General features: G+C 40.1%; 25 protein-coding genes across 43 annotated transcripts; 10 read left to right on the top strand and 15 right to left on the bottom strand.

Moving 5' to 3' along the window:
- Window positions 1-13,681: 13,681 nt before the first annotated feature.
- On the bottom strand, window positions 13,682-26,135 carry uap1 (UDP-N-acetylglucosamine pyrophosphorylase 1). 2 transcript variants are annotated; one of them, XM_053322523.1, is made up of 11 exons: window positions 26,096-26,135; window positions 24,785-25,099; window positions 23,580-23,784; window positions 22,800-22,975; window positions 22,535-22,707; window positions 18,086-18,279; window positions 17,774-17,914; window positions 15,852-16,040; window positions 15,537-15,578; window positions 14,432-14,498; window positions 13,682-14,330 (listed from the first exon to the last, which is right to left on the bottom strand). In XM_053322523.1, the coding sequence occupies exons 2-11, from the start codon at window positions 25,065-25,067 to the stop codon at window positions 14,238-14,240; spliced, it is 1,563 nt and encodes a 520-aa protein (XP_053178498.1). In that variant the 5' UTR covers window positions 25,068-25,099; window positions 26,096-26,135; the 3' UTR covers window positions 13,682-14,237. The 2 variants fall into 2 exon arrangements, with proteins under 2 accessions (XP_053178498.1, XP_053178499.1); XM_053322524.1 differs by lacking the exon at window positions 15,537-15,578.
- Window positions 26,136-27,601: 1,466 nt separating this feature from the next.
- ubxn6 (UBX domain protein 6) lies at window positions 27,602-34,598 on the top strand. The gene is made up of 11 exons (XM_053322005.1): window positions 27,602-27,751; window positions 28,251-28,408; window positions 28,681-28,745; window positions 28,870-28,998; window positions 29,145-29,242; window positions 29,371-29,446; window positions 30,068-30,152; window positions 30,269-30,488; window positions 31,324-31,454; window positions 31,607-31,755; window positions 32,607-34,598. Exons 1-11 carry the CDS (start codon window positions 27,669-27,671, stop codon window positions 32,730-32,732), a joined length of 1,320 nt encoding a protein of 439 aa, XP_053177980.1. The 5' UTR covers window positions 27,602-27,668; the 3' UTR covers window positions 32,733-34,598.
- A 1,434-nt stretch (window positions 34,599-36,032) lies between these two features.
- chaf1a (chromatin assembly factor 1, subunit A (p150)) lies at window positions 36,033-46,614 on the bottom strand. Its single transcript, XM_053322273.1, has 16 exons — window positions 46,352-46,614; window positions 44,917-44,964; window positions 43,634-44,343; window positions 43,069-43,131; window positions 42,610-42,854; window positions 42,399-42,480; window positions 42,229-42,297; window positions 41,722-41,939; window positions 40,556-40,724; window positions 40,232-40,312; window positions 39,665-39,766; window positions 39,289-39,538; window positions 38,431-38,587; window positions 37,770-38,091; window positions 37,527-37,611; window positions 36,033-36,836 (listed from the first exon to the last, which is right to left on the bottom strand). The coding sequence occupies exons 1-16, from the start codon at window positions 46,413-46,415 to the stop codon at window positions 36,739-36,741; spliced, it is 2,763 nt and encodes a 920-aa protein (XP_053178248.1). The 5' UTR covers window positions 46,416-46,614; the 3' UTR covers window positions 36,033-36,738.
- Window positions 46,615-47,599: 985 nt separating this feature from the next.
- On the top strand, window positions 47,600-53,716 carry scamp4 (secretory carrier membrane protein 4). 2 transcript variants are annotated; one of them, XM_053321894.1, is made up of 7 exons: window positions 47,600-47,671; window positions 48,201-48,242; window positions 48,452-48,580; window positions 48,687-48,843; window positions 49,593-49,694; window positions 51,605-51,722; window positions 51,884-53,716. In XM_053321894.1, exons 2-7 carry the CDS (start codon window positions 48,236-48,238, stop codon window positions 52,070-52,072), a joined length of 702 nt encoding a protein of 233 aa, XP_053177869.1. In that variant the 5' UTR covers window positions 47,600-47,671; window positions 48,201-48,235; the 3' UTR covers window positions 52,073-53,716. The 2 variants fall into 2 exon arrangements, with proteins under 2 accessions (XP_053177869.1, XP_053177868.1); XM_053321893.1 differs by lacking the exon at window positions 47,600-47,671 and adding an exon at window positions 47,681-47,900.
- Window positions 53,717-53,720: 4 nt separating this feature from the next.
- On the bottom strand, window positions 53,721-68,816 carry si:ch211-129c21.1 (uncharacterized protein LOC563087 homolog). Of its 2 annotated transcripts, none has more exons than XM_053321891.1 (14): window positions 68,670-68,816; window positions 62,647-63,187; window positions 62,106-62,248; window positions 61,278-61,340; window positions 60,785-60,883; window positions 59,590-59,689; window positions 59,169-59,279; window positions 58,886-59,037; window positions 58,585-58,757; window positions 58,062-58,218; window positions 57,742-57,964; window positions 57,010-57,125; window positions 56,658-56,880; window positions 53,721-56,571 (listed from the first exon to the last, which is right to left on the bottom strand). In XM_053321891.1, exons 2-14 carry the CDS (start codon window positions 62,753-62,755, stop codon window positions 55,808-55,810), a joined length of 2,433 nt encoding a protein of 810 aa, XP_053177866.1. In that variant the 5' UTR covers window positions 62,756-63,187; window positions 68,670-68,816; the 3' UTR covers window positions 53,721-55,807. The 2 variants fall into 2 exon arrangements, with proteins under 2 accessions (XP_053177866.1, XP_053177867.1); XM_053321892.1 differs by lacking the exon at window positions 68,670-68,816 and adding an exon at window positions 68,489-68,555.
- Window positions 68,817-77,517: 8,701 nt separating this feature from the next.
- On the top strand, window positions 77,518-87,872 carry fsd1 (fibronectin type III and SPRY domain containing 1). Of its 2 annotated transcripts, none has more exons than XM_053322552.1 (13): window positions 77,518-77,646; window positions 78,407-78,502; window positions 78,633-78,764; window positions 80,081-80,182; window positions 80,477-80,499; window positions 80,926-81,047; window positions 83,486-83,695; window positions 83,784-83,882; window positions 84,009-84,168; window positions 84,312-84,394; window positions 84,852-85,103; window positions 86,188-86,276; window positions 86,362-87,872. In XM_053322552.1, the coding sequence occupies exons 1-13, from the start codon at window positions 77,632-77,634 to the stop codon at window positions 86,470-86,472; spliced, it is 1,494 nt and encodes a 497-aa protein (XP_053178527.1). In that variant the 5' UTR covers window positions 77,518-77,631; the 3' UTR covers window positions 86,473-87,872. The 2 variants fall into 2 exon arrangements, with proteins under 2 accessions (XP_053178527.1, XP_053178526.1); XM_053322551.1 differs by having other exon boundaries at window positions 84,009-84,156.
- A 4-nt stretch (window positions 87,873-87,876) lies between these two features.
- Window positions 87,877-96,597, bottom strand: LOC128361953 (signal-transducing adaptor protein 2-like). Its single transcript, XM_053322553.1, has 13 exons — window positions 96,428-96,597; window positions 94,325-94,396; window positions 94,088-94,207; window positions 93,938-93,994; window positions 93,600-93,751; window positions 92,935-93,066; window positions 92,296-92,365; window positions 91,603-91,705; window positions 91,369-91,458; window positions 90,588-90,662; window positions 90,419-90,460; window positions 89,811-89,954; window positions 87,877-89,330 (listed from the first exon to the last, which is right to left on the bottom strand). The coding sequence occupies exons 1-13, from the start codon at window positions 96,512-96,514 to the stop codon at window positions 89,278-89,280; spliced, it is 1,197 nt and encodes a 398-aa protein (XP_053178528.1). The 5' UTR covers window positions 96,515-96,597; the 3' UTR covers window positions 87,877-89,277.
- Window positions 96,598-98,681: 2,084 nt separating this feature from the next.
- Window positions 98,682-102,050, top strand: LOC128361573 (ras-related protein Rab-11B-like). The gene is made up of 5 exons (XM_053322078.1): window positions 98,682-98,827; window positions 100,192-100,387; window positions 100,478-100,671; window positions 100,765-100,845; window positions 101,311-102,050. The coding sequence occupies exons 1-5, from the start codon at window positions 98,788-98,790 to the stop codon at window positions 101,454-101,456; spliced, it is 657 nt and encodes a 218-aa protein (XP_053178053.1). The 5' UTR covers window positions 98,682-98,787; the 3' UTR covers window positions 101,457-102,050.
- Window positions 102,051-104,911: 2,861 nt separating this feature from the next.
- On the bottom strand, window positions 104,912-111,147 carry marchf2 (membrane-associated ring finger (C3HC4) 2). 3 transcript variants are annotated; one of them, XM_053322544.1, is made up of 5 exons: window positions 110,977-111,147; window positions 107,712-107,913; window positions 107,405-107,609; window positions 106,916-107,125; window positions 104,912-106,693 (listed from the first exon to the last, which is right to left on the bottom strand). In XM_053322544.1, exons 2-5 carry the CDS (start codon window positions 107,891-107,893, stop codon window positions 106,535-106,537), a joined length of 756 nt encoding a protein of 251 aa, XP_053178519.1. In that variant the 5' UTR covers window positions 107,894-107,913; window positions 110,977-111,147; the 3' UTR covers window positions 104,912-106,534. The 3 variants fall into 3 exon arrangements, with proteins under 3 accessions (XP_053178519.1, XP_053178518.1, XP_053178520.1); XM_053322543.1 differs by having other exon boundaries at window positions 107,712-107,982; XM_053322545.1 differs by having other exon boundaries at window positions 107,414-107,609; window positions 107,712-108,013.
- A 1,901-nt stretch (window positions 111,148-113,048) lies between these two features.
- Window positions 113,049-116,851, bottom strand: LOC128361307 (ras-related protein Rab-11B-like). Its single transcript, XM_053321717.1, has 5 exons — window positions 116,720-116,851; window positions 115,319-115,514; window positions 115,035-115,228; window positions 114,795-114,875; window positions 113,049-114,694 (listed from the first exon to the last, which is right to left on the bottom strand). The coding sequence occupies exons 1-5, from the start codon at window positions 116,757-116,759 to the stop codon at window positions 114,549-114,551; spliced, it is 657 nt and encodes a 218-aa protein (XP_053177692.1). The 5' UTR covers window positions 116,760-116,851; the 3' UTR covers window positions 113,049-114,548.
- A 4,301-nt stretch (window positions 116,852-121,152) lies between these two features.
- Window positions 121,153-164,558, bottom strand: pip5k1ca (phosphatidylinositol-4-phosphate 5-kinase, type I, gamma a). 2 transcript variants are annotated; one of them, XM_053321715.1, is made up of 17 exons: window positions 164,238-164,558; window positions 145,964-145,995; window positions 145,094-145,180; window positions 144,653-144,783; window positions 144,371-144,488; window positions 141,922-142,074; window positions 138,607-138,906; window positions 137,796-138,004; window positions 136,124-136,207; window positions 135,830-135,878; window positions 133,574-133,658; window positions 132,810-132,971; window positions 132,411-132,549; window positions 132,085-132,117; window positions 131,688-131,807; window positions 128,682-128,946; window positions 121,153-122,263 (listed from the first exon to the last, which is right to left on the bottom strand). In XM_053321715.1, the coding sequence occupies exons 1-17, from the start codon at window positions 164,368-164,370 to the stop codon at window positions 122,261-122,263; spliced, it is 2,103 nt and encodes a 700-aa protein (XP_053177690.1). In that variant the 5' UTR covers window positions 164,371-164,558; the 3' UTR covers window positions 121,153-122,260. The 2 variants fall into 2 exon arrangements, with proteins under 2 accessions (XP_053177690.1, XP_053177691.1); XM_053321716.1 differs by lacking the exon at window positions 121,153-122,263 and adding an exon at window positions 123,245-123,800.
- A 1,731-nt stretch (window positions 164,559-166,289) lies between these two features.
- gpx4a (glutathione peroxidase 4a) lies at window positions 166,290-171,212 on the bottom strand. 2 transcript variants are annotated; one of them, XM_053322026.1, is made up of 7 exons: window positions 171,072-171,212; window positions 168,460-168,554; window positions 168,213-168,357; window positions 167,704-167,855; window positions 167,433-167,457; window positions 167,122-167,181; window positions 166,290-166,650 (listed from the first exon to the last, which is right to left on the bottom strand). In XM_053322026.1, the coding sequence occupies exons 1-7, from the start codon at window positions 171,135-171,137 to the stop codon at window positions 166,618-166,620; spliced, it is 576 nt and encodes a 191-aa protein (XP_053178001.1). In that variant the 5' UTR covers window positions 171,138-171,212; the 3' UTR covers window positions 166,290-166,617. The 2 variants fall into 2 exon arrangements, with proteins under 2 accessions (XP_053178001.1, XP_053178002.1); XM_053322027.1 differs by lacking the exon at window positions 171,072-171,212 and adding an exon at window positions 168,933-169,094.
- A 1,536-nt stretch (window positions 171,213-172,748) lies between these two features.
- Window positions 172,749-176,262, top strand: polr2eb (RNA polymerase II, I and III subunit E, b). Its single transcript, XM_053322677.1, has 8 exons — window positions 172,749-172,913; window positions 174,018-174,192; window positions 174,376-174,491; window positions 174,651-174,731; window positions 174,869-174,927; window positions 175,070-175,148; window positions 175,799-175,867; window positions 176,181-176,262. The coding sequence occupies exons 1-7, from the start codon at window positions 172,857-172,859 to the stop codon at window positions 175,862-175,864; spliced, it is 633 nt and encodes a 210-aa protein (XP_053178652.1). The 5' UTR covers window positions 172,749-172,856; the 3' UTR covers window positions 175,865-175,867; window positions 176,181-176,262.
- A 520-nt stretch (window positions 176,263-176,782) lies between these two features.
- Window positions 176,783-192,096, bottom strand: arhgap45b (Rho GTPase activating protein 45b). Of its 3 annotated transcripts, none has more exons than XM_053322673.1 (24): window positions 191,938-192,096; window positions 190,572-190,812; window positions 189,599-189,781; window positions 186,261-186,401; window positions 185,660-185,744; window positions 184,369-184,441; window positions 184,153-184,228; window positions 183,487-183,618; window positions 183,181-183,242; window positions 182,971-183,081; window positions 182,682-182,762; window positions 182,399-182,566; window positions 182,092-182,229; window positions 181,784-181,974; window positions 181,571-181,674; window positions 180,746-180,832; window positions 180,489-180,590; window positions 180,216-180,379; window positions 179,891-180,079; window positions 179,670-179,807; window positions 178,964-179,229; window positions 178,626-178,863; window positions 177,902-178,007; window positions 176,783-177,705 (listed from the first exon to the last, which is right to left on the bottom strand). In XM_053322673.1, exons 1-24 carry the CDS (start codon window positions 192,055-192,057, stop codon window positions 177,245-177,247), a joined length of 3,657 nt encoding a protein of 1,218 aa, XP_053178648.1. In that variant the 5' UTR covers window positions 192,058-192,096; the 3' UTR covers window positions 176,783-177,244. The 3 variants fall into 3 exon arrangements, with proteins under 3 accessions (XP_053178648.1, XP_053178647.1, XP_053178650.1); XM_053322672.1 differs by having other exon boundaries at window positions 181,778-181,974; XM_053322675.1 differs by lacking the exon at window positions 191,938-192,096 and adding an exon at window positions 191,357-191,553 and having other exon boundaries at window positions 181,778-181,974.
- A 1,531-nt stretch (window positions 192,097-193,627) lies between these two features.
- On the bottom strand, window positions 193,628-210,749 carry tjp3 (tight junction protein 3). 3 transcript variants are annotated; one of them, XM_053322669.1, is made up of 30 exons: window positions 210,188-210,749; window positions 206,878-206,934; window positions 206,220-206,344; window positions 205,978-206,080; window positions 205,576-205,870; window positions 205,360-205,463; window positions 204,128-204,317; window positions 203,956-204,025; window positions 203,455-203,552; window positions 202,709-202,805; window positions 201,854-202,036; window positions 201,559-201,662; window positions 201,087-201,171; window positions 200,316-200,416; window positions 199,953-200,037; window positions 198,944-199,029; window positions 198,755-198,827; window positions 198,523-198,596; window positions 198,094-198,157; window positions 197,837-197,993; window positions 197,612-197,720; window positions 197,283-197,502; window positions 196,927-197,132; window positions 196,732-196,827; window positions 196,502-196,578; window positions 196,188-196,398; window positions 195,954-196,054; window positions 194,957-195,505; window positions 194,279-194,337; window positions 193,628-194,170 (listed from the first exon to the last, which is right to left on the bottom strand). In XM_053322669.1, the coding sequence occupies exons 1-30, from the start codon at window positions 210,269-210,271 to the stop codon at window positions 194,047-194,049; spliced, it is 3,987 nt and encodes a 1,328-aa protein (XP_053178644.1). In that variant the 5' UTR covers window positions 210,272-210,749; the 3' UTR covers window positions 193,628-194,046. The 3 variants fall into 3 exon arrangements, with proteins under 3 accessions (XP_053178644.1, XP_053178646.1, XP_053178645.1); XM_053322671.1 differs by lacking the exon at window positions 210,188-210,749 and adding an exon at window positions 208,816-208,826 and having other exon boundaries at window positions 206,878-206,945; XM_053322670.1 differs by lacking the exon at window positions 210,188-210,749 and adding an exon at window positions 208,818-209,099 and having other exon boundaries at window positions 193,629-194,170.
- A 6,142-nt stretch (window positions 210,750-216,891) lies between these two features.
- On the bottom strand, window positions 216,892-277,023 carry si:ch73-63e15.2 (protein strawberry notch homolog 2). Of its 5 annotated transcripts, none has more exons than XM_053322665.1 (32): window positions 276,888-277,023; window positions 261,973-262,200; window positions 260,853-260,941; window positions 253,481-253,604; window positions 235,400-235,576; window positions 233,218-233,304; window positions 232,304-232,409; window positions 232,030-232,190; window positions 231,791-231,924; window positions 231,496-231,586; window positions 231,222-231,365; window positions 230,986-231,103; window positions 230,774-230,879; window positions 230,433-230,586; window positions 230,132-230,308; window positions 229,309-229,406; window positions 228,495-228,577; window positions 227,983-228,165; window positions 227,667-227,788; window positions 227,428-227,559; window positions 227,167-227,302; window positions 225,674-225,786; window positions 223,900-223,971; window positions 223,618-223,726; window positions 223,445-223,516; window positions 223,184-223,327; window positions 222,884-222,978; window positions 221,777-221,869; window positions 221,509-221,640; window positions 220,846-220,922; window positions 220,330-220,520; window positions 216,892-219,612 (listed from the first exon to the last, which is right to left on the bottom strand). In XM_053322665.1, exons 2-32 carry the CDS (start codon window positions 262,078-262,080, stop codon window positions 218,348-218,350), a joined length of 4,893 nt encoding a protein of 1,630 aa, XP_053178640.1. In that variant the 5' UTR covers window positions 262,081-262,200; window positions 276,888-277,023; the 3' UTR covers window positions 216,892-218,347. The 5 variants fall into 5 exon arrangements, with proteins under 5 accessions (XP_053178640.1, XP_053178639.1, XP_053178641.1 ...); XM_053322664.1 differs by having other exon boundaries at window positions 232,304-232,412; XM_053322666.1 differs by lacking the exon at window positions 233,218-233,304 and having other exon boundaries at window positions 232,304-232,412.
- A 4,908-nt stretch (window positions 277,024-281,931) lies between these two features.
- On the top strand, window positions 281,932-292,495 carry tm6sf2b (transmembrane 6 superfamily member 2b). The gene is made up of 10 exons (XM_053322676.1): window positions 281,932-282,011; window positions 283,836-283,939; window positions 286,814-286,911; window positions 287,070-287,173; window positions 287,796-287,878; window positions 288,290-288,414; window positions 288,522-288,623; window positions 289,100-289,192; window positions 291,173-291,292; window positions 291,726-292,495. Exons 1-10 carry the CDS (start codon window positions 281,932-281,934, stop codon window positions 291,960-291,962), a joined length of 1,146 nt encoding a protein of 381 aa, XP_053178651.1. The 3' UTR covers window positions 291,963-292,495.
- A 15,267-nt stretch (window positions 292,496-307,762) lies between these two features.
- Window positions 307,763-314,138, top strand: hapln4 (hyaluronan and proteoglycan link protein 4). The gene is made up of 7 exons (XM_053322365.1): window positions 307,763-307,789; window positions 308,238-308,370; window positions 310,503-310,692; window positions 311,058-311,230; window positions 311,414-311,529; window positions 311,879-312,065; window positions 313,747-314,138. The coding sequence occupies exons 1-7, from the start codon at window positions 307,763-307,765 to the stop codon at window positions 314,136-314,138; spliced, it is 1,218 nt and encodes a 405-aa protein (XP_053178340.1).
- An 18,591-nt stretch (window positions 314,139-332,729) lies between these two features.
- On the bottom strand, window positions 332,730-461,245 carry ncanb (neurocan b). Its single transcript, XM_053322366.1, has 16 exons — window positions 461,159-461,245; window positions 460,907-461,036; window positions 422,824-423,053; window positions 422,389-422,557; window positions 417,817-417,991; window positions 414,308-414,435; window positions 411,423-411,716; window positions 409,427-410,299; window positions 403,033-404,277; window positions 380,774-380,890; window positions 358,743-358,856; window positions 343,593-343,751; window positions 340,509-340,591; window positions 339,862-340,006; window positions 334,246-334,428; window positions 332,730-332,866 (listed from the first exon to the last, which is right to left on the bottom strand). The coding sequence occupies exons 1-16, from the start codon at window positions 461,243-461,245 to the stop codon at window positions 332,730-332,732; spliced, it is 4,269 nt and encodes a 1,422-aa protein (XP_053178341.1).
- Window positions 461,246-497,998: 36,753 nt separating this feature from the next.
- On the top strand, window positions 497,999-500,799 carry nr2c2ap (nuclear receptor 2C2-associated protein). Its single transcript, XM_053322873.1, has 5 exons — window positions 497,999-498,045; window positions 498,361-498,451; window positions 499,839-499,944; window positions 500,096-500,163; window positions 500,667-500,799. The coding sequence occupies exons 1-5, from the start codon at window positions 498,008-498,010 to the stop codon at window positions 500,787-500,789; spliced, it is 426 nt and encodes a 141-aa protein (XP_053178848.1). The 5' UTR covers window positions 497,999-498,007; the 3' UTR covers window positions 500,790-500,799.
- Window positions 500,800-501,376: 577 nt separating this feature from the next.
- On the bottom strand, window positions 501,377-503,600 carry rfxank (regulatory factor X-associated ankyrin-containing protein). Of its 2 annotated transcripts, none has more exons than XM_053322871.1 (9): window positions 503,474-503,600; window positions 502,789-502,884; window positions 502,519-502,620; window positions 502,336-502,401; window positions 502,141-502,241; window positions 501,942-502,067; window positions 501,773-501,839; window positions 501,599-501,679; window positions 501,377-501,501 (listed from the first exon to the last, which is right to left on the bottom strand). In XM_053322871.1, the coding sequence occupies exons 2-9, from the start codon at window positions 502,877-502,879 to the stop codon at window positions 501,449-501,451; spliced, it is 687 nt and encodes a 228-aa protein (XP_053178846.1). In that variant the 5' UTR covers window positions 502,880-502,884; window positions 503,474-503,600; the 3' UTR covers window positions 501,377-501,448. The 2 variants fall into 2 exon arrangements, with proteins under 2 accessions (XP_053178846.1, XP_053178845.1); XM_053322870.1 differs by lacking the exon at window positions 503,474-503,600 and adding an exon at window positions 503,006-503,214.
- borcs8 (BLOC-1 related complex subunit 8) lies at window positions 503,323-509,262 on the top strand. Of its 2 annotated transcripts, XM_053322874.1 has the most exons (6): window positions 503,323-503,441; window positions 503,660-503,772; window positions 505,657-505,721; window positions 505,819-505,926; window positions 506,793-506,881; window positions 508,709-509,262. In XM_053322874.1, the coding sequence occupies exons 1-5, from the start codon at window positions 503,405-503,407 to the stop codon at window positions 506,857-506,859; spliced, it is 390 nt and encodes a 129-aa protein (XP_053178849.1). In that variant the 5' UTR covers window positions 503,323-503,404; the 3' UTR covers window positions 506,860-506,881; window positions 508,709-509,262. The 2 variants fall into 2 exon arrangements, with proteins under 2 accessions (XP_053178849.1, XP_053178851.1); XM_053322876.1 differs by lacking the exon at window positions 506,793-506,881.
- Window positions 506,890-511,149, bottom strand: tmem221 (transmembrane protein 221). The gene is made up of 3 exons (XM_053322869.1): window positions 510,712-511,149; window positions 509,140-509,225; window positions 506,890-508,063 (listed from the first exon to the last, which is right to left on the bottom strand). Exons 1-3 carry the CDS (start codon window positions 511,017-511,019, stop codon window positions 507,531-507,533), a joined length of 927 nt encoding a protein of 308 aa, XP_053178844.1. The 5' UTR covers window positions 511,020-511,149; the 3' UTR covers window positions 506,890-507,530.
- A 4,588-nt stretch (window positions 511,150-515,737) lies between these two features.
- On the top strand, window positions 515,738-525,978 carry mef2b (myocyte enhancer factor 2b). Its single transcript, XM_053322866.1, has 9 exons — window positions 515,738-515,938; window positions 520,112-520,192; window positions 521,667-521,870; window positions 522,048-522,176; window positions 522,460-522,649; window positions 523,910-524,058; window positions 524,301-524,415; window positions 524,497-524,608; window positions 525,563-525,978. The coding sequence occupies exons 2-9, from the start codon at window positions 520,139-520,141 to the stop codon at window positions 525,873-525,875; spliced, it is 1,266 nt and encodes a 421-aa protein (XP_053178841.1). The 5' UTR covers window positions 515,738-515,938; window positions 520,112-520,138; the 3' UTR covers window positions 525,876-525,978.
- Window positions 525,979-529,664: 3,686 nt separating this feature from the next.
- Window positions 529,665-534,546, bottom strand: tmem161a (transmembrane protein 161A). Its single transcript, XM_053322865.1, has 11 exons — window positions 534,464-534,546; window positions 533,795-533,898; window positions 533,628-533,711; window positions 533,321-533,412; window positions 533,051-533,207; window positions 532,311-532,526; window positions 532,081-532,224; window positions 531,844-531,957; window positions 531,579-531,753; window positions 531,333-531,429; window positions 529,665-531,079 (listed from the first exon to the last, which is right to left on the bottom strand). Exons 1-11 carry the CDS (start codon window positions 534,464-534,466, stop codon window positions 530,775-530,777), a joined length of 1,491 nt encoding a protein of 496 aa, XP_053178840.1. The 5' UTR covers window positions 534,467-534,546; the 3' UTR covers window positions 529,665-530,774.
- Window positions 534,547-574,883: the final 40,337 nt, after the last annotated feature.

The following is a 574,883-nucleotide window of genomic DNA, read 5'->3' on the forward strand; positions in this document are numbered from 1 at the left end:
CAATTTTTAAAAAGGCGGCATTTTATTTTATAATAAGAAATTAGAAATTGTAGGAACGAATGATGAATGAATGAAGGGACAAATGATGGAGGGAGAGGAGAAAGAGACGTAGAGACACTGAGTCACAGACATGACTTCAGCTGGACAGACCCAGCGCCAACAAGTCGCCTCCAACTGACCGCTTAGTCCAACAGCCGAGAAAAACAACTAGTTTCTGTCCATTTATGATTTGACTGTCCCAAATGTAGAGTTTAAAAAGAGGGACACGCGAGGACAAAGGACATACTTGGCAACTTCACATTCGACTTTGTTCATGAAATGTTTACAGTGGGCCAGGGATGTGTTGAGTCACATGCTTGAACGCTTTTCAGACACACTTGACTGAAGAGGTGAAGTGTTGAAGTTATCTAATCGTGACTGAGTGGACTGAGTTAACTGCTTGGAACTGGGGAGCTTTTACTGCAGCTCGAAATCTGTTATGTAACTGAGGTGAATTTTATTGTTCACACCACGTTCATGGCTTCTTACGTAACAAAATTGTACAGAAAATGAGCAATGAGACACATTTAATCTTTTATGTTAGCTAGAGGGGAAAAACTGCTCAGTAGGCCTGAGTGATAATCAACAAAATCAAATATAATATTTTTGACTAAATACCTTGATGTCGAAATTGCAAAAATATTGAAGGGATGATTATTGGTGCTTTCACAAAATATCACAAAATTACATAATTACTATACAAATGGTACTGTTTTACAACACTTGTGTTATCATGATATTACAATGTCCAAAAGAAAACACAGTATCTAGTCTCATATCATGATATATGATAAGCCCTACTACTCAAGTCTTGATTTTCAGTGGTTTCTGAATATTTAAGTCACTATCTAATGAGAATGTAAATTTATTGTAGTGCAAGTAATGAGCTTTGCGCTCCAGTGCAAAAGTTAATACTAAAAGACATCACTAAAGTAGGGTTATCTAAACCCACATGACAAATGACTGAAAACAAAACTACCAGAGAACTGTGGGAATTTACACAGAGAGACATCAGTGTGTGTGTGTGTGTGTGTGTGTGTGTGTGTGTGTGTGTGTGTGTGTGTCAGACATTTTCTGGTCTTCATCACTGGCCAAGAACAACATCTCCCTGACGTTTCACCGATGAAATAACAGAAGGATCAGCAGCATTTTTTTGCTCAATGGGACAAGACTGGATACACTACAGTACAGGCTTTCATTCACAAACTGTTAGATCTGCTGTGCAGTATTATACTATTATAACAGCCCTATTCCTAAAATGTTATCTCGATACTTCTCTCTCATTGCTTACAGTAAATTGAGTCTCCATCAGTTGTAACGCTGCTCTCTAAAGTACCAGTTAACCTTTGTCCAAATTAACCTCTGACATATATGAAGTCCAGGTTCACATATGTGCTCTGGGAAACAAATCCAGACCTGTTGATTTTGAACTCATGCCCAAATTCACTTTATTTTTGCCCAGCAAGCTATTTTTAATGATCAAATAACAATTTCTTCAGCTTTCCACTCTGCTTTGCTGCAGCGATCAGTCATTTATGCTTGGAAATATGAAAAATGTGTTGTACAACAACCCTGATAGTTACAGTTCATTTCTTCCAAAGAAGTTGTGCATAAATACTAATTCTCCATAGCAACTTGAGCCAGTGCCCCAACAAGACCTATGGCAAAGTCCTTCAGTCAAAACGACCTCAAACTAATCTCGTGCGACCAGCATTGATGGTCCACCCACTGATTTTTTGGGACGCTATTTACGGCCTGACTTGCTTCTTTCATTGTGCCCTCACACATAATCTTGTTGCTTTTCTTACTTCCACTTCTGCAGCTTTAGGTTACATCCACTTCCCTCTGAGGCTCCTTCCACTAAGATTAACTTCTCTTGGCCTTTCGAAAGCTAATGAAAGACAAACAGCTGATGGCTTGTGTGTGTTTGGAAGTCAAAAATGTGTTTACCATGTGCCGGGGAACATTTATGTGAAGGATGCCTGTGCTGTGTTGGGCAGGAGAATCGCCCTTTGGTTCAACTTTGGGTGACTCTCAAAGGATCGTACTGATGTGATTGCATGTTTTAGCCCATTTACTCCAAATAGCATACATTTCACATTAGTGTGCACCATTTTTAAACACATTCCATAAATAAGGGTAGGGGTCAGTCTGTAGAAATATATTGTGAAATATCTACACCACTATGGGAGTCATTACTACAAAATAAATAGCAATGATGTGACTTTGCTAATTTTTGCATCAAAAAAGATGCAGCCAAGTCTTAAAATAATCTCATATTCCAGATGAAGCCAACTAAATTTTAGGTCTCTTGAGGTTGATTTTAATTCAAAATTGAAATGTGCTGAGGCTGGTGATTGCCTTAAAAGTAGGGAAGATATGTTAAAGGCTATGGTGGGCTTTGGAAAATGGTTGGCTGTAATGTAAAGTGCATGTGATTGGTAATAATGGGATCAATTGGTGTGAAAATACAGTAGTCTAATACAGTAGACTATTGTTCTGCATTTCAATTTCTTTCCAGCATTAAAGCTGCAAATATGAACTTATGAAATCATTAATGTACTTAGAACACAAGTTCAGTTCGGTGCAATTTTTACATTGGAAACTTAGATGGTCATCTCTTAGCAGCTGTTACAATGTGTAAAATTAATTATCTGTGTATCAGCTGTATTGCTGTTGCCTCCTCAGCTTCCAGCTGTGTTCTCGATACCTGTATGAGGTGAACAGCTGTTTTTCCCTAACTGGCCTCTGCTGTAGTGACATCAGATCATTCGGCCGCACTGGAGCTACAGGCACAGGTTCACAGCTCTGGAAACTTCCTCTCCATTCTCGTCTTACAGGAACACAGCAGGAAAAAGTTATTCATGTCCTATCTCTGTTTCAAAAAGTATCTATTCCAAGTTTTTTTCCTCTTCACTTTCAAAGACATATCTTAAACGTTTGTGGGAAAAACTGTAGAAAAACAAAGACCAATACTTTTGAAAGCACTGTCAAGTAATCTGAAGGTTAATATTTTAACTTGGAGTATATATCAAAGGTGCCTTTTTTTTATTATGAGTCTTTCCATTCAAAGATCATTAGCGGTCTCACTTCATTATGAACTTATTACCTGCAATCATTTCACAGTAGATGCAACTTTTCTTTTCTAGTCACTTTTCTTTTTACAATAAACATTGCTCTTCACAGTTCATTTGAGCAGTCATATTTTGCAGTAACACTGATTTTTTCCGACCTGAGAACATAAGCACAAAGAGTAAAAGAGAGATGGGGGGATTGGAGACAGAGTCCTGCAACAAAGAACCAGCTGCACAAACCCTTCAGTGGTGAATTTATTCTCATAGCTCCTGAGAGATGGAACAGGAAATAGAGAGGAGATCTAGGTCACATACTGCGGCCTTCCCCACCTGGATGTCAGAGCAGAGGACAGAAAGATGGAGGTTTGACCTCTGGGCCCACACATACCATGAACCAGAGAATATATAGTGTAACTCTTCGAAGGTCGTTTTTAGTTGTTTTTTAATTGAGGAGAAAATTTATTTCTGGAAAAATATCTCCCTCCATGTTCAGTAACGGGCAGCAGAGACTAACAGGCAGAGTTTGGTTTGGCCATCACTGGTCTGAGGTAAAGTCTGCTCTCCTCTGCAAGGCGCCCAGGTAAACTGGGTCCGCCTAGTGTTTGAGGAGCGTCGAGGACCTCAACAGTTTGTTACAAGCTAATAAACCAATGCAGGCAGTCCAACATAAACAGCTACAGGGAGAGTCACTGGGGTGAGGAGAGAGAAAAGGAGTGGATGACATGCGGGAGAAGTGCAGGGTGGGTGTGAGATGGAAGTGAGACAAAGTGGAGGGTGGAGGCAGAGTAAAGATGCACTTCTGGACTTAAGGTAGTGGGTTTTTAAAGCAGGACAAAGGCATCAATTTGGATACTAATGCATGCCCACAAATTGCACTACAGTATGATAACTAAGGAATATAGAGAGAAATGTAAGGAGTGGCATTCAAAGTGAAGTCTGCTGACCCACCAAGATCTTGGCTTTCTAGTCAGACTGATATCATATTACTGGAGTTCCTGTGTGTGTGTGTGTGTGTGTGTGTGTGTGTGTGTGTGTGTGTGTGTGTGTGTGTGTGTGTGTGTGTGTGTGTGTCTGTGTGTGTGTGTGTGTGTGTACTAGATTTTGCAAAACATAAAAAAAATGGGCATTATTCATTTGATTTCATATATGTCTAATGAGGGATCTTTGGCACCAAAAATGATCAATAAAATGAACTGATGAATGATGAGGTGTTTTGAAGTTGTTTATTAAATATAGATGATATGAATTTGAGATTATGTATATTGAACTGATAATGTTTTTTTGGGTTTTTTTATTCCGCATGCTGTAAAAGAATCCAAACTGACTCTGATCTCTTATCTTTCATACAGGACAGCTAACCTTGAGCTGAAAGTGTCTAATGCAATCAAAACAGGACCCTTTAAAGTAGAGCTGCATGTTTGACACATTTCAAAGGTCAAACTGAGCATCAAACACAAATCAAAGTCACCCACCAGCAGAACTGGTTGAGTTCCTGTCAGGTCCCACATTTAGTGTGGTGTACCTCAAGATCATATGTCATAAACATCTTGGTGGTAACTCATAAAGGAACAGTAGATTCATATATTCCTTTTACGTCCTTCAGTGACATATGACACCCCCCCCCCCAACTCACTTATTCAAATCCTATATCATATAAACCATCAATACATCATTTATCATCATTTAAACATATAATACAAGGTCCATACTAAAAAACAGGGCCTTCTATGTCATAGTATAGTCTACTGTATGATCGCTCCATCATAAAGAGCTTGTTCATCCCAGTGTTCCCCATGTTATGTCATGTCATGTTATGAGCAAAGGCATTCATTTAGAAATGAAAAATTACTCTAATACAATAATGAATAGTGGGAGTTACTTTTCTTCATAAATCTGATCACCATGACCAATATATTACAGCATGACAGCCATTTTGCACACACTTATTTTCTCCTAACCCTAACCCTAACCTAGATCAAATATAAAAACAAAACCATATGTTTTAAAAGTTTCTAAATGACTGTATCTACTGTACCAGAGGGAGTTACGGCATGTCACTTTACATTAAACACGCAATATCTAACATGTCAGTTACTCACTTAGACTAATACCTGTCTGCAGATGCAGTCATAGATACGTTAAAGTGCTCCATCACAGCACCAGTCAGACTGGAGGACACATTAAATATTATGGAGAGAAAAAAGCAGGTTTAATCAATCTGACTGGACCTTTGTCTGAATTCAAACAGGTTTTTATAAAAACCAAAATGTTGATAGCCAGCAAGCAGAGTTTATTGTATCAACTTAGAGCAGAATGTTCCTGAATAGAACGACTATTGACTTGAATTTCTGCTTCTGGGAAAAAGAGTCTGTGCCCCATAAATATCAGCTCCCTCTTAGCTCGTTCAGGAAGTGGTGAAGGACAGATACTCCCCTCAGAAACCCTACGAGGCCACAGAGCTCAACCAAGAAACACACACACACTATACCTTCCTTTATGAATCCAGGGGATGAATTATCTGTATTGGAGATAGACTGACGAGTTTCCGATCATTTGTAGAGGTCATTGCGAAAGTAATTCTAACTATTTTAGTCACTTTAATGAATCTCAAAAACAAACTGACATTCACCTCTATGGTTTCTTTACTTACAATCCCAGAAACTTAAAACACACTCATGCATTCAGTAAGAGCTCACATCCTCCCTCCAGAGCTCTCATTCTGAAAACAGGATGGTGGTTTTATTTTGTTTTCCCAGGCTTTTTTATTTGTGTGAATAATCAGACTTTGACTGTCTTAAGATGGACAAGCCCAGCACAAAGAAAAACAGTGGTGTACTACCAGGTTCTGCACCATGGGAAAGCCTGTAAAGTCAACACACAGGTTTACCTGGCTCTGTTCCCTGGCTCTGTCCCGGTCTCTGTCTCACTTACATACCCACACAAGCACACACAGCAGCGTCAACACCTGGGGCTTTACATGCAGAAGAGTGAATAACCAGTGGAGGCTCAGAGGGGAGATCAACTGAACACTTCACCTTCCAGCCACTAAAAAGTGTCCTGGATCTGCTGCTATTAGGCCCCAAAAAGACGAGAGGGACAACTTCTAAAACTGCAGCTCTGGTTTCACAATTACACAACTCAAACGCAGCTCATAATAACTGTTCAACTTTACGACTTCATGCTGATTAAATGTGTAGTGTAATTACAGTACTTTCACAAAATTAGAGGTCCAGCATATTACACTGAACCGTTTGATGTTGGATTCCCGCTTTTTCATCAACCCACAGCTCATGGTCCTGATGAGTGTGAATTAAAATCATTGCAGTCTAACAAAGTCAAATACTGGAGATTTTTCAGTCCATCACTGCTATCGTAACTGCAGTTTATCTTTTTTAATCAAAAAACAGCCTCCAAATTCTAAACTGAATCACTGAAACACTGTTAAATATTTAGGCTACAAATGCAGAGAAATATACAGTATCACATTATATTACGCACAAGTCATAATTCTAAACTTAGCCCATCTGCCAATTTTGCCAATCTGCCAAAATTCACATCTGTCAGACGCCAACAACAATCAGACTCCTAAAAGAACATTGAAACAGGTTTTGTGTAGTGTATATCTTTAAGTATAAAATTCCCTTTTTTTGGCGAAGGGAAACTTCCTTTTAGATTTTAACTTTACAAACACTTTTAAATACATGTTTCCACAAAAAAAGAAGAAATGATTACAGTCTTTTTAAAAAGTTTCCATGTTCATTTGGGCTCCTGACTAACGGACTGTGAATGCATCCTTTAACTATTCCTAAAATGAAATGAAAACGAAAATAAACTTTCAGCTACATGTAGTGCAACACATGTTTTGTGAGAAGTGCCTGATGGCCTGGTGGTTAAGACACATACAATACCATATAACCATGTCTCCTGTTCAGTTCTAGCCAGGGACCTTTGTTGTATGTCTCAACCCTCTCCCTTATTTCTTATCTGCCTCTCCATCAACTGTCCAACAAAGAAACATTTGTTCAGAAAATGTATATGTGCAATCCCTCTTAAATAAAAGAAATAAAATGGCAATGCAAGTACGTGAGCTGCTGAAAACAATGCAGGTTTAACGAGCATGAAGTTAAATAATATGACATTTGCTACCTCAAACCAGAAATCATGCCTGGCATATATGTACAGTATCTAGTGGTTTTGTGTTTATGTGCGCTGTTGGTGCCGGGCGTGATTGCTATACAGTGTGTCCACATGCACCATAACCATCCACATGTGCTTTCTATTATGTCCTCCTGTTTCTCCCTTCAGGCTGTAGCATCACAGATATTTTATTTTTATGGGAATGCATGAAATCCGAATCACATTTCCCAATCAGACCCAGGTGGAGTCATGTAAACACCCAGCAGTAAAACCTGAGAATGAGACACACGCGTGCACGCAGGCTTACATTACTTTTCTCTGCACATGCAAACACACATACGGTGTGTAATTACATTTTCTCCACAGGAAACAATCGTCTATTGTCTGGGCAAGACGTGACACCTGGGGAGAAGTGTTTTAGTCTACAGGCTTAATTATAGGATATCTTACACCACGTGTGCACATGTAATGATATACAAGGCAGATTTTGAGTGTGTCTCTGACAGAATGGATAAAAACATGACTCTGCTTCATAAGCAATAGTTGCATTCTAATATGAAACCTGAAAACACTGAAAAGCTAAGGTCTCTTTATCCTCTCCCTTCTGTCAAGTCTCACTGTATAGAAATTCCTCTTTTGTAAGGAGGTTGAGGTCAAACTACAGGAGCTGGTCTGGATCCTGTCTTACTCACTAATGCTGACACAAGTGTTTGAAGAAAGGCCCTAAAAGATATACCCTCTGTAATTACTCTGTCCTACTCATAATGGAGCATAAGTTAAGATTTGAGGTCTTACATTCTTTGGTTTGACATGCAGCTAGAGGAGCACACCTGCTGATGGTGCCATCAGGGTCCTCTGGTTGCCTGAGGACACGAACTGTTCAAATCAGGATATGCAGGTGCTCGTAAAAGCTACCAGCTGATGTTTAGTGGCCACAAGGGAATAGGAAAGTGAGAAACCGCAGGAGAGACTGTACGCCCACTTACCTCACCTGTAAACACTCACAGATTCAGCACTGTATTTTATCTGCCTGCAAAATCCACCAAATATTTCAACAAAGACTCCTAACTGTGCAATGCCGTGCAATGACAAGGGCTGTGTTTGTTATGTAAGGGGAGTAGCCTAAAAAACGTTTGACTGGAAATCCATTTTAATTGAGTATCCAGGCCCTGAACTTTACAGCTACACTGTCAGATTGGAAAAACAGCAGCTCAGGCCAAGAAGATCTATTTTTTTCCACTTCCTCAGGTCCATCTCAAGCAAGCGGCTTAAATCAAGAGCATTTGTGCACTGAGAATCGTTCCTTAAATTTCAACAGATTAAGTACATCAGAGTTCTTGAACAAAGCAAAAAACAACAAATTGATGACCAATTTTCTTTGTAGAGAAAATAACATTATCTTTAGGAAATAATGATTGAATTTATGTAAGTGGAGCTGAACACACATGCATCACTTACAGTAACATAAATAACATAATCCATCTCTTCTAACTCATGTTAAGCTTGTAATAGTTCTGTAAAAAAAAGCCCAGTGTTCATACAGGGTGATACATCAACTCATTCATTGCCTAGGCTGTCATTTGTATACTGTGGCAGCCTACAGCACGCCATGAGGTCATTTATATGCTGAAATATTACCTCAGATCTTCCTTGACAGCCTGTAATTTGGGGACAGAGATGATGAGCATCACACAAACAGATAAACAAAAAGAGACTGCCACATGTAAACAGTGTAGAAAGAATGAAGAACGACTGAGGAGAGACATCAAGGCCACAACATGTGTAAACATGGAGGAGGATTTGGGCTCAGACTACTGTGTGTGGATGTGTACGTGCATCCATCTTCTATAATTATTTGGTTTTCGTGATCTGTCCCTGCTCAGAAAAAGACCATCTGCGTGTTCATGTAGCCTTCTCTGCAGTCTGGATCTAAGCAACACCTCATACACCTCATTAATTCATTGATTAATTCACAATGGAAAGCACCACAAAAGAAATTCAGGTTCTGTCACATTTCCTGACACTGGAGCTAAATCACTTCTGGTTTTGGAAACTCAAGTCAGAAAAAGGCACATAATTGAAACTCGGAAAATAAGAGGGTGAAATGCAAGCTGCTTCGAGGCTATGTGTAACCTAATCCCCATCAAACGATAGGTGATGAGTGCTGGTTTGGGCAGGGTCAAAGTTCAAGCACGTGTGGGATGAAAAGTCAACAGTGCAGTATTTTAGGGATGATGTTCCCTGAAATGGCGCTATTTATACCAAATTACAGCATGCACCTCAGTGAGCGTAGCGCACTGCTGCTTTTCTTCTGCCAGAGGCATTGATTTGAAAACACTTCCAATCAAACAGCGTCAGTGTAGAGTTACAGCTAAGCTAAGTAAGCATCGGGTGCCTCCAGTGCCGTGTTTTGAATGTGGGGTTGAAATTACAGCCTTTGCTGTGGTGTGTGATTCGGGTCTGTATGCGAGGATGTCAGTCAGCCTCCGCGCTCTTGCTAATTGAAATGACATGTCCGAAAGACGCAGTGATGATAACATACAGTACTCCTAGTCTGGTTCCTCTATGGGCTCCATTAGCTGCTTCTACAAACAACTTTCTTACTTGCTATTCCTCTGTGTGTATGTGTGTTTTAGCCTCCAGTATGTGTACATATTCATGAATCAAGTATCAAATTACACCCAGATAATATAATAAATAGCCTGAGATTAAATCCCTTTTGAATGGTCTTCTGTTTTCCAACTGTCTGCACAAATAAAAAAAGTTAAATGTGAGTGAAAGAAATGTGATCCACTCTGCTCTGACAGCCACTTCACATGTTTCCCCATCATAAACAACAACTCCTCCATCCTGCTTTGACAAAGAACTTATTTACCCAGATAAAGATGGATAAAGAGGTATTTACACATACACACACGACAAGAAAATCCATGCTAACACACTCTTATACTGTCTTAAATTGTCTAATTTGCCCTTTTTTTTTTCTTCCTCGGTTTGCTTGGTCTACTGTTCCTCACAATGTGACACTGGAGCAGGAAGATTAATTCCTTAAAGTAAAAAAAAATGAAGTTACACTCTTCACGTGTCTCAGTCCTGTGCTGCATTCGGCCTTCATGTACACTGTTGTAAGTGCAGGAATAAGACGTGTACAACTGATTTCTCCTTGAATATTGAATGTTACTTTTTAAACTTGATGATTTTGTATGTTTATTCACTCATTAGGATAAATGAAGGAAATATTCTCATGTAACATCATGTCACCTACATTCAATTTTGAGACTTGAACTCACAATAAGATTAATAACAATAGTTGCTGGAGTATCAATACAAAAATAAACAGTAACCCTTACTGAAACACCTAAAAGTACCTGCTGTGCTGTCTGACGGCCTGATATTAATAATATCTTTCCATCAGGAATTTACCAATAGATTCCAATTTCTTTCAAATCAATCAAATTAAATCTCTGATCATGAAAATATATTAAATAACTGCAAATTTCCCCATTACAACTTTTCAGAACACTGGTATTTTATTACAATGGCATAAAACCAAAAACAATCACACTGAGGGAAATGTGAGATGGTAGCTGGAAACAACAAAAAAATAGGATGTTTGTATGTAAATAATCTAAAGAAATGACTGTCACTGATTTTTGTTCTGTAAATTGATGAATTGATTAGTTGGCAAATCATTCAGCAGTAACAAAAAGCATTCACATAAACAGATACTAGACCTTCCCACTTAACTGTAGTGGTACACACACACACAGTCTACCAGAATGACCCTACGATCACCTTGACCTCTCTATAACAATAACTCCATTGATCAGTGCCTCCTCTCTTGAGTCTGCTGTTGACTGCTCACATGTCAGAGTTGTGAGCTCATACATATTCTTAACTCAGATTCCTCTTCTGTGTAGAGGTACCAAATAACTTCCAACAAGGCTGAAAAGAGGCCTCTGTGTGGACATCTATCACCCACATACCACAGGAGGATACCTACATACCACCTACGTAACACCTACATAACACTGAACACACACACACCACTTCCATGACACAAAAGAAAGGACGTGTACTCGAGGGGATTGAAAAATCAGTTTAAAAGCTGCAACGTGAACAATTACCATTTCAACTGACCACAGTAAACTTTGAGAGAAATCCACACAGCCATGGTTAGAGTCAGAAATTGCTTTTCCACAGTTGTTTAACTTTTCCAAAACATTCTCCTAACTACGCCGCCACAAGAAAGCAAGTGAAAATATGAGCTTGATGCTAGACGGTCACATAATTTTTACATTAGTTACACTTCTTTTTGTCACTCGTAAACAGAATAGTTGGTGCCATTCTAACCTCCAGTCAACCAGAATTACACACAATTTATTTTTATAGTCAAGAATTTGCATTTATAAATAAGGATGCAGAGTATCATGTAAGTTTAGAGTTAAAATTAATTGTTTAAAAGTGGAAAGTCTTCTCAAGATCTGATGACATTTAGAAAGAGACGCTTCAATCATTTATATTCTTTAAAAAAAAAAAAACACTGGTTGTTATTTGGAATGAAAAGCTATTTGGATGAAAGAATGAGCCTTAATCACACTTAAAGTCAACCACAGCAAAGTAAAACAGTATGTAACGGCTTCTGTTTGAAACAGCTGGATTTGCAGCTGAGCAGAGGGGAGTTTGAATCTGGCAATGCATCGCTCCACTCTGCTGTCCACTCTTCTAGTCTGCCATGCAAACAGAAGCTACTTCACACAAAAGGTACATGGAGTTCAAACGTGCAACTGAGGCCCCGACTGTCTGAAATTCTTCATGGAAAACTTTAAGTATTCTCACAAGCTTCAAAAAAGCTGAGGAGAGTCTAAAGTTCTGACTTTTACAGCTTAAACAATGATATAAAAGAGAAAAAGGTCAGTGTGGGAAGTGTAAAAGAGAAAAAAGGATGACTTACTTCTAAGATTTTTCTTTCCTTTCAGACCATTTGTTCAGAGATGGTTTTCGGTTATTCCAGTGAGAGTCAAGACGGCTAGATGTTTCAATCCGAGCCCCCCTCTCTCTCTCTCTCTCTCTCTCTCTCTCTCTCTCTCTCTCACTCACTCTTGCTCGCTCTCTGTCCCTCAGTCGCCTTCACAAGGACTCACTGGGCTGATGTAAGAAACCCCTGCGCATAGGAAAAAAAGAGAGGGAGGAGAGAGAGAGAGAGAGAGAGAGAGAGAGAGAGAGAGAGAGAGAGAGAGAGAGAGAGAGAGAGAGAGAGAGAGAGAGACAGAGAGAGAGAGAGAGAGAGAGAGAGAGAGAGAGAGAGCGGAGGAGAAAAAAAAAAACCTCACATTCTGTGGATTCTTGGGAGTGTGCCAAAGTCCCAGAATTCCACATGCCACACATAAGGTTTCAATTAAGGCTGAATCCAACGCTCAATCAGAAAGCTTTCTTCCTCCTGAAAAGAGCCTTTCTTTTGACAGCTAGAGGCTGAAGCAACTATAATTGAAGGTAACGTTTGTGCTGCTGTCTTCTAAATCTGTAGGCTGTCATCTTTCATTTTAAGACTTTAAACTTTTAGTGTTTGTTACTATCACAATAAGTTTAAATGCTGCAAATGCATTGAATATAAAATCATAGAACCAGACTCATTTTTGAATGTGCGACAAATACCTAAGAGGTAAGTTTTTCTTTTATTAATCTCAGTGGCACTAACTCTGCAATGTGTCACAGCCATAATGATCAAACCAGATGCATGAAAAGTGTGAGTCAAGTGTCAGAGAGAGGTCGTCTTCTACTGACGTCATTCACTGTGTTTTGCTGCTGATGTAGCTTGAACCTTTTGACCAGTATAAAGAAATCTAAAAGTTAGTTGAAAACGTGAGGGCTACATATAAAATACATTCAAACTTCAGGATTTTCTGCTTTCTTGCTATGAAAAAGCAGCCTGTAAAAGAAGCTATAACAGCAGCAAAGTGGATTCCACTTATTGGGGGAATGTATTACAATTTAAGGACTTTGCACATTTCCAGATATTGAGGCGAGGGTCTGTGTAACAGAACTTCCTTATTCAGATTTCATATAATTTTGCATAGGATAGGAAATGTGTACAAAAATCTGCATACAGTCCAAGACAATGTTAAAGTAGGTGTTTTTACCACACTGCAGTCGTAATGCAGTTATGGAGCTGGAGAGTACGACAGAAAGTGAGTCAGAGAGGAGCCACAAAGAATATTTCCTGAATGGCTGCAGTGGCGTTGCATGCTCTGGCCCATCTTAAACATAAACCATGTGTTGGAAACTCTGATTCAAGGCACCAGGAGCTATAATGCAAAAAGCACACCCTGCAGATTTATTTGTCTTTGCCTTCTTGCGCTGTTTTTTGGGGATGCTGTGCACAGGTGATCAAACAGACACACAAAGGAAACACATTCAGCAGGTCTTCCAAGTCAGAAATGTCTTTAATAAAGATGATATAAATCATAACATCTCTTAAAGCTGAATAATAACCTAATCTTCAATGATTTACAGGCAGAAAAGAAGTAGATATTATAAATACCCCCCACAGCCCAGACCATGTACCTTGATTACAAGAAACATCTTTCTGATCATTTCATCTCAGACCAATGTTGTATAAAAATCACTAGGTAAAATGAGTAGATGGTAATTTCCACCTATATAGCTTCTATCAGTACATATAAAAATAAGTCTCATACGCAAAATAAATAGATGCACCTGCCAGTCAGCACAACAGGGATCTTGTCCTTCATTTCATGCTGTGTTCAAGTGCTCTTCAAAACAAATATGAAGTATGGCATCAACATACAAAGCGAAGAAAACTTAAAACATAAACGATACGTTCATTCAGCCTCTTTCATAAACACATGCACATGTCATTGTTATTGCACAGCGATGACATCACAGTTTCTCCCTACAACCGCTGAGAGACAAAAGGAGGTTCGGTCTTTGGATTGTCTCTCTTTCTCTCTCTTTCGCCTCCATTCTCTAAACTCCATTTTTCACCAGCTCGTGGACTCCATTCTCATCAATCATCAGTGTTGGATGAAACTCTCGTCCCTTCACCAACTCTTCAAGACCCTTAGAGAACAATAGGACACCATCAGGAACATTAGTGGGTATACAGATAGAAAGCAAGTAGAGAACAACATCTGCAATTCCCATTTAGTATGTCTCCTTACCTCTCCCCCGTAGGACACGAGTGGGGAGATCTCACATTTGATTGGTAGGTCTGTCCCATCCTTCAGGCTGAATTAGGAGAGGATCAGAAGAAGAAAAAAAAAACAGAATGAGCGATTGTCTCATGGAAAGGTTGAGGGACGGTAGCTGAGAGAAGCGGTTGTAAATCTTTGACACAGGTGTTCTTCTACTGCGGCTTGTGATTAGAGTTCAAAGAATTCGAGCTTCGACAAGATTCCCAAACACGACCAGTGATTAGTCCTCTGACCCATAAAAGACTTCCTCTAGAATAAAACAGGTGAATGACAGGTAATGTGTTCGTATCTCCACCCAGTCCTTTTGAAACAACTGGAGGAATTTTTCCACAACATTGCCATCACTCAGCTAGTTTATTTCTAGATAATCATTACAGACAACAATCACTAATCACACATTAGGTGTTCTGCTGAGTAGTTTCTGTATCATGTGAACAATCGAGAATGAAGAAAAAAAGCTGGATGATTGAGGAAGAAGCACACCCCAATAGCTGAATAGCCTGAATAACATTCATGGGTGCTATGAATCATGAATGAAGCACATGCTGATTTAATTAACTTTTAAAAAACAAGCGGATGAATGTAAACTGAAAGGCAAACTAGTAAGCGTTGGATCGGTACAGAACAACTGCTGGATTTGTTGTAACTATTTCACACACAAATCAGCAGGTTCATCATCTATTGCAGAGTTGTCACTGTTTGCCAGAAAGTGTGACTGGTGCCCATTACCCAGCATGCAATACATTATATGTATTAGTAGCAACCATCTGAGGGGAAAATGATCTGTCAACAGGTCACACATCATCTGACCAGGAAGCTAAGAGGACTGCATTTACAGTCGTCTAAACTGATCCTCGCTGTCATTTCCTTCATCGCAACTGACTACAGAGACAGAAGAATCCCTGCCAACTGGCTCTCGTCCCCTATAGATGAATCTTTTCAGTGTCGATGAAGGAAAAGGGGATGCAATAGATCAGGAGTAATGTTATAGTGTTAACATTTCTCAGCGAGAGTAAAAAGAAAAACCAAAAACCCCATCACCATGCACTCAGAACTGCAGGGGGATAATTACTTTCTCTTTCCATCATCTGTGACACTGCCTGCTGGTCCGTCTCTGGAAACATTGCACGGGACACACCGGAGCAAGACCAAGCATGAGAGAATGGCAGAGTGAGTGTGAGAGGCTAAAAGAATAAAATGTCTACAATATGAATAAAACAAAAAAAGAGCCAATGCATACAGTGTGCACACAAAGTGTGGAGAGTGTCGGAGTGAGGATGAAGAACCCAGGATGTTTCTGTGTTAATGTCAAATGAGGTGAGTGTCTTGTGAAGTGACATGACATTGCGTGATGCTGTTTGTGTTTAAGCGGGCTGGCTGTGGTCACCTGGGTATATAGGGCACGCGTCTGCCATTCTCGTCAATGAAGTGGCCCCCAGCGTTAAGCACCCAACGGTGGTGGAGGGACATGAGGGCGTGTCTGGCTGTGGTGGGCGTGTCCTTTGCATCCTGACTGTCCGCGTTCTTCAGCGGGGAGAATTCGTCCTCCCTAAGCACCTCGTACACGACGAACATCCTGTTGGACACACACAACATCACATTAGCATACATGATAACTGATTAACGGTTTAGTACATTTATCAAGCAAAAATGTCAAACACGGATTTCCACCGGTCCGTCAGTGGCGCGTCAAAAATATTAATGCTACGGATTGATAGCGCTGCTATCTGGAAGAAGATGATATCTCTGGTTCTGGTGCATCAATTTTGACCTGTCCATTATGAGTCCCATATTGCTGCTGTCTACACCAGACATTCGGGCTAAGATTTCCTCTTCAATGTGGCAGTTATTGTTTACAGTCTGATTAGAAACTTGAAACGGAGAAATGCCAACTCCTGTAATTTTGGCAATTGTTTAATCTGAGTTCGAGAGCAATTTATTTCTTTAATTGCAGGAGTCGAACATTTTTCCACACAGTACACCAATATTTTTTGTAGATGTTTTAGGTCCAGATGACATTTCGAACCATGTGTTCTACCTCTTTCTTGCTGCCCACACAGACTGTATACCTGCATGCAACCAAAGCATGTTCCTGTAAACTAGTCTTTGTCTTTTTATTGTGTTGTTTTATAGCTTTTACCATTTTGATGGTACAGCACTTTGGTCCGCTGTTTGTAAATGTGCTTTTGTAGAAGATTCTGCATTCATATGCAGATATCTGTTTAAAGAGATGACCACAGATGAAACGGTGGTTGTACTGGGCAGCTTCCAGGTGTTGTTGTGTGCAACTGTGTGAGTGTGAATCTGGCGTTCTTAAAAAAAAAAAAAAAAGAGCATTGTTCCCAGTTAAGCTGCCCTGCTCAAATAAATGTTAAAAAAAAAATAGTTGGAGCTTCCAGCTGGCACAAAATAGAGCATTTAACAGCTTACCAGAAAAATGTGGTCAGTTATTACAGTAATGGGCTGCAGAAATGAAGTCAACACACTGTCTAAATGTGCACGCACAGATTGTCATATTATTTGTTGTGTGCATCCAGACTTAGCTGATCAAGTGCTCTGTTACAAAACAAACAATCAAAAATGATTAATTGCATAGTGGATGCAATTGAAATATGCACTATTGACACAGTACTCAAACAAGCAATGCCTATTTGGGATACATAACATATAGTACGTGTGCCGACACAACAGAGTATGAGAGCATAAACCAAAGACAGAAAAAGTAGGACTTCCTGAAAGTACAGGGTCCTACTGCTGCAAAGTGAGTCAACCCATCTGGATCCTGCTAGAGCTGCCAGTCCGGGCACAACTGTAATCCATCTCTTCAGCAACAGCAAAACGTATTTCTCATCCCTTTTTCTTACAAATACAGTGAATAAACCTCGTAGGAAGCTGGCCATGTCTGCTGTGTTTTTCCATTGGTCAATCATTACAGGAATCCTTTCATTAGATGTAAAGTTCTATTAGCAGTGGCATGACTCAGAGCTGATGTCATGTAACACTGGAGGAGGTGAAATGAAGGAATAGCTCATAAACCTTCATCCTCCTGCAGAGAGCTTGGCAGGCCTGGTCTGCTGGACCAGACCTTGGAGCAATGGCATGACTGGGGCGGAGAGGATTTGGGGACTGGAAAAAGAGGTTGGTTTATGCATAGAAGGACAGATCAAGACCAGTCAAGCCAGAACCATATATGCAATCCAGTCGCTACTGAAACAGAGCATAATACTCATTGTGCTCAAATTCACTTGCATACACATTCTGGTTGGAGGTAAAATGTCATCTACTGATGCTGTAACAGAAAAAACTCACTTGGCAAACTGAAAGATGTCAAAGACAAATTTTTCCATTTTAATTCCATTTGGTTTGTCCGGTTTGATTAGTTGACCCTGTGCATTCACAAATGGGATCTTCTTCTGGGCCACATGGTGCTGCAGCTTTGGCTCATACTTCCTTAAAGATAAACAGAGGAGAAAAAAAGACATATACTTTACACATTTACTGTATAATGACACTGAGCTCTCTTCTCGCCAAAGACAACCACAACCACTGAAAAAACAAATGAACAAATGTTGACAGACAAGAGAACAAAATGTACAATTAAAAAATGTGCATTTGTCTTACTGCACAACGTCTTTGAGGAAGGAAAAGCTGAAGAAGTGATTGGCTACGTTTCCTGCATTGAACATCAGTCGGCCGTCATCGCTGCGCTTCTCAGCAGTTGCCAGGGTGATCTCACTATACTCAACCACCTGATAAAGTCCATCCACCTTGCAGACCACGCCCACCGCCTCTGTTGGATTGGTTTTCTCCACCACCTGGAAACAATGACATAAGACTCTTTATAATTTCAAAAAGTATTACACTGAATGGCATCAATACCGACTCCCAAACTGTGGTACACTTTAGTAGTAGATAATTAACCCCTAACTAGATCCTTATGTGTCTAAAGAAAAACTGTAAAATGATACATAAAGTTTTCCTAATATTCTTTATATTGTATTGTCTGTCTTTTGCAGTAGTTGCATTAGCAGCAGACATGAAAAATGCAGCCATTGCAAAGAAACCACCAACAATGTGACAAATGAAGCTAGTTTGGCAGAAAGCACATTCAAAATCTACAGTAGATATGCACATGCTAAGCAGTAACTTGCTTTACATTTAGGACAAAAGTTGACTTAAAGTTGGACTCAAAAACAGCTAGGAAAGGATTCAATTTTTGAGTATATTTCATTTTATACAGGCAGCAAGTCTGCACTGAATGAAAAAAAATCCCTCTCCCCATCTGTTGGTTGCTAATGACAGAGTGGAGTCCTGATGAGGGGGTTGGTGAACAGGGTGGGGTGAGGGGTGGTGGGTTGGTGAAGCCACATGAATTGTAGTGGAGGTTAGTAATTTATGATCGGGAGGGTGGGACTCTGCTCTGATCCGATCCTTCCATTTCTTCCCCGCCGCACAACTCATAATGTCAAACAGGAGTGGGGTCTGGATGATCTTCAGTTCCACACAGTTAAATATTTCACATTAGTCTGTGTTAGCTGGAAAATATACACGGCATGAGAACATTTATTTCAAATATTGCAGAGATGTGTACCTAGTTAGTCCTAATCAGGAAATCATGGAAGCTGTATTGAATACACAAATGTATTAATTATATCCTCTTTCCCAAGTGTCTAAGATGTCAACATGTTTTAAAAAAGAATAAAAAATAGGTGTCATTTCCCTGCATGTGTGTGTGCACAGCCTAGGAAATAAATGTTCCAAAGACATTTTAAGAACCACCATTATTCAATTGATTAATCGAATGAAAAAAATAATAATTTCTTGTTATCTTTTCAACAGCTACTCCAACAACTTACAACAGCAGACCAAACTGATATCAACAGCCATGTGCTAGTAGCAATATGCTGTACCAGCCAACCACAAAGTTACTTACAACTTCAACCAATGCATTTTTTTTGCACATGTCTGTGTTGAATACAAATATATTACCTCCCAGCCACTTCTTTCACCAGTTTCAACAGAGAGCCTCAATGTGATGGTACAACACACAAATATACATGTTATTCCCTTTAGATCCTAAACACACTGCACAGGTTCCCTGATCACCCATCAGAAAATAAACTGTTCTGACTGCCTTGTTGATACAGATAATTTATAAGTGGGTTCATATTTAGTTTGTCTTATGCATGCACAGGAGAATGCACTATTTCAATGATCTACAAATGTCTGTAATGTGCCAGGAAACACAGAATCGTGCCAGCAAAGGCAAGGATGAAGAGGACTGTAAGCCAGTAAACATGGATGTAAATAACACAGGCTTTAAAGTCCTCTGAAAGCTCAAGCTTTTCCCAGCCCTCTAGGATACGCACGGTGTGTTTTGGTGAGTAACACTCAATGTCAACATAACTTTGTTTATTTACAAGGCAACTCAACAGGGCAGCTTTCAGCATTCAATGAGACCAACAAGAACAACACCAAACAGTTACACACATAACTTCTATTGAACCAATAAACTGTTCTACACATGTTGTAAGACAGAACGATTGCTGTAATTCAAATTAAATTTTTTATCTTTGTTTCATCTTTTTTTTCATTTTCTTGTTTCTATTTTGGCTTTTGGGGTTGAGCCAAGGATGCCATCCTGTGCTGTTGTGCGTTCTCCTGCTCTAGTAGTTCAGAAAATATGTAAGAGAGAAGATAATCCACTACAACAATGGACAAAACTGACTAGACTAGTATGTGGCTCTTCTTTCCTTTAAATCACAACCTGATGGACCTGTCCTGTGAAGAGAAGACCAACTATGTCATGTATGTTGGCTGTACTGATGTACACTACGAGAGGATTGAGAGTAAAACACTAAAATATCTACAAATGTAAGACATTGCATTTGATCATGGAAAAAAAGAGTTTCCAATTCAACTAGTGTACCAAGAAAATACTTTTTCCCTTCAGAGTCAAAGTACAGTCTGTCCAAAGTAGCTGTTTATGAAAAAGTGGCATCTGTGCATCACATTCATGTTATCTGAGACTATGATGAAGACATGAGACATTCTGGGCCAAACCCTGGAATTTCCTAGAAAGCTGTAATGAATTTATAGCTCAAAACGACTACAAAATGAAACCAAGTGGCCTGTATCTCCACCCGCTGGTGGGTTAAAGAAGGTGCAGCTACTGAAGAATGGCAGTTGCCATACTATGACAGCAAAACTGGCCACACCTTTTAATACATGAACAGCAAACAACCAAAGGATTTGAGTCAACACCCGTCAGCCTTTATGACCTAGTGGAATTTAAAAGATCAGGATGGTCAGGCTGGATTACAATACAGTCCTCATTCAAGCTCACTGATCGTATAGTTTGTTCACTTCCCATGTTCTGACACACTTGATACACACATCAATTCATTTGAATAAGCAATGACGATATTTATTTGCTCTATTTGATAGGAGACTATCTTTTCATGGATTCATCCAAAGCAGGTTTCTCTGGATCTGAAAAGTAAAGCCAATGCCTTAGTCTCTTAAAACAGCATTCTCTCTAATAGCCAGCAGGGGGCTACTCTGCTGACTTCAAAAAGTATAACTGTTCATATAGAAGCCTATGAGAAAATTGCCCTCCTTCTCATTTGAGTTATTACCATTAGTAAACTGTTTCCTAATGAGTTCATTCTTCGTCTTCTGCAATACAGCATGATGTAAAATACATGATACAGCAAGGTATGCTTTAGGGTGTGGCTGTCTTGTAAATAGAAAGTTGCTACCACAGCAATGCATGAGGTGCTGTACTTGGACCTTACACACTCTCATTCAAATATGGTCACTTCTCATCACTTCTGACTCCAAAAAAACAAGATGGTGACGGCAAACTTATACACACTGTGTATAAGTCATCCTTGCAATTTTATTATTACTTCCTGGTCTGTCCAAAAGTGACTCAGTTTCATGGGAGCACGAAAGTGAGGAATCATCATGTAAAAAAATTTTATAGCAGGAATATAATAAACCTGCTGGAGCCTGGGAGTAGTCTTTAGTGACATGTCATGTGATCACGTAGACAGTGTTGAGTGTCTTACTGAACCAAGTGGCACAAGACCACAAGTTTTTATTCCACAGGACATTCGACTTTACAACCAGAACTCTGTGAGGAAGTTTATTTAGGATTCTTTATGAAATATAGTTTTATGGTGTTTTATCTAAAGTTTACTTTGTTGATATTGCTGGAGAGGAGCACTGTAATCCATAAACTCACAAGAACATGGAATGAATAAATTGAACCTAATTTTTACTCCAAATTTGGCATCTGATACAAGAGACAGGCAGGTAAAACACAACCAAATATCAGACTGTAAGATAATTTGTAACTGTATTTAACAAATACTGTCTTCAGCATGTAGTTATTTGTCACTTTAATGATCCTCCTATCTAGCCTGGCTAACACTAGACCGCATCTCAATCTCATGTGAGATTGAGGTAGGGTCTGGCAAGGAGCCGTTCATTTCCTCGTATTTGAGGCGGGATCAACGAATGTCGATCAAATGCTTCTCTATGCTACTGGACAAACTTAGAGCCAATCATATCAACGATAGATGATGACGTATTCAGAAAAATCATGTAGCACAAGTAGAATCTCGCTGGAATGAGAGCATGGGTATACCCAGGCTACTTCCTATCAATATTGGAAATCAAGTGATACCATCCTAGTGTAACATGAACTGATCTGAGTTAGTAAAAATCAAGCGGGTATTTTCCAATATTATGTTTGTTTTTAGCTTTGAATGAACTTCAGAATACATTTTTTGTTCTAGATTTTATATCCCATTTCCTTTGTTGTAGTCACACTATGAGGGAATCACTTCAGGACCAGGAAGAATTATCATGGCAACCAATTAATTTTTCAACTTGAGAGTATTGCATTAAGGTATACTTAGAAAAATCAGAACTGAACCCTTAAGGTCTCAATGTATGGTAATGCTGTTTCAGATAATTATCTTTAAAAAGGTGGAGCAAAGACCTTGAAGCTGGTAAGAAAGGGACAAAGAATAGACAGAAAGAGGGAGGGGTGTGACAAACCTTAGCTCCACAGTCCGCTCCCTTCTGCACGCAGAAACCAACAAAGGAGGGGTCGGCCACTTTGACCAGGATGTTATCTACACAATATACATGGATGTACCCAATCCCCCTCCGCTCCATGTCATTGATGATGCCCTGGTTGCCCAAGGCTCTGTAAAGACCTCCGTTCCCATCTGAAACACAGACACACTCATTTTAAACTCCTCTTGACAAGTAACTAACATACTAAACAACACTACACGTTGAGCCAAAACACACAAATTACCAGGAGCCATGGAAAGTTTCCCTTTGTTCTCCAGGATGATCTTGCCGCTGTAGTCCATAGCTGGTAGCATCCCCTGCGTGAAGAAGATGATGTTGTTCTTGTCCAAGCCAAAATAGTTACGTTGCGAGAAGAACTCCTTGGTGGACTCCATTGTCCTGCCGCTGGTCATGATGTACCTGATGTACACAGAAGGAACTCAGTCAATGATTTCTGTATGGTTGGTTTTCCTCTCCTCTTTTTCAAAAATCAGTAGTATAAAATAAATACATGTGCAAAACAGGTGAGTGAACAGTGTATGTATGCTTACAAAAGCTGAAGTCACCCATGCCTGAGAGGTATAAAAGAATATGACAGGTTCCAGACAGAATCAGACCTGCTGATTATGCCATTAAACCATTTCTGACAGAATCTACAGTAACTGTTAAATACCCTTACTGCCGTGTTATGGGTATGAAGACTTTGCACTTCACTGCCTTCCTGGTATCTACCTCATCTTTAAAATTTTCAAAATGCCCTTAGATCTGCTCCACGGGGAAGTCTAATCTTTTTCCAGGAACACAACTTCCTTGATTGAGTTTCCTTTGATGCTGACAGTGATTTGACCCATTTAATCATTGCACAAGCACAACTGGGGCAACTGGTTATACAGTAGTTCTCATTAAACATAGAGAGAAGGTTTTTAGTAGCTTGGATCTGTTTATTTTTCACATAAAATAAGCGTTTCACCCGACAGGCACATTAACTAAAATGCCTCAGTGCCCAAAGCACAACATGCCTTACCAGGGAATACAGCACTTGATTTTGTGCTTTTGCTCAGCCAGCTGTTGCAGCTTCAAGATGCGTTCAGCCTGAATCTGAAAGAGGGTTTTGTGGGATGGCAGCCCCACATCGTACATGCCTTTGGGGTAAGAGACCCCCAGTCTGGTTCCCTGGCCTCCAGCCAGCAGCAAGGCTGCCACTTTACTCTGAGAGATACAGTCCAGACCTGAAGGGGCACAGAGAAGAACAGACTGAATTATCATTGATAGTAGCATTAAGATTAGATTGTCTAGTACAATAAAGTTTAAGATAGTGAAACACATCTATTGATAGGACGGTGCATGATTTCCATATATTCTCACAATATCTAATCTGTATGGACGGTCATAGAGCATTTGTAAAGACAGCAAAACAATTTTGATGATAACATTTATTAATAAATTCTAATAAGCAATCACCAAATCACGTCTTATCCTACAGGACTTTGGCAATGTGACATCATAAATTAGCCCCGAAATAAAACTCTCTGACTGCCTTTTTTATGGTTGATTGGTTTATCTTCCATAAACTGTGGCTACGTGACTTGATATGCAATACTCTTTCTTCTGCAAGTGCCAAAAGACAAGGTTTATATGAGATAGGGCGGGCCCGTTAGACTTTGACTACCCTCCCAAACCCCCACACCCACACAGTTTTGGGCCTGACAGATTAGAGTGACCTCATGAGGGTCAAAAAGCAACACAATTTACGTCAGGCCCAAATCAAAACCAGATGTTCTCTGCTGCCCACCTCCATTGTCACCTTCCCCCAGGAAAAAGCTCCACAGACTCACTAAGTGGTAAGACCTCCACTGCAAAGGGGGATTGCGCAAAGCATAATGAACACAAGCTGACTTACTCATATGTAAAATCTAGACAATAAGCTGGGGCTGGGAGTAGTTTGGGAGTTTACACAACCACACAGAAACAGGGAGTTCCTGATGCTGCTCAAGTAGGACTTCTCAATACAGTATTGTGTAAGGTTTTATCATAATTCTCTCGCTCTCTCTCTCTCTTATTTATTACTGTATGACACAGTAATAAATCCATTAAAACCACATACTGCTAAAGATGATTCTCGTTTTTCTTGATAGCATATTATACAAATAAAAGGTGTGAATGTCACGATTCAGGTAGTAACTGTATGAAGATACTTTTTGGCGGCTGAGATGTTGTTTTTTAGCTTACCTGCTACCTCCCAGTCTTTCAGACACTCCCTGTCCCTCGTCACACTCCCCAGCACCTCCCGGGGCACCGGCCCCATGCGGGCATCCATCTTTTCATGTTTGCTGCTGCCGGATGTCTCCATGGCGTTCTTGAAGAATCCATTGATTTCTTGAAAGTCCATCCCCTGCAGGTCACGGGTCAAGTCAGCCTGCTCCTCAGGGCTCAGCTCCTTCCAGAACTGCAGGAGGTGAGACTGGCCGGCATCAGCCAACCTCTGGGTGAGTCCACTGGCTTTTGGGTCCATGATCAACAATGCTGTGTATGAACTTTGCCACACTGAAACATAAATTCACAAAAAGAGAGATGAGAAATTTAATGGTTGGTTACTACTGAGTAAGACTGAAGTTATACACAAGCATGCTGAGGTCAGGTGCTCGGCAATACTTCTGGACATTTGTGAGGTTGATCAAAACATCAAGCAGAGTGTACATTCCACAATTACACACACACACACACATACTGAATTATTTTCAGGATGATTCAAATATTTAGGGGACCAGGCTGTAGCGTGGGGAGATTACAGAAGTTTACAGTTTGGTAGTCAGAAGTTTCTTAGGTGGTAAAGTTATTCTGGGGAGTGGATTCACAACCTAGGTTATACCTTGAACTGGAACAACACGTAAACTCCTCATTCAAGGAAGTACAGAAATGTTTAATTACTTTCTTTGAACCAACACCCACGAAAAGCAGGAAATCATCACACTACTTGCATTTGTATAAGATGCTGAAGGTGACAGCAACATACGCCCATTTCTTTAATTCAACTCTAAGATGTCAGACATAATAATCGTGATATAATTCAGACTTAACCATTTTTTTGCACAACCAGGAAAACAATGTAGCCAGTCATGAATCGGGTCTCATTTAAAAGACAAACTTTTAAACTTTTACAACCAAGCGATTCTAAAAATAGGCTGAAGTGTGGGTCATTGTCGCTTCACAGGTTAAAGTCTCCTTTAAACTTTAAAGCTTGAGGGTGTTTTGACAAGTTAAAGCTACTCCCCTCACCAACACACAGTTGGGGTACTCGTAGCAGAGTAAAATTTGCAAGGTGCCAACAAAGCATAATACAACACGCAACTGTAAATGAACTAAACTGTTCACTATAAACGTGTCTACTACTAAGTCAAGCTAACATGACATTTATCAATCACTGGGGTTAGCCGCTGTCTACAGTAGCAGCAGTGCTGGCAGCTAACCGGCTAACTGTGGAAGAAACAGCGCTCTCAGTGAAAACTTAACACATACATGAATGAAATAATAAACTCTCACCGCTTGCGGACACTCCAGACGGCTATAAGGTTGTAAATGCCAGCTGGGAGAGGTTTAATATACTGGCTACTAAGCATCCCAGCCGGACTACGCCTCCTGTAACGTCACGCTTAACGTGGCACTGGCGGATCTCTTGTGTGTGAGCGCGGGGCAGGCACGCATGCTGCCTTCAAGTGCTGCTCGTAAATTTAAGGTGACGAGGTATCGGAAGGGATTGCAGCTGTCCACGTACTGTTATGGAAATTTCTGGAAAACGAAGTGTCAGAGAAACTCACTGTCAATGAAAATAAATTATCCATTACAAGTCAAACTCTTTATATATCTTAAAACATGTTTTAAGACATATAAAAAACAATACTCTAATTGGAACAATGTATCGTATATTTTCTTACCGCAGTGTTTTTGTGCACTGAAGGCTTCACGTTGCCACATTACATCTGTGTAAATTCAATTAGACAATCTGTGATGTAACAAATCATGCTCGTAGTCCCGTTAAAATTAGATTTTCGGTGAGCACGGAGAAACTTTAAGCAGTAATGTGAAAACAAACTTTAAGTCAAACTCTGCACTTGCATAATTCTGAACAGTGAGGCTCAAACATCCAACAAGAAAAACATATTTTTTAAAGAGTAAACGTACAGAAATATTGGTAGCAAAGTACTCATGCAAAGTATTAAACATTAAACACCACAAATGAATTCTCCACCTCCAACATTGTGGTTTGGAAAATATGACATGTTGACTAAAAATGCTTGCGTGTGTGGGCACTCACCTTATCTTATAGTTCTTCTAGCTCACTGATGGATGCTTTTCTGGTTGGTGTTGTAGTGATACAAAAAGGCCACAGCTTGATATTTTTTCCTGGTGATTGATGCCATCTGGGGGTTTTGTGGTCCACTCTCTTATATTAACCATTTCAGGAACATTTTGCCCAAATTTAACCAACCAACACTGAGATATTCCTCTTATTTTGAGATTATATTTATAAATCAGAAAAACTGTCTGTCTAAGTATAATATATCATTTAAATCCCAAGCTTTTCCCTGCATATAGCATCACATATATTTTCTTTATGCTTGCAAGTTATTCACCTATATCATATTATTCTACATTTTGTTTTTTTGTGCTGTCAATGTTCATTGCATGGTTTTATTGAGTGTTGATGTTTTGTTTTGTTTTCCTATTTAGTTGTTTGTATTTTATTTTAATTATTATTGTTGAAAAAATGTGAAATCAGCACTTCTCTTCATCTCTATACATGTTCTGTCTAATTGTACTTTGCTTGTATTCTTTTATATCAATAAAATGTAATACAACTAAATAGTTAGCTTAAAACCTCTGTTTAAAGTCAGCTTGTTAACAAATCTTCCTTTGCTAGAAATATTTTGATAAACTGTACAGGCAGGCCGGGGATTGGGGGATTGTATCCTGCAGTCCTGGGCTCCACCACACGAGGGAGACACCAGTTTCCTGTCAGCTGAAACATTTTGTTTTGGTCCTCCTCCCTGCTGAAGTTAGCCCAGTGCTCTTCACCTAATTTGTGTTTCTGCGTCCCCACACACAGCTAAAGGAAATGAAGAAGTTTTTCGATGACATTAAGAAGGATATCAAGTTTAAATCAGCCGGACCTGGGAAGAAACTAACAGAAGAGGGCAGGTAAAAAATAGCAAACTTTTCTCCGTTGCTACAATGCTAGAGCTAACTATTAACCGCACAGCTAGCTGCCTAGATGCTTAATGAGCTCGCTGCTGGTTATTATTGATTATCAGCAAGTATCAAAGCTAAATGTTGGTTAGTCAGTGATTTCCACTCAGTGTCAGGCAGCGTTTATACCGCCGTTAGTAGCCGTTTTAGTTATATAATAACTCTGCACAGTGGGAGGCGCCCATCTAATTTCAGGGTAGCTAACAGATAATCCCCGAACAAGCTTATTAAGCAAGTCAAGTAACGTGTTGTGACTTTTAGTCATAGTTAAGACACATATCTCACTCACTACTCACTCGAAAGTGAACTTGCCGTGTAATGGGCGTTTTGATAGTGTTGCTGATAGGTTATGAAACAGCCTCGCTCATTGCTCGTGTTATAAAAATGTGTGGCTAGTTCATTTAGTGGCCAGCGTATCTCCTCACTTCGCTTTTCTACAATGAATTTACAGTAGCAAGTCCCAGGTGGTGCAGAGCAGCTCCAGTGCCAAGCAGCACCGCCATGCTCCCAGTGCAGGAGCCCAGATGGCAGGAGCCGCAGCTCTGGCCAGGATTGAACAGCACCCACGGCCGAAGGTCCACACCTCTCAGGACGCCATCAGGAGCCAGGGTGGGACCTGAAATCCTCCTTAGCAATCATTCATTTTCTAGATGTCTCACTCTCAGTTATCATAGTAGTAAGATGTCTTTAAAAAGTGTTGCAAGTGTGGGAATTCACTTAAATTGATATCCCATGGTTGAGCCAGTTTTTGTATATTTCGTACAGCTAGGTCAGAGTTTGATTTAATAATCACAATTTAGTTTTCTACTGCTTATTATCTGTGTTTTAAAAGTGCTGGATTCTATTTTAAAAAAAGGATGACTTTCTGCTTTTGCTTGTAGTTAAAAGAGAGCTGGAGGCTGAGGCAGCCGCACTGGCTGAAAAAGACAAGGCAGCTGGAGCTGAGGTATGTATGACAGTGATGTGTTAGGTTGAACCAAAACCTTTTCAAATGACACCATTATACAATCATATTTGTCTCACAGTGATCAATATCAAGTCTAATGATATTAACAACAATTTCTCACCAGGGATCCAAAGTGCCAGTGAAAGATCCCACCTGTCTCTCAGTGTCAGGTGTGTATTTCACCTGTCCACTAACTGGAGCCATTTTAACTAAGAGTGAGAGGGAAGTACACATTAAAGAGGCCATTTTAATGGTACGTGAAGATATTGTCACATGTTCTCAATATAACTCAAAGTAGTTTTTGAAATTCTTAGCTACATAAAAATATGATTTAAATGAGATTTAACCTTATTCTTCTGAGCGTTGTTGACAAAACACGTAATCTGTTTTTACTGTCAGCGCTTCGAGGAGGATGAGATTGAGGCCTCTGTTATGATGATGCACACGTTTAACAAGGACAGAGAGAAAGTGAAGACTGCTGTGGACATCATAAGCAAGTAAGACACAAATGTATCTTCAACTGAGGCTGACTTCTAGTTGTTTTTAACTACTCTCACAATTAAACATTTTCAATAATTAGATTTTATGTTTTAAATTTCACGTTTCTTCATTGTATTGTCCACAGATACATTGAAAATATATGTAAGAATCCCACAGAAGAGAAATACAGGAAGATAAAACTCAGCAACAAAGTATTTCAGGTGTGTATGAAACTGGATTTTCTCATCATGACTGTCCAACTGTTACATTTTTCTTTTAGGGCTCTGTACTTATTTCCTTGTTGCTGTGTTCTTCGGTTTAAACTGCACTGTCCACAAATATTTTTCAATTCTGCCCACACAGCTACACTGTGCCCAGATCTGGACTTAATTAAATATATCTAAGGCAGTAACTACAGCATTTTATGTTAAATTAAACACGGTACCTTGTTTTTCACCAGTATGACCGAGCTGATATCTGATATCTGTGTACAGAGTAGTGTTTGCTTAAAACAAGACTTTCTCCCTGAGGAAAGAAACTGAATGTGGTAGTCATCTTTCAGGAACAACAAGCTTGTCCTTAGTGGAATAATTAGACCTCACACAAAACCAGAAATATGACTGCCTTAAACTGCTCTATGTGTCATGTAATTGTTAAAAATTACTGCAGAACCACAATAAACATAATATCGGTGCATCAGTGTATTGCACAAGTTCAGCTAAATGAGGGGCATAGTACCCTCTGTCCTGCTTTATTTCATAATCCATTTCCTGGTCATAATTTTAATGGTTGATTTTATGGCATCTCAAGATGTAACAAAGGATGTGCTTGTTTTATTTCAGGATAAAGTGCGTTGTGTGGAGGGCAGCAGAGAGTTCCTGCAGGCTCTAGGATTTACAAGCATTATGCTTCCTGTAGAAGGTCAAGGTAAATGAATCCTGATGCTTTTGATCAACAAGTCCCTTATCAACAAGGGGTTGTTTTATGTGAACCAGACCTGTCAGTGGTTTTTCTGTAATAATATCACCTTTCCTGGTGATCAGAGGAGGAAGAGGAGTTCCTGGTGTTGACAGAGCACAGTCCCGATGCCCTGGAGTTGATGAAGGAGAGGAGGGATCGTCTTGTGAGAGGAGAGCCAGTCAGAGCTCAGCTGAACAGAGAAGCTCAAGCGTTCAGAGCCTCTCCCAACGCCATGCGCTTTGACCTGCCACCAGAATTCTACAATCTGACGGCAGAGGAGCTCAAGAAGGAGCAACAGCAGAGGTACAGAGTCCTTGTTAATAGAAGGTCCAGTTTAAATTAGAAATAACTACATTTATACATCAATCAACTGATTAAAACGGATACAATTTAAACTGGACATATGATTTTATTGATTTAATTTCTCCTTCTCACCGTGCTTTTTTTTTTGATCAGTTGACATCTAATCAAACACAACAACTACATTTTTTCTAATTGTGATAGTGACGCAAGGAAGGAAGGAAGAGTAATGATATGTAATTGTTAACATCATGCAGTGTATAATTTGAGTAATGCCCATTGTCAAAGATTGATGATGCACCATGATTCACAATACTTGATTAAATCTTGCACAAGCAGCACTCAGCTGTCACAAAGAAGCCACATACCTGTCTGTGCGCTTGTTTTTAACAAACTGGTTGGTCGTATCTCAAGTTCTTCACAGATTCACAGTTTATGCAGTAATTCTTGAGGGTGATGGAGGAGACAGTGAGATCAGTTGTAACTCATCATACCTGTGTAGGGTAATTTCATAGTGATAGGGCAGACTCCGTAAGAATGAGAGATATTGATATGATATATTATCTGCACTTGGCAAGATATTTAGGCTCAGAAACATTTGCACTTGTCACTCTTCTATTAGTCAAATTTTAGGAGAAGGCAAGTGCATTTGTAATTGCAATGACTGTTTACAGGCTCAAACACCACCACCAATAGTGCACCCTCTAATCCTTCCTCGTTTTATATTCTCCCTGGGTGTGTTGTGCGCCTCTGGCCACGAAAACATCAAAGTGTACATCACACTAACCTCCCTTGAGCCTGCACTAAAGCACCAGCTTGTCTTGTGTGAATTTCTCAGGAGTGATTTGATAGAGAAGAACGCCATGCTGCGCACTAAAGCCATGAGGGAGAAAGAGGAGCAGAGGGAGAGAAGGAAATATAACTATACCCTACTCAGGATCAGACTGCCTGATGGGAACTTGCTACAAGGTAAGCATCTAAATGTTTCAACCAGTTCACATCATACAATACAAAATCTATTTTAATGTATTGAACAGTTTTTTTTAATCATCAAATATGAGTTTTGTTGAAAGCCCTGATAGAAATGAGAGTGAGTCAGTAAAGCTTATGTGTGATTTCAGGGACTTTTTATGCCTGGGACCGGCTTCCTGTGCTGTTCAGCTTTGTTCGGGAGTCGTTGGTGGACGGCTGGCAGCCGTTTGAGCTCATCGCTCCTGGAGGTCAAAAACTACAAGAGTCTGAAGAAGTCGCTCTCGCAGAGTGTAACTTGGTGAGTTTTTGAAAGTACAAAGCAGTGTGTCTAATAAAAGGAGGCAAAGTAATGCTGAAATAATTCAATGATCAGTCAAACATCAAGGAAATTACATATGTTTTTGTGACAACATTTTGTAGTGTCTCTAGTGTCTATATCGCGGTTGTTGACAAATCCCTTATGACCAAATCAACAATAAATTGAATATGTATACTGTATATCCACAGACTGATATAGTTTATATTGTGCAGAATACCTCTGTTGTTGTCCAAGAACTATTTATTTTGGATTGTTCTCACATGCACCTCTCCCCAGCTGTAAATTCTCACTAGAGCACCAAATATGTATTAATCTGCAGCTGAAAATGGTCCCACACAAATGCAGTATTTACTCCTGTTTGAATAACGTGGGTTTAACACATACCCAGCTGTATGAGGAAACTAGCCTTTTTTAAATAAATGAAACTGTATATTTTGGAGCTGGTTTTACAGATTTATAAAAAAAAGTTTGCTTGAGGCTGGCTGTCGCACAGGTTAGTGTCAGGAAGTATTGAGAGACAGACAAACACTTTGTTGGTTTTGGTCTTTTCATGGGATTTGTTAACAATGCACAAAATATAGAAGAACGCCATATTTATTCATTGGTGTTCTTACCGTAGAAAACACCAAAACATTTGCTAGTTAGTTTTCTCACTTTAATAATATTACAGAACATTGAATACCTTTTTTTAAAGATCTGTTAACATATAACTATGTTACTATCTATACTAATAGAACATATAACTTGATAATGAATTGCAGATCCAATACAAACAGAACTGTTATCTTCCTGTGATATAATATAAGAGCATACTTGTATGTTTTTCACAGGTTCCAGCAGCTCTGCTCTCATTTGCCTGGGATGCAGCTGTGCAGGCAGATATTGCAGCAGCAGGCGGAAAGAGCCCCACACTCCTTAAACCAGAGCTGCTGGAAAAAATTCGGACCCTGAACTGAGCGGACTGTCCCTGAACTCTCCCTGCTACCTCCCTCCCCGGCACCACCGGCGTGAAGTTGCCCCTTAAAAAAAATGACTAGCTATATGATTATTTTTTACCAATGCTGACATACTACTGTATGTCAGTAGCAGTGTTATAGACGAGGGGCAACTTCACTCTAATGCGCTTGTTCTGCTGAGTCTCCTCATACCTGTGTCTCACCTCTGAGGGGATAATGTCACACTGCAGTCTGCCTCCTGCTGAAGGAAACAGTAACAGATGGAGAAAGCAAAAGACGTGTTGTTTTGTTGTTGCATTCTGAATGTACATGCTGTGTAGTAGACAGACTGTGGCAGCAGCTCATCGTGCAACAGTCAACATTTCAGGTATACTTTACACGGCATGTTCTGACCTTGTTTACCTGTGTCACTATTTTTTCCAAGTAAACAATCCACCTGTCTTACACAACTGTCGGAATAACGGAGTGAACGTCTCTGGCTGCACAGTCATATAGAAAGAGTGAAGGAAGTAAGTCAGATACTACTAATCGTATCAAGTGTCTTCGCACAAGACTTAAAATGCTGTTAGTTTTGTTTGGTGAGGTCAAGGTTGAGTCAATGTTTTGTCTTTTAACTCATTGTCACCTGGCCTGATTTGGTGTAATGTAACTGACTCTGTCACTGTCAACATGCGGCAGCTTCTGGTTGCCTGTCTGTCTTCTGCTCTGCAGTGGCCACTCCATCACACACTTCACAGAGTGTGTCAACTCCTACAGAGTTTTCTGTTTTGTTCAACAGTTAAAACCTAAGTAATTTAGTTGACAAATATGAGTAAGAGCACAAGCCCAAACTATGTTTTTGGGATAATTTGACTTTTCATTAAAAAAAAAACCCTTTGCAAACAAATATTGTTTGGAGCAAAGAGTTGGACTGACAATATAGTGGTGACTCTAATACAAATATATGTTGTATTAGACCAGTTTTCAGCATCTTCAGGATCCATTAAAACTCTATAAGACGCAGTAGATGTTTAAATGTAAATGAAACAGTGTGTGGCACATGTAGCCTTGCCCACATTAAGTGAAAAGTGGTTTAATTGTCGAGGCTCGCTGCAGAAGCTTCATGTAGTCGACTCGCTCTAGCATGCAGGCAGTCATTAATTACAATTCTGTTAAAACTGGCAGCATGGACTCCTGTTATATTAATGGTGCTTTTGACTAATGTATTTGTTTGTATCAAACACATTTGCTCAAGACAAAAAGGGTATATATTTCAAACACAATAGGAATATATAAAAAATTAATAGAAAGTATGAGCCCAGTGAATCCAATGAGATCAATGTGAAATAAACAAAATGTGTTTTAGATCCACCCTCCCCACTGAAACATGAAGGTCAGTACATTATAAGTGGTTTTGCTGTATGTGAATCCATTCCAGTTAAATCTGAAAAAAAGAAATTATTCATTTTATTTCTTCAACTAGGTGAACGCTAATTATGTCGATTAATAGTATTTGTTTTTCTCCTGCTTGTTGTTAGTTAAAATGACAACAAACTACCTCTGTGCTCATCTTTCTAAAACATCCGAAGTAATGGCAGAATTAGATCCAAGTCACAGGGTTGAGTGACAGTTGTAATCATCTAAAAGCTGGGGACTAAAAGGAGCTGTTAACCATACGTTTGATGCAGAAGTTGTTGCACATTCCCAGCGTTCACCAGGCAGTCAGACATCTCTCTCGTTCAGCCTGCCTACCAGTCGCCCACTGGTACCCTGAAGGGTTTAAATGTATTGTTGTAACCTTATAAAAATGATTAGTGAGCAGTTGTGATCTGTCCAAATGTTCTGTTGCTTTTTAACCTGCCTGTAATAAAGATGGCTTGCATTGCATCTTTATTTTTGTTTAATAAATTATGAGGCAAGTCTGTGTTTTAATGTCAATATGTGCCTAAAATGAAGACATACTGTGAGTGGAAGATCAATTACATTAATTAATTTCCTTTTGGACTTAAATGTTTTGAAGTCTGGTGCTGGACATATAGACATATTTAAATAATGCTTTATTGAAGACAAACATAAAACCTACTAATTACATAACTGAAGGCTCAGTGTACATCTGACACCTTAAATGTGAACAGCAAGTAGTGGATGGCTGTTTACCACTTCAAATGCTAACATACAAATGACTAGACCAGAGTGGTAATAAGCAGTGTGATCAAATGTGTTCATGTAATTTAGCTTTTGTTTACCAGTGATCCAACAGAGTGAAAACATGGACACAAATCTCTCCCTGCTATGATCCCCCCCCCCTTCCCCCAATACTAAATATTATGTATGGTTTGAACTCCCCACATCAACAGAAACATACAGTACCGTCTCCACCGTGAAGCCTGGGGGCAGCAGCTTCATGCTGTGGGTCTGACCCTGAGCAGCAAGCTCTGGAAGGCTCGTTGAGGTCAAACATACGAAGACTGCAGCAAAATACACAAATCCTGGAGGAACCTCTGCTGCAGTGTGCAGGAGAAATGTGAACTGGGAGATTTAAAGCTTTATAGTGGCCAAAAAAATTACCTGACCAGTCATCATCCCAATGCAACTCTTCCAAGCTTGAGCAGTTGTGCAAAGTGGGAAAATGCTTTATGTTTCAGATCCAAAAAGTTTCAGATAATCTGTTTAAAGAACTAAGCAATGTGATATTAATTATGGTGTCAAATTAGCAGACTTCTAAATTATCATGTCCAACTAATTGCCAGCTTAACCTGAGTATTTAGTCAATTAAACGGACGGTTTTCAGTGATTAACTGACTAAGAGAGGAATATGGACAACTGGTTTCCCTATAATTAGTACCTTGTTACATTGGAGATTTTCTAGAAATAGCTCAGAAATGATTTCCTACCAAATAAAGCATCACCAAAATTGCAGTGCCCAAACGTGCAGAGAAGATTTAGAACTTGTATTATCATTGGATAATCTTTCATTATTAAAAAAAAAAAAAAAAAAGTCCAATTACATCTGGTTTTATCCAAAGAGGCAAAACAATAAAACATGTAAAAATATGAATGTACTACAAGCACTGTTGAGCAGCCTTGAGGACAAAAGCATCTCTTCTCAAATACAGTTTTAGTTGTCGATATGAAAAATTAACAATTGTTAAAATTATGCGTTAGCTTTACGCTACCAAAGGCACCCAGATGGAGGGTGTGGAATGAATGGTATATAAAAGTGCAGTACTTTTATTCACGTTTAATGAATTTATCCTGTTCAAGTATTCTTGAAAAAAAAAAACAACAAAAAAACAGAAAATACATATTTATAAAACATGACACTGGACCTAACTGTACAAGTACAGATCTAGCAACTACTCCAGTGAGTTGTCAGAATTAGAAATTGCAGAATAAATGCACAAAGGGAAACGTATGGAGGGACTTGTAGCCTGTCATTTCCCAACTCTAACTTCTGGTAAACTATATACATTTAGAGCATGACCAGATACTTAGAAATCCAATACCATAATGAAGTCAACATTTCCAAAACCGTAAATAATGCTGTTCTTGATGTCTTGGATGCTTCTTGTCATGACTATCAGGCATTTTGTTCTGCTCTTTCTTCTTCTGTTCAACCCAATCTGCTGTAGCAAAAGCAGTGCCAGAGAGATGCTCACAACACGTGTGCCTGACTGAAACGTCAATGCCAAAAAATCAGACACATAGTTAATGAACATTTTGTCAAATTTGCCCTTAATACTCAAATCAGGCACTGTGATTTTACACACATCTACATTTCACAGGCAAGATGGGACCTGACACTTAAACAATTAGGTGACAGGAAACTCATAATACTGAGCAGACGCCAGCGTGACCTGCTGTGGATCGCCTGTACCAGAGTGCTGTGCTTCATCTTGCTTGATTCTGTCTTGGACACAGTAGAGTTTAGACCCTGGAAGGAGGAATTTAATTAAGGAAAGATGGGCGTTGGGGTAGAGGCAGGTGCAGGGTTCCCGAGGTGACAGGGTGAGGGCCTGTCCCGTCCTCAGGCAGTGGCAAGTGTAGGAGCGGCGCTGGCCACTGGGAGAGCAGCTGTGTCAGAGGGGGTGACTTCCATCGGACCGTCTCCCTCGCTGGTTGAGCCTAAAAATAAAATTCAAAATAAGATTGCAGTGTTCCACTAATCCTGCCCTGGTCATCTGTGTATGGATCAAACAATTTAAATACAAAGTGTCAATTAGCAAACTTTAGATAGACTCTAGTTGATTCCTCTCTCTTTACATGAAGTTAAAGCTCCAGCTACAGAATGCAAAGTCATGAGTGTTTTTTATCTTTCTCATCTAAAGGCTGGAACATGTTTCTCTGGGTTGCAATTATGTCGAACTCTAATTTGGGCGTGAACCTCCTCAGAAGTGTCAGTGTATACTCGAGAGACGGGATCTCCCATTGCTACATGTAGTCAGTATGTGGGTTCACGTGTCTGTGCACAAATCAGCATGTTTTGGTTCAGGCACAGTCTCTCTCCATTAATTGTTCCAAACTATAATTAAAAGATTCACAACCTAATTACAAAACAACTGAGGGAGAAAGTGCTGAGCATAAAAGAAGCTGGATTTGTTTTGACAATTCTGGGTTTGCACAACACATCAATATTTGAGAGGTCTGTGCATCAGCTTTGCGACTATTGTTAGGGCCACAATGTCACTGTCAATGTCAAAGAACTGGTCTGTGACTATTTCTTAAATCATGATAATACAAAACTTAAAAGTGGTCAGAATGTGAGCGTTAGGGTTAAAACTGGATACAGCTTTTTACTCCTGCTTCATAACTCACCATTCTGTGCAGAGATGATCATACAGTCTTCCTCATCGTCATCCTCAGTGTCAGCTTGAAAACCGTCGGCCTCTGTTGCTTCCGTCTGGCAAAGACAGAGGTGTTAGGACCATTAGAGAGAGTAATTGGCTACATTTAACTCATGAATAGCAGATTTCCATGACTCAATAACCTGGACCAAAAAGGGACACTAACTTTAGAATACAATTAACTAAAATTTCACAAAATGTCATGTTTTTATACCTGCTCAGTGTCAGTACATCTCTTCATGAACTTGGTGATTGACATGCTGCCTGCGCTCTTCCTTTTGTTGGAGGATGAAGATGTGGTGGAGGAGGTCTGAGGTGTAGTTGGAGAGTTTCCCTGAGAGCCCGTGGCTGCCTGGGGTTCTTCACGGGACTCTTCTCGAGCTCCTGTGGTGAGGTAGGTCCACTGGCAGGGCACTGGAAGAGCCTCCAGGCCAAAACGGGACAGAGCGTCTTTGTGCACATACCAGCAGCAGCGTCTGTAGGTTGAACGCTTCTCATAAACAGCATTTTTCTTCATAAGGCGCTTCAGCTGTATTCTGATGAAAGGGAGGGAAGAAAAAAAGCATTTAAACCGAAGTCAAAAAATGTATAAGAACAAGATGTGCAGTGGCTGTACGTCTGTACAACGTATTTGGTTGGCCGTTACATCTTCATCTGGTAACATTCAACATGTGACTTGCAGGGTCCATATATTGACTTAATTTGACTCAACCCAGGTGTGAATTCCAGGTCTGGCTCATCATGACACACAAAAACACAAAACTCTCCACTCGATCATTTGACTGTAGTGTTATAGTTGTTTATTATTATAGTCGTTATTTGTGAAGCACTATATCACATATTTATGATAACTTTTATCACCAAATAAGTTTTACCTGGTGGGAATGTTGTCTCCAGGTCTTTGAGGGCTGGATAGTTCAGGAAGTGATGAAGATGAGGAGGTCTGCTGACGACAATACTCCTGAAACTCACTGATGATCACTTTGCTGCTGTTGATATTGCCGTGCAGCAGAGGCAGCAGCTGACTGAGTACTGTGAGAAAAAAGAGCATTTAAGTGTTATTAAAGTAATGTGTCATTAACTCATAAATAAACCAAACTGGGAACTTAAAACTTATGCCTTATAGGGCACAAAAATGTATTGTGGAGTTGATCTAATTTCACTAGGAGTGGCAGAAAGCATTAATAATAACAACAATAACTAACAGTAAACCTAGAATTATTAATTATGAAATAAATTATGTAATATTCTTAAAAAAAAAAAAAAAAAACATGCAAGAAATTAACTGTTACTATTAACATTTCTGGCAGCTGATGACAAATCCACCCAAAAATGAACACCAGTTTAGTTCTTTTGATTTTCACCTCCACTTAAAAAAGGGATTAGCCATCACTCCTCAAAAATAGAGAGGTAAATAACTCAATTTGTTGACAAAACACTGCATATATTCATTAAAAAAAACAACAACAAGCCAATCATTTCAAGCCACTGACAATTTGATTCAACAATCTTGCTTTATGGTCAAAATACAAAGAATATGTCAGATAAACAATTGCGAATGGCACTGGCCAACTGATCCAGAAAAAACACAAAATTGTAGAAAAAGTGGGTCACTCAGTCCAGTGGCTGAGAATCCTGATGGGTTTGTCAGGTCTCAAATAGACCATCACCAGCAGAAGGCTGTTTTCAGGCTACATCAAAGTATATCAGTGAAGGATGTGAGACACACTTACATTGTTCTTCTCTTTGAGCCTTCTGTGACAGCTCATCTGGGCTGGGGCTGGTGTCAGGCTTCGGTAAAGGCTCCACTAGACACACAGCATAGGGCTGGAAAAGCTCAGAAACCGGTCCCTCTCCCTCCCAGACGCAGCCCCTCACCACTGGCTCCAGAACCTTCATCTTCTTCTTAGTGGACATCAGCTCGTCCCACTCCCTTGCTTTCAGTTTCTGCTGTATTTTCTGCTTTTCCATGTCGCCGCCATCCTGGAGGTTGCATATGTGTTAACAATGGTGCAAACAGGAAGCAGAAACTTTGCTCAAGTATTTTGAAACAAGAAAATTCAAACAACTATCATCTAGCAAGACGAGGAGAGATAAATCCCTTCATACCAATTCTTCCAGTGCCCCTTCATCATCCGAAAGGTAGCCATGAGGAACAAAGAAGCCGTCGTCATCGTCATTGTCATCGTCTCCTCCCTCCTCCTCATCCTCCTGAAAATGATTAACAGTTCAAAGTTTTTAAGTAAAATTATTTTCTAAAGACCCAAGATTAATATAATCATGTATGCTGTTTTTCTAGTTAAAGCTGATTATCACACTTTCAATACATTCACAGACACTCCAACAACATTTTATATGCTTTGATTATTCGGATTCTCAATTTTTAATACAAGGACCAGAGTTGGATTTCATAACAACATTAAATAATACATTTTATACATTCTTTCAAACTCAAGTCACCACTTGCAGCTGCTCTGCCAGTTTCAAGGCTCTTCAAGTTGATTGTTACTAATTATGCTAACTACATTCAATGTTTCGGAATATACTGACATGTTTTGCATGTGCATTAAACTATTATACTGGGAATCCGTGTAGACAATACACAAAACTTAAAAAAAAAAAAAAAAAAGCAAATAGAGAAATATTTGAACTTTTACACTCTTTATTGAAACTCACCCCTTCGCTATGTGAGAGGGACTCTCCTGGTTCCTCTTCCTCCCATTCCTCATCACTGTCCACCTCATAGTCCAACAAATCCTGTGGTGACAGAACCCAGCTGTTAGCGTCACAGCTACACAAACAAAACTGTCTGACATAAGATGCAAATAAATATTACAGCTAGAACACTATCAAAGATAAGATTGATATAGAAACTGGTGTTACACTTAAATGTATGCCACTACAATCAATTTTTTTGGCCATAAAAAATAAATTCAGGACTTATTTCTGGGACAAATGAACTGAACAAATTGATGCCTTTTAAAAATAAAATCTATTTACCTTGTCTTGTCTGAGGGGGCAGCGAGGGGAGATGTGTGAGCTCTTCTTACTCCAGGTGCCCCAGTATGCTGGACGGTAGTTCTCATGAAACTGCAACAACTTCAAGGATCCGTATCGTTTACGGTCTGGCACGCCATCTGGTTTGGGCCCATCCACTGCTATACACTCACTGAGAAAACAGCCAATGTGGAGAGACAGAATGGTTAACCAAGGCCCCCACGGGGAAAATCTATCTAATATCTACACAACACATCAAATAACTGTTAAAAATACTTATTGGGGAATTTCAGAAAGGCTTCTCCTTTTTTTTTGCCATGATTCAACTACTGAACATTTTTCTTGGAAAGTTTGTGTGGTAAAACAGATGCAATGGTCACTTAATTAGGTACACCTGTACAATCTAACAGCTCTGCCACACTCTGAATTCTACTTCTCTGACGCTAATACATTTTAAGTCTTAGTCAACAGTGAGAGAAAGGTGATAATTCTACTTTATTATTGGGATTGTATCAGGTGTTTTTGTTGTGTTAGACTGTGTTATATTGAGAGGTGTTTCTAGTTTTACGGTCATCCTATTCACATGAATGAAGGGGGCACAGGTACTGTTCACTATGAGACAGCCCTTCAACAAATATCTAAATACACTTCATCTAGAAGCGCTTTGGAGTTTTGAGGAGGCGATGTGGTCGTAGCATTTGAATGTTTGAAACATACAGATGAATTATATTACAAGAGGAATGCAGGAGGTTTCTATAGATATTTTTGTGACCGGGTTGCCACTGAAATCCATCATTTACAGCAATGAATCCAAACTGGCTACAGCTGTCTTCTTCATGAAGGAGCACGATACAAACTTTTCAGAGCCAGCCTTCATGCCTGCAGGGGGCTTTAATCATCAAGAGAATGATTCAATTGAGATTTTGTTTAAAGAGAAGTAATGTTATCACACAAAATTAGGTTAGCTCCCAGCAGGTTAGTATAATGTGGCAGGCAATGAAATGCATTAGACAACAAACATTTAAATTACTGTTCCCAAATGTTCTTTTCAACATTTTCAAAAGGTCTGGCCCATATTAGGTCTGTCTTTGATGCAGGTCCCTTGACATGGCAAAAACATGCCGCTGGTAGGCTGGGAAAATTGGGATAAACAGTGTTAGTATTCTCACCTGAGCAAGTCTGTCTGTCTAGGTTGAGTGGGGCCTGACCAACGGGGTTTTCTTCCGATCCATTCCTTCAGACCGCTCAGGTTATCACCAGGGTTCAACAGATACTGGTCTAGCTCCTCCAGAACAGAGTCCTCACACTGAACCCGGCACAGTGGTGCTAGAGACATGTTTTCTTTTATCTCAAATGGAGCAAACTTCCCACATGCTGCTGCAAGTGTCTGAAACAGTGACAGGATATAAGAAGTTGCAGTTAGGATATACAGGATCACAGCATGTGTTGAAACTCAATTGAGCTTTACTCAATTAAGCTTGTACTGGAGATCAGATCATAATATGTTATGTAACTGCTAGCTTTCACTCAACAACACAGTACTTATATGCAATGAACACCGTAATCGAGCACAAAAAAACAACTGTTTAATCAGTATCTCCAGATGTAATTTATCTTTGACACCTGTTTACACCTACAGTAGATGACTTATGTTATAAAGTGAAAGATCAACCAACCTTTGGAGCTTGTTGAATCTTGGCTTTTTGTAAAAACCTCGTGATTTCTGCTTTCTCAGCTTTAAAACGCTGTAAACAGACATTAGTCAGCAGATTAATTGGTGTATTTGTCCATTGTAAACCTGAGACATGTATGTAGCACCCACCAACATCTTTCAGTATAAACTTACATCTTTCTCTTCTTTCAACCGTTTCTCCTCTTCTTTCATTCGCTTCTCCTCTTCCTTCTTCCGTTTCTCTTCAAGTTTAGCCCTGAGGAAAGTCCACAGCACAACATTTAGAAAAAAACATTTTCACCAACACCGACTTGTAGCACTCAAAATACCAACATCAATAGGATATGTCAACACTTTAGAATCACAGAAATCTTGCATGACTCACTCTAGTTTTGATTTCCGTAGTTCCTCTTTTGCTTTTAACCTGTCTGCCTTTTCCTTTTCCTCCTTCTCTTTTTTCTCTCGTCTCTCTCGCTCATCCTTTTCCTTTTTCTCGCGTTTTTCCCTTTCTCGGTCCTCCTTTAATTTGCGAGCCTCTTCTTTCTTTTTCTCTTTTGCAGCTTTAGCCTCCTCCTTCTGTCGTTCCTTCTCCTGTCGCAGCCGAAGCCTCTCCTCTTGTTCTTGTAAACTCTACAATTACCAAAATTCACCATCAGTTCTCCCTTTAAATGGTGCTTTCAATAAATGGTCAATTGTTTGAGAAATATGAAAAAACAAATAACAAAACAAATAACAAAAAAACTGGTTTTGTTTTAAAGCAGTGCAGTGAATGATTTATGAAGTGACAATGGAGTCTGAGACAGACTTCAACCTCAGCTTGTAGTGTATACATCAAATGTCTCACCTTTAATGAGCGTCTTTTCATCGTTTTCTGATCTGCTGGTATCTTAGGGGTGTTCTTTGGCTCCTGTAAGAATAAAGCAAAAAAACAACTCTGATATGACTGACTGGTTTGATACAATATCTGGAATTTTGATTAGCCTGATACTGTGTTTAAAAAATGTTACTATGTGTAAATATCAACAATACATGTGAAAACAGACATCCTCAGAACACTGTGATACTATCAATAGACATTTGATCAAAACTATGAGATAATTAATTTCCCTCAATATTGCAACTCTCATGTGATGCTGAGGAACATATCATATAATATACTACAGTTGTAATATGTCGCAAAAATCTATTAAATAAATTGCAGGTAGCAAATGTTAATCAAAATCTCTGATATCTGATGCTGAAACAAACTTAGCATTACCGTGCTGTGCACTGAAATACATTTTTGAATGATTTTTGAGATACATTATCAGACAATTCATTAGTAACTAATATGGTGATAGAAATGTTGTTAATATTAAGCACAACTTAGTGGGATTGAACAAAAAGCAGAAGTTGGGAGCTGTACATACTGTGGGTGTAGTTGTGGGGGTTGGGTCGTCAGCGTTGGACTTCTCTGGTGAGCTTTCAGACACAGAGCTGACTGATGAAGCTGACAGCATGGACCTGTTTCCTGACTCATTCTGCTCCTCTGGCTCACTGTCAGAATCCTGTGTTGTATCAAGCTGAGAGATAGATGTCTGATTCTCATCTTTTCCCTTTTCTTCATCCTCCTCTTCATCCTCCTCCTCATCATCATCATCATCCTCCTCCTCCTCCTCCTCCTCATCATCCTCCTCCTCCTCCTCCTCATCATCTCCTTCTTCTACTTCATCATTGACTACAATGCAGTCTAAAATGTGTGTTTTAGGAGTGTGCTCAACATTGCTGGATTTCCCAGAGGAGGTGGTTTTGTCTTTGCTTCGATGCTGGTCTTCTGATGGGAGGCATGAAGAGTCGGGAGCTGGTAAAACAAGGCACTTTATAGGAGACAACGTGTTGGAGTCAGTCAGATCTATAACCATGTTCTCATCTGAGGCTGCAGGACCCTTGCGGCTGAGGAAGCCATCAATGGGCCCGCGACCATTAACCAAGGGTGGTCCATTGCGCACAAGGGGTGGAGAGGATTCGTCCTTATTCTCCCTGTCTGAGACTCCTGGTTCAGGACAGGAATGTTCACAGGGGCGTTTAGGTGGCTGGTTCTCTTTAGGTTCAGGGTTCAGGCGCTTGAATGGGAGACGAGCTGCAAGCACATACAAAATACTTAATCACCATCAATGGCTATTGTGTTGCATCTCTGTCAATGTAAAACAGGTGATAGAAATACAAGTTGCAAAAGTAAAAATTCAACAGCAACACAAATTCAGTAAGATTACAACAACTTAAATAGATTTATAATGTTACTTAATGCATTCATGCAAAGTAACATCAGTGACAATAAAAAAGTTAAATTATGTTTAATGCATTCAGATCTCATAACTGTAAAGGACAACCGACCATCTTGTTGGCAACTTATGTAAACTTGTGCAATTACTATCTGTATTAGTTGGTTTGACAGTTCCACACTTGTGCATGCACATATATTAGGTAAATATAACACCAAACAAAATGAGGATTTGATCAAATATGCACAATAGAGGGATCAATTAAGAGTATATAAAGAATATGTAAAGGTGCAGTAATCATGCAGTATTAAAATGATCGACCTTCTAATAGATCAATGTTATCTGATCATTTCTGACTGTCACAGATAATCTTTTAATACTGTCAAAAATTCTTGATTAAAAAAACAAAAAAACAAAAACATTCCATTTACCTTGTACAAGTTTCTTGTTGGCATTTTTGTTTGACTTGCAAGCCATACCTATAAAGAACAGAAATATCATTAGAATGTAATATCTCACATATAACTGTGCTTCAAAATATTCAGGTTTGAAATAATGAAGTAGCTCTGAAATTGGTCAAAGAAAAATCAATCGATGGCAGTTTTGACAACTGTGATACTGACACCTGTTGTTTTAACAGTTGAAGCTTTTTGCAGCAGATGAAAGAGCAGAACTGACTTAAAGTGACAGTCACTACAAATAAAGCTTTCAGTATATTGCTTCATTGAATTACTATACTTGAAATCATAGAAAACAAAGGCGAAGATCAAATAACTAAACAAATAAAAACTCGACTTTTTTTACTTGAGTTATTGTTAAAACTTCGCTTGAGGAAACGTAGCATTAGTTTACTACTGTAATAAGCACACGACAGGGTAGTTGTTGAGCTGTAGGCCTTCCTAAAATATCAAACACCTTCGTATTAATATGAAACTGTCGGATGACAAATACACTCTCAATATCAATCTTAAACTTGCATTAACGTCACGATAGTTTTCAGCGTTGGTGTGCTGCCGCTGCACTGTTGTAATGAACGGAGTGTTAATGGTTGTGTTTGGCTTGCTCTCCCGCCAACCGGTACATCAGACGGTGCAGCAGGCCCGGCCGAGTCCGCACTGGGCACGCACCTTTAGGCTGTCAGACAGGAGCTGCCTGTCCGACCACAACACTGAAATCTTAAAGTACGACAAAATGGTGTAACGCGCAACAACTGCAAGAAGCTCGGGTGTGCGACAGCTTAGACAACCTAGCAACTGCAAAGGTTCACCTATGAGAACAGCTTTCATTTGTGGTGCTAAGGTTTAACCAATTCACGGTACGCTAGTCGTAGTAGCAACTCTGCTAAGCACCCCGGAGAGCTACGAGCTAGCAGATCAATTGTAGTAGTGCAAGCCACTCGGTTTAAGACTTTTTACGGCAAAGTAGCTATGAAAGTTAAAATAACCGCTACTAGTAGGCTGACATCCAATCTTAACATAACGACATTGTTTGTCATGGCACCTTTAGCTACGTTTCCACACATTATACCAATATCATTACATTAGCAGCTGCACCCAGACAGTAGCCAGGTTAGCTGTATACAACCGGTAGCTGCCATGTTTGAAACATTAGCGGCAAACGTTCACATTAAGTTGTATCAGTTAACGTTTAGCTCGTAACGATGACAACAGTGAACGTTAACGGTGTGTAGTCAAAGTAACGAGGTCAGATTTAACTCTAATGTTACTCCGTTTGATGTCGTGTTATGCTCACTTTATAAGTAGACAACACTCCGTTCACATAATAATAATAGTAGTAATAATAATAAAAACGTTGGCAAGTTGGTAGGACTATCTGCCATCTTGCTAGACGTGGTATTAGCGTTACCTCTTCTGCGAGGAGTCGATGCTGCCAAATGTCCGTCCACCGATGGGTTTTCCGCCGCGAGCATCCCGACCACTAACCCGGGGCCCCTCTAGTTTGCAATATTATCCGGTGAAACTTCAAAACAACGGGGCAAATCTTGTCAACACCCGAGAATGCCCCTAATAATGAACCGAAGCTAGTCTTGCTGTTCAAATTACATGTATTTCTAATTTATTTTACATAAACCATGGCGCACTAACTTTCCGCATTTCCCACATACTCCCTTGTTTTACCCCTCTGCCTGCCTCGCGCTCCCCAGTCGGAATTGGCGGGAGTGTGTCACGTTCATCAATTACTGTCTCTGATTGGTCAGAGCCAAGCTACTGGTCGATGGTTAGAGCGCTTGATTTGTACCACTGCGTTGCGCGTTTGCACCAGCTTTGCACTGTCTTCAATGTAACAAAGTGCTTAGAAATACTCTTAAGACACGTAGAATTCCAAATGTTAGGTGATGTTGAATTGTTCCTCGGAACCACGATATTCACTGAGGTTATTGTATTTAGTTGCGTAATATATATTGTGTTTTTTTTAATAAACAATACTGTCAATCCCTCCCCGGAACATCCTGTGCTATAAACCAAAGGTCACCAGATGTACGTCATCGGGAACGCCCACTCCCTGATGTTTGAGTCTTTGTGATTGGCCATGGAGTTTGACTCTCTGGAGTCAGGGTTGCCATGTTGTGGGTTAGTACAATAAAATGAAAAAGCCGAAGAGTAAGGTTTAGGTTGGCCGGTGATCGGTGGATGATCGATCACTCAGCTAATAGTCATCATGAGTTTGGCATGGTACATGATATTCCCAAGACATTTATATATTGTTTATTTAAATATTGCTTTTACAATTTTTTTTGACAAACTAAAGCATATTTTGCCACTAACTCTCACCACCCCCACAGTTTTAGAGATCAATACAGTTGTCAAATGTTGAAAATAAAAAACGTCCATCCTAGATAAAACTCCGAAAACTGTCTGCTCAAAGATGATAATGAACTTTCATAACTGTTTACAGAATGAGTGCATTTATATTATGGGTGGGATCCTAGGATCCGGAGTAGGAACGGCGTCATGTTGCAGTCACGCGTTTCCCGTTTACCGCTCACATGCATTCTGGGATTTGTATTTCTTCAGGCAAAGGAGCGCGTTGAATACAAACGCGTTAGAACTACAACTGCGAAGGCTCAGCGCAGCCGCAGTGTGTTTGATTGGGAAAACGCATCCCGAGTGATTCCTGGACCCCTGCAGTTGTCGACGGAAACGTGAGGAGATAAACGGAGTCCCGGTAATGTTTTTGTGGCTTTATGATATTTTACGGTGACTTGGTTTGAAGCGAACAGCATTTTGACTTGTAGTCAACTGCCAGCCAGTTAGTCGAATGAATCAAAACGGTGGATAAAGACACTGCAGCTCATCTCTGCTGGAAGACCCATCTTCCTAACAACACTCTTTAGCTGCTATCTACTGCATTAATACCACATACAACTGTAAACATGTGGTGACATCGGACATAGGTATAGTTTTAAATAAATGTAATGAATTGAATGTCTTTTGTTTGAAGGTAACTTGTTTGGTCAAAGTTGGGATGTGCTGTGCAGCCAGAAGCAGCCATGAGTAACGCAACTTTAACCGGTTGAAAGTTAAACATTAGCTTTGTCAGTTGTTAGCAGTGTTTGCATTCTTGTGACATTTAAAAAGCAAGCAGTGGATGAAATCTGCGTATTATAAAATACTTGAAAGAAAATGGGTTTCCTGACGGGAATTATATCAGTGAGTGTTTACTACTGCCTAACTGCTGGTTTCCGTTCCTCTAGATTTGAATTCTCCAGGAAAGAGTGTAGACTTCACAATGGGAGGTTTGTCACATATCTATCTATCTATCTATCTATCTATCTATCTTTCTTTCACCCTCTCTGCAGTGTATTCAGGCATGCTGTAAGAGATAAGATATTGCTTTATTAGTGCCACAGAGGGGACATTTTCAAAATATTAAATTATTAAGAATATTTAAATGTGAATTATTAAGACTGCACTATTATGGTGACACTTTTGCTTTCTGTTTTAGAGCGAGTCAACAACTTTCCTCCCCTGCCTAAGTTCATCAGAATTAGGGCATGCTTTTATCACAACATCGAAGAGGAAATTCCTGCTGCCCACCAGCAGTTGGTGCGCAGAGTCTACACACTTTGGATGAGTAAGTGCAACTCTCAGAGAGGAAGCTGATGCATTCAAAAAGGGAGAAAAGATTACTCTCCTTTCTTTCCTCTCCTCACATCTCCACTGTCCTCTTTCCTCTTCAGTGTATTCGGGCACGCTGTGCATTAATGTGATCGGGTGTATTGCCTGGTGGGCTGGGGGTGGAAATGCCACCAACTTTGGTTTCTCCCTGCTCTGGCTCATCCTCTTCGGTCCCTGTAGTTACACCTGCTGGTTCAGACCTCTCTACAAAGCTTTCAGGTTGGTCATCATCTGATAAATCTCATGAAGCAGAATCATTTCTAAAATTGCTTTCATAATTTTGGTATGTATGCTGTGTCAGACTTTTGCATTTTCTGTGGTGGGAGTAGTCCAGAAGTGACATGAATAGTATCTTAAGAAGTGACAAGATTCATACTATTAACACAAAGAAAAGAGCTCTTGATGTATGAGTCCAAAAAATGATCACTGCTGAGTAGCTACTAGATTCTTGAATTGCACTTCAACCCAACGTTTCTAGCCTTTCTGTGGCATGTTAATTAGAGTACATCATTATTGTGGACATTTGTGATGGTGTCAAGGATCTGTCTTTCTGTAAGTTTCATCAAAGCATGTGTAAATTGGCCCAAGCATGCAGAGATCAGTTGTCTTCACAGAAATGGAAAGGGGAAAGTTACATATTTATATGGAAAGTGAAAATGTTACCACTTCTTCTCCTTATTTGCATGGACGACGCATCTCATGCATGTTTTTCAACAACGTTTTGCTTTGGTAATCAACCACAGGCAAGGCTCATATTTTTCCATTACAGTCACGTGTCAGTATAAGTGCATTGATTGACATTTGCATCCACACTAGTTGGAGGAAATAGAGAAACTTCAACACTAAGTTTATTTGTTTTGTTTTTTCTGTCATCCTGTTGTATTCTCTCTCTCTCTCTCTCTCTCTCTCTCTCTCTCTCTCTCTCTCTCTCACACACTCTCTCACTCTATCCTTTTTTTTGTTCGTAGGGCTGATAGCTCGTTCAACTTCATGGCCTTCTTCTTCATCTTCTTCCTCCAGTGTGTCTTGTCTCTCATCCAGACTATAGGCATATCTGGCTGGGGAACATGGTGAGTTAAACCAAACCAGCTTTCAAAACTTTGCACATGTTGCTTGCCAATTTTTATCAGAGAGTGGGTCATGAGGGCTGATCTCAGGTGAACGCAGCCAAAAAACTTTCTATCAGACACTTGCTTATACTTCTTTGGATTTGGATTTTAAGCAAGTTGTCCACACACAAATGTTTGCCAACACTGTTACTCACAAAGTTGTTTTGAAGTGATTTCAGAGCATGTTCCTAGAACCTTTCACATATGTACAAATCGACTGCCCTTTACTTCACCGTTAAGATAAAGCTCTTAGAATATGCTCTATGCTTCATTGGAAAACCCTTTGTCATTATGAGGTGGTTAATAAAGAACAGTCAACTACATCATTACCACTTTTTATTTAACATTTGAATAAAGGCATGGACAAAAGTAATAGCAGTAAAAAGCTAAATGTACAGTATTTAAGTTCATAATCGACTCCAAAAACTATGACTCTGACTAACTTGATTTCAGGTTTTAAAGTGCTTTACTACAATAGGGTTGTCTTTGCTTACTTAAATTAAAATAATCTAATAATAAGTCAGTATTTTTTGTCTAATTTTATGTTTCATACTCATTCATCATAGCCGTTGTGGAAACGTGTGTTATAAAGGACGATGATAAGGATCAGTTTTTCTGTAAGTTTAATCAAAGCATTTGCAAATGGGCTCAAGCATGCAGAGCTCAGTGATCTCTACAGCAATGAGCAATGAACTATGTAAAAGTTACATTTTTACAGAGTGAAAATGTAACTGCTACATCTCTGGTTAGGGAGAGAAGAGAGGACAAACAATACATTCAACCACTTAGGCAACATTTAACTTGCATTTCCCCAATATAGGCATGGCTCATCTGTATTTTTCCACTACAGTGGCTCATTAATACATCATATCTTTACAGTACTGTATATTTCAACCTTTGCACTCATATTCTGACATGTTTACATTATTATTTTAAGTCTTGGATACAAAGTCTGATTCCTATAGATTGAAAGTCACTTTCTTTGCACAGTTTAAGTCATATTTTAATATTACAGTGTATTTGGTTGGCTGGTTTTATATGTGCTTATGAATTCACTGTTGAAATGTATGAAAATATCATATGATTTGAAGTGTAGATTATTCACAGTATGGTCACTACCATCAGTTAATCATTTAAATACAGTACCAGTCTAAAGTTTTGACACACTTACTCAGTCAAGGGAGTTGGGACATTATGTCCACACATATGACTGCTTCTCTACATTTAGTGTCATTCAAACAAGAACTTGAAATTGACCTGTCATGTTTCTCCCTTACTGAAAATAAGATAAGATATTTGGAGTACTAAGATTAACAGTAGATTCAGTGATAAATACCACAAACTGCAGTCTCATGATTCACTACAGAGGTGAACTAAAGCCTGTTTTTGAGCTGACGTAGTAACAACTAAACTGTTAGGCAGAAGGTTTATTTTTCTTTTGCCGTTCTATCTTATGCAAAACACGTTCATCATTGTCCTTCATTGTTGAGTGCAGGAATGGAAAACGAGTCATTTCAACTTGTGTAATAGTTTATCTCATTGAGTACAGTAGTGTGTACTTGTCAAAATGCTACATTTGTCATTACATATGTGGTCATTAGGTCATTTTACTGCAATTTACAAGACAAGCTTCTTTAAACTGAGTAATATTTAAGTCCAATAACAGAATTTATGCTTGTAACACTATTCACTTATGGTGTCACAAATCAGTTTTACCCTGATCATCATTATGCTATGTTTCACTGCATCTGTTTCCTCACTGCTGGCACAAAGGTCACTTTGGTTTCTGTATTAAATGCACTTTGCTAATTGCATACTGTATGATACACTAACCCATACTACTCCATCTCACTCTCACCAACACATCAAAGCGGCTGGATTGCGACAGTGATGTTTTTCAGCCAAAATGTGGGCTCCGCTATAGTGATGCTTATCACAAGTCTGCTCTTCACTCTGGTGACTGCTTTAATGGCACTGGTTCTCATTAAGGTGAGTGAACTCATACGCTGAAAATGCACATGCACATACACACACATATATCGTTGCATTTAGTTTTTGCCCCTCATGCATATAAACCTGGTCAGGCACCTGAAAACAGACACACATACGCGTTATGCACACCTCTTGTCCCCTTTCTTTGCATGCTGCAGGTGCACAGACTCTACCGTGGCGGTGGCGGGAGTTTGGAGCGAGCTCAGGAAGAGTGGAGCAGCGGTGTGTGGAAGAGCGCACCAGTGAGAGAAGCCGGGTTCAATGCCGTCGCTCAGAGTGCTCAAGGCCCGAGCTTGCCACAGTACCCTACATCAGTGCCAAGCTATCCCGATAACAGTCACTGGTGATAGCGAGACTGGCCTCTAGGTGGAGACAGATAGCTTGCCATTTCTGTGATGCACAAGAGCGTCATTCAAAACATCATATCAATTCACCCTTATGGCAAAGTTCATAGATGTTTTGGGTTTTTTTGAGTGAGAGGACAGGATGATTTATCAAAGAGTTTTGGTAGCAAAGCTCATTAAAGCCCTACATTTGTTGTGGAGGTTTATCTTCAAAATATGCCATTCCATTTCAACTTTGTTTACACATAGTGTTTTAAAGTGAATAAGACAGAAATACAGTTTTATGCTCAAAAGAAATTTGCTTAGGAATGTTTTTGCAGATATGCAACTGGAAACTCAAAAAGAGTGTGAACAGCTTCAGGATAGCAGTATGTGAAGGGCATGTGCCTTATGGACCTTTTATGACTTATTATTTTATGTGCTGCCAGATCTGCATGCTAGACATTGTAGTATGATTAAGAAGAAGTTTTTTTTCTTTTGCAACAAAGGAAACTGTGTGAATTGATCTGTGTTTTATGTGAATTCTGGCAGGACAGTTTTTTTTTTAAATTCATTGTGCTTGATATTTACATGCTTGCCTGCTTCAGCTGCCATTTCTCGAACCTTGCCTTACTGTTGCGTGCAGTTTTTGCATGTCAAAAATATCTTGCTTGACTTTCGCCTAACAAATGCTGCATTTTTGTTTAATTGGACTTGTGCTTCAGTGAAGCAACGTCTGGAAACATTTCAAAAGATGTTGGTGCGTAATCCTCCCCTGTGATTTTTCACTGTCCGCTGATGTGCCATATCACTTTCCATTATTTTGATACTGGGAAAAAAATAGTCACACCCAAAGTAGATATTTTGTTGTTCTCTGATTCAGTATTTCTCAGTTTCTAATGTTCCAAAGCTACACTATTTGCTTTTAGTGGCCAGCACCCTGCCATTAGAGCACCTTATCAGTTGTTGCAATGTTCCAGTCACTTTCACTTTCACCCAGATAGACTGAATTTTGGTATGAAGTGACTGCAGTGTGCTTGCATGCAGCCTGAAATAGGATTGAAACTGGATATAATTTACTTCTATAAAGGAACCAACCTCATGTAAACTCTGTAAACAGACACACATCCCAATTGGCTGATTTGAAATATAAACATTTACAGACAGATCAGCAATTAAGTGGAATCTTGCATGTAAATGTACAGTAGTCAGACTGTAAATGCAGTCTGATATTTCAGTTCTCTTTCTGTCATTCAAACAGACATCTGGGGTAAAAAAAAACAAACAAAAACAAACCCAAAAAAGCAACGATTGTGACTTTGGTGCAGTTTACTGCACCACATTTCAATTATTTATTTGTATTTTTTGTTTTTTGGCTCAATGATCTAGTCAAAGCCTTTATGAAGTGTGAGCACCAGTTGGAGGAACAAGGTGCCAACAAGGGTGATTTTACTTTTCTTCTTACTAAAGTGTCCTTCATGGCCAACTGCCAAAATTAGTATTTTGATTTTTCTCTGTTGTTTGATAAGTGACAAAATATTATGGATATGTCCAAGTAACCTTTCAATAAATATTCTTATTCACAGTGTCTGTCCTAGTTGAATGTGTAAGAACCATTAAGTTAGCGATTTTTGATGATATGAAGAATAGCAACAGACAAGTCTTACATTTTTCCCACATTGTCTTTACACATAAATGCTGCTGTGTGAAGACAGTAACATTTCTATGTTTGATTATCTCCATTAACTGAAGGTTGGATGGGATTAGGACATTAGAAAACTTTGGTTTCAGGTTTCAATTTGGACAATCAGACTCCTGTCAATCACGTTCAGTCTGGTCAGCCCTGTTGGTTTTGCGATGTTCGAAACAAAGGAAAAAGAGAAAGTGTTGAATCTTTCACCCAGGCAATGAGATGCTGCTACGACATTGATTTACTCAGAAATATAAGTAAGAGATGTTTGAAGAAACTGAGTGTAAGATAGAAAAAAAGGCTGTGAGCGTCATAGAATAGCTCACAAGCAGCTGAATTTAAAAGAGAAGAAACCTCATTAAAACTTTGGAGGAAAAGTAGGGCTGATGAAGAGGAGAGAGGGCAGCTAAAAAAAAACCTAAGAGTGATTTCTGAAACTTACCAAGCAAGCCCACTGGCTTTTTATTTTAGAATAAATAAACTGAAAACAATAGTTGCTGTGCAGCTTGTCTTAATTCCCTGGTGTATATTATTCCTAGACTGAGCATACGAGTGAGATTTTTATTTTAAAGCATGCTGGAATACATTTTTAACAGCAAAATCTATGCAACTGCTTTGGTATTATTTATTGATTTATTGATAAGACAAATGTATAACCTTAATGCTGTTCATGGCAACTTTCTTGTACTGCACTGCTGAATAATTAAACAGAGACCCACTTCAACCCTTTCATAACTGCTTGTTTGAGATGAATCATGAGGCGGCTCTGTGTGCTTGTTGTTAATGACAGAGTGAGAAAAACACAGAGCAGATTCAGACTACATTGCTGTAATTTGGTGTGGTCTCAGAATTTTTTTTCTTTTTTTAACAAAAACAGGCAGGTGTGAGTTATGTTTGTAGTCTGTGTGTGTTTTTTTGTTTTCCCGAAACACAAACCACAAAAGCATCTGTTTGGGGAAATCATGACACAAAGCACATCAGGTGAAGTTTATCTGCATCACGTTCAAACAAATTAGCTGTCTGTGTGAGAAAGAAGGTAATAATTACTGACAGCTACATACACGTCAAACAGTTTAATCATTATCATCATTATTATTATTATTATTATGAACAAGGGCTGCTGCATTTTCCAAAAGTTTGACACCAAAAACCAACATTCTCATTTTTTGATGTGTATCTGATGCAAATTCACTGACAAAATCGTACACTCACACGTACACTCACACTTCTACGTCCCAATGAATTAGTTTTTTTTTTATATTTAGACCAAAATATATGCTTTGAATATAGAAATATAAATGTGTACCCTGGTTACACTAGCTCACTCTCAAAGATGATGTAATATTTACTGGAGTGAAATAATCTTTTTTTTTTTTTGCTACAGACAAAAGAGCTACAGAGTTCAGAGCTCTTTATCACAGACGGTATGAGTGGTATTTGACTGCTTAAACACAGAGGTGTATCTGTAGTCCTTTTTTTTTTAAACAGCCACCTGAATATAATACAGGCTATTGATTAATAATTAACACAGCAAAAGACTGAACAATACTTTGACTGTTGAATGGTGTCTTAAATAAACAGTAAAATCCCAATAAAATGAAATGTGCTTGGAAGTTAGAGGTCAAAGAGTTCTTTGCTACTTGTTCATTGTTGTCGGCAGTATTTACAAGACTTACAGTAGATCACAGGTATTTCAGAAATAAAAACTTAATTGTGACAAATAAATAGTAGTTGAAAAAAATGGTCTTTGCTGTACACAATATATTACAGAAAATGTATTCACAATGAATCATTATAGAAAAAATACATGTATAAAACATTAGCTTTTCAGTTATTTCATGGAGTGAAAATCTCCCCAGAAATCCTGTAAAAAGCCTTTTTCAGAGTATCAGCTGCCCGGTTAGAGTGCAGAAATGATAGACAGTGTTGGAAATTGGCAAGGAGACAGAGGACACCAATCAAAAGAATACATAATGTGGAAACCTTTTCTAAGCGCCGTGTCTTGTTGGAGGTACACCTATAGGATGGTAATTAGTTCACTGGTGTTGGCCTTCTATACCTCAGCAGAGTCAAATCTCTGACTCATCATTTATGTAACCCAGACCGTCCAGACTTGAAATGTTGGCCATGGGTGTGAAGTGGTGCTCCCCGTTCCCTTTGAAGTCAACAGCAGAGTGATTATTATTGGCACTACAACGTCTCCCAGACTCAGCCCCCAGGAGCTTTATCTCTGAAGTTCTGTTCGGGATGTGCATGTATTCGGCAGATTGCCGTTTCCCTTCGTTGGCACTGGAGCTTTGCTCAAACTTAAAGCATTCCAAACCTCCTCGACTCCAGATCCAAAATATGACCCCCATCAGTGAGAGACAAAGCAGCGACAGCAGGCCCACGGCCACCTCTAATCCAGTTAACCTGCTAGTGTCACTTTGATGCTCTGGGGACACAGGGTCCCCAATGCCCGGATCTGGCCCCACCCCCGGTGCAGCTGTATTCGGACTGTGAATAGAGTCTGAGGAATTTTTCACCTCACTGCCAGGAGTAGTGTTGTCCCCCACTGCTGGGCCTGAGTAGGGATGTAAACGATAAACCGCCACAGTCCGGTTGTATGTCCTGCCATTGATTTGCTCCACTGAGCCACAGGTGTACAGACCAACGTCAGATTTAGAAGCACTCAGGATGAGGAGGCCCCCGCTGTAGATGTAGTATTTGTGGTTGGAGTGAAGTGTTTGCCCGGAAAACTGCCACATGACCTGTGCCAAGTTGGAGTGGAGCTCGCAGGGCAGCTGGATATTGTTCTCTGGAATCAGGGTCAAGTCCACGGCCGGTACTGGATCTAAAAACACACACAATACACAAGGTTGGCCTCACTGCATACTAATAAATAACCTTGCTGGGATCCTGTAAATGAACATACTGTACCAGGCTGAGGACACTGTGAGACGTCTCCTTTCTTCAGACTCTGTATTGCTGTATTTGAGGAGGAAGAGGATAAGCTGTGGACGGAGGAGCACTGCTCAGTGGAGAAGTCCCAGGCACAGTAAGGATCCCTGGCCAGGATGCAGTCCACACAAGTGACATAGCGGCTGCAGTTACTGACTGGCATCTGGATAGCACCAAACTCTGAACCTGCAAATAGCTGGCCCTATGTTTGCGAATAAACACACACAAACAATAAGTTAAGTGTTGGCATTATCACCAGCAGTTCAGTGGTATCCAAATTGACTCTGAGCTAACAAATCATATTGCAGCTATATTTGCACTAGTGTGTTACTTTGCTGGATGAGAGGCGCAGGATGTTGATGGGTTCAGCATTTTCATACAGTTGAATCTCCTCAATGATGAACATCTCTCCACCATAGTTGACGGCCTTCTGAATATAACCGTTTTCTATCAGGAGACAATAAGTGCCAGTGAGACCTTATAATCACATAATACACAAACACACCTATCAACCAAGATCATGGCTTTGATAAACCCTATCATTACTCATCAAATGTATGTCTTAATCAGTCGGCAAATGAAAAACACACCGATTAAGCAAATCTTGTGGCGACTTTTCAAACCTTCAAGTCTCTCAAAACATGCTTTCTCAGTCAGATTCTTAATATGAGCAACAGGCTCCAACACAAACATACAATTTTCGGTCCGAGTCTAACTGGTTTAAAGTGGGCGGAGCTCAGTTGTGAAAAGTTGAGGCCACATTTCGATGAAAATGTGTGGACAGCCCACACAGTCCTTATAAAGCTGATTAGCTCAATTTTTGTGTGTTTAACTCTTTATAAACAGTAACTTTTTGCAAATTTTAATATTGACTGACACTTCTTCAGTTATAAAAATGTTATGTTACAGGGAGATACTTAAGATCTGAAAGTTTTCAGGAGCTATATGTTTAATCAACCAAAACATTCATACAGAAAACTAAGTTAAGAAGCTTATTTTCTGATAACCTCAGCATCAGCTCTACTTTCATTTTATAAAAACTAGTACTTGTTACATAGTTTACCAGTGCCAATGAACATGATGGCATATCTCTGTCCATCCAGCGCCAGCACGCTGTCCACTACAATCCGAGTGAGCAAGGCTCCCTTCTTAAGCAGCAGTGGGCTCCCTGTCAGAGGACGAACTGCCTCGTCCATGAGGGGACGGTCCCTGATGAACTGGAGGGTTTTGTCAGGAAGGTCCAGAGAACGATTCATCCCCATTTTACGAGCCACATTATTGATGCACTGAAATATAAAATATTAGAATTGTGCGTTTTACCTCGCATACTTTTATGTGGATATCAAATATAACATCTGGCTTCAACAAAGTCTTTCAACTCACCGCTCCTGGTCTGGGGACTGGCACCTCTCCTGTGAACATCACCCACTTGACATGTGATGTCTCCACAGCAACAGGTGTCTTAAACTTTCCCTCATTGAAGCTATCTCTAATGGCGGACACGCTGTATGCACACACTGCAGATACCTGGGACAAACTCCTGGAAACACCAAATCAAACACATTTAGCCAACAAACCAAGTTATATTTTCTGTTATTTCTATGACTGCAGAATACCTTTTAGATCTTGAATTAATTGCTCATCAGTCAAACAAAAGTATTAACTTCTAACTTATATTACACTCAACATAATCAATCAGACAAACATTCAGATTTAAAATTTGTGCAGTATGTTTTTGTTTGGTCTTTTGACCAATTTTCATATAATCCCAGCCTGGACACATATTGTATTGTTACAAAATCAATAGCCAATAATTATTTGTGAATATATACTTTCATACATTGCTCCACATCAACATCTACCCTGATTCATCAAGGATCAAGGACTTTGACTGTTCAGTACTTACGACTGAGGAGTGAAGACAGCATAGAAGACGCTCTTCCTCCAGTCTTCATGCTTCAGCAGGAAGACATCCTGTACAATGGGGGGCAGGCTGGGTTCAGGGAGGGAACAATCCAGACGAGCTTTTAGGAACGACGTCCATTTCCTCTGCAGCGTCCGCTGGCCACCCATATCCCCCTAAACACAGAGACAGAGCACTGCGTTGTGCATTTCTACAAATATTCCCCTCAAACACAACAATCAGACGAGAGTCACTTGAAGATCACTGAATGTTGGCTGTGTTTATTCGTTTTTATTCATCATACCTTACAGACACGGGCCACTCGTGACACTGCAACCTTGCTGTAAAAGTCGTACTCCATGGCATTCTCGCTGAAGAACATGTATACTTTATCATCATCACCATCGGGACTGAGATAACTCTCACCCACAAAGTCCATGTAGACAAAGTTTGGCTCTGAAATCACAAAACAAGAAAAAAGTACTTGAGACCAATGTAGAAATATCAACTATGAACAGATACACTGCAGTCAATTCCAACTGACACACCATTATATAAAACTTTTTAATGGCAATTTTTAAGCTCACCACTGAGCCAGGAGCTCTTAAACTCTGTGCGGAGAGCCAAGTTTGAACTGCGCAGAACCACCGGCTCTGAACCCAAGAAGTTGATGGATGTAGCAGAGTACAGGTCATTTCCTGTTAGACAGGAACAAAGAATGAGGAGAAATTCCTGAAAAGCAATTATTCATATGGAGTTGGAACAATATCTCATTTAAAATGGCCACTAATGGACTGAACCAGCTGAATATTTTCTGACTGATTAGTGGCTACTGTGTGTTGAGGGAGCAGGTGGCAACAGCATTTAATGGGTGACATTTGGTGCCAATTTCTTGTGGCAAAATAATATCCTACACTGATCCTTTCTGTGGGTGCACTTTGAATGTTCAGCAGTATTCTGTGCTTTGTTCCCTTTTCCTTTGGCCACAAACCTGAGTCAGACACTCACCAACCATGAGGGAGGAGTATCTCTGGAAGGGATCAAAAGGACACTTCCCTTTTCCCTCCTCCTGCTTTCCCTCTAGCCTTAGCTGTCCATTAGTAAACGTCTGTCGGAAACAAAGTGAAAGAAAGAGGAAAGTCACAAAGAAAACCTGCTGAGGGAAAGAAAATAAAGTAAACCTGTGGAGTTTTGTTGTCAGACACAGTACTGAGATTCAGGACTGGAATAATAATTCTGTACCAGTGGCTTGCATGTGTTAGTCCATTAACTACAACTTGCATATATTTATGTTATTACTATGTTACTATTACTATGTTAAGATAAATAAAAGTTTATAGATTCTTTTGGTAATGCATTCATTGGAGTTTTCTCAGAATAAGCACACAGTGGTTAATAAAGGAACTGCTGAGGGCCTTTGTCTACTGACTGCAACATTCATGCATAGTCAGGGTTGCTTAGCTTAAAGGATACATGATTTTCTATGTTTCTTATTTTCAACAACTCCCACGAAAAGACAAAATCCTATTGCTTATCCACAGATGAATATTGCTTATTCATCTGTGCCATAGACCTCTATTGTTATAGAAAAACGATTAAAAACACACGAGTGAGTCACTGTTGTGCTGGGTGACATGTTCCTTCATTACAATGACAATCCCTCATGGGCGATGAACACTGTAGTTTATTTGCAATCACCGTTCTGCTGCCCTACATACTCACAAGAGCATTAAATGTGTATTGATCCGCGACTTAAAATAGTCCAACAAATGTGCTATTCACTCCTGTTTGAATAACGTCTGCTCGAAACTGCAGTGCCCATCTGTTTTGTATCACTGCACCTTTTGAAAAATGAAACTACACATTTGTGACCCATTTTTAAGGTATCTTCAATAAGAGGATACAGGCACTAGCAATACAATTTTAGTTCCGATTTTTTCATGGGATTTGTTGATAATAACAAGAAGAAGAACAGAATCATGCCAGCTTTATGCTTTAAGCAGCCAACTGCACGGACCTTAAAGAAGTAGAACTGGCATTAAAATAAACAGGTGTACTGAAGCCAATGACTTGTCTTTCATGAAAGTAATGAAAAATGGCACATGTTTTAATACGATTCAAGTTACACAAGAAAACTAACTCACCACCTCAGCTAATAAACAAAAATCCTCTAAATTAACCCCATATATATATCCATACTTACCATATAATCACAGATGGGGCTAAACGCATTTGTGCCACACACATACATAGTAGTGTCATTCACTTTGTGCAGGGTTCGAATGTAGTTGCGGCATTCCACCTGCAACAAGATCCAGCAGAGAGAATGCCAAGGTCAGAGCTCTGTTAGTTCAGCCACATAAAGTACAAACAGGCACAGATACATTTACTGCACATGCTGCCTGGAAATGTGCTGGTGGCCAAGGGTCAAGGCTGTATACATGCATTTTCTTCGCATGCCTTTATTTGGACATTGAGCACGAAGCTGTGAGCAAAGCACTTCAAAGAGAATTCTGTGTAAAGACATGAAAAGAAAAAAAGCCTCCCATATGAATGATTTACAAATGCACAGAGATAAATTGCATGGGGGAGTGAACTGCTTTCAGTCAACAGTCATCCTTTAACACTGTATCCATGCCCTAAAAAGTAAAACTAACCATATGTAAGGTCTTGTTTTAAAAAGACATTACACAAACCTCAGCGTGTTTTCCCTTGTACGTGCACTCCCTCTGCTTCTCCTCGGTAACTCGCCAATACACCTGCATCAACAGAAGGAAAGTGTCATGTCAAAGCATGCAGGGATAGTGACGCAACCCACAGTACGACAGTGCTACTGTAGAGTCCATTTATCCTCACACATTTCCTTGTTTGTCTAACATCAGTTTGTTTTCACCAGAAGGGAGTATTTGCCCGCTGGGTCGCGACTCGCCAATACCTCTTCAGTTGTGAGTGTCACCTGTGTAACTGCAATCATGAATCAACAGACCACTGTCTACAGTTCTATATTCTGCATGCAAATGTACACTGGCCAAGCAGAGGACTCATCTACACTGGATTGTGATGTGAGAGCTATTTAATGTGCTTTTGTGGAGATATATTTAGCAGAAATCCACTGGGCACTCAACTTATCAAAATAAAAGGGATACAAATATTCTAAATTTAGATATTGGTGGCATGAACTTCACGCATGATAAGAAGCACAAGCAAAATGTGTCCAAATAGTTCCTAAAAGACAACAAGAGGCTGCTGATACATGATGAGAATGAATGAGTCCAGCCTTGAGTGGCTTAATGATTAGTAGGTCCAACAACTGCAGTATCATACATGTCCAATAAATATTTCATGCTTAAGCTAATTAATCGCAATACATATAAAACCAGCAGCACTTGATTTTTGCTTTGTGGGCACATGTCAATAGCTTCAAACACACATCGCTGATCAGAACAGAGAGCCAAAGCTGCACATTTTATCCACAGATTTATTTTTATTTTCTTTATGAATCTTACTCTAATACACTTTCTTACCACAGCCTTTCTGACAGAGATGTTATCGATATCCAGAGCATATATGGCCTCTCTCGCCCCCAGCAGCAGTAGACCTAGGTCATCTCTCATCAGCATAGTGGAGTAGTTGAAGATCCCCTCTTCTCTAAACGACTTCAGTTGGGCTAAACAGGAAAAGCATCACGTATGCATTAGTACACTGAGTTTCACTTTATTTCTCTTCCACAGTTTGGATGCTGTGACTTTGTGCAGTTGGAAAAATGCTCCAGCAGCAAAAACAAAATGCAAATTCATTGGAATTTAATAAGTTTGTCCCAGCTAGCTCAAAAGTTGCACTCCTTGCTCATATATAATGGTTGAAATATTTAAATACATCCTTAAACTGCCACAACTTTTAGCATTTACTGGCTAAGGCACGACCTAGAAGCAAACTTAGATTTGAGATTATCAAAAAAGGACCCAATTTCTCTGCATCTATAAAACAATATCTCCCAGAAACACTAGACTATGACATACTGGCTGATTAAAGCGGGGAGGGGTTGAATTTGAATTAATGACTTACTCTGGTAGGGGACAGTCTTTCTTGGGACACAGTAGTGAGTGTCAAGTGTACTAAGCGAAACATGGAGCATCAATCCACAGACAATGCTCAGGGCTGAGAGAAGAGACATGGCTCAGAGTCCTGGTTTGTCTAAGTGTGGAAGAGCTGCACACTCCAGCTCTACCACCAAACCACCCAATCAGAGACAGAACATGGTCCAAGGTCTCAGTCCAGATGTTGTTGTTGTTGTTGTTACACTGAGGGGACCTCACAGTGCTGCACATGTGCCACTCCGGCACGGGTCATCTTTCACTGCAAAGATCCTTGCGAAAAAAAAGTACACACAAATGTTTAACCAGGCCTGTGTGGTGCGGATTAGCCCATTAGCTTCAACCCAGTTTGAATATTGTGTGTCCTGTGTGGAGAGTATCTATGTTGGAGTTAGCCTCCAGCGCAGTGCTAATGAGCCACTGGTGTCCGCTCTGGAAGGAGGAGCACAAGCCATGCTGCCCAGCTACTGGAGTGGGATGCCGGAGGAGATCATCTTCATGGTGTCCCACTTCTAGGAAAGACATGAAAATATGTATGAATATAATGATTAAATAGATCCTTGAGATGGCAAAGCTGACTAACACAGGACACAGAACAGGGTGACTGTTTAGCCTCCTGTACCTTATCACTTTCCACTAATTACATCATTTGATCATTCATGGATAATTATTATATAGAGCTACATAAATGTTTGGCAACAGTGCTGCTCTTTTTCTAGTTTATAAAAAGAAAATCTTATATAATCATCAAATAGAAAATATCTAAGAAGAATAAGTGACAGTAAGCAAGATTAAGAGAAAGAGAGATTAGAGATGATCCCTCAGATCTTTTACCAGCCAGAGCTACAACCATGAGAAAATCTCATCTCTTAGATGGACACTGCAGCAATTTCATTAATCTAGGGAACCAATAAATCCTGTTTTTTAGTCTATACTATGAGTCAAGAACCAAAAACATAGGATCCTACAATTCCCATTATGCATCTTAATATCCTTTCTGAATCTTTCAGTACACTCTCGTTGCCTGTTAAATGTTCAAACTTACAAATTTAACAGGATTTTTGTTATAAAATTTGCCCAATCCAATATGAAGCCATCAGGGTTATTTTCTCAGACTGTTGAGAAACAGAGGAGTGTCAAGTTAAGTGGAGCTATGCCTTTATTTCTTGCTGGTTTTTGTGAAAGCCTGTTGGTCAAAATAATGCACACAACGGGGACAAATATAACCTCAGTGTTACATCAGAGAAACCTCCCACCTCTTATGGTTAGAGGCATGAAAAAGTCATAGTTGTAACAAAGGAAACTGATGTTAAGTGAAATTCTGCCACGCTGCCCACCAACCCCCACTCTCTCTTCCTCTTCAACACTCTGTCTCTTCCTGTCCTCCTCCCTGATAAGAACCTGCTTCCTCTGGGCTCAGCGGGGTTCAAGCAGCAGAGGGGATCAGTTCAGGTTTGGGCATGCATGCAGATCACAATAATTCACTGCTTTAGCACTCCATCCCTACCATGGGATTCATGCTGAATTGAGACTTACCACTTTTGGCAAGTTTTCCCTCTGTTTTGACAAACTGAACGGCACAGCCTCATTCAAAATTCATCAAGGTACGTTTCCTCAAAATAACACACAAAGCATACTTAACAGCAGACTCACAAGGTAAAAAACTATACTCTTATCTTTTTGGTGCACAATGCTCCAGAGCAGCTGCAACACATGGCTGCTTTGCAACTGTTATTCAGATTTTAGCTTGCAGATAAAAAAAAAAAATACAGCAGGATTGAAGCTTTGAAACACCACCACAGAGTCATCACCTATTGACAGAAACCAAAATGACAGCATCCAAAATTTCCTCGAGAGACAGCCTGGCGCTCTATCTCCCCTGCTGCCTCTGAAATAAGCTCGGTTTTAAATGTGCATGTTGCAACAAACTGCCATGCTCACACCTTGTTGTTACTTGACACAGCGGGACGAGCTGCTGCACGTATAGGACTGCTCATCTGTTGTCAGAGCAGTGATGTCTTGCATGCCTTTCCCCTCAGGCTCTGTATGTGTGTGTGAGTGTGCGGAGGGCGGAGGGTGGGGGGCTGTATGTTGAGCGCTACAGCTGAATGGAATGACTGCAGGTTGTTTTTCAAAGCTTTTGACAGATACTTCCAAACAGCGCAGACAGGCAGGTATGACTATAATAATAGAAGAGCGCGCAGCAGTTGTCCCTCTTTTCTCTTCCTTTGTTTATCCAGGGTCTCACACACACACACACCGGCATGTGCACAAGTGGATGAGGAATGGGAGCCGGGGGGGTGTGGGGGGTGGGGTGGCTTGGCTGAGGGGTTTTACACAAGTCACTGGTCACCAATCATACACTTTTTTGTAGTATGGGATCCTCTTGTTTGGTCTGTCAAGTTTTTTTTTTTTAATATGAAATGACAAATCTTCATCATATCTTGACACCACTTATTTATATCTATATTATCAATAGTTATTCATTTATTTAATGATAACGCATGAATAAAAGGCACTCTTGGGTTACCAGATAATGATCCAAAATTTATGTGAAGGGTCTCTTTGGCTGATATAAATCCTCCACCTTTGCTGCTAGCTTGTTAATTCATCAGGATTCAGGAAGGACCCCTCCCATGGACTGTTTGACCCCTTACCTTTGTATATTAAAGCTCCCCATTATCATTGCCAAAATGACTTACTAACATGTATTGCTGCAGACTTGATGGCGTACTACACAGTGGCCTTCTGACCCTTAATTAATATTAGTAAGTGATTAATGAAGGCTTGTTCTGAACACTGATAAGGATATGGTGACAGATTGTTCTCTCTTTAAAGCTAAAACATTGGCTCTTTTACTCCTCACTCTCCAAAACTATATCAATTCACCATCAGAGTGGGTGTGTTAACAAGTGAAAACACTGCTATGAAATCAAGATAGGTCTTTTGTTCATAGGGGATCAGTGCTGATTCTAGTACAGCCAGCAAAACCTGCTTAAAGATCAGTCATTAAAAACACAGCTGCACATAACAACTTGATAGTCTCCTCTTAAAAGGACTATGCAATGCCTGATTATGCACATATCATTAAAGAAATGAAATACATGGATTATATTGTTTATGAGGCATTGAAATGCTCAGTGTGTTTGTTTCTCTTGAATGTCATCTTGACATCTGAAGCGCTGGTTGAAGGTAAATACATCAACCACAAAGTCAGCGTCAAGGAAGATGAACTGCTACAAAAACCAGAACAGACAACAAGAGCGTGACAAAAATTGTTCATGTACATCTCAGCAAGTCCAGATGGAACTGTGGAGCAGGTGTGGGTATTTCCCACATAGTAAGGTAGTCTTTAAGAAGTTAGCACTGTGGCTGCTGGTGGGCTTTTATTATTCAAGTACTAGAATATGAACGAGTGTGGGTTCAGAAGCTGCACATGAACTAGTACAATATGTTGAAGAAGCCCTGCAGCAGTATCTCCAGACACTCCAACCACTTGAAGCATGAGGATATTTATAGACCACTCAGGAGCTTCTACCATATCTACAATTCTGTACAATGGTTTCTCACTCCAACGACGTGCTGCACACAAAATCAAACCCTGAACAACGGTGTGTGGAGCGTGCACTGACAAGCACACTGTTGTCATCACCGTGAGTCAAAACAAATCAAAATCCAAAGAACCGTGTGAACAGTCAAACAGCTGGACTGTGACTGTGTAGGTCTAGGCTTTACTTCATAGTATGTCTTGTCCTTTGTATGACTGCACTGTATGCTTTATGGGTGAGGCCTCCTCCCCCCTGTAACTGATTAAGCTGCAAGGTTGACTAACTGGTCTACAGGTTTGAATCACTGGTTCGTTGGTAGGCTGCTTGTTTGTCAGTATGCCAGTTTCCTTCGACCTGATTCTTTGGCTGCCAGTCAAACGTAAGCAGTGCAGCCCACTGGCAAGCAGGCTGGCTATGATACAGTATTCCATCGAACGGGGCCTAAACAGGAAACCGGTTGTGGGAGGGTGTTCACCTTTGACACTCCTTGTGTCACAGACTCTGTTGTGAAACAGTCGCTGGAAAACACAGCCCAGTTCAGCACCGGGTTATATTTTTGCAAGCTGGCTAAAACAAACCTCTTTTTCTATTATAATGACAGCAGCTTGCCACCTTTTGTTGTGATGTGTAGGAGAGTTGTAATTAGCTGAAAACAATACTTCAAAACATGCTGCGCGCACTCTTTTCAAGCCAGCTAAGACACATATCATTAAAGCAAAGCTAATGGACGACTAACAGTCAAAAACAGCCAACATGAATAAAGACTTCAACCACCTTAGACATACACTGTATATTCAATAAACTGTTCAATAAACCCGTTGGTCCCATCTGATAAATCATTTGTCACTGATGAGGCATATCTGATAAGGTGGATTTAACACTTGAACACATACATGTACGCATACACACACCCAGACAAGTCACAGCAGGAGCTGGGACACAAAAGGAAAATATGAACACTGACAGCGTCAACCTGTGCTGTGTGACAAGTTCACTGACAGATGGGAACACCCAAGAAAACAAATTGTAGATACCACATCAATTAGTATGGAAATTTAATACATGTTACATTTATTGTGGAGGTTTTACTCCACTTTATAGCAACAATGTCAGTAAAATCTTAGAGTCTGGTAGAAGCAAAGATAGTTATTCAAAGACTATTATACTCATTTGAAATATTGTGAAGACAGAAATATTAAGAACTAACTGTTAACTGGAGCAGATGTTTCATCAGATCAAGTCTTATATGACTGTCTGTATTGCCTATGAATGAAGAGAATCTTAAAAATATCACATCCACCTACCATGTAATAGCTGCTATGGTTCTAAAAACACTTTTAAGGTCACAATCTGTCAAATAAATCCAGCTGTGCTACTCTATCATGTGATTGTGTGTGTGTGTGTGTGTGTGTGTGTGTGTGTGTGTGTGTGTGTGTGTGTGTAGGTGTGTGCGTGAGTGCGTTTTAATGTGCATGTAAAAAAAAGAAATGTGCATGAGCTTAAACCACAGACATCTAGCATATGATCTGTGGTATTGCTGTGTACAGCCATGCCTCGACTCCTCATGACCCCACTGAGCTGCTGCACCATGACACTAAAATTGGGCAATCCCCCTAAGTGAGTGCACTGACAGCACTTAGTATATCCTCCAGCTCGGTCAGCCAGACAGACACATGTCATGTGCTTTCAGTCTCACCATCCATTAAAACTGCACGCCCTTAAATATCAGATCAACCCTTGAACACTCAATGAATTTGTCATACTGTATTCAAAATGCAAACACAAGCAAATTACATTTTGTGGTAGTAAATTATTGATATGATCATATACTTTAGTTATGATTATTGAGTGGGAATATAAATGTTTCCAGAATTGGACGAAAGATTAAAAGCTGGAAGCATGTTATACATTTTCACAAGCTGATTTGTACCCATGATGAAAAAGATTTGTACTTTTAAAAGTCTGCAAATTCAGTAGTTGGTCGGTTTACCTTTTAGAGTATAAGAAGTATATTTGTACATTTAGTGAATGTTGTTTGGCTGGTGGTAAAAAACATGTTTTCCCACAGGATTGAAGCACATCCAGTAGCAGAGAGCATTCAGAGCTGGAGCTTTTCTCCAGAGTGTCAGCACTGACATTATCCGCGGTGTTAAGTGGTTGTGCAGCACCCACCTAAATGCATATCCTACCACTGCTTAGTCTAGCTCTTGGCTGCTATTATTAGATTAGGATATCCTATAATCTTAGATAAGACAGTGAATTTACTTTGCTCTGCCTGTGCTCCTCTCAACTCCTCAGGTTGCAAAATCCAATTCCCACAGCCAGCCGTGGGCTCCGCGCAAAAAAAAAAAAAAAAAGAAAGAAAAATAAAAAAAACAAGCCTGTGGGACAAACAAGCAAGTCAACAAGTCACAACAACGGCACCTCATGTCCACGTTAGACTCACCGGGAGTTGTCCGGGTCTATATCAGAAACCGATCAGACTGCCGCTGTTTTTCTTGACAGTGATCCGGCACGGCGCTCTCTGCTCCACCTGTAACGCTCCTCACTCCTCCTCTGCTCCTGCAGGGAGCGATCATCAGGCAGCTCTCAGAGCCAGGCACTGTCTGATCATGTGACTTTTGATTGTACCTTTCTTCAAAGGCTCTCACCCGTTCCCTATCCAATCAGCTGTGACCAAAAAATCAAATCAGTTTCCTCGACTGCTTTGTTCTTATTTTATTAATTTTTTTTACTTGGATGTGTTTGATGTCGTTTATTAAAAAAATGTGCAAAAAAGAAAAATCTAATAGCCTATATTACAAACTGTACAGCAAGAACTGCCTTTTCGGCATCTGAATTAAATGTAAATTCTAATAACAAGGACATGTTGATGTGTTAGCACTGTTGAAAAACATTCATTCAAATCCCAAATCCCAAAATAACAGTTCATGTCACAAAATAATTATGTCACAAATTAACAATTTACCACTTTTTTGTTGTTTATTTTCTATAAAATTATATATTGATCACAAATATGAACAGGTGTTGACATTTTTTTAAAGCAAAAAAAAATAGAAACAATTTAAATGTTCGCAAATTTACAGCATCAATGCCATCTAGTGGCTCATAGTACTGAACATGCCTGAAAATAAATCATTGAATAAAAAGAATGTCCTGTTGAAGAGTTAAAGAGAATCCTTGTCCAAAAAGTAAAAAATAAAAAATAAAAATATATATAATATGTACATGTAAAAGTAAAAAAGCAGTAACAGCCTCTATGAGTGGATATGTGTAAGGTCCATCTCTTCAGTGTTTGTATCTCATTTTGCTTTCCTCATATTGCCTGCCAGGATTTGGGGTCCGGAGGTTTTGACAAGAAGAAACTGTCTTTAGTTTGTCTGCTGGTGCCCCAGGCCGAGGAGAGGGACGCATGTTTCCATAGATAGGAGTCTGTAACTCTGTATTAGAAAGTAAACACAGGATGAATACAGTATTAATATCTGTAGTTAACATGAAGACCCTTCCCCGAGTTAATGTATTAGTCAGCATGTTTCCCCCACCTACGGGTTGTATCTTTACGCTCTTAGTTTTGTTATTCAGTTGCATTGTGGACAATAACAGTGTAAATAGAAGGGGAATTGTATAATATTAACATAATACATTTTGCAGTCAAAATTACTTTCTAAAAAAACTTAAACTATATTATGAATTATAAAAATGTAGCCTAAATGAAATCATGAATATTTTTTCTCCTATTTACAATTAGGTAGACATTTAATAATCTTCTGTCAGTAAAACCAGTGGTTGAAATACTGACGAACACAAACAGATGTAGATTGTCCTCATTAACATTTTTTAAAAAATACAACAGAAATTGCAAGGTTACATTAGGTGTAACAGCTGCAGCCTCGATCTGATATGTGGACAAACTATTGATAATATAATATTTATATTATATAAAAATCTATAATATTTCTTCACAAAGTATAAATAAATCAAAGATGCGTTGTATCAACACAATAAATAAAAGCTTCCTTCACAGTAAAAAGTTAGCAAGCAGGAAATGTATACTCATCATTTTTACTGGCCTGATTTGTTATGAGCTGTGTTCAAGTCACTGATAAATTATCATGTATTTTTAGAGTTGGTCTGGGGCTGATTTCCACTGTATTGGAAGCCCCTAATTTGCTCTCTATTGCAGTTTCTCAGATGCTTCAGCACTGTTCTCAAAATATGAAAACATTGTGTAACCATCATCATCATCATCAAATCATACTGTGCAGCACACACTTCATTTGTCCTGCCAACGGCTGCTGCTTACTCAAAACTATTGATTCAGGTTTCAAAAGTATATAAACTGATCAACTGGTGAAATGTCTCTTCATAGTCGAGACAGTCAACATTACAAACTCCAGTTCTATAAAGTTAAACAGAGCCAACTGAAAAGTAACCATGAGTGTGTGGCTTTCCTGTGTGACCTCTATTCGCTCATCAGTTAACCTACTCAATGCAACACATCACAGTATGGTTAAAGCAGAGCTGCCTTCAGCTGAATGTCTCTAAAACAGTGTGTATGTTTCTTAGTAAAACTAAAACTCACTGTGCAGACCCTGATGTGGTTGTAGAAGGGGAGCAACTACGTGTTGTTTTAAATACCTTGGTGTGCTCATAGATAATAATCTCACCATTAAAGAACATATCAAAAAGGTTTCCCAATGCATTAAATAGACACGTCCGCAATTGCATGTCTACTAAGGCTGCACTACTGTACATGCACTCAATGATCTTCTCCCGTGTAACATATTTCTGACAACCTGCTCTCAAGCTGGCAACACTGCTCTTAAACCGCTACTTTCTCTATATAAAAAAAACTCTCAAAGTGCTGGACAGGAAATCCAACAATAGTTTATGAAAATGACATCCACACAGAGCGCAGCTAGAAGAGACTGTGTTGTCCCGTTTAGAAGAAGTGCTTTTAGCCAGTCTGCATTTTCAATCAGGGCTGCTTGTGAGTGGAACTCCATCCAACTCACATTAGAAATCTTTCAAAAAACTTTTTTTAAGTGGTTAATTAGTGGTCAAAGCTATCAACATTAAATTTTAGTGCTTAATTTCCTCCATGTTTGCTGCTCTGCCTGCCGCTGCTTTCTGATGCCATCCGTCATGTCTGTCAGTTTATTAATAGTCTAGCACTGTTGTTGCTTTTTGTGCATGTGTTTATTGTCTATGTCCTGCTTGCTTATGGACTGCTAGTTTGTTATTGTGCCTAATGTTTTTGTCTGTAGCAACTGTCTGAGTCTTAGTCGTTAGCTTGCGTGTGCATTGTTCTTATTCTTTAATGTATTACTTGCATGCTTATAATAAAATCTTTTTATATTGTTTTAGGGTGACTACTCAACATCAGTCCAGGAACAGCAGAGGTAAAATAGTCTTTTGGCTAATTCTGGCATGTTTACATTTGTTAAAATGTTTTATTAATGTGCATTGTCCCTGGTCATTAAACCTTTAAATAATGTAATACAAAATAATGACTCAATTCAGCAGATCAAACGCAATTAGAAAACTATTGTTTATCTTGTAAACCCGATATTTGCTCTTATAATACACAAAAAACACAGTTGCAAGACTCGTGCATGTATGTCAGTCATGTAGAGTTTGTCCTCCTGCTGTCTCTTTTCCATTCTCTGTGATCACCCCCTCCTGTATCAAAACCATCACAAGCTTACACACATTTACGTCTCTATGTTTGATGGAACTTTTGAACCTACACAAAACCCAATGACATGGTGTAAGCGGAGTTAAGAAATGATAGGATTTGACAGGATGTGCTAAAATGTGTTATTACATACAAATTAAATTTCAAGACCCACCTGTTGACAATTATTTGGGGCATTACAAGAGGGACAGTATTATATCACTGAAAAGAAGAAACGTTTGGATGGTTATGGGCAGCTGAAATATTTTGCACGCAAACATTTGCTTATTAACATCATTAGAAAAGTAGTGTCATCCGTTTTGGCTCCAAGACTTAATTTAACATAATTCTACATTTGAATTATATGTGAAAGCATCACAATGTGACAGATGTGAGAATTTTGCACAGAAATGAGAACTGTGCAAAAGCAACTGAAGGAGTCTTGATTTGACACCATTTCAGTTTTAGAAATGCCAGGTGCACCTGTAAGTAAGAAAGAAACTGCCCTCAAAAAGCAATGCATGTGGTTATAACCTATATATGCATATGTATTGTATTTGTATGTGACAACCAGATAATTGACCTAAACCTTATGACTCACAAAGCAGTGAGAGTGCTGGGTAGTGCACTGTGGATGAGCTTGTTAGTGTCACTTATGCCACTTCATAAGCAACACTTGTTCTCATTATTGGTCTGCGAGCCCTGACAGCAAAAGGAGATCCCTGTCTTAAATGTCTTTGGTTTGCTAAAGAAAGTAAGGTCTTTCTTTACTTAAACCCCTCAAGAGACAGAGGGTCTTGTCTTGTCCTATATCTACATTGTTGATCACCTGACGCTGTGCTGTTGAACCACAAAAAGCACCTGCTTCTTCAGTTTGCATCCACCGACCCCCAAGAAGGACAGATTTAAGCACTGCTTCCTGTATCTTTTGTTCTCTCACACTGACATAAAGAAACTTAAGAAAAACTGTTAGCTGCAAATGTTCAGTCTTGAACTAGCGAATCAGTGCAGATCTGAACTCTCTGAAGCCGTTATTTGCAAATCTGTTTCTTGCCTTTATTTCCCACAGATGCAGATCTTATCTACAAACTGCTGATGCCGATGATGCAGAGACGTCAATAGATGACCTAGATGACTATCCAAACCTTGAAACTGTAAAAGAAAACTCATACCTCTTATATGTTGTCTCCTTCTCATTAAGACATATATGATGATCAGGACTATCAGGATGAGAGCCGATCCTCCCACCGCGGCCCATAGCCACCATTCTCCAAAGACGTTTGTGGGAGACACAGGGACTGTAAGAAAAAATGAAATGTGGTCAATTTTATCAGTGTGTGTACAAGTAGACCAATGTGTGCACACTATAATTCTTAATTGATGATTTGTTAAACAAGTCATCACAATTTCCGGCAGAAGTTCACACCTCACAGTGAGGTCAATATGAGTACCTAAGAATAGTCTCATGCCTGAAGTCTTCTAAAAACTCAGACTGTGATGGATCTTATAAATGGACTGTATGATGTGCTATGGTTCATGAGAATTTCATGCACGCACACACACACACACACACACACATGCACACACACGCACACACACGCACACACCTGTTGTCTGGTAAGTTGTATGTTCCGTTACGGTCTTCCCTGTTCCTGTCATCATAGCAAGGCAGACAATTGACAATATTATGAATCCATAATGTTTCACAATAATAAGTTTGAGCAAATACAAGTAATACTTACCAACAACCACTTCTGCTCCTTTGCTGAAATACTTTTGTAAAAATGGAATCTCTATTGTGACTTCGCAAAAGTACCATCCGCTGTCGTTGTATGTAACATTTGATAAAGTGTATTTCCCCAGAGCCTTTTTGGTGTCATCCGTCAAGTTCTGCTGTGAGGTATTTGTCAATTTTTTTAAGGTGTCCACTGAGATGATCTGTGTGCTATTGTATGAGGATTCAGAGTGATTAAGAAAATACCAGTGCACCCGGAATCTGTCCGCTTCCTCCTCCAAATGGCAGTATAAAGTCAGAGAGGAACCAAAGAGAATGTCCACTCTTCCCTGCTTTTCTTCTTTACTTTTCTGCTTTTCATCCAGAGTTACAGTGACTTGAGCTGATATTACTGCTACTGCCACTGCAGAGATAGATAGATAGATAGATAGAAAAAATCAGTTACACTTCATGCATTTTGCAGTATTTTAACAAACCACAAACATGTATTTAATTCTACAACTGCTCTCTAGAGATTTCTTCCCTTTTTTTGTCTATTCATGCATTATTCTTTTTAGCATCCTCATGTAACACATCTATGGCTTTATATTCAGTGTAGCAGTCTGTTTTAATGTATTGAATATCAAGTAAAGAGTCTCACCTGTGAGGAACACCAGAGTTGACTGTTTCAGCGACATTTCCATTGTATCATGTGAGGTGGTCTTCTTCTCAGAATCATCCTGTGGCTGCTGCCTGCCTGTCTACGCAAGTGACAACCAGACATAAACCTGTGTGTGGGCGGGAGGAGGGGTTTCCTTCGCAGTATTGTAAGACAAAGTAGATTTCAGTGAGGGGACTGCACTGCAACAACTGAAGATGGAAAAGATGTAGGCTTTGAAAAACAGAAGAGAAGGTGACCAAATACTGATGCGCCTAGCTTCTGAATTTCTTCTAATCTAAAGACATCAAAAGAAGCCTGTTGACTGCTACTACCCCCATGTCTAAAAATGTACATCCTGCTGTAGGCACTCGTGTTGCTTGGAAGCATACAGCGATTTGGTTCGATGTGAAATAAATATGAATGTGCTGACTTGCTGAATAGTAGCAGGGCATAATGAATGATACAACAGTTTGTGAAACTCTTGTGGGTGCTAAAATGCACCTTACCTTTGTCCCCACAGTGTCTTACCAGAAAAGGACTTGGCTTCCTGTGACAAGACACAACTAAGCATAGCGGAGTTGGTGAACTTTCTGATTCAATCTCAGACCACAATTTTTAAAAATAAATGCATGAGAGACAACAGAGATGAGAGACAATTAAATATTTATTAGTTTTGACTGTTCACAGAGGAGAGCGAACAGCATCCCTTTCTGAGTCTGTGACATTTACCCTAATCCAGCTTTTGGGATGTGAAACCTATGTAGCTCTGACATATTCTTTCAGTGTTAACCTGATCATAATTATGCCAAGTTGTGTCTGAGTAGTATCTGTTCATAATGGTGAACAGAGACAAAAAAGGGCACAAGTAGATCCAACACAGAGTTTATAACTTCTGAAACCTCAACCACATTCACTGAAAGTAGGTCCCGGCTGTAACAACAGTAGAAAAACCGCCATATCATATCATTTAGTAGAGCTGTTTACATAAATGGGAGTGGAGCTTGTGGCAGAAATATTATGCATCTATACTTTTTATGATTGAACTGAAAATACATTTCATCATTTCATACATTTCATCTAATATACTATATGTAAAATACAATATAGGCTTTAAGGAATTGAGCTAGCTACCATTCCTTGTGTTCTATTTTTGGAAAGCAGCAAAAAAATGAAATCATCCAGTGTGTAATTGTTGTGTAATAATGTTCCTTATTTTTTTAGTCGGTCAACATTAATACAACATCTTCTTATGTATTACATATGTAGTATAATATGAGTAAACTCTTGGTTAAAGTTTTATATGCAGTAGTTACAAAGTTAGGAATAAGTCACTATACAAATTGTAACATCAGTAGCATTTATCTCTCCTATTTTCATTTACTTTTGTTCATTTACACATTAACTGACTTTTCAGTCATCTATTTTGATTTATTTTATATGTATGCATATGCATTTGTATAGCATGAACTTATGCCATGTACCATAGCATTTAAATCCTAAACTAGTAAGCAATGCCCATCCCCAAATGGCCTTTTATAAAACATAAAACTCAAAAGCAAAACACTTATGACACTGCAAAACACTCAACAAAACCCATATGCATACAATCACCTGCCACTTTATTAGGAACACTTGTGCAATCCAATACAATCCAATGCAGCGGCTCTGCCATAAATAGTACTGTTACATTTACACTGTTACATTTTCCATTCTTGTTGATGTTGCCTCCTGTTTATTATTGAGTTTGTAGTGGGTGATAGTGTATTGGAGTGCATCATATTGAGAGTGTTCCTAATATTTTGCAGCCCTTATGTAAGTTAATGGAGTGGGCAAAATATTGGGAGCATCATTCAATATAACTAGTACTACATCAACAAAAACTGACGCTTCATAAATGTAGACTGCATGGCAGAGCTGTTGCATTATATTGCACAGGTGAACCTAATAAAGTGGCTGCTGAGTATACATATTATCCTCAAACAGAGCCTCAACAACTTACAGGTACAAAGAAACACATGGCTCTGTCTTGGAGGATAGAAGGAAAACATAAGGACATGTTTCAAACAGGAGAGAACAGGCCATTACCTATTTTTTTCTCCTAAATGACTACATTAAAAACAATGACTGACCTTTTAGTGTCTGACTAAAAACTAGAGTTCTTTACTAAGAACAAATTTTGGGAGAGGAAACTATAAATGTCAGCAATTTCTGTTCTGTTTTAGCAAAATCAAACCAAACACTCAATATAATGCACTTCATTACACCACTACCAAAAACAGCCTCACTAATAAACATACAGTAGCATTATCACATTTCTGACAATGTCATCAAAAAACTGAAAATGTGTAAGCTTCGTAAAAGTATTGCAGAATGTTGTATTGGATTGTATTAGACTCCACTGAGAGTACATTTCAGCACAAAACACAAAACCCATAAAACAAGCATCAGATCACTCATAATACATGACTGATTCCTCTTTACAAAGTGTCAGTTTGACTTTAAAAAGTTTCAGTTTGACTTTAAAATATTTTCAGTCATGAGCCATTTGGATTTCTGTGGATTAAGACTTCCACATGGTGATCCCCTGCAGGATTCGAGCTATCCCATGGCTTTCACAAGAGCTCTTTTTTTTATAATCAGATGGGGCAAATTTTGGGTACATTTGCAAGTTTGGATAAATGCAGAGTAATCTCAATATTGAGTGAATTAGTAATGAAAAACGATCATGCATGAATCACACATCAACATTATCATGATCCATGATAATGGCCATACAGAAAAAATAGAAATTCATGGCAATGGTTGCATCGCCAATATTTTAGAGAACCCGCTTATTAAGAGGAGCCAAGCTGCCTCTAGCTCACCTGTAGTTGGTACCCTGAAAAAACCCATGTGCCCACGTGAGGATTTACTAAAGGGCTCTTTACACTTCCCAGCAGGTGCACCTCATGTTACTGAAGGCCTGAGAGGATCCACCCCTCACTGAGCAGCTGAGCAGCCTGGTTATTAGACATTTATAGATGTGTTTGATCAAATATCTTGATGCTGTTTAACGTATTCCCTCCCTCACCTTTATGGTATTGTCTCTCGGAGAAACGTTTCTCCGAGAGACCCTAAAGGCATCATGACTCCCCCTCTTACTACCGGAACTTCATTACCCACAATCCTCCTCTGACGCATGCGCTCCATGCACTACGGCCCAAAGGCGTTGCAGGCTGGTGTCCGTCCGAAGATGCGTTGCACTCCGGCAGCATCACTAGCAGCTCTGCCGTGCAAATAAAACGAAAGCGGGCGACGGACGACAAACCCCGGCGGTGTTTGCGGCTCCAGCGGCGCCGGTGCACCGGAGCAGCGAGATGGGAGACCAGAAGGTGAGCCGGGGCCGGAGGAACAGGTGTCTCTGATGGGGGGAGAAGCGGTTTCAGGGCGTAACAGTGTACAAAGGAAGGAGGGGGAGAAGCAGCCGAACCGCGGAGTTTGTGGATGCGGCACACACACTCGTGCTTTATAGTCGTGTTTTCTGTGTTTGTCTGTGTTTGTGTGGCTGCAGGTAGGTTTTATGTTGCAGCACATCGATGGATAAGGGTCTGGGGGGCCTTTGCGCAGCTTCTCTCGCATCAACAAACATTACGCAGCCCTACTGTATGAATGGGGCTCTTTTTCCGCTGTGAGAGAAGCAGCTCTGGATGAAATGTAACGGGGCTAGTAACGTGTTAGAGATTTAAGTCGTGTAATAATCGCCTTGTGTATGTGTATGTGTGTGTATGTGCCCACCCCTTTGAAGCCGGCTGTTCAATGGCTGTGGAGCCGCATTATTAAATTATGAATGCGCATCCTTCCGCCCGTGAAGTGTCCTCCCTCCTAGTGCACCATCCAATCTGAAGAACAGATGTTTAATCAGGTCTTAAGGGGAGATCAGAGCCTTATGTTCTATGTGTTCTCTCCAACCAAACAATGATTACACTGATTAGCACAATTTCAGCCAAAGAGGAGGCAGGGAAATTAGTTGTAGTGTTTGGTTTGGAGGGAAACATTCATTTAGGCGTTGACACACTGATGTGGAGTATTAAAGCTTTTAGTCTTTAGGGATCACAGATTGTTGTAAAAGTTAAGAATGTGTCTTTGCTGTAGGAATCTCTGCGTAAGATCACCCACACGCTGGCCACGAAGAATGACGAGATTTCCAACTTCATCTGCGGCCTCAAGCAGAGCCTCGACAACTTAGAGGTACAGAGACACACATGGCTGAACTAAAACCCTGTTTGAATGAATACAGACTGCACACACACTTCTCTTCTGTCAGTGTATTCAGGAAGTCTTCTTGTTCTGTATGAACTTATTTTTGTTGTGACACCAGGCCAACTCCTCTCGAGTGCAAGAGGACCTGGAGTCTGAGTTCAGCTCCCTGCACTCTATCCTGGATGACATGAAGGAAAACATGATGACACGCATCAAACAGGAGAGAGCCAGCCGCACATATGAGTTACAGGTATAGCTGCAGTATGGTTTGATTTTCATTTTCTAATCCCACTGTGATGGGAACATTCTGACAAAGATGTTTATGAGCACGTTCTGTGGCTTTGTGTGACTGCTTGATCCCACAATGAATGATGCTGTGTTGCTCATAAGTGACCACATAAAAACCTCGCCTGACCTTTTATTGTCTGACTAAAAACTAAAGACACGTTTTCAAAGCTTTTACTGAGAACCAGTTTCAGCAGAGGAAACTTTAAATGTCAGCAATTTTAAATTTTGGGCGTCAGCAAAATTAAACTACAATAAACACAATACTTCATTACAAATAATTATTATTTAAAAACTTAAAAACAAGTGATCTTTGAAAAACTGTAAGAATAAGAGAGAATATCAAGTAAGGCTGGACAATATGTCAGTATCATGATATGAGATTAGTTATTAGATTTTGGATATCTCTCCTGGTTTTACAAGCTGCATTACAGTAAATGAATGTATAGCTGTTCTATTATTTGCCTTCACCCACTCACTCATTATGTCCACATTACTAATGATTATTGTCATATATTATCACAATGTCGATATCGAGGTATATAGTCAAAAATATCATGGTATTTGATGTTGTCCATATTTCCCAGCCTTAATATCAAAACAAATCATATTTTTGTGAACATTTATTTTTATTTAATGTACAGGCAAATTTAGTCTTAAGTCTAAACCTAGTCTTTAAGTTTTGCCACCTGATATAATGTTAGAATGAGCATACGCTACCAGATGGTTTTAAAATAAGAGAGAATAAAATAATGACACTCTTAATTGGTCTATTTATAGTAGGTAGAAAGTAACTTATATAATTTAACTGATTCCAAGAAAAGCAAATGTGTCAAGTGTTTCATTGGAGGGAGAGAAATAATTTTTAGTCAAAAAATAACTAAATTTGTATCTAAAGTGAAAAATACTACTACATTTCTGTAGATTAATTCTTTAAATAACAGAGTCAATATTAATAACCTGTTTTATATCAACTCATTGTAATAGATTTGTGGATGTGTAGTAGATTGAAAGTGAAATCTAAACATTGCTTTCAAAGCTCTGTCACTGAACAGCTGATTTTAATCTTTTATGGTACTTTTTTTTTTGTAATGGAAATAAGCAGTGATTCATTGATTATTTCATCCTCTGCAGCCTCAAGACTAAACCATGACTCTCAAATGATACAGCTAGGTTCATAGCTCCTGCTGCAAACACAATGGTCCCATTTTGCTCAAACCAAACGTGTGAAAGTTTTCTAGATGTACTCGCTGTCTCACTGTCAGTTGGTGTTTTCCTCAGAGTCAGCTGAGCGCCTGTTCCAAAGCCCTGGAGAGTTCAGAGGAGCTGCTGGAGCTGGCTAATCAGACGCTCTGCTCCTCTGAGACGGACGGGTTCAATCAGGTAACCGACCGACCCCTCACCCGCTGCAATGCTACTGCACTATTCCCCCTGCTCATTGTTCATAACTGATGTTTTAAAATGAAAAATGATTGACGGTGAATTCCAGTGTCCATATACATGATTTAATCTGTCCTTCTTGTGGTGTCATACTACCAGCACAGTTATTTTAACACAGCCACCAGTGAGTTTTTGTTCTAAGTGTTGAATGACAACATGATGAGCTACAACTCAGTTTTCTCTTCGCTCCGTATCTCTTCTCTCTTTTTCCATTCCCTCTCTGCTTCTCCTCTCCAGGCGGCCAAAGACATTAAGGATAGGTATAGTACTCAGCCATCCATTGCTTCCCTTTTTGTCATAGCCTCCTATAACCAGCGAGCCACCTCATAATATAGCATGCATGCGTTCAAACATGTAGTCACCGCACCCATTTCTTAGACAATAAGCACTATGGAAACCTTTCCACTCCAGAGCCTTTTGTCTTTGTGTTTCCCACTGTCCTCTAAAGTCTGTACCATCCTGTGTCAGCCCCTCCCTGGATGAATGCTGCTCCTTCTCTTAGCTCCCGCTTTTTAAATGTTGATCAGGGTGATGAGCTCAGCGGTAGTTACAGAAGTCTAGTTAGTGGCCTTTTTCTTAGTATTAGAGTCACCTGTGTTTGCCTCCGATTCAGTTGAATAATGCGACCATGCTTGTTTCCACCCCGTGTGTTTGTGTGTCTTCTCTGTGCATCTCTTTGTCTGCAGCGTGACAATGGCTCCAGCCTTTCGCCTCTCCCTGAAGGCTAAAGCCAGTGACAACATGAGTCACTTGATGGTGGATTTCAGCCAGGAGAGGGAGATGTTGCAGGAGCTCAAGTTTCTCCCAGGTCTGCTCCACTTTTAATTTCAACAAAACAAAAGAAAGTGCTGAGTGCCGCTACTTTGTACTCCACTACATGAGCTTTTGTACATTTTACTCCACTACATTTACTATTTACATTTACTTGTTTCTTTACTAAATGAGATTTTTCATACAAAATATCACCCTTAAATTATGATGGACAAGTGCAGTAAGTCATTAAGTGCAGTAAGTGTAATTAAAAATGTTCAATCCTATCATCAATGCAAATCAATTTTATAGTTATTCAGTGTTCCTGCTGATCCTAGAAAAGACAAAAATAAGATTTAATTTTTATTTTTATTTTTTATTTTTATAAATTAAGTTCATAAAATGTCTTAAAAGACTTATTTTTAATTATGTTAAGCATTGAGTTTTGACGTGACGCCTGGTGATGTGAGAAATGTCTCCCCACAAGATTCACATGTTTAAATGTGGTTTGGTCTTCAGTCACGTCTCAGTCTAGCTTTCTCTTCTTTTTTTTTCCTGGTAAGTTCTACAAGTCGTCTAGCTCTCATGAAGGTTACAAGATTAAAGAAGCACGCACAACAATACAGATAATGCTCGGCTAAAGACAGTCAGCTAAGAGGTTTTAGATGAGACACAAAGTCCTCTGTTGTTTCTGATAGTAGCTTGAATATTGTTGCTATAATGTTCATAGAGCAGAGCCACAATGGACAATTCCAATCAAATTGTAACTGAAATTGAAATGCTTTTTTAAACAGAAATTTTTATGTAATGTAAAGCATGACCGTGGGACACAGTTCAATGTATTTGCCATCCATTTGATTACTCTGTGGAGATACCAAATTATCCAGAAAAATATCTAAATTGATTTTAAACATGAAGCTCAGTCATAATGTGCATGTGTTTTATTGTGGAAAGTTTATTACATTTTCACTGTAGAGGTTAAATATGACTTCAAAAAGTGTGCGGCAACCCTGTTACATCTACACTCAGTTCTAAGACATGTTATTTTTGTGTTCTGGCATAGACACCTTTTCTCTTTCTTTTTTTCTTTTTAAAAATTAGCAGTAGAGAGACAGGGGGGTGTGACATGCAGCAAAGGTCCGCCGGCCAGGACTCAAACCAGGGTCCGCTGTGTATGTGACATGCGTTCTTATTAACCACTCAACCACCTGAGCACCAGGTTTATTTGATTTAAAACAGGAGGTAGTGAACAAAACAAAATTGAATTTTTTTTTTCACTTGTTTTCAGAAAATGCCGTTTGAAAGGAGTTAAAATTAGTTTCAACTCGACCTACTGCAACAGTAAAAATAACTGGGATAAAAGCTGTAAAAAAAAAAAAAAAAAACACTTAGAAACACACAGTACTTTTAATACTGCTGATTTCTAGAAATACTTGAGGGAGATTTAATGCAACAGTATCAGGGTGGCATTAAAATTTCCACCACTGGACTACTTTGTGATATTTGCAATTAGATTTCAAGATTTTTTATCTATATTCAAACAGAGATAATAACTCTTTTTAATGTCAGTGTTATACACAACCAGAGACTTTGTTTCCAACTGCACACACGTTGCTAGAAAATCTAATCAGAGCAAAACAATGTCAAACAGGTTGCGTGTGGCAGCGGCTTCAGAGCGTTCCAGTTATCAGTATTTAATGTACGTCAGTGAGTCGAAAGATGTTATGTGAAGGGGGTCGACCACAGAAGATTGTCTGTCTGTGCAGCTGTATGAGGTTTTATAACCTCTTTAAGTGCGCTGCTGTGGTTTGTCAGCTAACTTACAATATGCACAGGAGGGCTCAGTCTCATTACTAACAGCAGCTAGCAAAAAGCTCTGATAAACCAGCTGTACTCTATCTGTGCAGCACTAAACAATAGAGCTGCAATGATCAGTCGATTTATGACATGGTGACAGTAAACTGAATGGACCGACCAAACAACTAAACAATAAATCGAGGAACAGATTTATCAATAATTATAATAATTGTTAATTGCTTAGTTGTTGGAAGAAAGTATAACATTTAGCAGCTATAGAGGCAGATATACTTCTCATCAGTTGGAGACCAGATCACAGTTTAGAGGAGAAGGAAGATCGGACTTACTTGTCTGCTCAGAAACGTGACTCCAAATGACTCCAAATGACTTCAAATGACTTCAAATGAACGCTTATGTTGCTCAGTTTCTGCTTGATGTGTTCATAGCCGATTGTTAGACACATAAAACTGTATGTTAGTCTGTCTATCTGTCAGCCTGACTTCTTCTGCCCCAGGTAGCAAAAAAAAAAGCCAACAATCATCAAAAAAGCTTAAACATTACTAAAACAAGTTTTCAATAACAATGTTAGACCTGATTCTGTCACTTAACTGGAAGTTTCACACAGTAGGTTTTTTGTACAGAAATAGAAAAACTTGATCTTTGGATACTGACAAGCTGTCTCTCCTGTCTCACATCCAGTTCCTGCCACTCCAGAGATCCAGGTGTCAGAGTGTCAGGTCTGTGACAACACAGTGACTATAGTCTGGACCTTACCAGAGCCTGACAGCAAGATTGACCACTACATACTGGAACACCGACGCACAAACCACGAGGGTCCCCCACGTATCAGAGAGGACTACCCCTGGATGGTGTTGGAGGGGATACGAGAGATGGATCACACGCTCACGGGTAGGTGCAGGACTGTGAAGAGATGTGTGACATTAAACTCTCCTTTGAAGCCCACTCAACAAGGATACTTGTGTTTCTTTGTGATTAGGTCTGCGCTTTGATACCCGGTACATGACATTCAGAGTGAAGGCGTGTAACAAGGCTGTGGCGGGGGAGTTCTCAGAGCCCATTACACTAGAAACTCACGGTGAGAATACTAGTCGACATCATTATTATCACCAATGCATGGAAAAACTTTGATCTTTGTTTATGGGAATGTGAATATTGGATCACTATATTAATTTTCCATAAATCCTGCCTTTTCCATTTGCAGCCTTCACCTTCAAACTGGACTCAGGTTCATCCCACCAGAACCTGAAGGTAGAAGACTTGAGTGTGGAGTGGGACAGCAGTGGTGGAAAAATACAAGAAATCCGAAAGGAGAAGAACCGAACTAACTCCCCGATGCACTCTCCAGCCAGGTTTGTATTTGGGTTTTTGATCCTGAGCTTGAACTAGTGACAGGACTCTTAAAAACCTTTTTGAAATATGTGATCATGAACTCACCGTTATTAAGATTAAATGTCAAAAATATGGATTCTTAAAAGTCTCTAACATCTGTATCATCTGTAATCAGGGCATCACTGATGTCACCTAAGAGAGCACCGACGGCCCGGGTCGGCAGAGACAGGTTTACAGCAGAGTCCTACACAGTGCTGGGTAAGAATACATAAACCAAGGCGCAACAAATTAATTTCTACATCTGTAACAGACTTGAATTAACTCCAGTTGTACATGTATTTGAAACAGAGCTGATCTGGAAGCAGAAATTATACATGACTGTTGGAGCTAGATTAATAGTGTGGGTTGCTTAATAATATTAGACTAAAGCTGTAGGGAAACATTTTTTCCATTTTTTAATAAAATATCAGTTTGTTGGATTAATGAAGCTGACTTGTACCATTAGTTCCAGATACCTTTTTTTTTTTTTTTTTTTTGCCACTATTTCAAAATTCTTCACAGTACAGGATTCTAAATTTCACTTTTCCCTTCAGTTGTACCAAAACCTTCAAGATCTGTTACATAAAACACAAAATGGTGCACGGCTGATTGACACCTCCTTTTGATGCTGTAACTCCACGTTCATTAGCTGTACATGTGTATCACGACTCTCCAGCTGACACCATGATCGATGCTGGCCAGCAGTACTGGGAGGTGCGGTTCGACAAGGAGAGCAAAGCCTTTGCGGTGGGCGTGGCCTTGCGGAGCCTCGGACGATTTGACCAGCTGGGGAAAAGCAGTGCCTCCTGGTGCATCCATCTCAACAACTGGCTACAACAGAGCCTCACAGCCAAGCACAACAACAAGGCTCGAACACTGGACTGTCCAATCCCAAGCAGTATAGGAGTCTACTGCAACTATGAAGAAGGTGAGATCGATAAACGAGCAGACAGTAGAGGGGGTGTGATGTTTTAAGTCGGGCAGAAATCGTGAAAATTTCTTTCCCGCAAATTAAGCTACAAATATTCAACAATCGCCTTCTGCACAGCTATACACTACAAATGATCAGATAACATTTTGACCTGAGAAGAGTTTTATTTTTCAGTATGCACTCAGTGTTATCTGTGCTTAGTGAGCTTGTATAAAATAGTATTTGATTATTGTTTGTTAATGGACTTTTTTGGAAATTTTTCACTATTTTCTAACATGTTATAGGCTGAATTAGGCTTGCGCAGTTTTTGTTTTTTCATACTTTACTGACATTTCAATGGGGTATAAGGTGTATGATGATATTTGTGTTTTTAAAAAAAAAAGTAAAAGCTGAGCTGCTTGTGATAGAAGTCATTGTAGCATGTATGACATTGTTGTGTGTGTCGGTCAGGGTTTTTAATACCTGCACCCACGCGATACCCCCAGTTATTAGAGTTATAAGAGCCAATCCATACCACCTGCCTGCAGAAATATTCATCAATCAAACACCTGAACCGAATCCAACCCGACTCCACAAACTGCCAACTGTACAGAAAATACGTTATGAACATGAGCACTTAGTGGAAGTAGAAGATAGAAGTTTTGAGATAACTAACATGGTCTCTTACTGTCCATGCAACACCACAACAAAGAAACAGCTGAATATATATCAGGAACAAACTTACTGGAGGCCAGCAGATGAATATCAGCTCAAACGATTAGCGAGTTTGATTCACCACAAACATAACAAGTCATGAGTATCTCATATTTTGTTAGAAACTTTGAATCGCTGCTTCGTCTTCACTTCCTGCGGATGTGTACTCGAGGTTTACTCAGACTCCATGTTTTTGACAATTGACAATCATACTTTCAGGATTTCGAAATACTCTTACATACCATAACACTGTGGTACCACCCAAGCCTAGACTGCACACGTAATCACTTATCCCAAAATTGTATCAACAGTTTAATTGAAATTGGAAAATAGCAGTTGCAGCACTATTTTTGTTATACAATACATACTGGTGCTTTATTCTTTGCAGGTGTACTGTCATTCTTCAATGCCAAAACAAAGCAACTGATGCACACCTTCCGAACCAAGTTTCAGCAGCCAGTCATACCAGCTTTCATGGTGAGAAACATTAAATACATGCTCTTTTGTTCTTTTACCTCTCTGTCTCTGAACTGTCTGCTGATGTGTTACTCCTTCCTTGCAGGTGTGGAACGGCAGCTTCTCAGTAGTGACGGGCCTGCAGGTTCCCAGTGTGGTGCAAAGTGGCCAGAGGAAAAACAGCGGCACCAGCAGCTCCAACGCCAGCCTCACTTAGACTCACGCACCCAGCGAGCTGGACGCCTGCCTCCCAGCTCTGCCTGGCCACAGTCACTGCTGCGGATCATTACCTCTGCCGCTTGGCTGCGGTCAAAGCCATATCATGGAAGAGTAAAATCACTGGAGTATGATGGTTTAGCCTGTTCCAAACACTGCGTCTGTGTTGCATGACAACAAAAAGTGTTTTATTTAGGGGGGAACAAGTGAGTCATTTGCGCTTTCAGTGACAGAATTATTCAGATGTATGACTCTGGCTATCGTTTACGCTTGGGACACATTAGGTGTAGTCTTATTAGTTCTCCTCCCTCTATACATCTCTTTAGCACTGTCCCACTGCTGCTAGAGCAAAGATTTAGCGCTGGCCGCTGCCCTTCCTCTCCATCACCAAAACTGTCAGCCGTACTGTCACGCAGCCAGCTGCGGGTGAAGGGTCCAGCCCTGTCCTGTCTGCTCTCTCCCTGTGCCTTCCTCCTCATTTCCAAACTGATAGGTGCAATCGGGTGATGCGTACCAACATGCTAATACTCCACTGAAAGAAATGGTCTCCCCATTTCAATTTAAAACAGTGTATCGTGTCAGTGTCAATATAACTTGGTTGTAGCTTAGTGGTTATTATCACATACTGAATCCACCAACATATGTAACCCAAATAACGATGTGCCCCCTGCACAATGCTACTTAATAGAATGTAGTTCATTACTGAATCAGGATTTTTTAAAACTCTTCTTTGCCAGCAGCTACTGGATTATAAATCAAGCAATGAACAACACGTATTAGTGATGTTGTTTTTGGATTTCTTGCCAAGAAATGATGCATGCATACTTACCAGTGTTCACTGCATTTCATTTTGTAGTCGGGGCTCACACTTTTAGTGCAAGAACTGGGTTCTTTAGCCTCCTGATGAGGCTCTGTTAGTTTTAAGTTAGACTCAGTGACAACCATACTCACATGGAAAACTTTAACAGAAAGTTAAAAGGGGGGCTTTCCTCAGTGTTGCTCCTTAGGATTTTGGAAATAACTGTACTGTATACGTCCTTGTCACCTGACTGCAGCCTAATGGTTTTATGTAAAGTATGTATGAGTGTCAACCTAACAACACTTCTTTATTTGCTGAAAGAGATGAGTAGTGGGTTAGCCTGATGCTGACTGTAGTCCAAATATAACAAATAGCTAGCCAGTAGCCTCAGCTAACAAATTAAATAATGAGATTTGTTAACCAGGTTGTGGTCTGTCTGGGTGAGAAACAGAAGTGATAAACTGTTAGGAAGTTCTTATTTGTGCACAGCCCCACCTCCAGTTTGCCTCCCTGTTGCTGTTTGTCAGACATGGTCAGCCATGTTGCTCCTTCTGTATGCATCTCCTGAATAACTGTAGCCTGCAATGCTTTAAAGAAGCGTCCTGCTGAGAATTATGTTAACTTTATTTCACATGCTGACAGATGTCACAATTTATTGTAAATAGTTTAATTTTTCCACTATAATGTATCAGTCATTGTGGTAATAAAGGAGTGAGAGCACTTTGTTCTGTTCATGGATGTCTGTTTCAACCAGGAAATAGACAGAACGAGAAGAGTTTAAAGAATACAAAGTAGGCCAGGTACAAAACATCATACAACTGTTTCATTTCTGGTTGTTTTTCAGCTACTGCATGGCATATACTAAAAGCTTTTTGTTCACATTTCTGATTTGAAGCGACAGAAGCAAATCAGTTGTTGCACTAACCACAAGCCAACTCTAATTTAATTTCTGTGACTTGCATTCATTCACGGTTCACTTCAGCTTATACAGACATACAGTAGCATATATATATATACACAACAACAACATGACGCCTCTGAGGCAGAACAAATGACAAAAAAAGGTTACAATAAAATAAACAGGTCACAAGGGACACTTAAAAATGATACAAAAACAACACTGATATAAGAAATTTGATCAAATCTAATTAGGAAAATGTACATCATTGTCAGTGGTATATGTGCAAAATGTTCAAGAGAAACATGGTGAGGATAATGTGACATGTACACCCGTCTTTACAGTCAATTCATTTGCTAATGAGTGCCTGAGAAGAGTGAATCGATCTCAGAGGCTTAACTGCTGTCAGCCAGCCAACGAGGAGGGGCAGAGCCTGTTGGGGTAACACTTTATTGTAAGGGTACAAATAATGTATTTAAGTAATGCATAACTAATGCATGAATTCATGAAGTATCATGAATTCCTGATGAGCACCATACATTAATGATCAAGTGAGTCACTATGTGATCAGTTCTCATATAACAGACCATCAGTTAGGGAATGTTTATTCATAGTTATCTCCTGCATTCATTGATATGTGACCAGATTAGTTTGATTCCTCTTACATAAAAGTTTATTTTAGGACTGTACTTTCTCAGCCTCTGATAAAAAAAACAACTAAACTTCATATTTCTATGAGAGTAGTTATCAGGTTATTGTGTGGGCCTGTGGCACTTGAGCTTAATTGTAAATGTACATGCTGAATGATTTTAGTTTTAGTGCATCTTTCTGTTCTGTGCTACACTCCACTGCTTTCAACAACAGTACTAATACAATTCTAAAAAAACAACACACAAAACAACAAGTCATGTTCCACTCACTGTGTTGTAAATGTGTGAAAAAATACCACTGGGCCTATTCTACATGATTTATACCCTTATCATAAAGTGTCACCAGTGTTTGTGATGGTGTGTGTGGAAACGCAGCAGGTGCAGGTGCAGGTGCAGACCATGGTGCAGACGGGTGGTTCTGTGCAGGTAGTGATTACTTGAAGAGGTCACCAGGAGAGGTCACTCTACACACCTTGCCTGTTTTTCCAACTTCAGTTTGAGCTCTGATATCGCTGTGGGCAAAATGAGATTGTCAGACTGAGAGCTTTGTCAAGAGAGTAAAGACTCTTCTTCAAAAACTGTCCAGTTACCTCTGTTCTCTGGCAACGTGTTAATACAGCACTTACAATGTCAGGTCATTTTAACATTAGCTGAACCTCTTGTTCACACTGAACTTTCTCACACTGAATTTTTTTTTTCACTTGAACATTTTAAAAGGTTGTACTAATATATTTGCAATTACACTTTGTGAAAAACGGTATAATGTGCATTTATGAATGATCTTTTTCTCATAGCTTAAATTGAATATGTTTGTTTTTTGTAAACAAGTCTCTCTTGAAAAACAGATCCTGATCTCAACATGTTTAACTAAAGGATTAGACAAATAAATGAAATGACATATAACAGAAAAATATATATTGAGATCATAGCTGTACAATAAGTAGGTAAATTCCCACAAGGTGGCATGGCTCAGCGAAGCCGTGTGGACTTACTTTGCTCTAGAGGGTCTGACTGGGCTCTCAATTTTCTGCTGTTTGCCGAAGGGACAGGGAGGGATAACAATGCAGCCGGGGCTAACTTGCGAGGAGGAGGAGTTGGAGGGATTATTGCTTTCTTTGAAGCTTTGATATCAGGTTCTACAGGGGAAGACACACATGAAAAACAAAACTATATAAAAAAACAAAAACCTGCAGAGTTCAGTCATGCAGCAGTTAAAGAGAATATCCTCAAATTCAAATTAGCCAAAGCAGTGCAGAATATTATTCATGTTGACATGTAATTATCAATAAATTAACAATAATATGCAAATAGAAGCAATCATTTCAAATAAAATATAATGTATTGCACAATGTATATAATGTATATAATGAACATGTTTCACCAAGACTTTATATATAATATTCAAGGCCTAGCTACACTATAAACATGCTGGTTCCCTATAAGACACAACACTGCCTGAGATCTTCAATTCTGCATACAGGACAGGAGTTTTGTCCATAATGTGTGGAAGGAATGATTCCAATAAAAAGAATAATAACAATGATTAGGAATAATAATTCTCACTGTGAATGTCTGAGATGGAAAAATCAGAGAGACTCACGTGGTGGAACAGTTGAGGAATCTTCTTTCTCTTGTTGTCTTGCTGTTTGAACACAGACATTAGTTAGCAGTAGCCATGGAAAAAATGAAGTTACACCTGTTTGTGTTTGAAGGGTGAATGAGCATAGCGAATGGCAGGAATGATAGATGGATTGATAGATGGGACTTACGCATGTCATTCAGATACAAACTTTCCTCCACCGCTGCTTCTAGTGCTGGTTCAGGATTATGTAATCTCAGAGACACTGTGAGACGAAACATGAAATCATCATTATAATTATTGCAGGGTTTAATATGAGACATAATGACACCCAGCTTAAGACGAGCTGCTCAGAGGCACTATGAACATGGACAGAATGTTCAGTAAAATAAAGGGGGTATTTTTACATTTGCTTTATTTACTTAGTCCAAATTAAAACAACACAACACCCTGTAGAGGAATTTCAGCCTATAGCCACCAAAGTTGACAAAGCAAGCAAACCATGAGTGATTGGGTGTGTGTGGGTAAGTGGACTCAATCATACCTCTACAAGATAACCCCAGCCTTACCACAATGGGTCAAAAAGCTATTTTAAGCATACTGACTGATACCAAGTGGAAAGGTCACACCATTTCTAGGAATGTAGTAAATGTATAATTTTTGACTGTTCATTTATTTTCTTTTAAATGGGATTACATTATATATATAAGAAATCAACTGAAAGTATATTTTCATGTGACACTGACATGGGGAAAAAAGTCTGAGATTAACCGATGCTGTTATAAATAGATAATTATTTCTAAATACCTTAATGCATTCAAGGGTTAAACAGAGTATACAGGTTTGGAAAAAACTGTGTAAATATTTGAGTGTGTGTGTGCGTGCGTGTGCGCATGTATGTGTGTGTGTGTGTGTGTGTGTGTGTGTGTGTGTGTGTGTGTGTGTGTGTGTGTGTGTGGACAGTACAGTACCTGGTTTGGGAGGTACACATGGTGGGAGAAGGTCTGCTGGGGCATCCTGAACAGTTTTTTCTCCATTTTCATTATCAGATCGAATAAAAGCTGTAAAAAAATTAAAAAAAAAAAAAGAAGCCAGAGCTTACATTAGTCATGTTAAGTTTATTTTTTAAGTAAAAACAAAATGCATGGATAAGAAAGACAGAAAGAGAGAAGAAGTGAAAGAGAGGGTAAAGTGTTCGTACATACAGATATTCTTCTCGTATGCTTCCTCTAAGATGAGGGGGATCAGCACTCTGTCAGTTTTTTCTACTAAATAGTTGATCACATCATGCAGCGTTGTACAGGGGACCTGCATGGAGAATAACTTCTTTTTAACAACTTAAAGACAATAAAATACCTGCAGAAAATGATAGTTGATTGTGACTCTGACATTGACAATGCAAACATAAGACTTGACTCAATAACCAGTTTTAAAATTCTTCCAACTTTCATAACTGTTTAAAGCATTTTAATTAACAATATGTGTCATGAGTGCCAAGAAGGAAATACAACTCAGTAAACTATGTGAAAACAAACTTCCCTAATGTACACACACACACCCATATACAGTGTGTGCACGCACCACTTTACACCAGTTATATAGGAATGCAATAGACTGATCAAACATCACGTATCATTTTTATCTTTCTTCCGTGTTTCCCAGGAATCACGTGCCTCTGTTCCAACAGGTCATGCTTTACTTTAAGGTTAACTTGCCACTCCTCTTTCACCTGAAGCACTTCATCTATTTAGTGCAACTGGTTCTTTCTTATTTACTGTTAGTTACTGCCAGGTGGTTTTAACAAGTTGCATAAAGGGAACGCTCATTAATAAAAAAAAGCACTGCCAATCTATTTTTTTGTGTTATGTATTTTCCAGGGACTATAAATATATACATACAGGAGTGTCCACATCAATGATGAAGCCCCCGTTGTGCTTTCGAGTCACGCGGTAGTGTTTGAATATGGAGCTAATGGACAAAGAGAGAGAGAGAGGGAAGAGATCAAAACACACAAATGAACAAATGATTAACTCCCAAGTCAACAACATGCAATTAGCAATACATACAGTACCAGTCAAAAGTTTGGACACATTTTCCCATTCACATCAATGAGAAAGTGTGTCCAAACTTTGGACTGGTACTATATACCAAAAGAATAAAAGTGGTAATCATAATCATACATTTTTGAAATCTCTTTAATAAGGTGATTCAACTGTTCAACTGAATTAATATGTGTGGGAATATAAATAAGTGCTCCGTAATGGCTACTTTTGGGTGGAAATTTTAGACCTGGGACAGCATGTCTGGGGACAAAAGCTGTGTTCCTAATTGGGAAAGAGCCTATTTTTGTGTAAGTGGTTAAGGTTAGGGTAAGTCTCCAGGAAATTAATGCAAGTTTATGTCCCAAATTTCCCCAAAGGTGACCATGATCTGATATGTCTGTGTTTATGCTTGTGTGTGTGTGTGTGTGTGTGTGTGTGTGTGTGTGTGTGTGTGTGTGTGTGTGTGTGTGTGTGTGTGTGTGTGTTAGTGTGTACCCAGCAAACTCCTGTCTGGTGGTGATGGCAAAGGAGTTTGCAGTACTCCCCGGCCTCAACAGCAAGTTTCCTCTCTTAGCTTCTCTTTCAAGCAGCAGCTCTGCCTCCAGACGGGACACGCTGTAGAAACATCTGCAGGATGACCAAACACAGTGATGAGATGGATGGAGAAAAAACAGCTGTCAGTCATCTAACACTGAGCTCAGCAAGTTCATCCAGACCTCACAGACAGAGTCAATATGTAAATATGTATTTCTGGCTTTTGAGAAGAGAGCCCATTTCAAGAATCCAGTGTTTATTATTTCTATACTAATACTGGACCCACACATACAGCAGATCTATTGTCACTGTCCAATTGCAACCATCAGTTGAACAGCCAAATGTCAACTTTTCATGAAAAAAGAAAAATAGCCTTAATTCAAATTACGTCTGTTTATCTAAAAATATGATTTTCACTGTAAAAGTATTACGTTTTAGTATTAAGAATAAAACCAAAGGCACATGTGAAATAATCTTTAAATACTGTCAGACCACTCAGCCTCAACATGCTTTTCTCAAAAATTAATTTTAATCATGTTTTTTGTGTCATGATATCATCCTTTTGCATTCAACATTATTTCACTAGAGCGTCAGTACTGATACTTTGCAGCATTGCCCATACTCACGCTGGCATGTCTGCATGGAGGGTGACATAGGGATCGATGTTGGTGACTGCAGGTGGAGTGACGTTATTTATTCTTTCCTTTTCCCGTTGCACTGTCTCTTTTAGCATGTGGATCTGGCCTGGTAGCAGGTTGAGGGAGGAGGGCACAGAAAGCTGCAGAGAGACAGGAAGCTTGTTGTAGTCTGTGCCAAGAAAAGGTGCAGTTATCTACATGTGGCCTGATAATTCAATAACATCAGTGTTGTATCAAACTGCTTCTTTTAAAGATAAACTATGTATTTTCACTATTGATGATGAAATAATCTTACAAATGCATATTATAAATCATACACCACAGACCTCAGTCACAGAGTGAATAAAGCCCTTCCACAGCTCAAGAGCCTCAGCATTAGGGGCCTGTAGAAATAACAGAGTGAGGAATAACTGTGAGAAGAAGAGGATTTACTCCATAAAGAGAAGTTTAAACATATTTTCCACATGTTCCCTCACATTGAATTTGATGTTTTCATCCTTCATCTGGAGGTTCAGTCTAGCTGCATCTAAGTTACGATCCATGCTGCCGTCGTCTGTTATTGAGATCAATCCACTGAGATCCAGTTTCTCTATATACTGATGAAACACACATACACAGAGTAAGAGTGTTGATGTTATCAAGAAACTGTTGGATCTAATTGGATCTAAATCTATGTCTTATACTGCCCCAAATGTCTAGATAATGCAACTTACATTAGCATCTCTCTTCTCATTGAAGAAGAAGAGCGTGTTTCCACACAGGCACGTCCACATTTTCCGAGTCGTCTGTACAAACATGAGGAAGACATTTTAACAGGTAGTACATACCGATTTCTATTCATGATAGAAACAATGCAAAGACAGAAAAGGAAGAATGAAAAGACAATGAATGCATGTTAAACAACAAGGAAATAAACTGGACAGCTGTAGTCTTTGCATTCTTTGATATGACTTAATGAGTCAAGTATTGAGTAACCATAACAGACACCAGTGTGTGTGATAGTAATGACACAATTTAGTAGTTGACTTGTTTGGACAGACATCAACCTGAAGGAAATCAGGTAAATGTAACTGTACCAGTCTAGCCCTGGACTGCAAAACCTTTTAATCTTAAGAGGAAGCAGTCCCAAATAAATCTGTAATGTAATTCCAGATGTCACCTGGCATCAAGTGTGGATTACTGAATGGGCCTACTGGCCCAAGGGCTTAAGAGACTCCTAAACCAGAGCCTCTGTGTGATTGCTGTTATTACCTTTACAATTCTGGTTGCAAAGTCAAAAGTCTTAGAAATTCACTTTGAAAATGTCACAAGAAACAGACCATCATGATACATTTTAAGTGTACTTTAAATCCTGTTGATGAATATGTGAATTTAGTTATTGTGCTTTTGGCTATAAGTCAGTATACCTGCCCTGCTGGGGGGTTGAAACGGGTTAGTCTTTAAATGTCCTGCATGGGTAAAATGTTACCCCCCTTTGATATTTACGTGCTTTCAGTGGAGTGTATACAGTCTCTTATCAATAAAGGCAGGGCAGAAAAAGCAGACAGATTTATTATTCGTAAAGCCTGCCTTGCCAGTTTCCGTCTATGGCACATTGAGCAAGAAAGCAGTCAAACCAGTTAGAGAGGCGTCACTGCAGTTTATCGCCTTCTGAAAAACTCAAGTCAAAGTCCACACAACTTAGAGGAAATCATATATTTATTGGCTGCTTCACCCAAAGAAAACAACACTGAACCTGACTGTTCTACCTTACACTGTGCTTGAAGTGTGTCAATAAAGCAGTGAGCATTGATGCAATAATGAAGCACAGGCTGGTGTAGATAAGTGTATTAATACAAAATAAAATCATGACAAGAAAATAAAGGATCAGCTATCTAGATGAGTCATTTCAGTAAAGCAGATAAATTAATTTCTCTAGCATGTGCTGAATGAGATTTTTATCATTTAAAATGTAAGAGTGTAAGAATGATCCCTGACTTCACAGTAATCTGGATTATCTAACACTATCCCACCTTGTTGTTGGACTGGTTATTTGTTTCTGTCTGACATGCTGAGACATACTCACACAAACACACACCAAGCCCGAAACTGTGAAATTTCCCAATGCCCACACACATACATACACATCAGCATAGATAGATAGATAGATAGATAGATAGATAGATAGATAGATAGATAGATAGATAGATAGATAGATAGATAGATAGATAGATAGATAGATTCCTTTATGTCATTGTATAAAACACAACGGAATTCAAAACCCAAGGCAGAGAACGGAGCTCAATTAAAAAGTAATAAATAGTAAAATAATAGGGCAAGATAAAATCCATATATACTACACACGCAACCATACACATACATACCATCATACAAAAGGGAACTCAGTCATACAAAAGTGTCAACATAGATATATTTCACATTTACAGTAATATTGCACATGTTGATTTATTGCACTTTGGTGTTTGTGAGGTTTATGTGTTGTTAGGTATGAGTTTGGGTTTGTAAGCTTGTGTTCAATGTGGTGATGGCTTTGGATTAAAACATCACCAGAAGCTTTATCTAAATTAAACAGTCACTAAACTATACAAATTTTTTATGCTCTAAAACCAAACCTTGGCATTTTCCTTTTAAACTGCTGCTGTTATGAGTGATTTCTGTGATTTATATTGATAACAATAAAATACCTAAAACTTTCATATCACCAACAGCTAGAAGAATACAATTATCATATCAATAGTAGAGTTTTATCTGCTGCAGACCATGTGTTGTCACAAACAGAAACACACACACATACACTGATCTCTTAGTAAGTTTACCTTATCTTTAAACGATCTCTTTTCCAGGTATCCTTCATAGTAACAGTTTGGCAGCTGACTCCTCTGTCGTCCTGTTCGTTTTGCCATCAAAGTGTAGAGGCTAACAATAAACTAATGATTAATCCAAACTCATACACAGATAGTTCTATGTGGTAGATGTCATGCTAAGCTTTCACTGACTGCAGCTCCCTTGTATATGAGAGATGGGAAGGGGTGGTACCGTATCTGCACGTCACCTGTCTGTCAAAGAAGCGACAGGATCCTCACCACTGATTGGTTTATGAGTTCAGTGGGCAGGCTTAAAAAAAATATCTACAGGTAAGACTGCTTCTGACGTAGTATTTCGCAAAGATGGAAAACACCTGCTTGAGCATCATTGGTCTACATCTTAACAAGTTTCATGTACAAGAACTGGCAAAACAAGCTTTTAAACTAATGCTGGGCTATTTTTAAGGCTGCAACTAAGGATTATTTCCATTATCAACATCATTCATCCTCAAATGTCTTGTCCATGATGTTCTTCTTAAAAATGATATAATAATAAACTATCAAAATAGTTGCCAATCAATTTAATAGTTGCAAATAATTGATTAATTGACTAATTGCTGTAGTTCTAGTTTAGTTGATGAACTAACTGTGCTGTAGCTTTGAAAGACCATTAACAAAAGTTTTAGAGCATTCAACAAATAGTGCAGTAAATATATGATATCAAGCCATGTAACACTAGTGGTTGTTATTTGTACTGTGTTCTGGTCTGAGGTTGCTGCATACAATTGTTATCTAGATCAGCAGGCACTGATTTGAAAATATTTGCAGAGAGTGAAAGAGAGGGAGGTTGAGAGAGAGATTAGAACTGTTGAATCAGTTTGTCGATCAACTATTTTTGTCAATCATTTAATTGTTGCTGTCATTTTTCAAGACAACTTTATTCCAAATATTCAATGGTTTCAGCTTGGCAAATGAATTTTCTTTATTCGTAATCTACTGTCTTATAAACAGATGGAAAATCATCAGGTTTTTGACAAAACAAGCAATTTGAAGACATGACAGTGGGCTCTCAAAAACTGTGTGAAGAGACCTCGGCATACTACTGATAACGTGCTTATAACAAAAGGCAATGTATTTTTCAGTGCCTCTGATGAGACCTCGGCATACTACTGATAACGTGCTTGTGACAAAAGGCAAAGATGGTGGCGCCCTCTGCTGGCGTTTTAATCAACTTGGAAACTATCAAATATACCAATGCCAATTAATTACAACTAATGCAGGCTAATGCATCGGTCCTGCAATAAATTCTACCTTCTCAAAAGGTTGTAATGTTTAGTTTTTTGTTGTAACAGTTGACAGTTTTGATTCAACTTTATTGTTGAGGCTGTTACTAAGACGTACTTCCATTATTGTGTCCGTTTATTCTAATTAACAGATAGACAAATAATGATGAGACACTTTGTAATGTACTTTTCCAAAGGGGAGCTACATTTGTATTGCACAACTATTCAACTCAAATTAATCCAGCACTGTATTTCTTTTGATTCTCTAAGATTTGCTAATCGGTCTGGACACCAAGAGATCCAGTCTGGCCCAGGATTTATTTGTAGATCAAATAGGCTATTATTTTTTATAGATTATGTTATGAGACATCCAGAGGTCTGTGCAATTTTTATTTTCAGTGTATTAGGCTACATGAAGCATGTTTCCCTGCTGAGCCACAACTGACAGTTTCTCAGATCTTTCATGGGTGTTCAGTAAATATTATAGTTGATGTGATTCCATCAATAAACATGGGTATAGGCCTACTTTTCTTTCTGTAAAAGCAGTCATTAGTCCAGATACTAGCTCATGTTTCAATTTAATCTTTTGTATTTGAAAACGAAAAGCAAATAGGCTAACCACTCGTTTTAAGTTTTTCAATAGCCTACTCGTTCCTGAAAAGAAATGGAATGACCAAAAGATACCTCCCCAGTTATACATCCATTGCTTTGATACTGCATAATCAAACGTGGTATCTGTTAGAAGTGTAAAAAAACGTTTTGTCAAACTGCGTCATTGTGTTATCGGCGTCTATTCTCTGTTACTGAATGTATTAAATCGTTTTCTTCGTGTTTTTCAACAGCTACGGTCACAAGGAGCAATCACGGCGCCATAAATTACTAGATAACACCATAGACGTGTATATCTATGGTTAACACGGTCACGAGTAGATCCGCAACACCGGTACGTCACGTGACCGCGCAACGCTAACTCAGCCCTCTCCCTGAGCGGACTGTCTGCTGTCATCTTGAACAACAGCACCCCGAGTCAGGGAGGGTGGATATTTTCTGTCATCCCCGCAGTCTCTAGAGAGCTGATCGTATCAGACAATGGGGAACAGAGACGACGAATATGACTTCTTGTTCAAAGGTGAGCAGGACGGTGGCCACTTGTAGATAACCTTGTTTGATGTCTCGTAGCTGCGGTTTGATATCAGCTAACTGTAGCTAGCCACACTGTTTTCTTCGCTAGGGCGCTTTGGTCGTGACTTTTCAGACTTGTCAATTCTTATTCACCTCACACACTCACTACTACCTACGAGCTTGTAGAGGTTTTATTTCTGTGTAGGTTTGCGACTCACCACCAGTTTTGTTTAGCGTATGTGAATTTGACAGAAAGTAAAGGGCGTGTAGTGAGTTAGCCCCGCAAGCTAGAAGCTAGCTTAGTCGAGCTGACGGAGCTATTACATGTTTACAGTAACTTAAGCAATAAGTCAATTCAACCTTACTGTCACTGAAGAGACATTCATCTCCACACAGGCAGCTGTATAAAACTCATAGACTAACAATAGCCCATCATTCATCAATAGGAAGGGAAACAAGATATTCCTTTGTGGTTGACCACAAACCTGTAGTTTGAAGGAGGAAAACTCTTGTTTGGCTTTGGTTTTCTTGTCAGATATCTGCTTCAGCTGATCACAGTCAAATTTTCACCACCATCAGATTCTTTGTGATGGCCAGTGGCAGATTTCCATGCAGTGATCTAAAAAAATGTAGGGTTTTTTTCCCCATAAACCTAAGTGATCCTTTAAAACTGTAGAGATAACTAAACATAATTTAAGACAATCAGCATAAAGAGCTGTTTTATTGTCCTGTCATATATCTAGTCACATGCACACATCATTAGATTGTATGAGGGAGAGAGAGATTGCTGTACTTCACACCTGAAGTGTCAGTACAGTGGCTCTTAACAATAATATTTGACTGAAGACACAGCAGAAACACAGAAGCCTTAATCACTCCTATCTAATATATAAAACATTAAAGTATAGGCCAGTTCCAGGTTGGCTGCTGGGAGTGTCAAACATGGATTGGAGATACTGATGACTTGTAACAACAACACAGGAACAAAGGCCTCAAGAAACTGTTGAGTCAGATTTCCCAGTGAGCTGGTTTTTTCTCGCTTCTTCCTGCATCACTCCCAGCAGGGCAAAGTCTGATAAGGTTTTCACTGCACAGAAAGAAAGCAGCAAAACCAGTCAGCTCTTTGGGCGATAATGGCAATGACTGAATTATATAATGTGACTCCACTGTGTTGTATAATTCTAGTTGTTTGACATGTTTTGGGGTGACTGTCAGCACCAGTGTTTATTAGTCTGTCATTTTAAATCTGCCATTTTTTTATAGCATTAAAGTCACTTAGTCACTTTAAACAATGAAGTAACAGTTGCTGCAGTACAAATGGATTGAGGCAGATGAGACATGCTCATATTTCACTATTTTCTTTGGTTGTAGTCGTACTAATAGGAGATTCTGGAGTGGGGAAGAGTAATCTGCTGTCCCGCTTCACAAGAAATGAGTTCAACCTGGAGAGCAAGAGCACCATTGGGGTGGAGTTCGCCACCCGCAGCATCCAGGTGGACGGCAAGACGATAAAGGCTCAAATCTGGGACACAGCTGGACAGGAACGCTACAGAGCAATCACCTCAGCGTGAGTATTTTCTTTGAGTTTACACTAGTGAATACTGATGTAAATGTTGTGCTGAAAAAAAGTCAAATATCTGGTGTATATTGTCACCAGGTATTACCGGGGTGCAGTCGGAGCTCTCCTGGTTTACGACATTGCCAAACATCTGACATATGAGAACGTGGAGCGCTGGCTGAAAGAGCTGAGGGACCACGCTGACAACAACATCGTCATCATGCTGGTTGGAAACAAAAGTGACCTCCGCCACCTCAGGGCAGTGCCCACTGATGAGGCCCGAGCTTTTGCAGGTAAAATCACTAAACACTGCCTCCTAACAATCTGTAAAATACTTCAACTATGTACATTTTTTAAAAACATACCTTGATTCTCCCCCACATCAGAAAAGAACACTCTGTCATTTATTGAGACCTCAGCGCTGGACTCCACAAATGTAGAAGAAGCCTTCAAGAATATTTTAACAGGTAGGAAGAGCAGGACATGGTAAAGTACATCACCTAATGTATTCTGGACCCTCTGAAGTAGTTGAAGAAGTAACAAATTGTATTCACTGTAGTGCAACTGTTAGTTTTCTACAATTTACAACTCTAATTTTCCAGCCAGCATGTGCACTAATCTACATGTTACAATTGTACTTGCTGACATGTAAATGCTCGGTATTTAAGGATCATGTAACGCTTTTTCATTATTCTCATATATAGCGACTATTGTCACTATAAAGATTCATTAAAGATTTAATGAAATGATGAAAACATCTGCCACTATTTGAAAAATGATATGAAACATTGAAGCTATACCGTTGGCTTATTATTTTACCATTTTGACATGATACTGCAGATCTAGTTTTTCTACAAATGAGAATATATAATTTCAATACAGCTACATATACAATGAAATGAAGAGTCTTTTTCTTGGATTTCCCTCTGCAGAAATCTACCGTATCGTGTCACAGAAGCAGATAGCGGACAGATCTGCACATGACGAATCTCCAGGCAACAACGTAGTGGACATAAGTGTCCCACCAACCACTGACGGGCAGAAAGGCAACAAACTTCAGTGCTGCCAGAGCCTGTGACACTCAATCTCATGACACTCTCTTCCTCCAAATCCACCTTGACATTTCATCACCTGTGCACTTTTTGTTCCTGTTTCTCTGCTCACGGCCAAAGCCCTTCTCACTCTACCCATTTCTTTTTCTTTCTCTCATTGTTTTCTATAGTACTTTGAACCCACTTGTGCTCTTCTCTTCTGCCATGAAAGAAAACTTTAAGAAGCCTTTTTGTCACTTGATCAGTCGAGTTGTTCATGGAGTCAATGTGAAGGTTTCTGCAATGCAGGAACGAGGCAGTTGCCGCTGTCTTAACGAAGCTTGTGAAGTTGTTTGAACTCTACTGAAACGCTGTCATATACTGGGAGGCTGTGAAGCATTTCAATGAAAACCACTAGATGGTGCTGTGTACATAAACTAGAGGCAGTTACTCCAACCTGGTGAAGCAGTATTAAGCGTTTGACAGTGCAGTTCTGGTTTTCTTCTTACATCAATTAACTTATCATGCCAAAAAATATCCTCATGATGTATTTATTGAAGAATACTTGGCTTAAGTTGTCATTGTTTTACTTTCAACTGAAGGACTGTATAAATTTACAATAAAACTCTAGACAAAACTAATGTGTTGAACTCTTGTATTCATTTTAGCTCTCCCTGGTCAGGTTTTCAAGGTAACTTTGCAGAACAAAACCAGAAAAAATGTCATTCACTCTGGATATTGAATTGAAATAAAAGGAGCTTCTAGCTGTACTGTGTGCTGTTGCCAATTTGATTTAGAAATTCTGCTTGACCCCTGGTTGAACTACAATGTCTTTCGGAGATTTCACAATCAAAACAAGTACAGCATACCAACCTCAGGGCTTCAGTACAAAACAGGATTCACACGTCTTTGTAGTAGCATTTAATGAGGACGTGTCAGGGTTGGATTAACCCCCTTGGGGGCCTTTGAGCACAAAAAAGAGGAGATGTCCCCCATTGACCGCCCCCAATTCTTCCACACAGCATTGTGATTGTTCATTATTAAAAGTAAGTTAGAGGTAAACTGATAAAGCCAGAATCTATTTAGGAATATGAACTAAAATATAGCTTAAATCTATATTTTGACTCAAGATCATGTAGAAATGCGGGTGTCACCTTGAGCCACTGTCATTTCAGTTGATATTGGGCTTCAGTGATGTCTATAGTATTGTCACACAGATTTGCAGTTAATCAAATTGTCACAAAAAGATCCTGGAGCCCTTGCTCCCCTGTGGGTCTGAGGTCCCAGTGCAAATTGCCTGTTTTGGTCTGCTGCTAATCCTTTTGGTGTGTATATGTTTTGTAGCTGAGGATAAAATACTTAGACTTGCTAAAGCAGAATATTGTGAACTAACTAAACTGCTCATATTTTAAATTTTGGATGAAATGTAGAGATTCTTTACCTCTTGAGAGCCATCCTATAGCAAAACTTGACAAGGTGTTATTCCAGATGTGTCTCCTTGTCCACTCTCTACATCAGCAGTTGTTTTTCATCAGGATTAATGGACACATATAACTGTCGTCACAAACAGACTTACAGTACTGACATCTCATCCTCACTGGACTAAGAGGATGATCTGTAAACAGCCATATCATACAACATGAGTACACACCTTCTCAAGAAAATAAACAAGCACAGAGCAAACATCACATGTACATAAACAAAGCAACAAATGACCCAAATGAACATTTCTTCTTCATTTATCCTCATGTTTTATTTGCATTGCAAACTCTTCTTGGCTGATTGCAGGTACCAGTATTTTGGTGAAGACATCTCTCTTTTTTTCTCTCCACAGCACACCATAAACACTGTGGTATTTAAAAATGTGAATACTAAAGAATTGCAACATGAATCACAAATGACACACATTAACATACCCACCCAAAAAAAGACAAGTAAAATTCAAAGATTACAAAGATGTTATTTAACATAACACAACAGAAGCACATTAACATCTACATGTTATGTTCCTTTCAGTCACAAACACAGAAAATGATTTAAAATCCCTTTCTAAATTTGAATTTAGGAAGCTTTTTATATATTACATTATGTGTAATGACACATTAAAACTCTTTGGAGATTCAAATAACTTTGATAACAATGACATGAAGAGGCAGGTAGCCAAAGAAGGACCTGTGTTACATACGTTGTATATACTCTCATACTGCTCATGGCTGCACAAAGCATTACATTTTACATGACTTTACTGGGGTTAAAGCCTCGTTCATGACAAACAGTAAACAAATGGATGATCAAATGACTCATAAGCTTATAAGGCAGACGAGCCCCCCCGGGTGCATCGCAGTATTGCAGGATATAGTATAATCCTTTGTTCTGAGATCAGTTAAAAACACAAACAAACGATTATCTGAGGCAGTATGTGGGACACCAGAAGCTAAAAAGTGTTAGACAAGAAGACAGGGTAAGAAAACAACTTTTCCAGCTGCTGGTCACTGTAAATACCACAGCTGTCAAACTGAAAGAATACAGTTGCTTAATATTTGCAACCACATGACTAATACCAATTTCCCACTGTCAGTCTGTTGCTATGACTGACAGTTTCACAACAGCATCAAGTAACCGCGCCAAAAGAGTTGACAATTATTTTGACAGTTTGCATATTAATACTAATACAGAATCTTTCTAAAATTTAAGTTTCAGTAGAATAACAATCAACACTGTGTAGGAGGGTAAAATCATCCATATTGAAGCTTACTGACCACAAAATAACCAACATCTGCTCTGAAATTGTCTGCTTATAACTGAATCTTTCCATATGACTCCTCAGTAACACCACACACTAGTTTAAATAAGTGATCAAATAATAATATTTTTCAAGCCTGATTCTTAAAGTAAAAAAAATATATGTATGCGTGTGTGTGTATTTTAAATAAAAAGGCATTAATAACACATTTTGACCTCTGTACACTGTGGGTGATGTGCTTTATGTGCACTTATGAACAAATCATGATCAAAGTAGCAATTAAAATATGATAATCTTTAAATAAGAATAAAGTGTCCCTCCACTGAAGAAATAAAACAATTGCTATCTTGGAATTCAAATTTAGTTAGTAATAATAAACTTCATTACGACCAAGCTTCAAGCAAGTTTTCAAGAAATGTGCCTGATTGCTTTCCATACTCCCTGTGAAGTACTGCAAAGGTATTTTTAAATTTCACAACTATCAATGAAATCTTTTTTGAAAGAATAGTGAGCTTTAAGGTTAACATGTACATGACCTCAAATTACAACATATTGTTACACCCACTGTGTCATCATCAGGCCCATAGACTGGATTACACTGGTTTGAACAATTAAGTTCAGCTATTCAGTTCAGTTTCATCTTCAGGCTTCAACATGTGAAAGTGCCAATTAACTATCTCCCTGTAACCCAAATTAAGTGGAATAAAGAAATTTTAAGAGAATAAAAAATTGGATCATGTTGTGTCCTGGAAACTGGGTTTGGTTAGGAAAGCAGAAAACATCTGCTCTGATATATTCAGAGCCACCATAAGTGGACCGATTATAAACTGCTCCAACCTACTTACTGTATGTACAAGTGAAATCTCCCCCTAAACAAGTAACACAGCCAGTCCTTACTGGGCCAGACTGCTCAGTAACATCAAAAAAAGACAACATTCATCAAATGAACTGAGGAAAGCATTTGAGCATCTTGTGGCTTCCTTGAAAGAAAAAGACTAAAAGTTTTAGTCAGATTTGGCCTTGGTAGATCTTTCACCTTTGCATAATGGATCCACTATTAAAGTCATTGTTGGTAGTTCCTGTCTGGCAGAAACACCAACACAGAAAATCACCTAGGAGAAGATTTTTTCCCCCCATCACATCAGAGAAACTACACTTGACTACTAAGTTTCTTAGTCCCTGATTCCTGATGTGATCATGAAAACTACACAAACACAGTACAGAGAAGAGGGAGAGAATTGTTAAATCAATGACTTCAATGGGCCATCAGAAGGATGCTTTATCACACTGCATCAGCCACCAAACAATGCTTGTGGAAATGTACCTCGAAAAACCATTTTGATGAAGCTTTCTTATCAATCAATATAAATATAAAGACCCACTTCTTAAGTGCTGATAATACAAGAACCTCCATGAGGACACTGTTAAACCCCTACCTCAGTAGGAATAGTAAATAGTAAATCTGTTCATTCTTTAGTGGTTTAAAAAATGGTTCTACTATTTAAAAAAAAGTTTTACCAAAGAAATATTAACAGCACTTGCATGCGAAACTGTGCATGTCGGTAGAGGTGAAGACCTCGATGCCCACAGTGCTTTATTGCACAATCTCTAATGTTGTGCTGCCACCCATTCTCGGATGAGATGTGGAAATAAGTGCAGGAAAAAAAAGTCCAACAGGCTAAGAGCTTCAAGGTCCAATAGTGTCATCCCAGACAGCAAACTGCCACCTGTATAGTGAAATGTTAATTAATTGAAGGTAAGCTTCTCATTTTTCCTTCACAGATTAATATGGAATCAGCTCCTCAGTGGGCAATGTTGTGCAGAGAATGCAAGGCCCAAGTAGTTAAGTGCCCTGATATGACATGTATCGAGCAGTTTAGACACTTCATCACTGCAGTAGAACAATCAATGAACCTGCTGTACTCTGCAGTCTTCTGTGGACCACTGATCCAAAATAAGCAGAGCATTCATTACATTTTAAGTCCATTTAACAGGTTAGTTTGTTCATCCCTTATTCTTCTATCACTGCTAGCTTATGTTACCGTCATACATCCAACACGATGAGACTGTTCACGTAGGTCCTCTGCACATCTTCATATGCTCTTCCATTCTTCAGTCCCTTTCACATTAGCTTGGTGAAAACCCAGCATGAGGACTGATGGACTCCATTTAAATGTGCGTATTTCTGCACCCCACAGGAGGAGTGCTTTTTAAAAATGTTGTGTGAAAAATGTACTGATAAGTCAAAGAAAAAAAGGGGGGAAAACATGACAGAAAATGCCTACAAGTGCTGGTTGAAAGTCCATTCAGCAGGCATAATGCACAGAGTATCATCCCCCACAAGTAAATGGCACCGTTATCATGGTTCATCTTCATGTGATCTCATACTATACTCTCATTGGCAGACTTCTTCATCAGTTTGGTAGAGAGCAAGGAATGCTGGGAAGAATTAGACTCCTTTGCTTCAGGAATGAGCAGACGTACTTTTTGATTTGTTCTTCTCCACTCGGAGTACAGTTGACAGTGATAGCGGAAAGAAACCTGTACAGACAACCAGGTAGGAGAAGACAGAAGTAGGAGGTCAGCTAAATAAGTTTTTTTTTTTTTTTTTTTTTTTTTTTTTTTAAATCCACTCACTTAAAAGAATGTTTAAGGCTAATTAGCAAATGTACACCTAATACACTGCATCATAACAACTCAATGTCAAGATCATCTGCATCACAATAATGCTCCAGTGTGATCTGTAGGTGAATTCATTCTTACCAGGGTCCAGAGGACGTAGATGGTAAAGAGGGCGATGGTGAGGGCTATGAGACCCACGGCCTGCAGCCAGCTCCCCAGCTGAAGATGGTCTTGAGCGCCACTCAAGCAGAGCCAGCCTGAAATGGCTGCCAGGGGGGTGATAAACAGGAAGCATACCATGTCACAGAACAGCGTCCTCTTCTCATTACGAGGACCGGGGTCCCGCAGCCACTGTGGAATAAGAAGTAGGAGACAGAAAAAGAGAAAAGGGAGAGAATATATAGAAGCGGAAGAGAAACAAGGGAGAGGTAGAAAGACAGACCTTTAGTTAATTAAGCACAGAAAAGAATACCTTATGATTATGAGCAAGCAAGCAAGCAGAAATATGAGATGGAAAAAAGCTATTTCACAAATTTATATATGCACAAATATACACAAACAGCAGCTCAGCTAAGGAGAATAAAAAAGACAAGCAGAGAGATTGATGCAGACAAGGCAAAGCTCATTGACCTTTGTTACCTCTGTGAGAGGCCTTGGTCGGCGCTCAATGCTGAACTCAGTGTGGCAGAGCTCGCAGTAGCTGGTGTTAGAAGATGACAACCACTTCTCTAAACAGCTCTTGTGCACTGTGCCGAGGGTGCCGGTGCAGTCGCATGGGGACAGGAGACCCTCGCTGTTACCGCCTTCATGGCAAATACGGCAGATGGGGCCATCACTGAAACAAAATAAGAAAACAGAGCCAAACAAAGTTAAGACAACATCATTAAACATGCTTGTTCTGGTTATTTCTGTTCATGATAACCTGTGTGAACCTTACCTTTGTGTACAGACGGGTTTGAGTACGGATGACAGCAACCGTCCATCTATGGCTGTGACCTGGGTGACGTAGAGCGCCTGGCACCCATCCCCACCCGCTTCCTCAATGCTTTTTCCAACTCCTGTACTGCTGGCACAGTCACACAGAGAGCCGGGCAGGTGGCAACACCCCCCTGTTGTCATAGTTACGGGGTGTCGAGATGCTGGTTGTAGAGTCGAGGATTTAAAGGGTTAGCAGCAATGGATGCTTCAAAGAGCAGAAAGCACCAATCCTGCTCACCCACACGTTGGACTGCTTAGTTTCTACAAACAGAGAAAAAAGGAATCAGGCTTAATAGCTTTTTCAAATAAATAATAAGGCATTATAATGCCATGGTAAATAAATATTATATTTTAACACAATAGAATGGTATAGTAGGTATAATATCATCTGAGAAAGAGAGGATATTTAGGTGCTGCCTCAGAATCAATTCAGAAAAAACTTTGTTTAATAAGGTTTACAGCTAATAAATGTTATATACATACATATAACAGTATAATATATAGCATACAACAGCATAACAGTATAACTGTTATAAGTTTTCATTCATTCCATTATCTATTGCTCTGTTAAACTCAGGCCGTTAACGAGGGGCTTCCATTCTGTAATGTGATGCAATGTATGCACCTTATGTCAATGCACTGTTAGCACTCGTGTGTTTTTGCACTAGTCTTTTTCTTTCTTGTCATGTTATGTGTTATATGTGCTGTAGCAGCCCGTATTGTCCAAGACAAATTTCCTTCGGGACTAAATAAAGAAATCTTGAATCTTGAATCTTGAATATATAGCACATAAAAGTATAATATATAGCATATAACAGTATAATATATAGCATAAAACAGTGTAACAGTATAATATATAGCATATAACAGTATAACAGTATAATATATAGCGTATAACAGTATAACAGTATAATATATAGCACATAACAGTATAATATATAGCATCTAACAGTACTGTTCTATATGCATTTGCCAATATTATTTAGGTACAGTAAGTTTCATGTTACAACAGTCCTCATTTCAGAGTCTGCTTCATGTCTCATTGGTTTCCGACCATGTGAGAATAACTTTAGGTTATCTACAAAGACATTTTGTCATTTACGAGACAGCTGTCAGTTTGGAGGTGGGCCAATTTGCCTGAAGCAGCTGCTAATCCATTATAAAAAGGCAAGTGTGATGGTCAGTGGCAGTGAGTGTGATGTGCAGCAGACTGATAAACAGCTGTCTCCCCTCAGATAACCCCTCAATACAGATAAAGAGGCAGACAGCTGAATTTGCTACAGCCTTTATTGCATTTGTCTTGTTGTCTGAAAATGTGCGTTGTTCTGTACAGTTCAGATCAATTACTAACGGTTATTTCATGATCAAATGTTTTCATTCATGTTTTCAGAAAAAGAGATTACATGACGCACAGGAAATACCAAAATGTGTGTCTAATATGTGTGAAAGTAAAGTAAAGTGAATTTTTATTTTAAAGGAATTGATGACACAGTTTGTCAGACACATATTGAACCTATTTTTGACCAGAGTATTGGTCACGGTTAAATACTGGGTCATCGTCCTTTCCCACGAGGCCTCACTCTGCAACTGTAGCTTTGTACACGTCACTGTTACACCACAGCATAACACCCCAACTTGAGATAATCCTACATGCTCGACAGTGATGACGCCATGTTGTTTTTAAACAAGAGGCAGATGGTGCAGACACTCTGTTGTTAATATGGGATTTTGTTTCCTTTCTCCATCTCCTTATAAACAATTAATATAAGAGTTTCTTACAATCATCTTAAAACATTATTGTGATTTAGCTGCTGGTCAAAACAATAACAGCTGATGATCTAATTCAATCCACACACACAAAAAAAAACCTGTAATAATTTTACTGTATTTGGAAAGGAAATAATATTATATTTTTGTTGACACCATATTGAAGAGAAGGGAAATATTTGACTATCAGACAACTGAGGATGTTTAAAAAAGTAGGACTGTATATAGTAATATCCACTCATGAGTATAATATCTTTTAGAATATAACTGTTGATATTTTCCACTTATTATATCTACATGTACACTTATTTCCTGTGAGTTTTACCTTGCTGAATATTACTTTTTGTCACTACAATAATCTCATGTCCATACATTAAATGGTTACACCTTGTCTGGTATATTAAGTAACATCTGTTCTTATGCTGCAGATGTTACTAGCGTGCTCACATCTGGTTTGTTTAAAACAGATTTAACAGAGCAAGATGATACATGGCTTTATGACACTGATTGTCCAGAATTGCAAATGTTTGATGAAGCATCATGGCCTGAACTTGAACTTTATGAAACAGATCTCAGGTCAGATGAATGGGTAAACTTGTTTTTTAACCAAACTACATTGTAGAGATGTGATTGCCTCATTACAATCACAATGAAAACCAAAACTAGTAGTCTGACACTATGTCATGTCCTTAATTTGGTGTATTATAGTTGAAATAGGCTGATAGACAGTTGGTGTTCATGTGTTAAATATCAGTACAACACAGCTGTACGCAGCAATCTTATAATAAAAGACAGTATAGACCTATGGGATAAGAGACATTGTTAAAAATCGAGTATGGTGTATTATTATTATTATTATTATTATTATTAGTAGTAGTAGTAGTTGTAGTAGTAGTATATAAAAAGATAAACACAATAAGGATTAAGAATCACAGTCCCTGACCCAGATAAACAAAAGGGGAGCCCCACAATGAAGACAGCTCAGTTATTGTATAAAACACATGAATGAAACAGGCTGATACATTTTGACATCAGCTGAGACAGAAATATTTTAGTCATTTTAAGCCAAACTGATGTAAGTTACATTTTAATAAACAGTTAACATGTGCAGCTGTATTAACTTCTGTCACCTCAGACATCAAACGAGGACGCAGCTACCAGCACCGCTGCATCCAGATGTTGTAGCCTTTGATGCAGACTATTGTCTGGAGCACAGATGTCAAAATAAAGCCTTCAGCTGAGCGGAGGCATGGACTAGCTGTATGCGGCTGTTTTATACAGACATATATTTAACACATGGAAGCAGACTATTGAATGAGATTGATTTGACTATTCTTTTGTTAAAGATAGCTATTTTCTGTTCATGTTCATTGTCCAGTAAATAAACGTGGTCAGCTTGAGTCGCCACAGCTGTCAGAAGCTGCAGTCAGCTGCTAGCAACCACAAAAAAAGCTTACCTCGTCCTTTTCTTTCTTCCTTTTCTTTTTTCCTCCTCTTCCTCTCAGTGGAGTCTTCCTCCTGTGGCGAGCATTACTACCCAGACAGTCTTGTATTTCCGTCTCGTTTCATTTTGGCTAAAAGGTGTGAATAACCAGCATCAGGAGCTGAAGCTACGCTGCTAGCTCTCAGCTGATAACACACAGCAGGCCGGGCTTCCGCTTCCCCGGCGCTTTAAATAAAACGGGCTCATCCTCATCATCGTCATCATCATCATCATCAGCTGTCTGTCTCTGCTGGGAACACACCATCCGGATGAGTTACAGTGTTTGCACATAAACAACAGCTCACATGTACACAGCTACACAACAGATACATGAACAGACGACCCCCCTCTGCTTTAAAAAAGAGAAAACAAGTGAACACATTTTACGGAGGGGGTGGGAGGGGGTCCTACTTCTGTAGATTTCGTTCAATATAATTATCATCACGACATTTTTCATTTACAGTTCCGTAAAAAGCACGTTTTATAACTTGACAGTACATTTACTTTTACATATTTACTTTTTTTAAATAAACCTTTTAAGTAAAGGGTCATTGGAGATTTAAGTCCTTGCTATAGAGTCTGGGGGTAGGGAGGGGAGGGGAGGATTGTTTTTTAAAAGGGCCAATGTCACTATTATCATCATCATTATCATTATTAATAATAAGAAATGATAATAATAACAATAATAATAAATAAAAATAAACAAATGCTATAAAATCCAGTATTTATTTTAACCCAATGGATTTCTTCTTGATCTCTAACCTCCATCAGACCTGCTACTTTCACCATGTCAGTCTCATCCATCTTCCTTCTCTCTCTCTCCTTGCCTGCTTTTGGTTTATTTTACTATTACTATTGAGATTTACAAAAAAAAAAAAAAAAAAAAAACTATTTCACTCTTGGTAAAGTTTTAGCACACATCTTGCCACATCATGAGTGGTTTTCGACTTCCATCAGTCTCTACTAAAGTAGTAGGAATAGAGTTCAACAGTGACTGCCCACTTTTTTCAACGTCTATGGTTTTGGTAGTCACCCACCAAGGGTTGTAGATCCCATTTCTGCCAAATAGCTCTTTTAGAATGTTTTAGTAATGCACAAAATTTGGGATTAAAAATATATGCCACAGATGTCTAAGTGGCCTTGCTACACCTGAATGTTAATAATTGTGTATTTCAGTAGTTATACAGTAATTTCCTTGGGTTCCCAAAAGGAATGTCTAATTAAATATAATGCTTGATTTGTAACAATCTAATGGGGAAGTCTAACAGGTCTTAATCTAAAAACAATTGGTATATGATTAACAATACAAAAATACTATAAGGCTGTCCTAGAGGATTACATTTAGTGGCAGAAATGGAATAATATTCATAAGGATGTTTTCATTTGAGTCCTTTACATCTAGAGAACTGGTCCTCTTCCACAGAGGCCGCCATGTTGCAACGCCATGTTTCTACAGTAGTCCAGAACAAACCAAACACTGGCTCGAGAGAAGGCCTTTCATGTTTTACGCAGCCACTGTTCGTTTTCCTACACACTGGTTCTCCAAGTCTTAAAAGGACATATAATTCCAAAAGGTTTTACTACTATAGGATTTTAAACATTTATAATCCTATGTGATTGGCTTTATCCAGATCCACTCAATTAACCCCAATTAGAGATGGCAACCATGTCAGATTGAACAAGCTTGTACCTCCCCCCCTTCAATGTTCAAAAATAACCTTTTTTTAACATTAGTCAGTTCAGTCACAATGTTTAAACTTATTTGACTGAAAATCTTCTGAAACTGAGCACCCAATACTTGAAAGCAAAGATGTTAAATGATGTAAAACCATGATTTTTTTCTAATGTAAGTGTAGAGTAGATTTAGGAAAGCAGCCTGAAAAATGGGCTTGCCTTGAACTCATGTTGTACAAACACTTCCTCTATAAACATTGAAGACACAGCATTGCACAGCTTATGGACAAACTGATGTAATGTTTCCAAAAAAAAGAGTCTGTGTGTTACATTGTCATGTGGATTAGGTTTATTTATTCTTCAGTATTTTCTGTGTAATGTAAAATTAGCAAAACAAGTTTAATTTTACTGGCTTTACATTTTTTTGAAGAAGTGTGAAATATCATGAGACATAATGCATCAAATCAATCACACATGAAAGCATTTCAACCAGATGGGTGAAAAAAAGCCATTTCAGCCATTAAATTGATTTTCAGTTTCAAACGCTTATGCTGCGGGAGTGAAAATGTTGAGCGAAGAGTATTTTTAGTGGCTTAACTTTCCATTGAAAATAGTTTCAGATTACACATACCTTTATCCACTCCCCTTAACAGATATCACATTGAAATGACAGCAGAGCTTGCTCAAGTATATGAGAGGAAACCTGTTAAAAACAATAAGGACCACATATAGTGCATCATTTTCCTTCAAATTGCCCCTGTTTCCATTACTAATCAATGTTTCAATGATAAAGATGTTGATAAATAATAAAAAGTTGATTTGTTCCACTGAAATTCTTGGACACAAGTGCAAAAGTACAACAGTTTTCATTAAGAGACAACCTGCTAAAAGAGAGTATGACCTGAGCCTACTCAAGAGAGGAAATACACACTGGGCTTGTTTGAGGCTGATACTATCGTTTTACAAATAAGAAATCACTCACCACAATTCATAACATAATTTCTGCAATATAACATTACACATCTTTGCAAGAAGCCTGGATTGGTTTGCTAAATACAGCAATGATCGGTAATCTTAGCAGCCTTGAACACACTTATAAAGGAGAAAACTCAAAACTCATAAATGACTATAATTTGTCTCCTTTGGTATCTTTGTGCACAAAGATTAACACACAGACATGCACGCACACGCACACACACACACACACAAATAAAAACCTACACTTCATTTGTTTCACACTTGCCCATATTAAGTCAGACAGTCACAGCCAGTCTGGCTCCTGGCTCATGCCAATTTCATGCCACAGTTGGCGCTGGGCTCAAAGAGGAAGAGTAAAACTAAACCAGAAACTCCAGACAGAGCACACATCAGTACTCCAAAGGTTTCTCCTCCTCTCCACGGCTATTACATGATAGGCAGAATTAGGTCAAACAGACATGAAATTGAGATTTCACTGAAGCAGATCATGTCAAAATGTTGTATCAGTGCAGTGCTGAGAAAAGGGGGAGAGTAGAATCATTTTGAGTACTTATCCCTCGCCACTCCTTCAACAGGAGCAGGTCAATGAGACCATGTAGGCTAGCTAATTAAAATGAAAGATCAACCTCATAAAAGCAAAATCACTTCCTCCCTCTGAAAGCTATTATGAGGCCATAAACTTATTTAGACACAGGGTCCGCTGTGAAATCAGGAGAGGAACATGTGAGCAAAGAAAAAAAAAACAGCAAAAAGGAATGTCTACTACAAGAGTCCTGGTGTCAGAGACTTCTGAACCCATGAGGGTATCATGACGCCAGCAGCATGACACTTGCAGTTAAGAAGAGGTGAAAAGAAAGACTGATAACAAGTAAAAACAAACAAAAAAGACGAGTATCACATGCTTTGGCAGCACGGGAGTTTGTTGCCCCTCTGCCCGTCCATGGTTGGGGGGACACTTATATCTACTACGTTGTTCCCTGGAGAATCATCGTTTCCAGATCTGTCTGATATTTGCTTCTGAGATACGATACGGTAGATTTCTGTGAGAGAAAACAGATGCAGTAAAATGTTGATATATATATTACTTACAAGATTGATAAAAAGTACACTTTGTATTTCATCATTAATCATTTGTGTTACCTGTGAGGATGTTCCTGAAAGATTCTTCTACATTAGTGGAGTCCAAGGCTGATGTTTCAATGAATGAGATTGTGTTCTTTTCTGAGTGTAAAGAAGAGCACACAGAGAACATTTTACACACAGCAGCAATTTAACACATCTCAGTACAGCTTTAGTACCTGTTTAATGCATCATAACTAGATTTTTGTCTTGACCTTGTCTCACATTTTAACAGGATATTGTGTTCACTGTGTTGTTTACCTGCAAAAGCTCGGGCCTCATCGGTGGGCACTGCCCTGAGGTGGCGGAGGTCACTTTTGTTTCCAACCAGCATGATGACGATGTTGTTGTCAGCGTGGTCCCTCAGCTCTTTCAGCCAGCGCTCCACGTTCTCATATGTCAGATGCTTGGCAATGTCGTAAACGAGGAGAGCTCCGACTGCACCCCGGTAATACCTGGTGACAATATACACCAGATATTTGACTTTTTTTCAGCACAACATTTACATCAGTATTCACTAGTGTAAACCCAAAGAAAATACTCACGCTGAGGTGATTGCTCTGTAGCGTTCCTGTCCAGCTGTGTCCCAGATTTGAGCCTTTATCGTCTTGCCGTCCACCTGGATGCTGCGGGTGGCGAACTCCACCCCAATGGTGCTCTTGCTCTCCAGGTTGAACTCATTTCTTGTGAAGCGGGACAACAGATTACTCTTCCCCACTCCGGAGTCTCCTATTAGTACGACTACAACCAAAACACACAGCACAAAAACATGAACATGTCATTCTGACAGGCAGAAAAGTAAAATATGTTTAGCAGCACGTTATCATAATCTTACATTTCAAAACTATGTCATACTTACAGGATATTGTGTAAAGCACAACTTACAACTACAGCCACAGTTAGATGAGTTGCCAACTAATTGTTTTAAATCTTTATTTGTATTATTTTATTTTTGACTACAATACAAATACACACAATACACCAAAAAACCCTTTGTGGGACACAACATCAGTAGCACACAGGATAAAGCAGAGTTTGCATAGAATAGATACAAAATAGCAGCAGAGCTTATAGGTTATAGAAAGATCTCATCATGTAAAGAACAGCTTTGTGAATCCATTTGTTAAACCAGATCTACTCTATTTAAGCAGTAGCAAGCATTTTGTTGAGTCACCTCCTGTAACATGGGGATGACAGAAGCTTTCAGTTTAGTAACATTATAAATCCCCTGTAGACATGAATTAAGATGTAGGTAAAATACTCTACTTTGAATAATAATGTGTCTGATATAGGTTTAAATCCTAAAATGACCCCTCACTACACGAGATGTGTCCAACTTCAGTGTTTGGGTAGTGGTGGCTTCAAGTTTCCACATGACACTTGTGTAAGTTGAATATTGGGCCATTGGTTTCCAAACTATTTGTAATCAATGTAAATGTGATCATGAGCAACACAGAGGAACCTGTCAACCATTGGTTATGTTCATAGTTTAAATGGCCAATTAGTCAGTGTATCAAACGGTTAAACATAACTATAGAGGAGAAACACACTTTAAATACACGTCTCTGATGAGCTAGTTGTTGTACGTTTAAGTTAGGTCGTCTTCGGTGATCGTTTTTAACGAGGCCAAGTAGCTGCCATGTTAGCTACTTAACGCTGTAGCTTATTTACCTAACGCTAGCCTGCTAATTCACTCCCGTTAAACGCCATCATCGGGTTAAAGTCAACACTGTAACACTATACAAGATGGGTTGCTGTGCCTTTATACCAGATTATCTTATGAAAAGTATAGAGATATATCTTGTCTAACATATCTTACAGAGATAACTCAGTCAAATCATGTTCTCGTCTGCTACCAGTGGAGCTAACTTTAGCATCGTTCACTTCCTCAGGTCCTCCTGCTGACGAGCAGACTGTCATTCATTCACTTTTAAAGCTCAACTTACCTTTGAAGAGGTAGTCGTATTCATCATCTCGTGTTCCCATTGTTGAAAACTAGTTTTTGGTACTTTTAAAGTACTTTACTACAAACAACAACAGACTCTCCACCGGCAGCTAAAAGCCTCCTACTACGGAAGGGAACTAAGGGCGGTTTCGACCAATAGGAATCGTTTCTTCTTGACTGACCGCTAAATTGACCAATCAGCGGCTCATTTTAAGAGTGGAGCCGATATTTACAGAGACGTCTGTGACATCCTCTTTTGTGGTTTTATACTATTGTTTTTGTTTGTTTGTTTGTTTTTGATATTTTCTCACTTCACAATAGAACATGTTTCAACACATACTTACATAGTATACGTAATTGCATTTACACATCTACCAAGCTCTAAATAAACAGAATTTGATTTTTTTTTAAAAAGGTAAGTGCGAGCCAATCATCTTACAGCCAAGAACATGGCAACCCCGTCAACCCTTTGTTCTCCAAACTTTGACGCCCTATACTTCTTGTGGATAGAGCAACATTCATTTATTAATTAATTATGATTGTGTACGCAGACTGTTTCACACCGCTTACTGAATTATTTAACTTTATATTCTTATTGAAACAAAGGCAATAAACAACATCCCACCTACCATCTCAGAAACTGGTCTCAGAAAATCTCAGAAAGTTGGTACAAGACCTATGTTAATAAAAAAATAAAACTATAGTCTATTCCATGTGTGTTCATAATAAAGTTGGTTGTTGTCTAAGAAAGGTCTTATTTTTACATTTTTATTTTACATTAGTTACAATGTTACTATATGTATTTCTTTCAGTACAGGTCATGGTAGAGGTCACCTGTGATGCCTCCACCATTCCTGGGTGCACAGACCTCTACATGCCCGCTGTGTGAGATCTTCAACTGCATCAAAACCTGGCATGCGATGAGTGCGAGGGCCCGTTCATTGCTGCTTGCAACTTTAATCTCAAGGTACAGCGTATACTTTTTCATGCCCTTGGTACTCCATACTACTTGAATCCACCAAGGTTAGATAAAACAGCAATTAGTGGAAGTCACCAGCTGATAGCATAGGATAAATGATAAACACTGCTGTACTGCCACACAGTTCCATATCCACCTCAAAGTTTAAAGGATTTAAAAGAAGAGTATTTATTGTCCATTTTCACATCCATTATTAGTAGTGATACTCAAAATCAGGTACATTTTTGTCTTCAGATCCACAGGAGGTTTGTGTTATTCCTGCAAGTCTTGCTTGCATAAGCATTTGACAAGTGTATCACCCCAGCAACCCAACCATCGTGCCCCTGGTACCCTCACCTCCGCCTGCCATGAGGACTTTGTCATTTTTTTTTCTCCCCTGGTACTCAACAAGGGGGGGGGGGGGGGGGGGGGGGCTGACCTCGGCCGACAAAAGCTTGGATCAAGGGCTGACTTTCGATAGATCACAGCGAGGGAGCTGCTCTGCTACATACATAACCCTGACCCAGAATCAGGTCACCTGCAAGTGATTTAGCACCTGGTTCTCTACAAACATGTGGTGCGAGATAAGAGAGCCCTATCAGCCCTGTCACAAACCGCTCTACTCACTGACCGAAGCCAGCTATTCGGTGACCAACCAAAGATCCAACCTAACTCCAACAGGAAGTCAGCCATTTTGGACTTTGGCTTTTGGATTTTGCTGCCATTTGCTGCGATTTAAAGATTTAATCTGACCGATTTAAAATTTACTCAGTGTCAGTTTAGGACATTGGAAATGAAAACGTATCAAAGTCTTTTGAGAATGTTATACCTTACCGACGTGGCATCACAGCGAATTTTGGGGCGGGGCAGCGAGGGCCCGGGCGTTGCTGCTTACAGCTTTAATTCTATTTATATTTGCACTCCTTCTGTCTTTAATACTGACAGGAAACATTAGACTTCACATTCAAATCTGACTGTTAATTGAAAGGATAAGCAAATTATACAATACAGATAAAACATGAAGTATTAATGCTCAACTCTTTTGTTGAGGGAGATAGTTCTAGTTTAAGTAGAAATGTAAAACACTCCTACATGTTTCAGACTACTGAAGACTGAAATATTGAGAAATAATTATGCAGTGTCCATTTCTGTGTGTTTGGGAATATTTTTCACTTTCTACTTGAAGGTAACTAAGGAGCCTTACACCCAGCTGCAGAGCCTGAGGTTTTGGAGAGTGACGCCCCACTATCAAAGCCTCACGATACCTGCTGATAAGGCCCTCCACCATACCCCTCATCATTGCTAGAGATGAATAAATCAATCAACACAGTTTCAACAAGGAATCAATAGAAACATTACGTCACATTATCTGCATGGACAACAATTCATAGAACTGCTTTATTTTGTATTCATTCTGATTGAGTCCAAACACACACACATACAGCCATCTATTTATCCTCACGTATAAATAGATGAATATACACAGATATACATAAATACACATTTCTGATATGCATATTCATTTTGAAATCATGCTATGTCTCTGTAAAGGACTCTCCCTATTGGATGAGGGCACACAGCGATTTGAAAACACATACACGACACAGCGGAAACAGTTGGAAGAATCCCTATTGATTTGCATGTACAGTAAAACCCACAAATCTTTCCAATGTTACAAAGAGACAGCTGTGGTTTATAGACCATAAATATACAGCAGCTGTATCTTGATAAACACACTGAAGAATATGATACAGTAAATTATGTAGATTGCAATAATTTCTTGCCCAGCAGCAAAAATAAAACCAAATAAAAATAATATTCTCCGATTCAAATGGAAAATATATTTGTATATCTTTATATATGTATTTATAATTTTATGTACACATTCTCTGGAGCACAACTATGAGAAAAGAAAAAATAAATACAACAGCACGAGTGAAAAATTTTTTATAAACAATAGGCCTACATTTAAAATTTTTCAATAAGGCAATTAAAATGAACTGAAACGCTAAGACTGTACAAAATATTGCTGCTATGGTCTCCATCTGTTGAACAACAGCAAACTGATTACAACTGGCCACTGCACATCATGGGAATGAGTTGATTTGTATTTTACAATGTCTGACATTAATGAGTTCTCCCTTACGCACAAACATACACAGAAACATACCGACCAGCCGAAGAAAACCATTTCTGAAGTTAAGATAAGAAAAATGAAAGTCAGTTTGATGAACTTTAAAGTCTTAGTTGAGAGTCCTAGGATGTCAGCCACAGAGACTACAGTAAACACTAACCCTACAATGACTGTGATTGACTTCACCAACACACACTTGATAACCCTAAAACAAACGGTGTCTAAATATCAGCCTGTGAGAGCAGAAACTCCTATCTAAAAAGAAAAAAAACAAACTGAAAATAACTAGTTCATCTTCAGGTCCTCTTGATAAGTGCAAACATTCAACCCACTTACAAACTGCTGTGTTCCACCGAGTCAACACTGCAACGTACTGTGTTCATTCAAATATACAGCTAACAGGTACAATATTGACTGCAAGTACTACAACTGATGCTCTACGTCTACAAACATCTGAAATGTCCAGTCGATGGATTTCTTACTGTGAGGAGGTGAGGGCGACCAGATCTAGTAAATGTCACTGATATGCTCATTTAGTTTTCCTACTTAAAACAGGAAAAAAAACTCATGTCATGAAAAAAAAATTATTTGTGTGCGTCTGTCCAAAAATAGGGCAACACTGGAAGACATTGTAAATGATGTGGAGATGACCGACAATGTCTGCTGCCTTAGTGTTGTCATTGCTTCCTTCTGTTTTTTCGAAGGTGAGAGTCAAAAGCTTCATCGGCTTCTATAAGGGGTGCAGTCAAAAAAATATGGTAACACTGTATTTACAAACACTTGATGTAAAAACAAACTGGGAATCTACTGAAAAGCTGCAGTGAAATATCAAAACGCAAATAAAACTTCTTTGGATGCAAAAAAAAAAACAATAGTCAAAAAAAAAAAAAAAAAAAAAGAGTGAAAAAGTACCATTAACAGTGACGTTAAAAAGACAATACAAACAAGACCAAATAAATAAAAAGTTCCCAGTAGTAAAACAGCAAAGAAAAAAAGTCATGTAATAAAAAAATGATGCAAAAAAAAAAAGACATAAATTATAAATCATTATGCCATGAATTCAGAAACATCTGATCACCATACTGTATATATCCACTGAAGGAATTGTGTTTTTTCTTTTTTTCTTCTTCTATAAATTAAACTCCATATATTCACGACTGGAAATATGAGGGTGACAGACGTCTAGATGTCTTGTTTCGATTGGCCAAACAATGGATATGATAACTCCAGTTCTGAGCACAAGCGGAGCCCCCCGACTCCACAGGCTTACCCACTCACTCCTCACTGCACACCCTGAAATCTACATAACGGTGGGTGGGGAGGGGTCCCCAAGGTGAACATGTCAACCTTCAAAAGGAGTTCATCTCATTTATCGTGTTGCTCTTTCAATCACTGTCAGAAAGGTGAAGGAGTGCAATGGCCGTACTGTATGGAAACCCAGTTTGATTAGCCAAAGCAGTAAATGCAAATTTCAGTAGAGCTGTGTGGTGGAGGGAGCGACTTCAGGTACCCCTGGTTATGAAAGTTAACAGTCAGGTGACTTACATGACTTGGATGGACATCAAAATCTCCTGGTTGAGGCATCAGTACCAAAGATGAACAGCTGCATTAGAAAATGTTTCTTTGATAAAAAGTTGAAGCCTGTGACCATAAAACTGTAAAATGAGAAGTTAAAGACTCTTTGTAAGAAACATTCAATTATAAAGTTACAATCTGCAGCTGGAAAGAACTCACTTTCAGATTCTGGATGAATTCAGCAATGATGGCACCGAGTTTTGTTCACAACTAGAATGATGAAATGCTCTGAATTTGCTACAGCTTTTAAGTATTTAGAACCATCTCACATTTCAACTTGATTAAAACCAAAAACATGATTTCTCAAGTTGAAATAATTGAAACTGGACACCTACAAGGTTGTTCCAGTATCCAGGAGACTCCTGTGTTTCTATGTTGAGTAACATTGAGGATATTGTTCTAAGAAAAACTTCCCATTTGTAGAAATACTTCTGGAACCAGTAGCTCCATCCACTTCACGCCTCTACATGCTGCTCTGTCAGAGTGAGTGGGTGAGCCTGCAGAGCTGCGTTAGAGGGCTGCGCTTGTGTGAAACAGAACACGAGTTACTGCTGCATTTCATGTCAAACGTATAAGACTACACAGCCTTATAAGTACTATGTCACACATACACATAATTATTAAACTCATCTTTTTTTTTTATTTGTCGAGGGTGAAAGGCAGGGGTGGTTGGAAATCAGTGATGTTATCACTGTCAGGATTTTCACCCCCTCTGGTACTCAAGTCACTTCTTCCCATCAGTGTGTTCAGTTTCTGTATGCATGTTTAAAATCCTGGTCCGGACAGAGATCCTGCTGCTACCACTGAGGTCTAGGCTTCAGACCAGTGAGTCCTCTCCGCTGAGACGTTCACTCCTCTCTGATAGAGAACAGGATTTACTGTTGGAGACAGATGGAGAGATGCGGTGAACGTGTGAAACAAACAATGTATCTATACATATTACGCACAGCAGTTTACAGCAGTCTGACTGGTGAGATTTGATCTGAGTGAGTCTGCTGGTGTTAACTCCACTGACAAAGATCTGCTGTGGATTTCATAAAACACTGTCAATCAAGTAATGCTGCTAAGCCCTGAGCCTAGTTCAAATATCAAAGTATTGAATTGTCTACGGCTATTGTATTAGTGTATTTTAGCTCACTCAGTTCCGTCTCAGCAGCTGTCAGGAACCTGTTGTAAACAGATGTTATCTACAGATTGTAGCAGGGAGGCCCATGCTTCAAAAGATGAAGAAGTATAGCTTACATGTCTTCAGAGTGAAATTACTTTAAATGTGAAAAAGAATGAAGAAAAGCAGCCAGCTCCTTTGAACATGACTGATAATAAAGCATTATTGCAAATATTGTTCCTGGTATTAATGTACTGCTCTAATATGTTCTGAAGACATTTCTTTTCTCAGACATGGCATGGTCACGAATGCCTCCAAAAATAAATGGGACATCCCTGGTGTAGATATGTGTCTTAGAAAAAAGGATGTAGAGCAAAATGAGTAGAAATGAATAGAGAATGCATATGATATCTTCTCAGAGCACAGCATACAGTTTGGGCCAACATCACTGCTACACTGAACAAAGTAGATATGACCTACCTCACATAAAATCTTGTCTGAGCCGCATATCAGAGCCACGTGTTTTCTTTTTTGTTGGCACATTTTGTTTGGTTTCTAATAACTTTTTATAACTTTGTATTTGTCAGATTGATCTGTTTGGGGGAAACATCTGCCCCTGGAATTTGTAACACTGAAAATAAACTCTTAAAGTAAAGCCTGTAATATAAAGCATATATTAATGGATAAAAAAAACCCACATCCATATTGTCTCTAATCGAACAACATCACATCTGATCAACATGTTGTGTAAAACGTGACTCCTCTGTGAACTCAGTGTATCTTTAGTGTGCACATCTTAGTGTAGTGTGAGCTGTGGGAGTCTGGTGAACACATAACATCTTCACAGAGGCAGATGAAGAGATGCTTTATGGGAAATACTGAGCAGCTTGTTGTTGGAGGGACACAGGATGGCTGGTCGTGGACTAAATGATCATGTTAGAGACCATTTCCACCCATATTTGAATGAGGAATGAATGCTGTAATGAAGGGGGTGAGTGTCTGGACGCAGACCAAGGACCTGAGAAGCATTTCCTTTTAGTCCAGATCTACTTCAACTATAAAAGCATAAAACTGCAGCTTCTTAAACGTGTTAAGTTACAACTGCTCTTTTCCATCCTCGTCATCCCAGATAAAGATTCATCACCAAACAAAGCTGATTTTAGTCCTCGTCTTGAGGATTTTCCTTTGCTGTGCATTTTAGTCCGATGCTTCTCACTTACTGTCTCTCTTTCCCAATCCCCATCTGGCAGGGCCTTAGACTCTGAGCCATAGTGTAGCGGAGAGTACACCCAGGTCCTGTCCTCTGGAGGCTGTTTTTACACACCCACCACAGCAGAGGGGGCCATAGGGACAGAGGAAAGGCCAGTGGCACAGAGACAAGCAGCAGGGGCAGGCGGGAGAAAGACACAGGAGATTACAGGAGAAGAAAAGACAAGACAGGAAATGAAAATTAGGGATGCATAAAGGAGGAAATGTTGCTGAGACACATCAGAAAGTGGGAATTTGACAAGTAAAAATGTCAAAAAAGGATGTGTGTTAATCCTTTTGGAAGTTAGCAGCAGAATTGAACACATGGATGTAAATACTGGCAAATAACTGGTCGTACTATTGAGGAGAAGTGCAGTTAAACGTGTGAATATTACGATGGGTGTGCATGAATGACATGTCTTAATGTTGTGCCCCATTCAGACAAGCTCCTGGGAAGCAAAGTGAAGTGTACAGAGTGAGGGATGAGTCGCTGCATCAGCCAAACAGGCAGGATGAGGGGAGGGAAGCAGAGGTTGCAGTGACAGCCGGGACGGGAGGAAAGCCAGGATGCCGGGGAAACAGAAAGCATCCTCAGTCAAAGCAAAACACCAGAAAAGGATATTTTATTTTTCCAACAAGCAGAAGCGCTCTTGCATTATGTGTGGCTACACTGTGTTTTAACCCAGTGTCTAAGCTTCAGTAAATTCCTTAGTTCAGGTTCCAGCCCTTTAAGAGAGGGAAGCAGCTGCAACACGGTATGTTAGCAATGGTGACGGAGGTGGGGGTGGTGTGGGTTGATGTCTCTCTCTTACTCTCACACACTGGAGCTGGAGCTAACACGCTATCCACAGTGCAAAGCAAGATGAGGCAGGCTGAGTGAGGAAATAAATGGACCAGTGTGTAAGATTTAGTGGCACCTAGTGGTGAGGTTGCAGATTGCAACCAACTGAAATCCCCTCTCCTCGACTCCTCCCTTTCAAGCATGTAGAGGAATCTACAGTGGCAATGTAACTTGTGAAAAATGCCTAAGGCCCCCCTCTAGTGTCAGTGTTTGGTTTGTCTCTTCTGCGCTACTGTAGAAACATGATGGTGCACCATGGCGGCCTCTGTGGAACAGGACCTACCCCCTATATGGATGTAAAAGGGCTCAACAATTCTTATTTTCAAGGGATTATACACAAATTAAAATATACTTATGAATATCATATTCTATTTCTGCCAATATATCCCCCTAAATCTAACCCACTGGTCCTTTAAAAGAAGATGAAAACAAGAGTAAAAGAGAGATGCTGTCAAATAGGAAGCTGCCTGTCTTTTGTTAACCCTCCACCCACACTTCATCGTCTTCACTACGGGGAATGTAAGCATTGTTTTTATTTTCAAGACAATCACAAAAACACCTGTAGTGAGCAAATCACACACATGACAACAAGTTGTGGCACTAGCTACCACAACGAGAGATGTACATAAGACTATTCTACTCCAATTCAACCACAGGCTCCACTGACAAGACTAGCACCATCTAACTCACTTCTCACTTACTGGCCAACTGGACTGGCATTTCCTCCTCTGTCGGAGTGGAGAGACCACCCAGGTCCTCCCATCAGGAAACTGACAACAACAGTGGTACACGACATATGGACAAACAAAAAGAGACAATGAGGCAGAAAAGGACAGAGGAGCCAGGAAAGGAGTGAGGAAAGATGAAATAAAGGAATCATGCTGAGATGAGAATGGAAAAGATTGTTCTGAATGTGTGTAACCTGACAGAGACACACTGGGTGAGTCAGTACTGACAGATAACATTCACAAGTCTGGCAGCCAGTGACAAGCTGTCAGGGCCAGCAAAGCCTTCTCTGCTGGTCTAGAGACTGACTGAATTACATTATATTCTTATAATTCAATATATATTTTCATAAACGCTATGTGTTTTACAAAGTTAAGTCATTTCACTGCTACTCTCTCTCTCTCTCAGCTATGCTACTTTTAGTGATGCTCATATAAATTATATAAATTAAAGCTATTTATCCAATCAGATTTTCTCTCTGTGCTGTCTCTGGGTGAAAAATCTAACCTGAGGCCTTCAGAGTTTGAGTGCTTCAACAGCAGAGTGATTTGCTTTTTTAAGGATCCATAACACATCACATTATCTGATATATTGAAACTTTCTTTAGTGACATATGATTAGATGTAGGGTTTGAGATTTGTACTTGTTTTTGAATGCACAATGGCTTAAAGAGGAGAAGAAACAGCTTTGGTAAGTTTGATGGATTTTTATGTATCTTTACTAGCTATTGGTTATTAATTGCTTTAGATTTTTGCTGCTGGTATGAATGATGTTCAGATTCAGTGGCCTCTGAGTGTGTGTTTAGGCCCAGCAGCCAGGCTAGGATCTCTGGAGAAGCCTGTTGAATCCCCATTATGTTATTTGTGTTTTACAGCATGTTTGGTTGCTTAGTGGCCCTATAAGCAAATGTGAATAGTTGTATGGAATTGCTTCTTGTTTCTTTGGTAATGACATTGATTTGGGCTATGTGATATATCTGTGAGGGTATTCGAAGGAGATTTGATTCCTTTGGGATTGCACTGAAGGCCTTCATGTGAAATACCCTGTGCACCACTGCTGGCAGAAAATCTGTTTTAATCCCCCCTTCTTCAACAACACACTACCATCTCACCCCTTTTCATTATGACTCATGAGAGTAATCACAGAACTGGGAAAAAAAACCAGAAAGAAAGAGGTCATGTTAAGTGTACAGATAGAGTGAGAAGTGGAAGTGAAATCATGAAAAGTTTAGGACTAGATTGAACAAGGGGAGGTGATTATTTAATGATGAAGGAAGATAACGGAGAGCAGACAACAGAAGAAAAACAATCAGATGTGGAGGAGCACAAGGTGAAGGAGAGCAGAGCGGGAATCATGAAAAGTGAATGTGGATACTGTCGATAGCGGCTGAATAATTTAAGCACATGACACTTTGAGGGACCTGCGAATTGACACACACACACACACGCATCTCCTTTGTGTCTCGGCTTACTTGAGCAATCACTTCAATTTCACAGCTAAATGATGAGCTCCCTTTTCACAGAGGAGCTACATGGTGTCATCTCCTGCATCTAAATTCAAACATATTCCCAAAACCTTCAATCTATACATACTGTATTATGTTAACCTGTCACTCCAGTTGGTTTGTAACACAGAACCACCTGAGAAGTCATCCTTGGAAACAGTCTGGAGAAGAACAGGCAGCTGGATTTGCAACGCTGAAACAAGTGCATAACTTGAAGTCTTACGAGATGGATTCTCGCGTGATCTCACAAATCTAGCTGTCTTGCAAAGTATCATTATAACACCCTGGAAAAAATTATACTTTAACACCATATTTTGTTGTGGATAAAAATGTGATCCCACAGAAATAAACAGAAATCTGATTTATGTCCATGTAACTGTGTGCAGTGTAAACATAAGCAACCAAAAATAAATAAATAAATGAAACAACAAAGATTTGCTCAAATGTACAGAAAGTAAACTTACGACATAATAATCAAAATACTGTTGAACTTATCCTTCAGTCAGTTTTTTGTGGTATTGGTGCAATTTGCTCTTTCCAACAATTATTATAGACTTTAATGTACAAACAGTAAAGATAATATCCATGGATTTTTGAGAAAATACAGTCTCTACTCCACAATACATAATAATATAGTTACTTACAGTAATTAAAGGTGTTATCACACATAACTTTTTTTTTTTTTACCAGCAGCTGAGACATTTATCAGTGGAAAAAGCAGGTTGAGCAGCCATGCAGAAGTCTGATTTGTGTGGAATGTCAAAGCAGAGAAGTGATGACTATGATGGCAAAAACAGACTGGAGGATGATCAGATGGTGGGTTAGCAGACTGAGGGAAGCAGTGAAGAAGCTGACAGTTTAAATGTACCTGTCCATATTTCCATATACAAAGCTTGTGACGTGTTCATAATACAGTTTGGATATTCGGCAACGTGTTAACAGCGGATGAAATAACTTACTTTCACTCGGTCGCTCCCTAGAAGCCACTTGTGACTACACTGTCTACGGCATGTGCTGTGTAGTTACACTTCACACTCCTTTTGAACCATGAACTGGGCATCAGCCAGAACAGTTCAGATGAGAGGGCTGTTAAATAACTGAGGGAGCTCGTTGACTAAGCTGTGGACCATTAAGACTTCTCATGCCGCATTAGAGGGTGTTTGATTGCTGATAGGAGACACCCAGCAGGAGTGAAGCCAGGTGGGAACATTTCTATCTGTAACTGTGATCACTGGTTCTGCTCTCCAACCTGTACCTGACACTCATACATACATGTATAGCTGTGCTCAGGTGATGGTGGCTGGTTGCTTTCAGTAGGACAATCCTGTAGATTGAGTGCATGCAAATTGCCAAAGCTTCAGTTATAATTCATACAAATTGATCCCATGAGCGCGTCTGCGGCGTTGAACCCTGACAACTTGACAGCAAAGTGATGGTGCACATGCTATTATCACTCTGCAAACACTCAAAACTGAAGTGCACACAGCAACACATTGTGTTTAACTGAATGCACCACACACTGCAAGCAAGAACTGCACACGCTCTTATTCTCATACCAGCCTGAGTCTCCACTTGCTTTCTGCCGTCCTGCTGTCAACGCCTCTGTAGGAGAGCATCATATAGCTCAGTCCATTGACTTAACAATCACACATACACTGAGCCTGATTGTATATAATGGATGATGTAATGGCTAAATAAAAGTGTTAAACTCAAACAGATGAGAGGTGATGGGAGCTCGTCCTAGTGTGGATGTGTTTACTTTGGTCTTAATGAAGATAATATCTAAAAGTAAATATATGTATATGTGTGTGTGTGTGTGTGTGTATGTATGTGTGTGTTGTGTGTGTGTGTGTCTGGAGGGGTTTTACTTACAAAGTAGATATCTGTGATTGGCACGTCATCTTCATCATCCACTGAAGCCTGGCTGGTGCACCCTGAGCCGGACACTTGGCTGGCCCTGTCTGCCTCCACCACCACCTTTGGACTAGACGGAGCTTCCTCTGCTACCCCGGGAGAAGACGGAGCAGCAGGAGCAGGTGAGGAGGAGGAGGAGGATGCAGCATCAGGGGGCGACAATGAGCTGGAAGGTTCTGCGGCAGCATTGGGAGCCTCAGCACCGACTACTTCCTGAACCTCACTGTGGAAAGTCAAAGGAGAGAATATGACACTTTTAGTGTATCATATTATCAGCCCAATTATAAATATAATTTTTTTTTCTATCGTGCCTGACTCCCCTCTCATACACACACAGCAGATGTCAACATTAAGAGCCATTAACTGGGTCACTTGCCATTAAGCCACTTTCCTGCAACAGGACAGAGAAACAGGTCCAAGCTATTAGAGAAAACTGGCTCTGACTAAAATTCAACATCTGTGTCTGTGTGTGGGTGTTTGTGGTTTAGCTGCTTAAGCTCAAAGATTTGCCAGCTGGCTGTGTGCTGCCACAATCCTTTATTGTTCCTGGCCAGATCATCAACTATTAGGAAGGATTTAGGCGCATCCACATTGCTTTCTCAGCTTCTGTGTTTGAGCTTAGCTCCTCCAGAGGAAAAGCCCCGCAGTTGGCTGCTGAGGCAAAAACAGCCGAGTTGGCATTTCAAAGAGAGAACCCATTGGCTGAATAAATGAGTGGGATAAGATGGTGGTTGCCATGCAGAAAGACTATCTCTCATTTCCTTTAGATGTATCTTATATCTTGTAAATACACTAATGCATGTATCTTCATCCATCTTTCATTTGCTCCTGCTGCATTCTCCATATTTCAGTTTGCCTGCATTTCTCATTTACATTGTTTCTTCCAATTGGCTGTTTATCTCTTTTTCTCGCTCCCAGTCTTTTCCCACGCATCACTTTTTCTACTTGTCTTCTCATTATGTCGTGCTCTTCCAATCAGTGCCCCCATTTCCTTCTCTCCGCTGCATCTCCTCGTTCTCTCCATCTACGCCCCCACCTCCCCCATCCAACCAGTTCCCAGCAGCAGGTAAGTTAGACGCTGCTCAGAGTTGAGTCATTCAGATGGTTAATTCATTCTCCTATCACTCTCAGCTGCTCTCACTGCCCTCTCCCCCCTCCCGCTCTTTTCAGACCCCCGGGCCATATGTCTAGCCGCTGCCTTCTCAGCATCAGACCGAATTATTCAGTTGGTTTCCCCTGGCAACCACACCCTGATCCTCACTAACCTGACCCCAGAGTAATGTAAGCTTGGTTTGATTTGATTTTTTTAAATTTAGCAAAGTTAGTTGTTCTGTGTTTCTGTATGAGGTGATGTATTTTTGACTTGTCTCCTGCTGCAGTCCTTTTGATGCAGTTTCACTTTCAAATAGAGTTGAAAAAAACTACCAAACTGGTCAACTTTAATTAAAAATTTGGTTTAAATATGCAAAGAGTAAGGTCATCCCAGCTTTATGGGCCTCCAGCCTGCAGGCTTCCTGCCCCACTGCCCTACTTCTACTGGCTGGTTCCCCCATGTCAGAGCTCCTTTATCCCCTTGCCCGCCTTGTAGTGTCACCCCATAAAAACACTCACTGCTCACACACTAAATTCACATGCATGTGTGCACTCTCTCATAACCTAATTACTGTAGATGCCTGCTCAACAGAGAGCCTGCAGCATTTATCTGTCCAGAACAGGGGACCCCAGAGTCCATTACACAACTGGGTCAAGCTGAACTCAGTGTTTATGTGTGTGTGTGTGTGGGAGAGAAAGGTGATGTGTGCTAATCTAACAGCTGGCTGAGCCCAGGTGAGACACTGGCAGCAGTTATTTATAGTGCAGCATCAAACTGAGTCATATTGATGATTGGGGTCATGGAGGACTCACTGCAGCTCTGCAGCTTATTCATTCTCTATTGGGGTCACATGAACTGTATACTGAGTGCTTATGACGAGCAAAGAGCACACTCTTTTTGTCATTGTTAACAGAGAAAAAAGAACAAAGGGCTGTGTGCCCCATTTACACATATTTAATGTCTATCTGGTGTATGTGGACACACATTCAACATCATGGAAAGTTGTTTCACGATGTGCTATACATACTGTATGTTGAAATATAAATAACTTAAATGTGGAACTTTTTTTTTTTAAATCCAAAATTAATACGTAAAAATGCTAGTGATGTTAGTTAGTTTCATGTCATATCCAATCTCATACCACTTGTAGCAGTACATCCATCACACATGCTGCACAAATGATCAATTTTATGTCATTGAACTTTGTATGAAGCAGTGTCCGAAATGTACTTTTTGATTCACCTGCTCAGAGACTGAATGAAAAAGTCCACCAGCCAACCACATTGTTAATTGCTTTTTTGAGTTATATACATTCGTACATAGTAAGATATTAATAGCTATTCAATTAGCAGTAACTAGCAGCAGACAGGCGGCAAGCGACAGTTTGGTTAATGAGCGGCAATGTCGAACAGCTGATGTCCCGTACAGTAAACAGTGCGACAAAAAGTAGGAGCACTCGAGATGGTCTGTGGCTGTCTTCTTTGCAGTCCATCTCAAGCTCTCAACAGTTTCGCTGCAATGTTTAGACAAAAAATGAGTAATTTATTCTGAGCCATCATGCCATATAATTTATTACATGACTATTTTGCTACAAACATATACCCACCAGAGTGATGGATAGCTTTCTGAGATTTACACAACAAATAGAAAATCCACCTGCACGGGTGTTCATTTCGGACTCTGCTATGAAGCTTTAAAAATCAAATTTTAAAGTGAAAATACAAACATTTGACAATTGAATGAGCTGGAAATCAGAGCATTAGACTCAAGTGATAATGTAATTAGTAGGCCGACTAACTGTTTATGTTTGTGATGTTTTATTCAACGACTTTTTAACTTGGTTCCACATGGACTTTGTGTTGTTGGTGTACCTGGTTCCAGATGAAGGCTGTGGAACAGAGATGGTGGGCTCACTGTCGTGTCTCTTCAGCTCCACCTCCACTGTGATGGTCTGCTGATCCTCTTCACGCACACGCAGCTCCTCCTGGGTCCTGTACACAAACAAACAAGCTTAAAATAACTTCACAGGAAATCATCCACCCGCAACCAACAGGAAGCCTTAGCAACAGGAAGAATGAGCCCACTCTTAAAAACACTCACCAACAGTCTGACCTCACATTTTTCCTCTACATACCCACCACACCCAGAAATGTCTAATGCTGTGAAAACAAGATGCTAACCAGCCTCAAACATTTGTAAAAACAGCTGAGTTAACTCTGCTTAAAAAAGATTTATGAAGTGAAACAAGCATTCATGCTCCCTACTCACCTCCCGTCATGGCTGAGAGACTGGGTGTGCCTCCTGGGGACAGAGGAAACAGTGTCAGTGCACTCTGTTTACTTATTACAAAAATAATATGAATTTTCTCTGGGTAAATTGTGACAAAGATTATTCTAACAAAAGCTTGATTTATTATACTGGACACAACACCTGTTAATGAAATTCTTTGTCAGTATGTCACAAGTTACACTAAACAATGAATGAATATAAACAATGTCAAATAGAGTGAATCTATGAATCACTAATGGCCTCACTGGCATGTATATGTGTGTATGTGTTTGTGTGTGTGTGTGTGCGTGTCTGTGTATTAGCACCTGTAGCGAGGGTGTTCAGCCGTGTCAGATGGAGATCTCTCAGGGATGGACAGAGAGGTGGTGGAAGAGAGAGTGGTGGCGATTGACGCAGTGGTGGCCTCTTCAAATGAAGGAGGAGTACACGGAAGATCTGCTCGCCCTACGAGGAAGCACAGAAAGAGAGAGAGTTACAAATGTCATTCATCTAATGTCTGTGATATAATAAACGGACACGTGTATCACATGTTTTCTGGCTAATTTTCTTTAGTTTTTAGCTCTCATTTCACTTCTTGTGAAGTTTGTGTAGCCTGTTTCCCATGGCAACAGTTAAAAGCCTGTTGTTACATACATTGGCAAATTCTGTTCCTATCTTCTGTCTTTGGTTATCCTGGGTAAAGCACTGAAAAAGCTGTTATTCACCCTCATCCTCCAGCGTTGGGAAGCTGCGAGCACCTCTCAGGTCGTAAATATTCTCGTCTCTCTCAGAAAGCAGCTGGCTGGCTGACCAGGCTGCACCAGGGCCAGCACACTTAGGCACAGACAACGACACGCGACCCTTCTTCGATGGAGATGACTTCAGAGCTGAGGATCAATTAACATTAACACATGAAATAACAGCAGGACAAGGATGTGTGATGCAGAAAAAAAACTAGAAGATCATGAAGGAAATCAAAAAGTTTTTAAAAGATTCAGTCAACTGATCTGAATAAATAAAACATAACACCAGACTGATGTTACCTAATTATGCTGTGTATCAGTGTGTTTGACATCTTGATGCCAACGTCTTATCAACAGTTATATGTTAAGTGATATTTAGTATCTACAAGCAAGTCTAGTTGCCCTAAAACCTTGCTTGTATTTTTAGTGAGGACTGTGAGTTGAAGTAAAACGAACCTCTTTCTCTAAACTCTAACATTTTTCCTTCCACTTAAGAGTCCCTTCACTGGTAATTCTTTCCTCGTGTGAAAACTCTTGGAAAGTGATGAAAAAGACAGCTGCATGAGGATCAAATGAATGTTTCTCTCCCAGCACACCTAATAAGGCATTTAGCTACTGTATCTCATTTTCCTGTCAAGGCTCGGCAGTAAAACAGACAAAAGCCTGGCATCTGACATTTGCTTCTGCAACCCACACAGCTCCGTTTGACTATGTAAGGCAGTGTCTCAATGTAAAAGTGAACTCACAGGAACTCTTCTTGAAAACTGTGCTGCTCATGAACTTGAAGAACCGATCGGCGTAGAAGCCGGGCCGGTGGACAGACACGGTGTCCTGAGGGAGAGACGGAGAGATTAATAAGACAAACGGTGCATGAATAAAATGATCAAACCAGTGATTACAGTGGATTAAACTGTCTATTAGTGTGCCATTTCAGTAATTCCTCTCTCTGGGTCAACCCACTAGCCAGAACAACATGACGGACAGAAACACAGTCAGACAAGGCTACAGACACGTCTCTTCATTATTTATGTTCCAGCAGACTGAGATCACACTGCCAGCAGACTGACAGATGACACTTGGTGTTTGGTTCAGACTGTGAGAGGGAAGGAGGATTGGAGGAGACTGAGCAGCTCTTGTCTATGTGATTATTATTAGCTTTCTGCATCTGCATCACTGGACTTCAGTATGAGTAATATCTCTGGATGCATTCAACTTACTGAGCCAACTGTATTTAGTGCAGAGACAATGTGGAATACCCATCAGCAGCAGCAGCAGCAGTGATGCACATGAGACAGTTATGGGGTTGCTCTCTCAAACATACAGTAACTTGCGTATAAGAGTGTTTGAGAGGAGAGAAAGAGGAGACTGATTCTATCTGACGAGGAGACGATGATGAACAATATAAACTCCCGAGTGGATGAAGAGACGCTTTAGAGCTGAGGGATCTGGAGGCGAAAGCACTCATAACATCCCTCTGTTGGTATTGATACTGTCAGGCAAACATACAGGATCTGCATAATTGCAAATCACATTTCATATCAGCAATAAAGTGATTTCTTATTTAAAGGGAAGTTGATGAATTATAAAAATAATCTGCAACTATTTAAATGAATACTTTCAGTCAATTTTCCAGCAATAAATATTATTTTCTTCCAGCTTCTCAAGTGTGATGATTTGTTGGTTTGTCATATATGATAGTAGTAAATTGATGATCTAAAAAGACAAAACAAGCTAATTGAACACACCACTGTGGGCAATGAGTACAGCACAGACAAAAGAGAGATCATGTGGCTTTAAAAGAGGGTCTCACTTTATAAGTCAAAGGATTTCTCTTTTTGCTGCACTGACGGGGTTAAACCTGTTGGAACATGCTAATTTGCCATCATTGTTTTGCTTATCCTGCCACAGGGCATTTAGAGATGCTTTTGGAGGTTTTAGCCACATTTATTCTAGACAGAAAGACAGCGGCCCTAAAAACTGCCGCCCTATTTTGTGCTGTAAATCAAACCTAATTTGAGTCCTCAAGCAAAGTACTGCACCAGATCCAGTGAAATCAGTCCTGGCAGCACACAATAAAAAACATTGTGTGTAGGCTGACAGGAGCTGCCAGTCTTCATGTCTCTGCTCTTGTTTGTTTATGGGAGTATACTTGTCTCTCAAAATGAATGTGGTCATGATTTGTTGATATTACAATGTCTTTGATGTCCACATATCTTTCAAAGGGATATTCAATCATTCAGATACTGTAAATAATAGAATGCAAAATGAAAGCTTTTAATTCTGTTTATCAAACAGCTGCAGAGATAAGTGTGTCTCTTTTATCTACACAAATAATAGAAAGCAGTGAGTGGATGAACTTATATGCAGTATAAAGCAATATAAAAATGTTAACTAGCAACTGTGACTTGTGATAAGAGCATAATTCACATATGAGTAATACATTAGCTCTTTTTATTCATTTTCCCTCTAGTGTGTTAATTCATAAACACACCCTCAGACATTAATTGTTCGCTGTGAGTTCTTCAACATCTGTATAAAAGATTGGCTGGGAGGAAATTCGGTGTAAGCCACACAGGTTGACAAAGAGTATAGGATGGACAGAGAGGAGCTGACAAAGATGAAAATGAATATAGACAGACAGGATGCTCTTCATTTCAAACCAATACAATCTGAAGCTCATACAAGTTCAGGAAAGATCCAAAAAAACAAATAACACTTGAGGTTACAGTTCATCACATCTGGCACAAGCTAAATGTAGCTGTTGCTCCTTTGTGAGATGACTGTAGGTCTACACAAAACTGCTTGACATGTCTGGATAGTATAATAATATAACAACATAAAATGACAATATTCACATACTGTATTTAAGGCTTTTAAGAGTGAATATGCCTTTTGCTGATATATACATACAGAACACTGTGTATAAACTCATTTGTGTGCATACTGAATGTTCCCACGTCTGATTGGCTGTGTCTTTATATAAACAGCTATTAAAAACTCACCCCGTCGTGAACCAGAGCCTTCCATGTGTGCTCCAGTTTCTTGATTAGCCTGCGGAAACAAAGACAGGCACCGTTCAACACAGTGATGTTAAACATGTCTTACATACTCAGGTCATATAAGCAAACGCCTGCAGGCTGGTGGACCTAAACTGTGCTGTCTGAAGTGGTTAACTTGTTTCTGCTAACAGTATGTATACACAGTTATTTGACTTCATCTGCAGCCTGTGTCACACTGTGGGATACATAGTGTAGTTCATGAGATGCAGTGACTAAGAAGTATGACACGATGATCACCTGTAGGATTGCAAGATGTCTATGATGCCGATGTAGAGAAGAAGTCTCTCTCCTTTTCCATTGACAGCTGGGATACCGCCCATCCTGAAAATGACAAGGCCAATAAAAAGAAAATGTAAAAGTCTGTTTTATCTCTTTTATCTCTTACTATGTTTGATTTAGTAAGTGACTCTTTTTTCATTAGTCAAAATTTTTATATCCAAACCAAATTTCACAGTTCATTTTTTTAGTTTTACATTATTCATTATTCCAGCAGGGTGTGAGTCACATAGACCGTAGATGTAATAATAATTTATACAAAAAGTTAACACTATGCTCAACATTTTTAATTTATATATTATATAATATTATAATACTACTGCAGTAGTATTATATAATATATTTATAGATGATTTATACATATATATTTTTTGTGTCATTGTTGTCTTTTTGTATTCTGTTGTCATGTGAACGCTGGCTGCAAAACACATTTCCCCTCGTGGGACAATAAAAATAATGTTAAAAAATATTTGTTAAAAGAATTGATCCTTAACTCTTCTCTCAGTGTATTGATTATACACTGTATGTTGTAATGATCTAACATTGTTGCAGCAGCAATTTGCACAATCCTTTCTGCAGGTGACTCATTGATAACCTGTCCAGCATAGAGAACTATGATTGATTAAAGTTTTTATTATGGAATAGATGCAGGAAGTGTTCAATATTTGCAATATTTTTCTAAACCCTCCTGCCACCTAATTTACTGCATTTGTTGGACATGGAGGTTCTGCATGAATCCCTGTTACATTGCTGCTCTATAGTGGTTCATCTTCACCCTCACCACCTCTGTCCACTGAAAGTCATGTTAAGCAAATATCACAGACAGGGTCATCATGTAAAGATCAAAGCTTGATTCAATCCTTTTGTCACTGGGAGTGCTCATCTTGGACCAAATAATGCATACTCCTACGATCATAGTGCTTCGCTGCTCAGGGTGCTGATGGCTGACTATGGTTTTTTTCTGAACTTGTGACAGAAAATCTAACATAATTTGATCTGCTCCTCCCAACTGAGATGTTATTTTTACCACAAATGCTATGAGAATCCATTTGCGACAGTAGGGTGTTCCTATTTCTTTCACCTAAAGTGCATACACCGAACTTTTTTAAAGAAATGCTCAATCTTGCTTAAACTAAAGCAGCTTGCTTCATTCCTGTCCCTGTCAAAATTCTGCCACAGCCTTAATTTCATACAGTAGTTAGCAGTTTTCGTCCTGGAGTTGTACTGTCAACTTTTTAATCCACACTGAACCTAAGAACAGCCGGATATCCTCTGGCACATCACTGCTGACTGTTTAATGGGTAAGTCTCAAATTTGCCGTCAATGTTAGTAGAACGTGAGGAAAACTTACTGCAGAGTCCCCTTTTAACTTTTATCTCAATCCTTATTTCATAGGTTTGTTTTCATGCAACAATTTCTCCTAAAATTTCTCCTAATCTCTACGTCAATTAAAGTGTATTATTATTTTTGTTGTTACTATGGTGTTAAAGTGAAGGTCTTAGTTTCAACACCCTGTAACTCACCACCACGCTACACATAAAACACTAGCTGTCCCCCTTTTTTGAGTGGTAGCAGTCACACTTCTCACCAACTTCCTTTGCCTACAGTCTCTCATCTCTTGGGCTAAACTCACGTGTCATCAGTGTCAATGGACCCTCCACAGGCGGCTCCTCCCTGGATGGACTCCATGGCTGTGGAGTACAGGGCCTTCTGCTGGGCTACGGGCCTTTTCTCGTCACTGCCGCCTTGGGAGCCCTCCATCTGCCTCTCCCTCTCTGCCTGGTCCATGTTGTGGACCCCGAGCAGCAGACTGTAGTCCATGATCTTAAAGCTTTCCAGCACCTGAGCAAAGGGCGCACACAGACAGATGTAAACCGTACAGTGAGCGACAGTCTATAAATCTGAGAGAAAGCTTTTATCTAGGGAGTGTAACAGTGTCAGCACCAGAGGACATCACACCTCTAAAACTGGAGATGTGAATGCCATACACAAGACACTAAGCTGTACACAGAGCTGCACAATAATTAATGAACAATATATTGGAGAGAGAGAGTGTGTGCACATACACCTCCGAGCACAAGCTCTATAAATATAAACGTGAGGTGGTGATTTACAAGACAAGGGCAGACCTGCTACCAGACCAGCTACCTTGTTAAACCGTTTGCTCAGAACAAAGCTCAAATTTATAGTGAGGGATGCCAACACTCTCATAAATAGCTTTTTCTCTCTCACTACCCTCCCTCCATCCATGATCGTCTTTTATTGATCAAGCCCACACAAGTATCCTGGTTTTTCCACCTAGCCTAACTTTCAACCTTACATCTATTCATTTATCTGTTTTTCTCAGGATGGTGAATGGTGGCATTGCTTTATCCTTCTTTATCAGTAAACTATCAGTAAGCTACCCTCTACCCTCTACCCCCACCCCCTGTGCTCTGTCTCACCAGGCAATCCCTCTGCAGGGTCTTGACCAGTGCGTTGTAAGTGTCCTGGTCCAGCATCAGTCCGTCTTGCAGGTCTTGCATGAAGTCAAGATCTTTGAACGTGGGCCTGGCCTTCTCCCTCTCCTTCTTGGATGCTCGCCTCTTGTAGGTGGAGCCTTTCAGGTCGTATTTGAGGTGCATGCGAACTACTCGGGGTAGGACGTTGTTCATCACCACCACGCGGATGTTCTTTCCGCCCGACTGGACACAGTAGAGGCCGAAGAACTTGGGCAGCAAAGTGCGTGGGTTCTGATTCAAGTTCTGGAGAAGAAAAGGAGCAAACAAGAGAACTTTAAAAGGTCTGATAAATTGGCTTTGAGTTTCGTTTCAAATGCTGTGGTTTGACAGGATGTAGGAAAAAATCTTGTCATATTTTACAAGATAGAATTGTTCAACATGCCCAAGAGGAAGATATATAAAAGAAACAGTTTTTCACACTTGACAGGAAGAGAAAAGGTTGGGATTTACATACAAAGACAGCAAAACCAGGAATACAAGCTAAAAAACGCTTTTTAAAAAAATGTATGGAACCTTTCATGAACGAATATGTGAGCAATGGGATATAATACATGTTCTTTAAATGGCTAGTTGATAAACAATACAGAACTTTCAGTATACACACACTTTCAGTTACATCCAATCACACAAGGAGGCATCACATGAGTACATACAATCCAGCCACAGTGCATGAGACCAGAATTAAACAAGAACTGCAGGAAAAATAGTATAAGAACTAAACTTTATAACCAATTTCAGAAATCAGACCTAAAAAAATCTGATTGAAATGACTGTGAAAACTACAACTCTGACGAGCCACCAGAAATGTTTCATGGATTTTGATAATTGATTAATTCTTGAATCATTTTTCAAATAAAAAAACAGGTCATTGTGGACCTTGGAAAGTGTGATGGGCAATTTTTAGTATTTTCTGAATTTTTTTTAGACAAAATAGTTAAATCATTTAATCAAATAAATTGTTGGAATTATGCACAAACATCTATCTATACCTCAGAAACAGTAGCATATTATCATGGTGTTAAGTACAAACAGTAGTGACATGACAATGCCACTCTGCAAGAACTAATTGCAACAGATATTCACATATAGTTTGTGACTAGTCCATCTCCCTGTGTTTGACCAGATTCTTCCTTTATTTGGCACAATGTTCTTTGCTCCATCTCCATCTCTCCAATTTTTGCTGAACGTTTCAGTAGTCAATCCAAACAAATGAGGTTAGTCGGGCCGAGTGCTTGGTTAAAAACCTGCTTTGACCTTGGGACTTGGGCCAGCTCAGTCCCATTAGAGAAATGAGAGCTGGAAAAGGGAGAGAGAGACAAAACCATGGTCCATATATAGTGAAAACACACTGCTTTCAGGAGTAGGAGTGACTACAAGAGGAGAGCGAGAACGGAAGAAAGAAAGAGAGACGTACAGAAGGGAGATGAAGGATGGATGTACGTATGTGGCTAAAAGCCTTAGCAACTGTGAGGCACTCGTTGAATGACCTTCAGATGAGAGAAACTGGTAAAGAGGCACAGCAGCATTTTGATAGAGAGAGATAGAGATTGCGGACATAGAGAGAAAGAGCATCCTCTGCCCTCAGCCACGCATGACCCTTCTGTCAATGTTAAGAGTGCAGAGCTGTGACGAGTCAACAACACAGACACGTGAGAGAAAGAGGGGAGAGAGAGATACAAAACACACAGCATGAAAGAAAGGCTGGATTAAAACAAGGAGCCTCGTGGAAGATAACAGGAAATAAATTACGCTGAGAGTGAGAGTGTCACAGCAGCAGCAGCGAGAGTGATGAGATTTTGAAACATGGGGGTGGATTGAAAGACCAGACATATAATAGAAGGGCAAATACACAGAATAGAGAAGTGGCAGCAGTGGAGTCTGTTACATCACTGTGATCTGTATGCTGCCCAGAGCCACACTCCTCAGCCAGCCCTCTAACATCAGCCAGTCAGCTGGAGAAGACATGTGGGGCTCAACCGATGACTGCCTGCATGTTTGCTACAAATATAAATCGGTTTGTGAAATGAAAACGACACTACCTGGTAGTAACGAGCACAGTTTTTGTATTTACTTGTTAATCACATTTCTAGGTTGTTGTGAGGGTATGAATCTGTGCTTTTCAGTCACTGTTGGTCTTGTCTATCTGCACCATTTTGTCAGCAAGCTTGTCTCTTTTCCTCAATCCACCTGCTCTGGCCTCGGGCTACAGCCGTCCCACATGAGTCTGAATGTCCCTACTTTCATTAAACCATTGGAGTAGACCAATTATACCTGCAAAATGCTTGGGAGCACAAGCGAAAGATGGAAAATGTCACGGTTAATGTGCTGAGCCTTTAACGTCCCTAAATGATTAAATGAATTCCTGCAGTGGTCTTTAGGCCACAACTGTTGTTACAAGAATAAACACACGGTCATGGGCGGCGAACCTGAGAGGCTGGAGTAGAAGCATGGTCATACATGGAGCTGTTGCTGGTTGAGTTCATTAAGAACGAGTCTGCAAATTGTGGAGGGGGAAGGATGAGGGTAATGTTGTTGCAAGTCATGCTTTGTTAGGCTTAAGCACAGTACATCCGGCTACTGAAATACACATGGCCATTATGAAACTGCATGGCCTGAGGTTGTTATGTCTGTTTATATGAAAAGGAAGGTACACATGGAGATTTCCAGGGTTTTAATAACACCTGAGAAAATATCAGGAGAGCAAGTTTGAGTGATGCATGTGATGCATCAACATCTTCAGACTGAGATACATGAACATTGAATGGTGTCTGCGCATCCTGCACAGTCATGCTGTCCTTCTCTGTGTATATATGCATGAGCATGAACCTCTGTGTCCACTGCACTAAGTGCTTTAATAACCCTGTAGTTGTTTTCTATATGAACACACAGCACATATATAGATGTACGCTATTTATCCACCATGTATTATCCTATCTGGGTGTAGGCACATGTGGCTGTGCTTGAATGCATGTGTGATGCCTACCATGAATTGAAAAGGGCAAAAATTACTGAACCTCAAAGTAAACATAAAGGCCACATTTAAAAAAAACAAGAACTGTGTTATAGGTCAATAAAACCGAAATGCAGTGACAGCTCTTTGATTTCCTATTTTACTTTTCACAGTCGGTCGAATTCTGTTGAGTACACATTTTTCAAATTATTCACATTTTTAGAAACGCTGTCAGAGAACATCTTGTTTACGTTCCCCACTCATAAACTACGCACATACAAAACAATACAAACACAGCCTTTGCTTACCATATAGTATCCAGGCAGCAGTTTCTGTAAGAATTCAGCCTCCTTGTGCATGACAGTCTTGATGATGAACTCATCGTCCTTGGTAAGATAGAAGACTGAACCACTCGCTCCAGGATTGGACAGCTCAATCAGTGGCTCATTACATAGAGAGTACTGCAAGCAAACACAAAGACGTAAAATCATATGACACATCTCTCCTGCATTGTTTTATTATTCAAGGAACAATTGAACCAACAAGAAAAACTGCTTGAAAAAGCAAGAATAGAAGATAGCACCAAGGTCATAACACCATCGCAATGTGATGACAGTGTAATGTAATGTTGAGAGGCCATATTCATGAATATAGTGTAGAGCATCATTCAGTTAGTTCTCCAAGCAATCCACATGAACTGTTTAATCAAAGTACATTCTTTACATGTAAATCGAGTCAAATGTCATATATTTTGGATTATTATAGTTTGTTTAAATATATCCAGTGAGATGTAAGAAGGTGGGATGCCAAAATACTGCAACATTATATAGCAAATCTTATCTTATGACACTAATCAATGAAGTATGACATTCTCCCTACAGCCGTCCTAGATCCAAATGTGTGAATTAGGAGCTGACGATGAGATTCTTTCACCAACAATGCAGATCAAACACATACACCAGCATGTTGAGACACACACACACACTGTGCATTATGATATAGCTCATAAAATACAACTCACACACAGAAGTGCACTCAGGCATGTACACACAATTGATTACACACACACATAAATAAACATTGTGGCAGGATTATGAGTAGTCCTTAAAGGTATGATGCAGGTTAAAAAAAAAGGTGGGCAAGAGACAGAGATAGAAACAGTGCATGATGTAGTACCAAAGAGGTAGTGAGGTGGACACACACACACACACACACACACACACACACACACACACACACACACACACACACACACACACACACACACACACACACATCAGTCCCCTGGTAATGTAATGGTTAGCTCAGCTTATTAGCCGGTTCTCTCTTTTTTTCCCTTAATATCTTAAAACCAAGTAATGATAGAAACCATTTTTGAAAGAGGTGAAGCCATCCCCACCTACCTTCTGCTAATGGCTCATTTTTCAAACATCCCCCTCGGAAGAGCCTGACATTTAATTTCGTAGCTTTTTTCCCCACATCAAAACACAGCTGAACAGGGTTAGAAGGAAAATGTTCAAACGGGATGGCTGGCAAGGAACGGCAGCAACAACTTTCTACAGTCATTGAACAGCCACTGACAGTCTACTTGTAGTCATGACTAAGCAACATTAAAGGTGCTCAGGTTGGTTTGAGAAATGAAGTGCATGAATATGTTGGCACTGTCCAAAGTCCTTCAGTAACCATTTATTATTGAGTGAAAAGGGACTACTAAACAGACTACTTCAATAAGTTGGTGTGTTTACATTTATTATAATTCCTTCAAAAAGTATTGCATCTAACACACATGTTGAATGTTCTTCTTCATGAAATGTTTGCAAAACAATTTTTTTATGTTTAAAACATACAATGTTTGCGTCCATGTTTACTGGCTGGCAGTCTTTTTACTTGCTTTTGTTGGTGCGTTAACTCGTTCCGGCTGACTTCTCTACTGGATCCTACTCAAAATCCTGGTTACACCCACAGTGGTGGGCATGCCAAAGGTGTTTGACATGAATGAATAAATGGACAGACAGTGCCCAGCTTTGCCCAAACACCTCATTAAGACCTCAATGGAAAACTCTGTAAAAGGATGAGGTGGCTAATTTGTTTTGGAAAGGAATGTAAATAACCCAGGAGCCCAGAACCTGCGTTACTTCTACTAATGTAATAATGATTTTTAAATTCTCCTCTTCCCCAATGGCTCTGGGTAAGCTAGATTATGTGGCTCATCTCAAAAATCTGTCACAACCTGAATCCACTGATCAAGTAGACCAATGGGATTCAGTTAGAGCACCCTGTGCCCCTGAGATTGTGTATTCCTAATGTTAACATGAGTGGAGAAACACTTGTCAAGCTACTGATGCATTAAAGATAAGTGCACATGGGACACATATAAACCCTGACTAAGCAGTGTACGTATATATGCTGCTAGACTGCTCAGGGTGTACTGATGAATCATGCAGCCTCAAGGTCCGACATACTGATAGGGAGTGACAAGCTGCACACCATCCTTCCATCTCTACATCCATCCTTTCTCCTTCACTCCTCCCTCTGTTATCCCAGCTGTTACCTACACTTCTCTGGCAGATCTTATCCCTTTTACATTTGCTGCCAGCTGAATATATTGCATTATATTGCATTCACTTAGTGCCATTGCTCCAATATGATGATTTTCTGGTGACTAAGCAACATCCAACTGATCGCATTAATTCATCTAAATTAGAGACAGACAGACTGGTACTGTTCATACCAGTCATGTGACACAGTGAATCTTACCAGGTAGTCATCTGGCCTGATGCCAAACAGTTCTCTGAAGTAGCGGAAGGCCACAGGAGCGTACGTTTTGAATCGGAAGTCCGGGAAATGGTGAGCTGGAGTGAGGTTGCTCCCTTCACTACAGTAAAGAACAACAACAGAGCATGTAAGATGATGAAATTATGCCTACATTCATATTGTAATAGATAGTCAATGTAAAAATCAAATCCAGCAAAGTAAGGTAATGAAGTATACTATTAAGTGAACCAGAAGTGTATGGTAGACGTGTTTTGGGGTAGAGACCTGGGGAAAAAGATGCTCTCCACCACGTAGAAGTCCTGCATCAACACATCTCTCTCAGGCTTGGAGCTCAGGTTGCCCACTGTGTAACCGATGCCCAGCTGGATGGCACCTTTCAAGGCAGAGGATGTGGTCTGCAGGAGGTGGTGGTGGTGGGGGACATAGGGTGATGTAGTGAGTGAAATGTACAAACCTTCTATAACCCTCACAGTAATGCATTCTGACGTGGAGCAGATAATATCGTAGAGAAGATGCTTGTTGTTACCATTCTTCATGAATTAAATTAACGATAGTTCATATATATCATAGCAATTTCACCTATAATAACAACTCAACAATAACAATTCATTTTTATTGTCCACTGGCAGTAAAAGCAACGACTGAGTCTTCTGTTTCCATATGCAAATTCAACATCACAGCACAATCGTGTACTGTCTGCAGTACCTTCTTATAAGTAGTTTCTCCTGATGCATCCACCCCTCTGTGGCCAATCTTCTTTCCCTGACCAGGCAGGCCTGAGGATGAGGGCATCTGATGATAGAGAAACAGACTTGTGTTCATGGGGACAGAAGGGGTTTGCACCTGTTCATTAACAGTCTAATTTAAATATAAAAGGATTGAGGAGTGGCACAATATGAATGCATTAGCGCAAATTCGTGCTTTGATCTTGTCCGTTGGTTTTCACCGAGCAGACCAGGTGTTTGGTTCATCTGATTTACGGATCTTTTTATGTGTAAAATGATTCAACTCAAACTGTGCATAGCACAACATCAGATTGCACAGTTTGTTATTTAATCTAGTTTAGGAAACATATTAAATGGTGGATGCTGCTGTGGATACTTTAGATGTTAAACTGATGTAAATGTTCTGGTACTGTTGTTCATTGAGCTTTTTAGTTTAAATTTACTTCAACATTAACATAGAAGAGAGACATAAAGAAAATAAATTAAATTAAACAAACTGTGCAATACTTCTAAATGTCTGCTTTAACATACAGTAGAGTCACTATAGTGACAGATGGATGGGATTTACCAAATTAGGGAGGATTATGATATTGTGAGCGGAGTTGTCTCGCAAAGACACAGATACTACATTGATGTTTGAATACTTTCAGTAGCATGTACTGAGCTTTGTAGCCATCCGATCATTCATGGCACAAGGTAGTAAAATGATGTACTGCAAATATGAATTACTCAAAGTCCTCAGATCACTTTGTGGGTTCGAGTGGTGTTTTAGAGTAGATACTGATGAATAGAAACAAAAAGGGACTCAAGAGAGAAGTTCAGATGATCACAGGGACAGATGGCAGCTCACCTCTGTGATGAAGGCTTTCCTAGCAGCAGCATCTGAGAGAGAGAGAGAAAGAAAGAGAAGAGAGACAGAGACGGCTGTGTTAGTCGCTCTGAGATGGAGAGGCTCCATTACTCAGCATCATTAGTGCTCTGTGACAAAGATGAATCCCAATGGGTGGACACAGCAGTCCAACATTATGTAATAACAGTGTCAAACACAAGTAGGGGCCTCTAGAGGAACTGAAGGAGAGCCTAACATCAGCTACAAGGGCACCAAGCCCCATGTACTGTGTGTGTGTTTTAATGCAATTTTACATTTTACATGATTTAAAATTACCTTATCAGTGTTGCAAAGACAAGTCTGAAATAAAACTAATTCAGTATGTAACAACCAGAGTGAAGGGTTAAACATACATAAATATTGACTGTAAATATCCAGGCACCTTCTGACTATGTTTCCTTTAGCCATTCATTTTCTAGTTGGGCTAAAATGAAAAGAGCAGCTCTGCTAAGTTTAAATTATACTGTTGTGCCTTTGTTGACGTGGGAGTAATGTGCATACTAGTATTCTGGCTTTACAAACATAATATTATGTAGGCTGAAATGTGACTCTAATACATTCTAACTGAACATACTAAATGTGCCAATCTTCAGTTTCAGAAGCACGCAGTCGTGCGTCTGCTATGTTGTGATAATTTTTCATCTAATAACAGGATGTAGGCAGTGGAGAAAGGCAATCAGCGGGCTGGTTTTGCCAGGAAGGCCTGAAATAGACGCATAATTATAGACATATAACACTCGGCATAATAACGCAGAGAAGGCTAAGGAGGGCATGACAGAGAGAGCACAACATGAACGAATGAAAGCGAGGAAAGAGACAGACAGTGGCGATGAGAGAGGGCTTCAGACAGCACATGAGAGGCTGAATAATTGCCTCGCTGTAACCTGTATTGCACCCACATGGTGGAATGTATATAGAAACTGCAGATATGATGGTTGTGAATGAATAAATGATATAAACAGATATTCCTAATTGGATGGGACTTCGGCTTTATTTCCAGTACCATTCAAAAGTTTGGACACATTTGTCATTTGACGGGTACTGTATGTGATCACTTGTTGCTACCACAAGGACACTGCATCATAACATCTGTCATGCTAATAAACCAGATGTATTATTTGTTCTTATGTGGCAGTAGGGTAGATTTTGGTGGACTAGATTAATAGATGTGCTTTTGTAGCTCACTGCTGTACATACATAGTGAAAAATAATGTATTTTTCAGCCAACCAGTGTAAGTCAGGTGGGGTTTTTTGAGTTGGATTAATCATATTTATGTTATCCAGGAATGGAAGGGAATACTTGAGCTTTTTCTTTTGCCCCAAGTTCTCCCGAGGCACCCATTGAAACCTTTCTTTGTCAAAATCTATTACTTTGGGAGAACACAACATCATTTAATTTCTTTAAATATAAACTATTATTGTACTATTTCATGCAGAAGAGCCTCTGTGGCCTCAGGTTTTGATTGGTTATGCAAAATGACAGAAAGTGTGGCTATAGAAGTGTTTTCTTTTGTAAGAAACAGTAAGAAATATTTAAGCTCTCAATGATTTGCTGGTTGTGTCAAAATGAATGTTTTGCTGCCTCTGCATAGATTAACAGTAATAATGAGTCTAACTGAACTCTGTATATGGCTCTTGTTTATGTTTTTAAAGCACATACACAGTCACCACCAAACTGAAGCACAGCCATGCATATAATGGCTACTATTCATTATTCATTCAATTAGAATAGAATAGTATATATCTTTACTGTCTACTAGGGTGTAATATTATCTTTGGCTCACCAAAACATAAGGAGGAACAATGCATGATTCTTACACATAAGCCCTCTTCGCTCCTGCAGACATTTTCTCTTGTGATAGTAGGAGAAGCACAGGAGTCAGTAATATAAGTAATGATGGCTCTGTTCCATTCACATGTCCCAGTAAGCTTTGACAGTATGACAGCGAGCCAACCTGCACAATATCATGACCCTGAGAGCCGCCAAATGGAATTCAGCCAACATTCATGTTATCATTTTGACGTGTGCTCTTCTTGCTGTGATGAGTCAAAATGTCTTCCGTGAAAAAGACATTTTATTTGCCAGCACTCTACATTTTCACTGCAGCCATTCTGACTTGTTAGGGCATAAGAAGCACGGGTGAATCTAATGTCTTCATGTGTTCACGTGTTCCAGTCAACATGGAACTAGATATTAAAGATACTCTACAAGTGAACTGGTCACCACAGGCTAAATAAAGCTGACTGGAGATGAAACATGAATTTCTGGCTGCAGTCTCTGGAGGCTTCAACCTCTCACCAGTATAACATGATTCAGTTTGCCCCTCACCAGCTGAGACAGTAACAGCTTACCTATACAGCCCAGTGTCACTCAGAAGGAGTGGGATAGCATCTTCACAGTTTGAGCCTGTGTGTGCAGCTGAGCTGATAGCCAGCCTCTCTGGTCTCTATGCCTGCCTCTCGTGGATGCGCATGTGACTGAGCAACAGAATAGCCTGTTTGCCACCCCTCCTCCTGCTCACTCGCTCTCCCTCTCTCTCTCTCTCTCTCTCTCTCTCTCTCCCCCCATCTCTTTCCCTGGGTCACACAGATACGCATTGGGATGAGCAAGCTAAAGCGTGTCAGCGCAATCCCAGCAATGCTCCCTGCAAGCTGGAACATTCAGGGAACAAAATTCGAGAAAAAAACCCATAGTGGTAAGAGAATGTTTGCAATGCAGATAATTAAAGAGGAAGCTCTCCTGCTTTTCACCATGCTGTACTATTCATTTGTGTCTGTGTGTCCGAGTGTCAGCGTGCTAAGTATGGTTTCTTCACACCTCGTCTGTTATTTCCCCATGCTTAGTTCTTAATGTGTGTGTGTGAGTGTTTGTCTTACTGCAGCTCCATTTCTCTGTGTGTGTGTGTGTGTGTGTGTGTGAGTGTGTGTGTGTGTGTGTGTGTGTGTGTGCGTGTGTTCGCAGTGAATGAGCATATGAGTCTGGCTGTGTGTGTCCAAACATGTGCTTTGTCTCTCCCTGCTCGTCTTAGAGCAAACCATCATCACGACAGCTTAACCAGAAAACATCAGCAGACCGACTGGAAGAAAACTACACTCTGCTCCCTATATATTGTATTATTACTAATAGCAACAATAGTATTTAGCCTTCAAGATATGATAATGTTCCTGCTATCTTTCCTTTTCATATTTCTAATACATTTAAGCTTAAAAGATAAAAAAAGACATTGCAGACTTGGGCATATATAAACCAAATCTGCTTATTAACTGTGCAAGATATTTAATAACCATGGAGATACCTATAGGAAGCTATTGAATAATTAAATTATTCAGTTATTAAAAGCTATGGTTTAGACGCTGCAGTAATCAGATACCTGAAATGTCAATCTAAAAATTGAGCCTAATCTAATTTCGTATATTCATGTTATGTATTCTTCTATTATCACTGTCCTTGGCAGCACTAGTAAACCCGGGCAAGAGAAAGCCATTACAATTAATAAATGTAATTTTGGGAGCATGGAGACAGCTCTGGGAGAAGGAGAGATGTATGAATGCTCGAGCAAGAGCCAGAACTTCCTTGAGACTAACTATTTAACTGATGTTTGCGACTCAAATGTAATTACATTATGATTACAAGCAACCAATCATGACTGCAAGAACGGGAGAGACATAAATATGATGAGTGTATTATATTAAACAGCGGAAAGAACGGAGGAAGGAGTTATGATTGGAGCGTATGCTTGAGTAATGTCCTAATGAGGAAAATTATTCTCTAACATCTAGAAAAAGAAGCATATTAAAGACATAAACTTGCCACTAAAAGCGTCATTTTACCCACTACCATTAAACACATACCTTTCATTTAAATTTAGGCTACTTCAACTATACATATCTCATGATGGCTTTCCAGTAAAAACTGAAATATACTCTGAACATTCCTCCATTTACCTTTAACAGGTACCCAAGTGAGTCTATCCTTAGCAATGTTAAGTAGCTGCAGGATGACAAGATGATGAAAACGACTACACCATCTCGCTGTAGGGTTCTTCAGGGGATGGAACAACAAATAGAACCATACAAATAAATTGCTTCTAGCTGAGACTGTTGCCTAGCCAGACTGCTATGTGTTGGTTTAATGGCTCTTATAACCCTTAAGAGAGTGGTCCATTACCGGCTGGCAATAGCCACGGGAGGCAAGGCGAGACGAGACACAAGCTTATTTATATCATATTCACACACAAACCCTGTGTGTGATGCAGAGAGATGATCACATGCTCAACCCACGTTTGACTTGTTCATATGAGACTGCTGTCACATATTAATCCCTGTTGGTTGCTTTCCATACCACAGAATTACAGCAGATGTTATATAGTTGCTAAACAGAATTATGAATTTATTAAAACCCAAAATGTTAACATTTGAGATCAAACATGGGAGGCAAAACTGTCAAATATTTTTGGTAGGAATACTAAATGCCAGTGCATTGTTTCACTGTTTCAGTGTGTGTAAGGCAGGAACTACACATCACTTACTAACCACAAGTGGACACGTTTGTGCATCAACATTGTTTTTAAGCTTGTGGATTGGGCTGTCAGGGTAAAGGAATTTCCCCTGTGGTGATTCAGGGTGGTGCCACAGTGTGGTATTTAGTCTATGCGATATTAACAACCCTCCTTTTTTTGTGAAAATCAAGGTATGTCAGTCTGATTATTTGTCAGCTGAATGGAAAAATTGTGTTGTAGCAGGAAACAATGTTGGCGAGTCCACTTAAACCTGTGATTTATGAAAGGAGTCTGGCTGGACATGATACCTTTAGATTGTATGATTGGTGGTAAACAACTTTACCTCACATTTTAAATGGCAGCTGCACAGCTGTGCGGTGACCCAGGCGACTTTAAACATATAATACAAAATATTCATACACATGTGTTTTGAACTTCGGTAGTTAGCACCAACCCCGTCAGCTGACCCCAAGCTGCCGAACTGGATGAGCCACCAAACATTCAATAAAAACAAGAAGAATATAGCATCATGAAAAAAGGAAAACGTGAACATAGTGCAGTGGGTGTGGTTGCTTACCATCCAACGCAGTTAGCTTGTCAACAGCATGGTATTACAATATTGTTATTTTGGATTGTACACATATAGTACCAGACACAACTTCCCATTCACTTGAGCATGAAAGTGTGTCCAACCTTTTGACTGGTACTATATATACTGTATGCCAAATGTGACAAGTTGAATGTCGATTAAATATGGTACTATAATTATATTAACATAATCATATTAACAACAATGAGAATAACAATAAGAAACTGTATTTCATGTGGACCATCACATCTGGCTGATATCTGATCTATATAATAAGGGTCAGTATTAAGTGCCAGGGTCAGCATTGACAAATTATAAATTCTGTGTTTTCATGAAGATTTTAAAAATCATTTATGTGAATGACTTTTCAAAATTCATGGCAGACTATTAAAATCTGTCATTTTAATGCGAGAGCTGAGCTGTTATAATAACCTTCATTACTTTCCATGTGTTGGACTAAATACATAAAAATATCTGTTCTGTCCTTTGTATTTATATGTGCGCTCTCTCTCACTCACACACACACACACACACACACACACTTTTTCCTCCCTTCCTCTTGTTTCCATGGTGCTCCAATGAGGTCAACCACCGTTTTTTATGACTATAGCGCACGTGTGCCTGGAATCAACAGACAGATGCTGCCTTCCACATGTCCTCTCACGCTGCTGTTAAATGGGGCATTAGCACACACACAGCAAAACATGATGCAACTCACAGTTAAGCATAAAAAAAAAAAAAAAAAAGAATACAAGCACCAGCCCGCTCACTGATATAAGCATACACGCAAGGAGAAAAGACCAGCTGAGACATGATGCCTTAAACAAATACTGAAGAAATAGGAAGAATTGAAGTGTTTTACTGACAGCGATGTCTAACCCAGAAGGGGATCAATATCAGAGCTCCCTGAGGATGAGCTAAGTAAGAGGCAGTCTCTGAAATGATTGTTTATTATCTTGGCAAAGGCTAAGTGATGGAGCTCCAGATATCGATTGGGTGTTAATTTTTCATGCCACAACAAAGCAGCGTTTGCTCATCGTGTCAAAGTGTGTCTGACCTGACCTACAGAAAAAAGAAATCCATAATTCTGTCAAATTTAAAAGAGAGACTAAAAAAACCCAACAAGGCAGCCTACTCAATAAACAGGGATGTTTAGTGGAGTAAAATATAGTCATCTCTTATTACAGTGTTTTGCCTCGTAAACAATGCTGTTGGATTGTAATATTACCTCTGACAACAGTGTGAGGATGAAATGTGTGTTGGAGGTGGAGGACGAGAGTCATTTGTTCTTTCTTGTCCAGGCTGCTGCAGAGGTTATGGTCCTTTTTTTTTTAAACTTTTTTTTCTTTAGAACATGTTAATTTATGCTAAACTTCAGCCTAGTTCACTTTGCATAGGAGAGTTATGCAACAGTAATGGGCTGTTTAAACTGATCCTAAATCAGTGTCATTGGGCTAGTTGACCCTTGAGCCCTCAGTCTCAGCAGCCAGCAGATTGTGTGTGTTTCCATGACTGCAGCAGTTAGCCAGTGTGATCCTTCATCAGTGATAGCAGTGAAAAGGCAAAGTTGAGCACGTTTGGATTAACACTAGTGATTTAAGTGTTAACCTGTCTTTGGTGATATTCAGGATATGATGTTTACTTAGCACACACACACACACTGATCTCCAGGCAGGTGTATCACTGGACACTTGACATCTCCACATGTGTGTGTGTGTCATTTCTATAATACCTAACACTTAACAGATTAACACAGTTTGTTTTATGGTAACACTGCTGCATTTCAACACTGTCTGCTGAAAAACTATTGTCTTATCACCTTTCACAGTGAAGCAACAAGTGATGCTTTCATTTTAATATTGGTTAAAATCATATTTGTGTTTTTCAGAACAGCTCTGATGTGATTTGAATCAAAGACGGTGATCAGAAACATGGTGTTTACATGTTTACAGTATACCGGTTTCTAATCGTAATCCAGCCCAACCCAACCAGCAAAAGAGCGGCTCTGGGTTTCTGTAACTAGGACAAGATGTTACCATGCAAAAATACATATACACAACACTCCAAACAACCAATCGCAACCCAGATAGTATTGTATGTGATAGTGAGCATGTAAGCACCCTCACTGATTCTTTATTTTCATGTGTAGCAGAAGACATCTGGGTGTCCATCTAAGTATATCAATAATTCCTCTCAACTGACCATTCCTCCATGGTTAGTACACAGCTTCTTGGGTGGCGAGACTCATAATTAAGGAGTCATCAAGTCAGTAATGCTAAGCTTTTCAAAGAGGCTTTACATGTTTCACACAATTACGGCACTCTGGCTGGCAGTATAATATCCTTTCAGCTTATCCTTGCTGCTTCTGCATGTAAACACACAGACACACAGCAACAGACACACACTGAGAAACACACACAGCCAACTATTTTTTTTATGGAAGTACAGTCGAACTCAGCTCTAAATGTTTTAATACGTCTTAAACTGCCATGTTGGTGTCGGCACACGTCCACGACCGGCTTCTCCCTAAAATTACATTCCCCTCAGCATTCCTCTGATTTACTAAACAAAGCGGTGTGCACAGAGGGGCGGGGGCGGGGGGGGGTGAAGCTGCTCCGTCCTCTGCTGTCAGTGCACATCATACACTTTGTATAATACAGTGAGTGCATGGAGGGAGCAGCGGCTGGAGAGGACGGCTTTTCACCATGCCAAGTCATCCATTATGATCAATAGCATCAGGCAAGCAAGCAAGCAGACAGGTTTAATAAAAAAGCTTCCTGCCTTCAGCTGGCTCAAAAAAAAAAAAAGAAAAAGCTCCCTTTGAGACATTTAGCTAGGGGCCAGATCCTGAGCAATGCACCACAGAGACTGCATACAGGCAAAGAGTCCAGATAGAAGAGCTGCAACAATTAGTCAATTAATATAATAGTTGGCAACTATTTTGATAATAGATTTGTCATTCTGAGTCATTTCTTTAAGAAAAATTCCAAATTCTCTGGTTCCAGCTGATGTGTTTTCTTTAATCTTCTATGACAGTGAACTGAATATTTTTGGGCTATGATCTATTGCTATGTGCAAAAGAAGACATTTGTCATCTTGGACTTTGGGAAACAGTGATTGACTTTTTTTCTTGTTCTTTTTTTTCTTTTCTTTTTTACCATTTTCTGACATTCTATGGACCAAACAACTAATAAATCAATCAAGAAAATGAGACAGGTTAATCGTTGTTGCCTGTAGATTTATTGTTTAGTCAATCAAAAGAATATACATATATAAGAACAAAAATGACTTGCCTTTCTCATTGTACAGTTAGTTAATGTGCATCTCTCTCAAAATGCCTTTTTTATGTGGTAAAAAGTATTGTTTGAAAAGAGCATGCTTGTCATTTAAGCAGATAATAACAGAGTAAGTAGCAAAGATTTTCTCAAGACAAGCTACTGCTAAGCTGTAAAACAACACAAACAATTTCAAAACAAACCAACACCTATAATTTTCAGCTCAAGAATTACCACCCGTGTCAGAGCTAGAAACACAGACAACACTCACTCCCATAATTTCAGTTTAACTGTGGCTCACCCAGACAAAATCTGAATCTGAATCTGGTGAGGTGTTGTGACGGTCACACAGACAGACAGATACCCAAATACAAAGCCAGCCAAGTCATCGTCACTATTACTTTACTATCACTAATCCCAATCCCATTCTCTCCAGACCACTAGACTAACTGTCTGGATTATCAGGATCAGATGGCGCCCCTGCAAGGACAGGTGGAAGTCACAAGACCGTCTGTCTGTTTTTCTACGTTGTTGCCTGTCTCTGCTCTGCTTCAGCATTACAGCAAAAGCAACCAACCATACAAGTCAATCTGTTGGTTAAAGCATTTCAGAGATATTGATGATAGGCTGTATTTCTGATATGTGATAATGAACAGTCAACAGTCTGTGCTGGTGAAAGGTTGACAAAAGAAATATTCTGATGAAAATGTAAATCATCATCATTAAAACGCCACACCTGTCAGCACCCTGTCTCAACCACCCGCCTTCACTGTCCAAATCCATTTATCCAACATTTGGACTGAAAATGAGAAGAGGCTGGAATGAGATGCTGACAGCAGCTAATGGCTCAAGTCTAATCTCACTGCTGCACACAAGAGGCCTGGACAGTTGCATCTTCATTTCACACAGTAGATTGGACTAATGGAGCAGGTGGGTATGAAAGTAGGACTTTATCATGGAGAGGCCTGAAAGCTCAGTGGACTTTGAAATGGAATTTTAAAGTGAGGGGATACAGAGCGAGGTGTCTTTATTAGAGAGGAGGGCAAGTCCTGACAGACTATTATGAACACCATAGTGATAGTCGCCAATATTTACACAACACAGAGAGACACACTTATGAATACACCACCAAATGTCAATATAGCAACAGCTCTGAACTGTCAGGCGTCTACCGGCATGTTCTGGGATTGTGATGCCTGCCCACACTGTGAGTCAACATGTGGACCGAGCCAATCCAAACATGGTTCAGTCCAGTCAGACATTAACATTTCTATATTTGCTGCTTCAGTTGACATTTTGTCCTGAAAATAATGTATTTATACCATTGGGTTGTTATGTCAAGAGTGTCCCTCAGGGAGGTCTTGCTGCTCCTGGGGAGACTGGCAGACTTGAGTAGCAGCACCCTGTTTCCTGGGCGAAGCTAAAAAACAGTCAGTATTACTGGCAAAATGACACGCGCACACACACACACACACACACACACACACACACACACACAAACACACACAAGTACTCAAACTCTTACGTAATTTCAGTATGTTTTTCATTACTGAGCTCCCAGATCAGAACTGAGCTTAGTGATCCTTGCTGATCCTCAAAATGCAGCGAAAGCTGTCAGCCAAGAGAAAAAGTTCCTTTTACGGACAGAGAGGAGAGAAGAGGAGAGGAGAGGAGAGGAAGGGAGAGAAGAGGAGAGGAGAGGAGAGGAAGGGAGAGGAGAGGAGAGGAGAGGAGAGGAGAGGAGAGGAGAGGGAGTCAAGTGAAGTAGATAGTACAAATAAACAGGGTGGTGATCACCCTGACTCCTGTGTGCTGCTGTGTTATTGCTGAGAGCAGCATCTTCAACTGCTGGTGACTCAGTGGAAGTAATCAGCTCTAACTACAGAAGGAACACAGTCGCACAACATTGCGAGTCACTATTGCTCAGCTCAATCTCATACCTGCACAGAAAATCTATGGAGACACCTGCAGCTTTAGTTGCCCGCCTTAGTTCAGTACAGAGATGAAAGCACTACCTCACATAGTACTATATGTGTCACACATGAACACATTGCATTACTGTCATGATCATGAAGGTTCAAACTAGTGGCTACCAAGACTGGTTCCAATGTGGTTGAAAATGTTGCAATTTAACCATGTACCTCAGTCATAACAGGGGCAGCACCATCATCCAAATACTCTGTTCCATTACATTTAACCCACTATGTCTTTTACAGTTACCACCTCTGCACGCTGCCCTCTAAATGAATACTCAGTACAGATGATCTGGCAAACACTGTGACCATACTGAACATGAGTATAAACGCAATTGTGCTGTCAATCCTACACCTTTTACACGTTGCATTAAAATGCATCCACATTGTATCCAGATGTGATTTAACCTGATTATATTTAAAACTGGTCTTAATATGTCTCTCCAGTGTCCTGCTTATTTGCACAGGTCCAAAAAAAGCAAACTAACTGTCTTGCTAGCTCAGTAACCGGCTGATGGCTGATGCCTCACTGATTTGGAAGTCACGTATAATTCTGTATTTCAGCCCAAATAAGTGTTGTGGGTTGACAACGCCATTGCATTAACACTTGTTCGATGTGGTCACAGTGCATCCCCGACCATGGTTTGGGTGATCCGATTACAATTCATCCCCAATGCGTACATTTCTTCATACTCTACCTCTCATACGCAATGAGATGCTGCACTGCTGCTGGTTTCAAAGAGAAATCCTTTCCACAGCTACTGCAGGACCAGATGAATACCCACAGGAAAACTGACAGACAGCAGCCTTGGCCTTTTGTAAAACACAATGCAGCTAATAACATAGCTTGCAGCTGATGATCTAGCTCAGAACTGTATAGAAAATGAAGCCTTTTTCCACAGCGTCTGTGGAGAGAAGACAGTATCTTTCCCTGTAGCACATATAAAGCAATAATCACACACTGATGAGAATTTGAAGAACAACATGTTACAATGTACAAGCACATTTATTACACTGTAATTATACAGAGACATAAAAGTTGTGTAAAAGAGAAGCAGGAAGAGAAGCAGGCGCAGGTCAAAATATATTCTGCACCACAACGCTCCCTTACATGGCTGGGCAAAGTTGAGTGAAGCTCATACCCCCACCCCCTAATTAATTGCTCAGTCCTCTCTTCAGTACAATGAAGAGAGAAGAGAGAAGAAAGAGAGAATACTATAAAGGAGAGCACACAACTGATTATATACTAATTTTGCTTCAGATGAACTAGTGAGCAATAAATAACAGTTGTGCCAGCAGGTACAGACTGTGACAGAAAGTAGCTGTAAAAAGCTAGAAATGCAAATATCATGCCCACAGAGACAAGCACGTACCAATCAGGGCAGTAAATCTAACACAGAAACTTTTGCCAAGACAAAATCAGTGCTGCAGCCACACGCCTTTGGTTATCTAAGTCTGACGCGCTCTCTGGATCACTTGCAAATTCACCATCACATGAGATTAAAGTAGACTATTGCTTAAACCAGAGTCAGGGAGACCGAATTTGCCAACTAGGCCTACACTGTTTAATGAATGAATACATTTTCTCACTGCTCAGACCCCATTAAACTTACATAAACCCTCCAGCATCTCTCTCTTCCACTTTGCAAGGCTTTGCTTGCCATTCACTTTGAGCAGACTGTAAACTAACTGTGACAATTTAAGGGTCAAATCTAGTCTGCTCGACCTTTTCAAATGGCAGCTCAACTATTGACGTACCCTAAAATGTGTTTGGAAGAGACTGATGGTTGTACAACAAATAATAAGCTACAGTTCAATGACTTCTAATACAGAACCATCCTAAAATCAATGCAAAAACACAGAAATAAAAGACATTCGATGATACTGTGTTCATACAAGCTTTGATATTCAAAGGAACCTAATGCTGAAATGGGTGCAGTGCAATACTAGCTTTTAACAATGTAAGAATCACCACCTGACATTACATCTTTTTTTCTATGTACTACAAATAGGTATGATTACTGAAGCCCCAAGCAGGCACCACTCTAATAATCACCATTCTTCTAGATGTGGGCGATTTAGAAATGTCTGACAGCCTCACACTCTTGTCGGACTGCATTTATGCCTCAGGTGGTGATTGTGATAATGAAATAATAATAGCCTGCGCAGTGGGATGGGAACAGTGACTCCTTTAATTGAAAACAGCAGGTCGCTGCCTTATTTACCCTCTGAGGGAAAGCCGGGGCAATATGACACTGCAAGTGTAAAACTGAGCCAGAGCCTCATCCAGTGGCACATACGAGCCTTTTCCAGAGGCAAAGTCTCTATATGTCTCTCCTGCCTGTCTCCATCTCCTCTTTATCCTTACTTTCTTCCCAGCAGATATCACTATAAAAATCAAATCCCTGGTCAAGCACAAGCACAGATAGCAGCAAACACAACGCTCCTGCCTTGCTGTAAATCCTGTTTAAAATAGCTACTGTAGCTCACATCCCCCACTTGCAGGCAAAATCAGCAGCATGTGAGAAGTAACTGAACTGCGTCATCATCTATGTTGAATAATATGACATCAAATAACCTGGCAGAGGGTCAAAAACCCCTCTACAAGCTCTGAGAACTGGCCACCCGGATACAAACTCCTACTGTGATGCTGTGGCACGCACAGCCACAGAAGGAGAGAGGGATGGTGAGACCACGCAAAGGCAAAGGAACGAATAGGAACAGACGGATGGTGTATTCCACAGGAGGCAAACACCCTTTGTGCCTCCATCAGCAATCCTGACAGGCCTCGCCTACAGTGAAAAACAGAGAGGGGCGAGGGCTGATGGATAGTGACAAATGAGTGGCTAAGCCAAGGGAATCACTCACAGCAGAGGAGGTAAATGAGTTGTAGTAAGGAGAGGAGAGGAGAGGAGAGGAGAGGAGAGGAGAGGAGAGGAGAGGAGAGGAGAGCAGAGGAAAGGAAAGGAAAGGAAAGGAAAGAAAAGGAAAGGAAAGGAAAGGAAAGGATAGGAAAGGATAGGAAAGGTTGAAGGTAAGAGGAGTTATATATGAGTGTGGAGAAAAGATAAGTGAGATTAATGCTGTTGTGCTGATAAAAGACTACAGGGAGAAGTTACGGCTGCCTCAGAATGAGGAGCTCACAATGCTATTTAACAGCCAGCTGTGACACCCACGTAACATTGTATTCACACATCCAGAGCAGCTGAGCTCAACGTCACAGCCTACAATTACACTTGTGCGGGATCTGACTCCAAACAAGCTCTCAGGTTGAGCACTCTGACATGTTATGTGGACATTTAGCAATGACAATGAAGCAGGGCCTTTGCAGATGACATTTACATTCATTTCCATTACACACTGTCACTACTCTGTTACTGAAATGAACAAGACCCCCTGAGTTAACCACAATTCAGCTTAACAGCCTATAATAGACTACAGATGTTAGATGGTAGTCATAGTGTGATCCACACCTACCCCTCCCTGTTGCAGGACTCTTTAGACAACCTATAGCTTAACCTGAAAAAGCTTTATATCAAAAGAGAGACTATCACAGCAATATCAGTAAAAAACAAGTTCAATGTATGTTCTCCTCAACTGTGAGAAGACAAAATACTGTAATAGCACATGTTCAGATAAAATCATCCTATAGTTTGCATGGTTTGCTGTAAGGCTAATTCATTTGAACAGTGATAGAAACCATGATAGTGCTATGTAGTCTGACAATATCAATAGCTTGGAACTGATGTGATTGCACTTTTATCTGCCCATTAATTCATATAAATTAATCCATAGTAGTCACTGAGGACTAACATCTTGATAAGATGTTGTAGGGCAGACATTTACGGAAGCATGTTGCATTCACTTGAATAATAAAAAAAATCCAGTTTTTCTTAGTAATTTATTTTTTGGTCTGTTTTTCTGCCTAATCTTTTTTCCTGTTTTTCGGGGTAATTATTTTTCTGTTTTTTGTGGTATTTTTTTTCTCTGAATTATGAAATCTTACCTTGAAAAACCAAGCATAAAAATAAATTACTCTGGAAAACAGAAAAAAAAAATTACCTCGAAAAACAGACCAAAAAATAAATTACTCAGAAAAAACAGATTTTTTTTTTAATTCAAGTGAATGCAATACGCTTCCGTAGACATTTGTTGAAACTCATTCCACAATAAAAAATGATGGAGAAAAAGAACACATTTTAAAGTGAGTCTCCCCCTCGCTAGCCTACAATGGCTCTTTTCCACTATACACTGGGGATAGTACCTGGTACCTGGTACTTTTTTAGTACCTGCTCTGGAGAGGATCCAAGCAAGCTGAGCCGATACTAAAATGTGACATCAACAGACCGCAGTTGTAGTAGCCTATTTATGTTTCTCTGGTACACCACAGGCTGAGTGTTTACCTAAGGTGCAAAATTAACTTTTCGTCCACTGGCCAAACACCTAGTCAGTGTTCAAATTTTACCAGCCGCTCAATTATTGTTTATTTTGGCTCTTGAGTGAAGCAAATCTACCGGATACTTACATATTTTGAAATTTGGGTTTGACTGAATAATGAACATGTGTATCCAACTTATATACAATTACAGCTACGATTAATGAGTATTCTTATTATTGATTCATCTGTTGATTATTTTCTCAATTAATTAATTAAATATTTGGTCTATAAAATGACAGAAAATCACTGTTTCCCAAAACCCGAGGTGCAAAATGTCTTGCCAACAGGCCAAAGATATTCAGTTTTCTATCATAGGAGCATGAAGAAACTACAAAATATTTATATAAGCTGGAACCAGAGAATTTAGACATTTTTTCTTGACATAATGACACAAAACAATTAAATAATTTATCAAAATAATTGGCGGCTAATTTTCTGTCGAACCACTAATTGATTAATAATTGCAGCTTTTTAAAATAATGTGTGATTATCTGTATATTTCAGTCATTGTATATCAGTCAGATTTAGAGCCAAAATAACTTGTTTGTTAAGAGTTATTGGCTATCTCAGGCACTTCCTCTTTAATGACACTTCCTTGGCATTCGCAAAACGCTGCCTTAATAGCATATTTAAATATACCTCACTCAAACCAACTCAACCTAGAGCATTAAATGAATGAAGCAGAGGTTATACTGGGTAACAATGAGGTTACAGATGGTGGCATGACAAAAACAAAAAGCTTAAACTGTAAGCAGTTTCTTCCTCTTCTCTATCCGATGTAATCACTCTACAAATCTGATCAAACTTGTCCTCTTTTGCTTTTATAAACATTATATTTTGCTGCTCTCTCAGTACAGATAGGTGAGTGCTGGATGCCTTTTAACAGTCAACCTGAATACAATTGGCATAGATGTACTCAATAATGCAATAATGTTCATCTGCGCATGCAAGCTCTCTCTCTCTCTCTTTCCACTAAGGCCTATGTTTTGTCCTATGTCATCGTATATGAAGGTGCACTGAGAAGGCACACACTTGTGAAATTACCCCGGGTGCATGAGACACGCGCCAGCAAGCGACTAGAAAGAAAGAAAGAAAGAAAAGCAACTGATGCCAAAGGCACCCCACTTCCATTTTCACCCTCTGATACAGCTAAGCTTGACCAGCAACGATGACAATACAGCCCTTTGATTCGTGAGCCTGGTCTGTGTGGAGGTTCTACTCGCTTGTCAGTACTGTCCTCACTAGGGACCCTGAACACCCCCATCCCCATACTGTGAATGTACAGTGAACATGACCAGTGATTCAACATGACTGACAAGCTGTTAGACTCAAGAGCTCAACATTCGGCTGCAGGCACATCACATATAATTAGATATATCCACATCCATCACAGTTATCACTTTGTTACATCAAATAACATTGTGCCATTTGTATAGTAGCACCCATCTCTATGTAGATGATGCTGTCTTTTATTATAGTGCTCAATCTATTAGCCTGCCTACTGAACAACAGCAACCTGGTTTCAACAGTCTCAAGATAGCATTTGAATTGAACATTTGCACACAAAACCAAGAACTGATTATCTCAATTTGAGAATGATCACACTCAATGAAACCTGTACAGGATGATAATGAAATAGCAAATAGTTCAGTAACCAACAGTAGCACTGACTGACAGATTAAAGGTGAACTTGTGCCTCTAATGCTTTTAGATTTTAGTGATGTCATCTACAACTTAAGCGAGTGTTTACCTTCACAATATAGCTATACGCAGTCTTTCCCTGTACACTTGACTGCACTCTATCAATATGTGACCTTTTCTTAATGGTGAAGAACACCAGCTGATATTTATTCATAAACCCACTTGGAATAGAAATCATAATTTTATCCAGCTTCACTTCTCACAACGAAATATTCAAACTGGTTCTACAGATTAAGCTGTGCAAGGTAAATATAGATCTAGGAAAGCTAGCGGTCACATATTCTGCTCCACCTTCCTGGAAAAATGTACAACATATTGTGTAAGACTTTTCCTCTGGTGACACTGGGTGGTTTATAATAGCTCTTAAAGGACATGATCCATCTTAATTGATTCTTTTTTAATAACGATGAGTTCCACAATTTACACAACAGCTGAGGAGAAGATCCTAACACCCCTGCGTACCTTCATCATCTTTGTCACCACAGTTCAACTTAAAGCACAAAACAATAAGATAAAAAGTCAGAGCAGGCAATTCTCACTGCTGTCTAATTTAAACCACCTCTATTACCCTTTTCATCAACTTTCACTTTTAGAGTTACAAAGGCAAGCACACAGGGACTACAGGCTTCCTTCTCATCAAGCTTGTGGTGAGGAGGTGTTCAGCTGCCAGAGTGCACATATCACTGATCACAGCATGGCACCGTTAACTGGATCATCAGCAGCTATTTAATTTTGAAATTTTGGCTCGCTAATATGTCTCACTTATTCCTGTGTAGATTCAAACATCGAACAATTTTTAAAAACTGCTATGGACAATATTTCTATAACATAAAGACATCAGTGCTTTCTGGGGGGAAAAAAGTAATAGACATGCTGTTTACCTCATATATGTCTATGTCATATAACACACACAATACCAAAATATATCAAATAATATCAGCTGATGTAGTGTTGCTCACTGTCACAGTATCACGCCTTACTGGGACACATGAATGAAACAAAGCCTGTTACTAGTCACCCATGTGATTTTCATACTATGACAAGTTAAAATATCTGATGTAAAAAAAAAGGTCTATTTCATTTATTTGCAATTTGTGCATTGTGGCAGAAGAAAGAAACCATTAAAATATTTGTGGGATCATATCTGACTGCCAGCTCCTTTATTACAAGGTTACAAGGATACAACTGCCAACATGGTGAAAATTGGTAAACCCAAATGGTAGCTTTAAAGGTTTCTTTAGAGACATATTAGGCGATATCTGAAATGTCAGGTCTATGTGTTTGACAGTGTGTGGATGACAGGTGGTGATAATTGCAGAGGGAGAAGGTCAAATATGTAATGTTTTCTACGTGGAAAAATATTCAGAAATCAGAAATATATCTCTACTAGGCTATTTCTATTGAACAAGTCAGATAATATACAATATTTACCGTTAACTTACATCATAATACTATATATTACATTACCCATTCAAACACCTGTCCATTTCCCAGCCATGATATGTTGTGCCACCGACTGGTCACGACTGTACCTCCATACATATGCAGTGTAATATTACATTAACACATATGTGTACAGTGCTTTACCTGCTCTCCTCCTCATTTCAGCTCAGTTAGCAGCTAGCCTAGCTTACCGATTCCTTGCTAGCAAAGATGAGTCGGGACTTTCTGCTTCACAGCAGGAGCAGCATGTCAGGATGATGGTGTCAAATACAAAACAAGCACGGAGATTTGTTTTCTATAAAAGAGGGACAACCTACCCATGTCTGCAGCGTCCATCCCGTAGCTCACTCCCACGACCGTGTCCGCATCATCGGATGCTGCGGCCCCGGATAACGGGCTCCCGTCCCCGGCCTCCGACAGCCCGACCGCTCCCTCGGCTGCTGCTTCCATTCAGCCTCCCGGATGAAAAAAACAGGCAAGCCGTCCGACTGAAAAAGACCCACAGCGACGGCACAACCCCGGCGGGAGGAAGGAGGGAGGGGTGTGTGGTTTGATATTTAGGAATAATCACACGGAGGGATATGTGATAGTTCTCCGCGATGGTGCCTTCATCTGTGCGGTGTCTCCCCTCCGCTCTGCTCCTGTCTAGCTGCTGCTCCCGGGCTGCTGCTGCCTCCTGGTTTTGTGCTGGACACTGCGGCTCCCCCTGCGGGAGGCTGAGGGGTACTGCAGCCAGCAGCTCAGCCTGTCTGCCTGGATGAATCAGATGCAGGGGTCATACGAAAGATGATGGGAGTCCGTCTGTGTGGTTGTATTGTGTTTTGGGGCTCTTAATCAACTCTGGTGAGTCAACACTCTAAGGCTATTTGTCATACAGTTTAATTTGTTTTTGCTTCAAACACCAACAGAAAAGTAGAAGACATCCAGTGATGGAAACCAATGAAGTAAAAATGAAAGCGTAATTTATTTTTTTTACGTTATCAACCTGGCTCTGGCCTTTTTACCTCATCCCAGTCATTATGTATTATATTTAAATGTCAATATCTCTGGCTCCAACATAGAAGGCAAAGTGCTAATAACACTAGTATTAGGCCTATACGTTTACTTGTTGATGTTGCACTGACCACATGACCCAGAAGTAAGGTTATAATTGTCATTTGTCATTTGTACTAACAGAATAATCAGTATTATTAGGCATACAATTTGATTCAAGATTGAAAGAACTATCAAACAAGTGTTTTCTTCATCTAAAATATACTCAGAGTAGAAAACACCATTCTAACAAGGAACTTCTGTACATATGTTTTTATTTATCTTGCCTTATTTTAATCCTTAACCTAATATTAATCAATTTATAGGTGGTTGATTTTTTTCCAGAGGAAACATGAGAATGTAGATTAAATTTTTTTAATATAAAATTGTCTGGTTTTATAAGGCTTTTTGCTAAAATGAGTTTTAGGCCCAGCCTTATATGCTTGTAATCCTTTAAAACAAAGCCACATCTTTTTGTGGACACTGCTCACATTTTGCATGTCCATGAGTTGCATAAGCAGTCAAATCAAAGAGTGACTGTTCCTTCTCACAGTGTTTCATTATGATAAGGTGAGAAAAGGTAAAGCTATACATTATTTCACAAGGGGAACAGAATGATGAGAAAAAAGCAGCCACAATATTAATGTTTTAACATGGTTTCCCACTATCTTTATTATAGGGTGACCCCTTGGATTAATCTTCTGACCCATTGTAGGGTCCAGACCCTCAGATTAAGAGCCACTGATCAAGGCTTCTGCCAAAATTAATTCTTTTTGAGTTGTTTTGTTGTTGTCATTTATGAGTTTATAGTTTGTATGGGGTGATCTAATCAGTGTCTCTTCAACGCCTCTAAAGTGTGGGAACATACAAAAACAGAGGTATGTACAATTCACCCCATTACAAGTAATAGGATAGCAACATATCACAAATGCCATCTAAGGCTGTAGTGTAAAGGCAGTTCGGTGCGTGATGGCTTGGCTCAGTGCTGATAAAAAATGGAAAAACCCTGTAAGCATTGAGCTGCTGTACTATGCATCCAATGTCCAACAGATAACACTGTAATGTGTTTCTGTACCCAGAGGGACAAATCCCAGTTTCATTTTGAGCTCTACCACTCACTTGTTAAGGATTTTCTGACACATACGCTTACATTTCTCATTGAGATAGAAATGGATTTTCTGTCCAAAACCATTCCCATTATTCATAATGAGGGAATGAATCAGTGTGCACATCAATATCTTGTGACAAAACATTAACACACATCTGTCCTACAACAAAGACCAATATTTACACTTGAAAATTGCCAATGTTTTACTGACAGACACAAGAGACAAAAGTATCATTAGAATCAGTGCTTTTAATTATGAAAACAATGCTACACATTAATCAAAGACTTATGATGACTAATGTTGTTTTGGCATCCATTTCTCCTTCTCTCCAGTGAACTACATGAACATAAGCTTGGTAATCCTCCCAGGAGGTTTGCACGCCATTTTTCATCAGGTCAGCCCTATCCGCCATGCGGGTTTATGAGCTGACCGTCACTGGTCTGGGGTGGACCCAAAACATATATCCACTGATGCTTGGAGAGGCAGAGAAAGGAGGGAAACAGGCTATAGATGGGCTCAGTATCAGTAAGTGAGGTATCAGTCATTTATTAAGGGATTATAAGTAGCGGGGAAGATCTTTCTCCACCACCTAAAAGGAAAGCAAAAGTAGAAGTTGACATTTATTATATGTTCCATTGAAACATATTAACACCTGGAGATACACAACAATACACAGTAATAGTTATATGTTTAGTTAATTACAGTTCTTTCCCAATTATTGCTTCATTTCAGTATATTTCCTGTCTCATATTCACAAAACAATAGCTGAATTTCCAGTTGTCCACAGTTATATATGGGACTGGTTTTACAACAGCAAATGAAAATATTTATTGTAGTATTAGTTTAGCTTATTTCAATTCATTTTCAATTTATGCAACTGAAATAAATAAATAAATAAAGCAGTTAGTTGTCAATGTTAAATCGATATAGCTCTGTGTAGTGTCTAGGAAAATAATGAGTCAGCCACATGGGACAGATGTTTTTTTAAGGTTAGATATCCAAATGTCTAAACCAGCTATATCTAGAACATTTGTGTAAAAGCAAACTGTTTTGTACATACACTTGGATCGTCCAAGGGTCCGTATCTCTTCACCACCTGCCCCTCTCTGTTGATCAGAAACTAGACAGAAAAGAAAAAGGAGAAAACTGAAATATTCTGAACATGAAAAAGTATACTTTAAAGTATTTACAGGTTTGTCCCAATGATTACTATATGCCTTATAATATGGTTTAGTAATATTACATTCATAGCTGTACTTATAATACAGAAGAGATAACACTGGCTTATCACTGATGCACAAGGATATGAGGACAGCTGAGTAACTGTCAACTCTATCAACTCTGTTCATAATAAATAACTGAGATATTTACCTTAGTGAAGTTCCACTTGATACTACTACAGGAATTAAAAAAAATAAATCATGTTAGATAATAATTGCTGAATTAATACTTAACAATATTGTTATATAATAATTGATATAGAGGATCTTCATGTAATTTAATTTAAAAAACATATTTAACATATTTATCATGTTATTACAGTGTCAATATACCTATAACTGATCAAGAAATGTCTGTTTCATAATCAGGTGAAAGCTACTTTTCACCTGATTTTCAAGTCTATCATTTGTTTGCCACTTACTTTCCAAAGAGGCCTCTCCCATTGGGCTGCGACTTCAGCCATTTCCACAGAGGATGAGCATTGCCACCATTCACATCAATCTTACTGAACATGTCGAACTGAGCGTTGTAAGACTGGGCAAACTGCTTGATCTGACCCTCATTGCCAGGCTCCTTTAATGCAAAGGACAAGAATATCAAATGATAAGTGGAAAAAAGTGGAAAAAAAATGGGCTGATAAAAAAGATGAAAGGTAATTAAAGATATGTTTCATTTGATTTCACAGACTGTAGATATAATAAATAAAAAAGCATTAATGAACAAAGTCTTCCATGTTGGTATTTAAAGGATACACTGCAAGGTCTCATCTAGACCCTTTTTTAAATTTCATCATGTTGTTTTACTTTCCACATCTGTGCTTTAAGAGCAGACTGATTGTTTGCAGAATTATGTGAACATTTCCAGATCTATCACAATCATGGGCCTGTCCTAACATGGAGCTTTAATGAAAACATTCATGCATTAGTGTACCTGGTTCCCAAACTGGTTAGAAGGGAAGGCAAGGATGCGTAAACCTCTCTCAGCGTACGTAGCGTGCATCTGAGCAAACTGAGAGTAGTTTACTGGGGTTTTGCCTCATTTAGAGGCAACATTGGTGATGATGACAACATCCCCCCTAAGAAAAATACAAATAGACACAAACATAATGTTTCCATGAGTAGTGGATTGTATTGGGATGCTGCAGCACATTTAGGGAGAGAATATGTCATAACATTACCTGTATTTTTCTAGGGAAACCATGTTGCCATCAATATCTGTCGCTGAGAAGTCATAAATAGACGTGGCCGTCTGCCAATCCTCTGTCGGGGCAGACTGTCAGGTAGAAAGACAGAAGAGTTAAGTAATGGGAGGCAGAATGAGACAGTGTCATTCACGCTTGTATCCTGCTGTGTGATTATTAGAAAACAAGAAATGTGTTAGAAATCAGTATGTTGCCTGAAATGTCATCTGTAAGAATTGGAGGGTTGAGTCTCTACTGGGTGGAAATCATAAAAAAAATACACAACCACATTACATAATAGATACCTCAAATGTACCTAAATAAGTCCAAATGAAACCTGGATGACAGCCATTTTGCAGATTGTACTACCAGCGATAAACTGAAGTCTACACAACCTGACATTGTCCAGAAGCTAATTCCAACACTGCAACATAACCCAATGTTTCAGTTCTAATCTCATTCAGTCTTACCATTGCCTGCAGCAGGACAGAGAAAAGGACAGTGGACCCTATCAGGCGCATGACTGCCCTTCAGTAAGGTCCTCTGAAGGAAGAAAGAAATCAGATCTCGAAACCTCTGTGTCTCTCCAGCTATTCCCCTTCACTGTCTGACCAAAAACTGAGAGAGCGCCCATTCCAGTGGCTTCATGTAAAGGCAGTGGGTGATCATTAACCAAATTGATAGGCTGTGATTCTCCAATAGAATCTCTCTGATGACTAATAAATCCACATGAGAACTGTACCTGTACTGCAGTCCACAGTCCACAACATAATCTTATAAACAGTTATCTCCTTATAAAAACAAATCATTTGGGTGGGTATCAACTCCGTGTGTCCAGGGCAAAGGGCTAAAGGCTATATGAAGAAACTCATAAACTTGTTACATAATGTGCTGAACAGAAAACTAAAAGCTACGTCAGTGCAACTGAATAAAAGTCACAACAGCTGAGCATTGTTTATTCTACCCAATAATTATAATCTGAGAGAGGAGCAGAGATTCTGTGTTCCCAGCAGTTAGAACATTAATAAAAGTCTTTGTTTTCTGAACATGCCGTCTACACCTGCCAAGTTACTTTTCTGTGACAAATTGACAAATTAAAATTTGGTAATATAATTAGAACTGCCAAGCAAAGCATTGCACAACAAACAGAGCAATAAGGTGAGTCACTGATCTGATTTCTGGTAGATTATTTCCCAATTTTCTGGCAGGTCTGCTTGGAAGTCATGCTTCATGGCTTGGCTTTGACAAGTGATTACAAGTACTGACATAAAAAAATTATGTAAATATTTACAGATGGCTTATAGATTCAAAACATACAATTAACTAGCCACATGTATATGTTAATGCAAATAACAAATGATCCATTATATGATTTGTGAACTACTGTATATTTTAAATAAATTAATGTTTTCAGAGAAGTTTCTATAGGCAGTACACATATTTTTGCACAATCAGGTTGAGCAGGAGTACATGGTTTTGTTTTAGGGTTTGTTTCACGTTCATGTAAAAATAACTAGAACAGAAATACAACTGCATATCTGATACTTTGCACTGGTGAAAAGTAACGTATAATATATGTATTCCAGTACTCTACTGAACTACAGTCTTGATTTACATCCATTTTAGGCCACTTAATAACCTACTTCTATTCCACTACTTTGCAGCGATCAAATATCAACTCTAGCCTAACAGAAAGCATACTAACATGACCTTGTGTTACAAAACGTTTGTCAGAGATAATCCTATCAACTGATAGCAGCAGTCAGCCAGAGGGGGGTGTGCTGCTGCAGAAACAAACTACACTCATCCACCTTTATATTATGATGTTACACACTCTATTCAGCAATGTACACATAAACAAAGTGGCAAAGTAATCCCTTTACGTACAGTGTAATCATGCACCAATTTATCAACTGCATAGGATAACTGTGAAGCTAGCTGGATATGATTTAGTTAGATGCACATTTATAGAATTAGTGATCGATACAGACTTTAACTCTACCAGTGGAGGCTGTGAAACTACATTGAAGACACAATACGGATGATTGATGAAAAACAGCTGTTGAAGATACAGATGTTGAAGACAAACTGTCAGGGACATCAACCGTAGTTGCTCGTAGTGACATCAACTGGTGAAATGAAATTGCATGTTCAAAACACTATATATTCGTCTGGACCTTATGTCTTAGTCTTAAAGTATAAATTAAACAGTGTAGCCTTTCATTTTACTTTTTATGTGGGGGACGGAGCTTTGACATTATTATGCAGTTTAACTGGTTTAACTGGTTGAATAGCTACTGTCCCATTGATGCTAACGTTATAAATCCCTAGACAGGCTACAGCTGCACTAGCTACTTTTACAGGCTACGATTTGTTTACCCCATTCTCAGAAACCAGAGGTGGTTCTTCCGCACAATTTAACTTGTGGATATAACATACACACGAGCATGGATTTCAAATCAATTTAAGTCAAATGAAAGGCTTGTGCTGTCCTTCGCTACGAGCAACTACGACATCTGCCGAAAGTCACGAGTTAACACGGTCACTCTTTACACCGAAACACCGCATACGTTTTACATTACCGTGGTGGATAAAACAAAGTACAGTACCATCGCCAGTAGTACTCCACTGCTCGCCAACGCCCCAAGTGTCAAAATCACATATAACGGCCTCATTTTTATAAAAGTGGAGGCCAAATTTCCCCTGATCAATAGCTAGCTACATTGTTGGTGCCATGGTTGGTGCAGCTGCAGACTCCGCCCTGCAGTCTGTTGTGAAACCATGTGTGAAACCATGTGTGAAACAGGGTCTTTCATAAACAACATTTTATTATTAGGACGATTATGATGATGATGATGATGATTGTTATTATTATTATTATTACAGATGTACAGTAAAAAGATCAATTAAAATAAAATAAAAGCAGCCCTATGTGTTTTCAAAGCTGTGATTGGTTTTGAGGAGATTTTAGAAAAGACAACAACTTTGTGAAATCATGAAGGAGCAAAGAAAATAATGGTAATTTCTTTAAAAAATGACATTCATGAATAAAACAACACTAAACTAAAAATTAAAAAAAAAAAATCAAATGTAGGCTCTGCATTCAAAATATATTATAACACCTTCAACATAACATAATTATGATGGAAATTACTAATATAAATTTGTCAACAAACAGTTAATAAATTGAAAAAGAAAAAAAAAAGACTGAGCATTATTGATTTACTTTCAGTTTAAGAACATTAGAGGGGATGTTGATTAGGATTTTTGAATGTATTTCTTTTCATTGGGTTTTCAAACTTAAATCGAATAGGCCTAACTGTCAAGTCTTACTATTTAAAATAAAGGAAAAACACCCATGAATAATAACACAAGGCCACACTTAGTTGGGTTATTGTATACCTACACATTCACAGAATGCTATCAATAGTGTTGAAAGTTTAACATGACCATACCTGTATAATTCCCTTTCTCGCTTCCCATTTTTATGTAACCAAAGAGATTTATCAAGCATGTGTTTGACATGACTGTTACTTAAAACCTATTTTATGTTGGAGAAGACACTTCCAGTTGATTTTACACCAGTCTCTCAGAAACAGTATGTTTAAGATTGACACAGGCCTATAGTTGCTAACTTTGGTTTTACAGTCTTTTTTTTGTACTAGAGGAATGACTCTGGCTAATGTCAGATCATTTGGAAACTTTCCAGTGCGTATAGGAAGATTCACAACATGCATCAGATTTTTTTCTGTTATACTAACTGGCACTGTTCTTTATAGAGCTAACTTGGCAAGTTGTCTTGTCCAATTGCTTTAGAAGTATTTCATTTTGAAAAGAAGATTAAAGACACTACTCTCTGATACCAACTCTAATTCAAACATGTCTTTTGTTATGTATGACTTTTGTAAAAGTTTTGAACAAAAGGAAACAAGTTTTGAACAAAAGGGATACTGTTATACTGCCTGCAACTTAACCAGGGTTGAAGTTACTGTGTGCAAAAAAAAAAAAAAAAAAAAAAGACATTAAAATATTTTGCAATTTTCGATGTCTCATATGGCTCAATCAATTTCCAAATAAATATTTTAGTATCCTTGACCATGGTTCCTCAGAAATCTCTCCTCCATCCTTGCATCTCGGTGCATGAATAATAAAGAACTTTCAAAATGGCTGACCAGAAAGACTTCGGGCGAGGATCGAGTATTGACAATATCACCGAACTAACCCGAACATACCCGAAGATGAGTTCTCGAATGTACGCCGTCATCAGCCTGCGCAGTAAAGGAAAACGTGCGTCGCATCGTCCACCGGAACGATTTGTGTTCATTTGGATCGATAAATTAGCAAAAATTGAAGTTTTGAACTAAATCCAAAGCAAGTGAAGTACCTGGAAGAATATGGATGACGAAGAGGAAACATACAGACTATGGAAGATTCGCAAAACCATCATGCAGGTGCTTTACATGTGAATCTCGCTAGTTCGCTTAGCATGTAGCTTTGGCAATTTAGTTTATTTTGTCCGCAGTTTATGGTTGGTGCGAGTATACTGACAAATTGTTGCTACTTAGTGTCCTTCTAATTGAACCCCGAGTTAGTGCCACTGGTTGCTATTTGTACTGTAACAGCTTTTTGTGTCTTATTTTGAAAACAAAGCTTTGACTTTAGCCTTCCAGGAAGCTGTTAGATGCTCTTAGGATGCCGCACAATAAAAGCCTCTCTTCAGAAAAGGCTAATTTAAAACCATATTTATAGCCCTAACGCCAATCTTTTATGTATGATGGAAATCTAAATATCGCTCTTTAGTAGTTTATCATGGTTACGACGACGCTGAAATCAACTTTCGATTCGGGGTTAAGCAAAACATCAATAATGGTAATCGGCGGCTGATTCTCCTTGGTTCCATCACTTGTGATAGAGTGTTACGCATCGTAGCAAAAGCCTTAACGGTGTTTAATCCACGTTCAAAGTTTTGAAACCTTAATTGTAGACATACAAAAGTGATTTCTCAGTGATCTTGAAGCTGAAATGTCACAGCCCAACTCAATCACTCCTCTCATTGGTAATGGCCACGTAAAGTTCCTCGTTCTCACGTAAAAACAAACATTATTTTACCTTTGGAAATACTATCACAAATATAATAAATGTTTCTCAAATCTGAAAATGTATTTTTGTAAATCTAGTACAAATTTGACAGATCTAAGTAATGTGGTTTTTGATATGGGACTGATCTAATGTGGTCTAGATGGGAAAAAAGAAGTGAAATTGCCCTTTGTTCGCCCAGTTTTCAGAAGCATATTAAAGGATTCACGAATCTCAAAGTGGATTTAAAAAGCTTTACGGATTACCTCTTTTTCATAAGTGTTAGTGGTATAAAAGAAAAAGAGAATCCGCCTGCTAAAAATCTATATTTGTGTTTCCCATAACTTTCCCCTTAGCCCAGATTCAGAGACTGCGACTCAGAAGCTGTTGTTGTGGTGGTTTATAATCTCTAGTCTGTTTTAGCTTGCTGTGTTTACATTATGATTCTACTTATTGACTTAACGGCTTCACCTCCTCAGTTGTGCCACGACAGAGGCTACCTGGTGACACAGGACGAGTTGGACCAAACACTGGAGGAGTTCAAGAGTCAGTTTGGAGACAAGCCCAGTGAGGGTCGTCCCAGACGCACAGACCTCACTGTGCTGGTGGCGCACAACGATGACCCCACTGATCAGATGTTTGTTTTCTTTCCTGGTAAGTGAATACATAATGATAGATGCTAGATGGTTAAAAGTGCACAATTTGTCCTGTAGCTCATGAGCTGAGCCTAGTATATTTACTGGTGTGTAAAATTGGTGAACCTGGCCTTTATGTCTATTTGTATGATCTATGCAGCTGTGTGTTAATATAAAGTAATCTTTTTCCGTTCCTGATCAGAGGAGCCAAAGGTGGGAATCAAAACCATCAAGATGTACTGTCAAAGGATGCAGGAGGAGAACATCACACGAGCCATCATTGTTGTTCAGATGGGCATGACACCTTCTGCCAAACAGGTTAACACCTACATTGCAGAATTTATATTTACATTAAATGCCAACACAAAAGTTTCTATGATGAAAAGGATGAAGCTTATGATTTCTCTTGTAATATTGCTGTAACAATCTTGTCTTCATGTCACTTTATCTCTCTGTTTTGGATGTTGCTCTTTACAGTCTTTAGTAGACATGGCGCCCAAATATATATTGGAACAGTTTCTACAACAGGAGCTGCTTATTAACATCACAGAGCATGAGGTAAACAACATACTAAGAAGTCCACTGTATTAAAATCTAATTGATAATATATTTCTAAATGAGTTCACAGCATGTGCCTCAGATGTGAAATTATGGTTTTCTTTTCTTTTTCTTCTCATTTCTGTTTTGTCTTTCAGCTTGTTCCAGAGCACATTGTTATGACAAAAGAAGAAGTGACTGAACTCCTGGCAAGATAGTATCCTTACTATTACGTCAGAAAAATCTTCTGAGCACTTACTATTTGTAATTATAATGAAATAAAATTGGTGATTTAGCTAAGGACCACCATCACGTTGTAATAAATGTCTTTGAGACTTTCCTTAACATTTTTACCTCAGTAAATTAAAGGAAAGTCAGTTGCCAAGGATCCAAGCTGGGGACCCTGTGGCTCGTTACTTTGGCTTGAAAAGAGGACAGGTAACAGAGAGATAATGCATGAAACCTTTTCCTTTAAAGATTTTGTCCAGCATAGACGCCTTTATTTAGCAGTAGACAGATAGGAAACATGGGAGAGAGAGAAAGAGAGGGGGTGTGACATGCAGCAAAGGACCTCCAACCGGGATTCAAACCGTGGTCAGCTGCGTATATGGCATGCGCTGTAACCACTCGACCACCTGCACTCCCATGAAACCTTTTTCTACACATGGCGATGTGGTGTGGCTTATTTGATGTTGGGTTTGGTCATATATTATTCATTGCTCTCCGTCATCTGTCACATGATGTTTTAAAGATGTTAACTATTTGGGTCGTATAGTATTTTGCCCCATCTGACTTTGCTGTGGCGAGTAGAGGTGCTGATAAGTCTCACTGTGCACTCACTAATGTGGCACAATACATAACAGAATTTTAGGCTGAGTACTGGTACAGAGCCGCACTACTGAAAGCCTCTTTTTGACAGTCAAATTACTGTGACAAAGATGTGATTGTGTCTGTGGTATATTCAAATGAGAGCTGCTAATAAAGACTACAGTCTGACAGGTGTGATGTCCATATAACTATAACCCGTTTACTGCATGCTCACAAATGTGGAACAAAATAATGACAGATTTTTCATTCTACTTTTCCAGGTAGTAAAGATCATCAGACCGAGTGAAACAGCTGGGAGGTACATCACATACAGACTGGTTCAGTGACAGGTAAGAGACAGATGGACAACCTAATGCTTTAAAGGTGCAGTGTTTTTAGTGTGTATTTAGTGGCATCTAATGGATTGGACCTGGAAATGGAATATAAAATTCACAAGTGTGTTTTAATTAGTGTATAATCACCTGAAAATAGAATAGTTATGAGTCCTTCATATCAACATTTATCTTCCTTTGTATCTATGTCCTCGCCATGTTTCTACAAAATGGACAAAGCCATTTTTACAAATTTTGCCCCCACATCTGACACAACAGGTCACATCAGCCAAAATAAATGTTTAACTATTTTGTATGTTTCATTTCCCAGATTTTGTTCTGGATCAACATTTCTGACCAGTGACAGGAACTGAAGATACATCTTTCATCCATGGATTATCCTTCTGCTTTTGCTTTTCTTGTAATTAATGATTTTGTAAAATAAACTGTTTAAAATGTAACAGTATTGTTTTCTTTATCTATGCAGTGCACAGTCCTACCCTTTATGTACAGTCAATAAAACAAGTAGAAGTTTCTAATTTAAAGCACAGCAACTAATAATCTAAAGACATTATGATGAAATGAATGTTAGAAATTTACCTTTTTCCTCCAGAAAGCCATGCTGTAGCTTCTGTAGACCAAAGCTTTTAGACCTGGACGACCGATCATGCCTCGTCACAGATCAGAGTTACCACCCACTGATAAACTGTCACTAGTGTCCTGCCCAGTATCAGGGAAGTGAGTACACTAGAGCTTTCCCCTCAGTGCTAACAGCTGATTTGATTGACCATCTTTGTTCATTCTCACCTATAGATAACGCTGCTTCCTCTTCTCTTTACTAACCTATAAAATATCAACAACCAATAATTAAACACACAACTTAGATGACAACAATAAAGTAACAACTTTGACTTCCATGACTTTAAAATAGAATCTTTTATTAAAATGGACAAACAGCCAACAATCAAAACAAACTGCTAAATTATTATTTTTTAAACTTTAGAACTGAAATAAAACCAGCATCACCAGCATATCATTTGCTTGAAAATGTTGCTTTGCAGGTATTCTGATGTGACTTGTTACCCACTTATCCTCAAGCTTTTAAGAGCAATGATTAATAACAACCTTTAAAATAAAGCATTTAAAAACACAAAAAGAATAATCATCAATTAATCATTACAGTTAACACACTGGAGATATTCCATCAAATAGCGACAAGCATGCAGATGTTTCTCAAAACAGCTGAAAACATCTACACATAAGAAAAAACTTCACAAACATCAAGAAGTAACCTTCCCAGTTTCAGGTTTTGTTGGAATGTAACGTATAAAACGTAGACTCCTGCTGCTCAATGCAAACAAAAAGACTTCATACATAATGAGTTTGACAATGATATCAAACAAACTCGGGTCCACTGTTCCTGTTTCTCGTCAAGGGTAACTTCTTACCACACAGACTTGCCAATGGATGCCCTGACAGGCTTAAGACGGGGGAGCACGGGAAGTTGTTGTTGGACTGGTTCACATTGAGCTCAGCCAGTGATTCGCTCAGATCCTGCTCTTCTGTCACCGTTTCATCATCTGGGGGCCCACTGTCTGGCAGTGCGGGGGGCTCCACTCCTTCTGGGTTGTCTTGGTCCTGATCCTGATCCGCATCGGGTTCTGGATCGGTGTGGGTTGCTGATTGGCTGGACAGGTCCAGGCTGTCCCTGCAGCTCAGCTGGTCATCGTCCGTGCTTACCACGCTCTCCTGCTTCACCAGCCTGTGGGAGTGTGAAGACTTCTGGCTGCTGTCGTCCAGCTCCGAGTCGGAGTCAGGAAGCTGCTCACTGGAGCCCAGGGACCCTAAAGAACTACCTGCATGGAGATACATTTCAAATAGAGACCTGTTGATATAATACTCAAATATTTAGAAGTGGTCCTGCCCACTTTTAAATACCATGTAATGGGAGCTACATGAACATCAGTAAATTGATAGTATTTACACAGAATAAAGGAAGTTGTACATCTGCATTTGTAACTAATATTTAACCCAGGCTTCATGAGAACTTACCACATCCCTCCTCTTCTGTTTTATCAGGATCTGGTTTGTTCTGTTCCTCTCTGCCTCCATCCTCCTCTCCATCAGCAGAGCTCTCTGTTTTGTCTGCTGTATTACTCTGAAAGAAATGGACTGACTGTTATTCAACATGAAATCTGTCACACAGTTCTATGTTGGTCTTTTATCCGTGACAACACATTGAACATGCAAAATGCTGGATTCAAATGAATGAACAATTGGGCATAACTCTTGATGGGGAAATGGATGTGCTGGGATTTTATTTTTTTCCCCCTCTTGACTTTTGATGGCAACCCCCATTTTTGTTCATATTCAATTGCTGGCAGTTTCTCTACAAGACAATCTTTCTTTTGCTGAGACTACCACCCTTTGAGTAGGATATTATGTTATGCTATCCATCTTAAACACATTAATGGGCACACAGGGCATACTATCAAGGTTACCATCCATTTTTGAGTGGCTTAAAGTGGAGCGTTCACATAGAAGGTCTAGTTCAGTGAAACTCAAAGATAATGCTGCAATGCAAGGGAGAAATGTAATTCATATTTCACACAAGAATAAACCTTCAATATTTCATAAACACTTTACCCAAGGACAATTTAAAAAAGGCTTAGCAGTCTATTTGTTACTACCTGCATTTTGAAGTTTAAGATATTTTCTACAACAAATACGTAAATAGCGAGATGATCATCCACCCACAGAAGACAGAGAGCGCTACCTGTTGAGTGGTGGTCGAGGCAGAGTCGGAGGATTTTTGTGACTGAGAGGTTTTAGACTGGAAGATGGATGAATAGAAGACTATGAGGGCCTCCACGATGCGGGCCTGGTGGGGGTAGTCAACCAGAGAGGACAGGGATATTGTGGCCCCAGTTGGACGTGGACGCATCAGGGAGGGCCCGAACACAATACCCAAGTTACTGGCACTCATCTTGTTATCTTCCTCCAACTCTGCAATCCTGGAAGGAGGAATATAGGGGGAGGAGGGTCAGGAGTGGATCACAATTGAACACAGCCTGGTCTCTGCTCTTATTACATACAAATTGCACAATTACAGACCTGCGGAGGTGGCGAATGATGTAGCGCAGTGTGGCTATGTTAGCCTTGGGCAGCTCCTTCAGAAGATTCGTCAGTTTATCCACTAAGACCAGGACTTCTGGGTCTGTTTGAGGGCCCTGATCCACCAGCTCTGACCCCCTGCTTACTCCTGGAGTACTACTGCTCGACTCTTCGCCCTCTGGTGTATCTCCTTCACTCTGCATACTCTCCTTGGCCAATCCCATCAGCTTGTGGTACAGGGAGAACAGCATAATCGGCTCTGGCAACTGGAGGTGAAGAATACAGCAAAAAGTGTGTTAGAGAAATGAAAATAAGCATGAGTACAAACATTTAATGTGTGGTGATGCAAGAGAGAGTTGCAAATGACTATAAAGCAATTGTTTTAATGATATTTTATTAATTACATTAATGGACTTCATGAACAAGTTTAACTAATCAGCAAGAAGTCAATATGATTACCAGCAGGAACTAAAACAAAAATCTAAACTTTTAAAAAATGGTTTTTAATTTGTCCTTAGCTGGACTGATTTATGCATTTTGCAGCAAAATATTTATATGTGTGTATGTATGTCTGTATACACACACACGCACACGAAAAAAATCTTGAACGAGTAGAAGATAAAATAATTCAATCAGATCCTCATGAACTGCAATCATTGGCTTCTTAGACTGTAGCAGTGTGTCTCTGGATGATGAGGAGATGTACCTGTCTGAGGTAAAGCTTAAGGACATTGCTTATGTCATGTGGCGAGCACTGGGACAACTCGACCAGCTCCTTGCCATTCTCAAACGCCTGACACAGCTTCTCCACGCGAGTCTTCACCCCATTCACCCTGTAGATGCCCTGCAAGCAGGAAGCAGACGGTTAAATACTTGATGCAGAGCCTGAAGCAGAGACTCAAACATGCAGCGGAAATAAATCCCCACCTTCATCTTGAGTGCCCGTCTCTCTATCTCAGAGATACACTTGGTGACGATGAAGGGGATGCCGTCACTGGCACCGCTGGCTGACTGAGTGAAATCCCTGCCGAATAGCTGCAGACGACCCTGCAGCTTCTTGTGGCCACACTGGATGGCCAGAGTCTCCAGACAGCGCTTGTGGCATGCCAAGAAACACTGAGGACAGAAGACGAAGGTGTTGACCTGATGGACCTCGTCCAATCATGAGCGAGATGCTTCAAGAGTCGCACATTTCTATCTTTAAATACATTCAGGGATGTGAATGGACATTGAGACATGATGAAGAACTTACCTCCTCACACTCCGCTCCCTGGAAGTAAACATAACTGTCACACTCGCGGCACTTTGAGGGAGTCCGTAGCTTCCTCAGCCGATGCGTTTGGGCAGCTTTAGACAAGCCGATGTTGCGGAAAGGTCTTGTGGACACCACCACATCTGGATCCATGCCATTAATATCTGAAGAAAATTACCCCCATTAGACACAATCCACCAAACTCTCACAAAATCCAAAGTCTGCAGTGTGAAGAGTGATGACACATTTTCAATGACAATCTATAAATCTTACTTGGACTTTCAAATGAGGAGACATTCGCGTCTTTCTCATCTGCATCCTCGTTGGACGACATTGTTCCAGTGGATGCTGTCCGAGTAATTTTACTGATGTCACCTAGAATACATAAATACAGCTTAAATATGTCCAACAAGCACTATAAACATGAATCAATTATGAACATAAAGATGACACAATTCTTGTTTATTGTCATTTATAAATGAGATATTCTGGTGTCTGTCAGCAGAAATCCTTTCTGAGCTGTAGCTTACCTGTGCTGGCAGTCGGAGACTCCAGGCCTCCTTCCCCTCCAACACTGTCATCGCTAACTGTTGAACCCCATGACTTGTGGCCCTGCCCTGTGGATAACAAAAGAATAAGGGAATAGTGAGTATAAAACACTGCAGGGTTGCTCAGGTAAATACAACCCTTGTTGACATGTTTTACTTCATTTTGACACTTGTAAAACTGGCAGTGATTTTAGATTTCCATGCCATCAAATCTTTTCTTTACTTCACCGTAACCCTCTGGAGTCAGCACCAGTTAAACTGCCCTTATCCCTCATGAACAGTATCCTTTTTTCCAGCAAGAACACCATTCCAAGTCTGACTTATTCTGTTGTTAATTTAACAAAGCTAAAGCTACCAAGAACCCCCCCCCCCCAAAAAATGAACTAATCTAGTCAAAATCTAGAGAATCCACTTTACAGTTGAAACTATATTACAGTCTATTTACATTTAAAGGGATGAATGAGTTTGAATTCATTGAGTGTATGCCCTCTAAATAAAAAACTATTCATTCAGTTAAAAAAAAAAAGCTTTAATGGTCTACAGGCATAAATGAGATTGACTATGTGAAAGCCCTACGTAAGCACTTTCATCTGGTTTTCTCAGCGTGTTCTCTACATGCTATATAGATAAATTGATGTTACCATAAATAAACATAAACATGCTCAGTGCTTTCACTGCGGTGTACTCTCAAAATCTACAATGAAATGAACTACAAGAAAACCTCAGCAGCAGGCTGGATGTCTCTAATAATTATTTTGACAAAACCGCATCACAGTAACATCTGCAGCAGCGTCAGGCATATCTTACTCTTGCGTTGGACCTCTGCTGCTCTATCCGCACTGGAGGCCGGGGTGTCCGTGTGGCTCGTCTGCTCTGTGTTGAAACTGTCATTCCTCGGTCTGTGGCCCTGCCTGAAACCATGTGGAATTATGGGATGAAGTATGTCTTTCTCTAAATTATTATCAGTTTCAAATGTGTAAGTCAGAAATTACTGCTGTCACTTGGTGCTCTTACTGTGACGATGTGCTGGAGGGGGAGTAGGACTCAAATGTGTACTGAACAGTTGGCTGCTCTGGAAGCTGCAGGTCTCGCACGTAGGCGGCGTACTGCTGGCCTGGGTCATACAGTTTACTGCTCTCACACAGAGTCTGGTAATGGACAGGCAAGACTACTGTCGCCATGTGCATGAGCTGGTAGTATGAAATGGTCGCCTGGTTGAGGAGTGAGAAGAAAAACAAAAATTCAGCAGAAGGACCAGCATCAGTCAATGCTCAGAACTTTAGAGCATAAGTTGATGAAGATGAGTTTGTGTGTGTGTTTGTTCTGACCGAGCGGAGGGTCTGGTCGCTCTGCTTGATGACGTCCTGCAGCTGTCTCAGCACTGTGACTTTTGTGTGCTCTAGCTCCAGCTGCTGAGTGGTGGCATCTGCTATACAGGTCTTGTAGGTGGCCTCCGCTTCGTCTGCCTACCCAAAGACACGCATCTTTTTTAATTTTCAGTTTACGTCCTTTTTTTCTTTTCATTTTCGCCAGAGAGACATCTTTCAAGTTAGTCCCACATACTGCTTCCTACATGATGCAGTGGTGAAATAACAGTAAGAACAATAAAATAAAATTGTAGGTAGAGATAAGAACCTTGTTGCGTGCTTCTTCCTCTACTCGTTTCTTCTTCTCCACGGACTTGGCAGTGGACCCTCCTCCCTCCTCCTCTGCTCGGTTGGCTGCTGTTTTGGCCTTGTCGTACTCCTCGCAGCGGGCCATGTACGTTTGCTTGGCCTTCCGTAGGTTCGTCTCACACTCCAGCTAAAAGACAGACACACAAAATAGCAAGCAAATGAAAGTTAATGAAAGAGAACCAGACAAATAACAGAGGGAACACAGTACTACACGCACATGTACACAGTAAGACAGAACGTACCAGTTTTCTCCTAGCTCGGATCCATAGTTCCTTGATTTCCTTCCGTCTCTTTTCATGCTCCTGTTTACGCTGCATTAGAGGCTGCATGAACAAGCATATAGACAGATAAACATGAGGACTGCAATTGAAGAGATTTCAGATTATGGATACTATGACAAGTTCAAATGTGAGTGCGGTTCAAGTAAGAGCAGCACAGCAAAAACAGTGCACGACGGTTCAGGTACTATGAACTGATGCAATACACACTCCAGTTTAAACAGCAGCAGTAGGTTGTGAGTGATTTCAGTACCTGGATGAAGGTCTGGGTGTGAAGTGTGATGTTGGCCTGCTGCAGTCCCACACTCTGCTCATTATCCTGCTCCAGAGCCAGAGAGTAGATGGAGAAGAGGGGCATGTGGGGCTGGAGGGAGCACATGATAATAAAGAGAGGGGTTCAATATCATATTGTTTTCTTGTTGTTAAAAGTTTATCTTTAGGAGGTGAAATAAATGAGGTTTACATGTGTTATGTTGTGTTTGCAGGACTGATATAATCTCTGGAGGCCTTTGGAGAGCTCCATCTCTGGTAAAATAGAAGAAAATAATCATTTAGAAACATCACAGGTAGGACAATTCATCATTGATTCATGATTAATTAATTATAATATCTAATCTAATATAATCTCAACAGCTACTTGAGTTTGAATAGTTGAGTATAGTCAACATCTCTAAGAGTTTAGCAATCAATGTTATTTTTTATATAATAAATGTCAAATTAATTTTCTTTCAGTTGACCAATCAAACTAAAATTGTCTTAACGCTCGCACCCAGTGAGGTTCGCTTCTCCACGTAGCTTATCAGGTCCTTCGTGTACTTGGAAATGGTTTTGGCATAAAGCAGAGCGGAGTCCACCCCTCCCTCGCTGCGCTGGAGGATCACATCCACTTCCTCAGCTTTGCCTGTGTGTCAAAAAAACAAAACATGGGTCACTGCACAACTCATCGCTATGACGACTAAGTGTTTTCTGTTGATTATGATTCAAGGGAGGCGAAAGTTTGCAGCTAGGGTGGGCAGATTAGTTGCTGAAGTAACCATCTATAACATCCTGTGTTTTATTTTGAGCTCACCGTTGTATTTTACTTATTCATTTATTTTTCTCGGCAACGAAATAAAGATTCTTCAGCTTCTATGTTGGATTTATCTGTTCAGTTTGTGGAAGGTGATGGCTGTAAAACTCATTAGCTGTCTATCTTGCCATTTAAATGCATCAGTGCACCGCAGTATTTTACATCTGGGGAGACCTGCCTCTTTTAAAAAGGTTGGATGACTGAAGACACAAACTGACAAATGTTCATATGAAAGTATCAATGTCTATACATGAAAAGTAGCACTTTCATGATGATGTGTTGAAAGGGAGGAAAAAGTGAGAAGCAGCAGGTGTCACACATGGCACTTGAGAGTCAATAAAAGCGTGAGAGCGAGTGACTGCCTACCCATGTCCTGCAGGTCGCTCCTGAAGTGGCTACCATCTGCTCCATGGCCTGTCGCAGCATACAAATTCTCCATCGACTACACAGCACAGAGATGATTCATTACTGACAAGCACAGATCAAGGTACGTCATCAACTGGGGGAGGTTTTTTTTTTTTTTTTTTTTTGGTCAACCCAGTAGAAAGTTGGGAATGGAAATCACGTTACATGCTCACTCACCCTGCTCTTCTCAGTGGGCAGCAGGGAGAGCAGAGTGCTGCTGTCCACCTCTCCCATAAGCAGTTCAGACACACTGAGGGGAAACACAACAGACACATCAGCCAGACTGTCAAAGGCCCACATATACCGCACATGTGGTACGTGACACAAGTGAGGGATCACCGTGGGGAGAATTAACGGTTTCTCAGCAATAAGCACGTTTGTGAAACATGACTGACTGATAGGCGATGCATTGTGCAGATTTTAAAAATGAAAGAAAAAATAAAAAGAGGAAGTGGCTCTTGTAGGAAATCTCAACAGGTACAAATACACCGGAAACAGGAAATGACGGTTTAATCTGAGTTACTTGTGTACCAGAATCCAATGTCTTTGTCTCCATTTTCATAAAGATGGACTCAAATTACTAATTTCTAATTATTTGATTCTTTTGAAATTTGAATTTCTTTTTTTTTTTCCTCTCTCTCTCTCTCTCTTCTCATTATGTTGAGTTGACTTGTCGACTCAAACACAGGCTTAACAAACTAAGTGGGAATCCAAATTCTCCAAATTTGTGTTTTACTGTTGACAAAAAGGAGTCAAGCAGAGGAAGAGCGGAGGAGAGAATGAGGAAACAGACTCATCAGGCAGATTTCAACTGTCTCTGCCAGCTCACTTCCTCCTAAAACTCTATGACATGTCTAAACCCATAACTGGCACAAACAAGCATGTGATACTGCAAGTATACTATTACTACTATTATTGTCACTTTACATTTTTTAAAGATAGGTAAGTTCAAGTAAAAATGATTAATCTTGGAAAAAAACAGATTTCATAGTTTTTATATATGTTCACTGCTTCTTCTTCTTTCTTTTTTTTTTGAAACCATCTCAATATCCAAAAACAGTCTCATGATTAATCATCTCACTGTCGTCAATCTGTTCATCTTGCAGCCAGGTAGTAAACAGCGTTTTCAAGTTCTGGTTTTGTGTCATACGGTACAAGAAAACCACTTCCTGTTTTCTACTCTGCCTCATGCAAATGTGTCACCATCGCTGCACTTCTCTCTTAAATTCCCAACAATAGACGACTTTGTACGCCTCAGACACGCACGTGTACAATACCTTCTTCTTCTGTCTGTAAAATGAGCAACACCTATTCAGACAACCGTTATGGATAAAATGACACATCACTGAGGACGATAATTATCACTGGGCACAAGCAAGACCAAAAACCAGTGGATTATTATAGGATTAAAAAGATCATAATTTGATGATCATACATATGGTGAAAAACAGGTGTAGCAGATACTCACTTGCTGCTAAAAGCAACTGCAATGGTTTCTATTGCCTTCTCAAAGTCCTTTTTGTCTGCCTCGTTACAGCTCTCGTAGTGGAAACCTGTAAAATCACAGCCGTTCAGTTTCAGTTGTGGCTGGGAGTACAGAAATAATACAGACCAAGTGAGCCCGTCATATGAACACTAGCAGTTAAAAGTTTGGACACAGCCTCCCATTCACTTCATGTCTAAACTTTTCACTTGTACTGTGTGTATGTTGACAAAGGGTGATGGATGGAATTTATAAGTGGAGAATCAACAGTTTTATTTGCCTGTCTGGCCTCTTAATCCCATAATCCCATGACCCGTCTGTCATGGGATTATTTAGACACATTAATCAACCCAAACAAAACATCTAGTGTTTCAGCTGTTCGCAGGCTTTGTATTTATGATCTGGTTCAAAAGATAAAAATGTGTGAATTCAATTATAGAATATTAAATCATACTTCATCATAATATATCCAAAGTGATTTATGAATAAACTAATGAAAAGCACAACAGAAAGCATCCTTCTCCCTGCATTTGTTTTCCATACATGTGTATTGACAGCTGGGCACATCTCTGTTTGACTGACTGACCTTTGACCTTGGATATGAGTTTGCCGGCTGCAGTGAGGATCTCCACGGTGTTGAGCAGAGGGTAAGTGTTGATGACCTGACGCAGCACACGTAGCACCTCACCCAAACACTCATGGGCCACAGGCCGTTGACTCTCTTTCCCTGGAAGAGAAGGAGGGAGGAGAGGCAGGCTGAGACGAGCAGGAACACAGATGGGACTGAACAGACTGGTTTTGAATGTTTGGTCCCAACCAGAATGTATTACTTTAAATTAATGTTAACTATATTCTAATGTATTCCCTTCAGGCCAACTTATATCCTTCTAGGAAGTAATATCATTTCAATATGAAAAAAGAATCAAACAATCACAACAAACATTTAGTTGCTTCTATTTTTTTGTATCAAAGTCATCATCGCATTATAACGGTGATTATTCTCTTTTGGCTTCAAGACTGACATCTGAGATTTTTTTCTACTGGACAAAAAAAGTTATAAATGCAACAATAAGGAAGAGTTTTAATAGTCTCTGCTAGAAATTCCCAACCTGATGGTAATGTTGGACAAATATACATAAGTACAATAAGTTTGAAATTTGCATCTCTGTTGAGAAAACACTGTAGCTTAACCGACCCAAAAATATATCTGCTTAACAGAAAGTCTATTAATGCGGCTTTATAACACAAAGCCTCTGATACAAAATATTAAGCATTAATATGGAGAGAGTTTCTAGTCAAAGAAGCTACAGAGTTGTACTTTGGGAAACACAGAATCCAGGGTTGCTTGAGTTGGACCCAGAAAAGGGACTAAAAGTTGGCATCTGAGTCTTTGCTGCTTTGTCTAGTTTTTTCCACTTCCCAAAATATCCCCACAACTTTATGGAAGTATTCAATTATTGGAATACCCCTTCAAAAGAATAGGTTCACAAGTTTTCACACCAGTCTTAAAACAACAGTCAGGTACCCAAATGAATAGTGAAAAAAATATAGCTTGCTGTAATCCTGCTATTCACATTCCCTTTAAATGTATTTAAAAATGTGTCTCATGATAATTTGATGTTTCAGACGTTTAAATGACTCAAATAAAGTGGACAATTACCAAAGTTACAGTCTGTGCAGTAAAAAATGTCCTCTTTGTGTTCCCCTAAAAAAAGACTAACTTTTACAAGACATCCAATTGATTTGACTGATTTGGGTGGTTGAAGCCTTATATTGGCTTCAGATACACATTTAAACTCATCTCCCTCCATCTCTTACATTATGATGGGATCTCTTAATGGTCAGAATGAACAACGAGAAAATCTGTAGGAAAGGTGTGAATGTCAACCCAAAAGAATTATGCTGCATTTGTAGAAATATGTAACAGCGAGTTAATGCTTGACAATCTGCGGTACGCGCCTTCTTGTTGCTGTGTGGCGGACGGGGGGGGGGCGGCAGAGAAGCGGCATCTGAGCGCAGACGGCGAGGACAGCAATACTGAGCAAACAGTGTCAGACAGGTCGAGCCGAACACCATTCCAGCTCCCCTTGCTTTGATGTAACTGGTGACACATCTGCAGTCTCATTTCCTCCTCACACTCACAGACTGGTTTTTTGTTAATCTTTTATGTCTAATGTTGCAACCTCACACTCCCCTGTATGGCTTCCTGCTAATTGAGGCAGCTTTTTCACAGAGGAGGCCAGAGGGCAGCTGCTCCTCCATCCTTCCACTGTCTGTCTGTCTAAAAAAAATGTGCGTCTGTGCATCAGCAGCAGCAGCAGCAGCAGCATGCAGTAAGAACAGAGTGACCTGAACATTGTGCCAGAGAGGATGTGGTCTTTTCTATTGTTTTGCAAGATTAGAAACTAATTCTGGTGCTGTGCCACATCTGCTTTCTGTGTGGCTTGATGAAAGGAAACCACCTTACTTTCAACTTTATGAGAACAGTTTTGGAGTTAGTAAGTTTAAGAAATGAGGTGGGACCTAGTCAGTGGATCGCAGTGGGAAGGAGAACGAGGCTAACACTCTGATTGTGTTGCTGATTAAGAAGAGGCAGCGTTGCGTCACCGCGATGCAGCCAGCCTATCAGAGGAGGAAGTGTGGACGAGGTCTTTCTGTCAGAGGCTATCCATCATGGCTTCCTGTTTAGAAAGCTCACCCTGGGTGGAGAACATGACAGAACAGAGTCAGATAAAAGCAGACAGAAAGACACAGTAAACAGAAGCTCTTTCTGTCTGCTCTGTTCTTCATATATCTGCTCTAAAAAAAAAAACCCTGGCCTTTTCCAACTGGAGAATATAACCTGATGCAACAGCTTCATGACTTGAAACTGTTATTTTTAGGTGTCAAACATGTGTAGCAGGTGGCGTTTTGTCTGAAGAAGTGGTACTTACTCCACAAGGAGAGTTTTGGTGATTTTCCATTTTAAGCGTTGCGCAGAAGGAAGAGTGTGTGTAAAGAGGCTGCAGTAAACAAGAAGCTAGCTTCCTGCTGGAGACAAGAGTGCGGTCGACTCTGTGGGCGCAGCGGAAACGCAGCCTTTCATTTGGAGAGAGGAAGCTTAGAGCCACTTGTTAGCTTTCTTGTGCAGAGTGGCTCCGCCCTTTTAATCCCCCCAAAAACAAAAGTAACGCACATGTGTCGGTGCAGACTTCTTATTTTCATCCCCCCCCCCCTATTCTCTTTTAGCCTGAGACCACCTCTGGTACTGCTGCAGTGTAACACTCATTTGGTTCCTCTTCGAGACAAAACACATGATATGATTTTATCCTTCTGAACTATTGTGAAATAAATGAATGCACAATAATCAGGATACTGTGATTTCTTCTCCCTGAATATAATCATACCATCAAAATCTATAATGGTAGCATCTCAAGCAGGCGAACAGTACTGATGTTAGAGGGGGTGAAGCCTCCTGTGGTTCTTCTCCTTCTCTTTGTGTCAAAATGGATTGGAGCGCACAACGCAAGGGGAAGAGAGAGAAGCAAACACTATTGTTCTGTCTGCAGGAGAACATGTTCCCCATCATGTGGGAGTTCACATGCACACACAACAATAACACCAAACAGAGACAATGATATACTGTCAGGAGGCATCATATCCCTTAACTGGGTTTTTTTGTTGTGAAAACAAGCATTATTCAAATCATCTGCTCTGTGATCACAGCAGAGCAGGAGGAGGATCAAGACTCATTCCCACAGGGCTTGTTTCAAACCCAAATCCACCCACAATGCACATCCTCCAATGAGTTTCAACTCTAAAGTCTATAGACAGATGGGAGCCCAACTCACTCAGAAACAATCATGACTCCATTTCACCCTTCTATGAACTGTCGACAAAGCTTTAACCCCCCCCCCCCCCAACTAAATCCTTCAAGTCTTTTACCTTCAGCCAGCACGACATCCTTCAGCTTCTCCACCGCCTCAGCGAAGCGTGCCACGTCCCTCAGCAGAGCCGGGATATCCTCGACCTCGATGGCCGTGCTCTCCGGACCGTCAGATGGAGTGGTCGGGGTCAAGGCTCCTTTCCCCTGGCCTTTAGTGAACACCCACGACTGGAGCGGGAACCCTGAGGAGACATGAAGCACATGACTTGCACATGACATGCATTTTAAACCTCCACAATAATGCTGGAACCACAAACAAAAACAAAAATGAACTGGCTAAAAATGTTGATAATTGATATGTAAATGACAAACACTCTCTGGTTTCAGCCACTGAGATGTGAGGATGTACTGCTTTCCTGCATTTGCTATCACTGAATTGAAGATCTTTGGGTTTTGGACTATTGATCAGACAAAACAAGCAATTTAACAATATCACTATAACCTGCTGTAAACTATGATTTCCCCATTTTCTTCAATACAACAACTATTGAAAATATTATTGGGTTGCAACACTACTCCTGATCCTGACTACTTCACCATCACCGAATCTTTAAATTGTATTGACACTTTAAAAATAATATTTGCACACTTTATTCATTTCAAGTGGATTTTTGGACTTAAAAATAACAACAACAAAAACTAACAGTTGTCTGCTTGTTAAATTGCAGGTAGAAGATTTTACACATTATGTGATAACTTGTGGTCTCTGCAGATTTCCTTTTTCTTTCTGTTTCAGCTCATGTGTGAATGTGTTTCTGACATGCACAGCAGACTGTATTTGAGCTGCAGCGTGTGTGTGTGTGTGTGTGTGTGTGTGTGTGTGTGTGTGTGTGTGTGTGTGTGTGTGTGTGTGTGTGTGTGTGTGTGTGTGTGTGTGTGTGTGTGTATGGTCAAATACAGCAATTCCACTGTATTTGAGCGTCATCCTTCTAACAAGGTGATCAACAGTTACAGATGTTTTTTTAGCCGGACCTGCAGCGCTGGCGTGTCTGCTCAAGGCGGTGGGTCTCTTCAGGGTGGCCACAGGAGACGGGCAGCCCACCCCTTGCAGCGCTGCCATCTTAATCTGCTGGGGGCTTGGGGTTCCAGGGCAGGAAAGGGAGGAGTCCTGGTGCCCGGCCGAGGCTGGGGCGAGCGTTGAAGAGACGGAGGGCGAAGAGGAGAGTGCGACATCACCTGCATCTTTGCGGGGCTGCTCCTGGAGAATGGACAGCTGGGGGGGAGGACAGAAAGACAGAGAAGAAGAAGAAAAAAAAAAGATCACTTGATTTTAAACTATCCTGGGTGCCAGTGTGACTCCCTTCAGGTGACAATCTTTAAAACCTTTAATACAAGCGGCTCTGTTGTTGATAAACACACACATGAAGACTTTCACAAGATCCTGTGTCGCGTTGTGCAACACTTCCTGACTCCAAGCGGCTGACGGGTGTGGCAAACCGAGCACGGTGTAGAAACAGACTAATGCCATTTACTATTTGGAGAAAGGACAGTGATATTTGCAGGAGTGGAAATGACCGTCTCATCTCCCCACAAAACAGACATAGAAACTCACGAAGACGTCCGCAGCGCCTGATTAATTTCACTCATGTCACACTTACGAGAAATTAAGATTATCTTTCATGAAGGCCTGAAATATGCGACACTGCTACAGATAATGAATATTCTTTCACTGGTTGAAAAATTTCAAGGTTGCATCTCTGCATATTTGCCATTAGTTTTGAACGCCTAACATGTCATGTGTACATACTCACACATACCTGCTTAAGCCATACGTTCTGCTTGTTGGGCAGTATGTCCAGTCTGTCTTTGCCTTTAGACTCAGCTTTCTTAAGTCTCTGACTGGTGGAGTAAGGGTTGTAGCTGGTTTTACCACCACGTTTCAGCATGCTGCTACTATCTATCTAAACATTTGTCCCCATTCTAACTAGTAAAGAGTTGATACTGATCTGACAAGAGCGTTCATACACACACACACACACACACACACACATACATGCTGTAGCCTGCCTCTCTTAAAGGTAGAAACCCCCCTCCCTACATAAGATACTTCCTATGAGCCAGAAATGAGTCAGATACTTAAACTGTCAGTTTGCGTGTTTAGCAGTGTGTACTGAGTTCCTCACACTCATCACACCAACCTCAAACTAAACTTCATTAAACAATTCAAATCAGTTAAGCTTTCCTCTCTCTAACATATACACACTGTCACCCCTGGTCCAGAGCCCTGTGTGCAGCCGGTCCTCGCCAGCTGAAGGTCATCTGACACAACACACGCACACAGAGAGAGAGAGAGAGACACACACACACACACACACACCAGAAGTGATGCGCTACTCACAGCCTGTGCGCTGCTCTGCGGCCCGGGGCTTCCTGCTCGGCTCTTCTTTGAGATGGATGGTGTCTTGATGAGTTCCCGTTTCTTCCTAGTGAACATCTTCAGGGTGCCTTTTCCGTCCATCCCGACTTCTTTGAGTTTCACGTACAGCCCCCCCACCCACCCCCCGACTCGCCACTTGGATGCTCTGCCAGTCGTGCTCAGCGGAGCTTCGGTGCCATCCAGGCCAACCTTCAGCCACGATAACTGTCTGTCTGTCTTCCTCTTATTGTCGCACATCGAGCTGCGCAGGCTCACTGACAGACAAACCGCAAACTGTCTGCGCGCAGCCGGCATCCGCTATGCGCGCGCGTTAACTTGTCTGTTTCCTAGGGGGGAGAGCGGGGAGGGGGGGACATACTACTTTCTGATGAATATTATGGAAGATTGATTCAAATTAAACTGGACTCTAAAACTCTTCCTGGAACTGAAACTTCCTCATTTAAATTAAACTTGAAATGAGAAGTTTTTGTACTGACGCAAGAACCAAACAGACACACACAGCTTGCCTCGTTCAAATTCACAGCAATCAATTCATCTTAACACACGTGTGTTTCCACCATGTGACCTCCAGCTTTTCATTGTAAGCTTCCGCCTCCCTGTGCACCTGTGCTACACAACAAAATACAATCCTAAAGTGCTCATGCAACCCAAAACTGAAAACTGACTTCATTAATCAAGAAATTAAGAGTCTGATCAATGAAAAATCATATTAGTTATCAGATGATCATTAGGACCTCAAACCTTCAGCAAACGCAGAATTGCACATGCCTCACGTGTTTATTTTATGTAGTTTATAGAAGTTGAGAAACGCCCTCAAGATTTCAATCTTTCGCTGCTAAAAACATCTAATATATCTATTGTTAAAATGTAAATACAAATACTTTTTATTTATTTATAAGGTTTGAATTCCCCTCTTTGACACTAGTAAGTGATTGCAATTAGTTTTCAATGTCAAATAACTGTCAAGTTAAAAAAAAAAACTGAATTGCAAAATTTCATTAAGAGAAATTCACAGGATATTAAGAACAGATAAAGAAATCGGGGAGAAGTGCAGATGAGAAAAGGCCTGACAGGAGAGAAAATGTGTTGCATTCAAACCACAACAATTTAGATTGTTTAACTAAAAACTATTTCAATATTTAAAACAAATCAATGTATATATATATCCTTTTTACTTTTTTTTTTACTATAACGAGAGTATTTAATAGTTAATTTACTCAGTTGCTTTTAAAATGTACATTTTTCCTTTTCCTTTCCCAAAGATTTGTGATTAAAACAAATCAATCTTAAAGTATTAATTTAATTTTATAATATTAATAATATAATATGAAATGAAAGCAAGAAACCCTTCTTGCTTTGTTAATTTGACAACACACAAATGCATTGAAGAATATGTACCATATAGCTTAATATCAATGGATATATTAAAAGTATGACAACAAGATTTGACACAAGGTGTCTGCCCAAGACTCAGGTAAACCTGCAGAAGCCTCCCTACACTTTTGTTTATATTGTGCTTTAGTGGTGCATAACAAGCCTTTACATGAAGGAGTTATTATCAGCTATCAGAAACTAAGCAGATATGATACAATTTTGTTTTTTCACATTGTGTATGATTGATCAAACCATTTCTTAAATCAGAAAAAACAGTTTAATGTAGAAAAACTTGACAAAAAAAAAAATCAAAATATTCAATTCCATAAAAACAGACAAAGTGAGAGCAGTAATATTTACTATGATTTCTAATATATTACATACAGGGGTGATGGCAGATTTGTTTTACATGAGTTTATTTAAATTTTAAAAAATCTAAAATGAAATTAGGCACTTGTATCTTAACATTCATCTGAGAAGCTTCCTTTGTAAATTAAAAACTTGTGGTAATCTATTAAAGGTTGTAATCTCATATGTTGTAGTTGCCAGTATCCCACCGCTTTCACAGTTGGTCGACCAACCTCTTCAGACTTTCTGTGAACATTTTTTTGTACATTGTTTGCAGAGGAGTGACATTTTTTCCATGTCTCATCAGATCAGTAAACACTAGCATTAATCCTCGACACAAGGGGCAATCTAGAGTTCTGTCGCTGGACCCCATTCAATGTCCTCCATTTCATCTTCATCCTCGTCGGAGCTGTTGCTGCCTCCTCGGATCTTCGTGCGTCTGTACTGGACCGCTTGGTGATGATGTTCTAGCCTATAAAGAGCAGGAGAGAGAGAGAGAGAGAGAGTGGGAGTCAAAATCAGCACACAGCCACAGTCTGGCTTGATCCTGAAAACTCTCAGACAGAAAAAGAAGATTTACACGATGAACTGAAGGTTCTTCTTTTCCTCAGCTTGTGCCTGTGGCTCTGCCAACTGAACCTGGAAGAGAGGGCAAGAATGGTTTTAAACTATGATATATGTATCTGCAGTGTATAATATGAATAAAGAAAAAAGGGTTTAACCTTATTAAACAAATGAATTTCTTTGGTGATCTTAGGACTTTACTGGTGTTTCTGTTGTTTTAAGTCCATTTTCTAGAAGGTATTTATACTTCAAAATACTGACTTTTAAAAAGAAAAAAAAGCAGTTGTTGTTATATGAATGAATGCCATTTTAAATATAATCCAGCAAGCAATTAGCTTCAGTAAAAAAGTCAACTCATATAAACTTGCCTAAGCAGTGAAGATGTACTCATTTTAGTGTTTCTATTAAGTGACTTTGAATGCAGCAGTAATACGACAAAAGTAAGAGCAGGCTGCCAAACAGCAACACTCACTAATTATTCTGTGCGATAATCAAACTCAGAAGACAGCCAATAAGTGGACATGGATGTTTTAAAGAAAGATCATATACAATTAAAGGCTTTTTAAATTAGTTTGTGTTTTCCACCAGCATTGATAATGGTTACAATAAGGTAAACTATACTTTATTGAAGATAAATAGCCTGTGTGCAAAAATACAGTTATTGTCCTTTAAACAGGAGTCACATTTGATTTACCTGCTGTAATTTATCTTCAATAGTAGACAGGCTGGCAAGCTGTGGACTCTGACGCTTCACCTCGGCATATGAAGGCTCGTTTACAGAGTTTCGAAGGGTGGGGTCGGGGGCTATAAAATCTGGGGGTCCATCTGATGGAGTTGTGGGTGGAACCTCATCAAGGGCGCTGAAATCTGAGTCCATAAAACTACGATGAGTGGGGTCATCCTCCTCAGTGCTGTGAGGCGGGCTGGGATTGTCCCTTTGGAGCAACCTGGGTTCAGGTACATGCATCAGAGGTGGGATTTCTCTGAGCGAGTACGAGTCAGGCTCAGGGTCTATGGCGGGCTCAGAAGATCGGGCTAAAGCAGCTCCAACTACCCTGGAGCCTCGTGGGGCCCTGGCAGCATGCTGACCGGGGTAAGCCTCCTCCAGCTCCTCGTTGTCTGTGTAGGCCTCTCCGTCGGTGTAGGGTTCTCCATCAGTGTCATCCAGGTCACTAGCAGCACTGAGGTAGTCAGACTGATTTTGATCCAGTGCATCCAGGTCCTGTTCTCCACCGCTCTCCAACTGGACAGAGACAGAACTCACTTTAGCACTGAACAGTAGGAGATGATTAACAGTCAAACACAGATGACATCTGTCTGAAATAATGTTAATTATAGATTTAGTCTGAACAGAAGAAAAGATTCATCACAATTTAGCATATTTAAGAATGTATTTTTTTTCTGCTGTCAGAAACGGTCAGTTTATTGTAAGTTTCTTTTGAAGTGTGTGATCTTATGATCCTGTTCATGCTGAAAACATTATTCTCATTACAATTGTGAATTGCTTTAAACTACTCGTAATAAAATAATCATTAAAATGCAAGATTGTGAATTTAAAGAAGAAAACTCTCTTAATTCTAAACTGCTAATCTTTTTGAACATGCAAGATTTCCACACAATCACTGAGAAAAGTAATTTAAAGTTGAAAAAGTGAGGTGTATGTGCGTGTCACAAAGAACTGCGTGTCTTACCGTGACTTCAGACACCCAGACAGGCTTTGACTGCTGGTGGCTGATCTTATCTTTCAGAATATCATACCAAACATTGGAGCTGGGTTGCAGGTCGATAATCGCTGCAGGGAAAGTCAACAGAAGAACATTGAAAGATGTGAAACTACCAGCAAGGAGAATATACATAGTCAATTGGTACTAGTACATCTGTCACCCGCCTACAAGTATAACTTTGGACAGGTTGTTCATGTGTACCTGAGAAAAGGTGGCTGCAGTCTTTCTTCAGCTTAACGGCCTGTGAGTAAAGGCGCCTGGAGCTCTTGCTGGAGTTGGGGCTGTACCTCTGCCTCATGGCCTTGACATCTTTGCGGCTGTGAGGGTCCAAGAACAGCACCATTGGGTGGTACTGGATGTAGTTCAGCCTCTCCACTGCAGTGGGAGTGATGTCCAGCAGAGGGTGCTTGTCCTGGCCGGAGAGAGGAGAGAGAGAAAAACACAAAGGAAATAAGATTCAGGTTGTTGCTAAAAGTCACTAAATATATAATAGTTTCCACTTCTGGTTTGCTCACCTTCTCCGCTATTTTCCTCACAGTGTCCAGTTTAATAACTGTCGAGCCACTGTCTCCTCCATTGCGAGCAACCATGTCTGTCAGAATGCAGCAGGTAGAAAAACAATGTTTAAAATGAACAGCAGATCAACAAAATGTTGGGAAGAAGGTGGTATGAAATAAATTACTACAAATTTTCTTTTCTTGAACATCAAGTATTAACAAAAGTGTAAAAAAAAGGAGGAACCAACCTGCCACTTCATATTCATTGGGCATTTCTCTGGCCAGCTTCTCCATGGCGATATCATTAAGGGGACCCATAATGACGATGGGCCGTTTGAAATTAGCTGGTGACACAAAGTTCAAGTTAAAACTCATTCAACTAGTTATCAACATTTAACACAACATCACATAAACTGTGAATAATGATGAAAAACCATGCCTACCTTCTCTGAGCAGGACTCTCTCATACGCTGGGAATTTGCCCTGGATGGTGAGCTGGAGGAGGTCGTCGCGAGACCGGCGGACGTTCTTTTCATTCTTTTTGTTCCCTCTGAGCCCCCGTAGTTTCCAGAACTCAGCTCTGGGTCCCGACACCTGCCTCTCTCCAGTCCCCCGCTGTGCCTGCTCTATAACGGCCAGAGTCTCTGCCCTGCAGGACACAATAACGTAAAATCAACAGAGCTGAACGCAGGAAAACTAATATGGTCATAGAAGTGATGATTATATATTCAAACTGAATTATGGATCTTTAAGTACAAAGTTAAAGTACAAATCTAAATCTTTCCCATCTCTCTCTCACCTGGCCTGGTTGGGGATTGTCCCTTTATCCAGCTCATGCAGGTCGTTCCCCATGCGGCGGGCCAGCCAGTTGCCCAGCTTCCCACGGTGCATCGTGTCCACCACTCTGAACACCTCTCCTCTGGTGAAGCTCAGACCAATGGGAGTGTCTGCTTCATGGTCAAAGTGGGTGCGGATGTAGAAGTTGTCGGCCAGGTTGGACTTGATGATCTTCTTATAAACTGAAGACAAATAGGGTTGATTACATTAATATTAAAAAGTAATGAAGCTCACTGACGGCTTCATTATTGGACTGAAGATATAGAACGAGCAGTTTTGGGCTAGACTTACTGTCCATCTTGTTCTGAGTGCAGATTTCAACCAGCTCTCCTGCCTTGATGTTCAGGAGGAAGTTGGCTGCTTCTTCTCGTGTAAAATGGCTAAAATCAACTTTATTTACCTTAAAAAACACAAGACAAGGTTGGTAAGTTACGTGAAAAAAAAAATCATATTTAACTCTTTATTACTTTCAAGCTAAGTGATAATAATGAACTGATTTGATGTTTGCAACCTCACCTGCATGATCTGATCTCCCTCCTTCATTCCCTGGTCATAGGCCGGGCTGTTTGGCTGAACCCCACCTACGAAGATACCGACGTCGTTGCCCCCCACGAGCCTCAGACCCACGCTGCCCTCCTTCACAAATGCCACTGTGTGCAAATCTGAGCTATACCTGAGAACGTCAGAGAGTAAAGCAAAGGAATTAAAATTTAGCCACATATTGATTTCTGTTGCCATGAAAAGGTGAACATTTGTAAATGAATGTTACTCACCCTGGATTAGGTGATGGGTAAGAATCTGGAGGTAAAGAGTAGATGGGCTCTTCTGTAAGCTTGGCTGGAAGAGAGACAGAAATGGTGAGACTTCCCATTGCTACTGATGATTGTTTTCACTATCTTTGTTTATACATATGAATCATTTACTTATCTACCGTCTATAAAATCATGACCATAAAGCCACAACACAATTAACCAGAGCTGAAAGTGATGTCTTAAAATTGCTTGTTTAGTTTAGCTGGCGGCTAAAATATCAAAAGCATTCAATTTCTATTGAAGCCTGAAGCACAGCAGCATTTTGGCACATTACTACAACAATAAAATTAATAATGAAAACTGGAATCAATTATTCAAATAACTGAACAATTATCAAACTCAAACAGTGTCAATCAAGCTCATCATATCTGTTCTAGTCTTGAGCCTTACAGTAGGATGGTGGGTTGCTTGTCGCTGAAATGCCAGACCTGAGGGTGCCAGATCCATTAGCAGCACGGGGAACACTGCAAGACAGAGAAAAATAATCTGTGATTTTGTGTAATAACACATTTACATGACCAACAGTGCAAGGAGGAACTTCCCAAGGAGGGACTTAATAGCAAGGAGACAGTACTCATGAAGGCTTATGGACTGATTCATTGTATGATATGTTTGGTCGTACCCACGGCTGGTGTCGCCCCGCTCAGAGCTTCCTGACCTCCTGAGGTGTGAAAGCTGGTCTGACTCCAAGGAATCTGAATGAGGTAAACAGACACTGTGATGAAGACTAACTTCAACTTTTCTGCTCTACATTAACAGATTAAAACACAGAGGACAGGAGGATGAGTGTGAAACCGATGAGTGAACTTACCATCAGGGCGAGGTCTGACGGGTGATGGGACTCGACGAGGGGACTCCTGCTTCACAGCAACTAAAGTGGGCTTTATCTCAGGGAATCTGGGAGAAGCACAGAGAATTTAATTTAAAATAAATGCAACAAATCATTTAATCATTGCTTCTTCATCATTTTGTGATACATAAAAAGAAACAGAAACAAACTGGTACATTCACGTGTCTTGTTAAAAAAATGTGTTCAGCAGCTGAACTGACACATTGTGGTGATGAAATCCTCACAGGAAGTGCATCAGTGTGTAACATGATATGAGGCACAAGACAACACAGGTGGCTGAACCTGTCTGGCATCCTGCCTTCACAAGTTATGCAATAAGCTAAGGTGACTTAACATTTCACACTTTTCATTGCTGTACGGTATTTCTGGACCAAATACTACAGCAAATCCTGTTAAAAAATGTTTATGGGCAGACTACTTGTTTATTACATTTCTATACAGTTTCAGCCTTTAGTATTGTCACAGTATACTTGTACTTGTTTTTCCTTGTGTTTCAGAGTTTTAATGTCTTGATGTTACTAATCTAATGGATCTAAAGGATGAAAAGTAAATATGGCAGCTGTTTTTAGATCAATTATCTAGGATCACCAGTATCAGTCATTGTGAAACCTGAAAACTCAAACAGTCTGACGGACCTGAACTCACTCAACAATGTTACTTACTCTGTCTGTGAGTACCAACAAATGTTTATCTATCTGCATATTATGTGATTTGCCCATATTTTAATTGTACATCTGCTCGGGTTACTATAAATACACTGCTGGTTTACTGTCAACATTGTTGTTTGAGTTGGAGTTTAGACTCACGGAAGAACTTGGTAAAGTCTAGGGTTAGGTTACTGATTAGTCCAAAAGAAAAGTAAGTGTCGTGAGTAATGAAACTTGAGAGTAAGTAGAGATGTGTTTATGACACCTGACATGTAGAGAGTCAACATTGGACTTCTAACATAAGATATTTCAGTGTCTCTCACCGGTTATTGATGGAGTTTCCACTGTCTGTAGATTCTCTGCGAGGGACAGATGCATAACTGGCCTCGGATTCAGAGTCTGAGTGAGCTGTGAAAATCAATAAATCAAGGCTGTTATTCACAATAAATCATTTCATACAGTATGTGATGTATTCAGCCATAGATTAATTTACAATAAACACTATCTGAAATATACTTTTTGTTCAACGTGTACAAATATTTCATTTTGCCCCAAAATTCTTTATATACAAACCCCCATCCCAAAACCACATGTGGACACTCCCTCCACAACTATATACAATGTTCACTGCCCCAATACAAACACAAACATTGACTCAAACATTATGCACACACACACACACTGACCTTTCAGTGGTGAATTGCGGGCAGTGATGCTGGCAGCGATGCTGGCAGCGCTCCTTTGTGGCGGCACTAGCTTGGGTTGTGGGGAAACATCTGGCAGCACTCTGGAAGAGAAGAGAGGGAGGTGGGAGTGAGGGAGGAGGAAGACAACGGTCTTGCATCAGTTATGTTTGGAGAGGGGGATCCGTGGCTAATATGATGATTATTGATGAGAGGATGAGACTGAAATGTTAAATATTCACCTTTGTGTCTGTGAGGGAAGCTCTCTCTTTGATGGTTAAATGCTTTGTGACATATTAAAAATTAACCAGGGCTTATTTGATCATGTTTATAATTAGTTCTAAGAACTGATCAATAAATTGGGGTTACTATTCAACAAATGTTTGATGGGAATATTGCTGCTTGAATGAAAAGTGTCCTCTGTTTAATCAACACTTAGCCACATACAGGAGAGGGACTCGTTCAGTCAAAGTCACTTTTATTTCATTGGTTAACAAAATGTCGGCACAAACACAAGATACACAGCCAAAAACATTAAAGAGGCTAAATAAAATGCCACAAAATGAGACTGAATGCACAAAATGAGCAAATCAATGAAAATCACAAGACAGAAATTGGTCATTTAAATCATAAAAAGTAAATAAAAACACATGATTAGCTAAAGCCAATAACTTAAGAGCCATGCACAGTCTGCTCAGAGTCCCGGTCCTTGAGATCTTTCAGGGAGGGGGTTGGGGGTTTGGAGGGTGGGGTTGGGCGGACCTTCATCTGTACCTGTATCTGCTGTGGGAGTCCTGGCTGTATGTGGTGCTCTGCCTCTGAGGAGGCCCCATGCTGCTGTCAGAATCGGACTCAGAGTCTGAGAAGAAAGAGAAAGTTGCTTAAATAAATATATTTGCCCCCTGCCACAATGGTGAAAACTACCATCCAATACCAATGAATTTTAAAATCCTACATATAGTGGCTTTACTGCCACTTTAAAAAGTAGATACATGCAGGATTTTTTTATTAATAAATATTAACCACATTAATTAAGATGGATCAGTCATTTCCACCATGTTTTTGTACACAGAGCACCTTTCTAGTTTTGCTTAGGCTGTATTTGCCTGCTGACATCCAACAGCAAACATGCAAAGATTAAGTAAACATTGTCAGCGAGGTGTCTGACAAAATCCGGGATGGATCACGAGGAAGATGGCTTGCTTTATATGTGTGTGTGTGTGCGTGTGTGTGTGTGTGTGCTGACCTGGGGGCAGGGCTTTAACAGGAGAGCTGACCCTTCTTGGTGGCTCCTGGCGAACAAGGATGGGGGCATCTCTCAGCAATGTGTGGGGCAGGTCAGGAAGAACTCTGACAATAAAGAAGAGATAGTTAAGACTACTGAAGACTCACTGTGTCTGAGTGGGTTATCATAAATGTCTTGTTTTATTTAGATGTGGAATAACCTCTGATATATATATTTTTTATTTTACTAATGATTATTGCTTAGATTTAACGCCTCATTTTGATAATCAGGATTTTTTTTTTAGTATTGTCCTTACTTGTATCTGCCATCTGGGCGGGGGCTCTCTTTGCGTGGCTTGGGAGAAACGCTGCGGTCAGAGTCCGAATCCGACACTGGCCTGCGGGGCCGTGAGGCGGAAGAAGAAGGTCGAGAAGTGGTCCAGTTGTGAGCTACAGGAGAGGATCGGGGGTTGGGGAGGGTGGACACTCCAGACAGAGTCCTGCAGAAACAGTAAAACCAAAATGTATTTATTTCTGACATAGACTTTAGAAAGAAAAGTACAAACTGTGACAGCAGTGCACAGAGAGGACATCTATTCAAAGCGGTTCACTCTTCCTCCCTCCCATCTATAATAATCGTGTCACCAGTCAGACTAAATTAAATTGTAACTGGTATAAATAAATCTAAATGGCTCCTCAGCTGAATAGTTGAATACAAAATTCAGAACAGAGCTGTCAGTAAAAAATATCTTCATGCTGCTGTATTTTAAATCATTAAAACATTAACCTGTAATACACTTTATACATGATTTGTCCCAATCAATCAAGTAGTGCACATAAATCAAATTGATATATGCAGTATAGTGAGAAATTACTGTTCTGGTTTAAGGAGTTTTAAACCAAATCACTGTAAAATACAAACACTACATTGTTTTTTTCCAGGTTTAAAGACAAAATAATAACTTTGGTTATATTTACAGAAAAATGTACAAGTATTGCAACTATTGATTCTTATTTTTGGGGATTTTTAGCACCTTACTTTATATTAAACCTGATCATTTTTATCTGCCAAACATTTCAAATGAATTCTTGACCAATTCTGAATTTCATGATCAGTTATTTGTCTACACATGTACAACATTTTGTCACCTTAATATAGAAACTGAACTGACTTGTATTTGCTGGGCTGATCCTTCAAGTCTGGACTGTATCGATCTCTTCTGGTAGGAGGAGGAGAGGCACTGCGGTCTGACTCGGACTCAGATGGAGCTGAAGAAACAATAATCAACAGTGAACATCAGTGTTGTGTTTTTATTAAGGACAGGAGAGGAGGACAGCGTGGCTGTGTGAGGCAAGAGATCAGGAGTTGCTGAGTAACGTTTAAAATAGTAATAATAATGACAGGAAGACAAGCCAGAAGTGTCAGAGCTGGCAGTCACAAAAACAATGAAATCCTTATTGCATTTCACCCTGCAGCTCTTAAACTCTATTGCCTGTTCCTGCAGTTATCAGCTAGAAAACTCTTGTTTTAAATCATTAAATTACTGTGTAACTGGAGCTGTTACTGAACCTGTCTGACCGCACCTCTGCAGCTCTGCTCTGCAGCGGTCAGGTTCAGCTCACAGACAAGAAGACAGACAGTCTCGGCGGAGCTCTGGTTACACCACAATGTTTTAAAATAAGATTTTACCAGCTGATAACCACAAAAACAGACAGCCTGCGAGTTAGAGAGCTTTGGGGCAAGATGTGATGCTGATTTCTGTTGTTTTTTGGCTGCCAGAAGCTTTTCCTCCTGCAGACACTCGCAGATGGAGATTTTTGCTCTAGCACCCCAGCGCAACTGTAGCTGTCTGTAAATACTTTGATAAATAACAACTCCTTTACATCTTAGGAGAAAGTAACGCTCTGCATGACTGACCTCTGCGAGCAGCGTAATTTCGTGCAGGAGGCCGACTCAAGGTGGAACGCACAGGTGATGAATCCCGAGACTTGGATGGAGGAGGTTCAGCTCTTGTTCTGGGTTTTAAAAGAAAGATGCAGGAATTCATCAGTGTTTTTATTCTTGAAACAGGAGGAGGCATACATTTTTTTAAATTAAATGAAGTTGTAAATCAGGAGCTAAAAGAACAAATCTGACTCAAACTACATGTAAAAAGATGCCATTATATTGTTTACCCTGTTTACTTGCTCTGCACACATACTGCAACATAATTTATGAGTTTATTGAAAAATGATGTGGGTTGGACACAGTAATAAAAATGTCCAACAAATAACTGCCTATTAAAATGAAATCCCAAAGCTGAAGAGACAACATCAGATGACCTGGTAGTGAGAAAATGAAACTAACATATCTGTGATGAGACAACTGCTATGCCTGCTATAGGTTTGTAAGTATAATTGATGGGGTAGTTGTGTGTACCTGCGTGTCCGTTTCTCTCTGGTGGGTGGACGAGACTGTCTGGGAGGGGGAATGTCAAGGTCTGAAATGTCTGATGAGACACAGAAAACAATTAATGAAGTCAGGAATTTTGTGAAAGGTGACTCTTGGCATGATTCCTTTTACTTCCCCTCTCTCTCTCCCCATCTCTTACCCTCCAGCTCAGAGCTGCTGTGTTGGCGGTGGTCGTCCTCACTGTTGGGGGCGCTGTCCTCCACCTCTGGGATGCTGACCAGGAACTTTCGGTTGTCCCTGAGCACCGTCATGGTCAGTTTGCCCCTGCTTTTCTCCACCAGGTGCTTTGTCTCCAGCAGGGAAAGATTCTCTGTCGTCATGCCATTGATCTGATCAAAGGAAACAAATACATTAATTTTCGTTAAAACAACTAAACAAAACACTCAGGGCCCCATTTTCGGTCAGCACACAGCGGATGGCGTGCGGCGCATGTGTCTTTGTTAGTTTCCCCCGGTGCAGTTGTCATTTTCTCGCCCTGCACCCACGTTTTCTAAATAGCAAATACACTTGCACCAGTCTGTGCGCCTATGGACGTGTTGGTCTCAAAATGAGGTGTGGCCAGGCTCATTGGTGGCGCGTTGCTATTTTGAGGCAGAGGAAATTGCGCTACTGACCAAAAAAAACAAAAAAAAACAGGTCTAAAGTCACTGGTGCATATCTCACTGTTATTTAAGGGGCGCATCATCAAGAGTCCAATATGCTCCCAAATAGGCAAGTGTGCAGCGCGCAGACACTGTGCCTGTAACGCACACATGGGCGCGCAGCAGCACACAAACATGCAAAACATCACTAATAAAAAGGAAAACAATGTGAATTTGTATTATGATGTACATCAACATATTAAAAAAAAGTCACAATGATGTGCCACTATGTATCAGAATCAGTCAATGGCAGTAATAATCAATGAAACTGTCAATGTAGTCATGTGACCAATCCTGGTAAATCCATCATCAAATTTACAATCCGCCAAGGTGACAGCGCGCCTGGATATTAAGGGGAATGGGAGATGACACTCTGATTGGTTTACCGCGTGTTACGTCCAAAACATGCCTATGATTAATGAGGGGACTTAAGTCCATCCCTTTTAGACCATGCGCCTGGCACAGTGACCATTTTCCCGCTGTTAAAATAGTAAAAGTGGACTTGGATACCAAACAGCACTTGTGCCACGCCCTTCGCTCCATGCGCTATAGATTGTTAAAATGGGGCCCTCAGTCTTCGTTGTCAACTGATGATTACGCTCATTCTTATAAAACTGATGAATTCTGAAATGATTCAGGCTTTTGCAATAGTTTTTACAGGTTGAATAAAATATCATAGAAAATTTACTGGACACTAGTTTCACATTAATCAGCCGACCCAAATCTTCACCTTGAGAATGAGGTCTCCCTCCTGCAGCGTGCCTTCCTTTGCAGCGAGACCTGTTTCTGTCATGTGCTTTATAAAGATCTGACTACCAAGCTTCAATCCGTATTCTGCAGAAACACAAAACAACAAAAATACAGTTTAAGAAATCAGCACTGGAAACATACATCACTTCTGTAATGAAAGTCAGTATTGACTCTTCTCTTGTGCTTTAAGTCTTACCATCTGTGACTTTCTTTTTAATAAGAGTAGCTCTGATGGGTTTATCTGCAACGTCCTGTTGTGGCAGCCGCTTGTACCCCGATGACATTAAGGGTAGTGTGTTTCCATGCCCGTTGCGGTCAGGTGTGTTGCTGCGCGTGCCGTAACGGTTGCGGTTGGAATCTCGGTTGTCGCTCCCGTCTGAGTAGCGACGTGCTCGCCTGGGAGGGTCCTGGTCCAGCAAGTTGGAGTGCGAGGCAGCCCGAGACGGCCTGGTGGACGCTGGGATCTGGATCTTACGAGGCCGTTTCACTGTCTGGAAAACATGGAAAGGACTGGAGATTAAGAGAACGCAGTTTTCACCTGCAGTAAAAGCATATCAAAGCCTTTAGGTGTTTTGGTCGACGTTTCCTTCATACTCACAACGTTGACTGTCTTGCCACAAGTCTTGAGGGTCTGAATGGTGTAGGTAGAGTAGACGTTGTCCATAGACACTGCGTTGACCATGACAATTTGGTCTTTGGTGCTGCAAGGCACAAGTACACACACATGATTCTGCACCTGTCAGCAGCTTCATGTATTTATGAATTTGTGTTTTTTATTGTAAAACAGTCACAATCTTGCACAACCACATGCAAGAAAACTGTCAACGCTAGTCCACTTACAATAATCGTCCCATGGCTGGTCCATTTGGCAGCACATCTGACACCACCACTGCTGTGTCCCCTGTGTCTGGATGAGGTTTGTCCTTTCCTCCTGATATGGCAAAGCCGAACCCCAGTTTGGGATCCTGAAATAATGAGGACAACATAAAAAGACAGCATGAGCCAGACACAGAGACAGTGACAGTCAGTGAGACATGAATAAAGAGAAGGAATGCAGGAACGTAGGCAGGTAGTGGGAGATAGATAGTGCGATAGAGGGAGGACAAGCACATTCCAGCGGCGCTCAGTGCGGAGCGGGAGGGTGAAGAGCCTGCTGGTGCGGTGGGGTGCAGCAGGGTGTGTCGCTGTGAATTCTTCCTTGAGTCTGTGCAGTGAAACTGAGAGGTCTGAAACACGGTCCACCTCAACCCCCGCAGGCCCTTCACAATACCCCCGAAAACAATACAGACATGCCTCTGTGCCATAAACTGTGGCTCGACTTCTACTTCTGTGTTTGAGAAGCCTTTAAAAACACAGAACACTGAATACCACTAATACACCAAAGAACAACAGTCTGCACTTCAAATTTGGTCTGAACTTAAACATAGTTGTCATATCACACATACACTTCTCAATTAAAGCAGGTCATAATTTGACTCTTAAACAATCAACCACTTACTTTGTTCAGTGTTATTGTATGTTGCTCCCATATTGTTAACTCCTCCATGCCTGGTTTCTGGAAACAAAACATACACAACAAATTATAACAATGATTCAATAATTTATCAAAGGAATATTTAACTTTGATGATAATAAATACTAATGAATTAATCTTATTATATAATCCGGTCCCTTACGAGGAGGACAGCTGAGCCTTAGTCGAGCAGTAAGAGTGTGCGTATGACTCAACCTGATCTCAGCATGCTGTCACCTGTCTCAATCCTGCCTGACCAGTATGGAGGAGGGGCTACTGGTATGTGTGTGTGTGTACAATGTTTGTCACCTTGATATTGACACCATTTAACACTCAGGGTTGTACACAGTTCATTTCTATGTTGGACACTGTAAACAGTCACAGTCGAAACACTTGGCCTTGGAGTGGCCAAGATAATATCTCTAGATGTTAAATTTTTGTGTGGGTCACTAATGTCTTGATTTCATCTGAGAGTTTTATCAGCGTCACACATATCAAGGTGTGTATTGTTTTAAAAATTAATTGAAAAACAGATGTCAGAATGGCATTTTAATATCCCTTCACGCCTCCTTTTGTATAATAATCCTAAAGACGGGTACTTTTTTTGTCAATGGCAGTGTTAGGCATGAATCATTCATTAACAAATCAAATATGTTAACATGCCTCTCGTGATTATCATTTTACACATACGAGCTCCTTTCAAAAGCATGCAAAACAAATTACTACTAAAACTAAATTTCACAGAATGAGCGGGAGCACTACGTGCTTCAGGAACAAGTTAAGCCAGATACTGTAGTCTAGAAAAAACAGACAAAGTTTGACTCAAACACAATCATGGAAAATGTAGGTCACACAACGAGTATCAGTGTTGGCAGTGCAACTTTTACAACCTTTGAGCACACGCCATACTAAAACCACCTCTTATACTGAAAACATAACTTTTCGAATTGAAGTCAAATCTGAGTTTGGTATCGTTTTAATATTTGAAGTGGAGAAATCTCACATATGGATCACCACAAAAATCTCAAACTCGCAGGTGGATGCAACAATGAGTACAGGTGTAACCCTGTAAACAGTAGGCCATTTGTTTGAGCAGGTTAATCATAAACCTGAAAGGGGGGGAAAAAAACTACACTCACTCACACACACACACACACACACACACATACACACACGGTTTCATTGTAGTTAGTTATAGCTTTGTGGTGTAAAGGCCAGCATGAGCAAAGGAAGTGGGAGAGTGGGCCAGAGAAAGATACAATAACCAAGCAGCATGTTGTTTGCAGCATCCTGGATCACAAGCTCCTCCAGACAAAAAGAGTCAGACAAAGTTAATAAAGACAGATTAGCAAGAGGTAACAACTGAATCTGAGGAAGAGCAAAGCGCAAACATGATAAAACGACTTCATAACTGTCCTACTGAGAAACTGATCAATATGATGTTGCAACACGTAGCTACCAAGCTGACCTTTATTCAAACTGGATAGTAAAGAAAGGTTTATCTGAGTCACAGCACACTGATGATTGACTGATGATAATGAAGCTAAATATTGGAAGTCAAAGTGATAGAGAATAGTGAGTTTTGACGTGTATTTGATATGTTCTTCTACTACTGAAGCTACACAAAGATAATATGCAAATAGTTATTGTGCTCTAAGCTGTAATTCTGTGAGATTTCCAAAACAAACATTTTAATAAATCAGTCTGTCAAATGCTAAGCATCTGCAAAGGATCCAAAGTCAGAGTTAACAATGATTTGCTGATACCAGTCTGGTTTACCACTCCTGCACCTGCTTTATGGTTTGCCAGCTATAACTGTTCACTTCATGTCCTTTGTTCATTTAACTGTTACATTATCTCAGGCAGGTTGCACACTACTATACTGTAAGACCATTAAAGCTTTGTATTCCTCGCTCTCCACTTACCACTTGGTCTTTGAACCTTACTTCCATTTCCCACTGGGATTTTCTAAGCTCAACTGAACACCTGCGGCCCTCAGCACTCAACAAACAGCAACCTCTTTATATTCCATATGGTACCAAGAGTAAAACAATCATAGATCCCACAGTTATCCAACTCCTGCTAGTTCCTCCTCGGATCAGCTCTGCAGGGATGGTGGCTGCTGTCCAGCTGAAACTTGATCATCCTGCTGAAATAATTTGTAATATGACCAGCTGTGGCGTTTCTTTCTCAGCGGGAAGAGAAAAAAAAAACAAAAAAAACATCGAGGAGAGACCTCACCTGGAGCGCTCCTCCCCCACCCGGCCTTTACCCACTCACATGATCACTCTCTGGTGCCCTCCAATAAACATGGATTTAAGGTGGAGCTGCACTGCCTTTACAAACCCCTCATACACACATGTCAGGAAGATTAGGTCTAAAATAATGTTATAATGACTAATGAAATTTAAAGCTATATATTAAAAAACTGATAATCAAATATCAGCAGTTGTTGACTGTTGAACAACAAAGCTCAAATGTAACTGCTTTTAAGTTAAAAAATATATTTATTCAACACATAAAATGATATATGCTACCTTTGCTTATTCCAACCTTTCACTGACATCTCACAGAATTTGGTTCAAACTCGTCATACCTCAGGACAAATTTTATCCATAGTTCCTGCAATGTCAACATGCTATAACCGTTTTCTGTCTTTTCCTCAAATAATGAATTGATCTATAAATTATTTAGCCTACAAAATGTCAAAGAGTGACAAACAAGAGTCAAGGGTTTTATTTTATGATTACTTACATAGTTACTCAGCTGATAAGCAGTCAAGAGCCTCACATGCTTAATAAAGTCAGACTGAAACTTGGACGGCCAGTATCACTAGATAGCTTATCACAGGTTATACTGGCTCATACATTGTTCTGACACATATAGAAATAGCAGTATATAATTCGTAAATAGACTGCACTTATGTATATTTGTACTTATTTTAGTTTAAAGTGCAGATTTTTTAAGTAGGAATGTGTAAAATGTGTACGACCCTAATATTAAAATCTAATTTCTTTGGATTTGAATAAAACATGACCAGCAAACATACATTTGAAATAATGGCTGCCAAGGGATTTGTGGGAGGTGACAACATTTAAAAGGTTGATGTTCACACTGCTGCTCTGATACTGTAGCTATGAAGAGTAACTGCAATCTGCTCTAGTTCAATACAAACAAATTAAATAAACCACAAACACTGTTGTGGTAACAGGATCCATAACAACACAGACAGCAGTGGCTCATATTAAGCAGATGGAGAGAATACGTGTTGTTAAAGTTGTTTGCATCCACTTACAGGCACCACCAGCAGTGGTGGCGGAGGCTCCGGGGGCACAGAGCCAAAGTGCTTCATTAGTTTGAGTCGCTGTGTCAGGTTCATGGTGATAACACTGTTGTGGTTCTTCTTGTGTTAAAAACGCCTGCTGACAAACTGAGTCACTTGATGTCCCACAGATACAATACTGAAAAAAACACTCTGGAGGTGAAATGGATCAGTGCAGGCCACTAAATGACCTTGGTGTTTGTATCCAAGGCAGTCACATATGGTCACATCTGCAAGTCCCCAAAAGACAAACAATCCACACGAAGAAGCTGCAGCAATAAGATGCTAAAAAGTCAATCAAACATATAATCTAAAAAAGTCAAAATGAGCAGCAACCAGTTGACATTCCTTGCTTCCAACAGATTCTGCAGAGTTTTGCTCTATTTCCTTAATTGTTCCAGTTTGGGTGGGTTCAGGAGGGTCAAATACGTCCACTAGCTCTCACCATCAGTGGTATGTGTGTGTCTTGGTTAAGTTGCAGTCGTTCCCACAAGGCAGCAGCAGGTCCCAGGCTGCTGGCTGAGTTTCAGTCTGCTGGCTGCTATGGTTACGTTGGGGGAATGAGCACTGGACTGTTAATAATTGACGGGGTGTTAGCTACACTATAGGTTTGCTTGCCCTGAGTAAAGTTTCCTGGGTTCCTCCACAGGCCCCGCTGTGTTTGAGGATCAGGAAATAGCACTACTTAGATGGTATCTCTCTTTCATGGTTAACATTTATGCATGCCCCAAAGCATGGGTGTGCTGCAATCTCTCTCTGTTTGAGTCCAATTATCAGCGGCTTGCCTCGTCAAGATTACAGTTTGACCTATTACAACAGTTTGTACTGGACTCTTTCAGGAGGAAGAGAGCAATTGTGAACCAAAAGGGTAAATCTACATCCTCCACAGACTGAATATACAAATATATACAAATATATTGAAAAGAAGTAGTAGCTGTATATCAGATGCAGGGTCCTATGATTGGGTTCAGCTGGGTGAAACAGTTGGCCGCTGGTCAGCCGGTGCTCCAGTGCTGAATCATTTATGTGTAACCACTACTGTTACTAAAACAAACACTTATTGAAGGTGTGCTCCCTCTAGTAGGTAAACAACCTCATTCTTGTGTCAGGACTTCAGTCTGTCCCAACAGAAGCCGCTCTGTGTCTTTCTTTCACTGTAGGTTACAGCCACTCCTGTTGGTCAACATGCAAACTACTGTAAGCGCTTCCCCACAGGCCAGCTGAGAGATAAACTTAAAGCTACATCATCAATACAGACAAACAACTGCATCATGCAAACATCCTACTCTGACAAATATTAGTTACGGAGAGGCCTTAAATGGACTTCAACATGTAGAGGTATGTGGTTAATGAGGAATAGCAAAGCTTCTCTGTGTAAATATGAAGCTTTGGAGGACAAATTCTCCAGAGGTTTACAGAGCCAACAGAGTGGCTGTAATTACACAGGCCGGAGCTTTGTAGCCTCCACTCACAGTGGACTTACTCATGGCGTGTACTGTCAACAGTGTTTAAGTACTGCAAACACCTACTTTATGAGCTACCTGGACTCCCATACCAATGTCTTCACCTGGGTTATGTGAAATTACACACACACATATACACACACACAAAGTAAAAAAATTCTTAGATGTGTTTTTTTAAAATCTGTTCAACAATTCAGCTTCAATGCACACAAAAAGGACAAAACTTTGAAAAATAAAAAGAAAGAAATTATTAAATTGTGTTTGTAAAAATTAAAATAGGGGGAAATGGGGAAAATGTCGATCACTGTTTCTCAGAGCCCAAGCTGACATCCTTAATAACCTTGGTTTGCCACCAAAAAGTCCACAACACAAAGATATTCAGTTTACTGTCACAGAAGGCTAAAAAAAAGCAAACAAACCAGAAAATACTAATATTTGACAAGCTGGAATTAGAGGATTTGGAAACGTTCTTCTTACAAAAATGACTCAAAATGTTAAATTGATTATCAAAATAGTTGGCTCTTAATTCAATAGTTGGCAACTAATTATTGATCATAGCAGCTCTACTGTGAAATGTAATACACAAGTGCAACATGTGTAATACCTGGAGGCCTCAAGCATGTAAGCACAAACCTGCCTGTTGTCAAATGTCTCTTGTGTTATTAATTAACAACATAAATAAATTAGTGACTTTTAAAATGGCTTTTAATGGTTATATTGTTGTGAATGTGGTTATAGAGTAATATAATATTGTGTAAAATTAACTTGTAAGGTGATTTACAGGCCTAATAAACACACACAGACACACACGGAAGAAGGAACTAATAATTATAGTAGTAATAGTAATGTATTCATGTAGATCTACTATAACTATATATCAGCAAACACATGGGGTCAAGTGAAAGGAATACGCAGCTGTTTGGGAATGTAGAGTCGAAACTATTGTGAAACTCTGTGACAGGCAGGTAGAAACTTGCATGTGTGGCAGAACCAGTAAGGTGAGGATAAAAACAACACACACACACACACACACACACACACACACACACACACACACACACACACACACACACACACACACACACACAATATGCAAGTATGTAAAAACAACCATAGCTGAAATAAGCCTGTACCTGCTCACAGCAAAGCAAACACCAGAGGAAAGGAGAAGCACTGAGGCTAATTAACTTCCAGTCTAAAGCTAACTCAAAGTTAGCTCTGTCGCTAATTAAACAATACATATTTATAAGTGGAACAACAGCTAATTTATTTGGAAGTTTTTCCTCCTAATTATTTCAGTAAAATATTTCGCTAGTTAAAGTAAAAGGAGTCTCTTTCTCTTTCGCCATCCTACAGACAGACTATGAACCTGGAGGACATTTGACAAAAGTGAAACTATCTCACCTGTAAACTTCCTCTCCGCCGTGTTTGTTCGTCGCTCTCACTCAACTCGTCCAAATTCAAACCGTCTCCTCTCTGAAATCCTCTTTAAAGTTTCACTCCTGCGCCTCGGCTGCTTTCTGTAGTTTCTAAAAGTTTCTCTTAAATCTTCCTTTAGACAGGTACGGAGGTGTGGCGTTTACGGGAACACGCACAGGTGAGTTTCATAACGTCATCACGTGCCTGCAACGTCTCAACGTCACACAACGACTCATAAATCCTTCCGGTTTTGGCTGTGGTAAGTCATGCATTATTATTCTATGATAGTGAAATTTAACTTGACACAAATTAAGGTTTTATGTAACTGTCACAGTTAATATCTGAATTAGTACACTGATCATTAATTAATTAATAAACTGAACTTCTTGCTTGTTTTTGCTTTGAAAACACGAAAATATCTTTCTTACTCTGAGTAAAATAACATATTTTTAAATAAAGCTTGAACTATAGGTTGAAGACATGTACTCCTACTGCTATCAGTCTTGTAAATGACTCTCTTAGAGTTTAAATTTGTATTTATTAATACATTTATTTTGTTGTATTTATTTATTTATTGTTTGTTGTTTTTTGTTTGTTTTTACTTCTGGCTGTAAAGAAAAAAGTAATATATATTAATAAATAATAAAGATACCGTGAACCTTTATTTAAATTGGCAATTTTAATGAGGTTCATCTTTAAAGGGCCTTAAACAAAGCAAAATCACAAATACTTTCTCAATTTCTACATTTTGAAGACACGTCAGATACTAATTATTGTAGACTGTAGGTATATTCTCCACTAAATTACACAAAGACATTACTGGCATTTGTGGGGAACAAGCTGATTTACATTGGAGATGGGTGTAGGTATTCAGGGGAGATGAAGGGGGTCTTGCCCTAGGGGCCATTTTCCTCCCATGCTCCCCAGGTAATAGGTTGACAACAAGCAGAAAACCAAATAATACAGTAACACTGATACAAACCTTCTTTTATCACAGCTTCCTACCTTAAACTGTAAAATGTCTCTGTACTTTATTATTATGAGACATTTTGAGATATGAACACATTTGTATAAAAGTAATCTACTGTTTAATATCTGGTAACTACCAAATGGTTTCAACCATTTTGACCATTTAGTTTCTTTGTTGCAAGGGTGCATGTTTAGACTTTGAAATGTGGGGCACTATAGACACACATACCTCAAAGGCACATTGTCACTGTCCCCACCCCAAAACAATGTCTGCTATGACATGTTCAAAGTGACAAGTTTTTTCAGACTTTCATCAAGAAGTATTAATGACAGTCACAGGCAGTAGAGCCTCTGGGTCTGTGTATAGTAGTTCTGTTCAGTAATGTATCCAACATGTGACATTCATCAAGTGAAGCCTGTGTTTAATGTGACACTGCAGCACATCAATGGCAGAAGCTAAAACACTAATTTATGGTGTGAACATGAAGTCTGTGGTTGGCTGCTGAACAGATGTTTGAAGAGCAACATTTCTGCCTTCACGTTTAAATGGGTGGTGGGCCCTGTCAGTGTTATATGAATATATATCAGATACTTATTGACGCTGTAAACAGCTTTTTACTGTAGTTTTAAAGCTGTCAAAGGAGATCATTTAAACCCCTCTATACACACTTGTATCCATGCTGTGCTTTGGTACTTAGCTGCTTTCAACCACTGCATTTTTATTTCAGATTCATTTACTCACTTCAGCCAATCAGCTACATGTTTGAATACGTAAAGAGTGATGTCACATAAAGTGGCTCCTTCAGTAAACCTCCAGGCGTTGGGACAAAGTTATTCTCCTGATCTGGGCGGGGCAGAACAGGAATAAAGATAAATAGATAAATAAATGAAACTCAGTTTCAGCAATCTTCAAGTTTTTATTTGTTTACAAAGTTAAGATTGCAATTTCATATAGTCCTTCCTTTAATGAGTAGAAAACCTTTTTAAAGAATTAGTTGAAAGGCACAAATTTTACAATATATACATTTGGATCTAAATTATAAATATATAGAAAAAAAAAAGCACAACCCAGAATAAAAGTGCTGAACGCATTTTCTTTTTTTACAGAAAAAATAGGCTTTGTTTAAAAATACATACAATCAGTAGCATGTTTTTTGTTTCATTTTTTTGTTAGCAATAAATTATTTGAGAGTGATAACATTTATATAATATGCAAAACGGTGGAGAATTGAGAAAGATGGTTACAGTATACACGGAGCAATCCATCAAAGTTTAGAAACACAACAAGCTTGCAACGCTCAATCATAACCAACAGAGAACAGTAACTTGATTATGCCATTCTTAGTGCAAAATGATAATAAAATGATAAAATGCCTAACTATACTAGTGAAGGATTCTTTAAAAGAAAAAAAGCAATTTTTTCCCCCTACGAATACGGTCCAAATCCCTCAAATGCATAAAGCTTTTAATTATGTGACTATAAAACAGAAACTGAAGGCAAATCTTTTGCAGACTGGTGTCTGGGAATGTGCCTGATGAGGAATATTAAAAGCAAACTAATGATGGTACAAAGAAAACATGCTATATGCAGATGCTACAATTAAAAAAAAAAGCTATAACAAGAGTCTGAGATACTGTGAGCGAGTCAGTCTGATCCAAAACATGTTACACTGAGGGAGGGGAGAAGGCTTGGACACATTTCAGTATTAATCCAGATGCTAATTTACTGAAAAACATCTGTCAGCTTTACCATTAATTAAAATGTTTGACAACTGCAACACAAATAAAAATAAAACTGTCCACAGAAAATAATGTTCCTTAAAAAGAAACGTTTGATCTTTGCCCTAAGAAGGCATAAACATTAAGAATCACTGACATTTTCACAAGGACAAACAACAAACCCATCACATTAAGTCTAGAACATAAATACAGCAAGAATCACAGCACAGAGTTAAGGAAAAAAAAAAAACAGGACATGTACTGGTTAGTTTCACCACTGTTAGAAGGGGAAATGATATATTTCTGCTAACGCCCCACCGTTACACCTTTTGTAGGTTTCTTCCTGAGATTGATAAAAGGTCTGATATTGTAGCGCAAGTAACTTTAGGGGTGTCTGTGGAATACTTTGGTATCTCTCTGCGAACTCAAAGCCCGACGAAGGTCTACAAGTTGGAGAAACAATTCTACTTGAGGAAAGCAAAACTGAAATGAGCAGAAATAAATCCAGACACTGTACAGCAGTACAGAACAGTGCAATCTTATTTGGTGGCAGGTTTTAATAGAATTTGTCTTATAGTCATCTTGAAAACTAGAAACTTCCCTGACCAAACATTTCATTAACTATTCCAATAATAAGCAGGATAACATATCTAAAATCTAAATATCCCTTAAATATAAATAACAATAATTTTTATAATAACAATGACTAAAACATCAAGAACGCATTGCGTTCATCTCGTGAAAACTTATTATACAAAGGTTGAATGCATTGCAGTATCTGTTTAACTAAAAAGACGACGAAGCATGACAGAAGTAAGAAGATTCAGACCATGCAAAGGTAACCACAAAGCTTTGCCTGTTGAGCGTAAACAGTACGTAGGCATTTGTGTTTCATAACAAATGTAGAATATGGTTTTATTGCTTTTTGATCACTTGAACGTATCCCGGCATTTTGTCATGAACCAACTACAGTGCATCGTTTTCACACAAAGATGGCCAGATCTTACAGGTTTTAAAAGCTGTACTATCACACAAAGTGGATATTACACGTCTGCATGTTTCACATGTTTTTAAGTCTTGATGTCTGAAATGAAAAAACACATTCAATCCGACATCTTCTTGTTGTTCAAGAGTTGCTGTCATTATCAAAGCAAGACTTAATTTAAAAAAACAGCAGGATTTTCTTTTCAGGCATCGAGACAATAAAAACTGGAACATTTTTTAATACCTTGTTGTCCACTGTAATCCATGACTGAAAACAACTATTTTTATATCCACGTTGGTCAAAATGACACAAAACATAAAAACAACAAAGCACTCGAGACTTTCCTGAGAAATTTTAAGTCAAATCAAACCAGGAGTCACATCACTAAATATTATCGTCAGCATTGAAAAAAAAAAAAAAAAGGTGGTCGGGGTTGACAGGAGATATATATTGGACTTTTTTTTTTTTTAATCCATGTTGCTCAATAATCTGTGTCATGCTGACCCTTGCACGTCGTCTTTTCACCAGGGATAGACAGGAGGACACAGATACAGGACGAGTCTGCTGCTCTTGTTTTAAAAGCAGCTACAGGCTCCACAGACAATCATACGAGCACATACAGGCTAAATGGAGGCTTCTTCTTCCTGAAACACGCCACCAGCATAGTGTAACACAAACAACTGACTGACTAAAGGGGCTAAAAGTTAAATACAAATATACCATATTAAATTAAAATGAAAAACCAACGCTCAAGAGTACAAATCTATACATTAGGCTACATTGATTTTTTAAAGACTGCATTTATAGATTTCTCCAAAGGCACTGTTTGCAACAGCAGACTGCTCTTCCTCTCCCTTTTTCCTCACACTAGTGTTCATACAAGCAGGGAGAGAAACAAGAGGGAGCATGAAGAGGAAATGAAAACTGAGGCATTTCATGGCTAACCAGCTAAAAAGATTTTTTTTCTTCTCTTGTCTTCCAGTTCAACACTATCTTTTGTTTCACTCAAACCAAGCTTTGCGTAAAGCCTTGTTAAAGTCAAGACAGTCGGCCATGAAGCGAAGTAACGGTAAAGTCTAAAAGATGCGGTTTTAACTGGCGAAAGGCATTTAGAGAATTTTCCAGCAACTTCACCAATCATACCTCGTAAAATCAGCAGCGGGAGGTTTGTTGAAGAGAGTTTCTTTTGACAGGTCGAATGAATAAAATACAGTTATCACATGTTTCTTTCCCCCGCTTTTTTTTTTTTCTTTTCATTTTTTTTAAACAGCTGCCTTTCACTGTGGAGGACACACTTTGGTGCAGAAATCTGATATTGATCGAGCCCGCTATCACCTCAACAGCCTCGAGTAGGTGAACGCTACAGGTGGATAGAGAAGAAGGTGAGCCGAGCGCAGGACAGGCAGTGACGTGACTATAGGCCCTGAGGGGAGAGGGAGTAGGTCCGAGGGTGCGATCATAGACAGCAGCCAACGACACACAATCTGCTTTAAAAGACAAAAAACAAAAACAAAAATACCTAAAAAGGAAAACTAAACAAAAAAAAAGTCCAGATGAGCTGTTGCTGTTTAAAAGGTCTTATTCTTGTTGCCGGTAGTGAATGACAGACTTGCGGTCTGGTCCGGCCTGTAGCATGCTGTTCAGAGCCTCGCGGACGTCAAGAGGGTCGGGACTGCAGTGGCCGTTGGGTAAGGAAAGAGAGTCTGACTGGGGGAGGAGATAGCTGGAGGAGAAGTGAGGGGACGAGTTGGAGAACAGCGAAGAGGAGGAGGGGGACGGGCTGGAGAAGAGAGAGGACGACGACGACGGTGGGATGAGTGTCGGCGCGGGCAGGAGGCCGGAGGAGACGTGCGGGACCAGGTTGTTTGACACATTGGAGGTGGAGGACGTGGAGGAAGAGCCGGAGGAGGTAGAGGAGGAAGGGCTGGCTTTCTGTGCGGGTATCTGGGGAGACAGGGGCAAGTCCAATAAATCTAATAAGTCTTGGTGGTTATTGGTCATCAAGCTGTGGTTCTGCTGCTGTGTCGTCTGTAGATGTTGCTGCTGCTGCTGCTGCTGCTGTTGTTGTTGCTGTAGCAAAAGAGGCTGCTGTATTTGGGCGTTCGGCGCAGTCTGAGAGATCAGAGACTCCAGATTAAAGTCTTCTCCGAATGCTGCAGAGTGTGTCAGACTCTCCAGATTCAGACCGCCCTCTGTGGTGTCCGGCGAAGGGGACGGTGAGCTCACAGTCAGATCCAAGATATCGTCCAGGGGATTCTTGGAAGACACGCTGGGAGACAGTGCAGTCTGATGGAGTGGAAAAGACTGGTTCTTTTGCTGTGGAAAAGAGGTTAGGAAGGCCTGGGGGTAAAACGCGGGGAAATTGGGGCTGGGGTTGACCGTGTTGGGCAGACGGTTCTGGTTGCTGTTGGTGGTGGAATTGTTGGGCCAGCTGTTAGGAGTCCTTTGCTGGGCATGGCTAGGATTTCTCTGTAAGGACAATAGGGTTAGATTCTGGGAGGGCTGCTGCAAAGCGGACTGGGTCTGGGCCTGCATTCTCATTAGCTGAGACATGTTCGCAGTTTGTGTTCTTTGCATTGGGTTTTGGTTCAGTTTCTGGTTCTGTTTGAGGATCTGGCTCTGGGCGAGGGACTGCATAAGGGACTGGTTGAGCATGGGTTTCTGGTTGAACAGATTTGCCAGAAGGTGTTTATTGTCCTGCTCCATTTTACGCATGCGCTCCTCAGCCAGCCGGTGCTCCACAGCCTGCTTCTCCTTCTCCTTGCGCCTCCTCTTCACCTCCTCGTCCATTAGCAACAGCTCCTCACGCACACGGGCCACGCAGTTCTCTGGGATCTTGATACCTGGGATAAATGAGAAGAACATTAATATTACAGGTATCGGCGTGGTCAAAACGGAGACTTTACCAAATTACCTTTACCAAAGAAGACTTTTTCAAACCAAATCTTTGTATTTCACCTATTTCATTTAAAGTACATGTCTGTGATCCAGGTCCTGGTATATCCAGAGGGTTGAGTCAAGAGCAGCTGGACTAGTTTTATGCTCTTGAAGAGACTCATACAAAAAACTTCTTCAGTTCAGACTGATAGGCATCACTGAATATACTCAAATGTGGGCATCTGGAGTATGGGCTCTAATACATCACAATGATCAGAATAATAATGTTAATAACATCTATATATATATATATATATATAGATATATATTTCTTTGACATGTTTATGAAAACGGTGCAGTGCACAGAGGAATTAGACCATGCATTGTATCTTACTATGGCAAAGCTGAAATGAAACTGTGCTGAAATGTCAGTCATTATTAATATTGTTTTGGAAAGAGTTCATAGGGGACAAATCAAGAAAGGGAACAACACTTTCATTTCCTAAGTTTGTTATAAAGACGTGTCAGCACTTTATCAGCATCACACTGTGTTCATGAAAAACTCTGGACTAAACAATACAGAATATTCCTTCCCATGTAAAGTCTTAGGTATTTAATAACTGAAAATCTGTACATGTTTATTAGTAAAAAAAAAAAAAAAAGCATATAGCTTGTGTACTAACCGACTTGCTTGTTATGCTGTTTAGTTTTAAGGCGGACAATCTGCAGGATGCTGGTGCTGGTAATGTCAGACACCACGTCGGATACGCGCTTCCACACACGTAACAGAGCACCACACAGCATATGGTACTGACGGAGGCGCATGCCCTGCAGACACACCTGACCTTCCTCAATTATCTTACACTTCCCATTCCTGGAGAGAGAACAGAGAGGACAAAGTTTAATCTTTTATGAAAACACACTTACGGGAAATGTATTGAGGGACGGACTGTCAATCATGCTCTATCTATATAAGAGACAGTTACGTTCTCCCGTTTTACATATAGTTCAATAATCGTGAGAGGGTGCATGAGAGACTTGGAGGTTATTTCTTCATGATTAGTTCTCAGGTGATCAAATACAAATCCTTGGGAATGGCATCTGAGCTTAAAACCACCCTCACAGGATCCTGATAAGTACTAGCCTGATTGGATCTAGTGAGCCATTAATCCGAGAGGAGGCTGTAGATTCCTGCTTACCAGTTGGCATGGCTGCACTTCTTGAAGGAGAAGGTGAACTGGTTCTCCCAGGTCTCCTTGGCTTCCTCAGGAGTTGCCTGGAAAACAAAGACACTAATGTTAGTTAAGAGCTCACTCATCATATCCACATTTTGTTCAATCTTTAACAACAAGGAAACTTCAATAATTAAGAGCTGCTTTAAACTTCCAACTGCAACTAAAGGTCATATATCATAATTGTATTGCATTTCTAATCATTCAGTGTGTCAAAGGAGGAGACTCTTGCATTCACTGGACTGAAAGGCAATCATTTTGTTGTTAAAGATAATTATAAAAAAACATAAAAATATAAGGAATTCCATGACCTCCTTTGACTCATACTTATGAATTACACTGACTATGTTCTTGTTGAGTCTGTAACATATTGCCACACTCTACAGAACATTGTAGGGTTCTGTACTCCTCTACAGCCACAAGGGGGCAGCAGACTCCATATATATTCTTAATAATTCAAACAATGATAGTTCATAAAGAGTAAATTAAGTGTCCCTCTTGAAAATGTCCAGTTAGGTGTTCTGTCAAACCTTCCCTGTAATCAGACATTGATTTTCTCAACTGTGTGGAGACATTATATAGTAAATTGATACCAATATACACAGACACAACACAGTTTATCAATATTACCTTCCGGTAGCGTTGATGCAGCTTATCGAGGCTCTCAGGATGGGTCTGCTTGCCGATATTGGGCTTGTAGACGTTGAAGTTCTTGCCTCGTCCTTGTTCAGCCAGCAGCACACATGGGTTGTTCCCTCGCAGCTGTGGGGAAGCATCACAGACAGTGAATTCTGAGTCTTAGGACTAAGACAATTCTTTCAGTGGACATTCACTGCTATTCTGTGACGTCTGGGTTACATAATAAACATACAGTTTGCTTATCATAACATAGACTCACCTTAATGGACAGGTAGAATCCCTCATCAGGACCACTGAGTTTCAGTGACCTGTTATAGGCCTCATCCCAGGGCATACCTCTGTCCACACTGATCTACAGGGGCAAAAAGATCAACAGTTTAAAGCAGAGAAGGGAGCAGCCGTGCAAAACACACAGTTGTGCTATGCAGGTGAGACCCTCTTGCACAGACACCCAGAGGTACTCTAATGTAAAATTAAAAACACAGTCACACAGATATACAGTATAATCTGTCAGTCATGTATGTTCCCAACACCCTCCCTCTATAATTGCTAAAGTAGTGCAAGCTGTGCAGCATTCTGCTCGGGTGCCAGCTTTGAAATGTCAAACGCAGGTTACGTTTGCAGCCTGCAGCCAACAGCTAAAAGCAGGAGACACCAGTAATTATCCTGTTCTCACCTCCCACTAGTGTCTACATAGGCTCCTTAGCCGCGAGCTAAGCCTGTATGATCACAGACTAGCTGCTAGCAAAGTGACATCAATCACAAAAATCACACACACTGCAGGAGCAACTAGTTGGTGTGCAAGTTATGTAAATTGTATAGTTGTATGCAAAGTGTTAACAGTGTAATCCTTACCAAGATATTTTTCAGCTTTTTTTTTTTATTTTTGCCTACATTGGATAGTGGGCAGCGAAGAGGCAGACAGGAACAATGCAACAAAGGTCCCTGCTTGGAATTTAACTGGTGACATTATGTGGCATACGCACTGCAAATTTCAAGTCCTAAGTGACATTTGATACTTCATCTGCGAAGAATTATTAAACTGCCACTGAATGTCAGTTTTCATGGTTTTGATTTTTTGGATATCATATATATATATTCACAGAATTTCTTCTGGGTCAGGCGAATACAACAAAGAAGTGTGCATTGTCCAAGAGGAAAGACACATCAACTGCATAATTAGTGATGCTCCGAGATCAGCCCACACTTCTAAATGTGCTCGTCAGACTACCTGGTGCCTCTCTTGAAGCTGCTACATCATTATCTTCTTGTGACTATCAGAATACAGCTGCCCACATATCCACAATGGCACAACTGCACTAAATCATCCACTGATATACCTGAAATGAAGCTATGTGGTTCCTACCTTATAGAGAACAACCTGTCCGTCTTGAGGGTTTCCAACTGTCAAGAAAGTTTCCTGCTTCTCTTCATAGATCTCATCATTACCTGGGGCAAGATCTGTCAGAGACACAACGGAACAAGAGAATCGGAGTTATTACCTACATTATAATTAGGAACCAATTTCCTTGAAAAAATCTGTCCCAATCCAATGTGATGTTCACAGAGATAACTGAAGAAAGGAACAGCAACCATTGGTCGTAAGTATTCTACAAACATTATTGATATAATGAATTTAGAACAGTTTTATATAGCTGCTCCATACCTAGGATTCCCATGTCATATTTGCCCTCCTTCTTGTCCTTCTCAATTAGGTAGTCAAAATTGTCAGTGAAGTACTGGAAGAGATGGTTCTGCTTGTGAACCTCAAGGCCCAGGATGCGATTCAGGAACTTGGTGATGCTGCAGTCTGGGATTAAAAAAACATAACACAGAACACTTAATGCCAGATAGATAAACACAGCTGAGTTAACACACGCTGGCACTACTGGTATAAAAGCTGCCTGCATGCTCAAGGATACTCTACCTTTCTCAGTATTGATCCCAAAGCGAGGCTCCCTACAGAGGATCCCCACATCCATCATTCCATGTTTCATATCTACAAACAAGAAAAACATACTAATGAGGATCAAACACAGTACACTCTGTGCTGGTGAAGCTGTTCTCTGTCTACAGATATGGACAAAATCTCAAACATACCACTGAAGAACATGCCGTCACCCCCAAGGTAAGTTTTGGGAGGGGGCACTTTGTTATCAATGTGGCCGAGGATTGCTTTGGTGATTTTATCCAGAGCCTTGGTACCATACTGCGAGAAAAAGGAAAATGTAATCAATATAGAGAAATTCTCGGAGAAGGCTCATTTTAAACTTAACAACCAGAGATCATGTACGCCACAAAGACTGAGAAATAGAAGCTTATTTGCACAGATTTGAAGGTCAGGATATTATTTTAAGGCATTTTTTTTTAACATTTGCCTACCTTGTTCTCAAAATTGTACTTGCTCAGGTCTCTGGATTCAGTGGCTCTTCTGTCTCCGTGGGTTAATGCACCCTGCAAAGTGGATTAGCAACAGTATTATTATTAGTAATAGCGGTGTTAGGTTTACAGCCTTCAGGGCTTCATCACACTAATACAGATTCACACGGTGACATGGGATGAATCTGTGTTTGCTGTTGACAGGAATGGGCCAACATACATTATCCGACTTGACTTCACTGCTTAAGCCACAGTGTAATAGCATTTCTACATCTTATAAAAGGATTACTGTATAGTTACTATACAATTACAGCAGGATTAATATGACCTTAGAGTATTATATTAGCGTTGACCTTTAGGTGTTTCAATGAACTGTACACCAAGATCTCTTAATCTGAGAGATGTTCGTCATGGATCGCTGTGTTAACTTTTCATAATAAAGAATTTCATTCACATGTTTAATCTCAACACCGCAGCCACTACTATTAAGGAACTAAAATATCACAGAATACCCTGTGGTTTACCAGTAATGTGAATGGAAAAATGGTACAGTCACAAAACCCATGTCAAATGACTAAGGATGTGACGATATTCTCATATGAAGGTGTAAACTACACAGACGTAAGTTTTCTCTGCTTTATACGACAGAATGTGAAACTACACACACACACACACACACGAGATGGTGTGATTACAAAACTTGGTCTCTGTCCAAGGTGTGAGGTGGCAGTGAGGTTTGAAACTGTTGTTAGCAGGCAACTTTGCTGCCTACATACATAAACATTGTGTAGCTCTGGCAACATTTTCCAAGATGGCAGAGACCTGAGACGAAAAATCAATTAAGAGATTTTTTTTTTGTTTTAATCTACACGCAAATTTGGATCCCAGCCTGTGTTTGACTACAGCCATATCCTGTGTGCTTTCCATTTTATTAACCTTTGAAATGAACTGTGAGGGAGTTGATGGGAAATGTAGAGGAAGCAGACTCGACAGGAGCCCAGCCTTGTAAGCCAGCTGCTGGCTCTGCCCACACTGAAAAATGTCTCGAGATACCAAAACAAAGGGATGTCTTAGCCAAATATGACTTCACTGCTGATCTGGAGACAGCCGGTTGCAAAGGTATTCAAATGTTCAGTTGGAGTGACTCAGTGTGTGTTTGGAAACTTGTTTTGTATCAGGTTGTATCAGCTGAGCACATGAGATGTGAACTATTGTAAATGTGGATTTACCGAACACAGCTGGCAAACACAGGAATGACTTCCTGGAACTGCCGTCCCCTCGCACCCTCCTTGCCCTTTTTCCCCAAAACAACTGTCATGCTGTGTCACTATGGAAATACATGACTGGTTGTGCTGAAATGCATTGATAATTATGGAAAATGACCATCAACTTATAAAGTATGCAGGCATGGTCTTTTTTTTCTGCTTATTCAGTTTTCCATGATTGAGCCGGAGAGGGGAAAGACCCAGAATCTCCTGAGGTTTGTGGAAAAAAGTTGATGCTTCAAACACCAACAATAAAAGAGACTCTATGGAGAGTCTCTTGACTATGGAATACTGCAGAAAACTAGAAGGGCAGAGGGTGAATAGTTGATGGCAACCCAAAGCACAACAGCACAACAATAAACACAAAACATGGATCCTCTCTGTTTACAATGGAAGCATTTTCTCACACTCCATGGGACAACAAGATCAAGAGTATTACTTTCCCATGAGATAAAATAAAAACTAAATGTGGCACACACACAAACACACATTTACAAGGCTGTGATATTTACCAAGCTCTCCAGTCTTTTAGCCACTATGGAGGCGAAACGTCTCTCCCCAGCTAATTCTGAGATGAGGAAGATGTATTCTGGGGCCGTCACCTGATTGGACCGATGGGTGCGACCTGGAAAGACAAAGAAAAGATGATGATGAATCAGAACATTAGGGTTCAGTACCAAAGTGTGTGTTAATCATTATGATATATTCATTTAGTTGATTTAAATTATGTCCTGAGGTGATAAAATGACACACTAGTAGTACAGGATGATGTTGATTTTGCCATACAAACATAATATCACACCAACTCATGTTTATGTAAATGACATTTTAACAAAAACAAGTTACTGCTTCACTGGCAGAATGGATAAATGATTAGAAAGAGAGAAGTAAGAAGGGGATAGTTTTGGTGGCATGACAACATCAGCAACATCAAATGACCGAATGTGATCCCAACACTAAAAGCAGATCAGCGTAAACAGGGAGGTCTTCTATGGAAGTGTCCTCTCCTTCCAAAGAATCTCTAATGAGGAAATAACTATCACTGCCTGTGTGTGTGTGTGTGTGTGTGTGTGTGTGTGTTTGTATTGCTGCAGTACATGTGTGTAGGCGTACAATGACAGCCATGCAGGGACAAACACACTTAAGTGAAGAGTTTCATGTCAAGCAGGAAAGTTACAAATGGATAGAATTACTTTAGCCAGTTACTGATAACAATTGATTCAAGAGCTTCTCTGTGATGTGTGTGTGTGTGTGTGTGTGTGTGTGTGTGTGTGTGTGTGTGTGTGTGTATGTGTGTGTGTGTTTGGGTTACTACATAAAAAAGGGTGAACAGAAGAGACAGGGGAAGATATTTTCTCTCACTAAATCCATGTGCTTTAAAGCAAACAAACTGTCATTAAATAATGGAATAAACAAGTTGTATACATAGGATATATTGTGTGTGAAATGACTAAAAGTATCCACCCCTCATATTACCAGCAGTGTTGCAGTGAGAAAAAGACAACATTTTGTCCTAATTTATTCATCTTTGGCCTAAAGATGAAAGTGAGACATAAAACTAGGCTGACTCCTCAGAGTGGTCCTCTCCTGACCTTAAAAGAGAAACTGCTCTTCTACAAATATTTCCTCCAATACTCCTAATAATCATTAAAAAACAGAGCGTGCAGGAAAGCTAACGCGTCCCTGATAAGCAGAAGGTGGAGATAAGCCCAAGTCCTCTATTTCCCCTATTACATCATGAAGTGTAGAGTAAAAAACTTGCACTTCACTGACAAACAAATGCTGATGCTGAAATCCTAAAAAATATTGCTTGTGTGAGAAGTTGCAATAAGTCATTTATAGAAATCGCTTTAAATGTGAAGTTTTGTTGCTATAATAAAGAAAAAAGAAAAGTCACGAACGGGGAAAAAGTACTGATATAATAGAAACATTTTAACTTCTTCTCACACTTTTACTCCGCTGTATCTTAGAAAGACTCATTGTAACTACATTTCTTTTGGCTCACCAAACTGCTGAATGGCTCTGTCTGCACTCCAAGGCAGCTCCAGGGTCATGTGGACCCTGCGCCTCTGGTTTTTCACTCGCTTATCCGCCTGCAGGGAAATCCCGGAGCTGGCTGCCTCAGAGATGATGGCCACCAACTGGAGGAAAGAGAGAGGTCTAGGTTATTATTGAAGTTTATAAAGCAGTAAATTTCTTTTGGATACAGATCGGTCCAGTCATTCAAGTAATAAAAACAGCAGTTCTGTACTGCAAGCTATCTGACCTTCTCTCCACTCATGAAGCGGTCTTTCTCCTTGAGGTTGATGTGGTCTATGGTAAGACCCTGCTCAGCCCGTGACTCATAGCGGACGCTGCCATCAGGACGCCGCACCACACGACCTTTACGACCAGTCATCTGCAGAAAATAAATAGCAACATGTAAATATGTTATATATTTTCTGTGCTGATGTCTGAATAATCATTTAAGGGGTAACAAACATGTGAATCCCACAGCTATCATACCTCTGAGACTTTATCTGGTCCTCCAAACTTATCGATGAGCTCGTCCAAGGTATTAAGAGGTAGTTCTTTTCCCAGCTCGGATATTTTGTTGAGGAGGTCCTGCTTCATTTCCTCTATCCTGGCTGTGAACACAAAGCAGAGGGGACATTAACTGTGTAACTCCAGAAGGCCAAAGTCATAAAAATAACAGGGTGTGGAGGACTACGATATCAGCTGCTGACTAATATATCTTTAATTGGATGATCCTCCCAGATGTCTCTCCTACTGACAACACTACCCTGACAAAACACAAAAGGCGCCTCGTTAGTTTTCCTACCTGTCTGGTAGCTAGTGTGGTTCACAAAGATGACATCGTCGTTGTCTAACAGGGAGTCTGGTGAGGAGTTAGAGTCGGTGTCCATGCCATCGGAGTCACTACTGCTGTCATCACTGATGTTGATCACACCGCCGCTGTCCACTGTGTGCTTGGGTACCTTGGTCTGGCGACCTCGAGGTTTCCCTGATTGGTGACCACAACATGATATTCGAGTAAGAAACAAGGAGTACAGCTCAACACTTTCAGTAGTCAGTACTGAGATGATTAGAGACAGAATGTAAGAACCTAGTATTTCACTCTGAATTAAGGTTGCCAAATATATAGTCACATGACTATTTACAAATGAACAAACAACTCTGTGAGCTGCTAAATTAGACTGCTTGGCAAATGTCTAACATGTCAGCTGAGTCCTGGCTACATACAATAATAGTGAAAACACCATATGGAATTGATCTAATGCTATTTAAGGGTACATGCTGACATGGTATGACAAATGCATCCTCTTGACTTACGTTTTCTCTTATTCCCTGGTGCTTTCTCTCTTCTCTGTTTCTCTGAAGGGAAATGTTTTGTTACAAGAGACTGGAATACTCCCCTGAAAGGAAAGAGGAAGAGGAGAAAAAAAAGACAGAAAAAATTTCAACCTGATGGCACAGCAGTCAAAATAACACAACAGTTAGATGCTGTACATTCCTGATTTAACCTCATTATACCTGTCAGGTGTTGACAAGTATATATAAACATGTTGTGTCATAGGCTCAAACATTCAGGTTTACATTCTCTTCCTCATTTCTCTTGGATGAGTCATTTGTTGATCAAATAGCTGCTAAGGGGACTGCCTAGTTTCATTTAGAATAAATGCAGAGAACTTTAACATGTCCCACATACGTAAAATATAATTTCATAGCATGTATGTGGTGAGAACACATTTTACCAAGACCTGCAAAACATTTCACTGTCTGATGAAGCAAGAAAATTAAATGCAAGAAACTGAAAGACTGCTTCGTATTCCAGCAAACAGACAATAACCTGGCTACAAATCAGCATATATTCGTGAGTATGGAGTGAGTATTACAACAGCAGTGCTCAGCCATGTACTAGACAAAACTATTTTTTAAAGAATATAATCAGTGTGAACATTTCTCTTCACTTTTAGCTAAGAAAAATACAAATTCACAGAAAAAGAGCAACATTTGGTCATTTTTCAAAGTTTCTATTTAGCAAACTCATTAAGCAACCTGAGAGAACTGAGGAGTCAATTACTCAACAAAACACGTCTCAGAGACATACTAACGACAGACGGACTAAATATTTCATTTCACTCACTCTGCTGCAGACACAAATCTGTCGAGATGGCCGTCATTCTCATCCAGGACTTCTCTGGTGCGGGACTCTCCAGTAGACTGCAGGCCAATAACGATGCACTGTTGTGGAGACAAACAAATATGCATCAAGTAAACCTAATTGTGAACTCATTCCTGTCATGATGGTACAATGCTGTGGAATATTGTAACAATTGAACTGCAAACAGCTCAAACTGCTTAAAGGTGGGGGGGGGGGGGGGGAATTAATGCAGCTGAAGTTAAAATATTGACAAAATTACACATTTACAAATAAACAGCTGACAGACTTATCACATGGTAGTTATCAACAAAGACACGTTTTCTGATATCTTCAAGTCTGATCACTCATATGGTGTTTTAAAATATTTTGTTAAAATAAAATTCTGAAAAAGTCACACAATTTAACATTTCTAGAGCAGATTAATTGCAAAAACTAAAAATGTGATTATTATACTGTCACATTGAAGTCACTCTATTTTTCTGAGTAGTGGGTGGACTTAAACCAAGAACCAATTTTGGTGATTCTTGGTCTTACAGTTTTTGGTGCACAAACACATTTAGTGGAGAAAAATAATAATGATAACAATGATCATAATAATAATAGTAATAATAAGAATGACAATTAAAGGGATAGGGTTCCATCAGATTCGCTGCTTTGACACCAGATACACAACTAAAACATCCTCACCTCACTTATGCAACATATACATATCATTTCCTTCTTGGATCTTCTTCTGGGTCATTTCTAGTCTTCTACATTATATTTACACTATATGACTCAGTGTTCAAGAGTGTGCTATGCTGACCTTTCCAGCCTCCAGCTCTTTCTGGGCCAGCTCCACCAGGCAGCGGACCTTGGCAGCGATACAGAGGTATTTGAAAAAGCGCTGGTGAGATGACCAGAACTGCCCCCACAGAGACTTCCTGCTGACCAGGCCCAGTTCGTCAGCTGCACGCATGAACACTCGCAGCGCCTCTGCCCACTGGAGGACAAATGTGAATGGTCAGTTAAAAACATGGTGATTTTATCTCACATGCAATTAGACAAGCATCCAGCAATATTATGCAGAGCAGCTGATCTTTATATGAGAGAGGCATGACGCTCACCAGTTTGGCAGCTTTGTTGTAGACCAGTTTGAAGTCGCTGTCCAGTCCGATCTCTTCAATGCGGAAAGACACACCTGAGAAGCTCAGCTGCCTGGCAATGTACATCCCGCTCACTTTCATGTCCATAGCAACAATTTCCATGGCACCAACACCTCTGTATACAAACAGCATGTAAATTATTCAACATAATCCAATCACGGGTCAAACAGCCATAACCACAATCTGATGATAAGGAATTTTCAGTAAGCGCTGCAATTTGAAGATATGTATCCACATGATTGGAAGGCTTCCAAACAAAATGCTTTAAAAAGGGAAATTGTGCAATATGTCACCCTACAAACCTCTTTTCGATGGCGTGCAGGAAGTCATCAAAGGTTCTGAAGGGCGTGCCCTCACCCCAGATTCCCAGGCGGCTCATATAGATCATGTTCTTTGGCTCAGAGGCACCTGGAACAAGGAAATACACAGAAATATGTATACTTTTTAATAATCTGTTGTGTGTTATGTGTTACGTTGCATGTATGTGTGTGTACATTTGTGTGTGTCAGCCTACCTGTGGCACTGGCATACACCACTCTGGCCCGTGGCAGCTTGTTTTGCAGGTCAAGCACTGCCTTGCCCATCTTTGTAGATGTGGCATTCTTGGCTTTGTGGCATTCATCAAAAATAATCTGTGGGGGAAGAGGTCAAGGGCAAACAACACATGGGACAACACATGGGACAACACATGGAATGCCGGTTTGTTTGAGATGAATGTTGCATGTTAGGTTGTTCAAATGAAAAGGATACAACTCCATCAAAGTCTGGCTTGCACCAGTCCAGGATCTGTTTAATTCTCGTCCGCCGCTGCCCTCCTGCCTGGCTCTCTCCGATCAGCGCAGAGTACGTTGCAAACAGGACTCCTTCTGAGGTAGCTGTGTCTCCATACTTTATCTACAACACCAAATCAGACATTTGAAAGAGGAAATGGTGTTGGAACATGGCTCACTTAGTTTCATTTTCTCCTCAGACGGATTGAAGCAAACATTTCTAAGCTTGTCACGCTAACTCCATCTGGACTCACCTTGTTTAAGGCATGCACAGGAATATTCGGTGCTTCTATGTCTTTGAGATCTCTCTCTGCATCAAATTTCAGGTCATTTGATATGCTGAACCTGAGGGCAGGAACATGACAATTAGTTATTCAGCTAGTTTCCGTACAAACGTGCTGCTACATGTTCAGTATATCCTGGATACTATTCACAATCACATAAACCAATTATTGCACACCACTGAAGCAGTTGTTATTTAAGGTTTCACACTGCTTTTAAAATCCCTAAATGATTATACACCAATAAGTGTAGCATCTCCTTTCTTACCATAGCGCTTTCTTCCTTCCCTTAAGGTAGTTCTCCACGATGATTCCCGCCACAGTGCGTCCCTTTCCGACCCCTGCCCCATCTCCGATCAGGAAACCTGCTCTCTGGTTGTTCTGAAGGATCACCTCGTGTTGCTGAGAAGAAAAAGTAAATGTATGAACAGAGATGTCTTGAACAATTAAAAAAACTAATCTTCATCATTCCAAGCTGAAGACTTGTATATGCAGCAATATGTGTACCTGGCAGGCATAGATGATGGCCTCTAGCTGCAGAGCGGACAGCTGGCCACTGTTAATAGTTGACTCGTGGATAGACAGAGTGTATGTGATGTCAGGAGGAGGGACGCTGGAGAGCGTGTTGGTCTCCACCACTATGTCAGGATGAGAAATTCCTATAGTGGCTGTAGAGAGAAAAGGGCAGTTTTAAAGGAGGTAAAAAAAAACTGTCAAATGAAAAAAAGCAAGAAGTGGATGAATGAGTAGCTGGATGTTGACATTCAGTCTAGTGGCCTACATTTGGAAGGTCTGTACTCAGCATATGTGTCTACATGTCCCAGTTCCTCTGTCTCCTCCTCTTCAGCATCCTCTTCCTCTACTGGTGGTGACTGGGTTCTCTGAGCCTGCTAACACCAAAGAGACAACAGTGATGTAATTCACACTAAAAGCCAAATTTGGGTGAATGTACATTTATTGTTTCAGCTTAGGTGAAGATCATTTAGGAAAGAGACTGTAGCTGAAAGTCAGAGGCAGGTTAGTAAGAAGTTTGTACAGCGCATGTGGAGCTTTATGTGGTTAATGAGCAATATTAATCAGCGGAAAAAGTAAAATAACAAATGGAAATGAAGGGTGCATTAAACCATCTGAAAGCAGAATAAAGGAGAGCTTTAAAACATGTTTGTTACAGCAGACTAAAGAGCGCTTTTAATATTCAGGCAGTGCCAGATTAAATTTATCTGAGAAAGGCAAAAACAATGCAAAAGGTCCCATTTTGACAGAGAGGTCAGTAACAAATATTACACAGCCTCTGTTCTTCTCACATACAAAATTCAAAAGACAATGCAGTATGTGTTACAATTGTCTCTCTACGCAATTGCAGAAAGTCCAATATATGCAATATAAAGCAATGATTTCATCATCTGTGGTAATACAGAGGCTTACTAAAGTAGGCTCAAGTATAAGCACTGACTATTACCTTCATGCACTGTCAAAATGTGGCCTTTACTCTTACATTAGTGGCATATTATGTCGTTATACAAAACAATATATGCTTTATCTTGTACTGCAAACATGCAGGGCAATCATCAGCTGCACAACAGTAGACATATAACATGATCTGCATATTTGTGCACTTCTGATAACTGCAAGGCTGATATGGTTAAAGAGCTTGGTTTAACTTTAACATCAGATTGGAGAGGTTGGTGTGGCTACCTGAAATCCTCCTAAAGGTGGGGTGCTGATAATAGCAGTTATATCATCCAAACTGGCCAAGCCATGAAACCTGCTGGTGCCATTCAGCTGTCAACAAAACATAAAATAAAGAAATACAAACTCAAATAAACACAGAGGCAAATGCATAAGTAAATAGAAAAAAAAACAAAACACAAGTAATCACTCTTGTGTTTGTATGTGTATGCATGTGCATGAGAGCGTGCGGGCACTTTATGGCTGTCTGATGGAGCTGCACTCAACAAAATGCAATTTGTTGTCTGGCTGTGAAAAGCCAGGGACAACAACAACAACAAAAGGCAGATAAAGCCGCGTGTGTCTGGGAAACATAATGGATGAAATGAGGGCAGAATGAAAAGGAAAACATAAAGGGCTTTCAGAAGGCAGCAGAAATAAATGTACTCTGATTCATATCAAAAAGATATCCTCGGATCCATCTAATTCAAAGAGGACTCAACAGCAACGCCAGCAGAAACGACACGTCCCAACAAAGTCGCTCTCTTCAAATCACGACTTGGAAACAGTGTTATACTGCAGATCAGTGGGTTTCTTTCAAAGGACACCTCATCAAAAACAAAGATGACTATTATTTACATAACCTCATTTGGGTGTCTATAGTGGCATCTAATTTGGAGATAACATTTTGAGTACCACTGCACTACACAAGATCAACTGCTATAAAGAAAAAATATGTTTTCAAAATGAAAAAGTGTTTCAATATTTCTGTACAGTGTCGGTGTGCAGTTGTAGAGGTGGTCAGTCACGTGGAAGCCAGTGTGATAAGGGTCCCTGAAGTTCAAAATAGCGGTGTTCCACATGGTTGCAATAATTCAATCTATTTTAATTACACTGTGAGCATAATGGATGACTGAAATACATTTGCAAGTAAAATCAAGGCAATAAAATCCTTCTGCTCTTTTCTTGTGAAGTGAATTAATTTGCAAAAAATCTCCAATATCCTCTGAATTGCTTGGAGAAATTAGCAAAGATTTGAGAGTCCCTACATCTGGAAAAAGAATATTTAAATTCTCAGATGTTTCAGGATCTAGATCAATAAATGGGAATACAGCATCATGGTTGTATGTCTCCACCACCCAGTCAGGTTGCAGTTTACATCCATGTCTAATATTTGTAGTGAAGACTTCGGGGGTATTTAATTAAAGCTGTAAAGTGTATTTTCATTGTGTGTATTCACATTCGTCTCATCAATTCAGATGTGAAATATGTTCACAATCTCCCCTTCTGTTTCTGAGTTATGGCGTTGAATAATGGCCAGAAAATGTCACAGAGAAGGTGAACTATGACCTTTGCATATAAAACATCATGACTTCATTATTTCATCTTATTTGACACTTGTTTGAAACTTTGTCATAAATAGCATATTCATTTTTGATTTAGGACCACCAAATTATAATCAATTCATCTTGGAGTCCATGTGGACGTCTGAGCCAGACGTAATGAAATTCTCTCAAGGCGTTCCTGAGATATTGTGTTTACGAGAATGGGACGGACAACCCAAAAAACATAATGGCCTCTGGCCACGGCTGTCATCGGCACAGAGGCATAAAGGCAAATCTGGACATGACTGCGCGCACAATGGTCTTAGCTTAGCAGTGGACCACATATTTTTCACAGGCGTATTCCACAGACTCATTTTTGTCAGTTGGCTTCACAGTTGTACAGGATATTACAGATTCCCCAAGAATGGCTGAATGCTTGGAAGAATGGTAAAGCTGGTTAGACATATGCAGTAAGAATATTGTTTTATTATTTTAAAATAATTTTAAATTGCTTGGTATGTGCAGCGGTACGGCAGTATGGTTGTGATGGAGAACAGAGCTAGTTGTAATGTCATTGAATCATTACATGTCTGAGAATTAAAAAGATTTGTCAACACAAAGCATGAAACATGATTTATAGGTCAGTAATTAATGTTGGTGATTATTACTTCCTAACAAGATAATAAGCTGACTTGACACAAATTAGTGAATGGGTGGCCAGTAGCATTACTGACAATTGCTTGGTGTTTGTTGCCCGTCTCCTAGAGCAGACACACATGTGTAGATTTAAACAAGTTTGTATTGCATGGCAGCTGTAAGGTGAGCTGTTGGTGTGGTGATCAGGGCTTCTGGTAATCATATGTGTGAGAGTGTTTGCTACTGACCTCTAGCTGGCTCTGTGCTGGTGTGGTGGTGGTACTAGTGTTGACGTCCCAGATGGTGGGCACCGTGTCCAGGTTGTCTGTGCTGATGAAGGACTGGGTATCAGCATATTCCGACAGAGAGTCAGCCGGAGAGGAGAACAGAGAGTTTGTGGAGAGGTCATCAATGCAGGACAGGTCCTGAAGGCAGAGAAAAAGAGGGTGTGTTAAGTTATAACTTAAGTTTAACAGGTAGGTATCCAAATCAATACACATAAGATCAGCCTTTTATTGTTATATTACACTTCATGAGAAGAAGAGGAACACCATAAATCCAAATCATGCAACATCTTCTACAACAGACAAGGCACAGTGTGCGTGCAGCACAGGAATAACAAATAACAATGATGAGGAATAAGAATGGATGGGAGTGAACCTCAAACATAAAGGTGGCACAATCATTTTGGATTTCAGCCAATCCTGTTCTCTATCCGGAGTAACACGAGCAGTCTAAACAAAATGTAATCACACACAGATGTGTGAAAGTGAGCATGTAAAACAGAAAGCGAGGGGCAGGCATAATGAGTGCTTGTGTCCGTGTATATGTGTGTGTGTCATTTTAGCCATGGCTGCCTTCCAGTCGCCCCCCTATTCATATCCTTTCCAAGCCATTAGCATGCCATGTTCTTTAACTAGCTTCACACAGGCACCCCTGGGCCTCCAGAGACTTATAAACATGGATGTGGGGAGATAGGGATTGAGTGATGGGGAGGGGCAACAGAGAACACTGTAGACAACAATGAGCTGAGCAGAAGAGGAACTGCTTTTGGAAATGAGAGCATGGCTCTCATCATTTTATTGTCTGTGTGTGTGTGTGTGTGTACGTGTGTGTATGCGTGTAGCCCAACATGTGTAACTGTACTGGGCATGCAAGAAGGACTATGAAGCAGCCATAAATAGAACTGGAGGATTCAACTTGCTAACTCAGCAATTTCCTTTCACTGTTTACCACACTTTAACGTCTGGTTGTCTCTGCTGTGTAGCTCTGTATTCAAAACGTCAACACAGAAATATCAATACAGTTAAATAACACATTTCTATAACTTCCATCAGGCTAGCATCCTTTTCTGTAGCACATCCACAGATACAATTTTTCAGATACTGTGTAACCAAAACTGATAGTGATCGGGGTTAAAGCACAATGTGCTATTAGGACTAAAGATGACTAATAATACGGTGTCATAAGAACTTAAAGGAAAAACTGTCCAAACACAGAGATAAATGATTAGTTGTGATGCTGACTCAGTTTCAACAATAACCTGCTACTGATTAATGCTGAGAAGCTGTGCTGACTTCTGTCATAGCTGCCTGTTAGCCATTACTCACAGTTCATCTGAAAATGTTTCACAGACGTGAGAAGACAAGACGTCGAGCTCTTAGTGCTAACATGACTACATCATGTGGGAATGGGGCCTAGTGTGGGTGGTAAATAGCAGGCAGACAAACACGAGCTCAGCCCTGTGTGTGCTAACAGATGCTGTACATGTATATATTTTTGCCCTCTGCAGCTCACTGACCATAACATGTGGATGTTTGCGTATTGGAAAGAGAGCTTTTTCAAGGGTAAAGCACTCAGCTTATCGGAGTTTGCTGGTAGCTCTATGATTATGTCTCACTCTTCAACTCTCTCACCCTACGTTTCTCTTTCTCTTTCTCCCTGCGTGTGTGCGTGAGTGTGTGTGTGCTTCCTGAGGGCAAGATCAGGCACGAACTCTGAAAACAGGCTCTCTAGAGTTATTCTGCCCTTCAGACAGCTGATTGGAGCAACTGTCTTTTCTCGGGTGACAGAAGGTCCCGGTAAAATACCACTACCGCTCCTTGACACATAACCTGTCACTTTTCTTTTTTTTTTTCTTTAAACCGCCTTTTCTTTCTCCATTTTGTTTGTACTTTCTGTCAGCTGTGTGTCGTCCTATCTAACTCTATTCTCTGTCTCACCCCTTGCTCTCGTCCCTCCTTTCTTGGCTCATCTGGCTGAGGACAGATGAGTAAACAACAAGGCTTGGAAAAAAGGGACACCATGTCACCAGAGGCATCATTCCACAGAAACATAATTGTGGAAACACACAGATAAGCATATTGAGACATGCAGTGAGTCTATGATGGTAAAAAGTATATAGATTTTTTTATTTGCAGCAGAGTAAATGACAAACATTTGATGAGAGAGGGATTAGTTCAGATCCAAACATTGATACCCATCACTGGATAAAGTCTGCTTAAACAGATTTGATATAAAACGTTGGGTTACAGTTTAAGTTATGAGCTGTCATAATAGCTCTGTGTGTAAAAATGGTTATGGCTATAAAATGTTAATAACTTCAATGTGCTGCATCATAACAGATGAATTCAAGCTCAAGCTGAAACGAGCCCTAAATACATTTGTTCTGCAAATATGTGCTTTGTATTTACATCTGCGGTTTAACGGTCCGTGTTACGTTTTGATATGACTTGTGTTTGCGTCATGTAAACTCATTTAAACAGATTGTGTCACTGTGCTGACGCAGTGCTGCTTTTCAGAGAGGACCGACAGTTCTGATGCAGCCGAATCACAGAAAACTGCGGCAGGTTAGTGCTAACCAGGACATGGCCGACCTCAGCACCATGCTAATCGAGTTGTTAAGCAGAGCGTAACAGAGGCAGCAGTGTGTCCCCCGGCAGGGCCCGTACCCAGGGCAAGTTCATCTACTGTTCCTAAGACTGGGCCCTGCCAAGCAGAGATAAGGCTTGAATTCCAACTGCTCTGATGGTAATCTGGCTCCTTCCACAGCACACAGCCACACAGCCGTATAACTACTAATCCTGCCTCCCTCTCTGTAACTCTCTTTTTTTTCCTGCCGCACAAAATAAAAATAAAAAATCTGACTACGTGTGTGTGTGTGTGTAACTCTTTCTTTCTTTCTTTCTTTCTTTCTGTCTTTCTTTCGAAATTGCTTCCAGGGAATGAAATCTGTTTCAAATCTTTATTGTTATTTCTGGGAATATCCCGAGAAAAATCATGTGTGTGTGTGTGTGTGTCTGGTGTGTACATACACACAAAAAGGACATGTGAAATCCCATGTGCAAGTTTTTTTCCTGTCATTTGTCCACCCTTCTGTGAACAAGTAGCCCTTCACGTGTTCCTCTTCCACTTCAGTTTCTCCACTGCTCTGAATGCTAGGACACACATTAACCCCCCCCACCACCCCCCCTTACAATATATACAGTGACATTACAACCACAACCAAATACAAGCCTCCTTTTGACCGCTAGCGTGTAGTATGGTTCAATCTAAATAACCTTTTTCTCAAATGGACTTTCTGTGAAAAACTGCATATAGAAGCACAGCACATATACTGTATATCACACCATGTACCCACAGAAGCAGTAAATTATATTTGAGAGCCTGGATAAGGACAGTTGTCTGCCTGGGGATGATTAATGTGGCACATGGAAAAGAAAAATGGCTGCAAAAAGCCCCCCACCCTCCCCAACTCACCAGATGAGAGTTACTTGATATTTTTTGGTTGAAGGTTATCAGGACTAAGAATCAGAAGTGGAAAAATACATTTCTAAACATAAACCACCCACAAACACCCTGGATTCATTATCTGTTATGGTTAATGTATTTACTCTATGATGAATAATGTAAAACAATGTCACACAACACAACCGCCTCCTTAAAAACCCATGGTAACTGTTGCCAGGCACAGTCAGTTTGAAATAATCATTAGTAAAGACAAAATTATGAAAAAAGCATTTATTTGTGCTATTCGGGCAGCTTTCAAAGTTTCCATGGGAAAAGTAAGTAACAGCATTTCCTCATATAATGACTAGAATGACACTTCTTATGACACAGCCCTTATAATAAGCTCAAATGCTGCCATACAAGGAAGTAAAGCAGCTCTACTTTTTAGTTTGCTTTATACACTGTTTTACATAGGCTTATCTAGCTCTCTTGTCTTCAAATGTTACTACTGGAGGAAAACAGCTTCTGATCAATAGTCATATATCAATAGTAGCTGTGTATCACTAACAAAGATTACTAATTATAATTGAGGTTTATCAGATGGGATTTATTCTCAAGAACATGCCCTTAAAAGAACATTTTCAAAAGACATGGCTTGTGTTTCCCATAAACTCCACCGTGGTGGAATCATTCTTTCCACAACAGGGTAGGATGAACAGATTACAGGAGTTCCCCCAACCCAATTTTGGTATTGACCAATCCTTTGTATGTTAGTTCTGATCACTACTAACTCCACTGTTGTCTTGGGGAAAGCACAGACAGCCACACAGTGTTGAAAGCTTACTTTTCCACAGCATTTTCTTTGGCATGTTGGAAATGTCGACAACTGTTGACATGCCGGCATGTGGTGAAGTCTGTATGGTGCAACAGCAGGGATGGGATTTCTTACCAATGTACCTCTCATAAAGCCCCCCCAGTTATCTTTGATGCAGGTCATGATCAAATCAAAGCTTCATCATTTGTTGAACCAACCTCTCGTGTGTTCATGTTAAGAAATTACTGTGAAATTTGCCTTTAACAGTTTGTTACTACCCCAAAGTACTTCCCCCGCTATCACAAAAAAAAAGCAGGTAAGAACTTTATTTAGTCCGCAGGCCACATCCTGTTAAACTCAATAACCCAATGATTTGCAAGGCCAAGCTGAGGCTGCAGGCTGCAGGCAGGCAGGCCAGGCCCAGGGCTTTCCCCTCCTACACACTGCCAGCTTGGCTGCTTTTCCAAGGCTACAACACATGTCACCCTACCCTCCCACTTACCTCACACACCCACATATATGTACACACAAACAAGTCTCAAGTGACCTCACCATCTCAGCCATACGTTTATGTCATCTCTTATTCTCTGTCCGGACTTTTAAACCTATCCCATCCCTTATTTCCCATCTATCTCTGCCATCTCCTCTCTCTGCACTTTCAGCCTCTCATTGTTTGTTTATCCTAGTTTTGTTTTCCCACGGAGTTCTGCAGCAGGAAGAGGATATTTTTAACCACTTATTTTCATTGATATTAAATTTTAGCCAGATATTATCACCATTTAATAGTTATAATGAGTGATAAAAAAGGTAATAAATCTAAGCCTACTACTGTACACTGTAGAGAATAATAGTCACTGGGGTCAACATAAATTTAAGAGTAATTCAGAAAAGGTCGTTAACTGCTGTGGTCTGTCGGAGCAGCAACTTTAACACCTTATGCACTGGGCCCTTTTCAATCCTCTTTTATTACACTTAATGGCTACAGAAATACTGCCGGAGCCTGTAAATGTATCTGTAACAATAGTAGTAGGGATGTGGGTTTGTGAATGAAATAAACAGTCTGCAATCTGATGGCTATAAATGCTAATAAAATGCCACAACTCTAATTTGTTGTGATAGTGTACAGCGAATGTTCAACCAAGCATGAGGCTGTGCACAAGCCAAAAAAAAAGTGCACTGGAAGTAGCGGTCTTATCTGTCAATTCATGCTTTCTGCGTGTGTGTGTGATTAAACTGGTGGAACTGAGGGTTATTAGTTCACCCACCCCAATGATCAGCTGACTGAAACAACCCCTACCCCAGGCTCTCTGCTCTGGTGTCAGCTGTTGACCTTGTCCATGGAGTCAACAGAACTTGACTGATGGCCTGTGTGTGTGTGTGTGTGTGTGTGTGTGTGTGTGTGTGTGTGTGTGTGTGTGTGTGTGTGTGTGTGTGTGTGTGTGTGTGTGTGTGTGTGTGTGTGTGTGTGTGTGTGTGTGATTTCATGGAGGTGGGTCTGGGGCCAGGAACTGAAAAGCCACCACTGGTGTCTCTCTTTCTGTCTGGATTACGTTATACCAAGCTGTCTGCATGTCCTACATCTCTGACATATCTGCTGGGCTGTGACTTTAATAGCACAGCTCTAAGCTTTTCCTTTCCGTGACCTTCTCACACACTTGAAGCAGACACTGCCTTTTTAGTAAACTGGCTCTTTGATTAATCTGCCCCTGAATAGACTGGTAACAGTTTATACTTCTTCTCATTTCGAATTCATCATTAACTTGATTTATTTTGCTGTCTAGTAGTTAAGCACATTAAGTGTTTAGTGGACAGAACTGCTGCTGTATTAAGACTCAAATGCACAGAGTGATAATTGATGCGCCTCATTTGATGCTCCTTTGATGCACTGTAGGCATTAGATTTGAAATGACAACATCTCTGAACCAACAGATTTGTGCTGTTGTTCTTTGTATTTGCTGTTAGTTGGATGTAATGAATTAATGTAATAGAGAAATGCAGAGGAGGCAAATTAAACTAAAAGCATTTGTTTCCACAGAGAATCATCTGTTGAGTGTTTGATGGTTATATTTACACTCTGCCACTATATGATCAGAATATAACATTTTATTTTCCATCATTCACTCTACCAGCGCCCCTTCTCCTTTCTTGACCACTGCCATGCTCTCTCTCTCTTTCATGCCATCTCTCTCTTTTTCATTTGTCAAAAAAACTACTTTGGTTGCTTGGTTCTCATTTCAAAACACTTCAAAATCAAGATAAGATTGAAGCAGTAGCATCAAGACAGTTTGATGCACCTCAAAAAGCTTTTAAACTAAATCTGCTTGTCCCATCTCAGAGCTTTAATCAAGAAACCAATTTGTCAAAAAGCTGCTGTATTTTACACATGGATATTTTTAACATCTTGCTTTGGTCTGTAAGATCCTTTAGTCACACAACCTACAACCAAAAATACCAATTCAACTCTGGAGAGCTGCTCACAGTTTTTTAGCAGTTCCACTAAGCACATAGAGCTCCACTTAGGCCCCCACGACAAAGCTGATTCTAAAAGGCCTCTGACAATAATATTTAATCTGTGCTTCCTGCTGAAATTTGTTCCAAAGACACACGTTGACTCTTCTTGACAACTGTGCTGCTGTTTAATTTGTAAATGTTAATTTGAGGGGACAGTCTGAGAAAGGATGTAAGATGATCACATGTGATTGTTTTGACATGTTTACAGCTGTAAATATAAGAAAATAATAGTCCTCTACTTGTCTCATTCACAGACAACCATTCCTAGAACAACTATCCCAGGCCAACCGAAGCAGTATACCCAGTCCAGGAACCTCCTGACAGTCAGGCTTTCATGTTGTGCCAAGTCTGAGTAAAACAAGCCAGGGACAGCTTGCTGCTTACAAGCCTCCTGGAATTTTCCAGTGTTTTCATATGTTCTGGAAAATAAAAGGATGCCATGTCAAGTGTCCCAGCTAGCAGCCCGATGACTGGTTCAAAGAACAGCTCATCAAGTTGTGTATGTAGGAGACCCTAAAGCTGACTACTAGAAACTAATAATGGTAACTAGGCTCTATAACACACACGATACTGTCGGCAGATTAATCTACCTAACTGGGAAAATCCAGATGTCTTTGTCCAGCAAAGGACATGCAGGTGCTAACACGTGAAAAAGCAGGAGGAGTTGAGAAAGAAAGAGAGGAAAGATCCAGAATAAAAAGCAGGAAAGAAGATATGTTGTTTTTTGGATTGGCGTCAAGAGGAAGTTGGCCACGGATAGATGCCATGAGGATGAGCTGGCATACACAAAGACATGTCTCAATAGTTCAAGTCAACAGTTTCACCTAGTAAGAAGAAATATAGAAAAGAAGCATAAGCATCCAGAACAGTGTGGTGAGTTCTGGAAAATGATTTGTAAAACTGAGTAAACGTTAAAAAAAACACAAAAAACTAAACAAAAAAACAAAAAAATGACAGATAGTATCTAATTTTGTGGCTCTGTGTGTTTGTGTGCAGTGTGAGAAACTTGCGTGTATGAGCCTGAGTATTGACGCAAGATGACGTCTCAGTTATGCAGAAATTTCAACACAGAATACCGCACAGCATTTGTAACAGGGGTAAACTGTCATTTCTAACAGTCACATGTGACGTAGCCAAGAGGATAAGTGACTGTGTCAATATGTCAAAACTTAAAAAAAGAACACCAGGTCTGCGCAGTCAGTCAGATAGATCATGTTTCCATGCAGACGTCTCTTTACGTCGTCAACCTCTCCCTTTAACAGGAGCCTATTAGAGTCTTTATACATTATTTACACAAAGACACAGTTGCTTTATTTGTTAAAGTGGTTGAAATTGATATTATACAGAACAGCCAAGATAAAATTGAAATAAGGCTATGTTTTACCACATCCTATTTTTTATTTGTAAGTGTGGGAGACCAGATTACAAGAAGCTTCCCCGAAATAAAACCACATCTGAAGGGTACATTCACAGGTTCTCTTGTTGCCTCTGACAACTTTGCGCTCTTTTTCCTTGTGCTTGACACATACCCCCACTTTCACACACCTAGTCTCAGAGGACAACTATCATTTTGTGAGTCAGGATGGTATGCTTATAACCTGTTAGTTGCTGATTTGGTTCTCAGGTAAGAAATTTACACAGCCTAAACTGGGCAGGGAATTTACACTTTTAACACCATGGGCACAGGTCACTCATTTTTAAACCTTATGAAAGACCAGATAACTCTGAATGAATATCTTCACATTCTCACTTTGAAGTATCTCCAGTTAAAATAACTTCAAAAGCATTTACAATCAGGATTTACTGATTACTTTTAACACATGAATGTGCTTTGACATCATTTCAATCAGATATGGAATACAACTTTCATAACACTCGTTAAAAAGATGAGCATGACGTGCCCAATAAGAGTGCAAGAGAGATTTATTCAGCAGTCACTTTTATGACTGAATTTATATGCTGCAGATGATTGTAATAAAATGAATATTTTGAGCTAAAAAAAATTTACAGCAATTTTCCTGGCCCAAAATCAGGCAAATGAGGTACCTCAACGATCATCTACTGAACCTTTATTTAGCCATTTATTTTGATTACACTATAAATAGACACAGTAAAACAAGAGTGGAAATAGAGGGACAGGCAACAAAGTTATCCAGCTGAATTTAAACTAGGAATGTGGTCATTACATATGTGACTTGACCATTCAGCTAATTGACACCGGTTGTCTGGTTGTTAGTGTGTGTTATAAACACAAACACCAAGAGAAAGACAGCACGTAACCTGTGTGTCTCACACATCGGGAGAACGTGCAACCTCCAAACAGAACTGCTCCTGTCGGCTGCCAGATTTGAACACAGGACCTTCTCACTTTGAGACAATCGTTATCTATTGAGATACAATGACACCACAAACGTAGAACATGCAGAGCAGCCTAACAATAAACCAAACCTTTGACAAAGTTTTCATTCAACAAGGTGATTTTAGTGGGAAAGTACTAAGAAGTCCAAAATGATTGATTCAAGAACATGAGTATTGAGTATTCTCAAGTTGATGTGGTGAGGTGGATGGCTATTAGATGTGTGTATATATACACAGTCTAATATGAAAGGCTATAAAATCTTGAGATCCTCTGTATTATTATGATGTATTATGTATTTATGAAAATGACTGCACATCTCTTGACGTGTGACTCGTGTCCCAGTTTTTACTAACATTTAGAACCAGTGAAACATTTAGAAACCACCAAAGAATCAGATTTGTATGTTTTGCTATCACTACAGGCAACCATTCATGGATAGTAGCGAAAATCACTCGTTAACAGTAAAACAAGATGATCCGTAACACCTGCACTCTGACATGTTCATCTTCGGTCTCTTCCTCCTGCTGCAGCTGTCTAGTGTCAGACAATGCCTGACAGATTTGCTTCATTTTGCATCTCAGGATGTAGAATGAATTATTTTTAATGACCAGCAATAACCAGCTCAAATATCACCATATGTTTTGTCTTTTCACCTAACCTGAAGCTGTTCCCTTTTTTTTTTGCAATTACTATTGGCACTGATGCATGACACATTTCATGCAATAAACTCAAATTTAAATCATTGCAGGCATGATTACATATTGATAAAGAAATTTCTCTTTGCAGCATAGGAAAGCTGAATTGCTGGTGCCCATCCTCTATCTTCTAGCCCCCTCTCCCCAGTCTCACTCTCTCACTTATCACTCTCATCATTGTTTATTCACTTCCCGTAAGCTGCACGCCTAGATCATGCTCGAGGTTTAACGTGATACCAGGAAACAGACAAAACGTGCCCACCAAGAGGCTGCCCTGCTGCGACCCCATCCTTCAGGGACTAGTTAAATTTTTTTTCTCCACATTGCTTTTTTTCCCCCACATGAGACATACACACTCATAATACTTTTGATGCATGGGTGTTAACTCAAACTGCATGTGTAGAGGAAAGACATATCCTGGTGAGATGGACAGAAACAAAACAAAAGCAAGCAGATCCATGAAATGGGGTCCTCAGCCGGACTGTTTTCATGTTAAAAAAATGTGGATTTGTTGTCTAAAGCTTGAATTATTTGAGACCACGGATTGTGTAATGTCTTCTATTCTGCAAGAGCGAAAATGCTGACAGGGCGAGTTTAGACAATCAGTCAGGAATAGGCTCGGCAGGCCTCGCACGAATAAAGTCACTGAACTCATATAAGCTACAAATTCACCCAACACACTCTAATGAATGATGAACTAAAAAAACAATGCAATTCCATCTACCATGCAGTAACACCAGTGCACATTTTTAACAGCCATTCAGAAAACAGATGATAGTGCTGTTTTGCCTGACAAGATATCAGGTTCTAGCACTTACTGGAAGACTGCAAGGGGTGACACAGACAATCATTTGTCATATTTCCTGGCTGGGAATGAGAGTCTCAGCGGAGCAGCGGGTGAATGACTATGCTGGCTGACCTGCCGGTGAAGAACCACAGCCAGACTTGCTCTCTGGCTCAGAGGCAAACTTTCAGTGAGCCTGCTTTACCGTTTTTGACATTTTCCTCTCTCAATAAACAGCAGCCGAGTCTAAAACAGATTAAACACAGTCGGTGGATAATGGTTTAAGCCTCGTCTGATGTTAAAGTTCAGCTGAGATATCAATTTAAAAAACCTCTTGAGACTGAGACGTGGCTCAGCACTCGTCCAGGAAACCAGCTCTTACAGGCTATTATGAGAAACTCATTTGAAAACTGCTTTAAAAATCCATTTTCACACTTTCTGATTGTCTCTTGTCTTGTCTCTTGTCTTGTCCAATCATTTTTAAAATATAAGACTATAAAAAAAGGATCACTTCCAATGAAAGCCAGCCTTTGTTGGTCTTGTACTTACACGGAAGTATTTTCAAAATTAATTCAAGGAAGTTTAAGTTAAAAATACAGCAATACTGAGGTAATAAAGTGCTTGCTCGTCTTATCTGGAGGTTTCCTGATAAGGACAATAAACACTCTTCACACAAGCAGCTTTCACTTGGTGGAAGTTGCGCATGTCTCAAAACACTGTTCAATTCCTGGCCATGACGCCACAAATATAAATAAACAACAGTCTTTTATAGTGGATTTTCAAATTTCATAAAGTGTAATATAAACAAAACAATACAAAACAAAAAAGAAGCAAAACAGTACTAGTACCTTGGGAAGCGGTCGTCCCAGCTGTGAATACAATTTAGTCCAGAACTGCATGAGAGACATGGGTCCAACAGCTGCAGTATGGGGGGGGGGGGTTTACACACACACACATCCACTCCTGCTTCACCTTGAATCCCCGAAAGCGACAGCCTCTTCCATGTGTTGATCAAAGTGTTGGTATTCACCTTCCACCCCAACAGTGGACTCTCACTAAGCCCTTTACAGTTCCTCTCTGGTCCCACACACTCATCTACCGCAGGTACGCTATGGGCGATCAGCTCACACACAAAAACTCTTGTCTCTCTCTCTTTCTCTCTCTCTCTCTCTCACTCTCACTCTCTCTCTCTCTCTCACTCTCTCACCAACAAGAGACACAGGCGATTCTAAAACATGCTTCCTGCTTCACCAGGCGCTGTCAGGTATTTGCATAGAGGGCTTAGTCATAGTGTATGTGGACTAGTTCCTCAGAGCTCAGAAAAGGTGGTTGGAGAGTGAGTGAGAGAGCAGGGGAGGGGAGGGGAGAGGTGGGGAGAAGAGGGAGGGAGGAGGGGAGGAGCTTTCAGGAAATGATGCTTTTGTTGGTAAGTGACTAGAGTTACTGGCAGTCGGGCCCATTTTACTGTACATGGTGTAACTCAACCGCATTTGTAGTGTAAACAGTATTGCGCTCTGGACCTGGCCGCTCCTCACACCCCGCTGCTTACCGCTATGTTTAATGGGCCTGGGCCGCTATTTAATGATTATTATATTTAGAGACTGAATCCCTGCCTGGCTGCCTGTCTTACTTCATACATTGTCTTTGTCTTTCTATTTGTCTGTGCAGGCTCAATTTCAAGACAGCTGTTCTAGTAATGATTATTATCTTATGGTTTATAGCTGTTTTTTAACTGGGGAGGAAAGTCATGAGAATGCAAACTTGTCAGTCAGCCTCTCAAATTTTCTCTCTATTAATTTAGCTGTGCTGTGTTTATCTGCATAGAAAAACAAATTGACAACCATGTTTAGAGTTTTTTACATGGTCCTCCAAAAACAATAAGAACAGCTTCAAAATATCAAGGAGAGAGCTGAAGTGGTCAGAAATGTATTAGCAGATCAAGTGCAAGCTGCAAATGTGCATATTCTGAAGTTATTTCAGCACTCAACAGCCAATATTTCTATTTGTGCACAATTAAACAAAAATACCTTTTTTATAAAAAAAAAAAGGTCATTCCTACTTACTGGAATCAGGGTTGTGATTGTTAAAGAGAATTCTGGGAATCTGATAGCAAATGGGTTATTTCAACAATTCAAAGATGTTTATCAAAGACAGTGTCATAACATTAGTTTTGTCTGATAAAGAGGCAATGTTAACTGTTGAAGAGCTCCATCCTAAGTGAGGTCATTGTGGTATTTAAAAACAATAATGTGATTTATCTCCTTTACTAGGGTTTTTGGAATAGAAGGGTCCATTTGCGCACCCGGCTTCCAGGAATACACGATATCAAGCCGGGATGCTGAAGTGCTGTAATGTCCATCTGTGCTGGACTGAAAGGGAGTCAGACTGTCAGAGACGGAGTGGCGCCTGTCCATGGTGTCATCATAGTATGAGTGGGAATCCTCTGGATAATGTGTGTGCATATGTGTGTATCTGTTGGGTCGCGGAGGGCCATCAGGGAGGGATGAATCATTGATGAGCTTTTTTGAAGGCTCAGACATACACACACATACCTCATTGCATCACAGTGTAAAGAAGGAGCTTGATTTCACTAAGACAACAACGCATCTGATGTAAAGGCAGTCTCATTGTCACATGCACCGTTTTTTTTTTTTTTTGCAAAAGCCTGGTGACAATGTGTAATGGAGGTGCTTGGGATCACATACTAGTAGAGATAGTTATTGTTTAGATTTTAGTATTGCTGATTTAATGTCCATTTATGAAAATTGATTCCAGTTCCCACCTGGTACCATCTTTCTTGCTGTTTCACTGATGTCTTTTCTTAATGCTATCAAACTGTAAACACCATACATGTGTGCTGGTAATGTAAAGTGCAGCAGGTCTAAAATTCACTTTCAATAATATTTTAACATTTGTTGAAGAGGCCAACCGCCCGGTGTTCATCTAAAATTAAACTGGATCAGGTGGAGCACACACTCCCCACAGAAAACAGTGCACCTATTAACCATCCTTCAAATTAACCTTTAAACTTCCCCTTTCAAACTAGGCCATCCAAATGAAGGTAGGGCGTCTCATAAGGAAGTAACTGAGATATAGAGCTGATCCTTGTCATTGGTGGTAAGCCGCAAGAAATAAGTCAAGAAAAACAAGATAATCATCTATGCCAGTGAAATAAAAAACCCAAAGCACCTTTCAGTTTAATCAACATCTCCATTTTGGGTCGTTTAAAAGCTCAAGTCAACTGAACATTTCTAGATGGACTGTGCACTGATTTCCTTGCAATTCAGCATGACATGTTTAGTAGGTTTTGAAGGGATTCTGAAGAGTTTTGAGACGGTCTTCATTTTGAGAATGTGTAGTAGTGAGAGGAAGAGCACGGGAATATGTGGTAAGAGACTAAGACCGCAAATGTGCCTAAACGTGCCTTTTTGCATGTACCTGTGTACGTACACGTACAGTATCTAGACTATACAGTAGGTGTGTTAATGTGTGCATTTGCACAACATTGTTCACTGGTTGAGGTTAGCCAGAGTGGTTAGTGAATGACTTCTGGTTTTTTGTTTTCCAGTAAGTCTTGTTTTCATTCTTATACTTTTCATAAGTTTGCATACTTTGGATCCACAAATTGACCCGATTTAAAACTTGCACAAGTGTGCACGTGAGACTGTGGCGAATTGTACAGTTCTCCTTCAGACCGCAGTGGGTGAGTTTAACATTCAGCGTCTTTTAAAGAGCAGGGGTTGTGTCTTTTGATGGTATTGATGATAAAGCAGTTTTTCTAGTTTATACTTTTCGTTTTCAATGTGTCCGTTCTGGTGTGTGAAAGGTCAGCATAGTCGGGGATATCAGGGTTCGTTTGAATCGAGATAAAAGAAGCCATTAATTCTTGTATATGTCTGAGTATTATTGCATATCAGTAGATATAACCCTCAGTTTGGTTTTGTCAAAGTTTCCACAGTTTATCTTTATTTTATTGTGCCCAAGCTGAGTGTTTTGATAGTGCTTTATTTTATAGGTTCCCGAGTTTCCCAATAACTCCTGAGAAAGATTTAATGTGGAGCTGTTTTTTCCTTCAGATGTTTTCTGGAAAGAGTCAAGAAATTTGGCACTCACATATCAAATGATCAATTACCGTAAGTAATAAGCCTTTCATAAAAGCATTGTCTCAATCCATTTCTTCTTTCAAATACAAATAATATCTAATAACTTAAAAAGATTAATAGACAATAATAAACTTAGTAAATATCTACAAAATATAAGAAAATATCTACTACTTAATGATCCAATAGGTTTCAGTGGAGGTGTTTATTATGAAATGTATTATGACATCTTCTAAAGCCATTGCAGTGTAATGTAATGGGTCTATTAGGTACATTAGAAACCTCTGTATGTGTGTGGTAAACATATTACTTTAATTGTTCAAAGCATATCAAAAATGTGAGACATCAAATTTATAAACATCATTGTACGGCAGACATGTATTCCATTTCAGTTGTTTGATATTGATATATAGTAATGGGCTGATAATCTAAGATAGATATTGACTCTCAAAGAGGAGTCTATTCATTCTAATACAAACAAACAGTCGGCTCTAGTTTTCCAGTTACCAGAGATCTCCACATAGACATCCTGTCTGCATGCTGTACCAGTGTGCCTTCTTACAATATGAGGATATTCCAACTGAGCTCTGTTGAAGTGCATAAACAAACTATCACACAGTGGGAAGCCGTGCAAACCAAAAGAGATTTCACTAATGACTCTACAGTTGTAACTGAAACTAGCTGGAGGTAAACATGACTGTCAGTCACCTGGCAGCTAAACAAATGCATCAATGATTTTAATCAGTCACTCACACTAGCCCAAATTTCTTCTATACTGTCACAGTTTAACAGTGCAAAGAGAAGAAGAAATCCTGCTTTACGGCTGTGGGTGAATAGAGGAAAAACTGGGCAGGGTCGGCATGCTGTGGTGATGGGAAGGGGGAAAAAATGGAGGATGTAAAAGGGAGCTGAATGTGAGGTGGAGTACTAGTCATGATGACCCCGTGACTTACATTTTCTCTGCATGCCTCACATGGCAGGGAGTGTCCAAAACCAGAGAGAACAGCTGAGAAAGCACAACACAAGCACCCTCTCTCTATCTCTCACACATACAGAGACACACACTCACACACCATAACATTCCTCATCTCCAATGCTGGGAAACCAAACCTGTTGCTTACAAATGCACCAACGATGGAGCCAATTGAATTTAAACAAGAGCAGAAATGACAACTGTCAGGCCATACTGTTCTAAATATGTGGACAGATAAATAGATCCAATGTGTATCACATAGTCATGACCCCTCCTTATAAAGAAGAAAGCCACAGTCAGACACGCTGACACAGGCAGACAGAAAAGTAGGGAAACCCCACATGAATCACTAAATCCATGCCAGAACAACAGTGCACATGATGAGGAAGATACACCACTCTCCTTTATGAAAGCCTTCATGTGTAGCCTTTGTTCTTGAAATCCCCCCCGGCTTAAACAACCACACAAAACATTTTCATACGTGATAAAAGTCTTCTTCTTTTTTTCCATAGAACCATCACACTCAGATACACACCTGGACACAAACATGAAGTGAAACTCTTGTGTCTACTTGTGCTTCCTTTTAAATGTTGATCATTGTTAACTGTATGTTAGTAGAGAGACTAATACTGAGATTAATACTACTGGGGGTAGTGCAAATACTACTGCACATACAAACAAGTCTAACAAAGCTTCAAACTACACATCAAAAGTGGACAAAAGACCAATATTACCTGAGATTTACCTCTATATTAAAATGACTTCTGATGTATTCTTTTTCAAGATATTTGATGTTCTTGCAAGTGTAGTGCCAGCAACATAATGATGTGCACCTGTAAAGACCTAACTTCATTAGGCAAAACCTTGCATAACTTCAAATCGCTTTTATCAAACCTACACGCTATAAGACGAACCTCCAGAGAGCCCCTGTACACAGCTGCTGAAGGAAAATACTTCCTACAATGTGAAACTGACTCATTTTTGTTTTGAGTATTATAATCAATTAAATCACACTGCAATCATGTGAATGCTACAGATATATGCAATAATATTGCACTAAAAATATACATTTTAAGGCTACATTTTTCACCTCCCTTTCAGTGGGTTTCATTATTCAGCTATGAAGTGGTTTTATTAACCTTAAGATAGCAGTAGTTTGGGCTTTATCTAGTTTGGGCTGAATCATTTAAGTGCCTTTTGAGAAACAATACTCAACTTTCTTATATATAGTTAAAAGATGATTTAGTAATGATTTTATTTGTGTATACTTAAAACGTACCCCTGCTCTTTCAACAACAAATACAGCAACTTCACTCATTCTGAATGCATGTGGACATTAAATCCAGGTCATTAGCATCTACATTATTCAGTGAAAAGATTTGAAAAATGCATAATCAAGTAAAGAAATGCCTTTTTTTTTTGCATCTGCTGTCACACCTCATCCCCCCCTTTGACATTTATTACTTTGGCCTTATGTTGAACCATGAAAAAAATCCTATGCCTTTTAACTGTCAGACAGGCTAATCATATGGACAATACTGCCAGTCTGCTTGGTAACCCATGATTGCCCTTCTTCAAAACTCATCATCTTAGCACATTGTGTTTTAATATGGTTCCATAATGGCAGTCAATCTATTCAGACCAAATGGGCCTCAGATTAGAAACTCACTGGTCTGTGTCAGAACAATTGCCTTACTAAAAGAAATTGGCAAGACTGACACAAAAGCACTAAGAAATAGAAAATGCAAATGATGGACTGTAAAGCATATTCAGCTGGACCGGTGGGGTAAATATGTGAGTGAAGAGAAGCAAGCATGTTTACTTCACTCTCCACATATAAGCATTCCCCACACTGAACATGAATATCCTCAGCACTGTCTCCCCGGGGTGAGGATAAAAAAACCCAGAAATGCTCAAATAGGTCACAAAATCTTGAAAAACACTGAGAACTTTCTTACATCTCAAAATACACACAGCACAGCAGCATCTCTCTTTTTGGGGGGAGGATGCTGAGTGGAAGTGTAGAAGAATGCAAAATTACAGTGTCTTATTAATGACATGCCTTGACAGGAATGGGGCAGGTAGTGTTGCAGTCTAGACAACACCAGGCTTTAATCAGGTTGCACTCTGGTACATTAAGTGGAGCTGAGTACACATGGTAGACAGGATGAAAGAAGTGGGTGGGAGGCAAAGTCCATTCCTCTGATAAGTAAGTAGAAGAGAGAAGGACAGGTGGAAACAGCGGGAGAAAGAATTGAGAATGAAAACTACAATGTATGTCATTAGTCTTTTTCATACTGCCTCTTGTCTTACAGTTTGTTAATACCACAATGCCAACACATGCAAAAGACTTGTATAACCCACCTGGGAAAATTCGCCATTCCTCGGGAGGTTGAGGCTGGAAAAGTCCATGTCAGAGAATCCCGAGTACATGTCAAGGTGCACATCCGGAGTGGCGGTGGTAGTGCTGCTGTTCAAGTGGTATTGCCTGGAGGAGAGAGAGACCAGTTTAGTTTGTTTGAACAGTATTTATTCCAAGTAAAACTGACACATGCTGTTTTTTTTTAACAGTGATGTACTTAGACTATATATCTTAGAGCTGCCAAGTGTAACCACAGCCAACTATTGCTACTGTGCAATAAGTAGCTCCACTAAAGGAGCAACTGGAGAACTGAAAAACATATCAAGTTAAAGTCTTCAAGTCTAACCATCAGTACAGAAGATGTAATACTCAAATAAAATGACCTCACTACATGACACGGCATTAGATACTGTTTTAGACGTTCCAAATCGTCACATGACCTTAAAGCAGAAAACACTTTCAGTTTCATTTGTCGATAATGGTAAGTAAGTGGAGCTATATATTATATCAGGAAGTATAAAAATGAAGAGCTGTTACTACATTCAAGTGTTCGAAGTCAACATCAAATGTTAAAGATACAAGAAAGATAATATGAACACAAATATTACGTCAGGCAGAAGGAAGTTGACGCATGTAAGAGAAAAAGAAAGACACACACACACGCTCATGAGATTATCGTCACTTTTGGGGACATTACATAGATAATAGATAACATAATTTCCTGGAAACTTACCCTCACAATAAACTGGCACCACAGCTTTTCTCCCCAGTTGAACAAGCTGCCCCTAAGTAACTTGCGCTATGTCTGAAATTTGTCCCCAAAAGTAGCCTATGACAGAACACATACACACACCCACACATATCTAAGGAGAGTGAATGAGAACAAGATACCCATTTTTCAGATCCAAAGTCCAGCTTTCCTTCATACCAATCATTATCCTTTAGCCAAATGTTAACATCCAAAACAGCTCCGTAGACCTTGACAGACCCAACCTATCCTCATATCAGTTTCTTGTTGAGTGTCAGTCATCATATTGCAACAAGCTTCTATGGTGCGCACTCAAAACAAAAGAGAAACTAAACTTTCAAGGTGGAACTGCGACAGTGCCGTCCCACGTTCTTGTCTTCCAATCATGTGCCACGGCTCAGGCTCAGAGAGATTGAGCTTTGCCAAAGCTATTCACAGGATTTGGCTCTGTGTCCTTAACCACGGGCCAGAGATCAGGGAGAATGATTGATTTAAGTTCAAAACACACCAAGAGGTTAAGAGGCCAACCCTTTAGCCACTGAGTAGAAAGAAACCAGTGTATGAAACATGGTTCCTGTCATTTTTTTTTGTTGAATTTCCCAACACAATATTCAGCAGAATTCAATATTTAATCTGTTATATTGTGGGCATCCGTTTATAAAATTCCTGAGAATTCTTTTAGATAACCACAACACCACAAAATGTTTACAGTACTTTTTGAACAAGCAGTGATCACTGATGCACAAATATTTAAAAAAAAAAATCACAGATTATTTTTCCACAGATGAGAAGTAAAATTACACCAAAAAAAAAGCCAGACCAACTGTTCTAATCATGAGTGATGAACAGAAATTAGGAAAACATGTCATGGGATCGCACTGGCAGGGAGAGTCAGTTTAGTTCTTAGAAACATCACAGCTCTGTGAATGGTAACAATCATCCACGCTGGAAATCCCCTTCCTGGCCCTTCAGCCAGCAGTGATATGACAGTGATATTATTACAGTAGAAGTTTTGGCAGGCCGGCATCAGCTGCTTTCCAACAACACAAAGCTGGTTAGCGGCTCTCAGCCAAAGCAGACGATTGACTTACTGTTTTGTGTTCATGTACCTACAAGCAACGATGTAACTTTGGTTTGAAGAATAGGGGGGGATACAATAAAGGGGGCGGTGGAGTCTGGGGGTCGTACCCCAGGAAAACAAATGCAACTGAATCCCTTTTCTTGCATTTCTACATATATTTAGGGACTACAGTAACATATAACCTACCTGCAACTCAGTGCTGCTTCTCCCTGACTCGCCCTCCCTGTCTTCCACAGGCACCTCCACCTCATCTGACCTATCATTATTATTATTATCATTATTATTATTATTATCATTATCATTATTATTTGTTTAGTTTATTCATCAACTGTGTTCACGTCCTATAGTGTTCACTCCTTCCTCTCATTAACAAACCAACATCACCTGAGCCTTTATACATAACCTGCCTATGACTCAGTGTTGCTTCACCCTGCCTCACCCTCTCTGTTCTCCTTAGGCAGCTCCACCTCATCTGACCTCTGATGTGGAAGCAGAGTCCAGTAGAGAATGTGGTGTGTGTGAGAGTGTAACATTAAAGTAAACTAGCAGCAAGAGAGACTCTGCTTTAATTACATTGTTGGCAGACACTTATTTTTTGAGCTGGACAGGTTAATAGAAATATCATGCTGTTTTATAACCATCTTAAATATTTAGTTTGTCTAATTGCTTTTTCACTCCCTTCGGAAATATGGTGACTATACCGCTTGCCAGCCAATGTTAGTAATAGCCACATTACCTCCACACCTGCCACATTATTGCAAGAGTGTATCAGTGTTGGTTCAGTCAACGTCAGCCTAAAACCAACAGAGAGGAAAAGGGAGGGGCAGGAGGGTTAGGGTTAGGGGGAGGGGGATTTGGAAGGGGAACTGGGAGTTTGAGCAGGTGCTCTTTCCTTGTTGGCTTTTTTTTCCCTTTTCGACATGGCTTTAGTTTTCAGACTTTAAAAGTGGAGGGGTCTAAAACTGCCTTCTGAAAAGTGCAGATGCTACTGTGTCCTCTCGGTAAATTATGCCCCCGTCTACAGAAAATACTACAACAAACCTCCACCTGCACCCTCAGATCTGCCAACAGCTTGTTTCTCTGGGCCCCTGGTACCCAGCTCCGTACCATGGGGGCATCGAGCTTTCTCCTCTGCTCTTGTGGAACAGCCTTCCTAACCATGTGAAGGCAGCACAGACTCCAGACACTTAAAAAAGCCTAAAATCCATTTCTATTCAGGAAGGCTTTTCTTATTATTATTTCCTGTATGTTGTGTGATTTATGTTATCAATACTGTAGCACTTTGATCTTCACTATGTATGAAAAGAGAAATGTATTATTATTATTATTATTATTATTATTATTATTATTATACACAGGCTGTAGCTGTGTACAAATGATCTATGAACCTTGTTATTGTTTTATAATCTCTTACATGCTAACCATGCATATAACTATATATAATATATTTTTATTCAGTTAGAGACTCCAATCAGTGGGAGGTTAAACAGCTAAAATGCGTTTTTAAAAATAACTTATTTCCTGACAGACAGTCTGCATAATTTTTTTTTGACAACGTGAAATTAGGAACTTCAAGTGTCAGAACTGCTGTATGTTCCAAACACTATAATGCGGTTCAGTTATAAAGGTTTTATGTTGCAACAGTTCGCCAGAAGTGCTGATCTTTACAGCACAATTCAAGCCAATGTAATTTTCAAGAAATGGATCCCAAAATGCAACTAGGCAACATTCTTAACAATAACAGCCACACTGCAATATTATTAGCACAAATAATGCACACATGTTTTAGACATTGAACAGAACACAGATTTACTCGGCTAGAGTTCCTTTGAGTAACTGTAACACTCACTGTGTTGCAATGCATTTCTGTAAGTTAAATGAGTTAAAGGTAATGGACTGATACGTTTTATATGGTGGTCCAACCTGTGATAAACCTTACTTTAGTAGTTTACAAACTACACACAAGTTAAAAATCTTCAGCTACTGATCTCTCATAGCATCAATATATAACTTTATAGACAAGTAAGTTAATATGTTACAGATGCAGGACCCTGACACATTTTCTGCTATTTAAGCGTGACTCAAAAATACCTTAAAAAGACAAAGGCTCCTGAAAATTAACCGTCACTGTAAGCATGTGTAATCCCTTGAGGAAGATGAGCAACAGTGTGACGCTACTTCTACAGAAATACATAGACATTTAGATAAGTAGTTAAGTTACCAACTATAAAGTCAACAATTACAGTTAATCATCTAGTGATATACTTCCTTGGAAGAGCTCTTCCTAAACCAGCACAATCATGAAATTTGACTCTCATGTTATCAACAGTGAGCAATAAGTGAACTTTGAGTTATATAGCCCAGCCAGGGACACCATCAACTGTGAATGAGGCAAAGAGGGCAGACAGTACGGTAGATTTTACAGTGTCAGAAAGCTAACCTTTATTCATTATCTAATCGCATCAAAAAGAAAGAAGAAGCAAGAAGGCTCTGATCTTTCATCAGCGAAACCCTCTGAAATGTGGTCTATAGTAAGAAAAGTGTGTGAAGATACAAGCAATGTAATGTAGTGCACACAGACTGCCTAACCCTTTGGATTCATAATACAAACACACAGTTTGTAACAGACAATAAGAAACGTAAAAATAGAAGCAGGGTCAGTGGTCTGCTTCTGATTTTACTGCTGTAAACAAACAGCCAGACTCAGCTGTGTGGGACAGACCTAACCCAACACCACCACAAACTATTCACTGCAGAGATTGTTTACTTTTTTCATTTTCTTTCTTTAAAGAGAACAACAAAAAAATAGAAGAAGTTCATTAATATAATGATGAATGTACAGCGTGTGACCTACTAGCCAAACACCGACACGCTTGGTCCTGTTATTTCAGACTGTTGAGGTGCAATGATGCCTAACATAATGCCAAGGTAGCCAAATCGTTTCTAGAGCTGAGCAGCACAAATAATCATGTGTGTCACTTGCAGAAGACTTAGGCCAAAACGTCTATTAAATTAATAAAAAAGCCATGCAGTAAATATTTGAGGTTATGAATACAAAGACCTATTCTTGATTACTTTCAGCACAGCTAGTAGCATTATAAAATTGGTGTTATGACGTTTATATCTTGTAAGCTCCAATAAACCTGTTCCTGTTCTGCTAATTCTATACAGCCTCTGTGACGTTTTTATCACTGCTCATAAGAATCACTTTATGCTGTGCAGAGGTGAATGAGCAGATCAGGCAGTGCATCAATCTGCACAGCACTGGCCCATTCACATTTTCTCCTCGCTGGTATCATGTGATCTTGTCAACTCCTCTGATTGTTCTGAATGGCCATGTGAGCAGACAACTGAGGGCTTTCAGGTTCAATCAATTACATCCCAAATGTGCTGTGCAAGACTATCATACTAAGTAGTAAGCAGCCAGCTCTGTTGCCTGCAGATCCTGGATGAAAAAAGAAGGGATACAGGGTCATGTGAAAAACAACCTGACTGAATAGAGAGAAGAAAACAAGGCCTAGGTAGAAATGTAAAAAACTTGGGCTTTAAGATCACAGCCTTTGGGTTTCACACCCCAGATCTGGTTGCACAGCCTTATGGGGGTTTGGAGTTCATCTCACAGAATTGGGCCGCTCCCGTTGTGGTGTGTGTGGGTGTGTGTGTGTGTGTGTGTGTGTGTGTGTATGTGTGTGTGTGTGTGTGTGCGTATGTATACTGTCCACACACTGTATTTTGTTTTTGTTTTTGTGTAATATATGGAAAATTTCAATAAATAGATGAAGGACAAAAAAAAAAAAAAAGATCACATCCTTTAAGATTTATCTGGTTAAGTTCACAGCAGAGCAGAAATATGTTCAACCATACCTCAAACACATTCATAGTTTTGATCATAATATTAATACACAGTAAGAGGTCTCGTAAAACCAGCCTGATGTGGGAAAATTCCGCTTTGAGTGAACCTGAAAACAAGAGACCCTGCTCTCACGTCATTTGATACTTGAACTTTCAGAGAAACACAGCAGGGAGCAATAACACCAGAAAACGTTACTATGTGAAGAAACACTTCCTGAGTTGTACTTAATATGAAGTGCATGTTTGTGGATGACTCAAGTCAAGTCTTTTCACCCATACGCAAAAAGCATGACGTTGAATCTTTATCTATAAAATAACAAGTCTTAGCCTGTAGAATCACAGCACAGATCATAAAACAGATAGACAAATCCAAAATTTAACCCACATTATGTTTGCAGATCAGTGTAGACAGAAATAAACATGAAACCATGAGCATGTTAACAGTTTTCAAACACTTAAAACTATACTGGGTTTCCAATGCAAGAAAAAAAAAACGTGTAGCGCAACTGTGACACATTAACAGCTGTGGATCATCACAGCATCAAAATAATTACATTACTAATAAACTAACAGACAAAATGATTTAGATACTACGTAGTCCTACACACTTACTCATATGAACATCCTATTCACATTACAGTGACAGTATAGTCAGTTTAGTTTCTCTTTTGCTTCTGTGCTTGTCCTCTCTGTCTCTTGCTTTCTCTTTCTGCCTTATTCTTGTTCTGTTTCAGATTAGTCTAGAAATAATTAACATGTCGTTTAAGCGCCAATAGCATCCAAATCAGCTTCCCTCCCTGAAGACAAATTTGGTCACCAAGGCAGAAAAAAAAAGGTCAGACAAGCATCTAAACCCTCTTAAACTGACTTAGAAGCGGCTAGAAAAACTGAGATGGTTCCGCTACATTTTTCAACGACAATAATTGTGTACCGTTGTGTGTTCGCTGTCAAAACACATTTGCACGTGCAGTGGTACTGTGGCTCAACAGATTCTGACGGGAACTGAAGCCGACTGTGTGCTGCTGACATGCTACTCATGCTGCACTGCAGGTGTAAACGAGGTGTTGCACAACTTTTGAATTACACAGCCTCTCTCTGTCTTACTCGCACACACGCAGACCCTTTGTGGGAGGAAAAAGACAAACAGTTCTCGTTCAGCTATGAAGTCATAAAAAAAAAATAAAAAAAACCAAGCAGGAAATGAAGGAGCTCTGATAAAGGAGACCATTACTACTGACGTGAGCTTGTGGTTTAGTTTCAGGCTACAAGTGATGTATTAGCTTGATAGTATTACTTCATTACAAGTGTATACAATGCAATTATGGAATTAAACTATACTTTTATAAAAATAAATATATATTTAGCAGTATAATTATTTATTTCACTAAATATTCATAAGACATCCAGTCACAAGAACACCACACTCACAATGACATATACAACACTCTCAGGGATAAGTGATAAGTGTAACTCTTGTGGGTAGTGATCCTCTAATGACAAAAGTTTACCAACCTCAACACCACCCCACACCCTAACATCTTTCCATCCGTCTTTAGCTGCGTTTGTAGTACACAGTGTGCAAAGTTACTTCAAACTCATTGTGTGTGACATCCTCTGTTATAACAGTGTTATGTCCCTGGTCATGATCATTCAATGTGTGGTCAACTATGTGTGCAGCTTTGTATAAACTTACTGGTTTCCAGATTGCATAGGGCGGTGTATGCTGTATCCAGCCTGCTGAGAGAAGGCTCCCCAGGAACCAGAGGAGGCATATATTGAACTCTAAAACAGACAAAATAGAAATCTGTTACACTGTGAAAAGCATAGAAATACAACACTGAACACTGGAGTGCAACAGAACTTTCTCATAATTTAAGAGCAGGAGCAACAAAAGGCTCTGTGTGCCCCCCCCCCCCCCCCCACCCCCGCCTCCGAGTGGTGTATGTTTCGACATTACAGTAAAAATAACCTTTTATCAAATTACATTTTTATGTTCTACACTGAGTGCAAGAGAATACAAACATTGCAATTACTCAAGACCTTGTGGAGCAGTAGTGCATTTTTATCATGTACTTGTGCTCCACAAGGTCTTGAGAGTAATAGGACTGTTTCTTTGTTGAGTACTTCCAATGAAATCTCACAGCAAATATTTTGGTAAATTAACCCAAAACAAAACAATCTGCATGCTAAAATATCACCAGGGATAAGTAGGATTTCTTTTAATGATATGACTCCTCAATGTTTTGGGTTCATCTTCACAAGAACTGCAAATCAGTCACAAGCAACTGAATACCGCAGCGAGGATCACTTCCTGTCACAGCGCTTTACTCCTCTCCAGATGACTGGCCTATCGCACAGATCGTGCAACACAGATTTCAAACACACCGGTTCTCAAACAGTAAATATTGAGTTGTTGTGACATTAGGTTCAGATAAAACTGAAGCATCTTCACCTATAATACTGGATATTAGTCTGTTGAGAAAATGTATTTCTGACTGAAATATATGTACTAAATTCATTTGAGCACAATCTTTTGAAATTGCGAAGATGGTCTCTAGTGTGTGTCTGTGTGTGTGTGTGTGTGTATATATATATATATATAATATCATTATTTATATAATAAATAATAATATAATAGTAACAGCTTGTCAAGTCATAGTAAAAAAAATACTGAGACATTAAACTACCCTGAACTATTCTACTTAATTTAGTTCTTTGGGCTAACATAGAAGCGCGTGATTACATTTTTTGAATCACAGTTGTATGCATAGCATTAATTTGTACAGTAGATGTAAATAAATGCAGCGGTATACCTCCATGTTAGAGGAGGCCACAGGGAACAAGCTGCTGTCCAGCTGAGGGCCTTCTGGATGCAGGTAGTTCTCCCCGTCCATGGCCAGCGCTGAGGGGAGGGTTGGCATCAGACCACAGCTTCGCACATGACCACCAGCTGATTTAGGCTACGCTCCCCTCAAACTGCCACCCACGTGCTGGCTGTGTCCCAGATAGTACCTCTAACACGGGCAAATGCTCTCCATGACCTGTGGGAGACAGCAGGGGGTTGGAGGGGGATGAACAGGGAGAGGAGAGAAGGGATTGAGATTCAGACATGTTCACTCCTAAATAGAAAAACACACACTGAAATCAGTGTTATCAGTGCTGGTTAAATCCACTGCTTCTAACATATAACATGTCTTCCTTATCATAGTTATCTTTGTAAACATTCATAATGGGTGAGCATGTATTTCTTGACTGACAGCCCTCAATAGCTTGTTGTCATCTGGCATCACTAAAGGTTCCACATTCACATATAAAACCTGCTGCACGATATTATTCAGTTAAAGCATTCATAAGAACCTTTACAGACAACTGTGTGTGTCTGTGTGTGTGTGTGTTTTACAACTCAAGCTATACATGTGTCGTATGCAGTGACAGGTGAGACAGGCTCCATCAGAATGTATGCACGCAGGCAGAAGGCTTCCTGCACCACTTGAACACACACACGCACGCACACGCACACACAAAAATGAAAAATGAAAGCAGGGACATATTTATAGGTTGCATTAATGTTTGCAGATATCAGTTGGGGTTTTTTTAAGTGAGGCTATTGGTTCCCTCTACAGCTGCATCACAAAATTTTCTTTTTATCTGTCTAAACAAATTAGACACACTTTGCTATAATTGGGAAACTGACCACAATGACCTCTTTGTTCTGATATGGTTTCACACAGAGACCAAGTTACCCTGAGTTAAAGGTTGGCAGCTCGTACTTTTACTGCGCAACTCTGAGGTTTGATCGAAGTTAGAAAATGAAAATAAAATATGAAAAAAAAAAAACCTTTAGTTCGCAATCGTGGCGTGTGTGTGATCAAACATTAAATCTGCCGCGGTGGTTTATTGCACGCAATTTGTAAACTAGTGATTTTAAATGCATTTAGTGAGCAAAATATCATAAAGCATAACTGACTCACTTTTTATGTTCCACACTGAAAGCTTAGCACATATCCCACAAATCACACCAGTTTGACAGCTGAATCAATCCAATCTCTCAGTGCTGCACAATGCCTGTCTGTGTAACATCAGCAACACTCTCTTGCCCCCAAACTAATCAAACTGTAACCCTCCTTTTCCCCTCTCCCTTACTTCGCTCCTTCCTCTAGTTTGCCCCCAATCTGGAACATAGGCCAGACGTGCTCACTGGGGACAAAGCTGAGGTAATAAATCCTAATAGAGTTCATGAGGGTCTAAATAAGAGGGCCTTTGTGTGTCTGGGTGTGTGCATATAAGTGTGTGAGAGAGAGAGACAGAGACCCAACATATTCACCTCTCACATAGCCAATGCACACAAAGGGGAGGCCATTTTACCCTCAGGCTGCCAGTGTGATGCTGTCTGCTGAAGCAAATGAGGAGAAACGCGACGACAAAGACGCGACCGATAACCGTTGCAGGCAGGAGGTCTTTAGCGAAAGGATATTAGAGATGTATTAGAGATGGCAATTTTAGTTTAACAGTACAAATGTTTGTATTACGGAGGAAGAGAAAAAGAGCAAAAGCATGAGTCTTAATTTTGTTCCTTTTTTCTTCAGTAATTATTTCGAACTCTGTGGTTCAGCAGTGATGATGTCTGTGAAACTAAAGTTACTGACTCAAGTCTCTAAATAATGTCATCCGTGGATTATTATGTCATATAGAGGCTTCCTGTGCGTAAGGGGGGGGGGGGGGGGCTAGGGAAAGCTCAAAATGACGCAATACATTTATGTGCGTGCAAATCAGAATGACCCAGTAATCTTATAAGCAGATGAAGCAACTGATCGTCAACGGCTAAAACGAGGTCTTAAGGTTGTGTTCAGATGCAGCTCTGCATTAAAAAAACAAAAACAAAAAAAAAACGAAAAACCAACGTCACAGCCCACTCTGCTGTTTTATAGCGGGACATTTGGGTGTGAATTCCTGCTAAAAGTCAATTGACAGTATACCTCAGGGAATCGCACCATGGAGACTGGTTTGTTTGGTTTTAGAGAGATTATAAATTCCTCAAACACAACAACACAATTCTTTGATCAGCCAGTGTGACAGCTGAAAATACACATAGTAAATCAGTGGACATGTTCTGTTTTATTTGGGGCTGGGTGTTGATTTGGATTTTCCAAAATGGATTCATGATTGATCAGCGATATTCCGGTTACAATACCAATTTTGCTTGGATATGAAACAGAATCTCAAGAGAATTAATGCTGTAAATTGTAAGAGGAGCCCTCTGTCTGGTGTGGTAATAAAAATATTAATGTCTACATTAATAACTGACCCCAACGCAGCTATATTAATGTACTTCTTCTTTAACGTGAACACACTACAGCAGTCATCACAATACAGTGCAACTCTACAGACTCCACAGTGAGATTTGAGTGACCAGATAAGTGCTTTCTTCAGTGCAGTGTACAAATAATAACTTTAGTTGTTAAATTGAACCACCAGACAGCCAGTGTAAATAAAGTGGCTGCAAACACACCTACTTTAATGTAAACATCACTTATACCCCAGGAGAAGCTCTTGTGCAACAGGCTTGGCGGTGCGTTCAGTGGAACAGCTCCGGAGACAAGATCTCGCACAATGAAATATTTGTGTGAGATCGCGTGTGCGCAGAGAGATCTGACCACGAGATCTCGTTGAACACGGCTGGAGCTGTCGTACCGATTTTTTAAAAACCCAGCCCTACTCTCATTCCGTCACCCCAGAGAGAGAGAGAGAGAGAGAGAGAGAGAGAGAGAGAGAGAGGAGAGAGAGAGAGAGAGGAGAGAGAGAGAGAGAGAGAGAGAGAGAGAGAGAGAGAGAGAGAGAGAGAGAGAGAAGAGAGAAAGAGAGAGAGAGAGAGAGAGAGAGAGAGAAAGCACACGAACATAGCAGGTGAGAGGTGGAACATATCTTTATCTGTTAATTATTTGATGTAATTCTCAGGTTTATCAGTGAAGTGTGATGAACGACACTGCAAATTATGAGAGGAAGGGTGACAGCTGCCTCATATGAAGGGGTCCAACACAAGCCAAATGCACGTCTGAAAGGGAGCACCCAATCTCACCCTACCACCACTAATGCATATTTCTTCCTTTCTTAAAGTCATTAAAAGTCATCTGCAATAACTTTCCTGCACCTTCTTCCCATAGTGCCCTATCCCCTGATCCACCTATCACGTCAGCCACCTGCACCATGCCAGTTACTGTCTCTTAGCAACAGAAAAATATGTCTGTCTCTTGTTGTCCCTTGTTGCTTAACCCCCACCCCTCCAGCAAGCCGCTGAGTATAATCGATACTGATTATTGTAAGTGTGGACCCTTCCTGTAAGGGCCTATCGTTACCAGAAAACAGCAAAAAAAAAAAAACATGAGTGGGAGGAGCAGAGGGGGACTGGGTAGAAAGGTGATGAAAAAAAGCTATCAATAGGGAGAAGAGGGTGGCAAAGGGAAACTAAAACATAGAGGACAAAACATGCACACTGCAGCACAAGGGACATGAGAAGTTCATTCAACAAAAAGCAGCACACCACATAAGTCATTTTTATAACCCTGTTTGGTTATTTAAAAAGAGAGGGAAAGACAGAGACTCTTAGCGGCAGTGTAATCTGTTAAATCTGTTAATTACTTCAGAGGTTACTGCTGCTTTTTGTACAACCCCCCCCCCCCCCCTCCCTCTCTCTCTCTCACTATCTGGGTGGCCTGATGCAAAAGCTCACTGCAGGGAGATTAAGCCTTTTAATGTAACTGTAAAATCTTTAAAAAACTGAAACAAACCCACACACTATACACTGCACAAGCCAAACACGCAGACTGCTAGATTCATTTGGGAAGAAGCACCGCAAACATGGCGATTTAGCCATGTTATAAACAGCATTTCCAACGATGTGGCTACATTCTAGGCCAGCCGCTGCCTTTTGGTGGTGTGAGTCACTGCGCTTGTCTCTCAGCCAGACAGAGGTTAACAAGCGGCACGCCTCTGTCACTTCAAAAACACAAGACGTGTGTTGTTAGTGACAGCGTCCAACATGTGCTTGCAAGCGTAGTAGGTGAGAGGTAAATGTGATGTTTGGTAAGGAGGACTGCCTGGCTGTATGTTGGTGGCCTCAGCAAGTATCAGTGGCTGCCAGAGCACATGGGGATCATCCAGGGAAGTGTGACTTCCTTAAGCTGGTAAGTCACGATTAACGCTCACGAGGAGAGCAACCGCCCTGTGTCGCGAGTACGCCATCTTACCCACAGATGCACACTCATACTCCCACACACGCAACTAAATTTCCTTTTTGCATCCACACGGTATATGCAAATATAATATTACCATGTAAAAATATGAATTTACATTGCTGGCATTCACGTGATACAGACAAAACAAAGCATGCAGTGTTTTACTGGCTATAAAAACACATGTATGCATGCATGCACATGTGCATGTGTGTGTCCCTTTAAAAGCAATTGCAAGTGCTAAAAGGAAGTGTGTGACAGGGTGGAAATGCTGAGTTTCTGCCATGGTCACAGCAGGAGCACAGTAATTATCTCACTTTATATTTCATTTTTCTTGCTGGTGGCAGAGAAGAATAACTATGAGAGACAAGAAAAATCAGGATTAAGGCCTCTTCACCTCTCATGTATATTCCTTTACTCCCATCACTTTTGTTTTTGGCACCGTGCTTGAAGGTAGAGTCACTGATTCTGGAGAAGGATTGCTCAATATACTTTTGTCAAATTCAGCTCTGTGTTTATGCTGAAAAGAATCCAGAGTGAACACACAGCCCTGACTCTGTAAATGGGAAACCAAGTGTCTCAGAACAACTCACACAACACTTTTCCAGCCAATCAGCAGGGGGCATTCATGCTCGTGTATAGGACAGGTGGAAGTCTGTGTGAGAACATGACGGTCTCTTATCTTCAGCAGCCGTTGAATAATGGGAGAGAATTGGTGAACTACAGAGAGAGAGAGGCTATGGCCAATTCACATAGAAAGTGTTTTCTTCAGCACACAGATTCATCTTAATTAGCAACATTTGCACAATCAGCCCCAAACTTCCAATCCATCCAATGCAGTGCTCTACATTACATGTAACAATACTCCAAACCTCATCAAGTCAAATTATTCTTTCAAATACACAGGTAACTATATGTTTGCATCTGTTAAATACACATTACTAGCTAAACTATATACTGTCGCATTGCTTATCTGTAGGTAACAATATTTATCTGTATTGTTCCAGTTAAGTCAAGACAGAGCTGCACTTTCAGTACTCACTCTCCTGCAGTTTTTCTGCATCTGTCTTCACTACTAACAAGCCGGCTGACGGCAATCATTCAATCCAACACACAACACTCACTCATCACCAATCTGAGTCCATCAGCATCACCGGTAATCGGGTTAGAAATGATCAGGGCCCAGCTGCCTTACTCTAGAGCAGCAAGGGGGCTGTTGGTTGGTTATGATTGCAGAGACTGGCTGGATTCATTAGCTACTGTGATGAAATATTCATAAAAGGAACAAGTTACTTCCCAGGGAAACACGGGACCCTGTCATTCAAAACAGCCTACATTATTAATCAGGACCTTTTTCGACACAAAAGGCCTCTACTTGCCACTGCGTGTGTACACACACACACACAGAGGACGTATACACATACCCTAAAGCAGACACATGGAAGGATGCAAGCATTAGCTTCCCATCTATTCCTGTTCCACGACCAAAATACAAAATTTGTCAGTATTACAGACATTGCCATAAAGGCCCAGTGGCCGGGCAGGACACTGGATAGAGAATAATGATCGAATGACTGTGTAACTGAATCTGCTGCCTTATCAAAAGCCGGGAAATGGAAACAAATTGGGTTTTAAGAGCCTGTTGTTATTGCATTTCGCCCGTTCAAATATTTATCAAAGGGGCTCTCTGGACTGAGACAGCATACAAGAACACATTGAATAAACGAGCAGTCATTTGAATGATTTGGTCGAACTGAAAGGCAAGGTTCAAAGATTGAGCTATTTACAAAAGGATAACGATTATTCTTAATTAGATTCTCATCAGCCCACTCCAAGTGGCTATTGAGCACCATTTTGCCATGATCGTGAATATCATTGTGCCCACAAACACCAGCTGAATGAGACATTAAAGTGATTTAGCCGTAAAGGGGGGAACTTAATCGAGCTGTCTCGGTTCAGAGGATGCCTTTGTTGTGGTAAATAAAGAGAGGGACGGGCGAGGAGAGGCAGCCGGGGAGCAAGGAGGAGAGAAAGGTGAGGGCAGAGAGGAGTTTAACAATGAAGGCTGTGGCAGAGAGGTGTAAAGAGCGGAGAGAAGTTCAACGGGATCACAAACAATGGTTTACAGTGGTTTGATGACACTCATTTAAGAGCACTTCTACCACCGCCCACCAGAAATAGATCAAAGGCTGACTAGATCAAAGAGGGAAAGATCCACTTAGCTGTCTTTGCCCCGTTTTCCTCCGTCATCTAATTTCCTCTGAATAGAAGGATGATGACACATGCTAACTCTTTACCATTTCATTGCTCTGGTTCAGCTCGTTAGGTGTAAAGACAATAGCTTGTTGAGCCCAAAAGAATTTGTATGCAAGGTGCTCACTTCATTTGTTAACAGTAGCATTTAAACAACATTCTGCACATAAATATGTAAACTGTACATTCTGGATGTTTTCCTTGCAGCTATATATGCAAAGTGTGTGGATTTTTTTAGCAGCTTTGTGTTTTTTTATCGCTGATGTAAAGCACTATTACACAATATTTATGTTCTTCAGTCGTTTTAAAAGTTTGCATAACAGTCAGAAAACAATGTTATTCAAATGAAATGCTGTTATTGCTGTCAAAGTAAATAAAAAGCAAAGTGCTAACTTCAACTGGGAAGTTACTACATGCTTCATTATTAACAATGACCATTTTATTTCTATAGCATATTTAACTACAAGCAAGCTCACCCCATGCAAAGCCCTGTGTGCTTTACATTGGAAACCAAACTATATAAATATAGGCATAAACATGAGAATATAGGTAACATAAAATTATAAATATAATATAATAAGCATGAAGCATACACACAATGTATATTAAACATAGCACACAGCAATTAAAAACATCAACACAACACAAACACTTAGAAACAACTGCCTAATCGTAGCTGCACATGAAACACACACAGACACACACACACAGACACAGACAGACACACACAGACACACAGACACACACAGACACACACACACACACAGACACACACACATATACAGAGCTGTGATGGACCTCAGGTCAGCAGGCAGCTTGTTCCAGAGAGCAGGACTCCAGTAACTGAAGGCTCCCTCACCACACCTGGATCTAATTGTGGGAACAGCTAGAAGACTTCACCTGATGACCTGATGGGGTTATATAATCAGTAAGCAAGTCACAAATGTACTGAGGAGACACAAATAAGTGCTTTACAGACACTTTTTGGAGGTGATTCTGTATTGTACTGGGAGCCAATGAGGTGATTTCAGTTCTCTGTGGTGTGTTTGCAGGACTGCGGCTGCTGCATTTTGAATGAACTGGAGCCGTCCTACTGACTGTTTGGGTAATCCTGCAAATGGAGCGTAACAACAGTCAAACCGGCTTTAGATTAATGCATGAACCAGTTTCTCAGAGTCAGTTTCAGATGAGTTTTTATATATTTTTAAGTGATAAAATACTGTTTTGGTGATATAGGTAATGTGTGTCAAATCCTGTTTAATTTGTGTCATTTCTTTTGGTCTTAAAAACAGACAAATGTTATCAGATCACTGCACTGCTCCTCCATTTCCTTGTGACAGAGTTTCCTTTATCTGCCTGCATCAGATGCTTCCCACCTATTCTGTTCTCGTCTGCTCACATTTGATTTTCAATGCATCTTATTCTCCATTTCATCACACTCCAGCCCTATATTCTCTCATATTGCCATGTCCCCCCCCCCCCCCCCCTTTCCGTCACCATCCATTTTCTTCTTCTGATAGCCTGTTGTTTTCCTCTTTTCATCACAATCTCTGTCTTGCAACGTGCTGCCCCCCCCCTTACATTTCTCCACGTCCCCGTTGTGATTTAACTAGCCTATTTTCCTTATGTTCATTCTTCTTTCTCCCTCCCTCCTGTCAGGGAAAGCCAGTGGCGATGGCCGTTGCCTCTCACCCAGGCTGACCCCATATGGATTCGGCTGCTGATTGGAGGCAGCTGGTTCCCTGCCTCTGTACCCACCCCCCTACCAACCCCTCTCAGCCACGGTTATTCAGAGACTCAGTCATAACACCATAACTATCAGATGCACATTTCAGGAGTAGAAAACATGGCACGAGGAGCCAAAGTCTACGCTGCATGATGTGTTAGGCAAGGTTTTAAAAATACCTAAAATGAGAGTGCATTGCTGTGGTGACCTTACAACTAGAAACTCCAGATAGAAACACAACTGCAAATAAAGTAGTATTGTTATACTATCCAGATATACAGGAGATGTCATCTCGGACTGGGAGCTTGAGCAAAACTACATCTTACAATCTAAAATTTCATGCACTCCTTACATTGACAAGTTAAATCTGCTCCGTGCTGTAAAAATACACAGGAGGGTGAAATTCTCCAAGGTAAGTTGACATCAAAAGTGATCCAGTTTTCTGAATTCTTCATCGACCCCGTTCAAATCCAGACGGTACTCTACTTCACTCGGATTGACCTCACTTCCCTGGCAAGCGTGAGAATATTGCACCACATGCACAGCTTCGTGGAGCCTGTCTGCGTCTGTCTGTCTGTCTGTGCCACTTAGGTACGCTAAGTTCAGTTCAGTTCAGTTGCGGGCTTAAGCTAGAGGCTGACAGACAGTTTGACTGAGGCTGCAATCCTTAACAATTGCACCACTGCAAGCCAGGAAACCATGCAAATAATTAGTCAGACAGAATGGCCCACACGCCTCTTAATTACCCTCCCCTTCTCCTTAACTCATCAGAGATGCATCCCAGGACACATCCTGGATACTAGATGTCAAGACTGACATTGTAGCAGTGAACTCCGGTTTCTACTAGCAAAATGTCCTCTAGTATTTTTTTTATCTGAGATGCAAAAACAAACACAGTACTATATGGACCAGGGCTTCTCTAAGTCAGAACTGAGCAGTTAATCAATCTGGATCCAGTCCATGCCTTGTGCTTTGATTATGTTATTAAGTGTAATGTTTTCTAATTTGAAATACTATTGATCAATAAATTATTAATTATACAGAATATAAAGTGTAGAAATCTTGTCTATATATAAATGTTGTTTTAATGTGACTTTTTTCATATCATTGAAGTCAAAATCACTTTCTCTAGTACACAATTTCTACAACTAGTGTAAATGTAGTATAAAGCAGAATTGGACTGGCTGTGGGGAGTGCCAGAAGAAATCCCGGTGGGCCGGTCACTCTGTGGGCCGCTTGAGCAGCCCATTATACAAAAACAAGGGGGAGAGAGATGCGTCATCAGCCCATTTTGATTGTGAGAAGTTTGAGAAGACTGAAGATCTACTGGGAGCTAGTGTGTACGTGCAAGTATAGGAGAGAGAGAGAAAATTAAAAAAAAAACTTTGTTGAGTTCCCCTGCTGTTTAGCTTTTGCTGCTGGGCACTGGAAATATCTCTAAATCCACTGCAACATGTGTGTGAATGTGTGAAGTATGTTTCCACTACATGGTACAAGAGTGCACATAACCCGATATGTGGGCATGGGTGTGTTTACACTGATAAATAACAAGAAATAGCAGTAAACAAATTATACGTTTAGAGACTTTGATGTTATTTAATCATAGAAGAAGTTTAATTTAAAACTCTAAAAAAAAAATGTCACACTCAGCTTGCATCTTGGCCAAAATGCTTTGGCACAAATGTTTATGTTATCTTTATCAAATATGTTATGTATTAAGGTAGAGGGAAAAAATGGACGTCAGCCAAAATACTGTTACCAGATTTCAGTGTCTTTTCCACTGGGTTTAAAGACAGTGTACTGTTGGGGCTGTGTATCAGAGCAGGATAACCAATACACACTGACACTGGTTCCACTTTGTGATAAATAAGATGTTCTTGCTCTCTAACAGATACATTTAAAAATAAATATCCTGTGGATCAATTTAGTGTCTGTCCAGTAGAGAACAAGAATGTCAAATATTTACTCATACTGACAGCCCCATAAGCTTCACCCAACCACAGGCCTTAGGGTATGTCAGATGTTTGTGCTCAGACAAAGACAAGTCAATTTAGAAAAGTAAATACACTGATGTCTAATAGACACAGCGGATATAAAGTTCACCTGCCTTTCTGCTTAAAAAGGGACAAAGGTATGATATTCCAGACAATGAAATATTAGGTTTAGGGAACATGCCAGCCTTTAAAAAATGTTAATTTAAAAAAATGTAACATGCTTGTCCATGATGTGGTGTGAAGTGATCATATCTGCCAACACTGTGCAGGGACTACGGGGGCCAGTGATATATGACTAGGGCCGGGGTTTAACTGCGACTGCCTCAACCTTTAACTTAACTGCTGTTACAGTTCCCTTGTCTGTACGTGCACGGTCAAGCAGTGAGGTACATTCACCTTTCACTATTTTTTAAGCACCCACATAACAAAAAACTGGCCTTGGTTATTTGTTTTGATCCATTTTGATCAGAAAAAGAGAACGGTTGCAGGTATTTTGGTCATGTGGACATCTGGCAATAAAAACTATGCAGTGGGGTTGTGATTTTTGTTAAAATAATTTCCTGATTTTGCCTGAAGTACAGATCAATCTACTGTATTTATAACAATAATTATCTAAAGACTGCGCATAAAAGCTTTTTAGAGAAGGCTGAAAACTCCCTCACTGTCATTCACTCAGATGTGATGAGACAGAAAACACAAGATGTGAGATTAAGACATAATTTGCAAGTATCTATGTCAGCCTCCATTACACAAATATACAGCTATATTACTATTTGCATTTGGTGCAGGACAAACACCCGGGGATAAGGGATCCCATGTTCAGTGACCTATGTCAACCACACACCTTGAGGGTAAAGCCTGCTCGTGTAACAGGTTGTCCAGTTAAAAAGGGTCAAATTGGGAGGAGTAAACAAGGTGACTGCCCAACTTACATCTAATGTTGTATTCCTGTGTAAAGAGGTGTAACATACAGCATACATGGCTACTAAGGTTTCACAGTCCGGTGTTTATGGAGGACTTAAAACAATAGTTTGGCTGTGTCCTTCCCTAACTATCACATGAGGCTGGCTGTAAATCCAACCTGATAACTCAAACAATGACACACAAGGTATTGGGCCATCCATAATATTTCTCTCATATTTCCTTCCTTGGATGAGGCACATTTTGAAATCAGTGTTTGCTTTTCTCTGAAGGATGCTGACACCCATTTTCCAATGAAAAACGTAAGCACAAGCAGTGAGGACTGCCAGAGAGTGCCATGCTCTCCTGCATTTCAGTCATCTCTGACAGACAGCACAGACTAGCCCTCTACGCATAATATGCAATTGCGTAGGGCCCCGTGAAGCCTTTTTAACCCCCAATAATGAAAGTTGTTTGCTTGGTGACATGCAGCCAATCAATGACTCTAACCAAGTAATAATAATAATAGTTTTAAATAGTTGTATACACAGTTAAACTACTGTATGTCTACAGTTCATAGGGCCCCATAAGAAAATCTTGCCTGAGGCCCCTGTTGTTTAGAGCTGGGCATGTTTACAGAGCTCTTATGTGGCTAGGGAGGGATCCACAAAGCCTGCAGGACTGGATACTAGTTGGGACACGGGATACTCAAACAGCCTATCATAAATGACCTGTTTGTTTCTTGTGACAATGAAGCAAACATTGCAGCCACATATTGTCAACAACTATCAATCGTTCTTTCGCGCTTTTCTGACCGAACATCCATGTTATGTTTAATACATGAACTGTTATCTAATAAAGGCCAGATTCTGGGAAAGCGGCAACCGCATCAAATGTATTACCTAGACCTGATTCCCCTCCTCCACTCCACATTTTTCACTCTCACTCTAATCAGCCCTCTGGCCATAAATAAGATTTATCACTGGCACCAATTGGAGAGGGAGAATGGGGGCCAAGTCATAGAGAGCAGGGGGGCACGAGCCATGGTTGAAACATGGGTGACGGCTGTTTGAGCTCATCCAACCAGGAAATGTTTCAAAAAGTCACAAACAAAAAATATCACCTAGTTAGATACACTAACCATGAATATTAGATTCATGAACATTAATGAAAATGAAAACACTGCAGAGGATATGTCGCAATCATTATCTGGCTAACTTGCTAATCCTGCTTTGTGAAATACCCCCATGTTCTTTGTGTATCATACTTGCTGCTCCTGTACGCACAAACACAGTATCAACAGATCCGGTGTGCTGTGACCCTCAGAGTCCCTGCAGGGCAGGCAGCCATCAATTGTCTGACACAGTAGGAAATCAGAAGAAGGGGGTTGTGCAGCACAAGCATGCAACTTAACTCTTGTTCATTTACACACAAACACACACAAGCACTGTTCAGAGATTACCTTTGCTATTCTTGCTCTTGCATCCCTGGATCAGAAGCAGGGATTCAAACACAGGACTTTAAAAATGAATGGGCAAGTTTTTCTTGTATAAACTTGCCATTATTATATAAGTGACCTAAATCATCTTTATCAGAAATTGCTTTTTTTTTAAACACCTAACTTGCAGTATTAAACTAAAACAGCATCATCTAAAGAAGCAATTTTCCTCCTCAAAAGTTTGTGTTTGAGAGACCAGGTGCCTAAAGGGCTTGTGGTACGTTAGGCAAAAAGAAAAGAGCAGTGGTATATGTTTTTTTTGCTTGTATTTCTGCTTGAAACTAAAATAGTTAAACAACCCGTCTCTTGCTATTAAAGTCTATATTGGGAAGGAGAGACAGATGTGGCTGCATGAGGGATTTGACAGCAAATGACACCAAGGCCATTGACCACGTCACTGGGGTTAAGGGCACTCAACTAAAACGGAGACAGGAACTTCGAATGTTATTCACTTCACAGCCTCCAAACGGTATCTATCAACAATGAGGGAAATTACATAATTAGAAAAAACAGCCAGCCACCATGGCATCCTATGTCATGGCTTACATGAAGCTCGATTAGCTTTGGCTGTGGAGAGTCACAATTTTAGAAATGAAAAAGAACTGGATGAGACAGCTCTGTCTGAGCTATTTTCATTTCCTCCTGGTCATTCCTTCAGTTTTCAGAACCACCAAAAACATCCCGAGATATTTTTCTTGTTTCAACATTTTAGATCATGTGTTATTTTTATTGTAAAATACAGAAGCTGTGGAATTCAAGAAAACACCGGTGATATGTTTACTCTAAAACCAAATTGCGTAACATTTAAATTAACTGTGGTCCGCTGGTCAGGATACATTTGAGTACACACTTCTTTCTTGGTAAGCACTTAATTCTCAGTCACCACCGATGCATATACCAGCTCGTATGATTCAAGAAAAGATATGATCCAGATACATGCAACTATTTCACACAATGCATTGCCTACAGTTAGCTTCCACTACAACACTGACCAAAGTTTATCCTTATAACAATGATCGGTTTACGCTACTTTTTTACGATTTTCCTTTCTCCTGTATGAGTGCAATGATAATATATTGTATGAAAGTCAAAATGGAGTTTCCCCAAAGCTTTGCGAGAACTACATCTTCACCGAACTCAAGGTGCCCTGGGATTATATACTCAATCCTTACATTGCCTTTCCTGCAATTCAAACAGCTAATGTGATACTTCGTTCTCATTGTGTGCGCATGGTTATGCTTTTGAAGTACTTATATACTTTGTGTAACGTTTTCACGCAAACAATGCCATGTTAAGTCGAAATATGTCTTTCTCGGAGGAAATGTTGAGAGGCACATTGGTCCCCACACAGCACAAAGGAAGGCAGTCAAAGCTCTACGTTACAACTACTGTTAGCATTGACGCCGGGACGACAAACGACACATTTAACAAAAGGTTTAAGTTAGCGAGCAGGCTGATGGTAGCCACACAGCCTGTCTGCTTTGCCCATTTTCATTTTACAATCAATAATAAAGGACAGCAAAATATCGCTGGAGGATCCCTTACTAGTTTGCACATACGAGCCGTACTTCTGATAGCTAAATGTGCTAGCTAAGTTAGCATAGCTTGTGGGTACGCTCGTTTTGGTACATTGTGTATGTAACTTGGGGTTAATGGAGTAACGCAGCTAGCCACTTGTGATTTCCTGACTCTTAAGATGATTCTCTATATTTCATGTAGCTACCACACAGACCAGCATGTCACTGAGTAGCAGGGATAAACATATATTTTTGATGTGCGACAGCAATACAGCTAACGTTAGCTTATTACCAAGTAATTAAGTGGCTAGCTTCTAGCAGTCACTGGCCTTTCTACTCGGTAGCACAACAATGCCGAGGTTATCAACAACATTACGTCCCTTTTTATTCGCTACGGCTGCCCAAACTTCCCTGGACTTCAACTCAGTAAAAGTATACATATAACGTATCGTATTATAACACAAAACTATGAACAGTCGCTTCAAGACCCGGCACAGCCCGTCGTAGATAACATGCGCTCCTAGGAGAGGTCTGCCTGGATCGCATCTTGTTATAAACCAACTGCCGATGTGTCGCTTTGCCTTTTCACAATATCCTCGAATTACACTTACCGTGACTGTGTTACTTGATCTCAACCCAAACCCCGAGCACACCAGCTGATTTTGAACGAACACTCGCGTCAAAGAAAACAGAAATAAGGAATTTTTATCCAACTTATTCTTCTTAGTTGTTTTCTCCACTTCCTGATTGAGACGGTGCCATTTTGAATAGCGAGAAAATAATCCGCCGCTGTCGTCACGGCGCGCGCAGTGCCGCTTGTTGATCAGCCATAAATACTTCAGCACATGAACCAATACTACTTCAACTTGTACCAAATCATATCCCTCAACGTATTATATCACATTTATCTGGTTGAAGTGTTTTTAAAGATTTAAGCCAAAGACAGACTCTATACGTGTCTTTTGCAACCCAGATACTGACGCAATATTTCATTTGTTTTTTCACTGTGATCATTAGAATTTATTTTAGACAGTTGTGCACAACTATATGAATAGAAAATGTCCTCATTACTGTATTTGACGTGATAATATTTTGTTTTCAGTGGGATGGATATCAACCTATATAATTACCTAGGTAATTACGCAGCAGATCATTCTTGGTAATGTCCACATCCATAAATCTATAAAAGTTCTGGCTCCAAACCTGCTTTCATCAGTTTGTTATTGAACTTAAATAGTAACTTTTTGTGCTTTAATGTGAAAAATAAAAAAGCTATAAAGACTTTTTTAAGGAAGTGCCTTTTTGTTTGAACTCCAAAATGACGCACGATTATTTGACTGTAGACTCTTTTGGATTGTACAAAGTTGCTTTCACTGTTTTATTGTTTCTCTATGATCATTGTTAACAAGATAACATAGTGTGAGAGCTGCAACGCTTTATGATGATGGTGACAATGATTATTATTAGGTTATTACTTCACTGGGTTTTTGGCGTCTACATCTGTAGCCTATAATTTGTCATCCAAACTTTGTTGAAACGTCAAAACACAGCGTATTTAACATGTTCCAGTGATTTTACATAAAGTATAAAAATTGACAGTGGAAGGTCTGTCGGAGTGATGTTTTGACGTTGATATCTCACAAACTAAAATGCTGATGGGTTTATAGCCTACTTTATGGACAGCTGTCCAGATGTGGAAATGTTTAACTCAAAAGCCTCACCGTGTGGCCATAGATGAAACACCACCATACTACTTATTAACTGCCATATCTCTTAAATCTAATATTCCATGGTGACCACATTCAGCACAGTTGTACAGATGGTTATGCTGAACGAGTCTGTAGCATTTGAAACAATTTTACCTGTAGGTGGCGCTACCAGATTTTTCAAAATTGTAGCTGGAGCAGCTGGCAGCAGCAGCTAACAGCTTGCAGGTTTCATATGCATTTTCTTCAGAAAATTAAAATATTCTTGTCATACTTCTCTGCTGTAAATAAATAATGTTTTGGGGGAAAGATAAACTAAAATCAAATGGCCTACTTGATGCAAAGTTGTTTTTCTTCTGCAGTGTATGTAAGCCTGTCAGTTACACTCTACAATGCAGTTGAAGGTAAGTTGAATGTGGGCTACATTATAGTCACAGTGTACATTGCTGTTCTCTGTCATCATTGTGTGTTGTCTGTTGCCATTGTTGTGTTATACATAATTGCATATTGTACTGTTCTTTTTTCCATTTTATTTGTGAATATTTGTTTGGGACGCCCTTGAAAAACGAGATGATACTACTCAAGGAGTTTATCCTGATATACAGAACATTTTCAACAACCACTGGATGGATTTCCATGAAATTTTGCACAGACCTCAAAGGTTCTCAGAGGATGACATTTAAGTGTTCCACTGATTTCACCTCTAGTGCCAGCAGGAGTTTGATGTTACATTCTGCCATGAAATGCTCTGGCCTGGTATGCACACCATGCCAGGACTTTAGGAGATGAGTTCTCATGCCTTTAGTGATCCCTTCACTTTTTCTCTAGCGCCACCAGCATATCAAAGTTTTTGCTTAATCAATGAAATATCTCAAAATCTTCATGGATTGCCACAGACATTCATGGTTCCCAAACAGTGTTTTCAATTTACTTTGGTAATCCCCTCACGATTTCCCCTAGTGCACTCGATGAGGTTGAGGATTCTGTCTTTTATTGAAATAGCTCAACAACTACTTGCTGGATTATGTGAGCATGTTAGCATTCTGATGTTAGCATTCAGCTCAAAGCAGTACTGTACCAAAGTAGCTACAGCCAAGGTGTCTTGTTACAGCAGTAGCTTGTGTAAGTTTGTATAGCTCAATGAATGATAGCTGAAGATTTTTGAAGTTTGAAGTTGAAGTAAGCATACTTAAACTCGTTATCTGAGATATAACAGCTGATTTTAATGTAGAATTCTGATTCTTTTTAAAACACCTAAGATTCCAACCTTATATGTTCTATTCTATTCTATTCTATTCTATTAAGAGTCCATTTATTTATGTTTCTGGTTTCAGTTTAAGATCATTGTTTGTTAAGGAAAAATCCTGGCAAAATATTTTTAAACACAAGACTACTAAATATTTAAAAACATACGTTTTCCTAGTTAAGGTACTAGTGTTCTTTTGTTGACTTTACTCATTTGAATTTAAAGGGTTTTGACATTTTTTTCACTCTTATTTTAATTTAGCACACAATATTTAATAAACTACTGTTGTTTTTTACCAGCTATAACTTCTACTACTAATACTAATGATGATGATGATGATGAAAATAAATATTAATAGCCAACTGATGTTGAAAAGTGCTCACTAGGTAAACAATAATGACTCAGCAAACGCATTGCGCAATTGCTTAAAACAGCACAAGGACAGAATAATACCAAGACAGTAAAATATAAACCAAAAGCTTAGAATTGTAAAACAATGCGTTCTTGAAATAAAAAGGATAATAAGAATAGCTCACAGACATCTTTAGCATAAAACATATTTGGATGCCATGTCTTGACACACTTAACCTGCCTAAATTAAATTTATATTTTTGGGCTATATAATTCTCAGTTCAATCAAAACCAAATATGTTTTATTGTTTTATACACGCTGTTTTATTGGATTAGTTGGACGACTTCCCTGAATGGGGTTATTGCTTAAAAGCATATATCATTTTAGATGTTAAATGAAGTACACGCTCATCCTCCTCTGGCAGCTTGCTGTCTCAATTTGGCATCCATCTGTCCATTCCACGTTATTGAACGACAGAGCTGGAAGAGCTCCAGTTGTTTCCAGCAAACACACTGCCACTGCTTTCCTGGTATAACAGTCACCCCCTTTCCCAACAAAGGAGGGTGGTGGGAAGCAAAGACCAGTATGTGTGTGTGTGTGTGTGCGTGTGTTGAAATTCAAGGTACTGTTCATGAAAGATACCGGCAAGGCTGTCTTTTGTTTTCCCTGTCTGATATTGTTGTATTGTTCTGTGTCAGCAAGGTGGTGGTTTATGATACAGGGTGTAAAAGCAGGATAAATGCATCCTGGCGCAATTTATTTACACATTTATCATGACTGTTAGCTCATCACCACAGACAGCTTCAGCCACACTCACTGTGCCAGGGTTTACTCAACACAACAACAGTAGATACATGTGCTGTAACAATTCCTAGCACAATGGTGGGGCAGTTATGACAATATTTTAATATTTTCTATATAAGGTATATCTTATGTCTAACCCACTGTGGTTCCACAGCTTTTGTTTCCTTGTTGGCAGGTGCTCCTCTTTACGTTTGAATATGGTGCACCCTACTGGACTCATTCTGCAAATACATGGTTTGCAGTAAGCTGGATTTTGGGGTCATGGCTATTTGAGCAAAGTAATTGAATAATATGCATGGCATTCCAGGGGCTGAGCAGCAGCACATGAAGTAGAGCGATTGCACACAGGCATACGGGACGATTTGTCTCCATTGAGTGATTTTGATCATGATTGAACAAAGCAGTGTGAAATATTTCCACCTCCTGTTGGTATCTGCGCTGCCAGCTGTGTTAGAGCCTAATGGTCTGCAATCATTCTGTTCATGACCAAATTGCAGGAGTAATACAACTATACACTCATGTGCACACACTCTAAATTCAGAGCACAGGGTATAATACAATATAATGTGTGAACAACAACAAGAAGAAGCAAAATTGTATTTGTTACAAAACTCTGACTGGTCAGTTTCAGCTATGAAAAGTTGTTTGTTGGCCTTTTTTGGACCAATTGTAATCATATATTTATAGAATTATATACTATTATTAAGTCTTGATGTGGGACAATTTTTATAGAATTCAGGTCAGGACATTTCCACTTTTTCTGAATTGAAGAATCAGATGAATAAAAAAAGAGAGTCCATAAAAATAATCCAATGGTAAGACATTTTCAGCCACTGATCCCCAAAAGATATTACAAAACTATCACATTCATAACATTATTAGTATTGCTTGTTCCTCATAACTGAACACATTGCACAACCCTGATGAAGGTAAGATTTGGGGTGAAACGTGTGGTATGGAGAACAAAAAGAGTTGCACAACCCAGTCAGCAAACAATGCACAGTGCATACGTTTCATAAAACACTACATTAAGTCCTCTGTAGTGCAAGAAAGAGTATAAGTTGAAGTTGTGCTGCTGTATAAAGTGGAATGTGAGCCTATTCTCTAATGCGACTTATGTAAATCTCCAAACCAAATTGCAAAACTTTTCCCCCAAAAGCTTCTTTGTCTCCAGTTCATTATTTCCTCAGTAAAGGCCATGTCTGCCTCAGGCCAGCTGTAATTTGATTAATCCACTGAAGGGGTAGCCAGACGGTAAGAGCTTGCTCTGCTTCTTTTCCATTTTAGTCACAATTGCAGATCTCATTTGGATTCTATTTGGCAAAATCTATACAATGTAATTTTAATTAAAATATTTATTGTATTTGCTCCAGTGATCATAAATACATTGATGTCTTGGCATAATTCTAATGTTGATATGATCAAATATTGTCAGCATTTCTATTGCTGGAACCGATTATTATGAACTGAAAACTGTTTTATGTGTCTTATATTTTCAGCAGTGCTGTGGATTCTGCAGGGAGGAGTACTGAAGAGCTTTTGAAGAAATGGAGACTTTAGTTTTTTTGTTTTCATTTTCTGCCCTTGGCATTCTTTATGCCATGAACACCATCCCTGAATTTCAAGAGTAAGTTATAACATTCACTTATTTCTTATTACTTGTGTCTAGAAACTGTATATATATTCATGTATATATATAGGCTACATATATATTCAAGTTTAAAAATATAAATGTTACTTTTGTGGTAAGCTGTAAATGAGTGCTATAAATATTTAGGTTGTTATTAAATAATTAAAACAAGTACAATTGTTATAGAACTATAATGACTGGCTTTTATTAATATGCATAGAATATAATACAAGTATATAATGTGTGATTGTACAGGTGATGTGTACAGTATATTTTAACAACACTAGAGGACACTGTCAGCTCAAAATTGAAGGCATATTTCTCTGCCTAAGAAATCACATTGCCCGTATTGAACACCCCTAATCATAGGAGTTCAGTTCTGTTTGAGTGTATTTTGCAATTGATATGATGAAACCTGGGAGAGAATGAATAGGAAGCATAAAGAATAAGGTAATGAATGTGTGATATGAAATATTAGCTAATTATTTTGCTAAACAGTAAAGGATTATGTTCCTCTTCAAGGTTAATCCATTTTGCCTCTAAACATGCCAGAGTAACATCTCCAGTGTGTCATTGTATACTGCATCAATTGGCTCAATAGACAAAGCCGGAGGTGAAACACATGTTGCACTACTCTCTCACACTTATACTGTATATTTCTTATTTTTCAGCAGACTTTCATACTCCTCCTGTGTGAATATCCCTGCTGGCTCTTTTTTTTAGTTTGTGGACATTGACAATCAATACAGACTGCACAGAAGAATTTGATAAATTGCTTTTGATATACAATATGCCTCATGCTCTTCCACTCTGCAAACAAACAGTATTGTGTGCATAAATCTTCCTGTAGTGTTGAATTGGAGAGGTAGCGAGGGAGCTTCCCCTTGCTCTCACAGCATTTGTTTTCCTTCTGTGAGCACGCACTGGAAGTTTCAGAGGATGTAATGTTGTTTACTGGGAGATACCTTGAGCACATTAATCTTTTCCATTGCAAGGCAGTGGTACCTTTGACCAGTAAACATAGATGGCAGAGCTGAACTAACATGGCCTTTGCTTGCTGCTTCCCACACCTCTGCCAGTGATTGATTAAGCCTTTGTAAAGCTGTGCTTTTAAAACAACTGGTAGACACACCACCATGCAGCAACCGTTTAACAAACACTAATGTATAATACTTTCATTTTGTAAGTTTGAGAGTAATATTACTTGGATATCCTGATAAGTCTATGAAGTAAAGATCGTTTTATAAATATTGAATATCACAAAACAAGCAGTCCAATAAACTCAATACAATATGCAACAAGACATTATTTTGAAAAGTGTATATTGTATGACAGTTGTTTTATCTGAACAATACCAGCAGAACAGAATCAGAATGATCTTGCCAAATGTCAGGACCGAGTGAGGCTTCAAAAATGCAATGCTCAATAGAAGGGAAATTCAATGTGACGCTACCATCTCACCAGGACTCTGGCCACACAAATGACCACAACGGCTGTGTGTTGGCTGTCTGTGGATGCAATACATCCATCATACAGATTTCCCGCACACTTCAGTATTATTTCTCCTGATGCTAACTCTGGGTGTTACGTGATTATCATTCTTTCCAACTCCCCATTCATCATCATTTACCAATTTAGCACTGCAGAGAAGACTGGCACAACTTCCGTGGGAGAAAATAATTAGTAAAGAGAATGAAGCAGAAAATGAGAGGGAGGCTAGTGTCTAAAATTTCAGCGCATCAGCAGTTTGGTTGTGTTAAAAACATGGTCCATGTGTTGTTATTATTCATGAATAACAGTGAAATTTCTCGGTTTCCACAGGCCTTATGTGATTCTGGAGATTGGCGTTGCTGTTTTGGTCATTGTGTTCCTCTTCTACTTCCTCATCACTCGTGGCAACCCACCTAAAGACGTCTTATTCTTTGGTAATTAACACAGCTATGTGCATTTCCCAACTTGCAATATATTTCCAAATAACTTTAAAGGTTAATGACTACTCTGCATTGTGTTGAAGCCAATTCCAAATCCCACAAAAGGATTTCCAAAGCTTTCACTCACTACTCACTGAGTTGGAGTGAACACATGAATTGTTTTCGATGTGATTTCACCCGATATGTCGAAAGCAGCTTAGACTGGTCAGGCTCATGAAGCTTAAACAGACTTTTCTGAGACATGACTGACCCAAACCCTCTGCAGGCTGAGTCGGCCTTCACAGCACTTGCACTTACTTAACCTTTTTGCTATTCTTTTGAGACTGAGTCCTTGACTGACCTTGAAGCAAATGGCACAACTATTGGAAAACGGTCATACAGACGTCACACTCACTGCTCCTGTATAAAACCATTCTGACACCACACTTGACTTAACCTGAGTACCACCAAGACTTTTTTTCAGTTTGGCCGTGTGCCAGATTGCCTGCTCTTTATTTTTAGAAGCTTGTGAACCTTTCATGCACCTTTAATTAAATTGTTTTACAGTGATTAGTATCGTATTGCACCTTGTAATGTGTATAGCTATCGGTCAAACTATATTCTCCATTTCTAGCCAAGGGTTTCCCCAGAAACACACCCCTACGGCTGATGCCAGGGGCTATGCTATTGGGACAGAAATGAGGTTATATATCAGTAGTAGGTGCTCAAGGCAATGCTAGTGTTGTGCATGAGAACTGCAACAACAGGGGCAAAACTGTGGCAGGCTCTTCTCAATGATGGAGAGCCATAATCCCCCTGCTATCTTACCTGTTAGATGTCAGAGATAAACCCGGATGCCCCAAGGATTACACAGACACCAATACACAAGAGAGACAAAATGTGGGTTGTGCACCGTGAGCGCTGCTCTATGTCTATGCAGTATGTGGATGTGTGTGCAAAGAGCATGTGAAGGACAGATAGGGAGGATGTGTTAGAGCAGTCTAAGCCGTGGTATCTGCAGAGAGGCGCCCGTGTCACAACACAGAGTGATTCCCTTTACAATGACATTTTTGCAATGTCCAGGCAGTAAATCATTGTAAAGCCTTTTACAGCAGATTTCTGTGAACTAATTCCAACTGTAAATCACAGATGTGAGCTTTATCCAACTTCCAAACATTTATGTGTGGGTGCTCCTTTTTATGGATGCTTTTTTTCTCTTCATCCCAGTGAAGGTCTTCATCTCATCAAGAAAACTGGTGTATACAATTCTTACCATGCTTGAGGGGTTCATTGCCTCACGCTGTTTACCCCACATGCTGAGTGTGTCATTGTGAATGTGCACAGTGCAGTTGATACCAGAATTAATCAGTCTAGAACACATATTTCCACTCATCAACAGTCCTGTGCGCATGAACATTCAGCAGTTTATCACGGACAGAAAAGATACCCTGCCTATGCCCTCTTCTATTCTACAGTCATATAATAATATTTACTTCAGTGTTGTACTGCAGATAATAATTATAATGATACATTTTCACACCAAAAGCAAAAAGGTAGCTCATCTGTGAAGTAGTGAATGTGTTTGGACCCAGATTTGCAGGGGGAGGGGGGGAGTTATGGAAAAACCTCTGTCACTTCAAGTCTGGTGCTTGGTCCTGAATGGTGGAGATAAGAGTTTGGCATAGTACAGTTGAACGCTGTAGTCCATTTAATGTTCTACTACCTTCAGAAAACAGATAAATAACTTTGGTGTTGCTCAAACCTAAACTCAACTCAAAGGTCTCCTAGCAAGGTATGATCCAATACCTGTGTTGTGTTGTGCGTGTCGGATCATACCTTAAAATTGTAGTTGTCCTGCCATTTGTTCATATATGATACAAACATATATGCAATTGCTATGGGAGGGAACACTTTCACCACAGTGGCAGTGTTTCTCTTATTTTAGTGCCTCACTGCAGTAATAAAGCAACATTTTTTGCCTTTTGAATTTCTTGTAAAAACCTACAAGGAGTGGAACTATTGATAAGAGAGTCTATGACAGACATTTTAGTTTAGAGTATTAGCAAGGCAAAGCACATGCCACTCATGTTTGTGTAGCTCCACACTTAAAATTCTGTCTTGTGGACATGGCCTTTCAGCTCTGCTGGTCTCTTAACCTGAGGATAAGAGAAGGCTGTTCACCATGGACTCAATATAAATATGCCTCCAGCCTATCTCAGTGCTCAAGACTTAATTTTCTGTGCATGCAGTCCCATAAATCAATGACCAGCCACTCGAAGAAGAATATTTTGAACTCAAAGATGGTGACTATATAACGTGGAAGAGGCAGACAAACTGGGAGTGAGAGAAAAGTTCACAAGGTTTTGGCATGCTTTGCATAAATTATATGTGTAAGCATTTTTCAATGTGGCGATACAAAGTAGATTGAGTAATTACACGAAACTTTCAGAACCGCAGTGCCTTCTGAATGACGTTTTTTCAAAGCTGGCAAAGCTGCTTAACATGTCATGAGTCTGTAGTTGATATTTCAGTGACAGTCCTACGTAAAAGACACACACACTGGTTTGGAGTATTTACATAGACTTACATTAATTTCCTGCAAACCTACCCTAAACCTAAAATAACAATTTCTTGCCTAAACCTAACCCTTATCCCAATCTTAAACACTTACCCAAAAATAAGTATTTTAACAATTTGGGACACAGCCTTTGTCCCCAACTGCAAAAGCTGTCACTCGTCAACTAGTCTAGTTTGTGTCCCTGAAAGTGACTTAAGTTATATCACACACACACACACACACACAGATAAAAATAATACAGTAAAAATGAACAAATAGACTGTCAAGTCAGTGCTTGTTGTTACTCCACTGTTCTTTCTTTTGTTTTGCAGTTTTTGCAGTATTTTGCTTTACTTGTATCATTGACCTGACAAGCGCCTTGGAGTATGATGGCATTATATCTGGCTTTATGGAGTTCTATCAGAAGACAGTAAGTTTCTTATTGTCATATATAAAATTCTAATTTATACTGGGACAAGAATGTCTGCGCCTGGACTTAAAACACATTTCAAAGATTATACAGGCAACGCATAAAGCTCCATGTTAAGCCACTGCACAGTATTTGCACATGTAATGTCTGTGTTTCAGGGTGAGCCTTACCTGGGGACAGCCTACGCCATCATGATGTGTTACTGGGATGGAATAGCACACTTTATCATGTACCTGGCGATGATCAGCAGGATAACAGACAGGTGGGTGTCAGGTCAAGTCGTGTTAAGCTCATTTGTCTTGCTCTCCATCACAAAATGCCTGCTTCAAATGACATCATAGAGAAACAAGCGCAAAGAGCTAATATGTCATACCGATTAAACTACTAAGGATGCTGTGTGGGAAAGCTGTGCAGGAAAACATTTCAGTACAAAGATTAAATGACTTACGTACAGTACATGATGTGCTTCTTACCCATTACTTTCATGTATTGTAGTACCTCTGTGATTCATGGGGTGTATTCAAACCTGAGTTACACAGTATTTTTCAAAAAAGAGAGGGTTCTCCAGAGTGAGTCAGTCATAAAGTGCAGTCATTGAGTACAAGATTTCCGAGCTAGACCTGACTCCGGACATTTTCTATCACGGAAATGAGACCCTCTTTTAAACATGGTCAACCTTTTACCACTGGGAGTAGCTGCGCTGGGCTTTGTATCACATAAAATATACAGTATTTGATCGTATGAGATATCACCTTAGAGCTTGTGTGTCACCTTAATTACCTTACCTTATCAACACCTTGTAGTTTATCATATTAGCTTTTATCATACCTGCTATCTTTAAACTTATATAATACCTCTGTGTTTTTTCTGCATTTCTCTCATAGGAAAGCCTACCGTACCCTGGGCTTGTTCTGGGCTGGCTCTTTGTGTGCCAACATGAGTGTGTTTATTGCCGGGATAGTAGCAGGTGAACCTCATACTCTATTTCCCCTCTACCAGTCCCGTGATGACAAGCTCTAATCAAGTGAACATCTGCACCGCCGTGTACCATCAGTGTCACAGTTCAGCCTGCCAACACAACACACACTTGCCCCGTGCCTGGCTTGCCGTCATAACCCACAGAACAAAGAAAACAGACTTAAAGCATCTGTTGTTGGCATTTCAAACTGCATACATAAGTGTCACAAGATCAAACTAGTCTACAGGCAACATATTGTTCTCTCTGTTGTGTTATCATAGATACAGTGTTTGCTTTTTGTTGAAGTACCCCATAGAGGTTTTATTTCAAAGTTTAATTACTGATTCATGTTGAGATATTTATTGCATATGTTTGTATGGGTTAGTACAAAGTCAATATCTTTTTTTTTTTGTTGTGAAGGTAAATATGGGTCAGATGTCCGTCCAGCCTTCTGGTTAAACTTCCTCTTCCTTTTGATGCCTGTGTGGGGAGCAATCACACTATTCACAAGGCCCAAGGACAGACCTCTGATCGGTGGATACAATGTAAATCTTATTGCTCCTCTACTGTGCAGAAACACAGGTATCAAGAAAGTATGCTATGAAACCTTGACCTTGACTAACTAAGTCTGTATGTTGGAATCTCCTCACAGGCTATGCATGTTCAGACCATGAAGCTGATCTGGCGCCCCTTGGACCTGATCCTAGTGGTGCTGCTGTTAGCTGCCATGGCCTTTACCATCCTCAGAGGCTTGGTGAGTGAGGCAGACTGAGTAATCACATTCATGTTAAGGACATGGACTTTAGGGCAAGGCTGTTATAGTAGTTTTAAAAGTCATTTAGCCTGAAGTGTTACTTATGCAGAATAGTTTGTCCAGGGAGTGTCGAGGATTCATTCGGGATTCATTATTTTTGCTTTGACAAGCTATTCGTTGAACTAATTGAGCCACATGGGAGCATTATGTGTTGATTCTCTAATAAGGATCTTGCTTAAAAGCCTAGGGCAATGACATATGGATTATTTATTTTATCAGAACTATTGTGTTACATATTTCATATTCGAATTAGATTGCATAATATAATGAGCATACTTGTGTGCCTACTGTAAGTGTTTGTGTGCACATTTATTTTCTATTCAGTCTGTCAGACAGATGTTTGCATTTATGCTAATTGTGGTGTACTGCTGTATCACAGTATATGGTAATGTGTTTATTTTGTCTACCCTCTGTAGGTGGCTCTGGACTCTCCACTAGAAGCCTGTTCTGTCTACCTTAAGTACTACGAACCATACCTGAAGGATCCCGTGGGCTTCCCCAGAGTTATGGTGGGTCCTTTTTTCTCTGTCTGTCTCCACAATCTGCATCTGTCTGCTGCACCTGCAAGTTCCTTACCAGCCTGTTTTAAATAACCGACCACATAATGGGCCCATTCTTACATGGATATCACTCTAAGTGTGCTAGAAGCTTGCCCTTATCACCCCGACTCTTTGAGCTCGTAGCTGATTAAAGAGACATTATTCATCATTAAGGCAACAATGAGCGAGGGTTAAGGGGCCAGCGCATCTTGTCTCTTTCATTTGTTTAAGATGGATAAGAAATTATAACTGTGACTGACGGCGGGTGTACTCTCCTTTTGATTTTCTTCCTCTGACCCTATGCGTCAATGGGTTTTGATGTGTTTTGTTTGGCGCACACCGCTTTGTCAATAGGTTATCCAAAGACCTTGTTGGGGCTGCAGTCCAGGCACAATTGCAAGTCATTGATCAGACAGACGAACCGCATGCTGAGAACTTGATAAGCTAATCCCTCGCCCAAAGCCCCCCATCAGCATCTCACTGGGTGGGAGGAGAGTGTGTGTATAGCATGTGAAAGTATGTCTTGGTTAGCAGCCTTTGCAAATGTGTGTTTGTGTGTGTGCGAAACGAAATGAAGTTTAGTTTGTTGCAGAGGGTTACACTGTTTTTTTTCACTAACTGACCTCTTTATTCACTGATGATGATGAACGATATGTGACAGATTACTGTGGCAGCACTAAAAAGACATTTTAACAAAAGACTGAAGGGCATATATGATTGGCTTTCAGGCCCTGGGCGGAACTCATTAGAATTCATCTCGACCTCAGACTGAGAATGAAAGGAAACCGTTCAGTGATATAATTTGAGGGTTTTATAAAGTGGGAAACTGGCTTTCATGCGCCAAATATTTTAAGTTGAAGGTCAAGACAGTCTCTGTAATGACTCCTGTGTGGAAGCAGTCATTTTTGTTGAGGGTGAAAGTATGTGTTTGAGAAAGTGTAGGGTTGGGAAGTACCGATGTGCTCAAGCAATGTACTACACCCTAAAAAATGTTTTTTGAGTTGTGAACTAAATTACAGAACTATACTGTGTTGAAAAACATGAATTCATGGTGTTAATATTGGCTTTGACAACAAATTTATAAAAGCCCTGGAAAAGCGGGGTTATACGTCATGAAATTTACGTATAGAAAGATGAGAATGATAACACTCACCTCCTACAGCTCATGTTCAAATATATACGCTGATCAAGACAGTTTTAGCCTCAGCAGCTAACGGCGGTGCTGGCCTGCTGGAGGAAATCTCTCCATCTGGGACTGTCCATGGGAGGAAGAGCTGCTGGCAGCCACAGAAACAACAGTTTTGAGATACTGATACTCTACTAAAGTTTTTTCATTTTATGAAATCTGAAGGGACTGTTGTACTTTTTACTGTTCTACATTTATCTGGTAGCTGCAGTAACTAATTATGTTGCAGATTACATTTTTACATTCAACATGAGATAAGATGACAAAGTTAAAACTGATGCAGTGTTATATTTTAATCCACATCATAATGAAGTAGCTGGACGTAGCAAAATATGGACCATTTCGACATTAAAAATACTGCTTACTCATGAAAACGTTGAAAAACTAAAACATGAATGCAGTTTTACTTATAAATCATTTACAATTAGTATTCCACTATAGCTTTGCACTTTATTTTGAAGATGTACTGTATGTGTTTATATTTTCAGCTTTAAGCAGCCTTCTTCTGTATTCAGTGTGAGTAGATGAAGTGCAGTACAGGTTAGAGGAGAACAAGGACGTACTGCATTAATTGCAGGAGAGTTAGGGCCCTAAAAAAAAGACGACAATCGATCCAGGAACAACTCACGTACATCAATGTGAAGCATACCGAATTAATGTAAGCTGTCAAATACTGATCCAAGTCAGTCAAAATCAGGAAAATCTGTCAGTTTTGTAAGAAATAATAATGCAGGCAATAAATGTTGTTATATTTGTTTTTATAGATGCTGCACTTGTTCTTCTACGGACTACCCCTGATGGGTGCATTTGTTTACGGTCTCCTGAAGCCGGGGTGCACCTGGATGTCAGACTGGACCATGTTCTTAGCTGGAGCCATGATCCAGGTAACACCATGAGGACAAACAGTCAATAAGTGGAGCTGTGTCTGAATACATAGTTTAGGATGCAGGTGTTGCATACTAAAGTGGGTCCCACTGACAGTCTGTTCCATTGCATGAAGTAATTGTGATAATTACTGGCTTCTGATTGATTCAAGTTTTCATTATCTATTCAGCACAAAGAGGTCTGACACATATTACTGCAATTAAACTCTACGTAGTGAGCTCTCATCCTGTTATGTGATGTACTGTAGAAGCTCGTTTTATTTTTTTAATGAACAAGCTGCTTGTGCTTTTTCTTGGTCAGACAGAAAGATTGAGACCATAAAGAGAACACATCCTTGATTAAAGCCTGTTTTTAATGTATACGCTTGCAGACTGCACTCACCCTGTCCTCTGAGTAGCCAGCTTCCTAAGTTTGTTCATCTTCTCTTTCCAGTGCCAATGGGCCCACATCGGGGGGTCCCTCCATTCCCGTACCACAGCTCCATACCGTATCCCAAATGAGGCTTTCTGGTGTACGCTGACAGCTAACTTGCTCTACACGGCCACTCCCATCCTGGTGGCCTTGCGGGTTCACAGTAACCCCTATTTCTTCCTGAAAATTGCCCCTTTCCCTGGGCAGACAGGTTTGCCAAACAGTGAGGAGAAAGATACCAAGTACAAAGAGAAATAGTCATTCTTAATCTTCCCTGACATTTGAATTGAATTACTTATTAGATAATTCATGAAGAATGTGCCGAAGTACAAGATCATTTCAAGCAAAACGTTTGGTTTTAGTCTTTATTTAAATTGTTAAGTTTATTTTTAAAGCTTTGATTGCTTATTTTGTGCATAAACAGTGACACAGCTGGTAGGTTAGTGAACTTGAATTGTGTATCAATGTTTGTCATAATTCATAGAACCTGTCTGCCTGTCTCCTATTTGAGAAAAGATCATTGAGAGGAGATGAATGAGTATTAAAGCACATCAGAATATTGGACCAGTCCTTTACCTCTTGCCTCAAGCAAACAGCATGCTGGTGGCTGAAACAGCAGCAGGTGTGATGTATTGTGTTGTGGGTTGGGCAAGTTTCACGTTAAGATAACCATCATCAGGACAATTTGAGGCTTGAACACTAGCAAATCCTCCAAAAAAACAGTTTATGATGCACACAAATCAACAGAAATGCAGACACAGCAGACGGCAAATGCACAAGTAATATAATAAAAAACAGATTGGTAGGCATCATGTTTCAAGCCTGCAAATATAAATTTGTGTCCAGTGGTCTATTTGAATGTTATTTTACAAGCACTTTTATGCTCGTTTTCTGCTCTGTGTGCACATCACAAGTTTCCATATTTTCACTGCAGCTGTATATCATGTTGACACCAGGTTGCACCACAATAATATACAGATATAAAAATGCCAATCTTGAACTCGAACATTATAATTTGTGGATTTGGACTGTGCACACATGCTAAGTGACCCCAACACACACTTTATTCCTACTATACACCCCTGTTCCAATAACAAGGATTGTGCATGTGACCTGGCGTTTGGAGCGTTTTATTACATGCAATCAAAAAGTTAATGTAAATAAAACCTTCAAGATGTCACACAAAAATAAGCTATATCCCACTGCCATATACTGTATGATGGAACCAAAGGAGCTTTAACAACCTGAAAAGTCTTGAGGGGACCCCTACAAGACAAGCAGACGGAGCATGGATGAGTTTGAGAAATTGGACCATCTATGCGTTATCGGCACAACACAACCCCGTGAGTGGCAATAACAAGGACTATATTTTTCAGTGTGTGTGGCTCAGGCAGTGAGAACACTGTGCAACTTTTAGCCTGCCAAACCTTCAGCTATAACTGTAGCTATGCTGTATTTGTCCTGTTAATTCAACAGTAAACACGTCAATATACAACTAATTTAAAAAAACTGAGCTCCACAATATGCCAATAGAGCTATGTTCTGTACTTTAATGACCATGTTTGCTAAGCACATTTATTGCTGCAGGTTTTATTGATCCTTGCTGGATTGACAGTGTAATATTAGTAAATGAACCAGTTAAACTATATTGACTTTCACAGTCTTTAAAAGTTATGCACCATCTTTTATTAATTTGTGTTGTTTTTTTTCTCATTACTTGTAAAAGCAGGTCATGAAATCTTTTAAAAACATGAGTAAAATAAACGATATGATGTTAGTTTAGTAACAGTTTAGTAAAGGCCCTGCACACACAGGTGATTTCACTTGTCAGCCTGATTAGTTGTCCTCAGGACTGCGTGGGTATATACAAGAGAGAGCAGAAATCTAAATAGCCAGAGGTGAAAACACCTGTGGCAGTGTGTAGAGCCTTAAAATGTACTACAATTTAACCCAGTGTGTGTATACTGTCTAAATAGACATCTTAATGTGTCAATCCACACATATGTGGACATGAAGGTCTGAGCAGGAGGGAGGGGGGTATGCGGTAAATCCACAATATGAATTCTGTTTCTTATTCAACGTCACTGGAGCCACCACAGATCATTACTCAGAGCTGAGTGGCAAGGATGTGCCAACATGTGCTGCAGAAGGTAACGTATACTTCAACAGCAGCTCTTGTCACACACTCCCTCTGGTGAACACACACCATTGCTGGTTCTGCCAACCTATCTCTGTTTTTAAAAAAGACAGCTTTGGTTCTCAGTTTAAATGGGAAAACAAGACATGCCTCTGCCATTGTGCATTCTGTCTATTTCTGTGTGCCCAAATTGTGAGGATTTCATCCTTTCTCTTCTCACAGTCCTTGATCCTCTTTGTTTCTTTTCTGCTAAGTGATGCTGCTGTATGCTCACTGTGCGTGGGTGGCCCGGTAAATAGTCTGTCGTGGATCTCATCATTGTCTTTTAAAAAGACATTGAATGAATGACTTTGGATTTGTGCATGTCTTTGTTTGTGGAAACAAACATGTTCACATGACCACCAGACAGTGTGGAGGAGATTTCTCTTGAATTTAATTGGGAGAAAGACTGTGAAGACCATTGTCAATTCAGTGAGTACAATGACTATGAGTATGAAAAGACTAAAAGACAGCAGATTATCACCACACCATGTAATGTAATTGACAAACATTTAATTGATCTGTAAACTTAACAATAGTATGATGCTTTGGATGCAGATCAGACATTTCATAAAAAGAAAAAGAAAAATGGGCAAATAAATAAAATGATAAATATTTTCATGGATAGATAAAGCTTTTTGAAACAGCAGTGTAAACCTTCTTTCTATCTCCACCTCATCAATAACAGTAGCCCACTCATGAGTAATTATCCCCCACACTTCACTAAGCAATAGGCCAACAGAGAGAGACAGAGAGAGAGAGAGAGACAGACTCATTTAATTCACCCTCCATCAGCGACTTTTTCATACTGAAGTGTGGCATCGCTCCTGCCTGCACATGCTAGCAGTGCATTCTGATTGTGTGACAGAGGCTTTAAATCAAATGTGGCCGCTCTAAACAGCTCTGTAATCCCACGATGGGAGTCACAGGGGATCTCTGCTGCAGATGTGTGCTCGCTTGTGCAGTCAACCCTGGAGAGAGCTGTGAGAAATACAATTAAACCGTTCTCACTGCAGTGACAAAAGGATTACCGCCGGTGAGACCACTTTACAATAAAATCATTAATGTTGTAAAGAATGCCCAGCAATCAAAGTATTAATGCAAGACATGTTATAAATTCACCAGGGCCCACATTATAAGTAACTAAGTGCCCATTTGGTTATGTATGTACTTTTTGTTTAGTAAATAAAACATAATGACTGTTCACATACAATCATACAGTTATTAACATGTGGAATCAAATAAACCATTTGTAAACTGGCCAAAATCCTATTAGTAAGTACTAGTTTGGCGTTTCTGTACTCAGATTCCTCTTTTACTGAACAACAGGTGGCTAGATGCATCATGCACCAATAAACTCTCGGCAGTCAGTATGTTTATGTGTTGCAAGTGCATGTTGAAATGTTATTCTATCTCATAGCTAGTGGTAGAAACTATGTTTGCACACATCAGTAGTCAACACTGAACATGTTTACTGTAAAACTGAACCACTTTAAACTGTATTGATTCGCCCTGCCCACCCCCATCCACCATGCATCTCCAGGGGAAAACTGAACCCTAACCTGCCTTTATTGCACACTTTTATGCACCAGTGCACATGCAGCAAATAGTTTATTCCTACCACTAGCTTTTCTTTCTTTTTGGTTTAACCTGTGGGTTTTTAAATTGTCATAATTCAGCCTACTGAATCGCCCATAGCCCTTGGTTATGGTTGCTTAATTTTGTAAAATACATTTTGCTAGAGATATTAACATCCCTCCCAGGTAACAATTAATCTTAGTAAAATAACAACAATATTGGAAGAAAGTTGCCTTCTTAAACTGGGGGCAAATATTTAGCGAAGGCCTTGTCTCTATCCATAGACACAGGATTGAGAATATTTTTGCTTACTTTAAAAAGTAAACAATGTATCATTAAAGTTCAAATTAATTAACACACCAAATGGACAGGTAATGTGTTTGGAAGCATCCAGCTGTTGGTTCAATCCCAGAAGCAAGCTGTCAATGTTAATGTTGTTGACCCTGATTTTCAGGCATTCCACAAAGCATCACTTTGTCTGTGGACTCAGTAGATCTTTTCCTGTTTTTCTGCATCTCATGCTGAAAGGTCTTTGTCGCTGCAGGGAGAGCCTGTGCAGATGTCTCAAATTCTCTGAAGTACTTTTGCAGTGCTGCCACACAGGACTGCAGTAACTTAAGCAGCTGCACAGTGGCTGACAGGTCTAGATCCTGTTCTACAAGATACTGCTAGCCAACTTGAATCTCAGAAGCACTATGTAGCCATCAGTGCATTTTTAAATTTGACACAAAGTGCAGCTGCTTCCTGCTGTGTGTCCTGTCTTTTCTTGTCAACTGCTATTATTTCAACAGCCTCTCATGTTAACTTCATTCTCATAGAGGCCTCCTGTAGAGTGTGCCATACGTCCATATGGTGCTTAAGACAGACTTCAATGTCAGACACACATCAAGTAAGGCTGTTCATAAACACCTTATTCCCAATGATAGGGCTACTGAAACTCAAAAACAGACTTGCCTGCCTACTGGTTTTATCAATATTTCCACCCACAACTTCAATGATTGTTCTGCATAATCAATGTCATGAATGACAGGAATCTGATCTCCTTGCAGACCATTGTAACTCCTGACATATTGGAGACATAATCGTATGACTTTCCACAGCAACTGGAGAGGTCTCATCTTAGATTTGTGATTGATTTTCAGCACACACTCACAGTCAGTGCTGGACCAATGTCTAGAGGTTTACAACAAAACATGGATCTGAATATCCTCCTCATTCATTCATTCTCTTTACAATCAATTTTGGCTGCTCTCTGATATTGTTGTTGCAGTATTCTTGTTAACCACCTGCTCTTTTGACTAGGCTAATTAATGCAATAATATATTAAGTTGGCGACACTGTGGTGTAGTGGTTAGCACTGCCACAAGGGTTCTGGGTTCGAAACCTGCCAGCCAGCCCTTCCATTTGGAGTCTACATGTTTTCCTCGTGCCAGCGTGGGTTCTCTCCGGGTACTCCGGCCTCCTCCCACAGACCAAAAACATGCAGCTTAGGTTAATTGGAGATGTGAATGTCAGCGTGAATGGTTGTCTACCTTAACCTTGTGATGGACTGACGATCTGTGTACCCTGCCTCTCGCCCAATTACAACTGGGATTGGCTACACAGAGGAAAAGCGGTTTGAGAATGAAAACATTAATGTTAAGTTAAAGATATGGTCATGTCTTTTTTTAATGAGTATAAAGTCAATAAATTATCATGACTTCATGTTGAATTCATGTTGTGTCATTTATCTGGTGATATTATTCATGAAAATTAGTTACTGTACATTTTTACAATATATTTGAACTGTATTCATTGTGACCTTACACTTCCTCAGCCTAGACTTGTTTGGATGAATTTTATTTGTCTTGAATAAAACCACGAGTCTCTATCTACAGTCACAGTCTAACCACTGCAGCTTCTATTATTTCATTTTGCCTTTAATAGCAACAATGTTTTAGCCTGGAAGTTAACGAGATTTCTTAGCGTCAACTGTAACAAACACTCAAACTAATAAGCGACACTCTAATGGGCTTCATTAATGCACAGAAACATTCAGACATTAAATCAGTAGGAAATCGTTGCTGTGATTAACTTAGCCACGCAGTCTGCACAATCAAATGTGTGCTGCGTCATTGGAGGACTGCAGGTCCCAGAGACACTGGTGGTTCTCCTGCAGTGTGAGAGATCAGCGATGGGACTGAAAACAGAGAGGAAGTGGGGGAGGGGGGTGAGAAAGAGAGAGGTGAGTTGCTGCAGAGCAACATTTAGCCCGGCTGAGGAGTTAAACAGCACACAGCGGCACATCTGCTCCATCCAGGCATTAATCCTGTTGTGATAGTCATGGTAAGTTCACTTCTGTGCTCGTATAGTGTGGCTCTGCTCGGCGCACGTTGCAGTCTCTGTGCTGCATGAGAACTGCAGGGATGCTCATTGGACTAACCTTGAGAAAAATGATGCAGCAGGGTTGTTTATAGAGTGCAATGTGCATGTAAAGTAGCTGCTTTAGCAACTCTGCTTCTTATCTGAGGCCTGTCTTCATGTCCAGATGGTATGTGCTGCAGTGGTGCTGTTACATAGATTTTTGACAGGTAACAATGGCAATGCAGACCTTGAGCAGTGCACAGCATCAGCACCAAACTGTTCACTATTACATCTACTTAACTCTTGTATGCTGTGTTATGACCAACTAATATATCTGAGCACATATCTCTTCTGCAATCCATCATGATGGTACGCAACACCACCAGGGATGTCACATGCTGTGTCAGAGTAAACACAAGCCTCCAACTGTAGTGCTCTGTGCATTCACTACACACGCATATACTCATCCATAAACAGGAGAAAGCTTGTAAAGTTAATGAGCACTGAGCAGCTAAGAACTGTTTTTTTCCTGTAAATTAATCCTTCATTGGTCACTGCTGGACAGGATTTGAATTACACAGTGACTTTCAGGGAGCCCTATATTCCAGTGTGCTACTAAATATTTCACATTCATGGGCAGACATGGACGCATACCGTCAATTGCAGAGCTACTGTGAAAAACATTTGACTATTACTACATACAGTTAATGCTGTCTATAGTTTTTCACCTCATACAGAGAAAATCTGGCCAAGCAGGTACCACAAAGAGAGAGAAAAACTATTCACTGTTGCAATGTTTTTATATCACTCGAGCAACAACAACCATAACTAATAAGCATGCTGATAATTTGAAGAGTATGATAAACCATAATACTGTCAGCATCAATGGTTTACTGAGATCGAAACCCTGAAAACTGACACGAGATTGGTGAAAGCACATTTGAGAGTAACACCCAGAAGCTGTCTGGGGTGGAACTGACAATCAGTGAAGTAGAAAGATACCAGTGAAGATGGAACCTATGACTACATGGTATCCACAATGACATGCAGGAAAGTATGAAAGACAAAGTTGCCACCATTTGCTGCAATGTTGTTGGGGGGACCCAGGCAAAGAAGATAGGGAAGATATTGACATTGTTCTTCGCCTGGGTCATTATAATGATAATGAGAAAATGCCAAGAACAACCATCATCTGCTTTATCAACAGATCATCGTGAGACCTGGTGTGGAGAAAGACAAAAGGCCGTAGTTTTCACACACAGCTTGAGTCTTATCGGTTATCTCTCTAAATGCCACAGAATTTAAGGCATAAAGCTTTGTTTTTATTTACACAACAGATGAAATCTGATTTTGTATTCTTTTCAAGAGTCACATTCAGTGGTAAATAATGCTCCTTTATTTTTGGAAGGCTGAGTGGAGAAAAGACATATGGTTCTCCCATGGTTCAGAGAGATCTCCAGGGGTTGCTATCTAAAAGAATAACTAAGTTATCTTGAACTCAGAAAGTGACCCTTATGACTGTTACATGCTATTAATTCTTAATGTTGATGTTGATTCTCCTTCTTGCTAATTTATATGGCTATAACTCTAAACCTGAAATTAACTTTTTGTCTGATGTTATCAAAATACCAGACTGCACTGATTTTTGTGGGTGGTGACTTCAACATTGCATTAGATGGTTCTTTACATAGGTGGCCTCCAAGTGCAAACAATTCTTCTGTAGTTTGTGATGTCTTACAGGCCTCTTCACATTAATGCAGAGTCATTAGCTGAAAACCTGTTTTTTAGCTTTTCAAGTGTAGCTTCTTTTAGCTTCTCTGATCTCCTTTGTCAGCAAGTTTCTGACCTGCTTGTACAGGGATCCATCACTCCTTCTGTAGGAGTCCTCCTTGGTCTGATTAAGTTGTCTTAGTCTGACTGTGAACCATGGCTTATTTTTTTTAACAGTATGTTTATTGTTCACACATTAAAGACACTCAAGAGGGGCACTACATCAACGGTGCCATGTAAACTTCCCTTAAACCCTTCCATCTTTACCCTCACCGACTTCTTTCCTTGTAACAACAAATACAATCGTAAAAAAGAAAAAAAGGAAAGATATATCTATTATAAATACAATATACATATACTACAACAATAAAAAAGATAAAAATATAATAAAGCTGAAACAATCTTTCAGAGATTATACAGATGGTTTCCTTGTGTCAGTACATTCCCAAGTCACCTTAAAGTGTCTGAAAAGTCCCCAAATCTTTTCATACAAATTCAGTTTACATCTGAGTATATATGTAATTTTTCCCATCAACATACATTGAACCATGTTCTTTATCCAAGCCCCCATACTAAGTCTTTGTTTTCTTCTAATAGAGTTCTAACAAGTGTTTTGTGTGTTATAGGCACAAATTAATTAATTTGAAATCTGACTTCAAAGAAGATCAGGAGGATACAGTCCAAAAATATTAGCCTTAGGTTCCATGGGCATCTTAACAGAAAAAAAAAATCAGTCATACAAATCAGCTCACCCCAAAAAATTCTTGTTGCATGCCCATATGCAGTGTATAAGCATTTCTTGTAGAAGGTAAGGTAAAGACATTTTGGCAATATGTTAATTCTTAGTATGTTTATTAGGGGTTTGCATCTCTCCAATACATGATGATTCGATACGTATCTCGATACATGGGGTACGATACGATACAGGAACGATACATTTTAAAATGAAATGATCCGGTTTGATTCGATTCAGTAGGATTCCGATATGATACGATTCGTAACAGTACGGTTCAGTTTGATGGGGTATAATACAATCTGATTGTCTACTTTAAACAAGGAACTGTCATTTTACATTATGAATTAACGTAAGTTAATATTATAAATGTGGCATTGCTTGCCTTCAAATAGATTTATGAAAGACTAGAGAACAAGTATATTTGTTATTTTTGACATGTGAATTCAGAAACATGTCATGTTTATTAGTGTAACATATTGCACTGTAGGGAAAAAAACAATATTTAAGTTCACTATTGGCACAAATTAGAGCCAAAGAAACAACTAAACAAGTTTTTATCATGTTCTGAAAGCCCTCATTCTCCACGACACAGTATGGTCTTAGGTCTTTAACAATAAACTGGGCTATTGAAGCTGTTATTACCTTAGCTCTAGCCAGGTTGTGGCTGAGTTTTGGCTGGAAGAAGTCTTGTATGTCTGTCTTTGTGCTAGCAGAGCTAGCCTCCTCATCGCCTGTTTCTCCATGCCGTCTTACCAAGTGAGTGTTAAGATTTGTTGTACTACTGGTGTATTTTAGTGCGATTTTACACTCTTTGCATATACATGTATATACTTTAAGATCGACGGTGCGTTGTGAATAGTGTCGGTGTCGGACATTTTTATCTTTCCCTCGCAAATACAGCTCTACCTGACGTGACTTTTATGGGAGAAAGAAAGAGACGCAGACAGGGAGCAAACCGAGCTTTCAGCAGCACATCAGCAACAAACTGATTCATAACTTTGTAATCGGGCCATCGGCCTGTTCATGCTACGTTTAAACCGATTCAGGGGTCCGTGTACCGATGGACTCGCATCGTTCAAATCAAAACGGATTTTCTGATCAAATCGGTTATTTGTTACACCCCTTATGTTTATGCTTCCAATAAGAGAAATAGGTAAGGACATCCAATAGTCTACAGACTGTAATACAGACTGCATGACAGGTTCCTAATGAATGGATACAATTTTCTCTCATCGTCAAGCAATGTTAATGCCAAGGTAAGTGGAACTCTCTTAAAGTTTAAATTTAAGGATGTGTACACTTGGATTCTGTCCCTCTTCCTCATTAAATATCTTAATTAGTTTACATCCAACCAGGGATTGAGGAGTCTAATCTTTTTAAAAACACAATGACCTTTGACATGATTTAATACAAAAGACAGGGGCACTTACAACTAACATCACGTACAACTCCTACACATTCAGAAAACTGTAAAATAAACCAAAACATCCCTCAGCTGACTTCTTTATTTTTAAAAACAAGATGCCATCATCTGCAAAGAGTTTGATTCTGCTGTTGATGGTTACCATCTGAATTGGATGAATACGTTTTGGCCGATATTGCAATGGGCTCTATCGCTGGAGTAAAAAGAAGTGGCGATAAAGGGGAGCACTGGAGGCAACCTCTGCTTATTTTAAAGCCTTCTGTACCACATCATTAGTCATGACCTCTGTTGATGATTGTTCATGTAGTAGGTTTGTCAAATTACAGTTTTTTTCTCCAAACCCATTATGGGTGATGTCATGAAACAGATATGGCCATTCAGCTCTTTTGAAGGCCTTCTCTGCATCAATTGAAAGGAGTGCCATGTCTTATGCCCCTTGTTGGCTTTATAATCTTCTTGCCATAACAAAGCAACGGTTCCTTGTATCAGAGTTTGGTACACTAATAGGATGCCAATTCCCACATTTAGTCATAGGTTTACCTGACTTAGGAAACACAATTAAGACCTCTCTCATTGATTGTGGAAGGGCCCCATTGGCACAGGATTCTTTAACCATTTCATGCAGAGGGATGACCAGTTTATCTTAAAACACAGACCATCTGAAAGCCACTGAAATTTCTGAAATGGTTATAGCTTCCTTAGAGTCCCTTTCTCCCTTCCAAAGCTGAGGAATATTGAATCTCCCTAAAAAGTCAGACTGTATATCTAAATTGTTAATGTCTTTTGAGCAATAAAGATTTTCACAGAACTATCTTTTTCCCTTCATCATCCCCAGTGTGAATTATTACTCTCTCTTTGTTGCCTTATAATTCTAAGCAAGGCATGTTTCTGTCCTTGGTCATAATACAATTGTTTAAGTCTCAGCATGTTGGCTATGGCCTTTTATACTCAACAAAGTGACAGAAGTTCATTATTTGTGCATGGCTGAAATATTTGTCACTGTAATGTTTTAATCTTTGAATCTAACAAAATCATTATTTACTTGGCTTGTTCAGATTTTGTTATTTGTCCTGTAATATTTACTTTGAATGCCTACCATCTAATGCATGCCTATTTTGAGGGGTGTTTTATCTCAAAATATAGGTCAATTTGTTGGCCCTTGATATTCAACAAATTTTGGAGTGTTTGGTGTGTGCCAGAGAAACAATAATATATTGAGTGTTTGATTTAAAATGCTATCAAATGTCTATTTGGTTAATTTCTTGGAAGACGGACTGTATTGTTTTCCTAGTTTGCACATGTGCAACATCCGAACCAGAAGATATGTCTTTACAAGGTCAAGGGTGCGGATGAAGTTGCCATCCATGATGTATTTGCCAGGAGACGTTAAGATTTTCAGAAAGAGATTGCTGTAGAAACCTGGGTCATCCCCGCTGGGTCCATACACATTTATCAGACCTATCTCCTCATGTAGAGGAAACACATGAATAATCATGAATCATGAATAACCTCCCAGTTCGGTCCTCATCACATCATGTATCTGCATTGGAACAGGTTTATCAATCAACACAATTACCCCTCTAGCACTTGATGTATGAGATATTCAAAACACCCATGCCACCTCATCCTAATCTTTGATGAAAACCCAGGTAGCAAATTAGTTTCCTATAAAAAAGGAACTTTGGATCCCAAAAACTTTATCTTACTCGTCTGTTTTATCTTTGTCAATTTGTTAAAACCCCTGTCCAAGACATGCAATTCACTTTCACTGTTGACATTTATGCGATTTTCATCTGCTGCTGTCAAGTAAGCCTTTAAAACAAACAAGTGTATTTTTTGGCAGAGGCACATATACATTAGCAATTAGATGTATATTAAAACAGCAAATAGGAAATAACTTAGAGCCTACAAACCCCTCCCTGAACCTGTCCAGCTTGAACATGCTTGAACTACCCCTTACCTGTATACTATACTCCCTTCAGCATAGCAAGGAACCACCTGTAGGTCCGTTTGAGTTTACTTAACTGCTGCTCACGTCACTCCCATATAGAGGCCATCCATATCATACTTATATAAGTTACTCACCAAATTTCCCATAAAGTTATAACATAATAATTACAGGCCAGACCTGCCTAATTTCTAATGTTTTCAAGTGGAGATGTCCACAAGCAAATTTGAATACTCAAATTTGGTGCAAGTTCTTAGGTTACCTACCTCTCTAATATTATATTGTCACATGATCCAGCAACTACCAGTTGTGCTGCCATGTGGATACACACAGATACACGCAGTTGCCAAAATGCCTAGTGGATATATGTTAGGCCTGGAATGTGTGCTCCAAACCTTATAGAATAGATAGACATTTTAGCACACACCATTGTATTGATTAAAAGTGAGGTCAAACAAAGTTGTCTAATGCACATCTGGTGGACAGGTGCATAGGAAAATGTAATCAACAAAATGAGATGAGTGCATACTATTTTTTGTCTATTACAGTATATCAGCTGCTGTAATATGCTGTTGAAAGTGTCCTGCCGAATGTAATTTATTAATTTATGTAATTTATTATATTATATAACTATTTATTAAGTGCCAACCTGAATATGTACATGTTGATAACTCAATGAGACTTAGCTTCTTATTTAATATCATTAATTAGTAATTCTTGAGAAAACATAATATATAAAATATGTAGTATTTTATTACATAATACATTTTTATCTAGCATACGTTGGCTTTAAAAACAGACACTCAGATCATTTACAGCTGCAGGCGAGGCACAGAGAAAATCAGATGGACCTAGTCTGTCCAAGACCAATAGGTTCTGAATGCACCATAATATATTCATGCAAGCCTTATACATCATTAGAGGTAATGTAACGGGCACCAAGACGGACATTAACAGCATCACATAGCCTGGCAAGACAGACACATATTTACACATATCCACAGCTGACAGATGCAACAGCATCATTAATCATGTGTATTGAAGAACACCAGCCCCAACATGCTCAGTAAAAAAGGTCTTCTGATTGGGTGGGCCTGAGCGCCAAGTTGGTGGGCCAAAGCCCATGGCCATGCACCACATGCATGTTGTTTGACTGTGGGAGGAAATCTAAGTACCCGAAGTAAACTCATGCAACAAAGAAAGATCATGAAAACTCCAGGAAGGCATGTTAGAACCCACAACCATCTTGCTGTGTAGTATGAGTGCTAATCACTGCATCACCATGTCTCATTAAAGCAGGGTGTGCCTAATTTCAGTCAAAACACTACATGGCAACGACCTACATGCTTCATCATCCTGGAGAAGAACCACCTGATCCTTTTCCAAGCTTTGATTTTGACTAAGACTGAGTTTTTTTAAATCACTTCAAGACTAAATTATACTTCACATACGTTTTGAATTGTAATTAACAGGGGCAGGTGATGCTTCTTTATATGTGCCCAGTGGTCTGTTGTTATTGCCAGTAGTGGTTCTGTCAGCTGTGACAGTGGTTCTGTAAATTGGGCCAGCAGTGCAGATTTCATCTAAGCCAGCGATGTCTTGTGGTTTGCCAGCAGTGTTTTCATCACCAGCTGAAAGTGGGTCATCCAAACTAGTAATGGATGCTCCTCTCCAACTTATCACTTCACTGTATATTACAAAGTGCTTGAATTCAACTGATGGCTTCGTCAGTGGGCATGCTTCTATGGTCAAATGGGTTGATGTCACATAAGGGTTGTTATTAGTGTCAGTGGGAAAGTTTTTCATTGTAACCGATGAACCGATGTCCCAGTGCTTCCCTGGGGGTGATTCTGTTCCACATATAGCATCAGTTTGAGACGGTTTACAATCCCCTCTGTGTCCTCATAATCAGTGGAATCCTTCTTCCCTGTGTGGGTCCTTGCCAGGTCATCAAGACTGGAAATAGAGTTCTATCATGTAGCCTATTGTAGGCCCATGTTTTCAAACTCTATGAAGGACTAGAGAAGTCTTGGACCTTGCTGAAGAAGCATAGAACTATAACCTTAGACACACTTACCCCTTTTCCACCGAGCTGGAGCTGGTGCTGGTTCAGAGCCAGAGCCTGATTAAGCACCTGTTCTTTGCTTTTCCACCGCCAAAGCTCCAGCCCGGAGCCTCAGAACGGGTGCCAGAGCAGGCACCAACTCTTTGCTGGTCTAAAGCAAGAACCGATTACGTCAGCGGACAGGGGGTGGTTTTAACGTTTATTAGCAGACTAACAGGGTTAACGTTCATTAGCTGACTAGCGTGGCATTTACAGAGGGTTAAAGATTTGTTGATTAAAAGTACTATTTTTATAATTTTTTTGCCAGAGGCGTCGTCTTCTACTTTTTCTTCTTTTTCTTTTTCTTTTTCTTCTTCTTCATTTCCGGCAGGCTAGATGCCTTGCACCATGTTGCTGCCTCTCACTAGTGAATCATGGAAGTGCTTCAAAGGCGTGCGCTGGCTACGTTATACAGTGACGTAATCGTGTGACTCTTTGCCGGTGGAAAAGCAACAGGTTCGTAAGAGGTGCTTGGATTAGCACCAACTGAGCACTGGCTCTAGCACTAGCTCCGAACCAGCACTGGCTCCAGCTCGGTGGAAAAGGGGTAACTTACACACAACTGCAGGAACACTTTGGTTTCTTGCTGTTACAGGGTTTCTGGCATCCTCAAATTTCCAGGCAGCAGGATAGAGTCTTTAGGAAACCTGAAATGTCTCCACTAGTCCATGTCCCTGATCATTGTATCTCTCTAATTGATTGCTTCTATCCCTGAAGACTCTCTCTCTTCTGAGGGCTCTTTTCAAAAATCAAACATTTGCTATCTTCAGCATGGAGCAAGCACAGTGTTGTATGAAAGTTGCACTGTTACCAATGTAAAACTTGCCCCTCTCTTGTCCTTTTTTGTTACAAAACCCATCAATGTACCTGTATTTCTACTAACTGATGTTTTAACAAATTGTTGCCATAGCAACAATGATGTCACTTCAAGCTTAGCCAGGGATAGAGGCTTACTGTCCTAACTCAAATTAAGTCAGTCTTAATATTTATGCAACAGTGAGGCTTAAGTAGACTAGTCTATCCTAACAGTCTAACACCAGTCTAAGACCAAGAATAATTTTAAGAAGTTTATAAGACTGGCCCCAAAATGGATTAAGACTGACCACTGCTTGGTGTAGCATGAACAGCAATGTAGAGCTGGCAGTCAGAGCTAACCAGCTGTGAGGAGGTACTGCCAAACTGTCCGTGTCCTCACCGGAAACACAGAGTCCGATGGAGCCTCGACAGTCGCTAGAAGCACATTGATGGCGCTTTATAAAAGTTCTGTGGTACCTTTGTTGTCGCTGAGCTAGTGGCTCTATTTTGAGAGGCTCTCTGGTGTGTGTGTGTATGTCCTTTGGTGAGTGCAGTACATAGCCCAACTGTGTACCATGATATTGTATTCAGCCCTGAATATCTTGCTAAGCTTTGAAGGCAGGCGTTTATTAGTGGGCCCATGCTAGGAACTATTCCTATATAGCATTTATATAATAATTCAGTAGTGTTGCTCATGTTTTCCACGCAATGACTGTTTATAATATAAAATAAGGTAAAATAATACAAACCTCTGTTACTTCTCTTCGGGGTGGGGTGGGGGTCAGTTGATTGCAATCAGCTACCTTTTATGATGTAATAAAAACAAAGTCTATAACCTGTGACACAAAAATGGGCAGTAATGTTTTTGAACTCCCCCTAAATTTCTCAAAGTAGGCTTTTAAGGGAGCTTCTGTCCTTTTCAGGGCAGCCAAGCTCCCCCATAATTCTGCTGCCGGAGGAGACATTATACAGCTGATCCAAGCTTGTTTCACTCACAACTTTCCAAAACATTTTCTGTTCTTTTACTCAGCTCATGGCTGTATAGATAAAAAAAAGTGCAAAGCAACCTTGAAGTTCTGACTATCCTGTGAGGGACTATCTCTTCTTTTCATTCTGTGACAGTGAGCTGCACAGCAGGCAGTTTAAAGCTGGCATATGTAGCAGACTGCTAAGCTATTTGAAAGCATGACTGTCAACACCAAACATACTATAGTAACCTTATTTTCTCGTTTTGATAAAGTTGAAATAACCAATCATCTGCTGCCTTTGTGCTTAACTTATTGACTAGCTAAACTACCCACATTTTACACTTAAAGTTGTTCTCTGGTGTGTTATGTGGTGGTGTCAACATGAGTGAACTGAAGTGAAGGAGGACAAAATGCAGGAGTAAGAGGGATATAGCCTATTCTAGTAGTTATATTATTATTACTCTTTGTTGAATACCTGGGCATTAAGGATGTCAAACTGTCTTAATAGACACAATTTAATTTATGAAAGGAATAAATACACATGAATATTTATCTTAAATTCAACAACAAAATGCATTTATAGGCCAAAGTAACCCCCCACTCGTGGATTACTACTGTGCTACTTCTTTAATTTATCCATATTTTGTAAACCTATGTTTCTCTTTATTTTCTCTTGTGTCCTTTTCCTGCAGTTTTCAAAGCAGCCCCTACTGCTGACTTTTGGGAAAATGTTCTTTGTGGTTTTCATCGTGACCTCTGCCCTCTCAGTGACCTCCCAGCCCTCGGACATAGAGAAAGGAAGGAGAAAAGTGGTACATGTACTTGGTAAGATCATTTTATATTTTCTTGTTTTTCATAATACTAATCTGCAAAGCATCAATGTCTTCTCTTCTTATGAAATGAAATAAGCCCAGAAATATATAAGATATAAGATGACACACGATAGCTGCCTCACTCAGTGTATTCACATGAAGAAGTTTGACACTCTCGTAATGTAGATTTCAATATTTTAAGAATTATTTCAGGGTAATTTAAACATTAATTGTACATGTTATCGGGCTGTACAGATAAACTTGTTATACTCTTATTATTGAGAATCCTCACAACCTAGAATTCAGTTTAATGTATCCTCAAAGCTGTTAATACCTCATCAAGCAGTGCTTGCAGATAGTCACCTGAAGACTGTGATGAATTCAAACATTTTACATGATATCAAAATTGGTGACATCAGGGATTAAAAGACTGGCCTGCATGAGACCCAGCTATCTGTGATGTAGAAACTAATGGAGAGATTTGTTCCTGTTTCTTAGATATATAAATATATATCTTTCTGCCTGCAAGATAATGACTCCATTGATTTTGTATTTCAAACACTTTATTTTAGAAAAAGTAAAAGTAAAAGTCCTGCATTCAAATTTTTACCAAGCAAAACTCTTGATGCGAAATAAGTTACTACAAATACGCTATCATATTATTGTGTTATTATTATGCATTACAACATTTATCATTTGAATGTTGCAGCTCATAAACATGGAGCTCATGTTCAGTCATTTATATACGGTTTGGTATCATCTGGTTAAATGTTTAGTCTCTAAAATATCTAGTAGCCTAATATGTGAAAGAGCAAGTTGACATAGCTAAATATCCTTGTGGTGTTTTTCTTGTAAAATATTTATACAAAATTGTACCTATACTTTACAGATGAAGCAAACTAGTAGTACTAAAATCAGATAATATAATTGAATAGAAATAAAATATGTTCCTCTGAAATGCTTTGGAAAAGAAGATTAATGTGGTTTAAATTGTTTGTAAAACACAAGTAACCCAAAATTTGCAATTAAATCTGTCCTACAGTATTTTTTGGCCACTTGCAGGAAGAGAAATAACACAACAAGCTAACAGACACACAGTCCTGAGACAGTATCATCTTAAAAAAGTTATGACTAATGTCTTAGCAAACATGCAGGTAGTATACAGTGGGTTTACCAGAACATGCCTGCTGAGATCTGCACCATCCCATCTCCAGATCCCACCACCCTTCATACAAGGACCCTGACCCTGACCACAACAAGACAGACTCTATTGCGATAAAAACAACATGATTCTTCCCGATCTGCAACTATCACCAGTTGCTGAGCTCATTATGGCTGCGAGCAATGTCTGTAAAATTGTCTCCTCTTTGAAATAGTAATATTGTTTTGGATGTTAGCATTAGTATGTTGCAGCACAGCCCTCAGTGTTGGGGAAATTATGCGCTTTAGGTTTTGATTAAACACCACTCGATGCTTTCATGGCTAGTGGTGATAAACAACTTAGCAGAGAGCAGTAAGCAGTGACAGGACTAATTGCTGGCTGGCATGGATAATTGTAGGTGCCTTTATCTGGTCACAACATAGCAGAAAACCTCTTGCAGCTGCTAATGAAACGTTTTAAATACTTGCACCAAATGTGTTGTGTGTTGTCTTTGGTTGCTGGGGCATTGACATGCAAACAGCATCTGAGGAAATGCCTGCCAAAAATGCAAACCAGATCTTGTTATTGCCTGTTTGGATGAAGAGGCCTGTAGTTACCATTAGTCTTGGGTCATTTTGATGAATTGCTCTCTTCAGAGGTTTAGGTTAAAATTGTGAGTGGGTAATCTGACAGAACTGGATGGAAGAGTAAGTGGTGATGCACACTAGACTCTTTTAGTGTGATAAAAAACACTTGATATGCTGGATGTTGAGGAACTAATGTGACAGTACAAGTAAACAGCACATGCTTTATTAGCCAACACTCTAATTCAATTTGTGGGGGTTTTACATAAAGAGAATATAAGATTGAATTTTATGATTAGAAATGTATGAGTTATCATATGTAAGTATCAAGATTAAGGTCAAGTGTGACAGCAAACAGCAGTGAATTCACTTGTATGTTAATAACCGAGCCATTCAAAATTGCCTTCCTTCTTCCCACAGAGGATGACACAGGAGCTGTGATTGTGCAGACAGCTCCTGGTAAAGTGATGACACACCGCGGTGGCTCCATCACTCTGCCCTGCCGTTTCCATCATGAGCCAGAGAACACAGATCCTGCTCGCATTCGGATCAAATGGACCAAAGTGACAGATGCACTGCAGTTTGAGGACGTCTTTGTGGCACTTGGGAGGTAAATCCTGCAACTGGAATTAACCAGTCGATCAGTCAGTATCTTCTGGTTTGATCTGATTTTCCTGTCTTTCAGTTGTAAGACTCAATTCAAAATTGAAATTACTAGCAGATTTAATTCCACTGCCACATACTATAAATGGTGTTACCATGTAGTGCAGTTGGGTGTTTGGGCTTCACTGTGCACAGTTACCTATGTACAGCTCATTTTTTCCTTGAACTCACTCAGATATCATACATTGATTTTTATCTCAGTCTATGATGTTTCAAGTTGAACCCTAACCCTAACCCTAACCCTTACACATTTTAATCATATATCATATCATATGAAATGGTTATACTTACATTTCTTTCAAATCTTTCCAGACAGCAGCGTGTGTTTGGATCATACAGAGGCCGTGTGTTTTTAGAGGAGGCGGGACCAGGTGATGCTTCAGTGATCATCCAAAATGTCACACTGGATGACTATGGACGCTATGAGTGTGAGGTCACTAATGACATGGAAGACGACACAGGATTTGTCAACCTTGACCTCGAAGGTCAGGAATTATGAACCATTAGGGATATTTGTTGAAGCTTGACTGGCTTTTATTAAAAAATTGATTAAAAAACAACAACAACAGTTTCACTTCACATTAAATTTTAGTGCATTATATCAAATGTGTTTGAATTTCACAGCGTCACACTTTCACAGCAGTTGGCCTGTTTCTGTCCACCTATAGGAGTTGTGTTTCCCTACTACCCCCGTGAGGGCCGCTATAAGCTCAACTACCACCAGGCTGAGGATGCCTGCAAACAGCAGGACGCTATTCTGGCCTCTCACCCTCAACTGCACAAGGTAAATTCACACTGTCCCTGTGGTTCTAACAGACACTGCCAGGGAGCAATGTAGATCACACCTTCGTTACAGTACATCCTTTTATAGGCCACTCTTTTAGTTGTAGAAACACTCTTACTTGCTACAGCCCCCAGTCATAAACTGTTTTAGAGCAGCAGTAGGTTTGAAATTGAGATGCATAAGATTAGCAACAGCAATCTTACTGCAGGCCTTCTATTTTAAAAAGCATAAAAATTCAGAGAAATTGAGTTGCAGTATGTCAGAGGAGATAAACCAAATACTTTCTCCTCTTAATGATGTCTTTAATCTTCCAGTATGACCAACTAACCTACATTATCTCCTGCTACAGGCCTGGCTGGAAGGACTAGACTGGTGTAATGCTGGATGGTTGGAGGACGGCTCAGTCCAGTACCCTATCTCTCATCCCAGAGACCAATGCGGCCGCAAGGACACCCCTGCTGGTGTTCGTAACTATGGCTACAGGCACAAGGAGGATGAGCGCTACGATGCTTTCTGCTTCACCTCCAAACTCAATGGTGAGAATCAGAGAGATACAGAGGTTGTAGTGGGTACATGTGTGTGTGTGAGAGAAAAAAATCTGGAGATCAGAAATACTTTGTAGTCCATCTACTTGATCATACAACTAAATAAAAACATCCAACAGAGTATCCGGCATCTGTGGTTCCCAATTGGATAAAGACAAGACAATGGCTGAGCTGAATTGTTGTGCAACTGCATAGAAAGAGGATGTATCATGAGTATTGGACTGTGGGGAAATGATGCCCTTATCTCTCATCTCTGCCTGTGATCTTCCAGGCCTAAGGCCATTGGATTTAGATCTGGCTGTGTTGATTCTGCCCTGTTAGGGCCACAGTCTCCTCTGGGTGCCAAGCATCACCTTTTATCTCCAAGTTCTTTCATTTACATCACATTCCCATGGAGAGTCTGTCTCTGTCACCTTCAAGTTTCTGAGCCCAAACAGACTTTGGGAATGTAGGAGGTTGGATTACTTTATGCAGTGTGAACATATATTATTAGGTGTAGAGGCAGTTGAAACAAGCTGACATGTATGAAGAGAAAAGGTATAATAAAAGGTTTCTATTACTCTGTTCTTGTAGATAGACACTCCCAATCAATATTTTGATAATTAAAAATGAAAACATTGATTATTAAGGAAGTGTAAGAGCATCAATCTTCTCACCTATCAGAAAGAAAACAAATAAACTTATTCCCCAAAATATTGAACTACTCTAAACTACATCTAAAACATCATATTAGTGAAACACAGTGCAACACTAGTTAACAGCAAAATGAAAAAAATCAGCTGGGGAAAACATGACTTTCTTTGAAATTTCAAAGAGAAATGACAACTTATCCTGCATACTAAAAATCAATGTTTTTATTATCCAGATCAAAGACAATGTGCTTCATTTGAATCACAAATCATTTTGAAATAGTTAAAAGTATAAAAAGAAACAGCATCAGTGCCTCTCAACAGTGAGAAAAGGGTAGTATGACACAAACTGTAAACGATTGCTCATGGCTTCCCCTGTGTGTTAATTATTGTGGACAGTCTGTTGTGGGCAGGAGGTTTCATCTGTGGTCATGACCGATACTGTTTCTCAGTCCAGCTGGAAGGTATTTACTGAATGTCCCCGGGGGAAATATGAGATAATATCTGCCTCCCTAATAGCCACAAGTCACATAAACAAACATAAAATCAATAGCTGAATCAAGTGCAAAGCTAAGGCTGCGGACATGAATTTCATGGAAGAAACCGTTGGCTCTCTATTATTGTTCTTTATCCTTTGCTTTTTTCTTAGGAGAAGCTGCAGTCAGGTTACCAATTTCTTTAACACTGCCAGGTGAAAGTCTCCCCTGAAGCGATATGAAAGCAAAAATGGAAATCTTTTAACAGAAAATTTGAGTTAAAGTGCTGTCCGCTGACAAAGTATTACCTACAGATCTTAAGCAACTGCTGAGATGCTTGTTGGAATAATTTGATATTCTGAACACAATCAGGCAGAGAGCACAGGAAAACTGAGAATATCTACTCTCTGGGTTCAGCTTGTCCCCGGGGCTTCGCTCTCTCATTCACTTCTCTCTCTTTCTTTCCTTTAGTCTTTTTGAACAAAGCACTTACTCTGCTTCCCTTCAACCTGTTTTTAACATGTTTTTCCAACAAACATGCTCTCCTCTTGTACTTTATCCCCTCAGGCAAAGTCTACTTCCTCAAACGGTTTAAGAAGGTCAACTATGCAGAGGCGACAAAGGCTTGCATTCGAGATGGTTCAGTGGTGGCCAAAGTGGGTCAGCTGTATGCAGCATGGAAGTTCCAGCTGCTGGACCGTTGTGAAGCTGGCTGGTTGGAAGATGGCAGCATCCGTTACCCCATAGTCAACCCTCGTTCCCGCTGTGGAGGATCACATCCAGGTGTCCGACACCTGGGCTTTCCTGATAAAAAATTCCGCCTCTATGGGGTCTACTGTTTCCGAGAGAACAAGGATGAAATGGCATGTGGTATTGAAACGACAAAAAGCCCTAAAGATAGTTTGACATGGAGGAAGAGCAGCAACAGCATCCCAATGAATGCTACAAGAGTGATTTAAAGTGGAAAGACTTGAGAGCAGGAGTTGGATGTGATTTTAGATTTGACTGCAACAACTGTCGCCAAGCAGCCAGACTCATTCATTGCTTTAAACGTAAAACATAGAGTTTTGCCATAGAGAAAAAGCAAGGCAGTGTAACATTAGCTGACATCTTTATAAGGGTAATTTTCCCTTCATCTCCAGTCAGTCAATCATCTTAAGGAGTGAGCATGTTAGCACATCTGTCACCAGAAAGCTATTGAGATTAAACAGCAGCTTGATCATTACTTAGGCATAATCAGATCAGAATCTGCCATGAATATTCTTGATTACGTGTGTGTGTGGATCATATTTTGGCTCCTGAGCCCTAGCCTGAGCCAGAATCCCAACATTCATTACTGAGTGAGACATTTGATGATCTACCTGACTGTATGGAAAAAATCCAAGATGTCCTGTAAGTTTTGATTGTACCAAATGTAATTGCCTGTATCTGGGTGCCATGTTTGGTTAGAAACCGTCTGGCACAATGCAATATTTGAATGTAAGCAATTTCTCTCATTAACCAAGACCTGGCAATCCCATTAGAACGCTGAACAGGCTGAGTAGTAAGTACTGCACTGGCTCTAAAATATTTGCACTTATTCAAAAAGAGCTTTATTTTATGATAGCATCTTAGTTTAGAATTAAACGAGCATGAATTGTTTGGCTGAGACTAGTCGCTGAGGCTTAATAAATACAAGGCTACAATAATTGCTGATTTCTTCACATACTGCAATATGCTACCTGGGCCATTGATTGCACTATAAATATTATATGCAGTGATCTTTATTACAGAGTATGTTTGCAACTACTGAATGGATGGATGTTCTGGAAGAAAAATTAAACTCTCGGAAGTTGTTGATTTGAACGACATAACTGTGTTTGGAATGTATTTTTTTCTATATGCAGAAGTATGAAGAGACAAATAACAGTGATCATATTTTCAGTCTCAGGAGAATAGTTCTGTCTAAAGCAGATGCCACTAACTGTAAATGATGCAATACTTTATAGAGCTATGCAAACTTTTGACTTGAAGAGTTTTCTGTCTGGGTCAGAGTCTGATCTATATGACAAGTGTGAATATTTATTATTCAATCAAATTGTCTTTGTTCAGATATTCCCACACATGCACAAAGGTGTCTGCTGTATAAGGAACTACTGTCCGGAGACTGAAAATGATGTGGAGCCATTTAAACAACCTACATGTTCCTTCAGGGTGAATGAAAATGTCACCCAGTGGAATAGTGTGACTCATTAAAGATTTTGGACAACAATGGAGGTCTACAGTACAGAGGGATACGATATATCAGACATCAGTATATTGTTGATTTGACTCTACACATGAGATTTGCTGAAAATAAGGAAGAAAAGAAAGGGGAATCATAAGTTATGGCCCACCTGTCACCAGATCTCAGATTTTGGTCATAGCACTCTCCATCATTATTAACATCCCATCAAGTGTGGCGTTCAATCTGTCCAGTAGAGTATTTAAAGCACTATATAGGATATATGTCATTTTTGCCAACTGGGAATTACCTACTGACACCAATTACTCAAATCCCTGTAAACAATCATTATCAATAGTTACAAATCAATTGTGTGCATATAGGTCACAGTTGATAAATGATCAATGTTTCATTCTAGAGTATATATGCTGCTCTCATATGTTCAAGTGCTTGCCAGTGAGAGAAACAAGCGAGTAGTCGAACCTGACTCTGAGTGGGAGCGTGTTGGTGTTTTGCCAACACAGAAGAACAAACCATGTCATCGTCATAGCAACTGGCAGCATGCAATTAAAGTCAAGTTCATGGCAAGTCCAACATCATGAAATAATAATAGTGTTGGACTTGAGTTGTAAAAGAAATATATATATATAAAGATCATGTCTGTTTGCAGCTCATAGACAGCTTTGTGCTAAAAAAAAAAAAAAAATCAAAGCGAAAAAGAGGTTCTGAAATGACCCCAATGATCAAAGTTGACAATTTTAATGATTTGCTGAGTACTCTCACCAGCCCCATTAGTCTGTGTAAATTTAGAGTCACAGCCACTAAATTAATAAGCAAAGTCTTGCTTGATGCACTATGTCTTTTATAATTTATGGAGGATTATGTATTCTGCATTTCAATACTGGAGTAATTTAGATGGTTTTTATGTGCACAGGTTTGTGATGACAACCCATTTGAGATTCACTTTGCATGGCATTTAGCAGCTACCTCCATCTTATCTAAGAGCAAGGTCATCATAAATAACAGACACTACTTGTAATTTCAACCGCCAGCTCTTTGGCACGCAGGAATTACAAAACTGTATGCAGAATGATTTTGTTAACAAGCATAATAACAGTAATAGTAGTTACATATTGGACCAACTCTCCCTCAAAGAAACCACACACTCCACAGATGGTGAGCACAACAGGTCAGGCAGTAGAAAGTCATCATGAGGTAGAATGGTTACTGGCCTTGATTAATGCTTGTTCATTCAACTTTTAATCAGTGATGTGAATAGCATTTGATGTAAATACAATGAGAAAAGTCAGACAGGTAGAAGGATGGTGCAGAGACATGCAGTTGGCATTGCAGCAAAAATGTTTGAAGCTTTTAAACAACTTTACTCTGAAGATTACAGTACTGTCTTCACTTCATCAGGCCTCCTCATCACCTTTTCCTCTGAGCATGAAATTAAATGACATTAGGTGACCTACTAACAACAGAGTACTGCCACACAATAAATACAAAGGGATGAGACGGTGGTGGCTTTCACTTGGCTCTCATTTATCAGTCTATGACAGAGGTCCGATATATTGAAAGAAATTAGTTGGCAGGCACACACACACACACAGTTAGTGCACCCTCACAGGTGTTTTCACTTATGCCTGATTAGACCACCTCTCAAGTTTGATTGACATCCTCCTGACTCTCCTGGTTATATTTGTTCACCTGTTGGAATGGGAGTCATTTCCTTTATCTCTACATCCTTTTTACCAGGGCCTGCAGTCATTGTTAATATTATCCCTGACACCTGTGCCTTAATGGTAGGACACGTCACAACATCTGCTATTAAAAAGGTTGAAACTTGTGTCTCAAATAGATACTATACATACATAAATACAATTCTACACATACATATTCTAAGCAGGTTTAAAATATGCGTCACTGAAAAAGTAATAGCAAAGAAAAGTGAAAATAAATCATGCCTACTCACAGCAGGAAAAACGTACTTGTGGATGGTTCTGAAAATACATTATCACTGTCTCTGTGTCAAGTTTAAAGTCCTAAAATTGGAGTTTGATGGTCATACACATACAGTTTATATGGAGTATGGTGGGGCTACATAATACCTCCATAACTTCAACCTGAGCAGAGATCAAATCAGACATATCAGTTGTGAGTCAGACCACCTGTGTGGGTGTGCAAGCTTGCTAATGATATAAATATAAATTAAAGTATTTTCAGATTTTGTATTAAGAAACCCATCCTAGATTTCCCAAATTCACAATATAACCAGAGCACAATCACTGAGTCCAATTCAACAGAAGCAGATAGTCGACACATCATCTGATTTAATGTACTTGTACAAACAGAGTGGGATGCCATTTTTACTAGCCCCGAGTTGGCACAAAGCTGGGTTTGGTAAGGTGCTCATCACCAAAACAGATTTGTGCTGCTGGTGGTCATCTGTGAACAGAACAAACTGGAGAAAAGGGATTACCCAAAAGACTTCACTCCCAAAAGACTTCACTCTCTCTATATAATCTTCATTTAAGTAGCATTATGTTGAAATGAAGCCCAGTGTTACAGCTTAGGCTTTCATTAGGGGCAAACAGAAGTGATGGGTTAGAAAGTCCTTTATGTACACTTTTACAAAACACACACAAAAGGCATCTGGATGGCTAATTACATCCTTTGGTAATCAGGCTGTTATTTCTATCACCTGTGTGACTCCCCCCCCCTGTTTTGTCTCTAAATGTAAATGGGTCGAAATAACCCAAAATGCCCAGAAATCTATGTTAATTTATCAGAAAGCAATTTAGGATGCTAGATCAGCCTATTACTGATCATTGATGTCCAGAAATCTTGAGGATAATTCATTTAACCTCTCTTTCTGTTCTTGATTGTGAGCTGTCCAGAAAACCAAAAGCAGGACAGACAGAAAAAAGGGTCTTTAATATGTGAGGTGTAGGCAAAAAAGCCCAAATAAACAAACAAACTACTTCACTGGGATTTGTTCTTGTGGTGTATTTATGAGTAAAACCAAGCCAAGACACACATTTTAAAGTGAATTACACCAAAATGATGAAATCTTGGTCCATAAGAAAACACCTGAGCTCTACCTATTTGGTACAATATATTTTATTTAAGAATGCCTAAATGCCTATTTAGAATGCAGCTCATCCAAAAGGCCACCCAAATTATGACAACTTACTTTTTATGCCTTGAAAACACAGACTACAGATATTGTGGTTATGTTTCAGAAATAGTTTGTTATTGTCCTCTGATGGCACTAATGTGTTCTAAAATCTCAAATTTCAGTTGTTGCCTTGGTTTTAATTAACACTGTCACTGTAAATGTGTAAATAAACCCAAGAGTGAAGTGTAAAGTGCTTTAATACAAAGAAAACAAACAAACCAAAAACTAGAAACTAGACATATTTTGATTGATTCAGAGCTCATTAATGTTTTAGCAAAAAGTGTCTTTATTCAGATCTGGTGAAATCTTTAGCTCTTTCTTTACAGACATCTAAACATAATTCATTTTTGGACTATGTGCCAGCTAAGATGAAGAGCAATGTGACTCCTGAAGACTATCCCCACAGGAATTAAGTTTTACTTTGCATCAGACCTCAACATTGTTATGACTGAACACACAAACAAACACCATATTCATACAACATTAGCCCTTGGGAAATAGCTTCTGAAATTACCCCATCTCCCCAAACGATCTCCCTTAATGCCTTATGCATTCTGTGTGTAATTCGGCTGTCAGTGATACATATTATGCATTAGAAGCAGAGGTTTGTGGAGATGGGTAATTGGCCAAATTGTGAGAGGTTTCCCCTGAGGTGCAGGGCATATTAAACTGGCAGCAGAGTTTGAGTTAATTGAAAGTGTTAACCATTTATGGGAGAGCCTGTTATCTATAGGTGTCACTAAAAAAAGTGTGCTTTAGATTCAGCACAGGCAAACTTCCATCTGTCCCCTTTTTGGTAGATAACTGTCACACTCACACGTCAAGAGTGGGAGTCACACTGGTTTACTTGCTGGGCTTTTTCAGCAATCCCAGATTGGGTCAATAGAGAATAGTGGGAGGTTAATGAAACAGTTCAAACCATTTGTGTTGGTATGAGCGTCTCTCTCTCTCTTTCTCTCTCTCACTCTCTCTCTCTCTCTCTCTCTCTCTCTCTATCTGATGTATGTGTGTGTGTGTGTGTGTGTGTGTGTGTGTGTGTGTGTGTGTAGATGGGTGGTTGGGTGTTTGTGTGTCTGAGAGAAAGAGATGAACGAAAGAAGACAACCTCAGCAGAAACATGAAGTCACAGGGAAGGACAGAGTGAAAGGCAGCAGAGAGGACGAAAGGGAAAGCAACAGAGAGAATAAGAAATGTGGAAAAGTGATAGATATGGGGGAAAAAGGGGGTTTGAAGAAATAAAATGAAGGCAGAAAGATAAGACGGAAAGGAAGGAAAGGCAGCAAAGTGACTGGAATGCAGGGTGCTGGGGATGGCAGGAAGACTCAAGGGTATTTGGCTCTGCAGTGGCATGCAGAAATTGGCTGGTCAGTGAGCTTTTGTGGTCCTGCAGGAGAGAGGAGGAATTGAGTGACTCTAGAGGTACAGAAACTGCTGGACCTTATCTTAATTTGGTCACAAAACCCGGTCCCGCAACACCTACAATTCATTTGACGGCCTGTGTGCACTTTCATCTTTTAAGGAACCTTGAGTGACTTCCCAGAGGAGGCCAGCAGGAAGAGCCAAACATCTGACCATAAAGACAGAGATATTTCTGTGCAGTTTTGTGGATATAGTCTCATTGCCTGTTTAGCGATTTGTGACAGTTATATCACACATCTTTCTGATTTAATATTTCATAAGATCATCTCAGTTGCCACACTATATTGCCATTTTCATATATAGACCAATCCAGAGTGCAGTAGTGAGCCTGGACCAGTCCCAAGTAGGAGAGATTTAAAAATGTCAAGAGCAAAATAAATCAGCCCTACCCACCATTTCTGCTTGCAACGTATGAAAATCCAGTCGAGGAGAAAAAATGATTCAGATCCTTTATTAAAGGAAAAGTATCAGTACCACAGTGCTAAATTACATGTAAAAGTCCTACATTTATATTGATTTTAAAGCTACATTAATTTATATTTTTATTATAACAATATATCAAATGATAATGTGTAATATCAGAGGCCTCACTCGAAGTGATAAACCTGCAGAGAATTATCACCTCTCTATCGACTCTGCAGCTGCCCTTGGCTTTACAAAATTTTAAAGGGAGTTTAAGCTCATTGTTTAGCTGACTGCCTGCAACTTTAATGTCTTGGTTCACTCTCTTTTTTCAGAGATAAAGCTTTAAAGACCCACTGTATACTACCTGCTCAGCACCGAATGGCAAACAAAGTTAGCTGGTGAACACTGTGGAGCATTTAGCAGCAAAAATATTTTTCTGAGGAATTGATAAAGGCTAAACCAGAGCTGAATGACAGTGAACATTGGACTTCAACAGGCAAACAGAAACAAGACTCTTCTGATTGTGTTAATAAGCTGTTCAGAAACAAGTTTGCCATATCAACAAATTTTGTGTCCATAATGTGTTCTGCTGCCCCCAGGTGGCCAAAAAGCTGATGCAGGTTTAAGTAAAGTACATATACTTTCGGTCAGCTGTTATCAAGAAAATGTACTTCCAGTTTTAAAAGAAAACCAACAACAACAACAACAACAACAACAACAACAACAATTAAAGTTTCATTCAGGTTCATCTCCCTCTACTATAGAAACAGAGCTTGTTACGTCTTGTTGTCTTACGTGTCTGTCTGTCAAATGTTTCACCACTGGAACAGTATTTTCAGTATCTTTTAAGTCCATGTGTGACACAACGAAGAACATGACATGGCTGTTTGACTTTAGAGGCTAATCACATGTTTCTGATATAAAATATGAATCTGCAGTGTAAAATATTCTGTAAATGTATATGTTGTAAAGTAAAGAGTAAAACATTTCCCTCTAAAATCTATTAGAGCAGAATACTCAAGAAAAGTACCTAAAAAATGTACTATGTGACAGTTCTGGAGAAAATGTACTCATGGTATTTCTTTCCAACATAAGGATATGGGTTAAGGCAGCTTCATAAAGCCAGACTTCCACATCATCAGTTGGGGTCACATAACAAAACACTGCATGGTGTACACACAGCTGGCAGAGCAGAATGTGAGGGTGACGGTATATCAAAGACCTGGCTCAGCCTGATGCGTTTGCTGGCTTTGCCTCTCAGCTGGGATTCACGCACACACAAATACGTGTGTAAAAGAAGCTGTTAGTGAGGCGATGCATCGCCATCTGCAGCCGTCATTAAGATGGGCATGGATGCAGATTCATGGGTGAGGCTATTCAACAACCTGTCTGCAATAAAGACAAGGAAGATAAATGTGGTTAAGATGCATATTAATCTTTTTTTGATTTGGATAAGCAGCTTGGAGTGCTCATGTGTATGCAGAAAGAGAAAGTGTGTTTCGCCTGCAGCCTCTTATGTTTATATGTGAGATAAAGACAGACTAATTCTGGGAGGAAAAGAGCAGAGCAGCTCTGAGGGTAAGTAAGAGACTGTCAGGCCTAAAATGATGCTAAACCCTTTGTTGCTTTTCATAATCTTCTTGAACTTTGGCAGCGTCATTAGGAGATAATACAGGATAATGCCAGAGATCCCCATCGATTGGCCATGCCTGCCAGATGAGCCTGATATCGACCCATGAACAAGGTTATGATGAGCAGTCTTTTCATGCCTCTAATTTATCTGCTCATCTCATAACCAAGTTATATTACAAGAATCAGGACAGATCTGGAGTATAAATAGTTGTTTTTGAAGCTTTTTCATAGGTTATCATGAGAAAGGTCTGGCTGAAGGATGCTCAGGCATGCTGATGCAAGCTTCATGGACACTCCACTCACAGTGCACAAGTGCATGTTGGTCTTTGGAGGCAAACATTTCAAAGTAGACCTTTCTGTACACTCACAGAACAGCCACTTGGGTAGGTTTAGGCATGAGGATTGAGACGGTTCTGGTTAGGGTAAGAATAGCAGGGGGGTGTGCGGTGGGTGTGTCGTCTGCAAGACTGCAATTAGACCCCTCTCAGCACTTCAGGATGCAGGATGTGATTGTTTGGAGTGTGGCTTCAAGTTGCTGTTAAAAAATCTCTTAGTGCTGCAATGGCAGCACAGCAACAGAGGAGAGCTGAAGGTCATTTTCAGCTGTGAATTTAAAAGAAACTCCCCGGTAAGCAGGCTTAATGAGCACTGTCATTGGAGTGCGCCGAGCTGAGCAAAAAACATCACTCAGCCAGCCAGAACAGAGGAAGAGGATGTAAAAGAGATGCTATATTCAGTGTGATTGATTGTCGACTGAAAACAGAACCTGGCTGTGTGGCTGCTTCCGGTATTTCTGCATAATAATGAAATAAGTGAGTCACATATCAAAGGAGATGAGAGCAACGAGCAAGTGAGGCAGAGCAAATGACAGAGAGAGGGGAGGTTGTTTTTACAGGAGACAGTGCTGTGAGGCAATGAAACCATCCACTGATAAGAGAGGACTATCACATTCGACTCATCAGAGGACGTTGAGGTGAACTGAAGGTCTCTGAGGTTAGACAGTACAACAGTAGGTGTATTCACTAACTATTTGCTGCCAAAATAAAATCTCTCTCATTCTTTCTCCTTCCTGTTTTGCCCTCTTCACTCCTTTCTCTTACTTTTGATCCTTCTCATTTTTCTGTTTTCTTCTTTCTTTCTTCTCTTCCTCCAACTTTTTTCAGCTGTGCCGCTGAGGGATTTGCCTTTGGCAACCGACTCTGTTGCTTCAACACTGCAGCCAGAATAGAGATGGAATATAAAGGGGATGAACAAAATTGCATTTGTTTTATTGATATCTCGGGTGTGGAGAAAACAGTTTACCTAATCCAGTGAGATTTGGAAATGCATTTCTTCTACGCAGGAAGGTCAGAAAGGTGCAGATTGTTTCACAGAAAAAGAATCAGCAGCACAGAGCGAGACTGAATCTCTCACTCACGCAGTAACACCATGATACCAAAACAGGAGAGCACACATTTGAACGGCAGAGAGAAAACAAGTGGTTTTTGCATTCTTTTTACATTTTCAGGAAAGATTAACAAACTCTTGACAAAATGGTCGATACAATCACTCTACAAAAAATTGACGTGTGGAACTGAAGAATACTGCCCTTGGCTAGATCAGAGTGTTTCTTTTGCAGCACTTATTTTCAAATGGTAGGCCTTCTCACCGCCTCAGGTTTTAAACTTCGATTAACATGTTGAATAGGTTTGAAAATGTTCAAGGTTTTTTGTACTGTTGAGATTGAAGGCAGTATATGGTTGATAAAGTTTTACCCATTGTCAGTATAGCAGTAGCCTTGGATAAGATAACTTTGGTATATAGATTATATAGTATATAGTATATAGTACATGGAATAGTGTGTCTGTCTGTAATGACAGTCCTCTTCATTTCTAGTATTTTGTAGCACAGTTTTATACAGTACTGGTAAAAGAAACAAACAACAACTAGAAGGGTTGAAAGTCCTTGCATGTATTAATGGTGTGTGTTTTAGAGATACTGTAGCTGTGGCTGACCCTGTGGAGACAAACATTTGCACTCAGTTTGCCTAGTTTGGTAACCTCAACACAATGAGCTCATTGTGGTATAACCTTTGCCAAAATGATGTATTGAATATAGTGTTAACTGTTTCTTGATTGTGCAAATATATATAATGTGTAATGTTTGGGTTGTTAGTGTACTTATTCTGCTGATCTAGTATTCTATGATACTATTGTAATGTGTAACATAAATTAAGGTAGTGTAGTATAAATTATTTTATGTTTATAGCGTTTTGTGTAGTTTTGCTGTTAGGACTGGAGCAGATTTCCACATATTATGGTCAGGATCAAGGTCATTGCCAGTGGCAGAATATATAAGCCTGCCAGTTTCCATCAAGCGCTGCTGCTGTCGGGATCACATTCTACCCGTGGTACTTTCTATCTTTCTTTCTGATTCAAGTTAGATGTAAGTGTCAGAGAGGGTTCCCTGGCACTTACATCTAACTTGAATCCAATATAAAAGGGAACATACATGGTTTATTTATTGTTATGATGAAGTTCCAAAACTTGAGGTTAACATTATGTAGAAATACTTCCTGCAAGTCAAAAGTCAGAGTTTCAAATTGCCCTGAACGCTTTGTTTGTACTTTGCTGATGAGCTGACATGTTTGTCACACATAAACAGCCTTCTGTTCCGTAGCTATGGCTGGTTGCTAAGGTTCTTAAGATTTATCTCACATATTGAAGATTGGATTTTGGCTCAAACATGTATAGATGTATTCAAGAAGTTATTGTATATATTGAATAAATTATGGAGAAAAAAAAGAAAGAACTCTGACTACTAGTGTTTGCTTACACAGACTGAATGAGCGCACCAGGCGGGGGGCTTTAAAGAGACAGGAGCTAAAACGGCCTGTTTCAGACAGAGGCTGATCTGAAGGGCGATATAAAGGGTCAGTATAAGATAAATAACATGTTTTTTGAAATTGTAAATCATGGAAAAATATACAGGAATATCCAGTAGAATCCCAGAATATAATTACAGATTGGGAAATGGGTATAATGTGTGTGTTTGTGTGTAGCTTTTGGTTTTGCTTGCCTTCATTATGTAAAGTACTTTGTGCTACATTTTACTGTATGAAAAGTGCTATATAAATAACGTTTTATTGATTGATCGATTGATGTAATATTTATATTTTTAACTTTAATACAATTGATTCTGTTAATTTAAGAGAAACTGTTGCTAATGAACGGCTCCAAATACATGAAATCTCAAAAGTAGTTGATTTTCTTGGTCTGACTACAATGCTTGCAGTTGGGGTTACCATTTTGGAACAATACATGAAAACTCTTAAGTTAAAACAGGTTTTTTTTTGACAGTGCCTGAATGCAGCATTTTACTTTAATAATAACAATATGCTAGAATGGTACTGCTATGTATCAATAAACTACAGTATGTAACATTATTTACTTCTGGAAAGGTCACAAGACATTGTTATGTGCACACTATGACAGTTGTAGAAAGTTTTAATCAAAGTAAGATATGCCGATATATCAATATAATTACAAGGATGGTTTATTCACATACAAAATTCTTAACATACTAATTCACAAAATGAACAAATAACCACCAACAAAGTTACGTAATGGATCCAAACAAGGGTTTCCTTTAATGATCATTTGTCTTGTAAAGAATATAATACAATGACAGGACTGGAATTCATAAGAACATACATCAATAAATATGGATAAATACATGTGGACCATGTTCACACAGCTGTAGATGGGCTCAGTTGCAGTTATCTTGTGCCTGTGTTCAGTTTGGACATGAACAAGCAGCTGCAAACTGAAGTATTGTGCGAGGAACAGAGCCAGAGAGGTGATGTTTGTCAGTCATGTAAACCTTGCTTCTGGCTCTCTTGCAGAGCACGTGTTGACCAGAGCTTCTCTGATTTTTCTGCAGTTGTTTGAAGCAGCAGCTTGTGTGTGAGTGAGGGGAAAAAACAGAAAGAGGGAGATGGCTTTTGGGTCTACTTAGGCTGTATGAAAATGGTCCAGAGAAGCTAAGCAACAAACACACCCAGAGTTTTAATGGATTTTTTTTTTTAAAAAAAGGAAAAACCTCAGATTATTTACATCAAAGAGAAGAAGACACACTTGTCGCAGTTTCTGCTTTGCATTTGTCCGTGTCTTTCATCTCTCATCTCTCTCACTGTAACATGTTTCCATTCATTCATCCATCCATCCATCCATCCCAACAGCCTTTTTCAGTGATGAACTCTCAACTCAATTAACACATAGAAATGCAATGTGATACTGGTACCACTAGGGGTGCCAGTATCACAGTGATGGAGAAGTTCACAGGAGGAAAACAAAGTTTTGAAAAATCTGATGAGCTGGATATTAGAATAAGAAAAAAAGACAATGATGCAAATAACCAACATTTGGGTAAGGCCGATGACTCAAGAGTACACACCTTTATGGGTTTGCATCAAGTAAAACCTGCTTAGATGCTGGACCACAGATGAGTGCAGTGAGCTATGGCCAAGCAGGTAACTCCAGGTCTGAAAAGTGAAGTCAATGAAGAAATGCTGTAAACCTGCATTCGCTCTAATGGCCAGCAGGGGGAAAACCCAAAAAAGAAGTCAATGGGAAAATGACCCTACTTCTGATTTGATTTTTTACCTAGTAACACTTTCCTGTTCGACTTGTTCTGCTGATGACTGATACTTGAATACACACTCTACAAGTTAATTCATATTTTTATTTGTCTTAGTTGAATAAGTTAAATTAACAACCATGATGTTCATTTTGTAAATTACGGTACAGTAGGATATGATTTAGGGCATGACTACGTTGTGATTGAAAAGTCCCTACCACAACAGTGCGTGAAGTGCTTTGGACCATGGGGAGCTCCTCCCCAGCTCCACACTCTTGTCCAAATATGGTCACTTTTCATCTTCTGGCTCCAAAAAACCATGATGGTCATGGTCAAAATGCCAAACTTGAGGCTTCAAATGGAGTCCACAAACCAACAGGTGACATCACAGTTGCTACATCCATTATTTTTATACAGTTTAGGGCTATGAGTCTGTTTTATTGTCATTTAGAAAACATCCAGTGGTCAGTCAACACTATTGTGCCGTCAATGCCATCGACTGACTTAATAGGAGCCAAAGACAGACACCCTAATCATGAAATCAATAGTCTGTCTCTGTGTGTCTATGGAGTCCCTGTCACTCTTATCAGGTTGTCATTGCTGATGAGCGCTATGTTTAAATGCATCAGGTTTACCCTCACAGACAGTTGTCACAGCACATGAAGGCAACCAAGATTCTCATACATGTACACATGACACACAGAACTGGTCACCTGTCAGTTATTTGTCTTGACAATAAATACAGAAAAGCCCAAGTGAGTTCTTTAGACATTCAAACTCTTTGCTGTCCTGAAACATCACAAGCAGTTACTGTATTGCATTAGCTGATCAATTCAGAATTGACCGCTTGCTAAAACCCCTTACTCCAGTGATGGTCCAATCATGTCTTATCTTATCAACTCTGACTTGATGTAGCAGGCTTGTCAAGATTTGGATTTCTCTGAATTTTGAAGCCTTCTGCAGCAGGCTGAAATAAGAGTGATAAGGAGTTTTGGGGTGGTAACTTTTTGGTTTGCCTTTTCAAAACCAAAATACAAGATCAAAAGTGTAACCTAGCTTTACTTCTAAGGCAAGGAGCATTATTTTGTGGTGTTAAAGGTTATATTAAAAACGCTGTTCATGATAACACATCTGCTGTATATTCTGTCCTTGTCACACTTATGACACCAAGGCTAACCCATTCATAGAGGTGGTTGGCTTAATCAGATAGCTAACTACAGCTAACAGAATTTGCTCATCACAGTTGTTTAGCTGTAAAAATCAAGTTGCTATGAAAAGACTGCCTTTGTGTACCTAGATAAGGACCCATTGTTTCAAAGAATACTTAGAATTTTATGCAGTGAATTTGCCACTATTATCATTATAAACTGCATGTTTGTGACAACAGAAGCATGAACATGGCTTAGCAAATAGTCAATTCCTGCTCTTTTGTCTTATAATTAAAATGCCTAACTTGTAATGCTTGTATTGATTTATAGTCCATGGAAGTGTTTTGTTTTAACTGTGAGAAGCCTGATTTACTCTTTTTCTTTGTTATATTATTTTTCATTTCATGCTTGGATATTAAGCGAGTGTGCTCCCTTGGATTTTTTTCTCACCTTGACAATTTTTATTTGTTGTGCTTGCCTTTTGTGTAAATTCTTTGTGTGAAAAGAAAATTATATTGGTGTTTATGAAGGCTGAGGCTTGTCCTCTACACCCGCCTGTTTAAGGCACAAGCGACTCCAAAGTCAATTTCCTTTGACTTATGTCTATCACTTTTGTCATACTAAAGAAATCCTTAAACATACAGATCATATTCAACCAAATTATACTCCTGCGGTTGCCATTTAGACAGAGGATGATCTAATAGTCACAGCTACAAGCACACAAAGATGCAGTCTCATTCCCTCTTTGCTATTATTTCATCACGGGTGAACTCAGATGGCTTCAGCTGTGAGCTGTGAGTGAAGGGAGTGACTTGGTCACAGTTAGGATAGGTGGCTCAGTCTGAGAAGAGGGCTGCTGGCTGTGAAGAAGCTCAATAGTGCAACACTGCCCTCCCTTCAGGCATGGTGCTCAATGCTGAGCCAAGAGACAGCTGGCAGAGACCTCAGTTAAGTCACTCATCTTGATAATTAAGACTCACAATTATAAGGCTGTGACTATCTGCTCTCAGGGCTCCAACTAGAAAGACCACTGATGAGAGGGAAGAGGGATGCAAATAGAGGAGATAAAATGCAGCGGGAGACAGATGACTCTGAGTGTGAGGGTCAATGTGTTAAGATATTTGAAGAGGAACAATGTGTGTTTGTATCCATTCAAAATTGAAAGTGTTGTGAGAGAAAGGCTTTGAGAAAGCTTGACACCTCCAAAAGACACAGAACAACAACTGACCAGTCCCAGAGGATGAGCAGAAAACAAGCTGTTCCCTCACAGAGACAAGACACAAGCAAATATACACTTCCCAGAAGGGGGGTCATCACAAACAAAACACACTTCTATGTGGTGTTTGGTACAAAAAAAAAAAAAGTCCAAGAAGAAGAAAAGACCAAGCCGAACTTAATCAGTATAAAATCAATTCATACCAACTCATTAAGGTTTACATAAATCTGTAATAATTTTGTTTCAGACCTTATATCACCTGCAGTGGCAAAGAAAAAATGACAACACAGAAGATAGAATGGTGAATTAGCTTCTGTTTTCTAGACTGAATTAAGTTCCTTATTAGTTCTTCAAATCAATTTCTAGCAAGTTTTCTACACCTGTCACACAGCTGAACCTTTACACAACTGTAATTACACTGTGTCTGGGAATCAACGCTGATTTGATTTACTGTGAGAGGGGCCTCTGTCTGCCCTTTCATTCATCCACCCGTGGTCAATCTATCTTTCAGGACAGATAGAAATAAAGGAGGCCTGTGGCAGCCTGACATCTCCAAAACGACAGGGGTTTGATGGCTGTGACAGTTCTCTGGGCCTCCTGTCTGTCACCCTAAACCTTCAACTGGCTGTCCGTCAACCTAACCTGTCCCTCCTCATCACAGCTCAATGGTTCTGCAGATAATGCAACTTGTTAATTAGGCATGCAGAGATTAATTAAACTGATACAGAGGTGCAGGTTCACTATTGTTCTCCGTGTAGAGGAGTGTTGTCATTGCCAAGGTGAGAAGATACAAACAAAGGCATAGAATTAATGCAATCCGGATGGATTCTCTAACCTCCTGTGATTTTATATAGCCTGATCCTGCTTTGGTGTTGAGGCTGCACAAAAGAAAACTCTTATTCCTACTATTCAGATGTAAAAAGACAGTGGCAGTGAAGGCGGGAAAAGAATGTCTACTGAGGACAATAGATGAAAAATACCAAAGTAAGAGTTGGTGAAGGTAAATGCACAAAGATAGAGGGATAAAAAAGTTGGAGACAGTGGTTGGGACATAATCCCAGAAGCTCCAACCTCAAACACTGGCTTTAAAAAAACACCCATTTAAACCGGCAGTAAAGAGGAAGTAAAAGAGAGCAAAGCGCTTGTTCTATCTGTCTCAATCCCCTTTTTAAAGCAGGACACGGCAGAAGTTAGCACAGGTGTGAACAGCTGTGAGACTCAGTCTGCCCCAGAAATGGGAACCCTTAATCTCTGCTGACCCGTTCCATCATCCCCTGGGACCTCAGCCACTGTCAACATCCTCCATCATACACACACAGTGACATGAGAGAGAGAGAGAGAGTGTACACAGCTTTGATTCATGATACAACTTTCATCAACATTAGTCTCTGCAAGTTGTCATGTCTGTTCTCCACCACATGTCCAACTCATCCTGGGTTACAAGGGCAGACAGACAGAGCCCGGTACATTGCAAATAATCTGTATCTTAATGCATTATTCATTTTGTATTTAAAGCTGCTCTGGTTATTAAGTCATATCAAAAATGGATCAAAGAATAATTTGTAATGTGAAAGGGGTACTTAGAGTGATGAATACACAGTGAATCATCAGCTGATTCTACATTTCCTATAGCTAGCTGCAGCATTTTAACATCTTTCATCTTATTTTTATTTTGCTTTTAAGGCCTAGCAAGTTACTGCTGTGATTCACTGACACCATTTTCAGTTAAACCCACTGTACACACTACCAGCCAAATGCCACACATTCTCATAATTAAATATATAGGTCTAAAATTCAGCTGGCAAAAAAACAACCTATAGTTACGTTTATGCTTTCTATCAGCTCTAGCAGACATGATTAGAAGACCTCCAGAATGATCATAATATGCTGCTTTCCAAAACCTTTACAAAAACTGATTTTTTTTTCTGGGGTGACAACGCTGTGGTTAAGGTCTGGTTAGGTTTAGGCACTAAAAACACTTGGTTTGGGTTAGGGACAGATCATGTTTTGGGTTAAAATGATCACTTGTAAATTGGTTTATACTTCTTTTAAATTCCAACCTTTGTCATCATGGCAACAGTAAATACCACAACTTTATGGTTTTAAAAAAAGGCCCATCATGCAGTTGGAAACAGGAAGCAAACAGTGATCTCCTGCATCATCTTTTTGCCACATAACAACAATCTAGCCACATGTCCTCTCTCCTCTTCATCTTATGCAGTCATTTTACACACATCATCTGAACTGTCAGTTTCTGCTGTCATAATTAATGACCATTAGATGGCATGAACCTAACTGTGGGTTGTTTTGCCAGCCACATGAGCCAGAACTATATTAATGTTGATATGCAGTTGTTTTGGGGCAGTGGTACTAAGTGTGAACATTGACACTGGACTTATGGTACCTTAAATAATATTGTATTAAGATTTAAGGGTGTTTCAAAAATAACACCTTCCCGTTTCAATATACTGACTGACTTTACTAGAAAATTCCTTCCACATTTTTTCTTCAAACATTGCGCATGGACTTCTGCTTCCTATAAAGTACGACTGGATCTGGATAGATAACCTGCTCCCACCCTCTCTGAATCTTGCATGCCTTGCTGACAGCATAATTTCTCTTCATTAGGTCGGAGCAGAAACAGACTTAGCGAGAGGATCTTCCCCTACGGTGCACCACTTTGATTCACTCACAGTACACATTCATACAGCAACACAAATTTTGAGAGAAAGGCAAAGCAAATGTGGGACTCCTGTTCTGAGCAGAGACAAACTGATATCAAACATTCAGATTAACCCTCGACAATGACAGGTGTGGATGTCTGACATAACAAGAGCTGTTTGAGATTCTGAAAAGTGACTGATGTGTAACGCGATGTGACGGAACTGAACAAGACGTGTTTTCCATTTTCCTCTGGGGGCTCAGCATCTGATCTAAAGTAACTGTCTTACACTGACAAGAAGATACAAAGCTAACAATCAAATAATTCAAATACAACTGCTCTGATTCAAAGAAAATCAATTAAATCTGTTTCAGAATAACTTGCGTTAAGTCAGGTACAATGTCTTACAAAGAGCAAACAAAATGCAGCAGAGTCAAGAAATAAAAACTGAGTATTTGTAAAAAATAACGTGTTCAAACAGACAAAGGCTCAAGTCAACAACATGGATGTCTTCCTTGACTCGTCTGATTTTGATACGGCATTTTCAATGATGTCGTCCCTATTTACAGTTTGTACTAAACCACTTCTGTCCGAAGAATGTTTGGTGTGGATCTCAAAGGTTTTTTTTTCTCTCTTTTTCTTCAAAAACAGGTCAGCGTAGCCCCATGTTTCAGGTCATCGTTGAGCTTGGCCGGAGAGTAACTGGGTCGAGTAAGAGGGCGGATGAGAAACAGACGAGTAAGACGAGAAAGTACAACAGAAAAAGGAAAGTAAAAAGAGTACAAAGGGATTGTTATTGTCCTGGTGACGCCTGGCAGCAATTTGGCAGGTGTCACAGTTGACTATGATACAGGCTGACTCAAGAGAGCCAGGGGTGGAGCTAAGGGCAGGGCAGTGCAGGGAGGGAGGGAGGGAAGGAGGGAGGGAAGGGGGGGCTTGGGCTGAGAGTTTAAGGTCGTGAAGTGGTGTTTGGGCGAATTGGGGCGAGAAGAAGGGACGAAAGGGAAACAGGCAAACTGCAGTTGGCAGAAGGAGAGGAAAGGTAACAGGATGGGTTGTTTTTTGGTTCAGAAGTGGGCGTGGTTGTGACCCTGACCCGGCTCTCCTCCATGGTGCCCTCCCTCTCTGTGGCCGTGCCTCTTGTGCTTCCTGCGCTCCCTCCTGCCCTTGTGGTGGTGACGCCGGTAACGGTGGGCTCGTCGGGCTGGTGGAGAAAAAGAGTGTAAGAAGGAAGACACAGTGAAATATATGAAAGGGCAGGATTTGTTAAAGGGGGGTAAACATAAATCAGATGAAACATGAAAGGCAAGGGTGAAAAAAAAAAAAAGATGTAAGAGGGAGATGAATCCCTGAAAAGCAACAGAAGCATTTGGACAGTCAGAGGGAGGTGAAACCAGGTAAGAGGCAAGGGAAGAAGCATCAAAAAGCAGGAAGGTCAAAATACGTGTTCTCTGTAGAAGATTTACCACACTGAGGGAATCTATTTAATCTCACATTCAGTTGACTGGGTGCCTTTAGTGAGAGCACACAGAGCTAGCCACCCACTCACAGCCTCCCTATAAGCTTGTTCCTGGGGTGTATTGCCAAATTAGGTTGCTCTGTCCCATTCTGGATTTTGCCAACAAAGAAGTGTCGCCTGCAATGAATGATAACGGCACTATAACTCCGGGCCATAAAAACAACTCTGTCCAAAGATAAAGAGTCATAAGAAAAGGAATCTTTATCACGTCCAACAGAAGCTACATTATTCCAGTATTTCATCATTACTGTCATATTGTGAGTGGAGTGAAATGACATGGCAGTTTGTTGAATATTTATACAGATCGACCCTTTCTATCTCCTTGGAAAAAGCAAGTGCAAAAATTATGCTGAGTTATGACATCATTCTATCGTAGTATGAGTGAGTCCTTTAACATCATTTGAGTACATGATTCTTTTTAAGGCTGCAAGGAGATAAAGTGTAAGAAAGTTGCATAATAAAAAAATGTTATCGCACTAGAATAAGAGGTGGCTTCAACCATGAATGAAAAAACTGCGGTGACACTGCAATGTCATCATTTCACTCCATCTACACAACAGTCTGAGCAGATATGAGACTGACAGTGTTTTATTCCTGCAGTATGATATGGAGTATTAGAGTTGTGTTTCACTTTGCTTAAACAGTTTTATTTTCTAGCGCACATCTTTTTGTAACGGTCAACCAGTTGCAAAAAATTGTTTTGAAAAGTCTAAAGAAGAAGAATAAAAAAAAATATATAAAAATCCCACCTCAAGCATGAAGCACTTCAAAGAAGACCCTACCACTTCTAAGTAAGCCCGGGGGATTTAATTCAGTCTGCAACCTCAGTAATCTTTTTGCTTGCAATTATTAATAATGAGAGCAGGGATAGCAAGCTTGAATGCACATGGTGACAGAAGTTCCCGAGGGCAGTTAACGTAGGAGGTTCGGTCTTGAGGACCTGTGGTGGCGTGCTAAAAATAAAAAAATGTAAATGTGAAAAATGACCTAATAAAGAGAAATACTGCTTTGAGTCTTGTTGTCTGCCGTCCTGCTCTGTGAAAATCCTGCAGTGTAAAACTCACATTTTATGCAGATGATTTTAGGCCGGTCCCACTTGCCATTGGCGCGACACTTAGCAGTGGGCACATGGCGCTGCAGAAAGCCATCGGCACACTGGTAGCGCACTACAGAGTGGATGTCATAGTGAGAGCGCTTCCGTCCAATCAAGAAGGCATTATCCACAGTGGGAGGGGCTCCGCACAGCACTGTAGGGGCAAAGAAAGACATAGCACAAAACAGAATATTAATCAGTCTGCTTCTGCTTCCCTCCTGTGAGATTATTATATTCAACAAATGTAATATCCCAAGTGACACATTCACTGTAGGATAAATACTTGGCTAAAACATCCCTTTGAGAACCACTCACAGCACAGTCATCAAAATGTGGTCTGCAGGACAGTGTGTCTGTTAAAGTCTGTGAGTGGGTGAGTAACACTGTCTTCAAGGTAGAATTAGAAAGATAGTTACACAAGCTGAGACAGAAAGAGGACTGACACTCAAACTTCACAGGGGTGGTGGGGGGCAGTCTCCCTTGTAGAGGTGGCAAGTGGGGGTGTACTGTAGTAACTCTGGGAAGCCCTAGATGGCAGTCCTGCAGCTGAAGCCCTAGCTTTTCCTGCCCTTAAACATGCAGTAATGTGTAACAAAATCATGGAAAAGCTTTTTGTTGTTTGTTTTTTGTCACCTCCTTGGATTTCCCTCAGTACCACAAATGTATTATTTCACTATAATCAGTGGTAAGCAGAAAGCAAACGTTCTTCTCAGTCAAAGGTGTGGGGAAAAAGAACAAAATAAGGCCAACATACTGTAGGTCAAAAAATGATTACAGATATTTACTTTTAGCTTCTACTTACATACTGCTCTGCACATACTTTTACTCTAAGTTTGTCCTGATAACTCTGCACATATTTGTTCTTGTTGTTGATGTTGTCAAATGTTGTCATTTTGGACCATGCACAGCCTGTGGACACGGTAAGTTAACTTGTTACTACACACTCTACTACTGTATACAATTATGTGAATGTGATGAATGAATCTTTGAACTCTCCCAACAAGCAATTTTGGCAAAATATTGTCTTATTTACCAATTCCAAGTAATTTCATGCAATCTCTTAGCTTCAGTTATTGCCTAATTGATGATTAAAAAACAGTAAACATACATGTAGGCTCTGATCACTATTACCCAACTAATGCCAATGTGGTCTGGACCAATCAATCCTCATCTAAGTCCCAACTTGAGCTCGTTTCAGGCAGGAAATGAAGAGACAGCTAATAGATTGTAGAGTAAGGGGTTGTAGAAACGTGCTTGAATAAGAAAAAACTTACACGCTGCCCTTATAAAAGGTAATATTTTCCAGCACCAAAAATTACCACTCATCCCATCCTTGAACCTGATTTAAACACTTAAGTGGTGAAAGCAGTCATGAGAGGGCTTAATCAGCAATCAGAATGTGTTTAATTCCCTTGTCCTTGTCCTAATACCTCTTAAATTCTTAATAAGGGAAAGCAATGTCATTAAGTCTGATGAAAAGTTTCATGCCACATTTACAGTTTAATGTGTTGTGGAAGGAATAACAGGCACTTCCCTCCTCACTTGAGACGATCACTGACTCGAGACAAATGGAAGACTAAAAGGTAGTTTTCCATTAGTCCTCACCTATGTACACTGTTGAATGATTTCTCACAGTGGGGGCAAGTAATGTATTGAATGAGGGATAAAAGAAAATGTCACTTAACTTGGAAAAAGTAAATGGAATTATGATTTTATCATTGACGCTCTAGAGGTGCAGCGTGCAGAATTTGGTGTCATTTAGCAGAATGGACTTGGCAGTGTATTTTAATTAATGTAACATCCCCTGAGAGATCAGATCAATAAGATCAGTTGTTTTCTTTACATTAATTAAGACCTTTTATCAACATAAGGAGTGGATCCTCTTCCATAAAGTCATGTTTCACTGCCATGTTTCTACAGTAACCCAGAACGGACAGACCAAACACAGTTTTTTATTCAGTTGGTTGCAATCTGCAAAATCAACACTAGAGGCCACTAATTATAACACACTGGTCCTTTAAGTCAGAAAAAGAAATGAAATAAAATCTACTTTCCAAAAAACTCCAAACTCATAGCACGTTCCCATTATTCTCAGGATAGTAGTTATAGTTAAAGATGAAATATTCAATATGTTTGTATCAATAACGGCTCATTGTTTTGGTAATATTTTGGTTGACTCATGCAGCTCTGATCACCCTCATTTACAGTTGCAGTACAAGTAAGGAGCAGAAAATTACACTCATCTGAAGTGTAAAAAAGAAAGAAATATGGAAGTGCAAGGGAAGAGATGGAGTCCCAATGACGAGAAAAGAAGAGCAAAAGCTGAGAAGAAGACGTGAGATAAGAGAGTAAATAATGTAAATTTGAGTAATTCCATATGGGTTTATTCAGAGTATTTGAGTTTAGCATACATTAAGAGACACAAGCCATATACAGGTGTTGAGGTATATTTGAAAAAAGCTAATTTCTAGAAGTCTTTTCTGTCACTCGGTGCCTGTCTTTGTGTGGCAGGGGGTAGTCAGTGTGAGTTAGCAGCATGAGGCAGAGCTGCAGACAGTTAGATGCTGGCTCCTCTCAGCACTTCTATGTGGCCTCAAAGCATCCGCACACCTACTGGTATCATGTTAAGAATGAATCAGAGAGACATCAAAGTGCATGCATCCGCAATAATACACTACTGGGAGTGAGTCTCACATGGCAACAGTAGATGTGGACAAATGCTGTCTTGTTTACTAAACAACAAAGTGCAGACTTGTTTGTGGAAGCTGCTTAGACCACCGCACAGATAGATAGAAAGACAATGTTCATGTTTTAAATTACTGCAAGAAAATACATTTGTAGCCTTTATAAAAAAAAAAACAAAAAAAACTACTGATCATTTCTTTACAGTAACATCACATACTGCACATCCCAAACCATTACCACCATTAGTGGAGGTAATAATTAAAGAGAAATGTGAGATATATGATTTCTTCAAACTTTATTTGCATCTGTTTTTTGACAACTTAACATTTCCTTTATCGTGAATCTTTAGTCCAAGATTTATGTCTGCTGAGCTAGTAAGCAGTGAAGTATAGTGAGAGAGCCTGCCCTTGGAGGCCTGGTGGGTGATGGACTTCTGCTGTGACACTGCACACACCTCCTCATGGCATTATCACTAGCATCCCATCTTATCTCCTTGATAAGACAGGATCCTGTGGGGAGGTCTGTGGCTGCTCAGTTGGTATTAGTGAAGAGGACCCTCATCTTCAACTACTTCTCCCTACTCTCTTTGAAAAGCTAGATTCATCATCAACACTAAAAGTCAAATCCAAATGAGCATTAATAATATATTGAAAATGTAATTATACACACAAGTTGAGCCTTGGTTAAGCACAGATGGAGTGTATGTGCTTTGTCTGCACAAGCACACCCTCCTTCCCCCTCTTAACACAACACTGTTTCCCCCCTTTACTTCTGAATACATTTCAGGAGTGACAGGTTTATTCTACGTGATGTGTATCCCACAATGATTACATCACACACCAATGGACACATCAGCTGCTAAAAGCACAGCCTATCATTTCCCACAGCGCTCACTCTGCTCACTGGGTATGTCATGCAAAATTAAATTTCCTCCCTTTGCAAATAATAACCCGTCAAAATAGTTCAATAATATTATAACTATTTACTAAAATGTGCTGCTGAGGGTGAATTCCCTCTCATCCTCGCTAGAAGCGCTTACAGGCAGAAGACTGTGTAACTGTCTTGTCACTATAATCCAAACGTTGCTCCAAATCTCTGGTCAACTTTTCATGAATTACAAAAAAAATCCTTTCTTATACAACACTGATCCAACAATCACTTTATGCTTCTGAATGTTAAATGCTTGAAAAAGTCCAGAAATAAGTTACTCCAGATCACAAAGCTCACTCTATTTTATTTGGGAAAAATTCTGTATTCTGATTGGCCTACAGACCAATTTCCAAAAAAATATGTATGAAATCTGGGGTGAAGACAAACCAGCAGTTTTAATGGTGTTGAATGCATGTGTGTGATTGATGATTGGAGGCTTGTGTGAGTGGGCTTTCACAAATAAAATGTGCCATGAGTGTGCCTCTTTTTCCTGGAGATCTCGCCATAACATCCCACCTTCAGTGTCACCTCTTTTCAGCTGCATGAAAAAGATGTCATCGCTATCTGCATGACACATTATCCTGACTGACTGATTAAGGTGCCTGATTGGCTCACGTGCTACGTTGTTATCGCCTAATCAAGCCCTGGGGGCTGCTGATGAGCGGAAAAACAGAGAAGACGGGCTCGGAGCATTCAAAATCAGGCAGAGAATGTGTAGTGTGGAGCTGACAAACTCCACTGATAAAACAAGACATTACATTGGGTTTGTTACTGTAGAGTGAAAAAGAGGCTACAGGGGAAGTGGGGGAAGATGAAAAGATGCTGGTGATTGTAAGTGACTGATTAAGGTCAGAGGTGGGCTGGATGCTAGGGACTTGTGACAGTGTGCATCAGAAGTGGTGCAACACCTCTTGCATGCTTGCAAGGGAAATACCTTTCCCTTCATACAAGAATAGAGTGGATGTGTCAGATTATGTGCTTGGTGGCTACAGCTTCAGAAGTGTGCTCTCTAGGCTCATGGCCTCTGATGAAAAACCATCTGTTAAAGCAAAACTATTTGCTTAAATCAACATAAAGACCATTAATAAGTCCTCCACTACTGAATGATGGAGAGGGATGATAAAGGAAGCTGTTCTATTTAGCTCTAAAAGACAGTATAGGTTTAATGCACTCAGTAAAGATATGATTATATTCTTAAGTATTAGCTGACTAATGTCTTTCTTCTCATCAAAATCTATGTCCAGATACCATCCCGCTAATCTCTACCTGGATATTAATACATCTGTCTTCTTGCCATTGTTCATAAGTTTGACCCGTATGCAAATGTGCAGTAAAATAAGCTCTAACAGCCTCTCAGAGGAGTATGCAGCAGTCTAACTTCAACACCTTGCTGGGGGACATAAAGCTTATAAAGAAACTTAACCAACAAATAAGTTTGATCACCTCATTTTTCTGAGTTCAAGTTTCACGGACATGAATAGTTTTTCTGCCTCAAGACGTGCTTCACCTTACTAAAACAGAACATTTGGCATAGGAAATGAAGCTGTGACAGGGATGTTCAGAATCACCTAAAGCCACACATGCTGTCAGTTTCTTGTCAGCCGCTTTGCATAAAAACAAAGCATCGAGAACATTTCACCATCTTCTCTCACTTCCTATCTCATGAGCCTCCTTTTAAAGACCTTACAGGATTTCAGACTAAAGAACTGACAGGGGAGCAAAGTTGTTTCGCTTTTGCCCCTTTTATCGTTCTCACTCTGACTCCTTCTGTCCAACTCCTCACTACCTTATTCTTTATATCCAGTGTCTCTCACTCCTCACAGTCTGTTTCTCTTATTTTTAGCGCTGCTCTTTACATCCTGCTAGTATCTCTTCCACCTTAACTTTCTGTCAGTCATCTTAATCACCTGTTGAAGCTGCAACATACTCGATGTCACTCTCAACTTTCTACCCCCCTCCTCGCTGTCCTCACCTGTTCCCTTCTTGCAGACGTAGGGCAGATTGTAGTTGCAAGGCACGTCATTCCATTTGCCGTTCTCATGAGCGATCATAACCACGCAGTCTTCTCCTCCAGCGAAGAAGTTGTCTGGCTGATTTTCGCGCCAGTTCTCATATTGCTGCAAACAAACAAAAAAACAAGAATTTAGCTAAACAAATCTAAGAAATCAGTAGTGATTCTGTTTTTCAAGTAATTTTGTGCCCATTACTCTTCACATCAGACATGATTGGTCTACTTCAGGGCGGAACATTATTTCATTTTCTTGCCTAGTTATCTGTTTCATTTTCCTCCTTTGACTTTGAGATCTTTTTGTGTTGTACTATAATTATGGGATAAAACATTCTGTGCTGAACAATAAGGAACAAAAGTTCAACCTGAGTACATGCTGGAGAGATTCTGTCATTATCACTAGAGACAGCAGTACTGTATAACAACCAAGCCATGAAAATCTCAAGGCAGAGGGTTTTCCAACAAACTGTGAGTCAGTTTGCTTCCAGCAGCGATAATGAGCATCTCCAAATTTTGGTTAATCCTCATAAATGTATTATGTTTGTAGAGAGCCTTAAATTTGACTGAAAACAGCTGAATGAGAAAAAAAACAGACACAGCTGTTCCCTCACCAGGTCCATCTTGTCGGTCCACTGAAAGTCGTCCTCCACTGTACGATCATTTAACCCGATCCAGGTGTTGTCGTGGCTTAGACCTGAGAAGGAGGGAACGTACAGGGAGACATGAATACACAGACAGAATATGGGCACAGACATACACAAAATGCAGTCATATGGCATATAACATATTAACAGCTTAATACTACATCTAATACAACCCCCCCCCAAAAAAATAAAATAAAATGTGAATCAATACTTTACTGTGTTGATTGAATGACTGGACATCATGTTGTTTTATGGATAGAACACTGAGACGAATATATTATGAAAACATGGGTTTAACATAAAAGGCTATCTGAATTACAAAATATGTACACATCCACCAAGGTTGCACCAGTAATGCAGTATTACACTTTCAACAACTGAAATGACAAAAAGAAAAAAAATGAAGAACAGACTGCAATATCCTGACTCCTAGTATGAGCTGGGCCTCCAAAAACTGGACCCTACCATTCCCATAATGCAACCAACAGAAAATTTTCATTAGACCATCGCTTTTCAGGATTCTTTTAACTTATGCAAAACATATTTTAAACTCCACATCCACTGGGTATAATGCTGCCCTTCTGTGTCAAATTTATCTCCAAAAGCCAAGTTGAGAAAATAACCCCTCATGACATCATTAGGGTGATTTTCTCAGATTATAAGAATGTCTATGAAAATTCGAAGTCATGCAGGTCGTGGTTTTCCAAGGAGGGTTTAGTAAAGGGCATCTAAAAATACTTGAAGATGTTTTGTCTTTCAATTTAAAGGCCTTGGACACAGGCTGAGCAGCACTCTCAAATACTGGTAACCTGGTAACACACCTTTGTGTGTAAAACCTATTTAATGTTACATGTTGGGCTGAAGGTAATTCTTTTTTGTTTGATGGATACCACATGAGACCCTACTCAGTCCTGGAGCTGAAAAGCAGCAGGCACAGCTCTGACTTCTTCCCTCTCTGGGCTCAGCTGAGAGATGAGCAATAATGGAGATATACAGTTTCTGACTGTGATGCCCTGGTGATGAGATTTTTGTTTGTGTCTGAAAGGAAATTTCACTAATGGTGTTTTGGGTTAATCTCTTTTGTGTACGTGGGGGTTTCAGTGTGCGTGATTGTACGGGCGCATGCACATGCCCGTGCACATATCTAATGGAATTTCAATCATGGTATGTCTGATTAACATCATTACCAGGCCCATTAATCTTCCTAATGACTCTGATCCCCTTATTGCAGGGGTGGAGACGTCCATTTTCAAGGCAATTAAACACACTTTTTGGTAACTGTGTGCATGTAGAAGAAATATGGGTGCTAGATGGATTGGACTGTCCTGGCATCTGTCCGAGACAGAAGGTGGATCAAATATTACAGAATCTTGCTGATGGTGATCTGGCCTTATTACAACAGAAGTGGCTGTGGAGCCTTGCCAGAGGGTGGAAAGCTAAGAATGAGTAAATGAAGGTTCATGAGACGCCAAAGGAAGACTGGATATTAGCATGGTAATACCACCTGGCACAGTTGAACAGTTGAAATATTTAAGTCCCCCATGAGCACCAGCTGAATGCAAAAAGCCTGCAGTAAAACCAAAGTGTAGCATTGTTTCGTACTGTATCTATCTCTTGTGCCAAAAATTCAACAACATTCTTAAAAGATAAGCATGATAAGATATAGTTGAAAATGCAATGCATAGTCCTCTCACAAGAGCAACACTATAAGTAAGGAAATATTAGTCATTATTGCGTCAATATCAGTTAAAGATGTTGTGAAAGGACCATGACATATATTGTAATGGTGTGAGCTTAACTAAAGGTCAGTGATTGAATGCATTATGAAAAATCAGGTTTTTATTCAAACATTTTAACTCCTTTGACCAGATAAACAGCGCTGTAGATTGTTCCAGCTTTTCCCAGATGCACTTTCCTCTGCTGCAGTGGTCAATCTGCTGTGATAAATCAAGTGCAGAGACTATTTTGTATGAATTTCCATTCCTGTCTCCCATATTTTACACCTTTAAACAAGAATGCCTTAAAATACATATTACATGAGCCCAAAGACACAAGACCTCAGTGGAGCCCTTTGGTAAACAAAAGAGAAACACTATACTGCTGTTTAGCTCTTAAAAGGGGGCCACAAATCCTCAGTAAATATCTCCCGATGGATCTTCAAATTCCATTTTTCTAAATGCGAGGGGTGGCAAAAATCTGTTCATGCCATAAGCCAATTTTGCATCTTTCTCACACAAATCAGCAAAGATTGCATTTAAATCAAGTGAAATTTCTGTCTTGATGCTGGTTTTATTTTCAACATTCAGAGTTGACACATGCATTTGTTTCACTGGCCACAAACTGAATTACCTCACCTGCTGTAGGGATTCTTCACCTTCAAGGCAAATCACATTGGAAGGGAGAATATGATCGTTTATTAAATGTTCTGTCACAGACACCCACATCAGAGCCTATAGCCCCATTTACTGCAACGAATGGTGATGCACATTTATTTGGCTCAACAGGCACCGCTCCTAAGGGTGTTTTTCAGCAGGGAGCGCAATAAACCGCTTCAAGGGCCGCTCAGACATTTATCACTGAATTATGGAATACACATAAGGAGAGGTGCCAATGCCAAGTATGGTAATAATAAAGCAGGAGAACAGATATCAATCAACAGCCCGTAAAAGAGGAGTGTAGGAAGGTGAAGGCAGACAGCGGTGTGCGAGCAGATTTTAAAGACCAAATCATTGTCATTATTTAAATTGATTGGTTGAAGTTATAGAGTTCTGAAATAGCCAGAGCCTGGTGACGCAGCTAAAAAAAGAAAGCACAGTGGTTCGACCGATGCTTCGAATCATCGACGCTTAGGGGGCAACGCTGCTTGGAAGTGCTCCAACTGAACACTGCAGAAAATTAATGGGACTTTTTCCTCGCCCTAACTTATCTGCTTAATTCAAAATTTCCTGCTGTGTAATCAGATAAGAACAAACACTAAGAAACATTTACATATACTGACCGTGCCAAGTCCGTCCCCCCCCCGTCCTACCTTCCTCCTCCACCTCTACCCACCTCTGATGAAGTTCTGCTCGGCGAGGCTATGGATGCTAGCCAGGTGGCCGCTGTGCTCCCTGCAGTCTTTCTCGGCGTCTTCCCAGGTGTGTCTGCGGCTGAAGTACCTGTAGCAGTGGCCGTGGAACTTCCTCCATGTGTGCTCGCAACCCTCAGTATCTGAAGGTGTACAAGGGGGGATTGGGAAAGAGAAGGGGGAGGTAATTAAAACAGACAGTGATCAGTCAATGGAAAATCCATGTGGGAAGAGGGATGTGGGGTTTTTTAATCGTTAAGCACCCACAGCCGACGGATTCAAAAGAATAATAGGGCTACACAGGAAAGGAGTCGGAGGATTTAGCACTAAGAAGAGGGATATAACCATTATTTATTTGTTTTTTTTAAAAATTCAAACACAAATTCCTCTTGTTTTCCTTTATTTTTTTCAGTACCATCTTGCTTTAAGTGCTCTCTTTAACACTCCTCTCTGTCTCCATCCCTCCATCTCTCTCTCCGTCTCTTTCTTTTTCCTTTCATTTGACTTGGACTTTTAATCCACAGCGGAGGCAAGCCTGCGGTGAGACAGCTTAGTCCAGTGAAAGGGCGTTTTAATCTATTCAAATGACAACAATCCTTAGAAATCGCTTCCAGTGCGCGGCGCTTGCTTGGTAATTAAGCCCTGTCACAGTCCTGTCAGCACACTGACTCACCCTCCATCCTGTCCTCCCTCTCTCTCATCTATTCCCCTCATCTCTCTGGGGGTTAGCTGTGTGACTGTGCGCTCTACATCTCAGATGTGATGTATGTGTGTGTGTGTGTGTGTGTGTGTGCAAGTGTGTGCAAGTGTGTGCATATCTGTATGTGTGTAAATGTATGTATAGCTGATGTGGTTCAGTCTGGATCTGTCAGGCAAGCCACCTCCAGTTTCCCCATGATGCTTAGCCCCCCCATGCCCCCTCCCTCACTCCTCCCCTACAGTGTGGGGATCAGGGAGAAGGCCTCAGCTTTTCCTCCAACAAATCTGAAGCGACACCAGTAAATTGGGCAGTGCAAATTGGGCCGTATGGGGCCCTGTTTAGTATGCAGAGAGATGCAGTTTGGCTGTGGAAAGGAGAGAAGAGGATAGAAAAGAAAAAGGAGAAGAGAAGAGAGGAGAAGAGGGGAGAGGGGAGAGGAAAGAAAAGGATAGGAAAGGAGTCTGTTATGAAAAACCTTTCATACTGATGTACTATGTGTACATAAAGTAAGGGGTTGAAAACCTTCATCCTGCATTGAGAGAGCGACAAGTACTTTTCATTCTGTTAAGCTTTGTGATCTCATCTATTCATGTTGTTCAGGGCCTTCAGAGGTGCAACAGCATGAATTGCGAATTGCAGTGATAAGATTTCAAAATATTCGATGCACTGGGTCATAGTAGGACGCTCCTTCTCAGGTGAAGGCAGGTCACTTCTCTCCGGTTAGTTTCTATATGTATATATGTAAATGGATTTTTTTCTCCTTTATTGCAGATACATATATATATATATATATATATATATATATATATATATATATATATATATATATAGAATGTTTTTCCTTTATTGTATAGTGATGTATTAGATAATCATAATCAGCACACAATAATGGCTGCTTCCAGTGAATGTGAAAGTGACAAATACTTGCTGACAGTGAGCAATGTGAAAGAAAACTGCTATATGGTGTATCCAACATACAATAGCATGTGGTTACAATACATTTGTTTGTGTTTAGAGGGTAATTTCTTTGTCATGTCTCCTCCTATAAACACAAAGCTCTATCATGTCAAAAGTCAGACACACATGAATGAAAGCGTAACTGTTCACACATTCACACACGCGTGTTGAGTGCACAAGGGACCAGAGAGAGGGAGGGATGAAGAATGAAGAGAGTAATGTTTGCATATATCTGGGAAATTTATGGAGGCAAGTCTCAGTCCAGTTTTATCACTCTTTGATGCTCTGGTGCAATTTGACACTGCTTAAAATTCATCATTCAGCCACTGGCCTGTTTGACATGCATTCATTCAGTCTCATAGGTCTGACGGAAGTGGAGTGCTACAGTACATAGAGAAGAAGCCTATTCCCACTGTTGCTGTGAGTAACAACTAGAGCTAGAAAGTATTGAAAATTGACAAACACTGAAAACTGACAAGGAATCTCTGGCCAGATACATAATCTTGTTTTGGCATATTTTGTAAAGGCAAATGTCTTGTACAGCTGTTCGTTTTACATATGACATTGGCGTCAGATGAAAATGAGCTTAACAATCTATATATTTCTAGAAGATACTTTCCCACAAGTATTGTTAAAGTCTGCCTCCATTCTAAAATTTGCTTCATTGGATATTTGAGCTTCATTGTGCAGAACACTAGAAGGTTGTTTTCTCATTTATCTGCTGAAAGTGGAAAGCTTCTCTGTGCTCACCTAAAATTTTAGTTTAAGCAGAATTTGTTCGGTTTGGGATAGCAAAGCAAGCGATGATCCACGCTATTAAAGCCATTCCACTCACACCACAATCATGTATACTTACATAAGAGACACAATATCAGCAGAATATCTTCACTGAACAAAAGATCTTTCTCTCGTTATGTGTAGTCACAAAGGAGATAATCACGAATAGCTGGATTGCATTTAGAGGGAATGAATGACTAAAGCAAAATAAATGATTCAGATGAAAAAGGTACTGTAGATTTTAAACAGCAAAAATAATCAGACTGAAACATGGGCACAAATGGAAAAATACTTAATGTCACCATCCAAACAAACTTTTGTATTTGATTTTTTCTATTTTTCTGATTTAAGTTCATAGTTGCTGTCTTCTTATTTCTGTCTGTGCCGTTCTACAGTATTAATATCACATGTTAACTGTGTTGTAGGCTGAAAGTACAATAAGAATTGAAGGATAGTAATAATGTTTATGACTGATATTGTTTGGGGGGTGCATGGGTAAAGGGTCAACCATGCACATAGAGAAAACTTCCACTTTCAGCAGAAAAGAGGCTTCAAACTCTGCATATACATCATTCTGCACAGTAAAGCACAAACATCCAACTGAAGAAACGGGAAGAAAAACATTTCAAATGATACCCTGCTATACAGTAGTGACAGCCAGCAGACAGGGCTTTTATCTCTTGTTAACAGAACAGGATGACTAACTCCTACCTGCAACTGGTCAACAGCTTCAGCAATTTAAAGGAAGAGTGACTGAGGAGATTCATGTATACACAAGACGTGCATCAACCAACAGTTACAGATATGTAACTGAGGCTTATCACACTACAAACCTTTTGAGAAAATCCTCATCAAACACATAAATATATGACAAAACTGACACTGAAATACATTCCTGTCATTCATCTTGCTAAGTATGTGCAACCAGGCTAAGATCTGTTCCACTCACTCAGTTTGGGGGGGGGGAACAAGCACTTTGCTAAAGGTTTACGATCACTACTGTTTGAATAAAATATAAGGTTTGTTTGTTATTCCAAGTTAAGTGCCCGAGTACCTCTTGAACTTCAGGTCAGATAATCAGAGGGATGATTGATCTGCCTCTTACAAAGGTCCTTACTGGATCTAAAAATGCCCTCTGAGTGCTACTATTTGAGGATGATTGTAAATGTAAATGTGGAGAATTATTTCATTACTTCCAGGTAGTCTGGGGCTTTAATCAGATGACCTCGAAACCCGCCAATGACATGAAATCCAATTAGCCATCTTAACATTTTCAGTCTCCTCTGTACAGCTCGGTGGCTCACTGGTTGGCCCTGTTGCCTCACACTGAGATGAGCTCAAGTTTAATTTCCCATTCGGACTTCAGCGATCGTGCTCTCTTTATTGTAGAACAGTGCACAGCAGGGACTCTTATTCACTCATACTTCTGGATGTGAGTGCTGTCTCTGTCTATTATGGTTGGGCCTATTCTGCCACTTGAAGAAAGATGGTTTCATGTAAACTCTTGACTAGTTCATACAGATGAGTGAAATCTCTACACATCAGACACTACAGGAAGCTCTTGTATTTCTAGAAACTGTGTCTTTGGGACTTCTCTGAGAGTTAGTTCAAATGTATTCTTGAGTTCTCAAATATATTGTAGAAATGTTTACATTCAGTATTGATGGTAAAACAGTACATGAGCATGGATATGGGAGATAGGGGATACATCTGTCCTTGTGCTACAGGCATTATTACAAAATGGAGCATTAATCCATAGTGAAGGTCATCACATGGCAGAACATTAATATTATAAGATCATTTTAGTCGCTATCATGGGACAACTTGAAACTCTCTCTTGTTTTTTACTTCACCTTTGTCCATCCACATTTCAATTTCTGCTTTGTTAACAGGGAGACATTTTCAAAACTAATTAATTTTGCATTAAGTGCTACAAGGATTTAGCAGCTTACAACCCTAATGAGACCATACACACTATAACACTGTAGTCTGCAAAACAAAATATTACCAAACAAGTATTTGTTTTGCCCTTTCAATCAGCCCAGCCTTTCAATCCATTAATGTTTGCACACTAATAGACACATAAACTACTGACCAGTGCAAATTGTCTCCCTGTGTTTGAAATAATGAATGCTGAAATAGAATCATAAAACAATTAAGCAAGAATAGAGATGCATAAACCTACAGTGCTAGGCTGCCTTGTAATTTTCTAAAACCCACTAATGCGTAGAGAAGATTGAACATTTTGCAGCCATACTCATACGCACAACATACGTTTGAAATGAGAGCAGTAGATTAGCATTAGCCAGCTTAATGTTATAGCCATTATCTCTAGCCTTATGGGACCAAAAGCTGTGACTGCTGCTGACTTGCTCTTTCACTCCATCATCAGACCTGGAAGCCACCTGCTCAAAGCCCACACAGCAGCTGGTACATATTAGCATTAGGAGAGGGTCCAGTTTGGCACATGAAGGTGGGGAATGGGTTGTTATCTACAGTAACAGGGACAGGAGAGTCAGTGTAGGTGTCACTGAGAGAGAGGGGAAAAAAACATAGACACACATACACACATCTATGAATAGTCATGAACACCTTCATTGAATCACATACACTCTGCTGTGAGTCAGTCCAGACTGTGTGCATGTGGCTAGTCCTAGTTCCTAGATTTGGTTTGATTTCCACTTGAGAAATGCGTACATACATGACCCAAAAAACCTCAAGACAGAAAAACTAAGAGCATCAGACGCATTGAGACATAATGTAGAGTGGGAGGACAGAGGAGGAAAGATAGAACAAGAGAGTGAAAGAGTGAGAGAAACAGAGAGATAGATTGAGGGGGGGGGGGGGGGGTTAGAAACAGTGATGGAAAGAGAGAGGGAGAGAGAAAGAAAAGGATAGATCAAAAATAAACAGGCATGTTTTCTCCCCCTCAGATCTTCAGCCTAGTCTCTGCTGATTTATTCTCCCACTCGCTGACAGCGAGGCTCAAAGCTCGACATCACATCAACCTCTTCAAATATTTAGACATTATTCAAGTCGTCTTCTTTTTACCCGTTTTCCCGCCGTCAGACTGGGAGAGGTAGGGGGTACGTTGCAGCGATTAATATTCCCACAGACTTTAGTGAACGGCAGTTAGGAAAGAAAAGGCCATACACTTCCAGCTGACTGATTGGGTCGTTTATCCACATCACCGAGTGATATTTCTGCCGCTCGGCTTTTTTAGATCCCCTGGATGATGAAACGCTGTGTGTATGTTTGCATGTGCGAGTGCGTGCATGAGTGGGTGTGTGCTGCCATTTTGCTTCCTCCCTGTGTGATTCTTTGAAGGCTGACAGCTCAGTGTGCCATTTGCGAGAGGCCAGATGACAGCATTCCGGAGTGAGAGGAAGTGAGCGAGAGAGAGCGAGGGAGTGAGAGACATTTGGAAAGACGAAGAGAGAGGGAGATGAGGGACAATCTGCTAATGGCCAGAGACAAAAGGTGAGAACGTGGCTGTGGAATTATTAATGGCTACTACGAGTGCAATGTTGATTAATGGAACATCCTAATAGTGTGATTCTCACAATTAGATGTAATGGATGATACAGTAAAACAGCTACAGAGTGCAAAACATGAATGACTGATGCCAGTGTGAACACTTGTGCTGTATAATTAACCCATAGTAACATCTTTTAGAATTTATGCTGATGGAGGAGGCTGGGGTGAGAGTGAGGGCAGTGCAGGCCTTTACAGTAAATACTGCAGACAGAAATTCACACAGCAAACATACAGCTGCGAGTGGGCACAGTGTGTAGTTAGCACATGGTGGTCGCACATATTCATCCTGCATCCTTATTTTTCTAGAAAGAGTGGGCAGGTAATGGTCTATCATTGTGAAGATGATGTAAGTTACTCACATAACCTACTACAGGTGTGTGATCATCATGTTTGCAAAGAGCAGCTCACAGTTTAACTAATAATAAAAAGGGTAACAAAGCTAAAAGAATTCACGCTTGTGGGCAGATTGTATTTTCAAGGACATCATATGTTAACAATGGACCTTTTTTGACTGAACAATCAGAGGAACTGAGGATCTGCAGGGGAAAATATCCTCTAGAATCTGTGTGATAAATCAGTGGGGCTGTTTTGGCATATATGTTGTCAGATAAATAGCAGTACAGAAGTGACAAAGATATGTTTGATGAAGAATATACCATTTCATAGTCGATTACAGATGCCACCAGAGTTTAATTTGCAACTTCACCTTTTCAAACAACTTTTCAAATCAGTTTGGTAGAAACTGGAACAAGATTTCTGATAGAAATCCACATTCCTCAGTTCCTGAAAAGATTGCTGGAAAAGTTCCTTCACTAGAAATGAACCATCACAAAAATGAAATGAAAGTAAAACAAAAAGAGGGAGTACAGAGGAAACCTCAATTTTCTGTTTTACACATCTCCGTCAGAAATGTTCACTAATGCAGAGCAGAGGAACATAGACTCTTCTCTCTTCCTCCATCTCTTTTCCTCTTTTCATCTATTATAACACCTGCTCTGATGCCTCCTTTCTCTTTTTTTCCTCCCTTCTCCATTGTTTCTTTCTTTTCTGCCTGAACTTCCTTACAGTCAGGGGATGAGAATGACAGTTGCTTCAGGAACACTCTCTAATTAAGCACCTTGAATGAGAATAAATTACCTCCTCATCTCTCCAGCTTTCCTGTTTGGAGAGAGAATTGGCAATTGTTGAACACAACAGCATACACAGGGAGAGAGATGCCTTGCTGTTATTCCATTTGAATAGCCTCTGCCATGCTTAGGTAAAACTTCAGGGACATTTTATACACGTATCTGCCTGTTTTACAGTACAATGAATGTGTTTGTTCACCTGCGTTTCTGCCAATGTGTGTTCAGGAGAGCGCTGCGAGTGAGGTAAACCAAGGAGCTCTCTTCCAAGTTTTGCAATGTGCCCCTCTCGACATGTTATTAGAACACATGAATCTTCATTAGCATTAATTGCCTCTAAAGACCCGGAGGAACGCACAGAAATTAATTTTGAGTCAAGCTTTCTGCTGAGTCGCTACAGCAACAGCACGGCCAGGGACAGAGTGGAGAAGCATTGTTGTGTCCCTCGATATGCCCTATTGAAAACAGCAAAGTTGGCGAACTCGGCATCCTCCTCAGCCTTTCTGTCATCTCTGAAAAACGATGCTGAGTCACACAACCACCCAAACCAAGCACAATGAAAAGAAAACAAAGAACTACTGACTATAGCATCAAACTGTAACGTGTGAAGTTCAGCCAAAGTGCTCAGTGTAGCTTAGAAAGAGTGTAGAGATGAGATAAGCTTAGAGTGACATATATATTTGCCCAAAGGAAGTGTAAGAATGGAGCCAAGACGCAATGACATGATGAGAGAAAAATGACTTGACACCTATCATACTAAAAACCTGCAGGATCAGCAGAAACCTTTGTGGATTTTAAGCCAGGGCAACATAAAAAGGGCAGAGGTAAATATGGTAAGATTGTTCTTTATGGCTGCATTTACACCAACAGTTAACATGAGATCTGTATCTGGATAATAACATCTGATCAGTTGGTCTTTGCATTTACACCTGGTCAGATCAGGTGAATCTGGCAGACTTGTCAACAAACATGGGAAGCCATGCTGGATGGATGTCATTTATTTTTTGTGAGGGAAAACTTTTAGGCACTATTTAAACATTTTAGAGGGCTCACAAGAAGAGGTGACCTTTCAACTTATTGTGTGGATTATTTTTCTTATGAATGTGGTCACGCTGTAGAGACTACATTTACAGATCTGATCACGATGCCAACCAGACTGTGTCCAAATGTGGCCTGGCTGATCTGATTGCATTCTGATCCCGAGTGCATTGAGTGCATTTACACCTTTCATGAACGTGCGGTGCGATCTAAATACAGATTGCATGGTAATACCAGGTGTAAACACGTTTTTTTAAATCTTCGTTCAAAAAAATGCAGTCACCTGAAATGACTCTATCTTGTCTGTCATGAAATCCTTCCTTTAAAAATCAGACTGCTTTTTGTACTGTTATTATAGTCCAGTCCCTTTTTGTCTAAATTGTATTGCTAAACTATTCATTTAAAACCTAACCAAACTACCAGACAAAAACCTCAATATTACAGACCTCCTAATCTAATTCATTAGCACCGATCACTGGCTTGCATGTAAATTGTGTGAAGCAGAATCATCTCATATGAATGTACTGGAACTCTTCAGGATGGGTCTTAAAAGGGCTACTAAAACCAGAGGATCCTCAATATACCCACAATTTCCGTACTGTGCAAATATCATTCAATATTTAACCCTATTCACTTTAAATTACAACTAAATTGCCTTCAGTGTAAGCATGTGAATATATATAGGCTATGTGTGAAAGAAAAGGGAAAATATAAAAAGGAGTGACTCTGAGTGAGATGGTGATATAGAACTGCACCTGGTGCTTTCCACTGCTGTTAGTCAGTTCAGTCTGCTTTCCTCCTCATTAGTCTCAGTGTGTAGGCCACACTACATCGTATGTTGCCTGTTTCCAACCTGCAGCACCAGTGTTGCTGTTGGCTTCGATATTCTCAAACTCCTCATATCTGTCTGCCCCAGATTCATCCAAGCATCCTCTTTGGGGAGTAAGTTGTGTTCTACTTTGCTTTAGGTACCCGTAATGCTGTCTAGTTTTTGTTTTCCTGTCCTGAACTACACATGCATGTGTGTGCATGTGTGTGTGTGTGTCTGGGGAAAATGTTAGTGGTATTTAGTAGAATGTGAAAACAATATAACTTAGTTTCAATGGAGTGTTTAATAGTCTCACTGTAGTTTCTGTAGTAAAGTCATCAGCATGCTTGCCTGTGTGTTAGCCTCTGCATGCTGCACAATCACTAGTCCTCAGTCATATTTGCCTATAACAGCTGTACAGTCTACTAGGGATGTAGCTCTTCTCTCCAAACACAAAAGTCAAAATCAAAAAAAGAGAAGATGCATGAAATACAGGTCTCTCTCTGAGTCTAGCGCAGCAGCAAACGCATTGCTCGCAGATAACCAAGCAGCAGCCAGACACCTGGGGATTAATTAGCTGCAATCCCTTTTAACACTGGCTTTTTGTTTTCAATTTGTAGATTATTCGCTCTGTGAGGAAACAGAAAAAGGGATACAGCGAGAGTGAGGATGATCATGTGGGCTGGATTGTTATTTTATTTGTAACTACGAATTATTGCACCTCTGCAGTGCTCCGGGGGAGCTCAATGCACCACAACTATAAGAAACACGTGTAAACAGACAGAACACAAGAAAATAAACAAAACATCAATTTGACAACGCATGCACAGCTGCAAATTCAGACATCAAAACACATTACAGACAACAATTGTTTCCAGAGGGACACTTAAAAGTAATGAACATGTCTGCATCTGCGATCCCAATATTAAAATAAACCAAGATGTGTTCATCATTTTTGAGTCCTCTGGAAACACTTGTTGTCTGTAATGTGTCGTGTAGCAATTTGTAGCGCCCTTTCTCAATGCTGAACATGTGTTGATAAATTGATGAAGATGTTGTCTTAATTTTCTTGTGCTTTGCCTATTTGCATGTGTTTCCTGTAGTTGTAGTGCGTTGAGCTCTGGGGGCCCCCATACGCCTCACTGTGATTTCATTGTTTGGAGTGTTGAGTGTTCGACTGCCAGTTAAGCTCCTGTTAAATAAAAGGGAAAAAAATCTTCTGATTTTTTGGAAAGGTACAAGAGTACATAGATGGAGTTTTGTTTGTTTGTTTGTTTGTGTGCCACCAAAGAAGAAATGAAACAGAGGAAATGTTGAAGTGCAATGTTCCTTTGAGTGTGCATTTTTTTTTACTGCTGTCTTTGGGCAAATATGAGCTTCAGACCTTGAGAGTGAGAACAATTTGTTCAGTTTTTGGCAAGTGTACACCTCTTCAAAGAGCTGTTTGAGGGTTAAGACTCAGTGTTAGTGACTTACAGTTAGTGTTATGCAGTGTTATGTGTTATGAGTAGAAATGACTGTTAGGTTTAGAGGATAATGCATTATGTCAATGAGGATCCTGACCAATGGAAACATGTGTGTCTGTGCTTGTGTGAAACTCTAACTTCACAGCTCTGAGAAAAGTATCACATAAACACCCACACACAAACACATACACTTGAAAAAGGCAGATATGGCCCATGGGGACACACTGTACAGATGCACTCACACGGTGACACACACAGTGACACACACACACACACATGCACACATGCACACGCACTCAGAGAGCATGACAAAGCCTCCTGTGGTGCACCTGAGATGAGAGGCATAAAAAGATGCAAGAAGTGCAGGAGTGACAGCAGAAAAGGTAGGGAGAGCAAAGAAAAAAAGGTAGCTGACATGAAACAGCGGTATCTACAGTCGTGGAATGGCAAAGCAACAAATCCCTACTCTCACATGTACACGTTGTGGCGTTTTCCTCCCTAGAAAGACTGAGGGGATAACAGAGCGAATGATACAAAGACAAAAGCAAGGAAAGAAGCTGATGAGAAGAAACCAGCTAATGGCTTCTCCGTCACTTTTCTCACCAGCCAGGCTGAGGAAGATTTGGTCTCTGTCTCCACTGATTAGGCAGTAAGCCACAAAAAAAAAAAAAAAAAAAGGCAGGACAGACTCGACTATCAGCTTCAGTACTGGGATGAGAGAGAGAAACAAGTAACTGATGTCTTTGTTACTCTAATCAAATCACGACTGCCTACTCTTTTCAACAAATATCCCTTCATTAAAGATAACTGATTAAAAAACATAATTGCCAGATGGATTCAATCATTTTGCACGTTTGTCACTATAGTGCTGATTATCAAACTTACAAAAAGTATAATCCATCTCTTAAACTGTAGAGTTTCAAAGTGTGTTCCAGACAAAGCCCAACAAAACAACAAAAACAACAAAAACTTTGAGTTGAACATGAGATAATAGTAGAAACTGCAGAATAACAAGCCATTTCTTCCTCTCTCTCAGTACATTGAATGGAGGACTTCAGCCTTGTCAACTTACTATTATTGACTCTCAGATGAGATCACCATGGTAACAGGCCAGAGGGAGCTAGAAGCAGACTGGATCTTCCCAGCATCCGAGGCTGTCAGCTAACAACGCATACACCTGAACACGCACAGACGCACTCAAGTACGCACAGCAAATGAGACAGAGAGAACTGGACCACTTTAGCGAGACAGGGACCAATTGGATGACATTTAAATGGATAGAAGCCTCGGTGGAACGAATGAGTTCATTTCCACTGTTCGTGTCGCGGTTCAGACCTCCCTCTGGATATCAAACTGAGATCACGCTGAAATGGCAGAGCGACACCTGTTGCGAATTGTACTTTTCACAGCTGAATCCTATATTTGTGCGAGTGCAGAGCAGTGCGAGATAAAAGCGACAGGAAAACAGAGACTTTAGATTTACACAATCAGACCTGCTGCTCCCAATCAGGCATGAAGGCAGAAGCGCAGCAGGAGAGGAAACGTACGTGTGGCTCTGGTGCATGTCAAACCAGAGGCACAGTGAGAGAGGAGAGAGGAAAAACTGCTAACTTCTTCATGGAATACTGAAGACTTGGAGTCTGCTACATTAAACTCTACATATTTAAGACTGATTAATATTATAGTTCAGTTTCCTGCCCTAATTTAAAGAATCTGTACATTTAGGAGATCTAACCTGCCTGAAATTGAAGCACAGTTTAACACAGTGCCACATAAAAATTTAAAAATTATAATATATTCCCTGTGTTTGCTTATTTATGATCTGCACCACAGGAATGCATGAATATTAATGAGGTAACCATAGGGGAATCACCAAAAAGCACCAAAGTAACTGGCTAATTAAAAGAAAAACCAACATAAAGTGTCTCACTGAGATGTCGGGCCACCATGTACAGCCAGAACTTAAACTCTCTGAACTCTACTGGAGGGATGAACATCATTCTTCCAAATGATATTCCCTCATTTGGTGTTTTGCTGATGGTGGCAGAGATTGCTGACTAACATGCCGAATCAACTCATCTTTATACTCATCAACCTTTCATGTCCTATGGATGGAAGAGACCACTCCAATCAGGATATCAATGTTACATCATAGGATAAAGGTGATCACTTGGAACAACTTTGTATTGATTTGGGACCCAAACCATGTCAGCAACATTCCCCCCACAGCATGACAGAGCAACCAGATCCCCTCAGTGTAGGGGTCAAGCGTTGACTAGATCACTTTAATCCACATCTCTGTAGACCACTGCCTGTGGGTTTTTTTTACCAATGAACTCTCAAATGTGCATTCATCTGTGTAATGAGGCATTTATGCACTGTAACCCCATTATAATAGCCCTCTCTATGTAATAGTTGAAGGACGGCTCTTGCTGCACCTGAGGAACAGTTGCTTTTCTGTTTTTACTTGCATATCTCACAAATGCATGAGCATCACAGTCATCAAATGTGAGCTGCTGACCACAATTTCTCACCCTTTTTACTAATGTGTTTCACATAGATCTAAATGCAAATATCACTTTTTGGTGAAGCTTCTATCATCCGTGGCCCAACAATGAACCTGCTTTCAAAGCCTCTTACATCAGAATCAACCGGGCCTGCTCAGCATTCTTATTAATGCCACACAGTATGATTGGATGTTAATTGCTTAATTGTACCATGCAGTGCACCTGTGTGGAAGCATCTGCGTTTGCTTTAATTTGTCACACGTCTGTAATAATTAAAGAGAGTCTGAAAATACTTTGAGTTTAAAAGGGCACTCCAGCAGTTTGGTCTTGAACTTTCCTAAAGTTGGTGGACTTGAAAGAGAAAGATTAATAAAAAGATTAGTCAAACTTGAAGAGATATCCTGCCTTTTAGTGGTAATATGGCTCCAAAATCACACATGAAACACAGGGTCTGAGAAAATAAACACACTGCTTTATTCCACACATATACACTTTACCCTTTTAACTATCCTGCTGATCCTTATGTGACACTTCAGATTGATCTTGGAGGAGTCCAGGCTCCCAGACTAGGAACTACTGGGTTTCATAGTAAAGCAACAGATGTTGAAAAGACAATGAACTGGATGAGACACAGAACAGCTTTTTCACAAGTTAGCTCAAGTACAATTGTGTGTGCTGGTGTGCCAAACTCCTGTAGTGCAGTCAGTAAGCCTGCGAACACTGCGAAGACCTAAGAGACTTTGCAGCTTAGTTTTTTTTCTTGTTCTGCAACTATTTTTTTCCCGGAGCCTGCCAAAACTAGTGTAGTTTCAGCAGAATTTCAGATTTCCTGCTTTACCCTTTCCTTCCATTCTCTATTGATTAGTCTACCCTCAAAGTCCCAGATCAGACCAGACCAGAGTAGCAAGAAGCAGAGCGAGACACTGGAAGCGAGACACAGAGAGAAAAAAAGACAGATATTCAAAGTCACAGCTCTTCAGAGGGTTGAGGTCAAAGGTCGAGCTGGACCAGCGGAACTTGACTTCTTGACTTTATGGATTTGTGTAATTCAGTGCAGATCTCTATCCTCCCCGGATCTCTCGCTCATCTCCTCCAGTTCATGGAAATGTCTCCTTCCCCACAACCTCACAGTCTGACTGTCTTTCTTTACTTTCGTTCTTTAAATTTTAATTGTGCTATTTGCATAATTCAGTCACTGCGCTGCTAGTCAGACAGGAAACTCTGGACTCATACTTCTATTTCATTCCTATGGTATTTTTCTACATCTAAAATACACAACAGATTTAATATTTTGGGTTTTAATTAAAATAAAAAAATGGTGTTGATTTTTCTAGTAAAAAAAATCACACAAACACAAAAAATGCTTTAAGTTCAACCATAAACTGCTTTGTTAGAATGACTCTGGTACATAATTAGCCATTCTGCCCTTTTTCCTCATTTTTCACTTCACTTCTCTCTTCCTCACTATGATAGGAAACATCTTCTTAACTATGTTTAACAATGTTACAAGACCTTGTTTACTTTAAACTGCAGTGACCAACATCTCCCCTACAGCAGGAAACATACAAGTGTGGGTGAAAATACTGTGTTAAACCAACCGGGGTATTTTCCCCTTAAAACTGATTAACACAATCAACCTGAATGTTTATATTCCTCAGTGTTTTGCTCCAACATGTCAGCCATGTTTTCATATAACATGCATTTTGTGAGCAGCCTTCTTCACATCCCCCTACTCTCAAGGGAAGTCCCGTAATGAGAGGCAAAAACCAGCTGGACGCAGGTGTTCTGAACAAACCTGATACATTATTCCACGGGGGCTTCCCTCTCCCTCGCCGCTCCCTTCCTCCTCCACCCTCCACCACTTTGTCTACTCTTCCTCATCCTCCCCTTTCTACATCCTCATTAGCTTTCTGTTCCTCCGTCTCCTTCGCTCTCCACCTCTGTCTCCACATCCTGCTCCTCTCGCCTCATCTTATTCTGTCTACCCTCCCTCTTCATCTTGATCCTGCTCTCTCCACCTGCCCCCTCCACCTTCTTTTTCTCATCCATCTCTTCCTTCACTGCCTTGTTGTCCTTATGTATCTCTTGCCATCTCCCAAACATTTCCTCCTAACTCCATCAGCTTCAGCAGCTTATTCTCCTCTCTGCCATCACCCATCAGTCACCCCTTTGTGAATTGGACTAATGAGTAAAATGAAATGATTTTTCCCACATTGTTACCTTTCTCACAAGTGGCCCCGCCGTAGCTTGGGAGACAAAGACACACAAAGGAGTTGATCTCATCGATGCAGGTTCCTCCATTCTGGCATGGATTAGACTGGCAATCATCAATGTCTGGAGGGAGAGAGAAAGAGAGAGAAAAAGAGAGAGTCAGGTTAAATACAAACATACACACACACACACACAACAGATTCACATCACTTTCCATACGGCTACTTTTTAAACTACCTGCCACAGCTCGTTACTGAACAAACCCCAGAGAGATCAAACTTTTGGAGAGATTAGGTGTTTCTGAAAAAGTTATAATTAAAGCAAATTGATTGAACTTCATCAGTGAGCGGTTTGGGATGCACTGAAGCGCATGATGCTAATTGCAATGTGTTTGCAGGACGTGCTGCGGTTCTGCTGTCAAACCTGAGCTGCAAGAGTGAGGGCGAGTATAGAGTGGGGGGGTTGTGAGGGAGAAAGAGAGAGAGATGGAGATTAGAGGATGAGTTTCCATCTCCAACTTCAACATCACCCTCACATAAATGCTAGCGGCTACAAAACTGTACGCAAATCCATTTCAATATGTGCAGTAGTGACCAAAACGATGCTAATCATAGTCTGACACCATCCCTTAGAAGTAATGCCAAAGTCAAGTCTAAGGTTGGGGAAAAAAATGGTAACTCTTGCTGATCTGGGCCTCGGGGCAAAATCATTAAAACTGCACTGGTATCACACAATCCTCTGCCATCACAACAACTGAGTGAGTCCCTAGGGCCTTGGCAAGAGGTCATCAGAGAGGAATGGAGGGGGTTATAGAGAGGGAAGGCAGGAGCAGGCCAGGAGAGTGAAGGGATGGGGAGAAGCTTGAGAAATATGCGAGAAAATATGTAGGAGACATGTTGAAAAAAATGGTGGGGGGAGGAAGAGAGAGCAGAGGCGATATGATGCTGTGAGTTTGAGAAGTTGGCAAATTTCAGGGTTGGATTACAGGAGCTTTGCAAGCAGACAGTGTTTGGGGCGGAAGAGTCTGTTTGGATAAAACAGCATGACAGCTTCATTCCTGGTGCCCCACTTTGTGCTGACTGATATCAAAGGCTGAATTTGATGCAGGAGGTAGAGTCGGAGCCAGAGGAGTCGCAATGAGCTGTCATTCGTAGTAGTTTAGTGTATGTCCGTATACCCATCTGTGAGTGTCTATGTCTCGCTTGTGATGGGGTGGAAAAACGAGGATATAAAAAAAAGAGAACAAAATACAAACGACTGATAGAAACAGAGAAAACACGTCCCACGCCACAGAAAATAACAATGGGTTTTAAGTCTGAGGGCCAAAATTTTAGTGGTAGCAACAGCAAAAGCTTAGTCAGTTTTAAGCTTTAGTAGAGCTGAGATACTGTACATGCTTCTAGACTGAAGGCAGCAGCATTATTGCAATGCAAATGGGTCTCGACGGACTTAAGAAATATCAGTTAATCTGACTGATTGAAAAGGAAGCACATATTAATAATAATGAACTGTATCCTGTGTATTGTACCAGCTATTTAAGCTACTGGTGTCAAGTCATAGAAACTTGTCTGAGACAATTATACTGCAGGAGAAGAGATTTGATGACATAAATATTTCTGTGTAATGAAAATACAGAGCTCGTCTAATTTTAGCTGTGTGTTTTGAAGTCACATTTTGCATTTTCTTTGACTAAAAACACAAAACATTTGATACTGTAGTTCACAAATTGCCCTATTTTCTGTGAGGATAACAAATACAGCTGGGTTAAACATAAAGATGTGACCTAAAAAAAGTGGCATATTAAATACGAGTGCATGAAAAACAGGTCCCTAAATGAGCCTCTGTGGTACTGCATGTAATAGAAATAACACTGCATGATGGATAATAGACACAGAACACATCTCTCCCTCTACACTGGGAACCAACAGATGAGCAGGTTGCCAGAACAGCTGTTTAAAAAAAAAGAAAAAGAAAGGCCTAATATGAGCTGGCATCTGGCCTCATTAAGTACTGCAGCTCTGGGGCAAAGAGTCAAAGAACCCCTTGGATTTTAGGAGCACAGGGGTCAATAAAATACAGCTCTGGACATAAGCTATTAGACTGGTCACAGTAGGCTGATAGACATTATTATCATGAGAGCCAATATAGACACACTCCAGACACTGGTGGCTGGTGTAGACTGACCTCAACATGAAGATGTCTGGAGAAATTCAAGCTCAATAACTCTCAACTATGAATGTTGGTATCTGCCTCTAAAACACATTTGAACAATCTGAATACAACGTTCAACTATTGGCATTTTTCTGTAACTTTCAACCGTGTCTTCATCAGTGAATAGTCTTTGCTCGGTTCTCATGGAGATGTGATCACAGCTGTAATAATTCTTCCCGTTCATGTTGGACAAGAAAAGATCCCTTCCTGATGTGCTTTCATGTAAGTGATGGGAAACAATATCTACAGTAGTTTGTCTTTCACAGTTTATCTGAAGCTTATATCAGACCTCAGCCTCAGTCTGAGGTAATCAAACAATGTGGATATCTGTCTTTTTGGCAGCCGAACAGAGAAACACAATGAAGGCATTTTTGCTCTAAAAAAAGTAGCATTGGAGTACATTGATTTAATTTGACTAACTTAGACTGCTGATGCCTCATATTATCTTCAGATAAACTTTTGAACAGTTTTGCCCAAAACAAAATCAAATACATTAAAACTGCATTATTGTTCCAATGTTAAAACGAGCTCCTGAGTAAAGTTTTAAGAGTTTTGAAAAATGTCTTCTGTCTTCTCCTTAAATGAAATCAGAAATCCCATATGGCCGAGGTAACCACATCGTTCCTCAGTGTCGACCTGCGTCCTTCCTCTCCTGTTCTCAGACAGAGCGCCAGCGCGCAGCAGGCTTGTCCACTCAAAGTCCACTCTGCCCAACTGGCTTAATGAGAAAACCATCCAACTGAAGCAGGTGGCGGTGTGTGTGCATGTGTGTATTTGTATTTGCGCATTTGTATGTGTGTGTAGGTCCATCACTCTCTGGCTCAATCCCCAGTACAACAATATCAGGCTTGGGCACAAGTATAGTCTCCAGGGAGTTCGAGGAGAGCAATGCTCCACTTATCTGCTGGCAGAGAAACGGATGGAGGGATAAACAGGTGCCAGGCACTGTGGTAATTGCTGGGTGCAGCTAACACACAAATGATGTGACCAGATTTTCTTTGAGCCAGCATTATTAATTTGAATCTGACAGGAGGGACAGAAAAAGGTGATAATGGCAAAGGGAATACAAATGTGAAATTGAGGTTTAAATATGGTTCACCCCTGATTATAAAACACACATTCTGGATAGGATGTTTGACTGCAGGATAAATATGTATCATGCTCTTTTTGGTTATTCCTGCCCATCTGTGAGGGTAGCTGGTGAGTTTGAGGATGGATGATGGGAGGAATATGGGGGAGGATAGTGAGAGAGTAGCCACACAAGCCGGGGGTGGTGTCAGTTGACTGAATATCTGAAGACTTACTGCAGGCATGTGTGGAAATCAGGGTATGAATAATTAAAAAGGGGACAGAGAAAGAGATAGAAACAGAGAGCAAACAGAAATCGGGTGGTAGACGGCCTTGGGTCAGCCTTTCCCCATTTCCCTTTTGGGATTATTTGTCAATTCAATAGATCAGATTAAATTTCTATTACCTGTGTCCTCCACTAGAGTTTCTTCCATCCCGAGATCAACTCCATCACCCCTCCTGTCCTCCCCTTAACAATCCCGTCTTGTCACTGTGACTTTGTCACCTCTCAAGGGCGTTTTTTCTTGCTTTCCCACTGTGAGATTTATGCTTTCAATTCTCGCCCCAGCCGGAGTGTTTGTGAATGTTGAAGGCAAATAAAAAAGGAAACAGCTCTTTCTATCTTTTTTATAAATGAGACCTCAACTGCAATCAGCAATTTCATGGCTATGAATCCTTGTGGGTGTAGCCAGCAGATAGCGAGAGTCCACCTTCAATGCTTGGAGAGAGGAATCGATATGTCAGCCAAGGACTGGCATGTATTAAAATGCTTCCATGGCATATTATTTGATTGGCTGGTAACTGTGTGATAAAAGGTATGGCATAATTACACGAGAGTGAATGCGCCATACTGTAGCTTTTTTTTCTCTGTATTATTAAATAGGAGCAGATTGTTGAAAAGGACAAGCTCTGTCAACTCAATAGAACACACGGTACAAATAACAGTACACATTAGATACAGTCTATTTTTCTTTTAATAATTTGGAGGAGGAGAACATCCTGTGCTCAAATAATGAGGCATGATCTGGACAAGTAGTAGCTGATTTACCAGAACATTTAAAGGGCTTTTTCATCTGTGTATAGAAGATACTCGGCTTGAATCGCATACCAGACCTCTAAGTGAGTGCTATAGAATCCTGAGAGGTCTATGGATTAATTAAAAACCCACATAAGACATAAATGACAACATAAAAGCTGTGCTCAATGGATTTGAAGCTGTTGGTAATTTCTTCCAGCACATATTTCTCCTTTTAAGGCATCAGTTGAAAAGCATAAGGTGTGATGAGATTCTGTTTAATCCTAAAATGGATAAACATTTTTTATGTAAATTAGTTTAAATAAAGATGAATTAATTCTGACGTATGAAGATGATAAATTCAACAAATGACAGTTTAAAGATCTTATTCTTGCAAAGAATGGCAAGCGTTTGTACACAGAGGGATACGGAGAGACACAGAGGAAGCACATGCAACCATGTGTAATGGTCAGCAGCCAGACTGCTCATTTGTGTTTTTAACTCCACAAACAAACTTCACTTGTTTCAGGTCATTTAAGTCTGAAACTGATCACAGAAAACAGATACTGCATATATATTTACACCCTTCAGTTTTCAGGCTAATAACTGCTTTGTTGACACCTTTTGCAGTGTAATAGAACATGAGTTTGAGTGTTTCAATAGCTCTTTTCAAATCAAGGCCTTTTTATATTTTGAATATTATAGCATTGATACTAGGTCATTGACATTAGGTCAGAGGTCATCATATGTATACCAGGAGCATGTGAATACATCATTTGCGTTACTTAGTGGCAGACAGAATTTTTTTTTTTTTGTTCACTGATGAAAGCCAAAGACAGAAATGCCTGTATTTTTCCTTTGGTCATCTCTTTGATCATAAACCAGAGAGTTGTTTTGCAAAAGTCTTATTCTCTATTCCAAACACTAATAAATATTCACCCTCAATGTCAAATGAAAGGAATTGTCAGACGAGAAGATATTTTTTACTTGGCATTTGTTGGCTTTGACACAAAAATAGCTACAATTTCCTCTGTGCGTGTCTTAAAGAGGTTCATGAATGTGAATTTTAGTGTTGTGTGTGCTGTGCAGCTTAAGTGTGGTGGAAATGGAGTAAAGTTGCCAGCTGGCTGTTTTAAACACCAAAACTAGTGCAAACATCTATTAGGAGGGTCAAGACTGCCAGCCATTTTCCTGTCAACCTAATGACTGTTTTAAAGAGCACTGGGAGCGATGAAATTCACCCCCCCCCCTTTTTTTAAAGACCTATTTAACATTTAAGGGAAACTTCTGAGGAAACACTTCTGTCTCAGGCATAATTGCTTCGAATTGTGAATAACCCCCCAAAAAAGTGCTTCATTAAGTGAAAAGATGGAGAGGACAGCAGCAATGAAAAAAATAGTTTAAAGGACAAAAAAAAGGGTTATGGTGACAAAGAAAGACATTAATGAGGAAAATGTGGCTCCTCAGGAAGAATGAAGGACTCCTTGAGAAAGAGAAAGAAATGACTGTAAATGTCTGCTTATTATTGTGCATACACTAACAATATGGAGTGTGTGCATGTATGCATAATAATTGTGTTGATTTATGATGCAAGTAGAAGGTGAGCAAAGGAAATCTCATTACATGTTGTATGTCATTCATCCACGCCAAACTTATGCTGGTGGCAGGCACGGGCATTTGAAAGCCAGCCAGTTTGTCCTAACAGAGTTGGAAAAGCACATTTTCCTCTGCAGACTAAATGCCAGCCGAACAGATCAAACAGCACTCTGATCAATTACGCAGAGAACCTTTGAACCAGTAAATGCCACCCGGAGACTTCACATCTGACAAGGTACTACGGAGGGCATGAAGGGACAATATAAAAGCGCCAGACGAAGGTACAAGGAAGAGGACGCATATTTGTGCGAGCACATGCTAACACACTCCCAATCACTTTCTCTTTTAGTCAAACCAATTCACACTCTAACGAAGACACCGGGTGCCAATCTGCCCCCTTATCAACCAACAGCAGTGACAGATCTGGTCACATTCTCCTAATTGCCTCCGAATCACAACTGACATTATGTAAAAATAAATTGACATGACATCCCATAAAATCAAGGCTTTGAAATGGAAATGTTTGTCGCACAAAGGTTTTTTACTGAAAGGGTCTTTGTGTTCGTCATCTTTCATTGTGGGAGACCCTGGATGATTGACTTCCTTTAGCTAGCTGAGGGGCATTGACATTTCCATGCCCTTCTACAAAGATGGATACCTTTCTATTGAACTACCGCACGTCCAAACAGTGCGCCCACTCAATGGACCATGTTGTGTTGTGTCAATAACTCTGATGGCGGTGTGTGCTGTGTGTGCACAACAGCATTAATAGGAATGTGCATGAAATGATTTTTTTTCTTTCTGTACTTATGGGGAATGTGGGTGTGTGTCAACAGTACAGGAGAGAAATAGTTTCTAAATCACACTTATTGAATGTTTGTATTCTTGTGTGTTTTACAGCGCACCGCATTCGGGTGTGTTTACAGACTGGATATCCACAGCTGCAAGCATAAAATTGATGTATGTGTGTTTTAGTATCTGTGTGAATGCCTGCATGTGTTGCCTGCTTCAAAGAGGAAAATGCTTCTGCTTCCCACTTTTAACTCTTTTGGGGGCATGATCATCTTTCTGCATCCACACATTTTTGCTCATTTTTGGCAACCATAACTCAAAAGTATCATTTAAAGAGGAAACTGAAAAAAATACTACTGTGTCCACTGAATTCAGTCTCATTGTGATGTTCTCCTTCATGACTTTGAATAAGATAGTTTACAGCCTGCAAATCCATTAAAATACAGGTAGAGACTGAAGCAGGGACTGGCAGATCATATTATAGCTATAACTGTATGTGTGTGACAGGATATCCACATTGCCCCAAGTCTGCTCTGTTTCGTCAAGGAAAAAGTGTCAGATGTTTGAGCAGCCCAGCAGAGATGAGAAAAAGGTTTAAGGTAGGGATGCATATATATTGGCAAATTATCAGTTCAGCTTATAAAGGCTTCAAAATTAAATCTTGAGAATGGCCCAAAATGATAATTTCTGCCAATACAACAGGCTGATTTGTTGCCTTCTCCTCCGACACCTGGCTGTGCTTTCTACTCTGGACCGTCTCACCCTGATGGTCCTGGTGCATCCTCCACAAGCTCCACTTCTGATAGCTGCCTGATAGACCTGCTGTTTCTTCCTACTTTAAGCTGAATTACAAATCGGGGATCGATGCTCCACCCAGCTAGCCACAGCTCCCCATGTGGATCCAACCAGAGCACTGAACTCTAGTTTATTATAAAGGTTAAAGTGGGAAGAAGCAGTGGGTCTGTCAGGCAGCTGAGTGAAGTGGAGCCTGTGGAATAAGCAGCGGGACCATCAGGGTGAAACAGTCCTGAGAAGCTGCTGTGAACACGTCGGCTAAAAGGATATACAACTCACAACATTTGAAAAAAAACTTTTCTTCTTCTTGGTTTATAACTGTGGTTGGCAACCACTGTTTTCCCTGTATTATCTCCACCTTGTGCTTTGGAATGCGCACCAAAGACTACCCATAAATCCTGTCTGTGTAATAAACTCAAAGAAAACTCTACTGCTCGACCCCACTTGGCAGGTTCATTCAAATTTTAATGCTGAGCTCCTTAACTCCAGTCTTTTCAATTTCTTAGCTACCAGCTAAAATGAGTCAGTAAATATCGGCATTTTGGATATTGGTAAAAAATCTAATATTGTGCATCTGTAGTTTAACTTGAGTATTTTAGGCATGCTAGATTGTAAAACCATAATACTGTGTTCCATTAAAGGAAATCTGTCTTAAAACAATATTCAAGTGGCAAATTAGTAGAATCTGATTGTTCTTTTTATCCATAAAGGCTCCAACGCAAAAAATACTATGTTTAGCGGAAGCTAACATTAGGCTTCGATAGGTTGAGTTTGTCAAGCCAAGTGGATTCAATAGTAGTCAAATGGATAAAATGTAGTGCAAAATTCTATCTTAAGAAAAAAGAAATGTAAGATAAGAAGATACTCACTAAATGTGTCCAACTGAAACTGCTGATGTCTCATATCAGCTTCAGAATGCATTGCTATAGAGAACCTGTGGATTTTTATTCCACATTTCTTACACTGAAAAAGATTTCTTCACAGGAGGAATGATTACAGAGAATGTGAGAACTGAAGAGGCCTTTTGGATGGAAGGTGAAATGTATCAAGAATCTAAAGCTACTCCAAATGAACCCGATGTAGCACTTCTAGATATACCATTGGGCATTGTTCAAGTATTGTTGAAAAAAATGTGAACTTTTAAAAATTTTTACATGTGGGCTTAAGGAACATCATTTACTATAAAGATAAAAAAGAGGGGGAACATATGTTTCTATTCCAGGATTACTGCATGTGATTTAGACTTATGACAGGATTATTACTTCCCAATGGGGGGCCACGTTCCCTCGTGCTCTTCTCAATCTCAAACATACTTAAAATCCTGATAGACTGCACCACTTTTAATGAGCTGAAATACCGTTGTGTCTGTGTGAACTCTGACAACCAGGGACTGACTGTGACAGTCTGCTACAGTGTGAGTGGGTCAAATGTAGTTCATCTTTAACATCTGATGTTTGATAAAGTATACTGAAGAAGAGCAAAAAATATATACATTTTAAAATCATATAGACATTTGAAGAAAACTTGAGTCAGAATGGAGGCTACGATAATATTGAAAACGGCTAATAAATTATAAGTAAATGTGACATAACTTTTTAAATGTTAACGAGTGTCTGTTTAATATAATATGTAATATATACTAGTATCTGTGTATCTACTGTGTATCTGGTGGCACCTGTGAGGGTGTGTATTGTCAGATTGAGCATGTGAGTTGTGTGTCTCTCTGTGCTCGCCTGTGCAAGCACTATTCTGTAGAGTCATGGGCCTTCAGCTGTGTTTGGGTGCAGGTGGATTACAAAAGGATCAGGATCAGCAGGGAGACGAGGAAACTGACAGACAACACAGCAGCTCTGGTACAGCCGACGGCTCTGTGCTGTTCCCCAGAGAGCTCAGTGCAATGCTGATCAACCTATCAGAGAATCCAGCGTCTGGAGAAAAGTTCTTCCTCGCTGGGTTTTTGGTGAAAACAGACAAAAATGTCTCATCCGTTTTACTTGGCTAAGATGTTGGGATGAACAGGGATATGTTACCTCACTGCTAGCCCCAGAAGCAATTACATCTTGGAGCTCAGACGCTATACTGAGAGCCGCGTGCATGCAGGCAACGATCCAAATTGTCAGGGTTTACCAGATTTTCTTGTGCGCCAAGGGGAGACGAGCAAAGTGAGCCTAAAACCTGCCTTGTAGACATTTCCAAAAAATCACACCACGACATGAAATATAAAAGCAGTGAAGGATTCGTCTTAATTCATGTGTTGCAATGTGAATATATGAATGTGCATGTGTCAAGGCCTTGTGTGTGTGTGTGTGGATGTGTGTGCCCACACTATGATTCAGACAGGTCCTCGCTTTGGTTGACAGCGCTGCTGCAACATTCATAACAGTCTGGGAAAATGTAATGAGGTAAAGTGTCACAACATCTCACATCGCTCTGCTAGCATTCAGTTCTGACAGCCTGACTCTAAACACTGACGCTGTGTGAGTGTGTGTGTGTGTGTGTGTGTGTGTGTGTGTGTGTGTGTGTGTGTGTGTGTTTGTACTCACTGGCCCCATCTTCAGTATCTGTTTATATTTTGTGTGGGAGGGGGCCAGTGGCCAGGAAACACAAGCCAGGGACAAGAGAAGCCAAGCAAGCTGCCACAGTACCACCAGTATCATACAGACTCATTCTCTATTTCTGTATCTTCACAGATGGAGAAGGAAAGTAAGACTTTAAAATTATAACGAATGCAGAAAAGAACCAGCGCAGCATCACGTATATACTCAAGACATACCCTGTTCAAAAAGAAATACTTTCTTTTAAAAAACTACGGGTTTCCCTCCTACAGCTTCCTCCACATTCATTTCCCTTCCATACTTCTTTTTCATTTGTCACTTCCGAGTCCTTTCACCTTCTATTTTTACTCGCTCCCTCTGGAGATCTCTAAATGGCAAGTTTATCCTCCTTCGCCCTGTAGGTCTTACCAGGCTAATTTCCTTTGAGTCAGGAGGGTTTACAGGTGTCCCTTTAGGGCTCCTGGTGTTTGCAGTGGCAGCGTTGCTCTGGGCTGTGTGGGGTTTGGCCCATTACTTGACAACTTTATCTGCCCGAGACACCCAGGGTGTGATCATTAACACACCTCACCTCAGTTTGAAAATGCTACACGTCCAACTGTTTGTTCCATCTTCCATCTGTCTTTCTTTTTTTCTTTCTTTATTTTCAACACTCTCAGATTTCTTGCTTCCTATGTTTCCTCTTTACCTCATTTCATTTCTTTTTATCTTTCATTCTTACATCCTCCCTAAGCTCCTTCCTTCCCTCCTTACTTCCTTCTCTCCTACTTCTCACTTGTGTGAGTGTGCACACTTAAAAAATACAATAACTCTACTCTTAAAGTAGAGCAGTTCCCCAGAGGGGTGAATGACAGGCTATTCTCTGCCTCCTGTCGCTATTTCTGACATACTTAAAGAGGAAAGAGTAGAATGGAAATTATCTATTTTTTCCTCTGTCCCGTCAGAATCAATTAATCATTGACAGTGAAATTATATAAGGATGTGTTTCTGAGCAGAGAAAGCTCTGATGTTAAATCCTTAAATCTATTTCTGTTGTAGAAATGGCTCGTGAACCAAACCAGTCTCTGGTAAATGTTATGGAGGAATTGTTTATTATTTTCCAGCTAATTTTTTTGTTTGACAGATGGTCACGCTCAGGCCTGGTCAAGGACTTTATCCTCTCAATCATCTTTGCTCTGTCTCCTTCTCTGTCACGCTTTCTTGCTGCATCTCCCTCTTTGTCTTCTCTGCTCTATCTTGGTCTTGTCTCCTGCTATTTTTCTACATCTCTGGCCTGCTGCCATGGAGATAAGAAAAAAAACCAACTCCTTTATGTTGGGTTAGGTCACCACAGTATGTGTTCATGTCTGTGTACGTGTATATGCTGTATGTGTGTTCATACATCTTTGAGGATCCATGACCCCTCACCATGGATAGAAAGATGAAACATATACAGGAGAAATGAGAACATGAGGCCATTCTCTTGTTTTTTAAAAAAGGATATTTTAGGTCTAAGACTTTCAAGTTGATATTTAATTTTTCTGATCAATATTATGATAATGACTAAGCTAAATCGAAAAATTATCTTGTTTCTATGTTAATACAGTCTGACAAAACAGTGTTTTTGCTTGTTTTGTTGAGATCCTCACAGGTTTCCTTTTAAAGCCAGTGAGTCAGTGAAGAGTCAACTTCTAAACTTGACTCTTATAGAAAGAAGAAAGCACCAATTTATCTCACATCTATAAGGATATAAGATACAGTATTGCTGGTTATTATTAATGGGTATTATTTTTCATAAATTAGTCACATTCATATATAATAATTGCATTCAAATGTGGTATTATGTGTATTGCTAAAAGCTGTGTAAAAGCTTATGTATTGGCTCACTTATTGTTTTTTATTGTTATTACCACTGACAGCTCTGCACTGTGGCTGCTTGAGCTAGCATTATTTAACATTACAGGCGTATCCCGCCTCTCACCCAATGTCAGCCATGATTGGCATCAGCTCCCCCACAAACCTCTAGAGGATAAACGGTTAAGAAAATGGATGGATGGATGGATGGATGGATGGATGGATGAGTGGCAGGACAGGCTACTTCAAAGTTCTGAATCTTTGAGGTGTTCATTTAGAGCTTTTAAGGTTGTAACAATATGTGCTTACAAGTTTAACTGGTAGATTCCAACATTAGCACTCGTTAGCTATCAAGCTATCTGCTAGCTACTGTACCTCCCTGACATTGACGTGAACTGTGATCGCAGGCAATTTATGTACAAAAAAGCCTAAACTTAACAGAACCACACACTCTTTTGGTCTTTTATAAAAAAGAAAAAAACCTACTATATACTAATACTGTATTATTAAAAAGGCAATATTTCTGTTTCATTTAATTATTTTGACAATTCACAGAATCTACGTTAATTGGCTTCAGTTGCATACATTTATCAGCAACAGATGTAATTATATCTGGTAAAACAATAGTTTGTAAAGACTGTAAATTATGTAATGTAATAAATAACAAATATAAACTGAATTTAAAAAGCAGCTTTTATGATTTGAAAACTGCACTTTTTCTAATGTCAATATCATTTAGCCATAGTTTAGGTTATTTAAAGGTTTCAGGTTATCAAACAAAAAGAGTTTGTCAATGAGTGCATCTGTGCATATGATATTTTCCCCTTTGTACATTCTCATATGAATATAGCTGATGTGATTCATATTCATATTTGATGATATAAGTTGTCCCAGTCTGCAGGTCTTTGTATAACTGTAAGTGTGTGCCGTTGTGTGAGTGTTTCTGGAATGTGAATAAGCCCCCCCCCCACACACACACACCACCATGTAAAACCCAGTTCCCGGTCTTCATGGGAAATCAATTTGTCCCACTTTCTACGTGGCCGGCCTTTATATGCTTCACTTCATCCTACAGCTGTCACCCAGTGTATACAGAGTCATTGCACACACAAGCGCACTCACATGCTGAGCTAAATCAAACACATATCAGGAACATGCTTGCATATTCATCCACTGTACCAGACACTTCATTTGAGGAGTAAATTACAAAGGAGAGTGGTAAAGCTGGGCCAACCTGAGGTGGCAAGTGTGGGCTGTGTGTATGTTTGTGTGTGAGAGAGAGAGAGAGAGAGAGAGAGAGAGAGAGAGAGAGAGAGAGAGAGAGAGAGAGAGAGAGAGAGAGAGAGAGAGAGAGAGAGAGAGAGAGAGAGAGAGAGAGAGAGAGAGAGAGAGAGAATGTAAAAAGTGATAAAGAGAAAGAGGTGAGTTCTGGCAACTTGGCCAGCAGCTCATTAATCTGCAGGTGTGTTTTATAGCAAAGACACACTGCATGCAGAGCCCACACACACACACACACACACACACACACACACTCTCATTCGACTCTGCAGCCAGTGTGTCCTTTGTTTCTCATTGTCCTGAGGAGTTTGGAGAGGAAAGAACGTCCACACTGATTGAAAACTGGGAAATTATGCCAGCCACCCATCTCTTATCTTGTGTGAACAGAGTTAACTGCACACTGGTACACCTGCAGGTGACTGAGGTTTTATTTATGAGCTTCCATGAGTATGCATTTTTTTCTTTTTTGTGATAGATTACGGTTGAATTTTGCAATTTTATGACTTATTTGTATGCATTTTGCATTTTGACCCTGACTTTTTGTGTTAGATTATGACTGAATTTTGCAATTTTATGACTTATTTATATGCGTTGACTAGTTTTGCATGTGTTTGCGTGTGAGTGTGTGTCTATGTATCACAGCTTGAGACAGCTGCAGGCCGAGCCGCTCCAATCAGTGCTCGGGCACTCCTGATGGTGTTGGCAGGATTGGGGCGAGAGCATGGGTGGTGGTGGTGGTGGGTGTGGAGGAAGGATACAGCCAATCATAATGCTGATTGAGGAATTCAGTGGCATGGGTGAATTAATGATGCGTAGAGGGAGAGGCTGAGCCAACCAATCATAGCTCTTTAAGAGCTCCTCAGCTGCCAACAAACTGTGACAAACTGCTGGTCATCAATCACACAAAAAGACACGTATTCTGCCATTTCCACACTCTCTGTCCCATCCGGCATCGTGCACGGTTCATCTGAGCCTCTGTGCTGAGTCATTTGTTGTTATACTGCTGTCAGACTGCTGTAGCTTCTTTGTTTTCAGCTAGGCTCAGTGTTTTTCTGTGACTTTCAAGGAATAAATCACCTTTTCCTTCTGGGAAAACCTGGATATTTCACACTGAATTAAGTTTAAAAATGTACTTTGTTCTTAATTTGACATTATTCTTTTATATTTACAAGGTTATGTGCATATCATTTTGCCAACGATATAGAATCATTCAGTCACCTGTTTTGTCAGAGCATTATTTACCAGTTTTATCATGTCAGAGTGGTGATATGAGCAGACCCATTTTTATAGTGCTGACCACATGTGCACAGGACTATTATTTAAGCCTTGCCCCTCTTATTTACTATTACCACATCTGTCAACTCTCACAGTGCATATAAGCAGTGTACAAATTTACTGATGACATTTTAAGGAATCTGTGAACCAATGGGTCTCTCAGTTATAAACAAAAGACTTCTCATTTCTAGCTTATGAGATGGATTTTTGTCAACTGAAATGACGACTGTCGCCAACAGCTGTAGCCAGATGACACGAGCTAATGCTAGTGCTAAAACTCCCTGACTTGCTTGGTTTCAAGTTGATTTATTTAAGAACGAGTTTTAATACATAATAAATGATACAAACATGATATAACGCCAAAAAACGGAGACTTAAGTTGCTTGTCCCAGCATCTTAACCAGCTGATGATCCATACAAGACATAGACATAAAGGAGCAACTATGTTCAAACATGTAATTTTTGGAACTCTAAAAGATCGAAGTAACTAATAATACAGAATTACAAATAAAAGTGTAAAAAATTTAAGCTTTATTGTTTTAATGTTTTAGTTTGGGAAATGTAACACTATCTAACAAGTTTGGCTGGAGTTGCTGAAGTGTCATGTTGAGTGTGATGGCTGCACACCAGTGTTAATGAGATTTACTAGGGAGGTGTCTTTGTTTCAGGACAGTCTTTGGTCTGCACACACACAGGCTAAAAATGATAGATTCCTGCAGGTATTTTGGTTGGAAAACAGGGATAGAAGTAGAAGTTTTCAAGTAAAAATGTTTGTCTCTGCTGTTATACTCTATCGTGATATGAATCATCATTTTCTAATGGTCCATTCTTTCAACATGTATCCACTGCTGGGTGTAACATTGCAGTAGAAATGGAAAGCGAAAAATAGCAGTAAAACTCCATAACATATTGACCTAACCAATAGTGCTGGGAGGATTTGAAGCTAAACACATAAATCTATTCCATCATTAATGAAGGAACGAATAGGATGTCCTGAGGCGAGCAGCATGGCAGCACCGGCCTTTTCCATCTGTCTCTACTCTCTACACACCCTCTATAGCTCGCTGACAATCTATCTGCTTGTTTCCTTCTTTCTTGGCCCTGCACTTTGGCACTTTTGTTACACTCTCGGTTAACTCTCACCTTTATCCCATGCTACACCTCTTCGCTCTAAGCATAGCCTTCACTTTCAGCCTCAGTTCACCCACAATCACTAGATGTCTTGGGATCTGCTGATCAGTATCTCAACTAACCGTGTGTTTCTACAATAAAACATCCATTTTCCAGTCTTTCACATTTCCCCTCCCTTGTCCTCGTTGACCTCATCACTCAGCTCTGTGGACACACTGCTAAGGTGGGTTAGGGGCTGGTGATATTAATAGCCACAACCTTATGAATCTTTCAGGCTCAATCATATGAACTGATGTGAGTAGAGTGGGTCCCAGTGGATGAATTAGTGAATATAGAAACCCGAGGGGGCCAGCGTTTCTCTCGGCCTCTTTAAACATGAGTTATGCATTAGCTCTTCATATAGTCTTGGGTACATATTGGTTTGATATAAGGCACGTACAAACATGTTATGTGTGTGTGTGGATGGGCAGATCTGTGTGAGAGGAAGAGAAGAAAGTAAAAAATAAAAGGAGAATATATTTTTTGTGTACCCTTGTGAGCATATTTGCCAATTCTAGTATGCAGGTGAGTGAGCATGTGAGCTTGAATAAGTTTCATTTTATGCATGAATACAGAGGCATTTCTGTATGAATAATTGTGTTGGCCTTTGACAGGAAAATACAGAGCAAAGGAGAGAAATAGACGGAAGCATGGAGCCAGAGAGAGGAGGGGGTACAGGTGAGGGGTTTCAGGCAGAGTGAGGAAGTGTGGCCGGAAATGAAATGTGTTATTTGGGAGAAATGCTGGGGGGCTACAGGCTTGTTTTCACCCCTATCTCTGCAGTGCAGAGCAATTTCAATGCAGCGCTACTGTAGGTCCTGCCAAAGAGCAAAGTGCTGGAGGGGTGAAGATGGGAAAGAGTGAGGAAGGCTGAAAAGAAAGAAAAAATGACAGTGATAGACAGGGGACAAAGAAAATTAGAGAGAAAGAAGAAATGGAAGATTAATAACAGAGGAGAGCAGGAGAGAAAATGGGAGGGTGGGGGGGCTGAAAGAGCAGGAACAGGGTGAAAATATGAAGATGTGGTCAGGGAAATAAAGGTAAGGGAGGGAAATTTTTTTTTTTTGATAAAACATTACAGAGTAGGGATGGAGAGCAGGGGAGAGGAGGGAATGCTCAGATTCAATCACCATGATTGGAAAAGAGGCCAGAGCGCGTTGGGAGGTTCAAAATTAAAAACGAAAAAAAAAAAAAAAATCAGGTGCTTCCTGTTGAGTTGACAGCCAGCTCCAAGGACATTACTGTGTGCCTAGATATAAGATGTTGCTATTCAATTTATTTTGCTGAAATTGACCTGGGAGTTCTTCAAACCACCTGTGAATCTGACTAAAGATTACTGTAGTCAGTGAGGCAGTGATGGGACTGTGTAGGTGTGTGTCTCACATGTTTGTTGTGCCCACATGCACTCTGCTTATTTTTTCTCTCACTTATTTTCTCAGGAGCTGTTTCAGAGCAGAGGAGGAAAATAAGGGCAATGCTGATAAGGGACGAGGAGGAAGAAAAAAGCAAACGTGAAATAACCTTTTGGAGTGTGTCACTTTGACTAAATTGTTGAGCTTCTCAGGAGCTGCTCAGGTACCGTTATCTCCTCTAATTCATCATGCAAGAGACAGAGAAAATAGAGAAGGGGAATCCACACTGGGCTGTGAGAAAGATGGATGGAGAGGCAGAAGGTCGGAAGACAGGAAGAGAGAATAGTGCAATCAGAGTAATTTCCTCCTTTTAAGAGGACCATTTACCGTCTTGACCCCATAACACATTTTGAATTTAAAATCCAAAACCTTCTCTATCAGCTATTTGTTCTGACTCTGATGTGAAACGCCAATAAGAAAACGCCACACCTGCTGTTTATATGTCTGTGTCCATTTGGTGGTCTATTCATATGCATATAAATGCTTTACAGAACCTGTAATGCTGCTTTGTATGAAATGATTTACCTGCCTGCTCTCTTTATTTCTCCTGACTGTCTGATGGACTGATTGAGGTCTTTCTGAAGAACAAACAGCTCTCGACTGACTTCTACACCTTTTAAAATCACAGTGATTTGCTGACCTGTCTTCAGAGATAGACTGAGACAAGTTAATGCATTCCCTCCAAAACAAACCACATTTGAACTGAGCAGAAATAGCTGCTGCTGTCAAAGGGAATGAGATTTCGCTGTTAGGATCCACAAAGGGGAAAAAAAAAGACAGATGCATCACAAATGAAAAAAACAAGGATTTATCTTAATCTTTAAAACAAATCACTCAATGCTGGTGACCTCATTGCTTCATTCATGGATTTTTTAATTTAAAGAAATTAAACCCAATTCTAACATTTTTATAAAAAGACTTCACATGATTTTTCTGGAGCTTTCAACTACACAGTCCTCAACATTAGATTGAGTTTTCTCAGTTGCCATTCAACGATAGATATCTTCATTTTCCATTTTCCTAAAAACCTCTCAGACTTCTCCTCCAACTTGACATGAAAGTTAACACCAACATTCCTTGGGTAAATGATGAGGACCCTGTGACCTTGAGCTGAGACTGAGAGTTGAGAATCATCACATTACATACGTTTGTGGAGCAACCTGTCATATTATTCTGTTGTGATAATTGTGGGAATAATCCTTTCTAACAGAAGACATTTTGACTATCACGACAGGAGAAGCGCAGGTGTAACAAATCATTTAGTCTTTTGGTGCATAAGTGAGTCAGTGTGCTCGGCACCACGTCCCTGATACTGATTACACAATGTGATCTCATGGGATAGTGTATAAATAGCACGCCACTTTTAAGGACATTTCACATTTCATTAAATGCCTTTTAAGCTCTTTCCGTATCATTTAATGTTGTTGGTTAGGGTTATGCTGGTATCAAACCACATGGTCTTTCATGATGGTCACCATGTCAAATTAGACATCGTAGTGCTGTAAATTCTTGCTGTGTCTTAGTTGGGAGACTGCCAACACAACACTAGTATGATCCTGAAGATACATAGGTTTTAATGTCAGGTGGTTTCACAATCACTATAGCTGAAGGGTTCTCTGGTGCACATATATAAATACTGACACAAAAAGTCAAAACTGTCCTAACATGATGGTAAAACTGTACAGTAAAAATGTCAACTTAGTGTTCTTGAACAGTGCTCTTTTGCTGCTTTTAATCAATTATCTAACCATCCACCCTCCTACTAAGAAAAAAAAAGATCACATTATATTGACGTCATCTGAAATGCATCATTTCCCTTGTCACTCTGATGTTACTACAGGTCGTTTTTGGTGACTACATTTACGCGCTAAATGGTGTGAAATGATACAACATGAAATGACTTGAAATTGGTGTGTTATTCATTTGCTATTTGGTGACAGCAGGCTGGATTACAGCCATCATTAGTTATTAGTTAAACCTGCATTTGTAAAAATGTAAACCTTTCAAGGAACAGTGTTTGTGTTGCTTTTGCATGATGAATTGATTCTTTCATCTGGAGTCATTTTGAGGAATTTATACAATCTGCCGATACTTATGGATTTTGAGTGTCACCTGAGATTGGTTTGCACTGCTTTTGTTCTTGTTTGTGCTGACTGATCTTCAGCCCAGTCCAAGACTAGCGAGTTTTCAGGACAGTTGGAGTGAATTTATTAGATTTCCTTGGATGTACAATGATCTTTTTGATAATTTTTTTAAGAGCAGCAGGGCAAACTTCCATGTCACTCCTCACTTGTCAACAGCAGGGTAGTAGGATTAGAAACATTAAATCTGAGATATTTGACTATTTTACATGGACATAATCAGCAGAGGAGTAAAATCCCCTGCTGGTGCATTTGTTTTGGGATATATTTTAATCTCTTGTATCTGTGAACATATATTCATCTCAGCTTCGGTGAAAAGAAAAAAAGTAATTCATCATTGTATCTCAACACATGGTCATCAAACTGACGTGCTGTGATGTGCCTCGTTAATCACTTAATCTGCTACAGGATCCAGGCTTTACTGGTCCTGATGATGAATGGGATACTGTAACCTATAGATTACAGTTTTTGGGTGTTAGACATTATTGTGCATGTGTTTCTACTGACAGTCTCCAATCAGTTTAGATAAGGTTACTCATTTTAGAATACAGATGAGGATTATAGTCTTAAAATCTAGAGGAGCTGGAGTTCTCTCTCTCTCTCTCTCTCTCTCTCTCTCTCTCTCTCTCTCTCTCTCTCTCTCTCTCTCTCTCTCTCTCTCTCTCTCTCTCTCTCTCTCTCTCTCTCTCTCTCTCTCTCTCTCTCTCTCTCTCTCTCTCTCTCTCTCTCTCTCTCTCTCTCTCTCTCTCTCTCTCTCTCTCTCTCTCTCTCACCCTCATAAATATTAATTACAGACCAACAGTAGAAACACAGCCCATCAATAATGCAGCTCCCCAAAATGCTCCTTCCCAAATAATTGCAGCTACATGCCAAGTCCTGGAGACAGCCTCTAAGGTGTGTTACAGCTGTTGTGCCGCTGCCTCATTTTGCCTAAATAATCATTTCACGTGGAGCAGAAGCGGCGCAGAATATATTGGTTTATATGCTTTTCTGGCAATAATGGGGCTCTCTTGGCTGTATCTAAACTGATTTAAAAGAAAGACCTTCAATAATCTATTCAACCATGAATGATGTACTGAAGGAAATGCGAAACAGAGAGCGAGGCACACACTCACCGTCTGCAGTTATCACCTTTAAAACAGCACTGTGTTGAATTGGTAAAATTGTGGCCAAGCTATGCGGTTATAGGCAATTAACCTTTTTGCCTTTGGCTGTAATTAATATTACAACATCAGATATGCAGCTGTTTAGCAACATAATCGACATCACACAACACTTTTGTAACACTAGGAAAGTCATCTAAACACCCCTCAGAGAAGAGAGCCACAGGAAAGACATTCGAGCACATAACTTATCAGTAAATAACACATATTTTATGAATGCACTGTTCTTCTACCATTCAGGCTACTATGTCTTAATCTATTCCAATCACTTCCAAAAACCATTTGATGGATTGCTGATTGATCTCCAATGGTGTTAATGCACAAAGAAACCTCAATGTTGCATAATATGTGCATTAGTGTATAAGCATTAAAGGTTATTGATAATCAGACCCAGGACAATATTCCTGTCATGACCCTTGACCCCTGATCTATGACCTCTCTCCATAGGTAATGATCCTTAAAACCTCAGCCTATTGTCTGTGTTGGCATGAATATGGAACACGCAGATCTAAAGGCTAAAATAGGATTCAGTGTGTTCGATGGTCTTTTCTAATTCATAAGCTTCAGGGACAGGAACATTGATGGTGCATCTTGTCTAATAAGTGTTCACACATAATCCTTAACGTGATTTGATTCAGATTAACATCACATTTTTAATGACATGTCCTTACAGTTGCTCCATGCCCTTTTGAACAGCAAATGGAGCTGAAAACAAGCTGTGGGGGGGGGGGGGGCAACTACAGAGAGAAGGACAGTGCCCACATTCCATTACAAAACATTGCAACTCCTGTATATAATCTAATATTTACTATGGTTCAGCCCACGGTTATTTGGCCATGACCCAGAATCAATTTGACAACAACTTTGGGACAATGTGTTAAAGCTCAATCGAACCCCGTGGATTTCATGTTGGTGTATTTCTAGAGGTCTCATCCGAAGTGAGAAAGTCACAGATGATGTCTGCCAATGCCACATCTTCTCCTTCTTTTCTTTATTTTCCCTGTCCTGCTGCTCCAGCACTTTAATCAGCTACTCCACCCCTCACTGAGCTCATAGCTCCTCTGTGGCCTGTGTGTCCTTGCATGTCTCTGTCATGCACGTACACACACACACACACACACACACACACACACACACACACACACACACACACACACACACACACACACACACGCGCGCTCATACACCTAAAGCAGTGCACAGCCATTTTCTGACAGCCATATTCTCCGATCACACAGCTGAATGGAAAGATGAGCTGCTTATACTCTTGGGGCAGAAGGTGAAAACACACACACTCACATGCCTGCGTGCACACAAACACACACACACACACACACACACACACACACACACACTCACATTTGAACACATATAGCCCACATTCAGCAGTCTCTGTCACAGCTGGCTAACTTGCAGCATATGGATATTCCCCATCCACTTTCAGTCAGGGAGCTTGATCCAAAACCTCTGGACCTGACAGGAAAGCTCCACTTGGCTTTGTGTGCTGCAGTGAGATTGTATCCAATCTCCAGCAGAGTCTGACTAATAAACTAGGAAACAATGCCAACACGGGGAAACTAGCTAGTGCTTTCCTCCAGAATTAATTGCACAGTAGAGTAGATCTGGTAAATGCTATCCCAACATGCCTTTCTCTATTTCCCACAGTGACACAGCATCTGTCTGAACCTGCTGTAACCTTAAAGGTCTTTCGTCTCAGACTTGACCCACAAGTGACTCACCAATCTCGCAGCTCTCTCCAGAGAAGCCCTGAGGACAGTAGCAGCTATAGCCATCACCCTCCTGCAGGCAGCTCCCTCCGTGGAGACAGGGGTTGGTCTGGCATGGGTTATTCTCCACTGTAAAAGACAGACAGGGAGAAGGGAGTTGGGTTAACTGGCAAATTTATAATTTATTTTCGACAGAGAAAAAGCATTACGAAAGTGCCTCGCATGTTGACAAACTATGACAGGCGGTGAGGCAGCATTATGCCCCTGTCACCCATTCGCTGCTTATGACAGAGACAGAGGAAGAGCGGGCAGACAGTACGTAGACTTGTCCCTGTCTGTGACTTTCCACGCGGTGACAGATTGGCTGTTGTTGCGTCTGTCGTGCCCCTGTTTATCATGACTGATGCTTGCTAGGCGAAGGACAATGTGCTGAGTCGACCCCCCTCCTGCCGCTCTCGCACCTTACATCGCAGGTTCCACTGATGAGCCAAGGTCCTCATAAATTAGCTGATCATTGCCCAGTCACGCGAACTGGCGGGCACCTATTTTTATGGCACATTACTGCATCGCAGAGAAGGTAATAAACATATTTTACGTAACTGGGGTATAACTCGTTGCCTCTTCATGGGAAGTGTTTTGGTGGATGAACGGTGAAGATTGAGGAGATTAAGTTGTAATTATGGCTCTTGTATTTTAAGATGGGACAGAGGGAGGAGGAGAAGTTGACAAGGATGGTTAGAACGCAGTGCGGGCGTTGGGATTTTTTAAATTCTGTGTGCAAAGAAGGACTACGGGGAACTAGCTAGATTAAGTGTCTTTTTATTATCCAATCCTGATAGGATTGCAGCCCCTGATACAATCTGTCAGGCCATCTAATACACTGCATCTTCTCCATAATAACACCCAGACCCACTTAATGATGTATGAGCAGAGAGTTGCTGTGAACACTGAGTGCAGTTCCCCTGAAAGTCTGGGAATACTGTTGTTTGTGTGTGTGTGTGTGTGTGTGTGTGTGTGTGTGTTTATGTATGTGTACACTCGCTAACATATGTGTGTGTTCCTGAATGTTTGCGTGACCCTGACTCACTGCATGCTGCTGAGATTTAACCTGAGTGTGTGTTCAATTTCCTGTGAAACAAGGTGATAGACTCCCATCGCTGCAAAGAGGCTGCTGTTGATACACAAGGCAGGAGAGATGATGGAAAGGCTGCCTTTGAAAATACATAAAAGTGATTCGCTGAATGAGAAAAACCATTAGAGACAGGCTCATTTCTTAAATCATCAGCAGAGTGAAAAAACAACACTACGTGATTTGAAAACATACACTGCTTAAAGGTTAATGATGTACTGATAGAGATGGTAAAATTTTCATCTCATGACACTGCTCAGCAATAAAAACACACAGAATACGGTCAATGTGAATACCTGGTTAGCTCTAAAATGTCAGGTAATGGAGGAGAGGAAATGAAAGTGAAGGAAAGCAGCTTTTTGTATCCATCCATCCATTCATCCATCCGTCAACTGTTTCTGCTGCCAAAAAACTTTAATGCTTCAACCTTTAAACTACTGAGAAATACATTTTTTATGGCCAAATGATAATAAATTGTAATAAATCACGTTAATATTTTTCCAAAAAAAGAACTTCAGTTTATTCTTATTTTCCACTGGCTGTTAAATAATGCTTGATTTATTGTTCTGCCATTTCTCTGTTGCTGTCGTCGCATCGAGTGAGAGTGGATAAAAGCATGTCAGTGAAATAACTGAATCTACTCTCACTACTGCTGTCCACGACAACTTTTCAGGTAAATGAGGCGGTGTGAAAATGCGAAATGCTTTTCTGACTCAAACATAAACCATACTCACTCTGGCTGACAAATTCAAAATATCAAAATCATATATTTTTTTGGCAAATATACTTCTCTTAGTGACTTGTCTATCACTTTTACATCAAAATGCTTACAGCACCTTCAATTCCAGGCGGATGGTTCCTCTAATCCACTGTAAAATCCTGCGTCTTTGTTGAAAGATCAAGGTGAAATTTTATGGAGTTTGAAATAGCATGTGCGTGTGTTTGTGTTGCATTTTAAAATATAGAGGAATAAGATACTGCATTTCACCTGTATAGGAATACCAGCTGAATGGTTTTCCTCAACATACCATAAACATATATTCAAGATTAAAAAGAAAACCTTGAACTTCAGTTTGTAAATGTACCTGTGTCCTTTGCAATCTCCTATGCATTAATCTGCTGGTGAGACACGTATAGCACTGCCAAAGATAAGTCTGACAATCTTAGTATCTCTGCATGTTTTTCTTTTTCTTCTTTTGGCATTAAATCTCCACTACACATACATCTCGCCACTCTGAATCACAATCACAACCCAGGCGGACATGTATCTGGAGCAGTTGGAAAGGCAGCGATGCACACAGTGTAACTGACAGCTGAGGTCCAGGTCATCAGGTGGCCTCAGTGAAGAAGGGTTCAGTCAATCAATTTTTATTTATATATTTATTTTTTTACTGCAATACTGCAAATGACTTTTTCTTGTCCTTGTGCAAAATTAAGAGTGACACATCTTAAAATGTAAGCTCTATAAGCTCATTAGGATCTCGGTGGATGGAATCACTGACTGATAGTCAAGGAAAAACTCTGGCAAGTTTGGTGCGTGGCAACTGTGTTTATTCACACGTGTGGGCATCCATGTGTTTAGTGCCTTAAAGTGTATTCCTGTTCCACGATAGAAGCCAAGAAATATTTATTGGCATAATTTGACCAAGTTCAGCAAAACTGCTGTGATAATGAGATAAAAAGGGTTTTTCTTCAGCTGCCATCTACCAGCACTGATGAACAGTGTTTCTGACAGAGTGGCAACACAGACAGAGAGCTGAGCTGGTCTCCTGTAGCAGAATAAGACATTGCTCCAACTTGAAGACAATTGGTAATGACCTATTACTCACAAATGAGAATATGAATGCATCCCAACTTCCTTAAATTGCATACATGCTTCCCTCACTTGCTTCCCATCTTTGCATCTTAGTTCCTCCCACTGAGGATGCGCGGAGAGACGCAAGGAAACCATGCGAGTAGAGAAAATGAGGAAATAGCTGATGTGTCTAGAGAAATGAGACGTCCTTTCCTTTAAAGCATAATGGAAAGAGACATCAGTTTCTGATGACGGTGGCAGATGATAACAGCTGGATCAGCTGCCAGGCTGATGTCAGTCAGTGTTTTGTCTTTGTAGCCTGTTACCTGTTTGACACCTGCACATGAATAAAAACCTGCATTTTGTATTTATACTGTGTCCCGCTGAGAGGCACATGAACCATTTATGATGGCAGAATGAGTTTATATTATTTATTCATTATTTGTGTCTGTATTTATTGATATTCTGATTGTGAATTCATTATTTAATAACCCAGAATATGATTACAGTGTATTTTGAACACTGAAATGATTTATTATGCTAAATGTTTCAGGGAAAATTGAAATTATGTAACTCTTGTCAAATCTGACACTCAGTGGATTTTTTGACTCACATGAGTGAATGGAAATGACGATAAATGATGTAAAATACAAAAAGTGTTCCTTGCTGACAGATAGATGCTCCCTCAATTCCATATAATCCATAAAAACAGTTAATGGGGGAAATAGCATATCAAAGTAAATTGTAAATGGTTCTGTCGTTGATCAGACTGACAATTAAGAGATTTTTAACTTGATGGTGAATCATAAAACAAATAAAATATATGGAATGATAGACTTAAGTTGAATCTGCAGTTTGCTCAGTGATGCTGGGGTGTATCTGATCAGTCAAATCAGCTGCAGCACCTAATCAATAACTTATATCCATTAAGGGGGCATGTCGGCTGGTGAAAGACTTCAGTGTTGGCTTCTCTTTTGCATCCTCACTTATGGCACCTCAGATATCCCTACTCACTTCTCAGAGCAGAAATAAGAGCTGTGGGACGACTTCTAGTTCAAATAAGGATGGAGAAGTGAGAAAAGATCAACCAAGAGACTTGGGATCCTGGGTTCTTCACCATCTGTCCGTAAACACTAGCTTGCAGACTTACTGGTGGTATTATTTGTACAGTACACAGAACTGAGACAGCAGTCACCAACTTTTGTGGTAGAGCAACATTTCAGGCCAAACATGAATGCTTAAATGCATGAATAGACACATAACTTGTGACTGGGATGATTTTTTTTTTTTGTGTCGTTAATCAGGAATGTTTGTGTGCATACATGAAATGCTAAGAATGAATATGCAAGTGAAAAACAGATTAAAAAAGCATTAAGAGAGAGACTATGGACCATGGGACAGAGGGAAGGAAACATTTAGTTTGAGTACAAGTATGCGAGACACAGAAGTGGACTGAGAATCAGAGAGAGAGAGAGGGAGGGGGGAGAAAAATGTCAGCTGGGGACAGACATAAAGTCACAGAGGGAGCTATCATACATTTCCTCCTCTCTTAATGCTTGCTGCTAGCTTATGATTAATTACACACTGGTCTTAAAATAGGTCGCCTCTTTCATTCCTACTTTGTGACTTTCTGTTTCTGAGTAAAAGACAGAAGAAGGGAGAACACCAGAGTCAGAAAAAGAGGAGGGATGAGAAAGAGTGTCTGTTTAGCTCTGTATGAGATAGACACAAGGAGATAAACACATATAATGAAGGAGACATACAATAACACCTCAGGGGTTCAGTTTCTAAGGATGAGCTTTGTGGTGTGGCACAAATTCATTCTCACTAAACAGATAATGTACAGTTTTCTTTTCCAACACTGAACAGATACTGCAACATCTCTTCAGTGCAGAATTTGTTAAATTATCTTCTCCTGTGTGACATTTTTACTGCTCTATAGGGTCGTCTTAAGTTTCTTTTTTTTTTCTTCCAAAACCTATCAGGAGAGAGATTATCTTAGTGTTGTGGCATATTTGGGAAGCTACTCCCTGATGTCAACTCATGCATACACTTAGGATTTAGAACGGACCATAAAAGAGGATTGCGATAAGGAAAATGTCTTGAGTCCTATTAAGTCTGAAGCTGAGTGGTTAGCAAATTGAACTGAATGGAAACTCACAGTAAAGGCTGTGCTGACGGAAACACTGTGATGCACAAATGCACACAGCAAAACTGCTCAGTCCTGCACTTACATTTTCTGTATATACACCTGCTTATCACCTGCTGTGTTGCTGTGCTAAGACTCACTGAACCTTGTAATAGCTTTGCTGAGACAGAGATCATACCTCGGCCTGTTCCAGTGTTCCCCCTCTTTGAGCGTGATAAGCCATCACCTGGGCCCCGCAAGAGCTGCCCCTTTAAAATTTAATGCAACAGTTCATTTCTAAAAAGGTACTGAGGCACGCAGAATAGTTACAGCCATATGGGTGACTACACTGCAAAGTATGGCTTTAAATACAGTCGCTGTCGTCACCACGGGGATGGCTCGATGAGTCTGTAGTGTGAAATATTTATATTGTCACTTTCATGGTGGCTACAGTGAACATGTGTTTTGGGTGTTTGGTGATGAGACAGAGCAAGAAAAGGCATACATAATACATTAGAGAATGTGTGTCTGTCGATGTTGCATATCACCTACACAATACCCACATCAATTAAGTGAATTCTGCACAAAACACATCAGCTGTGAATGACATCAGTTTACAACTTGAGGCTTATTTCTGTAGTTTTGGCATCATTTTTTTATCGTGTTAAAACTGCAGTTAGCAACAAATAATCAGTATAATAGTCAGATGATTTAAAAAAAGTCAAATGTTTACTCATATTATCTAAACCAAATATGAGCACACTTGAAACATCCATAATAATTCTTGTTTATAACTATGGCAAATGCTGTAAGTGAAAGTCTAATCAACAAGTTGCCTGTAAACTGTGATGGATGATGACAATTTGGTGATTGATGACTACTACTACTAAATAGCTGATGACTTTTTTATCTCTTGTGACTTCTTTTTACCGGAAAAAAAAGAATGAACGTGAAGAAAATGACTCCTATCTGAAAAGTTAATAGTTAGCAGCAATAACTAGCAGGCATGGTAGGCTATCTGGCGGAGTAATCTGTATGACTTGTATCACTCCAAGTTTCCATCTCTCCCCGGACAGCATGGACAGAGGCAGACAGACTCACAGGTAGGAATACAATCCATGTATCAACGTCCCCCTAGACAGGCAAGTCACTCGCTGTAGATGAGCTACAATTACTGCCCGGCAAGCTGAATACACACCAGGGGAAAAATGAAACCTACTTCTGTTGAAATATAGATAACACTTCTCTCTAGCGCAGAGTTACAGAGCCCGATGTGGTCTCAGATCACTTCAAAAGGATTGATTTACAGAGGTGAGCTACATGAGGGCAGAAAGGGAGGTGGGAGAGGAAAGAAGAAGAGATGGAGAGAGACAGAGGTTATGTTTAGTTGTTGGTAGAGCTGCTCTAGTTTGTGCTGATTATGTCAGCTCCCTGGCCGTCAGTCTGCAAAGTCAGACAATCTAATGCTTGCAAAAGCTGTCAGTCTGCAGCTTGGAGTATTACTCTAAACTCCTGAGCCTTACAGTCTGAGGTCATAAACACAAAGGGGAGGATCAGCACACCTTTCCTGTCTGAAATCAGGCATCCACCTCTCCTTTTTTAACTGCAACTACAGTTAGTCATGAACGTTTACCTTTTCAGACCTTTAAACAATGATGCAAACGAAACAATCTGAGGTTAGAAAGGAAGAACGCAGTTTGGAGAAACTACTTACACCTACAGGCAAGTTGTGACATTTTAAGGGGTTCACAATCATAAAAGGCTGAGAACAGCTGGTTATAAACCATGATAAAACTCACAGAAAGTTTATAGGAAAATACAGCAGCTTTAATGAGAGCTTTAATGAGAGCTGATGAATTTATTGGTTTGCTAAATACAACTATTATGAAACAAAACATTGATTCTGGGCTGTAAGTGGTTGTAAAGATCACCTAATTACAATGCTATAAATCCAAGGGATCACATATAAATTCAGCTGCTGTAAATAGTAATAATGCCTTATTGATTCGTTTTTTTAACCCTGCTACTGGTCAGCTATACTGTGGGATGTCATCGCGAAGGAAAACTGGAAAGTCAGATACTGTGAAACAGAGCTTGAACCCAGCTTGACCACTTGAAAGGTTGCAGATGCCACCCTGCACCCTGTGGGAATGTGTTCATATCTTTGAGGGAAGGTGGTAGATGGAGCAGGTGTAGCAATGTGATTACTGTACCAAGTCTGAGCAGAGCAGCCTCCGACAAACTAGGATTGATGAGCCCTACGGGGAAGGGAGCAGCTATTTCTGTCTGTCTGACCACATGTGGTGCCCAGTGTCTGCCTGCATATACACACCTGTGTGTGTGAGAGTGTGTGAATGTTGTGTCTTCAGGGGCGAAAGAGGTGAAAACAACACTGCATGTAGACTGCAGTCATCAAGTAATCCATTACATTATTAATTATTACTGAGCAGACTGAAAGTGGCAATCAAACTCAGATTACTCAAATTACTCAGAATAGGTTGTCAATATATTAAACTGTTCCAACTTATTATTTATTTATGGTGCTGTTATCAATTTACAATCATATTTTAATGATGTAGATCAACCCATCATGTGGATGTGATGCTATAAAATAAAAGAAGCTGTGAAGACAGAAGAAAGAAAAAAGTTTCTTTATGTTAAAATATGTACTTCCACACTAAAAATACGCAATGATAAAAAAATGCAATGAATAAAAAACTCAGTCATTTTTAGAACAGACTTTCTGATTCTATTTCTATTCCATCCCCGCCATTGAAAATAGCAACTTTCCATTTTCAACTTCACCTCTTTTCAACTGCACAAAAATGTTTTCTTCCTGTCTGCATCAGAAAACACACACACACACACACACACACACACACACACACACACACACACACACACACACACGCGCACGCACACGCACACACACATGCACACACACTCTCTCACAAGCTATGGAAAAGCATGACACTTGCAATTAGCTACAGTGCCAGAAGCCTGAGACAGCAGAAAGCAGGCGATGCGCTCTTAGTGAGCACCTCGTGGACCAAGCGTCACACTGAATCAGCCTGGAGTGGACCAGGGAGGAGTAACATGCCAGCAATTCAATACAACCCAATTCAGCAGGCCTGCATGGCGAGACTGACGAAGAAAATTGAGAGTCTATTGTTACAAGAGCGGCACTTGTGGCGTCTCCATTCGCCCTAAATAAATTGCATTATCTGGGCTGTCAGAGTGGCAGGAAAATAATCCATCCTGGCTTATCATCACAAACACACTCTATCCACTTTGTGTTTTTTTTCCCTCTTCTCTTCAGTGTGTCTTTGCTCTCATTTTCAGGGTTTTGTGAAATGAGAATATTTAATCAACTATATTCCTCTATTTTTAATCATCCGACAACATTTTACACACACACACACAATACTGAAAGAAGGCAGAGAAGAAAGAGGGTGTAACAGTCGCTCTCAGTGATGTGTCATGAAATATACATATTATGACTTACATGGTAAGAGCACGTATTCTTACACATCAAATGTAATGAACATGCATGTATGCCCAATTAATGCCCAGTCAAATTAAGTGAGGGATGTACACACAGATGTAGGCTGAGTTTCAGACATATACTAGATCATTTGGTGCTTGAAGCAGTATGACAAATAAGTATGTTCTTGACCTTGAAGTGCACATTGTTCATCAGCATGCTCTGTTCAGCAACTATGGTGAGAAAGTGTAACTCTTACAAGAAGAGATAGAAGTTGTATGCAAATTATGTTGCACAGACAATAGGTGTTGGTAGTTCAGTCTGTGTGTCACTCAGTTGATGAAGCGGTAAGACTAAAAGCAAGTCCATATAAAAGAGGTGAAGAACATGTGCAGCATTACATAATAAAATTGAATAATGGACATAAACGCCTCACTTCAATTTTCTCCAAGCACCTGACAGATTTCGATCAACATCAAAAACACAACTGGGCTGTAATGTGATTAGAGTCAGTAAAACAGGCTGTATTATGCACCACTGCCTGCAGACTGAATGAGAGCCCTCCTGCGCAGGTGATGGAAGCAGGACATGTACCGTGCAGCAAACACAGCATACGTATGCTTAATAATCCATAGTGGAGAAAAACAAGTTTCTGTGTACATCATATTAGTAATATTACAACTTTATGTCTAAGTGGGTTAATGTAGTGTACATAATGGACACAATGCAAAAGAAGTCTCTTTTTGATTTTTAAAAGGCTTTTTTTTTTTTTTTTTGCAATATTGTGGCTGCATGATTATATTATTTAAAGCTGACAGGGGTGTGTTAAAAAAATCAGTCAGCACAAGTACAGAATGGTTATTGTGTTTATCATCATACAATGGAAACAAGTTAACCAGACCTTCAGTTTCTCCACAAATATCAGTTCAATTTACAAAGACACATTATCTGCCTTGGGCAACACATCTGCAGCCTACAGAAAACATTATTTATCTACTTAGAGGAACTGATTTGCACTCATCTCTCCATTTGGTGATCTACTTGTCTCATGTGACTGGCACAACTGCTTAAAATGGGATGAGACCAAACATTTTACTAGCTGAGAAGACAAAGATTAATCACCAAACCCTTTTTTATATTCTATGTCTTCCAAGTGATTGTAAATAAAAAAAAAAAACGAGCACTTGGACTCTCCTTCACTGAGCATATGACCTTGTGCTTTTTTGCTAATGTGCCATTGAAATAGAGCCCTAAGTCAGAAGGAAAAGCAAGACACACACACACACACACACAGTGAGAGAGATTGGAGATCTTGGTTTTCCTCTGTGGTTACTATCAAAAAGTTGTTCTGACAGCAGGGCAACACTATTAGGAGATGCAAGCTGTGGGCAGGAAAGTCTGCCTGGAGACCTGTTTAAAACTCAACAAAGAAGAACTACTTTACATGACCAAGTGCCCCTGCCTGAAGAAATGTCTGAAAAGAACCTTGCTTAAAAAAGTTCCTCCAAGCTACTATCACAATTTCTAAAAACACCCTTTTTTCTTTATAGCTCACCAAATTCTGCGATTTACCCCTTCATAACCATAACCTACTTATATTTAGAATAGAAACCCTCCTCCCCCTTGAGACTTGACATTTTCATTGTCCCCCTGCTGGGACCCATCTGTGGGTGTGTTGTGAGGGAAATTATTGTATGAACATGAGAAATGCTGGTGTGAACTTCTGAAAGGTTAAAAAAATGCTTAGTGACAGTGACAGAAACCATGTCTGCGTGTCTGAATAGTATGTTGCTGTAGCATCTGTTCATGCTGTAGCATATCCTGCCATGGTGTGAAAGAGATAAAGGAGTATTCACACCCCTCTTCTGAGCTCGCTCCTCTGCAACAGCTTGTATGTCTGAATCGAGTGTAAGTGAGATATGCCCTGAGTGTTGAAGAAAGTGAGACAGTACTATATTTTGAAATTGTTTCTTTCCTGATTGAAGTCAAGTGCAAGAGGTGCATTGCCACAACGGTGTCTGACATGCCCTACATGAAGAGACCCCTCAACCCTTCCGCTCGCTGTGGGCTGGCTGCTGCATGATGCATTGTGACTGACGCTGGGAGCCAAACACCCCTGCTACTGCTCAACTCTGCCTTCAGAGCCGACGGGAGTGAGAGGGAGTGAAGTCAGTCAGGCAATCTGGCAGCTCAAAACCCCAGCTGGGTGCACTCATCCTCTCCACTGCCACTCCTCTGTAGCTAGAAAATACCTCAATTTGAAATCATACATTTCGCTGTTAACCTTGATGGCAGGCAGCTCCATTTTCGACAGCCTGCATGTGTGACTGGCTGACTCACTGATGGATGTGTGTGTGTGTGTGTGTGTGTGTGTGTGTGACTGGAAATGGAGAATGAAATTCCAAGAGGGACATCTTAGGGACGCTGCTATTCAAATCTTGTTGGGTGTGCTACAGTAATGTTATTTATGGGGTCTGGTGAGCATGATTTCACATCATAATAAATCTATATCCAGATTCTTCATGTTTAGAGGTAATAAAAGCAGTATGATTACACCGAGAGAAACTGATCTGAAAAACAACACGTCTGTGTATGACTAGTTTGTCTCACTTCTTTGTCCTCTAGGAGGACAGGCTTGTTAGATACAGGTAGTGAAATATTCCTTCAGTGAAAGGAAGCAGATTCCTGACGTCTAATCTGATAGGACCTGAATACTCCATTGTACCCGTTACCCACATAATCCGACCAGGTTAGTCTCTCCCGTTCTGCACGTCCACACAATGGCTCCATACAGAGGATTATATTCCTTCCGACAGCACCCTGCAAGCTCCATGTCTTCTTCCATCCCTCCCATCATTTCCCAATCGGTGGCACACATAGGTGAAGTTGTTTGTTGCTTTATAAAACTCTACAGACCCTCAGGGGCCCTAAGGCTGTACCTGACAATAAAAACTCACAAAGAGGGATTCATTGGGGAAGAAATAATAAAAAAACAAGACTTCTCAGTGAATGAATGACTGTGCTTTTAATGGGGTGTCATATGGCTCAGCAGAGGTCTTTTCTTATCTGGTTTACAGACGTGACTAAATGAAAATGACTACAATAAAATCAGAGGAGATGACGAGGCCATGATGCTCCAACAAGCAGCTGATGGATTCATCTGCTGTGTGCCTGAATGTTTTACTTTGCAGTTTTACTCCTCGTAGAGCCAGTTGGTTTTACTGTGTGTTCTCCAAAGCCAAGAGGAACAAATGCTCACCATATTTGGCCAGTGTGGGAATGGACTATTAAACACTAATGACTGTACATTTCCAATCCAAAAATGCAAAGTTATGAAAAGTTGAATGGGAGCAAAAAAACCCCACAAATTCTCTCACAACAAGGCTTTAGAAATATGTAAACACAAGGCACTGTGCTAACAAAAGAAATACATGGTTAATTAAAAGAGTGCACTACTCAGCCAGGTAGTGATTTGAGGAGCAGCTCTGATATCTTCCAAATTTGAAACATGGATTTATTCATGTCGTATACCTAACTTCAGTGGGTCATGACATATTGGGTATGGAATTAATCTGCAGATGCTCTGGTTCAAGATTAGACCAAACGACTTTTATGGATGTCAGTTTTTTTAAGGTAAGCCTCGATTTAAGACTAGCCAATTTCCAGAAATGGTAGAGAAAGAAGATGCCTCCCTTATGGGACTCCAGCCCAATGCTGGTGACACAGACCCTCCAACTGTCTCTAGCATCCCAACTGAGGAAGAGGAAGATGATGACAAATAGCAGACCCTGACCCCCCCACATCTGACCTTCTTTTAAGTAGGAGCACTTCACTTAGTTTGAAGTGGAGTTACTGTAACTCAGGGAAATTGACTTGAATCAGACAGACAAAAACTCAGCACAGCTTTTACAACAACAAATGGAACAGATGTGAAAAGAGATAGAAAGCATACAGACAACCAATCAAAAACAATTACTCAGACAGAGAAAAACCACAACAGAGGCCTATTTACTCTGACAGCAGAAGTGAGAGAACTACAGCAAGTAAAAAAATAGAATAGAGAGAGAGAGTTGCACTGTCAAAACAAGTGAAAGAGCTAAACCATGAGAGAGAGAGAGAGAGTCACAGAGAGAGCAAACTGCTATAAAGACCAGTTTAGACCAAAGATTCACAAGAAGACGAGTTGCGACTACTTGCAAAATGCCAGTTTGCAATGTTTTGAAACTTGCCAGTTTACACAAATGTGACTAGACAAGATAGTCTATTGTTTCCATAACAACAAATCTCTGTACCTCCGTTCAAACTGCCAGCTTTTCAGACTTATTTGCAGCTGGATCATTTGTAGCATCTTAAAATATGAATGAGGATAATGATTGTGAGTTACTAGCTACAGTTGCAAGTTCTAGACTTGATGAAAGGGCAAAAACAAAAAACTAGAAGGTCAAGAGTTTGGAGCCATCAATATGTGCTTCAATTGAGTACCCAGGGGGCTTATGCAAATTTCTGCTGTGAACTTGTAATTTCTTTAGTCATCCAGATACAGCTGTTTGCTGCTGCAAGCAAATTGATGAGATGATCCTCTCTTTGCTGCTTCCACACTCTTTTGTCCAGCAGTTGATGCTGCTGAAATAGGTGAAATAACTTTTTAAAGAAGCCACTGATGCACTGGTGATGCACTCTAACATTCTAAAATGTTTTTTAAAATCTTATTACAAATCTTTTCTTTACTCTAAACTGGTCAAAGATCTTCAGGGAGAAATGCAGCTGGATAGAGGAAGCGTCAAGATTCAACTTGTTGCTCTGACAGAGGAAATTGAGGAGGGGGACAGAGCACTGGATAGTTTGAAGGAAGAAGTGACCTCTCTCACTGACAACTGGCCATGGTTAACAGCCAGCAGGATGATCCCCCAGCCAGAGTCCAGCAGCCACACCACATACTAACATGGTCTCATTAGACCAGATAATCTGATAAATACTGCAGAAGCAGAAACTGTGTTACTGAACAACTCAAATGGAAAATTTGTTGATGAGGAAAGGCTTGACATGGTCAGGGTGGCAACACTTTGGTGTCCAATGCAGCCATGGGTGTTCTCTCTCAGTTTCACCCTGTCTCCCCAATCCACTTCTTATACACACAGTTCAAATGACCTTGAGGGCGCAACAGGAGAGTGGCCTGTCTCTTAGAGCTCTTATGGAGAGGGCATGTTGTACATTCGCTAACTCTTAGACAGTGAAGTCCACTCTGTTACTTAGGAGGCATTTCCACCCACACACCATACATAAAGTGAACTTTAGCATCTCCAGAGACTGTGAACTATGTTGCACACAACCCCTCTCTCACTGTATAAGATCTTTATGCTCATGTACACCTCTTCAAGGAAGCAGTTCCACAGTCTCTTACCTCTCATCATTTAGCATACTGTATCTGTTTGGAATATTCAGGTTGATTTATTTGATTCAAAATGTAGAAACCTAGACAAGGTTTTCTTACTTATTTTGCAGGAGACTAGGTACAAGGGAGATGCCCCCATTGGTTGTGTTCCTACCTATAGAGAGTTTATAGTTCCATCAACAAAACTAAATGGAGTCCCAGGGTAGAGACTCAGGGGGAATGTTGATATAGTAGAAGTCAGAACCAGTAGACTCAATAGGAATAAGGAAAAAAGGGAAATATCACATTTGGTTAAAAATTTAAAAAGATTTCCACTGAGAAAACTATTTTTTTAATGTGCAATTTATATTCCCCAATAGAATCTTCATATTTCAATGAAGAGGATTTTTTTCCACCATAGAAGAAGAGATCAGTCATTTCCAGGCCCAGGGATCTGTGCTGATCACTGGAGATTTTTTTCTCTGTTATATACATAAATGTGCCATTAAAATGCACCGTACAACTGTTAGCTAGTTTTAATCTGCAGTCCCTTGTCACAGATAAAACATATTACAGCACAATACTAGTCAAAAAAATAAAAAAATACACAGGATAAAGAATAATAAAGAACAAACATAGTACGTAACATTTTAATGGTAGAACTGCTGAGGAAGTAGACAGTACTGACGGTAACAGTTACATCACTGGAGCTAAACTTAACTTTCCTATCCTTCAAAAGAGTAATAACTATGACAAAAACATGAACAAGATTGAAAAAAAAGGTCTGGCAGCTTTGCAGAGTGCTGGGACTGTACATTATCAATGAAAGACTGTGAGGGGACTTCTTTGGACGCAATACAGATTGTTCAAACCTTGGCAGCACCACTGTTGATTATGCAGTAACAGATTTAGACCAAACCTCTTTGCGAGCCTTCATGATGAAAGAAGAATCACGTCTATCAGATAACTCTCAGATCACTTTGCATCTGAAAAGAGCAGACACGGGTAACACATGTTCTCAGCCCTGTTAGCTGTACAAAATGAAGAAGTGAGTACAGATGGCCACAGAACAGCCTGGAGCAAAACCAGGAAGCAATGGTCAGTGAAGAAATAGTCTTTTCTAGACTACTTTGTGGTTCAGATCTACCCTCAGAAATACAGAAGGTGTAGAGGTGTGTGTGTGGTAAACATTAACCACACATTGGTTTATTATCAGACTTCAAATGCAAAACAATCAAAGGAAATGAACTGGGAAATCAGACAGCTAGGAGCTCCACCTTATGCCACTGACACACTACATTAGATTGCTGTTCTTTTCACACAACACAACCTTCTGTTTTGTAGTCTCTGTAGTCTTGGAATCTTGAGGTTGTTGTGGTTTGCGCACCACATGACTGATTGGTGACAGCAGGTCACACATGACATCATATTTCACCAGAAGGAATCCCCAACAAGTCTGTCTGGTCAAATGACAAAGGTAAATGAGATAAAAAAAATATTTTTTGCAATGAAAACATAGCTGCCTGGTAGCTATCGTGGTTTGGTAAGGATGGCAAGGTTAGAAATACTGAAAAGCTCCTGTTTGCCATGTCTGCCTAACCCAGGGTCTTACACTCTCATTAGCCGTAACTCTTCACTGCCCTCTTTGCCAGTCACAACCCTTATCACACTAAAGGAAAAGGACACCCCGACAGGTTGAGAAATTCAGCCTGCTTTATATCTTTTGGGTGTATAAAATATTGGTAAGCTCTCGGCGAGCTCTCAGATAGCGTCCTTGAACAATTCACACATCGCGATTGAGATTTGATTTGCGAGTGCCAAGCAAACGCTGCTTAGACCTCTGATGATGGGGCTTTTTTGGCAATCTCCAAAAAACTTTTGGCAAGTGAAAACAATTATGTAGTGTGAACTTGCCATTACTGTGTTACTGTGAGACTCAATAACAATATAAACACACTAAGAGCAAAAAAAGAATATCTACAAAAACAATTACAATTAGTTAAATAGTCGCTGGGGTCAAATACATTCTGGGAAAATTGAAACGTATTCACCATGAAACGTTACATGAAGAGTCCATTAAAAATTAAGATACATGGAAAAGTTTGAAGACTCAAGTTTGAAAACTCAAGAACACATTTTAGAAAAAGTAAAAGATCTTAAAAGAGCTATTAAGAATAAGCAGAGCCCACTGGATTACCCTATCACAGAATAACAACTGGAAGACAAATTGAAGGTTCTGCAACCCAAACATCATGTTGGCTAGACAGCATCCTAAATGAGAGGTTAAATATACCAACAGAGAATGGTAATTGGCCATTCTAAAGATATTCAACTTGGTACTAAGTGTGGGTTATTGGCCTGAAAGCAGGAGAGAAAGGCTGATCACACCCATCTTCAATAACAGAGACACATTTGATGCCAACAACTATAGAGGCATCTGTGTTCTTATTTCTTATTTACTTCATTCTTGCATTTTAAGACTTTACAGACTTCCTCATCTGTCTTAAGCTAAAGTAAAATTGGATTCCTTCCAGATTACAGAACAGCTGAACACATTTTTACCCTACACATGCTAATTGAAAAATATGTAAATTAAAATATATGCATGCTTTGTTGATTTCTAAAAAACGTCTGATTCAGTCTGGCATGAGGGATTACTTTATAAACTAATAAAACATGGTATATGGCGGGAGTACTTTGATGTAATTGAATCAATTTATGAAAATAACAAATTGGCTGTCAAATTTGGAGATAAACACATAGACGTCTTTCCTCGTGGTAGAGGGGTGAAGCAAAGCTAGCCCCACCATCTTCAATATTTATATTAATGAACTGACATTGTTATTAGAACAATCACCAGCACATGGTCTCACACTTCAAGACACAGAAGTGTCTGTTTTATGCAGATGACCTGATTATATTGTCTCCTACTAAGAAAGGTTTTCAGCAGAGCCTGGACCTTTTTCTATCAGCACTGTCAGGACTGGTCTCTGACAGCTAACATGAAGAAGACCAAAATGATCACTTTCCAAAAAAGATCGAGGTTACTGAGAAATGACTCAACATTTCGTTCCGGAGCGGATCTGGTAGAATTTAGGGGTTACTGTAGTATTCAAAAAACATCTATCAAATTATGGACATATTAAAAAGAGCAACTCTTCCTGTTACCATCATAAAGACCTTGCCTGCCAAGAATTAAACATAGAAAGAAGTCTCCTCAGTCAACTGGTCCTTAGGTTGGCCGACCTTTCACCTTTGACATCACAAACCCGAGCCAGCCTCACTGCAGTTACACTATGACATGAGAAGATTAGACCTAACCAAATTATAACTAAAGTGAAAGAAAACACACAACACATCACTTATTGGAATGATATTACATAACCATAACACAAACAAGAAACAAATTTGGCCCTATACAGACTGTATACTGTGGCAGACTACCTAACCACCATAACTCATCAGACACTGTGCACACTCAGTGACCATAGTCTAACAATAAATAAGTGAAGACTTGGCTGCCCACAGACTGTCACTGTGATGACAGAATTACACTTTCTAACAGAATGTCAAAACTACTGAAATAATAGAGAGGAAATCTGTTCAAAATCTGAAAAAATGCTCTAAATTCTGAGGTCAAGTGTTGGCTGCTAAATATGTAACTTCCTGCCACAACAAGAGACAACCAGTATGACACAGACAGACATTTATAAATATACTTGTACTTACCATATTCTATTTTCCGCCCCCATCTCCTTTAGTTTTTTGTTGTTGTTTTGATGTTGTCATTTACACAGTTACAGCTGTCCTACTAACATCTCAATAGTTTATTATCAGTAGATTAACACTTGTATTGTTTTTCTTTTTCTTGCATTGTTAAAGTCACACTGAAATTGTCCCAATACTTTCATAGTCGGTGTCATAATCGCAACAGTGCTTTGGCAACACATGTCAAATGTCATGGCAATAAAGCCTGTTGAACTGAGCAGAGTCATTAATCTGCCATAATGGGAACTCTGGGTCATACAATCCAGAAAATAAAGTGCAGCTGCCTCTGATGGGGATCCTAGAAGCTGAATAATCAACAGGTTTTGTTCTAGCGGCAAAGATAATAAAGCATTTTTATGATGCCATAAAAATGCCTGCTTAAGACAGTTTTTCTGGGTATTTCCAGGCGCACTGCAGAATATTAAACCTAGTTTTTGATGTTGCATTAGTTTTACAAACATAGCTGTTTGCTTCATTGACTTTTAAATTTATAAATCAACACTTTCCATTCTTCACATGTCAGTGAACACTCTCATAACAGATATTTTCCTTGAGCTTCTCCCCTGCTTTACAGAAAATCGCTTGCTGAATTATTTAGTCATTGTGTATTTTTTATTTTAACTGTTAAAATAACAAACAGCTCTTTGCAAAAAGGCAAATATTTGCCATTCATATCACTGCTCGCTGTAATGTTCAACGACCTTTTTCAATACATACACTTGACACTCAGCATCATGAGCTGCTGAGTTTACATACATGTAAATGCAATGCAAGTCTTTAGATCTGTAAATGGTTGCTAATGCTTCTGAGACTTGACCATTCATATTTAAATGTCAGACTCAGTAGATTTTTATTATCATGAACACAAAAGGCCTGATGTGAATTCTCACCACAGTGTACTTAAGCTCATTTTCAACACTTTGGTTGCTTCATTATTCCCCTGGTTAACAGGATACAAAAAGCCTCTGCTCAGTTAGCACAGAGTGGTGTGTAACGCCATTTCATCCCACACCGCGATGGAGCCCAGTGTCCCTCAAGGCTGTTCTTTAACAAATCCCATTCATTTAATAAGCAGCAGCCAATAGCGCAGGATTAGATTTAGCACGAGTGTTTGATATGGAAAAATGGTGGAATTACACCATAAAAAGAAAGAAGAAGAGGAACTTGGAGAAGGGAAGCGGATAGGGTGACAAATTAGACACTGGATGGATTTCAGGGAGGTGATTTAAAAAAAAAAAAAAAAGTCAGTGATAAGGACCCTGCTGGAGTTGAGGATTGTACATGGTACATATATGGTTAGATGGCAATTGATTTGCCTTGTGTTGTACCAACTGGAGTTCAAGAGGCTGTCAAAACATTATGCCAGACAAAGTCAGAACAATGGCCAGGAGGAGTAGAGTAATAAAAGATATCAAGTCAGGGATATAGGGAGTGAGGGAGACAGAAAAAAGCCAGAGAGATAGGAATGGTGAGAGACAAGGAGAGAAAGAGGCAAAGAAATCAATAGACTTCTATATGCAGCATTGAGAATATGCCCTCTCACTGTTCCAGACAGCCTATCCAAGGACTCCAGCAGCCAGCACAGAAGTTGAACATCTATCCACAGGCCCATACTGATAACACACCACGCCAGCCTGTCCCTGTCTCCATCTATCTCCTACTTTGCCCCCTCCACTCCCAAACGCACACTCCAACCTATTGGCTCTTCTCCTCCAAATTTAACACTCTAATTTGGTTGAGGGCCCGTTGCTTTGTTATTGATGTTGCTAGATGTCTGATCCATCTTGAGTCTGGGACAAGGTTCGAGTCGAGATTGCAATAACTCAGAGGCTTCCTGTTCCCTGTTTGCCAGCTTACAGACAGAGTATCCAACTGGCAATTTAAAGGCTGGAGAGACAGCCGACATAAAGTAGCTGAATCCACTTTCCGTGCTTTGTCACCCCCAAAGGCTGCATGCCCAACAGCCTTAGAGTCTGCAGGTGTTTGAACGATTAAAAATCAATGACTGTATGTTTTTGTTATGATAAAATTTAAGGATTATACAATATGGAAATTAAGATATGAGTAATTAAGGAGGACATTCAAATTAAATTTGTTTACTTTCTCACTGTAAACAGGATGGCAGTGTTCACATCAGAGGATTAAGACATATTGTGCGTTTGTGCGTGCATGCGTGTGTGTGTGTGTGTTTGTATGTGGTGTGACATGTAGGATGGATTATCGAGGTTTACTCCTGCACACTGGTGCTTCTTCACATATATTTTAGTTTTTATGTGTGTGCACGTCCACCCATCTGTGTGGGTTTAGCTGGAGGCCAGAGCGATGGGGAATTGGAAAGCTGGATGTGGCATTATATACCGGTGTCTTATCACTCTGATATATGGCAAAATAGGACACAGAGGGCTGAGACACAGTTCTCTGATAACAACACAATGAATGAAGATTGGAGGGAAGTACAGAAATGTAAGGAGAGACAGAAGGAAGGAAAGAAAGAAAAAAAGAAGAGGAACAATGTGCTCTCTAGAGGCCCATGGGACAATGTTAGTGTAGTCTCTGATCATTAATTAAAGAGGTTTATGTACTCCCACCAGCCTTGTAGAGGACACGCTAACCCCTCTCTCCCGCTTACTTCTCTTGCTCCCTCCCCTTCTTTCTTCCCAGAGCTGTCCATCCTTTTGCCCTTTCCCTCCTCTCTGTCTCTATCTCTATGTAATGGGCAGACAACCAGTGCTGTAATTTTCTCTGTACTATAACTGACAACTACAAAAGGTCACACAGAGGGAGGTATCTCACGCGTCTAATCACTCAACAAGAGCAGGGCCACTCGGTCCATTCAAATGTCACCATATCAGAAATACTGATAAAGAAGTAAAAAGTACTTGCGTACCCTTGTATTCATAGTTTCCTTTCATTTCCTCATGTAATAAACAGCAGGATGATACATTAGTGAGTATGACGACCAGGAAAGAGCAACCCTGTCATAGTAAAATGTCCTTCCAAATTCTCATTATAGTATTTAAAAGTTCACTAATTAAAGGATCAGATGAGGGTTCATGGTCATGCTCGACAGGAAGCACTCAGAAAATGTGAAACATACAAAATCAAGCACCCCAACTCGGGCAAATGAGATGGACCTATGTTGAGCTGTGGCACTGTTATTGGTCTGCTGCTGTGCTTTATACTGAAAACACAGTTTTATCAGAATATCCTCCTCATGTTGTTATTAAGTAACAGAAGGCCAGGCCAGGCTTCACAATCTCGTATAAACTAGAAAACCTGACCAAAGACGCTTCCCCTAGGACTGACATACTACTCAGAAAATAGTCAATGCTGGTGAGTGCAATATTGAGTGATTGCACTTTATCTCAAAACATAAAGTAATTAAAAGTTATGCTACAGTACATTACTCATTTTCATCTGTCAAATGTATGCAACTTCTTTTGACAGAATGAAGTTCCTGTCTGAATGTTTCATCTGATTCAGGTTAGCATGACGTGTATGCCTTGTCAAAAAGTTGTTATTTTAGGTATTAGTGGTATAATGCCTCCATGTAAATGCAGCTACAGAATTCCTACCAGTTGTGACCTCACCGTGTGATGACTTGTAAAGACAAGTTTTCGAAATGCATTTTACTGCGCTGGATGACTAATGATCCATTATTTTAAAAATATATTTTTAAAACCCAGAAAATAGCAGACGCTAAGCTAAGGATGAATGATTGGCATTAGTCTTGCAGAAAAATTGTACCCCTTCTAGACAGATACATAAAACATTAAGTAAACACATTTTGGTCGTTAAAATTACAAATTTAGACAAGGAAGAAAATGAGTGGCCCGAAGAATATAGAGTTTGTTATGTGCATTTACTTGCTGCCACAGTAGCAGGTCCATTAACTATCAAAAGAAATCAATGCGAGCATGTTGAGACAAACAGCACAGACACTGCTATTATTGTGAACACGAACAACAAGTTCAAGGATGGAGTGCAAGACAAGAAAGTTGAGCTGAACAGGAGAGAGAGAACGAGTGAACATGAGCAAACTAGAGAATGAGAAAGGAGAAGAGACTGCAGTCAATTACGAGTCCCATCTTGTAGTTTCTGTCTACATTGATTTGTTGGGGACTAGGATCTCTGCCTCTCCCCAGTTCACCTAATTGCACTCACTCTGACCCACTAATTACTTCACTAAGACCTAGTTGGTCTCACCTCGCTGCACTCCCTTGCTAGAGTTGTCTCTAAACCAACATGGGAGGCAGGGAGGAGGAAAGAAAGAGACCATAAAGGCAAAAAAAGAAAAAAAAAGAACAAGGCTGGATTAAGAATGCATGATGTGTGTCAGAGCAAAAGAGAGAAGGGAGATGTCGAATGAAACAACAGGAGACACAGCAAGAAAATAGAGGGGCATACATTTGAGGTTGTTTGCAAAAGCTGTACTGTATGTCCTCAGAACAGCGGCGATATGAATGATCATTCTGGCTCTCACTGAGCTGCATACATAATTAAATAATTCACTGCTGATTACATAATCACTCATAATCACAAAGATAATAGTGACAGTGAAGATCATTCACTGGCTACACCGCGGATCTTACATACCTGATGGGATGAGCCCAAAGGCCCAGTTGGGTACAAGAATGCCGAAAGGGTTGCTTGAGTCTTTGCTGTCTGTCGTCATCGGGGATTTGCGTTCCTCAGACTTTGGACTCACACCATTGAAAGGTGTCCAATGACTTCCCAACACGAATGAATCAGACACTGCAGACCTGGATTCCATTTCTGTAGCGCCAGCTTTGGAGTCCAATGTGACAGTGGTCAAATGAATGACACCCATATTTGTTTGAGATTCCTCGCTGGGTGATGAAGTGGCTGAGAAGCTGCCTTGCTGGTTTGGTGAGCTTGTCGTTTTCTCAGTCTCACCCTGAACCCATGAGATGGGAATAGACGACTCTTTAGTGGAAGAGCTGTCGGAGAATATTTCTGTTGTAGCTGCCGTAGTGGTAGGATCTGTTTTCTGCATATCTCTGATTGTCAGAAGTCCTGCTGTGCTCACTTCAGAGGTTGTCAGCATCTCCAACAAGGCTGCAGGTGTGGAAGTCACCTCCTTGAATTCACTATGACTGGGGTCTCTGCCCAAGCCTTTGCTGTGCTTCCTGATAACAGGAGTGAAACCTGAATTTGAACTACTTTCTCCTTTGTGTGAAGAAGCAGAGACGAAGTTGTCAGTAGGTCGGCGGACATATAGGATTTCCCCCCTGGCCTCCTCAGCTGTGTCTGGCTCCTGGGAGCCCTGAGGTGGGGTGGTGGTGGGCTGCTCCACTAGCTGCCACTGGGACAGAGTAGTATGCTCTGCCACAGTCACAAGCTCACTCTGGCCATGACTGAGTGAGGACTCTGGATTGACTTTACTGTCCGACAAGTTGTTGGTGTTTATATTCAATCCAAAGCTACCAGGAATGTTGCTCCCTTCTCCACTCCCCTCTATTTCCTTCTCCTCTCCTAATGCACCTCTGACAGCTGATGGAGTGTTAGCATCTTCCCCATCCTGGTCCCTCCCTTCGCCTGAGTAGTTTTCTGGGTTGTCCTGTCGAAGTGAGGTGGGCAGGGTCATCACGCCAAGGGGCCCTGATTTGGCTTCCATGGGTTCCCAGGTTGGACGTTTACCAACATAGGCCACATTTCCCGGGTGGCCGAGTTTGGAGCCACGCATGGACTTGATGGCCCACCGAAATGGACTGCTGGGGGCAGGAGCAAAAGCGTGGCCTCCTCTGGGACTCTTAGGGCTGGATATGTTGATGTATCCACTGGATGGTGATCTCTCATTGGGACCTGATGCCGTGTATCCTACAGGGAACAGAAAGCCAGAATGGAGTAATTAATATTCCATTACAGGGGGTAGGGAGGTGTGGGGGTAGAATTAATTTTATGGATATGAAATTGGCAATTAAAACCCATGCCTGGCTTACATGAGCCCTATAAAACTCTTATAGGGAGCAGAGTTTTAAACTTTGTATCTTCAGAGTGGACCTGACCATGACCTGGTGTTTTCACTGGTATGCATTTAAGTTGTTTTTATTGTATATCTATTAAGTCTATTTTGTGACCACTCAAATAATTTTCTCTTTGTGATATTAGTTGATCAACTGTAGTTATGTGAGTATAAACAGAAGGAGAAATGAAGACCACATCCTTTGGGATTGTGTCCCAGCTGTGCTTAGAGCTTGCCATTAAACAAATACATGAAGGTTTAAAATATAGCGAGAAGTATAAAAATATTCATGACTAAATATGAATCAATCAAAGCTAAAGTAAACATTATTATTATTATTTGGAATTATTTATAAAGAGTCTGTCAAAGACTCTAAACCAATCTAATCATCAAAAAATGAGATCCAGTAGGGACTATTAAATTATTTCGTATTACTAGTTTTTACATATAAATACAACAGCTTATAGTCTGTTTAGTATGCCTAATATACATTCAGAAGTGCTTTCTGTATCCATAATCAGTATAAACACATTAAAATGTCATTGGGGTTTAAGCTGAATTTATTTTATTTAGCTTTTTACGCTGTAGACAAGCTGTAGCTTTTGGTGCAGTTAACTGAAATTTACTGTAAATTGGATGTTTTGGGCTTCTTTCCTTACTGGTGGAGCAGATCATCAGTGTGTTTGCTAAAGTTGTTGGCGCTAAAGATGGGAGTCACCCATCACCCCCACTGTGGAAACCCATGAACACTCACATGCCCCCATGCACACAGACCATCAAAAGAATGGAGGGGTGTATTCAAAGTAATTTCACACTTCTCTTCTCTGTCTCTTTTTTCTTTATTCCCTGTGGATTATTTTACCCCAGACAACCTCCTTGCCTGTGGTGAGAGAAGCCATGTGGAAAAACACAGGAGCACTTGCAACATGATAAGCAAATGACTTGCTCCACAACAAGCTCCATCTAGACCAGTTTATTTAGATGAAGTAGTCCACTGTACCTTATCTGCTTACAGCTTTAAACCAGACACTGTCTGCACCATCAATAATTCATTCTGTCTGCATGTGTGACTCATGGCTGGTGTGTGTGTGTGTGTGTGTGTGTGTGTGTGTGTGTGTGTGTGTGTGTGTGTGTGTGTGTTTTAGGGCAGCAGTGCAGTCAGGTTACTGAGAGGCCGAGTTTGTGCTGTTACCATCATCATCCCTCAGCTTGGTTTGGCTGTTCTTAGTTCAGTTAACATGTCTGAGCAAGGGGTACAGTTAACAACACAACCCTGCACAACAAATTACAAGGAGAGGGGGAACATACACAAATATGTCCATGCATAAAATATTAAAATGTATGTAAATTATTCAAGAGGTCTGATGTTGCCTTATGCGTAAGTGAGGTTTATGAGCCCGAGGTTCATTTCCATAAGAGCCATGCAGCCCTGCGTAATTGTCCTATCAATAATCCAAATAGCTAATTACATACTTTTACTACACACATTGATGAAAGCGAGAATAATTAAACACATTAATCTGGTTTGATCATCTATGTAATGACCCATGTAATAAATAGAATGAGATAATTAGGCATAGGTTTGGATGATTTCATGATGCTATTTACAGCGCGGTTAAAGTTCAGCTCCACCACTGTAAATCTGTTTGGTGGGAAAAGCCACAACTCGACACTGAAATTCTGCAAAACAAACTTATAATAAACCCCACAGACGGTAATTGTGTGCTTCTGCTGTGAGTGGTTCTGCTGTGTTGACTCCACTTTGCTGGAGTAAATGGGCTGAAAGAATCCCTCGGGTCAGGCAGACATGATATTAAATTGTGAGAGTGGAGGCTGACAATGAGAGGGAGAGAGAGAGATGGTACACTTGCCACCTTCGCTGATCTGGAGATATGGCATCTAATAAAAAAAAGACTGAGTAGAAGTTACTGCATGGCCATGTGAATCATGACAGGAGCCTCTACATTGAGTAGAGTCAGCGCACAGACCTCTGCTATCTTCCATCACATAAATTCAGTCTCCAGTTTGTGGGAAAAATTATTTAAGTTATTGTTCTATATTCATTTTCACATTTTCAAAAACATTTGACTCAATACTTAAAGCTTAATCCTTTTTGGATGTACTGACCCTCAATCAAAGAAGTAACATGGCACCATCAATTACTAAGGAATGCTGAGATCCAAGGGATTCCCTGCATTGTACAATAACAGAGTTAATCCAGCTCACTGATACATGAATTGGGAAGTTCCAACATTCAAACATTAAAGAAAGAAACAACTACTGTGGAATCCTGAGAGGACTCAGACTAGGCACTGCTATTTGTCCTGTCCTGAATTATTTATTGTGTATACTCCGTCCATTGATTAAATGGTTTGAAGAGGACTTAAAGACACACTGGGTCCAATTAGAAAAAAATATTATATTACCATACACTTTTATGTGCTTTTATCAGGTTTATCAAACAAGTACCGTAGCACCCAATTTGGACCATTTATAGGCCATTTGATTTATATGCGGCAACATTTTGGAAAGCTGGATCAATGGGAAGTAAAATGTCACATGTATTCAATGATGACATCATAGCAATTGGTGGAAGACCCATACAATTTCCAAAGTGGTAAAACTGTGGTATTAACACCCTCTCAAATTACAACAATGGACTAAGGTCATTTGAAGACCTGAGAGATGGATTTAATTTACCTACCTCATCTTTTTCTTTTTCTTTTTTTTAAACCACATGTGGTTCGTTGGACTCAGTCATTACCTATTCACCCACTTGTTGAAATGATAACAGGTTTTAAAAATGGCAGGGGCTTTGTGTCAAATTTGTATGAAAGGCTCCAATAACAACTAGATTAAAAGCAATGAACAACACATAGATTAAAGGAAAGTTTGAAACAATATTCCACTCACTTCATGTCTTTATAACCATCATTTACTGAAGTTGTTCAAACATATTATACAGTAATATCTTCAAGAAAACATTGTCAACTTAAATTGACTCCAAGCAGTGTATGTTTACTGTGTTCAAAAGAAAGAGATTTTGAATGTGCATGTATGTGGATGTGGATTTTCTTTTGTTCCATGAAATCCAGAAAATATATTTTGTCAACTGAAACTATGGATGTTACAACTGGCACAAGCCTTGCCATGGTTATACTTGTACATTAATATAGGTAAATGTGTATTATTCTCCACCATGACCATCTTAAAATTGGGGTATATACAGTACCACAATATGGGTGGGTTTACCCTAACCCTAACCCAAACTAAGAAATAAGGTTGCTGGGAGTGTTGGGAGGAGGTCAAAAAGACAGTTGGGAGTGTGAGGATAAAGAGCAGAGTTAAATTATAATCAGGATCATAAGAGGACTAAACAGAAGGTTTGAAGGTTTTTTTTTTTATTATTTATTTTTGTATTTCATTATGTGAATGTATATATTAATATATATGTGAACACCTTAGTGTACAGATGTAAATGTGTTATGCAATGACAACACAATATGTCAGTTACTTGATTTGATGTGTCATGTCTCCTTCATAATGAAAGCAAAGGTGGGACTAAAAATGAAAACCAACACAAATTTGGTCACAAAAAGAAAAAAAAAGACTCCTCCTTGTTCCCCTTTCTTCCCTCTCCCTCTATCTACTCATCCCTCTCTTGTGTTGCTCATCCCCACTGTAGTGATCATTACCACCTACCTTCACAGAGCCACGGCCTAATTGGCAGAGACATAGATGGAGGTGAGAGGGAAAAGCAGTGCAGCCCAACCTCTACATTAATTGGATACAGCTGTGAATAATACATGTGGACTAAAGCTTGGATTTTCATTAATACCGTGGGGGGTGGCATCAGATTTCAGGTAGCACAGCAGTGAGTATTTATATTAATAAAACCAGCAATTGCTTGGTGAGAAAAGCCTATCACTGTAATTGGATCATTCTTCTGGCTGTCTGTGGGACAGTTTTTCTCTTTCTTTGTATCCTCCCCTCTCACTGATACCAAGAAGATGTTATTTGTGGTGGCCATTAAAAGCAAAGCTGCCATCCTTCCACTTGAGTCTTTGCTACATTTTCTTTCACTTGTCTTTCATTCACACACACTGGGAGCTTTCTGCTACATTTCTCTACATTTTTGCCAATACTCTGCGTCTGTGCTGTAATTTGGCATTACTGCAGGTGTCTGCTCCAGTAGTTATTGGTCCAGTAGCCTCCCAGTCACGAACCATTTGTCTAATCTTTAGTCTACCTTGGCTCCTGTAGTTATAAACTAGAGGAATTGATTTAGGGTTTGGCTGAGCTGAAAATTTAGATGACCTTTTCCATTTTTGGGTGTATTCCTGGGGATAACCCTAACCCTAACCCTAAACTTTCACCAATTTCTTCATCTGTTTCATTTATTGTACTTGGCTAATACCAAGTCATTTTTTCAGCCTAATACTTCTTTGACTCCTAAAAATAAATTGTAATTTGTGACAGAGGTCTGCTTTGCACTAAATACAAAATACACATGCAAGGAAACCTTTTTTTTAGCATCGAAATAGACTAAAATTCAAGTCTAGCTGTTAGACTTTCTGATTTCCTGTATTGTAAACAAACCATCTTGCCAATAAATATGAGATTAAAGGCAAAAATGTCTCCACTCCAGTGTTTTGCTATACTGTATGTGGTATGCCCCTTTTGTTTATTTGCAATTATGGTTTAATTAAATTTACAGCAATACTTCAAACTGCCCTGTGGAGGAATACATTATAGCTCACTCGAGGGAAAACGGGAGAGAGTAGAGTGGAGAGACAGAGGCTATTTAAAAAGCATGATGCAAACAGATCCTGTGTTTTCCAGTGACATTTAAATGCACCATGTCTCTGTTTGGTTTAAAACAATTTTGGTTTCTATTCGACCTCAAATCTATGTCAAAGTCACCCTCAGTCGATACTTTTAAAGGTTAAAGGTGAACTCTAAACACACACAAAAACAGTGTTGCATTAAATGGAAAGCTCATACCGTTAACAGTGGATGGAGGGTTGTCAGTAGACATGCTGGAGACTCGTTCTCCTGGTTGATTGGTGGTGACACTTTGCCCTATGTTTTGGACTGCAGGCACTAGTCGAATCAATGGCATCACTTCTTTCTCCTGCTCAGAGAGACCTTCCTCTGGACTCTCTAGTCCGCTTGTAGGAGCCCTGAAGGAAAAAGCATCACTCCTGTGCTCCATGATGGCATTGTCCATGCTGCCCTTGTTTCCACTGGCTTTTGGAACACTCAGGTTTCTGCTGGATGCTTCTCCCTGTGTCTGGTTCTCTCCTGCCTTTGCCTCAGGCACTGAAAGGCCTTTTTCTGCCTCCTCCATCTCGACACCTCCAGTCCAGTATCTAAAGGGCTTCATCAGAGTGTTAACAAACTCAGACAACACACTATTACTAGTTTGAGACTGCGGAGTGGATGAAGCTACAGATGATATTGTCGGGGTGTGCGATGATCCAAAAAAGCCACCATCCTCTTCTTCATGGGCAGAGCCTCCATGGTTCTCCAGGCTCTCGAGGTCAGACAGGCCCAGGATGTTACCTCTTTTTAGGTCATCAGAGTCCTCCTGGCTGGGTTGTCCAGTTCCGAGTCTGTCCTGTTTTTCATCCCAACTCTCCTCTGGCCTCAAGTGGATGACTACATGCTCCTCAGAGATCTCAGAGGAGTTGTTGATTCCAGCAATGGAGCGGACCCCCGCTTTGTCCAAGTTGACCAGCCCTGTCCAGGTGGAAGTCTTGGAAAAAGGGGCACTGTGTTGGGCTTCAGTGACCGTGGAGTCGGCCTCCGCTGTTGGGTTGGTGGTCTGGTATAAAGCCTGTGCCTCTGCTGCCTGGACCCCCGCTGGCCGGTGGGCTGCAAAACACAACAATCACATTTCAACCGAAGTAAGGGTACTGTTTTCACTTGACCTGCTTTATCTGCTGCTGCACAAACACAGCACTAAACCTCACTTTACCACTCTCCTCCCACTGCAGCAAACCTGTTATTGCTATTGCAACAGGATTAAATTCAGAGTAAAAACACTGTGATATGCAGCACAGTGTTTCAGACTGAAAAAGTGTGGTCACATGTGACTCCGATTGTTCTACTACAAAATCCAATCATTTCTAAATGAACAAATACGCGTATATTATGGTCATGTCATATTAATGAGATTGTATAGTAATATTATTTATGTAAGCCCTATCTATGTTATTAAACAAAATATATTAGCATTTTTATCGACTTTTATCTTGCTGAAAGACATAATTTGTTTGAAACATTAATGTGAATGTGCATACAACGTTTCTGGAGCAATAAAGGGGTTCATCTATCAGTTTGTTCTGACAAATGTGCTGCTTCTTTGTTCCCATGCTGTTCTTGTTTACTTATAATGATTGGGTTATGCAGATGTTTTGCTTCAATGAAAATTTTATAAGCTGACACTGTGAATTATGAAAATGCCATTCTTTTTTTCCATCTGCAGAAATACTATCTTCAAATGTCAATGTGCTACAATAATTGTATTCATGAAAGACAAAAAAAAGCTTGTATCTGGATACAAAATAGTGCCAAATTATAAAAAGATAAAACCAGTGAACAGGCTAATGTGGTGTAAGGTCAACCCCATATGAAGATGAAACTAACTTATTTCAGTCTCAGTTGGCACACGATAAAAAGACAAGGTCAGACACAGTCACAGCAAACCCCAGTTGGCCTCATTCATGGTCTTGCTTGTTCTCTCCCTCTGCCTTTCATTTCCTGCTCTCTCTTTCTTTCTCTCTCAGGCTTCACAACATACAAGACCTCAAATTCACCAGGGGGGACACAAATGTCACAAAATCTCTTTGCAACTATTTCATCTGTGACACAAACATCTCGTGCTAATTAAAAACCAGAAAGGGAAGTAAGTCCCCAGACCCTCCCCCTCATCATTGCCAAGCCAATTACCACAGTGATGTTGCACCGACTTCATCATCACAGAGCTCACGTGTACCTCGGTAACAGAAGGCGTCGAACAGGGCAGTGGTTTCTGGGAATCCGGTACGGTTGGGATTGTTGTAGACTGTCCGCACCCCAGGCTCGTCTCCGCCGCAGTTCTTCCTCGGGACGTTGATGGGATAGCGGACACTGCCATCAGCCAGCCAGCCAGGATCACACTGGTCCAGGCCGGCCTGCCAGGCCAAGTAGAGCTGGCCAACAGTAGTCAGCTGTGCTCCCAGGGAATGGCAGTGGGTGGAGGCCGTGGCCAGGCTCAGCCTCTCCGGTACCGTGGAATGGAAGACTTCACCTAGGAGGAGGAGGAGGAGGAAAGAGAGGAGAGACAAGGAGTTCAGTTCAGTGTGTTACTGAGCATGGCTGAGAGCCTGACAGCATTTTTGCCCTTAGTGTTCTTTGTTCAGTTTGCTTACAATTGCAGTTTTTTGAGAGAGTTGGTTTGCAGTTGGTTTGGTTGCACAAAGTGTTGTACTGTAAGTAAACTTTGAGTTTGTGTCTGTTTTGTGTTGTGTGTGAGCATGAGTGAGAGTCTGGTAAGATACTTTAAAGGCAATAAGTTCTACTGATCGTCTTTTTCTCCTTTGTCAACTTTTTCAAAGCAATAAGTAGTGGAGACTTCAAGCAGAGAGATGAAAGAAAAATTTTACTCACTACGCACATGAGTGTACTTTATTTTTTGCATAAAAATAATAAATATCAGTAATTCAAAGTATAGTCTAAGATGTGAATTCAAAGCAGTTGCAGAGAGGGATCTGAGAAAGGGATGAATTCACAGACAGCGACTGAGGGAAAAAAGAAAGGAGAAGGTGGGGATAAAATAGTAATGCAAAAATACGGCTTTAGCAAGCGAGACGAGGAGAGCTCAGGAGGACCACTACGTCTGCACAGCACAAATAAAATTATACGATCAGATGATCCGCTGGCAGTTCGGTGTGTGATGAAAAAAATATGATGCATGCTGGAGGAGTGGACAGTGAGAATAAGGAGAGGAGAACAGAAGAGTGACTTTAATATGAGCATCCATGAGATTAATGCCAGCAGTAAAGAATGGTGTTGTGCTGATTTATTGAACCGATATGGAGAGGTGAAGGGTAAAGGATGAAGACGCGAACAAAATGAAAGAGGAAAGAAGCAGAGCAGAATTATGTGAGTGTTGTGTGAGAAGAGAAGAAATAGGATGACTGAAATATTTATGGAAGGATATTGAAATTATAATAATTCATTGAAAAAGAAATCATAACAGAAAGAACGAATCACCTCAGTTGGAGTAATTGAATTTCTTATTTCTAAGACTAATGTTTCACTTTTCACTTAATTAAGCCAAACCATATATAATTATAAATTCAAGGTCTATTACAGTAAAGCCATGGCTGCATGTTGAACAACAGAGATTATTATTATTTTTTTCTACTGAAGAGAAAAAAACATTAGCTATCCAGTAGGTAATTTCAATTTGATTGAACACAATTATCTGCTGAGTGTTTCAATAAGATTGTTAATTTCACTCAATGATCCAGAAACCTGCTACATACTGTATGAAGCCAACAGGTGGTCGTGTAATGTTCTCTGCTCATTATCTCAGTCACATACAGGTGTTCATATCATCTATAAATAGCTATGGTAACTCTTGCTGCTATTATGCTTAATGACAGTTTTGGTTGCACTGCCTCATAAAAAGTGACCCATATAAACTAACCCCTGCAGAGTCTCTGCAGCGTTTATGACTGTTGTTTGGAATATGGATGGAATAGGGGATGAATTAATACTCACAAACACCTATTATTTCAGTCAGCCAGCTCGTGTCGATTTGATTATAATTACAATTGATTACAATCTGAGCCTACGGGTGAATGCTGGAGTGGAGCAGGACACTCATGGCTTAAGTAATGAGCCATCATAATAAGAAGCATGTGACAGATATGTTGCAGTGAGTGGAGTATGTCATGTCGTGTGAGCAGAAGTCGACTCCAGTTGACTGCATGAACTAGCTTCCCTTCATTAATTTCAAATATGTCTAACATACAACAGCTTATCACAATTTCCCAGAGCCCAAACTGAGATATTAAAACTTATTTTTGTCCAGTCAACAGTCATATGAGACAACCAAAAGCAAACAAAATACTCACATTAGAGAAATTGGAACCAACAAATTATTGAATTTTAGCTTGGAAAATCACTCAAGCAGTTATAAAAATAGTGGCTGATTAATTTTCTGTCAATCCACTAATCCTTTTTGCTCTAAATTGAAACATAATTAGTGGAACACTGGACTATTCCTCAACAGTGAAATCCTCCAATTATGTAAACACTGATTTGATTAAACACAGATCACCCCTCGCTGGACAGAGATGTAAATAACTGCTCATAAACTTTTAAATGTGTCTTATTGTCTGTGTATGGTATCTCTTTTAAAATTGTAAGTTAATGACCTGTCTAGAGCTGCAATAATTCCAATAATTGGTTTTTAAGATGTGGATATTTTCTAGTTCCATCTATGACAGACAACTGAATGTCTTTGGGTTGTGGACTGTTGGTCGGGACAAAAGAGGACATTTGAGTCATTTTGGGCATTGTGAGACAAAATAACATTTCTTATCACTTGGTAAACCAACAACTGATTGATTCATCTAGATTAATCGTTTTAGGATAACACTACTGACCCATTTACTGTAGCTTACCTGTCTGCATGAGGTTGTAACATGCCAGTTGCTCTCTCTTTTACTCCTATGAGCTCACCTCACCTTCCTCCTCCACTGCCCACCTTCTTTCTGTGCTAACAGTGCATTAAGTTGTGGTTGCAGTGTTCTCGCGTTGCACACCCACAGCTTAGTGGGCCGATGCATGACTAAACCTAAATGTATGGTTGCAGCTCCTGAATCCTACCTTCGAGCTTCTTAGCGAAGCAGTAGACATCAAACAGCTCATCGGGTAACCTCTGGCCATAGTTACGGACTCCAGGTGAGTCCTCGCGATCGCCATAGCAACCGGGCCGAGGTGACTGGATTGGATACCTGTGGAGAAAACCAAGAGACAGGAACAGAGAGAGGGAGGGAGAGAGAGAAAGAAAGAAAGAGAGTTTACAGAATAATTCACCTGCTATTTTACTTGAAATTGTTTCTAGAAGTGTTTAATGTTCTGGTAATATATTAATACCAGTAACGCTAAAGCTTGAGACAAAAAGAGAAAGAGGGCGGTAGAAGCACAAAGTCAAGGAGAGGTTAAAAGAATCAAGAATTCCTTCAGTGGTTTGGCATGCCTGTGGGGCTGAGAAAACAGCGATCTATATTCAGGCTCCAACTGAGCAATTATTCCACAAGAACATTGATTCCAGCAGCACTAGGGCACAGGGAAAGAGGCTGATTAAAAGATTACGCTGGGCATACAGGGACTTATGAAGTACTAAGAAAAGAGACACAAACATACACAATCAAACATACATGCAGAAGGCACAAATGCACACACAACTATAATCCTGGTGTGCTATTCTTACATAGAAAACCTGCTTTCTGAGCACAACAAGCAAACTAAGTCTCGTAATGTTTCTGGCCCTTTTCTCTTTGTCTCTCTCTCAGCCTCCTTCTTTCTACTTGGTGGCTGATGAAGCAATCGCTGATGTCTGTGCTTTTTTTTTTTTTTCTCTCCACAGTATTAATTGGACACTTTCCTCCTGGCTGATGTGCAGTCAAGAGCCTCCTGGACCTGGGCCAATTAGATAGCTCCCACGTGGAAACAACAGGAGCGCAGGACGGAAGGAGAGAAAGAAATGGGGAGGGAAGGCAAGCCGCAGGAAGGTTGTGAAAAACTGTCAGGGAGACAACAGTCAATCTGCTGGGCTAGTGGAGCAACAGCGATTTGAAATTAAAATGTAGATATGGAGAACACTGTTGAGAGACGAGCTCTGACTGGTAATGTTAAGAGGGACTTAATGGAAGGTGGCAAGCTGAAGCACACGCAGCAGTCTGACAGACAGCTTGGAGGGAGCAGATGTAGTTAACCGTCTTTCCAGTGTGCAAACAAGCAATTAGGTCCAATTATCTTGTGCAGTTTCATGTTTATAAAAACTCCAAAAAGATCAAAATGACTTTCACACTGTCATACTTCATACTTCTGCACTGTTCATCAAATGTGTTGTTTTTAGATATATTTTGAGCAGCAGACGGCATTTCTTTTTTGTCACTTTCTCCAAAGGCAAGTGCTGTACATATAACAGGAAGTACTTTCATCATTTTAAAGGAGTGCTCATAACTGTGTTAATAACTCTTGTAACTTATGACCAGCTGTGCTGTGTTTGTTGCTATGCCAACTCTAACCAGGGGTATAATAAATGAATTTCACTGTTTTGTTATCTATTTCTTTTCTTTTGCATACTGGATCTGGGTTTCTCGAGCATCCTTGGATCTAGATTTCACTGCTAAACAACAATCACGTCATACACCTGGGTTTTCTGTTATCCAATGCATCCCGACTCAAATCGTGATGTATATGAGGATGGTAGCAAACCCTAGGTCTCAAAAGAACTAGCTGTACTATGCAGGGGAAAAAAAATCTGCCTTTAACAGTGAAGACAGGGAGAAATATATGTCTGCCAAATATGAAGTGCGCTCTGCATCATGAAAGCCAAGTCTGACTACACAAAAAAAACTGGAACACCAACTCACCACCAACAGCCCTGGAGCAGTCTGGAAAAGCCTGAAGGCGATAACAAACTACAAAAAAGGGCCCACTTCACCACCAGATGAGGACCTAAGTCTCAATGATCTTTATGCACGGTTTGAGGATGTACACACCTCAGCACTCATTCCCCTCCTCCCTTCCTCCCTTTTCCATCCAGGAAGCTGAAGTGAGGAGGCTTTTCGAAAGACAAAAAAGAAAAAGTAAAGCAGCAGGGTCAGCTTAGTTCTCTGCTACTGTGCTTAGACACTGTGCAGATCAACCGGCCCTAGTTCTCACTGACATTTTCAACAACTTCTTATGACAGTGCGCAGTCCCTGAGTGTTTAAAAAAAATCTACCACCATCCCAGCCCCTGAGTTGGACAAAACAACATGCCTCTGGCCAGTTGTCCTCATTTCACTGGCTATGAAAGTGTTTCAACACTTAGTCTTTTCCTTCCTGATGTCCTGTAAATCCCCACTCATGGACCCATATCAGTTTGCTTATTAGGCTAATAGATCCATAATCCAAGCTCTTAACTTCACTATGCAAGACCTGGAATAAACAAACACCCACGTACGCATGTTGTTCATAGAGTTTAGCTTGGCTTTCAACACATTAATCCTGTCATGCTCGTCACCAGGCTTCAAGACTTTCACATCAAAACACGTCTGTTACTGTCTCCTGGACTGTCTTAGAAACAGAATTAAAGCAGTCAAGGGTAACAGTGCTACATAAGGCCACATGTAACTCAGTACTGGCTGTGTGTTATGTACTTTGTTTTTGTCCATCTACACAAACAAGTTCACATCTCACCGTAGTTCAGGTACACAGATGACACCACTATCATCTTATTAATAACAATGATGATAATAAGAGCTGAAATGGGCTGTATAATGTTGAAGGAACAAGCTCTTACTCAATACCTCAAAAACAATAGAAACAAATGTAGACTTCAGGAGGTGGACAAAAACCAAGGCAGCAGTTCATATCTTTGACCAACCCATAACCCTGACACCTCAGCACCTGCATCAATGACAACCTCAAATGGTTCATCAACACCAACCACATCATTAAAAAGGCCCAGCAAAGACTGTACTTCCTCAGACAACTGAAGACATATCTTGTCATAAAACTTCTATAAAGCCAGCATAGAGAGCATCCTCACATCAACATCTCTCACTGTCTGGTATTGGAGTTCAGACAGTCACACCAAGAAGAAATTGGAGTGGATTGTCACTAAAGCCTCCGACATAATTGGTTGTGACCTTTCCCCAGTCAACCCACTGTATATAAGGCGCACCTTCAACCGGGCAGCTAAACTTACCAGCTACCCCTCCCGCCTAACCCCACACCTGATCCAACCTTTCCCCTCTGGAAGGCAATACAGATCAATATTAACCAATACCACCTAAAACAGCTTCTTTCCTACAACAGTCAGAACTGTTAAAACCCCTTGCCACTGACACTGTTGCGTGGCTATCTATCTATCTATCTATCTATCTATCTAATTATTTATTTATTTATTGAGGGCACCTTACAACAAACAAGAGGACTGTAGTCATGCAGATGGTATCAAAGCCACTGCATTGTATCATATAGTAACCATAGTGTTTTTTCATATGGGTATGGTTGCAATGACAAAGTTGAAGTTGAAGATTTTTTTCTTCTTCCTTCAACAGCAAACCTAAACATTGGCTTTCTAACCACTGCACAGATGCTTAAAGTTGAAATCCTTACCTTACAGTCTGGTCGGACAGCCATCCAGCGTCACAATTGTCATAGCCATCAGCAAAGGTGGACAGCAGCTGACCCGGTGTTGCGATGACTGCTGAATTCTCCACACATACTCTCTTTGCATCACTGAAGGACAGGGCGTAGCGGTCATGTGGGGCTCGGTAGTGAAATACCACACCTGCAGCAAAGAGATGGAGGATGTGATAACATGTAGGGAGAAGGCTCCAGATAGTAATTGAAATGATTTTATGGCCTGCAACCTTTGGGTCACGGAAATATTTATGAACTGCAACCTTAAACTGTTAAAACATGGACATGTACATGCTTATAGACACATAAACAAAGCCTCCCAGGCATTATCATCATGTAGTGACATTGTTCCATCTGTGCAGGAGAAAACAACAGCATTCAGGTTCATCCACCTGCGTATGTGAGTCTCATTTACATCAGACAGTCGGTTCGCTTGTCATTAGAGAAAAGAGATGTTGCCCTTGGATACAGTGTATGACAAACAGTGGTGATGTTTATTTTACTGCTTTAACACACACTCACGCAATGTCACCCTGCTGCACCCCGCCTGCCTCTGCTCATGATGGAAAGACAAAGAAGGCAGACACAGAAACAGAGAGATACACTGAATTCAAAGAGATGCATGTATTGAAGCACAGAGACAGAATGAGAGGTGGAGAGGAGGACAGGAATACAAAAAAGTGCATCTTAACAGAGAGGTTAAAAAAACTGAAACTAGGAACACATGGGGGCACAATTCCCTGTGCTGTGAAAGGAGCATATATTCCACTTAAATGGAAAGAGATAGCTTTAGAAGTGTCCATCTAACGTTCCCTCACCTCATCACCTCCGCCTGCCATTCATGCAGTGCTGCTCCCCTGAGGAACATTCAGCTACATGGAAGCCAGTGGCTACTAACATAGCTCCTTTATCTTGCTGGCTTTGTCTGAGAGAGTGACAGAGATTCCCGTGAGATGGAGAGCAGCATGGCAATGTGAACATTAGCACTCCAGGCCATGGGCATAGAAAGCAAGAAGGACTATGTGTGTTTGTGTGTGCATGACACACACATATACACATCCCTCAATTTCAGCTGTCCATCCAGCCATTATGTCATCTAGGTGTTATGTTATTACACAGAAATAGAACAGGAGTCCTGCTCCTCCTTTTTTCTGTTTTCTTCTCTCTTCTCCTAATTTCTGTCTCTCCTTTGAGGTGTTGGGATCTAGTCCAAACAGATAAGCTGGCTTGCTGGCTAATATGTACACAAGAGAGACAAATTGGTTTCGTCTCAGTGTGGGGAACCCAGTCCCATTCCACAGGAGGGTTGAATGCCCAATACCTCTCCCATCTATTTTTACCCTCCATATCTTCACACATCCCTACAGTCTCCAGGGAGAGCAACAGGAAGGCAGCACTTGTGGGTAGATTCGATGCTTTACAGTTGCACGATGCCCTCATTGTAATACTGCAGTTGGTTTCCCTTGGCAGAATTGCTTAGTATACTACACTGCACTATAAAATAGACAACACAATCACATTTACTGTGTTTGAAGTCAAACCGATTATTGAATTCTCCTGATGTTTTGAGGTATAATGATACCATACTGTAGCTACTGTGCCAATTTGTCATCCTTCTTTATCAAAAGAAGATAAAACCATTGACTTATTTGTGGAGAGCATTGACTTCAAGCCTCTGTGCTTTTTATGTAGAGAGCAGACATTGCACACACAGCAATGGGCAGTCCTGTAACCTTTGCGCTGTCCATTAACCGATGATTCGAATCGTGACTCATAGTAATGTACAGAATCAGAGACATGAGACATCAGCCTCCTCCTTCTTTTGGTAATTCAAATTTTGACAAAGTGAGCACACAAATGAAAACAAACACCAAAGGAATATGCTGAAATTATTTTTTTGATTTAAACTGTCTCCACTATCTTGTGCCAAGGTTGTAGAGACTACTACAATGTTCTTTTCACCATTCTGATGTTACATACTACCTATTGTCCCCTTAAAAGTTAATGGTAGGCAGCCATATCTTACCACAGATGGCCGACACACATAATCATTGGCACTGCGTTCTAACTGGTGAGACATGGCCAATTGACTGGTCAATATGTGCAGAGAGAAAGAAAGAAGAAGGTAACAAAGCAGAAAGAAAGAAGAGGTAGCAAGAGAGGAAGGACATTTCATCAGAGGCTTGGACACACACAAATTAAGTCTATGAGAAGAGCAGTGTGGTTTAATATGATATTGATATAGCTGAACAGTATCAATATCTGCTAATTAATACGTTAAGCACTCAGTAGAATTAGTGTGAGGACGGCTGTGGTCTGTCATGTAGCGTGACTGCCAATTAAGGCTAAGCCCTGGAGATGGCTACTCTTCGCCGGCTACGTAATTGGTTTCTCTCTGAAGGAGCGGTTTCATGGCGTGTTAATCGATTGGCCAGGAGGGGGAGGAAGCAGGGTCTCCCAAGCATAGTGGCAGGGGGCTCATTTACTAAATGTAAAGGGCTCTTATTGAGAAGGATGAAATGCTTGACTTTTTTGAGAAATACAGATTGTCCCAATACTGGCATCACAAAGACATAGTACCTTATACTGGCACACCAATGCAATACCAGTAAAAGGTTGGACACACTTGCTCATTCAAGGGAATGGGGAGGTTTGTCCAAACCCCAATACTCACAAACATTTACATTTGAGCTACATCCAAGCTATGGAGTGGAGGCTGTTTGTGCTGTGTCTGGGTAAAAGAAAAAAAGCCACTAGCCTCATAGAGTTCAATGGAGCTGATATTAGCAATAATAGCATGGATTTGTGGCAAGCGACAGCATAGTGTACAGTGTGTAATGCATTGTGTGATTCCCTGCAGTCATTTTGATAATAGCTTATTATTAAAAATAGTTAGTGACCTGGAAAGAATCTGATGATAGCTCTGCAGCTAAAATAATAATTCAACAAGTACCTGTGTCCTGGATACAGACAATGCAGTAAATGCTTTGTTCATTTAGTAAAGCCACTGAGAGTCATACAAAGCTCTCAGAGTAACACTATTTGACAATAGCCAACGCTGCTGGGTTCCAACCTTATTGGTTTAATTAGGCTTTCAGTGCATGAACAGCACCTGAGTGGCCCAGGTCAATGATGTTTAATGTGTTCTAGTTCCCTAACCTTTTCCCCATCATCATGCATTTTGCATGGACAGTAAACAACCTTGAGTGTAATAGCTGTATTAGCTTGACATGGAAAACAGGGTCATTATTATTCATAGTGGCAGACCTTGAGTGCAGTGGGGGAGCTGTACACAACCAAAGAGTGGAGTGTTGATTCATTCAGACAACAATTTGATGTAGGTGAAAAGACACAAACTGAAACAGTTAAATGGTGTTAGTTACTTTGTACATTACCACTCATCAGAAGATGCTAACATGAAATGTGATAGGTGATGATATTGAATCATGGAAATAATCAGGTTTATGAAGATACTTGCTCTCTCATTCTTTCTGTATCAATAATGCTTTATTGGTGTGACTGTCCAGATTTAATAGCACCGCTGTATATCAGACTAATGAAACACAACAATGTCAAGGTGCTCATTTTAGCATATTTAAAAATAACAGACAGAAACAAGATTAAACTAATTCACTTAGAGCCTCTCTTGGTGTTTGTTACTGTCATTGTCCTTCATCTCACACGTCGAAAGACTTGGCTAGCAATAGTTGCCTCATGCCCCCAAGCAATAGTTGCCTGAACATGAGAACCATGGGCTCAAACTTTCATACTTCTCAATATTGGAATCAATAAATCAATAACTGTTAACATAAAAACCTAGATCAATTTCCAATGCGCCCACTTTTGTGTTTGAGGTAGGTTATGTTGTACTCCTCTGACTTACTGAATGGAAACTTTATTTGGGGACATTTGGGAATTGCTTTGCATTGTCTATGGTGTTTTCTTTTTTTGTTGGCAGGTGAAATTTGTCCATCTGCCACCTAAATACACACCTGAATCCTTGCTGAATGCATGCTGCAACCTGCAATGTCGTTACCACAACACAAAATGTTACAATTGGTCCAAATCACAGGTGGTCTGTTGATTTAGCCATTTCATGAAGAAAAGCTCTTGGAAATAAATTTCTTGAATATGAGTTAATTAATGGAATCGCAAAATTGCAATTTCCTGGAGGACTGAAGATTTATATGAAATATTGGATATTTTAAATAGCATAGTACTCATTGTGGTTAGGTTCCCTCATTCAATTACTGAGAGACTGAGATCTACCAATTATCCAATTACGTCCTAATCCTATAAACAACTCCTGGGAAGTTAGCAAATGTATTAGCTTGTAGTAGGTAGCTAACTTGCAGCATGTATTATCAAAATATGAACCAGCGCATCTCCAGCTCTAATATCTTTAGTTAATGTTTTTTTACATTACATTAGGGGTGATATGAATTATTTGTAGAATGTGCGTAAAATAAGGCTAGTAGACAGGTTGGTATGCATGAATGTGACTTAATTACAATGGCTGCCTTAGGAGTGAATTGGGGTATTCACCTGTGACTTCCAGAGGAACTGTGTCTTGCTCGTCATTGATGCCAACTACGACCTCGCAGCGGTACAGACCGGAGTCGCTGGAGCGTAGCCCAGTCAGAGCAAGGCTGGCATTGTAGCGGTTCTCATTGTAACCAGGCAGTGTTACACGACCCTGGAAGGCCTTCTTCACCTGGGGGAGGATGGGAGGGAAGGGAGAAAACATAATTGACAACAGGGATGCAACGTAGGATGACAGGGAGGAAAGGGAAATTAGAAATAAAGGAGAAGGGAGTGATGGGAGTATTAAGCAGAGAGGAGAAAGAAATGGGGAAGGGGATGGGAGAGAGAGGTGATGAGATGAATAGGGGTGAGCAACAGAAACTGCAGAGGAAATAGGAGGAACTGAAAAATCACTGAGCCATATCAGCAGAGAAAAAACGATATAAACAACTGTACCTTGACCACATTGTCTTTGGCCACCAGGACCGATTGTTCCTTCTGCAGGCCGTCTGACCCTCTCTGGCCCCAAACCTTCGTCCACTTGATCCTCGGGGGCTCAGGGGATGAACCGGCACCAGGGCGGAGGGTGAAGAGGCAGGGGAGGAGAACTGTTTTGGACAGCTCCTCACTAATCGTCTGATGGGTCACCTTCCGCATATTCACCACTGTGTCGGCATTGGTTATACCTGAGGAGAGGAGAGGAGAAGAGAATCAATGTTGTCTTGTAAATGACTCTTCAATATGTTATTTCTCATTATTTTGAAAAGCTGTTAATTAATTGCTTCTTAGAGATGAAAGCACGTTTTTCTTCTAGTTTCTCAGGTCCACCTGGTTGTGAAGTCAAAGGGAAAGAACAGAGGTTCATCGGACTGATTATTGATCATTGATCCATGAGCCAGCAGACAATTATTGTGCTATCTGAACAGTGGGGGGCAGGACTAAACTGCAGAGGGGGAGATATCAAAAGTCCTCTCATAAGCCATACATCAAACCTGGATATGCACTATCGGATCAATATCACCAACTCTTTGCAGCTTAAAGCACCACTGCAACCACAGAGATAAAAATATTACTTTCATCAAAACTGATGATAGAGAGAAAGGGTATCTTTAGAAACATTCACAGTGCAGTGCATTCAGAAAAGCTCCAGTATCAGACGCATTGTTCAGCAAAAATCTGTAATGTTCCACTGCATTTTCATTGTTGTATTTTCTCCCAACCAGTGTAAAACTAATTTCACTTCGGTGTGAACACAGGTAGAGACATATCATTACAGTATTATTATGCTCTAATCCTGTGTCACCTTGCCTGAAAAGACAAAGGTTGCTGATTTACATTGTAGAGGAAAAATATGAATTCCATCCTCACAAAAAAGTAATAGAGATTATCATCTTTGCGCTATATCTGCTTCTGTTTATTCAGTGTGCACAGGGTGTGAATGAGGTTTACCTGTAAAGCCTTAACCCTCACCTGACTGTTTTCTAGCTTCTTTATCAGTCTCTCTTTCCTGTGGTCTCTCTATAGAACAATGGCAAACAGTATATTTAATCTAATTTGCTCCTAAGACCAGCATCGTTGCATATTTTATCAGTAAGCCACTTTTTAAAAAGTGATAGCTGAGTGGCTCTCGGGATGACAATGTCCCAGAGAAACACTATAGGGATATATCAGATCACAGCTTTGGTCCAGACTGAAATATCTTGACAACTATTGGAAAGATTGCCATGAAAGATGGTACACATATTCATGGACAAATTGAAATAACTTTGGCTATCTCCTGACTTCACATATTGCATCATCATTGGGTCAAATGTTTAATTTGTTCAAAGTAAAATAAAAACAAAAACAAATTACATTTTTTGACAAAATACCTACATCAACCCAAGCTGACAGTGCCAATTTGCAAATGTGAACATGCTAGTGGGCTAAACAAACTGCATGTTAGCATGCTCACATTATATAGACTCTGAATCCTATAGATTTCTTTGTCTGAAAGTTCCTTCATTTAAAAGAAGAAACCATCATTTGCAAAGCTCTCCCACAGTGTCTATCAGAAAATATTTCTGGCAGTGCCAGAGGAAAAAAGAACCTTATTTGAGCTTATCAACCTGAAATCTAATGTCAAGCTGTAAAGAAAGAGTGAAGCAAGAGAAGGAGAGAGAGTAAAATATAAAAGCGTGAAAGGACAGGAAAAAAAGACAGTCTAGGTGGGTGGAACAGACAGTGTGGTTGAACAGTGGAGAAAATGAGCCTATTGATTTCTTTTCATTAGTGTCAGTTTACATTGCACACATTCTGTGTGTCCTGCTCCACTTCTGTTTGATTGGATGCATGTTAAAGTGCTACACGCTGCAGGGACGGCCCCTCCTGTCTGTAATTAAATGGCAGATTGGTGGAACAATGTTTTTCCAGCGGTCACAGGCCCACCACTGCGTGAGTCACTCAACCTCTTCGTCCTTCTCCCTACTCTGTCATTTTTCTCCCCATCTCCTGCCATTCTCTTTTCCCTCCTCCTCCCCAGTAGCAGGACCCACAGTCAGCTTTCAGATGAGCATTTCAGTTTGGTTCTTCTTCTTTTCATCTGAAAATCTTATTTCTTTCTTTAGTCTTTATGTGCAGTATAAAGGACATAAAATATACAGTTTCATTTTTAGAACTAGCTTTGTTCTTAGTCCTGCAGAGAAGATACAAAACACAATCACTATTCATATCATTGGTCAACTTTGATTGCCACTGGATTTGTATGGTGTGTGTGTGTGTGTGTGTGTGTGTGTGTGTGTGTGTATGTGTATGTGTGAGTAAGCGTGTGTGAACATGCCCTGCTATGCACATCCACAATTGAAAATATCTCATCTCGCATTTGCCATTCATGGAACACTGAATGCACGCCCTCCACACAAACAATCACCTACACCTACACCTACACACACACACACACACACACACACACACACACACACACACACACACACAAAGCTTTGAAACCACCATTTTTCATTCCTTGCTGTATGGCTAATGTGCCTTTGAGCACACACAAATAGGAGACGTGCGAATAGCTGTCATTGCTCATTCCTGCAGCCGTTATGCTGTTGCAGTTGCTCAAGCTAAGAGGCTGAGTGCTTCTTCCCTGATAGCTTAACATCAGCCCTCCCATCACATTTTCCCCTCCCCACAGACGCATAAACACACATAAATACCCACTTCTCCGCTTCTCCTACTGACATCGTCTTAGACAAGCACTACTTGTCTAACTCCCTCACTACCTGATATATGTTGTTCTGCATGGCAGCATCAAATGGGATTTAAGCTCTGAAATGGCCTCTCGTTTCGCACTTGAGAGGAGTTCAGCCTGTTGAGTGAGGTGACCTGTGAAACACAATGCAGGCTTTCAAAGGCACCGTGGTGTAAGAGTAGAAAAGAGGAGAGTTGAGGAATAAATAAGCAAAGCATTGGGGGTCGCTAACAATGGGTCAATCCAACACTTTACATATTATATAACAGCTACTGGTTGAATTGCAATGAAATTTTTGACAGACATTCCTAGAGTGCCACCATGACATTCAAATGTGTGGTTTTGATTTTAATTTAGTTTATTAGGATCCCTTCTTCCTGGGGTCTGATCAAGTGAATGAAATGTTTCAAAACTATTAAAAGGACTGCTATGAAATTTAGAGTCAAGTTCCCAACAGGATATATTGTAACTTTAGTGATCTGTGACTTTTCATCTAATTCCATCATCCAATTTTAATTTGTCCAATACTTTGGTACCAATACTAGTGACATTCCCATCAGCCTCAGCTCTATTTTGTGTCTTTTGGATTTTGTGTTAATCAACAAATTATTAGTATGCAAACATGCAAAAAATAATACCTCCCTCAACACCACGAGTCAACATCATGATTAAATCAATAGTTAAGTTAAAACACTGGTTTCCTAAAATATAGCCTCACAGACTCTAACTGGCTAGTCAACAGGAAGCAGCGGTGACATACTCCCACTCTGCTGCTGATGCTGGAGAAAAAGAGCTGCTACTCTATCTGCCATGTGTATGTCCATTAAGTCTATGAGACATGTGTGACCACTTTCTTTACATGCTGGGTTTATTTTTGCCAAATAGGCTTGCTTACAGTATATGAAATTTAAATGTGAATGCAATGAATGTTATTGCCTCTATGTATTTATTGACTCACAATTACTTTTGAATTATGCATCTTTTTCATTTCTTACTTTAGCTTAAAACCTTTATAGCAGAACGAGTTTTTATATTTAGAGAGAGAGGGAGAGAGGGAGAGAGTGAGAGAGAGAGAGAGAGAGAGAGAGAGAGAGAGAGAGAGAGAGAGAGAGAGAGAGAAAGAGAGAGAGAGAGAGAGATTTCCAGTGGACACTGAAACGTTGACGACCTGTGACGTGGTCGTAGCACAGCTAGAACGTGATGCAGGCGTATCTTGTGGGCATATGGTGTAATAAAGCTACACTGATAACTGCACTGCAATATGTTTCCTGTGTAGACAAACCTTAAGTATTGCTTTCTTGTGAACACAAGTTCATCATAGTGTATCTATCAACTGCTCAGGGTTATGTACTATTCTTTGGAAAGAATCATTATTTGTTGATTTTCATTTAGAACTTTCTGTCCAAGTCAACAGAGTTTCCAAAATCTTACTGGATATAAATTCTTCACTTTACTAACAAAGGACCTCCAATTATTTTAGTGATGCAAGGTTAAATGACATTTTCTGTGAGTTATATAACATTGTCACAAACTGGCAAAATGAATCCAGTTTGTGGCCCACAAGGCCAGCGCAGTAATGTGCTCTGTGATGGGAGTAGCTGTAGAAGAACTGATGCATGTGTATTGTAATTAATGTACGCTCTCTCTCACACTGACTGAAGAAAAACAAAAGCTAAGGAAAACATGAACCAGCACAATCAGCTCAGCAAAACACGTTGTAGGGTTGTGAGTAGTGGTAGGAAGGAAACAACATGAACAAAAACTTGAACTAGAAAAAGCTAGAGGTGTGTGATAATAAAGAAATGGGAGTACGGTAATGTAATGAGGGAGGGTTTTGTTCAGACTGACATAGTGATTCATACACACTCACACACACACACACACACACACTCTGACTGGGTGTCAAAGAACACAAATCTTTAAGAAGTGGTCATCAGACTTTACTCCCTGCTGTCACTCTCTTTGCTTTATCCCCCCAGAGTATATGCCACTCCTCTTTGTTTACACTACCCCTCCCCTTTAAACACACACACACACACACACACACACACACACACACACACACACACACACACACACACACACACACACACACACACACACACACACAATCAAACTGCCATTTCTAAACCACTTTGCCGAGAGCTTCCTGGAAACAAAAGCAGGCAAATTTATTCTTCTGCTAAGAGGCATCAATTACGTTTAATCTGCTTGCCAGGTTTTTTGCCAAGTTCCACCTGGATAAGCACCATTTGGGTAACATTATGCTACTTATGTTGCCAATCGTAAGACTGTGCCACAACTAAAGCCAACCAAGCTTTGCAATCACGGTCTCATTCACATTCTCTGTCCCTTTACGCTCTTTCTGTCCACTTCATTCTATCTCGTTTCCCGGCTGGTGCTCCAATTTTCACAAATAAATCAAATGAAATTAATACGGATCCCCTCTTGAAAAGCCTGAATTAAATTGTGAAGGATATAAAAAAATAAAAAAAATAAAAAAAACATTGCTCTCTTCCTCCATGGTAATGAATGTAAACTAGTGAAGGCCCTTGTTGGCATTCCTATATCAAATCTGCATTTAGATGGAAGTGTTATCATAGGCATGACCCTCAAAAGACTGCCTTTTGTTTGGATAGCCTTCTGTGTTTTATATTGCTCTTTGTCACCCTTTTTCTAACTAAGGCTCACCTGGCTGTTGAGTTATAACAAGGAGAGGGAATACTGAAGCTCAATGCCAATACAGAGCAGGAAAGTGCTGAAAAAGACACACGTGTGCTTGACAACACTCATCCATCGGACAACGCATCAGTATGTCTGACTTTGCCTGTCAGTGCAAGTGCAGAAAGGGGCAGGCTGTGAGAAGACACGCCTTGCACCTCCTCTTGGAAGCTCCACTTCCAACAGCTTGCAGGTAAAAGTCAGATTTTCTTATTTTCTTTCTGCTGGTTCACAGTGGCAGCTACGTGATCGTCACCGTTGGCCCATCTGTCTTCGCTTTACAGGTGCTCGAGAATTATTAAACACAGTCGGTGAGCCTTTATGTGCCTGGCACTGAGCTATACACAGACACAGGAGGAGTTGTAATGGCATTTTCACTGTAATAAGAACACAAGTGTGAACATCTTTTCTTCTCCTCCGACTTATCCTCCTTTCTTTCTTTTCTTTCCTTCTTTCCGTTGTGCCTCCAACAGGTTTTCCAACTATAAAGGCCCCTTCGTCTTCAAATTCTCTGCATCAAATCAGCCAGACTGCCAGTCAGGAGACTGATGGAGTGCATCCTCTCCTGTCGTCGCCACTTCACTCTTGCTGCCTGGTTGTCTTCCAGAAGTGTGTGTAGGTCATAAATCAAGATAGATGAGCTGTCTGACAGAGGCTCGCTGCTATTAGTTGATCACTGTGTTAAGAAATGACAACTGATGTGACACAAACAACTGGAGTCAAATGGGTTTTTATAATTCTCAGAGTTGGTTTGAATTTGGAGCATGATGGATGTGTGAGAGCAGTACTGGAAAGGAGTTTTAAACTGACTTAATGGAAACACTTTCTTCTGTGGGTCTGTAGTTTCCCAGTGACATCTCAAAAAAGGCTCTTGGAATAAAGTATGCAATTTGGTTCTAACTATAGAGAAAATAGTTTTAGGGTTGGGGTTAGGTCTAAGTAGAGTCCTGAATCCCAACTTTCCACATTGACACTGAGATGCCAGTTAAGGCCAATTATTTAAACTTTCAGAGACGTCCACTCAACTTCTTTTTCTTCCTATTTATATATACTATTCATGGCTGCTGACCAGTTACACTCTAGCACACCTGTAGCAGCCACCAATCACTAGATTCCTGTTACAGACATATTTTAATGTCTTTTGTAATGATCTGTGATGTTAAAACATCAATTTCCACACAAAGCAATTTCAGTTACAAAGTACTGGTGCACCACTGAGAGTCTGTCCACGTGGTTCCTGACAGCGCAGTCGGCCAAAGTGTTGATCACAATGGACTTCAACAGAAGAAGCAGTGTCAGCGCCTGCTTCAAAGGTAGTTTCGCCAACTTCACTAACATTCAGCTCCAGACCTAATAGTATTGGAAAACAGAAATGAGGGAGTCACGCTGCCCTCTGTCAAGCTGCCCTCTTTTTCCATCACCCTTTTCTATTTCCATTACATTTAGTTTTGTAGATAGACTTGTAAAAGTATAATCTGGTGTTTCATTATCCTGTGTTACTCTGTGTACAATGACAGACAAAATGTAATTATTTGACTAATAAAATAAGGTTCAACATTTATGGTGCAGCTTTAGCTCTTAGATAGATGTTTGACTTTAATTCATTGATTTGAGTTCAGCTTTTCCTGATTTCCAGAAGAATGTCCTTGAAAGAACAGCTGCATTTAAACACAATTAAATATTAATTCATTATCACTTTATTACTGGAAACTTTACTCCCTTACAATACTTTGTATGTTGAATTGTATGCTTACCTGCATTCTTAGCTGACCTGCTGTACACCTACTAAAAGCCTCTGTAGTAGGTTACACTAGCAGTTCACTGGACTTCATTAATTGGACATGTACCAAGTGAACTTTTTTTTTACTATAATTAGTATAAAATTACATCTCTCTTGGAATTTGCTGTTCCATGAAGTATTTCTAGGAAATTACAGGAAGTTGTAGGAAAATGTTACTGACTTAACCCAAGTAAAAAACATTCATACAACTGTAGTTAACAGCTTCGTTATAGAAGTTAGTTGATGTTATTTCATCATCAAAGGTAAATTCAAGTTCCTTTTGAAAGGCTATAAACAGCCTCCCACCCCCACTCCTCCAACAAAAACCAGAAAAATATAAGTGAAACTTTTTAGAACGACTTGGAAGTAGTTGAATCATTTTTATTTTCTGATATGAATAAAAGATCTTACGGACGGCAGCTTCAAGTGTGGGTTTGTTTTTAAGCTCGCTGCTGGTCTGACAAAACTGCTTGCTCTTTATTGTTGTGTTTGTAGAGAAATGCATCCTTTTAACTAGACCTTGGATGACGTATAAAGACAAATGCAGGAAACAAGGCACAAGGAGAAAATAACATGAATAGAGTGGTGGCTGCTCCTAAACACTGAGACGTTAATGTTTAGTGATGGAGAGAGAGAGAAATATGCTGGGACTGCCCCAACCAATCCCAAAAATAATAACCATGGCAACAGAGGCGCCACAAATGGAAAAAGGGGAAAGATCTTCTGATCAGGGTTAAAAAAAAAAACAACACACACAAACACACACACACACACACACACACACACACACACATATTAAACTATGTGCTTTGGGGGTGGCCTCTTCAAAGAATAGATCTGAGGCTATGTACTGTATAATGTAAATTGAATGAGGGGAGACTGGTTTCCTTTTTCTTTTTTCCATAGTGTTTGATCACTGGTCTGTGCTTCACTGCAGTGCAGCCGCCTTTCCCCTCCAGGAAGCGCACGCTGAAATATGCAAAGAAACACACACATGCAAATAAACACACAGTCCCACATAGCCAAGTGTACACGCAAGCCATGCCAAGACGGGAGAAAGTTCTCTGCCTGTGTGTGCATGTGTGTGTAGTCATTTTGCCTGTCTGCGCACAGCAGGTCTGCCAGGCGGACATCACGCAGGGTTTGGAAATGATGTCTCCATGCTGACATTTTCTCTCGCATGATATCTTCTCCCCAAAACATCCCTCTGAATCCTGCCTCCTCCTTCCTTCCTTTATTGTATTCCTTCTATTTCTCTGTGTATTCCTGTCTTTTCTTGTCTTCTCTGTTTCCCCTTATCTCATTCAAGCTTTCTTTAAAATTATATCACTTGCCCCTTCCTCTTCCTGACACCCACTCACACCCTTCTCAATGTTACTTCCCCTTTCCTCCCTTTTTTTCACCTTAATTTTGGGTATGTTTCATTTCACAATTTCCTCTCTACCCCACATTTACTGTACGCTCTAATCATGCTTCAAACCATTTGTGACCCAGACTGCCTGCTCTTGTCTCCTCTTGCTGCTCCTCCTCTCTTGCTGATAAACCATCTCACTGCGGCGTTCTCCCCGTGTTCGCTGACTGCTACCAGGCCATGTCAAGCTTCACAGGAACTCCCCCCCCGAGGCTGCTGCCGTGACTAATTTTGCACCTTCTGAAGCATAATGATACATTTATCTCGCGTGGCACGCAGCCAACATTTTAAATTTATAAACACGCATGTACGCACGCACGCACACACATACACACACGAGGAGGGGTTGCATAAAAGTGCTCACACTATCGTCAAAGCACACCCATAATCTGTCCTCCCCAACCCCCCATATCCCACCACCTCTTTCCAATCTCTGGGCTGTCAAGCAAAGTGTCAAGGGGTGAGCTTTAGTGCCAACCCTCCCAGTAGCCCTCTACCTCCCATTGACTATTTCCAGAGTCACTCAGCTGAGAAAAAGCACACAAAAAAGGATGGAAGAGGAAGAAAGTACAGGAACAGGATATCATTAATGCCCTCAAAACCAAAATCCCTCAAAGCAGAGGCAGGGAGGGTCTATTTGCATGACATTTACACTCTGAAAGGCACATGTGAGTGTGTTTATCAAATCCTCAGAGATGGTGTTTGTGGTGAAGTGGGCGGGGGGCTTCAGTGTGCACTGCTTGGCAAGTTGGCTGCATAAACTACCAGGCAGATGTAACCTGAGGGTTTCCACACTTACATATACTCACGGAGAGAAAAGACAGAGGAGTTGGCTGTATTTTCATCATCTCTCTGCCCAGGAATCTGAGCCCTGAGTCACAGAAAGGCCTCGGTGCCAGGTCTGTTCATTTTTTATTTTTTTTTTACCTCCACACATAGAAGACAGAAACAATACAATGCAATGCAGTGAGGAGCAGACGGTTGGGGAGGCAACTGAGGGGGCATACAGTCTGTCCTATATATGCACGTATAGGATAGATACACCGCATGGAGTACAAGGGAAGTATAGAGACAGGCAGAGAGAGACTCAGGGATGTAAATGCATACTTATACTTTCTCCCTGCAAAACTCTCTGGAATAAACATATAAATCTGGCAAATAGACAGATACAGAATCAGTCGACTAACCAAAGTAGACATGCGGATCAAATTATTTTATAAACCCCCGTTACATGTTTCCCAATCAAAACTGTCTTTTTCTCTGCAAAATTAAGGGTTTAAAAAACTAGATATGCAAACAAATGCAAAATGTCAAGTCTCTCTCAAGAGTTTGGAGAACTTGCTGACACATAATGAGAGGATTAAGATCCTAAACTTCCCTATTTTCAGCTGAATCAAAGCGAATTTTAATGAGCCCTGCACATTTATATTACAAAATATAAATATCTCGGATATTTAACAAAAAATATCGAAATTGCTTCCCTCTCTTACAGATGGCTGGGAGGATGAATGTGAGCTTTGGAGATCTCAGATTTGTTTTTTTCATCTTTACATCATCTTTTTTCGCCTCTTCTCGGAAGCGCTGTTGGGGTAATTATGAGCAGATGAAATGAGTGGAATAACTGGGCTGTTGGCTAAGCCGTGAAGGTCTGCCAAGCGTGCAAGATATAAACACCGTCACGGAGAGAAGCAGAGAGAGATGGATGGAGTGAAAGACAAATAAAATGTCAGTGTGGCTGAAAGGATTTAACAACTCACTCTCATGATATTGCAGACTGCCACTGTGAGCTACCAAGCCTATATTGTGATCGCTCTCTCACGGGTTGCTAGTATCCCGTTCACTCATTCATGAATAATCATCATCTTCACAATTTGGTGAATAAACAACAAAAACAACAAAAAGGCAGACGTGAGGAGATCTTGCAGAAGTGGCAATATTGTGATAAAAAACATGATTTTAAGAAAACACTGAATATACAAAGAGATAACTGAGACCTCTGCACAAAAAGTAGTTAGAAGAAGTGAGGATACTATATCAGTGTTTACTTTGTTGTCAGAATTGTTCTCCACAGTGTCTCTTTATTGGAGGGCTTGGAGTGGGGGGGGGTGCTATTTGGAGGTGATGTGGGTTTTACTCATCTTTGATTGGAAGGACATGGTTGATTACTTTTATCACACATCACTCTGCTTCCCATCCACTCCCAGCGCTTCCCTCTACGCCGTAAGTCCAGGTCGTAAGCAGACATTCATCCCAGTTTAACTGACTGGGGACATAAACTGTCACATCCTGTGCACTGAGGGAGATGGAGTGTTGACTTAGAGATGGTCATAACTATAGTGTGTTGATTAAACACAGTGTGACGTTATGATTTTCAGGGAAAGTTGCCGATACAATTTACAGTTTGGGATTTAAATACAGATTGATGTTAATTTTTACTTCTTTTAATAATGAATATGAATCATTAAACACAGTGGAATTGGTGGTAATGGCTGGAAGCTTTGGTGGAAATGTGATAAGAAGAAACGTACTCTGTGGTCATACATTTTGGTTCATAAAAAACAGAGATATTAGTGAAAGGTTTGGAGTCAGTAGTGTCTGTGCACATGATTATCTGTGCTCATGTACCGCATATATACCCTTAAGGTGACTTCCAACTGTTTAATGAGGACTCACCACAGCCCACAGTTTGAAGCAGAAGGAGGGCCAGCAGGGGCTGCAGTCCACACACAGGCAGTACGCCCTGCATCCTGCTGCACCTGGAGACACAGATGAAGAGAGAGAGGGAGGAAATGTGAGTACGCAGAAAAAAGTGAAATCAACATATTGCTTTTGTTAGGTTCCTTTGATCTGCACAGTAGGCTTGGATGAGTCACTGTTGGTATCTGCTTTTCATAGGATTTTTTTTGCTGGTAACCGCTTTTCACGGGACTTAGCATAGAGGGCTGTCAGTTCATTCATTTTAATTTACTCTTACATAATGTGGATGCTGAAATCTTCTGAAGCTGTTGGAGACTAACTGTGCTTTTAAGGGCTGTACAAAAATCTCAAGTATCTCAAGTATTATAACAAAACAGTACAGTACAATAAACAGTATTGTCTTTACACTTAAGAGAAAAGTATTTTCCTTCATTCAACTGTTTTCTTTACCCGTTTATTCCTATTACAGTGTGGTTAAATCTATCCCAGCATGCACCAGGGAGAAGGCAGGAAAAAGACCAGGCTGAATGTGGTAGACTGGCAACTTTCCCAGAGAAAGAAGCTCAATTTAAGTCCAAGTTCTCCGAAACCACCTGGCTCGCATGTCTTCAGACTGAAATCTTCACTAGCACAGAGCCAGTGTTGCTGAACACAAGCCACCCTGCACCTAAAGAGTTAAATTATTGTTTTTGACTATAATACTGTTATAGTAAAGGTTAGATTTCTCTGTTTTGATAAAACAGTCCCGTCAGAATCGAGATATGAGAGCAAATATCTGAACAGAAAAATGTTTATCTGCAGCTTACTTTGTAAATAAAAGCTTGTGTGTGTAAATATGAGGTGTGGGATTAACTGAGAATACCAACTCAGCTGAGGCAGGAAGACAAGAGACTTTTTAAATTTTTTTATTTTTGCACAGCACCTTTCAACAACAGGGAGAGAGATACTGATGCATTTCAACAGTAGCAACAGCCTGATAAGAGCACTAGAGCCAAATCTAACATGATGCACCTCTGGGTGTTGCACATGGCGTGTGGAAAACTCTGCCAGCGCAGGAAAATATCAAAGCGGCGAAGATGCTGTCACATTAAACGCACAAAAATATCTATTTGAGAGCCAGGTTGACAGGAGCCGTCTATGGCATGTCTGCATAGGTACATTTGGACAAAGGCTTGTTTCATAAAGTGACTGGGGAATGTTACACACACACGCTGGCTTGGTTTCAGTTTAATACTTCAAGGAAATTGACTGTGTGGAGCATAAAAAGATGACATTCTGAAACGACTATCTCAGTGTACATCATGATTTGTTCACTTTATGGCCAAAATGTTCTCAGTGTAACAAAACCCTTTAAAATTTATTGGAAACTTGCTGAAAGTGTCATAATGCTGTTTTGGTTTTGAATACCAACACTTGCTGTCAGAGGCATTGAGAACACACACATACATTGTATCTCTGAGAGTGAAACACTTTAGCTTTAGCTGCAGTTTAGTTTGGTGCTGGTTGAATCTACATTTCCGTGCTTTGGTAACACACACTAACATTGACATCTCTCTTTCTCTGTCCAGTTGATCAATAGCAGCTACTCATGTGCGCTCCCAGGGTCAGAGCTGTTTACTGTGACCATGCCATTATATTTCTCCCTTTTATGTTCTCTACTCATCATCTTTCCAGCGCTCGTATTCTCGTTATTGATTTCTCCTTCTCTTTTGCTGGTGTTTTTTTTTTCCTCCTCTTACATTTTACATTTAGGCATTTACTGTAGCTAACAAAAGCCTTTTTTTTTTTGCTCATCCTCACCTTTGTCTGTTCCAGGAGCACTGTGGTGGTTCATTTTACGGCTTTGGCCTCTGTATTGCCATTATTGTGCCCTTTTCCTATTGAAATGCAAGGTTTCCACTCCACTGTGTTTCCTCAATACCATTTGTGCAGAAGTGGAGTATGATATGTGTGTGTGTGTGTGTGTGTGTGTGTGTGTGTGTGTGTGTGTGTGTGTGTGTGTGTGTGTGTGTGTGTGTGTGTGTGTGTGTGTGTGTGTGTGCTGAGGCTGGCATGGGACAGGCAACATGCTGTGGGTGTCCTTTTAAAACATCAACATCGCTCCAGTCAGACCTCACATTACACACACACACACACACACACACACACACACACACACATAGTCTAAATTCAGCTGCTAGACATTGTACCCTTCACATATAGAGTTTGCAATATGTTGGAGGATGATGTACACTGCATCTGCACTGCATGTTTAGGATACACAGACTTTTATGTTACAGAGGCTTACCTCAACTTTAGGAATTTTCATCGACTTGTACCCTTTAGTGCTGTTTGACAAACTAACCCCCCCCCCCCCGATCTACGCTGAATGATCTCCTACTCAAAGTCAGCATCACCTCTCCTTCTGTGTGTGTAATACCAGGCGGAAAGATCCGGCCAGATCTCAACGTGTCAAGCGGGTGCACTGTTCCCTATCCAGACCTGTCAAAGATGCTGTACTGGACACACTGCTAGATGGTTACAAAGAGACAGGCAGACAAAAAGACAGACAGACAGACAGACACCTAAGAAATATACAGAGCCAAACTGCTGTGTTTTGTTTCCTGTCCTCAAAGACCTTTACAGGGGCCAAATCAGTCTTTTATTGAGTATGACTGGTCCAACCCATCTGTCATGCCATCTTAATCTCACCTCCTACCTAATTCTGTCTATCTGCATTTGGATAAATTCAACTAACAATCTCCGTCTGCCTCTATCTGTATGCATGACGTACAGAAGTCTCTTTTTATGTCTTTATCTGAAATGTTCTTTCCTTTCTTTTCTCAAACTGTCCAGTCACTCTTTTCTTTACCATGCTGCATTATTAAGAAGGCTCATTAATCACTCAGGCGGCCCCGGCTGTCACTCCATCAGTGCACACTGCTGTTGTTTCTGCAGCACACATATTCACATTACACAATAGTGCTGGTTTCACAAGGGGGAGTTAGTACCATCACAATGTCTGTGTAAAAGTTGTGTAGGGTGAAAAATGAGGCTGCCCTTCCAGTGACAAAAGACTGTTTTCCTTCCAGGAGGATATTACCAAGGTTTTAGCGGGCGACCTGTCACGCTGTGTCATACATAAATGGCTTTAACGGTTCACATTTTCTGCACAAACAGGGGGCCGGTTCTGTGTTTACACCTGTTTTATGTAGCATGCATCCTCCTTGGACACTTTCTTTTGTTGCTCAGGACTTATGAAAGCACCTCCAATGAAAACAATGGATTGAGTGGGCGGCTATATTACAGCTTATAAAACCTGAATGTGATGGAACAGCAGGACACCAAAAAACAATCTGTGGGCCAGAAACAGAACACGCTTCTGCAGGATTTAATCCTGATGAATCACTGATAACTCACTGAACTACTCAATTACCATCCATACATATATCTAGAGGGAGAGAGATGCTCGAGATTAGAGTTAGAAAGAAGAAAGGTAAAGACAAAGGTGCTGAGTGGAAGAAAGACAAACAGTTGGGGGTATGCTGGAGTAAAAGTTTGAGTAAGTACGGTGTTGTGCATGTGAAAAAGACAGATAGTGAAAGACAGAGCGACAGAAAGAGAGGCACGGAGAAAAGCCAAAGCTTTTTTCAGCCCCACTCAAATGCCAAGCCTGAGTGGATGAGGAGGAACTTGAATCTTAAGCAGCCATAAATTTCCCCTGATGCTTTGCTAGGCCTGCGCTGTACCTACACACTTGGAAGAGAACAGGAGCCGGTAGACCAGTCTGAGGGAAAATGGCAGGCTTCCCAAAAACTAGAAACTGCCATCAGATTCAGACCAAACCATATTGACTAAGAGAGACTGTTTCATTCTTTTACACACACACACACACACACACACACACACACACACACACACACACACACACAGTGAACACTGAAGCAATAACATTTTCCTCACTGCCTGAGAGGCTGAAGAAGACGCAAGTTATGAGGGAGGGGAAGTTGCATCAGCTCTGCATTATAATGAAGTCTGCGATATTATGGAAATTGAATATGCAGTGAACAAAATACCTATGGGAATGCAAATGTACCTGTGCGCTTAGAGAGTGTGAATGACATGGACAGATGCTTGTGTGAGTGTTGAGCACACACGTGCATGCACGCAAAGGATATAAACTCATTAGTGCATACATCTGTGCATAGATCTAAACTCAAGACACACTTGAATGCTTTTTGTAGATTGATTTTTGTCTTATTGCAGAGTATTTTGTTTCCATTTTGATACCATTGTGGTATTATCATTACTTTTTTTTACTATATTGCTATTGATGCATTTTTATTCAGTGTAAGCCACTTTGTAATTGGTATTTTGAAAGGCACCGCACAAATACAGATTATTATTATTATGCTCTGCTGTACATGAGTGAGGAGCAACCCGTGCTCACATGAAAAGGTGCGGTTAATCAGGAGTCGTGCAAAGAGGGATGGAGGGATGAAAGGGGGGGAAGAAGAGGGAATAAAAGCAAGAATGAGACTGTGCTTGTTCCAGCGTTATCGCTAGAGAGCTGAAAAGTGCTGTCAATTAAAATGAAGTGTATCACTGCACTGCACAGTCTGCACACACCCAAACCCACACGTAGCGCATTACAGGCTTTTATGAAGTGCTTGCAGCATTGTGAGTGTGTGTATTTAGATTCTTTTCTGCTGTCACTTTTCAATAAACATGATGGTCCAAAAGGAAAATAAGAGATAACAAAGGGGAGAGAAAGAGAGAGAGGCTGTGTGCCACACAATGCTGACCAGGCTCAGCCACACAAAGCAGGGGTGATACTGCTGAGCACTGTGATGGCACAGAGTAGGAATAAGCTTCAGGGCTGCCTAGAACTATACAGAAACCTATTACTTACAGCTGAAAGCCATCCAGGTGTCCCTTATTCATACAATGCACCCACCCACCATCCAGCAGCCAACACAGCCAGACACCCTGTTAAGGAGTATCACACCATTTCTTTCCGTAAAACACATTACATCGCTCTCTTTGGCCAGAAAAGGCGAGCTCATCGTACAGTGGATGTGAATAAGAGACGGACAAGAGTGAGAAATGGAACGAGAAGGAGGGGAAATGATAGGGAGAGAGAGGAAGATACTCTATTGAGAGAGGAAAATGGAAGGGGCAGGGTAAAAAAGGGGGTAGAGAGAGAGAGAGAGAGAGAGGGACAGAGAGACAGATTCTCCTGAAAAATGAGGTGACAGAAAGCTTTTTATGCGCAGGAAGAGTGTCCAGGCAATTTTCAAATGTCTGAGACTTCTCATTTGCTGAGCTGCAAAGCCACTTTATACGGTGGCAAATATTAAACTTGTTCTGGGCACATCAAGGTCCCCTTGGCCGCATGCTTGTCTTCGCCTGGAATATAAATGTGGCTTGAGCTGAGAGTACAAGGAAAAATAGTTTCGACACCTTGTACACAAGAGTTTAAAAAGGCAGTGTAGTAAATACCTTCGAGGTTCTTGTGGACAAAAGACTGTTAACATCTGCACATACTATGTTTATTTATGGCTGAATGGAGGATGTGCTGTGCTTTTCTTTTCTGTTCAGTCAGTATTTTTGGATGGTTAAACATTTAAAGGCTGCAACTAATCAACATTTTTTTTATTTGTCACCTAATTGTTAAATCTATACTGAATGTATGACAAATTCCACTACAAGTTCCCAAAGGTCACGGTATTTATCTTCAAACTGTTGTTTCCTAAGCTAGAAACCAGCAAATGTTTGGCTTGTTTTTCTCCAACTTTGTTGAAGTGATTTTCTTTAGATCAACGAATTGATTCAACTTATTTTCACACTACAACACTGCATGACTTTATTGCACACTAAAAACAAATGAAGTCGTTGCTCATTTATGAATCAAGCAAAACAGAATGTCGGGGAAAAAAAATGCAATGTGGGATTTTAATTATGATACTGTAAAAGTCATATGCATTGAAATAAAATGACATAAAGACACTTAACAAAGACTATGACTAAATATTATCAAATCTAAGACACCCACCAGTGTTAAAGCTGGCCTGATACAATTGCAGAAAGCGTGACAGCTCTAAGATATATTGGCACTGTCTCTGTCGTGGTTGTTTCTTAATCAATATCTTTCACACAAGTACACACTGCTAAAGCATGTAGACAATATATCGTCATGTACTATTATCTCTGTGCAGTTTAACACAATTGGCCTCCCTCCAGTCAGAGTGACAGGTCCTTGTCCTTAACTGACCACATCCTTCTAACACCATCTATAAACATACACACGGGCTCAAACATATTTGGTATACAGCTGTACGTAGTTGTGGTGGAAGGATGTTATTATCAGTATTACAGGAGCGGTACACATTTCACCAGAATGTCTGCCAGATTTTCCTTCTTTCACACTCTCTTGTGACAGTCTTTTCTATACTGTCTCTTTTCTCTCTTTGTCCACTCCAGTCCTTACATCTCTGTGTTTCCACTCCCTCTCTCTTTCTCTCTGCTTTACTACGTCTCTCTGTTTTTGTCTGTCGGCAGGATCTGGAAACGTATGGGATACAGTAAATCTTCGTTGTTGACTGCAGGCCGTAAAGACTTCTCAGTTAATCAAAGTCAGTGGTGCAAGGGACACTGAATCACTCTGGGGCAAAGGCCGGAGAGCTGGCCAGTAAACTCACAGAATCAGACCCAGGCCAGATGCCCCGTCAATATGAATACAGAGGCAGCCTATAGATCAGCAGGTGAAGAATGTACTGTGTGAATCTGGCTAGTGACCTGTATCCATGTATTGTAACTCTATAATTTTATAACTGTATACAATATTATTGTTTTACAAAATTCAGCTGTAAATTCAAATTGGACATGTTGTTCCCAATGTCCATAAGTCAACAAAAGGTCAGAAATGTAACATCTATTAGTCATCTGTGTAATTAAGTCACAAAACTCACCATCAGTAGCAAAATGTAACACCTGACCTAGAGACAACAAATACCCCTTCCTCTTTCCTGCTACATTCCCTTCCTTTTTTTACTCCTCCAACCCCTCTCATCATGCCATCTAGCCACACCGAGAGACCACACTAATTAACAGAGGGATGAGAGCTGCTTGTCGTTTAGGGAACTCATCTAATCTCCTGTATTTTCCTGAGGAAGTAGATAACCAGCTTGGGAGATGAGAGGGAGGGAGGGAGGGAGGGAGAGGAAGGTCTAAAAAGAGTGAGATTGATGGTATGTGGAAAATTACAGAGATACTAATTCAGAAATACCCCAATATGACACCCAGTCAGGGTGTGTGTGTGTGTGTGTGTGTGTGTGTGTGTGTGTTTGGCTGCGTGTCTTTTTCCTCTCCAATATTTCAGCTCTTCAAGTTCCAAATTCCTTCCAATCTTCTTTTTTATTGCTCATTAAATCATTTCACAAACAGACTTCACACTGGGAAGCATATGTGTATGTGGCCTCTCTGGCCTTAACACACACACACACACACACACACACACACACACACACACACACACACACACACACACACACACACACACGTGTTTACTTAAGTCACTTTTGGGGTATTTACATCAACTTACATTAATTTCCCTGAGACTTACCCTAACTACTATTTGCTTACCCTTAGCCACTGACCCAAAATTCAATGTTTTACCAATTGGGGACAGACCTTTTCTCTCAAATTGGACAAGCCATCCCCAATCAACTGATCTTACGTCTGTTGTGTGTCCCATGTCCCCGAAAGTAACTTAAATCAAACCCACACAAGCACACACACACACACACACACACACACACACACACACTCGCACTCACACATAAAACCCAGTAATCTGCTGCTTTGATGGGCAGTTAAATCACTCTGCATCTCATCAGAATCACAGCCAGTGAACTGCCATATACAGACATCTATCTGAGACACCTAGGAGAAAACACACATACACACACACACACGCACACGCACGCACACACACACACATCATCAAGACACCAGGATGCAGACAGACAGATGGTGGGTTTGTATCATGTTTGTGGGGATGGTATATGCAGTACCATTCAATAGTTTAGACACACCATCCCATTCTCTTTAATGAGAAAGTGTGTCCAAACTTTTGAATGGTACTATGTGTGTGTGCATAGTGCTAACCCTCTGCTGCGGCCACCTAAGAGGGAGCCAGACTGGACTGTGTGCTGTCACCTTGAGTATAATAGCTACTGGCTGACTGACAGTAAACAGCTTAACACTCCTCCAGACTGACACAATGACAGAAGGGAAGTTGTGGTTTAAAAGAATCATGGTTGGTTAAAATAAATGTACACAAAATTCAAATAAATACAGAAAAGTGAAAACAAACTCTGTCCATACAAGCATTTAAGCACCATAATAAAATATAGTCTTGATGATCATTTAAGTACTCCGGGCATGCATGTGCTGGTAGGAAGCAGATTGTCTACTGTGCGGTTGATTGCTTAGTTGTAGAATATACTAAAGAAGAACGGCAATGGAGAAAAGTAAAACGATATTTCTTTGCTTGGACCGACAATGAGTCGATACTGTTACTGAAAGTAACATATGAGCATAAGGCTGTAAACACGGTGTGATAAGACTCAATCAGGAATTTAAACATCAGCTTTCAAAAGTCTTTGTGTTCATCTCACCACACTAAAACACAATTCCCAGAGTTTTCACATTTAAGCACACTCAGCAGCATTCCCTGTTTTAATGGTTTGAAAATGCTGAGGTAGTGTGGATGCTAGGTGTAAATGTAGCAGACATTATGCATTTTAAAACAAAAATGTATTAGTATTGATGTAAGTTGAAAGATGCTAATGCTAAGGCTAATGTAAGCATGCTGACAGTCAGTACTGATGTTTAACATGGCATGCCATTAGTGTTGCTGGTAATTTGCTCATGAAGGACAAATTACATGACAAACTGGACTTACTGACTGAGTGGCCAACATAGCCATCCCTACAGTAACACCACCAGTATGGCTAAAAGTCATGTTTGGTCAAAAATAAATGTGTATTAAATTTAGATCAAGACAATCAAGTGAATATAGTGAACTGTTAAAGGTTAAAAACATTACTAAAAGTCTACAGCCAAGCCAGTACATATGCACAGATTTGAGCTAAATGCTATTGTTAGCATGGTGACTTTCTCGCAGTAACAATACTAATAGACTAATATTTAGTAGGTATTGTATTTACCATGCTCACTATCTTAGTTTACTGTTTTCACAGGCTAACATTTGCTATTTTGCCTGACACAAAATGTTGCTGAGGCTGATAGGAATAGTTTTGGTGTTATTGGACGATTTGTACTGTCTGACTGACCAACACGACCATCCTGGGAGCAACACTGCTTGTGTGGCTAAAAATCATGTGGTTAAAACAAATGTGTGATGAAGACAATGAACTGGAAAGGGTGATATGTAAGAATGTGTGTTTAAGAGCACACCCAGCAGTCCTGAAAAATTAATGAGCAGTGTCTGTGACTGCTGAATGTTAATAATGAATTGTTATAATGTCATACCTGCTATTCGTCTCATTAAAACTTTTTATTATGTTTTATAAAAACACATTTTCTTAATACTTAAGGTTTGCAACAAATGAGAAGTTTAATTGAACTTTAAATAGACAACGTGAATGTTGGACAGGTCTTACACTCTACAAAAAAAGGAGATTCACTTTCATTTATCTGAGATGATAATATCTGCAGTAAGAAGTACATTGTCATTCTGCCAGTTTGTTTTAATCTATAATCTCTATCAAACAATTCATATTGACTTTATCCTATTACATATAGAATAAATGAGTGAATCATGGGGAAAATGTGCAGTCAAACATGACCAAAGGATTTTAGTGGTAAAAAAGGTAGAATGGAGGTAATCTCAGCCTATAAATGAAGCCAAGGGAAGGGGAGTAGAAGTAAGGAGAGCAGCTTCACAGGTAGAGAGATTGATAGACAAATAAAGACAGCAAAGAGTGAATGTGAGATTCGTGATTAGACACTGGAAATGGATTAGCTCTGACCAAATGTACCTTTGATAGTAATATTGTGGATATAAGGAAATGGCATAGAGATATTGGAGTTTGGAGAGAGGAATATTCCAGAAAAGGAGGTTTTAAAAACTGATGAGAGAAAGAAACAAGAGCATCAAAGTAAACATACAGAAATTGGAATTGGGAGCTAACCGTGGCTGGAGAAAAAAAAAACAACTGATTTTGACTGTGGAGATGGAGAGTATGAGGAAGAAACAGCGTAAAGGAGGAAGACTGTGTGCTGTGATATCCGTGTGGAAAAAAAAGAATCGAAGTGTGAGAATGAAAGAGGAAGAAATCAAAGGTGCAAAGCACTAAGGAGAGAAACGCTGCAGGGAAAAAGGAGGGTGAAAAGAAAGCAGCATACCAATAGTGGCGGTAGCTTTAGTGTGCTCTGTACTTATTAAATAATCACTCTTAGAATGGCTAATGAATCATGAAAATCTGCAGATGTTTCCAGTCTCCTGTCAGGAGTGACAAAACAGAGTCTTGTTGAGGTGTAAATAAGGTGGGTGAGGAAGGTGTGAGACGCTGATGGGAGAGCAGCCATGGGAGATGCGGAGGAGAGGAACGACAGTTGCTGTGAAACACCTCTATGAAAAAGATGATAACATGGGAGATGAGGGATAGAGAATGAGAGAGACTGGTGCAGCCTGGCTATTTCCAGCTTTATTGCTAAGCCCAGTCCGAGCACGATTCCCCGGTCTGAGATGGAGACAGACTGGGATCCCCTAGGTATATCGATTCTCAGGCACACTCATTTGGGAGAATCAGAATTGATGAGAGCTGCCTAAGGCCAAGGTTTATTTACTTATTTATCTGGTGCCTGCTCTGGCCCTATCTGTCTGAGAATACGGGCTACCTGCTGGGGCCCAGCAGCTCGCTATGTCCAGGCGTGACAACTAATTTGAGGGTATGTGTGGGAGAGTGGTGGAGAGTGATACTGAGCATGCAGCAGGCCACCTACACTGCACACAAGCTCCATAAATCACAACGAGGCAGCTGACACAAATTGACATTTCACAGAGGGGCGTAGTTTCATTTGAGGTGCACTTGATTGTTAGTTTTAGGCTGTTTTTTACGATGTCATTATGAGTCAGTCAGCGTGCAACCAGAGGGATCAATTTAAAACAAGCTATGTGCTTTGCTCCCTGCTGCAAAGTTTACAGTTTTTAAATTACACCCTGTCATCTTTTTAGTTTGTAATCGACGATGGAGATTTCCAGAGGGTTCTTCTCACTTTGTCTTATGAGCGAAGATACTTTAAAGTTTGTGCCTTCATCTGGCGACAAGAAAGGCACAAAAACCTATAGCCTCCATTCAAAGTAAACAAGTGTTTCTAAGCATCTTATATTAAGGTTTTCCCTCAATGAAATTTCTCATATCTTCAAGCTAGACAGTATGTTTCCTTAAGACTTGCTATCTCTGTCTCAGCCTTCCCAATCCTCCCTCCCCTCGTCGCCGCCCCAGTCTTGTAAGCTACACACACTGCCTGATAATTGGATTTCAGCAGACAGTTCAAACGGCGGTAAAAAATAATTAGTGACAAAACTCGGAATCAATCTCGGGCATGGCGATCATCTTCTTGGCTTGGCAGGTCTCACCGGGGGCAATAATATCAATTGTTTGTTTTTTTTAAGTTATATTTTTAATTATAGTTTTTTAATATAGTTTTTTTCCTGCATATACACACACAGGTGTAAGGGATGTGTGAAGAACCACTGTGCATTCTCACGTTTAGCGGAGTAAGTCAGTACATATGTATTGGTAAATGTGCGTCCCTGTTCCTGTGCAGCCGTGCTCATTCAATTTGTGTTTGCTGTCTGATCTGGACAAATACAGTATGTGCGTGTGTGTTTGCGTTGGCATTGATGAGAAGCCCTTCGAGTGTGTGTGAACCAGATGTAGCAGAGCATCGATATCCCCCCCCCCCACCACCACCACCACCACCACCACCACCACCACCACCCCTTCCCCCCATCCCTTGAGACAGGAACAAAGAGGCCAGACTACATCAGGCAGGCCTTTGATCAGCTCAGCTCTATCGTGTTCCTAATTGACAGCCCTCGGATCCCGGATGTTTCTACTGCAACAGGCGCACAGATAGCACGCTTCGACATATTATATGGCCTTTGTATTTCATATACACAACAGGCAGTTGCTCTCGACATGTCCTTGTAGCTGTCCTTGAAAAATCTGTAAAGGGTTCCCAGTGCATGAAGAATAATACATAGAAAATACCTTACATATTCTTATTGTTTTTCAAAGGTTCCATGCTGCATATTAAAGGTTTTGAGATAAATTTAAGCCTATGCTGTTGCATTACACTCTTTCTGTACAATTACCCAAGTGGCCTCATCACCTGACTTAATGTAATAAAACAGATTAGTACCTGCAGCCTAACACTTGACCAGGGAAAATTAGAGCTGACCATAAAGTGCTTATTCATCTCCACTGAATCCACCTTCAGAAGAAAAGTCAAGGAAGAAAATTTAAGGCGCACTAGCCCTGAATATAAAGTAATAAAGTGATTTAGTTTCTACTGCTGCTTTATTGGAAGCAAATTAACTGCTTTACAGTGGAGAACAGTGTTAGCAGCCTTTAAATTTGATCACATTTATTATATTTTGCCCTGCTGGAGAGAAGTAGTGGAGGATTTTTACTCTGTGAGCTGACTAAATGAGAATGATTTCAGTGTCGCAGAACAAAACCAATTCACTGAGAAATGCTGTTTCTTGTTGTTGAGTCAACAGCGTCAGTGTTTTCCCAATAGCACTTCACAACAGATGAACACACACACGCACACACGGGTCCCAGAGAGGAGTGCACAGCTGCCGAGTTCCTAATTTATAACAATATAAACTGAAGAAAATGAAAAAGAAGGATAATTGTGTTAATTGTGTATTACCCGCCCATTTTTAATTCAGCATGTCGTTTGTGACAAGCTGCCATTTATATTAAAATGTAACTTGTTCTTCTAATCTCGTTTGATAATAGCTTAATGGTTCTTATTGTTGTTCAGCAGCATTGGTTCTGGAGTGCAGAGCTATTAGCCTGTCATATATCAGGCCCTCAGTGTCATGCGTAATGGCTAAGTGTTTTGAACCAACAAGCTCGTGGCAGCATGAATCTTCCTGAAAGCTGCTGATTATTAATGACGGTGGCAGCACAGAGCAGCCACCTTCAATCACACTGCAGGTAAATTCTGGTCCCACAACAAAGAGAATGGCAGGGAAGCACCCTTTAATTCCTTTTTGCCAAGAATTAATCAGCTCCGTTTCTAATTTCTCACCCGACTGATGTTAATGCCTTTCCCGTGTGATGCTCTAAATAAGAGATTAGGCACCAAATGCACGTGCATACGCAAAAACACACACACACACACACACACACATGCACACAAACACATATACACACACACCATTGAACTGATGACAAACGAGGACGCAGAGGCTCATTTGAATATCAGAGAGAATGAGTGTTGGCGCGTCAATGTAACCTCCTCTAGCCTGTACAGCAATTACTCAGCACTGGAACACAAGAGGAAACGCAGTTTATAAAGCATCAGAGGAGCACAAGCACAAGGAGAACAGGAGAAAGGAAGAAGAGGTGAACAGAAAACAGAAGGAGGAAGAGAACAAGACGTAGAAGAGAAGATTGTACAATGATAGAAATGATTTAGGAAGAGAGATAGCGTATACATTTAACACCATCCTTCTCCTCTTTATCGGGCCAACCTGATGTGACAGAGATGAAGGGCAATTTCCGCCAACCATCTGTTACTTAAAAACACGATATACACGCATAACAGCTTAAGACAGAGAGGCTGAGAGACACCAAATTCTGTAGTTTGTGCCCCATCTGAGTTGTATAAATTAGCCATTCCCACTCACTTCATCTCTATCTCTATTTTTTTCACCTTAATATATTCTGTAGCATTATCCTAAAAAAAGTAGTCTATTAGTGCCTTCTAAAAAGTCAAATATCAGCTAGCTAGTTGGCATAGTAACACTTGCTAATAGGCAAACATTAGCAAAAAACACGGACAAAGTATAGCTGAGGGTTATGGCAATATTGGCGTGGGATGAAAAGTCAGGGATCACCATTCTGATGATGGCTGGACCACTGAGCGGGCCAAAGCATTAAAACAAAACTGCTTATCAACCCAATGGGGCCACCCACAGCAGTTTACACTAAGCAGAAGCAATGTAGAAATGAGGCTGGGTTAAGCTGCTGAGTGTCTGCTCTTTGCTTGTGTGGAGGTGGGACTGAGAGGCAACTGAAAGGTAAGTTAGGTCAGGGCTAGAGAATGGTGTCCTCTGTCATGGGGCTCAGCCTGATGACCACTACAGGACATCTTGATAGGTCATTTACCATAAATACTTAGCTTCCATAGGAATGCTCATCCACCTTTTAGCACATTACTCTGTACTGATGATGATGAACCAATTGGAAAAATGAGAACAATAGCATTATAGTAGTGCTAGATGAAATTGCTAGATGAAGTTAGGTGATCAACAAAGTCATTTGGATTAATCCTCTGAGCCTCATGGACACCTGCACTGTATCAAACTGCATGGCAATCAATGCAATAGTTGTTGAGATACACCAATTCAAAAGTTTTGAGTGGTACATGCCTGAACACAGCTTGGCTAAGGTTATAGGAGAATGTAATGACGGTTTAGAGAAACCAACATTGTTAGTAGGAAATGGGATCTAATAGACATAATACCTAACCATATACCATGACCTTGTCCTTATTTAGAGGCTTTGCAGTGCTATGATAATGTCACACCACTGTTTGCCAACCTTTCCATCTGAGAAAGGACATTTTTGATTGACCACAAGTGTCACTTTGCAGGTGTAAATCAACAAAAGCAGATTTAAACCTTCGAGCAAGCAACCAATAATTATGTTTTTCTAGTGAGGACAGTCTCTGCACTGATGATAAAAACTGAGAATCTCTCAAGGATGCCATTTGTTCAACCAAGTTGGTCCTACAAAGGACTTAAAATGCAATATTTATATTTTGGGACTGAAGAAATGATCATTAATGGCACTGTAGCACATTAAATGTCACATTACCTTTGAGTATAACATTCTACATGTTATCTGTTTATATTAGTTTTTGCTGCTCATTCTTTTTACCTTGACCATTTACTTTATTCACATTCGCTCTCTTTCTCTTTCTCTCACTCTCACTTTCTTTCTCTCTCTGTCTCCCTCCATCCAATTTCCTGTCTGTTCCCCCTCTCTGTGGGAGCATTGAGTTGGCAAAGTGGTCCCAGAGAAGGTCTCACTTCAGGGGTCTGTCAGAATGTCCCTTGATGGCCACACACGCACATATGCACACACATATGCACACACATATGCACGCACTCACGCACTCACACACATCCATACCTTTATACCTCGATAGAATACATCCTAATTGTTTTCATGATCATGCCGTCTTATAATAATATTATTACACTTACTTTACTTAGTATTTAATGTACAGCTTAAAATGACACTCTCAACACTTAGCTGTACCTCTCTTTCACCCTTTCCCTCTCTTTCTCTTTGTGACACTCTCTGAGACCCTGCAGGTGTCAGCTCTCGGTTCCAACTCACCACTTAATGACTAAATTGAAGCAATTAATTACCCTGATCGGTGATGTTAACCTCCACCTCTTCCACCTGGACTCTTGGCGGTGCAAACAAACTGGCTGATTCACACTGAAGCCTTGTACCCCGCGTGCTATTTATCCTAAATACTGCAGTTGTCCTCAAAGCAGTGCTTATCTACATTTAATGAGAAAAATCCTGAAATCACCAAAATGGAAAAAGAGTGTACTGTATATAAAAAGAGAGACTTTAGATGTGGGCTTGTGTGGCATTAATATAGAGATAAAACAATGAAATATGATTGCATGATTGCACAAAACTGGATCAACCTTGAATTTTACAGACTGCAATAACTCCTCTCCTCTCCTCTCTTCTCCACTCCTCCTGACCTCTCTCTTGGCTCATTTCCCTTTGTCTCTCATGCCCCTGCAGCAGTTTGTCAGGCTGCTTTGGCTAATTACACATCTCATCACAACCGCAGAAAGCCACAGGCTCTCAGCCGTCCTCATGCATTATCACTGTAGTGGGACTTTACAGGCATGATCTGTGATTTTGACAGGGAGTCATGCATCGAATAAGAGGTCCCTCTGCGACAACTGAGGTAAATTTGCAAATACGGTGTCTAATTACCTCTGGGAAAAGAACAACCTGCTTTTCATATTTCACAAAGCAATGATGGGTTAACTATTGGAGTAATATTTGTGAATGTGTGTTCATTGGTGCAGCCTGCTCTCTTCCCTGGGCTAATACCTGGTAACCTGCTGTTGCCCATCAAGCGCTGATGGATGATTTCCTGTCAGTGCAGCCAACTGTTCAAGTGGTGGCTGCCTCTCATCCCTCTGTTTCTTCCCTCTCTTTTACCAAACACAGAGCTGGCAGGACAGGGACTCGTTTGATTTTAACGGCTGCTTCACACATGTCCAATTAATTCTTTAATACAATTCTTCATTCAGCTTACAGAATATGTAGAAATCAGGAGGTACAGCTAATGAGGCAAGGTCAGCTGGAACGATGGCAGGGAAATTGGTTGGATGAAAAGAGGGGCTCAAAGGGCGAGGTAAAGCCTAAAGGAATGAAGGATACAATAAATTAAAAAAATAAAATCAGAGAATTGGGACATATTCGTCGTGTGGGTCATGTGTCCCTGACAGTAGTTGAAGCTGAGCTCCTTGAGCTCACTCCTTACACACAATAACTTCAAGAGAAAGTGTCAAGATCATCTCACAACATATCATAACAGCATAACAGCTGAAAGTGAGACAGAGAGAGGTTTTTTTGGCTCAATGTCACAGTGTAATAATGTTGAGAGACACAAGTGGAAGTGCAGTGATTGAAGTGCTATGTCAACAGGACTGTGGCATTGAAGGAATAAAACATTTTTTGGGAATTCACTTTCAGAAATTGCTTTGTCGTCAAGTTAGATGAGAAGTTCAACATACACTTCATGTTGCTTTGGTACATACATTGTGCTTGTTTATATCCTGTTTTTCTACCTCAAAACTATGTTTCTCCTCATCCACTGTGACAGCTACAAAACCACGTTAGAAAACCTGCTATCACCTGACAGGAGAAGAAGGAACAGCAGTTACATGTGCTGTGTCATGGGGCAAAAAACAAAACAAAAAAGCTACTTCACTGAGATATAGATGGTGGAACAAAGTGGTGTAAACTGCCAGCGTATTTTAAAGATAACTGGTATTTTTCAACCTAGACCCTATTTTCCCATCTTTTATTGTCTAAGTGACTAATATGGACAATTTTTGAAATCGGTCCTGTTTTGAGTGAGAGTGCTTCAGCCCGGCAGCTGAAACGATTGACGGGGCAAAAGTGCTCCATCAATGCACATTCACCAAAAGTGCTCGTTTTTGCTACTAACAGACTTAGATTGTTATTATAAGTGTCCAATAACATTATGGAAAGGACCATACAAAGAAATAAAAGGTGTTCCTTTGCCTGAGGTCTTGTTCTGAAATCTTGTGAGAGTTCAGCCACTACAAGCGTTGGAGAGAGGAGTGCCAGGAGAAAATTGTTGTGTTGGAATACAGAAAGTTTAGCTTAGTGCCATCTAAGTTATGGTTTAGACAACAGATCAACTATTGCAAGATTTAAGAACAAGACATCTCCTTGAGCAAAGCTTGGTTAGACACACATGCAAAGGTAAATCATTTAAAAAAAAATGTTCTGCATGATCCTTTCCATATTGTTGTCAGACACTCATAACAACAACCTGAGTCTGTCAATGCTATAAAAAGAGTGCTTTTACTAGATGTACATTGACGAGGTGCAACTGCCCTGTCAGATTATATTGCAGCCCTTTTCACAGCTGCCAGCTAACGCACTCTTGCTCAATACTAGACCATTTTCAAAAAATTGTTTTCCCCATTAGTCACTTAGACACAAAAAGATTGAAAAATAGGATCCAGGTTGAAAAATACCAAAGTTTCCCTTAAGATTAGGAAGAGTTGGAGTTGGAAAAGTAGGGATGAAAGAAGAGGTTGTGGATATTTTCCTGGTGTTATTGTTTCTCTTTGTACAATTTTTAAGAAATAAAAGCTTTTGTTTTTAATTTCTTGTTAATGTTTTGCTCATGGCAAATTACTCCCTTGTGGTCTGAAAGACACTGGAACAAAGAAACAGAGAAGATGAAGTGAGACAAAAAGTGAGGAGCACAGGGTTTCGCATGTTAGTGCTATGAGCTCCTTACACACTCATTATTTACATGGCCATTGTATAATTAATGACAACGAACATGAAAGCCCAGGCTGCTCCGACATAATGAGTCATTGTGGAAGCTTGCTGCAAACCTGAGCGCTAGATCTAGACTGAGATAGATTGAAAAGGTACCTAGTTGAGGAGGGGGGTGAGTGGGGGGGGGGGGGGGGGGACTACAGTGAGGCCACAGAATGAGTTAAGCCACAAAGGGCATTGAACATTGAAGCATGAACAGTAAAGTCTAAGAGAGCTTCATTACTCTCTACACCACAAGCTAATAAAAGCTTAGAGGCTGACCATGAACTCTATAAGTGTGTGTGAATCCAAAGCCTCCGTGTTGGGGCAGTATGTCATTGGGTTTTTTTCTTTTATATTGCTGTTCCTGCACCATACCTCCTTTCTGAAGGAGGAGGCGTCTAGCAGAGATAATTTAACTCATCAAACAATATTTACTGAGGGAGGAAAAAACAAACACCTGGCACTAATTTAAAACGCACTTCCACGCAGAGGCTGCGGAGAGTGACGGGAGGCCGGCAGGGAGCTTTGTTAAGTAAATGATCATCCGGAAGGTTTAATTGAAAGGAATGGAAGAGGGAGGGGAAATACGGAGCTGAGAATAAACGGATGAGTGGAGAGATGATGATCAGCACGGAGCAGTAAAAGAATATAAAACATCTGTTTACTGAGGGGGACGTGTCAGCTGAGGATGCTGGCACAACAAAAAGGTCTTTTGCGTTCCTCTAAAGCAGAGGTGATCTACATTCTTTGTTCCTTTTTTTGGCTACAACAAGTGTGTCCCAAACATAGTACGTATTTGAATGGAAGAAAACCAAGGAGATTTCTCCCAAACACAAAACAATTTCACTGAGTTGCATTCATTAGCTTTTTAAAAGTCAGTGTTTGAATACCATTAAAAGTGCAGATTGATGCAGTCTGCCTCAGTAGTGCAGTGATGTGCCATTATTGAGTTATTTATTATAATGAAATTCTATATCTGCACAAACTGATCAGTGTAAATTCACTGCAGATTTTTGAAACCTAACTGTTTAATTTTCCCTACTTAAAGAGTAATGCTGTATTCTACCTCCCAGTTACTCACATTATCCTGTGTAAGACAGCTCAACACAGCTTTGACTCTCTCTTCCCTCTATATACAGTCCTCTCCAAAACTACTGGAACGGCCAGGCCAATTCCTTTGTTTTTGTTGCACACTGAAGAAATTTGGGTTTTAGATCAAATGATGAATGTAAGACAAGAGTTCAGAATTTCAGCTTTTATTTCCTGGTATCTATGTGTTAAACAACTCAAGACATATCACCTTTTGTATCAGACCGCCCCATTTTTAGGTGAGCAAAAGCAAAGAAAAAGATCTTAAATATACAATAACTGCATCAAGCACACTGACATTACCAAACTGTTGCATTCTCCATTTGTGATGCTTTTCCAGGCTTTTACTGCAGCCTCTTTCAGTTCTTCTTTGTTTCAGGGGATTTCTCCCTTTAGTCTATTGCTCTATTGGGTTAAGGTCCAGTGATTGACTTAGCCAGTCTAAAACCTTCTAGTTTTCCCCCCTGATTAAGTCCTTTATTGTGTTGGCAGTGTGTTTTGGGTTATTGTCTTGCTGCATGAGTTCCTCTCGATCTGTTTGGATACATTTCTCCGTAAATCGGTAGACAAAATGCTTCTGTGGACTTCTGAATTCATTGTGCTGCTACCATGATGAATTACATCATCAATAAAGATTAATAAGCTTGTTCCAGAAGCAGCCATGCAAGCCCAAGGCATGACACCACCTCCAACGAGCTTCACAGATGAGCTTGTATGTTTTGGATCATAAGCAGAAACTTTCTTTCTCCACGTTTTGGTCTTTTCATCACGTTGGCAGAGGTTAATCTTGGTCTCATCAGTCCATAAAATTTTGTTCCAGATCTTTAGCGGCTCATCTCTGTACGTCTTTGCAAATTCCAATCTGGTCCCCCGATCCTTACTGCTGATGAGTGGTTTGCAGCTTGTGGTATGACCTCTATATTTCTGCTCTCAAACTCTCCTTCAAACCATGGATTGTGACACCTTCATCACTGCCCTGTGGAGGTTGGCGTTGATGTCACTGACTGTTGTTTTTGGGTTTTTCTTCCACAGCTCTCACAATGTTTCTGTCATCAACTGCTATTGTTGTCCTTGGTCGACCTGTTTGAAGTCTGTTGCCCAGCAGTTCCTTTCTTTTTCGGGCCACTCCAAATTGTTGTATTGGCTATGCCCAATGTTTGTGCAATGCCTCTGATTGATTTTCCCTCTTTTCTTAGCTTCACAATGGCTTGCTTTCCTCCCATAGACAGTTCTCTGGTCTTCAAGTTGTTTTATCCTTTCTTAACAACAAATGCAGTTTTCACAGGTGAAACCTAAGGCTAAAACCAAGAGCTGACATTCTGAGCTGTTAATGTTTAAACAATCAATCAAAAAAGGCAACATCTGGGCAACAAGAAACACCCGTCAGTCACACGTTCCAATATTTTTGCTCACTTTAAAAATGGGTGGGTTCAAACAAAAGGTGCTATGTCCTGAGTTGTTTCACACATCTAAATGTAACCAGGATAATTATATGTTATCCCATGATTTACTTTAGCAATGAACATGAACTGTGAATCGTTATGGTAAAATAGAATAACATTATGAAATTGTGACAGCTTGAATCTTAAAACCACAAGTTGTTGAAACATTTCTTTTTGTGTGCAGATTTAAAAAACAACATATAGCCTGTTAATAAGGAGCTTTACAGGTGCAACATTTTGCTAAGCTGATTAGCTCTTGGCTCTAGTTTAATATTTAATAGACAGACACCAGAGTGGTATCCTTTTACTTTATCTATCTATATCTTTCTCAGCAAGAAAGCAAATAGACATATTTCAAATGACTAACTAACTTTTCCTCTCCACAAGATGGGACATCAGAAATTAGTCTGTTTCAAAGTATTGAATTAAAAAGCCTCAAAAACAAAATCAAATGACTGTAATCACTATAGTCATTTAAAAAAACGCTAGTGTGATGTTGGTTATTAATTGAATTGAAAAGGTTGATGTTGGCCACCCCATACAAATCTTAAAAGGTAATTAGACTAAATACTCATGATAGTGGATTACTGATCTTAAATGTCTTTAATGTCTCTCCAGGTAGAGTTTCATCCTGTACTGCAATGAAACAAGTTGCTGTGGGGAAGTAGGAAATCAATCTACATACTTAGAGTCAGCTGTGGGAAATGCTTGGCAGTCACATAAAGCATACAAGATTTGTGGTTAATGGGCTAACACATTCAGAACTACTGGTCCTTTAAAGAGCTGAGTGGCAAGCCGCATCAACAGTGCAGCCTTCCCCCAGCAAAGACACCATCACTGACCTTCTGAAAGGTACCGCTCTGCCAAAGAAAAGCAAACACCTCATTTATCTGGCGGGCAATGCAAAGAGCAGATGCCACAGGAGGCCTAGGGAGCTGGCAGTCGGCTCTGCGGCTGTGACAAGATGAGCAGCCTGAGCTCCTGGCTTTAGGAATAAGCAATAGCCGTGTGGACATACAACGCTGCTGGATAGAACAGGTGGACAGTTTAAACAAAGCCCAGCCCAGACATAAAACCAGCCAGGTCAAGGGACAGATAGCACAGAGTGAACAACTGTAGAGCACAATCCATCTCAAATCACCATTTAAATGGCAGTCACAGTCAAATCACAGTCTTGAGAACACAAATTTCAGTCTGCTTTAAAAATAGTGTTATTAATCCAGAGCAGCTTCTTCAACAGCAGCAAGAGCTGTGGTAAGGTTGAAAGAGAAACAGCAGCCAATTAAGGTTGTATGTAGTAAGACCCTGGAAATGACAAAAAGCTGTGATTGCGGCTGTGTGCCGTGATGGGCTGTTGAACACTGTGTCTTGTCTGAGATCCTGATTAAGAATCAACAGGACAATCAAGCAGTGCAATTGCAGTATTGGCCTGTTAAATGTGCCAAAAGTTCAATTGTGACCTTGTTGCATTGCATTCAGAGACATGAAGGAGGAGGAAAAAGAAGAAAGAAGAGTAGGATTGGGAATAGATAACTGGTTCTAAATTAGAACCGAATCCAAAATGCCAACAATCAAGTACACGGGTTGAAAAAAATGTATTTCAGTTCGTGAACATGATAATCCTTTATTATTGCAAACAAAGGCTCCATACTGTATCTGCAAGGATGTAAATCATCAATGCAGCAGTGTGTTCATTTATTTAGATAGGAGCATGCATGACTAATGTCACAACGGTAGTGAAAGATGGAGCATGGTAAATAGTCAAAAGAACCAGGTAAAATGCAAAGCATGTGGGAAGCTAATTAGCTGTGAGTCAGTGTGCACATCAAGTCTGACCAAACATTCAAGGCAATACGGCGTTGATCAACAACAACTGTCCACTGTTTGTTGTGCAGTCTCCTAGCCTGAGTGTGTCTTCAGCTAGTGCTAGCACCCTGCTAGCTCTTCCAGTAGAGCCAGGGAGCTGTGACACACTGTTCTCTTTGACAATAAAGGGAAATATGACCAAAGACAAAATTGAGGGCAATAACTTTGCAATAACTTCTGAGAAGAAAGCCCCTCCATGACATACATAGTTTAATGGTGCAGAGCAAAAATAAATGTCAGTTTAAGTAAATAAAGAAATAAATATAGAAAAGTATGTAAATAATTATAAGTATGAGCAATAAGCAATAAAAGTAATTACAAGTAAGCACAAGTAAGTATAAATGAGTAAAGCAGTGGTAAGACGGCTTCCCAATATATGGCAGCAACTAGTTAGTCCTTCCAGCGGTGCAATGTCACTGTTGGGTACATTCGATTTATCAAAGGCATTAGCAAAGCAGCACAGAAGAAATGTCAGACCACTGTGTTTAACAAGGTATCTTTAACGACTGAAAAATCACAACAGAAATAACTTTTTTTTTTGCAGATTTTAAATATCCATGCATTTCAAATCAACTGACGTCTACCAGGAAGTGATTGTTGTTGTCAATGCAACATCACAGTGATGCAGTCAACTGGTTTGAAATCAAATTTGATCGAAATCAAAGGATGCCCACCCTACAGTGGAGGGGAGAAAGAAAGGGTGGTGTATTACTGTCAGGATTAAATTAAATGTTTGCAGCACTAGATACATAGTTTCACACAGTTCAGTGAAGCGAATCTTCCGCCATGATCCCATGTGAATCTCCACTGGCCACTTTAAATCCACTCCAAATTGCACTCTTGCTACCTCAGCACTGAGTCCACGAGTGTGTTCAAACTCTGAATCTATAGTTCTAAGGCAGTGAAGTGAAGGTGGGTGGTCTAAAGAAATGTTTTCCTAATAAATCACAAGGGAGCTTTTAAAATCAGTGTGCAGTGCAGTGGGGAGTATTTCTTTCTCCGCTGCCTCTGAGAACACCTGAAGCACACACAGCTTGACTGCTAATGGCTCAGTGGTAAATCACATCACGCACTGAAGAGCTGACTCGCTATTTGGACCATCTTGCAATTCTCTTGTGCTCGTGTTGCACTACCACGGCTAAGACAAACACAAAAATACACATATAGTTGAGTACACACACACACAGAGACTACCCACTGAGGTGAGTGCTAAAACATCCACTCCACAGCTTCAGACAGCTTTGACCCTCTTGGAAAAGCTTTGGGAGGCAGCTAATGGCTGCTTGAACATACCCGCTTTACTGTTGAGCCTGCTGGTTTGACATGGAGAGTAGAGTAGAGTAGAGTAGAGTAGAGTAGAGTAGAGTAGAGTAGAGTAGAGTAGAGTAGAGGAGAGGAGGGGGGGGGTGAGAGGAGAGGAGAGGAGAGGAGAGGAGAGGAGAGGAGAGGAGAGGAGAGGAGAGGAGAGGAGAGGAGATGGGGGGAGAGGAGAGACCATAACCTCAGCTTTAGGGTGTCTCCCTCAGATCCTCTCTGTCAAAACAATGAAGGTCATGCTAAGACGAGGCCCAATTAGGGCTTGGCCTCAAACGCCCAAGGTGCCTGCAGGCCTGTCTGCTAAGGAAAGCTGTGTGTTTTAAGCATTTTTCTGTGTGTGTGTGTGTCTGTGTAAGGGTGTGTGTGCGCATGTGTGTGTGTGTGTGTGTATTTCGGCTTTGGAGGTGGTTTGCAAGTGTGTTTGTAGTTAGTGCGTGACAATATCAGCAAGCAAGTGGGCGAAGGAGAATTATGAGAACACACATCCAAGAGAACATGAATGCAAAGAAAGCAGACAGAGGCATTTTACTACTATTACGCCTTCTCTGCTGCTCCTGACTAAACCGATGGGACACTAATGTAACCACTGGACTGAGCAAGTAAACACAGAGAAGAAGAGTCAGAGTGAAACAATGATTATTTATTAATGTACACACACACACACACACACAGCCCTCAGTGTAGCTACAGTAACCCAGTACACAGTGACAGACAGCGGTCAGTGATCAACAGCTCAGCCTATAGTCCAGTGCAGAGAGCGATCCATCACAGACAGCAGTCCCCAATCAATCCGCGCACAGAGCTGGACACTTGGCACTCAGCAGAGCTCACAGACAAACCTCTCTATCACACACACACACACACACACACACACACACACACACACACACACACACACACACACACACACACACACACACACACACACACACACACACACACACACACACACACACACACACACACACACACACACACACACACACACACACACACACACACACACACACATAAAAGTTACGGGCCTTCACAGTCACTAGAGGAGCCCCAGCAACAGTTCTGGGAGCAGTTGCCAAAATTATCAAAGAGGTCCGGGAGCAAACCGGAGGGCTCCAGCACCACTCACCAAGGGTAATTATCAGGACAGACAGAAAGATGAAGAGACAACCTCTTTAATTACAACTGAGGGGAAAAGCCCAGACAGAGTGGACAGAGAAAGGACGCAGAGGTGGACCCATTTCAGCGTGGTTTAACCTTATTAAGGTATAAAAACCAACCCTGTTAGGAATCAAAGCAAATGTTTGTGTGGCAGATTCACACACGCAGAAACAAAGTGAAGCACGGAGGCAAACACAGATGTACACATTTACATGACACAGACAGTTGATTAACATCACTCTTGCCTGACTAATGATTGACTGCAGTGACGTCTCTTCATTTTCTGAATTTTCCATGCCATATTTTCTTCTCTATTAATTTCGCTGTGTGACAGTTAATTACAAAACAGGACTGGTAAGCACCACAACAGTTCATTTTAAATTTGCCAGAGCAGAACTGAAAGGCTGGTCTAATTACAGAGGGGGGAATTTGTCTGCAGAGCTTCCGCACAAATCCGCAAAATGGTAATTGTTTACCAGCCTTGTACATTCAAATCTGTGAACACTAAAAGTGACCTCCACATTCAGCCAAGCTGTTGGCTGGACCGGGTGACTGACTTGGTTTTGCTCCTGATTTGGAAAGCAAGCATTTGTGTTTTCATTTCTTTGCTCACTCTGTGTTGACAAAAACGCAGTGAAGGCTATTTGAATGGAAATTACACTTTAAAAATGCAATTTTCTTGTGAACAATGTGAGAAATAAATGCCCTTTCTGTACAAAATTGTTGGTCCCTTAACAATGTATGTCCCACATTACGTACAGTCCTTGAGCAAAAGTTTCAAGCCCTTGCTCGCGCATGCACAAACAAGCACACACACACGCGCGCACACACACACACACACCTGCACATGTGCTGGCCCTCCACTCCTGCCATCGACTCTAATGCCTCAGAGCTTTGAAGGCAGCACGCTTCATAGCTCCGTGTAAAAACCACTTTGGTAGAGCATTGGCAATCTTATTACTGACTGCAGAACGACGAGCAACTCTGCAGGCAGGACATCTGACCGAGCTACGAGCCTTACAAATTCCATATTAAAATCAATTTGATGGTGTTTCCAGTTCTTCATTCGCTGCCCTGAGGTGGTGCAGAGGAGATGAAGAGAAATATCGGCGAGGGATCAAAGTCTGTTGGAGACTGTTAAGATGTCATATTTTCACTGCCATTTGTTGTAGAGAGATAGAGAATGGGATAGGATGACATAGAATGGCATAGGATGAGATGGGATAGGATAGGATAGGATAGGAATGGGTAGGATAGGACAGGACAGGACAGGACAGGACAGGACAGGACAGGACAGGACAGGACAGGATAGGATAGGATAGGATAGGATAGGATAGGATAGGATGGATGGATGGATGGATGGATAGGTATAGCTCTCACTTTGGCATTTTCACCTTCTTTCTAAGCTTCCAGGTTCAGTCTGTTTAGCTCATCACATCTGACCAAGGCAGTGGCAAAAGACCTGAAGTTGGTCCCCTGGTACTGCACTGCGGCTGCACACTGCTCCAAGAGTAAAATGTAGAGGATCAATTTCCCCATGGGGATCAATACAGTTCTTCTTGGTCTTCTTCTTCTGCAAACAGGGCAAAGCCTCTGAGGAAAAAGATTTGCTGATATCTGTCGGGTGGCTAACCCCACATGGACTACAAATCCAAGTGTCAGCTCAAGGCTTTGGATACAATTGACTAAATCCACCTGTTTGCAGGTGCTGCAGGGCTGCTCACTCTGGCTGTCGATCTGGGTCTGTATCTCCTTCTGTCTCTCATCTGTCTGAATCTCCATTGAGCTTTTTTTTTTTTCAAGCAAAGCGCTTTACAGGACCGTGAGTGTATACAATTCTTTGTTGGCCACAAATAAAATCAAACTATTACTTCCTAGTGATATTATCACCACTCTGTATTCCTGGTGTCTTCAGTCATTACCTCCCTTGAACTGATACATTTAGTCAATATAAGTAGATTAGATTTGGTTTTTGATAATATATATATTAACCACATACTGAGGTTTAGTGAGCTGACACTCCTGTCATGTGTATTTGTCAGTGAGTGTACGCCACTTGTTGTGTTTTAATATCTATTTTAGTGTATTTATTTGTATGTGCTTTATAAGAATATGTGAAATATATAAAACAGCATGATCACAAACATACTGTAAGAATGAGCAATGTGAAAACATTAAATGTCGGTATTACCACAACAATAAAAAAAAAACCTTTAAGAAAAATATGATTCACAGGCTCTGGGCCTACAGGGACACGAGAGGATTAAAGAAACCTGTTTTTTTCTGGTTTGTATATGAAATAAAAAGCAGAACTGATTTTTCAACAAAATATACCAACAACAAACCTTTTGAAGCTCCAATATTTTACAGAAATTATGCGCTGAGGCATTCTAGGCATAATACGCTTTCAGCATTCACCGTCCTGCATTTGTTTGAATAACTACGATGTGTGACTAAAAACTATTAACCAATATCAATAGCAGCAAAAAGTCATATTTTGCATTTAGACACACACACACACACACACAAATGGCACACATGAACAAAGCCACAAAGCCATCAACTACAATGGGAAGTCAGCATGCATAGATCAGCTCGACCTGGGTGCAAGGGATCTGAATGAAATCAATTATACAACCTTCCTATTCTCTAGCATAAATCTATGATTGGTTTCGGCAACCCCAGAGCTAGATCTCTGATTAGCAAGTAGAGCTTTATAAGTATCACACTGGTGCCTCGGCTTCATAAATAGCCTCGCTGTGAGGAACACAGGCAGACAGGGTAAGGTTGAGAAAGAGAGAAATCACTCTCAGTAACAATGGCTTATGTTTCTCCCCTTCTGTCCACTTATATTTAGCTTTAGTTCCTATTTTTCTGACTGGAAATATATGATCAGATCTCGAGAATTCCATTTTACCTCTACAAATTAAAATCAACACTTGCAAAGACACGCCAGAAAATGCGCTGCCCCTTTGGGGATTGAGGCACGTGAGAGTGGAAAACATTGTCCATCTGTAGGCCTCTCAAGTAGTCCCTGTTTACCAGCTCATCAGTGTCTGACATACACAGCCTGTACAACAATGATGCCAACATTTCATACTTCATATCCTTCAGTAATATATATTTCAGTCATCCGCTGTGTGTGAAGATGTGCCACGTCAAGTTCATCTTAACCAGGACAAATAAACTATGAGTTAGACAAAACAGACTACGCTTCAGGAGCTGTTTGGGGCCAAAACCACATAAAGAGCCCGCAGGGAGCCTTTCTTCTTTTTCTGAGGATTAAATCAGACCAGAAAATACTGGCATGGTAAAATAAACAGCTATCAATTATCTGCTTTTCCACCACAGTGCTTTAGGAAGTGAGTAATAGAGAAGCGATCCCAATTCAGACCTTCTGACCAACAAAGGAAGCATCGCACCCAACTGCTGAGACAAAGAAGAGGCCAGGAGAGGAAAGGTAGCTGAAAGGAAATCCACCCTCCACACCCCCTCCTCCAATCACTGGCAGATACTCGACTGTGCCCCTGTCATTAATTCAGCAGACAAAAACTGTTACCAGATGTCATTATTTATTTATAGTATTTAATAGGGAAAATGCTTCCTTTGAATAATACATTTGGTGGGAGAGGGGTGCAGAGCTGGGTCTGGGGAGGGAGGGAGGGGGGTCTTTGATGAATATTCACAAGCTGCGTCTGGAGAGATTGGGGTAAACTACCTTTTTTTTTTGCCTCTCCGCCTCCTGGGCTTTGTCAGCTCTGCCACTGGCCATGATAGCACAGCTGTGCTGCTCATTTGCTTAGCTCTAGGTACGGTGGCTACTTCAATATGGCTAATGCCAGACTATTATATTATTAGCTGAGGCAAAGCTAGCAGCCCACTTAGCCTCTGCTCCATCTGCTCGATGGTGTGGGGTGGAGGGAAGGAAGGCCGCTGAGCTGTCAATCAAACAGATTGATGTCCTAAAGCGAACAAAGGTACAGCCTTCATTAGTGCAATGAAATAATGCTGTGACTGGGGGAATGGAGGTGCCAAGTGGATGGCGGCCTAAAAGATGAACTATGGTCATATGTGCAAGCACATGTGCTCACAGGCTCTGCTGCCACACACATACAAAACACCCTCTCATGCTCATTTATAGAGAATGGAATATGTGTGTTGTATGTGTTTCACTGCTTAAATGGATCAGAGTTATTGAAGTCTATAAATTTGTCTCCCTCCAAGAATATTCCAGCATTCAGATGTAGGAGCCCTTCCATAACCACAGCATCAATATGGAACATATATAGTTTGCCTATAGCTCTGAACTTTAAGCAAAATCAAAAAATACCTCAATAATAAATGACGCTTTTTCCACTGGAGCTATGTCAGGATTAATGTCAATTAACTGACTCACAGTAGTACTGTCTTCCAGCTATAGGATTTCTAGCTGGAGGCCTTCACTAATCAAACAGCTGAACCTGAGCCCAGAGATCTTCTGCAATGATACTGTGCAGTTGCTTGGCTTCTCTCCTGTGCCTCCTCCCGTGCCAGGGTTGTTTTAAGCACAGCAGAAGGTGCATTGTGGTAATATTAACGTGTTACATTTGCAAAATCTCTGTCAAGATTCACAGTTTTTCATTCACTTGCTTGGACACTACTCCAATGCAAGATTGAATTTTTGTCCATTCACGTCTTCCGCTACAAGTGTCTACACTTAGCTGAGGGCAGCCACGCAGAAAGACACATTATTGAAATATGTGGCAAAACAACCTGGTGCAAAGAGCAGATAATGTAAAATTCTCCTGCTGTGATACCTCCCTCCTTGTCCTCCTTTCTTTTTTTCTTTCTTCACATACTTCCATACTCCTGAGGTGTGATGACAAAACGCCTGAACTGCTTTTGGCCTTGGCCGTAGTTGGAGTGGAGCCACTAAGAAGCAGTGAACCTCTCTCTAAAGGAATACTGTTCATCCATTGTAATGCCTCATCACACAGAAAATGTGAAAATGGGGGCAGTGAACTGGCAACACCACAGAAAGGAACACCTTTTCTGAGAACAATGGCGTTAACAGCGGAGCCTGTGATCCGCTGCAAGAGTGATAGAGTCCAAACAGAGCGAGACAACGGAAGAAAGGAAGAGACAGATGAGAAGACTGAAAGACAAACACAGAGACCTTCTATAATATGCATGAGAGTGCGAGTGGCAGAAAGAAGCAAGAGCCAGGAGAAAGACTTAAAGAGCAGTTAAATGTGGAGCCAGAACCTATTAGTGCAACAGGAGCTGACGACCCCAACAGTTCACAAACACAATTCAGGAACTGGCAACAGAGGTGACCAACAAACCCACACAGGAGCACACACACACACACACACACACACACACATATCACATATACAAAGCTCTACACATGGCTGCTCAACCATTGAGAGGGGAACATTTTCTCTACAATCGGTCAGAGAATTAAAATGAAGCCAGGTATTTTCTGATCTCCATGGTGTAGCTGGGAAACAGTATGTCCTGATCCATCAGCCAGCCTGTCTGCAGGTAGTGGCTTGGCCTTTGACATTAAGGATCACACATACTATCTGCCAATGTTGAGGCATGAGGCATGTGACATGTGATGAGAGGAGACTTGAGGGGATAAAATATCAGAAAGAAAGAAAAGGAGAGTTGAATGAATCCAGGGTCTAAATCTGCTAAGGATAGCTTGTAGATAGGTAGAGACTGTGTGTTTATGTGTGTGTATATGTGTGTGTGTGTGTGTGTGTGTGTGCAAGAAAAGACAGGATCAGAGCAAAGAGCAAGAGAGAAAGTAACCATTTCACAAACTGCTTGGTTGAATCCCTGCTTAATTTCCCAAGGGGTCATGAGCAACTCTGCTCCTACTCTCGCTGCCATCCTCTATCTGACAAACTGCCAAGCACTCATAAAACAAAGACAAACAGAAAAAACAAAAAACAGGGAAAGTCAGACTTTATTATCTTTTCCATCCTCATCGGCATCCTGCATTGTGAGATAACCTGCTAAAAGGCATGTTGCCATATACAGCCATGCTCAGACCTCCTCCACTTTGATCAGTTTGTAGCCTTCGAGATGCTGATGTGCGACAGTGAAGTTTCCTCCAACAGGAATAATTGAGAGAACCCATTTGGCAGTGTAAGTGCCATCCAAGATAATGTCTCGGGTTTCCCTTTGGTTCAATGACAGCACTGACAGCCCTGGCTGCGCTGCATATCGACTCTCACCCAATCCAACAGCTCCCTCTGTCCCTATCTGCCTCACCTGAAGGCTTACAGGGGGAGAAAATTGGTTTTAACTCTTAATACAAGAGATGGTGTGATGGTGCTGCATATTCAAACATTACAGTGATTCTGTTGTGCTCAATATATTTTTATGATGGTCAACATAGGCAGAAGACTCTACTTCAGTTATTAATTAATACCTGAATAGAAACAGTGTAATTGGACTACCATGACATCATCCTATCATGCGAACAGGCAGCAAAATGATAAGCCGCTACATTAAGTCAGATTATTGTAGTTTTTATGTTTCTAATCAAAAGCTATCCTTATTTAAACTACAGCAGAAGATAGGCTAGGTTTGGTTGTAAGGGAATATGAAATAAAAAGAAAATCAAATCGATAAGAAATGAAAACAAAAGGCTCATTCAAAATTAAATTTCCAACACAGCAAAACAGTTAATTTCACTGAAAATACTGATCAGCCAGATACATGCCAAGTAATAACCCCAGCTATCTAAAGTGATTAAGTGAAAATGACCATTCTCTTACAATGGCTCCACTTTTTGTGCATCTGTTATTCAGATCACAGCCATAGATCTTTGTCTTTGAACATCATTGACAAGCTCACCTACAATTCCTCACCGACTATATTGTACCAAATCTGTAAAACACCTTTTCTCTTATGCACGTGGGACTCTAAAATTGACTTTATCTACACATTCTACAATCAAAAGCCAAAAAGAAGCCACAAAAAAAAAAAAACTCGCGTTCACCTTTCGGAGGAAGTGAGGTCCAGTCCACAGGAATGTAGAGCGATGCTGCAGCCTTTTACAGGAGAGTCGGTCTGATACGGTGCAGGTGGTAGCGCCACAGACAGGGATCTGAACCATCCAACGACGCGTAAAAGCCCTGCGAGTGTGGCTGAAAACGAGGCAGTGTTGGGTGAACGGCAGCAGAGGCGGGAGTAACGTGCTTTCTCTCTCTCTCTCTCCCTCTCTCTCTCTCTCTCTCTTTTTGCCTTCAATTGGTCTCTGTGTGGAGACTTCGCGTCTTCCAGAGACGAGCAGAGGCAACAGCCGCGACGAGTGGATGAGCGCCGAAGTGGTGCTCACCTCTCCAGCAGCTGAGCGCTACTGAACAAAAGAGTGCTCCGCAGGCTCTCTATTCAAATAGCTGGAGAGGGATGGAGGGGGATGCAGGCTGAGGGGGTAGGAGTAAGGGAGTGTGGAGGGAGGGAGGGGGGGGGGGTGCCTTTGGTCCTGAGGTTGAGGTATAGATCTGGAGTTCCTGCATAAACTGAATTCAAAACCGTGTTAATATATGGGGACTACATGGCTGGTATGTCATTGCTTGTTCAGTGTGATAAATTATCGGATGTGGTGCACAACACCCACATAGTTATTGGTCCCGAATCCCCCCTGATGTAATTTATGAGACAGGCAGAAAGAGGATTTGGTAAGAAAGGACGTGATTTGGCACCGCTGCTTCTGTAGGGCTCATAATCCTGTTTTTGCCTTTTGTCTCAGTGGTGTAATTAATAACCTCGGGGGTAGCGTTACCTTGTTTGGCAGCAGTGACCTCGACCTGAGTTTTACTTGCTCTGGGATGGCTTAGGCCATCAAATTAGATTAGCCTAATGCACAAATTGCCTGGGATTTAGTTGGCAGGGTTGAGCAGCAAAGGTTGAATCCATATTTTTCACCTGAATGAGAATTTGACCTAAAGAAAAAAAAAAGCATGGCAGGCCAACTTTTCGTCACTGTTTGCCTTCTGGGTATTGTAGTCTCCGAGATGGCAGTTAACATCAAGATAATTACTATTGTCCTTGTAAAAGTGCAGTTGGAGAGTGATGCCTATAGTCTTTTTTTTTTAAAAAAGGGGGGGGGGGGGGGGCTTGCAAAAGTGAAGCTGGTATACGTTCATAGGCACCGCTTTGTTGCATATAAAGAATAATGATCCCCCACGAGACGCCATGCCATGTTCAGGGAGATACACGCTTTGTTCAGCAGAGTTCTTTAATTTAGGCATAACTCGCATTATTTTTTGTTGGTTTTACACACACACACACAAAAGCAATTTTCTATAGGCAGAGAATATTGTCATCACATGGCAGCAGTATAGGCTTACTTTTTATAACTTAAGGATGGTATAATGAAGGTCACTGCTGGGAAAACTAGCTGTGCCTCCCTGCATGGAGACTCATGGAGCTATCCATGGTGCTGAACCACTACTATTGAGGAAACTTTGAAAATCACATTCATCATATCTTCTAATCAGCAAACATAAGGCATCCACATTCTTTAAGCACAGTGTCCAGCATCAATGGACTTATAAGACACCAAACATTACACTATCGCACAAAAAAGAACTTCTATCACTCTACAAAATCAAACCTTCCACTAAACCTGCCTCTCTTAAAAGACTTTACGTTCCTCCTCATTCAACCAGATCAACACATCAGACATGAAAGACAATTTACTAAAGGTGTAGCCTTTAAGCCATGATATAATGAGCAATAAACAGAAATAAACCTAATATGAAATTTCACCTAAATCACAAAACAAACTGCCTCTCTCTATGCTATACCCGTTGATAATATACTATCTAAAAACACAGGAAGGAGGTCTCATGAAGCTGACTGGCAAAGATTGTGATGACCTCTTCTACTGTCACCATTTTCATGTTTTAAAGAAAGCAATTCAAAAGAATTTCTTTTTTGTGAAAGCATAATAGCGAAGGTAAAAAGGGGATAAAAAAAAATAATGGAAGAGAATCTACAATGTATTCAAGGCTGACCATATCAGCATTACGTTATGGGAGTATCCCAAGGTTCCATTTTAGGAATGCTGTTGTTCTCCTTGTTCTTCCATCTGTGTGTGGTGGTGTGGAGACACTGATGTATGAGGCAAAACACGGGAAAGATGGCTCAGTGCCTCATGTCTTACTGTGAATATTAAGACAGTGACCATGCATTGTATAAATAAAACAAAAACAAACATTTCTTCCAAATATTTATATATATGGACAAAAGATTTTAAAAAATGTTGATGAGTCTAAGTTTTTAGAGTTCACTTTAGTTGTGTGTGTATTGAAATATAACATAGCTACCTTTAGATATATTAGGAATTCATGAACAGTTGAAGCCTCAAAAGACAACCTTAAATGCACTGATTATTCATTTGTATTTTCAGTACTGTATATCATACTGGTCTCAGGCAAACAAGACTTTCTTCAAACTAATCACTTCATAAACAAGCTCTGAAAGCCCTAGACAGGAAACTACAACAATGTCATCTTTGTGATATACTAGTTAAACTTTGACAACTTTAGTATTCATACATTTAGTATTCAGATGTCCATTTAGTGCATCACATAATACATAATGCTGCTCCTCCACCACTGAAGAGTCTAAGCAAAAGAACAGAGCTTCAAGGTCTGCTTCAAGGGGAGAAGGAGCGTCTCTAACAAGGCTCTGCTTTTGCACAATCTGTGTTTCTTTAAAAGCCATTAAAGAATGGAATTAGCCACCTGTCAATCTGAAAACCTGCACAGATTTCCATATTTTCTCCTGTGAAGTTAGAAAATGGATTTTATATAACCAGCATTGTCAGCATTAATTTGACAATTTTACAACCCATTTTTGTAACTTTGGATATATGCAGGTACTATTTTGATATTTGCATCCTGCATTTTGTCATATATGTTTGTGTGTATTGCTGTGTGTGTATGCTTGTGTGGATGTCAGTAGGCTGTTTGTCCATTTGTAGTGGAGATGATAGGTTTCGCTCTGTGTTTTAGGGTTTCTGTTCACCTGCCCAGTGACTACAGATGGAAATCAGCTAGTAGCTAAATCTGGTACAAAGCATCTTTTCTGTTTGTTTGAGATTCATATATTTTGTACATAAATACATTTAACAAACTAAACTTAATCATGTGAATGTTACACTGACAAAGTAGATATGAAATTGGATTTAAAGCTGTCAGCAGGTTGTCATTCCCTCTGTTCTGGCTCTTTTAGATGTGAGGATCATGACACTAAAGTCTACCTCAACACAGGAATTAGTCCTGGCCCAGAAAACCAACTAAAACATCAAAGAATGGAAAGACTATATATGTGTGCATAAGCGTATTCAGGCACGAGTCCCCTGAGTGATCTAAAAAATGTGCAGTATCTTAAAGTACACTTAAAAAAATAACAACAAATGTCATAGCAAAAAACAGGTGTAATGCATTCTCTTTTGTGGTAATACAGTCAGCACTTGTAATGCTGCATTTTGTATAGTCTGCAATTTATTCAAAGCTTAGAGCAGAAAAAAGAAAACAGACAAGCAGAGTTAAAAGCATGCAAAAGTTATTTTGTGACTGACCGTAAGTAGAGAGACTGAACTCAATATTTCAAAGATGATAAAAGACTGTTGAAAATATTATTAACCGACCACATTGTGACATACATAACAGTATAACCATAAAGCATATATACAGCTGTGTCATTTGATTTAAGATAAGATGAAAATCATCAGACAAAACTTTAATGATCACTGTTGGGAAAGAATTTTCAAGACCCTGCTCATTACTTCAAATCAAATGATGTTTACAGACAATTCAGTGGCACCATAATTGCTGTGCTGTAGGGACAGTTAAAGTCCTCATGCCATTCAAAGCAGCATGATTGTTAGAGTCAAGCTAATACTCGTTGTTAGTATGATATGATAAAGCAGCGAGCTGAAACCAGACTAACTCTCCAGCGGCTCTGACACCAAAAGGATTGCAGTGCCACAAACTCTAGGCTTGTGCTTATCAGATCTCTTCACACACAGACTCTTCAAAAGGCCAAAACCTTTTGATGATAATGATGATGGGCGAGATGATGATGAAGACTACTGAGACAATGCTTTCTTTCTTGATGCTCCTCGTTCTTACTCTTTTACCTCTCCGCTTCCTGGAATGACCCGAAGGCAATCCAAGTACAAACAAGAGAGTAAACAAAGAAACGGCTTATATCGATTCCAGGGCATTATAGCTTTCGGTAAATGTGTTTATCTTGTGTAGCCACTGCATTATACGTAGATTAAATATATATTTGATGTGGTGGCTGAAGCTTTAAGCAATGCATAGCTTGGAAGCATCCTCTGGCTAGAATTATTACATTTTGTTAATACCTTAATTAGGCGCACCATGAAAGAAATTAATCCCTGGAGAACAGGCTTCTTAAAACACTGTCCAGCCACCCCTGAAACCTGATGGAATAATTAGGCAGAGCAGAGAAATGTGTTTGTCCCTAAAAGGATTTTGGAATAAAGTTTCCGCCTACCTCGTCTTCTGAGACAGGGGCTGTGCTTTTGTTTACATAAAGACTCAAGACTCAGACATAAGGAAGATCATAAAGCAACGAAAGGTCATAAAGCCCAAATCAGCTTTAACGACAACAATAGAGCATTTCATGTCCCCATACACTCATTGGGTGAGCGTCTTTAATGCACGTGAACAAAGTCATCAAGACAAACACAAAGTCACAATTTTCATTTACAACAAATAGATGATATACTTGTAACGTAAGTAAACATTTCACTGCCTCTTGTTTTATGTCAGAGAGGGAGTGGAAATGAATGAAAAGGTCAGCAGACATACAGACGCCCTGGCAGACTTCTGCTGTTCCAGCTGTATATTCTTTTGTTTTCCCATCTCAAATGATGTGTCTTCCCCTCTGCTGCCTCAATCAAACACAACAAATGTGTGTTTAAACTCTGACCCAGGCCAAGATAACCCAATGAGTGAACTTTATCTTTGGAACAATTACTTGAAAGCACAGAGAACTTCACTTGGCTATGAATCAAGAGTTCCATGTGCCTTTCATATATATATACACACATATATACACACACACACATATATATACATATATTTATATATATATATATATATATATATATATATATATATATATATATATATATATATATATATATATATATATATATATATATATATATACACACATAGAAAAAAAATATATATATGTATATACGTGTTTTGTCAACTTCAAATTAATGATCACAATTTATATTTCTCCACAAAGGATAGTTAGATTTGTAATATGCTCACATGAATACAACAAGAGTAAGAGGCTAAATGCTAATGTCAGTGCCTATGGGCTCACAATGACAATACTAATATGCTGATGTTTAGCGGTTGTAAACCAAAGTCTTTTATATTTTTATGTGACGATTGTACTTAAGGAAAAATTAAGTGATCCCCCAAGTCATTGAGATTCATCATGAGAACATGAGGAAAATTCAAAGGATCTTCAAAATCTTTCTAGTTTATCAATTAGACTCCATGGATTCCAGAGATACTGAATAAGAGAAAACTTTGATGAGATAGTCGTGCTGGAGTAAAGGTCATGGCTCGTCTAAGTCACTAAGATTTGTCACCTGAACACCTTGGACATCTCTACAAAACTTTATGGTACCAGTAGAAGTTGAGAAATCTTTCAAAAAAACAATATGACCATGGATGGCAAACCATTCAATAATTCATATAAAATAGATATGTTAGTCTAGACCAAAGTAGTGGACCAACCAACAATGCCATCCTTAGAGCCACACTGCAAGCCTTGCAGAAAATCACTATTACATTTATCCCCAAAGGATTTATTACAATGAGTAAAAATGTGTTCTACAAAATACAAAAACACATAATAAAAAAAAAACATTTTGTGCAGCCAGCTTAGGCATTCCCATGCTCCCAATTAGCCTGAGAAAATCCCTGCATTTTTATTGTCATGGAGATGGAGAAATCTTTAAAGTTATTACAAGGTACTTCCATTTTGTGTTCCATTTGGTGGCCCCTAGGGACAAAAGTGTTTCCTAGAATGAAGACTGAATTTCCCATGAAAATCACCACCTCGTGTTGTAAAGATCTTGATCTCTCTACCACGTATATTTGTGTTAAAAACGATTGAAAGAAGGACACAACTTATTTTGAATACTGTCTGTAAAGATTCTCAGTCTCTCTAAATCATTTGGTTCAATCTGGCCCAGTGGCAGGCATTTAGAATAACAATATAGAAATAGCCAATCTTCTCACTGATGGTCTTGTTTGCTCATGTCATAGAGGCATAAGTATTAAATTGAAACTGTTTGATAACTAGTTCAAACTCCTTGTGGTTGCTTTAATAAGTTACTTAACCATCCTGGAGAACTACTGCCAATCTCATGAAGGGTACCAAAAGAGATTCACACCATCTGCCTTTATTTAAAGAAAGCTGAAATTGATGCACTTCCAAGCTGTGTAAACAACCAAATGCAATGGTGATAGAGGTGTATTGGATGTATTTGAATGCATGTGTGTACATGTTGGAGGCATTGTGAAAAGACTTGATTTTAACTCAGTGAATTCCACATACTGATTACAGTTAATGATTTTCTTTCACTACATTTAATTTACTATGTATAAATTATTTATTTCTACAAACCCCACACAAGCTGGCAACCTTGCACTCCTCACCATTTACCTTAGTAAGTGATGTGGCCTTAAGTTTATTCAATTTGTTTTTACTTGTGATTTGTTCCTGGATGGTTTATCTGCTGAGTACTAACCAAGGTCAATGAAAAAGCAATAAAACCAACTCAAACTTAAACATGCAAATTAGGAGAGCATACAGAGAGAAATAAAATCCACTTTAGTGTCAATAAAATCAATTGTTATACTACATTATAGGTCAGTTAGTAGTACTGTATGCGTTTCTTATTGCAATAGTATACCCTCAAGTGCAGTCTGAATAAGCTCCACCCAATTCAGTGTTTACATGAAGACAGAAAAAGGGATTCTAGGCTAGATAGTTAGAGGCGTATTTTTATTAAATTATTGGCTTTGTCAATTCCTTGGGGACACTTGTGGTTAGCAACACCGCAGAGCAATTTAACAGCGGGAGGGAGTAAAGACAAATACTGCTGGGGATATATGTATGTGTCATTCGCGGGGGTCATTCCTGGTGATCCAGACTCCGCAGCTTACTGACCCACAAAAGACTGACACAAGCACTAAAAGGCAATTAACAAACTGCACTCTGTCTTTTGCCATCATTGAGAATGACCGTCTGCATGAAGGGTTAAATTACCTAATGGTGAAAATGAGAACGCAGGACGGGGGTAGATCGGACAGAGGAAGGATAGAAGGAGGGAGGGGGAGGCAGACAAAGAGTGGGGTGAGGTTGGTGGGGTTTGAAACAGTGGCACCAGGAGGACTGTGGGGGGAAAAAAAAGAGTCAGCAGACCAGAGAAGCTGTAAATGAGGGAGTAATGAAGCCGGGCAGGTGGGGGCAGGTGATCTATAATGAATAAAGCTGAGAGGGGAGGAGACAAAAGGCTGTTAGCTGGGCTTTGCTTGCTCTATAATAAACACACAACCAATCAGAAAATATCTGACTGAAGTGCCGGAGAGGCAGGGAGCAGAGAAGGTTCAGCTTTATGTTTAATAATATTCCCAACCAGGGTATGAGCGCAATACAAAGCAGGGATGTGCTCATATGGTTTTTGCAGCCAGTACCAATGTCCAATATTTTCTGACAAAATCCAGCTTAGGACAAAAAACAATGTGTTTTTTGAAATGATCATACATATGGGCATTAGATTTAACACCTCTACATACAGGGAGGATAAAAGGACACTGATATAGTGCAAATCAATACCATGATATACAAACTCAAACATGACTGAAGAGTTAAGGGCACAGATCGACATTTGGAGAAAATATTTGCTCTTTTTTGCTGAGTGTCAGGTGTGAAGAGTGATAACCAACAGCTTAGCATAAGGACTGAAAACAGAAACACAACAACATATAAGTATTAATTATGTGCTAATGCAAATGTTTGTCACAAAATGTTAAACTATTCCTTTAAATCTTAAACATTTCTTTAGATTCACAAAGTTAATATTTTTACTTTCAAGGCCTTCTTACTTGCATGTTTTGGACCTTTCAACCACATCTTATGGTCTTCTTCAACAGAATGAGTTTGCTCAGTTTTCATTGGATAGCTGAAGTTTGAACTTTGGTCACATGATAGCAGGTGTTCAAATATGGACAGGAACATTATGACTGTGAGACGCTGTTGATAACTCCACCAAAAGCTAGCAAGAGAACCCTAAAACCTGAAGATACTTTGGTCCAACTACTGATGCTAAGATCAAGAATGGACTTCCAATATTTCTACTAACTCAAATGAGCACTCAACATTTTGGTGACAAACTAAAGGCCAGGAATGTTGTAGATGATGGAAATTTCATGTTTTGGCGTATTTAGAAAGTCAACTTGCCAAATCTGTTCTTGTGGCACTCAAACTGTAACATGCGTCATCTCCATTTCGAGGGCATTACTTTGGAACCACCTCTTGGCTGTGTTTCTACTGACGGCCCTTTTCCAAAAATTGACGACAGTTCTCCCCCCTCTGTCTTGTTGGCTGACAGATGGAAAGTGTGATCAAAGAAAATCACACTCTGTGCATAAATAATTGCAATATCTTCAGTTGTGCTTCCCTTGAAACAGAGACTGCTTGAAAAAGAAACTTGAGGACGAGATATAGACTTTCTGTTTCATTTTTGCCTTACTTTTGGCCGAGCCAGTTCATCCTCTGCCCCAGCCAATATGATTGAATGTTAATTAGGATTAACAGCATGGGTCGTACCACAAAGATGGCAGCCTTACAAGTACAAAAAGAATGCATTTCCATAAATAACATAATGAAAGCTTTTCTTCAAATTTCACAACTCACATACCTCTATACTCATTACTGCAGACAAAACTCAATCAAACAAACGCTGTGGGTAGAGAGACAATGTCATAATCAAACACTGCGTCCTAGGGCCCGGTTGTATTACAAGCTAAAACAGGAGATGCTTCGCTTCTGTAGCTCTGTCATCACTGACACCAGAGGTCCCTTTCTCTCCCAAGCATATCCTCCCTCTGTTTCGTTTCTACTCACCTCTACAGTCTATGCTATCATCTTACTGTTTAAAAGGTACATTGTCACCCAAAAATAGACAAGAGTGCTGGAGAATGAGGATTGGGTCCTCCCCATATGCTCCAGAATGCAACATAACCTTTAAATGCACAGGTACTGACTATTACAAGAAACTGGAAAGACGACAGCTCAGAGAAAAAAGCCAGCTGTAAACGTGTCTGTCAAAGAGGAGCACGAGCTGGATGTTTGCCAGTCTCTTGAGTTATGGATCCAGGAAGTTTGGTGATAAGACAGATCGGACTCTAGTTTTACATTTTCATACTCATTTCTCTATTTAGTTGTACCCTGCTGCCCAAAATTAAATTATAGAATTTCATGTATGTTTGATCAGTAGTTGTTTTCAGGCATTTGGTAGAGCAAATTGTTTCTCAAAGGAATTATGAAGTAACAGCTGTTGTTAATGAAGTCAAGTCATCTCATTACTTAAAGGAAAATAAGGATGATATCTAACTTAAAAGCAGGCCAGCATTTGTATATTGGCCACCGCCTTTGTTGACAATTACAGCATGTGATGATGACAGAGTTAAAAAAGTGGAATTCAACTGTGAGGGCAGAGCAGCACTCAGACAGTCTACAGTGGGCACAAGCTACTAGTTATTTTGTAGTTCATCTTCAAAAAGATGGAACAAAGTCCAGCAGTACCAAACAAAACTAGCTGACCAAAAATATTCTGAGGTAAAGAAAAAAACGTGGTCTGTCTGTTAGCATGTTTGACAGCGATGTCTCTCTCTCTGGAGCTAACAGTGCAGCAAAGAGGCTGCTCTCTGCTGGTGGAGACAAGACATTCATTTGTTATTCTAATGCAAGCAACAGTTCACTTTTTAAAATAAAAATGCTTTGAACGATTTATTTTAATTGACAGATATGTGTCATATTATATTTTGGTGAACTAAGGACACCAGTGAATTGTTTGGCACACAGTATACATAACAAAGCACTATTCATTCAATGGAGAATCGATTCTGAATTGAATCTGCACCCAGGTATTGTGATAGTATTGAATTAAGAGATAAGTATATTGTCCCAGGCCTATAAAATAAAGACTGTCATTTGTCACAACCCTTATTTTTCATCTTTTTGTTACATCTTGGTGTAAAATTCATATACCTACGGACACTTTTCCGTATCAAATCATGACTTTTTTAACCCAAGTGCACAACAAGGTGCACCACAAACATTCTCCAGTCTTTGCAACCTTTGTTTCACAAACAATCGAGGGAAAACCCAGATTTTACATATGTTAGCCCATTAACTACACATTGCAAATATATTACATTACAGCCCACTGTTCTCCAAAGTGTAACACACATTTTTAGATTGATTTCCTCCATAAGTGGCTGATTTATTTTGAGTGGCATAGTGGAATGATTCCAAGCAAACTCTGTTGGTAATCAAAAAAACATCTGAAGCTGTTCTAATTCATATGTTTATATTAACGACAGATCTAATGACTACATGTAAGATGTGCTAATATGCAACTGTTCACTAACATGACACTTACAATAACTTTATGAGGCAAGTTTACAGCCTGTTGTAGACTTTAATGGGGTTTTAATGAAGGTTTAAAGCCATTATGTGTAGAATTTGAAACTCCCAACTTTGGCACTTCCAGTCACAGTGTTAACATAGACACTGGGACAAATAGCAAAAGACCCACATAGTATCTTTTTAATACAAGACAGTAACAACTTCCATGTGTTGTTATTGTTTGTCTGGCTTGATTTCTGAAAATAATGAATGCAACATTTTTGTTAGCTGACATTCAAATCTTGGTTGTAAGAGGATCCCCAAAAGCGCCACCAAGAACACATTTTCAAAATGTCCCAAATGAATAACCACATGAAGATAATCGGAGTGTGACTAAAAAAATGCAGCTTGATAAAAATGTTCACGATGATGGATGATTCAAACAAGTCTCTGATTAATGCAGTGTACTGAAATGAGGAGAGACCAACGGCTTAATAGAAAGTAGGAAATCAAAGTTATGATCTGGAAAATGGCCATCAGTAGTGTGAAATATACGTGATTTGCATTTAATGTGCTAATACATTCAAAATCAGTATGGTTCTTTATTGGCACAGTTTTAGACTTTTATGATACATATTTATTATTGTTACCAAAAAACATTTCTCTATGTAGAATTCTTTTTAATCATGAAACATAGCTTTACGATAACGTTGTGTATTTAAATGGAGCCACCTATTTTTTCTACAGTCAGTCAGACAGCATTCCTGTAGCCCTGTTATAAATCAACATAATGAGGCATAAATCACCATTAATTAGCATGAGGGTTACCGGCACACAGTAAGATACATAATGGCACATGACATACATTCCCCATTATCGACTCACACAGAGTAGTAGCAATCACCACCTCATCTCTCCCTCTCTGCCTCTCTTCACCAGCTCATCATTATTGGCAATCAGTGTACTGTGTGACTTCTACAAATGGCGAGTGCCAGTGCAGAGAGCCAGACGGACGGTGCCTGCCACTGTTTTGTACTGCAGAAGACTTATCCTCCAACATGCCAATGACTCTGATGAGGTTGAGGCCAGGAGAGTGATGACAATCAGATAAATGGCGGAGTTAAGTAAGTCAAAACCGATCAGTATTTAGCCACAGTCACCGCACTGAAAGAATTGGAAGTGGCACAAATGGACTCAGATACAGTAAATAACAAAGATGAATGAAAAGCAATGTGAAGAAGAGCCTGCTTATCATAACATTATACTGTATTAAACTGAAATACTTCAACCAACTCCAGTATGTTCCTCTCTCTGTACCTTTCTATCGTTTGTCCCTGTTTTTTTCCTCATCTTCTCTCACTCCTCAGAGTGAGCTCAATCAATCCGGGGGGTTTTCTGAGTGTAGCCAGTCAACGAGGAAGCGGTTTTGTAGGTGTCGCTCGGCTGCTGGACGATAAACACACAACCCGTAGAGGCCCAGCAGTGATCTGTCTGGTGAACCGTCTCTGAACACCTCTCTCAGTCTGCTACTCGGAATAATCAAGCCTTGAAACGCAGCATGGCGTCCTGGCCCCCCTAGCCTGGCTTTATCTGAAAAGGCAGCATGTGGAGATAGACCAGCGCAGGGAACAATTTGTTTAAGCGGGGGCCAGAAAAAGAATGGATATACATCAGCCCAAAGGCCCAGTGTCCAGCTGTAGGGCCCCTCATTCATTTGGGATGGGAAGGCAGTTGTCTCTATTCATCTATTCACTTATCTATAATTACCTTGCGCGTATCATTTCACTCCTGCCCTCTTATTTACACTTTTCTAAAATCACATATTGCTTTTCCCTGACATACAGCAAAATGTGACACTACATAGACTTTTACATCTCTACTGTACATTAATTTCACAAACAGACAGTAAACAAGACCAGGTCAAAATCTAGTACATGGCTGGACTGTGTATGAAACGCTAGAGGGCTTGTAATTTGAAATAGATACAGGAAGCAGCGGCATTTGGCAAAGCAATGGAGTAAGTTCATCATTCAGTCTGTCACTCAGGGAGCGTGCTGATACCTTGTTATCATACTATTTAGTATAGTAGAAAAAGATTAATAAGTCCTAATACCTAGTATGTCATATGTATGCCAAGTACCGGGTTGTCTAACTGAATCTGGCCATATTAGACATTATACAAGTCAATATGCTTTTCTGGCTATTCTGACCAACAATCCTCTCTACAGTGGAAGACATGTCACAGTGACTGAGCCACTGAGAGAGCACAGACCAAGTGACTGAAGCCAGTACAACAACATGAGCTGTAATAACAGATGAGGTAGTATTTTCCAACTGCAGTACATACTTTGTAAGAGCAATACAGACTAAAAGTCAAAAGTACTGTAGTGTAAAAAGTATGTGATTCAGAACACAGCATCAGTCAGTCACAGACTTTTACGTTTAGAGGGCCGTGCTGCACTCCAGCCAAAAAGGGATTATATTTAACTAGCTTGATGAATAGTTATTGGTTTAAACATTATAATAATTGAAAAATGTATGACCTATACCTTAAATAATCTCATAAAAATGCAGAATTTTATGTTTTATGAGATACACTTATCCCTTTAGCTTCCCTAATATAGAGATTTTGTTACACAGTCCAAGCCATAGAACTGTTAACCATCCAGCTGCACTTTATGTAAAACCAAATAATCTTGCTCCATTAGTTTCCATAGAGAGAGGCAGGCATAATAATCACAGTTTCCTATGCATATATTAGCATCGCAAAGCATGCCTAAGGCCATATGAATTTGCTTCTTTTCCATGTTGATCTTTCTCTTGTCTTCTGGATTCAAATGAAAACAAAAAAAACCCAGCCAAACTGCTCTTTTAATGCCTTCATTATGGTGATGGCATTCTTAAAGAAACGGTGATCATGCTGTTACAGTATATCATGTCAGATGTCATATGCATCTGTATGAATGTTGGAAATGGGATGTTAAACATATGCTCAAATGGGCCGTTTATGCGCTACTGAGGCAAAAAGATAAAAAATAAAATAAAATAAAGAAATCCTCTGATCTCTAAACACACTTCTGGGCTAATGACTCAAGCAGAAACAGGATATTGTGAACACAGCGATTTCATGTTGAACAGGAGTTTGAGGGCACATTTGGAACCTTCTTTCTTTCTTTCTTTCAGCCTGTTACGTCTTCCTGTTCGTGACATTTCTAATAAAGGTGACTGCACTCGCTTGCACCAGTATTGCATGTCATTGTTATTCAGCTCCTGTGTCTTGCTCTGTGATGTCATCTTTTTAACTGAAAATATACTTAATCCTGTGACTCAATGTGACTCCTAGTCAATGCAAAAAAAAAATAAAGAAAAATCTTGGTGGAACTCTATTTCTTTTCTCTTCAATATTGAGTCCAAATTATGCTAAAATAAACAATTTGTGTAGGGTATGTTCCAAATTTAGCTGTCACTTTGTTTTATATGGCTGTCATGCATCCCACATATGCGCTCATGCCAACACATGGAGAGAGCTTTCTGCCGTCTACCAGGATCTTTATTTAAATAATAGACTGAGCTGAGCAGCAGTTGTGTCCATATGGTCGCCTCCAGCTCTTCCTTCTCTAATGATCTCATTGGAGAATAAATATCAGGACTCAGACGCTCGCAGGGGGAGAGGCTTGCAGATAGAGTACACTGCTGTCTCGGGGTGGGATTTTTGCCACCATAAAGCTATACAGGTTCAATAGACACCCTAAGGAAAGAAGGTGTAAACCACTTTAGCAAAGCAAAAAGGGAAACATTTCCAACCACCTTCTTTTAGCAAGTGATTGTAATTGCTCTACTTTCCTCTCTTACATACACTCACACATACTGTATACACTTGTGTCATCCCACATCTTCAAAACTGAATTGTGTATACTCTATTCATACGGCTTTTGCTAATCTGTTTTATACAGAAACCATAAAGTTCCCAAGCTCGAGTCAGATGTCTCGTATATGTGAAAACTATTGAGAATTACATTTCAGTCACTGCCACTGATGGTTGCAAGGGTGTTTTGAAATGAAACTTGATATACAGTATATTATGACTGTGCCTGGAGGATTAAATGTCATAGTGATAGCATTATTACATTGTCCCTTGGTAAGTGAATGTAACACACAGTTTGAAATCTGCAAAAGAAAGGCCTTGTCTTTACATTGTTGTTTGTACAGGGCGTTATAAAGTTATATAAACATTATATCTTAACAAGTCAACAGTGCAGAAAGGATGTGCAGGTGATACTGCTATCAAGGTATCAGCAGAGTAATAGTGAGAACTGTCAGCCTATAAAAAGCCACCCTGTGCACCTGAACTAATGTTATGCTCCATTTGAGGCTTGTGTGATGCTGGCTCTTAGATCTAAATATTGTTATTAATTATAGATTTTTCTCATTCTAATATTGTGTCTGTTTTCAAAGTGTTAATTCATTCACCACAATGGAAATGAGCTATTTTGCTATATCTGTTACAATAAATGCTATGTGATTTGTCTCTATTACATAAATGTTATAAATGTATGTAATGTTTCGTATGCCTGAAAAATAAAATCGAATGAGAAAATCAAGGTTGGTTGTGAAATAAATAAATATGACATGATCACTGAGTGGAGAGATATGGATTAAATCTTCTCTCATGCTGTGTGTAATTTAATATTGCAATATTGAAGTGTTTTGTGATTAAGTTTTCTGGCTATTTTGCATTTGTTAGTGTTGTTTTATACAGGAGATATAATAGCAGACTTAATGGCAGACCTAAAATTATTATAATTATTATATAGTAATTTGTGACCTCAAAAATCCTGCTAAAATCCTGTTAATCTACTATTGTAATAAAAAGTTACAGCTTGGTGAATTCTAACAGCAACTGCCACCAATGGACTAATACATTTAGAAAATATGAAAGGGATGGTTACCTCAGTATAAACATCATAGAAAAATCTCTAATAAAATATATACAGTGCTATTGTCTTACAGAATGTAAGTATGTAAGTGATGATTTAACTGTACTTCAGGGTGTGAGAGGGCTAAAAGAATCAAAAGGCTAGATGGACGGAAAGAAGGTGAGGCTGAAAATGGGGTAAAAAAAGAACACACACTGGCTAAGAATAGTAGGATGAGAGAAAAGAAACATCATGAAGAACAGAGACAATGTAAGTAAGAGAGTAGGAGGCAAGAGACGTGGACTGGGGGAGTGGAGGGAGACGGGGGAGGTAAAAATCAAAGAGTTAATGACCACTCTGCGTTGGCTGTGCCATTGTTTTCCTATGGGGAGAACGGTGACACCCAATTAAATGGCGGCATTACCACTGATGTGGCGCATCCCTGGAAATTGCCAACAAATGCTGTGCTCAAAGTTTCAGATTATTTCAACGTTGACCTCAGTTGAAACTGATTTTTCAAAGTACAACCAATGAGGTAACAGTTGTATGTGACATAGCCAGAAGTAACACATGCAAGCTGAGGAGGTAGAGGGATGAAATGCCTCTGCACCAAGTGTCCACACAATGCTCTGTACCCTACCAAACAGTGAGCAAAGAGCACATTTCTTCTCATCTGAAGCAGCATTCAGCATAACTCTTTATAGTCCTGTCCTGAAAAAGCCCCACTGTGTGTGTGTTTGTGTGTCTTCCTGACTTGTTAAACTCCAGACAACCTCCTCTTTCTGTCAAATCAACATAGCTTTAATCTTGCACTCCATGCCCGCTTTTCACACTGCGTTTCACCTCATCTTAGCATTGTGTAATCGTCAGGAGAGCGGCCTGGCATGAGGTGTTTGTCACAGCGAATTAAGAAGAGGGAAAGAATATGTTGTGTTTATATCACAGTTTAAGTCTTTATGCATTTATCTGCCCTGGCTCATGCAAGTATTGTAATATAATAGTGTAGCCTTTGACAGTTTGAGTACCATTACTGGCCACCACTTCAAAAATGATTTAACCCCTTGTGAGTACCTAATGTCGCACACCCAATGATCATTTAATAGAACCTTTTTCTTTTTACTTGTCGAAGCAGGAGAAGCACAGGTGGAATTAATGACCTCCGTCTTCCTTGATGACTACGTTCATTTAGACAAAATATATTGCTATTAATAGACAAACTGGCAGTAAGGTGCTCATTCATCCAATCCAATTAACTATAGGTGGTACACAAAGCAAAAGAAGCTCATTAGAGTAGTTCTGCTTGGTGATGTTATCATACATGCACACACACTGGCACCAACTCTACATACAAGATGCCAGAAGTCCATTAGTCTTGCAAATCCAGAGTTAGTTTTTCTATTATTGGCAAGGAGAAGGTGTAGGCGTAGCCATGTACTAGCTTTACTCCAAGTCTCATTTATTATTAAAAGAGTTGGTGAAAGTAGTTGATTGGTACCACTGGAAATCAGCTGCTTGAAATTGATGTAAGACAGCAGCAATTTGATGTATTCCTGGCAGACCAAATGAAGAACCAGCCTGTTGATGTTACTGCGCAGAGTGGCATCGCAGGAAATACAGACAGGAAATGTGACAATGACTTGAAAGTTAATGTGACAGTCACACACATAGGGGCTTGCATATAAATAGATATATAAAAGTCTATTCAAGGCAGTGCCATCAAAAGATTGTTTCTTCAAGTATAATCTGACTCTAGAAATAATATTTTAAAAATCTCCTTAAAGAAAATTAAGCTGAACCAATCATGTGAAATGTGAGATATGATCAATTCATTTGTAGTGGAAATGCCATGGAGAGTAATTAAACAAGTAAGCAATCTTCCTTATGAGTGACTGTACTCACCACAGGGGCTCTTGTTTAGGCTGCATGATTATCAGACTTTAAAAAAAAAAATTTCACACTTGAGTCTTAATTGAGTTTAAATTCTTAATTGGCTCCACCGCTGGGGGTAATTAAACAAATTGTTTCTTTGAACAAAGAGTTTTCATTGGGCAAGTGCGAATGGAATCATGCAGCGTGTTTTTAAATGACAGGAAATATTATGGAAATGTTATGAAGACTTGGAGAGGATCCTGGGTTTGGTTTTGGGGGAGAGCGAGAGATCAGATAAGAATACAGGGTTCCATCCAGCGTTAGTTTACAGCTGGCGATGACTTGTTCCTCTTCACTAATTGTGAGCAGTGATGCCAATCTCTACCTCCGGCTCTCTGTCCTCTTATCATGTTACATCTCCGATTTATTTATTTTTTTATTTATTGTACTATACACAGCACGTTGTTGGGCTGCATTTCAAATTATGGATGAAGTCTCTTTCAAGATGCCATCACATATGCCATGTACTGCTCTGTTTGATGTTGGCAGTAGAGGACAATTATGAATGTATAAAACTTGGCTTCTCTTTGTCTTTTCTCTTTTCTCTCACGCCGGACCTGTCTCTCATTATCCTCTTTTCACACACACGTGCGCTCGCATGCACGCACACACACACACACACACACAGGAAAAATAGTACAAACGATCGACTGACAACTGACAAAACAGTGTCTGGCATCATAATGTGGGTGTACTGATGTGTGTTTTAGCTGTCTACACATAGGCAAGAGGGGAGAGAACACCCACACACTGTCCTTTTACTTGCATTAAACTTCATTAGAGATACATTTGAGTCCTTATATCTTCATCGGGTAAAGCTAGGTAGCTGTCTGTGCATATTTAGCTCCTGTCAAAATATATAAATATGTTTCTGAATAAGTCACGATAACAGGGGCAATGTCACAATCAGTGTTAGCTCAGATACACAACCACTGATCTCAACAACTAGCTCATATAAATGCATCTGAGCTAGACAAGATACATTGCAGCCCGCATAAGCACATCAAACTGCATACATACATCTATGATCAATCTCCTGTAAGCCAACTGCTTTAATACGTCACATTTCTAACACACATCTAAAGTAGTGCCATGCCCTCACACACAAAAAGGAATGCATAGAAAAGCACGGATGGGATAGGAATCTGCAGCTACCTCATGGTGCTATTTCATTACAAAAAAAAACAATTCTCAATGTTGATCAGGAAAAATGTCACATAATAACATAACATAATTTAAGTATTTTGCCTAAGGTTATGTTATGTTATCTTTAACATTGTAGCTACCCTTTTATATTATGCACACTCTTAAATAAAAACCTATTTCTTATTCATAAAGCACTATTTTAAAATTCCAATTAAGGAGTTTTGTGCATGCTGAATGGTCCAAGACACATACGATCCATCTAAGAATTGATTTTTTCTCCCCCCACTACTCGCTGCACCGTGTGAATGAGTGTATGTACTGTATGAGGGAGAGATAGAGTGAGAGAGAAATAAATGTAGAAATGAGCAACAGAGAGATCCTGGAATTGGCTTTCCTGTGCTCTCCTTAACCCCTGCTGCTATAGAAATAGCCCTGCAGCCCAGCGTACTTCATAACTGCTGGAACAATCAATAACAAAAATGTGACTTGGTAGACAATGCATGGTGCTGTGATGGATTGTTTCAATGAATGACGCGAGGAGTTATCAACGTCAGAAATTAATTGCTCCATCAGAATGGGGCTCAAAAGATTAGTCAGTTACTTGATGAATCGATGGGCAAAAAATTAACCTGTCAACACTTTTGATAATCTGCCTCTCTGTTTTGTATAATTATAAATTGGGTAACGCTTCACTCAGAGTCCCCATACTTAGCATTTATAAGCTGTAAAAGATTTAATTGTTGTTCATAACACACGATAAAAAGGAGTAAAACACAGATATAAGGACATTTTGTGTTTCATAATGTACAGCATTTCTCAACAATTATAATATTTTATAATTCATCATAATTAGACCGGATTAGACTTGACCCACTTGGATAGGGCTGGGCTCATTACACAGAAAGTCAGGTTAGGTTAAGGTTGAGTTCAGCCATATTAAACTGAATAAGAATGACTACAGCTGCAACTAGCGATTATTTTCATTACCAGTTAATTAAATTTATTATGTTGTCTGACCAACAGTCCACAATCAAAAATATTCAATTTCCTGTAATGTAAAAGCAAGAAAAGCAACACATTAAGGAGTCACCACATATTTGTCACTTTTGTTCTGAAAATGACCTAAAGTATGAATATAGTTGCAGATTCATTTTCTTTAGATTGACTGAACGATTAGTCGTCTAATTGCTAAAGCTCTGGAAATGACCATATATAGCTACAGTAAGGCACATGAGCAGGGAAATACATCTTAAACTAAGGGGAATAAGCCAGTTTAAGACACAGACATGTAATCACAACATCGCCAGCCGAGTCTGGCCAGGGACCTTTGTTGCATGTCATCCCGCATCGCTCTCTTGCATCATTTCCTGTCAACCCTCCATTGTCATGTTATTTAATGAAGGCTAAAGTAATCCCAAAATACCCTAAAAAGTAGAAGTAACAATAAAAGCTCTGCAATCTGAACATTTCCATCAAAATTCAATTACCTTCCTGTCTTCTACCCTGCCTTTGTTAATGTTCGGGCTTCACAGTTTGTCACAGGGAATAAAATTATGTTTGATATAACATACCTTCAAGGTCTTTGAGCCAAACACCACAAAAACGCACACAATAGAGATATGTAGAAATGTTGCATTTGAAGTCAGCGCACACACAGGGACAAGCAGGAGCACACACTGGAATGGACAGTACAGTGTGAATTGTGTAATGTCTCAGAAAGTGAGCTCCATTCAGGTTACTGGCCCTCATAAGCTTTTTACAGGTTGTACGAGTAAAGGGAAATGGTCTGTATGAGGCTATGTAGAGATAAGGGACATGAGCCAAAAACTAAAAAAGACACACCATTACTTTTCTAAAGCTCCTATTATTTGACAACGTTCATTGAGCATCAACATAATAAGGCAGTTAGGTAGTTAGTGTTTTTATTGCGTTTTGGTACTGTACTATGTGATAGTGTAGAGTGAGACAGGACACAGCAGACAGAGAGAGAGAGAGAGAGGGGGGGGTGACGGGAAGCTCATATCGTGTTCTTTCCAGCAGATGGGCAGATATACACTTTGGCTTTTTCCGGCACTACAGGAGTTTCACAAAATGTTTGCCTCCATCATCATCAGTGCACTTTAAAACCTTTTTCTGTGTTGCAGCAAGGCCTTTCAAGTGTTGGTGAGCTTCTTTTAATATAAAAGCGCATTCATAAACTCGCTTCTCTCTGAACTATAGCATGAAGCTCAGTCACAAGAGAGATGAAACTGAAAATCCAATTTCCCTGTATAATTTCATTCACCAGCAGAACATGGAGTCCTGGAGCTCCAGATCCATCTGTAATGTCTTTGCCTAACTGTGGACCAAGCACTTTCAACACTACTTCCTGTAGATGTGAGGTACATCAAGTTATTTCTCCCTTTTTATCAATTTACCCACCATCCACATCCACCATCTGGTAAATGGGCCGTGGCTGGCAAATATAACAGTTTATTTTCATTTTACTGAGTTGGGAACTTATTTTCACTCATAGAGAAAATCATATTTCACCAGTATATCTCAGTCCTGCTTGACATTGATGTATTACTTTGGTCCAGAGCATTCCCATTCACTTCTGAAGTAATTGAGTTTACATTCCAGCACCTGCATACTGGAAGAAAAATCTGAAATGTAAACAAACCAGAAAAATACAATTATCCAGTTTTGAAAACATGCCTGAGGGAGCTCATTCTGGATAACACTGTCTGAGACAGTAACATGTTTGATAGCAGGAGAGAGACAGAAGACCCTTTATTTGAGCTGTGCTTGTGAAGAACATCCACAAGAATCCAGTCCCAACCCCCATACATCAGGGAACATACCACCAGTGTGTTCATCCAATCTACAAAAAATTATTTAAAAATATAAATGAACCTTCATATAAAAAACTAAACTGCTGTTACTAATAAATTATTTGCATTATTGACTACCGGTAATCTGTCAATTTATTTCAATTGTTTATTTTAAAAAATGTACACAAATAAAAAGTTTTCTTGACTTGATTATCAAAATTGTTAATCTCTTAATTTATTAAGTCATTGAAAAATCATTTAAACACTAATAATGAATAATAATAGACAATAATAATTATTACACATCAAGAGTAAATCTAATCTGCAAACATGTTAATCCATCCATTAACTACAGTGTATCTGTTTATATTTTCAGAAGGTCACAGGATGGCTTTAGCCAATGTGCTTAAATTAAAACTTAAATTAAATACGTCAAAATACAAAATAAGATTTTTTAAAAATCAACAAATTTATGTGAAATCATTGATTTTACCCTGTTTGTGGAGTGGACATGACTGACATACAGATGTCTATGGCCTCTGCAATGTTTTAGCTGGATGTGTATATACATATATAAATTTTGTCATAAGACAAAACACAGCAGCTAGAGAAAGAAAAGCCACAATAATGTTTTTTTGGCTGCAAATTCTGAGGTTTGCTTTTAAGAAACTGTAAATGATACTGACAGCACTTCCTAGAGTGAAACACACACCGTAGCCAACTGGATTCAACACAAGGAAAAAAATACTCTTTACAAACAACAAAAACACACACACACACACACACACACACACACACACACAGACTCACTATGTTTAAAGTAGAAGACAAGTAATTAGCCACTCCCTCACAGCTCATTTCTACTCACGTTCCTGATGAGTTTTCTAGTTCAAACCGTTTTTGTTGTCAGCATTTATAAACCCTATTTCTACCTCATTCAGTGGCTGACTGAGTGAAAAAGTCTTACAGAGTTATATCAAATTTAAAAAATCCACAATCATGCAAGGCTAGTGAATGTTACAGAATAATGCAGTGTACCTTAGTAAATGTGCGTACAGGATTTCAGATGACTTACTTTCACTGAAACATGATTAAAGCTGCTCTCTGGAAGTGATTATGCAATGCAAAGACTTACAGACACTCAAATATAGTATTGTGTATCAATGATTAAAATGTCACTATTATACATATTGACATGATAGTACAAAAACACAGTCCTGTCTTACCATATATAGACAAAGCCTTAATATGACACCTAACAGTCATATAAATGTTGTGGTTTATGTTTATCGGTCACTGTTTGGCAATGTGACACAGAGAAAATGTTTTGCAAAGTACCACAACTGATTTAAAAAAAGCTCCATATGGTTGGAAATAACTTAATTGAAAATGTGGAGAGTTGGGGCTTGGACTTGTAATTAACTGAATGGAGCAGGAGTTTGCCCTTCTGCTATCACTGCACCACTGTAAGCATCACAACAGTAACTAGGTTAGATATGCTACCTGTGCAATACAGCATGATTAAAGGTCTAAAGACTGTAGACCATATGTTCTACAGCGGAATGACATGAGATGGATGCATCTCTCACCCACTGCTCCTGATGGATAACTCATTTGCTTTTGACGCAGTAGTTAATTAGGTCTGACCAAGGACCCTGTCTTTGTTAGTCAGCTAGCAGATCTCTGCACATTGCCTGACAACATCATGAATAACCTCTCAAGAGTTGCCATTAGTCAGCTCTGCTGGAGATACAGGAGCTACTTCAGGAGACTAAATGTTACCTCACAGAACACTGTTGAGGCTTTAGTGTTTTTAGCATCACATCATTTCTTTTTATATTACAGTAATTTTCGGCACTACCTGTCTATTTGGCATCATCTGAAAATAAGTAATAGTACCATTTATGCACATGAAAATGAGTACTTGGTGCTTGTTCACTTGACAGCCTTTTTGATAGACATCAGTTGCATAATATGCAATGCTCTTACAATTTAAAATACGATTCTATTGTGAACATGTTCAAATGCAGGCACTCTCCTCTGCTAGCTTTAACATTAAAGGACCTGACAGACAGAGAGAAAGAGGGAGAGGGAGAGAGAGGTGGGAGGAGGGGACAGGAGGGAGCTGTTGAGTGTCTGCTGATGGGCTAACTCAATTTCAGGGAACACAATGGAGCCAGAGGCTGATTTCCAAAAGGCAAATTGTCATTCTGAGCAGTATGGCACCTGTCTAGTGAGTTCATCTCCTGTGCAGTGGGTGTACCCGAGGGAGGAGGCTGGGACCAGAAGAGTGGACCACATTATGGCGGGCCGCTGTTATGGGAGGGAATTGAAAGTGAAACTGTTTGAAATGCATTTGAAATGCATTGAAATGAAAATCGGGGAGGCTCTTATGGCTGCCACTGGAACCCATTCAAACAAGCACTCAATTGGTTTGGACCAGATTAAGTGGGTGAACGGGCGGGGATCGAGTGAACCGACACAGACAATGATGCTGTTGCCTCGGTGACGGACCAAGGGTCCTGATCCCCGGGACTCCTGCCGCCAGTCCGAGTACACTCAACCCCAACTACTCCCCCAGTCACCACTGAAACACACACGCACACGTACATACACCCATCCTCCACCTATATTATTTCTCCGTCTTTCAGACTGTGGGTGCTAACCCCCCCCACCCCAACCCTTTCATGCAGCAGTCCAATTACAAAGCTGTCTGCTCAGATTAAAGAGGCAGCCCATCGGACACGGGCTAAACACTTCAACATACACACAAACAGTGGTGTGCAGGCAAACAGTACATCTAACCCCATAAACACACAGACACAGACATCTGCACATGTTCATAGTCTCCTCTGCTCTCACAAAACAACTTACCTGACACTCTCACCTGCACACTGACACATCTGTCAGCCCCTACACACTCGATCCTATCAACTGTAAACACACACACACACACACACACACACACACACACACACACACACACACACACAGACACACTGTCTGTCACTTCTAGGAAGAAACAAAAAGCTATAATGAGTATGAGAGCTCCTAATTGAAGGTGCTATCTTTATAATTGCTGTAGAAATAATTTGCCAGGGTTAAAGTAGGTAGCCCTGCCTGTTCAGGTGTCAACACAATCACAGCTGCCTGGAAGCTTTTTCAGCTCAAGTCCCTGACCTCGCTATGCGGCAGGTGCTCCAATACTAGACACAACCTCCACAAAGCAGGCTAATTTTCCAGCAAGAACAAATTCTAATCTATTACAGCCTTTTTAACCCTAACCCACCTTTCCCACACCTGTCTCTTGTATTGTTATCTACTTTATGTGTGAATTACTACTTTGGCTTGAAAAAACAGTTTACCTCATTTGCCCCAGACACCACTCTGTTTAATAAATGACAGTGGAATACCAAATGCAGGTAAATGTAAGTAAAGCTTGATATCTTTTCTGAAGAGTGTGAGATTTAATCTTTCATTCCAGTGAATTTACCATACTAATGGGTGGCTGTGGCTCAGGTGGTACAGCAGGTTGTCCACTAATCAGAAGGTCGGTGGTTTGATCCCGACTCCTCCTGTCCAGATGTCGAAGTGTCCTTGGACAATATACTGAGCCCTAAATTGCTCCCAAAGGCTGGACCAGAATCATCATTATATGAATCTGAGTGTGAAGTGCAGTGGATGAAGTGGGTGATATATATAAATGCAACCATTTACCACATTTAAATTACTACTCATACCTGTAATTTACATGTGCTGTATAGTACATTTAAACCCCATGCTAAGAGACTGAATTGAAATTCCACTATTATTATTTAACACAATTGAACATGAAATAACAGGGTAGAAAAATATCATTGTTATGCTTCATAGCTGAATTGAATATATCTTGTTGAGTTAATTACCTGTTGTTTTTTTGTGAACATGTTCCATTCACCAATTTAGCTAATTATTGTGGTAGTCAAATTGAGTCATTGGCCCAGCATCCATGTATATACAATACACTAAAATTTAGTGATGCCAGAAGAAGGTCATTTAGACCAAAATATATTATCACTTAATAAAGTTGATGAGTGAACATGTTAGTAAACAGTTGTCTATTTATCCATCCAGCTGACACAGAGAAACATTAAGATTCTTTAGAGTCATGTTGGTACATGGACATCTGATGAATGCTAAATCCAATATTTATTCTTCTTTAAGTCTGTTTTGGTGTCTACCATCTCCTAAGGGAAATATCTGGTCCTTTAGCTGCTACATGCTTGACTATGTTCACCAGCTAGATACTAACTTTGTCTTTTCTGTTATTTGGTGATGTTAGCGTCAGTTTATCAAGTAAACTACAACAGTAAAGTTATGGACCATCCAAAAGTAAGAACTGAAAGATGCCAAATGCTAAGTAGATCTGAGAGAAACAGCACAATTGTAACCATGGTAACATGCATGATGATGAACAGCCACAAAAAAACAACATTTATTATCTCTGTTAGTAGGTGATCTCCTTTATTCTGGTTCTAAAGAAACTTAAAATGAAGATTGATGCTGTGACTTTGTTTCTGGCATCCAAAGTACAACAAATAAAAGTTTGAGAACATAATCTTATGAATTCATTGAATCACTGAAATCAGGTACTTTAGGTTAAGGCGCATTCATTTTGATCCATTATCACTAGAGGTACAAGGAGAGGCTATTTTGATTCAGCTTCTCATGGTGGTAAACTTATGACGCAGTAGGTAAAGAAAATTGAAGAGACCTGAAGTTAAAAGTTTTGTGTCATCTGACACCAAAAATCAAAGGAAATCAAATACTGTTGCCCCATATCAGCCTTCACTGATCCATCCTGACATGGAAAACAACAACTGACAAATGGTGTTGAGTGATCTCTGACAATGTAGTGTTTTGCTTTTTTTACCTTGAGAGAACAGGGTGGAGGAGGGCCTGTGAAGTGCTGCTCTGATGTTGGGCTGTTCATGTTCACGAGTTGTGTTGCTGTGAATAAAGTGAAACACAGAGATTAAGAGAGATGGGAGGTGGGGTCATGCATACAGCTGGGCTAGCCTGCTGGAATACAGAGTGTGAGGATTAGTTCTCCTCCTTGTCTAGACAGCTAGACCCAGAGAGAGGTGAAAATGATGTGTTAAAAGACTTCAAAGAACAGAAGAAAAAGACCATCTCTATCCAGGACCGCACGTATGGTCTCAAATGGTGGTTCATTGCAAAATCCACCAACATTCTCTGAAAAACAGAGAAAAGAGAAAGTACCTGCTTTTCCTCATGACCAATCCCCAAGACCTTCCAAAGAAATGATGCACTCTAGCTCCTCTTTACACTGTGGCCTCCTACTAGCACCCGCTAGTGCTCCAGTCATTACTGTTTGCCTGTTTCTGTGCTTGGATATCAGATGCTGGGCATGCGGTAAGTAGAAGTAGTGAGGCTGCAGGCTGAGAGGGGTGAGCAAGGCATGTCCTGTGGGCCTCCAACCACATCATGAGCAAGCAGGGATTCTGCCTGCTCAAGCATGAAGTGGAAGCAGCCACCCTTCATAAATCCTGACCATTGCGGCACTGCACATAGTGTGGGTTTCAAAGCCTGAGGGAACAAAAGCATTGTTCAGCTATATTATATAGTGGACACCTGTATTATAGCATACTGTCTTATGTTGCACAATTCAGGCTGCACAAGCATTATGTTGCTATATCTTGCTTTAGTAAACAAACTCTGAATAATTTAAACCAATACTTGAAAATCTTGTCGCTTTCTGATTCTAATGTCCAGAAATACATAACTATAGTATATTTTGTCCATAATTCTGCCGGAAATAATGCATCCAACCCTTTGGACTCAACACTTGGCAATGCAAGAGTTTCATTATGCTCCAGTCATGCATCAATCTCTCAGAAACTCAGAGCTGTGAAAGCATGCATCTCCACCTTTACACTGCCTGGAAGAATAACAGAGGACGGACAAGAAAGGCAGCTCGCTGTTCACACAAACAGAGCTGCAGACAACGAATCAAATCCGACGCTCCCTCATTGTGAGTGAATAAATTACAAGTGATTGTGCTTTGTAATGAAGGCAGTCGAGCATATTGTGCAAATGCTCTGCTTTTTAATGATTTAATTAAAGAACCTCACTCAAACTGGAGCAGAAAATTTCAACATGGAGATGAGCAAAGAGCCCTGCCAGGGGAAAAAAAAAAAAAACCTGTGTTAATTGCTGCTGCGGCCAACAGATGTGCCTCACGTTTCTGCCCATTTCCTGTTTTATTAAAATGAGTTGGACCCCAAAGAATGCCAAATGTTGTCTTCCTAAACTAAATGATTTACAACCACTAAGCGGCATTGTGTCATTCTAATTTGTGACATACTCTACCCGGTTTAAAAAAGATGCCATTTGTGGCTTTAGGCAGCTGAGCTTGTGTTTAATCATTAATTACAGCTATCATTAACAACACATTTGTCCCAAAATGACACATTTAATAGCTACAGTGAGACTAGCTTGAAGCAAACTTAAAAGATCCAGATCTAATTCGCTCAGCTTCAACATACAGTATGAATATGACAAGACCTATTATTTTCACGCCAACTTCCCAGAAAGTTTCAGCTTTACAGGCCGACTTCTCTTTAATCAAACTAAACTTCAGGAAAAGTTCAGTAAAGTCCGGAGAGTCAGTGCAGTCAGTTTTTCATGCAGACTGAAAGGGGACAGCTTGAAGTACTGCCCCAGCCCAAATGCTGTGTCCCTCGGGTGACAGCAACACGAGCATTAATCACCTGACTCATTAAAACAATCTGCACAAGTGCCCACAGCTCATAAAGTCTGGAATAGGCTATAGTGGCCATTTTACCTCCTGAAGCACTGCTTATTTACCTCTCAATACAGTAAATCTGCCCATACACTTACTTCATACTCTTAGCTATGCTCACAGATCCTTCATAATCATGTTAAGACTTAATACTGATAACATACTGCTGCCATTGAGTGGGCCATTTAATGAAATATTAATTGAAATTGTTGGCTTTTACTGTTGAATAATCCAAGTAAAAGAAATTATTATTATAAAAGGTGTTTTGAACAATAAAAAAAAAAAAAATCTTAATTTTCCATCACATTGGTTACCAAGGAATTGCACTGAAATTGCAAACAAGTGAAATAAGGGAAAGAAATAGACTTTTTTAACACTGATGTTTTTCTTTTAAGACAAACTGATCTGATGAATTAGGTAAATGAGTGATATACCTGTCGAGATTGACTCTGATTCTGCTGGCAAAGACTAGAGAAGATTGCTGGAGGCAAACTGCAGATAATATAACCAAGAGGTTATCACTTCCAATAAGCAGAAGAGGAAAAATACTTATGTTGATGCTGAGAAAACTCACTCTTAAAAAGACAGCTCACACAATGGTGTGCTCCAAGATCTCAACTTGAATAGAAAGACTTTTAGAAATGCCTCTAACTATTCCATCACCCAGGCACAGTGGGCGTACTTTTCTTTCAAACAATATTTAATGGTCACATCTAAGCTATGAAACAATGTTCTGCTCACAGAGATGGCATCATGTTTTCTCAAGGCTTCCCTATGGGTGAAATCAACTGCAATGATCACCTTTTTTTTTCTGTGAAGCACGTTGTGACTGATGTATGAGAAAGGTGCTATATAAATAAACGTTGCTTGCTTGCTCTTGGGAAAATTGTGAAAAAACTCTTAATAACACTGTTTTGTTGATATTAATAAACTACCTGCTATCATTTGAATGATAGCAAGCTCTTTGTGATAACTCAGGGTGAGGAAATTGAGCCCTGGAGAAACTGCTACAATTATTTATAGTATCATCATGAAAGGGGAAGAGGTTGCACTTAAAAAGACCTTTTTTACATCTTCAAGTCCTAAGTCGACAGAAACCTCCAAAAATAGCAATGTCATTGTCTCAGACTGTTGATTAGTGAGGAGTCAGACTTCTACATACTACCTAATAGCCTGCAAGTATGCGTGCAGTCTTAGTTACCATGGTGATACACAGAGCACGAAACGTGACTCAGTGCCATGAGAGCAAAAAGCCAGCTAGGGTTAAGCCCAAAGTTAGTTTTCTAACCACTAATCCTGCCTCATGGGATATAACCCAGAAACAGAGGTGACAAAAAGTCAGAGAGCAACAACGACCGATGCAGTGAAAGAGTGACAAAGACGGCTCAGGGAACATGAGGATTTAAGCCGTGTCAGTGACAGAGGTGAAGATAATCCTCTAACAAGCTCAGCACGCAAGAAAGGCCAGAAATGTTTCATTGAGAAAAAGTTGACCATGAAATGTCAAAACAGAGATGTGAACAAAAGTTGCTTTTCCACAATGCAAACAAGAGCGATCATTGGATAGTGGGAACAAATACTTAAAACAGTAGTGACAACAATGAAGGTCCAACTATTAGCCAATTTTGGTAAATGTGCTTATTTGCTTTTTCTTGCAAAGGGTTAGATGAGAAGTTGAAAGTCTCTCATATCTCTCTGTTTAATGTGAATCTCAGGGCAGCAGCTAGTGTGCCTGGCATAGTAGCATATAGAATGAAGGCAGGAAGAAACAGCTGGTGTGGTGCTTTTCAAAGGCAAAAACAAATATAAAACCCAACTACCAGCAACTGACATAAGGGGTGAGGGGCGGGGGGTTTATATGCAAGAATATTTCTTGGCCAGGCTTGCTACCTAGCAACCTCACCATGTTTAAAAGTCTTTTAATGGACACAAAAAGAGCCCATGTGGGTGTTTAGGATGATTGCATGGGTAACTACAACACAAGACCTTTATGAATCCAATGGGCAACATTTTAGAAACTCATCACCTGTCCGTTTGAGGCCCACATGAGCACGCTGATCAGGTGTGTGTGGGGGGGGGGGGGTCCAACAAGGCTTCAGGCCAGAATGTGAACGCCTAGCAAATGAATTGTTGACAGAGCATTTCTGATAAACAACCCTACAAAATCCTTGTAGATATAGGGCACTAAAATATTACTGCAGCTTAAATCACAATTTACACCCAGTACTTAAATGCAGAACCTGCAGTATAACCACCCCTATAATGTAGGTGCAAGCCTCACAAAGTCACAGTGTGTGTGTGTGTGTGTGTGTGTGGCTGGTGTTGGAGTGGGGTAAGAGGTTATTGTTGTGTGTGTGTGCGTCCAAACCTCAAAATCCAGTCACCCTCCCCAGCCCCCTGTGCAATTTTCACAGAGGCTGGGTTTCATCAGGTTTTGTATTTCAGACCTATTGATTATCTTCAGTGAGGGGGCACTGTGACAAAACCTCAGCAGGAGTTCTCCATCTGCAGTGAGCCGTGTGCCAAAAATACACACACACACACACACACACACACACACACACACACACACACACACACACACACACACACTTCCTCGGCTGTGTTATTACTTCTCAGGTTATAAAAGAGAGGAATATATAGGAAAATGCTCACTAATAAAAGCAGTAAACTCTTGCTGGTATTGGTTCTTTTACTGGATTATCCAATCTGCTTTATCAAAACGTACAAACAAACACACACACACACACACACACACACACACACACATACAGCAAACTCTGACTGAACATGTAACATCAAATGCTGCCTCTCTTCGGTATGTTTCATTTGAAGGTTGCAATGGGTTAGCTAATCGATTCACCTTTTTTTTGTGAGGCCCAGTGTGTGTGTGTTGTCGTCTCTTCCTAATCGATGCTTATCTCCCTGACCTTTCAGTCCTCTGCAGACACCTGTGAGACCTGCATGTACAAACACAGAAACCACACAGACTGAAAAAGTTGAATTAACTTTCATGTTTCGTGCTCTCCGTTGTTAATGTAGTCTCATTTAGACGAAGATAGAAAGTTTTTGCTCTCAGTTTGAGCCATAGACGGGCACCTTACCATTTTAACAGTGCGTCACCTCCATCTAGTGGCGGGAAGAGTAATTGCCAGCAACCCGACGTCACTGTCGTAAAAAAAAAAAAAAAAAAAAAACATCACTTGACGGCAAATTAAAAATCAGCATGGCTTCTTCGATAATTTGCAGCGAAACTCAAAGCAGGTAAAGAGCATCTGTCAGTGATGTTTATTCAAGAATAAATAGATAGCTGACCCGTTCCTGTACCTGTGTGTTGGTCTGTTCGTGGTGTATGAATGTATTTGTTGTGACAGTGTTGATGCTGCTCCCCTCCTAGGCCAGGACACCCCTGAAAAAGGAGATTTGAATTCTCAGTGAGACTCTTAAACTGGTTAAATTAAGAATAAGAAAGAAAGCGTCGCACATCTCATTAATTAAAACCCAAATGACTCGTAAATGCCACCTATTCTTCTGTAGGAGAGTAAAGCTTGGTTTGTATCACTGTCTCTGTCTCTTCAGGGTGAGCTCAGTTCTCAACAGAGATGTAAAGCAGTATGGAAAGAAGTACATGTTTGACAGCAATGAGGAGACGTGCTGGAACTCAGACCAGGTAAATCTAATGTGTACAATATGTACTAATGGCCATAGTATTCTGTTTTTGTAGTTGGTATACAAGAAATCCAAATATGTCATCGTTTTACACTTCAAGTGAATGGTATAATTCTTTTATACACACATAGATATGCAGTCACTGGTCACTTCATTAGCTACACCTGTTCCATGAATTCTACTTTTTTGCAGTTTATACATTTTCAGTTTTTGTTAATATTTGTCAAAAAAGTGATAATTCTACTTAATGTTTATTTATGAGGTCGTACTAAGTGGTGGTGGCATACTGGGGTGCATTATATTGACTGGTGTTCCTAATATTTTGCCCCCCTCATATATGTTAATGGAGTGGACAAAATATTAGGAACATCATTCAATATAATGCAACCTCATACACCACCATCACCTTCTATGACCACAATAATAAACATGAAGTAAAATTATCACCGTATGGACAATGTCAACAAAAACTGAAAATGTAAAAGCTTAATAAATGTAGATTCTATAGCAGAGCTGTTGTATTGGATTGAATTGGATTGCAGCGGTGTACTGCTTCAGCAAAAAAAGCCAAATGTTTTTCCAAAAAAGCAAATGTGTATTGTTCCCACAAACAACACAGGAGAATAAAACATAGAATGAGAGTAAGTTTCACTTTAGTACAAAGTAGAAGTGAAGTTAAATGAAAAATGTAAAATTACAAATTTATTTACAGTATGAAATGAGATATAAGACTTGAAATGAAATATTAGCTGTACAAAGGAAATATGGACTGTGCTATAGACCAAATAAATGGTGACAGGGGCAAAAATTAAATCTGACATGTGCAATAAATCAGTGATCTAATAGTGGAGGTTGAATGCAGTGTACAATGTTAAATCCAATTTGTTTTTTTCCAGAAGTTGTTGGAGGTTTTTATAATGTGCACAATATTTACTAATTGCCATAGTACACTGTTTTGGCAGTTAGTATACAAGGTATCAACATGCCTCATCATCATACACTTAACAGTAAATGGTGCAGTACTTAAACTTTAATTTTAGAAAGCCATTCATATACACAGTCCATATAAGCTTCATCAAAAAAGGAAAATGCTTTAAAAATGTGGCAGTTATTTTGTTTTCTGATGTGTTCCTACCATGAAAGTGTCCATGGTTCCTACACCACTAGGGCAACTTCTCCTTCTCGCTATGCATTTCATTGTAGGACACTGAGCGCATTAACAGGACTCACAAAAAGCAAGCTGACCCTAACCCTTTCCTTTTTAAGTTAAGAGTTTTCATTTCCTGTGACACTACTGTGAAGTTTCCAGTGTCAGCTTCAGAACCTAACCTGGGTATTAATACTGTACATGTCACATTGAGTTATTGGTATATTGCATTTTTTAACAGGGTGAATGTCAGTGGGTGACTCTGGAGTTCCCCCAATCTGTCAGGGTGTCCGAATTAAAGGTCCAGTTCCAGGGAGGCTTCTCGTCCAAAACATGCAAACTAGAAGGTAAAAACCTTGAGATTAGATTTTCCCATATTAGGCTATATTGCAGATGATTTCCACAAATGTGACTGTCCACTGCTCTCTCATTATTAGTGTTTCGTATTGCAGGTGTGACAAGATAAGATTAATGATTGTCCGCTTATCCTTTCTGCAGGTTACGTCAAAGATGGAGATTTTACAGTGATCAGCCATTTTTACCCAGAGGACAACAATGCTCTACAGATATCCTTCATTCTTACAATCCAGCAACATTTGAAAGAGGTGATTAGACTGGTTTCTGGGGATATATCCAGCAAAAATGAGACCAAGTTCATAAAGGATTTTTTGTTTGTTGTTTTTTTATATAACATTTTTTGATATGAAAGCAAAATTATGAAATAATAAATCTAAAATGTTCTATTACACATTATTTATTGTCAGGAATGCTATAAATTTTATATTTACCTCTGTCGTGATCTAAACATAGTTTACAAAACTAATGAATTAATACAATTACAGAAATATTAGCATGTATGGAGCTACATTTATACAGCTCTGACTCAGTGCATTGAAAGATTCAGTCAGTCTGTGTCAGGGTTACTGCAGCTGTTAAAGCTACCTGTCACTTTCAGAGCAGTGCGTTTCCTGTTACTGATCTAGATGGCTCATAATAAGTATCAAACAATATTTTCCTGACCATGTTTTTCTATTTCACCATGCTTATCTTGACTTAACTCCACACCCACAGCTTTCCCATACAGGAGGCCCCTGCCGTGGACAAATTAAAAATAATGTTTGAGAATAGTGCTGACTTTTTTGGGAGAATCATTGTTTATTCCTTGGACGTCCTGGGGGAAAAAGCTTCATGACCATTTTTTTACATCCTCTCATGAGAGAGGAAATGACCCCCGAGTGAAGTACAGGACACAGGATGGTGTGGTGGCACTTGGGGAAACATGTCATCGGTGCTGCCACCTCATGAACTGAAGTGAACTGATCTCAAAGTGGCCTTTTTTGGTATGGAGGATTTCAGGGTTGTTTCAAGCCATCACACTCTTCATCACTCAAACACACAAGGCTTCACAAAAAGTCTTAATCTTGAGTTTTTACTGCAGATTTCATGGGTTTATTGTGTTTATAAGAGCACATGTAATCACACTCTTAACACCTACAGTACTGTATCTTGTGCCTTTTGAGTTGACACACTATTCCAGTGGAACACACAGTATAAAAATAAAGTTTTGATAAAACATGTTTACAGTCCTTGTTTTGCTGTCCTTCAGCCACACAAAATAACTCTGCCGCACAACTGCTGCATTTTAGTCCTTGTTTGTACAAAGTTTGTGTACATTGCAATGCATACAAAATAATGTGTACAAATCGAATAAACAATCTATAAATTAACAAATGCACTTTACTAAAAACAACAAAGACTTTTGGTTGTGACAGTTCATCTGGCCACCGGTGATAGCTGGTTAAAGGTCGATTGTGTCAAACTGTCCTTCCCCTTTATTTATTTTAGCTAGTGTCATGTTGTCGGCTTGTAGAGTTTAAGAATATGGTCCTCCAACACTTTCTGAACTAGAAAACAAAAAAGGAAAATATTTAATACAGTAAAACATTATTTACAGTGTTTTTTTTTAAAAAACCCATCTGTCAGTTAAAAGATTGAACATACTCTTTTTGTGTCCGAGGGCGACAGCTAAGGCCATTGGACTGTACCCAGAGTCAGACTCAATGGTCATGTCTGCCCCTTTGGCTGAAAAGAGTTCAGTACAGTACAATTAGAGAGGCAGTCAAACAAGTCTGCTGTCAATTTGTCAATAATTTATGATATAGAAAAGTAGTGTACCTAAGAGTGCCTCTACACATTTGATATGGTTTCCTCGTACGGCATATAGAAGAGGAGTTCCCCCATTCTGAGATCAAAATGCAACAATTTTCCATCAGTAAATACTCATAAAATATGTGAAGAATATATATAATAATAATGTGTGACATAAAGAAATGTAAAACTGTACCCAGTCATAGGTGTTAATATCTACACCGTGTCTGAGAAGAGACTCAACAATGTCCACATAACCTCCAGAGCTGGCCAATGTCAGGGCACTTTCTCTCTCCCTTGCAATAGTTTTGGGATCTGCACCCTAAAACACAAATCACAAACGCATCAGAGAGTGTATATATGTGTCTCAGTCAAATGTGCCAGCAACTTCTTACCTTTTCCAAGAGAAAATCCACCACTGCTTTCTCTCCAAACGCTGCTGCCCACATGAGAGGCGTGAAGCCCCGTTCATCCTGTTTGCTGAGCAGTGAACCGTCTGCAACATGAACCAGGTTACAGTGCATCAGGAGGATGTTTTTATATACTGAGCATAATTTGTGTCTTGTTTTAGTGAGATCAAGATTGCTCACCTTTACTCAGATGTGCAGCCACTTGTGAAACCTCGCCCTGAGCTGCCAGCTGATGTATGGACAGAGCTTGTGACGAAAATAAAAGTCATAATAACTTCATACGGTCAAGACAGTGACATACCATGATTGTTTATGTCTTGACGTCAGCAGCCACTAAAGCACGTTATTAATGCCAGTACTCACAGTCTAATGTTGCTGGGCGTACTGTAACCTCATTCCCACGCTGCTTGTTGGTCAGAGTGGTGGAGTGATTGAACAAACCATCTTCATCCGTATCCATGTTCTCTGGAGAATATGGAGAAAAGCGCATTCACACAGAAATGTCAGTGGAAGCAGAATATTCATAATAAAAATATACAAACATCAGTTGACTGCAGATGTTACACAGAAAAAAAAGTCAACATATGTCAATCAAGAGTTCATGTATAGGAGCATCTTTGAAAATACAGTCACCATTGGACCTCTCCTGTCTGGACTCAGAGGAAGAAACGTTAGATGATAGATTATGTTGACCATCTGCAACCTCATCACCTTTGGCCTCCATGATCACTGCAATAAACACAAGAGATGAGCAACTCAACAACGTGGGGCTGCCACCAACGGGGAAAAGTGGGCAAAAACAACTAGATTAAAAATGACGTTTTTAAAGCCAGTGACATAATCTACTCACCACATTCAACCACACTGCCCAATTTGCGCTAACTTCCTTTTGGGAAAACTGAAAGTAAATTATTTCAGATCTGACGACGGACCGTGATGGTGATCGAAGTGTCCCGAAAACATAATACTAATGTCACTGTTAATTTACTATCAAATAAATCAATTATTGTAACAATAAAAACGCTGCATTTGTTTGATCGCGCGTTATGTACAGCATGTTAGCACTTGTTTGTTTTTTGTTTTTTTAAGGAAGAACTATTTTTTTAATCATCGATATTTCTGTCCGGAATGTTGTCGTGTGGCACATGACAACAGAAACGCGGAAGTAGCATTTATCAGCTGACACAACCTGGGTTCAACTGCGGTCTGTTTGTTTCTCAGTTTGAGTCTGCATAAAGCAGCTTGCATAATGGAGGACCAGGAGATGCAACTGAAAGTCAGAAGAGGTAAAGAGCAGCCACATTAGCAGATAACTTACCTCATTATTATTGTGTAACGCTGCTCGCTCCCATTAGCCGCTAAGCTAACGCAGTGACAGTGTTGTGTTGACATCCTCTTTTGTCCATGTCCGCCGCTGCTGTTGGGTTTCTTTTATCCGTGTTTTTTCTTTCTGTCATACGTGATGTATTCTGAGCATTTGACTGTATTGGGTTTTTTTCCCCAGTGACTGACAAATTCACGGAGAGCATGTACGTCCTGGCTAACGAGCCGTCAGTGGCTCTCTACAGACTGCAGGAGCACGTCAGGAGGTCGCTGCCTGAGCTGGTGCAGCACAAGGTATCCAGTCTGTGTTACAAACCCTGCATCAAACATCAATATGAGACGTCAGACGAATAATCAGCCTTTTAAATGAAAATAAAATGCACTCAAGACACATTTTAAGATATATGAGAATATTCCTCTTGGAATAACATTTTGTATCCGATGTGATTTTTCCCCAAAAAAGTCAAATTACCTCATTAAAATCCTTAAAGTGACTGCTAATCTAAAAACGCAGAATCTATGAATATGCAAATCAATTTCATATACATATTTCTCTTTTTCTTTTTTTTTAATCATGAAACAACAAAACACATCAAAGCTGTTCTGAGTTGTTGCTGGTTGCATGACTTTTACATCATTAAAGATCCAGACATGTATTACATCCAGAAACACCCTGCTTGGAACAGAATGGATGGGTTTTTCCACAAAAAAGTGTAATTGTCAGTTAAAAAATTATGAATATATGAATATGCAATTATAATTTTAGCTCATAACTGGTTAAGAATTGAACTGTATGAGCAAGAATAAAACAATACGTTTTTGAATGGAGGGGGACTTTAAGACAGCTGTCCTACTGTAAACTGAACCATCAGAAAATGTTAAGATGATGTGAACAGATGGCACTGTTAGGGGACTAGTCTGCTCATAGGGCCTGATTTACTAAAGGTTTGCGTGTGTAAAAACGTGTAAACTCATCACCTGCAAAAAAAAATGCGCAAGCTGATCTACTAACCCAGCGCACTGAGGCCTGCATCTTTAAAATGTACAAGATAATATGCACTGTCCATTTAGTACTTTTCCAATAATGAATATTTGCAAAATACAGGGAGGAGAAAATGCAAATATGTTAATTTAGCACACACATTGTGATTTACCAAAATTGAAGGTCATTTTACTGACGGTAACTGCATCTATAAATAAAACGTTTGAAGTGCAGGCATCTACTAGCTGCACGCTGCACACAGATGACTGCTGTTACTGTGGAGAGGAGGAGACAGAGGTATAATGAGAGTATATGCAGGGGTTTTTCTACCCGTGTTATTGCTATTTATGGTTTTACTAACAGCATTAACTTTGTCACAAACACTCTCCCATATATCAAGTTTTCTGATGTTTTTTGCTTGTTAACCACTTCCACTAGAACCTCTAATTCCGAGGGATCAAATTTCATTTTGCGCTTGCCGGCTTTCTGCTCGTCCAAACTCTCCATTAAGACACGCAACCCCCTGATTTAAATACTGCTGTCTGCACCTGTTGTCATTTGCGCTGTTATTCTTAGTTGATCACCCACAAAATGCACGCAAACCAAATGTGCAATCTGTTGCACTGCACACACAATTTGGTACCCGTTATTTAGGATCTTTAGTAAATCAGGCCCATGATTTTTTTTGTGAGATATTGGACACAAACCAGTATTATTTAGACATCATTAGTTGCAGGCCATGGAAGTACATGGACAAGTTATTCAAAGTCATTTGTTAAAACTGAGGCATACATTGGCATAAAAATGGCACAGTACAGTATCGGCAATAGAGAGAGTATGTGTTTAAGTGGTTTTCTGCAGGTCCGTTTTTTAAATAACAGAATAAAAGATGATAGTATGTAGGAGTAGTAGGACTTTTTTATGGTCATGCAAATTCTTGAAGTGACTTGTTGAAGTTAGAGATACAGCCTGAATTTAAAACGGGTTTATTTGTGTTTCCTTTTGCACACTAAGCTGTAAAATATGTTAATCTTTTTTTTTTTTTAGTCAGATTTGCTCTCAGTGATTGTTTGTGAACAGTCACTTAAATATTTAACCATTGTCCTCTGAATTGAAACACAACAGAGAAGCTAGTGTCATATTGGGCTTGCACTCTTTATCTAGAATTGTTTTATTTTCTCCCATTTCTCACGCAGACAGACATGCAGAGCTGGGAGGAGCAAAGTCAAGGAGCTATCTACAGTGTAGAGTATGCTTGCAGGTAAGATGATACATTGAGCTACAGTACATATTTGCTGAATCTTATCGGACCGCTGCTATGACCGGTAACGCTTTCATCAATCTGTTGGTTTTTGCAGTGCTGTGAAGAGCATGACCAACAGCAGCTTATATTTCAAAAACATTGACGGCCTCCTCCGTCAAGCCATCAGCATGAAGGAACAGATAGGCAACTCTCAAGGACGCAGGTAGGAGGCAGCAGTGAACATGTTGACTGACACATGCTGGTGTCCACAGTGTCGGGCTGGACATCGTTTGATATTCTAATGATATTAAAGTATATGTATAACAGCATCAAGGGTTTTGTTTTTAAAGTATTATTCACTTGGGAGCATTAGTGTTTAGTCTGTTCCATTTTTGCTATTGTTTGTAGGAATTGAAGTCTGTTTCTTTTCAAAATTTCAAAAACAATCTTCAGGAAAAAAACAAGAACACATTTTCAAATTAGATTGATTGATTGATTGATAGATTAATTTAAACCAAATTTTTATCATATTTCAAATTTGGCCCTCATCTAACTGCCTAGGATGCTGCTTAGATCACATGCTTTAACGTATTCAACGGTGTAAACTCTCCAAAGCCTGTTTATGAGCTTTAATGATGATAAAACATTCCTATAATACAGTGTGCGTTTAACGTTTAGAGTACGATACGTTTTTTAACACTTCGTCAAATATATGTTCAGGTTTACACACAAACCAGAAATAGAGACATACTGGAATTCATTTCAATATCACCCACCCCTTACAAAAGTGTCAAAACATCCACCCATGTGTCCTCCTCCACTTATTCTTTGCTCCATATTTTACCTTTGAGTCATGTATAACTTTTGTTTCTACATTATTTGAGTTCATCCTTTATTTGTAATTTACATCATTTTATATTTTGGCGCATCAGCTAACATAAACCTTCTATTTTCTTCCAGTTTTTTTTTTTTCATTTACCAGACCCCAATAACTGCTACTTTTCTTTTGTTGAGCTACCCTTTGTCATGAATGGGAGCTTCATGTTTTGTGTTGTGCTTTTTTGTTCCCCCCCTGATACCTGCATGAAGTTTACATGATGACACCCCCCCCTCCTCTCTTGTCTCTGCTCCTCATGCCCCACCCGCTTCCTCATGACATCTGGACAGGGGTGTCTAAGGTTAGTAGTTCCTTCACATTCAGGCCTAGGTAAGAGCTTTTGTCAAAACTGAGTAAACATTACCTTCAGATGACAGGATCTTGTGAACATTATTTTAATGCCCTATATATGTGTCCAAAATCATCTTACTTTTAAGCTGATGAATATTTTCAAGAACTAATACATTTATTGACAGAATAATCATTTGGAACATATAACAAAACATACCTGCAGTGTGTGCTCAAATATTTGGCAAAAAAACTGCCAAATCCAGTGAAATAAAGTATTTACATTATTACAATGAAAGCCATACATTTGCCAAGTTGATATTTGGGCAACATTGATGTGTAAAATGAGATTTAAATCAAGTTCATCCATACAAAACACTACAAACTATACAAAAGTCAGGCTCACTATGTTCTCCATCAAGTTAAAAACACTTTATAATCTGAAGGGGACGAATCAGCTGATAAATGTGGAAAATTTAAGTCTTAAGTTTTTCTCTCATTCCCACGTTGTCTGGAATGAGTCAGGACAAACATGTTGACAGTAAAAAGGTACAAGGTGACACTTCTACGTCTGTGTTTAGTTGACATTTGTTAGCAGTCTTTCTTAGTGACGTACTTAAATGTCATCATCGTCTTTAACCAGGAGCTCAACTTCCTTTATGTCACACAAGAGTAGAGTCTTTTGCCGAAATCCCTGACTTACGTGCAAGGACACTCCTCATCTCATTGTTGACCCCATTCCAGGGTTTAGCCTGGGCCTGCAATAAACCAGATTCAGTAGATAGGGTCCTGTGCATTCGAGGGCAGCTGCCCCCGCTGCTGTAGCCGTCTTTATCACCAGCGTGGCCTTGTGAGCCTCCGGATGGGGAGTACTGCTGGTGCTGGTGTTGCTCTCGCTGTCTGGGGTTGCTACATGGAATGTAGGAGATCTGATGCTGGAGGTGAGAATGACTGCGGTGAATTCGCGGCTTGTCCACACCGACTTTGAGCTCGCAGGGCCGAGAGAGAGGCGCGTTGGTGTTTCCGTGGTCATTCTGATACAGGGTGTCAAGGTGGTTGTGCTTGCCAGTATGGGAGGCTTTGACCAGAGCGTGGATCACAACCACCAGCAGGATTAAGATCCCAGAGGAGAGGACACAAGCACTGGCAATACCCGTCTCCACCTCAAATATTAGGAGCATAAAGATGGACATGGCTGCCAAGCAAAAGATGAGAAAAACATAGAAATTAAATATAGAAAAGCCCTAAATATGAGTCTCTTATCTGTAATACACCAAATACTCAAAACAGTCCTTAAAGCAGAGCCAGAGTTAGGGGATGGCTAAAGAGAACATCTGGTTGAATTCACTTTTTCTGAACAGTGACTTCAAACAGCTGCTGACTGAATCCGAGTGAATTTAATAACGATTATGATTAAGAACGAAACTTCTGAAGACATTTCGGTTGAGGCACTATTACGAAATATGTGAAAGTGAAATTTTATGTCTATAGTATGTTTTGTTTTGTTTTTATTTATTTATATATGCATTCTTTTTGAAAAATTGTTAATAAGGACCAAAGTAAATCCCTTCTACTACTAGTGTTTGCAGTAGTCATACAATGCAGTAAAATTCAATTCTGTGCAAAATGTGCTCTGGTCTTAGCTCCAGATCTTGTAAGCTTCTAGATCCACCCCTGCTTTAAAGGTTTTTATTTTTACTTCTATCTTGGTTTCCTGCAAGTCTTCCAACGTTTGTTTCTTTTTTAGTTGCACGTTATTTTTTCACATTTACAAAGCTGTTTTTTATTTATTTATTTTTTATGGTCGTTCTTTCCTGAGCTGTTGTTTGTCTGCCTGCAGGAAAAGGACGATGGACTCGGGCGTGCTAAAGGAAGGAGGAGAGAGGCACAACTCTGGGATGTGACGTGACTTCCTGAGTTTTCTTGGTGTTGCTGCTACACTCCCTTGCTCTGCTATGTCTTGATTGAGCCTGAAGTGGGGGGTCATAACCTCCTCATCACAATGGAGTGACTGCCTCCACTGACCCCCTCAGTACAAGCCGCTCAGTGGAACAGAGCACCACAGCACTGCCAGGTTCAGCATTAAAAACACTTAAGTCATGGACGCTGGTCAAAGAATGCATTGTTCTCTGGGACTCGCTGGGTGCACCAGAGAGAGAGAGAGCTACAGTGCTGTTTTTTTGCCTCAGCTGTGGAAAACCACGCCGCCATATCACATAAATACCATCATCAGTTTGCGGTGAATCATGGTTTGCTGTGTTTAGTTCATACCTGCCAAGTAGAGAGAAACCCCCAGACAGAAGAGTCCGATGGCCACATGTCGCACACCTCTGCTGTCCAAAAGGAACCAGTCAGCTCTGTGGAAACAAATGTAATACATTCAATGTCACGCCTCCGAAGTTTGTTTTGTCATTGTGGCATAAATAAAAAGGCATTTATGCATCATATTTTCTGTGTTGAGCCTCTTATCATATACTCAACATTTTCTCTGCCATTTTTTAATTTTTGAAAATATTAGATTATTGATTGTGTGGAATGCACTTAAACTGTGGCTATTTTGCAAAGCTAATTAATATTCAGATATGCTGTTGCTGTTGGATTTGTAAACCGACGTGGGAAAGGGCCAGCTAGAGGCCGTGTGTGGGGTGCATAATGAGAGGAAGGCCATTGTTTAAACGGGTTTTCATAGGGTTTGAGAGGTGGGGGTCGACCAACAACATTGCACTGCGGGCCTCTGCACTCTGACACATAGGGACGCCTCTTTTATTCTTCTGAAAGTTTGTTTTCTGACTACGGTTAAATTTATCAACCAGGAAAGACTGCGGTTTCTTAATGATTAAAGAAGATTATGTGGGCAAGAAGATAAACTTACACTTAACAGATATTAAATGTTATTTTATACTTATGGCAAGAGTGTCAACCACTGAGTAAGCAGAAAATAAACCCTCTGTAGGATGTAACTGCAATAGCCTCGTAACAAAGATGACGTTAGTTGAAAGTTATGTTTTTGATATAGATTTACCTTACATTGAATATTGTTTTAAGTTTTGTTTACTTCATTTACATATATGGGAGATAAAAATGTTAGAATCCATAAAGAAACCATAGTAATAAATATTATATTTCATGTTGCTGAACAGTAGCAACTATGGCTAAAAGAATACAGGGCAGTGCTAAAAATGCAGCAGCACCAGTACTTACAGTAATTGACTATAGGCCTTCTATGCTATAATGTTTGCTAACATTAGCAACCATAAGCTAATAGGTAGGTAAGTATGCTATAGTGTACTTAATTTAGCAAAGATGAGCTTTTCTTGCTGAAGAATCTTTCAAGACAAATAATGTTTTTCTTATTTCAAGATACACACGAAGTGAAGACTTTAAAACAGTGGTTCTCAACTTTCAACTATCAAGGACCCTAAACTGACACATAGTTGACCATGAACCCCCATTTGATAAGATTTTCTCCCAGGGTCCTCCTTCTAATGTTTGCTTTTAGATGTTTTATCACAGAAAGTGCAATAGTCATCCATTCTGTCATTATGTTACTCATAGGTGCAATTACAGTGAAAAGAAATGATTCTCCCTTTTGGCCCCCTGGAAACTCCTCATGGGCCCCTGGCAGTCCTCGAACCTCACTTTGAGAACCACTGCTTTAAACTGCATATAAATATTGTGATAAACCGTGTGGCTGTGGCTACGGGTGCGTTTAAAGCCCGCTTCAAATTGACCTGCACTTTCTAAATCTACTATGTCTGATGGTTAGCAGGGTTGTCACGGTCACGGCTGCAGGTGTTTACCAACAGACGGCTGAAGAGCTGCGTAGAAAGCAGGCTTAAATACCTTTCAGCATCCTGCTCTCCTCTACACACCTCTGTGGAGAAGTAGCTATGCAGGAGACACACCACCACAGAGCTTAAATGTAGAGTGAGAGCCAGAGCAGAGAGCACCGTGGAGACCGGCAGCAGCACTGCCCAGATAGCAGCGGGTATGACCGATGCGAAGGCGGCCGGGGGAGTCTCCTTCACTGCCGCCTGCTGAGACTGCAGCTGGAAAATCAAAATGACCGATAAAACAGACATGATGGCCGATAAGATCCCCAGTAAAGAAAGAACAAGCAGAGAGCGCTGGCTGTAGTGCTTGTGCGTCATCTTTGTCCTATAAATCTCCCGCGGTCAGTTTTCTCCACAGAATAAAGAAAGAAAAGTTTCACCCGCCCCCCCTCTCCTTCTCCTTCTCCTTCTCTCCCGGTCGAGCTCTAAACACGGTTCTCCTGCGATCCTAAACTGCTATAGATGTCCCGAAAAAGTGCACTGGCATTGCGAGTGTGTGTATAAAAATGTTTCCCTGTGGATGAATAGTTTCCTCCTCAGCATGGATAGAGCGCCCCGCTGCCCTGTCTGAGCATGTGATGTGCTTTAAATCCCCCAGATTAAAAATTTCGCAGCAACAATGGACTTTTTCTCTTGGATCCTCGGAAACAATGCTTTGACGTGCTCCTGGGAGAAGCACAGCTCACTCACTCACTCACTCACTCAACCCAAAACACCAACACCACCCAACAAAGAAAAAGGAAAAACTACAGGGCTGAAAACGTGTATTTTTAATTGCATTATTGCAGTCTTTTCAGGAAAGTGAGTTGCAACCACCAAAAGCAGCAGAACTACACCTTTAAGAACAAAATGACAGCCAACATTTGAACATTTTAAGGCTATTTCTTGGTATGATGACAATAGGCCTGCTGTCTTATTTTAGATTAGCCTACTTCTTATGCTGTGATGTAGGCTGGCACATTCATATAAAATGATTAAAGGATTACTCTGGCTCTAATCAACAGGCTATTTGTCTGAGATATCTACTGTCTAATACTAAAAGAAAGTAGATAAACTGATATCGTACATTAAAACAAAGCAACATCCAAAGTGACCACACATGCAGAAAAGGTCTAAACGTGTTCCTGTGCAAAATGACACCACGGTCGGTGTACATTACAGTCAAACTTTTGAGGAATTTGCAGCAGCAGCAGCCACCTTAGCTAACCCCTCTTCATTGTAGAATACCCCTTTTATTCCTTCTCCTCTCAGACTCTCTGAATCTGATTAACTTTTCACTAGTTGCCTTGGAAACATGTACAGCCAAGCAGGGATGCACTATTTTTTTCATTGCGTTCACTTTGTTGATTTTACAAGCACCTGTACTTATCATTTTTGGTGCAGTGAAACTCGTCACTTTTCCCCCCCCGAGTCTGAGGCGATTAACTAAAATTCATATTTGATATTCTCATGAAGACATTTAACGCCGCTGGACTGTATGAGCACCTTAACATACTTAAAAGTTTGTGACCTGTGTTACAGAGGCCCTATTGTTCTGTTAGAGGTTGGGGGTTGGAGGGGTAAAGGTGTAACCTTTTTTCTGTTGAGATGTAGATAAGACTGTAGCTATAAAGGTACACAATGTGAACAATTGCTCTCACATATGTACACTGACCATGCAGGCTATTTCTGAATTCGACAGCCTCACCACATGCTCTAAAAGGGTCGAGGCTGATGTTGCTGAAAGCAGAAGTGAGAAGTTTCAGGAAAATGAAAAAAAAAAAGGACTTGATACGGAAAGTTCTCAAAGGCACCTTTATGTCACTATACATAGTTTCTACTTTATCATTCTTGCTTTATGTATGTATTGTGCAATTTTTAATAACCAATTTATTTCAGCCTTCAGTCCCTGGATCGGTGACGCTCTCACAGCGTTTCGAATACGCTCATGAAGAATATATTTGCATAGACACCACACTGAGGAAAGACATAATTTCTCTCTAGTTGCGGGTGATTAGCTGGCTGTATTTACAGATGGGAGTTTGTACTATTCTCTGTCGGATTGGTAGATTGACGGGACCCACTCAGATGAATCCTGGAGGTAAAGGCTGTGGCAGTCTGCAGGGATGTTGCTAACTATTGCATCAGATACTCAGTTTGAGATACCTCTCGGGATCTCAAACCGTGCGTGTCTGTGTGTGCATATGGCACTTACAGTATGTGTGTAGCCTATGTGTCGACATGTTTGTCTGTGTGTTTGCACGATCGAAAGAGAGTTGTTGTCCACACTTCCACAGATGATCTCTGCTAATAAATTGTCACTATATTATTTTTAGAGGTGCATTGTGTCACATCCCAAATATAGTCAATAATGCAGCTCATGCAGTGATTCAGTTATTACCTCTAAATATATCTATTATGCTGACAGCATGTCTGCTTTCCATTAGAGTCTTTGGCTTTTTTTTAATTACTTTTTTTGCTGTTATTCAGCCCAGCCCATTCACTTTCTATTACTGGATTAAACATAGAAAACACCAGATCAACAGTGGACAATGCAGCACTCACCACTCAAACATGATGATTTTATATCATAGTTAGGTTTATGGTTAATTAATGTGTTTATATGTTTATATCTGCTATGTACAGGGGTGAACACAGTAACTAAGAACTCCACAGTATAACCCAGTCCAATGCAACTGCCTTGCCAAAAAGTATAATTTTGTGAAGCTTATGTTAATATTTGTGGTGAATGTTTGTTAAGAGTTGTTAACCCTGAGTTGTCTTCTGAGAGTTGTGAGACTCTGGTAATACAGTAGTGTTGTATTGGATTATTGCCAACTGTTCAATTCTGTAATTTTGTCCAACCCACAGGCTTATATGTGTAGGTGAAGTAGAAAAAAATCACAATATTTACTGATTAATATAATCTGAAATGCATTCCAATTGATCAAATAAGAAAACAGCAATAACAACAGCAGAATTCAGCCGTGATGTGGTGGAGCAAATGTGACCTGGTCTTATACTGATGATACTGATAGACTGAATGTACAGATACATGACATTTAATTAATCCTGCAGGGATTCAGTGAATTGCCAAAGGACACTTCTGTAGAATGAATCGCTGCCAATAAACTTGAACCTTCGCCATCTGGTTGAATGACCGTCTACAGGCCACGTGTGGCCTTGTGTGCCAACAGCTTTAATTTTTTTTAGTTATTGCGGTTGTATTTTCTCATGATGCGCACGCCAACATTAAAATGACTGACTGATGAACTCACATGATTGTAGTTTTAATAAAAGAAACACAGAAATAACTTTTGTAGCTATGCTTCAGTTGACTGCTTTGCTGTAAAATCCCCTCCGTGATTCTTCCATTTTCACACAGATGCCATCAGTTTAGATTTTTGTTTCGAAAGAGTAAAAATCACGTCATTGAAAAGTGACTTTTTTAATATTATTTCATAATCTCATTGCATTTCTAGAAATTGATGGTACACAACTTTCACAGAGCATGTATCTCTACTAGAGCCCAACGATATATCAGTCAGTAGATATTATCGGCCAATATTAGTCTATCACAGATATATCACCACGGCATGTATGTTATCCAATATGCACTGATATTTTTAAAAGTTATACAGGCAGAATTTTTATGTATATCTTATACATAATCTTAATTAAATTTTAATATAAATGTACATATATTTTTGTTGTTCGCTATGTTTGTTTTATTTATAATTATTTATAATTATTAAATTTCAGTCTTTTACAATAAGGTTTATTGTTAAACTGTTATGTACATATACACACACGCACATACACATACATACATACATACATACATGTGTTTGAGGGATAATTGTAACAAATTCATTTGCTTTGTAATTTTTTGTAACTTGGCGTGTTTCCTTAATGTTTAGTCTAATGCACTATAGTTTTACCTCTTCAGGCCTCTAATGATGTACAAATGAAACACTCTGTGAACGAAAATCACTCTGAACGCTTCACAACTCATCCAACATGTGACAAAGGCTCATGAGACATTGACTTGTATGAAGGGGTCACAAGCAGAAGAGGTCAGAGATCATTTTCCAGGACCTCTTAAAATTATAGCCGGATTGTAAACCTATTAGCCAGTGTTCACTTTGTAGTCTGTTTTATCTGCAGACATTAAACCCTAAACTCATAGTTAACCATGTTGTCAAGTTTTACTCATCATGCAATCATTAAACGATGGAAAAACAAACTGAAGAGAAACTCTGCTGGTTACTCTGTATAAGAGAAGGTTGAAAAATACTCACCAACTGCATTTCTGTCATGACCTGATACCATCTACTGAGGGAGAAAAAACTCTCACAAGAAGTGATAGTGCTGGAGGTCCTCTATCCTAAATCATACCTATACATTTTTATTCATTGAAATCAATATATGTCATTAAATGTCAATGTTTAGACCAGTTGAGAAGATTATTAGGAACTACATTGATGCCAACTCAATAAGTGGTGGTTTCCCAAATGTGGTACAACAACCTCAGAGGGTGGTGGTCTACACAGAAAAGCGTGTCATAGTTGCACTTTTTCTATGTGGTTTAGATGTTGTTTAGCAGACTTTCCACACTTGAACCTTTCCAAATTAATGAGGATCACTGGTTTTGTTCTTTTTTTAAAATATATGCAAATCAAAAATAACAGCACTTTCCATTGCCCACTGTCACCTCCCCACCCATCCAGTGATGAAATTCAACAACAACAAAATCCCAAATAAACAAGGCTGTTTGGAACAAAATCTGACTGCGCTTAAATGTGCACATGTTTAGCTTCCCCCTGACATAAAGACAGAGAAAAACAAACTGTAGGGAGTGAAACTTGTGCTGTGAACTCACTGACAGCCTTGAGTGACTACTGCGTTTTAGATGGGAGGCGGAGGAGTGTGTCCAATGGCGCGTCTAAGGAGGCGGTGTGTGGTGACAGAGAGAGAGAGAGAGAGAGAGAGAGAGAGAGAGAGAGAGAGAAACAGAGAGAGAGAGAAAGAGAGAGAGAGAGAGGCGGGCTGCAGCCAGCCAGCTGTTGGAAAGCAACGCTCCTAAACCATCCGCTACTACTGCATCAGGTGAATGTCTCCACATCAACACAAAGAGCAGAACACGAGACAAGACTTCTCCTGCACATGTCTATGATTTGCAACTGGTCCTCTCTCATTGGTCTTGATCGAGCGGCTGCAACTCAGAGGTGAACGGAGAAAACCAGATCGAGTAACAGGTGAGATCAGATGCTCTGTTTTTGTGTTTTTGAGCATTTTTTAAAATATTCATTGAGGCAAATGAGCAAAGTTTCTCGGGGTTTTCCCTGTGTGCCAATATTTATGCCACAGCTGTTAGTAAAGTACCTGTTGCTGTGTTATTGAGGGCAGCCTATAGATGAGGCTATATTAGAAAGAGATGCTTGGCAACTCGGGGACAGACGGGCTATTCTTAAACGGTCTATTTTGAATGACGTCAGCAATTTATTATGCCTAATTATCCGCAAACATTTTTAAGCTATGTATTTTTACAGTTTTTATTTTTAGAGCCGAATGCTCTGCATTGCAAACTTTGGATATAGACGCATCCCATGACCCTTTGAATCCATTCAGCATAGACTGGCTTGACGTAAAGAAGCATCTCAGCTCAATTTGTTCCAGATTTTACTCTTTGTTATAAGTAGTAGCATAATTCCCCCTCTGCATTTTATTACCATGAGGAGCAAAATTGCAATTTCCCACTTTTATTAGTGCAAATAAACAGATAAATAGATAGATAGATAGATAGATAGATAGATAGATAGATAGATAGATAGATTAAAACTGACAGTCAAAGCTGATTTAATAAAAATGTAATTCTTAACTAATTGTCATGCCCTCCCAGGTTAACCTTTCTCTTCCCTCCTTGCCATTTCAATCATTTGTCATCAAACTCACCATCATCATCACATGGGCTCAATGGTTTGCTGCTAATTGAATTACTTGCATAATTTTACTCAAAATAGCTAATGGAAAGAAGTTACCTCCTGTCAGTTGTCATTAAGGTGTGTCTCATCCTCACAGTGTCATAGACTCCACTGGCTCTCAGATAATTTGAGTCCTGAAAAACCTTTTCCACTCTTTATGGAAAGATCAAATGTTCAGCTCATGCTCCACATTGCTATTCTGGCCCTATCAAAAATATCAAGGCAATTCAATTATCTCCTGTTAAAATTAGACAAATATTTCCTCACCATTACTCTGCAAAGGCTCAACCAGCCACATGAACCATCTGACCCCTGAAGACCCTGAAAAGGTTGTGCTGCTTGTACTTGAATGTAAAAATGGCATTCTTCAGGTTGAGACATTAGCTGTGAACTCAAACCTCTGCCATGGGCCGCAAAAGTGTGACAAACGTATTAACAAATGAAGAAAGGGCTTCCTCTTCTTAAAATACGTTTCAGTTTTGATTTGAAATAGTAAGACAGTGCCAACCTTGACAATCACGCTATTTTTAACCCTTGGTTTGAAAGGATGTATGTATTGGTTCATGCAAATAGAGTTCAGGTCTTCTATTTATGCAGCCAGTTTGGGGGGATATGATAAGAGTTTCACAAGAGTTACTAAAGCGGCTAAAACAGTGAAAACATCATTCACACTGCTGTAGCACCATCAATTAGAATTTACGTTACCAGGCTGATTCAGCCGTCATACTACTAGGCACAGCTTGCTCTTCAGTGCACGTATTTCAGTTCGCTTTCATTACACAGTCAATGAAAAGTAATATTTTGAGAGCAGCAGGAAGGCCGTGGTGGGGAAACATAACATGCAACATTTGAAATGTACCCATACTAAAAACACCAGCATTAGCCTTTCATTAATTAGGTCATATTCATTTTTGCTGCATTTTACAACCAACACTTCAAGCGGGCCCCCGTGATGGACACGGTGCAATGAGGCTGTTACAATCTGCTTAGGGTTGTAAGCTGGTTTGTTTCTGTCACTGATATTCTTTCATGTTTTTATCATGTTTTTAAAACATTTACCTGCCATCATGCTCTGAATGACTCATGGAAAGAAAACCATTGAAGCAGAACCCCCAATACTCGACAAATGCCCTACTTTTTTTTTTCTTTCTCATTCATGCATGCAGTTTGCAAGAACATACTGTTATATTAACGAGTGTCATCAAAGCAGTTGATCAAAGGTATTAGAATGGAGTGGTTTGTTGATGCACATGCTTTTAGGTTTCTGTACATGTGCATTGTTTTCGATAAGTCAAAGGTCCCATGGTGCAGCGTACACAGAGAGCTGGGCTACTGTGTGCGGGTGCTGCTGCTTTGTGTCTGTGCTCAGTTTCCACTGTCTCGCCTCTGGGAAGGCATCTGACAAAGGTGCTTTGGTTCCCCGTAGAAGCTAGAGGACCCAGGGGCACATGTGTGTGTATGTGCAATTATTGCACTGTTACGGGATACACAGTGATTTCTCTTTTATGTGTTATCACAGCACTCCTGTTTCCTTTAATTATCTCCTTTTCATGGAGATGATGTACTCAGGAGTTGAACCAGAGATCAAAGGTCACAAACTATGGGTATGTGCGTCTTGGCTAGTTGTGGCGCTCATGCAGACCTCAAACGACAGTTGTCGTACGAGAAAGGATCCAGAATTAGCTGCTGTGTGAGGCACAGCCACGCTTTTCCTGCCTGTCTTGGCCTTTGGGTCTTCATAGAACTTACTAAACCACATAGAGTACTATAGCTAACTCTACACCGTTTGTCTGGAGGTGTCGCTATATTTATCCAGCTAGTCATGTGTTTTAACAGGCCTGTCTGTGGTGGTGATAGTTTGGTTATATCTGAGAGGAGAGGAACTTTCTGTAAAGATAAAGATCTTTCTGCCCTGTTTAAAGCATATGTCCCACTTCCTTCTCTTCTCGTCATTAACATGCCCCGATATGAGGTTAAATTGTCTCACTTCTGGTCCAAAAGAAAAAGAGAACAGCTTGACCTGCTGTGAGTTTTTGTGGTAGCTGAGTTGTTAGGTAGACAGACCAATGGTGGCTTTTGTGGTCCTTTACTCTTTGCTCTCTTTTTACTATAGAGAACAATGGCAATGCCGCCTTTATCTGCAGCTGTCAGTGTTAAGGTGTGTCTTGTCTCTGCAGCATGTTCAGCACAGTAGACATCACAGGACTTTATAAGGTAATAATGAGGGCAAAGAGGGGGATTCCTTCAGAAATGCTCAAGATGCCTGTGTGCCAAGCTTACGTTGAGGGACAGCGGGCACTTTAGGGGTCGTGGGAACACAGGCGCCATATCCGCTAAGGCACCATCAGGAGGGACAAGCAACTAAATATAGAGAAGTCCAATAGATGTTCAGTATTAGGGGGAAAACCAGTGAAAACTCCTCTGGGCTTTGGAGACGCACTGTACGGTCAGGTCAGAGGAGTCAGACCACCTCTTAACAGAGTCGTTTGGCTGATAGTGGAGTGTAAAATGGAGACAATTTGAACATGCAGCTAATTGATGTATGCATTTGATTTACTGTTGTGTGGTGTTGCAGTGGAGTGGCTTCATGGCTGTTTCATGGTACAAAAACATCAGTGAATATAATCCTCCGATTTCACATTTCTCCATAGTATCCAATGCTATAAGGCCCTGCAGAAGCAGAGACAGCACAGGGGGTTTTCTAGACACAGAAAAACAGTGGGTGTGAGTTTCAAAAATGGACATTCTCAAGCCAACCACAATCCATCCATGTCTCTGGCTTCTGCCCCTCCAAATCCTGTTTTTTTTCTTTGACCTGGCTGCATGAGAGAGGAGTGGGTGGCTTTTAGCTTCAGCCGTCTTTCAAAAACACACCGTTTTCCTTGTACTGTTTGGTTTTAGCTATTGCCTGCTGAACCTTTAAAAGGAGCTATCGACTGTATTTTTAACCCTGTCTCTTGGGGCTGTGTGGTGCAGCCGAGCACTGTGCTGCTGGCCCGGGGGTAACCCAGACTGTGGGGGTGTCAGACTGCGTGGACTGCTGGCCCGGCAAGGGCCGCTCTAACTTTAGACCGCATCGCCTCATGGTGGTAAAAATAAACACTCTGCCCTTACCAAGGGGGAAGGGACTTGAGTCACTTAAACCAAATGGATGACATTTTCCCACCAGAATGATCATGAAAAAAAGTATTAGACTCAAGATGAAAGACTCTGATTCTGTGTGCAATAATTAACCACCAATTCAGCGGCTGCTACTATCAAATGTGACTTAGTGTCTCTAGAAAGATTTTTCAGACAACTTTTATTTTCCTTGAATTAGAGGAGGAAATGTTTTTAAATTTGTTTCATATTACATGTATTTTTTTATGTTCACTGCAGCAGTATAAATGCCAATAATACAAACATTGCATTTCTGCTGCTATAATATTATTATATTTTCTCTTGCAGGTGTCAGAGTGTCAAACGGCAGAGAAGATGGGAAGAAAGAAAATACAGATTTCTCGTATTCTGGACCAGAGAAATAGACAGGTGGGTGGACATATTTTATCTTTATTAGAGCCAAAATAGTAACACTGTATACCATCAGTGTTATTTGTAAAATGTCATATTAACTCCTTTTGTGACTAGAGCTGAAATAATATATTGTAAAAAACAGAAAATCAATTCAATATTTCTTTTCACACACATTCATAAATCACACACATGTGAAGTCATTAATGAAGTAAAAATGCCAATATAAATGTCAAATGAGTATCTTTATGTTTTGTGGTGTTTGTCAGATAAAACAAGACATTTGAAGATGTCCCTTTGGGCTCATTTTTTTTCACTGTTTTCTGACATTTCATAGACTTCCACAAGTAGTAGTGACATAGCTCTGACTTGCATGTCGGTAGAAACAGCACACAAAGATCAGAGCCTGATATGCAAAATAAATGAAGAGTGGTGTCATTTTACATATAGTGTTGTGCACTTGCAGCTAAGAGTCCAGCAGTATTATGATACAATAAAAACAACTCAAAATGTTTGTCTCAGTTGGATTTAAATGAAGTCTTGAGTGTTTGGAGCCAAATCGGTGTATAATCACATTTAGTGAACGTCAGACTTACTGTACATATAAAATAAAATCTCTTAGTCAGCTTTTTATTGTTGGAACAACACAAATGAAACAATGAACTCCTTTTGTGAATGTAAGAAAATTATGGAAGACCTAAAAGTGGAAGGGAGATTTGTTTTTCACCACTAAACGGCTGAAAATTAAATAAAATAAACATGAGTTTTCATACATTTGATAGAAGATAAATCTGATAACACAGATTGAATATATTTTCCAGTATACACAGTATGATTTTGTGTACTTAGAGGCTAAATATATTTTATTCAGTTATTACAGACTGAGAAATGATCACATCACAGTCAAAGCTTATTTAGATCTTAATAAAATATGTTAATTGTTGATGGATGTAAACACTGTATGTTCTTATTACCATGGCAGCGTGAATATTGTCATTAAGTGTGAACAGTGTGAAAAAAAAAACATGAAATACGTAGAAGGAACTTGATTGTACTGCTGATTTTCATTTTGGTTGTTTACATTATCTGATTTGAAGGCCTGAGGACAGAAAAGCTTTTTGGGATATAAAAATTAAATTTTACTGTGAACACTGTGAGTGAGTATATTCAGGTGATCGGTTTGGATTTGTGTGTTCTGCTTTTTCATTAAAATATAAATAAAATAATTATTATTTTCCTTAAGCCGTATTGCTTTTAAACAGCTATATCATTAATCTGCTTTTTTCTTTTGTAAATTCTGCTACAACACAATTTATTTCTATCTCACAGTCCTGCAGCACAATAGGAGGAAATATTTATGCAACTTTTTTACATATTTGACTTTGGATTGATCTGAATATTTAAGGTGTATATAATCTTTTAAGTTTTAAATCATCCGTAACTAGTTGAGGTTAAAGGTAAAATTAGCATCTGTGTCTTTTTCATGTCGTAGGTGACTTTCACCAAGCGCAAGTTTGGTCTGATGAAGAAAGCGTACGAGCTGAGCGTGCTGTGTGACTGTGAGATCGCCCTCATCATCTTCAACAGCACCAACCGTCTGTTCCAGTACGCCAGCACAGACATGGACAAAGTGTTGCTAAAATACACAGAGTACAGCGAGCCGCACGAGAGTCGCACCAACACGGACATACTGGAGGTAATGTCCAAGCCACTATTAATGAAAAATGAAAGTAAAGCATGATTTAGTGTCAGAGTTAATGGCTATGGAATGATGTGTTTAAAAGCAAACCTGTCATATGTCATTCTTGCTTTTCTGACTAGTACTGTTCTTGTTCTGGGTCATTTTTCATGTGCACTTTCTGTTCGGCATCAGACTCTGCGGAGGAAAGGCCTCGGTCTCGACGGCTCAGAGCTTGACAGTGAAGAAAGCATGCAGGTGGCCCCAGACAAATATCCTCTCAGTGAGGGAATGGATCTCTCTGTGGCTCGCCAGCGCCTTTATGTCAGTCCACACACACACAAACACACACACACACACGCACACATACAAACACAAGCATGAGCACATACACGCTGAGCTGACTCGGGCTGATACAGTGATACAGTGAAGGAAGTAGAGTCATTAGTGGATGTCTCTGAAAGATATGAAGTTTCAGCATTAATTCTTCGAATTCTCATAATTGCTGTTTTCCAAATAATAACAATGATTCAAATGTCCAAAGTTACATTTATTTTCTCTTGCTGACATTTTTAAATTCTTATAATGTATATATTTTACACTTTAGGCTCCATCCCTGCTTTCACCGGAGGCCCCGTTCCTGGTGTCTGCAGGCTGTGAGAACGGCTTTGCCAACTCCTCCGCATCCAGCATGGCTTCCCACAGACCCCCAGGCTTTAAAACTCTGAGCTCCAGACCCGGCTCTGCCAGCCCTTCTGGACCACACACTCACAGCGCCTTCATGTCTCCACACTCAGGTGAGCAGAAGGAGACTGTTAACACTGTTATAAATACCAAGTAACTATTTGTGCAAATGCGTGTTGCCAATTTGAGATTCATAATACTGACAAACACACTGCGTACAAGACCAACAGCTGACAGATAGATCACACATACTGTATAAAATACTTACTTTACATGTGTATTGCTACAAACTGTATTCCATAATTGTAACGAAAAATTCACACAATTTATAAAAAAGAGGAGTTAAGTTTAATACTGAAGCAAATCATCCAATTTCAATGTACACTCATTTACTGTGCTACTGTTTGCCTTCTCTGTGTGGAGAAAAGTCAAGTTTAAAGAAGAGTTTCATTACATTAAACATACACTATTTGGAGAATAAGGCTCTTAGTATTAGAAAATGATTACTGGCATGAAATTAAAACTCTCCACTGAATGGAGAACAATGTTTCAGTTGCATTCACTGGCACTGAAGATGTAAGCAATTCATAACTGTCCATTTACAAATTGGCAATGTGTTACAGAATATTACCATTAGTTCCCTTATGTTTGAAATATTGAGCAGTGATCATTCTCTCTGCTTAAAAATAGAAGCAAATCATTTAGCGTGAAAATCCATGAAATGCTTTTCTAGGGTCTCGCTAAACGCTCGCTGTAAAATTTATATGTATACTGTCAGGCCTCTGTGCAGCTGGCTGTGAACTCACAGGAAGTGTGTGTGTATGCGCGTGTGCATGTTTGTGTATGCGTGCACTAATCCACACATGCAGTCGGTCTGTTGTGTGAAACTGGCCCTCCTCCAGTTTAACAGCGGCTGTAACCAGTTCTGTGGTTTCTGTACAGAATTTATCGCACCTGCCACTCATTTCAGCTTCTTTTACAGTCTTCAACTATTTGGACGCGCTATGATGTCATTAGATGCTGATCACTGACTGACATGAAATGGCTCATGATAGTGTTTTTACATTCATTAATATAGTTTAACTACTGTTTAAATAAAGAAATAGATTACAGTATATATGATCAGTTCAAACTGGATTATCTCGGCTCATCAGCACACTGGTAACAAATTAACGTGAAATCTTAGATTCCATAAAGGCCACATTCTAATGCAAAGGTCACCCTAAAAGAAGAAGTTCTGTTTTTATCACAGATGGAGGCAGAAACAGAAGGAGGAGAAGAATGTATTACAGAGAATAAACAATTGCTCTGCAAGCGAAACATGCTCACATCTCTTTTCACTTCCTGCTCCTCTCTTTCACTGGATACTGTAGGCATCGGCTACTCTGTGTTCTCCCACGGCAACCTGAATCGAGCTCTTGACATTAAAAGCCCGCCTCCTCTGAACCTGGGCAGTGAGAACCTCCGTGGAGAGGCTGCTAACCAGGGCATGGGTACCACACGTGCTAACCACAACTCTGCTGTGAGTAGCTGTTACTATCCAGTGTGATCTACTCTGATGGGTGTTAGTAAATCTAACATGTACTGTATGTGGCACCTCCTAAATGTGTTGCTCTAGCAAAAGTCAATGAACTCACCAATCGAAGCAAAACAAGCTTTGTGACACTGTCACGCCACTCACAGAAATGATAGAAAAAATGTTCTGTGCATGTGATATCTCTGTATCACTAAAAACCTGACTGTTTTTCTTTCTCTGTTCATTAGAGAGGTCTCTTGTACCAGGGTCTGCACAGTGGCAGCTCCATGGTAGCTATGGGCAAGGCAGGGCTGCTGGGCCACACTTTGGGTGGCTACGGCCTCCCCTCCCCTGGGGCATCTGGTACGTCTGCTGTGCAACATCAATTTTGTTCAAAGTTTTCTATTTCATACCTCAGCTCACATCCATGTCTTTTCTCTCCAGATTACAGCCAACCTGGTTTTTATCACTCTGTTAGTCTACAACGAGGAGCAATGAATCCCTGGCAACCAGTGCAGCCACCTCAGGAGCCACATGGGCCTCATATAAGCCCAGGGTAGGGACATTAATGCGTAACATGATACCATTGTGTCGGAAAAAGGCGGTTGTTTTTTCTGAGAGCTTTTTACTGTTGCTGTGCATCGATTCGTGCAGTCAGATCATAATTAGGCACGGCCGTCATAGAGCACCCATATATATATATAGATCTCCAAATGATTTCAATCAGTATGTGTAATCACCATACAGTATTTGCATCTTTAGAAAAAAAATCAAGAACTGGAACACAAAACAATATGATAAACAGTCAGGCAACACCTCCCTCAAAAAACAAATGAGCAGATCCCCCCAAAATAGTCCAAATAAAACAAGAAAGACAATTCATGAAATAGGAAAACATGAAAGAAACACAAGAAAAGAAATTAAATAATAAAAAATAATTAACTAAATTAAGAAGTTTTGGCGATCATTTGTCAATATGCAAAAATCATCTCTCGTTAATAAGATATTATTTATGTTATCCCCCCTCTCTGAGCACTTTAAAATACATTGACAGAGCAGTTCAAAGTCAAGATGAAATGAAAAATGCATAACATCCATCCATTAATTAATAAGATTTAATATAACATATTTGAACATTCAAATCGACTTTCTTTCAACATTATGTCCTGCCTGTCTATCCTTGAGAATATGTCACAGTACGGAAGTTAGATACACTCAGAATGCCATTTCATCTAGGCTTTTAATGTGGAAAGATTGTATTTAGCTACGTTAAAGTGGACTGCCACTACATTTTAGAGATAATTTCCTCCATAAAATATGAATTCACACATTCATATATATTCATGGATGGATGGATGGATGGATTGTACTGTATGTAGGCATTACATCTATTTATGTTGTAACAGCAGCATTAAACTGTCATTAAATTGCACCTGATGAACTTAATGCATAATTGCTGAATTGATTATGTTTGTTCAAACTCAGATTTCTTTTGTCTTGTTGTTTCTAGGATGTCCAGTGGAGGGTGCTCCTTCCCCTCTCAGTCTTGCTCCTCATCATCTCCACATCCTTCCTCCCTCAACCTGCACATCAAATCAGAGCGTAGCTCTCCTGAGCACATGTCCTCGCCCACCTCCCCTCCTCTACACCACCTCAGGCAGCATTCTCCAATGAGCAACCCCGATTCGGCTCGCCATACCCCTCCTGAATCCCATCCAACCAATGAGACGAAGGAGTTTGCCAAAGCTGGATACCCACAAGATGAGGAGGAAGGAGGGCAGGCGCTCAGGCAGTTAGAGATAAGTGACGGGTGGCATAGATAGCTGGCTACTGCAGTCTACCACCATCTCCCATTCAATCAGCTATCTTCTATCAAAACCAGCGCTCTCTTACACACACAAACACACACGCGCACACACACCTAGACACACACACACACACATACACAAATCATAGCAAGAAGATAGCGAGATGGGGTCCATTTGTCCCCATCATCCCAGAGAGGAAAGCCTCTCTTTGTCTCCTCACACAGAGCTGGTCTCTTCTGGGTGATGGAGAGTCTTCTGTGCATCACTTGATTGATCCCATGACGATGAGATAGATGCGTACAGACTTTTTTTGCTTTTTGTTTGATTAGGTTTAGTGTTTTCTTTTCTGTGTGGAGCAAATGTGAATCAAAATACAAACTGAAATGTGTTAATTTTGTTCTGTGACTTTTCTGAAATTTTAGCAACAGCAGCATAGCGGGACCAACTGAATTTCTCCAAAAGTGCAAAACACATCTACGTATATGTTTGGCTTTCCAAAGCAGTCCTCGGTGAAGTGAAAAGACATAACAATAAAGTGTGTCCACTGCTTAAATGTTACAGTAAAGTGAGCGCTCTGGTAGCCGAGTGGTTACTGTGCATGCCATATATATCCGTATATCTGCAACGTCCCCTCTTTGAGTCTTGCAAGGGGCCTTTATGGTACGTCATACCCATTTCTTTCTCCCCTTGTTTCCTGTGGGCCTCTTTGCCAGTAACTGTCCAATAAAGGCAAAAGTGTCCAAAAACATAATCTAAAAAAAAAATGTTTTCATTGTTCAGCATTAAGCAGAAAGCACTGGAGAAAAACACATGACATCAACCCAACTTAATCATTGTCTCAGTAAAACTTCACAACTAATTCCCTTGTTGTTATAAATGCTTTAATGTTTTAGCTGTTAGCCCAAAGGTGGTGAGGCAATCTCCCCCACATGTGACCAGATCACCTGTTGCTGGGGCTTTGGCCTTTTTCGAAGGGTTGAAATGTGCCTGCGTATTAGGACATTTTCGAATTCTGAGCATCAGTGAGACTCAGGGATTTACAGGATGGTTTCTTTATTAAGTTAAAAAGAGGTTTCTTTCCATCGTAGGACTGTAATTGTGGATAAGCTAAGCTTTACTCATATAATTCCTCCAAATAATGCTAGTTTGATCTTTTTACTTTATTAGTCACAAAACTTATGGTAGTCTACTTTCACTATAGACCAAAGTGTTTAATATTTGTCCCTATGCATTACAATCAAATACTGCAACAGCCAAAGATGTACTGTGTGTAATCCACTATATTGGGTCGAGTTTGATTTAAATAATTTAAATGCTATCAAAGTTTTTATGAAGCGCTTAATTTCATAATGTAAATATTATGTCCATTATTGTCTTATGATATTTATAAATGTATGAGACATTGTAATTAATGAGTCTAAATATTTGGCCTACTGGATGATATAGAATATTTCATTAAAGACCCACACATTACATTTTTTTTTGTTGTAATTAAATCTGTATATTTTATTTTTGCACTGGATCTCTGTGTAATTTGGTTTTACATATTCAATCTTCTTTTGGCAGAATCTACTCAATATTTCAGGTTTTCTGTCGCATTTCCACTGTTTGGCCACAAGGGGTCAGCTTTTTTTTGCATAACATCTAGCTGTCTAAGATGAGATGAGAAGATGCAGAGCAGGGAAGACTGTCCTTAACTATTGGTGATTAATTATCTGATGAATCTCTGTGACAAGACACAGGTTCAGTGGGTCACAGAACTTTTAACAAATTTACTGCAAGCGAATGACAAGAAGCAGAGATTCAGTGAGCCGGTGGAGGTCTTCAAGTTCAAGTGCTGCTGTGGAATTAGCTCCCTCTCATTTTATTTTCATTTTTTATGCAGTTATGTGGATTAATATCAGCATGTAAAGCCAAGTTATCAGTATTCTGATGTTTTGGATTGAGTTTTTATGTTTGCTGAATGCTTCACTAACAGAACAGAGAAAGATTTTTATTTGACATTTGTTGTGATTCATTTGAAATAAAAAAGATGGTTTGATTTGTACATTTGCCTTGGCCTGTTTTTTCCTTTTCTTTTCTTTCTAAAAGATGACATTTAGTTTATTATCTCTTTGTTTTTTTAGGGGAAAAAGGTGATTCTGGTACCGTTGTTTTTTTCATGTACATTCAATCTGAAGACATAAAATGCTGTCCGCTGTGTAGCCATCAAGCTTTCATGTGGCCTTTTATTTAGTCTTATTCACCTCTGCTCCATCTTTTGAACACACACACTCTCTCATTATCATGTCTAGCCCCTGTCAGGCAACTCACCATGCAGCCACCAAACGCGAGGAACAAAAATGGACCACTTAAAAAGCCTGGAGACCTTTATGTCTTCAAAAAAAACAAAAAGAAACATTCAGTACAAAAAGGCTCATTTCCACAGCTGGTTGTCTCACAGTAACTATGTCAGAACGTTTTTCTTATGCTACCCCTATGGAGCATTTGCCTTCCTTTCCATTTCAACTAAAAGCCAGAGGGGGAGCGCAGAGGAGTCGAGCCCTGCCTGCCCCGGTCCATCTCTGTCGTCTCCTCCCTAAATGAAAAGAGACTCTCACTGGGGTCATGTCTGGTCTGCTCCCCTGAGACCAGGCTGGCCCAGTCTGTAGGGCATGTCTGGGTCCTACACACACACACACACACACACACACATCCTGGTTTCTATAGCAACCACAGCCAGCCATGGCTGCCTGACTTGGCCTGCTGCAGTCCACAGAGCAGACTGAGGGGGCCTGAGGCCTCCAGCACAGATGCACATAATTAATATGATTATATAGATATGTCAGCCCCGTCACCTTTCAGTTCATTAGGCCGGCCGCTCTCCCAGATCTGTCAGAGGCACATGGACAGAACAGGAACGCAGCTTGACTGGTCATGGCGGGTGAGGGTGCTGCTTTCAAATAAGCAACTTAATAAATGCTCCTCAGTCATGTAATTTAACAACACAATCTAGGAAAAGAAAAATGTCCTCTCAAAATCGTCATTTTTTTGTCCTTTTAAACAATGGTGTACAAGCAGAATAATTACGCTTTAGGTGCACAACTCCCCAGTACTACATTTTAGACAACAATTATACAAGAGACGGCTTGTTAACTGGAACTCTCCCAAATTTCTCCACTCTTCAGTGGCACTGTGATTGATATCCTCCAATGAAGCATGTCCCAGTGCGCATAAAAAGACAGAGAGGTGGCCACCCCTCCCTGAATTGGAGAACCTTTGTGGCTTTTGATTGGATGTGGAAGTCAAATGATATCACCAATAAATCATGTCAGCTCTCAGACAAAAAGCCTCTCTAGTCTGGCTCTGGTGAAAGGTCAAGTTCTTTAACTGTTACACAACTGGCATGTAAATCTGAATGTTTTGATAACCTCACAAAACTTATAAATCTACACTGAATGTTTTTACACTAACAAATGGAGTGTTTTTGTGCAGTTTAAATGAAATGAATCGGAGGATGTCCAGAAAAAAATATCACTTCCTGTAGCCAAGTTGAGCAGCACTCACACATACACTTCTTCCCAGACTCTTGAGGGTCATCAGGTTCATAGTAATTATCAGTGATTAAAGATTGATCTTTTCAGGAGGCTGGGGTCAGAGTTCAGCACCCAGCACAGCGGCGAGACACTATTGTCATGCACAATTTCTTTTGTCAAATTTGAGCAGAGATTTCTAAAGGAAATTGTTTTATCGGTGATATCTCCCACGCTCCTCTGCGGAAAAACTGAAATGAGTGGGAACATTAAAATGACATGAGACTGAAAATAATGTTTTTTTTATTAAGCCACATAAACAAAAACGTTCAGATTACAGCCAAAAATTTGCACACCATGCATTCAAAAAGTCAACTTCACAGTATTATGATATCAGAGCATTCGATTCAAATACACTACCTAAAAACAAACAAACAAAAACAAAACACAAACAAAAAGAACAGAAATATACAGATTACATCATCTGTATCATTTCCAAATAACAAAGTTATTTGAGGCAATGCATCATAAATAAATAAATAAAATCCACTCACGAAAGACTAAATCAGGCTTTGATTGATCGTACATGTAAATGACAGATTGGAGATAAAACAGCAAAAAGCTAAAAAAACTCATGTTGCAAATTAAGACACTGCAACTAAAAACGTTGCCAGTGAGTAGTGTTGGAAATAAAATAAAAAATGTGTGGAGTGTTAACATTGTCTATGTAACAGCATGAGATTAATCCCCATTCTAAACACACATGAAAAAGGGAGAAGGGAGATTTTTAAAATTTACTCCAAATCCCTGAGCTCCCAGGCACTTAGGAATTCTGAAGGAAACTCTTTAGATAATGACAGCTTTCAGTCTGTTGGCCGGATCTGAGCTTCACTACTTCCTTTCAATCAAAAGGTTACAGCAGAAAAAGAGAACGAAAAAACAAACAAAGAACATTTAGCACTCTTAAATCGGTTCCTTAAGGGTCACGAAGAGTCCCTCTCAAAAATAAGAAGTCTTATCTACACAGGGATAAAGTAGTAATGCTTCCCCTGGTATGAATTAAATATCTTAACTGCAGCATTTAACAATGTTCTATGAAGAACTATTCAGGTAACACTGGCATAGATATATCTGAAAGGTTGCAGAAAAGGGTTCTGCTGACGTAGGTGGAAGATGACCTGTTGTCTCTGCACGTGTGGTATTGATACCAGAAGCCTGCTGGTCACTATCAGCCGTAAGGTGGCCAGTATTGCAACAGACGGTGCCCAACACCATCCAAACTTCTGTCTCATCTGAAAACATGGTGCACTCTGTCTGCAGTTGTGTGTTTTAATGAAATCTCTGCTGTCTGTCTGAAGGCATCCTTTGCAGCCTCCAGCATTGAAAGTGTGACACTCCACTGTTAGTTGTTCATAAGGTACTGGTGAAAGTAGATGCCGAACAGAGAGCTGATCAGCTGGCAGGCAGCCACCCACCAGGTGAAGAAGGCAAAGAAGCCTCGGAAGAATAGTGGAGTGAGGACAGACCGCAGCGCTGCAAAGGTCTCTGACAGACGGGCTACTGTGGCCTGGATGTCCTCTTCCATATCCTCCACCCCCTCCTCATCCTCATCCAGACTGCCGGGCAGCACAGGTGCTGCTGTGGGCATAACCAACGCTGGTGTCATTCCGGGGGTCTCCTCTGCAGCCGCCCCCCAGGAGAAGTCCCCTGGAAGTTCTGAAAAGATGAGTCAATATTAGGGCTGCAACTAATAATTATTTTCATTATTGATTCAATTTAATACCATGGTACCTTCAAATATTACACATTTGAGATTAGGTTATCTACATTTGGACCAGGAAACACAAATATTTACGGTTCCAATCCTGATAAAGTGAATCATCATGAATTAAATGTTTGTTGGTGGATTTTTCTTTTACTGCAGTGGTTGTGATGTTGGCAGTGGAGGTGTTCTACTCACCAAGTGCCTTGAGGGCCAGAGTGGAGAAGAGGATGAGCAGAATAGGAATCAGATACTGGAGAGTAACTACAGTCAGGTAGCAAAACACACGTGTGACCTGAAAAACAACACGTTACATGAACTTTACTCTCGACCTGCAGCTGGATGAACTTCAAAAACTTCTTTTTAGTTATTAATGACACAAAAGGGGAGAATAAAAAAGAAAATCACTGTGTGAAATATCAAAACATAAATAGCTAATCTGACCTTCCTCTGAATGTCAATCGCAGCAATACGTCCCGCCTCCTTCTTCATCTGCTCCACCCACTTCTGAGCCAGGTTGAGGTAGGCCTGCATGTGGTAACGAGTCATCAGTAGCCGCAGCACACACAGAAACACGACGATCCAAAGACGCATGCTGTCAAATACTGCACTGGGTACTCTGCAAGAACGAGATCACCAGAAGATCAGCAAAAATCAGGACAGACTGTTTGATGGCTAGAAAACGATCAAATTCAGTATGTGCACCTACAGTGTGACAGAGGTTTTTCCCAATGGTGCGTTTGCCAGAAAGTCCCTTGCAATAGGTTTCACCCACAGAACCACAACAATCACTGGAGACAAGAAACTCATGTGCAGCAGAATCCTGCAGGAAACAATAAAGGACATCTGAGGGAGCCAATCATTTATGTCAATCAATTAATTATGTTTTTACTTACATATGGAATAACAACCATTGTTTTCTGCAGCTAAGGTTATCAGTTCTTACTGGATGAGTGGGCGATCTGAGTTCATCTGTACAGCATCGAGATGAGTCTGAGCCAGGCGCAGTCCGGGGAAGGCCATGAGAGCACCGATGTAAGCACAGATAGCGGCCAGACCGAGCTTCACTGTCAGCTTAGTCACTGGGATTCTGAAATGAGTCAAATAAAAAAGTCATTCATTAAAAATTAGCCTCGTCCTTTACACAACAGAGCACTACAAACAATGGATACTTACGACCAGTCGGCATAGCCCTGCTGTTTGGCGAAGACTTCCAAGTTGTCGAAGAGGTTGGAAAACCCAGACTCCAAGCCGAACTCAAGGTAGTCCTCTCTGACCACCAGCACCAGCATGGCCACCAGCAGAGACAAAAAGCCAAAGGCAAGGCAAACTGAGCGCTCACCGCCCTCTTCAGAGCGAAAGTAGTGGCTCATCAGAGTGCGAAGGGTCTTTCTGGAGGTTGCAAGTTAAATGAAAACAATTGAAATGGAAAAAGGACAAATTTAATAGATGCATTCATCCAGTCCAAGACTTTCCATATCTTTTTAGTAACACTATTCTATCCTAAGTTTTTGACCTAATTATAACAATGTTTCCCCCATTAATTGTCCCAACTAGAACCCCTGACCCCAAAAATGATGTAAAATTTCCATTTATTAGGCCTCTCCGAAATGTTACGAAATGTGAGTCAACCTGTGTCGTTGCCCAGGAATAGGATAGCGTTTCTCCTTCTAAGTAATGCGGCTGCTTGTATTATGTGTGTGCAGCGAGTGAGTGGTTGAACGAGTGTGAGCGGTAGAAAAGTGAGAAGTGAATGCGAGCAGAGCAGAGGCAGTAAATGTACAGCAACTATGAACTATGAATAGATACTCCATAATCTTTGAGATTTTATTGTGCAAAAAGTTATAATCTGTTCTGAATAATAGTATTTTTGTAGGAATAATCAATCAATACAGATTTCACAGTTTGAAGGATACAGACTGAAGAGAACGGTCAGGACACACCAGATGGCTCCAATGTTAACCTCTTTGCTGGCATCCACCACATTGTAATAACACTCAGTGAAGAGGAAGACACCAGTTGCATAGACTGCAAAATCTACCAGCCACTGGTACTCCAGGAAAAACCGCAGCACTGTGAGGATAAAACAAGAAAAAAAACATACCTGCGTATCAACAGCAGAGCTTGAGCAGTGTTTGTACTTGCACAATCATATGAGGGTGTAGATAGAGCAGCGTTTGTTTTACCAAGGGCATCCATGTTGTTGACAGGAGCTTTTTCCAGGTGAAGGTCGATGTCTTTGGGCACAGTAAGAGGCTTGTTCTCCCCGTTCTGTCTCCTAGAAATTAACACATCGACACACAAAACAAATATACTTTGAGTATAACAATACATGGATTAAAACTGCAGCAGCCAACATTTTGCTCAGAAATAACAGCACATTTAATCCAGAGAATGCAAAGATATGTAAATTGGGGTGTTCTTCCTCTAGCCACTACTAAAATATGACTCTTTCCTACAGTGTGAGACCCTCCCCTCCCCCCCGACTCCCACCTGTCTCTCCTGGTCTGTTTGGGCATCTGCTTCCCTGCCAGTGCACACAGCTCTCCTTCTGACGGGTGTTTGAACCGGAACAGACTGAAAGAAACAACAGGCACATGTCTGTAAAAGGTGCACAGCACAATAAATGTGTATTATCTGATAGCAGAGGGTGACAATACCTGCCATTACAAAGGAGCCAGCGTGCAAATGAGCAATGTGGAGCCATCCTCTGCATAATGCTGGCAGCCAGCAAACTGACCACCAGCTGAATTCCCATCAACGCCTGTCAGGACAAACACACACATGTTAAAACATTCAATCTATCTGTGAAATTCAGCTCTGCACATGGAAATAAAGAGCTATCATCACATGTTTTTATTTATCAGAAATTAAGAGTAGGAGCGCCCTCTCTACAACCGTGACAATCAAGAGAGTCTTTCCAGTAGACTCAGCAAAGAAGACCCCAGAAAGCTTCAAGAAAGAGGTCATTAAAGGTAAAGTTAGGTCATGAAACACAGGCTGCGTTAGAAGCTAAGTCACACACCATGCTAAACAGCTACCAGCAGCAGGATATACAGTTCAGCCAGCTTAAACACAGCGTTGAAAGCCGCTGCAAAATGAATGAAAGTTAGCAAATGGCTATCGTGCTAAATTTAGCGAAACTTCAGCAGCTGTCAGCACTCAGCACTGCTGCACACCGTGAGGTAGCTAGTTAGCATTAGCAACTACTAGTCTCATAGTGACCGATATTAGCAAAAAGAGCTTGCTGGCAAACTTTACAGCTCGCCGGTAACATTGGTAATAAGATGCCAAAAAAGAGGATGTGACTTGAGTTAGCATATAGTTACCATGTCTTCTTCTGAAAGGTATAGTTGTACAGAAAAGCTGCCTTAGCTTCTTCACATGCAGCAGGGTCCTGACAGCTGAAGCAACCGACATGTGAAACTAACTACGGATCCCGGATGTCAGCGTTGCCTTCAGGAGCTCCGTGAAAGCTGCGTAAATTGTAACTTCGACATCAAGAGGGAGTTGTGTCAACCACTAATACTGCTACAACTCACCGCCTACAATGGCGTGATTGAGGTAATTTTACGGTGGCCGAGACCCGCCATAGCTGCAAATAAAAGTAACGCTGCAAACAAAAAAAACGCTGCTGCAAATAAAAAGAAACGCTGCTGCATATAAATGAAAAGCTGCAAATAAAAAGACACACCGCAGCAAACAAAAAAACGCTGCAAATAAAAACAAACGCCGCTGCAAATAAAAGAAACACCGCAGCAAACAAAAAAACACCGCAGCATATAATAAAAAAAACGATGCAAATAAAAAAAGCCACAGCGGAAGTGGATTACCGGGGACTGTTTTTGCCGAAACACCGGAAGAAGAAACAACAACAACAACAGGACTACGAATTGGAAAACGAACTAGAAAGTAAGTGAAAATGATAGTGTTTAATGTCGCTACATGTACTTTTTAATGTGTTATTTGGTCAGGCGATGTAGCCCCAGGTTTGAAGTTGAACTGGAGAATGCCGGTGTATTGTTAGCTTCGGCTGCAGACACTTAAAACACGCTGTTCCGCCTACGGGACGGGTCGGAGGTTGGGAGGTAGCCACAAGTCCTTCTGAGTGTTTTAACACCAACCCTTAAACATATTTATTCATGCCGTACATTGTTAGAAAGCATAGGTTGCCCTGATTCATTCAAGACCACTCACGAATTATATTGGTTGCTCACAGCCGTAATAGTATTAGCGATTGGCTCGGCTAGCCACTCAGCTAAAGTAAAAACAGCTATAATCTCTACATACCTTCAAAGTCTTCCCTTTATCCACAACGATCATCTTATGACTCGGGACTTTCTGTACAGCTCGCCAAGTATCCATTCTTGTGAAATATGAAATCCGTTTCCATAACATCGAAATACTTTCCTCAATATGTCCATGTATTTAGTCCAACACGTAACGTAATAACACAAATAACAAACCATATACGGTCCCTTTTACGTCTTTTCCTGACCTACACGTACAAGCAACAACAACAACGACAGTAATAAGCTGCCGGAACTATGTAGCCGTCAGTTGTTTCCACTCTCGTTAGTGGTCTCCCCGTGTTAGCCGAAGCTAACAATACAACAAGTTCGTTTTCCAATTCGTAGTCCTGTTGTTGTTGTTGTTTCTTCTTCCGGTGTTTCGGCAAAAACAGTCCCCGGTAATCCACTTCCGTTGTGGCTTTTTTTATTTGCATCGGTTTTTTTTTATTATATGCTGCGGTGTTTTTTTGTTTTTTTTTTGCTGCAGTGTTTCTTTTATTTGCTGCGGTGTGTCTTTTTATTTGCAGCGTTTCTTTTATATGCAGCAGCGTTTCTTTTTATTTGCAGCAGTGTTTGTTTTTGTTTGCAGCGTTACTTTTATTTGCAGCTATGGCGGGTCTCGGCCACCGTATAATTTAGTTATTAACCTCTCTCTTCACTCAAAACCGAACGGCGTCCCCGGACGGGTACTTCAGGCAGTGATAGCCAAATGCTTTGAGAGATTAATTCTGGCCCAGATTAAACATTTCATCCCTGCCACACTAGACCAGGACCAGCACCAGCAAACAGATTAACAGTAGATGCAATCTGTGTTGCCCTTCACACTATACTGGAGCATCTGGAACGTCCTGACACATGTCAGGATGCACTTCTTCTACTTAAATTTAGCCTCTAACACTGTCAGCTCCAACACCCTAGTGCTTATACTTCATGGACTGGGCCTGAGCACAACCATCTGCAACTGGATGCTGGACTTCCTGACCAATCATCCCCAGATTATAAGACTGGGAAAACAAACATCCTCCACTCTCATCCTGAACACTTTCCAACACTACTCACTGACACTCAGGGGGTGTGTCCTGAGCGCTATCCTGACACCATCATAAAGTTTGCAGACAACACAACAGTCATAGGCCTTATCTCCACAACAACGATGAGTCAGCATACAAGATTGAGGTGCAAAACCTGACAGCCTAGTGTTCCACAAATAATCTTGTCCTAAACAACAAGAAGACAAAGGAGATTGTAGTGGATTTCAGGGAAAAGAGGAGAAACAATCACAATCCAGTGTTCATTAACGGTGAAGCAGTGAAGAGTGTGTCCAGTTTTAAATTTCTGGGGGTAAACATCACTGAGGACCTCTCATGGGCCTTACATATATCTACCATCATTAGGAAGGCACAGCAACATCTCTTCTTCCTGCAGAAGCTGAGGAGAGCTGGTCTGCAACAGAACCTTTAAGTTAACTTGTACTGTTGCACTGTGGAGACTATCATCACATACTGCATCACAGCCTGGTTTGTCAGCTGCACCAAGAAGGACTAGAGGACTCTGCAAAGACTCATCAAGACAACACAATATGTCACTGGCTTCCCCAGCTTCCTGCAATCGGGGACATTTACCAAGCCCGCTGTCAGGGCAGGGCCTGAAACATCATCTGAGACGCATTGCTGCTGTTTGCTGTGTGTGAACCTTTTTATATTGCATATTGCACTTTATTGCCCTTATAAATAATCAATGTTTTATTTATGTCTTGAATTGTTTTTAATTGTCTTATATGTTCTTATGGCTCAGGGAGTGCTATCTAAATGTTATTATATTGTTGTTTGACCCTCAATATAATGACAATAAAGCTTGTAACTAAACTATATGTTTTAAGATGTATATAAAATAATCATTTATATCTGATACTGTCTTTCCCCCAAAAAAGTTCAGTTATCTTGCTGAAGTCCTTAAAATGACATCTACTTCTTCCATATATAACACTTGTCTAAGTCAATATTGGACCAGGATTGGTTCCAAACTAGTTATGTTACAAATCCTGCTCATAGGCCCCTCCTTTAAAATCTATGTTCAATGAGCACAAACTTCTCACTTTCAGCAGATGAATTTGAAAACAGCCTTGTGGTATCAAACCCATACATACATCATTCTGCACAGTGAAGTTCAAACATCCAACTGTAGAGACAATAAGAGAAACATATTTTTGAGAGGAGAGTGATTTACGTTACATTTGAAACTTACTGATAATCGACTTTTACTTACGTATATAGTTTTCCAACTCTAACCACCTTGTGCCTGTGTCACTTGCTTTTGATTGAGACCATTAACAATATTGATCTTTAGGAACATACTTTTTAACAATTTTCCTGAAAACATTTCGATTTCTTTACTACATCTTTACTATCAGTTTAAATGTCTCAGTGACATCACTCACCTTCAGCAGTATTTATGAAGGCACCAGAACAGCTGCACAGAGGAAGAAGTGCTATCATTTGTGTCAGATTTAACAAAACAAAAAAAACATATTATTGAAAATATCATTTAAATAAATAATGATTTCATAATATCAATGTTAGACAAAATGTGGATGAAAAATAAAGACCACACCTGTGTTTAATAAAGACAATACTTTTTACATGGAGAACATGGAAAAATACTAAACATTTAAAAAAAAGCTACATACATCAGGTTTAATTTACCAACATGGTCCCACTCCTCAACTCTAATTAAAATGTAAGAATTTGATCCGTCTTAGTTCCTTGTTCTTCCTCAATACCCCTGAATGCCTCTGTGAGATCCTCCTAATGATAATCTCCATGTTTCATGCTTCCACCATCATGTATCTTTACCATTTCATTGGATAAAAACAAACATTATGCAAATTGTGAGGCTTAAAGTCTCAGATATGCTCCTCTTACTCTCTACTTTGGCATTAAACACACGGACACCAAAGCGACAGGGGGGGGGGGAGTGTACAGATGTACTCAGGTACTAAAGCAGTGTTTTTTTTTTCATTTAGATGGATACAAATAAGTAAACGCCTTTTAATATCAGCATGGTTATCTTTAAGCCTGTAGACAAAGTTCATATCTCTGTAATTTATTGATGCATTAGGTGTTATATTCTCACAGCCACAGATTATTAGAAGCTATGAGGTGTTTGTGATGTACTGTGGCACAAGGACAACAGCTCTGGGTGCATCCTCCATGTGTGGTATACTTGGTCACTCACACACACACAAACACACATACACACACACACACAGACTGGCCTGTACATGCATTATAATGTCAGCTCATCCTCTGTAAAGCGGAGGCCCGTATGCCTCCAACAGTGCAAAGTGTTTCCAGCAGCACGCCCTCAAAAAGATCTTTTACTAAAACCATTCACGGCATTCAAATCTGTGTTTAGCATGTGCGTCCATGTTATTTGGGTGGTCCGCAGAGTTGATTGAATTCCCACTTTCTGCTAATTGGTGGCACCCCTTCTGCTGAAGATGTGTCTGATCCTTTGCCCCGTGAATTTGCGCACAAGAGCATGACGTTTCAATGAGAGCTGTGAATTTGATCAAATGGAGCTTTGTGCGATGAAGCAACGGCATCTCTGGTGGCCATCCACGCACCACTGGGCAGGCATCTGTACATAGAAATCACATGAAATTAATTGTTCAGCTCAATATGAAACTCAGTGATGGTTGTTTGACCTCTAGGAGTTTTGTTGATGCGACTGCAGTCCAATGAGGCAATTAGATAGTGAGAATCTGAGCGAGGGGGGAATGGAGCCATCATGTTTTAATTAGAATTTCACTTTTACAACTTTCATGAAATAAAGGCGCTTGATTCTCCATCTCGTACACCCAGCAAGAATGGCCTGATATGATGAACTGAAGCATTTATGACCTCTTTTACGTGTTGAGAGTGCCATGTAGAGCAAGATTTGTTGTATTTTAATGCTATAACATCATTCTAGTATCATCTAACATGCCAACATTTACCATTGGTCACAAACAGCTAAAAATATACTAAAATGACTTAACATTCTGTGCATTTGCCCAGCATCTAAGACATTAAAATGTCAGTCACACTGTGAGAAGAAATGTCTGTGTCTGGGTGGAAAAACACTTCCATCATTATCATCTTTGACACAAATGCTAATCCCTCAGCCATGTTAGCCATCTGTGGCTGAAGTGGCAGGGCAGAAATTACTGAAGAAAATGGACACAAATAAAATGCTAATTCACCACGGGCTACAAGTGCCCCCACCCCTCCCTCTGCTCAGCTCGGGGGGCCTCTCGGTTCCCACACCACTACTCTGTGTCTCTCCCAGGGTGCTGCTGGGATACCGGCGGCTGCTTCTGAGCCCACAGCAGGGAACGTGGCCCTCCCATTGGCTCGTCTTTGTTTGCCCCCATGCACGGTATTCATTGAATGATTTGAATATATGCAAACGTTGCAATGGTGCCCCGTCAAAGGAAACACCCACCACCGTCGTCTTATTTTTTTTTTTTTTTATTTCTTATTTTATTTATCCCCCTCCTCTCGTCTCTCTTCATTTTCCCCGCTCTTTTCCTTTTTGTTTCTTTCCTAACTGCTGCCTCCTCTGCAGTGTGGGGGAGAGCTGTGGGAACCTGCTTTGGAGGCCCAGATCAGTTTTGTCACAGGGATTTATTTAAAAGAGGAGTGAGACTCATGACTGTGAATTACCAGACACAGACATATATCATAAGGAAGGTTGTAAGATAGGGCCTGCAAACCCTCTCTGATCTCTCTTCAGTGTCTGTACTGTATACAGTCAGTATGATAGGTGTCACATATGCTGATGCCAGACAAATGCATGTCTGTTTTTCTCTCCAACCAAACAAATAACATGTCAGTAATGTATAATGCATTGTTAATTACTTTAAATTCAAGTTAAATCTTCACTAGACTGTGTATGGGTTCACTCCATCCTGTAAATGAGGTAACAACCACAATTGTAAAGTCTCATTTGTATTGATTCAAGCCAAATTAAAACCTGTAGCTGTCCATGGAAAGAACTTAACAGAAGGAAAAATACAGTATTTCAGATCAGTTTATGCCAGACTTTTTTTTTTTGGGGGGGGGGGGGGGGGTTCAGCATTTAGTTTTAAGATTGTGGTAATGACATATGTGCAGATACAGTTTTACTTACACAGATGAGCTATTAGAAGTGCATGTTTTTAAAATGCAGATGTTGCAGAGGATGCACGCATGCACGCACACACACACACACACACACACACACACAATAATACTGTACCTTTTGTGTCTCATACACAGATGCATCCTTTAAGCCTCACATCTGCATATTCACTGACTGTAAGTGGCTCATCTGGTTTGATCTGTATTCAGATTCAAGCAAAAGGAGAATTAGCCTGGCCTGCTTCTGCTGTGTTGTGTTAAGCTGTTACTTTGGCTTGTCCTCACACAGATTCTGGATTTGGACGACATGAATCATTGCACGCTTATACTGTAATTACGCAAATGTACGCTGGTAATTCTGTGTCACAGTGCTTGCGTTGCTGGTCGCATAGATGATCCTATATATGGTAGACTGGTCAGCATGCACTGATGGGCGCTCCGTGACATACAGGCTAACACACACACACACACACACACACACACACACACACACACAGCTCTGTTTTTTTATTTCACTTTTCTGTGCCAATTGACGACGTATTCGCGTGAACGGTCATCTGCACTAAAACGCAAAAATATTAAATATATATTTCTGACATCGGCTCAGATTCTTTCACACAGTCTGGAATCTCTCACTCATTTATCTCAGAAGTGAAAAAATCTCCAATTAACCAGGTTTCCCTCCTACATCTGTGATTGATTTAGATTTAATGAAGTGATTCTACAGGAGATGATGGCTTTATACCTGCAGTCATATCATGGTCATACTTCATAAAGAGTAGACCTTCTTATTATTTGATAACAGGCGACTGTGTAAGAAAAGAGCTTCTCACCAGTATTTATCTTTTTATCTTCTAAAGAAAAGCAAGTACAAATATCTGATTGGAAATCTTTTTACAGCGTTGAAATGAAAATACAGTAGCTTTTAAATATTCCTTTTTTTGAAGTCCAAGCTTCAAATAAATGATTTTAATTTTTAGTGGACAGACACAAACACAGGTAAACATGCCAAAATAATGTATCTCGTGTATTTTCTCGTCATTTCCTCAGAAAAACGAGACAGTGAAGTGTTTTTACTGATATTTGACAAATTAATAGGTTATAATTGATCTACCAAGTTCATGTTTTAAGCTGAATGGGTTTGGAGGCCTACAGTCGATCCTCCCCCCAATGCATTTGCTCTGTGCGTTCACGTGTTTTGAATGACAATTGTGCGCACTGGCGCTGCGCTTGAACTTGACCGGAGGAATTGCCTGGGAAAAGAGGCGCGACTTTGGCCCTTTGCTCCTCTCCTTTATGGAGTGGAGACTGTTAAGACTGATGTCAGCGCTCATTAGCATAAACTTCAGTCTGTTTCCAATTAAACAAGGAAGGCAGCAAGAAACCAGTCTGTTTTCACATGACGGGGAATGAAACAACATCTCTTCCTCTTCCTCTCATCTGGGCATCAGAACACGCTGCTACAATGTAAGTTGATGGTTTTTCTAGTTTTCTTAATGGTGAATGAGCTGTGCGTTTTAAATTGGTTACAGAGTTTTAATTAATATTTGTCATCCATTTCACACTTGGTTCATTTCTGTAAATGTCTTCTGTTTTCTGTTCATTTTGGTTGAACAAATGAGTCTCTTCTGCATCTGTCTTGATGTTGGAATAATGATGGATACACATGATGCCTGCAGTTTGCCTCAATCTTCAACCTGTAGGCCTAAACTGATATGCATGGCCTAACATATTTTATATACTTCATGACTCTGGAAGTTTGAGTGTCTTTCTGATCTTACTTAAAATTTGCCTGATTCCTTAGTGATACAGTGAGGTGCTGCTCCCCTGAAAGCCTTTGCATTAGGCCAATTGGTCATTTCTGCTGAGTGCATCTGCAGTACACTTTGTTCTGCAGGGTCCTGTCAGCTTAATGCAAGGAGCTGTAAGTGCCTCTCACTCTCACACTGTTACTGGAAGTCTTACCACCAAGATTTGATTTGACTCAGATTCTCCTTACTCACTTGTTTGAGAAGTGACTGTTGCTTGCTGTTTTTGGAAGTGACAATAGCAGTGACTGTTAAGTTAATGAGAAAACAGCATGTTTATTTTAATATGTGTTGCCTTTTTTTTATAAACTGTCTGGTATAGTTTAAGCATTTTATATTAGTGAAGAATTGTCTCATATCCCTTCTATGTCAGTAGCATCTGAAACAGCATGTAATGAGACTTTACACTCTTGTAAACATAAAATAGATGTATAATATTGCACCATAGCATGAATACAACTAAGAACTCTGAGAGTTTCAGTGGGCACCTAAAATGTTGCTGTAATTTTTCTACTGACAGTAATCGAGATGAAATTACACAAATTAGACATTTTTATTATTTTCTCCAGATGTGAGGATATCAAGGTGTAAAACATTATATGTATATATATTTCAATAATTCACATTTGTGGAATTTTGCTTATAGCTCACAATAATTCATATTTACCTATATTTATTTGGATGTGAGTGTGTAAAGGCTTGTAATAACACCAGTACAAACAGCCTCCAACAAGCCAAAACATCTTATAACAATTAATTTCTATTAGCTGCTAATCTGGGGGCTTGACAGAGGAAAGGACAAATATTTGCTCCTTGTTGGTCTTCATGTGTGACCTCTGACACCTGATGTCCCCCATGTCAGGTCAAGCCTCTTTGAAGAGTGGCCATTACAATTCCCAGAAGTGGCCACTTGAATCGGTCAGTTATTAACAATTGAACCAAGCTCGCTCTGGTCATGCATGATGACATAACAGTCATACAAATTTGACAGAAATGAATGAAATTCATGGGAAGGTGGATGATGTAGTTTGAAGGAGAACTAGGATTGGATTTTTTTCTGTGTGTGTGTGTGTGTGTGTGTGTGTGTGTGTGTGTGTGTGTGTGTGTGTGTGTGGTTTTACATGATTTACTGGTTGATTCAAACCCAACTTAACTGTCATTGCACTTGATATGTACCTACAACAGTAAGTACCAGTGCAATTAAGTACGGTTTAGCCCATAAGATAATGCTAACAGCAGCAAATGTGCATTTATTGTAGATATATAAAAAGACATATGTATTTATACAGAATGAAAATGGACTAAAATGGAAGTGAACATGAAGAAGAGCGGGATAAATATAAATAAATAAAACAATATACAAAATGTAGAGCGGAAGGTCAGTATGTAACCATGTGTGTATGAATTAAACCTAATACATATGTTAAACACTGTATAAACAGGGAGCTATTATAGGCCTACTATGTGCACAGTGTAAAAGAAATAAATGTTGAAGATGGTCAGAGTTAAATAATGATGTCATTTATGTGTGAGGGGAAAAAAAGTAATTCAGATGTTTGTTTTAATAAGAACTATATAGATTTTAGATTCTTTTCCCCCAGGACTTTAAAAACAGGAATTTCTTAAAAGCATTTTTCTACATTAATTTAATACCAATGAAAACACTTAACATTATCCACTATGGTGATAATAAACAATTAATAAGTAAAGGAAACAATACATATGAAGTTTTTTTTGAAGGTCTTAAAAGACAACATCAGAGCTGCTTCATTTCTATTCAAAGCAAAAATCAAACAACGACTAGCAATAAATGAACATTACAGTAAATGTGGGAACAGTTAATGCACCGCAGTGCTTTGTATTCACTAAATTAATTCGTTTGCGTTTCCGGTTACACTGCACATTTTATTGACTTTTATTGTCCAAAAGATTCTTAAAATTGTTATTTCTAATGTATTCCATAGACTCGTGTATTTCTAACTAAATTGTATAATCTAAGATACGTTATAAATCATCTATTGTAAGTACAACATGGGCCTTTACTGTCTATACCTGCAAAGCTGCAAAATAAATATTACAACTTGCCGTTAATTAAGTGTTAATGTTCTCTTAATAAATGTCTAATTGGACTATTTGTACACGATACAGAAAAAGCATAATTTTTGATTTTTTGAATTTGTTAAATAAACTTTAATGATATACAAATAAATATATAACTGATTCAGTTTCTTTAATAACTAATAAGAATTTAACTCCACGATAAAACTGAGAAGCAGGCTTAATCATTTTCAGTTTTTAAAGCTAATCACAGAATCTTTGTGTGTCATTGTTCATACACATTTACAACCTTTAACGCATTTAACAGCTGCTCATGTGTCCAAATACTTTTCATAAACAGAAACAGCCTTCTCATTGAGGCAAAAACACATAAAAACACAAAGACTCCCGCGTTATTTTTTTAATAAAAGCAAAACATCAATTATTATTATTATACTGTACATCCTGTATATGATTTTCTTGCTTTGTCAGAGACTGTAGCAGCCTGCTGTTTGTGGATAACTGCAGGTTTAAAGACTATACTGTCTTCTGGTCTCCTGTTGTAATTAAGTATGTGTATGCGTTAACATTTCCATATTATTTATGAAGGTGTATCACCAGTTTTTTCCGTCATATTTATACGAATTAAACGTCGTCTGTTCCGCATCATCATCATCATCATATAGGCCTACTGCTATTATTCAGTACAAGCATTATGCAACAGGGACTTTAATGACCATTTCATAATCAGTTAGTAGAACTTATACACCTCCATTACTATTACACTCCTCTTAAAATGACCAATTTCATTTTGCAATCCTTTGAATGAGCAACTATTAGGCCTGTCTCTTCCTCCATCACTATACCGTTACATTATCTGCAGCTTTGTGGGTGGGGGGGGGGGGGGGTTATACCTCTTGTCGTCTTAGTTTCGGACGGTACACTTTTATTTCATTTACTGCTGTGAGGTTATGTGCGGTTTTATGCAGTTTATAGACGTGTTGTAGATTTAGGCCAGCCAAACCCTTCACAGGCCCTAAGCGTCAGTACTGCTTTCCAGCCATTAGGTGTCACTGTTTAGCTCGGCTAGTCTCTGAACTCTGCTGAGATGTTTGCTCGTCATATGAAACTGTAACATGTTTTCTGCGATCGAGAGTTTTTTAAGACACAAGCAATATTTCTTCTTTCCTTCTGGGATGTTCAGTCATCTGGTAAAAATGTTCTAACCTCACTTCTTATTATTATAGAGACATGCAGGCCTTATTTAACCCACACCGTGGGAAGCTCTACAGCTGGTAGGACAAGATTCATTTTTAAACAGTCAAGATAACAAATACTATGTTGCTCATTTAAATCTCAACATCACTGTACACATGTCACCTAAATAATCCAATATAAAGGCAAATAAACTTGTTTGTGAGATCTTATGTATAAATAGATGTAATTAGATTGAACTAAATGGTTCTTCTCCTGCTTCTACACATATTGAGCACACCACACGTTTGTTCAGTTTTGATATAGCCTACTGTCAGCAATTAAATATATATCTAATTAATGTGTCAGACTGCTATGTATCCTACAATGATAATAATAATAATAATAATACTATTAATTAATTAATAATAATAATAATAATGATAATAATAATAACAATAACAACAATAATTATAATAATAACAACAATCATAATCATATTAATGAGAGGCTGTCTTAAAATGTAAAGCTAATGAGAGCAGATTAAAGATATTGAAGACTGGTGTGACCTATTTAATATTGGCTGGTCTGTTAGTCTTCATCGTTACAATCATTGCACCAAGTGATAAATATGATGGCTCTTTACATATACATGTATATAGCCTGTATATACACACACATATATATATATATATACAGAGTATATACACACACACATGCAGAACGCAATACAATGTACACACCGAGAGGAAATTGTGGTTTGGAGGTTCTAAATATTGAGACAAAATGTTTTATTTCTTCTCAAATAAAATAATAAAATAAAATAAAATATAAATACTGCGACAAAATAAAGATATCAGCAGTAGTAAAGTTGACCTGCATGACAAATCTGTCTTGTTGAGACCCCCACGAGCGAGCATTTACGTGTTAGAAACCGTGCACCCCACTCGTATTGGATAATATATTTGGAGTAACCTATCCCGGTGCTTGACGTCAGCACGCAAACAGTTATGCTACGTTCATTTCCAGGGATAGGTTTGTTACAGGCAGCGTTAACACTCCTCTATGATCACCTACAGTCTGTATTTTGCCTTTTTTTGTGTGCTTAATATAGTAGTTTTTTTTTTTTTTTACTGTGTTCTGCGGTTGACATTTGGCAAAAGTGTGTCCACCCTGCGCTCTATTACGCACAGAGATGAAGGAGACGTCGCACCACGTAAAGCAACGTGACCCGCATGAGCTCCGGGGAAGCATCTGCTCTCCCTGGTGCTGCTGAGGCTGCGGCACCGGCATCACTCACTCACTCATTCACACACTCACACACCACTACTGCTGCGTGGTGCTCTCTGCGCGTCTCCATCTCTGTTAAATCGTTTCACATTCACACACGGAACTACAACATTGAAATCTACAGTCGCTCCTGCTGGTTAATGGCTCGGTCTATAGCTCGATGCTCCTGCAAGCAGTTGTACACAGGTGCTTCAAGTCAAGCAATGTGCAGGTTTGGAGATCACTGCTGATCAAGTGGATCTTTGCTCTCTTGCCCCTTAAACTCTCTGTCCGGGACTTCTCTGTGCGGTTGACAGTGAGGAGACAGGGGGCGAGGAGGTGGAGAATGGTGCTCGCAGGGGATGGAGAGTGTTGGTATATATTCTTATATCACGTTTGAGATCACACCCTTTGCCAGGCAACATGCTTCTGTCTATGATCTGCCTCAACATCATGTGGCGTCGAGCAAAAATCTTTTCGATGCAGCCCCCTCCTCCTTCTCCTCCTCCTCGAATCCAAGTTTTGGGTCTGCTGCATCTCTCTCTCTCTCTCTCTCTCTCTCTCTCTCTCTCTCTCTCTCTCTCTCATCCATAGGTCCTCATGTACCTTCTTCCTCCACCCCTCTCACGCGCTTTGCCACCACTCACCACATCTATCTAATGGTGCCAAAAAAAAAGATGCTGGATGCCACTAAAGAGGGAGACGCTTCACTCACACAGAACAATGGACACCAGATCAGTGGTCAACGTATAAACGATGCGAAGTCATGTTTTTGGGGTTTCTGTACACGTAGTCTACAGCAGCCGGTGTGTGCGTAAGTGTGCCTATGTGCAAGAGAGGGAGAGGGAGAGAGCAGGGGGGGGGGGGGGGGGGTAGAGCGAGCGAGAGAGAGAGAGCAAGAGAGAGAGAGACAGAGAGAGAGAGAGAGAGAGAGAGAGAGAGGTGACCAGCGACGCAGCAACTCCGCTCACACTGTCATCCGAGGCTGGTGAGGGGATGCAGGATCTCCTCGGCCTTGGCTCTTATCTGGTTAGTGAAGCAAAAGTAATGCCAGTGTTTTTTCTTAAATAAAACACTTCTGCTGGTTGGATCAACTCATTGTGCGGGTTCATTCTCAGTCAGTGAAAGGCTCACAACGTTTGGCTGTCTGTGTGGACTCCTGGCTCCAATAGTTTGGTTACACTTGAGAGATGACTGATAGAAACGCGCGTTAAAATACTACATGGACTTGAAGCGAAGGTGGGGGATTTACTCAAAGTTTATGACTTGTAAGTATGATTTTTTTTAAATAAATGTTGTTATTTATGGACAGCTGTTTTAAGAATTTAGCATATGAAAAATGTGGATGTCTCAAATGTGGATGTCTCACCTCCACTATTACTAATTCTTATAATATTAAATAATGAAATAAGAGATAAAGTTAAAAAAATGTTGCATATAATTCAGTCATATAAAAATGTAACAAAGCTGACATTGTGGTGAACAGAACATAGAGTTTGGCATATAGTGCAGCCTCCCTGCAAACCTAAAATGATGAGTGACAGCAGGCTGCTCCATCACATATTAGCGGGAGCCTCCATTGAGCGGTGATGAGGCGGGCTGAGTGGCCCCAGAGCTGGCGTTTAGAAAGCAAACAGTTGTGTGATTGTTAGCAGAGCCTGGGAAAATGTCCCCTCGGCTGGGAGGTGGAGGGACTTGACGCCAGAGCCTCTTGTTAAGAAGACTTGTGTGCTCCCAGACAGCATTGTGATGCTAATGAGCACCAGCACGTTGTTGAACTTGATGTTGACTTTTTTTCTTTCTTTCTTTTGGGTGATTTTTTTTCTTTCTTTCTTTCAGTCTTTCTTTTTTTTTTTTTTTGGTCACTTGTTTGTGGGAAAATCTTCTACAGAGCTACAGTGTGAAATTAATTAATCAGGCCTTTGCAGCTGACTATAATAGAGAGCCAGCAAATTCTTGGAAACATACAAAGTCACTTTTATTCGTTTTTGTTTTCTTTTTTTTTTCTTTTTTTGGTCCAACTTTATTTATTTATTTTTGCCAGACGTGTTGTAAAGAGAGAGATACAACATTTAACTGGGATTATTTTCTAGGATTTACATTTACATGGATGAGAGATTTCATATCCAAAACCAAAATGAAGAGTTCTGTCAAATTATTCCATATTTGAAAAATGTTTATTTGCATTATAATATAATATTTAATATATAAATGTGTGTGTGTGTTATCATTATATGATTTCATTTTTTATTGATAAGAAAAATAAATCTAACAGAATTAAACAACATTTTTGAAGATAATAAAAAGCCCTCTTTCATTCATTCATTCTTTCTTTCTTTCTTTCTTTCTTTCTTTCTTTCTCTCTTTCTTTCTTTCTTTCTTTCTTTCTTACTCCGTGCAACAGGTGTAGGCCTACAGTAAATTGCATTGCCAGCAGTGGATCAAAAGCATCATCTTGTATACGCGCTTTATTAATTTTACAGCGATTCGTCTGAAGCCTTAATACCAGATTTAACTGACATGAACTTGAGCACACACACCGTTTCACTACAAACATAACGACAAATACAATCAGATGTAAAATTTAACAGGCATAATTCTAATATTTAAATCCAATTTTAAAGTTAGCTTACATATTTTTTCTTCTTCTAAATATGACAATTATAGAAAAAAAGTCAGATTGGGAACAGACTTTCATTAATGTCATTCTTCTGGACACATAATTACCTCAGAGAAATGACTCGTAGTTTCATGTAGACTGTTGAATGCTGTTAAATTGTGTAACTCGTAGATTACAATCTGAAAATGATTTTTCCACCTTTATAGACAGTATTACCAAATGCATTTACTGAGGGTTTATCAGCCTCTAGTGTTTTTAGATTAAACAATCTATTTCAGAGTGCCTTTCTTTACATCCTCCAATTTCTAAACAGCGCCGTGAATTAATTTCGTTTTTCGTTTCAGCACCAAGGACAGTGACTGCAGGAGGTGCTGAACTTACACCAAACTGCTCTTTGAATACATTTAGACTCAAACATTAAAAAACATTATTTATTAGTGCACCGTTGCTTTTTTGTAATAGTTTGCCGTGCAGCAATAAGAAGAGAAATAAATCATTTATATTCCCCGTTCATGTTTTCTGATTCACACCGTGAACGCGCCATGTCCAGCAAACATGAAGGCAGGTGAATGAATTATGACGTGACTAATATATATTTTTTTAGGTCGTTGTGACAAATATCTCAAGCAGTCAAGAAGAAGAGTCCATAACATATTTGGAGACTGGACCAGAATATAATAGAATACAATACAATATAATACAACACAATACAATCTAATAGAATCTAATAGAATAGAAACACTTTTAGTTAAGTTAAGGATGCTCGTTGTCACTGCACACCTTACTGTACTGTATCTGACAGGACGTGACGTCGTGAGGGGGCGTGTTTAGATGAATTCACATGAGGTTGATGAAAGGCAGAACTGAGGTTCAATCAGTATTAATATACAACACACACACACACACACACACACACACACACACACACACACACACACACACACTTGACAGTTACTTTACATAATATGTAGCAGTATTTGTGCTATTACAGATCTGAGTCTTAAAAATATATATAATTATTGAGGTGAACTATATTTACAGTATATGTGAGTAGTTAAAAAAGGAAACAATCTTCTCTATTTCTCTATATGTTGGCTTCTATGGCGTGAAATCATAGTAATTATGGTATTATAGAGGAGATGGGGTTTTTCTGTGAAATGCGCCTAGAAGTATCCATAATATTTCTAACATTTTCCTCAGATAGGTCTTCTCTGAAATATTCACCCCGCAAAGCAAACACTTCAGCTCTTTGCAGGCTTACAGGAAACTGTCACAGCTGATTAACATAAAAAAAACATGTAGACGATCACACATACATGCGTTACTGATATGACCTACACTGATAATACATGAACAGAGAGGCTCGTCCTTTTGCATTTTTATTAGGACTTTCTGCCATCTGTAATTTAGAGTAAAAATCATAATTATGATTACAATTTTAGCACAGTGTGAATGGCGGGGCTCTATTTCACACGCAATAACACATACACATACATATATTATAGAAGCAATGGCTATATTGCAGTGTAATGTTCAAGAAACATAATTCTTTCTATTTTATTCATCAGACCTCCAGATAATTATCTCCCTGAAATTAAAGTACATTTGGTAATTTAGTCCGTTTTGTAGACATGATCTGTGTGCGTGCGTGCGTGTGTGTGTGCTTGTGTGTGTGTGTGTGTGTGTGTGTGTGTGTGTGTGTGTGTGTGTGTGTGCTTGTGTGTGTGTGTGTGTGTGTATTTATATATAATATTGTATAAACTTCATAACGTAACGTATCCTTTAAAATATCGTATTTACACAGGGTGTGGCTGAACTATTGATGTTTATTGTCAAAAAATAATTCAGTCAGTTGTGTTATATATGGTCTAAGGTCTGGACAGACGCACTGTATTTCCAATCAGGTTAGTTACTTGTGCTGTTATTGGACCCTGTTGCACTCTGTCCTCCATTTAAGACAAAGCGCTGATTTGAATACTGTTACACTGGGCTCTACCTTGGAGACATTATAGAAGGGACCTCATATTGAGATCCATCGACCACACAAGAGATAGCTGCTGCTGATGGTGGACAGGTTTGAGAGCATTTGCAAGCTGGTATCCTGATTGCAGCGACACAGTCTGAGTGTCTACCTTCTGTTTTCTCAGCCTTTCTCACCCCGTAGCGATCTGCGGTGCATGCTCACCCGTGTGTGTGCCAATGAGCATGCCTAATTCTGTGGACATCGCGCGTCTCCCCTGGCAGTCTGACCCCGAGGCCCCCGGCGGCCCTCCGCCCTCTGCGCCCCACATCTGACACTGTGATAGCCGTGGCGTTTTCCCTCACTCTCATTTTCTCTTCCTCGGGCTTTGCTGCTTGTTTTTTTTCGCTGACAGCCAGTGATGGACGTCATTCCTCTTTTATTTCTCAAGGATACGTGTACGCACACACCGATACTGCTTTGCTTAAAGCGTGCTTTTGTCTTCGCAATGTGCCGGCATCGACCATGTGGGATGCCGGTCAACACTGCCGGAGAGAGCCGGGGAGAGACGCTCCCATCCCGGATTGAGTCTAAAAGAATATCACGGCCGTATCAAGGCCCAGTGGATTTTAATAACCTCGTTTAATTTAATAAGAAAGCCCACAATGCTCTGACCTATTATGGAAAGCGCTGTCTCAAAATGGACAAGCAGATAATAGGCTATGTGAGTATTCTATGTTTATTTTCAATTCAAAGGCTTGCATTTATTCGTTTTTTAAATAGGAAATTAAGTTTCAGCAACATTTTAGCACAATTTCTTGAAGAAAGAGTCCTCTGTGGTTTGAAAAATGTACCTTAATTTGGTCAGAATAACATGCAAGCTGCACATAATTGGACTAATGACTGAATTTCTTGTGTCCACAGTAACAAAAGTCACATTACACCATTTTATCCTGATGTTTGCCCTCATTTTTATTTTTGGTCTGATCAGTGAAATGTAGGCTAGTTTTTTTTTTTTTTTTCACTTACCATTGGCTTGAAAATACATGTTTATGCCGCATAATAACCGTGTTTTGGTGATTATTGAGGATTATAGAGGCTAGTGTGCCCTGGCTCAACTTGTCAGCAACTAATCCAAAAGTATACAGTGACATCCACTGAGGCTGGACTTGTTCCACTGGATCATGTTGTTGACATTTAGCCGCAAGCCTCTCTACTGTACGCCATGTAGGCCTTATGGTAGTTTGTCATGCTTTCAAACAATTCACGGATTAATTCACTCAGCACGGAAACTATGGTCTATGGTCTGAAATGGGTCGATGTGAGCTGGCATTTAAAACAACAATAAGCTGGTCTGTGGGTTGTTTGTTAGAGCTTGTAGTGTGTTCTGCAACATCGTCTCTTATCTCTGTTTATGAGCTGTGTTATCACTGTAGACGCTCTGACTGGACATGATATGGGTTGTATAGAAGCCGAATGTATATTAAGGTTATAAGTGGGCCTAGTTATTGTGCATGTACTCAGTGCCATGCAGGCTTAACATGTACATGGATGACAGGTGAATGTGTCATCACCTTCCCGCAACTGGATGACCGACCGCAGCTGGATGGCTGCACCTTGCAGATGCTGCTAGTCAGGACTCAGGCGTGCAGTGACATGAAGTTCAACAGTGTTTTTAAGCTCAGAGATGATGCTGTGAATCCATCATCACTGAGTGTAGTATGACTGCTTGAGGGGGGGTAACTTGTTGGAAATAATATATATTAGTGCTGTTCTTTTGATGCTCTTATGGTGATGCAGGTTATGGTTTGGGCATTTTTATTTTGGCCTCCCTCTGCCTGCATCACTGCCCATGCAGGATCTGACTTATTCCAAAGCAGTCTGAGGATGTGGCTGGTAGGAAGACTCGAGGTCTGTCCTGTCAGCGACTCCTTGTGCGTAAAAGCATTAAGAAAACTGGGTAGTAGCTATAACCTGCATTGTGCATGCGCAGAGTTATGAGTGTATATCATATATATAGAGAGACAGGCAGAGTAGAAGAAGAAGGAGGAAGAGAGAGAGAAAGAGAGAGAGAGAGGGAGAGAGAGAGAGAGAGAGAGAGTGGCGTGCGCATGCAGGCGGAATGCAATGGCTCCATGTGACCACAACACAAGCAGCTCCGGCGGCGGCGGCCCCTTTAAGAGACGTGGGTTAGTTTTTCTCTTTGGTTATCTAGCTGTATGAGTTTATGTAATATCATAAAGCTAGAGAACCGAATGTATAAACTAATTCTGCAGACGTCACGGCGGAGCGAGCCGGAACCGGACCGGCTGGGGTGCTGCTGCAGGAGCGGATGGATGGATGCAGCCCGCACGGAGGACTGGAAGCCCGCGGCAGCGTCCGTGCATCGCACCGAGAAACGCCTCCTTCTTCTTTCATGGACATATGCCGGTGTAGAGGGGAACGCCGCCCCAAAAACCAACAGCAACAAAAAAACGGATTCATAGCGCTAGATTTCTTTCACGGGGGATGCGTGGAGTGACAGTAGTTAGCAACCGGAGACAGGCTCCATTCATAGAGTGATGAGGAAGGGGAGGATGAGGAGGAGGAGGGCGACTCGGCAGTGATGCTGTTTCTCTAATGGAAGACAACCTTTCAGTCAGAATCCAGCGGCTTATAACCAGCATGTTTTACATGTTTTCATATTGATTGTGCAGTTAGTAGGGTGCCGATAACCAGAAGGAGAAATGAACACGGTTTGTAGCTGGAAGAAGCATCTGATTGGAGGACTCCTCAGTGTCACGTGTTCCACCAGTAGCCCCCATATCCCCTTGCTGCTGGCCTATCTATCTAGTGATATGGAAAAAGGGCTTAAACAATCAAAGCTCATGCCCTTACAGCTGGCTCGTATTTGTATCTGCAAGCTGCTGAGCATCTGCAAATGCATGTTGTTTTATTCTGCCTGTAAAAAGTTGATTACAGGAGTTTTGCCACTCCAAATATCAAGAAAAGCTTGCAGTCATTAAGGTATTTTACACTACTGAATGCAATGGCAACTAATTCCAATGCCAGGTGCATTATCAGGGCTGAATATACACCTGGTATTATGTGAGAGGTCATCAAAGTAATGTGTCACAGGTTATGAAGTGGAGAAGGAGACAATATTGTGATTCAGTTGGTGTTTGTCAAAGGGATCATCTTATATCCCTGGATTTAGCTTGATTGATGCTCTTATTAACAACAGCTACAGGCCTCATGCACAGAACAAAGCGCTGGCTCACGCTGCTCAATAAAAGTGTTTTGGGAGGCACCTTTATATCCGATTATAACCAAGGTGTTACCAGTTGAGCTACTGTCCATAGATGTAGTTGATTCTACAGCAACAAATTACAATGTGGTTGCTGCCATTAAGTAGCATTTTCTCACATGAAAGATATCCATAAAGGCTGTCATGTCAACACACATGCATATACCACCTATCACTGACGTGTCGTGAGCTGATCTGCAGTAACAGGCCGAGCAGAAATTTTGGAGGCAAGATTAGGGGAAGACAGGGTCGACTGGGTTGTCCAGAGACTGGGCTGATTTTTAGGCCTGTTTTATAATGTTGTTTGGGCTGCTCGTCATCTGCTCTTTCTCCCTTCCATCCGAGACAGAGAGGAGCTCCTGTTTGGTTCAGGACAGCCTGAGTGACAGGGTGCACTCTGTGGTGGAGCCTGTTGAATTTTAAACAGGCCATTTCTGTGTGTTAGCTTCTGAGGCTGTAGCTGCTGTATGGTGACTCTGCTCTGCACCGTGGAGAGTGTGTGTAGCGGCACACAGCCTGATGCTACTGTTAGTAGGCCCCAGCTTACTGCGTCACAGAGCAGGGCAGGTACAGAGGGAGCTAGCTTGAAACTAGCCGGGAAATATTTCTCATTGTGCTGTGCTTTTGGGGCAACATTGCCTGTGTGTGTTTTTGTTTGACTGTATGCAAGGCGTGGTGAACAATAGGCTGTTGTCTGCAATTGTAATTATGACGATATTGAATGATCATTTCATACTTTTGGTAGTTTAATAGAGCGGGGCACAAATGAATCTTTTCATCAGGGAAACATTGCAGGAGTGTCAGGATGTCTCATTTTTAATGTGACACAAACTAGTAAATGCTAATATCCCACTGGGACAATATATTTCTAATACACAGATTTAAAACCGTTTTTTTTTTTAGCTGTAATATCCCACTTAATAGTCATTGTCAAGGTAATTTAATTTAAAATGGTTCAGTTGTGGTCTGCGTTTAGATATATTTGAAAAATACTTAAAATTTCAGGACAATGTGTGCAGAATTCCGCCCCGCATTTTAAAAAAGCACTCCATCTTTTGAAGGGATAATTGCAATATTAAGCCAAAGCATTTATAATGCGGTGCGTATTCATGTGATATGAGGATGGTGACACTGAACGCTATACCAACGGCACCACCCACCCAGCTTTCGCCCAGTTGCTCTGGAAATTAATGCGGTAATAAATGGAGGATATGGCGAGAGCCCTTTGAGATTGAAATGCAGTCTGGCGAGTGACTGAGAGGCAGGCTAGACGTCGGTTTTTCCCACATTAATATGTGTCTGTCTGGGCCCTCTCCACCATCAGGAGGAGGCCCTCAAACACCAGATGGAGCCCAGTCTAGTCTAGTCTACCAGCACCTGCCATAAGGCTGTATTGCACTTTCTATTGTCTTGAACAGTGATTTGTACATCTATTTGAAATTTGAGTGTTTCACCAGTCTGGAATTATTCTGTGTGGGGTTATGACAGAGAAATTAGCAAACATATAAGACAAATAAGTGGTAGGACCAGAGAGAACAGAGTTGAAGATGGTGTAGAGAAAATGAGGTGGGAAGATAAGACAGAAGAAGAGATGTGTTTAGGCGGCAGGGTGTTTATGCATGCATGCCGTGCATTTCTAACCAACCTGTCATGTGTGTAGCCTTTCCTGCTGAAGCGTAGATATGTCAGTATGTCCCCCGTCTCGCCTCCTCCTAAACCACCCTCCCATTTTCTGCACTGTATTGATAACGCTGAATATTTTTATGGCTTAGTTCTAGATGCGTGCATGAGGGTTGAGTGTTGCTTGTTGACAAAGATGTTTGAACAAAGCAGCCACCCTACACACTGTCCCACACACAGCAGAGCCATTGTTTTAGGTTTACAGCCCTGCTGCATTTTCAAGCCACCATCCTATAGATGTTATCTTGCTTGTGTCACACACTAGATTGCAGAGCTGTGTGTGAGAGAGTGTGTGCACATGTTGTACATTGTACATTTGTACATGTGTCTCTGTGCATGTGTTTATGTGTGTGATCCTGCGCCCTCACTGCCTCATTTTTGTCTCAGTAGAGTGCAATAAACATGGCAGCACAAATCCTTTTTTTTTTTAACAACGTGGAACAGCAACTCTGTTATTTTTACTCGACCACAAGACTGTGCTCAAGATCATAGAGTGTGAAAATGTCTTAATTTCACATTAGTCCACATGTGACTTGTATTTCAGTGAAAACGGCTTTTGTGTGACATTTCTTTCTATATGTAGAACATTACCCATAAATAAGTTATCTTCATTTCATAATACTCAAAGAAGTGTATTGTCCTTTGAAATATTGACCGTTACATGAACATTATTTCAAGTTAATGGATTTTCTAGAAAATTGTTTTTTTTAACTATATTATACATGCAATTGGATTATTACTATTATTATAATCATTATCATTATCATTATTATTATTATTATTATATTTCCAATGTGAAATAATTCATTGTTTATGGTCCATTTGATTTCGTATGATAAATATCCCCATGTTAGCAATTTTCTGTTATCATTTTACCTTGAATGGCATTGCCCTGTGTAAAGCTTTTCCTCTGAACTTATGAATTCTGGGTTTGGTAGTCTAGCAACAGTCTCTGACCCCTGTAAGGGAAAGAGAAAAAAAATTGAAAGGCTAACATGCAGGCTTTAAACCTAAAAAGGACTTCAGATTTCAGCGGATGTAATCTTTGAGTATTTTGAGTAATCGCTTGTGAAGTGTGTTTGTGTGTGCCCTTGCATGTGCATGTGTGTATGTGTGTGTGTGTGTCTGTGTGTGCTGAAGCGACTGGTATTGCTATGTGTTTCCTCCTGACAGTTGAAATAAGAAATATAAGAAACTTCCTGCAACTACATACTCTAACAATGTAATATTACTGATTTGTTTCTTCAAATATTACAACATGCATAATTATTCTATTAAGATATGTTAATGGGAGATTCTCTTGAAATGAATTAGGAATAACAATGAAATTCATTGCCATTAATTTGATTCATTTAGTTTTTTCCCATTTATAAATCTTAATTTTTATAATTAAGTTTGTTGTAGAGCCCTAAATACTATTTCAGTATCAATATAAATCCAGATAAGTATTTACTGTCTATTTTTACTTTTCTCTTTGGCAAATATAGGTAAATTCTGAAATTAACACATTGATGATTAATATTTTATCATATTTAAGTTAAAGTAAAAAAATCCAAAATCTGATCTGCGGAATGCCAGATAATAATATATTATTAACAATACTAGAATTTAAAGATGAAAGTTTAATTTTAAATCAACGTCAGTGATTTCCTGTAATAGACGATTCAATGTGTGGCTTAAAATTTCATGTGTGTAAAGAAATGACTGAAAATGCAGCTGAATCTGACAAACTGAGGTTACAACCAGGTGCGGAAATGGAACCCTTTCTCAAATGAATGCATTGCGTTTTTGCAGGAATCTCTGTGTATGTGTGCAGTCAGAGGTGTACAGAGTCTCACAGAAACACACACACCCCATCTGCAGGCCTGCATCTGAACCTGCAGGACAACAGGTCAGCAGAGACACACACACCGCCTTCTGCCCTGAAGAACAGAGGTCACCCATAGGATCAGAAAGGAGGCTTCATCATCACAGTCACAGGTGAGACATGGAAACTGTTCTCTTCACACTGCTATGCTAATGTTTTTGTAAGTGCACTTGAACTTGAACTATTTGTTTACTACTCTCAAATGATTACACTTGACCAGATGAACCTGTTTATTTTGCGGCTCGAAAAATCGCACAGGGACATTTCAAGCGTGCATAGAAAAGAAAAGTCCCAATTTCATCATTTATCTCATCAGAAATGAGCAGTTCTTTAAATACACACATACTCATTTCTATATCCTCTCCTTTCCTCGCCCTCTCTTTCATTCGCCCCTCGCCCCTGTGCTTTATAACATCTGATCCAATTTGTTAGATTCTTCGGTTTTGGCAGATAAGACGCAGGGTGGCCACTTGTGTAATCTATATTTTAATTCCTTTGTCCATGCTTTTTATCCCTTTAACGATACATGGGGGAAGAAAGGAGGGTGAGGGGGGTGAGGGAGAGGGGGGGGGGGGCTTTGGCCTGGTGTGTGCACAAGGTGTGCTCATGTGGAAAGACTGCCAGGGTGGCTAAGTCCCTCACTCCTCTAATTCCCTCTATCCTCCCCTCTGTCCTGCCCCCACCTCCCAGATTCCTGTCCTTTCTATCCAGGCCTTGTGCCCCCCCCCCACCCCAACCCACCCTTCACACACACACACACACACACACACACACACACACACACACACACACACACACACACACACACACACACACACACACACACAGAAACATAAACATTTCTTTTTGCTTCTGTTTCTCATGCTTTCTGTACCTTTTTTATAGTTTGTAAAAGGTTTAATTTGAACCTGATTATCTATCTGCACAATGTGAAAAAGTGACATATTATTGTTGGACCACAGCAGACCTTTGGCTGTTTCATGGTATAAAATATTAGCCAACTTGTCACAGCATATTACTTGTTATAAAGTAGTATCTATACAGACTTTTGGCCTCAGCTGTCATAGTTACTCTGCTAACTAGTTGGCGAAACCTGGCAAGCCTGGGGCATGGGCTTTGTGTTTTTATAACAGTGTCTGAATATTGAAGATGATGGAAGGCTGAAATTAGGAGCAGGTGACTCACTCACTTCCCTCTCAGCTTCCTTCCCTCTCAGCTTCCCTCTCACTGTTGAGTGACATGACTAAAGATTACCTTCACTATCTATCAGCTGCTATAGCAGGCCATCAAGGCCAAGAACGTTGCTCAGCTCGTGCATGTTCAACCTCCTGCAGAGAACAAAGTAAATGGAGTGATGGAGGGAGCGTTGGAAGGGGAGGAGAGGGAGATGAAGCCCCATCCTCAGAGATTGAGGTCCGTCATCAGGGGAGAAACAAGAAGAAGTGATTTAAAAAAAAAAAAAAAAAAAAAAAAATTATTTCCCTCCAGGGTTAGATGAGCGTTCTGTGACATTGGCCTAGTTCTATATCAGCATGCCCCCCCAGAGAAAGAGTTGCGTTTGAGAATCAGACAAGGGAAGATCAGAGGAGATTTCACCGCCTGTGGCTATCCTCCTCCATAGCATTCGACCACCTCTTAAACCTCCTTCGCTTTGCTTCAACTCGATGAGGGCTGCCAGTCTACTTAGTCAATATCATATCCACAAACTAGATAAATCGATGCAAACAAGCTCTGGTTGGACATGGGCTTTAGAAGTGGAGGCATAGCTACAGGCTAAATTTGACGCAGAGACACATCAATCCAGAAGTGACACTGTTCACATCGTCTTTGTATTCATAACAGCAATTAATAGCTGGCTGCATATAGGTCTGTGTCGATGGCTTGTTTTACCCTTACAGGGCCCGTGTACAGTATGTGTATTTGTTACAACCGTTCATATAGGAAGTGTGGCCCGGAGGATGTGTGATTTCACACGTAGCTGTGTTGCCTCCACAGCCGAGCACTCTCATGTGTATGGAAAGACTTGAAGAGAGGGAAGCAGTAATCCGCTCATTTACAGTACCTCAGATCCGGTCTGCCATCTTTCTCTCTCTCTCTCTCTCTCTCTCTCTCTCTCTCTCTCTCTCTCTCTCTCTCTCTCTCTCACTCTCTCTCTCTCCTCTCCTCTCTCTCTCTCTCTCTCTCTCTCTCTCTCTCTCTCTCTCTCTCTCTCTCTCTCTCTCTCTCTCTCTCTCCCTCTCTCTCTCTTTCTCTCTCATTCGCTCACACTCTCTCTCTCGCACACAGAAACACACATACCTCACTGTACCGTATCTCCTCCCCCCCCACCCCCCTGTCTTTCCATCCCCATTCGGGCTCATCTTCCCATCACCTCTCCAGCTCCGCCACCCCAGAGAAACCAATTCAGACTGCTGCTCCACACCGTCATGGCATGTTGGCCAAGGGAGATGGAGTTCTTTCAGGTTCTCGGCTACAACCCCCACCCTCCACCCCCCCCACCTCCATCGCTGCCCCCTCACTGCTTCTCAACATTTCCTCAACATGCCTGGTGTATCAGCAGGGTAGCTGGTAGAGTTATTCTGCACATTATGTGACCTTTTAAAGTTTCTCTAAAATTGCATGTGGGCGTGTGTATGTGTGTGTGTGTGTAAGTGTGTGTGTATGATTCCACTCTGAGTCTGCTTTTGCATGCTTATACTGTCAGATTAGTTAGAATATCTGAGACAAATGAGGCCTGCATTATGTGTTTAAACAGAGCGATTGTGGGGTTTATCAGCAATAGTTTATCTTTAATGGCAAAACCAAACTCCTGCTGCCCACCCGTGGCTTCTTAAAGTTTGCAATCTGCTTTTAACAGCTCGCTGTTTGCTGGGGATTTTTTTCTTTTCTTTTTTTACCAGGCTAGATTTGTATGCATAAACTGTGCTGCTCGGCTGTTCTTAAAAGTTGATTTAAATTATACCCTCTGCATTATGCTGCTTGATAGGAAATAAATCTCTTCAAATGAATACACTGGATGGAAGGAGGTGGTAAAAGGGGGCGAATGTGTTTGTGCGTGTTGGGGGGGGGGGGGGGGTTAGGGTGTAGGCACTGAGTGTAGAGTGGTGGAGTATGTTAACATAAATTAAAGTCTATCTGCAGAGGGGCTCGGAGCAGAAAAGAGAGAAAAGAGTGTGAGGGTGAGAAAAAACAGAAGTATAGAATAGCAGAAAAAAGGAGTTTAAAAAAGTAGAATAAAGTCATGAAGCAACCAGGAGAAGAAGAATCATGAGCACATAAGTACATAAATAAGTTTGGTTAGTTAATTAATTTGCATGTAGTTGCTTTATTTCATTAGTCAGTTATTTTTCTCTTTACCTCCTTAAACACAGAGGCCTCTGGCATCTCAAAGCATGCAGGCTGAATGGCGAGGTGGCTGCATTAAAGGTTAGTGGTGGCTGTGATGGTGGGGTGCAGCAGGGTGACGAACAGAGCGCAGGAGGGAGGGCCGGGGGTCCGCTGAAAGGCAGCAGGCTGCGGAGTGAATGGGAAAGGGGAAGGAGGGAGGGGAGGGGGGGGCATTAGCGGCGGAGGCAGGTTGGGGGTGGCAGTGGTGGGGCGACGACGGTGGGGGCCCTCCATTGGTTCAATGCAACGGCCGGAGCAGCTGTGAAAAGAGGTCTCCCCTTTTTCCCACGCCCAGCGCGACGCAGAAACCCTGCTTCAGCCTGCCAGGGTCAAGTCACATTCTAATATATACACTGGGCCTGTGGACTCGCACAATGCATACACACAGCTCATTTATTTTATGTATGCACACAGACAAGCACACACTTGTATGCACACACTGAGTAGACAGCCTCTCAGACGGAGACAGAGGTGGGGGCCGCCGCAGAGAGAGTATTATGACACTGATTTCTATCCCGTTGGCACCATTGTTTCGTCTTGGATCCCGCAAATTAACAAGCTGCAAGTGACGTGCCCAAACACACACATACACACACACACACACACACATGCACACAGATTTCAACACTACACCTGCTGGTTGGAAGACTTCAATTTCACTTTGTCACTTTCAACATAATACAGAACAAAAATGAGGTTCTTTTTTTTTTAATGACAAATTCTTACACATGATGCAGTATTTCTCTCACTTCATAGCTGTCGTGTTACACTTTGATTTAAAAAAAAAAACATTAAGGAAAATCAAAAATTCCTCCTTATACACTTTGACCAATACATGTGTTAGTGTCTTCACTGTATACACCCTCAACTGTGTCTTCTCTGCCTGATCTCAGCCCCTTTCTTCCCCTCACACGTTTACGTCTCAGTCGCCATTTACAAACTATAATCATATTCCAGGGAGGGGGATGTAAAGGCTTTGTCCTGACAGACCCACCACCCCACCCTGCCTCCCCCCACAGTGCCAGATGCCCTGCTGTATTGTGTGGGTGCTGGGGGCAGGCGGGCAGGCAGGCAGGCAGGCAGGCAGCCCCCTTCCTCTCTGTCTCTGGCTCTCTCTGCACCATGATGTCACCCTACTTGTCTGTTTGTATGTCTGTCTGTCTGTCAAGGCCTTGACAGGAACTTGAGTGTGGGAAGGAAAAGCATTCAGGGTGGGGGTGGTGGTGGTGATAGAGGTTCAAGGAGGGGTTGAGGGTTGAGAGGGGATTTAGTGGTTTGGATGTTGGGAAGAGAGAGTCTGGCCTGAGAGGTCAGCGAGTGGACTTGAGCATGGAAAGAGTGTCTATGTGTGTGCTTTGTTTTTTGGAGGGGGGGTGGGGGGTCTCTTAGCAACTCTAAAGAGAAGTGGAATTTAGATGAGTCTGTCGGTCTGTGTCCTCCAATAATTCAGTCTGGACTTGTCCAAACTCACTTGGTTAGTCTCACAAAGGGCCTGAACAGCTAAGGATAAAAAAGAAGAGGGGAAAACAAAAGCAGTTGTTTTCGCTTTTCCTTTTTTTTTCACAATTGTGCACAGACATAGTGAAGACATGGCAGTTTGAAGCTGACAGTCTAACTATTGCAACAGTGTGTAATGCATGGCAGTGATTTCAGGAAATACGCAGGATATTACACATGCTAGTGGAATTTGGTGCTCTTCTTCTTCTCATGTCAAGTTATTTGATCAAGCTAGTCTCCAAAGTGAAAACTATCAATATATTCTTCTAGGGGGTGAGGGTAATTTTAGTTCAAACACCCTGGCTCATTCCTGGGCGTCTTCCACTTACATGATTACTTCCTGTAAATGTTTCATTATAGGAATGAGTCTTATATCCTGATATATAGTCTTATATAGTGATATATTGTAGTCTTGTTTAGGTTTAGCAAGGCCAGAACGTTTTTCTTAGATTTGGGAAGACAAAATTCATATACAAGGAAACACTACAGAGTATTGCTTTGTTTTTCCCTTCTAATTTAATGCTCCTGTTCACAGTGTGCATTAAGCATGCATAAAGGTTTACACTGTACTCTAGTTTTGTGTCCAGCAGAAGTGGCATACATGTACCACACTTTTTAATACATATGGAAACACTCTGCTTTGAATGATAATCTGAGTCTAACATTTTTTTCCGTAAAATAATTAACTACCTAGTAATGAATTATATCTGCTCTTTCTCTCTCATTGACATTTCCAGAATTGATGAAAATGAAAATATTCATTCATAAAAGTTTAGTTGCTGGACACAAGGTGCTACCAAAAAAGCCCATCAGTGTATGTACACTGCAAGCGTGAACTTTCCACATCACACTCGTGTAAGTTTACTGCACTATGATAGGCTCCCATTTCAGTTGTGATGTCACAAATTGTACTTGTGCATACATTTCTTTAAGTCAGATTGAAGGTGAGCGAAAGCAGTCCTCTAGTGTCAAACACATCAGTTTACTCACTCCTCCTAAGCACATTCTCTTAATGCCTCTCTATCACATTTTTCATCACAATAGTCCATTTACAGTTATTGTAAGGTTTACATCACTATCATGCATTTATGCATTTGGCCGTTTTAAAACTCATGTTATCATTTCAAACATGCACTGCTGTCAGTCTAAAAGATGAAGTTGTTTATCCTCATTCCCAAAAACACTTTTTGGGAAATGAAGTTTTTTCGTCTGACAGCAGTAATGGGTTGTTTACAGCTCGCCAGCAAACACAGACAACAGCCACCTTTTCCAACTAAACATTTACTAGGACACAGACACATGCCTTTGTCATTCATCCTCTCTCTATTTGGACTCCCGCCTTTGTATTTCTTCTACCTCTTTGCTCTTTCCATCTCTTACTTTAATACCTTCTCCCTCTGTGTCTTTCCATCTCTCTCTCTCCCTCTCTCTCTCTCTCTCTCTCTCTCTCTCTCGCTCTCTCTCTCTCTCTCTCTCTCTCTCTCTCTCTCTCTCTCTCTCTCTCTCTCTTTCTGGCTGTGTGAAGAGGTGATAGTATTGGGAGACAATGGGAAAGACTCACTTAATTAGCCGGACGAGAAGATGCATTGTGGCAATTACTGAGCACAAAGGGAGGGGAAGGTATGGCTCTGTAATGTGCTGCTGTGTGTATTTGCCAGGCTGTTGTAGCCTGGAGTGCAGGCAGGCCTTTATAGGGGAGAGTGAAAGCAGTAACAATGGAAGACAGGATGTACTCCACATGTAGAGCCATTTCCAGTCCTTTTACAAACGGGGACAATAGCAGCTACAGTCTCTTAAAGGCTGGAAATGTAGAAACTGTATTCTCTCTATCGATGGATTATGGAGCTTGAAATTTACAGGTGTCACGGCTTTGTGCAAACAATTTTTTCAGATGTACTTCATTATATAGTTTTCTTGTGCATGTTTTGGTTACACATTCTAATAAGGCATCCTTTATAAAGGTTTTATATTACTAATGCTGTATATATGAGTTATATGTAGTAACAATAACAACTAAAGCTGCTACTATTTTTTCCATATTTGATCCGAAATAGATCTTTAGTTTATATTTCTTAAAATTTAAAATAGGGATTATGGAAGTCACATTTTCCCCACACTGTAATATTCCAAAGATTTAAATTTACTGTCAAATAAGACAAAGAAAACCAACAAAAATTTACATTGGGGAGACTGGAACCTGTGAATTTTGATTTTCTATGACTATTATTTATTTTGACTATTATTTCAGCTTACAAGGTTACACTCCTTGAGTGTGACTTGCTCTGTCTTTGTGACTAGCACCAAATGACCTGCTCAACTGTGTGCCATCTGGAAAAACACTACAGTGCACCTTGCAGCCCAAAAGTTGATCTAGTTAATGGCTGATAACTAATTGACAAAACATTAACAAGTCATACATTTGCCATTACATTTCAAGTACATTTTATAAACCATTTTATAAAGGGTGCCTTATTATAAAGTGGTATCATGTGCTCATGTTTGACCTAGTTCTGTAACACACAGTGACTAATTTTCTAATTTCCTCCTCCACTGTCTGTGCATGCATCCTCTTCACTTCTATTCTTAATTGTCCTGTTGCTGTGCACCAAACTGGACATGCACTTTCTATTTCTGACTGGCTGTGAGTGGGCCGCTGCATGGTGCCACTGTGTGTGTGTGTGTGCTTGTGTGTGTTTGTGTGCATGTGTGTGAGAGAGAGTTGGGTCTGGCAAAGAGCATCCTCCTCTAGTGGAGTGGCCTGAGGGGATTTCTTTCATGAAGTCAGATAACATCCAGGCGACCCCCTCTTCCCTTTTTTATAAGAGTTCTTTAACCTTGATAAATGAAGTAGAGGCGGGAAGTGAGTGAGGGAGGGTGGGAGGAAAAAGTTGCAGGCTCTGGTGGTGGGGGGATGAGGGTGTGATGGAGGGAGGAGAGAGATAGAGAGAGAGAAAGAGGGAGAGACACCAACTCCCAGGCCGGCTTGCTCTCAGGATCAATAACGTTCGGAGAGCTGCTGAGCACTCCTGTCTGGCAGCTCTACCATAGGGGATGGAAGGAATGGAGGGAGGAAGGGGAAGGAGTGGGGGTGGGTTTGCGTGAGGGAGGGAGGGAAACCAAGAAAAGGAGTGTTGAGAAAGCCTCTCTATCTCCTTCTTGTCACCCTTTTTTTACGAGGAGAGGGAATCGAGGCGGACGGCGATGTAAAGATGGCAGGATGAAGGGATAGAGAGGAGTTTATATGGAGGGTGGAGGCGAGTTGAAACCAACGCGCCTACCTGGCTGAACCCAACCTTCCTGCCACCCATCCACCTGCCTGCCTGCCCGCCGGGAAAAACTCACACATACATGCACACATACACACACATGCATACACACACACACTGAGGTCTCCTTTTGCGGAGCCACAAGGTTACAGAGTGTCGATACAAACGCGCACAGCCCTCCGACAAATGGGATTTGGCATGTTCAATCAACAGTGCTGCCAAATCCCTGTTGTTAAGTGTTGCAGAGCCATATCTGTCTGCAGTGGGCCTGAGCTATGCTGATTTGGCCCGCTGACTGTCCCCTAAATATCCTCTATTAAAGTCCTCTGTAATAGAATTATCTGCTGAATTTGTCATTGGATTTGAATAGGTGTGTGTGCCATGGCATAAATAGGGAGCAGGGATGGAGTTTACACATTGTGCACCTGTTATTAAAAAAAATAGGCCTTGAGTGACTCCTCCACTTGTGCTTTCGAGGTCATGGACACCTGAGCTCTCTTCCTCTCTTGTCTCTTCCCTCCTCTGATTTCCTTGCTTGGAGTTTAAGTCGCAGGCCTCCCTTCTTTGGCCATCTCTCCTGACCTTTTCCCTGTCTTCTGTTAGACCTGATCCTTTCATCTTCTTTCCCCCTAATCCTGTGCTAGAGGAGCCTTTTTCTCCACCCCTCCTCTGCCTCCCATTGCTCTCTTTTTCACTCCATGCCTCCTCTTATTTTAGCGTGTCCCTCTGCTCCTCACACTGCTTTCTTCTCCTCTCTCTCTCTATCTCTTCCTTTTCTTTATCCCCCTCATATATCACTCTAGCCTTTACCTCCTCTCACTTTACTCCTCCTTTCCTTACTTTCTTATGTCCTTAATTAAGTTAGTGATCAGTTGACTGCCCCTATCATTGGTAAAGAGCAGGTTGATCCTCCCTTCCCAGGAGGGGGGTACATTGTCTGTGCTGGTTGACCAGTGTAATCCCCCCACCAGGGACAAAGGGCAGTACCCTCACTACCTCAGCCACCACTGCAGGGCATTAGCCCCCTGACGAGAGCCGTGCCCTGGCCTGGCCCTGCCTGCCTGACAGCTCAGCATCACACTGCTGGCTCTTTCCTTATCTGAGGAGGGCAGTTTGACGCTGGACTGCTGAGAGTGAATGTAGATGACTAGAACTAGGGGAGCACGTGTTGTTCTAGCTGGAACAAAGTATTCACTTAGATGCACATTAATGAGATCCCTTGTTTCAGATTTACACCATCACAGCCACACACTCATAAACACACACATGCACACACACATACACGTACACACACACTCACATGCTGTGTTGAAATCAGGAAGTCCTATTCTAACCCTCCACCCAACCCCACATACCTTTCTCTCTCTCTATATCTCCTTCGCACACACACTTTCACACAAGGAGCGAGTAGGTAAGGTTGCTATGGGAACAGTTGGTCAGAGTTTACCAGAGGGGAAACAAACAAAGTACTGTTCATGAAAGCAGGTTGTTCCGTGCAATAGGAGCAGTGATACTCTGTGTGTGATTGTGCGCAAACGTGGTTCGTGTGTCATTTTGGTCAGTTATTACATACATGTGTGAAGACATGCATACTGCGTCGTTTTATAGCTCTCTTTTCACCAGTACCTTTCTGCTACTATATATCTGCTGTTTGCAATACCATCATGAAATGTTTGAGCTGCACAGTGGGAGGCAGACGTTCCAGCCTCTGAAGGAATTTGATGTAACACCTCAGAGCTCATATGACAGAGCAATGTTCCCTTTTATACAGTGTGTGAAATGTCCAAGTATAACAAAGCTGAGCGTGCTTACATCCTTTCAATGATTTCAACTTCAAATACATTGTCGCTTGCTTTCCAGTATTTAATCTATGGACTTTTGTGTTATCATACAGTAATGTGTGTGTAATAAATGTGGTAAGCAGTTTAATTTTCAGCACAGTATCTCCTGCATGTTTCTTTAAAAAACATGCACGAGTGCAGTGTGTCGAATTTAGTGGCATCAAGCAGTACAGACTTTGCAGCAATGGAATATAATATTCATAGGTATGTTTAGTGTATAATCACTTGAAAATAAGAATTATTATTGTTACCTTGGAATGAGCCAATTATATCAACATCCTCTTCTGCGGATCCCGCCAAGTTGCACCGCCATGTTTCTACGGTAGCCCAGAGTGGACAAACCAGACACTGGCTCTAGGGAGCGCCTTTCACATTTTCATGGCCACCATACATTTTCCTACATGCTTTGACGGGGAGGATGAGGTATATTCAGTTTGTTGCAATCTGCAACCGAACCTTCAGATGCTACTAAATTGTACACACTGCACCTTTAAAGGCAATTCTTATATCTAAGCCCATCCTGCATTCCCCAATGCCTGCTGTGCTAGTTCATCCAAATGTAGTGCAAAATTTCAAATAATTTCTGAAAAATCTGTCGATTGGGGCCATATACAGTGTTAAAGATAAATGTTACCAATTGATGTACTGTACCAGACACGCAACATGCATTAGCTTCTAGCTAACTTTCATCTGCAGTCTATCTCTTGCTTTCCAGTATTTAATCTACTGTTAGGGGAATGTTCGTTGGTGACGTCATTACTAGTCGAGTGCCACTGAACCATTGCAGAAGAAAAGGGCACCATGAGACAATGTAATTGCAAGACTGCCTGTCAAACCTCAAATGACACATGAAAAGCACATGGAAAACAGGATGGAAATGTGTCCACTTATTTTGGACCACACGTATCTGATGTTTTCATCTGCTGCAAATTTTCAGCTCTTCTGTGAAACGGAGGCGTCACAATTTATTTCCGAGGTCTGTTTCAAATGCATTGTCACATTTTCTTTTTATTGATACACCAACTTTTCCACCCCAGCCAACCATAAAAACCTTTATGTGATATTTCAATGTTTTTTTTTAATTTTCCGGCATTTCCACTAAGATTTTTCCATGTGCAAATTGAAAATGCGCATAAAAACAGGTGGATGGAAACATTTTGTTTGCCTTAGAGTTATATGCAATCTTTCTTTTCCTGTGTGGGAAAGTAGGTCTCGTGCTAGTTAGATGTCACCGTCGCAATCACAAACAGCAGCAACCTCTACAGTTCTCATTTCTGTCATTCTGCCTTTCTTCCATTCCTCCCCGCTCTCCCTCTTTTGAGGCATATAAACAAAATGCATCTAAACTCTAAAGTAGCACACAAACCCCGCTGCATTTTTTCCCATAAAAATGCCACCATACCTCCCTGGCTGCATCTGTGTCCCCACCCCCTTTAATACCTCTTTAGCGCTGCACTTGGCTGCTGGGGTAATATTTAATGCACAACCTCTTTTAGTCGCTATAACCCTGTTTCTCTTTTTATTTTTTAAGTCCAATGCCATTAGGCAAAACCACCCCCCAACACCACCAGCACCACCTCAGCTGCCCCTCCCTACCCTCTCCGCCCCCTGTTCCCTCTGCCCTCTCTCCTTCAGCACTGACAGATAGACAAACGTACTGTTCTCTCTTTCTTTGCCTTTCACCTCTCAAACCTCCCTCCATCCATCCTGCAGGACGGGTACAATGCAGGCGCTCTATCCTGCGGCAGGGAGAATGCAGCCCTGAACTAACAATATCACCAAGGCTGCCTGAATGCCGCCGAGTCCCATTGTGCTCTGTCAGAGGGGAGTTAACACCCATGTCTGAGCCCAATGAATAGTATTATTGTGTCTGAGACATGCACCGCACCCCCAGTCCCCATCCATGTCCCCCTAACTCAACTCAGCCCCCCTCTCCTAAACTTGCTTCTCTTGTCCCAACAGTGTAACCCGCCCCTCCACCCCCCACCCCCCCGCCCTCATGCCCTTCGCTCTCTCCTTAACAGACAGCTCTAACTTCCAAAGCCTTGCTGGCCCACCGACTCTAAACCTCTGCATTTTACTTCTCTATTCCCTGGCAGTCGCCCATGGGTTTTTAGTCCCTTTTTTTTTAGACCTGCAGAGGGTGGAGAGAGGTGGACAGAAGGGTTGTCAGAGCTCTGCGGTGGCTGTGGCGAGGATATTTTGGAGAACGTGTGGTTGGTGTGGTGAGGTGCAGTGTGGTGGGGGTTGAAATTTGGCCACGGCTCTTTCTCTGTTGAGGAACACAATGGGACCATGAATCCTCAAAGAAATGTCCCCCCAACTGCTATTATCATAAGAAGAGGGCTGCTGAACCCATTTGAATAATTCTAGATGATACAAAAGCTGAGATGTTTTCTTTGACAAAGTTTCTATAGAGCACCACTGGTCTGGCCAAAACATTTCCATTCCTTCACACTCTCCATGGCGCAAACAGAGCAGGGCGAGGGAAGGCTGGTTTGAAATATCACATCAGTTCTAAATGTTGCTTTTGTTATTTACTGCCATTAAGGGCAAATAAATATAAAACTCAGTGGGCTTGTGCAGCTAAGGTAGTGCAAAAGAGGGTGGATGTTGAAGAAAAACTTTTCCTGTAAATATTTCTAATGTATTCTATTGACGCAGTGGTGATTTTTATAATGGGCCCACTCGCACTATATTTTGCTATCAGCAGCACATCAGAATCTAATAGCTGAGAGTACCTTTGGCAGGCAGTATCTCTCTGCCTGACACACTTAACTCTCAGGCCTCCAATCCCTGCGGTTTTTACTCTCTAAGGTTAGCAGGTTCATATTACCAGCTGAGAGAGGATGCCAGAATCCTCAACCCCGGCTTCTAACTGATCAAAGACCAGGATTGACATTCAGAGTGGATAAAATGCTGAAAGTTAAGATTAACTTGTTTTTTTCTCTATCTCTGTCTCTGGTTGTTTGTGTACAGCAGGAACAGGAGGAGGAGGCAGTGGAGGAGGAAAAAGAGAAGTAGAGTGGGTGGAAGGATGGAAGGAGAGAAGGATGGAAGCAGTTCGAGGAGGTGGTTCGAAGCGGGTGAACCCAGAGCAGGTGAACACAGCTGTGGATCGCCATGGGCTCTCTGGCTGCCTTCCTCCTGTGGCCCCGGCGCTGCATTCAGGGGTCCCGGGGAGCCGGCAAGGGCCAGCCAAAGCTGCGGCAGAGTGGGCAGGCTAGGCCAGCCAAGCCAGGAGAGAGGCAGGTGAGGCGGGTGAGCCAAGCTCTCATCCCCGCCGGCTAGGAGCCTCCGCGGCAGAGCGGAGCAGCGCGGAGCAGCAGAAATCAATACAGAGGAGAGAGGCTAGCAGAGGTTGCCCAGCACCGCCTGCAGGCCTCGGAGCCTAGGGACCAACCACCACCACTGCTCCCAGCTACTCTCTCCATCTCTCTTTCTATCTTTCTCCAACAGTCCCAGCACCAGCCAGGGCCAGGGCCCTAACCCCGCAACCGCCCCACACGCAGTGTGTGTGTCAATTCATGCACGTGTGTGTGTGAAATAGAGAAAAAAAGGGAGAGGGAAGAGACAGAGAGAGTGAGTCTTTGTGTGTGGTTATGCCAGAGGGGGTTTTGCTGCGTCTAACACCACTTGATAAAACTTTGTCAGAGAGACATGGAGACGGCAAGGGAGGGAAAGAAACAGAAGAAGAATACAGGACGTCGAAGGTCTTCTCTTCGAACCCCCTCCCTCTTATTACTCATTCCACCTTAACTGTTTGAGTAAGGATTCATCGGAGACAGTGCGCAGGACGTTTCTTCTCAGTCCCACTTCCAAGCACGTAGCGCACAATATTCCTAAGATCTCATGAGCCAAGATGAAAGGACAATTTGAACTTTTTCTCTCATCCACTGTATCAGGCACAACCTGTCTTTTCGCCTTAGATTTTCTCACCCTCACTACAGCAACTCCCATCAGAGGATATGGCAGTGCAGTATTGATCTATAAGGTGGAAGAGAGGAAGGCGGGCCCGGGCTTTCATACCTCTCTCTCACTCTCTCTGTGTGTGGAAATAGCACCTGAAGTCCACTTACTGCTGTGCAGCAGGAGTCCCGTGGCAGCAGAAATGAATGGCTGCTAATTGAATGAGAGTTGAAAAGGACACTAGTACCTGTTCAGTATCCCCCCTCGCCCCCTCCTCCTGCCTAATACTACTTAGTTTTTCATCTTTTTTTCCTCCTCCACACTTACAAAAGTCCTTCTCTGAACAGATATTTTAGCAAAATTGCTGGTGGCTTAAAAAAATTGGCTAAGGAACGAAAATACCTGGTTTAACATCAGCACAGAGGTGAAAGCCTTTGAGTAGAAAACAGAGAGGAGAAAGTTATTTTTTCATGCAGTGATAGAAACATCCTGCTGAAAACTTAACTTCTGACAAGTCATCCCACAAAACAAACTGTGCCCATCTCTGGACATGGAGGGACATTAAAGCCAGTCGGACAGTTGATGAAGCATCAAAGATACAGAGATCTCAGCGGAATTCGTACCTTTTCGGTGAGTACATCATGATCATTTAATTGTCCATTTTGTGATCAATTCTGATTCTGATCAGCTAAACAAGAAGAACAACAGAAATATTCCTCCTCCTGATAATAATGTCATGATAAGATAACATCACTGCTCAGAGATGCATGTGTTTTTAAGTGAACACAGGCACGTTGTGTTGTAGTTGATCTTCTCAGTCAGATCTCAACAGGAGCCCGGGGCTGTGATCATACTGTCACTGACTGTTGGAGGAGTTAGTTGTTGTTGCCTGTACCAGGGAAGGTATTAAAGCACGATTCCTGCCTGCCAATCTCCTGGCACACAGAGAGAGACTGGCGCCTCTCTACGCCTCAGCCTGGCAGCGACCCATGCTTACAAAATGGCCGATTCCTGTCTGCCAGCTGTCTCCCTAAGCCAAGATGGCGCTCGGTCGTTTTTTAATGCCCGCTGTTTGCCATCTGCCCTCTAATTGTTAACGGCTATGCAAATATCTTGTAATTGCATTTGCATGTGCTTGATACTTAACCCCTCCCCCTCAGTTGTAAATAATAGCGGCTAGCGAAAAAGGAAGAAAAGGAAACACAATCCTGCGCGGTTGCTGATTGAATACACAGCAGGAACAATTAGCAAATGAATGTTGCCCGTTGTTGCCCTCCTCTTTACTTCTCTTTAAGCTCACCTTATTCTGTATGCAAATCATTGATGCCGTTTTTATGCTTTTGATGCTAGCTGAAAAATAGAGTGTCACCCCGTCTTTCTCCCAGCGGCTCATTTTGAGACGCTCATGTGTCTTCTCATTGTGCCATATGTGACATCTGTGGTTGGCTGTATTACCAGGGTAGCCTGCCTCCTCTGACAGGCAAAGCCCACACTGTAAAGAGGAGCAGGAGCGAGGGAGAGGCATAACATAATGACCTCATTAGCATGCTCAGCACTCCCTGCTATAGGCCCTGGTGCGCTGCTGCGCCGTGGGACCCACCAGTGTACGCCCTTCTCACAGCACTCAGCATGCAACATTGTGTTCTCCCAACACAATGCGACGCTTCATACAGGCTTTATTACGCCTTGTCAAAGCGCAGGGGGATCAGGGGTATCAGTGCAGAAGCAGCAGGGTACGGGCTGTGTACGTGGAGCAAGAGATGTATTGGTGCTTTATGGTCTTAATGTGGTGTTAGCTGTGCTGATGGATCCTCTGTTGCTGCTGTTGTGTGATGACGTGTGTGTTTATGTTTGCGTGTGTATGTGTGTGTGTGTGTTTGGGGTCTGGGGTCGTCGTGTGTGTTGGTGCAATTGTCCGTTTCATTGTGAACTCCCGTGGCATTTGTGGCCGTTTTCACCTGTCATTGCTAATTATTGGAGTGAGCGTTTGTCTGTGCCCTGGAAATAGGCTATCATCCACTCTGAAGACCCTCTGTATGATATCTGTTGTCAGTCTGTAGTAGTGTAGTCTTGAACTTCATGACAAGGACTGAAGGAGGGCATACACACATACATACATGGAGTCGCTTAAAGAACCACCTTTTTTTGTTTGTTTCTGCAGTCTGAGCTTAACTCAGAAACTTACTCTCCAAAATTTAAATGGTAAATCTTTCATTTTATTCACTGAAAAATAATGATTTTCTTCTGTTGTTATCATATGTTTGTGGGTGTGGATGGACAGGTGTTATTTCTGTGAAAAAAGGGAGGGTAAAAGAGAGCATAAATTAGTTTTGACAGTAACATTTCTAACTATCCTTTCAAAGCATTACAATCAAAATGCAGAATCTACCAAACCTCAGACCAGTGACATGCAAACATCACCGCTAACATGTTTTATTCAGCATTTCTAAATAGTTGCCTTCAAATTACAGGTAAATTATAGGCTATATTTTGTCCTTGAAAACTGCTCAAGGATTGAAGCACTAAATTATCTTGTTAGGTTGTGTGTGGTAACTGGTGAAGAAAGCAGGTGTGTGTGCTGTCATTTACCCATCTCAAAAAGGCTGGTTCACCCCTGTTATCGTGCTCTCTATCAGACTCGGGCGGTTTTAATCAAGCCTCTCTGTCTAATCAG

This window comes from Scomber japonicus, chromosome 7 (assembly GCF_027409825.1).
Source record: "Scomber japonicus isolate fScoJap1 chromosome 7, fScoJap1.pri, whole genome shotgun sequence".
NCBI classification, from domain to species: domain Eukaryota; kingdom Metazoa; phylum Chordata; class Actinopteri; order Scombriformes; family Scombridae; genus Scomber; species Scomber japonicus.

Excerpts from the sequence above, each read along its gene's own strand:
- nr2c2ap (XM_053322873.1), top strand. The coding sequence starts at position 498,008 with ATGGCTTCTTCGATAATTTGCAGCGAAACTCAAAGCAG. Across the intron at positions 498,452-499,838 it reads CGTGCTGGAACTCAGACCAG|GGTGAATGTCAGTGGGTGAC; the intron begins GTAAATCTAATG and ends ATTTTTTAACAG. Across the intron at positions 499,945-500,095 it reads CAAAACATGCAAACTAGAAG|GTTACGTCAAAGATGGAGAT; the intron begins GTAAAAACCTTG and ends TCCTTTCTGCAG.
- hapln4 (XM_053322365.1), top strand. The coding sequence starts at position 307,763 with ATGACTGTCAACACCAAACATACTATA. Across the intron at positions 310,693-311,057 it reads GTCTTTGTGGCACTTGGGAG|ACAGCAGCGTGTGTTTGGAT; the intron begins GTAAATCCTGCA and ends AAATCTTTCCAG. Across the intron at positions 312,066-313,746 it reads CTTCACCTCCAAACTCAATG|GCAAAGTCTACTTCCTCAAA; the intron begins GTGAGAATCAGA and ends TTATCCCCTCAG.
- marchf2 (XM_053322544.1), bottom strand. The coding sequence starts at position 107,893 with ATGACAACAGGGGGGTGTTGCCACCTGCCCGGCTCTCTGTGTGACTGT. Across the intron at positions 107,126-107,404 it reads CTCTCACAGAGGTAACAAAG|TGGCTGCGGGACCCCGGTCC; the intron begins GTCAATGAGCTT and ends CTTATTCCACAG. Across the intron at positions 106,694-106,915 it reads TCTACGTCCTCTGGACCCTG|GTTTCTTTCCGCTATCACTG; the intron begins GTAAGAATGAAT and ends TTGTCTGTACAG.
- tmem221 (XM_053322869.1), bottom strand. The coding sequence starts at position 511,019 with ATGACGCACAAGCACTACAGCCAGCGCTCTCTGCTTGTTCTTTCTTTA. Across the intron at positions 509,226-510,711 it reads GGAGAGCAGGATGCTGAAAG|AGCTGACTGGTTCCTTTTGG; the intron begins GTATTTAAGCCT and ends TTGTTTCCACAG. Across the intron at positions 508,064-509,139 it reads GGTTTCTCTCTACTTGGCAG|CCATGTCCATCTTTATGCTC; the intron begins GTATGAACTAAA and ends TTTGCTTGGCAG.
- borcs8 (XM_053322874.1), top strand. The coding sequence starts at position 503,405 with ATGGAGGACCAGGAGATGCAACTGAAAGTCAGAAGAG. Across the intron at positions 505,722-505,818 it reads AGTGTAGAGTATGCTTGCAG|TGCTGTGAAGAGCATGACCA; the intron begins GTAAGATGATAC and ends TGGTTTTTGCAG. Across the intron at positions 505,927-506,792 it reads GGCAACTCTCAAGGACGCAG|TTTACATGATGACACCCCCC; the intron begins GTAGGAGGCAGC and ends ACCTGCATGAAG.
- scamp4 (XM_053321894.1), top strand. Across the intron at positions 48,581-48,686 it reads AGTCTACACACTTTGGATGA|TGTATTCGGGCACGCTGTGC; the intron begins GTAAGTGCAACT and ends TTTCCTCTTCAG. Across the intron at positions 48,844-49,592 it reads CCTCTCTACAAAGCTTTCAG|GGCTGATAGCTCGTTCAACT; the intron begins GTTGGTCATCAT and ends TTTTGTTCGTAG.
- uap1 (XM_053322523.1), bottom strand. The coding sequence starts at position 25,067 with ATGGACCCAAAAGCCAGTGGACTCACCCAGAGGTTGGCTGATGCCGGC. Across the intron at positions 22,976-23,579 it reads ATCAAGTGCTGTATTCCCTG|GTACATCATGACCAGCGGCA; the intron begins GTAAGGCATGTT and ends TGTGTACATCAG. Across the intron at positions 18,280-22,534 it reads GAGCGGACTGTGGAGCTAAG|GTGGTGGAGAAAACCAATCC; the intron begins GTTTGTCACACC and ends CATTGTTTCCAG.
- tmem161a (XM_053322865.1), bottom strand. Across the intron at positions 533,712-533,794 it reads TGGCTCCTTTGTAATGGCAG|TCTGTTCCGGTTCAAACACC; the intron begins GTATTGTCACCC and ends TGTTTCTTTCAG. Across the intron at positions 532,225-532,310 it reads CAGGGCTATGCCGACTGGTC|AATCCCAGTGACTAAGCTGA; the intron begins GTAAGTATCCAT and ends GACTCATTTCAG.
- si:ch73-63e15.2 (XM_053322664.1), bottom strand. The coding sequence starts at position 262,080 with ATGCCAACCCTCCCCTCAGCGCTGGCCATGGACGGGGAGAACTACCTG. Across the intron at positions 231,587-231,790 it reads GGAAGGAAGAAAGCGCTATG|GTTCAGCATATCAAATGACC; the intron begins GTAAGAAAGGAG and ends TCCTGCCCTCAG. Across the intron at positions 220,923-221,508 it reads TGCATCAACGCTACCGGAAG|GCAACTCCTGAGGAAGCCAA; the intron begins GTAATATTGATA and ends TTTGTTTTCCAG.
- tjp3 (XM_053322669.1), bottom strand. The coding sequence starts at position 210,271 with ATGAACCTGACACAGCGACTCAAACTAATGAAGCACTTTGGCTCTGTG. Across the intron at positions 204,318-205,359 it reads AGGGAGACCTCATTCTCAAG|ATCAATGGCATGACGACAGA; the intron begins GTGAAGATTTGG and ends TCCTTTGATCAG. Across the intron at positions 198,828-198,943 it reads CGTCAGACCTCGCCCTGATG|ATTCCTTGGAGTCAGACCAG; the intron begins GTAAGTTCACTC and ends TACCTCATTCAG.
- polr2eb (XM_053322677.1), top strand. The coding sequence starts at position 172,857 with ATGGATGACGAAGAGGAAACATACAGACTATGGAAGATTCGCAAAACC. Across the intron at positions 172,914-174,017 it reads TTCGCAAAACCATCATGCAG|TTGTGCCACGACAGAGGCTA; the intron begins GTGCTTTACATG and ends TCACCTCCTCAG. Across the intron at positions 174,928-175,069 it reads ACTGAACTCCTGGCAAGATA|TAAATTAAAGGAAAGTCAGT; the intron begins GTATCCTTACTA and ends TTTTTACCTCAG.
- ncanb (XM_053322366.1), bottom strand. The coding sequence starts at position 461,245 with ATGGAGATTCAGACAGATGAGAGACAGAAGGAGATACAGACCCAGATC. Across the intron at positions 461,037-461,158 it reads CCTGCAGCACCTGCAAACAG|AAGAAGAAGACCAAGAAGAA; the intron begins GTGGATTTAGTC and ends CCCTGTTTGCAG. Across the intron at positions 422,558-422,823 it reads CCAAAGACAATGTGGTCAAG|GTGAAGAAGGCCTTCCAGGG; the intron begins GTACAGTTGTTT and ends ATCCTCCCCCAG.
- chaf1a (XM_053322273.1), bottom strand. The coding sequence starts at position 46,415 with ATGCTCGCGGCGGAAAACCCATCGGTGGACGGACATTTGGCAGCATCG. Across the intron at positions 40,725-41,721 it reads AGACAGACAGACTTGCTCAG|TGAGTGTATAGCAGTGGATG; the intron begins GTGAGAATACTA and ends CTGTTTTCTCAG. Across the intron at positions 38,092-38,430 it reads GGAGACAACATTCCCACCAG|AATACAGCTGAAGCGCCTTA; the intron begins GTAAAACTTATT and ends CCCTTTCATCAG.
- arhgap45b (XM_053322675.1), bottom strand. The coding sequence starts at position 191,485 with ATGCTGAAACGTGGTGGTAAAACCAGCTACAACCCTTACTCCACCAGT. Across the intron at positions 180,591-180,745 it reads GTCTCCGACTGCCAGCACAG|GTGACATCAGTAAAATTACT; the intron begins GTAAGCTACAGC and ends TATGTATTCTAG. Across the intron at positions 179,230-179,669 it reads TTAAGCTTTACCTCAGACAG|TTGCCAGAGCCGATTATGCT; the intron begins GTACATCTCCTC and ends CTTCACCTCCAG.
- mef2b (XM_053322866.1), top strand. The coding sequence starts at position 520,139 with ATGGGAAGAAAGAAAATACAGATTTCTCGTATTCTGGACCAGAGAAAT. Across the intron at positions 521,871-522,047 it reads CCAACACGGACATACTGGAG|ACTCTGCGGAGGAAAGGCCT; the intron begins GTAATGTCCAAG and ends GTTCGGCATCAG. Across the intron at positions 524,059-524,300 it reads GTGCTAACCACAACTCTGCT|AGAGGTCTCTTGTACCAGGG; the intron begins GTGAGTAGCTGT and ends TCTGTTCATTAG.
- pip5k1ca (XM_053321716.1), bottom strand. The coding sequence starts at position 164,370 with ATGGAAGCAGCAGCCGAGGGAGCGGTCGGGCTGTCGGAGGCCGGGGAC. Across the intron at positions 145,996-164,237 it reads GATGGACGCTGCAGACATGG|ATGCTGCTGCTAGGAAAGCC; the intron begins GTAGGTTGTCCC and ends TCTCTCTCTCAG. Across the intron at positions 142,075-144,370 it reads TCAGGCCAGATGACTACCTG|TACTCTCTATGTAATGAGCC; the intron begins GTAAGATTCACT and ends GTTTGCTTGCAG.
- tm6sf2b (XM_053322676.1), top strand. The coding sequence starts at position 281,932 with ATGGAGACTTTAGTTTTTTTGTTTTCATTTTCTGCCCTTGGCATTCTT. Across the intron at positions 283,940-286,813 it reads TAAAGACGTCTTATTCTTTG|TTTTTGCAGTATTTTGCTTT; the intron begins GTAATTAACACA and ends TTTGTTTTGCAG. Across the intron at positions 289,193-291,172 it reads TGGGCTTCCCCAGAGTTATG|ATGCTGCACTTGTTCTTCTA; the intron begins GTGGGTCCTTTT and ends TTGTTTTTATAG.
- si:ch211-129c21.1 (XM_053321891.1), bottom strand. The coding sequence starts at position 62,755 with ATGTCTCTTCTCTCAGCCCTGAGCATTGTCTGTGGATTGATGCTCCAT. Across the intron at positions 62,249-62,646 it reads AAAGACTGTCCCCTACCAGA|CCCAACTGAAGTCGTTTAGA; the intron begins GTAAGTCATTAA and ends TTTCCTGTTTAG. Across the intron at positions 56,881-57,009 it reads TGCGCCTCTCATCCAGCAAA|GGCCAGCTATTTGCAGGTTC; the intron begins GTAACACACTAG and ends TCGCAAACATAG.
- LOC128361307 (XM_053321717.1), bottom strand. The coding sequence starts at position 116,759 with ATGGGAACACGAGATGATGAATACGACTACCTCTTCAAAG. Across the intron at positions 115,515-116,719 it reads ATACGACTACCTCTTCAAAG|TCGTACTAATAGGAGACTCC; the intron begins GTAAGTTGAGCT and ends TTTTGGTTGTAG. Across the intron at positions 114,695-114,794 it reads TTTCAGGAACATCCTCACAG|AAATCTACCGTATCGTATCT; the intron begins GTAACACAAATG and ends TTTCTCTCACAG.
- LOC128361573 (XM_053322078.1), top strand. The coding sequence starts at position 98,788 with ATGGGGAACAGAGACGACGAATATGACTTCTTGTTCAAAG. Across the intron at positions 98,828-100,191 it reads ATATGACTTCTTGTTCAAAG|TCGTACTAATAGGAGATTCT; the intron begins GTGAGCAGGACG and ends CTTTGGTTGTAG. Across the intron at positions 100,672-100,764 it reads TGAGGCCCGAGCTTTTGCAG|AAAAGAACACTCTGTCATTT; the intron begins GTAAAATCACTA and ends CCCCCACATCAG.
- rfxank (XM_053322871.1), bottom strand. The coding sequence starts at position 502,879 with ATGGAGGCCAAAGGTGATGAGGTTGCAGATGGTCAACATAATCTATCA. Across the intron at positions 502,621-502,788 it reads CAGACAGGAGAGGTCCAATG|AGAACATGGATACGGATGAA; the intron begins GTGACTGTATTT and ends CATATTCTCCAG. Across the intron at positions 501,840-501,941 it reads ATATTAACACCTATGACTGG|AATGGGGGAACTCCTCTTCT; the intron begins GTACAGTTTTAC and ends TTTTGATCTCAG.
- LOC128361953 (XM_053322553.1), bottom strand. The coding sequence starts at position 96,514 with ATGGCAAAACGAACAGGACGACAGAGGAGTCAGCTGCCAAACTGTTAC. Across the intron at positions 92,366-92,934 it reads ACCAGACAGGAGTTTGCTGG|CTCCATATTCAAACACTACC; the intron begins GTACACACTAAC and ends TTTGTCCATTAG. Across the intron at positions 90,663-91,368 it reads ATGTGTACCTCCCAAACCAG|TGTCTCTGAGATTACATAAT; the intron begins GTACTGTACTGT and ends TTCGTCTCACAG.
- fsd1 (XM_053322552.1), top strand. Across the intron at positions 81,048-83,485 it reads GGAGCTCAAGTTTCTCCCAG|TTCCTGCCACTCCAGAGATC; the intron begins GTCTGCTCCACT and ends TCTCACATCCAG. Across the intron at positions 85,104-86,187 it reads CTACTGCAACTATGAAGAAG|GTGTACTGTCATTCTTCAAT; the intron begins GTGAGATCGATA and ends TATTCTTTGCAG.
- ubxn6 (XM_053322005.1), top strand. The coding sequence starts at position 27,669 with ATGAAGAAGTTTTTCGATGACATTAAGAAGGATATCAAGTTTAAATCA. Across the intron at positions 28,409-28,680 it reads GGACGCCATCAGGAGCCAGG|TTAAAAGAGAGCTGGAGGCT; the intron begins GTGGGACCTGAA and ends TTTTGCTTGTAG. Across the intron at positions 31,756-32,606 it reads CTCTCGCAGAGTGTAACTTG|GTTCCAGCAGCTCTGCTCTC; the intron begins GTGAGTTTTTGA and ends TGTTTTTCACAG.